At 43.8% G+C, this 518,381-nt stretch overlaps 45 protein-coding genes and 3 long non-coding RNA genes across 121 annotated transcripts; 28 read left to right on the top strand and 20 right to left on the bottom strand.

Moving 5' to 3' along the window:
* Positions 1–21,992: 21,992 nt before the first annotated feature.
* Positions 21,993–25,208, bottom strand: LOC143152189 (IQ motif and ubiquitin-like domain-containing protein). Its single transcript, XM_076322021.1, has 3 exons — positions 24,771–25,208; positions 23,771–24,063; positions 21,993–23,301 (listed from the first exon to the last, which is right to left on the bottom strand). The coding sequence occupies exons 1-3, from the start codon at positions 24,816–24,818 to the stop codon at positions 22,047–22,049; spliced, it is 1,596 nt and encodes a 531-aa protein (XP_076178136.1). The 5' UTR covers positions 24,819–25,208; the 3' UTR covers positions 21,993–22,046.
* An 11,952-nt stretch (positions 25,209–37,160) lies between these two features.
* LOC143152206 (uncharacterized) lies at positions 37,161–126,530 on the bottom strand. 3 transcript variants are annotated; one of them, XM_076322055.1, is made up of 9 exons: positions 125,888–126,530; positions 54,058–54,204; positions 51,568–52,349; positions 50,662–50,759; positions 50,456–50,574; positions 47,294–47,462; positions 46,821–46,975; positions 43,563–43,673; positions 37,269–37,407 (listed from the first exon to the last, which is right to left on the bottom strand). In XM_076322055.1, the coding sequence occupies exons 2-8, from the start codon at positions 54,125–54,127 to the stop codon at positions 43,573–43,575; spliced, it is 1,494 nt and encodes a 497-aa protein (XP_076178170.1). In that variant the 5' UTR covers positions 54,128–54,204; positions 125,888–126,530; the 3' UTR covers positions 37,269–37,407; positions 43,563–43,572. The 3 variants fall into 3 exon arrangements, with proteins under 3 accessions (XP_076178169.1, XP_076178170.1, XP_076178171.1); XM_076322056.1 differs by lacking the exon at positions 37,269–37,407 and adding an exon at positions 40,154–41,305; XM_076322054.1 differs by lacking the exon at positions 43,563–43,673 and having other exon boundaries at positions 37,161–37,407.
* Positions 126,531–153,763: 27,233 nt separating this feature from the next.
* Positions 153,764–240,948, top strand: Msp300 (Muscle-specific protein 300 kDa). Its single transcript, XM_076322366.1, is given in 51 exon segments — positions 153,764–154,806; positions 163,337–163,398; positions 164,223–164,318; positions 164,401–164,484; positions 164,657–164,749; positions 165,376–165,554; positions 165,662–166,064; positions 166,129–166,275; positions 166,553–167,093; positions 167,192–168,875; positions 168,957–169,065; positions 169,295–170,339; positions 170,399–175,939; positions 176,006–176,294; positions 176,380–176,899; positions 176,977–177,425; positions 177,519–177,714; positions 178,715–178,867; positions 178,958–181,205; positions 181,294–182,605; positions 182,690–183,053; positions 183,137–183,745; positions 183,821–184,606; positions 184,710–185,879; positions 185,881–186,726; positions 186,815–187,465; positions 187,553–188,154; positions 188,224–188,866; positions 188,973–189,311; positions 189,395–189,694; positions 189,781–189,932; positions 195,578–196,388; positions 196,665–196,823; positions 196,916–197,278; positions 197,531–197,641; positions 200,664–211,211; positions 212,378–212,482; positions 212,789–213,094; positions 213,403–213,537; positions 215,663–221,676; positions 221,766–222,462; positions 222,567–222,866; positions 222,960–223,916; positions 228,933–229,235; positions 232,172–232,429; positions 234,016–236,751; positions 236,832–237,016; positions 237,393–237,899; positions 238,016–238,259; positions 238,708–238,763; positions 238,997–240,948. Coding segments are annotated over 51 exon segments (47,313 nt in total). The 5' UTR covers positions 153,764–154,124; the 3' UTR covers positions 239,220–240,948.
* An 815-nt stretch (positions 240,949–241,763) lies between these two features.
* Positions 241,764–244,900, top strand: LOC143151828 (uncharacterized). Its single transcript, XM_076321270.1, has 4 exons — positions 241,764–243,267; positions 243,306–243,525; positions 243,904–244,137; positions 244,607–244,900. Exons 1-4 carry the CDS (start codon positions 242,940–242,942, stop codon positions 244,800–244,802), a joined length of 978 nt encoding a protein of 325 aa, XP_076177385.1. The 5' UTR covers positions 241,764–242,939; the 3' UTR covers positions 244,803–244,900.
* Positions 244,901–245,083: 183 nt separating this feature from the next.
* On the top strand, positions 245,084–254,345 carry LOC143152417 (uncharacterized). The gene is made up of 4 exons (XM_076322521.1): positions 245,084–248,505; positions 250,907–251,059; positions 253,524–253,874; positions 254,010–254,345. The coding sequence occupies exons 1-4, from the start codon at positions 247,915–247,917 to the stop codon at positions 254,343–254,345; spliced, it is 1,431 nt and encodes a 476-aa protein (XP_076178636.1). The 5' UTR covers positions 245,084–247,914.
* Positions 254,346–255,793: 1,448 nt separating this feature from the next.
* LOC143152418 (acylphosphatase-2) lies at positions 255,794–259,659 on the top strand. 2 transcript variants are annotated; one of them, XM_076322522.1, is made up of 4 exons: positions 255,794–255,949; positions 256,323–256,449; positions 258,002–258,204; positions 258,826–259,659. In XM_076322522.1, the coding sequence occupies exons 2-4, from the start codon at positions 256,354–256,356 to the stop codon at positions 258,938–258,940; spliced, it is 414 nt and encodes a 137-aa protein (XP_076178637.1). In that variant the 5' UTR covers positions 255,794–255,949; positions 256,323–256,353; the 3' UTR covers positions 258,941–259,659. The 2 variants fall into 2 exon arrangements, with proteins under 2 accessions (XP_076178637.1, XP_076178638.1); XM_076322523.1 differs by lacking the exon at positions 258,002–258,204 and having other exon boundaries at positions 255,812–255,949.
* Positions 259,660–260,814: 1,155 nt separating this feature from the next.
* Rab3-gap (Rab3 GTPase activating protein) lies at positions 260,815–268,841 on the bottom strand. Of its 5 annotated transcripts, none has more exons than XM_076322512.1 (19): positions 268,063–268,831; positions 267,884–267,991; positions 267,623–267,704; positions 267,402–267,534; positions 267,110–267,311; positions 266,702–267,029; positions 264,768–265,211; positions 264,308–264,687; positions 263,855–264,232; positions 263,561–263,761; positions 263,064–263,427; positions 262,901–262,995; positions 262,576–262,824; positions 262,307–262,480; positions 262,030–262,217; positions 261,710–261,931; positions 261,337–261,627; positions 261,106–261,258; positions 260,815–260,968 (listed from the first exon to the last, which is right to left on the bottom strand). In XM_076322512.1, exons 1-19 carry the CDS (start codon positions 268,145–268,147, stop codon positions 260,957–260,959), a joined length of 4,089 nt encoding a protein of 1,362 aa, XP_076178627.1. In that variant the 5' UTR covers positions 268,148–268,831; the 3' UTR covers positions 260,815–260,956. The 5 variants fall into 5 exon arrangements, with proteins under 5 accessions (XP_076178627.1, XP_076178625.1, XP_076178628.1 ...); XM_076322510.1 differs by having other exon boundaries at positions 260,815–261,039; positions 268,063–268,830; XM_076322513.1 differs by having other exon boundaries at positions 260,815–261,039; positions 267,884–268,002; positions 268,063–268,829.
* Positions 268,716–275,109, top strand: Emb (exportin-1 emb). Of its 5 annotated transcripts, none has more exons than XM_076322520.1 (14): positions 268,716–268,934; positions 269,907–270,137; positions 270,248–270,442; positions 270,507–270,857; positions 270,933–271,652; positions 271,735–271,969; positions 272,174–272,337; positions 272,529–272,663; positions 272,743–272,886; positions 272,958–273,104; positions 273,300–273,548; positions 273,689–273,938; positions 274,037–274,287; positions 274,368–275,109. In XM_076322520.1, the coding sequence occupies exons 2-14, from the start codon at positions 269,940–269,942 to the stop codon at positions 274,512–274,514; spliced, it is 3,186 nt and encodes a 1,061-aa protein (XP_076178635.1). In that variant the 5' UTR covers positions 268,716–268,934; positions 269,907–269,939; the 3' UTR covers positions 274,515–275,109. The 5 variants fall into 5 exon arrangements, with proteins under 5 accessions (XP_076178635.1, XP_076178634.1, XP_076178632.1 ...); XM_076322519.1 differs by having other exon boundaries at positions 269,903–270,137; XM_076322517.1 differs by having other exon boundaries at positions 268,716–269,113.
* Positions 275,110–278,944: 3,835 nt separating this feature from the next.
* On the top strand, positions 278,945–282,933 carry Hira (histone cell cycle regulator-like protein). The gene is made up of 11 exons (XM_076321438.1): positions 278,945–279,278; positions 279,359–279,421; positions 279,529–279,639; positions 279,718–280,316; positions 280,396–280,677; positions 280,803–281,068; positions 281,153–281,696; positions 281,769–281,958; positions 282,038–282,322; positions 282,412–282,506; positions 282,632–282,933. The coding sequence occupies exons 1-11, from the start codon at positions 279,242–279,244 to the stop codon at positions 282,752–282,754; spliced, it is 2,595 nt and encodes an 864-aa protein (XP_076177553.1). The 5' UTR covers positions 278,945–279,241; the 3' UTR covers positions 282,755–282,933.
* A 2,291-nt stretch (positions 282,934–285,224) lies between these two features.
* LOC143151989 (START domain-containing protein 10) lies at positions 285,225–288,239 on the bottom strand. 3 transcript variants are annotated; one of them, XM_076321576.1, is made up of 8 exons: positions 287,865–288,239; positions 287,364–287,525; positions 287,009–287,180; positions 286,780–286,927; positions 286,548–286,700; positions 286,343–286,467; positions 286,144–286,266; positions 285,225–286,039 (listed from the first exon to the last, which is right to left on the bottom strand). In XM_076321576.1, the coding sequence occupies exons 2-8, from the start codon at positions 287,381–287,383 to the stop codon at positions 285,950–285,952; spliced, it is 831 nt and encodes a 276-aa protein (XP_076177691.1). In that variant the 5' UTR covers positions 287,384–287,525; positions 287,865–288,239; the 3' UTR covers positions 285,225–285,949. The 3 variants fall into 3 exon arrangements, with proteins under 3 accessions (XP_076177691.1, XP_076177693.1, XP_076177692.1); XM_076321578.1 differs by having other exon boundaries at positions 287,009–287,289; positions 287,865–288,238; XM_076321577.1 differs by having other exon boundaries at positions 287,009–287,220; positions 287,865–288,238.
* On the top strand, positions 287,901–292,656 carry Pgm2a (phosphoglucomutase 2). Of its 4 annotated transcripts, none has more exons than XM_076321575.1 (9): positions 287,901–288,063; positions 289,784–290,040; positions 290,129–290,591; positions 290,780–290,967; positions 291,033–291,210; positions 291,287–291,510; positions 291,606–291,711; positions 291,972–292,198; positions 292,281–292,655. In XM_076321575.1, the coding sequence occupies exons 2-9, from the start codon at positions 289,898–289,900 to the stop codon at positions 292,381–292,383; spliced, it is 1,632 nt and encodes a 543-aa protein (XP_076177690.1). In that variant the 5' UTR covers positions 287,901–288,063; positions 289,784–289,897; the 3' UTR covers positions 292,384–292,655. The 4 variants fall into 4 exon arrangements, with proteins under 4 accessions (XP_076177690.1, XP_076177687.1, XP_076177689.1 ...); XM_076321572.1 differs by lacking the exon at positions 287,901–288,063 and adding an exon at positions 289,245–289,676 and having other exon boundaries at positions 292,281–292,656; XM_076321574.1 differs by lacking the exon at positions 287,901–288,063 and adding an exon at positions 289,246–289,431.
* A 342-nt stretch (positions 292,657–292,998) lies between these two features.
* On the bottom strand, positions 292,999–299,630 carry LOC143151987 (uncharacterized). 3 transcript variants are annotated; one of them, XM_076321569.1, is made up of 10 exons: positions 299,234–299,630; positions 298,552–298,775; positions 297,751–298,300; positions 297,457–297,670; positions 297,176–297,372; positions 296,988–297,092; positions 294,168–296,891; positions 293,863–294,095; positions 293,484–293,739; positions 292,999–293,413 (listed from the first exon to the last, which is right to left on the bottom strand). In XM_076321569.1, exons 2-10 carry the CDS (start codon positions 298,608–298,610, stop codon positions 293,360–293,362), a joined length of 4,392 nt encoding a protein of 1,463 aa, XP_076177684.1. In that variant the 5' UTR covers positions 298,611–298,775; positions 299,234–299,630; the 3' UTR covers positions 292,999–293,359. The 3 variants fall into 3 exon arrangements, with proteins under 3 accessions (XP_076177684.1, XP_076177683.1, XP_076177686.1); XM_076321568.1 differs by having other exon boundaries at positions 298,552–298,849; positions 299,234–299,621; XM_076321571.1 differs by lacking the exon at positions 292,999–293,413 and having other exon boundaries at positions 293,645–293,779; positions 298,552–298,849; positions 299,234–299,621.
* On the top strand, positions 298,981–300,735 carry LOC143151990 (uncharacterized). Of its 2 annotated transcripts, XM_076321579.1 has the most exons (3): positions 298,981–299,058; positions 299,147–299,381; positions 299,978–300,735. In XM_076321579.1, exons 2-3 carry the CDS (start codon positions 299,367–299,369, stop codon positions 300,485–300,487), a joined length of 525 nt encoding a protein of 174 aa, XP_076177694.1. In that variant the 5' UTR covers positions 298,981–299,058; positions 299,147–299,366; the 3' UTR covers positions 300,488–300,735. The 2 variants fall into 2 exon arrangements, with proteins under 2 accessions (XP_076177694.1, XP_076177695.1); XM_076321580.1 differs by lacking the exon at positions 298,981–299,058 and having other exon boundaries at positions 299,156–299,894; positions 299,978–300,733.
* A 61-nt stretch (positions 300,736–300,796) lies between these two features.
* Positions 300,797–303,137, bottom strand: LOC143152162 (exosome complex component RRP43). Its single transcript, XM_076321970.1, has 7 exons — positions 302,963–303,137; positions 302,608–302,644; positions 302,407–302,544; positions 301,971–302,265; positions 301,762–301,882; positions 301,087–301,190; positions 300,797–300,969 (listed from the first exon to the last, which is right to left on the bottom strand). The coding sequence occupies exons 1-7, from the start codon at positions 302,977–302,979 to the stop codon at positions 300,842–300,844; spliced, it is 840 nt and encodes a 279-aa protein (XP_076178085.1). The 5' UTR covers positions 302,980–303,137; the 3' UTR covers positions 300,797–300,841.
* A 552-nt stretch (positions 303,138–303,689) lies between these two features.
* On the bottom strand, positions 303,690–307,662 carry Rush (pleckstrin homology and FYVE domain containing family member rush hour). 2 transcript variants are annotated; one of them, XM_076321488.1, is made up of 8 exons: positions 307,626–307,662; positions 306,938–307,002; positions 306,637–306,774; positions 306,410–306,473; positions 304,700–304,825; positions 304,480–304,586; positions 304,140–304,397; positions 303,690–304,058 (listed from the first exon to the last, which is right to left on the bottom strand). In XM_076321488.1, the coding sequence occupies exons 1-8, from the start codon at positions 307,639–307,641 to the stop codon at positions 304,029–304,031; spliced, it is 804 nt and encodes a 267-aa protein (XP_076177603.1). In that variant the 5' UTR covers positions 307,642–307,662; the 3' UTR covers positions 303,690–304,028. The 2 variants fall into 2 exon arrangements, with proteins under 2 accessions (XP_076177603.1, XP_076177602.1); XM_076321487.1 differs by lacking the exon at positions 307,626–307,662 and adding an exon at positions 307,170–307,300 and having other exon boundaries at positions 303,693–304,058.
* A 444-nt stretch (positions 307,663–308,106) lies between these two features.
* Rnasek (Ribonuclease kappa) lies at positions 308,107–308,996 on the top strand. Its single transcript, XM_076322112.1, has 2 exons — positions 308,107–308,253; positions 308,617–308,996. Exons 1-2 carry the CDS (start codon positions 308,185–308,187, stop codon positions 308,830–308,832), a joined length of 285 nt encoding a protein of 94 aa, XP_076178227.1. The 5' UTR covers positions 308,107–308,184; the 3' UTR covers positions 308,833–308,996.
* Positions 308,924–313,555, top strand: LOC143152229 (major facilitator superfamily domain-containing protein 12). Of its 5 annotated transcripts, XM_076322109.1 has the most exons (10): positions 309,253–310,001; positions 310,205–310,916; positions 311,156–311,204; positions 311,267–311,602; positions 311,684–311,891; positions 312,066–312,277; positions 312,414–312,773; positions 312,849–312,999; positions 313,057–313,166; positions 313,297–313,555. In XM_076322109.1, exons 4-10 carry the CDS (start codon positions 311,296–311,298, stop codon positions 313,353–313,355), a joined length of 1,407 nt encoding a protein of 468 aa, XP_076178224.1. In that variant the 5' UTR covers positions 309,253–310,001; positions 310,205–310,916; positions 311,156–311,204; positions 311,267–311,295; the 3' UTR covers positions 313,356–313,555. The 5 variants fall into 5 exon arrangements, 4 of the variants coding, with proteins under 4 accessions (XP_076178225.1, XP_076178226.1, XP_076178224.1 ...); XR_012993528.1 differs by having other exon boundaries at positions 309,250–310,916; positions 312,849–312,968; XM_076322111.1 differs by having other exon boundaries at positions 309,251–310,916; positions 311,780–311,891.
* Positions 313,556–314,076: 521 nt separating this feature from the next.
* Positions 314,077–318,405, top strand: LOC143152315 (serologically defined colon cancer antigen 8 homolog). 4 transcript variants are annotated; one of them, XR_012993549.1, is made up of 9 exons: positions 314,077–314,357; positions 314,435–314,569; positions 314,702–315,041; positions 315,171–315,942; positions 316,322–316,560; positions 316,655–316,766; positions 317,342–317,466; positions 317,664–317,739; positions 318,128–318,405. XR_012993549.1 is itself a non-coding variant. In XM_076322290.1 (8 exons), exons 1-7 carry the CDS (start codon positions 314,164–314,166, stop codon positions 317,452–317,454), a joined length of 1,905 nt encoding a protein of 634 aa, XP_076178405.1. In that variant the 5' UTR covers positions 314,077–314,163; the 3' UTR covers positions 317,455–317,466; positions 317,664–318,405. The 4 variants fall into 4 exon arrangements, 2 of the variants coding, with proteins under 2 accessions (XP_076178405.1, XP_076178404.1); XR_012993548.1 differs by having other exon boundaries at positions 317,342–317,739; XM_076322290.1 differs by having other exon boundaries at positions 317,664–318,405.
* Positions 318,406–318,624: 219 nt separating this feature from the next.
* LOC143152314 (uncharacterized) lies at positions 318,625–324,065 on the top strand. The gene is made up of 10 exons (XM_076322288.1): positions 318,625–319,021; positions 319,096–320,517; positions 320,592–320,953; positions 321,055–321,408; positions 321,486–321,756; positions 321,829–322,247; positions 322,325–322,543; positions 322,662–323,137; positions 323,209–323,320; positions 323,432–324,065. Exons 1-10 carry the CDS (start codon positions 319,006–319,008, stop codon positions 323,585–323,587), a joined length of 3,807 nt encoding a protein of 1,268 aa, XP_076178403.1. The 5' UTR covers positions 318,625–319,005; the 3' UTR covers positions 323,588–324,065.
* Positions 323,637–324,872, bottom strand: LOC143152321 (uncharacterized). The gene is made up of 2 exons (XR_012993552.1): positions 324,506–324,872; positions 323,637–323,849 (listed from the first exon to the last, which is right to left on the bottom strand). It is a non-coding gene; the product is annotated as an uncharacterized LOC143152321 (long non-coding RNA).
* LOC143152319 (uncharacterized) lies at positions 324,554–325,566 on the top strand. Of its 2 annotated transcripts, none has more exons than XR_012993551.1 (3): positions 324,554–324,678; positions 325,186–325,281; positions 325,354–325,566. It is a non-coding gene; the product is annotated as an uncharacterized LOC143152319 (long non-coding RNA). The 2 variants fall into 2 exon arrangements; XR_012993550.1 differs by lacking the exon at positions 324,554–324,678 and adding an exon at positions 324,722–324,988.
* On the bottom strand, positions 325,463–327,814 carry Uqcr-6.4 (Ubiquinol-cytochrome c reductase 6.4 kDa subunit). 4 transcript variants are annotated; one of them, XM_076322303.1, is made up of 4 exons: positions 327,796–327,814; positions 326,103–326,159; positions 325,962–326,014; positions 325,463–325,731 (listed from the first exon to the last, which is right to left on the bottom strand). In XM_076322303.1, exons 3-4 carry the CDS (start codon positions 326,000–326,002, stop codon positions 325,617–325,619), a joined length of 156 nt encoding a protein of 51 aa, XP_076178418.1. In that variant the 5' UTR covers positions 326,003–326,014; positions 326,103–326,159; positions 327,796–327,814; the 3' UTR covers positions 325,463–325,616. The 4 variants fall into 4 exon arrangements, with proteins under 4 accessions (XP_076178418.1, XP_076178416.1, XP_076178417.1 ...); XM_076322301.1 differs by lacking the exon at positions 327,796–327,814 and adding an exon at positions 326,330–326,444 and having other exon boundaries at positions 326,103–326,254; XM_076322302.1 differs by lacking the exon at positions 327,796–327,814 and having other exon boundaries at positions 326,103–326,273.
* On the top strand, positions 326,400–335,098 carry Dcr-2 (Endoribonuclease Dcr-2). Of its 6 annotated transcripts, none has more exons than XM_076322285.1 (26): positions 326,400–326,683; positions 327,119–327,280; positions 327,492–327,669; positions 327,782–328,021; positions 328,177–328,468; positions 328,587–328,663; positions 328,756–328,859; positions 329,023–329,161; positions 329,239–329,369; positions 329,492–329,732; positions 329,825–330,079; positions 330,213–330,482; positions 330,596–330,772; positions 330,840–331,044; positions 331,217–331,538; positions 331,612–331,970; positions 332,096–332,241; positions 332,406–332,522; positions 332,595–332,894; positions 333,112–333,327; positions 333,434–333,631; positions 333,750–333,831; positions 333,931–334,151; positions 334,263–334,434; positions 334,503–334,578; positions 334,648–335,098. In XM_076322285.1, the coding sequence occupies exons 2-26, from the start codon at positions 327,123–327,125 to the stop codon at positions 334,805–334,807; spliced, it is 4,836 nt and encodes a 1,611-aa protein (XP_076178400.1). In that variant the 5' UTR covers positions 326,400–326,683; positions 327,119–327,122; the 3' UTR covers positions 334,808–335,098. The 6 variants fall into 6 exon arrangements, with proteins under 6 accessions (XP_076178400.1, XP_076178398.1, XP_076178397.1 ...); XM_076322283.1 differs by having other exon boundaries at positions 326,448–326,501; XM_076322282.1 differs by lacking the exon at positions 326,400–326,683 and adding an exon at positions 326,709–326,808.
* Mfap1 (Microfibril-associated protein 1) lies at positions 335,083–340,622 on the bottom strand. 2 transcript variants are annotated; one of them, XM_076322293.1, is made up of 6 exons: positions 340,320–340,622; positions 337,068–337,260; positions 336,909–336,968; positions 335,935–336,611; positions 335,690–335,859; positions 335,083–335,630 (listed from the first exon to the last, which is right to left on the bottom strand). In XM_076322293.1, exons 3-6 carry the CDS (start codon positions 336,955–336,957, stop codon positions 335,195–335,197), a joined length of 1,332 nt encoding a protein of 443 aa, XP_076178408.1. In that variant the 5' UTR covers positions 336,958–336,968; positions 337,068–337,260; positions 340,320–340,622; the 3' UTR covers positions 335,083–335,194. The 2 variants fall into 2 exon arrangements, with proteins under 2 accessions (XP_076178408.1, XP_076178407.1); XM_076322292.1 differs by having other exon boundaries at positions 335,084–335,630; positions 336,909–337,260.
* Positions 337,255–339,526, top strand: Fkbp39 (FK506-binding protein 39kD). Of its 4 annotated transcripts, none has more exons than XM_076322294.1 (5): positions 337,255–337,347; positions 337,525–337,562; positions 337,745–337,834; positions 338,190–339,162; positions 339,272–339,526. In XM_076322294.1, the coding sequence occupies exons 2-5, from the start codon at positions 337,553–337,555 to the stop codon at positions 339,351–339,353; spliced, it is 1,155 nt and encodes a 384-aa protein (XP_076178409.1). In that variant the 5' UTR covers positions 337,255–337,347; positions 337,525–337,552; the 3' UTR covers positions 339,354–339,526. The 4 variants fall into 4 exon arrangements, with proteins under 4 accessions (XP_076178409.1, XP_076178411.1, XP_076178412.1 ...); XM_076322296.1 differs by having other exon boundaries at positions 337,331–337,377; XM_076322297.1 differs by lacking the exon at positions 337,255–337,347 and adding an exon at positions 337,348–337,391.
* A 1,554-nt stretch (positions 340,623–342,176) lies between the features above and the next one.
* On the bottom strand, positions 342,177–352,120 carry LOC143152318 (uncharacterized). The gene is made up of 7 exons (XM_076322299.1): positions 352,065–352,120; positions 344,360–344,550; positions 343,977–344,120; positions 343,671–343,885; positions 343,001–343,347; positions 342,384–342,718; positions 342,177–342,312 (listed from the first exon to the last, which is right to left on the bottom strand). Exons 3-7 carry the CDS (start codon positions 344,043–344,045, stop codon positions 342,298–342,300), a joined length of 981 nt encoding a protein of 326 aa, XP_076178414.1. The 5' UTR covers positions 344,046–344,120; positions 344,360–344,550; positions 352,065–352,120; the 3' UTR covers positions 342,177–342,297.
* An 879-nt stretch (positions 352,121–352,999) lies between these two features.
* On the top strand, positions 353,000–357,196 carry Mtr4 (exosome RNA helicase Mtr4). The gene is made up of 10 exons (XM_076321952.1): positions 353,000–353,167; positions 353,244–353,345; positions 353,427–353,669; positions 353,738–353,945; positions 354,032–354,298; positions 354,375–355,203; positions 355,278–355,450; positions 355,518–355,949; positions 356,044–356,581; positions 356,675–357,196. The coding sequence occupies exons 1-10, from the start codon at positions 353,055–353,057 to the stop codon at positions 356,830–356,832; spliced, it is 3,063 nt and encodes a 1,020-aa protein (XP_076178067.1). The 5' UTR covers positions 353,000–353,054; the 3' UTR covers positions 356,833–357,196.
* Positions 357,119–360,760, bottom strand: Casp (Fas associated factor casp). Of its 2 annotated transcripts, none has more exons than XM_076321954.1 (12): positions 360,542–360,760; positions 359,998–360,066; positions 359,642–359,918; positions 359,387–359,564; positions 359,043–359,319; positions 358,863–358,983; positions 358,611–358,756; positions 358,381–358,535; positions 358,105–358,300; positions 357,911–358,014; positions 357,493–357,827; positions 357,119–357,323 (listed from the first exon to the last, which is right to left on the bottom strand). In XM_076321954.1, the coding sequence occupies exons 1-11, from the start codon at positions 360,578–360,580 to the stop codon at positions 357,494–357,496; spliced, it is 1,896 nt and encodes a 631-aa protein (XP_076178069.1). In that variant the 5' UTR covers positions 360,581–360,760; the 3' UTR covers positions 357,119–357,323; position 357,493. The 2 variants fall into 2 exon arrangements, with proteins under 2 accessions (XP_076178069.1, XP_076178068.1); XM_076321953.1 differs by having other exon boundaries at positions 357,506–357,827; positions 360,542–360,759.
* Positions 360,761–361,391: 631 nt separating this feature from the next.
* On the top strand, positions 361,392–364,029 carry Ubce2m (NEDD8-conjugating enzyme UbcE2M). Its single transcript, XM_076321506.1, has 4 exons — positions 361,392–361,635; positions 362,583–362,677; positions 362,743–362,949; positions 363,027–364,029. Exons 1-4 carry the CDS (start codon positions 361,533–361,535, stop codon positions 363,168–363,170), a joined length of 549 nt encoding a protein of 182 aa, XP_076177621.1. The 5' UTR covers positions 361,392–361,532; the 3' UTR covers positions 363,171–364,029.
* Positions 364,030–364,551: 522 nt separating this feature from the next.
* Positions 364,552–371,028, bottom strand: Msk (importin-7 msk). 3 transcript variants are annotated; one of them, XR_012993493.1, is made up of 20 exons: positions 370,829–371,028; positions 369,965–370,043; positions 369,743–369,893; positions 369,467–369,625; positions 369,146–369,302; positions 368,653–369,017; positions 368,426–368,571; positions 368,146–368,309; positions 367,952–368,071; positions 367,534–367,860; positions 367,273–367,459; positions 366,922–367,145; positions 366,750–366,842; positions 366,461–366,687; positions 366,166–366,371; positions 365,793–366,065; positions 365,504–365,647; positions 365,307–365,405; positions 365,041–365,147; positions 364,552–364,926 (listed from the first exon to the last, which is right to left on the bottom strand). XR_012993493.1 is itself a non-coding variant. In XM_076321738.1 (19 exons), exons 1-18 carry the CDS (start codon positions 370,910–370,912, stop codon positions 365,338–365,340), a joined length of 3,174 nt encoding a protein of 1,057 aa, XP_076177853.1. In that variant the 5' UTR covers positions 370,913–371,028; the 3' UTR covers positions 364,552–364,926; positions 365,307–365,337. The 3 variants fall into 3 exon arrangements, 1 of the variants encoding a protein (XP_076177853.1); XR_012993492.1 differs by having other exon boundaries at positions 365,041–365,405; XM_076321738.1 differs by lacking the exon at positions 365,041–365,147.
* A 239-nt stretch (positions 371,029–371,267) lies between these two features.
* Pall (F-box protein pallbearer) lies at positions 371,268–372,904 on the top strand. Its single transcript, XM_076321741.1, has 3 exons — positions 371,268–371,429; positions 371,516–371,764; positions 371,832–372,904. The coding sequence occupies exons 1-3, from the start codon at positions 371,343–371,345 to the stop codon at positions 372,483–372,485; spliced, it is 990 nt and encodes a 329-aa protein (XP_076177856.1). The 5' UTR covers positions 371,268–371,342; the 3' UTR covers positions 372,486–372,904.
* Positions 372,905–373,070: 166 nt separating this feature from the next.
* Positions 373,071–376,541, bottom strand: LOC143152066 (cilia- and flagella-associated protein 91). The gene is made up of 10 exons (XM_076321740.1): positions 376,421–376,541; positions 375,724–376,004; positions 375,440–375,648; positions 375,017–375,365; positions 374,609–374,937; positions 374,327–374,548; positions 373,950–374,245; positions 373,629–373,881; positions 373,436–373,549; positions 373,071–373,279 (listed from the first exon to the last, which is right to left on the bottom strand). The coding sequence occupies exons 2-10, from the start codon at positions 375,998–376,000 to the stop codon at positions 373,268–373,270; spliced, it is 2,061 nt and encodes a 686-aa protein (XP_076177855.1). The 5' UTR covers positions 376,001–376,004; positions 376,421–376,541; the 3' UTR covers positions 373,071–373,267.
* Positions 376,542–377,028: 487 nt separating this feature from the next.
* On the bottom strand, positions 377,029–381,246 carry LOC143151921 (uncharacterized). Of its 3 annotated transcripts, none has more exons than XM_076321439.1 (5): positions 381,144–381,246; positions 380,170–380,690; positions 379,349–379,944; positions 378,076–379,278; positions 377,029–377,964 (listed from the first exon to the last, which is right to left on the bottom strand). In XM_076321439.1, exons 1-5 carry the CDS (start codon positions 381,197–381,199, stop codon positions 377,281–377,283), a joined length of 3,060 nt encoding a protein of 1,019 aa, XP_076177554.1. In that variant the 5' UTR covers positions 381,200–381,246; the 3' UTR covers positions 377,029–377,280. The 3 variants fall into 3 exon arrangements, with proteins under 3 accessions (XP_076177554.1, XP_076177555.1, XP_076177556.1); XM_076321440.1 differs by having other exon boundaries at positions 381,148–381,233; XM_076321441.1 differs by lacking the exon at positions 381,144–381,246 and adding an exon at positions 380,016–380,063 and having other exon boundaries at positions 380,170–380,259.
* A 549-nt stretch (positions 381,247–381,795) lies between these two features.
* On the top strand, positions 381,796–387,620 carry LOC143151827 (uncharacterized). Its single transcript, XM_076321269.1, has 21 exons — positions 381,796–382,024; positions 382,292–382,453; positions 382,570–382,744; positions 382,826–382,927; positions 382,984–383,235; positions 383,450–383,457; positions 383,566–383,683; positions 383,825–383,830; positions 383,945–384,074; positions 384,143–384,207; positions 384,273–384,332; positions 384,403–384,481; positions 384,707–384,779; positions 384,901–384,963; positions 385,076–385,116; positions 385,219–385,240; positions 385,295–385,402; positions 385,699–385,777; positions 385,861–386,942; positions 387,018–387,153; positions 387,247–387,620. Exons 1-21 carry the CDS (start codon positions 381,861–381,863, stop codon positions 387,460–387,462), a joined length of 3,141 nt encoding a protein of 1,046 aa, XP_076177384.1. The 5' UTR covers positions 381,796–381,860; the 3' UTR covers positions 387,463–387,620.
* A 275-nt stretch (positions 387,621–387,895) lies between these two features.
* Positions 387,896–388,989, top strand: LOC143152020 (uncharacterized). Of its 2 annotated transcripts, none has more exons than XM_076321657.1 (3): positions 387,896–388,011; positions 388,101–388,166; positions 388,555–388,989. In XM_076321657.1, the coding sequence occupies exons 1-3, from the start codon at positions 387,913–387,915 to the stop codon at positions 388,867–388,869; spliced, it is 480 nt and encodes a 159-aa protein (XP_076177772.1). In that variant the 5' UTR covers positions 387,896–387,912; the 3' UTR covers positions 388,870–388,989. The 2 variants fall into 2 exon arrangements, with proteins under 2 accessions (XP_076177772.1, XP_076177773.1); XM_076321658.1 differs by lacking the exon at positions 388,555–388,989 and adding an exon at positions 388,258–388,411.
* On the top strand, positions 388,986–392,846 carry LOC143152021 (uncharacterized). The gene is made up of 7 exons (XM_076321659.1): positions 388,986–389,183; positions 389,286–389,448; positions 391,039–391,274; positions 391,340–391,518; positions 391,608–391,833; positions 391,892–392,064; positions 392,141–392,846. The coding sequence occupies exons 1-7, from the start codon at positions 388,986–388,988 to the stop codon at positions 392,277–392,279; spliced, it is 1,314 nt and encodes a 437-aa protein (XP_076177774.1). The 3' UTR covers positions 392,280–392,846.
* A 7,627-nt stretch (positions 392,847–400,473) lies between these two features.
* Vps15 (vacuolar protein sorting 15) lies at positions 400,474–407,305 on the top strand. 3 transcript variants are annotated; one of them, XM_076321344.1, is made up of 17 exons: positions 400,488–401,013; positions 401,278–401,458; positions 401,527–401,670; positions 401,926–402,080; positions 402,153–402,343; positions 402,440–403,173; positions 403,246–403,554; positions 403,624–404,007; positions 404,090–404,404; positions 404,472–404,801; positions 404,879–405,029; positions 405,113–405,226; positions 405,295–405,487; positions 405,572–405,737; positions 405,818–406,088; positions 406,171–406,501; positions 406,668–407,305. In XM_076321344.1, exons 1-17 carry the CDS (start codon positions 400,922–400,924, stop codon positions 406,894–406,896), a joined length of 4,290 nt encoding a protein of 1,429 aa, XP_076177459.1. In that variant the 5' UTR covers positions 400,488–400,921; the 3' UTR covers positions 406,897–407,305. The 3 variants fall into 3 exon arrangements, 2 of the variants coding, with proteins under 2 accessions (XP_076177459.1, XP_076177460.1); XM_076321345.1 differs by lacking the exon at positions 400,488–401,013 and having other exon boundaries at positions 401,348–401,458; positions 401,534–401,670; XR_012993452.1 differs by lacking the exons at positions 405,572–405,737; positions 405,818–406,088; positions 406,171–406,501; positions 406,668–407,305 and having other exon boundaries at positions 400,474–401,013; positions 405,117–405,226; positions 405,295–405,435.
* On the bottom strand, positions 406,652–407,990 carry LOC143151878 (uncharacterized). Of its 3 annotated transcripts, XR_012993457.1 has the most exons (3): positions 407,730–407,990; positions 407,301–407,651; positions 406,667–406,804 (listed from the first exon to the last, which is right to left on the bottom strand). It is a non-coding gene; the product is annotated as an uncharacterized LOC143151878 (long non-coding RNA). The 3 variants fall into 3 exon arrangements; XR_012993456.1 differs by having other exon boundaries at positions 406,652–406,789; positions 407,301–407,988; XR_012993455.1 differs by having other exon boundaries at positions 407,301–407,988.
* Positions 407,991–408,870: 880 nt separating this feature from the next.
* Positions 408,871–411,979, top strand: LOC143151877 (hippocalcin-like protein 4). Of its 5 annotated transcripts, XM_076321349.1 has the most exons (6): positions 408,871–410,268; positions 410,337–410,553; positions 410,673–410,770; positions 411,041–411,371; positions 411,446–411,644; positions 411,767–411,979. In XM_076321349.1, exons 3-6 carry the CDS (start codon positions 410,722–410,724, stop codon positions 411,812–411,814), a joined length of 627 nt encoding a protein of 208 aa, XP_076177464.1. In that variant the 5' UTR covers positions 408,871–410,268; positions 410,337–410,553; positions 410,673–410,721; the 3' UTR covers positions 411,815–411,979. The 5 variants fall into 5 exon arrangements, with proteins under 5 accessions (XP_076177464.1, XP_076177466.1, XP_076177467.1 ...); XM_076321351.1 differs by lacking the exon at positions 410,337–410,553 and having other exon boundaries at positions 408,871–410,017; positions 410,572–410,770; XM_076321352.1 differs by lacking the exon at positions 410,337–410,553 and having other exon boundaries at positions 410,572–410,770.
* On the bottom strand, positions 411,646–413,323 carry Sec20 (vesicle transport protein Sec20). 3 transcript variants are annotated; one of them, XR_012993453.1, is made up of 4 exons: positions 413,050–413,323; positions 412,349–412,763; positions 411,989–412,266; positions 411,646–411,906 (listed from the first exon to the last, which is right to left on the bottom strand). XR_012993453.1 is itself a non-coding variant. In XM_076321346.1 (3 exons), exons 1-3 carry the CDS (start codon positions 413,128–413,130, stop codon positions 412,079–412,081), a joined length of 684 nt encoding a protein of 227 aa, XP_076177461.1. In that variant the 5' UTR covers positions 413,131–413,323; the 3' UTR covers positions 411,646–412,078. The 3 variants fall into 3 exon arrangements, 1 of the variants encoding a protein (XP_076177461.1); XR_012993454.1 differs by having other exon boundaries at positions 411,997–412,266; XM_076321346.1 differs by having other exon boundaries at positions 411,646–412,266.
* Positions 413,324–413,493: 170 nt separating this feature from the next.
* Idh3b (isocitrate dehydrogenase [NAD] subunit beta, mitochondrial) lies at positions 413,494–415,867 on the bottom strand. The gene is made up of 6 exons (XM_076321497.1): positions 415,753–415,867; positions 415,180–415,239; positions 414,909–415,118; positions 414,427–414,818; positions 414,162–414,351; positions 413,494–414,075 (listed from the first exon to the last, which is right to left on the bottom strand). Exons 1-6 carry the CDS (start codon positions 415,792–415,794, stop codon positions 413,845–413,847), a joined length of 1,125 nt encoding a protein of 374 aa, XP_076177612.1. The 5' UTR covers positions 415,795–415,867; the 3' UTR covers positions 413,494–413,844.
* Positions 415,868–416,303: 436 nt separating this feature from the next.
* On the top strand, positions 416,304–424,852 carry Lost (methenyltetrahydrofolate synthase domain-containing protein lost). Of its 4 annotated transcripts, none has more exons than XM_076322725.1 (6): positions 416,304–417,014; positions 417,348–417,733; positions 417,824–418,170; positions 418,251–418,470; positions 418,536–418,830; positions 424,716–424,852. In XM_076322725.1, the coding sequence occupies exons 1-6, from the start codon at positions 416,996–416,998 to the stop codon at positions 424,742–424,744; spliced, it is 1,296 nt and encodes a 431-aa protein (XP_076178840.1). In that variant the 5' UTR covers positions 416,304–416,995; the 3' UTR covers positions 424,745–424,852. The 4 variants fall into 4 exon arrangements, with proteins under 4 accessions (XP_076178840.1, XP_076178839.1, XP_076178841.1 ...); XM_076322724.1 differs by lacking the exon at positions 424,716–424,852 and adding an exon at positions 422,525–422,685; XM_076322726.1 differs by lacking the exon at positions 424,716–424,852 and adding an exon at positions 418,989–419,705 and having other exon boundaries at positions 416,305–417,014.
* LOC143152492 (serine/threonine-protein kinase 32A) lies at positions 421,533–432,969 on the bottom strand. 4 transcript variants are annotated; one of them, XM_076322718.1, is made up of 10 exons: positions 432,161–432,969; positions 430,917–430,972; positions 429,586–429,754; positions 428,938–429,135; positions 425,462–425,551; positions 424,710–424,876; positions 424,283–424,336; positions 423,897–424,177; positions 423,323–423,532; positions 421,533–423,139 (listed from the first exon to the last, which is right to left on the bottom strand). In XM_076322718.1, the coding sequence occupies exons 1-10, from the start codon at positions 432,207–432,209 to the stop codon at positions 422,974–422,976; spliced, it is 1,440 nt and encodes a 479-aa protein (XP_076178833.1). In that variant the 5' UTR covers positions 432,210–432,969; the 3' UTR covers positions 421,533–422,973. The 4 variants fall into 4 exon arrangements, with proteins under 4 accessions (XP_076178833.1, XP_076178834.1, XP_076178835.1 ...); XM_076322720.1 differs by having other exon boundaries at positions 423,005–423,139; positions 423,296–423,532; XM_076322721.1 differs by having other exon boundaries at positions 423,019–423,139; positions 423,300–423,532.
* On the top strand, positions 424,805–451,376 carry LOC143152496 (protein Star). 2 transcript variants are annotated; one of them, XM_076322728.1, is made up of 6 exons: positions 424,805–424,927; positions 445,535–445,726; positions 447,816–448,029; positions 448,200–448,364; positions 448,504–448,695; positions 448,781–451,376. In XM_076322728.1, the coding sequence occupies exons 1-6, from the start codon at positions 424,917–424,919 to the stop codon at positions 448,964–448,966; spliced, it is 960 nt and encodes a 319-aa protein (XP_076178843.1). In that variant the 5' UTR covers positions 424,805–424,916; the 3' UTR covers positions 448,967–451,376. The 2 variants fall into 2 exon arrangements, with proteins under 2 accessions (XP_076178843.1, XP_076178842.1); XM_076322727.1 differs by lacking the exon at positions 424,805–424,927 and adding an exon at positions 441,942–442,079.
* A 3,211-nt stretch (positions 451,377–454,587) lies between these two features.
* On the top strand, positions 454,588–457,300 carry LOC143152493 (facilitated trehalose transporter Tret1). The gene is made up of 5 exons (XM_076322722.1): positions 454,588–455,221; positions 455,587–456,116; positions 456,203–456,508; positions 456,580–456,782; positions 456,868–457,300. The coding sequence occupies exons 1-5, from the start codon at positions 455,140–455,142 to the stop codon at positions 457,160–457,162; spliced, it is 1,416 nt and encodes a 471-aa protein (XP_076178837.1). The 5' UTR covers positions 454,588–455,139; the 3' UTR covers positions 457,163–457,300.
* Positions 457,301–467,279: 9,979 nt separating this feature from the next.
* On the top strand, positions 467,280–477,049 carry LOC143152490 (facilitated trehalose transporter Tret1-2 homolog). The gene is made up of 6 exons (XM_076322717.1): positions 467,280–467,625; positions 473,612–473,801; positions 473,899–474,070; positions 474,156–474,428; positions 474,500–474,808; positions 475,860–477,049. Exons 1-6 carry the CDS (start codon positions 467,412–467,414, stop codon positions 476,280–476,282), a joined length of 1,581 nt encoding a protein of 526 aa, XP_076178832.1. The 5' UTR covers positions 467,280–467,411; the 3' UTR covers positions 476,283–477,049.
* Positions 477,050–477,057: 8 nt separating this feature from the next.
* LOC143152497 (26S proteasome non-ATPase regulatory subunit 2) lies at positions 477,058–484,560 on the top strand. The gene is made up of 12 exons (XM_076322729.1): positions 477,058–477,987; positions 478,102–478,460; positions 478,527–478,703; positions 478,773–478,959; positions 479,027–479,329; positions 479,393–479,475; positions 479,542–479,777; positions 479,847–480,106; positions 480,168–480,364; positions 480,460–480,550; positions 480,609–481,157; positions 481,234–484,560. The coding sequence occupies exons 1-12, from the start codon at positions 477,856–477,858 to the stop codon at positions 481,441–481,443; spliced, it is 2,784 nt and encodes a 927-aa protein (XP_076178844.1). The 5' UTR covers positions 477,058–477,855; the 3' UTR covers positions 481,444–484,560.
* Unc-115a (actin binding LIM protein Uncoordinated 115a) lies at positions 483,219–517,487 on the bottom strand. Of its 11 annotated transcripts, none has more exons than XM_076322711.1 (15): positions 517,320–517,487; positions 504,619–504,779; positions 503,988–504,153; positions 503,121–503,358; positions 502,504–502,822; positions 501,415–501,486; positions 500,579–500,765; positions 500,177–500,436; positions 499,846–500,107; positions 499,649–499,732; positions 498,377–498,477; positions 488,482–488,551; positions 487,584–487,666; positions 485,903–486,106; positions 483,219–485,712 (listed from the first exon to the last, which is right to left on the bottom strand). In XM_076322711.1, exons 1-15 carry the CDS (start codon positions 517,321–517,323, stop codon positions 485,599–485,601), a joined length of 2,325 nt encoding a protein of 774 aa, XP_076178826.1. In that variant the 5' UTR covers positions 517,324–517,487; the 3' UTR covers positions 483,219–485,598. The 11 variants fall into 11 exon arrangements, with proteins under 11 accessions (XP_076178826.1, XP_076178824.1, XP_076178823.1 ...); XM_076322709.1 differs by lacking the exons at positions 498,377–498,477; positions 517,320–517,487 and adding exons at positions 497,307–497,404; positions 512,111–512,765 and having other exon boundaries at positions 487,626–487,666; XM_076322708.1 differs by lacking the exon at positions 517,320–517,487 and adding an exon at positions 512,111–512,758 and having other exon boundaries at positions 487,626–487,666.
* Between the last annotated feature and the right edge of the window lie 894 nt (positions 517,488–518,381).

The raw sequence follows: 518,381 nt of genomic DNA, 5'->3' as shown, positions 1-518,381 counted from the left end.
CGAGTACCGAGCGTTCTCTGCATCGATGTTACGTTCTTTCGGCTTGTTTATCGTCACCGTGGCAGATTTCAATTACCTCGAGTTATACGAGTAGATAGCCACGACGAGCCGGACCGAAACGTTCTAGGTTCCTCGAATCGGTATTTACTACTTTTCTAAACGGGGGCTTCAAAAGAAGCGAAACGAAAGAAACCGAGAGTCATTTTTGCGAACGGAACACGGTAAGCAACGTAACTCGCGCGAGAAGCAAGCACGACTTTCCTTAAACGCAAAATTTCAGTAGACCGAGCCGCACACCGGCTGCACTGGGCTCGGCACAGTTCTGCATCCGACAGCTGCGTGACTACCTTCCGCCTTGGTGATTTCCTCGGCGACTCCGGTCGCCCTCGTTTAGATTCCGGATCGTAAAACGCCACTCTACGCCGGTGGTCTCGTGCATTTACCATCCCGAGGGGAAGAAGAATAAGAACAATTAACCTCGAACCGAGTTGTACTTGGCTCGAATTCGAACGATGCAACGAAGCTGCTAGACGATTCGAAATAATCGAACTCGTCGTCGTTTCGCGACCGATGAAAATACGAGTCGATGATCTTTGTTCGGTCGCAAAGTGTCTCGGTATCGGGTTACCACCCGCCTAGCTACACGGGTAGCGGTTTCTACTTCTCCGGAGTAAATTGCGCAATCTCGTACGAGTCCAGAGTGGTGTATACAGTGTCTGTCTCGCGTTCACGAAGAAATCTGACATTGAATTCGAGGGCCGCAGTGTCGTCCGTCGGCAGGTTTCTTCGAGTTCGAATTCGATCGAATCTCGACAATGGAAAGTATCGAGCACGTCGAAGGTGGCTCTGTTGTTCAGACGCGCGCGGCTCGTTACGGCAATCCGAACAGATCTCAACGAGTAACGCGACACGGCGTCGCGTTGCTCACGGCGTTGTTTCCTCGGCGTATCGCGATCGTTTGAGCGTACATTTTCGTTAATTAATCTCGAGTTTAATTCGCGTTTACCGTGACGCCGCGGACAATTCGATTTAAATTACGCGGGTGGCGCGTGCGCGCGAACCCGCTAACGCGGTAAATTGCATAGAACGCGCCGGAATGGAAATTACGGTGACGAGATTTCTCGTCCCGCGGAAGATGCTGCCGCTTTTACTTACGGAGAATTTCAACCGTGATTCACCGTAAACTGCCGCGTTATTCCTTGTAACGAAATCGAGTCACGGGCAACGCCTTTCAGCTTTCGGAAAGACCCGTTTCCAGTCTCGTTAAGATCGTTTTAAGTTTTCGATACACAAACCGTATCGCGTCGGGGACACGAATCCTCCAAGACTCTCTCGTCGAATTTTGCCTCGCTTAAAATTGAACCGCTTTTAAGTTTCCTTAACGGTACTGCGAGATACCGAAGAGTACAGTTACAATCGTTCGAACGCTTTCCGAAGTAATTACGTTCGCCTTTAGCGCGACGATTTTCCGGGATATTCGATTAGTCGAACTTTCGGAGAATTTCGAGGAAATTGTGTAACCGCGATAAACTTCGGCTCGAAAATAAGAATAGAGTAATTGGATCGTTTCCACGAAAGTTACATATTTCGAGGCGAGGCTCGCGGAAAGCTCGCGGAAATTGGAATCAGAATTCAATCGTTCCGCGCGGATATATAGTACATACGCGTATCGATGTCGCGAAAATTATTTTAAACAGCCGATGCGATCGATTCCCCGACCAGAACGTTTCGAAACCGTCGTTATCCTCGCTTTATGTATCGTCCCATTAATCGCTCGTACAAATAGTTCCGTCACCGCTATTAATTTACAATGCTTTAGTAATATCCTCCTATAAATTCACGAGGGCGTGAAACGGGCGACTCGCGCTCGCCTCTGCGCGTATTTCGAAAGATTAAACGACACCGTGGATTCAATAATTGATATCGCTAATCGAGAAACCGCGGTCTCGTTGTATCTGGGAAACACGGACGCTACCGCGATCTTTGTCGACGAAGGGAAAATGAAAATGGAGATGAAAAAGAAACGGCGATGGTTCGCGAATGGTTGCCGCGAGGAAACAAAAGGTTTCAACGTACAGAGAGATAAAAGAGAAAATAACGTCGCTACGGTGCCCTTTCGCATCGACGTTTAATTTCGCCGTGGCTCGATGGGAGTTTCGCAAACGTTTCGGCGAGAAGTCGCGCGGCGAACGCGGAAAACAAAAATAGACAAACGCCGCGCCGCGCCGCGCCGCGCCGCGTCGCAACTCGAGCACAAAAGATTAAGTGGAGAGTTAATTACGGTCTGTGCAGTGCGAGAGGCTCGAAGAACGCGTACGTAGTCGCAACGGGCACGGCCACGGTCACGGGGGCAGGGATGAAGAGATAAGGGAAAAGGAATTAAGGGAAACACGAGCCCCTTTCCGTGTACGGCCAAGAGGTACCCCTTTTGTTCGGTCTTAATTGCGCGACTAGTCGCGTTACACGTTCTTCGTCTTATCTCCGCCTTTTGACCATCTGCATTTTCCTCTGCTCCCTTTGTCTCCGTTTTCCCACCTCTTTAAAAATCATCCGCGTAATGTTACTTCTCTTCGAAATACGCTCAACGTTCGAACAGTGGAACGAAAGAAACGTTCGTAGCATTTACGATCGAGACCTACTCGTCGGTCCTACTCGTCGGTAGCAATTTGTTCGTTTACGTACGTGAAAATGGCAAAGCCTTAAATCCTGATCGAGACTCGAAAAAGTCGAAAGCGAGTATCGAAGCAGCGGTTCAGATTCTCGGCTCGAAAGATTTCTCACGCGTGCGTGACATGTTCTCCGAGTGGGAACGAAGCGAGGAGGGGAAGAAGAGATTTAAGAGAAAACCCGTTGATTTTCGTACACGAACGAACGCGGTCGCGGCCTGTAAAGGAACCGTCTGTAAAAGAAGATAGGAAGAAAGAAGAGGGGCTTTGTCGAGGGAAAATTGAACGGGTAGTCGCAACCTGCGTTCCTTTCGTCGCTTTGTGTAACCGATCGAGGTTGGTTTTTAACCGGTGACGATCTCGCTAACGAAGATCGCTGGGTACGACGAGCAGTTGCTTCGAAACCCGTCCGTTGGAAGTTTTCTAGAAATTTCGATAGAGCCGGCGAGTGTCGCATTTGCATCCGAAAACCTTCGAATTCCTGACACGAGTCCCACAAATTTCTACGAGTAATAATTAAATCGCGATTAAATCCGTGGTGTCCGCATTTGGCCGCGCAACGATATCGATTGCCGTTGCTTCGAAGATGCGATTTACAAATTGATCGTCGCGCGCATCGAACGGGCGAGACCGAAAAATAAAACGGTCTTAACGATTCGAACGATTGTCGAGCAAATTCGGATAAATTGTCAAAAGTCTCGATGCATAAACGGAATTGATAAATCGGTAATACATATAAATATTTAAGCCGGTTTCATTGCTACGGATAAATACGACGCTGTTTGCCGATTTCGATACCCGCAGTCGCGTTAATTCGCTTAATAAATAGGGAACAAATACAGAGCGATGTGTATACGTAAAGGCTAAAAGGGGGAAAATATTTCGAAACGGTGGAATAATATTTGCGCGTGTAAACTACGCGAATAACAATATACGGTTAATTCGTTGAAATTTGCATAATTCGATTTATTTACCGCGACAATTATTTTTTCGATGAAAAGTATCTACCCAGCTACGTGTATACGTATGTACGTACTTGGTTTCGCGTCCGATGCATTTTTAAAAGGTTAACGGTACGGAACCAGTTTGTACAATACTTTGGCCGTGAGGCTCTTTGGAACGTTGCAATTGTTCGGAACTGGTGCAATTACATCTTTTTGAATTTGTAACTTTTCGAACGTACGTGTTTCGTACAATACCGAGCGATTCGATGCGGGAAGAATTTTACATTCCATCGAGGTCGCGTAAGGGCTGCGTTTCCAAAAATTGAATCCGCTTAAAGCGATTGCGTGGACAAGTAAGTACGATCCGATCGCGACAAAGAGGTGTGCGGTGAATCATAAATTGGAAAAGCCGTTTCCGGAGTGTTTCTTCACCTTTGGTTCGTCGACTTTTCTCGTCTCTCGTCTCTCGTCTCTCGTCTCTCGTCTCTCGTCTCTCGTCTCTCGTCTCTCGTTGTCGGGCGAAGCCAGGGAGGTGGGCCTCATTTTTAATGCATTAAAGTACATCGCGGAACAAGTGGACGGTAGACACGAATTCTACAAGAATCTATCGGGAAACGATAGAAAGGGGAGGGGGAAAAGAGGAACCGATCCGTGTCGAGTAAAAATGGATCGTTGCCGAAGTACGATCACAGTAAAACCGCGTGATCGTGTACGTGTGCCGGAATACTATATTCGGAAAAAAATTTATTCCTCGAACGAGTAGGGCGGGAGCGATACCGTTACACCGAGGGACGTTCGTTTCTTTTCCCGCCATTTCGCTCTGATCACTTTATCCGAAGCTCGTTTAAAATATTCTCGAATACTCGTTTCGGCGAAAGATTACGGACATTCCTGTCAACGGAGAGCAGCAACGGTCGCGAAAATATAAAATTAATACCTTCGTGGATGATTCTCGAAAAATGGTAAACCGAACGTTCGGAATCTTGGAACGATCCGTTCGCCGTACTTATTGGAATACGCGAAGGTGCTCGCGCTCGTAAATTGCTTCGGGAGCGAAACGAAGCAAACGACGGAGACACAACGAACGAGTAACGAAAACGTTGGTCTGGTTTTCGATGCATCGAAACCTCCGTTCGTCGCCTCGGAACGAAAATCCGAGAAAAGTGGACGGAAGGTAATCGATTCGTGGGATCGAGAAGGTCAAGAAGGATCGGAGATATTATCGCGAGATTCAATTATGTCCGGTAAACGGGGAGCGTAACGGGGAGCGTAACGGGGAGCGTAATCATTGCGGATATCGCGTTTCGCGATCTTGCCTCGTGCCCGGCTCGAGTCGTAATTACCCTCTCGCGTTGTTCGGAATAATGGGAGCCAGGCTGTAACTTAATCCCAATGGAACCGAGTGCGTACGATTACGCGGCAAGCGTTCCCGCTGCTTGGAATTCTTACGATTCTTGCGAAACGAGTTTCGCCGATAAATCTACCTACCTCGACGGATAGTAGCTCGGAACGTAGTATACGGAACGTTCCCGAAAGATCTTTTCCAACTCGACAACCGCTCGGATACGTCGTAAACGTTATTCGCGTTGGAACGTGTGCAGGAACGGACGTCCGCGAAGCGTAATTCTTCGATCGCACCGTTTCGATTCGTCGACGTCGCAACGGTGTCTGGAAGAAGGTTTGTCGCAACTTTGGAAAGACGATCCACGACCCCGTTAATCTTTGTCAATTTTACCAGATCGATCCCGTATCCCGAGAGAACCACTTTTTCGCGCGATACTTCTCGTTTACGCGGCCGTATAAAGCGACGCGGCAAGTTGCCTCTTTTAAAGAACGATACGATCGCGATGAGTTCGTTTTACGAGCGTTTCACGACACCCAGATACGTCTCTGCTACAAAACTTTGGACAGTGTAAAGGTGTTGGTCTTACATCGCCTATCGTAAAAACGAATAAGAGAGATTTTACCGTTTCGCGGCGGTGACGATCGTTCCAGCGTTCGAAAAAAATTGAAATTTTCATTGTTCGATCGTTCCGATCGATGCAAAATATTATCCGAACGAACGAGACGCAACGAACATTTCTAAGAAATCGGATACGTACACAATAAGAGCCGTTCGCGAGTTGTCGGTTTTATGGAATTCGATATCCTATCTCGAAACGGTCCTCCAATTTCGATTCGTTTCTTCCGGTAACAACTATCCGTTCTTGGCTTTATCCTACGCGTATCCGTCCGTAATAGATACGTGCCACGAGGCGATATCAGGAACACGAGAGTGCACCGAGCGAGGGCCGTTGGAACTCGGTGTCGGCGGCAATCCGTGACCGATAAACGATTTCGTTGGAAATTAAGGAGAGGCGTACCGTATCGGACCAGCCGCGATCGGGCAGCCCTGATCGGTGGCTATTTCGCTCGACTATGCACGTGTATCCGATGCACCGAAATAGTGATTTAGCGGACATCAGTCAAACAGTGCCACATGTTACCAGTCCCCGTCATAACCGTGCGTCGTATCGTTGTCGCCGGGTGCGTCACGTGTCCCTCGTTTCGATCAACTATTTCGCGCGATCCGATCCGACCAACGCGCGAAATTGCGCAACATTGCGCGACATTGCGCGACATTGCGGGAAATCCCCCGCGGCGGGAACCGATAATGAAAGACGACTGCGGTGATTCGGGCTGGTCGAAAAGCAGCTGTGCACGCGGTTTACGAACGTAGTCGGCGCTCGAGTACCTAGCGACGTAACAACGAAATCCAGTGGCCGCTCGAGATCACCGAGCGGTTTACCCCGATCGCATTTACGCTCTGTCGTTTCGAGACCGACGCCATTCCGCGACACCTTCTCCGCGAAGGATATAATTTGGCGATCAATGTTCCTACGACGAGTTTCGAAACACGGCGCAACACTTGAGCCAACGTCGCGTTTATTACGTTAGTAAACTTACCATGCTTTCTGCAAACACCGTCCTGCGAACGGCGTACATACCTCTATGTCTCCCGTAAATGTACCTATTTTTAGCGTATTTTTAGCGTATATACGATCTTCGTAGTCAAAGGTTAATTATGTACGCGAGATGCACCAAAGGTGATTCAAAGATCCGAGGAAGATGCGGAATCGGGGCGAATCGAGCTCGTCGAGGGACAATTTCCCCGCGACGTCGTCGTCGTCGTTGTCGTCGGCGTTGTCGTCGGCGTTGTCGTCGGCGTTGTCGTCGGCGTTGTCGTCGGCGTTGTCGTCGGCGTTGTCGTCGGTAAAATCAACAGGAATTGTTTCAACGCGTACGTTGTTGTTGCGTCGGATTAACGTCGCGGTTCGATCGAAGATTAAACCGATGCATTTCCGATCGTGGAAGTAAATAATTCCATTTTGACGCGTCGTCGCGGCGCGGAAGCTCGTCGACCGTCACGGACGTTTCCATCGTTTCGCGCGCGACGCAACGAGACGTAAATCTCCGCGACGGGATGGGATGGGATGGGATGGGATGGGATGGGATGGAATCGCGAGCGGCGCAATTTATCGTATTTTACAAAATGCAACGACGCGTTCCGTTCTGTTCTGCTTCCCTTTTTCGAGCAATTTCGAACGCTGATAAACGCGACGCGCGTATTTCGACGTAACCGTGCCACCTACTAATTCGGATGTTCGTTATTCGGGTTCGCAGCAATTGACGCGAGAAACGGTGATCGTCTCGGCTGGACGACGTAGGTCCAAGTTTCCCGTTGTCGCGGAAGCAGAAGAGGGACGAACCGAACGTTTTCGGTAAAAAGAATTTCCGTCCGTTTTGCGAGAAAGTTGGCGCGATGTCGAAACTCGGCCGTTGTATCGAGATTCGAATAAAATGAAGCTCCGAGAGTGGAAAGGGACGGAGGATTTCACCGTAGAAATATTCGAGTAGCTCGATAACGGCGGCTAGGATTTACGCGCGACCCGTTTCCAAGGAACCTCCGGCAGCTGGAGGTCGAGCAACAACGCTGTCGAGAATTCGGGGGATCATCCCGTCGATGCACCTCGCCAACCTCGGCAAGTGTTCGCTCTCGAAAGATATTCGATCCGATCGAGAACGAAAGAGGCTAGAGGCGGGATACGAAGGTAAGGTTGATCGGTGATTTTTCGAAAGGTACCGATCGGGCATCGACTGGTCGAAAAACTGCTGGCCGCAAACGCTCGGAACCGAACGGAATCAATTGGCCGTTGCTCGATCGATGTTGCCCGGTAGCTAGCTGCATCGGTCGCTCGACTGCGACGCTCTATCGTCAGCGTCGGAGATGAAAAGTAGAAGGCGCGAAACACGTCGGGAAATTTTACGCCGATGCCACTTTTCAATCCCGATCCGCGGACTTTGGAGGTCGGGATTTGTAAAATGTTTATCTTCTCGGGATCTCTTCCGATTTTGCAGCAATTGCGCCGTAAAACTCCGCGGCACGAGGGATCGTCAAACTCGATCAAAGGGCGATGTATTATTCATATGGCGTTAATAAAACAAGTTTCCTTCCGCGGTTCGAGAAGAGACGACGCGTGTACGGAGGAGCACTGCCGTTTCTAAACCTTAATGGAATAAATTATGACGGGTATTGTAGACGATCGCGTAGCGACGCGATCCCGATTTGAAACTTATTAAACGTTCTCCGCGCGGATCCCGTTACCAGCCAAGGTAAATATAATACAATTGCTCGGCCGCGTCTATTTTGCGCGAACGAACCGGACCTTACGAGCCGTGTACGTGCCTCGAATAGCCGGAACGTTCACTCCTCGATGGCGAAGGAAACAACTTTTCCGAAGCTAAGCGTAGCGGACGGTCCTCAATGGTAAACGTTATGGACAAATACCGGAAATTTACATTTATCGATCGCCGTCGAATCGAAGACGCGAGGAGAGAAAATTCGTTATCCTCTCGTTATCTCGAACGCTATCGAGATCGTTCCGTTCTACGATAACGACATTTTAAATTCTAATATCGCGTAAATCGGATCGCGCAACTTGGTCGATCGAAAAGCAGATCGAAGCAACTCGTTTACCGAAACCGAATCTCTCCTTAAAAATTCTCCCGCGCAAAAGGATACGGCGCGTTCTCGATCGAATCCGGTGGCCCGTGAGGAGATATACGCCGGAGTGTCGGAGATTAAATAAATACTAAGAGGGCAATTACAATATCAAACGGGACATAAAGTAGACCGGCGAGGGTTTGATTAAAGTGCAGGACCCGTTCGATTCATTGAAATTCATTAGAAGCGGCGTTAAAGTCGTGTCGGCCATTCGTTACTTCCGCGCGATAAGCGCGGGAAAATTGAAACACGAGCCACGTCTCCCTCGTGGAAGGGGGAAGGTGGCTTTAAAGTACTCCGCGCGGAGGTTTCGCGTGGCGTACTCCCTTCGAAGCTGAGAGCTGGGTAGCTTTACGATTCGAGGAGAATGCGTTTGCGATACGCGTACGCGCTTGCACCGCGATTACGAAACGAAGCTGGCAAAGAGAAAGTTACGTGTTCGATTTTTGAAAGACGTTCAGCGACCTAGCGGTGATTTCGGTGTCTATCGATCGGCGGCCCGGTCGGCAATTAAATTTCCTTCCCCGCTGACGGTTCGCGGAGCGAAAGAGCGCGAACGTTGATCCCCGTGATGCGGATTTAACGCGTTGGCTGGCACGCGCGAGTTCAACGAAGCCGAGCGACCTACCTACCGGTGCACGCGCCACCGGAAACGTTCACCGGTAGTTTCGGGCGCACGCGTCGGTTCGTTTTCTCGAGAGAACGAGATGTACGATTCGTGGCCTACGGTACGGTCCGTTCGATCGCCGATTGCGAAGAAAATACGCGGAAAGAACGAGAGTTCTCGCGACCCTTTCAACGAAAGGTGCCAGAAAGAGGGAAAGCGGACGAAAATCGTCTTACCGGATGGGACGTATCCGGATGTTGAATCCTAACGGGGAAGCGGGTCGAGCGAAGCGTTTCTGCTTTCGAGGCGAATCGTATCTTTAACGAGAGAGCCCTACGTTTAATCGCATTAATTTCGCGAACATTAAAGAGGGACGGTGACGGAAATCTTATTAGGAGGATCGCCGCGACCGGCAACCTGTTCAAAATGACATTCCAGTCACGTGGCGAATAAATTGCTCCGATATTCGTGCTCGCCACGCGCGAGACGCCACGACTTTGCTGTTTTTGATTCGATTTCTCGGCCGGTGCGATGCGATTCCCAACGAGTTTGCAAGGATCGCTCGGGCGATTTAAACGAAAAGCGGGGGACGTGGCTTGATCGTCTTCGACGAACGGTCTCGTTTCTTCGATCGTTTGTAATTCGAATACCGAATACAAGTCGCGAGTTAAGGCTCGTGGGGACCACGCGACTTAAACGAATATCGGCGATATCGGTGAATCGTTGCGTTCGATCGACTCGAGACCGCAACACGTGGCCGTCCGAACCGTGGAAGTCTCGGCAAAAGATACGTCGAGAACGAGATGGAAGGAAGGAAGGAAGGAAGGAAGGAAGGAAGGAAGGAACGGACCTTCGGTGCCGGACGAGCTCCACGCGAAAGCTCAACTGGCGTAAAACGAACCGCAACCCGGGTATTTTAGCCATTGTTAGCGAGGTCCTTGGCTCCCTTATCGCAGACCCTTCTACGTGAGTCTAGTGGCTGGCGTTCGCGATGGTAACGCGGAGGCGAAAGGATCGTAACGCTTTGGCCAGGTTGGCACGTTCCTGGCCGGGAAGGAAGGTTTACGACCTTCGTTAAAGGATCGCTCTCTCGGCGAGGCAAGGCGCTCGTCTTGGCGGCAGGGTCCGGGTACGGGTACGTGGCTTTTGATTTGGATCGTCTGTGCCGTGAATACCTTCGAACGAAGGACCGATCTTGCGGAAAATTGATATTATCGCGGGTTGACCTGGTTCTTTGTAGTCGTTGCGGCGATACCCTTTACTCTGCCGACAGATTCTCCCGTGTCCAGGGATCGCGGACACGGCCCGGCATTGTACCGCGGGGTTGTTTCGCGTTGATCGATTTCTAAGGGATTTCCGAGTAGGAGGAGACGATCGACGCTACCGTTTCTCGAACGACCGTAAACGAAACCTTGAAACCGCGAACTTTCGACGGCTCGATGTTTCGGCTCACCGCGATACGTAAACATCCGCGCGAAGGGTATTCAGTTTCTTCCGACTCGCGTTCGGTTCGCGACGCGTAGTTACGTCGATCCGTTTCTTCTTCGCGCGGAAAGTGACCGATTCTTCGAAGTAATACTCGAACCCCCGAAGAGGAGCGTTCCGTGCGACTACGTTCGTCTCCGCGAATGGCAATTGTGACGCTGTTTCGGAATATTGCAGCGATCGCGAATTCGAGCAGGGTAAGTGAGGAGGAAAGGTTCGGGAACGAGGCAGAATCATTTCCGGAGAGTAAAATAATTCCTCTCGACCGAGTCTCTTCGCTATGTTCCGCACGTCTCCGCTTCGACTTCCTTCGCTTCGCTTCTCGGCGAATGCTACTTTCTATCCCGGTATTTTTCAACCGGGATTACGCCGAGCCCGAGAAATCCTCGAACGTGTCGAAAAGTATCGAGGATTTGTTTAAAATTGTCGAGTTACGGAACCGCGAAAATTCTCGCGGAAGGATTCGATTTGATCGCGCGTTTAACTATTCTCGTTGGGATATTCACGATTTCGCTTAAAGCGGTTCCACTTTAAGATCGAGTAAGCGACGTCGACTAATTAAATGGTTGGTCGAATTAACGAGCGTTCCTCTACGAGTCCTCCGACTGTAAGATTTCCATTAGAATCAAGATTCTGCCGCGAGTCGGTCGAAATTCCGCCACACCTATGTAAACGTTCTACCAAAAGTGGATCGGGCTTCCACTCGAATTTCATTAGGATTCCGTTGCAGGCGTAGCGCCGCGGCGAACGTTCCCGTTCGCGGTCCAATCGCGCTTTAAACACGGCGCAATCAAAATTCTATCGAGCGAGAGAACGCATCGAGTGACGAGAACTTTCGGTCCGAGTGTACAGCTTGCCGCGAGTTATCGATCGTGGAAGAAATTGTTCGTTTTCCATCGGTTTCGCGGTTCTGGCCACCGTCGAGGAGTCTCGTCGGGAGCGGAAAATACGCGGCCGGCCGAGAAATTTCTCGCGCGAAAAGTCAACGAATTCGGTAAATACGGATCGATACTTTCGCGGGAGAAAGTATCGTTGTACGTTCCGTTGTCTGTCCGTTCGGTGTCTGTGAAAGTGTTCGTCTAAAAATCGGGCAAAGAAAGGAGTAGCTCCGAGTTTGCCGAGACGGTGGAAAGTACGAGGAAAAGTTGCTACGGTTCGAATCACGGTAATAAGCTTCGGCAACTTGCACTCTCTACGGCCGTCGAGATCGGAGGTTCTCCGTTGGTTTGCCCTTGTCTCGCTCGCGAACCGAGATCGGATTAAACGTTTAACGTCGACGAACGGTAAAACCGTCCTTACGACTGCCGCGTAATTAACTTTCCGACAACGGCGAGACGTCGCGCGAAACGATACGCTATTCGTTTCATCGAGGCCTCGTAACTCGAGCGCAGCAGGAGGACCGAGCGAACGTTCTCGGGATTCCTCGCGCGTTCGTTGTCGCGACGCGAAATTGTATCGGGCACCGAGCCGATAGAAAAATGTAACTTCCGTAAGGTACCGTCGGGACGATACGAAATTTCGAGTTCTTCCTTCGCAACTAGCGGGCTTTCTTCGGCCTCGGTATCGTTTCGCGACCAATTACGCGTATCTAGGTTCTCCCTTCGAACGGAAGGTGTCGGCCGTTGCGACATCGAGCCGTAAAAAGGGCCTCCACGATCGCATCGTCGCGTCGAGTCGTAACTCTTCCAGTTGACGGAATAACTCGGTTAAGTTTGTCCAAAGTCGAACTTCCATCCGAGGCGAACCTGTCCGAGAGAGAGAGAGAAAAATCGAGGAAGAAGAAACGAGAAAAGGTAGGAGAAGAGCCGGGAAAGGGAAAAGTGTCCCCGAAGAAGCGCGCAGTTCGCGCGACGCCACTCGAAACTCAATTTTCCCTATGCGCTTTGCAGCTTTCTTTCGCGAATAAGTTCCCGTTACTCCCCCGCAGAGAGGATCACGTACACGTTTAGTGGAATAGAATCTCTGTGTACGTGCGCTCGTGCGAGTGGAAAAGCATCGAAAGCTGATTAGTATCGCGGACGTGAACGGAGGATCGGTGTCGTTCGGTTCGTTGACCGTAGGAACGCAATCGGAGTGTTTAACGGATTCGAGAAAGATTCGTTTTCTCTATTTTTCCTATCGTGTCTGCTCTCGAGCTCCTTTTCTCTGTCGTCGATCTCGCGAATCCAAAAAGAGGAGAAAAGGAAAATCCGAGTCGCGCGAGTAACACGAACAATGTAAATTATCGCGAGAGAGGAGCGATAACAGCGGTGCAAATAATACGCAGGTTTGCCAGTTGGAGAATAAGAGGGCCGGAAGGGATTATAATTACTCGAAATGTTCTTTTTCTCGTTCTGCCGAAGACGGCGTGACAGCTCTTTTTCCTCGTCCGTTCCGTCGCCGGCGATTCGGTCGACTCGACTCGACTCGACTCGACTCGACTCGTCTCCAGGGATTGGAGTCTGCTCTCTCTCTCTTTCTTTGTTCTTTCGGCTCTTTTGCTCGACGGTTCTCCAACACGGGCCATCCCGCGGGAAGACAGCGGTACCTAATTCCCATCGGGAGAATCGCCGGAGACAAAGAAGCCGCCGCCGATGATGATGTGTCTGGCGGACCGTTCGCCCGGATAATCTGGGTACCATTCTAGAAATGGGATCGATGAGGAAAAGTGAACAAAGATTTGATGGCGGATTTCGTTTTCCGCGGCGAACTGGAAATAGGTGGAGCTCCGTTCTTGCGTTTTTTCCCTATCCGCGTCCTTTGATGATTCATCGGGGAAACGGTAATTCGTGAAATCCGTTCTTAGAATGGAAGAACGTTTTTCAATCTATTCGTTCCAATTACGAATAAACGTATCCGGTCTGAAATAAAATTGCGCGTTGTTGTAAATTCGAAAGGAGACCGGATCGTCTCTGATTCCGACCACTAGGAACGAGAAAATCGAAGAAGATCGAAACCAAGAAACTCGTCGTTCGACGTTCAACGAAAGATCGATTGGGAACGGTAGACCCTAACGAAGGTTCGCGCGACCCTACTGCTTACCAACGTTTCGAGTAACGTTCTAGACTTGCGCGCAGACGTAAGAGTAGTTTACGTATTGACCAGATGCGCGCAAACACCGCCGCTTCCCGTAACCAATTGTATCGGTATTGGTGTAACGTCTCCAACGATATCGATACGTCCGCCCAAGCACGGTGTACAGGATGTATCGTTTTATCGATTTTGTAAAAACGTTAGAGCCGAGAAAGTAATTCCAACATCTTCCAACGTGTTGTCGGAACTTTCGGAAAAGTCATCTTCTCCTTTCCGTAACGAATACTATAAAAACAATATCAACCGCGCTCGCTTCGCGAACGCAAAACTCGAACGCGTTAAATATTTATCGACTTTCTCAACTTTCCGCATACTTATCGCGGAGGGAGCCACCGCGAAGATAAATCGATCCTCGGTGGTATCCCGATCGATGAGAGTTCGCGTTTCTCGTAAATAATGTTCCGTAGCATTCGCGGACGGTCCGATGAAGTATCTATCGTAAACATTTCTCGGGGGAGTTGTTCGAACGGATATTTTAAGCGATCGAAGTACGTTCTCGGAATCATCGATTACTTGCGTAGAATCTAGAAGAAAAAAGGAACGACCGTTCGGCCTTTTAAAGATTTCAATTCGGGAGATCGCAATAATTGCGCGAGTTTACGTTCGTTTTGAAAAGTTTGCGCGTACCTAAGAAAGAGATTCGACGAACGTTACGGTCGAGGTCGAGGTCGAGGAAACTCCTCGGTGTTTATTCGTTCGTTCGATCCGTCGTCCACGGAATTGTATTACCGATATCCTTGTATCGAAAGGTACGCGTACTCGTAACGTTACATCGGTCTCGGTGAAACGTACAACGACGTTTCTTTTTTCTACTCGCGATAGCTTCGTTCGCGAAAAAGATTAAGAAAGCCAGCGATTCGTCGTGTCGGAGAACACTGCGGATTCGCCGTGATTCGGCCGAGTATTTTGTAACGAACGATTCCATTTCGAGCGCTTTCGAGCGGAAAGAGTGGAAAAAGGGCGGAATCCGCAGCGTGGCTGCGCGAGGTAGACGTTCGAGAAGGTTTTATCGGTTTTGCCCGTCGAGCACCTGTCAGTCGCTCAAACACAGTCGTAATTACGAGCACGCCCGATCGAGGACCCTCCTTCCGAAACAGATCTTGTCCTCTCTTCCTCCTCGGTTTTTTTCTTTCTATCCGCCTAGCACCGCACCGGCCGAAAGACTCGAACCTCGTCGAACGCGCTTCCGAACGCTCCTTCCGTCGACTGTGTTCTCGAACGCGACCTCTATTTTCACCGTCGGACAAGAGCTTCTAAACTCTTTCGATATTTCATTACGTTCCGTTCGGTTCCGTTCCGTTCCGTTCCGTTCCGTTTCGTTTCGTTTGAAATTTATCGTTCATTACCCGTTCGCCTTTTGCTCGGTCGCTTTCCCGTCGTAGAATTTCATCGATCGGGATTCTTCGTTTCCCGGGTCTCGGTGAAGGTTCAATTTCGACGGCCGAGGGTCCGCGCATTGACCGGACCACGGGCTACGTACTTCCGGTTTCGTAAGACATTAGATGCGTACGCGCGCATCGTAAGTTTGTCGTTCGATCAACGTTCGATCCGCAAACGGATTCGTTTCTCGAGTAACGGTAGTTAAAGTCGCGAGATTTATCTCGTTAGTTCGACTTTCGTAAGTGGAATATTTCGCAAACGAACGTGGAAATTCTCTTCTCGAACAGCTGAAAAAAAGCTCAGTCCACGGTGTAAAAATTGAACGGGTCCACGGTCCACGCGTTTCTCGTCGGTTTTCGCCGGTTTTCGCCGTTCTCGGCTTTCTCGCGCTTCGCAAACGAACGCGGTACATTCGATTAACGAACAAAACGATGACCCAGTGCACTCGCGCCACCCTTTTGTCGAGCGACACCCAAACGAACAACAAAAACGCCAGAATTCGTTCGCAATAATATATCAATTTCGGGGCCAACGAAACGCACAAAGCTGTCGTTGCCGTTTAATGCGATTATAGCCGAGTTATAAACGTCAAACGGCATAAAGCGTTCCTTTTTCGTGCGCGCGTATGTTCCGCGCGATGCTTCCGGGCTGGGGTGTGCATGGGCGAACGCGCCGAAGGGATTTTCGATAATAGCCGAATTTATGGTCGGGGGGTGAAAAGAGCTCGTTTATACGGAGGCTTTTAGCGGTATCGCGGAATCGGAAGTTTTCGCGCGATCCCGCGATCGTTGGACAATTTACGAACGCGCAAGAACCGCCGTTCCGTCGCATTTTCGTTCGCGTTCGCGTTCGCGTTCGCGTTTCGTCGCGACAGGGAATGGAATCCGAGTGAAGAATTCTCTCGCGCGGAAAGCATCGAAAGCAAGGAATTTTCCTACTCGCGAACGAGAAAAATCGAATCGTCGTTCTCGAGTCCGCTCGAAAGCGGCACACTGTTATTCTCGTAAATCTCGGGCAAGTATTTTTTCGCCGGGTAATTCCCATGGTCCCTTAACGGCGCGGAACTTGACGGAACACATGGCGCGTTAACGCGACGGTTAAAATTTCGATCGGTGACACCTAGGCGAACCCGCGGCGCCCAGGCGCCTGTAATATCCGGCCGAAACTTTGCGAAACGCTTAATAATTCTCAGGTAACGCGTCCAGGGAGCCGTGTTCGCTGAAAACTTTGCCCCGGATAATGCATACCGGAAGCAAGAAACCGTGGGAAAGTTTTCGTTAACGCAATTTTTAACCCGTCCAGCGAGCGAGACGAAATCTCTTCGGTCTCCGAGCGCACAAATTATCGGCCGTTCGGTAGGTATAATCTGTTTACAGGGTGACTCGGCTTCCACCGTAACGACGGACATTTTTAAAGCGTCCGCAACCAGCCCTTTGTCTCCTGTCTCGCGCGTTTCCTGCGCCTCGATCCGTTCGAGGTATCTCGGCGAAACCGGCCGAAACCGAACGCGATAACGAACGACGTCGGGCGTCCTCGTCGGTCGTGGCTCACTAAATCGAGGGCAACCTCGTTAATTATCGGAGCGTTTCGCGCGTACGTTGCTTAAATTTTTAACGGACCGCGAGCACGTGCACGCGGCAAATACCTACTAAAATCGATCGTTCGCGGGGAGCCGCGAAATCGATCGGCGATATCTTTGCGCAAGGATACGCGGCGATCGAGCCCGTTGAGCGTTCCGCGAACATCTCGAACGAACGTCTCGTTTCACGCGTTCCGCGTTGCGTCGCAACCTCGACATCGGTCGTTCGACCGGCAAAAGTTTCCCTATCTCGGCAATTTGTCCAGCTGCATCCGGCCGTATCTCTCCGACACTTTTGTTCCCCGAGCGACCGAACCGGCCTCGGACACGCCCATGGCGTAGCGCTTTCGATGCAACCACCGCGTTTCCGGTTCGAGCTATCTTCGAAGCTCGATCTCCCTCGAGAGTCTCGAAACGAGCGATCGCGCGCGACGCGTTCGCGGCTCTTAGCCCCGTTGTGCCGCGCCGCACCGCGTTCGCGAACGATTATCGATCACCATCGAGAGGGAACCGGGTATAGATTAGTTCGAAACTCGAATCAATTATACGCGCGACGAGGAGGCGGGCTGCTCGACGAGCCGAGCTCGGTATACCGAATCTAATTAGTAATGCCGATTTAGCAAACCCTAATTGCGCGTCAACGTATCACCGGCAATTTATGCGATGCCCGTGTTATGAATCACTCGGTCGGCCCTTGTTTTCCTACCGGTCACCCGTGTACACCTACGCGCGGCGAGCTTTCCCGTCCTCTTTCTCCTCGATTTCGTATTAGGTATAGGTATCGCGCGATCGCGTATCGCCGTCCCTCGTGAACCACCCTCCCGTATTCCTCTACCTTTTTAACGTTCTCGCAGCGAAAACGGGCTCGGAATTACAAATCCGGGGGGATCGATTTCGAAAGGTGGCGTCTACCCGTGGATCGGTGCGACGACGTGTACACCGTCGAGGTCGACGCGTGCGCTCGATCGGACGCTAGACGCGACACCGATGGAAATCGAGATCCAGGGTCGAGGCCGTTATTAATTATTCGTTCGTTGATTCCTCGGTAAATAACGATGCGGCCGCGGTTCGTTCGATCCGCGATAATTAACGAAATCGCGATTGAACGCGCACGGCTCGATTATTCGTATTAGAGTTATCATTATTACCTATCGTATGCGCGTATCGTTTGCTCGGAGCTGGTTTCGAACCCAACGGTCAAGGAATCCCGCGATCCGCGGCTAAAAAGGAGAAGCCGGAGATCTCGTTCTCTGCGAATCCGATGCAACGTTTCGCGAACCCAGGGAACGAATTGGCGAGTAAAATCGAATACGGGTGTTTTCCGTATCGGGAGCAATCCCGGTGTTAACGATCCGGCGTTACGTCGGTCCATCGACGCGGCGAAATCACCCTGCAAACGTTTTAACGTTAACCGCTGATTTATCGGCTGCTTTGTCCGTGTATAAAACTCATTAACGATGTATCGGGGAGCGATGCAGCGCGGCTGAATTCGCGGTTGCCGGGAGTACGCGGCGTCCCTGCTCGCGTTGTCGTCGCTCGCGATAAACAACCCAGCTCGCCCCGTTTCTTCAAATTCGATCCAAAGAATCGTTTTGCAACGGTACGCGGTAGGTTCCCTACGGTATCGTCGTTGCGATCCGAATCGCGGATCGATTCGTAAGTAATATATATTTCTAACGGAAAGGTACAACCGTCGTTTGTTCGAACCGTGTATCGTTAATTTATACGAATTTGTCCCGTTGCCGCGATAATCGAGTCTCCGTCGAATCGGATCCGTCGACTCGTGGCATCGTCGGTGAGCCAACGTTGAACAGCGAGCCAGCTTGCAACGAATTTAAATCGATGATCGCCGCGGGTGAATTTTTCGCTTTATTGACTTTCCCCCGTTGCTTAATCGAGGAAAGTGATCAATCGATGGCAAAAACTCTCGACGCGTCCAGTCGCCGAAAAGTTGGTATTTAGCCCCGTTACCGGCTACAATCGAATCTGTGTACGAACGTATCGATTTGTCGCGTTATCGGTCACGGCTCGCCGACGGTCGGCCGTCGGCCGTCGGCCGATTCGGACCGGGAGAAAAACGAAAGCTGAAAATTAATCGTCGCTACGATCCCATTTCGGTCTATTAGCCTCCTTTCGTTGACCGGATCGGGCGAAAATGATCGATCGTCGGCGAACGTTCGATGGCCAATTGATCCGAAACTCGAATTCCGTTTCGTCGTTTCGTCGTTTCGTCGTTTCGTCGTTTCGTCGTTTCATCGAATCGCGAAATCGATCGAAGAGAGGAGAAAAGTTAACGCGAATTCGATCGCGATCGGACGTTACGCTCGGAACCGCGAACCGATTCGCGAACGGAACCGAGTTCGCGTTCGGTAATCGCGAAGCGACTCCTTCCCGTGGATTTTCCACGATATCTCGTAGGTCTCGGCGTAATTGGTTCGTCCGAGTATCGATCGAACGCGATTCCAGTTGGGAAAGTCGTGACGGTCGAGAACGAGGAAAAATGTGTAAATTCGTCGAGCGAAAGGTTCAGCGGACCGCGTCGGTGTTCGCGAAACGATACAATATCGCGCGACATAAATATTACATAGGTCGTATCGCGGTTCGGTCCTTTTCGGCGAAAGTGCTCCGAGTCGGGAAATTTGTCGTCGGTTCTCCGGTGGCCGTGCGAGATTATTACGGCTCGGTGTGTTAGTCGCGGTTTTGCATCGAAATAAGGTGTCCGGGTTTAAATTAGAATTTCCTCCAGCTTCGAGCATCGTTCTCTCTTTTTCCATTCTGTTCGTGACCGGCACGGAAGCGTTCGCGCACCTTGCCCGAGCTATAAATAAAGTCGATTTTAACCGCGATATAGACAAGGATATATCAATGTCGAGAAGACGGTCCGCTTTAAATGCAAATGGACGGCTGGCCCTGCGTCCCGCGGTACTCGTTGGCCAACCCTTTCGTATCGATTCGGGTATCGTTCGCATTAATTCTTAATTATCGTCTCGTCGAGAGCACGCCTCGCGAAACGGTGTCGAGGGACGATTTCTTTCTCGCGTCTCGATCGATCGAAAGGATCCTCGAACCCGACCGGTATTTGTTTTCCCGTTCGGACCGTTCGCGATCGAACGCGCGCGATCCGCTGCTTTCTTAACGAAAACGTGCAATCCCGGTGGTTCAATCCGTGTCGAAAGTTGTACAGGTGTCGAACGAAATTCATAGCCCGTTAATTGAAACGAGGGATCGTTTCGGTTCGGCACGCTCGCCTCGCACGTACGTATCCAAAGTACACGCACCTAGCCGGCGCGTAATCGTCTTACAGTAAACTACGTGTCCGACCACATGCGGCCCTAAACTACTTAACCGGATATATTCTCGGCAAACCTAGCGATACGATCTATGCTCGGACGACGGTAGCAACCGTTCGTTCGATACTCGATGCTCGCTCAACGACGAACCGAATTACTCGCAATTTCCGGACCAACGATGCTAAATAATTCTCGACTCGGGTTCACTCTTCGAGTCGAAATTTACTCCGCGATGCGTATTCGGCTTTTCGAGACGGCAGTGAGCAGTTTTATCGTACGAAAATTTCGCGCGGCCGAGATATCGGAGACGGCCGAGATCGGTCGGTTGCTTCGATGTCGAGGGATTCGATAGCGCGCTTCGAATTTATAATATTGGTTCTGGCGAGCGTTCGAGCAACGATAAGCCACGGATGATTTAACCGCGCGCTCGAATGCAGCTCGAAGCGTCCTTGGTGCGTGTATTGTATTTACGGGACAAATTGCGCGCGGTGTCGCGTATCTTATCGATGTCGGTCGCCGCTTCTTCCACGATCGGTTCGTTTCGAGAGTTCGTTTCGACGAAGCTACGAAAAAATCCCGATTCCCGTCGAGCGTACAAATTGAAATGCTGCGCGCGAAATATTCGCGAGGGCAAGATATCGCGGTAAACGTTAATCGTGGAAACGTTTCCGCGTTACGACACCGTTCGCCGAAGAATAAACGTTATCGTCTTTTATGCCGCGGAGCGTTACGCACCTTGCGACCAACCGTAACGCGAGTACTTCGTTACGCTTTATTACGATTTTTAACATTCAACCGCGGCGTTATCTTTCTTTTTTACCATTCCCGATAAAACCGGAGCTTCGTTCGACAACGGGACCGATATTTAGAGTAATGCGACTCGTTCGCTTTGCACGGTACGTCGAGAAAAAAGAAAAACGAAAAAGCGAGAGAGAGAGAGAGAGAGAGAGAGAGAGAGGGAGAGAGGGAGAGAGAGATATTGTGGGAAAAACGCGTACGGAAACATCGTGCCCAATTTCTATGCACATTTTTAACACTCTGTTATTTTTGTACGATAGGCTCGCTCGTTGTTCTCTCGTTAGCATTTATCGCGCTTTGTTTTCATCGACGTTCCATCGCGTTTCGAGAAAGTTGGAGCCGATCGACTCCGTGGTCCGTTCGTATCGCGACGGAACCTAGGAGCCAGAGGACCTTTGGAGTTTCCCGAACGAAGAGCTCGGTAAAAAGACACGGACGATTCAAAAGGATTAAACGTCGTTGGGATCCCGCGTCTCTTTTCTCGCCGCGCGGAAATTTAGTTTACAAACTGCGCCGCGATTAACCGTCGCTATCAACGCGGCCAAAGCTGGCAGCATTGCGAAGAGCCAGGGGCGTGGCGGAGGTGCCGGAAAACCGGGAACGGCGGTAACTCGTCGACCCTTTAATACTGGCATTCCATCCGTGGGCTCTGGTCGGAGAGTCTCCGGCAGTTGGTAATTGGAAATAAAACCAGCCGTCTCGTGGTAGCCTCTTTGCGCGAAAATTACTGGGAACGAAATCGTTTACGGGCGACCGGCGTACGTACCTTCGCTCGCGTTGAACGTCCACCGAGCCGTTACTTTTTTACTTTCCTTACCTTTCGTTGGTTCACGGCTACCGAAAAAGAACGCGAAACGTTTCGCGGGAGTCGGAATTAACGGTAACCGGTCGCGCATCGGGAGCGAAACTTTCCGCGCTAAACTTGTCGAGGATCGGGATCGACGGAACGATTATCCTTGCAAATGCCCGTCTTAACGACGGAAAACGCGCTAACTTTGACGATCCGACAAAGAGTAATTTTACTTAGACGGGCAAAGTCGAAGAAGCGAGGAGTGCGGAGTGATCGTGAATTAATTGCGAGGCGAATAGTCGAAAAGATGACGGTTATTATTTCGGTAAGTTTCGAATATAGTACATGTACAGAGTGGGGGATGTACGTAGAGAGCCGTGTAGGTAGATTGCTAGGTTATTTGTTCGATTTGGTCGAGTTTTCGTTCCTTTTTTCGTCCGGGGATTTCTTTTCTCGAGCCGAGCGCGACCATCGGCTCGAATCGAAGTTTCGCCAGTAGATTGTTCGCGCAAAGTTTCCGCATCATCGCGGGCCCGTAGAATAGTTCGAGATCGTCGACTCTTCGGTGCACGGAGGCTTCTCTCGCGGTCAACGGAAGACAGTTCCACGGGGACCACTCGAGGTTCCTGCGAAACCTGGTCAATCTCAGCTCGTCGAGCCGATCGGACTCGGAGATCGCCGATTTGCCGTGCCAGACCTCGTTCAGCAAGCGATAAACGATATCGGCGTCGACGAGGAACGCCAGGCTGCCGTGAGAAGATCGTTCGGTTTCGGTGCGCCTGAGGTCGCGCAGCAGCCTCTCGTAAGGCCCGTAAACGATTCGCGGCCTCGTTCGCGGTATCGCGTACAGACAACGATCGCAGCGAGATGCGCGAGATCGTTTGCCCCGAGTAAAGTTCTCGACGGGCAGCGATCTGCCGCAGCTGGGGCAGATCGTTGTACGACCGAGCGGATCTCTAGCGTCCGACTCGTTACCCAACGCGTCCCTGGCGAATATCAGGAAGGCGATCTTCGCTCGATTTCTCAGCCAGTTTAATTTACTCGCGTCAACGTCGCGGGTCAGGAGATCGATCTCCTGGTCGAGCAAGCGCAGTAGATCGTCCGACGGTTTGCACGTGTGTGGCTCCACGTCGTTTCGGAGTCGGCGCAGGGTTCTCACGCGATCCTGGACCGGTGCGTCTTCTCTCGACAAAGCGTCGAACGCCTCTCCGAAGCGGCGAGCGCGCTGCACGCGGGGAGTATCCACGAGGATCGATTCGCCGAGTCCGTTCCTCCGAACCACCGGTCTGGACAGTTCGTCCAGAAACTTTCTGTACTTTCTCTCGCTGTTTCGTAGCTTGACGGCAGTTTTCAGCGAGTCTATGCCTCGCAGCAGCGCGACCTCCTTCGACAGGATCAGGTTGCCCAGCGCGATCCCGGAGCTCTCGAAACGCTGTTGGCTCGCTCTCTCGGTCTCGCGGATACGCCAACGATCGAGGAGATTGTGGAGCAACTCAAAGTCCGTTCTCGTTCTCGGGGACGTGCGGTTCAGTATCGTGAAATCCCGACTACGATAGAACCTCGGTGGTGTTCGCTGCTCGTCGGTGTCCTCGGTGCACGGAGGATCGCTGGTCGGTTGAATCGCGGTGAGTCCATCGCGGCGAGCTCTGCGGACAAGATCGAACAAAGTTTCGATCGGTCGGTGCTCGAAGCTAGTTTTCTTCCCGGAGTTTCTTCGTTTACGGTGAAGAGCACGCAGAACCGAATCGACGTCAACGTTCTCTCTCTCTCTCTCTCTCTCTCTCTCTCTCTCTCTCTCTCTCTCTCTCTCGAACAATTCGCTACGAGTTACCTTTCGATGGAAATCCCGATCCTTCGAGCGGTGTAACCGTTCAAAGGGACCTATAACGGGCAAGTTCCGTTCTCTCCACTCGCGTTACAAATTACGTATCCGCGTATTAGATATCGAAAACTTTGTTAGAGATATTTGCATATCTAGCGGGAAAATTCCACCGTACTCGAAGAAACTACCAAGGAGATACCGTGGCCGGCCGAGACCGTGACCGAAAAGAGTAGCTCGTTCCGCTAACTTTTGCTCTACGCGCTACTTTAACTCGCCACGGACCGTTACTCCACCTGTAAAACCTCTGTATCTTTACGACGCTCTCCAGGATCTTCTCGTTCGAGGGATCCTTAAAACTCGAGTCCCGAGGAGCGCTCCTGGCTTCCAAGAGTCTGTCCCTCGCGTCGGGGAAAGAATCCGCTTGCACGGTGACGTCGCAGGGAGTCTCGGTGCATTTGTCGAAGGAGAATTCGGTTTGCGTGCACGCGTTGCGGTAAACGGTGCCGATCGATCCGTTCCACCGTCCGGCGAGAAACGCTTTCGTAGAATCCTTCGTCCGAGCGATCGCGGTCCGAGGTTCGATCGCCTACGAAAAACGAATCGCGACCTTGAAAATCGTTCGTGTCTTCGATCTCTAGCTACGAGTATAAAAGAGCGCGCGTACGCGTTATTTTCGAGATACGTTCGAAACGAAAGTTCCGCTGGTCGTAATCAACGTTTCGTAATTCCCGTTAATTTCTCGTTCAGCTGCCGAACGTTGGCGAGACCTCGGTTCCCCAGAGAACGGAGCACGGAACGCGCCCTTGGAAGTTATATATAGTAGTACGACCAATGGAAATCGCGTCCACGAACAAGGGAAACGCGCACGCTCGCCGCGCGACTCTGTCGGCCTCTTTTTCGAACGACGATCACCGACTTTTTTCTTTCGTTCCTCCTTCTTTTTCGAGTGCCGGTTTTTAATTCAGAGTTGATGATGCGTCGGTTCGATCCTCGGGCTCTTTATCGTTGTCCGAGGACAATATCGATTTCCCGTTGTTCGCAACCGGTCGTCGCGATTAGATTGGATTCGCGCCAGGCGATAATGGGATAACATCGGGAATGAATTTCGAGTTGCAAACCGAGCGAAATTACTCGAAACGAGGCCTAGTCTACGCGCCCTTTGCGAAATAAGTGTTCACGATAAGGGTTTAGTCGTTCGGTATCGCGTACGATGCATCTACCATTCCCCGCGAACAACGAAAAAAGTAAAATATCTACCGACCGACCGACCGATAGGTATACGCGAGTACCTACCTTTTTGCCCTCGGCTTTCTCCTCGAAGAAGAAAACGCTGGAAGCCATCTTTTCTTTTTCTCGCGAAATCGTTAGGCCGACTTCTCTTTCCGGCCGTTTTTCCTTCTCAAGGTCCACCTTCGTCGTTTCGTTTCTCGGTATTCCTCTTCCTCTCTTCTTTGTCGATTATTTTTCAAACTTGTCGTTGCTTCGAGTAGGGTGTAAAACGGACCGACTCGACAATTAGGATCAATTTTGTCGGCCGTTGATCTTATTCTCGCGAAAACGAGGCGACCGGTTCGTACGGATTGCCGGTGGACGATCGTCGATCCGGTAACGCTTGGAAAAGATAACTCGTTATCCATCGGTGTCTTCGTTCCGTTGGATCGAGTGCGTGTTCGAAACGAAACCGCGGGCCTAGAAACGTTTAAATGTTCTCGTTCCGCGAGAATAAGTTTCTTCCGAGCCGAAAGTTTCAGCATTTTTAAACATTTTTCAGAACTCGTACGCGCGAACCGACCCAGTTGGCGCGATACGAATTATTTAACGAGAAAAAGGAAATAGGGGTTGCTAAGAGACGACACAAACGCGAAACCGTTCGAGCAAACCGCCGAGGGCATCGAAGAGATGCAAAAACGGAATGCTCGATGTAACGCAGCTCCAAGGGCGAGAACGGTTACCACCCGCTCGCTGCGTCCGGGTTAACGTTTTTCAACCTTCGAATATAAATATTCTGAAATAATATTCCGCGGCGATAGCGTAACGACGCGACGAGGCCGCGTTTGAATTTCAGTTCGAAAAACTTTTGGAAACTTTGAAACAATATTAACGAGTCGAGTCGAGCGGGATCACTTTTTCGAAGGAAAACGGATTATTTGAATAAAATTTACGTTACCTCGTCGTCGATGAATGAAAAACGAACGAGTATCCGCATCGCCGTGGATAATTAGTGGAAACGATAATCGAGGAGCCGAGTTTCGCTAATAACACCGACGCGAATCGTCGAAAAATCGGGAAATTGATTCAACGCGTTGCGACGCGTCGCAATTATTTCGAGCGTATAAATATTGAACGGTATTCCTCGTTAAAATCGGCGCGCGGCAAATTTGCGATTTCACCGTTGATTTTTTTCCACGTGAAATAAAATATCGTAGGAAATTGTCGCGATACGATGAGATAATCCACACGCCACGCGAAAGAGAATGGAGACGCCCGATACGCATGAAAATTGCTCGCTCGAGAAAGAAAAGTACGAATTATCGTCGGGCGATCGTTCCTTCGTTAGAGTCGCGCTAAATAGGTTTCGACTCGCCACCCTCTGTCTCCGGGAACGCTTCCGCGATACGCTCGCTCGATCGTTTACTCCGTCGTAAATTTTTTTTATAACGCACCGTGTTTATCGGTCACAGTCGGGCGCGATTATTTATCGTTGGTCCGGTCGCGCGAGAACGATTCGTCGTCACAGTGAAAATTTATCGTCGCTCGTCCCCACCGACCGTAAATTAGACGAGGATCGAGGCGAGGGCGAGGGCGAGGGCGAGGCGCGGTTTTGATCGACGAGAGCGAGCACGAAAACGACGAGGTTCTCCCGAAACGGAACGCGGACGAATAGAGGAAAAAAAAGTTTCGGACGTCGTCGAAGCGAGAAATCGGCCAGAGCCTCGGACAGAAAGAAACAATCGGAGCTCTTAACGCGACCCTGTCCGTACAGGGAGAGCTCCGGCGCCACCTGAAAGCTCAAAGCCTCGAATCCAGCGTTTCCAATGGCAACCTGTTTGGTCGATCGGTCAAAAGCACTTTCTAGTCCATTATTTTTCGACTTTGTACACGTATCCTCCGCTCAAAGGATCGATCGTTCCGCGCGCCGCGCTCCGGCTACAACAAACGATATCTAAACCGCGACGATTGTCCATCTCGCCGGAAAGAAAATAGCGATTACGGTCGTTTACTTGCGCGGCGTCCCTTTCCATCGTCCGGGTATCGAAGCTTTCGCCGATTATATTATAGGAGAAATAACTAAAAGAGTGGAATAAATGGAAAATCGAAATGTACGGGTCGAGCGGTAGCGCGTTAGCGTAGAATCGACGCGGGGCGGCAGAACCGGGAGGAATAACTAGTCATCGGTCGTTGATATCGGTGTCTGCGAGCCCCGGGCTGTGGTTCTTCCCCGCCAAAACAAAGTAATTTATCTGCTCCGTGACGCGGAGATACACCGTTGTCTCGCGTTTCGAATTGGACTGCACGCGGTCGCCTAGTTACAAATTGCCTCGCAACATTAGTTCCGTTCGACGCCGATCTTCCGAATTCGCCGCAGGTGTTTCCCGGACAGTGGAAATTTCCGTAGATAGACCAAAGCGATCTCTCTCTCTCTCTCTCGTTTCGGTGAATCGTGAACGTCTCGCGAGTAAAACGCTCTGCTCGATCGAGTTCGCGATGAGAAATCGTGGATTCGGAAGGTTCACCCGGGAACGTTAACAGGAACGTTAATTATTCGAACGTGGTCGATAAGTAACGAGGAAAGCTCGTGGACGAGGATTACTCGGTTGCGAGCCCACCGTCGAGAGTTCCGTTTTAAAATTAGTAGTCTCGTAAACGCGTGGAACGTTTACGCGAAAGTAGGGGTCGTTTCGGCCCGTAACGCGTCGCGATTGTTGCTTTAAACGCGTTTCGTTTTGCGCCGTAAAGGAAACTCCGTGACCCGTTGTTAACGATCCACGTTGATATTTCTCCGGGATTCGAGTTGCTGAAAATGTCGGCACTTTGTTGCTCTCTGGCGCGGTATTGTTCGATTCGGAGGAAGAGCACGCGAGCCCGAGGAGACTCGCGCAACCTGTAATCGGGGAAAGGATTCGCGAACATCAAAGGCCTCGGATCCAATAGCGTCGTTGCGCTTGCTAGAAATTCAGGATGCAACGTAATGGCGCACAGAGGAGAGGATTCTTGAAAGAAGATCGCCCGAGTATCTCGAATCTGGGAACGGAATTAAATTAAACGTCCGTTTAAGTAGCCTCCGATTCTAAACGACGTCTGTTCTTTTACCGCTCCTTTCGGAGGCAGCCACGGATCTTCCGATTCGATGCTCGACTTTTGTCCGATAAGTTGGGAAAGATATTTCGTTCGAAGGCTGTTTCATCGTGGCTTCGTTTCGACATCGATCCTTGGTAAAAATTTCTATCGGCGCGTCGGTTACCCGTCGACCGAGTGGACTGGACTCGACTCGTCGTCGGTGGATCGACTCGCGAGTTCTCTTTCCGCGTTGACCGCTAGATCTTTCCGCCTCGTTTATCTCGTACGTCGACGCACGATAAAAGAACGCATCGATCTTAATACGCGAAGCTCCGGGCCGAGGATCTCGATTTAACTTTCAAAAGGAGCATCGATATCCCGTACAAAGGTATGCACATACACTTCCATAAATATAAAACGAAGAGACCGAGAGTACGCTTGGAAATATCGTGTTCGTGATTTATGGAAGGTTATTAAAATACCGTGATGAATTTATAAGCACCAGCGATAAGGAACTCCGTCGAACAATTCCATATTCAATGGTCAGACGGGTTGAACGCGATATAAATATATCGGGTCGATCCATAAATTCGTGGCGGATTTTTCAAAAGTATTGTACTATACATCGAACAAAAATAAAAGGATGCGTTCGACGGAGTGGGCCGACCGACCGACCGACCGACCGACCGACCGAACGAAAGAAACGAAGAGAGAGATCACTCGCAATGTAAACGATACGGATTTCGTAACGCAAATGCGCACGAATTTCTCTATCGAACGCATCGAGCTCCGCTCTGAAAACATAAATTGGCCGCGTAACAAGGAGAGAAGAGAAAAAAAGCTTGGGAAAATTGGGAAAACTGTGTTCCGAAACGGAAGCTACGAAGCTTCGACGAGCAAAAATTAGTTTCACAGAGGATGAGTGGAAACGGTGACAGGTATCGGCGCGTCCCGTCCCGTCCCGTCCCGTCGCGTCGCGTCGCGTCGGCGAGGTTGGATTCCCGTGGGGGCGCGTCCGTCAGAAATGACCGATTCAATTTTTATCCCGGTGACGGGCGTCGGTACGTCGGATACATAAATCTATTTCAACCACCTTTTACAACGACTATCGACAGGGATTGTCTTCCTGTCGCGAGACAGAGGCTCCCAATGCCTCACGGGTTCGCTGATAAATCGTTTCGGGTGCGCTATCGCAATTAATGATACAACATTCGTTTCAATTCCCAGGGAGCACGAGGGGTAAATTTCCACTTTTTCCACCGTAGCCTTCCTCCAAGTTTCGCGAATGCCGGATAAATTGCGAGGTATATGTTCCGCGATTCACTTGGACGGTAGCGGTCCGCGATCGACGTACTTGCCGGATACCTTTCCACCCTTTCGAAACGGATTCCCGGTCGTAAAAGAACGATGCGCGAACCAGCGAGATTTTCGAACGTTTCGAGGATACCGAGGAACCCCACCGTGTACACGTATCTCCGTAAGCCGGTATTTTGCGGGGGGGGATGAATAAAATTGGGGGGAATTCGAGGGGAGGCTCTCGTAGTTCGTACCATCTCCCTTCGGATGGGGAAATTTTTCGTCCGTTAGGATCGCCCGTGGACGATAAATTCGATCGTAAACGATAAACGGCCGAGAAAATTGAAAACAACGAACCGGGAAGACGAAAAGATCTTTCTCAACGGAGAGGAGAGATATCCGTTAACCGTTTGTCGCGGGCCCGCGTTTATCGCTCGTTTGTCCTTCGGTTCGAGCATCGATCGGAACCGATCTATTGCCTGGGATACGATTTCACGGACGTTCGTTGCCGATTCGCGAAAGTGTCGCGAGTGCGAGCCGGTTAACGATCGTCGAAGCACCTTTGGCGGAAAAGCACTCGAGGTACGGATACATCGAAGCGGGAAATTTCGGCCGGCGGTAGAGCGGAGGGAAAACCGGCGGTGGTAAAAAGCGTCAAGCAGGCTCGAAACTTTGGGCTGTGTAGCAAAGTTTTCGGGTACGGCCAGTTTCCAAATTTATTCACCGCAGCCGTGGTCCTGTGTTCCACGAAAATTAATATATTCCGCTTATATAAGTGCTGTCCTCCCCGTCTGTCGTCCCTTCCTCTCTTGCTTCGTTCTACATTTCAAATCGCCGGGAATCCTTTTCCGCATTAATATTAATAATATGTTCAACGATTCGTTGCGCGATCAATGTATCGTACGTTCTCCGAAGCGAGAAACTTTATTCGACGTATGTATAGGAAACGATAGCCCAAAGGTACGATATCGAAGATGGATCCGTGATCGAAAAGTTCCTAGAAGAGAGCGAAAAAGTGCAAGATTTTGCGAGATTGAAAATGGAAAGATTGTAATCGGTCAACGATTACGGTGTCTCCTTCTCGACTCACGGTGTTTGCTGCTCGAACGTTGTTCGCGACAAAGTATTCCACCGCTGCGAATCCTCATCCTCGAACCTGCCGTATATATTCGATCGCAAAAGCAAGACCGGAGTATAAATTATATCGGCGAAAAGAAATGAAAAATGAAAAATGAAAAATGAAAAATGAAAAATGAAAAATGAAAAATGAAAAATGAAAAATGAAAAATGATAAATGTTCGTCGCGATCGTCAGTCGGCAGATTTCGTATCGTAACCACCGGTTTTTATCCCTCTCTTCGCTTTCTCGTCGTGCATTTCAAGTAAGCCGTAATCGTGCCTCGAATTTTTCCGTGAAAAAACTGGGCGTCATCGAGGGAACGAAACGGGAATCGAAGACCAACGATGTTCGACGCCGCGACGAGGTCCGAATTCGAGCTGCGTACATTCGCGTGTCGCGTAATTGCTCGTGAAAGGTTAATTCGATCGATCGAGCACCGCTATTCCGCGAACGTTTGTTCGCGCGACGAATCCGCGAATGAATTGTACCGTCGACTCGAGAGTTGCGCAAAACGCAAAGATCCGAATCGCGTGTGTCGTTGATCGCGATGAAACAACTCGGACAAAGTGTCGCAGCCTGGGTAGCGATTTCACGGTTTAACGAAGCCGAAGTAATTCCGTCTGAATCTAAAATCTGGAATTTTCAAGCGCAAAAGTAGCAAAGGGGAAAATCGTTCGGTAGAATCTGGCAAAGCCGTAATTGCTTTCCCGAAGGGCTTCGAAATGGGCGTCGGTCGGTGTTGGAGCGGTGGCTCGCGTGACGGTGAAAAGCCGAGCGAACGCGATATCGTAGCGACGATACCCGGACTCGAGGTGAACCTCGCGCTACCGATCGATCGCTACCGACAAATCGGTTTGCGCCGACCCTGGACAAACGCTCGCATCGGCCGTTACCATCGGGGCAAAAAGACGCCTATAAATCGTACCGCGAGCGGAACCCATCGATCGGTGATTAATCTTTTCGGCGAACGACTCGGAATCACGGCCCGGTCGAGATTCGTTGCCGATCGCCGTAAACTTTACACGTTTCCGAGCCGAGTCGTTCGACCCTCTACGAGCCAGCCGTTCTTCCTCTCGATCGCAGTTGCGATTCTTATCGCTTATCGATGCTAGTTTCCGGTGGTACACCTTCCAAAGTATCCGTAACGAAAGTTCCGGATCGCGGTATCCATCCTCGGGACTCTACCCGGAAGGAACTAACCTTCGACCGTCGAAGATTCTACAAGATAATCGATCCACGATCGATCTTGGAATACGCGCCAGTCCGCGAAAGAGAAGTTTCGAAAGGTTGTCCGGTCGAAGGAACGGGAAATTTACCAGATAAGGCGAAGAATCGAATTTTCGCTCGTGGAAACGACGAGAGCTCCCTTAATTTAAAAAGGATTATGCGCGGGACACGTTTCGCGAAGAGCTCGTCGATCGTGCATCGTTTCGTTGTTAGCGCGATCTCGAGCTACTTATTTTCCGGCAGCGTTCTCGACGATGAAAGCGAAGCGGTCCAACGATATTCGCAAACAACGTCCGCTCGTTCCGTCCTGTTTTCGTTCGGCTCGCTCGGCCGGGATCCTTTCGCTTTATTTCCAGAGGCGGAGAAACCGCGCTGTTCTTTCGTTGGGCAAGAACGAAACAATCGGAGTCGCCGTGGAAGGAGGGTTTCCGAGGAACGAAATTCCACGAAGATTCCGTTAATGGTGGAATTAAATTCCGATCGTAACGGCTCCGAATGTTCGAGGAGACGAGGCTCGATCCAGCGGAACGGTGATCAACGCCGCGGTGTCCGATCTCTGCTCGGGGATTTCTACTTTCCAACTCGGAAGCCACAGACTCGTACGATCGTCGTTCGACGCTCGACGTTCGACGCACGGGCCTCGAACCGTTCCCAATCGTCGTTGTCTAGTACCTCCGGCTTCGTCGTCGTTTGTTTAAAACTCCGTTCGTTCAAAGCTCGATCGTCCGGTGAAATTCGATGCACGGATTTCCTTCTCGCTCGCGATTCTTCGATTCATCGAGCTTCGAGACAGAAATGTAATCGCGGCCGAATAAGTCCTCGTTGACAAACGACCGCGTCGATCGTATAATTCGATGTCGCGTAGCGTGTATTCGATTACCGAGTATTGTCCAGCGCGTTCATCGCCACTCTGTATCGATGGTGAATCGCGGGAGCGCATTTGCGGCGGATAATCCCGGAAACGGTTCCCGTGGAACCCTTTCGAACGCTTCCGGCTCGCGATCCCTTATTTTCACGATCCCGGGGGGATCCCTCGATCTTTCGCGATCATCGATCGCCCGACAGCGTTCGCCTCGCGAATAAATACGGTCCAACGGGATAATCAGATTACGCGGAATGTCCTCGAATTGCTTGTAAAAGCCCGCCTAACGAATCGTTGCTCTAATTTTAATCCGCACCGCGTTAAACGAGACTTTATCGATTCGTTGGCGGATAATACACGGATTTACCGTGAATTTCCCGGAATCTGGTAATTAATAGAATTCGATGATCGCGGTGAATGGAAGATTTCCATCGAGCGTGGACTCGGTTAACCGATACACCCCGGCGATCCGTGGTATCTTTATCGTCCCCCGTCCCCTGTTCTCCGTCCATCGTCCATCGTCCATCGTCCATCGTCCATCGTCCATCGTCCATCGTCCATGGTCCATCGTCCGCGTGCAGTTTCGTGCTCTCGAGAGATACGTTGTCGGGATCGATCGAACTTACTTAAACGGGTATTAAATTGTTCGGGAGCGCACTTACCTCGACGAGTCGATCCTCGCGTACCGTTCGTCTTCGATCCTGGAAAAATCGCAACCGAAGGCGTCGCGCGAACGTATCGCGAAACGAAGCGTTCGTTCGCGATAAATGGTTCCGGGCGACGTCACCGATCACGGGGAAATCGAGAACACCGGATACGAAGTGCTCCTCTCGCGTCGAGGAACCAACGGAAAGACCGACGAATTGCTTCGCGGCGAAAAACCGGGTGTGTTTTTCAAAACCGTAATCGTGCCGCGGAACGACACCGAGCGGCCCGCGAAATGAAATTTTCTACCTCGAGGAAATGACGGTTGAAACGGTGTTTTCCATTCGTTTATTTAGTAACTCACAATTGCTTTACATATAGAGCTTCGGAGTGGACGCGTCCAGCCGCTTTTGTAAGTTGTTTATTTCCCGTTTCCCGTTTCCCGTTTCCCGTTTCCCGTTTCCCGTTTCCCGTTTCCCATTTCCCGTTTTCTCGTCGGCTCGGACGCGTCGAATTACTCCGTAGTGACGTTTTCCTCGGTGTTTCTCATTTTGTTCTCTCCGTTTCCTTTCTCTCTTTTTACAGCGGCGATGTCGATAAGTGCGAGGGACTTTTAAGGTATTACTTGTCTTATCGTATCGTAATTTTATATATAAACGGCTATACAACTTATCGCTAGCTCGTAGTTTTGAAATTTCTTCGCTCCGCGAGCCTCGTTCTCTCGCGGGATGCAGGTAGCCCGCGCACCGATTTCTTTCGTTCGTGTTCCGCGAAAGGTGCGATACGAATTTACGATTCGACGAATTCGTTTTCCGCTTTCCGCTTTCCGCGCAACGATTTTGGCGATACGGTGCTTTCGATCGTGGATCTCGGAGGGGAGGGGCCGCGATCGCGCGGTTGGCCTCTCGATAGATTTTACACCGTCGTCGAAACTGCTCGAAACGAAACGGAGCAGCGAATTATTTCGGCCGGACGAGTCTCCGAGGGGTAGCTACGATGCAACTTTGAAGGCGAAAACCTAGGCAAAGGATTCGATCCCAGTGGATCCAAGTTGGGTCGAAGGAAGACGTTCGTCCGCGAAAAATTTCCAATTACCTTTCGCGGCAGCTTCCCGACGACGAAACGAGGAGCGTCGCACCGCCACGAGAAATTGCTCCTCCGATAGCGACCAAATTTCTCGCTGCGAGGGAAGCGCATCCGAGGAATGCACCCGGCTGCCGAAAGCTCGGTCCGGAGCTGCAGGAAGAATGTGCAATTGCGTCCGACCGAACGGTGTTTCCGGTTCCGGTGGATCATCCCGCGCGTTATTGCGAATACCGAGTTCGTTCGTATCGCTGCCCGATGCGGTTCGGTTCGCGGTTCTCGAGTCGTCCCGTTGCGTCGAGATAACATTTAACGATTAAAGAGATCCTCGGGAGGGATCGAACCGAAACTTTCGCTATTCGAACGGAGCACTCGCGGAATAAACGTCCTTTCGAAACGGTCCGATCCATGGTAATTTCGAAACACGTAGATATAGTACTGCAAATCGTAGAAACGTTGCTACCCTTTCGTTTCGTTTCGTTTCGTTTCGTTTCGTTTCGTTTCGTTTCGTTTCGTTTCGTTTCTGTCGATGATTCGTGCATCGTTGTAAAGCGTTCCGTTTATTGGTCCTCTGTCGTTGGATAGTTCCACCGTGAAACAGTTTCGCCTCCGTAGTTTCGAAAGTCGCGTTCGCCCCGCGAATTATCAATTCGAGGACGAGCGTAACCGGAATCGAGCGATAAATAATTATTCGACGGCACGGTTTCCTTCCTGCTCGAATAACTCGCGGTCTCGGGCGAACGCCGGAAACGGGATGAAAACGAAATTCCACGAGGCGAGAGGGGACGACGCAAATTAAATACCGTCGCGCGGCGACCCGGAGCGAGCGCGTAAAAATCGGCGAAAGTTTTCGAATAGTTTTGCGCGGGCGTATACACCTACCGAAGTGAAATAAATTCGAGAGGGTGGAGGCGTTTGGTGGTCGCGCGCCGGTGCCCCGAGTCCGTTCCGGAGACGAGAGAACACCGGGAATAGAAAGGAAGGGATCGGAGGCTGGTTTATCCGCCGCGCGACGATATATTTTCCCGGTTGCCCGTACGGGAATGGAATTTTCCGCGATTTTCAAGTCGGCCGAGAGGTCGCGGTCGCGATCGCGATGCGCGCAATTTCGCGAAATCCGGACGCACGCGTCGCCCACGGTTTTCCCCCGGATTCGGCATCCGGAATCAGCGTACCGCGCGAAAAGAAATTTCCTTTCGCTTCGGTTGTCGGTGCGCGACACTCGCGCGAGGAACGAATCGAAACCACGACCGTCCACCGAACGCGACGGACACGGTAAAACCCGGCCCGGCGATATTTCCGAAAATTTTCACGATCGAATCGTTCGTTCGCATCGGGAACTCCCACCGCGGTCTCGATACGCGTCCATCTAAAATCCCGAAACGCTCCGCGCAACGTTGCTTCGATATCCGTATTACAATAATAATCGCTGGTCGGAAAGAAAAATACGTTCCAGCCTGCGGCGGACACAGTTTCACGGTTCTCGGGAATGTTGCGTTCCCTGTCGCATCGTGTTCCCGCGTTGCAAACATATAGTAAGCTCGTTACGAGGGCGACAAGCCCCGAAACTCGACCGTATCGCCACTGGCTGTTCCCTCAACGGCGGGCCATTTAACGCGTCCCGTTCGTTTTTGCGCACCTTTGTCGTTCGATACGCGGTTCGATCCGCGAGGAAACGAATAACCAAACGGAACGCATCGAGAATCGAAAACTCGGCCAAAGATAGATTTTCGCGGCTAGCTTCGAAATCGGTGCTCCCTACCTGCGTCCCGTTTCGAGACGCCGTTCGTCGCTCGAATCCCACGGATCCGATTCCTATGGCCTCGATTTCGTCGCGTCGTTCTCCGACGCTTCCGTCGATATACATTATCGTTAATTGTATCGGATAACAAGAAGGAACGCCGTATTTACATACAAAAATATAATCTTATCGCGATCGATCGGGTCTAGCCGTAATACGTACGTAGACGCGTACGGATAAAATCTTTTCCTTCGACGTGGTCGCGCTCGCTCTGATACGGTTTCGCGCATCGGGCTTTTTTTGCTTCCGAAAACAACGATGGAAGGTGTCGTGTCGCGACCGACGGACGATCGTCGCTGATCGGAGTCGTAACTCGACCTTCCCTAGAGATACGGTCTAAATAAAATTGAATCGAGCAAACTCGAATTACGCGTACGCGCGTATCGTCGGTTTTTCGTTTCGTTCGTTTGTTTCTTTTTTTCGTAGGAAAGTAAGGGTCGTCCCGTTCGGACGAACATTCTTCCGATCGTAGTTTCTCCTTACGATGGTTCGCTTCGCTCGTAACTCGTTCGCGCGTTCGCCGTTCCGCTCGGAATATATTTATTCGCAGCTACCGTTCCCTTTGCAGGAAGAAAAGAAAAGGGGAAGGGAAGAGAAAAGTTATTCGAGCGCGTAGCGCGCAGTTTAGGAGGTTCGGTAGCGGGAGTGGCCCGATCGGTAGACGGGTGGTCTCCGTTTCCCGACGATCGAGAGAGTCGAAAGATCCGAGAGAGATTTTTCGCTGGAAAGTTTCGCGATAATCCCCCGCGCGGCGACTCGAACGGGAGCCGACTCGAAAGAAGGAAGCAAAGTCGCCGACGATACTCGACGCGAATCGGACTCGAGAACTTCTTCGATCCAAGGTTTCGACTCGGCGTTGTTCGACTTTGTTCGTTATTTACCGTGAAAGCAAGGGAACCGACAACGAAGGTTTCGCGCCGTGAGTACCTTCGAGTAACGATATCTCTCTCGGCTTGGATTTCGTTCGGAGAGACCGTAATTACGGAGGAAATACGATCGGAAGGTCGAACGAGGAATATTCTCCGGGAGGAAACGGTGGTAGGTCCGAACGCAACGGTGGCTGGCACGACTCGATGTTTCCGATCGGGAACGGGACTGGTCCAGTCCTATTCTTTGGTAGCGCGCGATGAATCTCCGTTGAAGGTTATCGGTCGGGCAACGGTTACGGCCAGTCTCGGTGTTCCGCGTATTCTTTCGCGCCGCACTGTGCTCGTCGCCGCGAGAGAACGCGCACTGGACGCGATCGCGTCCGCTTAAATTATACTGTACAATAATGGCCCACTTTGTAACGGCGATCTGATCCCCGACGATGAGAAGCGATCCCGGTCGAGATCTTCCGTGGACCCTCGTCGTTGAAACGATCACCGAGTCCGTCGAGGATTACGCGTTACCGATCGATCGAAGAGAGGATATCGAGATAGGTAAAAAGGATTCACCGGCTGGTATCGCGTGTCCGGGGATCGATCGGTTGGTAACGGTGATACGGTGGTAACGGTCTCCCCGGCACGCGCGAGCCACGCAGCTGCTTCGTTGCTCGTATCCACGCGTGTCCCGCGATGCTCCGCGCCGCGAAATTGAATCCAGATTGCCGGTGGACGTCTCGGCGCCGATGAAACAGCCTGCAACAAACGAAACCGGCCGGCGCCATGGATTCGACGGGGAAACACGATCGTGGTCGTTTCGCGCTCGCGAACTTTCGAGGGCGCTTTCGATCGCCCCTCGAAAACACCTATCACGAATCTAGACGAAACAACCTATCGACTCTTTTCTTTTACCGTCCACGGACCCCCCCTGTTCTTTCCACTCGACGCGTTCGTTCGTAGGAAGCGAGCGATCTTTCTCCTCCGTATCGCTGTCGACCGAATTACGCGACAAAGAAGAAGAAGAGGAAGAATCAATTTCGGGACGTACTCGTAAATGGGAACGGTATCTCTTACGGGAACGACGTAGCTGGCTAGGTACGCGCGAATTTGAACGAGCACGCGCTCGTGGTGGGCGTGGACGCGTGTAATGGATATTTGGACAGATAGGGGTGTACGCGCGCCGCGGAAACGTCGGACGAGCGCCACTACACGGTTCGAGTGTCTTCCATTTGAATATATTAATTATTCATTTTACACGGCGCGTTACAGACCGAGCGGGGAGCATCGATCGACCGAGTATTTCGAGCACGGTTCGATTTTCGCGTCGATTCCGATTTATCCGCGCGAGATCATCGAACGCGTAGTTCGTAAACACTTTGGTAAACCGCGGGAATCGGTCGACGGACGGCTCGCCTCGATAATTCGCGTTGAAAACTTTGAACGTTCCTACCGATCCGCGTAACCGTCGATCGAGTCTCTGCGCGCGAGATGGAAAACTCTGTAACGTTCTTTAATTTTCGTTGGGTCGTCGGCGTGAAAAATTTCATCGGAAAAGCCTATCGCCCGGAGCTCCATCGCGAACGATTCCGGCCGAGTACCGAATTCGTCCGCGGAAATACCCGCGGATACCCGTCCTTCTCTCCTTCTCGAACCCATCCACGCCGCGCATTTATCACCGCGTCACCGTACCACCGTTATAAATCAAACGAAACGCGCGCGATCCTAGATGCGCTCGAATCCCGAACGCGAACGCGAACGCGAACGCGATCGCAGTCCCTCTTTTAAATCGTAACGGTCGAACTGTATTCCCTCTGACGGATTCGAACCTCGGGGCGTGAAACAAAGGGCATTGTGCGACCAACGTTCGCGAGAATCTCTCGATAAAGGAACAATAAATTCCGATTTCAGGCCCCGTATCGTATCGTATCGTATCGTATCGTATCGTATCGTATCGTTCGCGACGAGTTTCCTCGTCACCGAGTTTCGGAGATCGGTCTTGCGAAAAATCGGTGTCGTCGATCGCGCGTTGCGTCGAAATAAATCACGAAGCGCCTTCGAAAAAAATGAACCACGTTTCCCGATCGCGTTACCGGGGTCGCGTTCGACGAAATCGAAAGGAGAACGAGATTCGAACGGCAATCGCTTCGTCGCTGCGGATTCTGCAAAACTCGTATCGGCGTGCCACGATTGCACGATCGACGGACGAAAAAAATAGGAAGAAAATTGAAAATTCGGAGTCGTCGATACAGAAAACCGATGACGAAGACGAATCGGGATCGAACGACGCGAGTGCGTCGGTTATAACTCTTTTCGCGGAGATTTATGGTAGTTCGCCGAGCGGACGTCGAACTCGTATTACGAAACTTTTCGAGGGTGGTCGCGCGCGCGTTCCTCGACTATTTATATTTTACGCGGAACGTTCGAAACGGTACGATGGACTCTCTCGTTGTCTCTCGAGCGTATCGTATCGCGAGAAATATCGTTTAATTCGTTGGCGCGAAAGTCCGACGGAGAGTGCGAGCTTTCGCAAAAATTCATGGTTACTCGATGGCGCTGTTGGAAAATTTTAACCCGGTTTTCCAATTTCGCGTTTCGTAATTCAAATGAAAATTGCTACGAATTCCAACAACCTCCGGAAACGTTCAGTCCCACGGTCCAAGGTGCGATTCGATTTTTTTAATCGAGTTCGGCGATCGACGAGGTCGCTTCTCGATTCGTTGGTTCTGTACTTTGTCCGCCGCGGCGAGTGAATTCCGGCGTTTCTTCGATCGTTTCGCACGAAATATCCAAATAAGGGACGGAAATTTCATTTTCCATCGGCCCGAATTCGGAAAACGTTTCATCGACGATCGCGAGGGATTCGATTTTGCTCGGGCAGCGTTTTCCCCCTCGATTTTTATCTACCTGCCGCGCGCGCTGCGCCAACGTGTCCGCGGATTACATAAATATCGACGCGCGAACGATCGGCCGGCAGTTTCGTTTTATTTATATTTTCCTTCCAAACGTGATAAATCGTCGGCGCGGACGATACGCGGCGATTCTGCACACCGTTCGCTGCAGTTACAGAATTAATGAGTCCGATGAATGCGCTTGTTGTTCCATCGATTCTCCATTTGCGGTCAGTTTTTCCCCCCTTTCTTTCTTCTTCGTTTGTTTCGTTTCGTTTTGTTTCCTGTTTTTCATTTTTTTCCCCCTCCCCGCCCAGCCCCAACTCCATTTTTTGGACCCTGGCCAAAATGGAGGAGCAGAGGGGCGAGAGAGAAAAGGAGATCTCGGCACGTACGAACGCGCATGAAAAACGCGTGGCTGTTCGTCGAGCCGACGAATCCGTTCGACCGTGCTTTTCGTCGAATCGATCGCGGTCCCGATTTCGGAGCGTCGATCGATCGTTCTCGCGATCGGTACATCGTACCGATAACCAAACGAAAGGGAAGAATAATAATCGCGACTCGGTACGAAGCGATTCGATTCCGTTCTAAATACGAGCGTCGCGTCTCGCGAGAGATAGCCAAAGTTCGAACCGGCGGGCATATAGTACTACTATATATTTACACCGAGAATCGATTTTCTCCGCGCGCTTCCGAGAGCGCCCCGTTTTCCTTCCCCGTGGAATTCTTTCCTCGAACCTGGGGAAACTTTGCGCGGTAAATTTTTCCACGATACAATAACAATAACGATAATACTCGACGAAAACAACGGCAACGAAAACAACAACAACGGGTACCGTTAAAAATCGTGCGGTGTAACGGTAGACGGAATACGAGTACGCAACGAGCGGAAAGTGGAGGTAGGAACGAACAACTGGAACGACCGATAGAGGAATAGATGTGGACGATCGAACGATACGAGCGAAACGACGCGACGTGACAATTTTTTGTAACGAGTTTCCAAAGGAAGTTCGCGCGACGGTAAAAAAGAATTGATACGAGGCGTGGACACGACGAGTCGTAGTTGGACGAAATTGTAGATTCGAAGAACGCGCGATTAAAAATCGTTGGAAATTGGTCGTGCGTGGACTCGACTGACGGTGACTCGGTTTCTTTAACGCGGGGAAGCATCGTCGTTCGCAAGTGGGAAGCAACGTACCGAAACAGTGGCCGTTTCCTTGAAATTCCCGGTTGCACGAACGGACACCGAGGTACGGCTAACGAAACTCGGATAAAATCCGATCTAATTTCTATTGTTTGCCCGAAACGCTTCCGCGTTCCGTATCGAACCGATTCCCTTTTTATATCGGAATATAGTAAAACGGCTGAAAAAGGTAGCTCGCGTTTCTCGGAGGGAGAAATTTCAATCTCACGGCGAAAGAGTCACCGTAATTGCTTTTACTCCCGCGTTTAACACGCTGCCTCCTCTATTACGGGAAGCGAGAATCCTAGAAGAGAAAACATTCTAATTTCCCGTGTACATTTTGGTCCATTTTTCCGGCACGCGGTCCGCAAAGAGCCACGGTAATTTCTCGCGTTAGCCCGTTTCTACTGAACTTGTCAAAAGAGCGATAACACGTGGATGTTCCTACCTCGGCTGAAAATAAAGAAAATGGGACGACCTTCTACATTAATTAAGTTCAAGTGCTTACGGCGGAACTGTAAATTTTCAGCGTCTAAATTAAGGAAGCCGCAACGCCGGAAGCGGCTGGAAACACCGACGCTCGCTAGAAAAAAAGAAAAAACCACTCGAACGCGTTGCGAAATTTGCGTTAGAAAAAGGAAAGGTCCAACTTTCGAGTTTCGCGAGAAGTCGCGACGAAATGTCGCGTTTAAAGAAGTGGCTGGAAAAATTGGGCGCAGCAACGGATAGGTAGGTAGGTTGGTATCGCGCGCGTACCTTCGAAAGTGGAAATTAGTCGGCGATTCGCGAAAAATAATGGCTACAACGTCGGTTGGCGATATTTCCGATTTTCCCGCGGCAGGTAAAAGGTTTCCTCGGCGACGGTTTATCTAGTTTTGTTCGTAGCTTTTGATCTTCTCGCCGGTGGGCCGGATCTAACGGGCAGCGCGAGTCAAAGTAGACTGGCCACGGGATTTAACGAGGAATCCGCTTTGCGCACTTTTCCAAGGGTAATTGGCACTTCGCTCCGAGCTAATTGACAGATTCATTCTGGCCCTTTATCGCGATTATGAGAAATTGACTGTAGAAAACGGGGTTACGGTTAATGCCGAGCCATTTGCTGCTCCTCGTTCCCGGTAACCGTATTAAAATCGCAGTCAAACTTTCGAACCGAGTTTCCAGGGTGGTTTTCGATCGTTTCCAAGATCGATCGGCCGATCTTTGCTCCGGACTACGATTTCGGTCCGCGAACGTCCCGCAACGTTCTCGAGACCGATGTCCGTCCCGTGTCTTGCCCACCAGGAACGAACCATTTCCGCAGAAACGATATTTACGCGGAACGGTCGAAAGATCGGAGGAGCGCTCGAGCCCTGGGAATCGACGATGAACGATGAAAATTTATGAATTCGCGTTAAAGCCGTAAGGTCCGCGTCTCTCGAGATAGCGCGGATTCGCTCCGTAATTGGATCAAACCGACGAATCACGGTCGTTGAACCGTTTATCTCGGGGATCGGTGTTCTTCCGCGGTGCTTCGTTCTCGTCCGAGTGCGTACCGGCGGGGCTTTCCTCGTTCGAGCCAAACATCGAGCGGCCGATCCGCGCCGCTCTCCTTGATATCTCCGTCCTCTCCTAAAGCACGTTTTATTCCCGGTGTAGGTAAACGCGCAATAACGAACCGTGCCGCGTTTCGCCGAGCGAGGGATTTCGTTGGAGGAGTACGGTGCGCAGGACCGCGATCGGGACCAGGTACCTACGAATGCGACGGACGCGTCGCGATGATCTATGGCAGCCGATAACGAAAACCACGGAAGCCGAGATAACGCGTTCTCATGGATCGCGCGAGCTATACCTTCCGCGGGAGCTCGCTCGCAAAACCGAAATTCTACGATCGTAGCTAGACGGTAAAGGGGGACTCGATTTCCTCGCTCGAATTTGCGACGCGCGAAAACCGCGAGGCAATTTGTTCCTCGTTAAACCGTCACCGTATTCTTCCGGTTACCGGTCCCGCGACGGAACTCGACGGAAAACGACGGAAGCCGCCGGAAGCCGCCCGAAGCTCCCGGAAGATTTCGCATTAACCCGGAAACTTGGCGAAACTTTCTTACGACTCGATGGGCTTCCGGCCGGGCCAGACTCTGGAAACTCATCCGAAACTCGGATCAGGGCATAACGTTGGAAACGGATAAAAAATAAACCGGGAACGGTGCGTCGAGGAAAAACGACGCGTTCGTTGAACGAGATACCGAACCGGAACTTGAAATTTCAAACGCGACGGAAGATGGGAGGAAACCCCGTGAAACCGCGGAAACGAAAGCAAAGTTTGTCCAACAACGAAGAAACCAGACGGAACCAGACGGTTGCTCCGGTGGAACCGGCCAGAAACGAGACCAGGGAACGAAACGGAAGGGAACGGGAACGGGAACGGGAACAAGGAATGGAAACAGAGTCGCGAACCGAGCTTTAAATCCCGGAGAAGCGAACCGGGAAAAGAGCAGCGCGCGCAAAAAAAGACCCCCGGGAAAAATAAAGAAAGGAGAGGAAAGTCGACGGAAGCGATGGACGGAGAAGGCTACCGGACCGGTTTCGATCGCGAACCTCTCCGGAACTAAAACCGAGACTAAGAAAACAGACTCCGCGGTTGGCAACGCGAATTCGCGAGAACGAGGCGCTCGATCCGGTTAAAAAAAATACGCCTTGCGACGCGGGGACGTCGATCGTTACGGGAATCGAGCTACTCCGACGGACGCAACGATACTCGATCTCTACCTACCCGAAATCTATCGCAGTTTGGGGAACTTTTCGATCGAACGATGCGCGCGGAGAGGGAAGTATCGCAGCTCGGTCCCGAGGGATCGACTCACCTTAGTATTGTCATCTGGAGAACACGTAGCTGATCGTTAAGTGAATTAGCCAGAGGTTGAGAAACGCCCTGGATACTCCGTTGCCATCGTGCACCGCGGCCGGCAGTTCTCCTGGAACGAGGGAAAAGAAGGAAATAAACGAAAGGAAATTGCCGGGGTTTCACCAAGCGAACGGTATACTGCGATCGGTTCGGTGGATCGATAGAGAGAGAGAGAGAGAGAGAGAGAGAGAGAGAGAGCGATCGACTTTGTCGGGGAGGGGGGTTAGAAATGTCCAGGAACGTCGCGAGGAGCGATCAATCGGGCGGCTCTTCGTATCGCGGAGTCGCGTTCGGTAAATCACGCGGTCGAATATATTTTATTTTCCGGTGACAGGCTTGTAAACGGTCGCTCGCGTAGCCCGCGCGCTGGCTGCTCGTGCCGGCGACAAGAACACATTTGTCATTTCATTAATGGTTGTTCCGTCTATAGGTTTTCTGTCAGGCGCAGCGCGGTGCAGCGCACCGCAGCCCGCCGCAGCTTGACGTATTTCGGTGGCGTCCGTTTAATCGCTCTTCGACCGAGTTACGTTTCCTAGATAATATCGTAGTCGGAGGTTTTCGGCTCGTTCGCGAAATTGGTCAATCCTCGTTAGCGGCTCTCGCGCGCATCGTTCGACTCTTCGATTCCTCGTTTCGGGTGTCGATCGGGTGTCGATCGGGTGTCGATCGGGTGTCGATCGGGCGGCGATCGGCGGCAAGGTGTGCACGGTTCATCGACGAACAATGCATTCGCGACTCGTCGTCTCCTCGGGTGTTGGTCGTCGGTTGCGTCTATTCGGCCCGGTTCGATGCATTTCCTGCGCGCGGCCGAGCGTTCCGCAGCCTCCAGGACGAGAGTGCACCTAGCGGAACTTCCTATTGACCACTTCCTACCCCGGCTGCTCGAAAGTCGGCAATTCCAATTCTCGGTCCTCGAAAGGAGCTCGGGCCGACCGGCGACCGCGATCGTCCATAAGCTTCTTCGAACTCGCGATCGGACACGCGCGCGCGCGCGCGCCCACGCCCGCACCTCCTCTTTTATTTTTCCTTCGACTTCTCGGCAAGTTTCTCTCGGTGTTGCGAAAGCTTTACTCGGAACCACTTTCCCGGCTACTTTTCGAGCGTAGCCGAGCTTTCGTTTACTTTCGGAGCGTTATGACTAACTTTTCTCCACTTCCGTTGTACGCGAGCCCCTTTTCGTCTGGAGAATTTTAGCGCGAAACGTTCTCGTCGACTTCCCTTTGCGCCGTGCATCCGAGGTTACTTTTCAGTGTTCTCTCGACGCAGCTCGTAACGCGCGCGCGTCTTTCCGTACTCCGTTCTCGTTCCAATTTTTCTTAGAACGCGCGGAAACTTTTCTCGAGGGAAGGTGGAGAAGTCGGGGGGTGGTGTTCGTTAGGATTCTTTCTCGATCGGTGATCGGGACCGATGACAATTTACGGGCTGGATTCGTTGGTGGACGACCGCTTCGAGATTTCGAGGAAAGTTTCTCGAGCGCGCGTCGCTTTTCGAAAAGAGTGGTCCGTTGCTTGGGTATTCCGGCCGGATGGACATCGTCCGCGTCGATCCTCCTCTCGCGGGGTAATTATCGACTCTCTGTCCGTCGATGATTAATCTTCTTACGCGGAATGGTCGGCTCCGCTCGAAATTGGAAAAATCCAACTCTCCGATCGCGGCAAGTACCCGAGGAGCTTCGAGCAATTAGGACGTTCCGACGTTCGAGGTCCGCGAAATTTTAGGTACGCCCGATTCTCGGTTCTCGAAGCGGCGGGAAGGAGCGCTCGATCGAAATTCGTTTCCGTTCGAGCGGGCCGGAAAGAAACGGGGCGAGGAGTGGGCTCTCCGGGATACGGAGGAGGGTGGAACGCGAGGTGCCAGGTGGTATCGGTGTCGTCGCGCGAACCTCGGGAAGCGTTGGAAGCTTCGAAGCCCGAGCGAGTCGCGAACGGTGAAAGATCCCGTGAAATTACCGTCGACGATAGGGAGCCCCGACGTAAACAACGAGATCCGTCCAGCGATCGCGGTCGAATCGACGTTCCGCGTCCCGTCCCGGGAGAATACCGAGACTCGGGTTCGCGAACGAGCTTCCCTTCGAAACGACGGTTACCTATATTCGGAGAGCGTCCGAGCTCGAAGAGTCACTCGACGCGATTTCGATGGAGGAACGGAAGGGAAGTCGAATCCTCCGGAGACACTTCCAAGAGGCTACGTGCTCTCGTAGCTCGAGCGATCGATATCCGTAGCAGCTAGCTGCAATGCTGACGGAACACGCTCCAACGAATTTCTGCACGGACACGGCGTACACCCGGAACACGGTTGACAAGGATTGGGAAACGTCGGGCAGAATTCAGGCCAGGTACGTGTTTCAAATGCGCTTCGAGCGACGATCGATCGATTATCCCGGTAATTAGAACGTAGACGCGTTTCTAAATGCCCTCGAGGAAGTTATCGGTGGCACCGCAAAGGCGTTGGAGTTGTCGTCGTCGATCGACGAGTCGAAGCGCGCTCGGACGTTCGCGGCGGCAGCTCTGGCAAAAGTAACCGAATTTGCGAGAAACCGAACGAGGAGGAGAAAGAGCGGCTATCGGCGAGAACAACCGGACCTTCCCATCGAGACCGGGAGGATAAACGACCGGACCACCGTTCGTTCGACTCTTTTCGATCCGCGACACACGAAGGAACCAACGGAAAGAGGAAGAAGTAGAAGAAGAAGAAGAAGAAGAAGAAGAAGAAGAAGAAGAAGAAGAAGAAGAAGAAGAAGAAACTTACTCGTTTACTCCTTTCGATACTTTGTCTTTCAACTGGAAAGGGACCGATCGTATTCCCATCCGATCGCGCGCTCGAGACGTCCCATCCGATCGTAAGAGAAAAACTCGAGGCGCGATAAATCCCGCGACCCCCGCGAAACGAGCTCATTTTTTACGAGAGTCGCTTTTTATCATCCACCGAAGCACTTTAATATACGATCGTGCGATTTAAATTAACGAATTTTCCAACGCGACCGCGCGACGACAAAGGCATTAATTTCCGTCCAAAGGTATTCGATCGTTCGATGGTAATTAATACACGTTCGCGGAAAATTTCATCGAGAGGGGTAATCGAAGCTCGCGTTGGTCCAATTTCCTCGAACGTATTTGCAAATATTCGGTAACGCGACCGCCAACTATTATATAACAGGGCACGGTTCGATGTTGAATCGTGTCGTTCGTTCGTTCTCTCTCTGGGACGCAAAACTCACCATTGAGGACGTGGACCGCGATGGTGGTGTTGGCCTTCCCGGGTACCACGCAACTGTAGTTGCCCGCGTGCCTGGGGCTGGCTCTCTCGACGATCAGGGTGCTGAGGATCACGAGTAGCTCCCTTCCGAGCGCGATCTCCGTGGTCCTGTTCTCGCTGGAAACGAGAAACGAGATGTTCGAGCGTGAGCCGTGTTCGCGATCCGTTCGCGAGTCGCGCGCGGTCGATGATCGATAATTCGATCGAGTTCGGTCGCCGGACGGTCTTTCGCGAGATCGTGTTCGGTCGATGGATCTCGTCGGGGGTTTCGCGGCCCACGGGAATTACGGGTCGCGGTCGCGGTGGTGGTCGCGGTAGCGGTCGCGGTAGCGGTCGCGAGGCTGGAATCACCGAGTTCGCCTTGCTCGACGCCGATCGGCACGATCCTCGCACGGACCTTCGACGGTGCGTTTCCTTCGAGAGGGTAACATTTACCTAACGTTCTCGGTGAGCGTTTCGTCTCCTCTGGTCCAAACGACGGACTCCTCGAGGGCCTCGAGGACGTCCCTGGCCTCGCACCTGAGCTTCAGAACGCTTCCCGCCTTCAGGTGCCTTTCTTTCGGCACCGCTCGCCCGGAATCGTCCGTTATCGTCAATTCCGGAGCTGGAATGCGAAACATCTCCTGTACGTCCCTTTTTCGGGAGGATCTTTCGAATCGGAGCGCTCGAAAGAACGGGAACGGTGAACAACGAGCGACGCGAGTAAAGTAACATTTTACTCGGTAAAAAGAGAGTCCGGCGCGCGCTCGTTTCGCCGAGTCTCGCGAGATTGCGCGCGGACGCGAATTTTCTCTGCGCTGGATCGATAAAATTTCTACGCGAGAGCGAGCATCCGCAAGTCACTCGGTGGTCCCTGATCCGAACTCTGTAATTTCGGAGAGGGACTCGTCGCGAGCGTACCTCGCTCTTGGAAAGAGACGGCTCCGGCGTCGCGGCAATTTCCCGAGACGTTCCGTTCCGAAAACCGATAACGAAACTCGAGGAACGTTCTCGATCGATCGCTCTCGTAGACGCGGAGTCGTTGGTCTTGTTCTCGCCTTTCGATACCGAAACCGGGAATTAAAAAGTCTACGCGCGACTCGATGCGTACGCGTACGCGTACTCCGAAGGGATTCGCGTCCGCGATCGATCTCTCGCGATATTTGTACGACTCTCTCGAGTTTTCAATTTATATGCAGATTCTGGTTGCTAAGGAATACCGAAAGCGACGGGACTGGATGGGACGATGCGGCGCGGCGCGGCGCGGCGCGACGTGGCTTCTCCGAAACGTTGCCGCTAAAACGCGAAGAACGGTGCTTCGAAAGCGCTCGAAACCGGAAAAATTTGTAAACTGGATCGCGTCGGTCTGTCGCTCGGGTCGAAAGCTTCGACTCTCGATGAATACGGCTGTCGGCCACTCGAAACGAAAAGCTCGTAACGTCGATGGATCGGTCGAATCCGAAAGCTCGTATCGCGCGACGCGAATCACGGTATCTACGATGTAGCTTTTCCGTGAGCAAACGTTCCGAGGTAAAAGCAACCGTGGTACCCGTTATCCCCGTATCGCGAGCACCATCCGGACGGATCGCTCGAACGGACGGCGGCGGTGCTCTCGCGATTTATCGCTGCGCGGGAGCACGTGGCGGATCGTTCGTCGATCGATCGACCGAGCGATCGGTCCGATAGAATTTCCATAATCTACTCGGCGAGCTGCGAAAACGAGATTTCGTTCCCGGAACGAAGGAACACCTACTCCGTCTTTTCTTCGCCGATGGAAAATAATATAATTCCGGCTCTTTGAAATTTTCGAGGGAAACGAGAAGAAAAGGCCGCTGCGTCGAATCGACGTTCGTTCGGGCGCGAGACGCAACCGCTTCTTCGACGACGACGACGATTATCCGTCGTTCGAGCCGATCCCGTATCGAGGTGAACGTCCTTGGAACAACGCTGCTCTCGCGAAATATCGACGGATCGGAAAAATTAACCGATTCCCGAGCGGCATCCTTTCGCGAACAGACGCCACTGGAATTCGATGGGAAATTTAATCCAACGAGACGACGAAGGCCGCGCGTTCGAAATTTCTTTCGGCGGATCATTTTTTAAGCTCCTTTGGGAACGGGCCGGGATGCGCGTCCAACCGGATGGTTTCCCAAGGGGACGTGGAAAGTCCTGGGAACAAGGAACCGAGGAACCCAAGTATTTTCTATTATTTAAATTGGATTCCGCGATTCCGCGATTCCGCGATTCCGCGATTCCGCGATACCGTGTGGCGCGGGTTACACGCCGGCTGTCTCGATCTTCGACCTTCTCCATCGGTTTCGCGAATCGATTTCCCTTCGATGCTGAAATATTAAGCTCCCCGGATTTCTCGCCTCGGATCTTCTTTCCGGAGTGGAATCGAAGAAACGAACGAACGAACGAACGAACGAACGAACGAACGATCGTTCGGGAATTAATCGTTCCGTCTTGGAGACGATATTTATCCGAGCGTCTGGGAAATCTTCGATCGTCGAGAAGGTCGGCGAGTTGTCGGCGGTTCGAAAGTCGTAACATCTCCGAGAAGACGCGTAGCTTGAAATAAATTTAATTCGTAATTGGTAAAGCTGGAACGATTCGGGGGAACGATCGCGTCCAGCGAGTTTTCGTTTCTTTTTGGCGTGGACTGTTCGAAAGTTTCTCGGAGCCGAGGCGCCTTCTCTCGCGTTGATTTTACCTCTCGGCTCGCGTCCCTTGCGTTCCCGCGACTGTAACACGCGATTCGAAGGAGTCGTTGCCCGATTCGAAAAGCAGGTTCGCTCGGTCGCTCGCGGGCGTACGGTAGGTCGTTTCGATCCGGTCTTCGCCGCGGTGCTTTCGTTTCGGTCGAGATCGTTTCCCGTATTCGATCGTCGAAGCTCGTAGACGAAAGTGGACCGAGACGGAACGTCTAGCGTCGCAAGGGGGAAGAGCGAGGCCCGGTACGGCCCGTATCGTCGAGACGACTCGAAAATTGTCGGTTCGATCGAGGAGCAACGAGCGGCGCGTATCGATCCGGTGTTTCGGCGTCTAGCTCCGTCTGGAATCGGGTTCGTCTCCGAATCTCTGGTGCCGCGGCAGCGAGGCTCGAAGAAATTCCGAGCACCTCGACGGAGATCGAGAGCGGACGCGGTACCAGGGTCCGTTGACGGACGGAGACGGAACCGGGAAAGGAGTCGTGTAACAATGTCGGTCTATCCGGGTTTGTTCTGCCCTACTTGGTCCTTACGGTTGCTTTTGTTCGCCGAGCGGCGACCCTCTTCGGATCGGATCGGATTACCGGCCACGAGGCGCTTTGGTCGAGGAAATGCGGGTTTCCATTGCACCGAATTGACGACGGAAGGGGATCCGGGGAGGAAACGGGGGAAACGGGTGAGCTATCCGGCGATACCTTTCTCCGGCGCGATACCTTTCCATCGGGTAGCTTCGTTCTCCTTTCTCGGTCTCGAACGTCGCCCTTGTACTCGTCGCCGAATCACCCACCGGTCACCCAACGTCAATGGGATTTACCTCGCGGAGGACACCGGTAACGCTTTCCGTTCCCTTTCGATTCGCGGTAATTAAACGGAGAGTTTTCGCGGAGGGACGGTACGATTCGCTCACCCGTGACGACCACGTTGATATTTTTATCCAACGGCGGATGCGTGGAGATTTGGCACTTGTAGAGACCCGAGTCCCTCGCCGTAGCGTACCGAATCTGTAGCCTCCAGTTGCTCGGATACCTGGAGGATCGGACGGTTAAGTTTCATTCGGGCGTGGTCGATCGGAGATCTCGCCGCACCGATCTCGTGCGCGCCGATATCTCTTACCTGAAGTTAAGACTGATCCTCTGGTCCACGCTGTGGGTGTTCCTACCAACGGTGAGCAATCGGAACGAGTCGTTGCTGTGTTGTTGCATCCACATCACCTGTATCGCGGAGCAGAAACTATCTTTCGTTATTAGCTCTCGGCGAGGCAGAGAGGCGAGGCGAGGCGAGGGGAGGCGAAGTGGGAGCCACTTTGCCCGGAAAAGAAGCGTCGCATTGTTTCCGCGGTTCGCCGACCGGGGAAATTAAACGGGATCTCGTCGGAAAATTAATAATTTCACGGCGAAGGAGTCGAGAAGTCGTCGCTCGAATCGTCCGCGAGCGAATGCACTCGGCAATTTCCTCCTAAGCGTTCCGAAGAGACCGACTCGCTCTTTCCTCTCTCCTCTCTCCTCTCTCCTCTCTCCTCTCTTTATTTTCCTCGAGAAGTCGATTTCGCGTACGACGTCTCGACGGAGGAATGCACTCGCGGTGAAACCGCCACGAATTTGCGGAGATCCGTATCCACGAGCGGAACGGGCTTCCCCTTGGAGCGATTTCCGTCGCATCGGTGGATGCGGACGCAATTTTACCGGTCCGCTCGATTCGACCGATCGCGACGTCCGCCGAAAGGTACGCGCGAGGAATCGCGAGAGGGGAAAATTCGGGCAACCTTCTCGGAGAGCAGTTCTTTTCGCGTTGCACGTCCCGGGGTTGCTCGGTAGGAGCTGTTCGACCACGTTAACGAGAAACGCGTTCGCGATTACGATCGATCGTCCCCCCCTCCCCGTTCCGAGGGAGGATTTTCCGGTTCGGTCCCGAGTTCGAGGGGTGGAAGGAATTTCGCCAAGTGCGAAAGCTTTGAGCGCCGAAAGCGAGAAACGGGCCTAGGGGTAAAGAAGAAACGATCGCGAGGAAGAGGCGTATCACCTCCATGGTGCCGAGCATGCCGATTCTGCAGTCGAGTAGGATGGTGCTGCCTATTCTGGCGGTGACGTTCGTTTCCTGATCGCCGTCCTCGAAGTAGGGTCCGAATTTGCCAAAGGCGCTGTCGACGGTGGGCACCAGGAATTTCCTGTCGGGTATGGTTCTCTGGGTGGTGGCCGGGACCTGGTGACGTAGCTCGCGATCGTTCTCCATCTCGGTCTTGATCGAGGGTTTTATCTCGTAGAAACCTTTGGTGGACTTGCCGCTCGCGGTAAGAAAATTGTTGGCCGATTTGGAACGATCCCTTTTCGGTTCTTGTTCGGAGGTGTCGATCGGGGGCGGTGGCGGCGGTGGTGGTACTCGGAACGAGATCGCCCTGATGTCCTCGACGTTTTTCGGCTCGATCGGTAACGCGGTGGTCGCGGAGTCTCGGTCTCGGTCTCGGTCTCGGTCTCGGTCTTGGTCGCGGTCGCGGTCGCGGTCGCGGTCGCGGTCGCGGTCACGGTCCTCGAGGCCCGAACCCTCGTCGTCCGCGATGTTCGAGGGGCCCTCGTTCTCGGAGAGAGCGGTGCTCGAACCGGTTTCCGCTCGAGCGGGCAGCGTCGAGCTCGCGTAATCCTCGCTCGCGTCCTTGTTCTCGGGGTCCGCGTCGAAGGAGAGGTTCCCTCGATCCTCGGTGTCGTTCTTGCGGATTCCGAGTGTTCCGTTCGCCGGGATTTCGTCCTCCTCCTCGACTCCGGGACGATCGATATTGTTCTCGATGGCGTCGTTCTCCGTCTCCGGTTCTACGGCAGAAAAGAGAGAGGCCGGCTGAGAAGAGATTCAACGAGTTTTCCTTTTTCGGTTTTCGCTTCTCGGAAGAGAAACGCGCGTCGTTGGTAATTTTACAAAGTCGAGCGGGATCGTCGCGAGCGATATACCGTCGAGACGAGAAACTAGGTCGAGGGTATCGACTCTGTCCGTTCGATGCTTTCTTTCGGACGCGCGTACATCTTACTCGTGGTTGTTCGGTAAAGGGGAAAGGGAACGGCGGACGGTTGATCCGCGTTCCTCTCCTCGAGGCGCGTTTTCACCACCGCAGGGACGAAACTCGCCCCGTTTACCGGAGGAATCGCAACGCGGATTAAAATTTCGTCGGATCGTTTCGCGAGCGGACCGCGCTCGGACCACCGTGCCCGGAAAAATTCCAGACGCTCCAACGACGCAACGTACCGCGCCTCGCGTTTCTCTCCCGAAAAAAGTAGCGCCGTGGGAATTTCATTTTAAAACGTGTCGACGAAACGCGTTCGATGCGGTTTCCCCGGACACGGAAATAAAAGGAAAAAAACGCCCGGTAAGAGTATCTTTCCGAAACAGTCCGTTCACCGAATCCCGCGACTTTTAAACGTTCCGATGCTCGGATTCGCGACCGTGCGCGCCACTGTTCGTTCGCGCATCGCTTTATCGCGAAACTTGGAAACGGAAGCGTTCCGTAAATAGTTTCGTCCTCGAGGAGAGTCCGCGAGTTTCTCGCGAATAATTCAGCGCCGTGGGAATTTCGTTGGGCGGTGGTCCGACTCGCGATTTCGCGATTTCGCGATTTCGCTCGCGGGAGAGAGAAAGGCTCTCGAAATCGATCGAGCCGGCCGAGTATCGGAGACGGGAACGGGCTCCTCGCTCCCGAATCCAGTTTCGTTAGTTGCCGAGTATCGTCCTCGAACGAATCGAGAGAGGGATCGCGGATTCGCGTTTACTTTCGCTGCTTCCGAACGCGCAACTCGCTTCGGAGAAACTCGATTTCCAGCACCGTCGCTTCCAACGGAGAGTAAATTTCGCGGTTCCGCTCGTCGAAGGTATCGCGTTCCCGGCGAACGTTTTCCGAAATATCAAAGGCAGCGATCGCGTTTTTCTTCTTTCTCGTTGTTATCGTTTAAACGGGATTTTCGTGGTATCGCTCTCGAGGGCGATACCGTAAATCCACGAATCTCGAACCGATTTCCAGAACGGGATCGTGCTCGCGCTCGCGCTCGCGGTTTCGGTTTCTTCGTTGGAGAGTACGTTCAATTACGGGCGTAACGCGAGTCTGCGAGACACGTATCGGTTGCTCTTCCCGATATCGAGAGACGAAACGAACGGTAGATCGCGAGTTCCGGCCGTAATTACCGCAACATCTCCGGAGATCGAGTTCCGCGGTCCGAGCGGCGAAAAAAGGTAAGAAAGAGGAGGCGCGGGGCGAAAAAGTTGTGCCAATTCGGTGTAATTGCGAGCCAGAGAGTATCGTCCGATCGGAAACGGTTTTCGGTGCGTATTTCCACGGTTTCGCGTTCGCTCGCGATCTTCGGGGTGCGGGTTTTTTCCGCGTAAACGAATCTCGGGGATTACTTCCGGCCGGTGAAAAGTTTCGTTTCGTTTGGGTAAACGAAAGCTCGAAGCGCAAACCGGCCGAACGTAATCGCGGGGATCGGAAACGGAGTCCGAGGGTGTTTCGAAGTTAAAGAGAATGGCCGCGCTCACCTGACGGCGTGGCAGTGATCACGACGGAGAGAATGGCGATGACGCCGAGCGCCGATGCGGTCGGCCGCATTCTCCGGCCGTGCGTGTCGAAGATCCGCTCGCTCTCAGCCTTTGGGAATCCGGTCCGTCGTCTCGTTCATCTTCCCTCTGCGCAGAAAGGGAAATTTACGCGTTAAAGGGTTGCGATCTGTGCCGAGTGTGGTCGGTCGGCGATCGGCCGTCGAGGTTTTCGAGCTCGTTTCCTCCTCACCGAATTACACCAGCGCGACACGGATTCCTAGAAAGGACGCGGCCCGCGGCCCGCGGCCAGCGGCCCGTTTCCCGGTTCGATCGGTTCTCGCTGGACGTTTACGTTTTATCTCGGAGAAAGCGCGTCGCTCGAAGAACGGAGGAGAGAAACCGATCGAAGAGGAAACGTCCGTTATCGAAGGGGTCGCGATCGAATCTCGACGGGATCGCGACGAGTTTCCTCTCGGCGGCGATGGCGAACGAACGCGGTGGATCGAGTTACGGGGAACGTGGAAGGTGTAAGGTGGAAGGTGGAAGGTGGAAGGTGGAAGGTGGAAGGTGGAACGCGCGTCCCGGAAGAGACGTCGGTCGAGACGATTCGACGCCAAGTTCTCCGATCGAGTTACGAGAGGCTGGCTCGATGTTCGAGTTAATCGCGACTCTCCGAGGAGTCGAAGGAGACCGGGAGGTCGAGAGGAGGTGTACGAGGCGGGCCGACGGATGGAAATTACGTACAAGATAATCGAGCTTCAAAGGCTCGTAATACGTAACATCGGCCGCAATTTCGGAGCGGCGGGCACAGCGTGCTCCGCGAAGTTTCGAGGGTGCGTGCTCCTCGGTAAATTACGTACTCGTTCGGGGCCGATACTCGGTACGGTGAACGGGGAGCGGCGCGACGATCGGTAACCGGGTTCTTCGATCGCGCGGAAAAAGCTTCCCCTCGACGCTTTGCCCGACGAAAAACCGAATTTTCTTCCTCGCGGTTTTCGATATTCCCGAACGCGATCGAACGTCGTTGCTCCGCCAGCTTGTCCCGCCCGGAGTGACGGATTTTATTAAACGATAAAGCCCGTCGGTCCGAGGCGCGTAGCTTTTTTTTTTCTTCTCTCGAGTGCCACGGGGAACGCGCGCGGAAACGGGTCGAGCTCCCGATTCGAATTCGCGTCGCGAAAGAAATCGATCGGTCGAAGAGCTTTTCCCGCGGCGGGCAATTTTCCGTGAAATTTGCACGGTTCTCGAGAGCGAATCCGCGTCGGGCAGGATCGATTCGAGCAACGGTTCCTACCGGAAACGATCGGACAGCGGCCCGAATTGCGTTCTCGATTAAACGGGCCGGGCCGGGCCTCGGCCTCGGCCTCGGCCTCGGCCTCGTACCGGTTTTCGCGACGGACGGTGGACGAAAAACGAGCGAGAAGAAGCCCGGGGTCGTCGACGAAACTCGGCCCGCGGAAGGATCCAATTTCTAAGGAGTTGCTTCCGGAAAATCATTTCTTTTTTCTTTCGACCTCGATCCCTTCCATTTTACGCATCGACCAAAGACGGGAAACGCTCGACGAGGGAAATATTTGGCCGTCGAACCGAAAAATAACTCGCGGCGCTTTTTCGCCCGAGAGACGACTTTTTCGGAAACGGTAGGAAGGCTCGGTTTTTCTCGGGTCGCCCCTCGTCCTCCGCTCGCGTTACGCGTTGCGCGTTGCGCGTTGCGCGTTGCGCGTTACCCGTTTCTCGATGCTCGAGTTCGGTGTTCGCGCAGAGCTTCGTCTCGGGGAAGAACGTTAATTTCTCCCGGGACTCTCGATTCGTTTTCGGTAGCGACGAATACAGGGTGCGTCGCGAGGAGGGGCTCGAGCGCACCGAAACTCGCGAAAAAGTTGCTTTTCCGTTTTCGAGCGACGAGCCGCGAAAGGAAACCCGAACGAAGCGAGCGCGCGTTTCGGGAAGAAGAGTTGGGAAAATTGGGGACCGTTGCCGAGGCAGAAACTCGCGCGACGAGCACTTGCCGCGTCGAGCATCGAACGAAGATTAATTCGCGGATACGAGCCGCTCTCGAGATCGATTCGCTGATCGAGCTTGTTTACTCCGCTCGGGAATATTAACGAGAGACGTCAGCGTTCTCGAGCCTCTTTCCCGTTAACGCGGACTCTGCCGTTTTTTATCTCGTCGGAAATGCGAGGCCGGTCGAAAAATATGCAACGAGTCGCCGAAGGTAACCGGATCGCGCGATAAAGAGAAACGAGATCTCTTTTGCGTTCTCTCGATCGAGAGGTCTTTGGAACGAAGCGGTGATCGCGAGCGGGTTCGTACGATCCGTCGCGATTGCCCCGAAAGCGCGAGAAACACGCTGGACCGGCTGGACCCGCGACGAGTATCGGGCCTCTCGACGAAAAAAATAAGAAGAACTCGGCCAAGATCGAGAAGTTGGCTAATATCCAGCGACGAGCTCGACGAGGAAACGTCGTTATCGAAGTTACTCGCGGACGGGTGGCGCGAGCACGGTCCTCGAGTTTTCCGGAGAGCTTCCGTAACCGGTAGCGGCAGAAACGGAACACCGAGAGCGGGGTGGGGCCTCGCGCGAACCGTTTTCCTCCTTCGAAATTTCCGTCCCGCGATAAGAATCGCGCTCGTCTCCGCTCGAAGCGCGAAAAACGGGCCAAGCGAGCCGAGGAAACATCGCCGACGCGAACCGTTTCCCCGAGAACGCGTTACGGTTAACGGCCAGATTTCGGAAAGTTCCGCCCTTCGATCGGACCCGGGAACCCTTAAATCGCGATAATTATCGGAATCGCGTTACCAAACTCGACGCCGCGAGAAAAGTTTGCCGCTCGGTCGAGCTCTCGCCGAAATTGGAGAAACTCCACCGAATCGAAAGCGTCTCTCGGAGGACGTCGGGGGTAAAGAACGCGCTCGTTGAACCTCTTTCTCGCGGTTCGTTCGGACGTTCTCCGTTTCCGGTACAGAGTATCGCGAGATCCGAGCGGTCCTGGTAAAAGCAGCGATTCGCCCGTTTACCGTATCGAGTATTCGTTTCGACCGTTCGACCTTTCGAGCTTTCGCGATCTCTTCTCGTCCGAAGGAAGACGAACGGGTTTTTCGCGTTTCTTTTCACAGGTCGCTTCTCGCGAACGAGGAGGATCGTCGCTCGCGCTCGATACGAGACCGGTCGCCGGCGTATTTCGTGCCCTTCCGGGCAAAGAGCGATAAATTCGAAGCGTAAAAGGTTTCGCTTTTACGTCCGCGCGGCGAAAAATATCGCTCCGGTGCCAAGGACCGAGATATCGTAACGGAAGGTAAAATTACGAGACGTCCAGGACCGATGGCGGTTCTCGAGCGGGAGGCGCACCCTCGGTTCGATCGTAACGCGGCTCTCTCCGCGGAGGGTAGCTCGGGTAAAAGGGGTAGAAATTGTCGGGAACGGGGTACCGAGTTCGTTTCGGTGGTTCGTCCGAGGATAAGAGTCGAGCGATAAACTCGAGGAGCGGAAGGTCGCGAGAGGTGTCGACGGATCCGTTCCGTCCGTCCGTCCGTCCGTTCGTCCGTTTTCACAGCTCGATCGATGCCCCTTTTCTACCCGTCCGTCCTCGTTGCGTATTCTCGATGGTGCACGGCGTCGCGAGCACAAAGGAGACGAGGGCGCTTGTTTATTTTTCCCGTCGCTACTCTTAATTACCGCATTGCGCGGCCACCTACTTGCGCAGTCGGGACGAAAAGGAACGGGGTCGACGTTCCTTTCCACCTAACCCGTGAAACTCGCTCCTCGCTAATTTTCGCCAACTCGGAGTTTCGCTCCGGTTCCGCTTCCGGATCCCGTCCGCGGTCTCGAGCGTGAAACCGAAACCCGGAATCGAAATAAGACGGGAGAGGGCAGGGTTCGGGATCGGCGACGATCGGTTCGCGACCACCGACCGAACGCGAGCCAACGCGGAGGTTCCCTGGTTCGAACGAGCGCGTCAACGTCACCGAAACACCGCGATCGACTCGCACGGGACGTTTACGTTCAACGCTTTCCACGGGAGCGGTTTCGCTGTCTCTCGAGTTTCCTGGAAAACCACGAATCGTTCGCGGCGTTCGCGGTTCCGGTTACTCGGGAAACGATTCTATCGAAGCTCGGTCGTTTCGATCGCTGTACGCTGCACGCTGCACGCTGCACGCGGCCGAGGAAGAAAAAGGCCGTTTTCGAGTCGTTCGATCGTTACGAGTCGGCGAGCAACGGTCTCGGGCTTATCGCGATTCGCCGCGTTATCGCCGATCTCGTTTCTTTCCACGTTCGGTCCGCCGGGGGATAAACGAGATCGTGGAGGGCCGTTCGAGGGACGCGGATGCGATTGCGAGCTCATCGGATCGCGCGCGTACGCGTACGCGTACGCGCGTGGAAATACGTTGAACGCGAGGAGCTCTTCGACGATCGGTTTTTGCCCGGATTCGGATCTCGTAGCTGGAACCTTCGGAGGGTCGAGCGATTTTCTCGAGCGTCCTCGAGCGTCCTCGAGCGTTCGCGGTTCCTCGAGCCGTTCGAGTATCTTTTTCCCGAGCGAAAGAAATCTCGGAAAATTCGGTTCGAGTGGGGTTTCGCTCGTCCGAGATTTACCCCGAGCGCGAACGGCTTCGATCGAACGCGAGTCGACGCATCGTTTCGAGCGACGTAAGTCACGCGAGTCGCTCGCTCCGTAAAGTATTCTCGAGGGTTCGAGGTTTCGCGAGTTCGCGGCTCTTCTCGTGTTCACGGCCCGTTGCGAGGAGACCCGTCGCCTCCTTTCTCCGTACTGTTTTTTCATCGTACGCGGCTGGAACGGTCGTCTCTCCGGCGTGATCGGGATCCCGAATTCGAGGCGTTGAAATCCTGGTAAGGGTATTTTCGTAGTCGCGTTCCTCTCGAGCATCGTCCATCGGGGTGCGATGATCCGCTGGTCGAAGCGATCCGAAATTGGATCCGTTCGAGTACGGCTCGCGGAAGTAATTCGGTCCGCGGACGGATCGAACGGTCTGTCGAGCAACGGGCAAGTAAAGCGGCACGCGCGGCGAACGCGGCGAACGCGGCGAACGCGGCGAACGCGGGGAGCGAGGATTCTCCTCGCGAACTCGGCCAACCGCCGAAACCACTTGGCCGAATCGGTCAAAGACCCGACTCGAAAATAAATACTCCCGTATCCTCGACGAGCCACAAATTCCCACGCGTTGGCTAAATTATTCGGGCGACGGTAAATAGCCCGGTCTCCGGCGCAACGGCTCGATTTCCACGCACTCGGCTCGATCACCGGCCGTTATTTACCGAGTGGGAAAATTTATTCGCGAGGCAAGCAGGACCGCGGTCCCCGGCCTCCTCGGTTTCTTTCCGAGCCGCGTTACGCTCGCCGATTAACGACCGCTCGAAAGATCGCCCTGGGAAATCAGCGAACGCGTCGATACGCTCGTCGACGCGAGCGCGTTTCGTTTCGACGATCAGCGGCGAGCGAGGGAGGGGAACGGTTCGCGGGGCCCCTCGAAAAACCCTCCCCGTTATTTCCACGCGTTTCCTCGATCGCGGATCCGATCGAACTCCTCTCCCGAAACGGCCGACCGCTATTTTCCCGCGCGACGAACCTTGCGGTTGCGCGTTATCTTTCACGATCGTCGTTTCGCCGAGTGGAATTGAAAACGGGAAATAGCGGAAATGTTCTCGCGATGCCTCCACGGGAGTGGGAAATGATTATTTTCGCGTTTGAAAATGCGGCGAAATATTTCCCGCGGTTCGCCGTTGCACCGGTTCTGTCTCGATTCGCGCATCGTCGTAACCTTCCGTAAATATCGGTCCGGTCGTAACCGTGACGATGTTTTCGACCGCGGGTTCGTTGACGCGTTACGAAAAAAGGGACACGGAGGGAATACGTAAATCGGGTTTCGATTTAAAAACCGGTTTACAAATCCACGGGAACCCCGCGGCTCGACGCAATTTGCCTCGATATTTCAAAAGCGTCGCGAAAAATTTACATTTGCAGGGGCATTCGATGCTCCATCGAGCTCCTCGTCGATCGTTCGGTCGATCGATCCCTTTCGAGTCCTATCGATGTTACCGAACACCGTAAAATCAGCACGGTCGAAGCTAGACCGTGGAACGACCAATTTACGAATTTACGAATTTACGAATTTATTTCGGACCGGTAGCTTTTTTTCGACGAGGGTCGGGCGATGATTCGCGATTCTCGTCGACCGCTCGACGCGTCTCTCGTTCTTTCGTTTCGTACGATTTCGAGAGGATTTCGAAAAGCGGAGGAGACCGCGACGCGAAACTTTCGAGGCGCGTAAATATACTTTTATCGGAGACGTTGGTCGCGACGAAGCGATCCGTTTCTCGGCATTGTCCCGGAAATTAAAGGGCGTCCCTCGGGAAACGGAAACGGTGCCCGGAGTGCCCGGAGTGCCCGGAGTGCCCGGAGTGCCCGGAGTGCCCGGAGTGCCCGGAGTGTCCGAGGTGCCCGGAGCGCCCGGGGCCGGACAATCACCGTTCCTCGTCGCGACGTACCCGTTCCAGATTCTCGCTTTTATCGCGCACCGTGCCGCAACGAGGCCCTCTTCGTTTCTCGATTATCTATTTACGAGATCGAATCGCCCTCGAGAGAGACGCGCGCACAGAGGGAGGGAGAGAGAGAGAGAGAGAGAACACTGTGCTCGCTCGGTCGCAAACGCCGACGAATCGCGAGAGCGCTTAATCTCTCGAGAAGATTGGAAAAATTCCGAGGAAAGGATTCTCGCGCCGGACACGCAGCGATTCTCGAGGTCGGCTTCGAGAGGATTAGCGACCGATTGCTCTCGTACGAATCGAAGGAAGCCAGCTTCCTTCTTCTTGGGACGCGAAGCGTAAAATCGAGCTCTCGTAGCTAGGAAAACGAGAGCGATTCTTTCGCGATGGAAGTTTGGCGCGAGGCTCTCGAGGCTTTCTCGAGTGTTTTCGTAAGTGGAAAGTATCGGGAGGTGCCGAGCTGCGAAACGAGAACGACGCAGTGCCGATGTCCTTCGACCCGGCACCGAAAAGATAAGCCGTGTAATTTCCGTTGCAACGCGTCGGTCGCGTCGGTCGCGGCGGTCGCGGCGGTCGCGGTCGGATCCGATCGGTAAGCGCGGAATTAGCGATCGGGATTAGCGGGAATTAATCGAGTACGCAGCCGGCGAAACGGTAGTTGCGGTAACGGGTCGCGAGTGGCCGAAGGACGGCGGCTCCCGGCCGTTCGGATATCGCTCGGGAATCGCTCGGGGATCGCTCGGGGATCGTTCGGGGCCGTTATCGCTTCCCGCGTTAATTTACTTTGCGCGACGTACTTGCTTTCACCGCGACACGTGCGCGTATACGCCTTCCACCGACAATTTTCCTCCAATTGCATCGGCCGAGATGAGAATTTCCCTCGTTACGGCCGACCGTGCTCGTTCGCTGGTCCAAATTCTCCCCTTCTTCGCTCGCGGCGAAGCCAAGATCGTCTCCACGGTCGGCAACGCGTGCATCGGTAGGTATCGCTTCGACGCGTGACTTCGGAGTTTCCCCTCCGACTCGACTTACCGATCGCGAATCCCATTGTTTCGTCGCGTGGTCGTTTCTCGATCGACCTCCTTCGAAACTTCCAACGACGCGGAAACACCATCGCCGTTCCTTTTCCATCGGCGTGAACGTTACTTTCGCATCGGGAGCGTTCCGGTGTCCGGGGAGCGAGACCGCGTCGCCGAAGCAACATTTTCCTCGACGGGATCGCTCGGAGCTTTTGCATTTCGCGTCGAGAGCCAACGAGTGTTCGGCATTGCGGCACCTACGTCGCCTCCGGGCGGTGAAATTAACGCTGGAATAATTTAACGCGTTCGCGAACCCGCCTCGCCGTCCCGCGGAAATTAGATTTCCTCTGGAAAGTAATTGCCGGACCCGGAACCGGCCGGCCGGCCGGCCGACCGGACGACGCTGTTTCGTACCTACGCGCTGGATATCGAACTTTCATCCACGGTTGTTCGAAGAACGCGGCCGGAAACCGACTAGCCGCGTCCAAGCGGCAATTACGCGAGATCGGGAAACGAGCTACGTTCGATCGACGGGCGCGCGTCAATCGAGAGAGGACTTTGGTCGCGACGTGGCAAAAACTTTCCCAACTTCCGACGGCCGACGGCCGAAACGAGCGCCGCGCGAACGAGAATACCGGACTCTTTCGCTTTACCGGCGAAGGCATCGAGAAACTTGGCTTCGAACGCGGAAGCGAGTTCGCCGCGAGAAATCGCGAAATCGTTTCTTCGAACGGGAAACGACCCTCTCTTTCGAACTGGAAGGAACTCGAGCCAGATATCGAGAGGCGCGCGACTCGATCGTCCGCGTTCGGCCGATATTTCGTCGACCGTTCTACCCGTATCGATCGACAAGGGGGACGAGTTTTCGAGAGACGGTCGATCCGCTTTCGAAGGCGCGGCAGGTGTCGGGCGAACCGACTACCCTAAACTCGTTTGCTCTTCGCCAGGAGAGAAGAAAGGTGTACCCACTGGAGGCGTTCGAAGCCGCGTAATCCAGGGCGATTCGGTTTCACGGGGTTTCGAGTCTCGGTGGACGGTCGCTCCTGGCCGAGAATCGGGTCATCGATTCCCCGCGTAAATACGCGAGAAGTTTCGGCCTCGGGTGCCGCGACTCGCTCGGTTAACCCGCGAAGACGAAGTTACCGAGGTTTGCATAGTTTCGGGTTTGTTTCGCCGATTGGCCGGCTGCCAGAGGCCCCGCGTGCCTCGGAGCTTCCGCGCGTTCGCGTTCGCGTTCGCGTTCGCGCGTTTCCAAGACCGAAGGAAAAAAATTCAACGTTTCGCGCGCGAAAGGAACGGTGAGACAGTTGGCAACGCATCGGGGCTCGTTGGAGAGAGTCGGTGTTTCGAAGCGGCTCGAACGTAGCTGCGGCCCGTTTGCCTACGCGTTTCTCGAACGCGTTCGACCGCGTTCGACCGCGTTCGACCGCGTTCGATCGCGCGGTCTTCGGCACCTCGGTTCTCGCGTTCCGGCGAGGAGGCGAACTCGAGCTCGGTCGGTCGGCGCGAGTCGCGATCCATTATTTTTTCTTCTCCGCGTGTAAGGAATTCACGTCCGAGTCACGATCGCGATTCGATCTCGGGCTTCGAATCGCGTCACGGTGCGTTCGATGTACTTTCGTATTTTCCAAGTTCCGTACTTTGGAGGGACTCTTCGATCGCTCGAACGTCTCGCGGGTTCGAGCGTAAATCACCGAGTGGAAAACCTTGTACGAGTCCACGGCCCGATATTTCTCCGTACCGCGTCATCGATTGCCGATGTCGGGCGTCGAGTCCGAGGGCGACTCGGGAAACGGTGGCCCGAACGTCCCTTTCGGTTCGCTCGTCTCGATCGCTCGAGCTCGAATTCGTTGGTCGCCGATCGTCGCGCGTTTCGAGGGAAAAGGTGAGAAGATCGCCGTTGGGTGTACGCAAATCCGTGGCTCGGTCGTTTCTTCCGATGGTCGATCGGGAACGAAATCGTGCGCTCGTGGACGAGCGGAGGTTCTTCGAGCGCGAGCGTGCGCGCGAGAACCCTCGAATCGTACGCGGTTCCTCGGAAGCGCGAACAACGTTCGACGATCGAGCTCGTATTCGTTCCGTTGAGCTCGTCCGGTTTTTCGAAGACGCGGCGAACGATCGCGAAAGTCTCTTACAACGGGATGCTCCTAACCGTTCGACGGTTCGTGAGATCGTACGGACGCGGCTTTTTCACGGAACTCGACCCGGATCGTAACAAAATACGTCGCGCGGACGCCCGGATGCGGGACAAGGGGAGACCGCCTCGGTACTCGAGGAACCAATTTAGATTCGAGGAGCGAAAACACGCGACGCTCGACGAAACCGTCCACTTTGTCGACCAAACTCCCGATTCGATATACTATACGGATGTACCGTTTCCCGGATCCTCGGCCGACTCTGCTCGACTCTACCGTAAAATAAACGTTCGTCTTGCGGCAAAGAGCGCGTATCTTGGACGGTCGGCGCGCAATCGGGCCGGTAAGGAACGCGTCGCCGGGAACGATTCCTCGCGAACACCGTTCCTTGGTTTCACGGAGGTTCGGCGAATCGAGGAACTCGCGCGATTCGACCGAGCCCGTACGGTTCGCTTCTCCGCGAACATTTTACGAGACGGATCGATGCCAGTCTCGCGTTCGCGTTCACGGTCTTGCGCGAACCGGGACACCGGTAATGTTCTTCGACGTCGTGGCTCCGCGCGACGCGAGCTAATTCCCACCGACGCGACCTCCATTTTTCCACGTCCGCTCTCGTGAACTCATCGGGCTTCGACTCTCGGCCCGCGATTCTCGCCAAGGACGTTCTCGCGAGCTTTTCTTGCGTTCGATCCATCTCGGATCTCGGCAACGTCGACCGAAACCTCGAAACGGAGCCGTTGGAAGAATAATGCAAAGGACGAAAAGAGCCGGAGGAACCTTCGATGAACGCGTCGAAGCATCGATCGCGGCTCGGGAATCGCGCTTGGAAACGTCTTTCGAGGAGGACTCGTGTTCTCGCGGATATTACGAGCGAGGAACGGGGTTCTTATTCGCGCGTGGGCGGTACCGGGCTGAACGAACCAAGGCCCGAGCTAAGGGTGAACTCGGGGGAGAAAGCCTGGACCGCGTCCGCGGCTCGAAAACCCGGAACGGTCGTCTTCGAACCAGGCCCCCGAGGAATTAGCTCGTCTCGAACGATTTCGTACCCTCCGAGTATTCCGAGCCCGTTGGAGCCTCGGCTCCGGTGGACGTTTCTCGGCCGATTTACGAGCTGGCGATGCTCGAGGGTTCCCGAGCGCGAGAAAATTACCCGCGTACGCGGTCGCGGTAGCGTCGAAAGTAGGACTCACCTCGTCGCCCGGATCCCGCTCGAACGTATTTTTCTCGTCGGCTTAAATTCCACCCGACGGAGATTCGAGCTTCGTCCTCACGGGCAAAACCCGGAGAGCCAAGGGCCGATTTAACCCCTAGAGCGGCTAATACCGCGGCGTTGATCTCGGCCCGAGGCTCCCGAAACAGGGGGACGGTTTTATCGGAATCTCGGCTGGCGTAAAATTTTCGACAGCCCGTTTCGTTCGGATCGATCGAACCGCTGCGCGTTATCCTCCATTCGGTAACGAAAGAGGTTCGCTCTCCCGATTATTTTTCGTCGCGGCGTCTCGTATTCGGAAGTCGCCGAGATGGAGCGTCGGGAACGATATCCTCGTAAAATAAATGTCGCCCGATTTCAAAGTCGGACGAGAGTTTGCCGATCTTTCGAGAGTAAAACTCGCGCGACGAGAAACCGCTCGGTGTCTCTCGATGATATTTCGTTTTCGCGGCGACAATTTTCCGACACCGTTGATCGGTCCTCGGGGACGACGACGAATATTTCTCGACGATTCGCCGATTCTTCGTTCGGTGGTTAGCCGGCAAAGTCGGCGAGAAATTTGAGGATTCGGATAAGGTCGAGTGTTACGAGGACTCGTGTAGCGCGTAGCTCCGCCAGCGGTGTACCGTTATTAACGCTTTTGAGATAAGCAGACGGGAACGCGTTCCGCAGCGACTGGCTGAAACGCGTCGCGACGCGTCGTTCTATCCGTCGGATAGAGACTTTTGCCGGAGTTTTGAGTAGACGGCGTACATTCCGCGACGAAGCGCTCGCGACGTCGAATAAAGCCGACAACTGGAAAACGTTAAACGCGTTCCAGCCGAAGTCGCGTTTATTTCTCGCGAATCCCGAGAGAGAAAGTAAAAACGAGAAAACGGAGAACGAGCGATCGGGTGGGAGAACGAAATTAGAGGGAGTGGGATCCGCTTCGAGAAGAATCGGAGAAAAAGAGATGGAAAGGAGAGGGAAAAAGCTTGGGAAAAGATTCGCGGAAAGAGAGTCGAAGGTAGATAAGCTTCGAGCGTCCTAGAAACGCGAGTCGAAAGGTCGACGCTCGGACAAAATTAGAGAACGTAACGCGCAGAGGAGAGGAAACGAGCATTCGATCGGCGAAGAGTGGAAAAATGCGTACGCTTCCGTTGCTCGTTTACTCGTTTACTCGTTTACTCGTTTACTCGTTTACTCGTTTACTCGTTTACTCGTTTACTCGTTTACTCGTTTACTCGTTCCTGTTGTTTCGAACTCGTCGAAAGATGCCAAGATCGATGGAAAACGCGCCGGACGCCGAGTTCGTCGAGTCGAGAACAATGCCGCGTTTTCGAGTCATCGTTGCACCAGCGATTCGTACCATCCGTCCTCGCGCATCGCGCGATATTTCGTTCCCCATTTTTTTTACTTTATTTTCATTTTCGCTCGAAAACTAGCGAACACGCGGAACGATACGATCCATTAAGAGTTTGACGCGACGCCGTGGGCAAAATTTCGAACTTTGGTCGCTTCCACTTGTACCCAAGTGCGAATCGAGATATCTCGAACGGGACACACTTTCCGCAAGAAAATCTCGAGAAAATCCACTAGCTGTATTTCCCCTTTCTCCGTTCGAGCTATTCGCGCAAAATACGGTCACCGCCGCTTCTTGTACGAGCGGGCGACTGGCCGTATACCTGCTCCGATAGCCAATGGCCATTTCTGGTAACGGTAAGCGCAAACAATCGCTCGAAAGTCGTCTATTCGTCGAAATATTCGGTAAGTCACTTTCGGGGAGTAAAAATGATCCCGTCGGGTGCCGAAAACGTCGTACTCCCGGGAGACTCCGAGATGGACGGATCTCTCCGATTTGCGTACCTGGCCAGTCCAAGGACCAACGCGAATCCCGATTTACCTCTCGATGCTCGGACGGAGGATGTATCGTCTCTGTTTCCGTGGAAGGTACCGATCGCAGTTGCGGGGAAATGGGCCACTCCTTTCGGCGGCGTCGGCCACTACCTCCCGAATCGGGCCCATTGAGGGGAAAAGGGGCCGACACGGTAGGACCAACTCCACGGTACGCGTTGCGTCTTTCCCAATTTTGTCACATTTTCTTCGACCGTGTAATCGCTCGCCAGGAACTTTGATTCCTTCCATCTCCTCGGTTTCGTAACTTCGTTCGTATCGCGTATCGAAGGAGATCGATGGAATCAAAGTTTCATCGATCTCTCTCCGGGTCTCCGCTCGCAGCAACCTCCACGTGCTGAGACCTGGTAATCGGTATTATTCGCGACGAGAAACAATCGTTCGTCGCGAGTAGTACCGAGATAATTGGCTGCCAATTTAGAATGGTAAGTCGATATGTAAGAAACAATTGAATATTTTTATACAAAATATCGTTGTAACGTGTACAAACGACTGAATACTTTTGTCAAATGTAACAATACGAATGTAAAACCGATGCATTTCTATAAATTCATTGAGTAAAATACGAGTAGTATTTTATCTTTTCTACTTTACTTCCAATCCTCCTATGTAATACCGAATAAAGTGTCGAAACAACAGATATGGAACTTCCAACTAGTGGAATTTTTGGAAAAAACAATATTTCCAGCCCTCCGTGAAAAATGAATACCTCCTCGGCGGTCGTGTTCTCCCGATACCAAAGTCTGAACATTGGAAACAAATTTGAGAAAATTTTCGATTTTTGGACTTTTGGTATCGAGAGAACACGATATGCGAGGAGGAAACCGTTCGCCCTTGCAGATTTCTCAATATCTCGATGTTTATTTATCATAATTATTCACAACCATCGTAGGACCATAGTTTAAACAATCATCAACAATGTCCTAGTATAAATAATAGCCTAAAAGCCATCAATTTCTTGAAATATTCTTTGTTCGCCAAGAAATTTTTCGTTCAAGTACAACCGACATTGTCAAGGCTACATATATCGATTATCGATTCGCAGATGATTATCACTATGATTTTTCTATGTAGCAAAACAATTGATTAAATTTCCGCGCTTCTAAGCAAAGAATACAACTTCTTGGCGTATTGTATAATTATAAGAATTAAATAAATGTTAAATCAATGTACCAAATAGACGATTATTACTTTCCATGCTTTGGAACGTTACGAAACACGTTTTTACTTTGATTCTCGATCGAAATCAATTTCTATAAGGTACTTAATCATTTTTAATGCATAAATAAGATGCACATTGTTCGATTAATATTGAGAACATGCGTAAATGTTAGTAACAATCGCGGAAATGAACAAACATTCATCGAAATCGGTTGCCTTTGCAGATTTCTCAATATCTCCTCGTTGTTTATTTATCATAATTATTAACAACCACCAAGGGACCATAGTTTAAACAATTATTAACAATGTCCTAGCATAAATAATTGCTTAAAAGCCATCAATTTCTTGAAATACCCCGCTTAAATCGTACAACTAAAATCGAAGTAACGGTAAGTCACCTTCTCGAGGGTATAAATAGAACCACCGGCTGCCAAAAATTTCATTCGCCCGGGAGCCTCCGCGGCGGACGGAGCTCCTCCTCTGGGGGACTCCGACCCTCCGGACCAGAGGGTGGCCCGACGCGGAGAAGGGCGGAAACGCCACTAACCTGCGGCGGGCTCGGGGAGGACACCCGGTGGACGGAGCTCCTCCTCGGAGGGCCCTGGACCCTCCGGGCCAGGGTGGTCCGACGCGGAGAAGGGCGGATGCGCCGCGTAACCGCGGAGGACCCGCGTCGGGCAGAGGTCTCCCTCCGGGGGACCTGGACCCTCCGGGCCGGGGTGGCCCGACGCGGAGAGGTGCGGTATCGCGGCGTACTCGCGCAGAACCCGCGGCGTATCTGCGCACACCAGCGCGAAGGAAGTCTGTGGGAAGGTAGTTCGATGTAACTCCAATTAATTTCAATAAATTTTTTAAATAAACATTAATTAGCATTTTTTCTTTTCCCACTTTATTTCCACTCCCCCTGCTCCAAGAATTTCTAACTTTCGCTACAAATTTTTCCGAAAATTCTCAGAAATGACGTCATTTCCGCGAAATTCCGAAAATTCTCAGAAATGACGTCATTTCCAAGAAGTGGCACGATTGGAATACCTCCTCGCACATCATGTTCTCCTGATACCAAAGTCTCAAAAACCGTGAAAAATTCTCGTTAAAGTACAGAAATTCGTTCAAAATTCGCGCCTCGGGGAAATTCTCAGAAATGACGTCATTTCCAAGAAGTGGCACGATTGGAATACCTCCTCGCACATCATGTTCTCCTGATACCAAAGTCTCGAAAACCGTGAAAAATTCTCGTTGCAGTACAGAAATTCGTTCAAAATTCGCGCCTCGGGGAAATTCTCAGAAATGACGTCATTTCCAAGAAGTGGCACGATTGGAATACCTCCTCGCACATCATGTTCTCCTGATACCAAAGTCCTGAAATCGGCGAAAAATTTTAGCCAAAGTTCAGAAATTTTCTAAAATTTTTCACGGTTTTCGTGACTTTGGTATCAGGAGAACATGATGTGCGAGGAGGTATTCTATCGTGCCACTTCTTGGAAATGACGTCATTTCTGGGAATTTCCCCGAGGCGCGAATTTTGAACGAATTTCTGTACTTCAACGAGAATTTTTCACGGTTTTCGAGACTTTGGTATCAGGAGAACATGATGTGCGAGGAGGTATTCCAATCGTGCCACTTCTTGGAAATGACGTCATTTCTGAGAATTTCCCCGAGGCGCGAATTTTGAACGAATTTCTGTACTGCAACGAGAATTTTTCACGGTTTTCGAGACTTTGGTATCAGGAGAACATGATGTGCGAGGAGGTATTCCAATCGTGCCACTTCTTGGAAATGACGTCATTTCTGAGAATTTCCCCGAGGCGCGAATTTTGAACGAATTTCTGTACTGCAACGAGAATTTTTCACGGTTTTCGAGACTTTGGTATCAGGAGAACATGATGTGCGAGGAGGTATTCCAATCGTGCCACTTCTTGGAAATGACGTCATTTCTGAGAATTTCCCCGAGGCGCGAATTTTGAACGAATTTCTGTACTGCAACGAGAATTTTTCACGGTTTTCGAGACTTTGGTATCAGGAGAACATGATGTGCGAGGAGGTATTCCTATCGTGCCACTTCTAGGAAATGACGTCATTTCTGAGAATTTTCGGAATTTCGCGGAAATGACGTCATTTCTGAGAATTTTCGGAAAAATTTGTAGCGAAAGTTAGAAATTCTTCGAGCAGGGGGAGTGGCAATAAAGTGGGAAAAGAAAAAATGCTAATTAATGTTTATTTAAAAAATTTATTGAAATTAATTGGAGTTACATCGAACTACCTTCCCACAGACTTCCTTCGCGCTGGTGTGCGCAGATACGCCGCGGGTTCTGCGCGAGTACGCCGCGATACCGTACCTCTCCGCGTCGGGCCACCCCGGCCCGGAGGGTCCAGGTCCCCCGGAGGGAGACCTCTGCCCGACGCGGGTCCTCCGCGGTTACGCGGCGCACCCGCCCTTCTCCGCGTCGGACCACCCTGGCCCCGGAGGGTCCAGGGCCCTCCGAGGAGGAGCTCCGTCCACCGGGTGTCCTCCCCGAGCCCGCCGCGGGTTAGCGGCGTTTCCGCCCTTCTCCGCGTCGGGCCACCCTCTGGTCCGGAGGGTCGGAGTCCCCCAGAGGAGGAGCTCCGTCCGCCGCGGAGGCTCCCGGGCGACTGAAATTTTTGGCAGCCGGTGGTTCTATTTATACCCTCGAGAAGGTGACTTACCGTTACTTCGATTTTAGTTGTACGATTTAAGCGGGGTATTTCAAGAAATTGATGGCTTTTAAGCAATTATTTATGCTAGGACATTGTTAATAATTGTTTAAACTATGGTCCCTTGGTGGTTGTTAATAATTATGATAAATAAACAACGAGGAGATATTGAGAAATCTGCAAAGGCAACCGATTTCGATGAATGTTTGTTCATTTCCGCGATTGTTACTAACATTTACGCATGTTCTCAATATTAATCGAACAATGTGCATCTTATTTATGCATTAAAAATGATTAAGTACCTTATAGAAATTGATTTCGATCGAGAATCAAAGTAAAAACGTGTTTCGTAACGTTCCAAAGCATGGAAAGTAATAATCGTCTATTTGGTACATTGATTTAACATTTATTTAATTCTTATAATTATACAATACGCCAAGAAGTTGTATTCTTTGCTTAGAAGCGCGGAAATTTAATCAATTGTTTTGCTACATAGAAAAATTATAGTGATAATCATCTGCGAATCGATAATCGATATACGTAGCCTTGACAATGTCGGTTGTACCTCGACGAAAAATTTCTTCGCGAACAAAGAATAGTTCAAGAAATTGATGGCTTTTAGGCTATTATTTATACTAGGACATCGTTGATGATTGTTTAAACTATGGTCCTACGATGGTTGTGAATAATTATGATAAATAAACATCGAGATATCGAGAAGTCTGCAAAGGCGAACGGTTTCCTCCTCGCATATCGTATTCTCCTGATACCAAAGTCTCGAAATCGGTGAAAAATTTAAGCAAAGTCGGATATTCGTTTGAATATTGGAATTCTTGGAATTTGACGTCATTTCTAGGAACGTTTGCCAGAATTCTTCGCCGATTTCGGAACTTTGGTATCGAAAAGTAGCGCATTAGTTTTACCAATGTAATAGGAGCGTGATAAAGAAACGATACAGGGTAAAGGAAAAAAGAAAGCTTGTTTTTAGTAAAAATGAGTTTATTAAAACTCATCGATACGTTGGAGATACAGTGGCATTCTTTCGTTTCGTTAATATCCTCACGCGTTCGTACATCGTACGTAAAAATGTTGTTTTACTTGTGCTTATCTCTTAAATAACTAGCCTAATTTCGCAAGCCAATTAGCTCGGCATTACTCGCGGCGAACGATACTTGGTCGCGAGTAATACCAATTACCAGGTCTCACCACGTGGAGGTTGCTGCGAGCGGAGACCCGGAGAGAGATAGACGGAATCAAAGTTTCGACTCGATTCCGAAAGCGAATCCGAAAATGGCGTTCGATGATCGTAAATTGGTCGTAATCGCGAAGAGTTCGTCGTTGGAAAAGAATGGTGAAAAGAAAGGCGTTACGAACGCGAGGTTTCCTTCGGTTCGGCTGCGCGTCGAGGTCGATAAATTTCGAAACACGCGGCCGAACGACGAAGCGGGACGCGTTTACGCGCGCGCAGTCGAGCGAACGCGCGGGTACGAATCGATATTCGGGTTCAGAGGGAGCTTTCCCGCGATCGAGTTCCGCTCTTCAATTTACGTCCTCTCGATCGCGATCCGCGACTCGTCGAGAAGAGTTTACAGTTTGTAAACCGTAAATTGAAATCGACACCTCTCTCGCGCGTCTCGCGCGTTTCGCGCACCTTCTCCTCGAGGCTTTTCGTTCGAATCATCGAACGAAACTCTCGACCGGTGACTCTTCTCGCTTCGATGTATCGGCTGTTCTTTTTGGAGAAAAACGCGAAAGGTAAACGCGCCGCGCGATTTCTTCTCTCTTTCGAACGGGCGAGCGAGCGAGTTCGCTACGTTTCTTGTCCAGATTGTTCGTTTTTAGCGATCTACGTACTCCCGATCTACCGTGACTAAACGGTCTCGAACCTATCTCGCGGTAAGACGTTACACGCTCGATCGGTGATAATTTCGATACCGTCGGGTTCGAGGTTCGAGGTTCACGGTAGAGCGTTGCTCGCGACGATCGGCGAGGAAACTTTTTAAGCGTCGCCGAGGGCGCGACGAAACTCGAACGATTCGAGTCGAGCGAAGAAAGAAATCGGAAAAAACCGGGACCGATTGAAAAGCAGAATGGTCCGTGAGAACGGAAAATGGAGATCGCGGGAACCTTTTTCGAGAGACAAGAAGGCTTTCGCGTAAAACATAAGTTTCGCGCGAAAGAAACCCTCGAAGCGACGGTAAACTTTCGAACGGGCTTCTCCAGCTTTCTCGGGAAAGTACTCGGGACCCGTGAAACGGTATCGCTCGTCTCCGAGCGTGTTTTATTCGTTTACGAGCGAACGGAATTAAAAAGAAGGAGGCTGCCTGCGAGAGAAATTTCGTCCGAGAAGTATTCGCGCTCGCGATTACCGAAGCTAGCTTTCCCGTAGTTTACGGTGAACGATGAACGCGAGGCGACGGAGAACAATTTAATCGGAATTCGACGGCTCGAAGGGAATCGAAGAATCGGTTCGACGATTACGCGGATCTCGCGATCGGGAGAGGAAACGCCGGACGTTGACCGTGCATCGGCGGTATTGGTCTCTCCTGGTCGAGGAAGTGGCCAGAAAAGGTTCGTCGCGATCGGTTTTAACGGGCCGCGAGACGTCCGCGATTTTCGATTTTCCTCTTTCGGGATACACAGCCCCGGCCGAACGATGGGTCTTTATCGTATTTCGCTCGCAACTTTCGACCCCAAAATCGATTTCGCCTCGCGTATTATCGTCCGAACCGCGAGAATAACGTCGCGAGCTGTGAAACGAATCAATTCTCTCGCTCGGAGAGCGAGTTTTCGAGTATTCGGGGTCATTTTCATAAACGTCGAGTTTCCCGATGCGAGCAAGTTCGGGTTGCGGCGCGCGTAACTTTCACGAGCCGACAGGGAGCGAAGATGGATGCGAGGCTGGGCGCTATACTATACGCGACTGAGCGTAATCGGGTTCCATGCGCGACGAACCGATAGAATTAGAAGGGATGTCGGAACTTTTGCGGAAAATTATCGCGAAACCTCGAAAACGTATCGTTCGGGTCGGAAGCACCGCTGATACTCGAACGAGACGGATATCTCGAGACAACGAACGAACGGACGGACGGACGGACGGACGGACGGACGGATCGAGTCTCGCGAGTTCCTCGGAAAGTTACCGAGATACGCTCCGATGTAATTCTACGAACTTCCGGCAATCGACACGTAAAGTGGAAATCAGTGAGCAACGACAGCAGCAGGAACGCAGATACCGAGAATTAACGCGTAATCCGTCCGACACTCGGAGGGAACTGCCGAGCCAGTGGATTCCGGGAGAACGGAGCCGAGGATCCAACGACTCGCGACAACTCGGTTTCGCGTCGATCGGATAACCGACAATTTCGATGCGATAGGTCCGTCGGCGTCGAGCCCGCGTTCCTCGAAAGGTCCGTGCTCGTTCGTAACTCTCGGGGTCCAAGTTTCGCGTCAGGTGCAACGGGAAACTTCCACTTTAAACGGCATCGATTATTTAACCTCGAGACGAACGCTGTCCCAGCGAACAAACGGAATCGCAACGAAACCCGAGGAAACTCCGCCCGCGGTAAACTTACCGAAACTTGTTTGCACTTACGCCCCGACGTTGTTTGTCGTCGCGTCGCGTCGCGTCGCGTCGCGTCGCGATGCGCAGCGCAAACTTCCTACGGGTTACGCGGCGAGTGGGAGACCGATCGACGATTCAGGGAGGAGGTCCCCGCGCTCCCGATCAACGATTCCTCTTCGCAGGATCGTTAACGTCGCGCGCGTTCCATCGACGTTGAAATCGCACCGGGCGACGGTGTCTCCGTTGGTCGGCCGAACGAGTAACCGAAGGTACGCACTTTTTCCTACTTTCGACGTACGCTCGACGTTGGTTCGCGAATCGGGCGATTCGTTCTCGAGCAAGGAAGAAAGACCCGGCAGAATTTGCCGCGTTACCCGTCCCGGCGGTTCGAATCGAAAAACCTCCGCCGAGAGCCCGAAATCAAAACTCTATTCAAGAACCGTCTCCCCGAAGACCGATTTCGCTTCCCCGAATTACCCCTTTGTCCGGCGAGCGACGCGGGAGCGGAACGACAAAGGACCGAACCGCTCCCACCTCCGCGCCGTTATCATTTTTTATCTTTCTCTCGTTATCGGCTCGAGAGAAACCACCGCGAGAATTCCCCGCCCGAGATCCTTACCGGGAATTCTACGAATTTCGCGGAGCTGGCCGAATCGACCGATCCCGATCGCGCGGTAACACCCGGGAAATCGTTTTACGTGGACCTAAAACCGTTGCGAAACGCGCGACACCGAACGAAGACGGATGCGCGCGGTGATTCACCGACCATTCGTCCTAATATTCTTCGAGCTTCTCCGCGTCTCGACGTAGCTTCTACAATGACCGCATTTTCCCCGCGTTCTTTTCTCCGAGCGCGTTAGTTTTCACCGAGCGATAAACCGGGATTCTCCGGTGATACCGAATTCCGGTATTACGAGGATTCGATTCGATTCGATGGCCTTTTACGCGATTTTCGAAAGAACCGAGCTCGCGTTTCGAAATACTATATTACATTCGCGGGAACGATAGCGTTGCGGAAAATTTCGTTCGCGCGTTAAAAAGAACCGTATTCGGTCGTTGCGTATCTCCAGTTTTCGTTGGGCGAAAACCGCGGTATCCGAACGAAAGATAGAAACGAGGCGCGCGCTCGAAACGTTCCTGGTCGTCGATTTATCGTCGCGACGCGAAATATTTTTCGTTTCCAGTCTCGGGGAGCGTTCCGTCGCGTTCGCCGTCGTCGTTTCCGCCGCGACGATGGTAAAGCCCGGCGTCGGCTCATTGCGATTTCATCCGGGTGTCCTCGTTGCCGAATCGACGCGCGAAATCCAGCCGCGATATTCCGCTCACGCGTCCTCCGAATTACGAATTAATGCGCGCGGTGTCCGTGTGCCAGGGCCGCGAGGCTCTCCGCTTTGGACGTCGATCGCGACGAGGAAACTCGCAGGGAGACGCGTTGCGGAACTTTCCGCGAAACTCGCCGATTGTATTCTCGTCGCGCTGTACGCGGAATATTATCAGATTTCCACGAGAGACGCGACTACCGAATCGGATCGGATCGTAGAAAAGGGCTCGTCGCGATGAATTTCGGCCAGTTCGATCGAGGGTGCTCGGAAACCACCCCCATCGAGCCGTTAAACCGGCAAGTTACGTCTACTGCAACTCCTCGTGAACGCGAACGCGAACGCGAACTCTTTGCCCTTGGTTACGAGCTTCGCGATCGCCCAAACGATCTCTTCTTCCTACGTTCTTTACGTCTCGCGATTTTCCCGACCATTTTTAAGCCCAAGTTCGAAATCGGGAGCCGGTGAAATATTCGCTCGGAGAAGGGAAATACGAAGACCGGACGAGAGAGTCATTTATCCCCGAGAAAGGTTACCTCTTCCGCCCTCTTCTTGGTTTTTTCCGGGCCGCATTTAAATTTTAAACGTTTTTAATCTTTTATGCACGAGCCAAGAGCCCACTCGAAACAAACACGTCGGAGAGTCGCTCCCGTGGGTGGAAACTCTGTACGTCGGTAGATTCGTTCTCTTTTAATTTCGTCGATTCTGGAACGAGCCGATTCAACGGAGGGCCTGCTCGAACTTTGCGCCCCGCTCCCGATCATTTTTCTCTCCTTCGAACATCGGATTCCTCGAGATGCGAACGAAAGGAGGGTGAGTTCTCTCTCCGGTTCTTCGTGGCTACGCGTCGGACGATTCGAATATACGTATGTACTTTTATTTGGACGCAAGAGTTGTCCAATCGTCCCCTTCCCTCCTCCCTGAGCTAACTCGGGCTCGGTCGGGAGCCGCGACTACGGCAATTCCAAAGTTTAAATTTTCATTTCGACGCGTTCCTTCTCTTTCCCGTTCCGTTTGGCTTTCGCGACGGAATTCGTCTCCTCTCGGATCGAGTATCTCCGAAGGGAAAATAGAAGGGAAAAGGGAAGAGATTTTCCGGTCAAAATGCATTCTCGGGTCTCGGTGGTCGGCAGCTGGTCGAAGAAGAGCGAGAAAAAAAAGGTCGATCGGGACGAAGCGAGAAAGGTGGAGGGTTGCGGAAGAGGAACCGAGGGACCGAAGAGCGGAACACCGAGTGGTTCCCGACGTTTTCAATAACGCGTCGATGGATTTTCTCCGTTCACGTACGAACCCCGTTAGGTATACTCTTTGCCAGGTTCTAGCGCAAGGCGGGAAAGTCGTGGTTCGTTGATTGCACCGTCTCGGCGATGACGTACCGGGTAAACGTAAATCACCGTGCTTTATCGGGCCCACGAGAGTTACAAGGTTACCCGGAATCGGTCCGCCGGAACGTGACCGGCGGGACAAAGCGGAACAGACTCTGGAGGTAAAAGCTTCTAAACGGCGCTGCCGGTGGTTCTCTCCCCTCGCGAAACGTTGCGGTTCCCAACGGACGAACCGTCTCCTCGAACACCCTCGCTGCCCGAGCTCGATGTAAACGAATTTATTTCGAAGAACGTTCGAGAAATGGTAATTAGTCGCGGATTTCTTCTCGCTGCTCGCGTTCGCGATCGAAGAAACGCGGGAGAAGAGATTGCCGCGAACGAGGCTCGGCGTTCTCCGTTGAGAGATTGCACCGCGAGAGAAAGATTCGTGCTCGAGATAAGAACGAACGGGTACCGGTAATCCCGTTCGATCGAGTCCGGCGACGCAAAGAGAATTCCCGGGGCTCTGTTATTTTCATCGGTAGCGGAGGAATCCGGTACCGGTGTTACCGCGCAACGGTCGCGACTTTCGCCCCGCGTGACCGGCGTACAGGAAACGCTCCTCGACCACCTATCTCGATGCGCTTCTCCTCCGATCGTCGGCTCGAGTTTTAAGAGACTTTGTCAACGACGTATTTACGATACCTCTCACACGAGAGGTGCTCTTCGAGTACCAATGTCCGAGTGACTCTTGTTCTCCTCCTCGTGCTCGCCGTTCGATCGTCGACGTCCCTCGAAGAGAACCCCTCGCGAACTCTGCGCGACCATTCGGGGAAACCGGAGCGCCACGCCCCCGCAATTTTCTTCCGACGAAAGAAATCGAGCAAACTCCCGAATTAATATCGCACGCGACGCACGTAAGCCGCTGCCTGGCTGGATTACGCGTCACTGGAACCGAGTTCCCAGGGAAATAGGAAATCTTTCCTCGGTCCCGTTCGGATTTCTATCTCGGTGCGAAGGGATGCGGCACCGAGTGCATTGAGATGCATGGCGGTACTCGCTCGGTAGATCTTGCGTAGTCGCGGGAACCGACAATGGTAATATCGGCGAATGAAAATGGACCGTATCGCGGGGGTACTACGCCGGGAAAAACGGTCAATTTCACCGCTCGACGCGACGCGTACCGACGCGAACCGACGCGAACCGACGGATAACGTCGCGAGAATTTCTTCTTCGAGACGGCCGCGGCCGTTTCCGTTCCCACGACACCGAACGTTAACGATTTTATTCTTCGGAGTTCTTCTTCCCTCCACACCTCCGCCCCGCTTCGATATTGTTTACGGAACGCGACGAAGAAAAAATACCGCCGCGGAAATTCGCCGGTATTCGTCTTCGTAACCGTAATTTAAAAGTCGAATTCGATCGAACGTAATCGCTTCTCCGAGCCGTGAGTAGCGAAAGCTCGGCCATCGAATATGAAATTTGCCGAGAAACCGCGAGTACACCGAGGTTATTGTAACCCGCTTCGAACGAGGAAGAGTAGACCTTTGTGTCGCCTCTTGGCGAGAAACACTTTGAACGGAACTTTAATTAAAAATGATATTAATATCGCCGTAGCTGCAATTAGCCCTTTAGCCGCTCGCGGCATTGTACCGTGCGCGAAGAGAACGCGTCCACTGTGTCGAACGACCGCGACGAGTTTGGTGTTCCTTTTCGATCGCGATCGAGTCGGGGATCGATCGTTGTCGCCGTTCCGTATTCGTCTCGCGTAGCTGCCAATTATTTCGCGCGAAAGAAACGCCGGCATCGGGAAGAGAATCGTACGAGTAATTGCGCTACTTTTACGACGCATCGTTCGCGATAACGGGGAGACAAAGTCGCGTCGTTTTTGCGAGCGGAACGGCTCGAAACTCCGTCGCTCGCTTTTTGCCGAGTCGACTCATCGATCTCGCCCGGCCGAAACGAATCGAATCGACCAATTCCGTTCGTTGACGGTTCATTTTCCAAGATTCGTTCGAATCGCGCCAACAATTTTTTTAGTCGACCAACCCGATACTAATTTTCGTTGGAGAGAAAGTTGCCGGTCCGTTGGTTCCTCGTTGGTTTCTCGTTGGTTCCTCGTTCGAAGCTCGCGACTCGAGCGAGGCTCGGAAAATGGATCGAGCTTCCCTTAAATTTACAAACTACGAAGAAGCGACGTCCGCGTTTGGATCGGCGAGGAACGGAACGGCGCGTCGTTTCGCGAGGCGCGTACGATACGATGAAACACGGGTGGAAGGAACGGAATCGAGGGAGCGGAAAGAAAAAGAGTCCGTTGAGAGGGAACATACGGTAAATTGGATAAGAGGCTCCGAAGAAACGATGGTAAATGGGAAACGCGGACAAAATGAGAAAGTACGCGTTCTTGGCGGGATTTTGCGAGCCGATATTTAACATCGGACCCGGGCGGCGCGTTGCGCTTCGAAGCTGGCCCATTCCCGCGTACCGAAGAAGGAAGAAATATTTCCGCCCTCGGAGTAATGCGAGCGTTTGCGTCGAACCGAGAGAAAGGGGGCGAAGAAGATTCTTCGCGAAACGGTTGAACGCCCTCGGTGGGGGAGGGGCTTGCTTACTCCGCGACGATATTCGAAAGTTCCGGACGCTTTGTTTCGATATTTCGCGTTTTCTCCCCGTTCGTAGGTTTGTTCGTAAACGCGAGACGCTCGACGTCGTTGCGCGGCGAGAATCGGCAGCTCTTTCGACTCGAGCGCGTGGAAGGTTCCCTCGTAAATCGCCGCGATATTACGCGCGTACGAATAATGGAGGCGCTGACTCGGCTCGACGGAACATCGAAACGATCCTGAGGGACGGATGAGCCGATCGCGATGGAAATTACGCCTCGGCGTCTCGCGTCGAACGTTGCTCGACGTTACCGGTCCGCATCGATCTCGTTTCTCCCTTGGCGCACTCGTGTCCTGTTACCAACGCGTACGAGCATATTATTCCCGGCTAATCCGAGCCGATTCGAAGATTTCGAGGATTTCGAGGATTTCGAGGATTTCGAGGATTTCGAGGATTTCGAGGATTTCGAGGATTCGCGCGAGCAAAAGACGAAAGTTGGCCAATAGTTGTCCAGCGAGCCGATGTCGAAACTTTTCCCAAAGTGTTTACGATTTATGTTCGCCAAGGTTTTCTCCGCTACGCTCTTGAATTAATAACAGCTAAACAAACAGTGAAATTAAGTAACGAGTAGGAGGAAAATAATGAACCAGCGTACCGTATTTTCCAGCTCCTCGACGCGCGAGTAAATGTAAGCAACGAAGCCGATTCCGTGTTTCTCCGGTCCTTCCGCGCGACGTATTTTTATTCCCCCGCGAAAATACATTTTAACCGAGTCAGTTTCGAGGACGCTCGAAACGTTTCCAGCATTTTCTCTCCGTCCAGGCTGGTTCCTTTGTGTCCTCTCGTATCGTCCGTGCTCGAATAACAAAGTTATTACGGACCGTTCCGACGCAGTAACACGCTCTACTATATAAGTGGGCGCGGTATATTTCTCCGGGAAAGACGGTTCGGCGACCGTTCCGGAACTATGGAGAATCGAGCGGGTGGCTCGTCAACGAGGAGATTCGATTTCGCACTCGCGCGGAAACCGAAACAATCGAAACGATCGTCTCGAAAGCACCGTATCCTCCTACCGGGAACGAACGATACTCCGATACGCGAAACGACCAATTGGAAATCAACGGGATCGCAAAGTCCCGGGTTTCGCGGTCGTTTGAAAAGTTTGAGTAATTGGTCGGGGGAAGTGGGCCAAACGAGGCGCGCGTACCTCGTCGAGCGGTCTATTAACCGCAAAATTTCTAGTTTGCTCGACCACTCGACCTCTTCGATCAACGACCGTCGAAGAACGCGCGCGGAGGGATTCCTGGAGACTTCCAGTTTCGAGTGTTCGCGCAATTACAAGTTTCGCGGCGGAGGTAATCGTCGCGAGTAGCGGTTTCCGCGAGAACGACGTCGGAACGAACGACGCTCGAGGAAAATACCGGAGGTACGATTACCTCCGGTGAGCCAGGAACGATTTCGTTCGAAACGTCGCGATTCGATAAGACGGCCGGGCGAGATTCGTTACACACGGTTGCGCGAAACGGCCCGGCACCGAGAGACCGAAAGATTGCCTCGCCTCGATAAAATCTCGTTTCGGGGCTTATTGCACCGAATTGACTCCGATAGGAACCGGTGTGTATCGCGTATCGGGAAATCCCCTTTCCCCGTGCCTCGAGAACGAACAATCTAACCGTTTGCGCGAAATCTTATTACCGGATTTAGGAGGAGAACGGACGACACGCGACGCCGCGCCGAACCACGCCGCGCACAATTATTAACGCGGAACGCTCCCGGGGAATCGCGCATCCCGGACAATTTCCCGACTGGAAAAAACGATCCCCTCCCGATGAAAGCCAATCTCCTTGTTCCGAGCAACGCGAAAGCAACCTTTAAAATAATGCTCCTCGCGGAGAACACCGTGGCACGGTAATACCGCCGCGTTCCGCAACGTTTCGCGAAGAGGAAAACGGAACAAAGGACAAATTCGAAAGAACAATATCGAAACTTTTCGTTATTCGATCGTTCTCGAATCGGATCGCCGTTTTCCAGTCTCCGACCAGCGAACGCTATTTTTAATTAACCTCCGGTAAAAAGGTGTCGCCGCCCTCGTCTTCGATTATCGAACTCGTCCGTTCGCTACGCGCGATTCGAGCGGTACTTTGACTCGCTCGAAAAGCTCGCCGGAAAACCCCTCCGGAAGTAAACGCATCGTTGCCCGCGTCGAGCCCTCTGCGGTAATCTCGCGTTCCGCTGAACGAGCCATCGATCGATCGAAGTAGCGACTAAAAACCGGGAGAAGAAACTTTTCGCGAAACTTGCCCACTGGAGGATCGCGAGGTAAAAAAGGTTGTTGGACCAGCGAAAGGAAAAGCGGTTGGATAAGGTGCCGGTTGAATCGGTGTCGGTTTACGGCCATCGAAACTACTTTTTATCGGCACGGTCGACGCAGCTCGCGTATCGGCCCGATGCTTTTTCCGGCTTTGAAATATTAAAATCGCTTCGCGAGGGCGCGAATATCGGGGTTCGGAGACTCGGGAGCTCGCGAACAAAGATCGCAGGCTTTTCCTCCGTTAGGGGAGACGAGGATATTTTATTCGCGATACCCGGTATCGGTGTGATTCGCGTTCGCTAGGACGCGTCGCATTTCCGTAACAAAGTCGTCCGAACGATTGTACCGCGAATGTCGATCCTAGATATTCGGTTTCGATCCGCGGTAAATCGGTAATCGTTGACCCCGATTACTCCCGGCGGCGATCTCCGTTTCTACGCCGAAAAGGGTGATCGTTCGGTTGGGTTTCTCGTCGCTATTCTTTTTCCAGGTTGCTCGGCGCGACGTACACTTTGGGAAATACGGCCGCGACGCGCCAGGACACTCGAGAGCCATTCTAATTCGAGCTCGAGCGACGTTAACGAGTCCCCTCGGTGCGTGGCAAACACCGCGTCCCATTTTACCCGGGAGCTTCCGGCGTATTTAAAATCCGACGCGGATCGATCGCGCGATCGTGAATTTCGCCGCGCAATTTCTCGCCTTTGAATCTTTCCGGGGAAACGAGGACGAATCGCTTTCTTCGAAATCGTCCACGTGTCCTCGACCTCGACGCTCGAGGAATCCGACGACGAACGATCGAAAGAAAATAAAAAAGGCGGGGGCGCGCAGCTGTCCCGTTTATTCGACAGCCTCGACGAAACGAGCTACGCGTTCCAGGAAGCATTCCATAACGGCGTTTCGTTTTTTCCCCGGACTCTGTCGTTCCGTCGTTCCGTCGTTCCGTCGTTCCGTCGTTCCGTCGGCGGACCCGTTCCTCGTGGAACTTTCGAGCGGACAATCACTTTGTAAGATGGATCGTTTCGCGCCGGCCGTTAATGGGCTTTCGTTTTGTTCCCGGCGGTGAATGGCTTCCGGTTTCCCTCTTTTTCCGAGGGTGTACGCGCACCGTGCATACCCGCGGCGACGAGTCAAGGGGGCGAACCAGAGGAAACGGTGGGCGAGAATTTTTTTTTATTTTAATACGAATCGGGTGTCGGGCATTAAAAGGGCAATTTATCGCGCGTATGGAACGAGTATGAATTATTCAACGTCGCGAGCAACGCACTCGCGCGTAATTCCCTCCTCTTTTGCGTTTTTTCTCGTTCCATCGAGAGATTCTTTGTTCTCGGGGGTGGGTGCGCGGGGGTAAACGTTTCGAACCGGCGCGAGTTTCGACTCGAGCGTTGGCAATTTCGTATCCGGTCTTCTTGGAGGTTCCGGCTCGGAAGGATCGTAAGACGATCGGGATTCGCGCGAATCTTGGTAAATTTCGGGAGGGTTTTCTCCGCGTTCGACGCGATCCGTCCCAGTTCCCGTTCCGCTCGTCGCAGTTGCCAGGGTAATAGCTGTCCCTCGCCGAAAGATGGATCGCTCCGGAGGCCGCGGCGGCGCATTTAGCGCCGAGTTAAACAGATATTGTTGCGCGAAAGGCTTCGCCGAGTTTTCGTAAATCATCGCGTACCGACGCTCCGCGATTTATTACCCGTATAATGGAATCGACAACCGACCGTTATTTATCGCGCTACCTATAAAATTGTGTGTCGTTCGAGGCGCAATGGAAGTTTGCCCGTTATTTACGACCGGTCGTAACGGAGCGGAAGCCTTTGCCGTTAAAAAATTATCCGCGCTCTTGGCGCGATCGTTGATCTTTCTCTCGTTGCTTTTCCGAAATTACCTCCTCGAGTTACGGAAGCGAGTTGCGCCAGCGATCGGATCGTTCCTCGTTTTACTTCCGAGCAACCGGTTCCTTTTCTTCTCTGGTCCGTTCCCGTTGCTTTCGAGAACCGGAAACGACGAAAACCGAAACTTTGCGATTCGTGAAACATTGCGTCCGAGCAACTACAAGGGAAGAAGGAAAGCGAGAAGAAAAAATCGGGGAAAATCGAGAAATCGTTTCACCGGCGTCGTCCGTCGTTGATCGTCTCCGGACGTGCGCGCATACTATATTACGTAATCTCGCACGCGGTCTTCCATTTCTCCCCATCGGTCCGCTAAATTGCGGTGAAACTTTTTCGACCGAATCGACGAAATTCGGGGAAACTCGACGCTAGCGTTTTCGATTTTCTACGGCGTTTACGGGGACGCGCGATAAATCGTCGCCGCCGTCGCCGCCGTCACCGCCGCAGCCGCCGCCGCCGCCGCCGCCGCCACCTCGAGAGAAACGAAATTTCGATTTTCCATCTCGATAGGAACAACGTGTTTCGATATTTTCGCAATTTCCTAGTGGCGCTCGGCTCGAAGCTCGTTAGGTCGATCCGGTGGAAGGACGTTCGAGAAGCTGGAACGATGGAATATCCAAATGAGATCTTTGCTCGACGAACGTTGTTCGGAAAATTTCCCTCGACTTGCAGCTTGCAAGGGACGTTGTAGGTTGCGAAGGGGATTCGGGCGCGGGCGCGGGCGAGGGATTTCCGACGGAAAACGTTGCCTGGAACCGCACCGCCTTATTTACAATTATACGCCGGAGTACTTATCGATCGTCCTAATTGGATCCGCGGTCGAACGCGAGATAATCGAAGCGGCCAATTTAGAGCGTACCTCGTTCCCGTTCGCGGTCGGGAAATCTCATTAGCGTCGACCGAAGGACCCCGTGGAAATAAAAAGGACGCTCGGATCCCACTGCGAAACGAGAAGTTTTCCTTCCTTGGAATTTCTGTACGGTGCTTCGAGCTCGGGTCTCCTCGATCGTTGCCGTTTTACGGTCGAGAGGTTACTTTGCTCCCGAGCATTGGAACCGGTTCCTACCGATTACGATTCGTATCTCGATTTTTCGAAAGAGGAGCTCGAAGGAATCTCGGGCCCGAGTCTCCGAAAACAACACCGCTCTCCGATGGACCTCGATTAGCGGTCGATGGTCGCCGAGTGGCTCGCAAACGGGGAACCTTGTCGAAGAATTAGCCGAGGAGAGCTCGATCGCGCGTGCCGGTAGTGGGCGTCCCTCCGAGGATAATTGTTTTTCCCGAGGTTTTCGAGAAACGAAACGCCGAGGAAGATATTAGGAGAGCGTTTTCCCGCGAGATTTATCGCCCGGATGCTTCGACGCGCAACGAGCGGTCGTATCCTTTCCGGATACGAAAGCCGAGCTGGCATTGGCCCAAATTGCTCAACGTCCAAAGACACCGAATCCTTATTATTTACCGGTCTTCTCCCCGTGCCAGGGACCGAATTTAGCCCCCGGGGACGCGCGGAAATTTTCACGGACTCGCAGTTACGGGCGCGGAAACGTTGCACATTTTTCGGGACATAAATCTTTCGGTTCGAAAGAGATCGCCGCCACCGCCGCCGCCGTTGAATTTCGACTCGTCGCTCGTATTCGGGCAACCTTTTAGACGGAGAATCGAGTTTTCGCGACATCCGCGGAAAGAAAGATGCTGACTGTTGCCGGAAAGAAACCGTGGTAAAGATTTTTACGAGAAATTCGTGCTCCCGATGTCGCGTCGCGGAAAATCGAGGCAAACGGAACGAGGGAAGAGTCCCTCGAGTCCTAAAAATTGTTTCCCGAGGAAAGCTAAAAAGCAGCGAGGAGAAATAAATGACCGTCGCGGTACTCGCGGTACTCGCGGCGAGGTTCGGTTCGTTGGTACGTTACCGATGCGAAACGATCGGGCGCGGCGAGCCTTCCATCGAAACGCGATCATCGGAATCTGCTCTGTACCGGTTGTCGCGCATCTTCGCAAAAGCGACGACAGCTCGGCGACGCTGCATAATCCGTGAAATCCCAATCGATGCGACGCAACCGCAGCGATTTGCGAATCGAGCTCGTTTCAATTAGCCGGCCTTTAGGCGCGCGCGGTGCGCGTCGATGAAAAATTGAAGAAAAAAAATTGGCGCTCCGTTCGAGGAGAAAGCGGTCGCTGGTTTATTCGCGCGGTCGCTCTCGACGAGTTTCGCGTTGAAATTTCAATCGAGGAAAATGGAAAACCGTGACATCGCGGCGTTTTTCCAAATTCCGGTCGATGAAAACTATTCTCCGCTCCGAAACGCGAGACTCGAGTTTTCGTCCCTCGTCGAAACGACCGATCGAAACGTCCCGGTGTACCAACACCGAGATACTTGAAAAATAATTTCGTTCGCAACGCGAACGCAACGACCAATTTCCCGTAATCCGCTCTCATTGGAGCGTTACCGCGAATTTGGCGCAACGCCTGCCGTTGACGGGACGCGACAAAATAGAGTCGAAGCGCATTGTTTCGCGTTCGACGGCGCGAGGAAATCCCGAGCGCGTCGCCGGCCACCGAAAACCGACGGCGTATCAATTTTTCGACGCGTTCTCGATCGAGCCAGCTTTTACGAATTCGCGGAGCGACGTTAACCGATCGATTTTAACCGTGCTCCGACGACGATCGCGTCCGATCGGTAAACGCGACCGAGAGAATTCCAAGGACTCCAAGGGCGGAACCCTTGTTCGTTAACGGGCTGGCCGCGCCTGGTACGATCTCGTAACTCCGAGCAGCCGTGAATGGAATTTCGCGATGCTCGATACACCGTTGGCGCGCTCCTCCGACTCCGATGCAACGAAATTCCGAGCTATTTTAATAAACAGGGAACGCGATGCGCCCGGTGCGCGCGAAACGAGTTCCGCGATTCGAGGCCGAAATAACCGGAAGACGGTGGCAATTTCGGCCGGAATCGGCGCTACGAAGATATCGTAGAAACGAGGCGAAACGTTCTTCGATATTAATTGCAAAAAGGCGTGACGTTCCGAACGAGTTATACCCGCTCCACCGGCAGGGAACGGTGAATTAAGTCCGGCCGCGGCCGGACACGAAAAAGGCGTATCCTTCTGGGAAGTCGAAAGCATTGCCAAGGGACCACCCGGGTATATGTAGTAACTACACTGTCCGAAACCGAGCCAGTTCTTCCGAGGCTGTTCGTACCTTCCATCCAGCCCTTCCATTTTCCTTTCTCGAAAAAAATTCAATATTTCGTTCCGTCGCGAATCTCGTAAATTCGGCAACGTTCGCGCTTCGAGTTCCCCGCGTTGCGAACTCGAACGCGGATCGTTCGGGTAACCTCGAGGGTTAGCAAGTGCCATTTTCGTCTCGACGACGTAACTTTTTCGTTCCTCGGGAAGAGAAACTTTTCCTCGACCAATATTTATTCTCGCGAAATTACGTTACCGGTTACCGCCGCGATAAGGGAACAACGAAACTTTGCGACGGTTCTCCGTTCTCCGTTCTCCGTTCTCGGAGACGCGTCCCCGTATTTCCATCGGGTTTCCACGGACCGAGGATCAAACGGCACCGAGTACGAACGAACCTTCGAACTCGAACGGGAGCGCCTCGAACTGCGCTGAAAAGCAGGGCCGAGGGCGGCGATAACGTCGACTGGTGGTTTCGAAGAGCTCGCGAACCTTTCGGTCCGTCCGCGATTCGAACGACGAATCGGCCCGAGCTGTAAATACTGGTCCCGTTCCGTCGCAAGGAACTTGCCGTTAGTTTCGTTTCGTCGCATCGATACGCAGCAGTGCAAACGTTTACCCCGGGTCGAGAGACATTCGGATATTATCGAATAACCTGGCTGGAACGGTCGGAGTCGGGGATCCGTTTCGCGAAAGTTAAACATATTCGTCCGTATCCCGGGCAAATATAGTATGCACGTATTTCGGCCACGAGGGGAAATCCATCGGAGCGACGGTATCGAGTCGGTGAATCGGAAAGACGAATTTCTCGCGTCGGATGCACCGGATTTCGAAATGCGATTCCTTCTCGTTCTCGTTGTTTCGCGGTCCAAGTTCGGGCAACGCGAGTTGCGCGACGAAAATTTCACCCGGAGCGATTCCTTCGAACGAGGAATCCTTCTCGTCCCGTCGAGATATTCCGTTCTTCGTCCGCAAGATTTTACTTTGATTCGCGATCGCGCCGCGCGACCGCTTCGCACCAATTTGCGAAACGGCCGCCACGTTTCCCGCATTTCCCGACGGTATTCCACAGTAGCTGCGAAACGCGCGTACATTAAGGTCGACCGTCGCGTTAAAAGCGGTGCTCCTCGCGGAGTGGGTTTCCTTGTTCCGCGCGGCGGGAACGGGCTCGTTCCGTGCCGACGTTGCGGCTCGAATCGCTCCCGCGGGACCAACTCGCGACTACCGACTCGCGACTCGCTAAATTCTTCGTTGCTCGCGCGCACCGCGCCCATAGCGCGGCCAACTTACCCGCCGATGGCTTCTCGCAATGCCGTCTCGATGGCATTTACGAGCAAACTCCCGACCTTTGGAACGCGTCCAATCGCTCTCTCGATAAATCCGTCGTCGCTGGTCTTTCCTCGTGCCTCGAGAGCTCCAACTTTTTTAGGATCGCCGATCGTGGAATCTCTCGAGCGATCCGATCGTACCGACCCGTGGACGAGGGAGGCAAATATGCGGGAACGGAGCTTCGAATCGAAAGATATTTTCGCTATTTCCTCGACCGCGTTAACCCTCGTACGTCCGAGAGGAATTTTTCGCGACGCGGGCTTCTCCTCCTCCTCCTCCTCGGATTTGTCACCGTCGGAGAACTCGCTAACGTGGCATCGCCGCGTTATCGAAAATTAATCTCTTTCGTTGTCCGAGCGTCTCCCGCGACCGGGAAAGAAGTGGAAGACACTCGAACAATATCGCTTCTTCGTTACCGAGTTACTAGGTCGGAAGCATCGTTTCCGGTCTGATAATTCGTTTCAAAAGCAGGCGTCGTTTAAACGCCGAATTCACCGGAGCGAAGGATCGTATTACGAATCCGTGGATGTAATTCGAACGAAATATTCCTGGACTCGAGCCCGTCGTCGAGTCCAGGAATCGACAGATCGATCGATCGATCGATCGGCGTAACGTTCGCGAGCTCGAACGAGCTTGAAGAAAGACCGGGACGCGTACGGGCCGCCGCGCGGTGTGCAAACTTTGGCACGTGTTGCGCCGGAACTTTGTAGCGTTTAACGGCCCGATAAAATCTCAATTATAGTCCCCGGCGTGTCCTGCGAGGTGCCGGTAACCACGAATACCGCGGTACACGGTCCGCCGAGCGTTATCGCCTCCCGCTCGACTTTGTAAAAATTCACAATTCGACGGATCGCGAACCATCGTACTCGGCCGAACTCTCGCCTCCGCCGCCGCCGCCGCCGCCTTTCGGAATCGAGATAAGCAACCAGCGAACGCGTGGACTTTTCGAGGAATGGAACGGCTTTAATCGGAATAGTTGGAGATGTTCTTCGAAACTCGAAATTACTTTCCGCGACTGGAATCTCGGCGAAACGCTTCCTTCCTGGAGCGCGTTTCGCTCGTTACGAGTTAACGCGAGTACTCCGGTCGCGAAACGTTCTTTGCGTTTCGCGGTGGGAAATAAGCTCGCTCCCGGTAGGAGGGATTTACCGTTATCGATATTTTTTCGGGCAACGAGTACACGGAAGGCGGGGAGACCTCGAGGTCCGCGCGGAACCTGATCGCGTCGCTCGCGAACCGGGCTTTCGGCCGATGGTGGTTTTCAACGGCATCGGGAACGCGCGATTCAACGATTCAACGATTCAACGATTCAACGATTCAACGATTCAACGATTCAACGTCGCCGAGGTAATTTATACCCGAAACCCGTTAGCGCGGCATCGTTACCGCGAGAGTAATTATACGTTGCTCGAATCTCGACGCGCTCTGTCGAAAATCCGGCGCGCTTATCCGTCGATAAAATCTCAATTAGGGGTCGCGGCGAAGCACGGAGCAAGGCGTTGGCGAATCGACGTAAAAGCGACATAATCGTCGAGCAAATAGCTGCGTAAAACAAGGGGTTGGGGTGGAAGGGCAATTACCCCGCAAGCGCATTGGTTAATGGCGCAGCCGTTGCAATTTTCCCGGGGACCCGGCGCGGCGCGGCGCGGCGCGGCGCGGCACGGCACGGCGCGCACAATGGATCCGGGTATCCGGTGCCAGATTTAAGCCCCCGCGCAAAGATAGGTCGCGAGCCGATCTCGAATACCGTTTCGGAGGGAGTTCTCGGTTCTCCGGACCGGGGGGGCAGGAATTGACGCGAGCGTTGCTTCGACCGGGCGTGGAAAGTTTCGGCGAGCGAAAGAGGGCCGCCGAAACGAGAGGGCGGGGAGGAGCTGGAAAAACGATCGTCCCGAGGGATCCCATCCGGCGATACGGCGCGTTAATAACGATAATCGGTTCGTTAAGGCTGGGAGGGCGGGTAACGCGTAATACGGTGTCGGATACATTATCTCTAATTTTTCGGCGTTACGCGCGCGTACCGGTTGAGATTCGAGGGCAGGGCCGGCTCGGGTCGGCTCCGCTCGGAGCAGATAACGCGTTTAACGATCGTTACGAGTGCACGTTTGGGGATATATAGAAATCGATGCAATTATTCTTCCTGCCATTTTTCCGTGACGCGCGCGGCCCCTGTTACTCGCGCGAGATACGAACGCGGTCCGAACGCGCCCTCGGTTCGGTTAATCGCTACGGATCGCGCGCGCGTACGCGCGACGGAAAGGGAGCGGAATAAAATTCGCTCGCGCGTTCGAAAGTTATTCGAAACCGATATCGCGGCCAATTTATATCCGTGCTGTTGGGAACGATACGTTCCAAGGAAACCGTGGCCGTAGCAACGGGTAATATTATCTTCCCCGTCGATAAATTCACGACGCAACCTGTCGTGTTTTATTTAACTCGCGAAAATCGAAACTTTCCGCGAAAGTTACTCGAAGGAAAGCTCGCGTCTCGAGGACGGTTCGCGCGATGGAAACCTTGTACCGAGAAAACTGCTCGGTGGACGCGAGAGTAGCGAACGCGGTAAGCGATACTCTGGACCGTCGGCGAACAATTGTTCCAGTTCGCGGGAGAAAATGCAAAGTGCGACGCGGTAAAGTGAATAATATCCTGGTCCCTGGAGAAAGCGCGGACGAGAGAGTCGAGCGCGAAATTTAGACTGCAGCAGCGTTTCGAAAATTGGCCGGCATTGTCGCTTCGCTCTGTGTAACGAACACTTGGCCTCCGAGCCACTGCGGACGATAAGAGCTCCGGCCCGGAGAACGCTTCCGCCGAAAATCTGCTTCCTGGTTCGCGATAGGCGACGCTAGGTACCCGTTGCTCGGGAATATCCTCCCGTCTCTCTGGAAAACGAGCGGTCGCCTCTACGAATTTCTCGTATCTCGGTAATCGCTTTACGAGAAAAACAACTCCCGTTTGGACGGTTTCGAGCGCGATCGCGGTCGTCGATCTCTCGGTGTTGCTCGCTTCGCGAGACGAGCGACGGAGGAGGACGCGCTCGATTCGACGCCCGTGGCCACCAAACCGAGTAGAAAGCGACTCGCCTTTGAAACCGTCGCTCGTTTCGATAAAACCGAATTCGTCCTGGGAGCAAGAGCGTTATCGGCGGTTCGGCAATGGCTCGGTACCGAACGAAATCGGTGACGCGTAGAAACGCGGCGCACTGCGCGTTCTATTTACGGTAAGGTGGCGCGAGCGAGCCTCTCGCGCTTCCATCGAGATAAAGGAGGGCTCGTCTCGAAAATTTCCGATCGCGAAAGCACCGTGTCCCCCGCGACGAGATAACGTTTTTACTCGGCCCTCGAGAGAGAAGCGAAAGGAACGGGAGCACTTTCTTCCGATTAGAATGCGCCGATCGGACGGCTCTCGTCTCGCGTTGTTTAACGAGCACTCGGCCGTCGACCGAAAATTAACTTCTCGCCTTGGAGCGGACGAGCGGACGAGCGGACGAGCGGACGGTTCGTCGACACGGTCGATCGCGGAACGAGGTTTCTGCTTCTTCTCCGGGTTCGGGTAATTAGATTCTGCGGCGTTCCTGGTCGCGAATCAACGCGGCGAGAGAGGCCGTAATCGTCGAGCGACGCTCTCCGGTATCTCGGGAAACGCGTTCGCTCCGACGCGAAACGGGGAAATTTCGATTCGACCGTGAACGAGAACGGCGCGTCGTTTGCATCTCGCTATCGTCGAATTTGCGTTATTCTTTCGCATCGCGAGACCGATTCCGTATAGTTGCTCGGCTCCCTGCGAGGACAACCGGGATCCTTGTACGTGGTTCGCGCTTGCGAATGGAAATTTCCAAACGAGCCTCGCGATCCTGCGAGTAGACGCGGCAATTTTGAACACGCTCCGTGCCAAACGGTGGGCAAATTTCCTTCGAGACCAACATTTTCGCGAGAACGATACTCGAGCAGGGAACGGTGAACGGGAACGAAACGTTATTGGCCCTCGATGGATCGAAGGTCCGAGAATCCGACGCTCCGATCGGTTCTTCGCGCATCCGTAACTTTTCCAGAGGTACTTCGGGATGTTCCTTCGAAAAAATATTCGATCGTTTCTCGATGTACTCGTTATTTTATAGTATTAACAACGAGAGCGACACCGTTGAGAAGTTCACGGGTATCGAAGTTGGCGTAAGCGCTTTGGAGAATCGTTGCAAGTTTCGAGCCTCCGTGGCGTTTAACGCGAATCGTAGGTTTACGAGTATTCCGATGGAAATTGCGACCGACGGTCGAAAAATGTTTTCGCGAGAACGCGAGGACAACGATGTCCCGAAGTCGAGGCGGCGCGACGCGTGGACGAGCCCGAATCCACGCGTTTCTCGAGGTACGCTCGAGGTACGCTCGAGGTACGCTCGACGGCTTGGACGCGTCCCCGAAGGGGATCGAGTACGGAGATAACCGAACCACTGTCCCATCACCGCGACCGATTCGGGATCGTCGCTGTCCAATCCTGTAAGCGAGCGGGTATCGATGCGTACGGCCGAGTTACGACGCCGATAACGTCGACGTCGTATTACTTCGGATCTACCGACAGAATCGGCTCCACGTGCGCGCACGATAACGCGGACGGACGAAACGCGACCTCTCGATACCGTGGCCGGGGCTCTGGTTTTCGACCGACGTTTCGTTTCGTTGCTCTCGCGGCGACGATTGTTCGTTTCGAACGAAAGAAAAAAAAACTTTTTACCAATCGTCGCGCGGATTATTCAAATTTTCCGCATTTAAATGCGCGCCGCGCGACATTTGCGGGCGAAAGACCGGCGGATTTAAATGTAGAAAACAGTGGACGGAAAATTTATTTCGCAAACCCGACCGTTGCGTCGTATTCGCGCGAACGCTTCTCGTCTCGCGCGGTCTCGCTGCACCGGACATTTCCATGGAGATTCGTTGGAACGCCGAACCGTAAGAACGGAAATTGACCCGATTTTCGCGGGCGCGCCTCGCGAAAAGAGATCGGAAACTATTAGCGCTGCCCGTTCTCGCGAATCGCGAACAAGAACCGAAAGAGCGTTCGAGCGCGTTGTCCGGACGACGAGCGTCCTCGCTGTTATTAAAAACGTTGCCGGGTTTGCGCCGAATTTCGTTCGAACCGTCGCTCTCGTAACTCCCTGCGCGACCGAATAATCCGGGAGCCGTGAAATTTTCAAAAGAATATTCGAACGGTGAAACGTAAAAAATTGCGGCGCGGAAACGAACGAAATCGCGACGAAGAAACGCGGGTTCTCGATCCGATCGGCGTCGCGCGGCATCGAATTTTTCCTCCTCGAATTTCCGTGTTATTCCATAATTAAACAACAGCGTTTGGGTATTTACAGAACCGGGACGCGTGCTTCGGGTTCCGTGCCTTTATTAAAATATCGGCCGGATCGAACGAAACGAATTTGCCGCACGGCGTCGAAAGAGACGGTAGAAGAGCGAGAAGCGGAAGGGGCGGAAGAGGCGGAAGAGGCGGGAGTGGCTCGCGAAAAATGCGGACACAAAGGAGGCGCGCGGATGGCCCGAACCCGTCCGAAACCATCCTTTTTCGTTCCGTCGACATTAATCGAATATTCGCGGCAAATATTTGACGAGTCTCGGCGCACGGTTTGCCTATTCGTGCCTGCAAATAATACGCGTCCGCTCGGTTCCGTGGCCGCGGCAGCGCGTGCGAGCGTGCTCGTCGGACGTTTCGATTAATCAAGATCACAGAGAACGCGGCCGCGTTACAAACAATGAAACACAACGAGGTTCCATTTACCAAACACCTTGCCGGCTGCGCGCGCGAATTCGTTCTCGCGGTACTCGTTCGCGTTTCGGAATAACCGATTTTCATTTCCATTAATTTCGTGTAATCGTAGGCGGGTGAATCGAGCGCGAGGGCCCATTGTTTCGCGAACGTACGAACAATACTTGTTACGCGGGCCTCCCTGTTGCGCGTCAAGTCCACGAACGCCTCCGGCTTCCCCGGCGTGTACGTTTAACGGAAGAACGATCAAACCCGCGCGGAACGCGTCTAACTCGGCCGATTGATGCGAAAGCGATGGGATTCTTGGTGAACGCGACGACGAAACGATCGAAGATCGATGCGCCGGACGAACGCATCGTAACGAATGCTTTTATTACGATCCAGATGGTTACCGGTCGATACCTTCCAAAGTACCAACGACGGAGATCGATCGTTGGGCTCCCTCGCGGGACGGACGAATCGATCGAACCGTTTCGAGCCGCGAGCCGCGAGCCGCGAGCCGAGCCTCCCCTTCGAGGATGCAACGTCTTCGGATCGAAGCCCGACAACGCCCGACGCCCGACGCCCGACGCCCGACGCCCGAATTCGCTGTTCCAAAACCGATCGAGGAGGATACGATCGATCTCGCGATTATACCGGCTGGAAACTCCCCCTTTACCCTCCTCGAGCTCCGTTAATATCTTAACGGACCATGGGCCGAGTTAAATTAATTAAACGGCGTCGCGATCGATTTGGAAAGCAGTGCCGGTATTAGCGTTGGTACGGCGTCCGGGTGTCGACGAACAACGAACAACGATTTCTGGGTAAAAGAGATTCGTTCGGTTCGATCGCTCGCAATTTTTTTACGCGTCCATCCCGAAGCTACTCGATCGAGTCGCTCGTACTCGTGGCTTGGTTGGTTCGCGATCGAGAAGAAGATTCGAAACAATCGCGATCTAATATCGGTATAGGCGGTAACGAGGACGACGGCTGTCCGAGTACCGTTCGCATTTTGATCGCGTAATTGCGCAGCTTCGTCAACGTCGACCGTAATTGGATCCTATTGACCGTCGTACCGAGCGCGATCGTTAATCGACGAGTCACTTATACGCGAACTACCGACAACGGCTAACAGTTGGTAATTCGGCGGGATTACCGACAACGGCCGATCAACGCCCGCTACTTCCGATAGGCAGTAAATATTCGAGCGGTAACTGTCAAATTAACCGGCGGATCGAAAGTGCGCGGAAGGTCCCCGGGCGTACACGCGCACACTCGGGAACTGGAACGCGTGTATCTAGCGCTCTGTTAATCCACCCGCGTCAAACAGCTGCGTGCTTTCCAAGTAAACTATACCCACCGCCGCACTCGTATTCGCGATTCGCGTTCCCGTTCCTGTTCCCGTTCCAGTTCCCGTTCCCGCACCCGCACCCGCACCCGCACCCGCACCCGCACCCGTTCCTGCGCGTGCCGCATCCGGTCGCATTTACGAGCAACGGGTCCTCGCGACCCTAACCCGGCTCGGGTTGTAAATCCCATTGAATTTCCAAGCTCCGCGGAAACACCGGTCATCGAGTTTGCCTAGCCGATCGTTACGAGGCGGGAACAACGATCGCGAAAAATAACCCCCGACTCGCAGAGTTCGCGAGCGTAAAAAAATGAAGGGATTCGGGCGGAACAGTTTGCTCGGAATTTCCTTCCTGCCGTTGCTTCGGGACCTTCGATTTTATTCCCGATGGTCGTTCCTAATGAAATCTGACCTAGCTCCGATCGCGAATAAAATTCCACCGATCGTACTTTTCAATCCTTCGGCGCGTATTTAACGTATCGGCGATCGGACGTCGCGCGCGATTACATTGTCCACCGATTCCATCGTACTCGCGTACGCGCTCCTCCCCTAATTATGCAGTTTGCCGGTTGTCGAGGAAACCGCGGTGCAGTTTACGCGGCAAAACGATTCGGTCGTAACGCGTACGCGGCCCCGCTAACTTATTCCCCTACAATTTATCCCGGGCACGGCCGCGTAACGCGTTCGTATTGTTTCGGTAAACATCGAACCGTAATTACGATAAAAGATTACGATAACGACACCGAGAGCACGAGCGAGCGTTGCGCGCTTCGGAAAACCCTCCAATTTACGGCAACGCGCGCTCCGCTCGTTGCTCGTCGAACATCGAACGTTTAACCGGAACACGATGAATCGTTCGAGAGCCGCGCGATACGACTTTTCTCACTTTTCGTTCTTGGATCCTCGTTGGATCGCGCGACGAGAAATCGTCCCGTACGCTTTCCGTTTTAATCCTCGGCAGCGTTCCTACGAGTCCGAGAGCTTCGATCGGGGAAAGAACGTTACCGAAGGTTTCCGCTTGGAAACCCGATGGGAACGCCTCTCGCGGTTATTTGAGAGATTTCGAGCACTTTTCCGGCCCGCGATTAAAGTAGAACGCGTCATCGAAGAACAATTCCCGCGACTCCAGCGCACAAAGCCCCCAGCGGCGCTCCTCCTCGCGATTTAACAGAGTTGAAATATCGCGTAGAGCTTCGCTTCGCAACGCGGGTTATTAAGAGCCCTGCCAACAATTTCACGGTCCATTGTGCCGCGAGACAGTTGGAGAAAACGTAGCGATATATCGCGGCGAGAAATCATCCGCCGCGGTATAATACGTTACCTTATCGAGAGGTTCGTACAGAGGTGTCGCGTCGCCTCGCGTCGTTCGACGCGAAAGTAGGCCGTGCTCGTTACCGTTCGCGCCAAATTGGCGTCGGGCGAACGCCGCGGAGAGATCGCTGTCGGAATCGAAAGGCTACAACCCCCCAACGAATCGGTAAAAATGTTTCGGGAGCGGAGGAGTCTCGGGCGGTGGGTACGCGTTGAGAAGGGAGCCAACGAAAGGAAACGTCGACTCGTTCCGATTCTTCCGTGACTGGTTCCCGTCGGAGCTTCGGGGATCGAAGCATCGGGAACGGCCGATCGATGCGGCGGCGCTACGTTCGCACTCGCTTCGATCCGAAACGGAAAACGAAACCGCGCGTTGGTCCGACGTTGATACGTAACGGGTTTTCCGATCGCCTCGCGGAACGAGATCTGCCCAATATCGTCGATGTCTGGCCCGATATCGCTACGTTTATCGTACGGAGCAAAGTTTACGCGACCGATAACGCGGCCCTCGATGGAACCGTTTCTCCGGTATTTACGATGAAACGGATCGATCGTCGTCGTTCGTCGAAACATCGACTCGATCTACGGAGGAATCGTCGATGTTCGACAGGTGCGAGAGGATCGCCGATAATCTCCTCGTAAAGCCGCGTCATCCTGGATCGTGCGAGGAGCGAATACGTCGGGGCCAAAGTCCGCAAGTGCAGCGTGTTGCCGGAATTAACGTTTACACGAAGACGACCGCGCGACACAGGAACGAGGGTATCGACGTTGCAAATTCCGCGGCGTACTGTCCGCCCGGGCCACGAGCCACGAGCCACGAGCCACGAGCCACGAGCCGAGATGTGCAGCCAATCGCGCCGATCGACCGAACACGACGGGTCACGCGTGTACACGCCCGCGTCGCGCGCCGCGCGCCGAGGAAACTTTCCAAACACGGCTAATTGTCGCTCCCCCGACAACCGTGCGACCGTTTTCTCTCTTTCCTCGTTTCTACCTACCTCGTCCCACCGTACCGTGCCTGTTACTCTCTGAATCCTATTTCCGATTCCGCGGTTGTTCGCTCGAATCGGACGCGACCGGGAAAACAAAATCATCGTCCGAAACGGTAACCGAAACCGAGGTAACTCTCTTCGTTTGTTCGCGTTCGTTTCGAGAAAGATGACAAAGTATTACGGGACAATTTCTCGACTTTCCCCTAATAAAATCCAATAATCCGGACGCGACGCCGGGATGTCGGGACGTCGAGATGTCGGGATGTCGGGATGTCGGGATGTCGGGATGCCGAGATGCCGGGATGCCGAGGTCTCGTGCAATTTATCGGCGGCTCGAAATGAGATTCCGCGGAGAAACTGGCCGGCGGTAACGAAACGCGGCGAGTTTCGAGTCACGGGCCTTGATTCGTTATCGAGGATTCGTTATGGTCGCGCGAGCAATTTCCGAGTTTCCCCAACTTTTTCCCAACCATTTTTCATTTCGTCGCCGAGCCGTCGATAAAGTTCGTCCAACGAACGACGGAACCGGAAGCTAATCGCCCGAGGAGTCGAGCGTCCCGCGCGATCGCGGTAAACCGCGCGGTATTCGCTCGGAAAATAAGCCCGCGATAATCGATTTCCAGCTCGAGTTTATCTCGTGGGTGTCGTTCGGCGCGACCCCGAGATCGCTGGCACGGAAAACGCCGTTCGGTCGTTTCCAAGTATCGTCGTTGCGAACCGAAACGAACCGAACCCTCGTTTACCGTGGAAATCTACGTTTCCGACGACGTTATCGCCGATCGCGTATTGGCCAAATATCGGTGAAATTAATTTTCGACGATGCGAAAATCGCTACGCTCGCGAACGCGATACCGTCTCTCTTCTCGTCGAAGCTCGCAGAATCGCGAGCGCATAAGTGTTTACGCTCGACCGTTTTTCGCTCCACCCGTTTCGTTTCAACGGTAAAGTAATCTTCGACCACCGAGATCGTCCGGTAGGCCAGATTTTCGCCTCGACGTAGCTCGGTATCGAATCGGCTCGAACGACCGCCTCTCCTCGAGCCGCGCCGTTTATTCCCCGATTCGTTTCCGGCCAGTGGTTGGCAGAGCTCGCCGAGAAAGAGCGCGATCCACTTTCCGCGGGAAAGAGCGACGGTTCGACCGGATACGTATCGCCGAGACCGCGACAATTCGAGCCTTTGATTTTACTTTCGAAAAGCGAAACGAAAGTAATCTCGTATTCGGACGATAGCTTCGAATCGCTCCTTCGGACCGTTTTCTAGATTCCGAGCGCCGCTCGATCCTCGCGTATCGTGCCGCGAAAACCGGAACGCGAGTTCCGTCCATCTCGCGCGTTAATTTCGCGCCCGTTCCGCTACGACGAATACAGGAAACGGATTCAAGGGGAGAATGGTAATATTTCAACCGCGAACTGGATAGAGCCTTCCGGGCTCGGACGCTTTTCGATGGTACCGGCTTCGAAGAACGTCTCCCTCGAAAGTTCGATTTCACTCGAGGAGAAGTTTCGAACCGTATAGAAACGCAACGCGTGATCGAGGCCCGCGAGTCTGTTGCTCCTACTCGGGGTTTTATCGTTCCCGTAACGAAACTCTGGGAACGCGCGACGGTAATCTGCCGCGAGCGAGACCGAGAATTTTCAGCTCGACGCTGCCATCGAGCGAGTTAAACCCATTAGCGGGTGTTTCGGGCAACCCGGAATATCGTGCGTCGAGCTCTCCATCCGCGTCGCGCGACTCGTGCGCGCCATCGGTCCTGCGATCAAAGGAATCCCACGAATTTCGACGAAAGAGCCGCAAACCGTTTCCGGGAAACCGATCGCCGAATCCTTTGGCGTCGAGACGTCGATCGGTCTCGGTCGAGTTTCTTCTTTCTACTCGTTTCGTGCCTCGAAACGGTCCAACGATCACCGAGTACGTAGTCGAGATTCGCTTTAACGGTAACGCGGTCGAGATCGAGTCCTTTTGCGATTAAAATTCGTCGACGCGATCTCGGCCGGCTGCTCGCGCCGGCGGTCGTGCCGCGATCGCCGTTCTTTTCGCGAGAAGACATCTCTCTCCGACGTTTGCCTCGCAAAATCGCTCCTCTTGTCCGTCGAAGAAGGAAACGAGTTCTCCTCGAGCCAGGAAAATCCCAGAGAATCCGAACGACGTATGCGTTTGTCGTTAACAGGGCTCCGGAGGTTTCGTCGACTCTGCTCGGTGGCTCGTTTCGAAAGAAAAATCGCCTCGCGGAACGGTACCGGAAATAATAACCGACTCGGCGTTAACGTTTTCTCCTACTCCACGATTCTTTTATCCGTTTTTTTTTTTTGTTTCCCACGGCAGTGCGTATTCGCGCTGCACCGCGCCGTTTCCTCGACGAAGAAGATGGAAAACGTTCGTTCGCTTCGTTGCGAAGCGACCATCGATCGGAACGATAAATCTGTACGGGAACAAGGACCGATGCAGCGCGGCGCAGCGGCTGTATTGTTGCGTTTCGATGGAAGGAAAGTCGTTCGATCGAGCTTTTTGGACGCTTTTCAATCTCCTCCTCCTTTTTCTCGTCGCGTTCGGACGCCGAGAACCGCGAAAAAGACCGAGCACGAAAGAGGAAGAAGTTGCTCGCGAGCGAGGCGAAGCTATTTTTTAGAGCGACGATCGATCGCGGCGCAACAGCCAACCGGTCGACGATACTCCCGAGTGCCGTTAACCCGCTGAATCTCTTCCTTTTTCCGCGAAGCGGGCTCGCAGGACCGTCGCCCGGAAAATGGGACCTCGCTGCGCGACCAAAGTACCGGGAAGAGAAAAAAGAAACTTTACAGCGGAACTCGACCGAGGGACCGGAGTGCTTCGAAGTCACCTTCGGCGTCGAAAAAGTCGCTCGACTCGGCACGCGAAACTTCCCCGCTCGGTTTTTCACCGCTTTCCCGCGGCGAGAAATTTCTCGTGGCGAAATACGAGAGAAAAATGACAGCGAACGCTCGTCCTCGACGATTCTTCCTCTTTTTTTTAACAGAGAAACGCCATTACGTTTCAGATTTCCCCGGAATTTAAGCTCTACGAAATCCATCGCGTTCCATTATCTCGCGTCCTAGGTAAGAAGGTAACTCGCCCAACGATATCGTCAACGGTGTTTCTCTTCTTCTTCGAATACGAGACTAACTCGACCCGTTCGAAGAAACCTTGAAAAATAACAACTCGAACGGAACGAAACCCGAGCCTCTCGCGTAAAAAAGATCTCTCGCTTGCAATTTTTTGCTTCCGACTTTCGAACAATTCTAACGTTACTTGGAGCATCGCGGAAGGAGAAGCGATTCGATTTATCGAAACTTTAACCGCGAAAATACGTATCCACCCTCAACTCGGTTTCTCGCGGAGCGCGCGTCCCTTTCTCCGGCAAACTTTTCATCGGTGACGCACGTTCCGTCCGCTGAGAAGGTCCCGGGCCGTCTCCGCGGAATGGAATCCCAATTTATTCTTATTTAAAATGGAAAAGTTTCCACTCGCCGACGCCCCCGAAAGCGCGTAATTGAGTTTCCTCGGTCCTCGGAGACGAATGCGCGGCAAACCGAACGAAGGGGGTAAAAGCACAAGGGAGTAAAGGGAACGGGGACACGAAGCCACGCTGCACAATTTTAGCGCGGAAAGATGGGAACGAGCCATTTTTCGGAGAATCGTATTTCGAAAACAACCGACCGGGCGTCCGATCGTTCCTCGTTATTTTTACTTGTTTCGAAGTCCGTAGACGTTCGCGCTCCGAAATCGTATTATTCGTTCAGGAAAATCGAAGCGAGCGGAAGCAGCGAGCAACGCTAAAATCGAAGAACTTTATTCCGCGTTTGAAATTTACCGTTTGCGTTTCAACGGCGTCGATCGTTCGCGACGATTCGAATTTTTCGCTCGCTTTAACGCGAATCTCGAGTTGAACGTCAGCTGGCACGACGCGCGAGAAACGCGACTCGCCTCGCCTCGCGAGAGGCCTCGGGGCGACGACACGGACGTCGGAATCGACCAAGGCTACTACCTACCTCGCACGGTGTACACGGTTATAAATGGTAACGCGTCGAATCGCTCGATAACGGGAAATTCTGACGGCCGTCGTTTCGTCTATGGAAATTCGATCGACGCCGCGGCTCATCGGATAGCGTAATTATGGATAACGATTCGTTCTTGTCCCGCGAACGTATCGTCCGTGTTCGCGCTCAGCGTGACGATGAAACGAGTTTTACTCGAATCCGAGCCGCGATTAGTTTGGAAATCGGCGTAACAAGAACGGGAATATCTCCCGCTCGAGTCACCCGGAATACGGAGAGTTTTGCGTCTATACGATGGAACTCTCGTCACGATTTAAAAGCTAGACCGCTCGTAGATTCTCTCGTTAGCGGTATCGCGATAAGTCGAGAAAGAAACGTTCTAGGCATTCGGTGCTTCGTAAGTTTCGATATTGTTTCGAATATCGAAAGAAAGTTGGCGTAGCTCGATGCTCGGTGGCCGAGAGACAGTCACCGCGTTCGGGCGAGCCGCGAGCCACGAGCCTCGCGGGAAATCTTACGGTACGCGGAATGCGATGCGCTCGGATACGCGGCCGAGTCTTAAAGTTTGCGGGCTCGCACTCTTATCGGTCGTTTGCGTCCGAGTTAATCGCCCGACGAAGTCAAGTGACGCGTACGCGTGCTCGATGCGTGGATACGCGATGCCTCGAATTTCCCGTAATCGGGCCGAAGGTGATCGACTCGAACGCGAGTATCGCTCGGGTTCGTTCGGATCCGCCGAACGAAGATTCGCTTCGCTTGTTCGCGAAGCATCGTCGAAACGCGCGAACGATGGATCCCAACGGTTTGTCGCAGTCGATTTATTAACGGGAAATCGAGCGGGCCGGAGGGTAGCTTCCCTGGAAGGAGGAAGGCTGCCAGAGACCGCGTTGTCTCCAACATTCGTCTTCTCGTGACAAGGCAGCAAATTGCTTTCGAGACCATCGAATTAATGCCGCTGGACGCATCCTGCTGTTGCGAATCGTCCCTCTAAGAAACCGTGTCCGAACGGTACCTACCTGCCAACCTCCTCGGTACAGCGAGGAATTCGGAAGCAGCGAGAACTAGCGAGAGCTAACGATTTCGCGCGTTTCGATCGCGAACGATTCGTCGAACTCGCTTCGAAGTTGGTAATTGGACGTTCGAACCGATTACGCGAGTACTTGGAGGAATCGACGTTGCTCGATAAATATTTTTCCAACCGAGGCAACGCGAGCCCCTCTATCGATATTCGATATCGAGTTTCGATGCTCTCGATATTACTTTGGTCAATTAACGACCTTTCGATGCTCTCGAACGTGGTGTACTTTCCGCGAAAATGCGTTGATAAATATTTCTTTAATTATTTCGTACTCCGATCGAAGAAGGAACGGTCGCGCGTATCTTTCGCTACCGTCGGTCCGCCGATCGACGCCGGGGAAACGTCGATTCCCTTTGAGGCAAACCGAGTCGCGAAACCGTCCTCGACGAACGGTTAACGGGCGTCGCTCGAACGAATCGCGATCGATACTTGGACGCCACCGAAACCTCGTAAAAGTATCCAAAGTATCCTCGACGCGAAAGAAGCGTCTGCTCGATATTTCGACGATTATTTACGAAGCGGAGCGACCGGCACCAAGACCGAGAAGGAAAAAGGCAATCGAGGGTTAATCCGAGGCTCGGCGAACGAGAGAGATTAATCGTTCTCGTCGACCGACGAACGATCCGTTTCGTTTACGCGAGCTGGCGTCGATTTGCCGTCGAGAGCCGGCCGACCGTCCGAGCTGAAAAGGAACCGAACCGAACCGAACCGAACCGAACCGAACGGAACGCGACGCGACGCGACGCGACGCGACACTCCCCTCGCGACACTGCTCGCCCGGGAGACGAACAATTAACGCCGCGACAAAGGGGCCGAGTGCACTTTTCGTTATTAAGCGTCGTAGGCAGATCGCGCTTTACCACCCGATGGAAACGAGGACGAGCGTTTAAACGGCGCGGCGATACAACGATGTTCGTATATTTGCCATCAAAGCCGAAAAATCGATTACTCCCGGACACTAGGTAGAAGGGATTCGTTTGCGAAAAGCGAACGCGAACTCGAACGCGAACGGGGTTGAATTTGCCACGTTCCGCTCGCGATCGCGATGAAAACGAGGAAGGGCACTCGTAACTTAAAACTACTCAATTAACGGGAATAATAGTCGGCCGTGAAGGGGCTGTCGTCGGAGAGCGAAAGAACGAAAGCGACATACTTTCGCGACGGTTTTCGGTTACACCGTTTTCCCCGTGATTCGAGCCGCGGGAAATTTGCGTCGAACAAGCAGCCTCGAAACGCGGCTCGCGCTCGACGACCAAAGCCTCTGAAGATTTTAATTGCCACCGTTGCTGCTACTTCGGCCGCCTGCGAGGCCGAGGACTCTGGAAAACCAGCCAACTCGGTATTATCGGGGAAAACGAAACCGGAAAAAGACCCTCGATCCGCGAACACTTTCGTCCTTCTTTTGCCATCTTTCTTCCGGAAGATTACGCGAACGAGCGTCGTCCGACGAACACGCTGTGCAATTTAACGCTCGACGCGTTAAAATCCCTCGATTCGTGGACGAAATTTCGGCTTTTCGTTCGTTTTCGCGAGCTCCGTTACCCCCGTGTGCATCGAGCGTAATTGAAATTCCCCGACCGCTACGTATTTATCGTAACAACGACGAACAGATCGCGAGAGAGAATCGAACGCAACGTGCTTCAAATAGAAATAAAAGTTTAAGCGCTGCTCTTCTCTTCGTTGAAACGACAAAGCTTTTGTGCCCGCGGCTATTTGGCCGATGCATCGCGGTCGAAAATATTCCGATCGTCCCCGAGCTTATCGAAGTTCGCGAACGAAATTGCAGGAAAAAAGGGAAGCAACGGGAAACTCCGGGGTTTCCCGCGAATCGCGATTACCATGCGAATCGTTTCGAGTTTTCGGCGACCGACCGGCGGAAGAAAAGCGGGCTCTCGTCGGAACGCACGGCCCGGATGTTTCGTCGACTTTCCTCTTTTTCTTTCTCACCGCCGAAATCCGCGAAATGTACCGTCAAATTCGGTTTATTAAATTCGCGCTCGACGACGCACGAACACGTACGCTCGTGCCGAAAGTTAGAATTAATTAAAACCGATTTCGGACCATGGCAAAAGTTTGAATAATTACGCGGACCGAAAGGTGCGCACGTGACGCCGCAACCGTATAAAATTTTTTTCCGTTTCTTTCTTCTTTTTTCCTTTTTATCTCGTCCCGGCCGAAAAAGCTGTAATTAACGCGCGCGAGTATTAATTCGAACGCTTCCACGATACGGGGGCCCGAACGGTCCTCGTTCTTGTTAAGTTCGGTAAGCGATATCTCCGTCGTCGAACAGCTTTACGAAACGACGTTATACCGCGCGCCACCGATCGACTCGATAGTTTTCGCGCGAAATTAGATAATCCTGGAAACCAATCAGCCGCAGCCGTAATCAGTGACTAATTTTGAATGGTACGCGATCGATGAAACAGAACGTTTGGCAGGTCGCCCGACCGAATCGTAAATCGATGCGATCGGTTTACACGGAATTAATTAAATATCGATCTGCTCGGTGCGCGCATTCGGAAAAGTTTCTTCTTTTTTTCTCGAAAGGATAGCTTTTCGAAATCTCCTCGAGGATTCGAATACGAATCGCCCGAAAAGTCGTTCGCGAAATAACTCTTCGAAAATGGATTCGCGTTTATCTACCTTGCGTTTCTCGTTAATGTTCGATCGATTAGCGCAAAACGACGAGGTCCGTTCGGATAAGGTTAACCGCGCATCGATTCGACCAACGAGCCCCGAAGAAACGCGCGCGTTCGATCGAGGACCGATTGCGTTCTTTCTCGCGGTATATCGCGCGACGCGGACCACGAAGACCGGAAATTACGATCTCTGTGGGCGTGCGCGCGCGCGCGCGCGCGTGCGATATCACGAAGAATAAAAGGGTCCCGCTGTACGAGGGACGGATACTCCGAGGAAACGATTCGACCGTAAAATCGCGGAGAGCGTTCGTCTCGCGGTTCGTAAATAAAGAAAAGCGAAGCTGTGTTCGGCTCCCGAGCGACGTCTGCGGCTGCTGGATGCCAGCGACGCGACCGTGTCGAATCAAAAATCAAGATGCTTCACGGTATCGTAAATCTTGGACGATTTTTCCAGCTGTGCGCGCATTGTCGGGAATATCGCGCTTTTACGGACGATTCGTATTACCGGCGCGCGTAAACAACCGAGTGGATCGTTACGAACGGAGTTTGTCAACGAAACGCTGAAATACGATATTTTTCCGTATCCGGGATCGAGACCCAGAGGCAGGGAGCGAGAGATGTTTTCTTTTGCCGCGGGACCTTCGGTGCTAGCTTCGAACAATGCTCGTGGGTCGTTCGGTACGGAAATATTAGCGGAATTCCGAGTAAATATCGCCGGTTCGAGAATAATTTCGAGGCAGAGATCGCGTAGGTAGCCACGAGAACAAGGACGACGCGGTATCGTGAAAACGATTTCCAATCGTGCCCGTTCGAGACGAATTACAGCTGGGAAATTTCTTTTCGGAACGACGCGTACAGATGCGAATAATTGTACTCGGTTCGATGCAAACCCGTTCACCGTTCGCCGTTCGCCGTTCGCCGTTCGCCGTTCGCCGTTCGCCGTTCGCCGTTCGAACGATTCGGAATCGAAAGTACGTTCCGAATCGACGACATCGTTACTCGACGAAAGACGCGACACGGTAAACGGATTTCAATTAACGACAAAGGAAACGCGCTCGAACACGGACAGACGGTACGGTGATGTTTGCTCCGTAAACCAATGGAATATATTCTCGCCGTCAAAGTTTCGTCGTTTCTACTAGACGTACTTACGAACTTGGAATTTTCATCGAGCGCTGCCGCTGCCGCTGCCGTTGCCGCTGCCACAACTCGGAACGCATTGTTTGCGCTACACCGCGACGAAATTACAAGGTAGACGCGTCCCGAGTCTCTCCGGGACTAAGATCCCCCGAGAGACGAGAGATTAATCTTGGCTTCACCCGCGGGTAATGACAAGAGCAATCGTTGGTTTCATTCTGGCGGCTGAACAGCTCCAGCGGTACGAGTCGAAAGGAAACTCGTCGCCCAAACGGTTCTCGGTTCTCGGTTCTCGGTTCTCGGTTCTCGGTTTTCGATTTTCCGTTTTCCGTTTTCCATTTTCGGCGTTCGATCCGATTCTCCGATAAACCGGCGAACGAAAAATCCCGCGTGAATTTTAATCGATAATGGAATACACGCGTGCACGGACTCCGCTTTAAGCCCGTCCTGGCGGTTTTCTCCCTCCGCAGCTCCGGGACGGCCGGCTCGACGAAAAAGAAGAAAATAAGGAAAATAAGAAAAAAGGCTCGGTCGTCGGGGATAATTTTCCTTTTTCTTTTTTCGACGAACCGGGACCGATACGAGGCAAAGCGTTATCGATTTACGAGCGGTGCGCTGCGCTCCGCACACGTACGCTCGGTCCATAAATACGAGTCGGCGCGCAAAACCTTTCGATATCGGCTATAAATACGTATTTTATCTGTCGCGGGATTTCAAATGAAAAACAGTCGTCAAGAGCTCATGGGATTACTCGTAAAAGGGCGGACTGTTTCGAAGGGGAGTGAGACGGGGTCGCGCGCGGTCCGGGAACGGGGGGATAAACGAGGCTTTCCTTGCGCGCGTGCACTCTCCGCCGCTCCGAGGATTCACGAGCGAGAAACTTCGGAGTCGCCGAACGTGTGCTCCGAGAACCTTCGATGGAATTAAATCTCGCTCGTTTCTGGCCCGAGTTTCCTCCGCGTTAAGAGCAGAAATTGCGATCGAATTTACGACGCACGGATACGATCGCTCTCCCATTTTTTCCACAGACTCGGGAATATTATTTCCGCCGGCACGTTTCCAACCGGGGAAACTGTAAATCGTAATTAGAAATTCTTGGCCCATTTTTTCCCGTTCCCGATACCGATCGACGCGAACGCGGCTCGAGTCGGAACGTGAAATTGCGTTGCAAGAATCTCGCGCAAAAACTTTTCGTGAAAAATATTAGAAAAACTTGGACACGAGCGTAGTTTTTTAGCGTCTATCCACGGTACCGATCCTCGTCCGGTGGAAACTGGGTCGTTTCAAACCCGCGACTGTTTCGTCGACTTTCCGCATTTACGATGCTCCGAGCAAATACAACGCGAAACGCGGAACATTCCAAACGCGTATTCGCGACGAATACAAATAACAGTCGTACGAGCAAAGTTATACGCGTTCCGCAAATTTACCGCTCTTCTTAATTCGTCTAGCCCGAAAAAGAGTTCTTCGACGAAAAGCGACCTGCGCGAACGCGCAGCCACCGTCGCGGAATCGTCGCGGAATCGTCGCGGAATCATCGTGGAATCATCTCTACCTCTGTGTCGCGCGAAACTCGACTCAACGATCGCGTTCGGTAAAATTTCGGCGAATGTATCGAAATCGATGCACGCGCATGGAATGGCGCGATGTCACGTTCGTTTCGTTTTCAACTTTACGGGACGAAACAACGAACAATACGATGGAAAGAATTGTTGGCGATACCCGAGGGACGCCTGTCGTTTCATAAGTTCCAAGCTAAGATGTACTTTCGGAGAATTCGATCGATCCAACGTCCGAGTTTCTCTTCGAGAAAATTAAGGTTTGCGCGAGAACCACTGCAACACCTCCCTTGGGATATTTGAGAACTTTAGAGGCGGCTACATTACTATGGACGTGGAAAGAGCGCGCGCGCTTTGCAACCCGAATAAGTATCGGCTCTAATAACACTGCTGGTCGAAATGGTCCGGTCCGGCTCCGCGCGTAACAATCCGTTCTTTCGAATCTCGGATCGCTTTCCTTTCCTCGAAATACAGACAACAAGGTGAACAATTTCAGAATCGTGATACTAGGTATGGAAAACCGGAGAGAAAAGAAGATCGACCGCTTCTGGTATCTTGTCGAATATTTTCGAGGCACGATTACCGTTGGCACAGGGCCAGCGTCTCGATCTCCGATCGGGCCCGCTGCGAGGGTCCCCGATCGCGACCAAAGTCCTGGACGGATACCTTTAAGCCGATCTCGTTGCAACACACCGCGTTGTTCTTCGCGGGATTGGCCGACGGCGAATCTTCTAATTTCCAGCATTTTCGACGCTGGAATTTCCAACGGACACCGAGAACCGTTTATTCGTGTAACTTATGTTAGCGAAAGAGAGATCGAATACGATACGGACGAAAATTTCAATAAGCTTTTAGCGTTGATTTCCCGGAGTTGGTCCACCGTGGACGATTCTAATGTAAATAAACGTTATCGCCCGATAGATCGCACGATAGGTCGGTTCGCGTAACAGAGCGCGGAATATGCGACACTCTTTCTAGCCCTGTTTCAATCGATGCCGGCCGAAACGCGCGAATCGAGTATTTCCCGCGCGAATATCGCTCTCCATTATCGAACTCGATTCGCCGATTCCGATAAAATCAAATCCAGCGATAGAAGCTGCCGCGCGGATCCATTACCCTCTGTTGCGCGATAGGCCACAGCCCGCAGCCGCGCATAAATTATGTCGCCTCGTTGTTCTACTTAACCGGCTCGCCGTATTAAACGCGTTCGTCGTTGTCGTCGTTGTCGTCGTCGTCGTCGTCGTCGTCGTTGTTCGTCGTTGGCGGCGGCGGCGGCGGCGGCGGCAATCGACGAAAGCTTTTAGGGAAATTGAAACGTCTTTTCGTTAAACTCGTTCGCTTTGCCGGGGACGAGGGATCTTTGATCCATCTTGAAAGTGCAACGTTTCGAAGAAGTCAACGGGCCGGCGTATACCTTTTGTCGTCTCGAACGAGGGGACGCGCCGCAATGGAAGACGGGAAAAATTTCCGGTTTCTCAACGGGACCGCGAAATTGCGAAAGAATCGTATCGATCAGTCCGAGAAGTACACGAGAGATCCGCGATTAACGAGGATTCGGCGCCAAGTTACGGAGTAACGCGTAGAACAAATCGAAAGCTCTCGCGACAAGATGGGGAAAATTTCGCCAGGAACGAGCAAGGCGAAAAGCAATTTGATTCGCGCAATGCCCAGCCGGCACACTGGTGGTCCACGCAATCGTGTCCGGATAGTAGGTACATCGTTTTGGCGTGTTGGCCGGAGCTCGCGAAATATATTGCACTTTCGGGACGAGGTCAGCTGCGACTGTAATTTTGGTACAACATTTATCTCGCGGTAACACCGCGGCTGAGATCTTTATTGAGTCGGATCCAAATATATCGAGTTTAAACGATCGCGCGCACAAAAGCAACCCGTTGCGTACAAACCGTGCCGAGTGTACGATCTTGCGTCCGACCGTCGAATAATTGGAATCGTTCTACGCGATGCTCGATCGATCCGTGTTCGTAAAAAAGATCTCCTCCTGGCTCTCGATCGGTGTTCCCGAAAAACGAACCCCCCGCTCCGTTCGAATTTAAGCTCGATTCGGTGCGGCGCGGCGCGGCGCGGCGCGGCGCGGTGCGGTGTCCTGGAACCGATAAGAGTATATTAACGCGACTCGGTGGTTTACGCGCTCTTTAAATTCGAGCGTGCGACCGTAACGCGACGGAAAGATAAATAAACTCCACCTCCGAATTTTAGAACGCGTCGCGCGAACAAAGTCGGATTTCGATCGTTCGAAACGCGCACGACGGCTCTGGCGAACGCAAGAAAATCGCAAGAAAGTCGTTCGGAGCCGTAGTTCCGAATTAAAGAGGTTAAAAGATGCCGCGCGAAATTCCACTTTCGAACGATCGCGACACAATGAGAGACACGATGCCGTGAAAGTAGGACACTTTTAATCGGTACGTACGAATCTAGGAAACCGCTTCTTCGTATTACGCCCGGTGTAAGCTCCCATTGTCTACGAAAAGACATTTTCGCCCGGGCTCGAATGCATTCACGAACCCTGCGAAGATTACTTCCTCTTGAGCGCGTCACCGCGACGGGTCATCGAGCGTTCTTCGATTTTTTTCGATATCGACCGATTCTTTCGAACGTTCGATACATTCTCGGGACTCGGTTTCGTTTCTATTCCTCGCGAACGAGCGCGCGAGTTTCCATACTCGATCACGAAATTCCACGTCGCGAACAATTCAACGCGCGTGCCTCTTAATTGTACGCGGTACCGCGATACACGCGAGAAACTTGCATCGTAAGCGAGCAACAGCTACCGAATCTCTTCTACCGTTATTCGTGGAGTGGGAAATTGTCGAGCGAGAGACACGGATCGTTTCGTAACACGCGAGCGATTCGTAAACGGGCCAGCGAACCGAGGGTCTCCATTTTTGTTTCTTCGTTGAATCGCAAATGTATAATCCTCGAGAACGGAGCGATTCGAACGCGCGACGTCTACGATCGAAACGTGCAAGTCGAGAGACTTTCGCGATCGATCGTTCGTATTTCGATAATACGTAGGAGCCGTAGATACGACGTATCTACGCGCGTACGGGTCTCGAATATTGCGGCTCGCAATTACGCGATCTCGCGCGCTCGCCGATAACGCGATTTAACGGCGAACGTTTCACGGAGACCAGGTTACCGTCAACGATGCCTGGGTTACGGTTGCGTTTTACGGGCAAATGGGCTCTAGTATATTGCGAATCGTAGTCCACGGAGCTCCCTAACCTCGCGTACCAACGATTCGTCGCGAGCGAAGATGTTTCCCGGGGCGTTTGCCTACGAGTCTTTAATCGCCGTTGAACGAATTCGAGGATTCTCGGGGCCCGCGTCGAGTGACTCGAGCGACGGAAACATTTTCACGTTCCTTTTCTTCTTTATCGTCGAATCTTGACGAAATCGTCCGCGAAACGTCTACCTTTATCGTTGTAACGCGTCGTTTCCATGCGACGTTAGTTTCACCTTTCTACTTGGTAGTCACAGATAAGGGTTCGCGTTTTTCCTATCCAGGAGCCGTGTGTTCGGGGAGCGGAGGAGGAGGTGCGCGCGAACGAGAGAGGGCCGAGAGGGGAAAGGATCGACGATGGCACGAAACGGTCCGCCATGACCGTTACCGTTCCGACGTTATGCTCCCGTAAACTCGTTAAAGAACAGAGTGGAGCAGCACTCGTTCCCGTCGTCGCGAATCTTCGAGAAGAGATTCCGCGTTCCCGACTTCGAAACTACCGACTTCGGAGCGGTTGATTTTTATTCGTAGCCGCGGTTAAACGATCGTAATTTTCAACGGGAAACGGGCGATCTTACCGGTCATCGGCGAACCCCGAAATCCTGCGTTCATTTATAATCTCGAAGACGTTGGGGAAAAATCCTCAAATATCTTGGTCGCGGGGACGTCGGCGTCTGCGTCGGCGTCGGCGACGACGACGATGACACACGATTCGGCTCCGTTCCCATTCGTCTTCATGATTTCGCAAAGCCGGTAGTTCATTGGCCGTTTGTGCTCGCTCGGCTTTCTCCGAATCCCCATTATTCTTCGTTTATGGAAATACGATTGGCGCGCGCACGGAGAGCCCACCTAACGACATTCGACTTCGACCGCGCGTACACGGAATAAACATTTCCGTTTGGCTCGCGATTTTCGTTTCCGGCGCGATTAAATCCGCGTCGGGGAAAGTCTTTGGAACTTTGTCGCTTTCGAGATGGAAAAAAATGTTTCTTCGATACGCGAAGAGGAAACGGATCGTTCGGCGGTTACGGTCCGAGCGAAACCCGAGTATCCGATCGGAAGCATCGACGGAGAAAACGCACCGCGACACAGTGCCGTCGTTGAATCGTTGTTTACGGTGTCGTTAACGCAATGACCGTTCCTGCCGTAGATTCCAAGAGGCAATTGCCGCATCTACGGGGATGTAGCGCGCGCTCGAACGTTCGCGGAACGAACTCCCTTACGATCGAGAAGCGAGGGGCAAAAAAATCTGCTTTCGCGCAGCTGTCGTAAATTCGGAACGGGCAATAGCGTACTCGGCCGTAACTCGCGCGTAAACGACTCCGACGATAGTCGATTTTTTCCTTCGAATCGAGAGAAACGTATTCGGAGAAAAGGATTCCGGGAGCTGTATCGGCCGAGAATGTTTCCCCGCGATCCATCGTTTTCCATACAAAAGATCTTTCTCCTCTTTGTTCGCGTTACATCGCGTCCAAGAACGACGCTTTTATCGGACAATTGTATAATTTACGACATCGAGACAGGTATAAAATTTCCCTCGACGAGAAATCCGAAATCTCGTTCCACTTTGTTCTCGATGAAATTTTTCAATCGCGGAGTTCGAACGTCGTATCGCGATTTACCGTCAATGTTCCACGTAAGTTCGCGAGATAACCGCGTAGCTGATTTTGAAAAATGTTGGAACGGTAAATAACCGACTATACGTGGCGGGGATCGATACGTTCCAGGTATATTCGATACATTTTTCAACGTCTCGATGGAAATCGAATTTAATGCACGCCTCGGCTCGACGGAGACGAGTTCTCGGAATTGTACGTTCGTTTCGTCGACACCGATTACGGTGATCGGTCCCATCGAACGATTGGGAATAATGATTTCGCAAATTGAACGTTCGACCGATCGAACGCGATCGAACGTTCTCCCCTCCTTCGTTTCTTTGTCGTTCGCTCGAGGCGCGATTCTCGGAAGGTTCGCGCTCGACGTTTTTACGTTAAGGCATTCGTAGGCGAGCACAGCGGAAAACGGTTCGCGGTTCTTGAACGCGAAACAACGAAGAAAGTCTGCTTTGTTCTCGCGTTAAATGCGTTGCCCGTCCGGCGCATCGCGACAATCCTTTCCAACGTATTTTAATATCGCTATCGCGCAAAGTATTTTTAATAACCTTTGAGCCGGGCGAGTCCCTGGAAAAAGTGTATTCGCCGTATCGTGGACGTTAATTGCGTAAACCGTGTACGGGAAATTTCGCGAATGCGGCTCGTGGAACCGGCCGATTAAAAAGTTGGCCGTGGAAACGGAACAACCCCGGGACACCGATCGCCTTCGCGATCGATCTTTGTTCTTCTTCGAGTCGGTTTCGCGCGGTGGTCGCGACTCGACGGAACCGAGGAATCGAAAAAAACGTGGGGAACCGTTACCATTCCCCGAGATTGGATCGCGTCCAAGGGTGGCGGACCGGGTTTCGTGGCGCGTAACTCGCGCGCTTTCGCAACGAGCGAGCCGACGCGACGCGACGCGACGCGACGCGACGCGACGCGACGCCGAGTCCTCCTGGATCCGGCAGTCGTTTCATTGTTCGCCGCCGTGAGCTTAATCGCGCGGTCGAGCATCGAAAATCGAGCATCGTCGCGACACGTCGCCTCGCGTCGCGTCGCCTCGCGTCGCTTCGAACAAAGGAAACGTGGACGGTACTCTGTTTTCGTTCCGAGCCACGCTATTTATTTACCCTCCTCTTGTATTCTCCGTTCGAAATACGTCTCTCCCCTCGAAAAGCAAAAAGGAAAAGTAACAAATTGCGTTCCCGTTGCTCCCGAACGAATAAACGACGAATCGAAGGGTAACCAAGAGTGCAAAGAGTACACGTTCGAAGACCGGTCTTATTTTTCTCCGTCCGCCGCAGAACCCGAATAAAGAAAAATTAAAGGAAAAAGCGATACAAAGGGACAGGGATTTATCGAAGAATTTCGTTGCCGCAAAGATTAAAAGGAACGGCAACCCCTCGACGCGTCGACGAACCGAATCTCGTTCCGACTCGCCGCGAGACGCGATTGTAATTACGAACGGGCACCGGGCCGTCGTCCGACACTGCGCCCCGCTCTAAAAAGGACCAAGTAGATAAAACCCGTTTCGGGTCGGACGCTCCCGAAGCCTCGATCAAAGGACGGGAAAGACGTTCGCTCTTTCATCGAACACCGGGCAACTTTCCAATTACGCCTCTGTGTTCTCGAGTCGATGGCGAGAACCCGGCCCCGCTCGGTGGACCTCGAGTCGCCGATACCGCTTAACCGGACAACAGGAAGACGAGCCTCGCGCGTACCACGATACGAACGTCCGTTCGCGTGAAAAGCGTTATTGAAATAAGAGTTGGCAAATTATTGGTCAGATTGTCGGATAGCGCGACCATTTGCCTTTAAAACGAACGCGAGAGCATTGAAATGCGATAATTTTTAACGATGTTATAGCCATTATAGTAGCGCAGACTACTGGTCCGACCATAGACCGGGGCAACGCTACTTGTCCGACCAGGGACGGGGATCGTACTGCTTGCCTGGTCGTAGGCAGGGGCAATTCTACTTGAGTTCGAGTAACGCGAGTGTACAGTCGGACAGTTATGGATGTACGGTCGGGCAAGTAGGCATGCGTGTGTACGGTCGGACAAGTACGAATACGGTTGTACGGTCAGAAATTTGACCTCAAAGCGGGAGGTTCGAGCTTGGCAGCGGAATCGGTCGGTGGTGATTTTACACCGAATACGCTTGAAAACGAGCGTCGAACGCTCGGATTTCTCTCGTGAACGATACCGACCTAACCCATTTCTTCCATTTATCGATCGGCTTTTTAATTCCATATTGCCGAGGAGAAATCCGTGGCCAATCGATCGGGGTATCCGCGCGCGTAGACGCCCGCTAATGTCTAATTCGTTGATTCAACGGTGAACGCTCGGATCGACGTTATCGCGTTAACGAATGTACGATATTCGAACGTCGTTTCCATAAACACGATTTATTTCATGCAAATTGTCATCCGACACGGGTACGCGGATATCGAAACGCCCGAAGCTACAAAGATTATTCGACGCTGGAATTAATATCTAATTATGTATACGAAGGGCGGAAGCTGTCGGTAACAGTAGTGGAACGTTCGGTGCGCGCGGTCTGTTCGACTCTGGTTGTTTACGGGGAACCAGGAACCGTCGAAAAGCCGGCCGTCAATGGTCCGCGGCCCGGACAACCGGTATCTAATTTCCATTCGAAATGAATTCCAACGATCGAGAGCGATCGAGAGCGATCGAGAGCGGACGCCCGGCCCGCGCTTCCTCGAGATTCTCGATACGTTGCTCGCGCGTGCCATTCGCGAATCCGCTTGCTGCGATCGCGAAGCGCGCGTTCACGGATCTGCTCGCGAATTCGAGTTTTCTCACCGAGAACGTAAACGCCGTAAATATTGAAATTTTCTCCGGCTCCGCGAAGTACCGGTAATTCGTTCGATTCGAGGGCGCGAAATATCCGCTTTCTTTCTTCGGCGTGGTACGAGACGCGACGATACGAACGAGCCATTTTTCGATATTTACTTTCGACGCAAAGAATTCGTACGCGTACGCTCGCCGGGCTCTGGACGTTCGAGGGAGAAATACAGCTGTCCCGGGACGATCGGCCGGTGTATTCGCGAGTTTCTCCGACCCGAGGTGCAACGAGACGATCGCGATTGGGAAACTATTTAAACGATGCTGCGGAAATCGTTCTCGGTCGAGGAGACGCGATTCGTCGGAGCGCAACCTCGTTTCGAGAACTTTGAACAAGATCGCGTTGGCGTACGAACGAATCGCGTTCGATCGGTCGTTGGAAAACTTCTCTGCGACTTTCGTCGCAACGAAATAAAATTGAGCCACGGAAAGCGAGGAGGAAGAAGAACGAGACACCGTACCGTACCGTTTTCGAACAATCGAGGTCGGTCGTAAGTAATTTTCGGGCCGCGAACGATACGCGGAGGCGGTCCGAGTTACCGAGCACGATTACGAGAGGACGCTCGTCGAGATATCCGAACGCGTCGCGAGGCTACGTGACTCAACTCGCATTAGTCTTATCGGGACGACGTTGTACCGCCGCGAGGCCGAACTTGCTACACCTAAATCGCGACGAGGCAACTGCGGATCAGGAGTTGACGCGCGCTGGAGTTTGAAATCGGCTTGCATTAATACAACCGAGATAATACGCCGCCAGAACTCGCTCGCTCGGTGCTGCTCTCGGTACTGCTCTCGCTGCCCGAGAGTTCGCGGAAAATCCTGAGTTCGCGCTCGAACGGAGTTATCGAATCCTCTCTGCTCGCCGGAAACGATATACGCGCCCGAATAGACGAACCTCGTCGCGGAGATACGAATATATTGAAATAATTCGGACGTTAAATATTCCGCTCGCGACCCGCGCGAACCTTCTTCGCGATCGATTCTATCGAGAGCTTCGAAAACGTTTCTATCGGTGGCCCGAACCAACCGTTTCCTCGATTACCGTGCACCCGTGCAACCAAACTTATAAACAGTTTCCCGTCTCGGAGCCAAGACGACAACCACGTATTCGATAACCACCTTTTTTTCGAACCGGTGCTCGTCGCTCGCAATTACGCAATTACGCCGAGATTTTCGCCTCGATCGAAAGCTCATCGATCGCGATACCTCGGCGTTGGTATAGTACTATATATTTTCGATCCGAACGGTAACGCTTCGCCCTTTGATCCCCAACGTTCTAAATTTCCATCGAGCGTATACGGTTCTTCGAGGAGATTTGCTTCGGACGGACGACAGGAAGGCGAAGGTAGGCCGAAGAAAAAAAAAGCAACAATTTCCTGGGTAGAACAATTTATGCACGTGGAAACGCTGCATCGAGCGTGCGTCGAACGAACTTGTACGCACAATGTCCGGGTAAATGCAGAACCGTGTAGTGGAAATTGCACACCGCGGTGATAATCGACGATAAAAATAAATCGATCCACTCTAATTCGATTGAATCGTTTAACCGGGTTGTAGGCAAATCGGTGTAGCGATCCGAACGGGAATCGAAAGCTCTCCCGGTGCACGTCGATCGCGAAATAAGAAAGCCAGCCTCCTTCTTGCGTTTCGACTTTTAAAAGGTTCCAAGTATCGACCGAATCTCCAAAGTTTGCAAACCCTTTCGTACGATAATATTCGAACTTGGAGCGAACTTGTCCGAACAAGCTTGCGCCGAGTCGACGCAACAACGCCGTCTTAGCTCGGCAAACAAGCTGAAAGAGTCGTTGTCCGCAAACTGGAAACGTAACACTGGGTAAACATTTTTAAAAGTAGCGCAGCCAAAGCAACCAGAAGGAGGTCTCGTTAAACGTTTCGCAAACCGGGTCGTATCGTTTTGTTTGCCAGATTTCCGCGTAGGACGCGCTCGCGTCGCGCGTAGAGAACGATTCGGTGGCCGAGTTTCGAAATTGAACCGTGACTCGGCGAAGCCCACGCGGCGTCGATACCTGATCGCTTTATCGAAGTTGCGAAGTGCGGTCCGGTTCGGTGTTTCTTTCGTTCGAACGGTATTCAAAGTACGTCGGATAGGGGCACCGTGATCGCGCGCAATGGCTACCGAGCGAATCGCTCACCGGAGCGGTTACTTCGACGATTGGAACGCACGCGCGACGAGCGAACGGGCTGGGTTCCATCGCGCGAAACGAACCTGGCAATCTCCATTCTCCGACAGACACGGACCGAGCTGCTTTTCTTTTTTCTTCCCCGGGAACCGAAACATCGCGGAAATCACTCTCGCGGCGTACAAAACATTCCCCAAGATTATTTACGCGCAAACCCACCGGGCATTTTTAATTTCTCACCGTCTGCCATTAAATTTCGCGTCCGTCTCTCTAATCTGGCTCGCTGCCGTTCGACCTTTTTCGTTCCTACGGCCCCTCTTGTGTATCTTCGGTCTCGTCTCTTGGACGAACAACGTCGATGTACGCTCTCGGTATTTTTCATTTGCCTACGTTTCGTTCGCAAAAGGGGCTGATGCGAGTTTGGGACTACGCTGCGCGCAAAAACGAACACGGTTCGTACCGTGTAAACTACGTTCGCAATTTCCGAGTAAATCGAACGCCGACGGAACATCGTTCGGCCGTTAATTTCTCGAGTAACGTCGGTAACGGCGACCCTCGATCGTACACCGCTCGCGTAAGCGGGTACCGTATCGTTCTCGATCGGCGCGCGGACCGCTCCGAACCTGCCGATTTCGTAACGGCTCGATACCGAATCCGCGAATCGGAGAGAGCCGGGAAACGAGACGACCGTGTTCCTCGGAAACGTAATCCCGAAGACGCGCTTTCCAGACTCGGACGAAAGGAGGCCGCTCGGAAAGAAAAGTCTCACCGCGGTTAAGGAGCAAAGTTTCCCGGGCTCCTCGCGGCCTTAGAGTACTCGAGGGTGCACCGACCGAGGAGTAAAGGCGGTGACGGAAACTGTAAAACGAAGGTCTAAGTACCGGAGAAGCTTAAACCGCCACATGTGCGGGTATTCCGAGAACCATGTGGCCGGGAGCGGTTGAAGAAGTAATCCGCGCTACCGTTTGCAGCCACGAAAACTAAGTACGCGGAGCGAATTATTATCGGACCGCGGAACGAGCTTCGAGGTACCGCCGAGTGTCGAGACTATCGGTCTGGTCTCTCTTTGCACCGTCAATTCAACCGGTTCGTGTCGCTTTTTCGACTCGATTCCCTTCAAAGGGCGTTAAATCTCTCCTCCCTCGAGTCCCGCTTGAATCGAATTCGACGTTCGCGTAGGAAAAACCTGTTGGAAATTAGGAGAGGCGAATTTTGCGCCGCCTCGGAACCGCTCCCAGATTCGTCGTCCTTTGTCGAAAAATGTACGCGCGAACGTAGGTCGCGCAGAAATTTGTCCATCGATCGTTGCGAGTTCAACGTTCCACGAATTCGCCGAGAGAGGCGCGCGTTGACTCGCCGCGAGCCGCTCGGTTATTTAGAACTTTATCGAGGAGTTTATGCGTCGAACGTGCCGGAATACCGCGGACTGGACGATCGTCTACTTTGTCAGGAATTCCTCGACTCGGTGACAAATTTTCGCTACGAGCCGTATTCGAAGGAGCGAATACGCGCGCTATTTTCTTTCTTCGTCCGGTAAATAAGCGTTGGCGCGATTAGTTTCGCATTCGACGTTCCTTCGAACTCGAGAGGTCGCCTTGGATCGCGTTCCGTTCGTTGCATCAAAGTTAACGGACGCAGGTTCGATAGTCCCGGCGTAAACTACCTTCCGCGATGGAAACTGTCTCTCGATTACGGGATAACCGTTTCGTATCGAGCAACCCGTGTCCAGAGAAGGGTGAACAAACTCGGGAATAATATCCCGCGACCCTATAAACCTCGCCACGGTTACGTACACGCTTCTCGAAGCCCGGACATTCTTTCCGCGTTCTTCGAACAACCGAGCCGAGCCGAGCCGAGCCGAGCCCTTATAAATACCGGCCAAGAAGTTTCTCCCGGCTTTATAAGAACACGGGAAATGATAGCGCACACGCGCTCAAAATGTGCAGTTCGTTGGTAAGAAGTACGCGGCGATAAATCCCGAGCGTGACCCGGACGACTGGCTTTCCCGCAGCGTTTTGGTCTGGTTGCGCCGCAGCTAGCCGGAGAACCGAAATATTACCTTGTTTCCGCGAAGAAGGATAACCGCGAACAACCTTACGACGGATAAACTGGCTTCGAGCGTCGTAGACACCGCGCATTCGTTTCGACCTTTCGATGTTTCGACGTTTCGACGTTTCGACGTTTCGACGTTTCGACGTTTCGACGGTAGGGACGATTCGTGGAAACGAATCAGCTCGTCGAGACGAGCGAGCGAACGAGCGTCTATAATTCGGTAATTCGAGTATCGTTCGCGACTCAAATATTTCGATACATCGACTCGGATATTCAACGCGTTTAACGGCCGACGAAACGATCCGCTCGTATTTCGCGGGTTATCGTTCGCGTTGCTAATTCGTATGCTTCGAAATCGCTCGCAACGATATCTTCGGAATATTCGAACCATCGAACATCGGGCGTTGCAACAATGACGCATAAACGCGTTTGCGAGCAATTTTTACCATTTTTTCGTCGAACGAATCGCGTTCTCGCCGACTTTGTTCCCTGGCTTCTGAGCTACGCGCGCGATAAGACTTTTGCGAACCGTACGGAGGTAACGATAGTCGATGAACTAATTACGGATCTCGGGTCCCTTTGCGACCGCAAATACGGAGCAGGGTAAATTCGAAAATACGATTCCCGTTGGAGAGAGCTTCGATTCGAACGCATCCGCGGTACAAATTTTCGCGAATCAACGTTGAAATCTTGGAAGGGATCCGAACTACCGTTCGTACGGTTCGTTCGAATACAAATCTTAACTTTGACGAAACGCGCGCGCATATACTCGTATTCTTAATAACGAGGTTTGCGAGTTCGAGCGGCACCGCGAGCACGGAACGGGTCAACCTCGTACTCGTAGAGGCGGAAAATAACCATCGTTCGAAATCGTTGCGCCGCTCGAAAAGAGGAGCACGCGGTTTGCAGGTTTGCGTTCTCTATCGTTCGAATGCACACACGTGTACTCGCGGACGGAGATAACCTATCGGTGGCGCGCGATATTTTCGACAAGATGTTTGTCCACGTCGAATCGAACGTGCCGAGTCGAGAACGTTGTTTCTGGTTCCGATCGCAAGAGCAGGGCTACCTCGAGTCGCATCCTGCGAACGCGATCGATTCTCCGATACGGGACTTTGGGACTCTGGAACGTTCTGGACCGTTCCAGACTGGCCGACAGTTGCATCGCGGAAAGCTCTCCATCGTCCTTTCGCGACTACCTTTAAACCTCGCGAAGTGAAAGTTCGGAAACGTTATCGAAAAGTTACCTCGGTCGTATTTATAGCCGGTGACGAGCAAAGACGCGGAGTTTACTTGGCAATTCGATCGTTGCAACGTATTCGTGGAGCGCTCCGTCCGAAGCTAGCCAACTCGCCGGGGAGAAGGCCGGGGATTCGGAATCGCGACTAAACTCTATCACCGGGAAAAAACACGGCCGTACGGAAAAACGCGTCGCCTGAAAATTCCACGCGCAATGCGGAGGGAGCGGTCGTTATGAGAATTCCAGAGAAGTAGCCCTCCGGCAATCTGCCGTTATGAAATTCCGTCGAAGCGCGAGAGCCGGGCCGCGCGAGTCGGGCAACGGTTTACAAATCCGCCGCGTTATCGCGGCAGAGGTGACGATAAATATTCCAAAGTATGCGCGTACAACGGATTAAAATCGCCCATTGATTCCGTCCGTGTGTTGCGTCAGCTTCGGGATCGTTAATGGAACAATAATAGGAGCGCGCTGGGTGCCTGTATTACTCGCGCGTGTACGACGAAATTACAGGGGTGGGTAATTAATGCTCGATAATGGTCGAGGACACTCGGTAAAATTATATTCTCGCGAGTTTTACGTCGCTGAACCGCGATGCGTGATCCTATCGAGCGCGGAGTCGCGCGTAACTCGCGACGTTGCGAATTATTGCCGATGATACGAATGTTCGACAACGCCTTTCCGACAACTATGCGCGTCCAAACGAACCAACCGCGATTGTTTCCCGTCGAAACCGATCAGCGGCGATGCGCGTCGAGTCATTTCGCACCACCGCAAAATTCTATTTCGTCGATCCCCCGGTGTACGCGCGAGATTACTCCGCCAGGGATAGGCGACGATCTGCTCGCGAACGAGCTCGTAGAGAATATCGATACGGATCATCGGACGCGGAAACGATTCTCCGAAAGGAAAGTAGCCGTTGCGTTAGGTTGCATTCGATCTATTTACGAAACGCGAAAGAAAATTTAACGTACAAAATCGATCGCTGGTTTGCGAGTGCCTGGAACGATGAACTACTCTTTTTTTAAGATGCCGAATTTCAATCGAGTTTTACTCGGCATTTTCATCTCGTTCGCCGGTGGCCGAGAAAGCTCGAAACTCCGATTCGAAGTTGCTGGCTCCTCTTCTGCTCTATCCGTCGCATCCTTGCGCAAACCTTCGGACACGTGCTCTTTCCACCGAACAGAGAACCGGTGAGCGAGCACGGCGTCAAAGTATTACCTACCTCTTGTGTGTCCCCTATGTACCTGCACCGCGCTCGACGCTCGGCGCTCCTTGCTAAAGAAACCTCGTTCGTGTCCCAATACCTCGACGCGTAACAACAGTCCTGTCGAAACATTCTCAAGGGGCAAATCGGATTCTAGGTTTTCCACGAAACGTCGAATTGGGATCGCGATGCTCGAAATTTTCAACGGGACCGTTAAACTCGAATACTATCGAAACCTTAACGGACAACGTTGCTACGCTTTAGCGAAATCGTTCGAACCGAGGCACGAGGACTACTATATACGATTTCGACGAACGCGCATCGCCAGAGCCCGATTTCGAATACGCCGTACTCGCCGCAGACGCTTTATTCTCGACAAAGACCCACCGGAAACTTGCGAGTTCGGTTACCCTTAATTACAGTAGCCCCGACGGAGAAGTTGGAATCTCGGCCTTCCCCTGGCTGCGAGTAAAAGAGAGAGGAAAAAATCGAACGGAGAGAAAAAGATGATCGAAACGCGAGACATTATCGGCGCGTTAGGAGTTTTCAATAGTTAACGAGCTTTTGATCCGATTATCGAGGAAACTTTCCAAGAAGCGCGACAGCCTCTATCCCCCTCTCGAACCACTCGCGTAGAAGTACAGCGGACTAATTTCACCGTTTTAATCCGACTCGATGAAACTTAAATAATTTATAACAACGAGCACGGACAAGCATTATACGCGGGTTTATTCCGGCTCTCGGAGAGCCGAGAACGCGACGAACGAGTCGAGAATGATCCGTTTGTTCCGAAACCGCTCGGTTTCTACGATTTCGTACGACGACACTCGGCTTCGCCGACTACTATATTCTGTGTTTCCTTCGAGACTCTTTTCCTCTCGGCTCTACCGAGAGCTTCCCGTTCGAATTATTTATTTTTCTACGGAAGACACTTTGAAGGAGGATCGAGAACGGTTTCGATGATCGAACAGCGGAGAATCGACGTTTCTGGTGTGCGTGTGCCCGCGCGCGCCACAAATATCGAAACAATAATGGAAGCTCGGAATCCAGGACCGTGGATACGTTTGTCATAGTTACTCGGGCCGATCGTAAAAACTCCCCCTACCTTCCCTACCGCTCGTGTATTCGAGAAGAACGTTTCAGCGAAATATGTCCCTGGTACGTGATGCGTGTTTCGAGTCGCCAGAAATCTGCGAACTTACAGCCAGTTCTAAATATGGCGAACAATACCGTACGTGCTTCGGCGAGTTTACGATCGGACGCGTTTCTTTCATTTTATACGTTATTTTGTCGAATGCGCTGCTTCGAATCGATCGATCGATCTCTCCGTTACAAAAGATTCGCAACGGTGCCGCTAAACGTACGCGAATCGACCCGCTTCTTAACGTCGAACAATACTCGAGGAAATTGTTGCGGAATGGACGAAGAAACGATATGCGCGCACAAAGGGCGCAGGAAAAAACTGTTGGGAATAATGTCAAAATAGTGGCTCTTGGTAGGAAAATGGTCGGAATATCCGGGAGTCTCGATGCCACGGTACAGTCTGTGCGATCACCGATCAAGGGACTCCCTGTAAATATCGGTTCGATATCGGTTTACGACGCGGCAGCTCGCCGGAACGGAGGCCGAGAGCTTCGGTTGCGCGTTTGCCGGTTAAGATATAGCCCGATGTCGTTAATTCGCAAAGCACTTTTGCGGCACCTTGATTTACTCCGAATCCAATTAATCGGGTAAAAGTCGCCGGGAAAACTCCCGAGAAGCCTCGGTTTCTCGCGGCTCGGAGCAACGCGAAGAGAAAGAAAAACGAAACGCGGACGAAAGCTTTCGATTCGGAACTCGAAGCGAACTTTTTCGTGCAATGACGAGGTATCGACGAAACTTTTTATTACGTTTACTCGCGACGCAACTTAATTCTGTGCACGCGAGGCTAGTTTCGCCGATTTTCGGATCTTTCCAAGATTCGGACTTGGCATTGTTCTCGCTCGAGGTTCCCCGTCGAGCGATTTTTCCTCGTCCTCGGGACGATACGAGACTTAAATCGTAGCGTAAATCGTCGACAGGGTATTTGCCATCGACCGCACGGCTCTCTGCGGCCATACGCGATAACCTCCCCTCGCCGCGGTAGGTGTGCGGTCGCGGACCGTTGACATTCGAATCCGGAAAGCATTTACTTCGAGCCGAGGATTTTTTCGCCAACTTTGTCGATCCGTAATCGTTGCTCTCCCGGTGAAAAGGGTCGAACGGTTTTCGATCGAGTTACCTCCGTCGGCAGTATCTACGCGAAGAGAAAAATCAACAACGCGCGTTCCGCGTGTTCGTATTCGCGACCGATGCGTTTATTAAGATTCTCGAACCACGCTCGATATTTCGAGTAAACGAAAAGAGCCTCCGTGAACGGAAAACGCGCGCTCGTTGCGCGAAAATTATGCAAAGAGGGTAGCATCTGGTAACCGCGGCTCCTCGCATTTGCCAGAACCAACGAAAAGTACGTTTATCGTAAAAAAAAATCGCGAGCGGCCCGCCGTTACGAACAAAGAGGAGAGCTCTCCTTACCGGCTGTTATCGTTTTGCGGTGACGCCGCAAATATCGGTAACGCTCGATATCGATCCAAGACGGAAGGTGCTGGTTGACCCGGATCGAAAAGCCCCGGAAACGATCTTAAAACGAACACGAGCGCATCGCCGATTCGCGGATCTGACTTTCCATTAGCGAAATAGCGTTTCTCTCCTTCGACTTGGTCCCCGGTTTCGCATACGCTGCGCTCCCTTGTCCTCGTACTTTCGGCTTTCCCATACCTCCTTCTCACCCGTTTCGTTCGACGCCTTGTTAGAAAATTAAACATCGTAGCGACGCGGTAACGGAAACTTCCGACAATCCTTAAGGAAGAGAAACGATGGGTAACGGGAGTCTGTTACGCTCGATGAGCAATAACGGAATTTTCAGTTTTATAGGAATCGCTATTAGGGAAGACAAGAGTTTCCATTACGGTACATCGGGGAATTACATCTACCGTTGTAACGCCTGAACGGCGATTACTTCCGACCGAGAGATAACCGTGTAAATAATCTTACGAGCATAAATTGCGATCGATATTTGCGCAACGAACGAGAAGATCCGGTCGATCGAGACCGTTTCGAGACTTTCGTTTCAGGGCCTTTGCTAGTCGAGATTTCGAAACGCAAGTACCTTCGAGTTCCCGTTGCGTTTCGGACCCAACTCGAAGATAAAAATACCTCGTTATCGAGGTAACGAGACGGTTAGCGAATCGATGACCGAGACACCGTTGATTCCGAGTATACCATCATGGGTATACAGAGTAGTTTGTTCACGATGCGAGCCTAAAATTACTTCGATACCAACGCACTTTGGTACTTGTAACTTGGACTTTAACGAGATCCGCGTTCGATGCGAATAAAAGTTTCGATCGGGCGGTTATTTTGCAACGCACCGAGTATTTACAAATCGTCGACGCGACACGACGCGATGCGAGCCAGCGGTTATTACACGGGTACCGGAGAATTTCGCTCGTAACTTTCGCCAACATTAGTTATCCAGAATTAACGCCGCTTGTATAATGTAACCTCGAATCGGACTTACCTAAATCCGTTTAAATGCCCGGCAACGGTGCGGGTACCTCTGCATTTCATTCGGCCGAATCCGTGAAAGAAGGCGAAACTGGAAAGCTCGTTCTCACAGCATATCGGTGGAAAAACAAGTTCCGCGTAGCTGCGTTTCGGTGCAGGTGAAACGAAAAATATCTAGTTCGCGCACCAACGACGCACCTCTATTTCTCGCGCGCGAGTCCAAGTTCTCGATTCCGAAACGTCGATCGACTCTGTGTATCGATCACTTTTATCGATACATCGATACACTATTATTGACGGCGTAGGTCGAGTTTAAGTTACATCGTTTCCGTAACAGTCACTCGGAACGTTCGTCGCGAATCCGTGGATCCTCGATGTATTTCGAATTTCGTAAAAACAAACACCGTTTCGCTAAATCTGTCTTAACGTCTCGACGCAAGATATCGACCGATCGTTGCACCACTTTTATCGAACTTCCGGTAACCGAAATATCGCCAAACGCATCGAGGAAAAATTCTCGAGTTTCGGTAGCTGCCGTTCGAGTTTTCGTAGCGAGCAGTCGATAGCCGCGGCATGGGCCACTACGCGAGCTTCTTAATCGCCTAATTCTCCTCCGCGAGGAGACCGAGAAACAACATTCACTCGATGACCGTGCGCGCCGAGGATCGGGCGGTGACTGAAGCCACCGTTCCGACTCGCTCGGTATTACCCCCTCTCTTTTCCGCTACGAATTCACCCCTCCGACGCGACGCGACACGACGCGACGCGACGCGACGCGACGCAACGCGATGCTCGCGTTCGCTCCGTCTCTCTCCCAGCACCGAGCAACCAAATCTTTTCTCAGTCACCCCTTCGTCTACCCCGTCGTTCTCGGTTTCTGTCTTCCTCCGGACGGCTATCTTCGTTGTCCTCCGACCTTCTCGGTTCCTCCACCGAATTTACCGTTCTCTCTCTCTCTCTTTCTTTCTCGTTCTTGTTCTCCTTCCTTCGCCTTGGTCTATCTCCATTGCAACCGCGTTTCTCTCGTACGATCTATCCCCCGTCGCCGTGAGAATTGCGTCCTTGTTCGCGACACACGGTGGCACTCTGTCGTTTTCGTAGTATCGCACGCGTGTGCAACCGCTGTCTCCGTTTCTCTCTGTGCACGCGCAAGCCAAGCATCCAACGGGCCAGCGGCGAGTGCCACGCCTACCCCTTCGATATATGTGCCACCGATGCGAGAGAGCCGTCTAACCTCGAGCTTCCTAGAAACGTTCCAAGCTTTCTTTCGAACAACGCAACCTGCGTTCGAATTCGAGCTGTTACGCGGTTGCGATCGCGCGATCCTCCAACGACGCGCCACAACCCGATCCGGATCTCGGATCTCGGATCTTGAATCTCGAATCTCGGATCACGAAACCCTGAGAACACGTTTCGACGGTAATTAGGGGCTTGGAGGGAAAAGCTTCTCGTAACCTGTTAACGCGCCGATCATGGATATATTATCGCTGCTCGTTGATCCCGAATCGAGCGTACTTTACTCGTCGATCCGTTACTAAAAAGAAGATCGAGAGGTTACGAGAGTAAGTTAAAGATCGTAGTCGTCGCGAAAATGAATAAGATGTCTCGATAACACGCTCGAAAGTCGAGTTTGGTCACGGCTCGAAGAACAGCTGGTACCATCGAGGGTTGCGGTTCCCGCTTTAAATACAGTCCCTGTGTATTCTTCTTTAATCTCGGCTCTATTGTCCGTTGTTGCGCGACTTCTCTCGTTTTTCCAAGGTAAGGAAAACGTTGCTTCCCGTTTTCGCGTTGTCCTCCCGCTTGGACGAAAATTGCATCGGCCCGATACTCGAAGAAAAACGTCAAATGGAAAGTACGTATTCGGGGTTCTATTCGCAGCTAGGTTCACGTCTCGAAAGTTCAATTCCATATTCGAGAGAGGAAGGCGCGTTGAAAGAAATTGATCCAAGAATTTCCCGGAAACGGTCTGGGGACTTTCGAGTCTCGGTACCGGGTAATCGTTGCGCCGTAGTTGCCGTATGCACGGCTCTGTAGGCCGTTATCGGCGGCACGTGGCAAGGGTAAAGTTTCCTTTGCGAGGTCCTGCGAAAGCGTTAAGGAAAACCACGCGCTATCGCCGATCGTACGTAGGTCGATATACCACCTCGAGCGCAGCCACTCTGCCGGTGGAGTAAACCAATATTGCTGCGACAGTAGTATCAACCTGTGGAGTATCGGAATCGCTCGGAATACACTTGTGGCTATTAAATTAACACGCACCGAAACGAAGCGATGACGTAATACATATAGTACGAGTTCGCGGAGTATCCGATCGAAGTATTAATTCGTTCCGCTCGTCCGTGGTGTTCGACGTTCGATGAACATAGTCGTTTAAAATTTAAAAGAGGGACGAAAGCCGGTCCCTTGGCTCGTAAAAAGTTTCACGTCCCGTGGCGCGTTATCTTTCCAGCTTTCCTCCTTCCGTAAACTTCTCCGCGAGAAATACTTCGCGGCAAGGTATTTTGACTCCAACCCCGGAAAAAATTTCATTCCGGGTTACGTACGCGACTCCGGAGTCCAACCGTTTGCCGTACACCGTATTCGTAGAAGTTTCCGAAGCGGAATTGGTCTTCCGGCAGAGCGAAGCTCGACCCGCGAGACGCACCACGTTTCCGTTCCCAGCGTAGAGAGGGCGTCTTTCGTCTTTCGTGGCCATTGTGCATACGCGAGAGAACGCGCGTACCACCGCGGGATAACGATCCATCGATACCGTGAAATTACGTACGCCCGCGGTTGTTTCTAGTCTCGAAACGTTGCCGTTTCCGTGTTTAAACGGAGACAAAATGAAACCGCTCGTATCCGGAGCGCTCGGAACCCGATACACCGTCGGCGTAAAACTAATAATATGGGTTGGGAACCAGATCCCGAAATTCGCTTGGCTCAGCGGCAAACAAATATCTGCCGAAACCGCGGTCGAAGCGTATCGTTCGCGAACTAGCCGGAGCGAATCTCCCGCGGCAACTATGCGAAGCATTTCCAATTTCCACGTACGCATCATACGTGTGGCTATCGACGTTGGACCTCCTTTGTCCTCCGTCTTCCAGCTTCCCGGTTCCCGGTCCATAGAAGTTTTCCAGGCCGGTAGAGTCTCGTCGCTCGATTACGCGACGAGGGTCCGGGTCGTGAAAATAACGGGCGTAGAGAGATCTCGGACGCAGGCGCTGGCGCGCGCGAGCGCGCGCGCGCGCACGCGCCCCGAACTACGAGGTATTGCTACCACGATCCGGGCATCGGAACGAAAGCACCCGCCGAGCCCTCGGTACTTCCATTTTTCGAGCTCGCGTATACACGCGCGTATCGATAAACGGGCACGACGACAGAACGCGGTGTAAGACATTCCGGAACGACTGGAAAACAATGGACAATTAATGCACGCCATTCGTCGGGTGAATTCCACGAGCTTCGAACTCCCGCGGCAGCCCATTTGCTCGTGGAAGTTGCACAAAGGATCGCCGAATACCATAGCTGCTGGGGAAGCCGCGCGTCTCGATTCGTTTTTGGAAATGAACCCTTTGACTCGTCTTACTAGTACGTCGATTGTACGACCGTAGCAGGATGGAGTACGATACAGAGGAATTCCGTAACGCGTACCGACCAAGCGAACCGAACACCTTTTACGCGTGTACGAAGAATTTCGCCGTTACTCGAATTCGAGTTCCGGCGTTCGTTCTCTCGATTTCTTGGAAAATTGTGAATCGAAGTCGATTCGAGTACGCGTCTCCCTCCGGTTGGAGAACGGACTCGGCCATCGACCGTTCGAAACGAAACCAGTTAAAAGTATAATTAATAAGAGTACGACGTACGTTGCGTATCGTAAACGGCGAAAAACCGGAGAAGAAGAAGAATTTATATCGTTGTTACGCATCGCCCGAGGACAATCGAAAATGTAGCTTCCTCGCAACTCCGCGGTGTTCGAAAAAGTTAAGCTTCCGCACACTCTTGGTGGCTCCTTTGTATCTAGAATTTAATAAGACTTTTTAATAGCGTACCGTACAAAGCCGTGTCGTTTCTTTGGTCCGTCAGCCTTCATTATTTAATATGTACCCGGTTATGCTTTACGGAGGCTTGGCTGCGCGAGAGCAGTAGCGTTCCAGGACGGTGAAAGAGCAACGAATGGTAATTAATTCGCACTGTTTGCCGGCTCGAAACTTTCGCAAAGAATCCGAGCTCGTTCTTCGGCCGAAAGAAGCTCGGTGACCGTGGAGCGTCTCGAAATTGTCTTTTTCGAACGAACCGGTTTACGCCATCCGAAATTACGAGGGGAATCTCTTCTTTGAGAGGAAAACTGGAAACTACTATATTTACTCCGAGTCCCGACGAAATGTTCGCAGCAGCCTCGCGCGTGAATCGCTCTGGCGATCGAAAGAGAATCGATACTCGATTTCGTATCGAGCGTTGCCGCGAATTATCGCGTTAGAAATTGCTCGATCGGTAGAACGTAACCGTTGGAATAAATTCTCAACTTCCGATGAAGCGCGCGCGGGTTTCCACGAGCCCCGGGTAACCGCTGGACGGGCCAAAAACCTACAAAGTTTCACTCGGCTGGTACGTGTCCAATTTCGCGTTCCTAGACGCGGAGCGTGTTTCGCGAGCTCGAACTTTTACCAAGGTGGCATCGAAAATTTACATAATCGCGTAAAACTATCCTACATTCGCGTCCGAAAAGAGCGAATTAATCGCGGCGGGCAGCTGCGCGAAACGGTCCCATCTTCCGCGCGAGACTCGAAAGGAACCTCGAAACCCGAAACAAAAGCTCCTCCGACACGTAGAACGTAATCCGTAGGTTCTCGAGAGGTTCCGGTAGAAATCCCTTACATCCCCGGAGACTACGAGATCACCGATACCACCGGACAGAATCTACCCTTCGTCGGAAACACCCGACACCGTTGATCCGAACACATTTTCTACGGACCGGTTCTCGAAAGTCTCCTGGTAAAAACTCCACCGGTACAATTTCGCCGCGTTCCGTTTCCAACCGAGCCAAAACTCCATTGCTTTTCGACTCTAAATTATTTAACCGATGGTTCGGTTAATTAACGTAACTCGGCCCGGTGGTATATCAGCGTTAAACAACCAAGCAAGGTTTATCGAAACAGGAGAGGTGCTTAAAGTTGCTCGCCGCGATAATTATAATAATTACTTGGAAAGTTCGTCTCGCGAAAACTTGGCGAAACTTAGGGAATCGAATTAACCGAAAACATCGGGGAGTTTCGAGCCGGACGTCGACTCTTTGTTTTTATTCGGTCGTTGCGCGAAACGAACACCGCGAGACCGGCAATCGGCGGGAAATCCTTTCTAAATTGCCACGGCTCGGTTTCATTCACCGACGCGAATTAATAACGATTTGTCGGCTTCCCCGGGAACGTTTCTCCGAACAATCGAATAAACGTTCGCCCATTAGCGTAGAAATTATTCCGAATTCTGCATACTCGGTGCGCTGGCAAACTCAAACCGAACGAGCCGCATCGGCGAGACGTCTACGAACGGGTCGATCGATCCTCGTTCGACGAGACTCGACGCGAGCGGAGATTTCGAACAAATTTTCTCGACCGATCCGTCTTCTTTTTTCCGATCGTTTTGTCCGTCCAACGATACGCGGATCCATCCAATTTTCCGCGACGAGTTGGAAGGAAAGAGGATCGGGCCGAGCGGGGAACATTCTCGTTTTTCTATCGAACTCGGTAAACTACTCGAGCTGGCTGTTCTCGACTCGTAACACCGGCGCGTAAAAGGACCACCGACGTCCCGATCGACGCCGGGCAATTTCCAAAATCGCGGTCCCGCGCCCCGCGCCCCGGAAACGGCACGCTCGCCGCAGGATCGAGAGGTTATCCGCTCGCGGACGCGCGAGGAAAGGAGGACGCACGTGTCCGGTTTATCAACGAGTAAGGTGCATTCTCTCGTTCCTTCCGTTACCGTTAGTACGTACTTTGCATTTATCGCGTCCGAAACGTGCCCGACTCGAGCGGAGCGTACCAAAGTGCCGACGGAAATCGAAGTACGATCCAACGAGTTGTTCCGCGAAAGAACCTTCCGGCTCGTCTCTCCGTTAACACCGAGCACCGTTCCATAGTTTCCGTTGAATCGGCCCGCCTCGTGATATTTATTTGTTCGACCGGTTGACCCTTTCGCTGCGAATATCCTAATAAACCGAATAAAACGCGGGGAAACGATCTTTGATATTCTAAAGGTATTTACGGACAGAACGCGCGCGGTAGCAATAATACCTACGCGTCGAGCGCGTAAACTTTCTCGGTGCATTAGCGCCCGGCTGGGTTCTCAGGGTAGACGTAAATGTTGTATCGCTTTCATCTCCGCGTGCCGCGTACCTAGCACCATCGCGATTACACGCGCGTTACGAAACACCTATTATATTTCGCGTTCCGCGCATCCACCGACCAACCTTTCTAGATATTCTCCAAACGACGGAGCTAGAGGCACCGTTAACAGTTCGAGAAGAAAAATGGACGATATTCGTCGCCTTTGATTACCTCTCGACCCGTATCGGTCGACGCGTTTCAACGGTTTCCGATAACACCGGCCAACCCTCTCGTCTCGTCGTAAACATCGTCTCGACCGGTCGAACCCATCCGACGCGACGGATCGATTCCGCCGGAAGTCGATCGCGCGCAAAGGCTATCCTTTCCTTCGCGAGCGACCAAACTGCAGCCCAGCGAGGTTTCGCTTAATTTCGAATCTCGATGCCACGTGTCGATTGCTCGCTACTTGGGCGTGAAATTTCGGATAATTCTCGGAATAACAACGCGCGTGTATCATTTAGTTCTCCCATTATGGCAGAATTAACGCGCCGAAGGCGCTCCATTCCGGCGCGGGCATGAATATTCAGCGCGGCGAACGCGTAATCTCGAAGAGGGTACGTAAATTTCGCGCGCGAAAACCAAGCAAACACCTGTGCGAAACGTATCGAGCGAGCGGGAACAATTTATCGGATAGATTCGCGCGACCCGGCGCGACGTGGAAAGGAAAGTCTCGGTTCGTTCGAAAAAGAAAGTTCGGGTGGAAAACTCGAGGCAGTTGGCCGGACCAAGTCGGGGCCGGTTAAAAATTCGAGAGGGTTGTTCTTGGAATTTAACTAGGCGAATTGTCTCGCAGGGAGATCCGTGTGGTTAGCGGTAAACGATCGGTGGACGCAAGGCAACGCGTAGAATCGTGGTAAGTACAGGTGGTCGATACGTCGATACTCCTGGCGAAGGATTATTCGAGGATCGTACGATCAGCGCCGCGCCGTTTCGAAACACCGACCGGCAACGGTCAACGTTTTATTTCGCGAGAGACACCGGACGATAAATGCTCGCGCAGACTCGGCAAAGTCGACGTAATGGGGGAGGCCGCGGTATAATTAAAATTGAAAGCGCACGGATGTCGGACCGCGTTACTGTAAAATGCACTTTGCATACAGCCGACTCGAGGCTGCAATATGCATACAGAATGACTCGCGCCTCGCGTAATTCACCGACCGTTGCATCTTCCGCGAGTGGACTTTTTATTGTTATGCACTTACGAGCATCGCGTTTCTCTTTCCATCCGTGGTCCGTAAAGTTTGCAGGTCGCAGGCCCCCCGTGCTCCACTCTGGAGCACCTGTGCATTCTTGCGCTCTCGACTCCCGGCGGCTTCTTTCTCTTTCCCTTTTCTCCAGGAAGAAAAATGAACGGTTCTATCGGAGTCGGTTTCCGACATAGTCGCTCTTAATTCCCAACCTCTCGACGCGGAGAGGAGATAAAGGGCGACTGCCGTTACGTACCGCGTAGAAGGAATACGGCAAAGGTAGTGGAAACGACAGGGAACAAAAACGGTAACGCGCTCGAACGTCGCGAGTGAAATTTCTATGGACGATTCTGTGCGCTTTTTCGACTCGAAAACGTTCGAGAAGGTTTCTCCTTTTACGCTAGCCGAAAGCATTTTCTAACGGTTAGACCGAAACGACGAACCGAAACTGTAATTCGAACGGCTCGTGAAAAACTTGGACATCGAGTAAGAGGATCGATCGACGAAAGAACATTTTCGATCCAACGGCCGGAGAATGTTGGTAATTCCGTTGAACATCCTTGGTATCGACGACCGAGTACATAAAATGCGCTCCGTTCCGAGCTTCGGAGGTACGCGAGAGCGAACGAGCGAACGGTATTTAGATGGTAAACGAGGTTCGTAAACGGCGAGGTAAAAGGTGAAAATCTCCGGCGGAAGTACGCGCTGGTCTTAATTAAAATCTTAACGCTTATCGCGATCCCGGACGGCCGGCTCGAACCCAACTTTCCCGAGCTGAATTATTTAATGGAGGATTTCCAAATTGTAACGCCAGCTGCTGCTGGCGCCGGTGCCGCGGGCGGACTGCCGCGGATTTTGTACGCGAAACTTAAATGCGTCGCGCGTCAATGGTTTCGCGCTTCTCGTACACGCGTGCGGCCGCCGCGGAACGGTCGCTCGAACTTTTCGAGTCGATACGCGATAGAAAATGGAAAACGGGACGTCGCGACGCGTCGAGCAAAATCGATCGCTTCGAAATGGGACCGACGCGACGAGGGAGCTGCATCGTTCGGTAACGAATCGCGCGGCAACACGTCCGTGAAAGTTCATAATATTCGGTCGCGATTGTTTCGATCGTTCGATGTACCTCGGCCGGCGCCCGTATCGCGCCTTCGAGAACGAGAAAATATCTCGAGTCCGAGCAACAAGCTGCAACTTGAACCTCTCCTGTTTACGCGGTCGCTTCGGAGAACGCGAAAACGTTAATACACGTCGACCGAACCATTTCCGAATTGCCCGGATTTATTTCGACGGCTCATTAATGCAGCCTGCCGGCCGAAATTCGATATTTCATTTCGCGAATGCGTCTCGTTGTAGGAACGTAATTTGGCAAATTTATGGGTCGAGTACAGGGAGGGAGTGTAGCGGAGTATAGTGACCGGGAGGGTATGTGTGCGGATAGAGAGGGCCAGAGGTCACCGAAAACGCGTTTCGAAGTCATCGACTGGACGAGCGCGCGCGACCTCGAAAATGCGAAGGTAGCTGCGAGAAATCGAGTTACGCGGTAACGACGACATGCAAATCAACGGGATCCGCGTTCGCCTCTTTTTCCTGGTGGTGCGGGCGGCGCGGCGCGGCGCAGCACGGAGCGGCGCCGCGCGACGCAACGCGACCAGTCGAAAGGTAAACCGAAACGGAGCAACGGCGTGCCCTTCTCCGAGCGAAATTTAATTACGCGTTCGGGTCGATGCGATGCAACATCGATCGCGACCCCTCTATAATTGCTGGATAAAGATACCTAGACAAATTTCATTAGTTCCAACAACATTGGAATCGAGTATCTCGCAAGAGCAATCGAAATCCCGAATAGACGGATCTCGATCGAGCCGAATCGTTTTTAAGTAATATTTCTGTCGAGTACCGAATATTTCCGACCGCTTTCAATTTTTAACAAGGGCACAGAATTCCTAATACGATACGTTCGATCTCGGTCGACCCGGACCAAATATTCGAGCATTCCTCGCGACATCGACGTCAACGTCGATTAAAAATTAATCGAAATCTTGTTAAACGAGTTTGGCTTCGTTATTCCGCGAAATAATCCGAAAGGGTCAGCGAGAAGCAGCAAAGTATCGAACAGCACGGACGGGAGAATAAGGAGATACCTCGGGGCAAAGTTTAGAGATTTTCGAGTTTGTGGCTACTTATTGAGAATGCACCAACACCCCTGGAAAGTTTTAACCACAAATTTCGTCGACTCGTGCCGATGCTGCTATCCCAGCGAAATCTTATCGCAGCTTTACCGCGCGGGAACTCTGTCGTCGTGCATATTCCGATACAGCCAGCTTCCGGTAAATAAAGCTCTCGTCGATTCAACGCCCACCGCGAGACGAAGCTTCGATGTCTCCTGATTCGCGATTCGATAACGAGTCGAGAAGAGAGAGCATCGAGCGTTCTTGAAACGTGTCCCTCGCAGATACGATAAGGCGGCACGAAGATGAATTTTTTAAACGTGCAACGCCGTCCAAAGCTTTTCGTTTATAGCGATATTCGATGTCCCCGGGCGGGGCATCGTAACAGCGATAAAAATGGTCTTCCTTTGGGCGCGGTTAAAGCGCGTTACGCGCGTGACGCGGCCGGCGACGTTCGGTGATCTCGTTCGGTCGGATAAGAACGTCACGATCGAAGAAAGACGGGAGCTTATTAAGAAATTTTCGGATCGCGCGTCTCGAACGCGCGAACAGCATCGAGAAACTTCCACCCCGGAAATTTTATCCGTTCGTACCGATAACGTTCTCGTAGAAAAACCTCGTTCCACTTTTACCGCGCGAAACATTTTCGTGGAGAGTGTTTCTAAACGTGGCTGTGCACCATAATGGAGAATTACGTGCATTCGGTGAACGTTTTTATAATCTATAAAATGTACGTCTTCCGTTCGATATAAACTCGGCTGAAAGCGGCACAGCCTCCGCGAGCGTAAATACACTTTCGCCAACACGATCGACCGACGCTATTTCGTTACCTTTTCCGGTACCCGAAGCCAGAAATTGCATAATTTTGCTTCTCAAAGAGCGGATCTGGATAGTCGGGGATGCAAAATGTGGAAAAGTTCAGCCACATTTCGGTCCGGTGTAACCTGGATCTCGTTTGTATACGTTTACCGACCGACTCGACCACCGTCCTTAAAAATACGTCGCTGCCGAAACAAGCGAAAAATTCCCCAGGATCGCGAACCGAGTCCATCGTCTTCCGGAGAACTTTGTCTCTTCGACGAGCCTAATTTATTTTTCCACGATAACCCGAACCCGAAGTGGGACGCGAAATTTTCCTTCCCGAGCGCTCCGAACAGAGATCGCGCGAGAACGTTTATTAAGAATGCAGGAACATCCGTGGAAAGTTTCGGCCGCAAATTTCGCGGTGTATGCGCCAGTGGCGGGTCCCAGGGGCGAAATCTTATCGTGATTTTACCTCGTGCGACGCCGGTCGACGCCGGGGGACGCCGGGCGACACCGGGCGACACCGGGGGACGTCGCGCAGCGCCGCGCCGCGCCGTGATCGCCGGACGCGCATATATCTCCCACCGCGATAAATAAGGGTGACCTATTTTAACAGCGACACCGGCGAAGGGTCAAAATGCATTCCGTATTCCAACGCAGTGGCGGCGCAGTTTATAGAACGGGGTCGTGGCAGCGACATACCAATTAGTCGGTTTGCATGGCGAGCCACTGATATTTTCTCGTTCGCAAAAAACAACCGGCAAAAAGATCCCCACGGCGCACGTAACGCGTTACGAGAGGAAACTTTGGCGCATCGAAATCAACAAGAGAAGCTACGATTTCCGAGTACTTGGAAATTTATCTACTACCACCGCTACCACTAGCCGTTAAGTACAGGGTGAAAATCTTTGGTACGCGCGGACGCGATTCGTTACGACTCGGCCAACGTACTATATCCGACCGTTGCTCGTTGTTCCTGGTTGCTTCGACGTGTTCCGATCAGCTCGAAGGTAGCAAAGTCGACGAAAAACAGATTACTCGAATTAATTTCGCACGGTGCCGTCGAAGAAATCCCGCGCGATATCCGTCTGGCTGTAAAGCCTCTCGAATCGAATTCGAAATCTCCCGATAAGAGTGTTTTCCATTCCCTTCGAATCGAATCCCATTCTAGAAACTTCGATTTCATTTTCGTGTTACAGCGATTCCAATAATTGGACGGATCGTCTGGTTTTTTACGTCGCGTCTACCCGCACACCTTCGAGCACGAAGATTCGCGACGCGACGTGGAAATGGAATGCAAAACCGGCGGATCTGGCGCGCGCATCGTCTTCCAAAGTTACCTTGAATAATTTACAAGGACAAAGTACAATCCCATGGCCATCGTTCGCGGATAGGCTGTTTCGGCACTGGGAACGTTCGTAACAATTACGCATAGGTAAAGATCCGCACGACCCGAGCTCGGTTACTCTTTCGTCGAGGCGTCGAAGAGCTTTCTCGACATCGATCAAGAGGCGCGAAACGTTCAAGGTAGAAATTAACGACACATCGATTTAACTGTACGAACGACGGACCGGGCGGAATACTATATGCGTGGACCGGGATTGACCGTTGCTACGCGAACATCTGCCGCGACAGGGGATTCTATCCTCCTACTTGGTCGAGAACATCCGAAGGAATATTCGGACGTTGCATCGGCGAACCCGATACGAACGCTACTCTCCCAAGACACCCGCACACCGCGCTTACCTACCACCTTCTTTCCCGAGACAATTTTCACTCTTCCGGCAGTGTGATTTAGTGGGGCATCGGGCTACGAGAAACAGTAATTTCCATGCATATTTCGCTCCGGGAAGCAAACCGGTAAATATATTTTCTGCGATCCGGCGGTGAGTCGGAACTGCGAACGCGAGGGAAATATGGCGGTTTTCGTAAGACGAACGGCGTTCGAGAGTCACGAGAGCGGACACGAAGCATCGTCGTTAACGGTATTAATGCGAGAGACGAGAAATGAATTCGCGATACGAATTATTGGCGCCCGAAATGTACACGTGTGCGTATTCGTCGTGGAAAGTGACGGGAATATCTAGGGTAAAATGTTCGTAAATTAAAATCGATGGACAGCGTAGTTGGAACGTAACCTAATTCCTCCGCGAATCTCGGGCGAGAAACACACTCTCGTATCGGATTCTTAATGAAATTTCGAAGGTCCTGTCGCCACACTCGGGACGCGTATCGTTGGATGTGTAACATCGCCGAACCCCGTCCACGTCACCGTTTCGCTTCTCGTTTCTTCGCTCCTCGTTTCTTCGCTCCTCGCTCCTCGCTTCTCGCTTCTCGCGCTCCTCCCATTGTGCTCGAAAAACGAAAACATCCTATCTCTCGAATAGAGAGAAACGGTCGCAAGGCATAAAAGAGTCGCGTTCAATTTATCATAACGGAAACGGCTACGTAACAATGGAACACGGTATGTCCCATTTGGAATCTCGCGTCCCGAAATGTCGCGTCGAGAGCTTTTATCCGTAGCTTGCCGTTAATTATTAATTTTTTCATACGTTTTACTTCATTTCGGTGAAACGATAAAACATCGGTCGGTGACACCCTCGTACGAAAAATTAATATTTTTAATACGTTTCGCGCGCGGTTCGTTGGAAAATAATTTTACAAACAATTGTTTCGGGCCGTTCTACCGGAGAAATTTTATTAATAACGGGACGCGTTCGCGTTGAATTCTTTAAATATTCCGAAAGAGCAAACGAGAACAAAGAAACGTTGAAAAACACGATGAATGCGAAAGGGACGGAACGAAAAGTATTTCGTTAGCGAATAATGAATAATCATTACCGCATGGTGTTTCGTTACCTACGCGTACGCGATCGCTTCGGTATATAGTAGAACAGAGGGACGAATAATTGGAGCAACCGACCAACGAATTTATTTCGATAATTAATTCCTCGGAAGTTAACGTAGGTAGGAAAATTAAACGCTCGAAACGCGCGGTACAACGATGCGCTAATAGAATATTTTTCCTCGGGAAAGGTACGTTTTCTTGTATCGGAAATTGTTTCGCAACTCGTAACGTTTCGAGGTAAACGCGTTGTCACCGAATCGATCGGGATCCGCCGAGGAACGATGAATAATTTCTAGCGACACGGTGGCGCAAAACTCGTTGCCTCGACGCGAAAGAGCATTCTCCGAGTCGTTGGGAGCATCGTTTCCTTTCTCGCGTATTATTCGTAAAAATTACGAGGGGCCGGCGACACGTAACGCGATAAAATCGGTAACGTCCGTTAAAACGTTTCGTAACGTCGATAAATAGAAGGAAGCCGACACAAATTACCGGCTCGTTTCACTTTGTCCCGTGAAACAAAGCACTGATTTAAAGGCGCGCCGAGTTTCACCGTCGAGGCTGCTCTAATTTTTCCCCTGGTCGGTGCTCGTCCCGTTCATTGTTACAAACGAATATATACGATAAATTTTCGGAACTTGCAACCGATTCCATTATGTGCGCTTTCCGTTCCTACACGGCTCTCGAATCGACTCGAACGCATTTTTAACGGAGCCGCGAAAAGCGAGGACGCGAACGTTTCAATTTCTACAGGGAAATCGAGCTTCGAATGTTCATCGTTCTCCCAACGTAACGTTATCGAGGTAAAAGTTTAAAACTCCGGAGAATCGTGAATTGCCTGGAAATCGTTCAAGGAAGTACGAGAACGTACGGCGACGCGTCCGATCCGGACGAACGGAGTGTTTTTGGAAGTTTCGGAAAATTGCCGGTCACCGGGACCCGTCGACAGGAAAATACTGGCAAGGACATACTCTCGCGTCCTTCCTCCGTTATAACTCGGGGCCATTTTTGTAACAAATGACCCGTCGGTCCGGATGCTGCGCCGGACGGACACCGACAAATACCTGCGCCGCGCCGCGCCGTTGCGAAGTTTTCGGTGGCGTGCGCTCGGGTAAAATAAAGAAAAAAGAGGAAAAACCAAAAAAAAAACAAAACGAATACGAAAAAAAATGGAGAAAGAACAAGGAAAAAAAGGAAGAAGAAAGAAACGAGGGAAGGTAACGGAACTGCTCATAAATATTTAACGCGCGCGAGCTGCTTCTGTGGGAATTTTACTGGCCGTTTCCCGTCCGCTTCTTCCACGAAAGAGTGCAGCTCGAACGACTCCGGTCGCTTCCTTTAAGCGACCGGCCAAGGAAAAAATTACGGCTTTCGCGATCAAAGTTTTCGCGACTCGAAGCTTTTCGCTTATTATTCGGAAATTAATCGACCGGTTGTAGAGGTTCGAGGAACACGAAGCATCGGAGACGAAAGTGTCTCGCGTTCGGCGTGGAACGTGCGAGCTTGCGTACTCGTCGAAGCTCTCGTATACTATATTTTACGGGCAATGTCGCGGACTCTCGACGATTTCTTCAAGGACCCTCGCCTCGTTGAATTTCCTTTCTCGATGTTACGAACGCGCGGTACACCGGTGTACGTGCGTGCTCCGTTCTACCGATCGTTCCAGCTCCTTTCGATATCGAATCCCGAGTGTGCCCGAGATCGCCGTTATCGCAGGGGCCCGATTCCATTTTATTTTTCTTACCGGTTTTTCACCCTGCTCGCCGCCCGAAGTTAACTCGGAGGGGTTAACACGGTCCCCGTTCCCCACCACCGCCGCTTCGTTACGGACGACTGAATTACGCAGTACTCCGACGGTAATTACCAAGTCGGCAGCCCATTGAGCAAAGTGTGCTTCGAGGAGGGCTCGCCGTCGCTGAAATCTTTCTTTCGAGAATATAGAATCGAGCGGATGGATACGATACCGTGGCCTCGGCTCGTCGTTGGCTCCTCCGGCGCCGCGGCGGAGACTCGATTGGTTCGATTGGACGAGCTAACGAACCGACGACCGACCAAAGTCGAAAGAAGAAACACGCTCGACCGGGAAACGATCGAAAAATGATAAGTTTCGCGCGAAAGGGCGATACGCGAGCGTACGTTTGCAAATAGCGAAGAGAGGATCGAGAAAACGAGTCGATTCGCGCGAAAGAATCGAACGTTTCGAATTCACCGGTGCAAATTCACTCTGGACGCGCGTGTCCGTTCTATTCGCACCGAGCTTGTTATTAGCATCGACGCGTCGTTGCTCCGCGCGCGATTATTAAAAGGTCGATAACAAGCACGGCCCTTGTCCGTAATTTTCCCCCGTTCGTTACGGGGCTTTCGGTGAAATTCATTTTTCCGTCCCTTTGATCCGCGTCGCGACGCGTAAAAACGTCTTCGGCGCGTAACACGCGCGGCTGCGAGATAGAAATCGCGAGCGTCCCGTTTCAGCCGCGAGGAAATATAAAAGTCAGCCACCGGAACGCACGCGTTTGCCCACTCCGCGTCGCAAACGTATTAATTCGCGCAAAACGCTTTCACCGTATTTTGCATGCATTAACGTTTCATCGCCCGACCCGCGGGAGATTTAAAATGTAAATTAGGCGCGCAAGTTGTAAACGCGTGACACGAAGAACCGCCCTTACCGTGTCGCGATCTTCGTTGAAAATACATTTTTTATGGGCAGCACCGATTCGAAGAGCGGATCGTCGTCGGAGTTGTTACGCCGTTAAAACTGACAAAAGGAAAGGAAAGAAAAACGAACGAATAAAGGTAGAGGCAATTTGCAATAGGGGATCGAAGGTTTTTGCGGTCACGAGACCGTAAGAATTTATAGATATTGGCGATTCATCGTCGATAGATCGATACGCGTTGAATTTTCTTCTATTTAGCGTTCCAGGTTACCCTCGCGTTCCGTAACGATCGGCGCGTTCCGTGACGATTGTGTAAACGCGAACGATTTCTTCGATTCGAGATCGATGAATCTCCGGGGGCAGAAAACACGGTGGTTCGGGTCGGCGATCGAGGTTCGATGATAGGCGAACGATACGATATCCTTGCATCCTGGGTCGTAATCGATTTGCACCGGCCATTGTCGTAATTGCGTCGGAACTCGGGACACACGGCTAAATCGGATCCAGCAGCGTAGGGGTTCCTGTTAATCGACAGCGCCGTTAGTGCCGCTACGGAAACGCACCGTCGTTATTCTCAAGATCGTTGCACCGGCTGCTCATTTCGAGAGGAAACAATTGCCGCAGCTATGCAAAGCCATTCGGTGGTAAGATCGTGTAAACACGGTGAGCTCTGGTAGCAGTCGCGGGTTCTCGGTCCTTCTTCTTCGATCTCTCGGTGAAAATGTTGAGAAAATGAGAAAATGAGAAAACTCGAGAACGGTATCGTCCTCTCGAGAGAGTTTCGCCCGACGAGAGCGCGGAAGAAAACAGCGAGTACCGCGATCGAAGAGATTCGGAGGGAAAGAAGAAACGAGTAACGCGCGTAACTCGCGTGTAACTCGCGAGTGTTTGGTTTTACCCGTTCGCGTGTCTTTCGACGATCGCGAACGGAATGGGAATGGGAATCTTTCGCTCGGTTTTTCCATTGCGCGGATTCGTGCGGACGGGCGCACCGAAACGGATCGCTGCACGAATCGCGATAAAAAGTGAAACGAAGCTCTCGGAGGCAAGCTGGTATCGAAACGAAGGGAAGACGAGATTCCGTTCGCGGCGCTAAATGGAACATCGGTTATTCTCGATAACGGTCTCTCCCGGCTTTTGTTTCCGCTTGCGAAAATACAAAACGCGATTATTGGCCGTTCGCTGTTATCGTCGATTATCGAGTACATTCCTCCGAAATCTGAACGAGAAACGATCAACCGTTACGTTGTACGCGAATCGACGAAACCTTGGACGATTGGTGGCCCGTTAACGCGCGGCCCGTGATTCGATTGCCATCGCCGTAACAGCGATTGATTTTCTGGCACGCTGCTGATCAACAATCGCAACGAGGAACGGAATCGCGAGAATCGATCTCGTGGTTCCCGATGGAAATCCGTATTGGGTGAAAATTGCGGAGACAACCGAGACCGTTCGCTTCGAAGAGAGAGGGCTCCTTCGAGCCGGTTCCTCCCCGAAAACTCTTCTCGTTCTTCTTCCGTGGACGCGATCGAAAAGTAATTTGCGTCGCGAGCAGCTAACAACGGTTCGAAGTGGCGTGAATTTGGAAAATTTCGAGCGGCAGAGACACGAGTCCGTGGCACCAGGTTCGGTCCACGTTACCTTCGACTCTGTAAGGAATTACCCTTAATCACCGTGGAAATCTCGAGCGGAACGGCTGGCTGTGCTCGTAATTAACATCGAGCCCCGCGGTGAGATCGATAAGAGAAATCACCAGCGACGTAGACGAACGCGAAGCTTAATTATTGCGGCGCGGCGGTGCAACGATGTGCCGTTCAATGGGAAAATTTTATCGCGAAGAACGCCCTACCGGCATAATAACCCGCTCTTTAAAACGAACCGCAAGCCCGCTCGTTCAAAAGCTCGCCGCGCGTTCGCCTTGCTTACGGGATTTTCACCGCGATTGCGGTGCTTCTTGTTTTTATCCCCGATAGAAGCACGCTCGAGAAATAAATATTCTTGCTCGGTTTTCGTTGCTCTTAAATTACGGCACCGGTCCGGCTGGAAAAATTTTCCTCGAGAAACGTTCCCGTGGACCGCGATTCAAAACCAGCATCGAAAGTACTCGCGGTCCCCTCCCGCCGAGAAAACCTCCCCGCGTTAAGAAGACTGCGATCGAGCCGAACCTTACCAACACCCGACCGCGATCCTCCGATACGGAAATCATTTTCACAATTTTTCGTTTCAATTTGCAGCGCGAATCGCACCCTCCGTTCGTCGAGATACCGCGAAAGAGTTCCTCGTTGAACGTTTCTCGAAACGATTCGAACATTTAATCGTCTCTCGCGCTTAAAGGGCGTAATTCGTGCTCCGCGTTTCGTGTCCTCGAATTCCGTATTTCCTTGAACAAATTCGCTGGTTGAATTACTCTTCGCTGTGCTCGCCGTATTTTCGCACGTTTCTTCGGGCAGACGGGAAAGTTCTAATCGGATCTAATCTCGACGAAACACGACTACGTATGTTCCTCGACGACCGGAAGTTGAAGCTGTACTTACAGTTGTAAGCGAGGATTAAACCAGTACGCTTATAACCAGGCCGTTATAATTATCTAAAATCTGTCCGCTCGGGGTAAAGTGATTGCAAAGACTCTCCTTCCACGGAGTTTCTTAGTTAATTTCGAAGATGGTTCTCCACGAAATTGGAAACAGTCTTCGACGACTCGAACGTCATCGAATTCGAATTGTTCTTCGCTTCGCCGTGCAATCTATTTTTCATTGCGATTGCCCGTAACGCGTTCCAACAGGTTTGAATCGTCTCGATGCACGAACGAACAACTGATCGGAGTACCGCAGAAATCGTTCATCAATAACAAAGGCTATATTTGTGTCGATCACCGATACGGAGTCGGAATATCGCGAGTGTTGTTAAATTACAGCATTGTTTGCGATGTAACTTACAAGTAAAACGTTTATTAACAAAACAGACACGAATCGATTCGCCCTTAACGTTTCGAGTACTCCGATTACTTATTTATTTACGTCGAAAAGCCAATAGAATCCGTGCGTCGTCATCTGGCGACGCAAATAGGAATCATTTCCCGACAAACTTGGCCGCGTAGCCACAGATCGCGCCACCTTTATTATACGCGCAACGAAATTACTTCGTTAAATAATTTTGCAAGTAGTCGTTGAAAATCCTTCGAAACTTGTACAAACTGTGTTATCGGTCCGTTAAATGTATTTTTCACATTAAGATTATTAACGTAAAACAGATTCGTAATACGGAATAAAAAATAATGATAACTGATGCGGTTCTTTGGTTCCTAGCGATCCTATAGGACGAATCGATACTATAAAGTCGCAAAAAGGTGAATACAGTCCTTGTGTCGACATCTAGCGACCGAAAAGGGGAATCATTCCCCGACAAACTTGACCCAGTAGCCACAGATAGCGCCACTTGTATTATACGCGCAACGAAATTACTTCGTTGAATAATTTTACAAGTAGTTGCAGAAAATCCTACGAAACCTGTACTAACTGTGTCACCGGTCCGTTAAATGTATTTTTCACATCAGAATCGTTAACTTGAAATAGATTTGTAATACGGTATAAAAAATAATGATAATCGATGCGGTTCTTTGGTACCTAGCGATCCTATAGGACGAATCGATACTATAAAGCCGCAAAAAGGTGAATACAGTCCTTGTGTCGACATCTAGCGACCGAAAAGGGGAATCATTCCCCGACAAACTTGGCCCAATAGCCACAGATAGCGCCACTTGTATTATACGCGCAACGAAATTACTTCGTTGAATAATTTTACAAATAGTTATAGAAAGTCCTACGAAACCTGCACAAACTGTGTCACCGGTCCGTTAAATGTATTTTTCACATCAGAATCGTTAACTTGAAATAGATTTGTAATACGGTATAAAAAATAATGATAATCGATGCGGTTCTTTGGTACCTAGCGATCCTATAGGACGAATCGATACTATAAAGCCGCAAAAAGGTGAATACAGTCCTTGTGTCGACATCTAGCGACCGAAAAGGGGAATCATTCCCCGACAAACTTGGCCCATTAGCCATAGATGGCGCCACCGACGAAAAAGAAAACCAACGAAAATACAGGGGTTTCGTAAAATGGCTGAAACTTGGTAAAAAATAATCCCATTGTAATGGAGTTTCGCTCGTTCGAAAGGGAAACGATTGCGCCTTCCGATGCTCTTGGCAATAGTTCATCGACTCTAATTTTTATAGGTCAAACACCATCTCGAACACTGGTAATTTTTAAACAATTCGTATTTCGAAGAAAAGTTTGAAGCGCGTTTATCGTCTCGTGGTATGGATGTATGGAAGTAGATTATCAATCGCGATAAAAGTGACATATCCGTGTCATTGTTCAATGAGTGCCGAATGCAAATTTTCAACGAGAGAGACGAGAACGAGAATGCGATACGATGAGCGCGCAATCGTTGAAAATTTGATTTTAACGAGGAAGATAACGATTAAAAATTTGTCGAGCGCGAACTAGAGATCGTCTCGCAACGATTTATCGAATATTGAAAAGTATCTCTCTCGAAGAGAGTCGATTGCCGGAGTGTTGCCAATTTCTGGAGAAACTCGAGAGACGATGAATTCAAAAGGCAAAAAATTTCGATCAGATTTCCACGATCGACGTACCTCGATATTTTCCGTGACGGCGGTAATTTGAAATTCTTTCGTGTAAGTCGAACGAGTGAGAAACGAAAATAAATGTTCGTCGGTAGAAATCGATGAGAATAGTTTGTCCAGTTAACGGAAAGAGGTCAAGGCGATCGTCAACCTCACGGGTACCAGCTGTCAACTTCCGGTGGCAGTTCCCACTCCTCCGCTCGTTCTAAACTTCTCACCGAAAAAGCTGCGATCGTTTTACCGCGTACGTGGGACGAAATTGGACCGAGAATAGCGCTCTATACGATAAGACGAACAACACCGATGTTCGATGTTCTCCGATTGAAAACACTTGGAGCGTAGAGAATGCGCTCGAAGGTTCACCGGCTACGATCGCGTAAAGTAGTTTGTTATCCGAGGACCCTCGAGGTTCACGGATTCCACGCGGTCCTCTGAAATCTTTCGACTCTCCGGGCCGTAAGTCCGGCGATGTGACTAAGAATCGGCATCGACTTCCGTTTCGGGGATAAACGAACGACGAACGCGCGATGTCGTTCGATGGAGGTGATTCGCGCCTCGCTAAAAGGGACAACGAAAGGGAAGGGAATAAGAATCGGTATCGGGGGCGAAAGCGCGGCAAAGGGACGAGGAAACGTAGAACGGGAACGCGGCGGCGAGAATCGACGGAGTGTAAACCCAAGCCGAAACTCGAGCGACGCCAAAGTTAAATATAAATGTCGCGGCAAGCGTCGGCCTGGACCGATGAACCAGCGGATCGGGCAGTCTGTTCGTGGTCTTGGTCGTGGATCGACTACGAAAATCCGGATCACGGATTCGTGGTTGCGCGCGCCGCACGATTTTTCCGCCACGATCGATCTACCTCGATCTAGCTCGATCATCGCGACTCACCGCTACTCGTCGTCGAACGACCGTTCGTAAGTGTTCGCGCGATAAAACCGTGCCCGATGAGAGTTCGAGGATTCGCGGTTTGAACGAACAGGATCGATAAGCTCTTCTCGATCACCGGAACGGATTCCGACGATCGCCGTCTACCTGGACCGTTGGATTTTTAAAACGGCCGACTCGATTTCCATCACCGAAATCTCTGGCTTCGATTCGACGTCGTTCCGGTATGGTTCTCTCTATTATTTTCGCTACCGTGTGTCGCGGCACCGTCGAACCTCGAGCCCGATACGCGAAACGCGAAACACGGAACACGCGTTACCGATCGTTCGCGAATGCCGGTTCCGATTTTCGCTACCGTTCCCTCGAATGGTCAATTTCCCGCGCTACGAACGTTATTCCGTTTGGTCGTGAGTTCGGAGGATAATCGGCCCTCGGGGTTCACCGGTTCGAGCGCGACCCGTGTCAGGAACATCCGTTCCGAACGAAGACTATTTCTGTTCGTTAATTCGGCGGTAATCTTATTTTTGGACCCAGCATCCGAGGTCCAGGATCCAGCGCGCTAACGACCGTTGGAGCGTGGAGAAGCCCCGTGCCTCTTCTCGATACGATAGAATTTCGATCTCGTTTCGCTTCGCTTCGTTTCGCGTAATTTTATTCGAGGTCCGAGTTACGTTTTCCTCCAAGCACGTCGCGTTCCGTAGGCACGCGTCCTTTGATTCTTACTCGGGAGAAATCGTTTCGAAATACTTTTACGGGAAAGGTGGGTCTTCCCTTTTCCTCTCTCGGTCGGTCGCTCTCTTCCCGAGCGGAGCGCGCGCGAAAGAAAAAACGTTGGCCGAGTAACGAGGAATTTTCGATTCACCGTTTTCCGTGCGCTCTAGGATAAACCCGTGCACCCTAAATTCGTGTCCGAATTCGTACGGCATCGTTCTCGAGTGGTCTTGGCGTTATAAATAGCACCGGCGCTTCATTCTTCTCGACGCTTTATCGAAATCGGTGGAACGAACTCGAACGCTGCGAGCCGTCGAACCCTACTTCGTAATGGCGCTCGTGAACTTTAACAAGAACAAAATGGACGCGTGCTTTTCACCGACCGTTTCTTCCCTTCGAAAGAGAGAAACCTTCCGGATAAATATCTCGAGCCGATTTTTTCCCAACGGATGCACCGTTCGCCGCGTTCGTCTTTACGAATCGAAAGCGGACCGGTGCACCGTGTAACGAGCGATCGAATTCGCGGCCGTACGAAAGTTTCGATTTCGATGCAAGATCGAATCGAATCGAATCTTTCCTCGAAATCGAACAGCCGAAAGGTTTCTCCTTTTTCGCGCGAGATACGATCGGGCGAACGAAAAACGTGGGATTGCGCGGCGTTGCATCGAAAAACGATGGCGCCACGCACCCCCGCGTCTTCGCTCGAACGCACGCGTGCGACTACAAGGCTAATTGTAGGTGTTAATATTCGCGTCACTTTCTAAAATATCTGACGCACTCGGTGCAAATATACCTGACGCGTCGGACGCGTTCGTAGCTATCGTTCGAGTCGTTCGAAAATAGAATTGTCGCTATATTTAGTCGGCCTAAACTCGATATCCAGCCAAAAATCGTAGACCTTCGACCCGCGAAACCGCGCTGCCTCCACTTTTTTCTACTTCCGAGAAAACGAGAGAAAGTATTATTTTTCGGTTTCGCGTTCCGCGATACATCGTAAAACGTAGGTCCGTTCGACGCGACGACGGTTCGACGAACTTTCCAAACGATTGGAATCGATCGAACGTAATTTCGTAGAACGTTGACGCGCGGTACGCGTTCTCGAAAAGTATCGTGAGATCGTTTCGTGCGACTCGAGCGCTTCTCTCTCCGCGCGTACGCGTGTACGCAGGTCGCGTCGCGTCGCGTCGCGTCGCGTCGCGTCTCGTCGCGTCGCGGTGAAAATACGTCCATTGTAGATTTTTCGCGCGACAAGGGTAGCCGAGTCGGAGGAAAGCCGGACAATTCTAAACGCTTATTTCGAGAGAGTTTTGGCCGATCGCCCATCCCGATCTACCTACTCAGTGCCACCGCGCGACCCAGAGCTCGTTAGCCGCCGAACGACGTTTCGGCTTCCAACGACTACCGAACGATAATCTTGGTCGAGGCGAACGTCGCGATCGAGGAGATCCGAGCTTCGAACGAAATAATCGAGGATGCATTCGCTCGGTTGCAGCGATGCCAGCTGATCGGGAAGATTCGAACTAGCCGGAGATGTCGCAGCCGCCGTCGAAACCCCATGGAAAACCCGGGCCAGGGGCTGGTTGGTCCGGGAGACCGAACGTGCCCGGTCACTTCAGACCCCCGTCACCGTACAGCCCCTCGAGTTCGCCGCACCTTCAACGTCCTCGAGGACCGGCCACCCCGGTTCATCACGCTCATCCTACGTCCCCCCTTACGTATTCCGGAACGATGCACCCGATGAGCCCGGTACCGATCGGGATGCCGATCTCACCTGGAATGTCGCCGGTCTTTGGATCGCCGACCGGCTACATTCAGTGTCCCAGGCCCAGATGGCCATCGCCGATTCCGATCGGAAGTCAGCCACCCAGACCCTTCATACCGACTCAGGTACGTTCCGATTTATAGTATTTCGAGAAGCGATTCATTTCCCGTTGATGGAAATTCCGTTCCCGTAGCGATCGCGAAACCTGGGCCCGCTCCGGACTCGGTGGTTCTCGCTCCTCGTCCGTTAACCCTCGGGGGAGACGGTAAGATCGATCGACGCGCGTCGATAACCGTTGGACCTTACGGGCGTCGAACCGAGCCTCTCGAACCACCGCGAATCGCTTCTCCGAGTGGTCGACGCGTCGACCACCGCGGCAACCACCGAAATCGAACCTGGCCGTGAAAGAGGGTTCTCCTTCGGTGGAACCGAAAGACCACGCGTCACGACGATTTTACGAGTTTTAGCGGTTTCGGCTCGCGTCGAACCCACGACTCGAATGTAACGTACGCCGTCTCGGCTAACAACGCATCCCGACGTTTCGACGTTTCCGAGGCGCCGCGTCTTTCGAATCTACTCACGGCCATTTCTTCGAACGTAGCGACATCGCGTTACGTTCCGAGGATCGTTTTCGTCATTATTTTCTTTCCGTTTGAACAGAGCTCGTTGGAGAGCGACGCCGCGTCGCCTTTGGTCGCCGGACCACCGGAATACATCATCTCGCCGTACAGACCCGGCGATTACGAATACGTCGGCGTCCCGCTGGATCACTCGCAGACGGAAGAGGAAGCCACCGGTCCCAGCACCGCCGAAATAATAGCCAACCAGAGTCAGGACTACGTCGACGAGAAACTCGCCGAGTATCAAGCTACGATACAGCAACTTCAAAGTGAGTACTCCGAAATACCAATTACCGAACACGTATTCCCCCTTCGCGGCGTTGATCTCGCACCGCTCGCATCGGCTTCGAGCGTTTAGCGCGTTATCGAAGTCGAGATCGATGAAGGTTAGCGCCGACGTTTCGATCGCTCGAGCGGAAAATTTGTTTCAGTTGGCATCGAACGCCGAGAGAAACGTTACTCTTCGGTACGGTTCGAGACGAACGTTGACAACGATCGTCGAGCAATGTCGGATTCTCGACATCCAGGATCGCAAGATTTTTCGACCTCGCTTTTCTTTCGACTTCCGCGTTTGCCTCGAGGTTTCGATCGCCATTTCGGTGCTCGTTTCTTCGAAGGGAGCGTTCGTTCTCTCGATGCGCGACCGACCGAAGGTTTCCAAAATTTGAAACGCTCACGCGTCTTCGAGTATTCCTCGACACGTGTTGCCATATTTCTTCCGCCTTCGAATTATCGCAACTCGGAAGGAACACGGATATTTTGCCAACATTTTCGGCCAACGCGCAAGATTTATGCACCCGTTGAATGCACCGCGCGACCGTTACTGGGAAATAATTACGCAATTATCGATTACTTGCTCCTTCGACCGAAAGACGTCGTTTAAATTTCAAACGACGTTTCCGGTTTACCAGTCGCGCGATACGTGCACCGATTTTCTTCGGTTGCGCATCGATGAAAAGGAACGAGGAGCTCGGTAAAACCGTTCGTCGCGGGTGAACGTTTCGAAAAATGAGTTTATCGCGAAAGGTGTCTCGGTGCGTACGGTGAAACCCGATTTCCAACAATTTCACCCGCAACGATCGCGAGTCGATGGTTATCGGCAGTCCGCGCGAGTCCGCGACTGCATATCTGCCGAACGGCGCGGGAGAAGTGGAAGACCGTGGCTCGCCTATTTATAAATAGACGTGACGAGCACCTGCCGCGGTACGTTCGTAATTGTCGCCATTGACTTTTTTCTCTCCTCGAATGCGCCAAAGTTGCCAACCTCCGTGCTCGACGGTCGGTCGGTCGGTCGGTCGGTCGATCGATCGGAAAGATCGGGCGATTTCGAGTCGAGGTGTACGCGGGATGCCCTAGCTCCCGATCGAACACGAGCAACTCCGACAAAGATGCTATCGACGATCCGAGAAACAAACGATTAGCGGACGCGTACGCGGATCGAGGGAGCTCCGATCGTTGGATTATTTTTCAAACCCCGAATCGACGAACCTCGTTTATCGATCGCCCGCTTGTTTTTCGCAGATAAAGCGAATCCGATACGCATTTATCGCGGAGCTTACCGCAGAATTAGGATTATACGCGATCGTCGCGATACCTCGAACCGCGAAAATACGTTACTTTTGTCTACGATTTCATTCGGGACTAGGAATCTCGACGAGGCAACGAAAACCTAATCGCGCCGTAAAACGCGATGTTTCCCAACCTCGGAAGTGTTCATCCTTCGCGACACGATTTATTTACAACTTCCGATTATCGCGTTGAATTTGCATTACGCAACTGTGACGCGTCGATAACGCGCGATTGTTGCGCAGAGCGATATCGCCGATAATACGCGCGCTGTTTCTTCCAACGTCTCGAAACCGATAACGACGTCTACGTTTCTAACGCTAAAACTGTAGCGATTCCGCGCACCGAGCAAACTTTGTTAAACTGGAACGCGGAATTACGTACTCGTGTACTCGGTGAAACGTCAATTGCGCCGTTTTACGCGACGGAACGTTGCAAACGTCGAGCCTCGGAGAGCGTCGAGTCGAATCCAGAGCCCGACCGGTAACGGCTGCGCGCATCGAAATATTTTTCGCACGGCCGTGTTTCGCGAATCGGTAAGAAGCTTCGCAAGATCGAGTTCGCCGCGGGCGTAGCCTTCGATTTTCCATCGAAAGCTGGTTCCATTCTCCTGCGACTACCGTCGATGCGATTGCGCTGTCCCTCGAGCATCCGAAAATTGAATATCTCCGATCGCGTTGTTTCGTCGTCGAACGAACGCAGAGTGCGGCTTTAAAATCGGCCCAATAATTGCGACCAGTGTCCCCGAAACGATACTCACCGATCATCGTCCGTCCGAGTGCCAAAAGCGTCTTGGCAAGCGACGATTTCTCCACCGTTCGCCGAGTACCGGTGCTGCGAACGATTATAGGGTCAAGGAAGTTTTGCTTCTCTCCGCGCGTTACGAAAGATAATCGCGTTATCGCGACTTTCGAGGTATACCTTAAAAACGATTGTTACGCGATACGAATCGCACGCGGAATTGAGCATCGATGTAAAAACGGTTGGCGCGCGCGGTTCGAAACGACGGGACGGGACGTATGGGTCGGGACGGAACGGGACGGGACGGGACGGGACGGGACGGGACGGGTCGGGTCGAGACGGGTCGGGACGCTACGCGACGCGACGCTACGCGACGCGACGCGACGCGACGCGACACGACGGGGCGCCGCGGCGCCGCGCGAAGTGACATTTAGTCGAGCGGAGGAGAAGGAAGGACGCAGGATAAAGGCATCGATCCACCGGCGTGTTCCCCATCAGGAAGGTTGGATCGGGCAAACGAGAAGAGAGAGAGAGAACGAGGCGAGCCGGAACGAGGGAAGGCGAGAGAGGGCAAAGCGTCGGGTAGAGGAGGCGGTGAGAGGCAAGGGGAGCTGAAACGAGCCAGGGCAAGGTGAGGAGGCGAGGTGGAACTGGAAGTGGAAACGTCGTGGCGCATGGCTCGATTCGTAGGAGACGTCGACATCGCGCTGGTCCTCGTCGTCGTGGTCGTTCCTCGTGATCGTGCAATGCGGCTCGCGGACAAGCCGAGTGGACGGCTCGGGGGTATAGGAGGGCACGGAGGGCACCTCATGGCGGAACGAGGTGGGGACCCGGCGAGAGGTCGGGAAGAGAGGCACCAATATCGAACCGGCGGCCGTGGTGCGCGGCCAGAGTGCATTCCGTGAGCGGTAGACGCGTATCGCGGATAGTCGCGCAACGGCGTTACCTCGACGTAATCGCACGTTGAACACGAACCGTGAAAGAGAGAGAGAGAGAGAGAGAGAGAGAGAGAGAGAGAGAGAACGAGCGAGCAAACGCACCTCGAAACGCTCGGTAGCTTCCCCCGAGGAAAGATCCTCTTTCTCGTTGCCGTCGACCGGCCCGGCCGGTCTCGGACGACGCGCAACGAGCTGCCGATGTACGCGGTGGTGGTGCGCGTAGGGTGTGGTGTGCGGAGAACAGGTGTCCACGAGCGCAGCTCGACCGTGAAACGAGCAGAAACCGGAACCGGAGGAGCGCGCCGCGTTCAACGGCATGAATTTCGTTCACCGGCGAGCCAACTAGAGAGACATGTCGACGCCGCCGAAAACCGAGAGTCCTGTCGGCAACCGGGCCAACACCGATAGCTCCGGCACACCACGTGGTGCCCGGCTGCGGGACAGGGTCACCTTCTACGAGCAGGTGTGGTCCGGTGGACGCACCGCCAGCACCGAGGACCTCTTACAGGAGATCGATGCCAGACGACACGTCGGTAATTTTCGCTCGACCGGCAACTCCAGGCCCTCCTCCAGGGCCAGCGATTCCTCCTTCGAGGAGAGTTTCGAGACCCTACTCGAGGAGGGCGAATTGAACGGCGCCAAGGTGGTCAAGTTCGAGAAGATCACCGTCAGAAAGACCGTCAGAGAGATGATCGGCGCCGGTCCCGCGACCCTTCAACACCGTGCCCTCGCCGAATCGAGCAGAACGCCCAGCGAGGAACACGCCCTCGAGGATTCGGCTTATCAGAGCCACAGCCACGGTGCACCCAGTTGCGGAAGCAAGTCCAGCTCGGTCGCATCGTTCGCGAGGTTCCCGTCCGACGAGAGTCTCTCCCAGAGGAGGGCCAGCAGCCCTCGACAACATCCGGGAACGGACGATCGAACCCCGTTCGAACGGTACACCGAGTATCGCGCTCAAACCTTCCAGAACGTCAGCAGGATCGAATACGTATCCAGCAAGAACGAATACGACGCATACATCGCCGAGATCAAAGGTATCCCCTTCGCTTTTTCGACGTATTTTCGAAATCCCTTCGACGCGCTACTCCCCGACGCCGATGGGGAACCGAATTCGCCGAACGAGGAGGAACACGGCAGCGGGGAGGGGGAGAGCCCGGGGGAGGGGCACGGCCGAGGGTGCGCTGCGAATACGCTCGCTTCGCGATTATCGAGAAACGATTGGGCGTTGTACCCGACTTTAACAAACTTTCGATTCTCGGGAATTTCGAATCCGCGGTGGAGAGTCCGACAGGGACGATAGATTCGCGAGACGAGGAAACGATTGAACGTCGAAGATAAGATAAAATTGGCTCGATGCAATTTCTATTTCCTAGCGTCGCGTCCACCAACGAACACCGGCCGAATTGATAAACCTTCGGTATTACGAAATTTATGTAACCGCGCTTACACGCGGTTCATCGTTTCGTCGAGTAATTGCACCGCAATCGTTGCTTCCTTTTCTCCTTTCCACGGGGGAGTGGTCGCGGACTGGTTCCAGTTCGAAAGGTAAACTACTTGTCTCCCTTTCGCGTACTCTAGGAACCTTTTGTCGCGACGCGAGAGATCGAGCCTTAAACCGCGTCGGTGCGCGCACCGCGTCGATACTACGAGGTTCCTCGAACAGCGAACGATATCGAAACGCGTTGCGGCAACTCTACGACTCCGTTCCTCTTTCGTTACGGGAGGCGTCTTCGACCTTTCCGTTTATCTCGAAACCCAAAGATTCGCCTCGGTGAGCGACCTCGCCGCGTTCCTAATACGGCTAAAACGTTCCACTTTCCTCTCTTACCGTCCACTCGCGGAATTTCCAGTCGAGTTACAGGGCTTTTCTTCTCCCCGTCCTCCTCCTCCTCCTCTCTTTCTCTCTCTTTCTCTCTCTTTCTCTCTCTTTCTCTCTCTTTCTCTCTCCCCTCCCCATCCCTCCCTTCCCTCTGCACTCGACCGGCGACGAAGCAGGCCGAAGAATTTAACTTTTCCGCGATCGATCGAGTTATTCGCCTCCGTCTAGTAACGCATCGGCGATTCCCTCGCGGAGACCGTAAGGCTTTCCTCGGCGGCGAGCATCGTGCTCGAAAATAGGTATCCGGGCCAAAGGCTGCCCTTTCGTCGATACATCCGATCGAGAAGTAAGAAGAAAAGAAGATAGCGCCTAGCGAAATGTTAATAAGGATCATTTTCGCTCGAAACGGTTAATAACGCGTGCCACGTAACGAGTTCCGTCTCGCGCTTCGATCGATAACATCGATTCGCGGTTTGCGTTCGGATAACGGCGTTGCCCACGTTCACCGTGCCTTACGTGGGACAAACTGGAAAGATCGCTGGAGAATGCAGTTTTCAGGGCCACGGTCGATGTCACCGGTACGAAATACGCATTTTCGCTCTCGAGCTCGAGTCGAAACGGTGCCCGCGCGACCCCAACGATACGACAGCGCTACGAGCGATTCGGGGATCGCGTTCCCGAACAATTTAGGAGAACGACTTGGAATCGCGTACGATCGAATTACTTCGCGTTCGACGTACAGGGTGTTCGACGAAGCGCGGATCTCGCTTTCGGGATCGATTCGACGGTGAAAACGAACCGATTCGACGAGATGCGATCGTGTACGGAGGTAAACGGCCGCATCGTTGGCAGTTCGTTGCCGAGAACGTTGATCCAGGTGGGACGGGGAAGAAAGAAATGAACGGCATTGCGGTTGAACGTTTTTCTGGACAACGAACCGATACGACGATCGGACTCGTCGAAGAAACGTCTGGTTAAAAAAATGGGAAAAAAGTGGAGCGAAGTTGTTAGGGAAGTTGGAGAAAAGCAACGTCGCTCCGAATACACTTTACACGATACATTTTGGCACCGGTTCCTCCGCACCGTGGTACCGCGGGGCTCCGTACGCGAACGATTGCTCAACGATCGAGAATCGGGGCAACGAACCGTTGATCTATTCCCCGCGAATAAATAAAACGAAGCCCGTTGGGTCGAGATAACGAGCAACGCCGTACGAACGAACCGCTCGCGCCCGGTGTCGACCGGTCACACGACACAGCGACCGCAGAAGCCTCTTGTAATTCGTAATATCGGACTCCCTCGATACCGAATCACTGTGCATCTCGTATTCGAGGATTTCGCGCCTACGTGATTACCGTCCGAGAAAATAGAGACGCGGAAACTTTGTTTACGATTTTTCGAGCGTTTCGAGCGTTTCGAGCGTTTCGAGCGTTCGAGCGCTGCGAAATTTCCCTCCTTCGATTCGTAATCGATATTACGCGCTCGTTCGTAACGTTTCGAGCCGAACAACGGAGCGCCGTCCGCTTCGATAGGAAGCTGGGGAACCGAGTAGAATCTACGAAGAGCGAGTGCGTCGAGAAAAAAACGGAGACGGGAACGAGGTCAAGGTCAACGTTGGTTCGCAGCTGTTAAACGGTTGCGTCGCAACTTTGGATTTATCTTCGCGTTAACGCGAGACGAGCATCGAACCTCGTCGTTGGCGCGTTGATTCGCGAATCCGTCGCGAAAAAGATTCAACGATGTTCGAGGTCGGAGTCGAACACCGTCCAACGGTTTCCTCGCTGCGAAAAAAGGAGCGACGCGTTGGCAATTTTCGAATTAAACCGGTCGCGGGGACTCGGTCTCCTCTCGAGGAGAACATCGCGACGAAACGAAATCCGAAACGCGGTGCGTCGCAGTCTCTTCGAAGAGTAACGCGGTAACTCGTACTAATAGTAAACGATGACGTTATTGGGCGTCGGTTCAAGGTTACTCGGTGCTCGCCTTCTCTGAAACCTTTTTCGCTCCGTCTCTCCTCGTCCCTCCTCCGAGCGTTCTTTGTGTTTCTCGTTATCGTTGGTCGCGCGTTCCCGATTATCGTCGTCGTAAAAGAAGAAACTGGAATGGAGATTGGTAGTTGGGTCAAGTTGGCTCGTTAGGTTAGGCCCGAGGGACGCGAGTTGTTGGCTTCGTTGTCTCGAAGAGGCGGGAGGGAGGCAACTTTCCCGAAACAGCTTTTTTCGGTCGAGCGATCGAGGTTGGTTCAAGGTCGCGCGTGTCCATCGACCGGTACCGTGGCTTTTTAAACGTCGAACGCATACGCGCGAATTAACGAGGGAAGAGGTAGCTAGTTCCTTTCCGGGGAGGAATCGGCTCGCGAAGCTCCGTTCGCGTTACGAGACTTTGAGCGCGAACGAAAGACAAATTCGATCCGGTTTCTCGAGAGACGCGCTACGTCGACCCGGGCTTCGTTTCCGGGTAATCGGATTTCAATTTTTATCGAAGGTCGTGCGGGTGTTCGGTAACCGTGTCTACGAAGGTGTCGCGCGTCGATCGATGTTTGGAAGATCGAACGTATCTCGATCGATCGGTACCACCGGTCGGCTTCGATTTACCATTTACGAGCGTAAAAGATGCGCGCACCGTTTTTGCGCGTACATTGCGTGCAGGTGCGTTCCTATTCGGAAACGCTCGGGCAATTATCGTCGATGGGCACTCGCAACATCTTGGAAATTGAATGCTACGCGTGTATACCAGACCAGACGTAGACCGAGTACTTTGCGTCGAGTGATTATCCATGCTCGAGGCACGTGACAGACACGGTTAATTCGGAGCGACGGCGATCCGTCAATTTTCGATCGTTGAAAGTAATTTCCGAACGAGCGCGTCCGTTTGTCCGTCCGATTCTGAAACGATACCCCCGCGGGTATACCGTGGAACGTACTATATTTCTGGAGGCTCTCTCTTTCTCTTTCGGAGAGAGGGCCGATCGAAGACGAGCCAAGTTTCCGTGCGAGAGAACATCGTTGGGTCTTGCATCCCAAACGCTATTATACCATCGACGATTTCGAAGACCATTGGACCATCGTCGCGCGAGTAACGTCGCTTGCAAATTTGCGAACGCCGTTTAGATAAAGCGGGGGGACGAATCGCGACTACCGAATACACCAGCGCTCTATATATAGAAAGCATCGTAAATTCTATTTAGAGCCGCTTAACTCGATTCCGAGAATCGAGCGTTGACCGAAAAGGTTGCGGCACAGCGATCGGGGATCGGTAATCGAGGATCGGTAGATCCCGCGCAACCTTGCCGGCTCCGAGGCGATTAAAAAACCTCTACCTTAGGCTCGACCCAAATCGGTTCGCGTACGAGCAGATTTACGGCCGATTCGAGGACAAAGAAACGACGACTTCGCCGAGAGCGCGATCGTGGAAAACGGAATGGCGCGGGCCGACGTCGACGCGACGACGAGAACGATGTCGGAACTCGCATGATCGGCTCGCATGCCACGATTTCTCCAATTTGCTCGACGAGCGAGCATGCGATCTTACCTCATCCCCTTTGAACGCTCATTAGGAACTAATTAACGAACAATCGCGCGTGCAAACATACGGTCAGTCGTTTTTAATGGAGAGTGATCGCGACGACCGCGGCCAATTCGAGCGTTCGACAGATTCCTTTTCGTTTCACCGGGAGGGCCGCGCTTCCGAAAGCAATTAAACAATAAGAACGCGAACCGATCGATCGACGCGAGTACCGTACACGGCCGCGTTTAATTTATAGTTTTCAACCCTTAAAACTTGGATCCTCGAACAGCCGATTAGCCACCGTGTATGCAACTGCATGCATGGTGAATGGCGTGCAGTTGCATTCGATAATTGGAAGTTGGCTTTACGTTCTTACGAATGGAGCCCCCTTCGGGAAAGTCGTTGCAGCGAACATTATTATCGCGCTGTGTAAACTTGTTGCTGAAACCGGCGGTTATTTTAAGACACGATCATCGCTAAAAACAGAAGTTAACAACTGCGAAATGTACACTTCACCCTGGCCTATACCTGCCTACCTAGATCTTTCGAATGCCTCTAGCGATATCGTTGAGAGAAACGATACGTGTCCGAGTGTTGGATCTCTTCCGCGGGCACGCTGTTTTTGCTTCTACGTTCGATAAATCGATTCGTTTGTCGCTCGACCAACGTCAAGGTTGAGTTTCGTTATCTCGGGACATTTTCCATTCGTTCGAGTCGGTGACCGTGCGTTTCCTTTGCCGATCGATCGAAACCAAAGGGAGCTGCCAACGTTCCAATTTATCGAAAGGAGATCTACCCCAAAATCGATTTCTACGGACAACTCCATACAATTGGAGTCGTGTGTCGTCTCTCGGCTTCCGATCGAACGAATCGCACCGCGGACGAGTAAATATAGCGTAATCCGGTCGAATAAAAACGCGCGCAGAAATCCACGGTTGACGAACCAAAGGAAATCGTAGACTCGTCACGCGTATCGTTTACTCTCCTCGACGAATTCGATATCCTCGAGGAACATCGACGGTTACGGAAGAATTCTTTCGTACGATCGTTTCTACGAGTTCAAGTTCGACGCGAACGTTTCAGGATCTAAACTCCGTTCGCCGAGTGTCCTAAATTCACGAACGGTAACGTTCTTTCTCGCCGAGAAACGCTGCCCAGTGCTGCGAATCGAATTACCGCAAACACGAAGAGGATCAAGGCGATCGAGGCGCGGAAAAAAGGAAAAACACGATCGATTTCCTTTCCCCCGAAAGACGTTATCGAGCGTATGAGCTCATCCACGAGAATTTGTCCCACATCACCGATCGCCCCTTCCCCGTCGCGGCTTTTGCTTTCGACATCGCACGGCCCAGAGACGAAAGCGCTAAAAATACCAATTTATACGTGCGTCCGGCTTATGCGTGCACCTCTTTTCGAGGGAAAAAGAACGGGAGGGGGAGAGAAAGGCGAGATAATTTTAAATGTCAGCGACGATCGGATGGAAAATACCGGGAAAGAGAAGAAGATTCGCGTTCGCGCTTCCGAGCCGCGAACTCCCAACCGACTTCGTCGAGGCGTTGAGCAACCATTTGTCTCGAACCCAACCGTTGCGTCGCCTCGCGTTACGTTGCGTCGATTGTTTCTGTTAATTGCGTTACTTTTCTTTTCTCTTCTCTTCTCTTCTCTTCTCTTCTCTTCGTTTTCGTTTTCGTTTTCGTTTTTTCCTCTTTTTTTTCCATTCTCAAAGAGCGCTTCCCTTCCTTCGGTTACGAGTAGCTGGACGATAAAGATCCGTCGTTCGCCGATCGAAATTGTCCACGACACGAATCGAGTGTTCTCTTTCCTCGAGTGTTCGCTCTACGCGAACGGAGAACAATTTGCAAACCCGGCTTCCCGAAGTGAATTATTTATGCACCCCTCGTCGTCTCCGAACGAAAAAACGCAACACCGTCCGCAATTACCAAGTCCCTGCGAAAAGCGGTGCGGTTTCGCCAGCGTCGAGAGTATCGCCCCGATCTCGTTCGTAAATTGGATTGTAAATTACGTTTTATGGGATGCACGGCTTATATTTCGGCAACGATTACCGCTCGATGGATCGTAGCGATAAAAGCGAGAGGAAAAATTGCGAGATCGGGCGTCGATCGAAAGGTGCGCGTACATGTGCCCGCGTACGCATTCTACGATGGAATCGTGTTCGCGTCGCAACATTTTCTTTTCACCGAGACGAAAGTGTTTCGAAGAACGAGCAAAGTGGCGAGACGAATCGCGCGGAGAAAAATAACCAAGTTTTCGAAACCGCGATCGTTTCGAGAGCCGAATGAACAAACGTTGCTCGATATCGATCGTTGGGATCTAGAATTTTAGTTCGTTCTGCCGATCGAGAGAGTTCCCAGATGGCCAATTATCGAAGCGAGGTCGCGAGCAGGGAATCTCGAGCGGCGAGCTCCGCTCGGTTCGGGCTTTATTGAATCACGGTGCATTCGAAGATCGAGCCGAACGCACGATCGATGCGCGCGTAATGCGCCGTGAAATTACACCTTCCGAACGGAGGATGTAATTTAGTTGTTCGTCTCGATAGCTAGACGACGCGCGAACGAACAAGAACCGAACGAGACGTCGTCGATTCGTCGTAGAGCGAAAGGGGACCAGCTGCGAACCTTACGCCGCCGATTACCTTACGATGCGCGGTAAATCTCGCGAGTGCTCGATACTATATTTCGGCGATTTTAACGACCACTGCACGGGATGCCGAACCAACGACCCGCGATTTATTTCATCCGAGTACGTTTCGTATACCGTTACCGAGTCGAGCGTGTAATATGTATTCCTTGAACCGATGTATGCGGTTCGCGTGCATCGTAGACCGGTTGCGTATCGAAATGACGGACGACGAAAGACGGTGAATCTCGATCGCATTTCGAGTCGAGACGTTTGCCACTTTTACGCTACCATCGATCGCCCGGTAACTCGCGCGAGAAATAAAATCCGAATAGACGCCGCCTGTTGAAACAGGGTTAGCCAGCTGTCTATCGTATATCATATGGCGGCCGTACGTGTATACGTAGACCGGTAACGATCATTAGCGAGCTCGCGTGCGAATCTATTAAAAACTGTCTCTGTGTTCGTGACACGAACCGTCCTCGCGTTCTATCTTTCGCTCGATGTATCCGTGGAAGACCGTGCGAACGCGAACGACGCATTCGTTTTCAAAGTTTTCTTTCGCCTCGACACCGGCCGTTGTCTCTTTTCTTTTTCCGTTGGTTGTTCGATCGGTAACCGTGTAACGCCTTCTCTCTCGGAACGAACGAACGAATAATAGGTACTTTGTCGCGGGTGTGCCCGATGTGCCGGCTAACCTTACAAAGTGTTTCAAAACTCTGCGTAAGAATACGAAAGCTTACTGCCGATCGAGCGTTTCAACGAACGCCACTGTGCACGCTACGATCTAAGAAACTGGTTTCGACTGTCTACTTCGGGCGTGATGTACATACGCGTGAATCGATCGATGAATTTTTCACGCAACGATACTCTCCGTCCCAACGAATCGAAACATTCGCCCGATAATTTGAAAATTTTACGACCTCCTCCCGTTCCGAGGCGTCGAATGCACCGTTTCCAACGCGATTTACGGTTCGCGCGCTGTAATAATCGCGAGAGTACGCAATTGACGATGACGTAACGCGAGTCAAGACTGAATCACTTACACAAACGCTGCATACATTAACGCGCATAGTTTTCGTTCGATCTTCGTTATCAATGTCGTCGAGTGTTGTGTCAGGATTATTCTTAGGTTCGAAAGACGATGATAATGCGATACAGTTTGCGAGATAATTTACTCGCTGCGAGTTCGTAGCTTGTCTCGTAACTCGATCGCTGTTTCTTCGACTCTGTGTAACGGGAATATCATTTTCGGAGTATCTTTTCGATCGAATATTTGTTACCGCAACGATCGACGTAATTCCGCTTGCGTAACAGCGTAGAAAATGTTTCGTTTATCTCCGATGACACCACGAGGCAACCTTGAGATTCGGCACGTTTCGAAGATTAAGAGCGGATCGTTCCGCAAATCGCGAAAGAAGCCAACGTTTCCCTTCTACCGAAACCTTCCGTACCGAGTACATATACGAAACAACGTCCCGAGCGATCGTCGACCTTTAACTCTTTTATTTTACGAGTGAATCCCTAATCGTCTGATTAACGTTCTCTTGAAATATTTCGGACTACGATCCGAATGCTTAAAGTTTTCCTTCTCTTTTTAGACGAACAGGAACGAGTACAGAAGAAGACGTTCGTCAACTGGATCAACTCCTACCTATCCAAGGTGAGCGACACTCCCAATTTCTCGATAAAAATAATTCGGGATGAAAAATATATATATATATATATCGATTCTGGAAGCATTTTTCGTCCGAGTCTTCTTCTTTCTATCGTCCCTCCCCATACATACGTACGTATAATAAGCCAACGGTGAAATTACTTCTCATCACGAATATCAGACCTTGGCTGGGATAACTCGTGCCTGGCTCGCGAGTCTCGATACTGCTCCCCAACTTCCGCACTTCCGGATACTTGGAAACTTTGAATTAGACATCCCAGCCCACTTCCTCGCGACATGCATGCCTCGGAAGCGACACGACATTGCGTTCAACCCTGTTCCGTGAACGCGACTTAATTAATCACCCGACTCACCCCTATCCCCATTCCCTTCGATTCCATCGAAAAATACGAAAAATCCTTTCGTCCTGTTGTCTCGAGACATTCGACGACGTCTTCGAGATCCGCGCAACGGTCGAGTGTGAGAAAGGTAAGGCGCGACGATCAGGAGGTCCGTGTACCGTCGATCGTTTTTCACCAGATCACGTACTCGAGTGATCCCGGAAACTCGAAGCTGGTTTCGGTTCGACGAAATGGACGTTTCCAATTCTCTTCCACGATCGATTTACACCGTTCGAGAAAGTCCGAACGTTGTCATCGTTTGGAGTCGCTTCGTAACTTTGTAACTTATTTCGTTTCCTTTTCTTTTCAATCGTACGTGTTCGAGTAACGCGCAACGTTCGAAACAAAGAAGCTTCAACGGACGTACTCGGTTATTTCGAGAAGTGTTTATTTAACGATGCACGTGCCGATGATCGTACTCGTTTTCAGAGAATCCCACCGCTCCGAGTGGAAGATTTGATCGAGGACCTGAAAGATGGCACCCGGCTACTCGCGTTGCTCGAAGTGTTGTCCGGCGAGAAGCTGGTGAGTGCGTACGACAGCTGCGAATCGCGTAATTCCGTTCGTTGGAACGTTCCGCTGCGACGAATTGCGTTTCTGTTTACAGCCGGTGGAACGAGGCCGTAACTTGAAGAGACCGCATTTTCTCAGCAACGCCAATACCGCGCTTCAGTTCTTACAGAGCAAAAAGGTGAATACCCGAAACCATCTCGCTACGCGATTCCGGTCTCTGGCGAATTAGCGTCGAATAATCGAATTCCGGGCATCGACGACCGTGAAATATTATATATGTAAAAAAGAAAGAAAAAAGAAGGAAAAGTGTTTCGTATGTAAGCGCAATGATATTTTTCGACCGTTTCCAGATCAAATTAGTGAACATAAATTCGTCCGACTTGGTCGACGGAAGACCGCCCGTAGTGCTAGGCCTGATATGGACCATCATCCTGTACTTCCAGGTAGACGCTCTTTCGTTTCAACTAATACGGTCGAAGCTATACGCAAAAAGCACTCTTACAACTAGAATGCGGTAGTTGCTTGAATCTTACGCTCGTACCACGTATAACGTTGAATTATATAAACGTGCTACGATATACGCGGTAACACTGCAATCGTTTACAGCGGGGATTAATTTGGGAACCGCGAAGGTCGATCGTTTACGAATCAAAAGCTTGAGAATGATAAAGACCCCGTAGACCGCACACCTCTGCGTCCTCGCATAATTCTGCTCCGCGAGGAACGCTTCGAGAAGGGGCCAATGATTAGTCGTTTCGAAACAAAGAAATTAGTCCTCGTTAAGAGCGAAGTAAATTACTTTCCATTCTGCTAACCGTGTTTATTCCACAAAAACAAGCTACGATCGAAGGATCGAAGGAAGGTGAGTAGCTATAAAAAAAAAAGAGATTTCTGTCCAACTGGTACGATCTTGACGAGAGGGAAAAGCCGTAGAGAGTAAAAGATAGCACGCACTTGCATGATCTTACGCGTCACACTAACACGCACGCTAGAACCTCCTTCCCGGTGAATTCTTCTCCGTCGCGATTCTTCCTCGTCCGCGATTCACCGATCGCGCATTTTTTTTTAGATCGAAGAGAACACGAGAGCTTTGGAGTATCTCGGGCACACGTGGGGCAGCCAGAGCAGCCTGGAGAGTCTCAGCACCCAAGGTTCGGCCGCCAGCGAGAGAAAACGCATAAGCAGCGAGAAATGGAAACAAGGAGCGCGAAAGACTTTGCTTCAGTGGGTGACCAATGCCCTGCCCAAGTTAGTAGAATACGCACACGCGTCCACCTAGTTACTTGGAAGGGCGCCGTTGCCTCCTCGGAATGGAAAAATAACATTATCGCGTTGTCGCGATTTCGATTCTTCAGAGACATTGGGATTCAAGTTCGCGATTTCGGTGAGAGCTGGCGGGATGGGAACGCCTTCTTGGCCATCATCGACGCGATTAGAGCGAATCTGGTGAACATCGCCGCGATGAGAGAAGCCTCGAACAGAGCTCGTCTCACGACTGCTTTTCAAGTCGCCGAGGTGGAACTGGGCATCGCCAGACTTCTCGACCCGGAGGACGTGGACGTTCCTCAACCCGACGAAAAATCCATCATGACCTACGTCGCGCAATTTTTACACAAATATCCGGAACCAGGATCCACCGCGTCCGACTCGTTCGCCGCTGTGCAACAAGAGTACGACGGACTGTTCAACTGGCTCAGCGAGAGAGTCCGAAACCTGGAGCAATTGGACAGGACCAATTCCTTCCCACCGAATTACGGGGTAGGATCGGGTTGCGAAAACCTCGATCGCGACAACTCGTTTTTTCTCGAACTCGTGATTTCAGGAGTACCTTGCCGCAAAGACGGAAGCCGATCAGCAGCTAGCGGTGTACAACAAGTTGCAACGTCTCGTCGAGACGCCCAGCATGATCAGCATCACCAGAGACTCTTGGAGACACATACAGAACCTCTGGGAAACGTTCGAGATTCTCGTAAGTCGAAAGATTTTCCTATCGTAACGCGACCATAATTTCTTACCGAGCCGAGACGAAGCTTCGAAGAGTCACGGGAGATTACGAAAGCCGAAGAAGCGGTAATCCTATTTACGGTGCAGTGTTCACTCGACCGTGATCTATAGATAGTAGATACGCGTACGCGTCATCCGTTAAGATGATTATCGATAGACGAAAGGGACAACTTACGAGAAACGGTTGATACGTAAATAGGTTAGTAGGTTAACGGTGGTCCACTCGTTTCGCTACTTTGTAGATGTTGCACTGGCTCTGGCTGCTCGATTCCGGATTGCCGGGCGAGTTCGGCGAGGTGAATAGATGGTTGAGCGGAGCCGAAGCCCTTTTGATCTCGGACAACGATATACCGGAGGAAATGACGGAGGAAACGGCCAATATAATATCGAACAAATTGGAGGATCACAAAAAATTCTTCCTCGATCTACCGTCGATGACGGAGAGGTTCCAAGCGATTCGGAATTCGTCGCTCGCGCTGCAGATACCGGTGCAGCAGTTGAACAACTTGGCCGCCAGATTTGAGAGTCTGCCGGATCGTGCCGCCAAACGGAGGATCCGATTAAAGTTCCTGGAGCACAAGTGTTGCCTTATTGCTTTCTTGTTCCTAGTCGAGACGAAGCTGAAGGGTTGGAGCGTCAAGTACGGCACCGAGGAGAAGGTGCACCAGATGCTGGAACAGTACAGAAACTTTGTGTCCCGAAACCGAATCTTCCAAGAGTTCCAGAAGGCGTATTTGGACATGCAACGAGTCGTCGACGACTATAAACGGGAGGGGAACGTCGGTAAGTTTCTTCTTTTTTTTTCCCCCCCCGTAGTTTCGGTTGTTGCGCGGGCGAGGATTCGAAACGAAAGGTCCGTGACCGTGTACCGTTCGTTCCAGACAAAGAAGAGAGCTTGAACATCGATCGTTTCATGCGAGAGACCAGCGACAAATGGAAGAGCGTCTCCATGGACTTGCGTTGCGTGCAAAGCATGCTGGAGGAAGTGGTGGCGTACTGGCGTCGATGGAACGTCGTTTCGGACGAGTTCGAGGCCTGGTTGATACGAGCGGAACCTGCCTTGAATCTTCCCGAAGAGGAGAGGATGGAATTTTTCCAGGACATAAGCGTGTGGAAGGACAAACACCAACAACTCTCGGATACCGTTACCTTCCTGATCGCCACGTCCGACGAACCCGTCGCGTTACTGCTCAAGCAACGTTACTCGAATCTAACCGCCAGATGGGAAACTCTGTTTCAAGAGGCGAAACAGTACATGCACGCCGGCGATCTGATACGAAACAGAAAAGATTACAGAGCCGGGGTGGAGATACTACAAAACTGGCTGAGAAACGTCGAAACCGCTTTGGCAGCCACCGATCTGACCACCACCGAAAAGATCAAAGCCTACGGTGAGAAACTTCAAGTCTTCCACAACGAGGTCGAGGGTATCGAGGATCTCTTCAAGAGTATCAGCAAAAAATTCCAAACCCTCATTCAAGACCTGTCTCGCGACGAGGTGGACAAGATGATGAACACGTTGAAGAAAGAGAAAGAAGCTCTGGTTAAAGTCCGTGCCTTGATACCGATGCAATTGCACTTGTACCATCAGTTGTTGGTGCAGCAGGAGTCGTTGGAAGCTGGACAAAAGGAAATTGCGGCCTGGTTGGACGAAGCGGAGAAAATGTTGACCGGTATAGACCTCTCGGGCGGGAGGGAGCACATTCTGGCTCAGTTGGACCGTCACAAGGCCTTCTTCTCGAGAACCCTCTACTACAAGTCGATGCTGGAGTCGAAGAACAAAGTATTTACCAGCATCGTTAAATCCGTGGACAGCCACGCGGACGTTGCCACCGCGGAAGGTGGGAAAACGTTGAGAGAATTGAACGAACGGTTCAACAGAGTGTCCCGGGCTGCTCAGACCTGGGAGCAACGACTCCAAGACGCGGTCCGATGCTGGACCAAGTTCAAAGAGTGCGAGAGACAGGTCTCCGAGTGGTTGTCGGTCGCGGAAACGATGATCAACGACAAACATACCGACAATAGACGATCGATAGAGTACCACAAGAACTTTTTCAGCAACGTCAACGAGAAATGGATTCAGGACTTTGTGAACGCCGGCCAGGATCTGAAGAATATTCTGCCGGTCGAGCAGCAAGCTCCGATCGTGGAGGCGGTGGAAGCGCTCCAGAAACGTTGGAAGGAAGTGCTCACGTTCGCGCCCCTTCATCTCATGAGGCTCGAGTTTCGTCTCGACGAAACGACGTTTCTGCAATACCTGAAGGAAATCGAGGTCGAGATCAATTCCGAGCAGCAGGCTCTGACGAAGAACGAGAACGTCGACGGCATACTCGAGCGTAACAGGGAGTTCTTCGTGAACCGTGGCACCGTGTTGGAGGTGGAAAAGTGTCTGCAGACATTGAAGAAGATCGGCTACGCGTACAGTCAACTGAAACCGAGCGACACCACGCTCTCCGAAGCTGCGCAAAACGCTGAACGTCTCTGGGAGGATTCCGCTCAGAGAGTGGAACGTTTGAGGGAGCAATTGAAGCAAGTCCCTCAACAGTGGGCCGCCTACAAGAAGAAGTTAGTCCGCTGCTCGACGCTTTTTACCGCAAACGGGATTCGGCTCGATGTCTGATTCGACGATCTCCGTTTCTATTTCAGATTCGACGAAATGGTCAGATGGATGGATCACGTGGACAGCAACCTCCGAACCATACTGCACGAAGTGAACACCTTGGAGGAATTCGAGACGGAGAAAACGATATTCCAGGTAAAGAATCGCGGCAGATGCCGACGCCTACTACGCATTACTTACTAATTTGACGCGCGCACGCTTTTAAACGTACATTTTTCATTTGCGTTCGGCTCCCTGGATAGGTTCAACTTGTGACGGTAAATATAACTGTCTACCGTTCGATATACGAAACGTAACGAGTCTCGTCGCGGTAATTTCTCCGTATTCGTAATTTTCGTCAATTTTCGTAACGTTCCTTGTTCAGAAAATATGCCGGGAAGCGGACAGCAAGCGCGAAGAAATGAAATGGTTGGTTCAAACCCTGGACAGCTTGACCTCGAACCGCTCGGACCACGAAGCTCTATCGGAACAGAATCGTCTCGAGCAATTGATAACTCGTTACAAGAACTTGATACCGACGATAGAGATCACGATGACGAAAACCGACATCTACTCGAAAAGTTACACCTACAGGAAGGAAGTGCGCGAGGTGTGCACCCTGCTTCGCAAGGTCCGCGAACAGTCAAAGGTCGACGTGGTCTCGGAATGCCCGGAGAACCTTCAGAGCGCGGTGTCCCATCAGGAAACTCGGCTCGGTCAACTCGAACAACAGAGATCGAACATTGTCAGCATGCTGCAACGCGGCAAAGATCTTCTCAAGGATCAACACGCCCCGCCTTTCGTCTCCCTCGAAGTTCAACAGCTCGAATCCAGCTGGAACGACACGTACGGGCAGAGCGTCGAGACCCTGAAATCGTTGAAGAACTCGCAAAAGTTGTGGAACACCTACTTGGATCAGAAAGAGGAGATACTGAAATTGATCGAGCAGGCCGAAGAAGAACTGAGGAGAATCGAGTCGAGCAGCTATTACGACGCCTCTCAGGTCTCCTCCGATCTTCAAAGCAAACAAGATTTTAGCTCGACCTTGAGGAAATCTGCCGAAGAATTGCTTAAGAAACTGCGCGAGACGTATGCCAATCTTGCGGACGTCGCACCGACCGAACGGAAGGAGATCCTGAGGAAGGAGATCACGCAAACCGAGAAGAAGATGGAGACGACGTTGAAGATCGTACAGGAGAAGGTTGTTTATCTTCAAGAGTACAGCACCAGATGGAACAAGTTCCAAGCGAAGATGAACGAGTTACAGCTCTGGGCCCAGCAGAGCGCTCCTCAATCGATCGCGGACACCGAGAATTTGGCGACCACGCCCGAGGAGATGGTCCACAGAACGGAAAGCTTGCAGAAGGAGATCCAAGAGAGGACCAAGATGCTCAAGTTTCTGGAAGAGGAGTCGGAAAAGCTCGTGAAAGGTAAGCATCCGAATCGCCGCGTCGCGTACACCGTCGTAACGTATTTGCGTTGTTCGCAGGTGAGAGGGAGAGTCTTCCGGGGAGACAGTTGCGCAACGACATCATAAATCTCGAGAAAACCCTCGAAACGTTGGAAAAGAGTATCGTGGTCCAGCGACAGACGGCCACCCAGAACCTAGAGACGTGGAAAGAGTACGAAAAGGGAATACGGGAACTGAAACCCTGGATCGAAGAGGCGGAATCGAAAGCGGCGACGCTGGCCAGCAAACCCACCACTTTGGCCCAGGCGGCTCAAATGTTGGAGACCGCCCGTGCGTTCGAGACCCGATGCCAGCAACACTTTCCGAAAATTCAGGAACTCTCTCTGATCGGTCAACGGCTCGCGGGGAAAACCTCTGCCTCGGACGAAGTGGACGCGGTTCATACGCGTTGGAACGCTGTTCACGACGCAGCCGTACAAGCGACCACCAAGCTGGACAAACTGGTCACGTCGTGGAAAAGTTTCGAGTCCGAGATCAAAGAGTTCAACGAATGGCTCGAGAAGTCGGAGAAGATCGTCCTCGTCGAGCCCAACACCCAGACACCCGAGGTATCGGTACTGGAGAAAGAATTGGCGAGATTGAAGGAGTTCAACAAGACGATATCCGATCACCAGGCTCAATTGATATCGCTCACTCAAGTATCCGATCACATAAGCCACGGTTTGTCCCTGGAGGGGGCGTCGAACCTGAAGGCTCGAGTCTCGGACGTAAAATCTCGAGTGAGCAGACTGGCCGACACCGTCAGGTTGCAAATCAACAAGGTTTCCGATTCTCTGTTGGCTCGTCAAGAGTTCCAGATGAAGATCACCGACTTCGAGAACTGGATGTCGCGGCTCAGATCGAACATCGCCGAGATCAGCGAGGCTACCGTGGACACCGTCGATACCAACCTCCAAGCGGTCCACGCCTACATCCAGGAACACTCGGAGAAGCAGCCTAGTTTCGCGACGATTTACGACGAAGTGAAACAACTTTCGTCCAAGGGATCGGTCTTGGAGGCCGCTGCCCTCGACGAAACCTACACCGGCTTGGCGAAGAAGTACAAAGCCCTGGAAGACGATCTCCGTCGTAAGAAGAAAGATTTCGAAAAGTGGATCGAACTGTTGAGCTGGTTGAACGACGCGAACGCTCAACTGAGCCACTGCAAGTACGAAGCGGAAGCTAGAAAACCGACTGTCGCCGATTTGGAGAGATTTTCCTCCGAGTTGCAATCCATATACGAGAAGATAGACGGCTGGAAGCAGCACATTTTGCCCGATAACGCTACGGGTGTACAGATACGTGACAAGCAGGGGAAACCTCTCTCCGCCTCGGATTTGCTCAACGATCTCGAGAACAAAGCTTTGTCTCTGAAGAACGAGATATCCGCGAAACGCGACAGACTGGAGAACCTCGGTGCCAGGTGGAACAACTTTCGAACGCTGCAGCAGAACATCACCGAGAAGATACTGAGTACTCAGACCGCTCTTCAGGAAACGGTTTACAATGTAGTCTCTTGCGAGCAATTGGCACCCGCGGTCGAGAAGATCGAGCGTCTGATCGAGGAGCATCGGAAGAGGGAACAAGAGAAAGAGATTCTCCACTTCGAGGGTAGCACGTTGATGAAAGAGGATCAAAGATCGACGACCAACATTCAAGTCGCTCTCTCTTCCGTTGACGCCAACTGGGAGAAGGTGAACGAACTTCTTCGCGAGCAGAGGAAGAAGTACGCCGACATGGATACGGATTGGAAAGTTTACGAAGAAGCCAGGCAGAAGGTGAAAAAGTCGATCGACGAGGCGACCGCTCTCTGCCAATCCGTGAAAGAAGTTCCTTACGACGTCACGCAAGCGAACATAAGTTTGGAGAAACACAAGAGGGCTCTGGAAACCTTGAAGAAGGGGAAACCATTTTTAGAGAGAATGGACTCGAAGGCCCAACAGCTGACCAAAGAAGCCTCTCTGATGCCCAGATTCGACTGCGAGTCGATCGAATCGGACCTGAACCAAGTTCGACAACGGTACCAGGACGCTCAAAACGACATCGCCGAAAAATTGCAGGCCCACGAATCTCGGGTGATCATTTGGAAACAGATAGAAGAATCCAAGTCCGAGGTGACCAAGTGGTTGACCAATACCAACGAGGCGCTCACGACCGCTCGCGATCGTTTACTCGACGCGGAAAACTGTCAGGCCAGACTGATAAGGTATCGGGAGGAGCTACCGGTTTACCAGCAACTCTACCAGAACGTCGTCGCGAAGATCGAGCAACTGATCAAGTTCAACAACGACACGGACATCCCGACCTTGAACTCGCTGCGCAAGTTGCTGGACGACCAGTTCAAATTGGTCAAGAGCTCGGCGGCGCAGCTGGAATCGTTAACGTCGACCATGAACGAGAGAGAGAGAACGATCAGGCAGGAGATGAAGAGATGCGGCGATCTGATCTCGAAGATCCGGGAGGACATAATAAAGTGCGACGACCTCACCGGCGAAAACACTAAGATCCTCGCTCGAATCAACAAGTGTCAGGAGCTAAAGACCGAGCTGGAACAATGCGACTACGCCCTTTCGAAGGTCGAGGAGACTCTGACGAAGATGTCGACCGAGTACCCGAGCATTTGCAGATCCAGTCTGCCCAAGGAGCTTCAAGCGCTTCAGCTTCGCCGGGACGGCGTGGCCAGTCACGCGAACAAAGTGATCGCGACCCTGGTTGCGTTCCTGACGAAACTCTATCGCGAAAAGTTCGGAGCCCTTCAACGCATAGTGGTCACTCTCAAGGAGAAAGTCGCCTGGTGCGAACCCGAACAGAGCAGCGATCGTTACAATCTCGAAGTGAAGATGGCCTCCCTGATGGACGTCGAGGCCGGTATCGCGGATTGCACCGCGAGGAAGGAAGACACCGACGCGTCCTTGAAGCTGTTGGCTTCCGTCGAGAGCGCCGAGACGATGGCCGCTCTCGAGGCCGAGCGCGAGAGAGTCGACCTCGACCTTGAATCCCTCAAGTCCAGCTACAACAAGATCAAGAACGATCTGGAGCGTAACATTGCGTTGTGGCAACGGTACGAGGTCACCTCGGAGAACGTTCTCACGTGGCTGAAGGAGATCGAGAACAAGCTCAGGGCCGACGCATCGGCGTTGCTCAACATGGACGACATCGAGCAGAAAATCGCCGAGATGAGCCAGATGCAGCAGACGATGACCGATTACCGGACCGAACTGGACGAACTGTCCGCGATTGCGGAGGACATCACGAAGGTCAGCTCCGAGTCCCGTGTGAATCAGTACATCGGGCACCTCGACACTCGGTACAAATACATGCTCAGGTTCCTCGCCCGGCACTTGGACAGTCTGCGAGTACTGAAGGAGAACAGGGATCAGTGCGTGGCCAACAAGAAGAAACTCGAAACTTGGATCGAGAGTGCCGAACAGAAATTGAAAGTATTCGAAGAAATTACCGGGCCCAAGCACATCACCTTTTACCAATCGCGGCTCAAGGTACTGAAAACCTTCGCCGAGGAACGCGAAGTCGGGCAAACGATCCTGAACCGAACCGCCGAGGCGGCCGAGACTCTGTTCGCGTGGATCACGCCCGATCAACGGGAAACGATCAGGGCCGAGTTGAGAAACATTCGTAATCGCCTCGACGCCATGGCGGATCGCGCCAACCTTATTTACAAGAAAATCGAGAGCGACATGATGCACAGATCTTCCTTCGAGGACAAGTTCTCCCAAGTGAAACAGTGGCTGGCGGACGCGCAGAACAAGCTGGGAGAGAAACAGGATCTGTTGCCGACGCTGCAGCAAAAGAAGTTGACCCTTCATCTGTACAGAACCGTCGCGCAGGACGTCACCGTTCACAAGAACATTCTCCAACAACTTCAGGAGAGACTGAGCACGGCACCGGACGACGACGCGAGCGAAATGTTGGCCAGCGTGATCGAAGCCTACGAGAAACTCTCGAACGAGGTCGAAGGACGAATCAACATCGCGGAGAAACACGTCGCGAACCACGAGGCTTATCTCCAAACGTTCGAGAAGACTCGCGATTGGATCAACACCGTGATCAACGAAGGGACGCCGATCATCGAGGATTTCTCCGTCGAACGAGACACGGCGCGTAGCAAGATCGCCTCGATCGAGAATCTGTTGCAACAGAAACCGGAAGGCGATCGAATCCTCTTCGAGTGCAACCAACAATTGAACATTGTACTCGAACAGACGTCCATGCCGGGACACCCGGCCCTCTTGACGAACTTTGAGCAGCAGAGCAAAATTTGGGAGGATTTCCTTAAGCGATGCGTCGCCGCCAGAGACAAATTGAACCACATGTTCGATCAGTGGTCCGAGTTCGAGAAGATCGTCGAAGCTCTCGAGGCTTGGATCAAGCAAATGGAGACCCAGCTCAAGGACCAGAGTCTGAAGAGCACCGAGGAAGCGAAGAGAGCCCACCTGCAAAAGCTCAAGTCCTGGGAGGAAAGCGTCGCCGCGAAGGGGGCCGAGTTCAACGCCGTGATCGAGAAGAGCCAGAGCATCGAGGCCGAAGCTGACCTGGCCACCAGAGTCTCCAGACAGATCACCAAGTATCAGGCGATCAAGAATCAAATAAAGGAGGCCGTGATGCGGTACGAGCAGTTCGTCAAGGAGCACAACGCGTTCAACGTAAAGTACGCGCAACTGTTGCAATGGATCAAGGACATCGAGTCGGAGTTGAAGAGGCAGAGCGAGATCGTCGGGGACTTGTCGGTGTTGCAAAGCAGACAGAAACACATCCGCGACCTCGGCGACACCAGAACGAAGGAGAACGCTCGTTTCGAGTCGGTGATCGATCTCGGAGAGAAACTCTACGTTCACACGTCTCCGGACGGCCGAGAAATCATCAGGCAACAGTTGAGGAACTTGCGAACACTTTGGGACGGATTCTCCGAGGACCTGCAGAACACCATGCAGAAATTGGATCAGTGCTTGATGCAATTCGCTGAATTCTCCCTGTCCCACGAGCAGCTCACTGCCTGGCTCCGGGACGTCGAGCGCGCGATGCACCAGCACATGGAATTGAAATCCACTCTCGAGGAAAAGAGGGCTCAGCTACAGAACCACAAGATCATGCATCAGGAGATTATGTCTCACCAGTCTCTGGTCGAGTCTGTCTGCGACAAGGCTCAACAGCTGGTGGACCAGACCAAGGACACCTCTTTGAACGTATTCCTGCCCTCCATCAAGCAGCTGTTCCACAATATCGTTGCCAAGTCGAAGGATTTACTGGAGAACCTGGCCGATTGCGTGGAGAAGCATCATCGCTTCAATCTGCAGGTGAAGAGTTTCTCCGACTGGCTCAACGCCGAGAAGGAGAAGCTCGCGGAATGCAACGACGTCACCGGGGAACGCACCGACATTTCTCGTAGACTGGCCACCCTCGCGATGTTGAAGGACGATCAGATGCAAGGAGCCGAACACCTTGGAAAACTGAAGGAGCTCAGCGACTCGGTGACCAAGAGGACCGCGCCGAAAGGATGGGACGCCATCAACAAGGAGATCAACCTTCTCGAGGGCAATCTGCGTCAATATTTGACCGAAATAGGTACCCCAACCGCTCGAAACGAATCGGTTTTTTCGCAATCTATCGAATATCGTTCTTGTCTCGCAGAATCGGTGGAGCAGAAGCAAAGAGCGGCGTTACAGAAATGGCAGGATTTCGAGGACAAGTTGGAAACCCATACGAGGTGGTTCTGCACGATGGAAGCCGCTTTTAGGGACCAACAGCTACAACCTACGTTGCAGGACAAGGAAGCCCGATTGCGGGCTCTGAAGGAGAAACGCGACTCCATACTGAAGGAGGAGCCCAAGATCGACGAATTCGTCGACAAGTCTCACAGTTTGCTCCATGCGAGCGGCGTTGAACGCATCAAGCCGATGATTTCCCAAATCAGTAACAGGTTAGCGAGATTCGAATCACCCGGCCGTTGCGTCTCGAACCTCCTTAACAATAATTGAATAAAAAAACGATTTCCCGCGTTCCAGATATCAGCTGCTGCACGTGCTCAGCAAAGAGGTAGTCACCCGTTGCCAGAGCATCGTGGACGATCACCGTGCCTACGAAGAAAAGTTGAAAGGTTTCGACGATTGGCTCGCTCGGTTGGAGCAAGGTTTGTCCGGTCTGAAGAAAGACGAAACCGGTCGAAACTTGGAAGAAAAAGTTTCGCGTTTGCAAGTACTCCTAGCCGAGAAAGAGCAAGGTGAACACCGTCTGGGCAGTCTGGTGTCCTTCGGAGAGAGGATTCTTGCCGACACCTCGGCCCAAGGACGAGAACTTATTCGCCACGAATTGAGAGAGGCGCGCGAACGATGGGACAGACTCGCCGAAGGAATAGCCGAACAACAGAAGAAACAAGACGCTCAGTCTTTGCAGTGGTCCAATTACCAGGAGACTCTGCAACAGATCCTAGCTTGGTTGGATACCATGGAGAGGTCTGTGAAGCAGGATTCGTCGATCACTTGGTCGTCCCTTCAGGAGATTAAATCGAAGTTACTGAAGAGCAAGGTATATCGGCTCGTTCGAAAAGTAAACTAACGAAATTACCGACCGTTCATCGACGAAACGTTTTACTATTCTTTCAGGCGATGCATCAGGAAATCTTGGCCTACAAGCGCATCATCGAAGGCGTCTCCGAAAAGGCGAACGCGCTAACGTACACCGTCCAAGCGCCCTCTGACGCTCAGCAAAAGGCTGCCTCGGTATCGGGAAGATACGAGAATCTGGTCGACATGTCCCAGAAGAATATAACAAACTTGGAGACCCTTCTGGACACCTTCCAACAGTTTCACGATCTTCAAAAGTCCTACCAGGACTACCAAAAGCAGCAATGGGAACAGTTGGCCAACTATAGCGATTACACGGGCAACAAGGCTGCTCTTCAGGCTCAGTTGACGAAAATCATGGAACTCCAAGACGGTCAGAGGGAAGGAGAGTTGAAGCTGAATATCTTGAGCGAACACGTCGCGCAGACCGCTCACAATTTGACACCGAGATCGTTGGAGTCCATGGAACGAGACCTAACGACGTTAAGGTAAAGACGAGTTTCAGAAATTAAAGAATACGCGTTCCAACTGTTACAATTATTTACGCGAGTTCTTAATCGTAAAACGCGAAAATGCGACAGATTCGAACACAAGAAGTTCGCCACCGCTGTGAACGATATCGTCCGATGCATCGAGGAGAGGATTCAGCAATGGAGCGAATACGAAAATTCGTTGGAACGCCTATTGGCCTGGCTGGCCGACGCAGAATCCTCTTTGAAAAATTATTCTTTGAAGAACACGCTCGACGAGAAACAGGAGCAACTCGAGAAATACCAGGTATCGTTTTCACGAAAGATTAACATCGCTGTAGAAATACCTACTTCGTCCCGTACATCGGTACCTACTACGTTCCTTCGTTTGAAAATCCTTTTTCTTTAAAATTCACCGTTCGAACGGTAAGGAGGGAACGCTACGAACACAATCTTATTTTACGTCGACGATATACGTACACGTTTTTCTTTACCAAGAAGAGGAAAAGATACGAGGGAGAGAAACGAAATTGTAAATGAAATCAGGAATTGTATTTGAAAAACTTTCTTAGGCACTTCAAAAGACCGCTTTGTCGTGGGACACGGAAGTGACGGAACTGGTGGCCCTCGGAGACCACCTCGATCAAGTAAGGAGAAACCCTAAAAATTCTTTCAGCGAGGCGTGTGGACACTTTTGTAAAAATTTCTCATTACTTACTGTCTCTTTCTCTTCTTCTTCTTCATCTTCGTCTACTACTATTACTACCACTTACCACTACTACTACTACTACTACTACTACTTTTTTTTCTTATCTCGCTTGACTCTACGTTCTATTTCTATTCTTCTTCGTGTGTTTTTTTTTTTTTTTTTCTTTTTTTAACGATTCAGTGTGATTTAAAATAATTACGTATCTCGAGTAATTACGAAATAGTTTCGAAGATGCTCGAAGAACTTGCTCGTCAATGTTTTACAAAATCTTTTTGGCGTTTTTTGTAATTATGCACCCACACTGTTACGGATCGATGTTTTTAACGCGCGTACACAATGTACGATAAAAATGCGAAGACCGCGCGAACGAAGCTTCGGCCCCGTCGTCTTCGTATTTCCACCTGTTTCGTACGTACGTTCTCGCAAACACACCGTTACACCTACATTTTCGCAAAGTTCGCTGCGTTACGAACACTAGCCGACGGACCTAATTGTCGATCGATCGTCACGAGACCCGAAAAAGCGCGAATGTATTTTCCTTTTCCGCGCCTTGGACCCCGGTCGAACATATCTCACGGGACGCGTTTTCTTTCCGTAGATGCTGATCGTCAATCTACGACAAAACGAAGCGGAATTCGACAAAATGAGCGACGAATCGTCCGAGTTGATGCAAATCAGCGGCGAGACCAGATTCTCCGCTAGCGTTCAGCAGATTACCTCTCGTTTCCAGTCGATCCAAGCGACCGCAAAGGTAACGCGACGAGCAAATTACGAGTCGACGAGCGCGATCCGTGGTCTAGGATGCTCCGTTTAGGTTTCCCTGATAATCGACAAATTCTAGGAACTCGTTAAGAAGTGCGAGCAAGCAGTGGCAGACCACGCCGCTTACCTGGAACGCTACAAACAGTGCTCGGAATGGTTGGCAAACGCGCGAACCTCCTACCAATCCGTCAAGGAGGATACGAGCAGCACTCGTCAGGAACTGGCAGCGAACGTGGCAACCCTGAAGGACCTTTTGGCCCGTCAATCTTCGGCGACGCTCTTGATAAACAACACGGTGGAAGCTGGAGAGCGATTGTACCCGACCAGCGGCACGGAAGGCCGAGAAATAGTTCGTCAACAATTGTTGGACCTGCAGCAGGCCTTCGAGGAATTGTACGACAGCCTCGCATCGACGGAACGCGAGCTTCGGTCAAAGATATCGCGATGGTCCGGTTTCGACGAGTCCAACGAGGCGTTCGAGGAGTGGCTGAGAAACATCGAGGCTCAGCTCAAACAAGAAATTGAGCTGAAGACTACCTTGGACGAGAAACGAGCCCAGCTGCAAATCTATCGCACTTTCTTGCACGACGTGCAGTCCCATCAACAAGATTTGCTCGATCTTCGCGACAAGGCCGACAATCTACCGGACTCTACCGACAAAGTCAACCAAACTCTGAGGAAATTGAACGAAAGGCACGCCGTTGTCTCGAAGCGGGCCGCGGCGTTCGTCGAAAGATACGAGGGCATCGTCAGCGACCATCAACAATACAGTAAAGCGGTTCTGGACACCCACGAGTGGCTGGACGCCACCCACAACGCGGTGATACTGTGGGGCGACACGGAACTGGAACGCGTCTCCCTCCATACCAACCTCGATCGTCTCAAGAACCTCTTGCAGAGTTTGCCGGAAGACAAACCGAGGGTCCAGCAGATCAGGACGCTCGGCGAAAAGGTGATACCCGGCACTCTGGAGTCCGGACAGATCAACATCCGTTCGCAGATCGATTCCTCTCAGCAGGAGTGGGAAAGTTTGGTCACCGCTGTCAAGTCCACCATCGAGACCCTCGAGAATAAGCTTCAACAGTGGAACGAATTCGAGACGTCGAAAGAACGATGCCTCGCCTGGATGAGAGAGACCGACACGAAGCTGCACGCCGTCGACTTGAACGCCACTCTTCAGGAGAAGAAGGACCAACTGGAGTCGTTGCGGACCCTTCAAGGCCAAGTACGCGCAAAGGAGCTGGAAATCGACGCCGTCACCGAGAAGGCTCAGCAGCTGCACAAGAACATCACCTCTCGGACGACCCACACCTCCGAGCTGAGCATCAAGTACCAGCAAATCTCGAACAAGGTCAAGGACCTGAACGCCCGTTGGCATCAGTACGTCGCTACCCATCAGGAGTTCGACAATCAGGTGGCAGAGTGTACCAGATGGTTGGACGACATCAGAAAGAAGCTGGCCTATTGCTCGGACCTCGGTGCCTCCTCGCAGAAAGACTTGGAGAACAAAATGGAGATCGTGCAAGATCTGTTGCTCTACAAAGAGGACGGATTCGGCAAGGTTCAAGGAATCGTCGAATTGGCCCAGGCCGTTCTAGCCAACACCGCGCCGACCGGGCACAAAGCCATCAACGACGCGGTCGGCAAGCTTCAGGAACAATGGAGCGCCTTGGCTTCGAAGATGTTGAAGACCAAGACCAACCTGGACGACTCCATCAACAAGTGGGCTGGACTCCTCGAGCAAATACAATCGATGAACAAAACGGTGGACTACATGCAGGCGGCCTTGAACGATTTCTTGCCCTTCCAGACGACCATGTCCGAGAAGAGGTGTCAGCTGGAACGTATAAAGGCTCTTGAGGAGAAAGTTCGATGCGAGAACATCGAAGTGGACAGTCTGAAGATCAAGGTCGCGGAAATGATCGCCAGCGGGCCGCAGGGCTTGGCCGCTTCCCAGGCTCAGAGTATCTTGAACAGGTTCGACGCGTTGTTCGAGAAAATTAAGTCGTTGCTGACGGAACGAGAGGAGCAGTACAAGGATCATCGGCTCTACAAGGAGGCGCACGACGATATCATAAACTGGTTGAGCCGAGCTCGCGAAAAGATCCCGTCGATGAAACAGAGACCCCTCAGTGACAAATTAGCGATCGAAAACGCCGTGGCGCCGTTGGAGAGCTTGTTGAACAAAAAGGCTCAGGGTGAGTTGCTGGTCGAACATTTGCAGCACACTGGGAAAGTGGTTTGCGCGAGCACCAGCCCGCAAGGTCAGGAAATCATTAAGAACGAGGTGCGAGCTCTTACGCAGAGTTTCGAGGAGTTGTTCAAAGGTGAGTGACCATCGTTTTACCACTGTCCCCGATCAATTAACGCGCGCGCAGCTCGGTTCGTTCGTAAATCGATTTTCTCGAATTTCAGATATTAAACAACAAAAGGATCAGTTGGAACAGACGGTGAGCCAGTGGCGCGATTACAAGGACGAATACGAGAGGCTCAGCGACTGGTTGCAACAATTCGACATCCTCATAAAGGCGCAGAAGAACTCTCTGTTGCCGAACGTCGCCGAAAAGGAGAAACAGGTGCACGAGGTGAAAGAAATCCTGGAGAACCTCCTGAAGGGACAGGAGCAGATCGACAAGTTCAACAAAACGGCGTCGGGGCTTCTCTCGTCCCACCTGGACACCTACATAAACAATCAGCTGCGTCACCTGAACTCGCGGTACCAAGTTCAAGTAAATCTGGCGAAAGACGTACTGAACAAGGTCGAGACGAACCTGGCTCAGCACAAAGAGTACGAAACGAACCTGGCCAAGACTCGCGCGTGGATCGAGAACGCGAAGCAAATAATCCGGAAAGGAACCGAGGCGGCGTCCACCAGCAGCCGGGAGGAATTGCAAAACAGGTTGGACAACATACAGGAGCTTCTGAGGAAACGAGAGGAGGGTCAGAACTTGGTGCACCTGACCGTAAACTGCGGCGAGAAGGTGATGAGAAACACCAGGTCGGACGGTCGCGAAGAGATCAACGCGCAGCTGAAGGAGATCCAAAACGATTGGGAGAGGCTGGTGAAGAAAATATCGACAACGAAGGTCCATCTCGAGACGAGTCTCCTTCAGTGGGCGGACTACAGTTCCTCGTATCTGCAGCTGCAACAGTGGATCAACGACCGCGAGGCAAAGTTGCAGCAAGTTTGCGAGCAAAAGGTCTCGAAAGCTAGGAAAGGGTTGGCCGGTCTGAGCTCGTTGGCCATTGGGGAAAGGAAAGCCAATTTGAGGCAGACGAACAGCATCGTTCAAGACATAGTAGCGTTCGAGCCGATGATACAATCGGTCACCACCAAGGCGGAAGATCTTCGGCAGGCAACGCCCGCCACTGAAATCTCGATCAAGTACGAAACTCTGAGTAAACAAGCGCAAGAGCTGTACGCGAAGCAGAAGGAAACGGTCGAGCAACATCAGGCCTTCATCGACAGCGGAAACGAGTTCGTTCAATGGATACGCGCGGCCAAAGAGAGACTCGGCAAGTGCTCGGAGCCCACCGGGGACAAGGAGTCCTTGGCGAACAAGATCACGCAATTGAAGGTGTTGCAGAGCGAGTTACCCGAAGGACAGAAAAAACTCGAACACGCTTTGGAACAGGGGAACGCGGCCTGCCAGATCGCGGACGAGGAGGACAAGGAAATAATCGAGGAGGAAGTGGCGTTGTTGCAGGAAGAGTACGACAGCTACGTGTAAGTATACCTCGACGAATCTATCCTACCGGCGATTTTCAATTGCCCGATGATCGATCGACGGTGCGCGTTTACCTCTCGCAGGGACTCGCTGAACAACACCAAGAGTTTGCTGGAGGTGGGAATCGTAAAGTGGACCGAGTACGAGGACCAATTCTCCGAAGCTACCGAGTGGCTCACGCAAACCGAGCAACTGGTGCAATCCTTCAACAAACTCCAAGACAGCTTGGAGGAGAAGAAAAACGTTCTCGAGCAGTTCCAGATTCACCTGCAGACGTTGTTCGACTGGCAAAAGGAACTCGATCGTTTGAACATGAAAGCGCAGATGTTGCTAGAGACCTGCGCCGACACCAGAATCTCGAACGCGATCACTCAGTTGACCACAAAGTACAACGCGCTACTCTCGCTCGCCAAGGAAATAATGAGACGTTTGGAATTGCATTACCAGGTAACGCGAACGCATCCTCCGAGCAATTAACACGGTGATCTTGGTTCGGTTCGTGACCGTTTCGCGTACCATTTTGCTTTCAGGAACATCAACAGCACAATACGTTGTACCAAGAGTGCCAGGATTGGATCGAACGCACGCGCGACAAACTCGGCGAGTGTAAAGAGATCCCGAGCACGCTGACCGAGGTGAACAACAAACTGCACACGTGCAAGACCATCAGGCAGACTCTGGAACAGGGACAGAACAAGCTGCGCTACGCTCTCGAGTTGAAGGAGAAAGTGATCATGAACACCGAGCAGAACGGAGCCGCCAAGATCCAGGAGGATACCGAAAATCTCAAGACGGAGTTCGAGAGGTTGTTGGTAAACGTCGAGGACATCAGACAGAAGCTATCGGCGAGAGCTACCGCGTTGGAGGAACTGAACAAGATTCATCGACTCACCGCGGATTGGATCAAAGAGATCGAGGGGAAAATTCAGCCGGGCGAGATCTACAAGAACGATCTCAGCGAGAAACGCGCGGTCCTGGAGAAGTACAAGACGGTTCACCGAGACATCCAAGGTCACGGTGAGACCGTCGATCGTTTGAAAGCTCGCCTCGCCGAGGACTCCAGCATTCCCGTGGGCCCTTATCAATCGACCTTCGCCAAGTACGACGAACTGAATCGACTGATTTCCGAAAAAATACAGGTACGTCATTCCCTACCGGTGCACCGTTTTTCACGTTCAAGACACATTCCTATTGGCCCGTTCCGTAATTTTCAGAACTTGGAAGAGCAGGTGAACGACCACGAAAAATTCCATCAAGCGCACAACGAGGCGGCCGATTGGGTTCGCCACGCGAAACTGGAACTTCAACAACACTGCGACACCCACGGCGAAAAGGACCGGATCATAGAACGAGAGAACAAGGTCAATCAGATCGTCGCCTCCCTTCCCAAAGGAGAGACCTTGATCTCCAAGGTGATAGAGCTCAGCGACGCCGTGATCTCGAGTACCGGACCGGAAGGTCAAGAGGCTATCAAACAGGACGTGAAGCAGCTGCAAGCCAACTGGAAGTCCCTGCAAGCGCAGTGCCACGAGTCTCGTAAAACCTTGTCCAACTGTATTTCCAGCTGGTCCGAATTCACTGCCGCGTTGGACAGCATGAAGAGGTGGATCGACCACTTCCAGAGGAAGGTGAACGACGAGCAATCGAAAGAGAACAAAACCCCCGAGGACTTGGTGCGCTGCAAAAGCCTCGTGGAGGAAGCTGTCCAGCAAAAGCCAGTCCTCGAGGACCTGAACGACAAATGCGAAGCGTTGTTGGAGATGAGCGCTTGCAGCTGGGCACGCGACAAGACCGTGCAACTGCAATCGGCTTACACGTCCTTGTTGACGGACATGCAAGGCCTGGTCTCGAAGGTGGAGAAAAATTTGTCGGACCACACCGAGTTCCTGAAGGCGAAGAAGGAGATGGAGGATTGGCTGCGCATCGCGCGCGGTTCGGTCCAGGACTGCATGGGCGTTGGTGACGCCGAATGGGCGAAAGACAAATTGGAAACCATTAAGGTGAGTTCCCGTGAACTCGAGACCGTTGAATCTTACCTATTAGTTACCACTGTTCGAAATCGCCTCGGAGATTACGATTCTACGATTTCATTTCCCTCCACAGATCGTCGCAACGCGAATCACCGAGGGTCAACATCTACTGTCCACGTTGCAAACAGCCTTCACCAAAGCGATCGACACGGCGGTGCCGGAGCAACAAGAACAATTGAGATCGGACATGGCCGGACTCCGTTCCAGCTGGGAACAACTGAGCATCGATCTGAACACGGTTCAGGCTCAGCTGAAGTCTCTGTTGAGCCGTTGGGACGATCATACCGAGGCTCACGGGAAATTCGAGCGCTGGCTCGACGAAACCGAGAAGAGCATACAGGAACTACCGGACACCAAGGGAGAATTCGGCGACGTGAAAACGATGCTGGAACGCTACAAACACATCCAAGAGGAAATCCGGGGGAAAAAGACCGAGCTGGACCATCTGCTGGAAGAAGCCGGCCAACTGTCCAAATTGGCGGAGAAGAACAGACCGTTGGACCAAACGAAGGAATTGTCGAAACGCTGGCAAAAGCTGAGCGATCGGGTCGACGAGAGGAAGAAGCTGATCGAGAACGAGATGCAAGAGTACAACGCTTACCACGCAGCTTTGCAAGAGACCGAGAAATGGCTGCTGCAGATATCCTTCCAGCTGATGGCCCACAACTCCCTTTACATCACGAGCAAGGAGCAGACGGTGAATCAAATCAAGCAACACGACGGTCTGCTGGTAGACATCGAGAATTACACGACCGTGTTGGAAGATCTCAAGGTGAAAGGTAACGGACAAATTGCTCGCTACGTGGCCGTGAATCCCGAGATCAAAACCGTCATCGAAACCCAGCTGCAAAACGTGCAAGAGAGCTACCAATCTCTCCTGAACACCGCGTTGCAGATCAAGAAACGATTAGCGGAATCGCTGGTCAAGTTCCAAGAGTACGAGAACACCCTCGAGAGCATCATGAAGAACTTGGACGCCTACGAGCCAGAAATCGCGCAGGAAATGGTAGCGCCTTTGGACACCCTCGCGCGAGCCAAAGAAAGATTCGAGAACGCGCGTACCTTGCACAACAAACTGCAAGCCGAGAAAACGCGACTGGCTTTGGCGGTCGAAGCTTGCGAAGCTGCGGTCGCTTGCGTGTCCAGGCCTGGAAGCCCCCTCGATGCTCCGCCCGTGCAAATCCCAGCGCGGGAAGTCGAGGTGCGGATCAAACTCGAGGACCTCATCGATCAGGTACGTACGAAACAATAATCGTAGTTTGTTCGCGGAGCAACAACTGAAATCGAACGTTCGAATTCCGTCTTACCAGGCACAGGCACACCTGATGAACGTGACGAAGGCTGTCGGCGAGCTGGAGGAACAAACCCGACAGAAGAACGCTCTCCGTGCGTGGATAAATCAGCAACGAGGGCTCTGCGCGGAATGGAAGTCTCGGCCGGCGAAGCTGCGATCCGAGGCGGCCCACGCCGAGCTTCAAGCGATGAACGATCTACTCGGAAACGTCGGGGAGCGTCGCACGCACGCCATGACCGAGCTCTCGATCCACGAGGACGATCGAGACATCGAGGAAGGTCTCGACAAACTCGAGGCGGAGCTCACCGAAGCTATCGCCGGGAAACAGGCTGCCCAGGAGCTGATACAAAAGTACCGATCGCAGGTGCAGAACGTTCAGTCCTGGTTGGACGCTCTCTCGAAGAAAGTCGACGCGATCGAGAAAGGCAACGGGCAAACGATCGGACAGAAGATAGCCAACGCGAAGGAGATCGCCGCCGAGTTCGAATCACAGGGACCCGGTAGATTGAACGAGATGAAGAGTCTGGGCGACCAGGTGATGGACTCTGTGAGCAACTTGGATTCCCAGCAGATAGAGGAGCAGATCAAGTCGGTGGAGAGACGGTACGCCGACACCGCGAAGAAGCTCCAGAGAAAGGCGCAGGTGTTGGACATGACCGCTCAAGGTATCGAGGCGACCCGGCAAGAGATTGACGAGAACCGAGATTGGATACAACAGAAGAAACAACAGGCACTGTTGTCCGCGCCTGTGGGCTACGACACCAAGCTGGCAGAGGAGAGACTACTCGCTCTGAAGGTACTAACGGCGACGAGGTTCGACGAACCTGAAACTCCGTTCGAGTAGATTTTCGTATTTTCGTATTTTCGTATTTTCGTATTTTCAGGCCATGCTGAAAGAAGCCGAAGGGAAACAAATGGTGATCGACACTCTGGAGAAGCGAGTTGGAAACATGCAGAACGAATTGGAGGCGAACGAGCAGCAACAACTCGAAAACGAGACGAAAGCCCTGCGCGGTGAACAGGTCGAGCTCTGCGCCGTCCTCACCGAAGGAATATCGAGCGCAACGGCCGCGGCCGACGCGCGTCGAAAGTTCGAGGGTGAGCTCGAGCGCGCGCGAGCCTGGATCAAGTCCAAGAGCAACAACTTGAAGAAACTGAGCGGCTACCTGCCTCTGAAGGCCGCCAAGGTCGAACAGGACATCGAGCAGCACGGCGAATTGGAAGCCGATATCGATTCTTTCAGCGAGAAAGACCTCAACGACATCTTGAAGCAGGGGAACAATTTACTGAAGGAGTGTAGCGAGGAGGATCGCGCCAGGCTCGAGGGCATTTTGGACGAGCTGAACAACGACTACGTCGAACTGAAGGCCGAAGCGAAGGAGAAACAAGCTGCGTTAGCGGATCTACTTCAAGGCCGGAAAGCGTTCGAGAGCGAAATAGACAAGTGTCGGAGATGGATCAACGAAGCCGAGGTGGCTACTTCTTCGGATCTGCGGTCGTCCAGTATCGACATTTTGCGAGAACAACTCGCCAAGGTACGCGAGTATCAACGATCCTTTCGAAAATTTCATTTCCTTTCGAAAATTTCACAAATATTCTTTCTTTTGCCTTCCATTTTCCAGTACGATCGTCTGAAGAAAGAGGCCAAGGAGTACGCGGACGACATCGAGAAGATAATGCAACAAGGAAAATCCATCCTTCCCACGGTCAGCGACGCTGACAAACTCGAGTTGAACGAACAGCTGCAAAACATGAGAGAAGCCCACGGAAGGGTGGCTGGAATTATAAACGAGAGAGCACTCCTTCTTCGAAAGAGCATCGACGAGGCCGAAGAGTCGTTGGCGCGAGTCGCCGAGGCTGTGCAGTACATGACGGACGTACAGAAAGAGCTTCAGGAGCTGAACAAACCTATCGGGGCTCGCGTCGAAGACGTCGAGGCGATGCTGGACGCTTACGAGAGAATCCTGAACGATCTGAAAGCGAACAAGGCGAAACTGTCGGATCTGGGCTCGGCGAATGTCGCCGATCTTCACGGTGTGTTGACTCAACAAGACGATCTGATAAAGGCCATTGAATCGCAAATAGCGAAACTCCGGCAGTTGCTACTACTGCGGCAACAATTCATCGCCCTGATCAACGAAATCACCACCTTCGTTGCCAAGTACACGGAGATCGTTCGAGACATCGAGACCTCCGGTCTTACCACGGAGGAGAAAATCAAGAGGTACTCGATCGAACGTAATTTTACCTTAGGTTCACGAACGTTTACGAAATTACCGTTTCTCGTCGACAGGTACGACGACGCGATCCTCAAGATCCAAGAGTGCGAGGCTACTCTGGCCAGCGCGACGGACAAAGGTCAGCAAATCGCGGCCGAGGGCTCGACCGCCGATAGAAACAACATCACCGAGCAATTGCAATCCTTGAAGCAGCAACTCCAGGGTCTGAGGCGAGCCGTGGAGACTCAGAGGGAACAACACGAACTGGCTGCGGCGGAACACAAGAGGTTAGCCAACGAACTGGCCGAGATCCTCGACTGGTTGGAGGACAAAGAGAAGGAGGTAAAATCGCGACCCCTCCTGGAAAGGGATCCGGGCAGCGTCGAGGCCGAGCTGCAGAAGCACAAAGAACTCTGCGAAGCTGTCAACGAACACCTCGACCGAATCAAGAATCTAAAGAATTCGATACCCTACGAGGAAGGTATGCCCGGCTCGTTGAAAGAAATGCTCAGCGAGGCGGTGTCCCTGTTGTCCTCTTTGCCGAGGGAAATGGAGGAACGCGGCAATTACTTGGAAAATAACATGAAACTACGGCTGGAGTACGCCGCGCTCACCGACAAGCTTCGCGATTGGGTCCGCGAAGCGGAAATTCGACTCGAAAGCGACAAGGATGGACTCGATTTCGAGAACATTCTCAACGACCTGGAGGAACACAGGGTTCGTAAACCCTGGATCTATATCCACGTACACGCGTGTACGCGTGTACGCGTGTACGCGTAGCTCCGAGAGCAATAAAATCGAATAATCTCGATTTTCCTTTCAGATTTATTTCAGAAGCGAACCGACTATCCGCGAGCTCGTGTCCCAGCAAATCCAGCAGGCGGCCGATAAAATTTGGCCGTCGTTGACCACCTCCGAGCAAGAGGAACTGAGCGCCGAGCAACAGCAGCACACTCAATTGCTGAAGAACACCCTGAATACCGCGAAATCGCAACGCGCCAGACTCGAGCAAGGCGCCGAAACCTGGAGAGATTATACGCAAACGTTGGAACGAGTTCGAGCCGGTATCGTCGTATCGAAATTCACGGACGAGCCTGTCACGACTTTGGCCGGTTTGCAGTTCAACATTGAGAAAATCACGTACGCGCTCAACGACGTCCAGGTACTTGCGCACTTTTTCCTTAGCGAGAAAGATTCTAGAAACGAAGGAAACGATCGAGACACGTCTGTCCATCTTTTCGTTAGCAATTGGAACTGGATCTTCTGAACGAACGCGGTCGCGAGGTCCTTCGTTTGGCGGACGTTAACAATAAGAAGACGATCGAGGCTCAACTGTCCGAGATCACCGCCGAATGGAAAGAGCTGGTGTCCGGCTTGGAAGGTCGCAGAGACGCTCTCGAGGCGCTCTCGAAACACTGGAAAGACTTGAAAGCGCAATGGTCGCTCATCGAAACCCGTGTCAATGCGATCGAAGAGAAGAGCAAGCTCGTGGACACGGTATTGCGCTCCAAGCAACACTTGCTCGACACCATCAAAGCTTTGCGCGTAAGTTCCCCAGCTTTTATACGATCGGTGTCCCCGATGTTCGAACGATGAATTTCTTTTCTAAATTGTTTTCTCGTTACGAGCAGGAGCTGGTGGCAGAAGTTGAGAAATTGAAACCGATGACGGAGGAAGTGAAATCCCTGGTAGGATCCGTTCTGGCGTACCTCGCAGCTTTCACCGAAGCCCCGGCGCACGCGCTCGAACAGCAGCTCAACAATTTGCAGAGTTCCGTCGAATCGTGAGTCGAAACACAACTTTGTCTTCTTTTCGTCGATCGAATTGAAATTCCACCGATCGCGAACTCTCGCCAACGCCGATTTCCTCTCGAAGTCGCGCACGACCATTTTAATCGAATCGCGTTCTTTTCCTTCGAAAGAGGAAACGTTTGCAACCGTTTCCGGTTACTTGGGAAGCCTTCGGCTCCCGTTACGCGGTGAATCTATTATACAATTGTTTTTCTCGACAAACTTTTCGCAAATTTCGTTTCGTCGTTAAATTAATCGCAAATACTCGGTCGTTCGTTTGTTCGTTCTTTCTTTGAAAAGAGAGCACGTTGCGTACGACGAGCGCTCCGCTACCAATCTCGTGAAATTGGTGCGCTTGTGTGCGATTTTGACGCATGTGCATGCGCGTGTTTTTGCTTACGCATATTACCATCCCTTCCGAAGGGAGAGACAATGTCCGCTTCTTCGTCCCATCGCCCTTTTATACGTTTTCTTTCAGAGCATCTTCGCGACGAACCACGAATATCTGTATCTAAATACGTATTATATATTTTCTACGCGTAATTCTATTTTCATTGTTTTCAGCCATCGTCGTCGCGAACTTGCGCGCGTTATTCGTTTCTTTCGATCCGAGGTAAACGCGTCGAGTTACGAAAAGAACTCGCTCAACGGAGGTCTCCGTTGCAAAGTGAAAAAGAAAACGGTCACGCGAAAGAAAGAGAAAACGAGAGAGAGAAAGAGAGAGAGAGAGAGAGAGAAAGGATAAGCGCAAAGTTTCTCGACAGGAGCAGATTCCTTGTCGGTTACGACAGGCATCGATTTAGCATGCATTACGTGTCGTATTGCGTTCCATCATACCCAAATTAGTCCCGTGACGTAATTAGGCCTTGTAAATAGTTGTGCACCGTGTCTCGCGATACTCTGCGTTATAAAATTCATAACCAGAAACGAATCGAAATAAGCTGGCTTTATTGCTCTTGTACGGTAGTCGGTTCTATAAGAGTCTCATGGTCGAAGAAACCGAATCGTGTCAGATGTTGCGACGAATGTATTCTATCGCTACATTTTCTACATTGTCCTTGGAGGTAAACGAGCACCGCGCGTATCTTTTCGCAAAGCACGAGTTACTTGCAACTCAAAAAGTATTTTAGAACTCGATGAAAACAAAAAACGCACCCGCAAAAACGAGTCTGCGAAAGCTTGGCCGTAAATTGAACGTATCGTATCGTATCGTATCGTATCGTACATACGTAGGTACACGCGTACGTAGATACGTACGCGGCTCGCGTTTCCACGAATGCTGTTTGTAAACACCGTTGAAGCATTACGTAACACGTGTAACCCGAATTATTTACGGCGGACGGCAGCGACGGGTCGTTAATCGAGGGACGTTGGACAATCGATGATCCAAGATTCCCCCCGGAGCGGTATCGATTCAACGATCGTGGGCTAATTCCCACCATCTCGTGGACACTAAGCACGCCCACGATTCGGAACTCCCTTTCCATTGGGGTGCATTTCGTTCGACGAATCCGGGGTTCCGTTCGTTGTCGATCGAATTCGCACTAAATATAGATTTGCCGAAGAAAAGTGAGAAGCAGCAGGCGGTAGCGGCGGCGGCACGTTGGCCCGCTTCTGAATTCCATGGCGTAATATCCACGGGCCGTGTACATGCCAGTCACCATTTGTACGCGGCACGGTACACTGGAAATAAAGTATGACGACGAGTTCGCGGCAAGTCGAGACGTCGTCACGCGTTGTTACGAGAATAATCCGCGTGTCCTTTAAGAGCGGTTCGCTCGTTAACGTATCGCGAGAACGAGAACCGTGATAATACCTCGATTCGTGGGACGAGTTTTTTCCAACGGTTTCGCGATATCGTCCAATCGTTATCCCTTCTGTGTCGCGTATCTTGGTGCGAGTGAGCCGTTACCGCGAAAGATTGGAACGTTCCAGAGTGTTCGATAAACTATCGTCAAGTTGTGCAAGAGTTGGAAACACCGGGCTGGGAAGTGCGTGGACGCGATCTGTCGCGTGGTTCGGCATCAACGGGCACGGCATGTCGTTTGGCAGTACGTAACGAACGAAAAGAATTTTTATCGGTGTTTTCGCGTTTATTGGGTTAGTGGGATTGTACGCGGTTATTGGCTTAAATATTATGACGGCCGGAGCCGCCTCTATCACCAATCGATACAGAAGCGGAACGGTGAAACGTGTTTCCATGCACGTGTGCCACACAGCGGTAGCTTCGTTTCGGTGAAACGTATCGTATCGAGTCGAAGAACAAGTTCCGTTCTTGCCGCGAATCGCGAGTGTCGCGAACGACCGTTGACCGTTCATTCGTCGAGGAATTGGTGCGGAAGTGACGGTTGAATTTCCTCGAAAATCGTATCGATCGTAACGCGTCGATTTTCAATCGCTGGAAGAAAACTTTGACGTTCGTGGATCGACTTTGAGTCGTCGTCGAAAATCGACGAGACGCGGACGTCGCAATTTTTCTACATCGATTTTCAATTAACGACGGGAGGACAGTCGGTTAGCGTCGCGCGGTGGCTGCCAACGACGTTGGGGTTGCAAATCCAGCGGTTGTATTTCAACGCTAGGAGAGTTTTATCGCGCACCGGAACGTGATATTTCGATCGCGACGTTCGACGATTACGGAAGAGCGTAAAAATTCCACTCCTCTTTCGCACGGTTGAACCTTTCGTAGGTCGATTTTCAGCCGTCTGCCTAACCCAGACCAAAGTTTTAATCGCGGCACGTAACGTAAGCCTTGTTCCGCGAACCGTCGAGCAACCTATTTAACGCGACTCTTTAACGCGATCCGATCTCGTTTTTACGAAAATACCGCGCGATCGGGGAAAGAATCGGTTGGGGAGGAAAGTAATTCGCGATGCTTCGTAAGTGTCCAGCGGCGGTTCGAAAAAATGAGAACCTTGCCGAACGAGAGGAACGAGCGAATCTGGAGAGCGAAAGGGTAACCGAAAGCTTGTCTGCCGCCGCAACCTTTCGATCCGCATTGTAATCGTATCGAACGGTCTGCCAAGGCAGCCGCGACGGAGAAAAACCGCGATGGCAAAGATCTTCGAGCCAATGAACCCGTGCGTCGAGGTGTTCTCTCGCCGCGAAGAAGACGGGTATTATTCTTAGGAATAGCGCGGCGTGGCGCGGCGTGGCGCGGCGTGGCGCGGCGTGGCGCGGCGTGGCGCGGCGCGGTGCGGCACGGCGCAACGGCGTGCGCCGCTTTTCGACTCTCGTTGATTTTCGTTCCTGGCCGGCTTGGCCAGCGTTTACAGCCTAAACCGCATGCGTCGCGGCGCCTCGCCAAGACGAAAATTCAAAGCTAACGCTATTACGCCCTTCTAATAACGTTTCGAACCGCGAACGCTGCTGTTTAGCTTGATCGTGCCGCGCCATACTGTTGTCCGATTTCCACGGCGAGAACTCCTCTCAGGTTATCGCGAAAAACGAACCGAGCCAAAGGGGGAACAAGAGCGATAAACAAGACCGAGATTAAACGAGATATTCTTCGAATAGGTACGGTCAGCGATAGATTCTATTCGTTTGCCAGCGAGGTTGTTCTATCGAAAAACGGAAAGTTTCTCGAGCTGCCGAGAACGGCAAACGTTTCTACTCGATCGCTGGAGGTGTCATCCGGTGTTCCAAGTGGTCCGAGAGAGTGGTGCTCGTTTTCCAGATACCCGTAGATACCGCTGCTTTTCGCGATCGATCCTTGAAAAAAGTGGACCGCTCGCTCGGTCGGTCGTGTTACGAAAATATCTCAATGTTGCCGGAGCACATTGGATCGAGTCACATGCCCGCATAAGGATTGCATCATGTGGACGGTAGACATCCGCTTCCCGCTACCGGCGGCAGCGATTACCTTCGTTTCGAATATTCGGCTCGTCGGTTCTCGCGGATCGAATTCTTCGAGCATTTCGATAACGGGTATCCTCTTACGCCGAGGATCGACACATTTCGCAAAAGTGATCGACGAGGAACGATCGCACCGCGATACGCGACGTCTCGTAAACGTCGCTCGCGTCTCGAGTGTATCGCACCGGTAATCCGGTGATTGCGACTCGCGTTAAACACGATTCGTTCGTAGCACCGATGATGTCATCGCGCGAAAAGAAACCAGTGCCGCGTAGGAAACGTGACATTGACAACGCGAACCTTCCTTGTACTTTGAAATCGCGCTGCATCCGGTCGAAAGTAGCAACGCACGTGATAGAGAAAAATTCTTAATCGTCCACGTTCGCGATCGATCGGAATCGATCTTGCGACCTTACCGGCGACTCGAGACTTTGTATCGGAGCGGTGATAGCGAAGCCGTTACGTATCTACGAGCGAGCGATCGAAATCGCGAGATTAAAGCTGACGTCATTGTTGTCCGACCGGAAACACTACGAAAATACGGTGCGCGTAATGCAAATGCAAACGCGAACGCGAACGCGAACGACGAGACGGTTCGTTGCGACATTCCTCGTGGTACGCTATACCTATAGCGGTGATGTTGTCATCTTTATGAAAACACTTGGCAATACGCTCCGGCGAAACATTCTTCGATCCTCTCGGCCACGACGAGACGAGGGGAAACAACGACCGGTAGAGATACTCGACGATCGATCTTTTCGCAAACTAAATCCAGAAAATAGAACGGTTCCGAAACGAATCGAATCGAATAATACCGATAAACGATAAAAATAGACCGGCCACCATCGACCGTAGCGAAAAAATAATTTTCGTTCGAACAACTTCTCCTCGAAACGCACACACGCGCATTTCGTTCGTCTACTTTTAGCCAAAACGTCCTCCGCTCTTGGCTGGAGCGAAGCCAACCAGCGAACTACGGGCGAACCAGCGACACGCATTTCCGATTCTAAATTTGTCGCACCTCTGACTCGAATAATTCCTTAAGGCCGGTCGATCGATTCGAGATATTCTCTCTCTCTCTCTCCCTCCCTCCCTCTCTTCCTCTCTCCGACCAGTTATCTATCTCTCTCCCTTTTTCTCTTTCTCTTCGGCAACCTTTGCCCTACACTCGCCGCAACGATGATCGCGGGCTGGCACGCATTATTGGAGACCGTTCGCACAGGAAATATGCCGAAATCTATTTTTACCCCCTCGTCGTCGCGCCGTACCAAAGTACGCTGCTTAGGGGGCAATTCGTTTTCCGCTGGTAAGGTAGCGGGTCGGGTTTGCTAACCGCGACGTTGGTATTCCGAAAATCTGTAATCTTTCGCAAGCACCCCGATCGGATCGAATTTGTTCCAGAAGGCCGTCGTTGGGCGTTGTTTCGAGTTTTTAACGGCCCCGGTTTACGAGCACGATTCGAAAATTTGCGACCAAGTAGGGAACGAGCAGGGACCGTGGAAAAAGTTCGTTCGGTTTTCGTACGTTTCGAAATCTTGACGAGTCGACGACGTTCGGCTTCCTTGAAACTCGATTGTTCCAACCCGATTGTTGTTACGAATGCGATCCATCGAGAAACCGAACGATTTCTCGGCGTTGTCGGTGTTCGAATCGTTCGTTGTCCGACGGAGAATCGAGCGAACGACGTCTTCCTAGAGTCCGATCGAGTTTCGAATAGACGCGTGTACATACGTAGATCGAAATACCGTCGCGAACGAGACCAATCCTCCGGTGATCCTTGCAGGCTCGTCGACGCTCTGTGGACGAAATCCAAGAAGGCGGACGAAGACTTGGAGGCGTTCGAAAACACCGAACGTGAAATCGAGGAGTTGAGGAAGCGTCTGAACGAGGCGCGCGAGCGCGCCTCGAACCTCTACGTGTTCGGCCCGGACCAGGACGCGACCGAGGAGGAGTTGGACGAGCTACGTTCGGCCGTCGAGGGTCTTCTCGACACCGCCAAGAACTTCTCAGGAAGCACTAAGGCGCGGTACCAAGCTAGCCAGCAGCTGGTCCCGAGCGATCTTGCCCAACACCTGACGGCCCTAGAGCTCTGCGCGGAGGCGACTGGGCAGGTCATGGAGGAAAAACAGAGGGAACAGAAACGGGCGCGAACCGTCAGATCGGATTATCTCACCGACCTCGACGAAGTTCAAGCCTGGATACGTCAGGCCGAGCTGAAGGTGCAGGACAGATCGATCGAGCCTGGCCCTCTGAAGGAGCAGCTGAAACAAGTGCAGGACGAGCTGGGCGCGATCACCGACAAGCTCGAACAACTGACGAGAAACGGACGTACCATTGCCGAGAACACGAGGGACGAGACCGAGAAACAACTGATCGAGAGCACCGTGCACAACGTCACCGAACAGCTGAACCAGGTGAGGAGTTGGCTGGACGAGAGGAAGCAAGTGGTGGCCGATACCATCGACGCCTGGCAGAGATTCTTGACGTTGTACGAGGCCGTGAAGGCGTGGACCGAGGAGAAGAGACAGTTCCTAGTCGAGCCGTTGAAGCTCGGCAGTCTCGCGCAAGCCAGACAGAGGCTGCACGAGTATTCGGTACGTGGAGAACGCGGAGACGATCGTCGAATACGCGGTCGGAGGATTTTCTCTCGGTACTTGGGCGGAGATGGAGGAACGTGGCTCGAATAAGCGTCGTTTCGCGATGCGATACCACCGTCTCTACGGATCGAGAAACAATCGAGCTTCCAACGACCGACCGACTTGCTTCGAAAGCGAAACACGTTCCTCCGTCTATCCGTCGAACGAACGGAGAGAATAGATCTCGTTACACTCGTCGCTAATCGGAGAACCCGTTACCGCGTCGCGTTCCAGACAGCCGCGAAGAGCTGCAAGCAGATGAACAAGAATCTCAGCGACATGGGGAAAGAACTCGAGAGTATCGGTCAGGTTTGCAGCGTGGGCGACTTGCCTGAAAAGCTGCTCGAGGCGGAGGAGGGCAAGGTTCAGGTGGAGGGTCAACTGTTGGAAAGGGTTGGTCTCGATATCGTTTACCGTCGAATAGCTGAGATCGCGCGCGCGCGCGCGCGCGTAACATCTACAGAGTTCGAACTTGTTCCTTTCAGAACGCTCTGCTGCAAGAAACCAGCGAGGAATGGGAGCAATGCGAGAGAAAGATGAAGGAGGTGAAAACGTGGATCGAGAAGGCGAGACAGAGCCTCGAATCGCCGCAGAGCAAAAAGAAACCGTTGCGCGATCAACACATCGTACGGGAGAAAATGCTCAGCGACGTCGCGATACAGAAAACGAAAATCGGTATATCGATGGAGAAGCTTCAGGTTCACTTCCGGTCCGGGATCGGCGGGGACAGTCGAATCGGCGAGACGGTAGACGAACTACTGACCGAGTTGGACGGTCTTCATAACACCGTGAAAGAGCAGACGACGTCGCTAGAGGCTTGTTTGGCCCAAATCGATCAATATCAACAGGTTAGGACGAATTACGTAGCTCGTCGACGACGAAGCGTGTCCCGCTCGAGTTTCTTATCGTTGCCAGTGGGTTTCGTCCTTTCGTCCTTCGATCTTCGTAGAGCTGTATTCTTTTGAAAGACGATTGCCGATCGAAACGCCTCGGCTCTTGCCGCGCGGTTCCGCGACATCGAAGCGAAACCGTACCTTTCGGCAATCGTTTCTACGCTTTCGAAAAGGATACGGCTGAGACACGTCTGTTTGTTATTTTAGGAGATACAACATTTGAGGCAGCAGATCGTACAGGTGGAGCAGCAACTGAGAACGGTACTCAGCCCGACTTACCTCTCCAGCGACAAGGAGAAGGCTTTGCAGGAGCAACAGGTAGGTTCGCCTTGATCCCACCTTTTCTCACCTGCACAAGTGCGCTAAAGCAGCAAGTTGATTGTTTGCATTTGCTCGATACCAACTAAAGGCCACCACCAGGATATCGCGTGTATTCTATACCCCTTTCGAGTCACGTTCTTCCGAAAGGCGTACGTTTTTTCGAATCACTCTCTTCGTGCTTCTTCTCCGTAATATTAACGTTCGAAGTGACTAACGATTAACCGTCGAGCGAGCCACATTAACCGTTAACTACGCGCAGAGTAGCTCTGGCCAAACTCGAGAATCGTATCGGTTTACGAGGAAACGCGGATTGCCTCGTAGCCAGCGAACTAACCGATAAAACCGTCGTAACACACTAATTGGAAAGATTGTCCTACAACTGGAAACATTTTGATAATACATTTTGAGGACACGTCTTTTATCGGGAGACAGAGGTCGAAGTAATATTTATTTAAATCATTGTTCGCCTCAAGGTGTTTCCTTTTAGTTTCGATCGAACCTGCGTGTCCCGATCCTACTTTAAATCCTCGTTGCTTACGTTTCGCATCCCCTTTACCACCGAAGCTTTCCGATTCACCGCAAACCGCTCGACGACCCCGAGCTTCGATCGATCGCTCCGATATTTCGATTCTAACCAAAGATAAATCGAACTCGCGATAAGAAAATAATTTCATTTCGCGAGAGAACGCCGATCGCTAACCTCCCCCTCTTATCCGTCCCTTTCGTACATAACTCGCTATTTATTTTCGCTGCCCGAAACATCCGAAAACTCCTCGAGTCTTTTTAAACGAAAATTTACGCTTTTCGCCATTTGGATCGGAATCGATCGTTCTTTTGCACAAATGGCGATCGAACGAGCACGTTGTCATTGTGGTGGTACATCCGTTACGCGGTGCTGGTTGGTATCACGCTCTAACTAAGGTTTTCACTTTTTCCGTTTCTTTACATTGTACGAGACCAATCTCTCAACCATCTCACTCTCACGCACGTCCTGGTTTCAGTCTTTCTTAGAATTTAGTTTTTCTTTTCTTTCCATTCTTTTCCACTTTATAATTTAACGACACCTGTATGTGTTGTTGTTCCAAAAGAGGATTACTTGATTTTGCTTGTTTTTGTGTAATTCACGTGTTCGTTATTTTCTTTTTTCTTTATCTCGCCGTCTCACACCGTCGTCTCGTATATCACGCGCGTTACACGACGAGAACGACGATTTTCACAAGAGAGACAACGTTTATGCGAAGAAAGTAGTAGTCGCACAAAGTACAATTGCATACATGTCTACATGTATGTACGAACAGCAACTGTTTCGGCACTGTCTCCTCTGTCGCCTACACACCTATCTACATACCACCGTACAGGGTAGAGGGGTAGAGAGAGAGAGAGAGAGAGAGAGAGAGAGAGATTTTTACTTGTGTTCTGTGTGTTGTTTCTCTTTCTTTCTCTCTGTCTGTCTTTCGTTATGCACACATATCACACACACACAAAACACACACGTTCACAGTACACGCAGCACAATTTCCACGAAAGGCTTGATTTGTCTCGAGTTTTCGATCGTTACGAGTAGCTCGGCCACGCGATTAGCGAGTGTTCGTTCGTTCGTTCGTTCGTTCGTTGGTCGGATCCGAAACAGAGAGACACGTGTTTATACATACTATGTACGCAAGAAAATCAAGTGACCTCCAGACGCGCTTGGAGACTTGTGCGCAAACACAACGCGCACAAGCCAAAGGCTATTGAAAAGACTCGTCCGATGCGTTTAACATTTTTCGTTGTTTGTGTTTCTGTTCTTGTTGTGTTTGATTTTTTTTTTTCTCTCAATTCATTCGCATCGGTTATTTGACTTACGAAATTTTGTTTGCCGCACCCTTTACCACCCATCGTCCCTCCGACAATCGATCCCGAATGCTCCCGTTACCGTTCACTTTCGTTCACTTTACGTTTCGTCTCGACTCATCGTTTTCTCGATCGGTTTGTCATCGTCGTCGTCGTCTTTTGGTGTCCTCGTTGGTTTCTCCATCTCATCCTCCTTGGATCTCTGTCTCTCCGGGTCTCGTCGAAAAATCGATCTACGCGTGACGTGCCCGGCTCGGCTGGACTCGGCCCGACCCGGCTCGGCTCGGCTCGGCTCGGCTCGGCTCGGCTCGGCTCGACTCGGCTCGACGCGACACGACTCGGCTCGCGTTGTCCGTCTTTTCTCGCTGGCTCGACGCGCGTCGTTGTCCACGGCCTCGCGACAGATTTGCCGGGAGAAGATCAAATCGTTGCAAAGCAGGATCCAGTCGCGCACGGAGAGATCGAAGATTCTCGCGCAACGCGGCACACCCGACCTGGAACCGTTGGATCCGTGACAGTAGCCGGTGGATGGAGACAAGATCGAATCCACGTCGTCGTTCCCTCGCGTTGTTTCTTTTGCGGGCCTTATCCGCGCGAACGAGGACAACCTCGACCCCAAGGAGACGACCTACCGCGTTCCTCGGGCGCGACACGATTGTCCTCGTTCCACGGATGGGAGCCAATCGTCGTTTTTAATACCTCGACGTACCTTTTTTAGCGAACTTTATATACACGTATAACCGTACACTGTATCGAGCAAATTGTCCTACACGCGATACGAGCGGATCACCTCGTGTACGCCTAAACCGCTACATTGTCTAAGAGTTAACAGAGAATAAAGAACCCTCTTTGTCGCAAACACCCGGCGAACGAGCAAAGAGAAGGAAATATTAAGTAAAATGGTAACGGTGTTGAGTTGTTTTCTTCGCGAGCCACGTCCACCGCTGATCGTAACGTTAATCTAGCATACACGCATACTAAAACTCTAAAGATTAATTTATCCAACAACGCGACCTACAACTACTATCCCCTGAACTTTCTCGTTCCTCGTTAACAACTTCTGCCGAATCGACTCCCTCCTAGCCAAACAAAACTATAAACAAACAATTAAAGAGACTCCCAGAAAATTCACGTATGTGTATTCCATTGTTGTGCCTTGGCTGTTCCTCCGTGGCGGATTAAGCAGAGCCTGCAGCAAAGGATGGACGAATGGAGGCAGCGCGCGAAGACACTGCTGGATCAGATTTACGCCGTGGACCCGTGCTATGTACAGAGCAACGAGTGCAGGCTGATCGGTCAGATCTCGTACGCGGACATCACGGCCGGTCGTACCAGTCCGAGCTCGAGGGGTTCTAGTCCGTTCAGAAACCCGCGGGACGAGGCTGCCTCGTCCTCGCCGCTCGCGATTCAGGTGCCGAGGCCTGTCGCGCAGACCTCCGTTCAGAAACCGATCGTCGAGCGAGCGCGCGACGATTCCGCCAATCGAACCGCGAGGTCGGAGACAGCCAGCAACGTGGAACGACCGACGAAGATCGAGGCTCCGGGTGAACTGGAGGAACTCGAACCGAGGGCGCAGCCTCGACGCGCGGCCAAGGTCGACGCGGTGGACGCCGTGGACGCGGTGGACGCAACGGACGCGGTGGACGCAACGGACGCGGTGGACGCGGTGGACGCGGTGGACGCGGTAGACTCTACGCCCCGCGTCTACAGAGCTCGCTCGAGGAGAGCCGCTTCCGCGTTGTCCAGGAAGGACAAAGAAGACTCCCTCGAGACCGCGTCCTCCGCCTCCTCCGCGGATACGAGCAACCTTCCGGAGAGTCCTCGATCCGTCACGGAACGAAAAAAGGAATCACCGCTCGCTCTGAAGAACATGTTGGCACCTCGGGAAGAGAGGAGGGGAAGGTCGGCCAGTCCCATATGGATTCCTGGATCCACCTCCTACGCCGACATTCTTCGCGGGCAGGCGAACGCTTCGCGAAGTCCTTCGCTGGAGGGAAGCAAGACAGCCCACTCACCGTTGGCGAACAAGGAGACGGTCACCCTCGATCCGGTCTCCTGCGCACCGGAGAAGGAGAAACTCCCCCTCGAGAACGATACGGAACAAACCTCCGGCGAACACCAGCCCGAACTTCCACCCGATACCGTGAAACCTGCCGAGGAGGCTCCGGAGACGGATTCGAGCTGGGTCGCAGACTCCGTCGAGGACTACGATCTCTTGAACGAAAAGAGTTACGAGAACGTACCCGGGCCGCAACAAGTTTCCGAAGTTTACAATTACGTGCATCCACAGATGCCGGAACTGGTGGGTTTCATCGGGACCCAGATCGCCTATCCGGTCAGTTCGTACGTCTACGTGCCGAGCGCACCGGCTCGGCAGATCGCTCTACCTCGTTACGACGGACAGATGGCTTTCTCCGCGGAGCAGCAGTACGTTGCCCAGCCCGGTTATCTTCCGGAAACGGAGCTCTATCGGCAGAATCGAGCGGAGAAACCACCCCAGAGACAACAACATCAATCGCGGTTCAAGAATCCTACACCGCCGAGTAATCCAACCTCGAACGCGGACGAGAAATCGAGTATCTCCGGTCAAGCACCGCCGATCGTCGAAGCTCGACCCGCTGTTCGGTCCGAACCGGTCGAAGCTCCCGAAACCGACGAGAATCCGATCGACCCGGAGACGCGTCAACCTGCTCCGACTACGGAGCCAACGACGCTCAAGCCGAAACTACAGACCGAGAGCAAAGCGTTCTCCTACGCTCAAATCTTGTCGCAGGGATTGAATCCTCGCGGGCCGTCGACGACCGGTAACTCTTGTTCCTCCACGGGGTCCAATTCGACGTCGAAACAAACGAAGGAACGGTCTCGTTCACCGGCGAACTCGACCGCGTCCTCGACGCACGAGCCGACACCGCCGCAAGAAGCGACACGGACGCGAGAATCCTCGATACCCAAACAGGAAGAGACCAAGCGAGAAGATTCCGCCTGGGACACTACCAAGAAACGAGAGACCAGAAAAACCGAGAGACAGGAAACATCGAAATCGAGAAACGCCGAGAAGAAAGCTCGAAAAAGATCCGAACGGTCGAAGGAAAGTCCTCAAAAGGATAGAGGACAGGCTAACCCGTCGAAAGGCCAAATTTCGCTGGCGAAACCGGTGGTCGATCCTGCCAAGGAGCCCGGTGAAACGAAGCCTCGAAACGAAACGAGGGACAACCTTCGGAAGGAAGAGCAGCCCGATCGGGCCGATGCTCGACGAGAGAAGGAAACGGCCCTACGACAAGAGAAACCGGCCGAACTTGCACAAGGAAACCCACCGCAGGAGAAGAAACGGAAAGGAAAGAAGAAGAAAACGGACAAGTTGGTCGACGACGAGATCGAGAAAGCTCTGAAGGAGATCGAAGATATGGACAAGCAAAAGTCGAGAAATCAAAAGGACAAGTCGAAGGAACAGATCAAATCGAGCAAAGATGGTCCCAACGCGACGCAGGAACAGAGACCGAAAGAGGAAGGCGAAAAGAAGAGCGCAAAGTCTAACGAGAAGAGGAAACCGAGCAAACCCAAACTAGAGTCGAAGCCCAAAGATGGAGCGACGATCGCCGATACTACGGAGGCTCGACCCACCGCGAAAGAACAGATTAAATCGAGAGACGAAGCGAAAGGAAGGAAGGAAGATAGGGTGGATTCCGAGAAGAAGAGTGGCAAGGGTGTCGGTAAAACCGATATCAAGGAAAAGAAATCGAAAACTCAGCTCGAGAGGATCGTTTCGAGCAAGCCCGAAGAACCAAGGATCGATCCCGCGAGCGAAACGATCCCGGAGAAACTAGATGCGAAGGAAGAGAAACCGCAAAAGGAATCGACCGCCTCGAGGAAGAAACAGAAAACCGTTAAAGAACAACAGAACGCGACGAAAGAGAAATCTCGCAAAGATGCCGTGAAGCCGACGAAAGTTGAAAACGGTTCGGTAGAAACGAAGAAGTGCATCGGTACGTCTACCGATGCTCCGTCGAAGGTAGAAGTCAAGCCCGAACCAGACGGTAAAGAATCCCTAACTGAGAACGCCGAAAGCGCGCAACAAACGAAAAAACGAGAACACAAGTCACCGAAGAAGGACGAACCGTCCGAACGAGTACACGAATCGAAGGATAAACTGGAAACCGAATCCGATGAAAAGCCCGACCCTAAAGTTATCGAGCCGGTAAAGTCCAAAGAACAGGATGTTTCGAAGAATATCGCGACGAAGGAAAATCCAAAAAAGAAGAGTAAAAAGGTGAAACAACCGAACGAGCAAGACGGCTCGAAAGAACAGACACCGAAGAAATCGAATCAGCGAAAAGATTTTCGAGAGAAGACAGCGAAGCAATCGAAACAGCTAGAAACGGTATCGACGGAAAACGTTGAAACCGAAAAGAACGCAGAAACAACCGAAGATGGTAAGCCAGTACGAAACGATGAAACGAAACGGGAACTAGAAACGAATATCGATATCGAAGAGGAACAAAAGGCCGTGATCGGTGCATTGGAACGTGCGATAGAATCCGCGATAAACGCGAGTAACATCGTCGAGACGAAAGTACTCGAAGAATCCGTAAAAGCAGAGATAACGGACCAAGAAATTGCAACGGGGGAACTGGTAACGATCGAAGAGAAACAGGATACAGCTACCGAAAAGAAACCGGACGCTTCCGAGATACGTGTGGACAAAATCGACGTTACACCCGAGGAAACGAAAGCGAATACTACGGATCGAGAGGAAGGCTCGATCGTTTCCGATGATAGCGTTCGAAATGAGATCGAGGTAATTCGAAATCAAGAGAACCCTAACGAAAATATTGCCCGTTTATCGGGTAAAAGCGATCTTCTCCGTGTGGTTGTGAAACCGGCGACCGAAGAAACGGTTCCCGACGTAAAGCCCGCCAAAGATATCGCCACACCGGCCGAGCTTGCCGAAACCGATATCGCAATTGATCTTATTACCGAGGAATCTAAAGAAAATGTGTCAAATCTTGGCCAAGTTCCGCAAAAGCCTGATGAGGAAACGAAAGCAAAAGCATCCGAGAACGAAGAATCCGAACGGAAGAATCGACCCCTTGGAACATCGTCCGAGGTTAAGAAACCGAGCAAGTCCAAGGACAACATTGAAACCGAAAAGATCGCTACAACCTCTATCGTTCGATCGAAAGAAGAATCGAAAATCAGTCAGCCAGGTACACCGAAACTGGATAAGAAAAAGAAGAAGAAGAAGAAACTCGAGAACAAAGTCGAGGAACGTGATATTTCTTCGACCGAATCCACCGAAGTAACGTCCGTAGCGAAACCGAACGAAGACACAGCCGTGATCGATGTTTCCGACAAGATAGCGACCGAAACGGCAGAGGTGACGTCCACCGGGGAGGAAGATTGTAAAAAAGAAACTTCGAAACGTCCGGTATCCGTAAAAGAATCGCCCAAAGATGTACCATCGATATCGAAGAACGATACTCCGACCGTAGAAACTAAAGGTGATTCTATCGAGAAGGAACCGAAAGGATCGTTCGACGAGTCGGAATTAAATGTATCGATCGGCGCGGAAACACCGAAGAAAGAAGAAAAAGAAGAAATCGCTCGGTCGAATACCACGGATTCGGATTCGTTGGTCGAGGAATCGTCTTCCACGGCAACAGGCAAGGCATTGATCATCGAAAAGATGGTGACCACCGTGACGACTACCACCAGCATTCCCGGGTCCATCGAAGTGAAACCACCCAATGTCAAATCCGTAAAATCCGTAGAAATCTTAGAAAGCATCCCCTTACCCAAGATCGTAGGCTCCAAACCGACCGAACTAATCACCCTGCGTCCCGAAACAGTAGAAGCTAGTCTAACCACCAGATATGCTAGGGTATCGGATGATTCAGCCGTTGGTATCCCTCCGAAAGCGTCGTTAGACACGTTCGATTCCGATTACGCGACATACGTGGACAGTCTCACCGACGATGGTCGGCCAGTTCTATTTGGTAGCGTTCAGGATAGGAGGAGAGGTCGTTTCGGGACACCGTTGTCACCTAAATTGAGCGAAAGCTCGAAAGACGAGCGAGAATTCGATGTCGCGGCGATAGAACAAGGGTCCGATCCAAAGGTTTCGCGAACTAAATCGAAAGAAATCGATGTCAAGGCGAACGAGAGTAGGCAACTTTCCAAAGAAGAAATTACAGTTTCCGATCGGAACGAAGGCGATGTCGAGGCAACGATACAGATCGAAAGATCCGACGATGTCGCGGAAGCGGTAGATACAGGCACCTTGATGTCGGTAGGTGAAAATAGTGAGAAAGTGGAACAACTTATCGTTGCGTCGCCTTCCACGGTTAAAGACTCGATTCCGGAAGAAGAGACGAAGGTAACTGTAATCGAAGGACAGACGTCCGATGTTGTAAGCCGACCGAAAACTTCCCCGAAACTCGATGGTTCTGAATCGAAAAGAAAAGACAAAGCGGCTTCGTACTGTTTCGAAGATTTGGTTAAACCCTATTGGTTAAATTATCATTCGTATACCGAAGCGGAGAGCAATTTCCATCGACGTTTTAAAATGGTCGAGCTGGTGCAGGAAAACTTACCTGCTTCTGTACCACCAAGATCAACGAGTATCGAAAGAATTGTGCTAGAATCGGTCATGAGAAAACCCGATCGAGAAATACAAGCTGAAGAAGAGACGAACCGATCCGAAGCAGAATGCAGAAAACGTGCGCTTATTACCGAATTTGCGAAATATCCAATTAGTACGTTTTACGAGTTAGAATCTCAGTGGGTGAAATCTAAACTGGCCACGGAGAAAAAGGTCGAAAGATCTGTTCCTTTGGAAGAACCGAAAACGACGAGTCTCGTCGAAATTGAGAGCGAAACTGTGCAAGCGCAGCAAGAGAGGAAACAGAGTACAAAATCGGAAACATCGGAGAGAAGTGAAGAAGCGTTCGAGGCAACCGAAGTGAATCGTCGGAAATCATCGGAAACCGACATCGACGAACATACGACGAAAGATGAGTCGCCGGAAAAGGTTTCGGAAAACGAAATAATGCAAGATGTCGCTACCGATTTCCTCTCAAACCTGGTAAATCAAGAGGAGACCGGAGCTGAAGAAATAAAAACATTGCAAACTACTTCTGCATCGATTCCGTCTCCTATTGATGCTAATATGGACGAGGAGCTTCGTACAGCCACGACGGAGAAACAACTCGCGTTAGAACAGAAACCGAAAATCGAAGAGGAAAATCTAGTCGATGAGAAACAGACTGAATGCGAGGAACTTCGAACAACGACGAAAGAGACGGAACTTACGGTAGAACGGAAAGAAAATATTCCAGAGGAAAACCTAGTCGACGAAGAACAATCCCAAGAAACAAAACTTGAGACGGAGATGACTTTTGCGGTAGAAGAAGAAATACGAAAAAGTGGAGTAGAAACTCCGATTTTAACAGAAACGAAATTCGAAGGAGAGGAAGTCGTTGATAAAACTGTTTCTAAAAAAGAAAAGACGTCTCGAGTAACCGAAAAGGAAGACGCAGAAACACCAACGAAAGAGGAGAAATTAAACACGGAAACGTCCACTGTTACAAACGAAACGAAAACGACTGAAACGTTGGTAAATGATAAAACGTCGGAAGCCAAGATGAGCCAGGAGAAGGCATCGAAAACTATGGACGCAGGACCACCTCGGTCTCCGATAAAGGAGATCAAGGTCGACGAATCCAGTTCGAAGGAAGATACAAAATCTTCGATTAAAAAGTCGGAAAAGCAAAAGCAATCGGCGAAAGACAAGTTCGAAGTTAAAACGAAATCTCCCATGGTGGATAAAGAATCGAAGGAACGCACCGATAAAGTGGAAGCCGGTTCTCCAGAGTCGAAGAAGAAACGCGATGGAAAATCTAAGAAAGGAAACGAACTCGTAGCACCGATCGCTTCGAACGAACAAACCTCGAAGATAGAAATTAAACAAGAAGCTCCAACCGAGGCTTCCGTACTGGAAAACAAAAGAGAGGATTCTCGGACAAGAATAAAAAATACTCCCGAAGAAGACGTACGATCGCCGGCATCTGCCAAATCTTGGGCATCGGTGGTTGGCGCAAAAGGGCCAGCGGAGGTATCCATTATTCCTACGGAAAATGTACAAGGTGCGAAAGCGGCTGATACGACCGATACACGTCGAGAGTCACCGATCGAAACATCGACGGTCGAAAAGCTGGTGCAACAAGCAGGAAAAAGTACCACGGAAGAGTTCCAAAGCCCGTCGGTGCAACAAAAACCAACGAAACGTCAAAAGAAGAAAGATGCGAAACAAGAGAAAAGCGGTACGGAATTAAAAATATCTCCCACCGAGACCGAATCGGAAAACGAGAAAGTAAAAAGTCTTCCCGAAAAGATCGAAGACTCGTTGGAAACAGCTACCAGGGAATGCAACAACAAATCGTACGCACAAGTTACAGCTTCGAATCGTGCGACTCCCCCGCAAGCTATGCCACTTGTATCGGAAGCGACGACCGCCGTTCAAGAAACGAAAGAGGAAATTGTTACGATCGAGGACACTTCGGGTAACGTAGCCGTCGAATCGACCGCTGAGAAGGGAGCCACCCTTCGAGTGGAGTTATCTTCTTGGGTAGAAGAAATCGAAAGAGAAGTTCAGGAGGAACTCGATTCGATATCTTCCGCTCTGAACGAAACGAACGTTGAAACGCCGGCTGCCGTCGAACCGACAGACTCTCTTCCGACCTCGAGCATCGAGAAAGAGCGAATCGCTTCCGAATCGCTGTCTCTTCCTCGAGTACAGATTCGCGTGGAAGAAGCTCCGGAACCGATACCGATCGAGAATCTGGTCCAAGTCGACGATCAAGGATTCGTGGAATACGTGAATCGACGAGAGCTACGATCCAGACGATCGAGATCGCGATCTCGAAGTGTCGGACGAGGGGAAGCGCATTCGTCGATGGAAACGACCACGAAAGAATCCAGGAATAAAGAAAAATCGAAAACAGGTGACGTCGATACCGATCAGGAAACTAAAAAGAACGCGGCGCAAGCTTCCGTTGCAGAAACGCGACGAGCCGAAGAGGGGCTACGGACTGTCATATCCGAGAGTGTAGAACCGGATAAAGTAATTGAAGTCGAAGAGAAAAAGAAAGCTCCGGTACAAATGAAATTGGAAACGAAGGAGCCACCCAAGAGTGGCTCGAAGAGAAACAAAAAGTCGAAAAAAGGAAAGTCTGGTAAGGAGCAAGCTACGGAACAAGACGAAAGTAAAGAGCACACGATACAGGCGAATATCGTTCAAACGTTACCGACAGAAAATTTCCAATGCGTAAGAGAAGAAAAGATGACACCGGACGAGAGAACCGAACCGAAGGATGCGCTGCTACCAGAAATTGAGAAAGTTAAAAACGAAATCGAAGCAGTTGGAAATTCCGACCAAGATAAAATTGATTCTACCTCCGAAGAAAAAGTAAAACCGTCGCAGGTGAACGAAGAGAGTGCGAAAGCGTCGGAATTGAGCGAAGAAACGGTAATAGCATCGAAATTAGGAGAAGGAGAAACAGAATTATCAAAGTTTGACGAAGAGAAAATAGAAGCATCGAAATTGAACGACGAAAAAGCAGAACCACCGAAATTGAGCGAAGAAAACGTAGAACCATCGGGATTGGACGAAGAAAAAGTAAAACCATCGGAGTTGAGCGAAGAAAAATTAGAAGCACCAAAATCGAGCAAAGAAATGGTAAAAGTAGGAAAATCGAGGAAAGAAAAAATAGAAGCGATAAACTTAACCGAAGAAAAGGTACAAGTATCGAAAATAAACGACGAAACATTCGAAACGTCAAAATCGGCCGAAGAAAATGTAAAAACATTGAAGTTAACGAAAAATGAAGCAGAACAACCCACGAAGCAGGAAAAACCTGCACCTAACGCGAAAGAGAAATCGAAACGTAAGAATAGACAGGTAAAGAAAACTAAACACGAAGAACCGGAGACTGGAGATTCGACAGTTGCCGGCAAAGACATTGCTCCGTCGAAGAATGAAAGTATTACGACTTCGAGCACAGATTCTCCCGCTACGGTGGTCCAAGGATTTTCGAAAGAAACGATCGATCGAGAGAAAAGCGAAAATGTACTTGAAAAGAAATTACAGGCGGATAGCGAACCGGAAAATTTAGAGGTTCGAGAAGTACGCGTACCTGAATGTAAAGAGGACGAGAAAGAAGCGAAAGATGTTATTCGAATCGAGGATACTACCGCGGACGTAATTAAAGAGAACGTTAACCTTGATCGTCGAATCGAGGTCGAAGAAGAGGTAAAGAAAATGTCCGTTATAGAAGAAAAAGCAGTCACGGATACGCGAGAAAATGAAAATGTTCTCGAAGGGTCTCCGAAAGAAGAAATAGTCGAAGAAGATAAAGATGGGACCGAAAAGCTCGAGGGCAAAGGTCGGGAAGAAACGAGCGAACAGCATCGAAAGAACGAAACGGACGAAGCGGATAAAGCTTCCGAGGAACTCGAAGGAAGTGAGATTGCTGCGCGCGATGCGAAAGCCGAAGAAAACGTTCACCCTCCGAAAGACTTAACGCGTAAGAACAACGACGAAATAATGCAGACAACAGAAGAGATCGAAGAATCGCCGATCGTAAAAGAACTCGAAACTATAATCCAAGATGGAACGGACGAAGCGTCCGAAGTAAACGCACCGATAGATTTATCGACGGACGAAATCGAAAAGTTGCCCATAAGGTTGGACTCGATCGAGACCCAGCTACAAACGGAGGAAGAATTTGAGAAATGCATATCGGCCGAGCCCGAAATAGAAACCGCTGATATCGTGATCGAACCAGCGAAACCAAAAGTACAGTTCTTCATAGCGGACGAAATCTTGGTTTTGAGTCCCGAAAAGAAGAAACCCGTACAGACTCCTCTGATCTTACAGACCGCGCCGGAACAAAGCAAATCGAGATTCCTCTCCCTCGACAGCGGTTTCTGGCCGGATAAACACCCCTATCACGAGGCCGAACGCTACCTATTCGAAAATTTGGCCAATTACGCGAAAGGCAAGTCTTCCCGCGATGTTAAACGCGACTCGAACGACCCGGGCGACTCTGGCGGTGATCGTGACGGTAATTTAAACGGTCGCGGCGGAAACGGTGGTCCCCTGAACTCGTTCGTCATGGGTGGGCCTCACACGGAACGTCTGATCGCCGACCTCCCCGGAGGCATAGGTAGCTGGAGCGATTACAGCACTTACTTGTCGAGCGAACACGAACAGCGAACGGATCGGTTATCGGAACTCGTTCGAGAAGAGATCGTCGAGACTCCGGTGTCGGATACCCTTCCCAGCGACCTGCCTTCTTCCGAAAGATCCTTCGTCCGTTTCGAGCTCGATCGAACCGATTCCAAACGCGACGAATCCTCGTCGGGGCAAACGGCTGCGCAATCGCTCGAATCTACTTCGAGTTTGGATCGGGAGAGTACGCGTTCGACCGATCGATCCTGCAGTCGTTCGCCACTCCGGTCCGGGTCTTCGATTCGTGAACAGGTAGACGAATCCACTTGTTCCGATCCACGTGACCCCTCCTCGACACCACCGAGCATTTCCCGCCACAATCCAGATCCCAAGGAACATTTAGGTAGAGAAAGAGGATCGATGCAACGACGGACTCCAAATGTGGAGACGGAGAGAGAGACGGGGATAGCTGAAGATGAGCCCGAAAAGAGGATACGACGGATCAAGGTGCGATCACGTTACAACCAGCGCTCGAATCTTTACGCAGTCGAGCTTGAACGAGTTCGCTGGCCAGCTCTGTTGTGCAGGATTGTGTGTATGCGTACGTACACGGCCGGGACGATCGCACGCACTCACGCACCCACGTTGCCGATTTAAAACAAGCGTGCGCGTGAACGAGCGATCGCTGGCGCGTATGTTTGAGCGTGTGCGCGTGTACTTGGCATTAATAGCGTTTTATACTGTTTTCTTGTGCCCTCGTTTTCTGTCGGTTTTCCGTATATGTTTTGCCGATCGTATCACTTCTCTCGACCTCTGTAGCTTCAGCGTATCTCGTTTCTACTCGCTGACTATTTTGCCTTTTCACGTTGCCAGCCGGTGTTAATAGCTACCGCTTCACCATGATACGTACCGCTATCGCTTTTCTGTATCCTGTAGACTATTCTCCTCCGTTCACCCGCATGTTACAGTTTAGTGATGCATAAGCGTAACGTTACTTGATTTTCGGCTTGCGTTGCAATTCGGTGATACCGAAATTTTTAAGTTCTCGCGATACATCGATTTTCGGTAAACTCGTTTGTACGATTCTTTGGGAAGGGAAGGAAGGAGAGAGGGGTGGTGGTGGTGTAACGAAAGCACTTTTCGATTACACGCGTTGCGTAAAACGTGTTCAATTGCCAGAATTTCGTGTCGAAATCTTTTCAAGAAATATCGTGTAAATTTTCGGCTTTTATTTCGTTACTTTTTTTTTTTTTTATATATAGTATATATATCTTTCGCGCAACTTTTCATTTTACGGCCATCGAATAAGAAAGAATGTAGGGAAACATTGTATCGTCGAGTTTTGCGATATCTGATCGGTAACTTGTCGCAATTTAGAAACTACACTTGTTCGTTGCTGGACCTTGTTGCATGCCGATAGTGTTTCCGACCCAACTCGCAAAGCAACCGCAAAATTAATACAGGCCCCATGAAAACGGGATCCTTTTATGTATTTATGAGTTATGCGTATCCCAGTGTTACGATTTGCTAGAGATTTTGCGAGTTACCTCCGAGCTAATCTATTCGTTAACAGATTGTAATTGAATCGAAGCTCGTGATGTGCACGGCATATTTTTTTGCGCCATCGTCCGATCCAGTATCGACACGTTCATTGACCGATTTCTGTGTTGCAGGACATCATACAAGAGCGTCTGATGGTTTTACAGCTGAGATTGTCGAATTTAAAGGGAACTTGCTTGCCACGAGACAACATAGACACTATGCTTTCTGCGCTTACGGTGAGATTACGCACGATAGACCCATAAAATTTTCAACTTGAAGCCAAAGATGGAAGAGATCTGCTTATTCTACGAAATAAAATTCGAACCTTTGACATTTCGATCTATCTATGCGGTATCTATCGGTATCGGTACAATTTTATTAGGTACAATGTTCATCGATCGCGCTACAAATTTGTTGCAAAATTCGATAACGACGAGTAAATGAAAAGTGGTAATAAAATCGTTTCAATCCCATGTATCGTATCCTGTGTACTCTTTGTACGTTATTCGTCGGGTGAGTAGAAAAATTTACGTTAATTTTAGGCTCTCGTGACGGAGCTTCGTGGCTACGAGCAAGAAACGGGCCAATTGGAAGAGGAGCTGCACAAAATTCCAGCCGACGTCGAGGCCGAGAAACTTTTGAGCAATTTAGCGGAAGTTCAGACGCGCATCGTCACCCTCTTGGCACAAGCGGAGCAAGGACGAACTACTCTCGAGGGAGCGCGTGGTCACCAAGAACAACGTGGTCACGACATTCACGCTTACAAACAATTTTTAGACGAAACGGACGCTTGGTTGAAAAACATCGTGGCGAGTATGAAGGAACAACAACCGATCGCCACGAACAAGGTACGTCGAACCTTTTTTCATCGTGCACCTCTTTCTCGCAGCAGCAACGATACACGACTTATTTCAAAGACCAACGAAAACGAGACGATCGATGAAAACAAAAATATCCTTGTAAAAAAAAAAAGAAATGGGTAAAAGTCGAAACGAAATCGGTCAGATTTCGTTTGTTTCGCGACGCGGACTCCTATCCTGGCGCCGATACGATATCACCGCCGTAATCCCCGGTTTTAGAATACCGGCGTTCCCGGTTTATTTTTAAGCGGAATCACGGCTCTGTTGTTGTTACGTCTGTGTGTATGTATGGACAGGCTTTGCAGGACGAGTTAAGCAGTCACGCGCAGCGAGTGTCGGAGCTTGAATCGCTGCCAGAAATCAGCACACTGGCAAAGGTCCTGAAGAATGCGCTGTTGGAGGTGATGTCTCGTCTGCAGCAAAGGCAGCAGGTATCCAACGTTTTCCAATGCTCGGGGGCTTTCGCAAACCTCGCTGGTCTTCGCGCAACAGTCTCGTGAAGTACGAGACGATTAGAAAGTGAAACGAAAGCAACGCGAACTCCGAAATTCCGAAAAAAAGTATTTACAAACAAAAAAAGATAAACGCAACCAAGCGAATAGAGTTGAAAAATAAGAAACCTTCGGTTAATTTTTCTAATCGTTCTAGTCGTCTAGTTTATCCGCTTAATCGATTCGAATAAAAGAAAAATATTATTCGATCTCTTACCAAAGCGCGAAACACCGAAGAATAATAATCTAAACGTGCACAGTATACATATATGAATTACACGTATGTAGAAATTACACACACACACACATATATATATATATATATATATATACATATATATATGTATATATACTGCTTGTATCATTGTACAATAAGAGGGAGTAAGGTGATTGTTAGATGGTGAAGCATGTAATACTCTTTTACTTTTGCTGCTTCGACGTAGTAATTCATGTTGGTTACAACAATGTTTCATTTTGCACGTGTATGGGTAGTCCAAGAGGTTCATGTTATCGAACATATACGTTTTCACTCCTCTCATTCGCCACAGCACCGTCATCGTGTCAATTTCCACGGGCTTTTCACCATGCAACACCGCAGTCATTACTTTCATCGCTGTCACCGTTTGTTTCCTTTCTTTTTTTGCTCGTGTCTCATCATGTATAATTTACAACACACTTTATGTTCCTTTAGCTTAAGGTAATGGATGTACATATACATATACATATACATATACATATACATATACATATGCATACTATATACATATACGTATACACACATGTACATATACATATACATATATGTGTGTGTGTGCGTATGTATATATATATATATATATATATATGTATGTGTACATGTACTGCTTGTATTCTATATTTATATACACATATATATATATATATATATATAGGCCACAGCATTTGTTTAAGGAATGTTAATACATTATTACTGTAATTTTTTCATGCAATTAAAGTACTCTCATTAATCCCCACCTCCCCCTTTATTTATCCTCGACATCACTGTACGTAACGTATACTCTATATGTTGCGTGTCTCGACACGGTAACAAAAGTAATTTTTCTACAACGTATATATACGTATGTACATACGTGTACGTATGTATGTATTCGTGTACACGTGTTCGCGCGTAAGATAACAACGGAGTCGAAACGACGATTACAAAATCATAAATATTTTGGAAAGATGCCCTTTCCTTTAAATCGTAATTATTTTCTTTCCGACTTTGGATCGGTAAATTTATTTTCACGAGAAGACGTTTCGTTGAAACGTTTCTTTCGCTTAATACGCGTCTACGATAGATAAATAGATCGCTCGCTTTTTTCTTTCGCATATGCTTGATGGTACAAGTATGTACGACGAGTGTGCTCAAAATAGACGCATTGAAATAAAATCGGGCGTAGCGTCCATTTAACGCTAAAAATACAACAGTGTTACGCGGAGTGTTCTTCTCCGCGGATATTCTTGTTCTCGCTCCTAGGCGGTTAAGCTTGCCGAATAATTCTTTCGTCTCCGTATCGTCTCCATCCACGCCATGCAGGTGAAGCTGTGCCGATTAAAATGTTCGAAGCTCGACCACGAATCGCGTAACAATCAACATCATCTTTCACGTAACAAACAAGTGATTAACGTAGTGACATCGTTAACAAAGCGACGCAATTAGATTTTGCTACTTCAGAGGGCTCTACTGCTGCCTTCTTCGTCACTGCTTACAGCGCATTACGTCCTACGGTTTTTCGATCATCGAAGCGTAATAAAATTTAATCAACTTTTGTTAAACTCTTCGTTAATTTAGCTTATTGCCTCTACATTTCGCATCGCAAAACTTTCAAGTAGCGCAATTTCATTTCTACCGACTATTGATCATTGGAGCTTCGTTTGTACCACGACCTGTACTTGAGCTCTAAATATGTGTACGCGTGTGCGTGTGTGTGTGCGCGCGCGCGCGTGTAGACCCTTCGAAGGCTATTTCGTGCAAGCGGTCGAAGAAACGACATTCGCGAACGTAACGTAGGTTTCTTCAGCCAAATCCTTGTCAATTTTTCAGGAGCTATGCGACGAAGAAGCGCAAGCCGACGAAACGTCGGAACGGGACGACGCTACCCTTGATCAGGCACCTTCCATTCAATCGTCCCTCGAAAGTAGTATGCCATCTCTGGCTGACGTGTCTCTGCAAACAGGACAAAGTTTGTTAGCGAACGATATCGTCGAAAAACCGCAGCAGCTCACCAAGCAAACCTCTACGAATCGAATCGAAGAACCGGCGGTGTGTCATTCGCTGACCACGCAAACCGTGGACACGATGCACTCTAACGAGAGTCCTCAAATTCAAGAAACCATAAAGATCCGAAAAACTACCGACGGTGACCACGATGTGATCGAAATAGCCACGAAAAACCTACCGACCACTTCCACCAAGGAAATCGTTCAGGAACGTCCCGACGCGATGCCCGAAGATATTATCGTAGACATGAGGTATCAAGATCCCAGGAATACCGACCTTGCCACCAGCGAGTTAAATATCGTTCACGCAGCTCCGCAGTCGTTCGAGACGGTCTTGATGGAGCCGGACGATGTGACCACCGAGATCGTCGTCGACGAAGACGGTTCGAAGAGGATCATTGTTAGAAAGTTGAGACGCACCATGGTTACCAGTAGGCAAACCACTCAACAACACTCGTCCTCGATGTCGACGGCGATCGGAGACGCGCCTTCCGTGGTGCAGGCGTTTTCGGAGGCCACTATGAGAGATCAACGGATCACGGTGACCGCTGCGAAACCAAACGGAACCATCGAGACCACCACGAAACAGATTTACGGAGGGACAATCGCCACCGGGACACCTTACAAGGACGTCAACGTGGAGGAGTACGAGTCGGTGCCCGAGTACACGCACACGGTGACGCAGGGTAATATCCGAGACATCGGTCCGCAACCGCTCGAAGAGGGAATCCTGATGGAGAGCGGAGAATACAGAGCGCGAACCTCCAGCGTTCACGCGGTGGTTCAACAGGTGACCAGACGAGTGGTAAGAAAGACCAGGAGGATCGTTCGAAAGGTGACGATTATCGATGGCAAGGAGACCGCTACGGAGGAGATAATAGAGGAGCCCGAAGAAGTGGAGATAAACGAGAAAAACATACCGCATATCAGTATCAACGTCGTGAAACGCGATGAGCAACGACAACTCGGTGCAATCGGGGAACAACCGGTAGAGGAGAAGACGCGAGATCCCCGTTTGGCCGGGGAAGCGAAACAAGACAAGGTGGATGAAAATTTAGAACCGGAACTGGTCGAGGTTGACGATACTCCCATGCAAGGGCCATTCTTTGGCGCATTCGCCAAGGACATGCTTCCGGGAACAGAATACTCGGAACCAAAGAGAGAGGAAACTTTGCCCGAGATTGAAAAAGGAAGCGTCATCATCGAAGAGGTACTTTCGGACGAAGAGGTTCTCGAAAGTCCGAAACAACCCGTGGATACGGATGTTTGCATAGAAGAGATTTCAGAAATTCCTCGAGAGTCTTCGATCGAATCCGAATTTGTTACGGAACGGACGATACCTCGAACCGGCGACGATTACGGGAACGTGGAGTTCACGATCGAGGTAAACGACGAAAAGTCACTTCCGATGGATAGTCGAGCGTTTATCGATGCCGAAGTATCCGCTGCTTTACAGAGTCCTATCCGAGGGATCGAGATACAAGAGACGCGGCAGGTAGTATCGGTCGAGTCTCCGATCGATCCCATCGTGTCGGACGACGTACCGACCGCCGCTAAAGCGACTTGTAAGTCCGTCGATGCACCACCACCCGTAAAGATCGAAACACCCGATATCGAGTTAGAAACTGGCACGGTAGATTTAGAAAAGCACGATGAAACTAGCGGCACGGTAGAATCTGAGGTCGATAAATCGAATCTTTCCGAATTAAAAGAAGAAAATTTGGTCGAAGCAACGATAAACGAAGCACAGGGCGCACCGGTGGATATTTCGTCGGGAGGGATACGAAAGGTGATTGAAATTTCAGGAGAAGAACCCCTTCGAGCCGAAGAGTCGGTCGCTTCGGCCATCGAGGGTAAACAACCCGACGCCGAAGAAACGGAAGACGAACTCCGTCTTGTGCCGATCAACGAGATGCAGCAGTTGGTGAAGGACTCCTTTGTTCCCGATTTGGAGTGCGACTTCTTCGACGAGGCTTTGAAACCAGAGTACAAACCGCTCTTCCATAAGGTGGAGATATCATTGGCCGTGCGAAAAGAGGGAGAAGAGATCCAACCAACGGTGTCCGTAACGAGTCAAGCCGAGCCAACGATCCCGCCGTATCGCATGGTGAAAGAAGACGTGGACATCAGTTTGCCAGCGGATAAGGAAAGTACCTCGACGATTCGTGAGAAAATCGTTCAAACGGAACAGCCAATTGCCACCCCACCGGAAAAAGAAGTTGTCGTCTCGGGCATCGATCCGCCGGTCGACCAGGAGGGAAGTATCCCGATAATTCGCGATAAAATCGTTCAAACGTCGCCACCGGTATCGGAACGACGAATCACCACCGCATCGGAGAAAGAAGAGGTCACCTCGGACAAGTCTGCTCTCACGTCCGAGAGAGAGGAAACATCCGACAAGTCTGTCGTTACTTCCGAGAAGGAAGAAACTTCGGACAAGTCCATCATCACTTCGGAGAAAGAAGACGAGTGTCACACGGATGTAAAGACGGAAGAAGAAGCTGGATCACCGATCAAGTCGATAGATACCAAATCGAGCACTTCGGTCGTCTCGAACATCGCCGAATCGGTGGATATCAACGTCTCGCTCTCCGACTCCTCTAAACGCGTCGGCGAAACACCGCGGCCGGATGTCGCCAAGATGATCGAATCGACCGAACTCGACTTGACCTTGAAAGACGAAACTTTGGAGAGCGAAGATGGCTACCGAGCGGACGACAGGACAATGGCTTCCACTACTACCCCGGACGATGAAAGCGTTGCGAAGAAGAAGAGGAGGAAGAAGAAGAAACAGAGGGTGAGAAGTTCCAGAGAGGAAGAGCAGTCCGAATTCCCTCAGACTACCACCGACGAAGGAGAATTCACGGATGATCTGGCTCCGGTGGAAACCGAGGACGCGAAAGCAACGAAGAAGAAGAAGAAAAAAAAGAAGCGGGAGGAGGTCGGGGTCGGGGTCGGCAAAGAGGAAACTCCTCGAGTTCCCAAGTTGAACGAAGCGGACACTCAGACCTCTCCGCAAGAACCGACGGTTTCGATTGCCGTGTCACCGATGCAGGAACAAGTGTGCGAAATTTTCGTCCAAACATCGCCACCGCCTTTGGAAGAAACAAAACTATTCGAGGTTCGGGAAACCGACGAACCGGTGGAAACATCGATTCCGCAAATTCCGGCGGAACATTCGAAAGCGATCGAACCGCCCGAAACGGAACAAGTTCAAACTGTACCGAAAGAAACACCGCTGTTCGAGAGATCCGATACGAGGCATTCCGAAATACAGACATCTCCGGTGACCGTTTTAGATTCGGGCGTACAAACCGCTGCGGAAATACCTCGAATCGAAGAAATAAGTACGCAAACCTTGGAAACAACTGAAACGCAAGTAGAGGAGTACGGTGTTCAAACAAGTCCGATGGAAGATGCCGGACCGATAGTCGTTCCAGGAACGACCGAAGAAAGACAGGCTCAAACTGTAACCACGACGGTGGTTTCCATAGAGGCGCAAACTTCACCGACAACTTGGACCATGGAAACGGAGACTCAAACCGCGGAGAAAGCTTTCGTGGCTGCTGAACAGCAAACGACACCGCCACCGATCTTGAGGAAGGATTTGACCGGTATCGGTGTTCAAACCGTGACACCGGAAACATCAGAAACCATCGAAACGGAAGCACAGACCAGCAAACCTACCACTCCGGAGAAGACTACGTTGGACTTCAACGTCCAAGCAAACTTGACGGAGCAGCGTTCCGTCGAAGTCGCGGAAACTCAAATCACTCCGGAAGAAAGTCCTCGACAAGCTGAAACTCGGGAAACGGAGTCGCAGACAGCGATCACTCGAACCAGTCCGATCGGTACCTCCCCGATTCGAGACGAGGTATGCGAATTGTCCACGCAAACCAGCTTGGAGGAAATGAAACAGGCGAGGGACGAACAGTCGCAAACCAGTTCACCGGAGGGGCTGGAGACACGGAACGACTCGATGGAGATAAAACCGATCGAATCGATATCGCGCGTCGCGGAAAGTGTGCAAATCGTTCCCGAAACGCGAGAAAGTAGCGTACAAACGCAGCCAAGCATCGAGGAGAGGAAACTGTCGTTACCGAACGAAACGTTGCAAACTGTCGATAGAGTGGCGGACGAAACTAAAGAAAAAGAAGAAACGACGATCGAGGACCGTGCACCAGCAGCCTCGATACCAACGACGGTGGATGCGGTGGATGCGGCGGATGCGTCGATGAAGACGAAGACGCCTCTAAAGTATACAAAAATTCCAGTAGCACCTGATGTACAAGTACAAGAAGAAACCGATGACGACTCGAAAACAACGAAAGTGAAATTGGAAGCTGAATATGTACAAAGACTCCCGGAACAAATGGAAGCCAAGTTCGAATCGAAGGAATCGTCGATACCGTCTAGGGCGGTATCGGAGCGAGAGACGAGCGCGGATCCCTCGTTTGAAATATGTTTCCAGGCAACCATAGAATTATCGACCAGCGATACGAGCGACGCTACGAGTAAGTTGACCGACGCGCCGCGGGACCCAACGATCCTCGAAGACTCGTCTAACGCGACAAAGTCCGACGACGGTAACGCCGCGAGGAGGCAGAAACGAAAAAGGAGACACAAGACCATCGAAATCTGTTCCCCGGGAGAAAAGGATCTTGAATCCATATTCGGTCAACCCGTGGAATCGCGGGACGTTTCGTTGAAGTTGTCCTATTCCGATGTCGCCAAGAAGAACGTCGGCAAAGAAAAATCTCCCGTTAGCGATATTGCTAATTTGGAGAAAGTGTCCGAAGAGGCGGACGACGTTGCGCGGAAAGAGGAGCCGAAATTCGTACCACCGGAAGGGAGAACCGACGAAATCGATAGTACCGCGTTTGCAACGACGACCGAGCCAACGATCGTCGACGAAGACGCTCAAGACGTATGGACTTTGGGCAAAGAGAAGCTCGACGTCCCGTCAGAATCGGAACTCCGACAACGGACGAGTCTGCCCTCTCCCGAACCAATGGATACGACCGAAGAACCATTCTCGCCCGTAGATGCGATCTCAGAGGAGGAGAATCGACCCAAGATCAAGACCTACGCAGACATTATAAGCGAATCCTCGAAGAAACCGTCCGAACGAAAGTACGAGCCCGCGGAGAGGAGAGGAGACGAGCAACCTTCCTGGGAGATTCCTTCTCATCCAATTTCACAAAAGAGTGCCAGTTCGAAGGGTTTCCTGCTGGCCGAGACCATTGAATACGAGCCTCCCCATCAAATCCAGACCCAAAGCAACCAAGCCGCGAAAGTGATTTCCGATCGAATGCAAAATCTTCGAAACGCCAAACAGTCCAGTCACCTGGGGAATATACTGCACATCGCTCACTTGGACAAAATGGCGAATGAAAAGTTGGTAGAGGAACGCGCGGCCGACATTCGCCGAGAACTGTCCCATTTGAGAGACGCGGCTCGAGAAAAGGACGCGATAGCCATGGAAGAGACCTTGGTGGTGATCGTGGAAACGATCTCCGCGTGGCTGGAAACGATCGAGTACAGAATTTTCTTAAGCAGGGAATGTCCCGCCGGGCCTTCTCACGACGATAAGATTTACGTCGAGCTCAAGGACGAAGTGGAGAACGTGGAAGAGAACATGCACGAGTTGAACGATATATGGAAACTGGTGGAGGATAATTATCCGAGGGAAGACCGAGCCAATTTGCAGGAGTGCCTCGACGCTCTCGTGCATCAGGTAAAGATGATCGAAGACGTCACCAACGACGGCGAGAAGTACATCGATACCGAACTGGCTAGATGGGATGAATTTGAGAACGGAGTGAACAACATATACAGGTGAGAAATTTCGGTGTAGTTTCGGTGCGAAATCGAACGACACCGGCGATCGAAGAATTTTAATTTTCATCTCGCGATCTCTCCAACAGGTTGATCGAAGAGCAACGTACCCAGTTGAACGACATCATCGAGCTCGAGGCGTCCACGAAATGGAAACTTCGAGAGCTCGACAAGTTGGAAAACATGAACCGTTGCCACATGTGGAAAACCGCGTCGCTTCTCACCGCGTCGCACGAATTGCAGCGCGATTATCCCGGCAAACACATCCCCGAGGAGACCTACGCCGCTCACGAGATCACAAAAACGATCGAACACGGTATATCCATCGAACGCGAGCGTCTTCTTCAACTGTTGGCCTTGGCCGAGGAGTACGAACAGACGCTTCGTGAATTCGCCCAGATCACCGAGATCGCCGAGAATTTACTGGCGAGCCCGATCTCCGTGATCAGTCTGGAACATTTGCGCGAGGAGATGCAGAAGCACAGGAAATTCTTCGTCAACTTGAACCACTGTCGAGGGATCTTGGAATCGTTGGAAGGCAATCTGGACCCTGAAACGAGAACCAAGTACTCGGATCTTCACAAGGATCTGCACAGTAGGGCTACATCGTTGTTGGATCAGGCTGCGTTCAGGGCTCAGCAAATGGCCTTGGCTGCGTCTCGATGGATCATCCTCGAACAAGGAGTGAAAGAGGAAAGAGGATGGCTCCAGGTTGCTCACCAACGAGTTCCCGATCTCCAAACAGTGACTTCGACCGATTACGACCAGTACATCTCCTTGTATCAAGTAAGTTTTATATTGCGTAATATAGTATGCGCAAATATGCACCGGTTTTCGTAGGACGTAGCTACACGGATTCGTCGTAACACGGACTCTTGATCTCTCTTTAGTCCCTGGTGACGGACGTAGCGACGCACCATGCTCGACTCGTTCAGCTCTTGAACGTGGCTCGCGGTCTTCAGGAGCTGGTAAACATCGAGGATCCCGAAGATCGTTACGGCGAAGCTCTCGACGTGATCGTAAAACTTCAAGAGAACGTGGAGTCTTCGTTGAGAAGACTGTTAGCGTTCAGGGAGAGTTGGTGCGGTCAAGAAGGGTTGATGAATCGCTTGGAGGCTTGGATGGCAAAGGTGGAAAAGGAATTGGACAATCTCCGCGATCCATCGGGGGGTCACATGCGTCAATTTTGGGTAGGTTTCCTTCAATTTTCTCCAACGAAGAGATCCCTTCTTCGATACGTACCGTCGAGTTTCATACAACGTCGAAACCTTTCGCTTGTCCAGGAACTGAAAGCACAGTACGAGGTTCACAACAACATGCGGGAAGAAGCGAACAACAGCTTCGAGCAGGCCCTCAGGATAATTCCGTTATCGGATGAAATGCTGCAAAGGCAATTCCATTCCGAGCTACAAGACCGCTGGAACTGCGTAACACTCAGGATCGGCAACATTCAGGAGGAAGTCACCCGTAACATCTCCTCCGAGGAGATCTCGTCGAACGAGAAGCTGAAGCTACTCGAGAGAGAGTTGAACGAACTACGAATGACGATCGATGGTTTCCACGGTGTTTTGAAAACTGAGGAGGAGCTGGACCTATACATCGAACGTCTGACGGTTCTGTTCGACAGGATCTCCTTGATCCAAGACGAACTGGGTCGACTCGGTCTGCTGCCAGTGGCGGAAAGCGAAAAGGTCGGCGTGTTGTTGTCCTCGGCCCGCCGCGTCGAGAACCAGATAAGCGAGGAACTGGACACCGCGCAGTTGCTCCGAGAAAAACTTCAGGCGATTCAACGTGGCTTCGGTCGCGTCCGGAAGGCTCATCAGCGGCAATCATCTATATTGGACCAGTGCGAGGGAAGCGAGCGACAGGGAAGCGATATGGTCGCAGCGGCTGTAGACCGCTGCCAAACGGTCGCCGACGAACTCGCCATTTTATGGCAAGATATCATGGGACTCAGGCAAATGCTTCACACTCTTCCCACCGTGATGAGAGTCTCGGTTTCACCGTTGAGCGTCGAACGGGACATATCCACTCTTCAGGATGCGCACACCGATTTAGAGGCCAGGTGTCATCGTTTGTTGGCCCTATTGAAGAATCGGCTTTCCTTGTGGAGAAGATTCGAGAGACAGTTGGAAATAGTGCAACAGGCGGTTCAAGAAGCCGACTACATGATGGAGCTGTTAACCGTTCAAGGATCCGTCGATTACGATAGACTGCTCAAAGCCACCGAACGCCTAGAGGTAAGTTTCGGACTCTTCGTTAAAGTCGAGCGGCATCATCGTAACGAAACAGATATCGAAAACCAAGTAGCTTCGTTTACCGGTTTATCGCGCATTAAAAATACACAAATCGAAAGGTTCGAAAGATCGATCGAACTATACGTAAATCGGTGTATGCTCGTAGAAAATTACATACCCCGTGATGCAAAGTTTGCGCGGAAGAACCAACTTGCCCGACCGATGAAACGATTCGAAGCATCCAAGATTTATGACGCGAACCGACTTCGCGATCGAACATTCCTTGAACCGTTTACAATCTTGCAATCCGGAATGCGTTAAAACTTTTACAACTTCTACGATAACTGGAACTCGAGCGTATCGAGCGACCTGCATTCTTGAGCCGGAGCTTTCGATCCTCGCGAGGAAGAAACTATCTTTTCGTTCGAAACCGAGCGACTTTCCCAAGTGGAATATTTTCGTTTGAAAATTTTTAAATCGCGTACGTCGGCAATTATTCAAATTTTCAACGGTCAAGAGGAAAGTCCGAAAATACGTTTAAAATGCATATTTGCGCGACGCTTTCGAAATTTCACTACGAAAATGTAATTTCCGGTTCATTGATAATTACCGATCGATCGACACACTCACCGGAAGACGCACTTTCCAACGCGATAACCTTCACCACGTGCAAGAGAAGCGCGACACGTTTTACACATGCGCGGTACTAGCTTCGGATCGGCGTTATCTCGAGTCGCCTATCAGTGGCACGAGTCCCGTCGTCGCGTTCACGTCGCTAGCGCGCGCATTTAAATGTCGAAAGATTTCGACTTTGTTCTTTGAATGCTTCTGCAACGCGGGCGGGCAGAGTGACGCGCGTTTCTTTTCTCGTTTCTCATGCCATCGTGGCAGTTTCGACGCGACAACGCGCCGTTGTCGTTAGTGTTGTCGTCGTCGTCGTCGTCGTCGTCGTCGTCGTCGTCGTCGTCGTCGTCGTCGTCGTCGTCGTCGTCGTCGTCGTCGTCGTCGTCGTCGTCGTAGTCGTAGTCGTCGAGCTATTCCGAAATGTTGTCGACGCTCGACGGTTCCGTGAAATGAAGAATGAGGAACGGCAGTGACGCGATTCACGCGAAAAATCGACGAGGCGGTCGACGCTACGTCAGTGCGCGGAGTACCGAGTATGTTTGCACTCGGCACGGCAAATCGGCTGGTCGGAAGTAAGCGATCCTTGAATATTCATATGTATCTTGAGAACTCCTATCGCCAACGATTCGACGGTGAATTGTTCGCGAAACACAAGGACGATCGTGTTGTCCTAACGCCTAATAAGCAGATTTCTTCCGTTTCCCTTTTCTTGAACTTTGATACGATTATTTACTTTTCCTTTTTTCTTTCTTTTTATACCGCGTCGTAACCCGCGTCTCTCATCTACCGTTCGACAAGTTCGCAGAATAATGAAATCGGGAAATAGACAACACGCGTAAAAATGTTATTCCTTCGGGGTCGAAGAATGTACACACGTACCGCGTATATACAAACGAGCAAAAACAGACGACTCGCTTTAAGAGAAATGTAGTTACAACCGTACCCGGGACAATCGTTTTTTAGCTTCGATAAAGGAAACACGGTAACGTTTACTATCGGCAGTTTTATTCTCGCGAGTGTCGAAACGATTCACAGTGTTTAAAAAGTATTAATATTTTTCGATCGGAGAGTATGATAATCGGCAACAGTTTGTTCTCGGTAAATTGTTTTTGAAAAACGACGGATGACCCGTTGATTATCGCACGCGTAATTCTTAACTTGGATTCGATTTCGTTCGAGCGAATCAGCTGGAAGTCCGTTTACAAAGCACCACAATCGCAATTTCGATAAAGATGTCACCGTTTAAAGGAACGTTGCGATCGAGCGTGTTAACCGTCGGTCACGGTGAAATATTAATCGAGAAACGAAGTCATCGGAGTGTACCGCGTATCGTGGTACGTAACGAACGTGATGGATATTAAAATGTAAAAAAGAAAAGGTACGCGGCAGACAAGCGTCGCTCGCTAATCCACTTTGGTATAATTAAACGAGATGACACAAACGACCAAACTGGCAGAACTATGACGCAGTGATACGGTATGTAAACTATGCCACGTGGAAAAGCCGCTAATCTACCTAGCCTCGAAGACGTTCGGCGTGTTTACGATTTCCTTCCTCGGCGTTCGTTTCCGATTACGCGTACGCTTGCCGAATTTAATCCTCGATAACTCGTACGCGCCTAACCGCGCATTTTTATGGCCCATTTTACGAATCATTGCGCAGTTACCGTCCGTACCGTTTGCGTTCGATATCGGAGAAGAACAGAGGACCATCGAAACGTTGAAAGTAATCGATTCGATTCAATTGCTAGCATTACGCAGCATCGGAGAACCGTGTTTTGCGTGAATTTTTCCGGATTAATGATTCGTCAACGTTTAAGTAACAGTTTCGCGAAACTTCCAAGCGTTCGCGACTACACGCACACACGAAGCGGAAATTTCAGAGCCGGCTGCAACATCCTGTCCCGTTGCTTATCGCGATTCAGCGCCCACAATTCCGATCCGAGACCCGACGAGTTCAGCGACTTCCGGCCTGTGGAAAATTCGAGCGATCGGCTTCGTTAAAATCGACAACCGCGGCGTCGCACGCGTGTCGGGCAACGTCTTAAAATAGACACCGGCGGACCTCGATTATCCGAATTAATCGCTGAGAATATATAGTAGTTCGGTTCCTTCGTTTCGAAACACGTTACTTTTTTACTAGCTCGTCCGCTGGTTCTCTCGCGCGCTGAATAAGCGAATAATTTTACTTTTCCGAGGCGTAACGTTTAAAATCGATTTTCATCGAAATTTCGGAGACCGACAACATTTGATTCGAACAAAAAATGACGTTTATTCGATCGGTCAAACATTTTAACCGTTTATTGTGAAATATTTTAATTTTTCGGAACTTTTTGTCCGGATAAAAATTTTTGTCGAAACTATTTTAGAAAACGAATCGACTATTTTCAGCTCCGTATTATTACAGATATTGAAACGATGTATGGTAGTTTGTATGGAAATTGTAGTCTATTCGTAGCCGAAGGGTAACCACGGTAAATGTAAATTGTTTAAAATCGAGCATACGCGAGTTCCTCGCCAAATATACACGCGGAACAGAAAATCAGGGAACACGGAAATAGAGTTAAAGGAGAAGTCTACGGAGATTGTGGTGCGAATTTCATCCAACGCGAAGCTCGAAGCTCGTTCACGGCGATTCGATTTCCGCTTACGGTTTCGGTGGAAAATTCTCAGGCAGGTGAACGAACTCGAGTACACGGCACAGAATTAGTTCAACCACGCTCTGACCGAATTCGAAGGCGCGAGCCTCGAAACGTGCTAGTCTCGTGACTCAAAATTATTTATAGTCCGTATTTAAGGGAAACCGGCGTGTGCATTCTTTGAGCAACGTAGCAACGCTCTCGCACGGGAAATCTGATTCGAACGATATCCTACGATCGTGCGAATATCACGGAATCTCGCGTTCTCTGGATTCCTCCTTCCTCTTTTTCGCGTGTCTCTTTCTATCTCTCTCACCGTACGTACACAAGTTTCCTAACGGGTTGCAATTCGATTCGATTCCATTTGCGATTTCACTCGCTAAAACGACAAATCGTGGAATTTCTTGAATTTTTTCCAAGTCGACCAATGTCGGCGTTAAAAGAAGAGGATTACGTATTAAAATGTGAGATCAAAGTTCCCGGTATCGGTAAAAATCCCACTTTAACTGTTTACCTTGCAAATGTTCAAGCACCGAAGAGTGGATTGTGACTAACGACATTTCGAAGACGAAGAGAATTACTTAGGAAACGTTCACCCGAAGGTCCCGTCGGGTTAATGGCTACGATGATTGCGATTAACTCGAGGATTATCGAGCAAATAGCGCATCGATCGTTCAATTATTTGTTTCGATAGAACAATGGGACAATGTCCGAGTTTTTCCATTGCTATCCATTACTCTCGTGCCTACAGTTACGCAACGACCATACCCGATTCCACGTGATCGTAAGAAATAAGCGAAATTTCCGTCTGTATCGATGTAGAATATCATTGGACGTACATCCCGGATCATTTTAATCGTGGCTAACGAGCACGAAACGCGTGCGGTTTCCCTCGTTGGATTATGTATTTTGTACAGTGGGTTTTGCGCGATAAAGTCACGAGCTCGAGCAGAATCTTATCCTCGTCGTTAACCTATCGGTATATAATACTCGGACGTAGATTGTCGCGATTGTTTGAAGAAGAAAAAGAAAACCGGTAATTATAGTCGGCACAAAATCAATTAAAGTTCCATTGAACTCCGAGTCCAATGAAAGAAGCCTCTCCACGCGACTTGGTTTCTTTGATCTGTACGATGGAACGCGGGTAAATAAACTTGATTAAGTGAACCCGATTGAACCCACTTGGGTAATTGATACGTGCATTATCCCCGTTATGAACGGGGCATAAAACGTTAATAATTCTTAACTTGGTTGCGTCGATTAGAAACCGATGAAACTAACTGGAAGTTCGCCATCGAAGGTCGAGATATTTTCGGTGATGCAACGTCAGAAAGCTCTCAGGGTTTTCATAATATCCGTAAATACCCGAAATTTATGTTCGCGTAATGGAAATAGATTAAACCGATATCCTCCGTAGATAGGTAACAAATTGTTACCTACTGTAAACTTTACACCCTTGGGTTCTCCGTCAATTCCCTACCTCGACATTATTCTTCTCTCTAAGAAGAAGAAATACTCTTCGAGTAGAACGTAAAATACTATTCTCCTTCCTACTATTCGATCTTCGTCACCGGTTGGTCGATGGTCCTCCTACTTTGTAACTGAACGATCGAAGGTTTCGATCGAATTGCAGCGCTGAAATCTGCCTTTGAACGGAACAAACGAGATAAGAACACGTACATGCGTGTGCGCGCGCGAGCGCGTGCGTATGTGTGTGCGCGGGTGTGTGTATACGAACGAACGTTTTATCTCTTCAGGGTCTCAGCGGTGATTTGGGCGTGCGAGAAGTTCTCATTGGCGAATTGCGAGAGGCTGCCGAACCTCTGCGGGAGGGTTGCGCTGCAGAGGTCCGCGAGAAGGTCGAGGCGGCGGTAAATGAGGCCGTACAGGCCTGGGAGGACACCAGGGCCGAATTAGATGCCCTTTGCACCAAGTATCAGCACGCCTGCAGATTGTGGGAACGGTACAAGGACTCCAGCGCCGCGGTTAAGACCTGGGTGGACACGCAGATGGACAACGTCGCCAACCTACCACCCGAAGAGGCCGTCAAACGCATCAAGGTACGCGCTTCCGTCTCTCTCTTTTGACAATCTCTGTACCCTTTTCTTCTCTTACACTTCGCTGTGTGCAAAGATTTACGTAGAGTATAGATATCGCGAAAGTTGAAGAAATAACACTTTTCCGAGTATGAAAAATATGAAAAGTGTCGTCGAGTAAAGAAACGAATGAGTCATGACCATAAAAGTGACACCTTTTGAACGGATCGACGTCCAAGTCAGCGGATCAAGCGAATAAAGATTTTACAAAGGTACGCGTAGCCGTCGTAAAATAAGGGCTTTCGTTTAAGCTTTGCGCATTACAATTCAAGTATATTTATCTATACGAACGAGGGATCACTGTTACGAATCCCAACCGTGTTGGGCTAAAATGCTATTGTGTTTCGTCCAATTCGGTTAATTGTCCCAGCCAGGCGTGACTCATCGGTTTACGCTGCTCAGCGAATTATTCGTAACGAAACGAGTCGTTAGAAATTCACTAAGCAAACGGGATAAACAGACCGAACGTTTCACAACGTCCGACCAAACGACCAAACGTGTAAAGAGCCCCCGTAACGTAAATTTTACCACCTTTGAACATCTTCGTGTATACATACACAAATCCCCGAGAAACGCCGATTGCTTCGTATATCTTGTTTCACGACCGTATAATAATTTAAAGTCGTTATTATCGCGCGCAAAACATCGATGACCTAATAATTTTTATCAAATATTTGTATACATTGGCAAACGGGACAAGCTCTCTATCGCATTCAGATAAGCCGAAAATTGACGTACCTTCGGAAGCTTATCGGTTAATCATCGTCGACCGATATTAAAATTTCAAGCAAGATTCTCCGAACACGAATCACTTCCGTTGTACTTCTCGTTTCCGTTAATTTCTCGAACAATTACTCAACCAACCGAACGATATACTTTGGCCGTTCGTATTGTACGAACAGATTCGGCGTCGAGTCTCGTCGTCGGACGAAACGATCGAAGAACGTTAACCGTTCAACCGGACGGTCATTTACCGAAATACCGGAGTCCGAGTGTACTAGCTACAGTACCAAAATTTAATATCGAGACGCGAGTCTAACGCGATCCATCCGCAAAACTATTGCTCGATAAATCGGAGAAACGTGGTTCTCGTCCATCGAACGGTGGTGGACACTTGGAGGGTAAAAGAGCGATCGTTCCCGGCGCGCCTAGCGCAGCACAAACAGGACGTAGAACGACAGCAACGATTCACCCTACGCAAGTGCGACCGAAACGTGACTCTGCGAGGGTAGGTCGTTGAAATACGGAGCAAGAGACTCCCCCTACTCCCCTCGGCACCCCCTCCCCACCACACTCGGTCGGGGGAGCATCGATCCCCCGAAGACAGCAGTTCGGTCCAGAGCGTCGAGGCGCTTGTTTCTATTTCGTCTCGAGTGAGTCGCGCTCGGTCGCGTCGCCGTCCGTTTTATCGCCGCTCGTGTACTCGTACGTCGTAAGCGTTCGCAACGATTTCGCAAGCACGCACGTTCCGCGCGATTATGTGCGTTTTTTCGGTTTCTCTCCGAGGCCGCGAGTGGAAAATTCGAGGCATGTGCCTCGTTTCGGGACGACACGTGTCCGTTGCGTTCCGTCCTCGCGGAACGACGCCGCGCCGCGCCGCGCCGTGCCGCGTCACGACGCGCAGTGAGAAATAAGAGTGATGAACGGTGACCGAATCAACAATCATGTGCACGCCCGAAGAGATGAAGGTACGATCGGAGGATACTTGGATATCGACGGACAGAAGGCGAACGGTGGGAGCGGGGGAACGGGGCGGGGGAAGGAGACGGGGGCAGTTTTTGTGCGTGAAATCGAGGGGGGACGCGCTTGTTCTTTATATAGCGACGTTAACTTTTATCTACCCTCCTCCAGCCACGGGTGTGCTTATTGTTTCGTTTCCAGAATAATATCCAAAGTGTGTCCAAATCGGTCTTCGTTTTCCCTTTTTTAACAAAAGAACGGAACGACGATAAAATGATCCGGAATCGAGTTTCCGTGAAATATTTGCGCACAGTGAGTTCCGTTTAACGCTGGTTTATATTTACTCGTCGCGATGCTTCGTACGACTCGAAGTATCGAGAGACCCAGTTGCGCGACGTCTCGTTGTGCATAAAGATAAAAGATAACGAATGTCTGAAACATTGATAAAAGACTCGCCGCGATGTATTCTTTGTAATTTTAAGAAACGAACGTACGTATCGGCCAGTCAGTGAGAGACTTGTACGAGAGCGTACGATTTCGGCTCGAAGCTGCGTCGAATCGTTCTCACTCGTTTCACTTTTTCGTACAACGTTCTTTCTGTCTCTGTTCCATTCAGTCGTTCGCACCATTCACCTCGGCGCGCGCCACCCATTCAGATAGCGGAGTGTACGTAGATATTATACGTGCGTGCGTACGTTGTTGTTACTTGACGTATATCGTAGATGAAATATGAATTCCAAATGCTTTCGAATCACGCCATACTCCATCGTTCATCTAGACTCCATCGTGTACTTTTTTCAATGAGAAACAATACGAATTTATTCTCAACGCGAGGACTCGATTCTGCCGCAATCGGTGCGTAGCTAACGAGTTTCCAAAATCTCGCAATGTCTACGACGTTCGAAGGAACGTCCGAATCGTACTCGTTTCCAATTACTATTATCTTAAAAAAGAGCAACGTTGGCACACCGAAGCAAGTTGTTCTTGAGATAGTCGCGCTCGCGGTTATCCATTATTCGTACAGTTGAGGGGAAGCCTCTTTTAGTTTATATTTTTCTTTTTTCAAACGCTTTCGATAGCGTCGTAAAACGAGAAACAATAGTCTATCCGTGTTTTGCGCGAAGTATGAATTTATTTTCGGATAAAATCGAGGCACGTGTCTCGAGCTCGCGGCCACGCTCGATCCGAACTCGGCTTTGAAAGCTCTAAATTTTCATCAGATTTGCGAGGAGACGATGGCCGAACACAAGGAAAGGTTAGCGGAGCTTCGGGGCCTGGTAGCACAGATTGCATCGGACGTCGGGCTGGATGCAAGCGGACCGTTGCATTGCGAGGTAGAGGCCCTCGGACAGCGTCTCGAAGATATTCGCGAGACCTTGTCGTGTCTCGCGGACGCTGCGGACGCCCGCGCTCTCAACCAGGAGCTCGCGCGAGGCGATTTATGTCAGACGAAAAATTTCCTGGACTCGGTCCAACAGGCAAGTCTACCAATTCTATTAATCTTTTTCGTAAATCGCTACGCGTAGCGTTTTTTCTTTTCTTCGTGACTCGCTGAGTTTCGGATGACGTAAAACGATGGACGACGTGCGGTAAGTTGGTGTTTCAACGATGCAAAATATGCAAAGAATTTTCCGTATTCGTTGTAACTCGAAAAATATATTGTTTTTCTTCGTTTCGTTGTTTCTTTTCCGCAAAGGTTACCCTCTGGAAATTAGATCAGGGTGACGTTCGATCGGGTACCGATCCATACTTTTCGGGAAAATTGGTAAACAGTAACTTGGAATCGTAAATATTTTGGCCAGTCGCGCACGAAGATCGATGGAAAATGTGTTTACACGTGGTTGCGCTTGACGTCGCGCGGTTAGCAGAGCCGCGTCGTATTTATTTAAATCGACGGCAAACGCTATTCGGAAGGTAACTACCCATTCTCGGTCAAAGTCACTGTTCGATACTGTAAGAGAATTTGTAAAGGAAATCGGTTCGATTCGTACGGCCGAATAGATGAAATTAAAACGTCGCGTACAGCCAGTTAAACGGAATCCATAATCGAATCGACGCGATGTCTGAATTCCACGGAGCGCGTTTCTGAGAAACGAGGGTCCTAAAGCGACGCATCGCGAGCGTTGTTTGTTTCCTCTTAGATATTCCGAGGTCTGCGCGAAATGCCGTCGGATCTGTAATACCTGTGCGATTCAACATCTCCGAACGAATGTAAAAATTATTCTCAAACACTCTGAAGATCGTTGCTGTATACTTTGAGCGGTGGTTCGAGTAACGTGGAAGCAGTCGGGCGGGCAGGCAGGCAAGCAGGCAGGCAAGCAGGCAGGCAAGCAGGCGTGTTACAAAACATCGGTGATGGTTATTTTTATTATCGCGCAAGGTTAACAGAGTCGGAAGCGCCGAGCGAAGAGAACCTTGGCCGATTCGGGTACCCGTCGCAAGCTCGGATTATTCGAAATTTTTCGAAACGGATCGTATATCCGTAGCACGCGTCCATCGGTTTCCGGCGCGCGCGTACTATTGGTGCTTGGCACAGGCTCGCGATCATTACCTCGCACGCGCGTTTATATTTTAATCGCGGTAGTTCCGAAACAATTTGTTGTGTCAAGGTCGAAGGGCCTAAAACCGGGGTGGCAATTACATCGGTCACGAAATCCGCAACAGCTGAATCCGGGCGTGCACCCGGCACTCTTGGCGAAACTTTCGACGCTCCGAAGCGCCTTCGATTCGCGCTGGCCCGCGTTTCCGATACGATTTACGACTGGATCGCCAGCGGTGATTTCGTCGATGTCGATGGAAATCCCCAAGGACGCGACCACCGCGAATAGACGCGTTGTTAGTACGGGCTTATAGACTCGCGAATCACTGGAACGTGGAAGACACGATTTTCGAATTGCCGAGAAAGCGATACCGGATGCGGCGAGGATACAAATATTTCCCTCGGAATGGTAACACTCGGAACGAAAAGGGATCGAAAATGCATTTAACGTATTCCTCTTTGTTGTCGAGGGTGTTGATATTCGATCGAGTCGAGTCGTAACGAAATCCTTCGTTTTCGCTTCAGAGTCTCACCGCGGTGAGCCAGGGCGAGTCGAAGGAGCAGTTGAAACTCCTACGGAACCATCTTCTCGCGCTCACGTGCACGGAACCGCAGCTGCAATCCATCAAGGAACGCAGCCTGGAGGCATCGACGCAGGAACCGTCGGTGGTCGAAGTCTTGCAGCTATGGCAGAAGGTCTTTAGAGAGACTTTCCAGCAATATCATCGGTTATCGGCTCGTCTGGTAAAAACCCAGGACGGTGCAACGGCGTTGAAGCTGTGGCAGGAGTATCTGACGCACGTACAAGAGTTCCTCTCCAATGGCGTGCCCGGGGACTACAACGGTTTATCGGAGCACAGAAATCTCTGCGAGATTCATCGGAATCTTCTGACCGATCAGCAAAATCTCATTCTCACGGTGCGCACCGAGGAAGGGAGCAATCTCTCGACCACGGAGCAGTTCAACATCCTGACAAATTTGCACAACGAGACGCTGACCAAGATCATGGAGAGGCACGCGGCGGTTCGCGACAGGCTAGCCGCTTGGGACAGATACAAGCTCGATCAGAGCAAACTTCTATCCTGGCTAAAAGACATCGAGAGAGAACGAGGCCAACTGCGTCTTAGGTTCATTCACTTACGAAGACTGGACAAGATACTCCAAAGGATACAGACGCTGTTGGAGAAGATACCGCAGGGTGAGGCTCAATTGGAGTCGCTTCGCGAACAACAGGAGCCTCTTCTCGCCGATTGCGACGAGGCGCTCGCTGTATCCGTGCGCATGGAACACGCCGCCGATGGTCAAAGGATCGCCAATCTGAGCGCCAGCCTCGAGACCTGGAGGGACTTTGTTCGGAGGATACAGAAACTTCACGCGAGCTACGAAAACCAGACCAAGACGATCGGCACGACGTTCGACGAGATCGGTCAGGCTCTGAGCGCGGTGTTCCACGCGAAGCCTGCCAGTTTGTCGAGAACGAAGGACCAATTGGAGTCTGTCCGGCAGCTGCAGATCAGGCTCTCCGGCATGAGCTCCGAGTTGGACTCTCTCGGAGTGATCGCGGAGCAGCTCAGGGAGTGCCTCAGTCCGTCGGACATGAAGTCGTTGAACCAACAGCGTACGCTCTTTTACCAACAGCACGGCAATCTCGAGCACTCGGCGGCGATACTGGTATACAGGTTGGACGAACGTTGCGGCCTCTACGATCGTTGGAAGGACAAACTGGACCGATTGCTCGCCTGGATCGAGGATACGGAGATACGAGTCCAGAACTGCGACTCGGCGGCTCCCAACGAGCCCGAGGAAACCCTGAAAAGACTCGAATGCGAACTGCAGGCAGAGATCGCCTTGAAGCAACGAGAATTTTCCTGGTTGCAGACCACTGGTCAGGATCTGATTCAAGTTGCCGAGGAAGGAGAGAGGGAAGGGTTGCAGCGATCTTTGGACGAACTGAACGAGAAATGGGGACGTATGTTGGCCACGGGTAAGGCTAGAGCCACGAAGCTGGCCGATCTGATGAGAACGACGAGCACCTTGGAAAGGAGGATAAACGAATTGAGGACCTGGCTGGCCAGCGTCGAATCTCAGCTATCGGAGACACTCGTGATCGAGACCGTCGCTCGGAGCTGCATCGACAAGAAGCTCGAGGATCACGAACATCTTCAGAAGGCTATCGAGGCGGAGAGCGGCAATATCGGTGAGGTGTTGAACGCTTGCGAGATACTGTTGAGCGACTGCGACACATGGAAGGCTTCCTTCAACACGGACGCGATCAAAAGCGGAATGGAGGGTTTGGAGAATAGATGGACAACCACTTGCCTGAAATCGGCCGAGAGAAAAGGGAAGATCATCCTCGCGTGGAAAATACTGCAAGAATTGCAGGAAACGAGGACGGAACACGAAGGCTGGCTCGAGGAGACCGACCGAGCGCTTTCCGAGTTGGAGAACAACCTGGACGAAATTTCGAAGGACGAGTCGAAGAATGCCATCGAGAAAGCGAAAAGAATTTCCGAAGACGCGGAGAAGCGCGAATCGGTGATCAAGATTATCGAACAAAACTTTGGCCGACTCGCGAGGACGGGTTTGGAGCCAGATAATCTCAAATCGCTTATCAGCGAAGTCAGGAAGCTTATCGACAAGTGGCGAACGTTTAAGCCTCGAGTCGGTGCTGTTCTGTTGGCGCTTCAGCAGGGACAGAAGAATTATCGGGATTTCATTACGGTACACGGCGCGGCGGTGGTCGGACTGACGCAAATCGACGTTAGATTGACCAGAATTCAACATCTTGCCACGCCTGAACAGAAAGCGTCGATACGACGCAGAATGCAACAACTGAACGAAATCGAGGAAGAACTGAGGACGCAAAACATCACGCTTCGTAAGGCCGACGATTTGGCCTTAAAAGTGATGCAAGAGTGTCACACGAACGACGTAGCCACGATTCAGGAACTGGTGGACGAGTATCAACTACTTTGGAGAGATATCAAGAACAGGGTGGCTTCGTTGAGGGCGGAAATCGAGGGACAGGGAAAGCTCGAGGTCGACGAAGCCGTGCAGGTCGAGACTTTGAAGTTCGAACAAGACACGGCGGTTCAAGTGGACACGTTGCCGAGGTTGTTGAGAATGACTTCCAGCGACGCGTACTTGATGGAACTGGAGGCTGCGCTTATCGAGTGCAGCGATGCGTTGGACACGCTAGAAATAGCCGTTACCCCGGATCCTGTCGCTGGACCTGGTCTGAACGCGGCAGCTAAGAATATAGTAAGATCGCACGAATTTTCGATCGAATTATTCTTACGGTGATTCCGTTCCGCTGCTTATTTCGATACCTAATCTCGCAGAGTAAATTGATCGGAAGCTGTCAATCGTCGATCGAGTTGGTTCGTCATCTCCACGGTCTGCTAACGGAGGATGGAAAGCTGAGTAAGCAGGCCGCCAAAGGTAACGAGGTAACAGCGTTGACGAACAGATACGATAACCTGCTGGTACTGGCAAGGACTCGAGAACAACAAGTCCGAGAACTCAGGTAGAATCTTGTTCGTATATCGACATCGACATCGATATCGATATATTTTCGATACGAACAATTAATACGACCGATCCGACCGATACGACACCCGACCGACGCACGTGTACGCTTCCTCGACTAAAGATCCATTGAGCCAATTTTAAGCGAGAAATTTTCTCACACACAGGTCACCTACCGCCGACGTTTATACCTCTCCCTGCGATCAGTGAGTGGATCCCCCCTTTCGCATTAACAATAATTCATCGTTAACGTTCGCCGTTCATTTTTAACCCGCTTAGCTCGCTTGTTCGTTTCGCAGCAAAGTTGAAAAAACTCGTCTCGACCGAAACGAATTGATTTCTGCTCGGTCTGTATTATATTTTCCCATCCGTAGCGACAACGGCAGACTGACCTGTCCCCTGTGCTCGCGTCGTAATTGGGCGCAACTGGAGAACGATCTATGGCGACTGGAGAAGTGGCTGGAATTCGCGGAGGGCACGCAGAGCGAGCAACACTCGCCGCCGAACGATATCGAGCAGCTGGAAGACGTCATACAGGATCATCGTGAATTCTTACTAGACCTGGACAGTCACAAAAGCATTCTGGTTAGCCTGAACACCGTTGGCGCTCACCTCGCCGATCACACGGAAGACGCGCGACGAGCCGCGCAACTCGGAGACAGGCTGACCACCGCTAACGAAAGATGGAACAAGGTGTGCGCGTTGGCCGCACACTGGCAGGAACAGTTGCAGACCGCTTTGATGTCGAATCACCAATTCCATCGCATCATAGAGGAGTTGCTCGCCTGGCTGGAGAAAACCGAGGTCAGCATAAGGGCCAGCGAGCCGGTCGACTTGACCGAATCATCGGAAATCATGACCGCCAAGTACAACAAGTTCAGGTACGCGAATACGTCGTACATTCGATTCCATTCGTCCAAGTAACGCGAAGAAGAAGAAGAAGAAGAAGAAGTAGAAGTAGAAGTAGAAGATCGAAGGATTTTATCATTCGTTTCAGGGAACTGAGAAGCGACTTGGAGCGATGCGAGCCACGAGTTTTGTCGCTGCAAGAGTCGGCCAATCAGTTGCTGGACGAGAAAGGCGAAACCAGAGCGTGCCTGCAGGAACTGCGACTCAGGTTGCAGTCTCTTCGACGATTGACCGGAATATACGCGTTAAAGTTAGGGGCGGCCCTCGGAATGGATCCACGAGATGTTGGACTCGCTGCAACGACCACGTCTCTCGCTTCTCTTTCTCACGACGTAAGCACCAATCTCTCCTTTCGGTTGTTCCGATCGGTCGGTAACTTGCGAAACGATGTAAAATTCGACTCAAGGTGTATCCATCCATCCATCTCTCGAACGAAAATTCAATAGCTTCTAGAGAAAATTTTACAGGAAACGTCAATCCTCCGAGGTTACTTGCCGATACTCGATGGTTCTTGCTTCGTAAATGTTAACCTTCGGTGTAGACCAGTGCACCACGCCGTAGGATCACGTTAATCGATATTCGAAAGCACGGAGCACGGAGCACGGAATCCAATCAAAATTCAACCAACGACCACGATTACGGCTCATTTAATTTTATAAATAGTATTTGCAAATTTCCCTTTCCGTTCGAATTACGAGCTCGTTCCGTGCCTCGTATCATCAGTAGCATTCACACGCACAGTACCTTATTGTTTGTGTTTTCTCTTTTATTGTATTGTAGTTGCTCGACGAAGCTGCCTCTGGAACCGTTCAGCCCCACGACGCACCCGGCACAGAGTACGTTCTTTCATTTTCTGTTTTTAGTTCCGAGCCCCGTTTCCCAATGGCATTCTTTCCCTTGTTTATCCGAATGGAACATCGAACGGGAAGAACAATTGGGAAACGCCGAGCTCGAACGGACTCGACTTTTTCTTACGTAATACGTTCTCCGAATAAATAAAGTAACAACTTTCATTGTCGACGACACGAAACATACGCAATAACAATGGTACCCGTTACACGTGTTTCAGTGGTGACGTTGCCGGCCATCGAACGATATTATCACGAGGATATCGTTTCCTGGGTCGAGTATTGCGCGTCTCCTTACCAATCCAAGCGTTGATGCTGATTGTTCTTGGTGTCGCCTCGTTGGTACCATCCGCGGAAGAGGACTACAGTTGCATGCTCTCGAACAATCTCGCGAGAAGCTTCACACCGATGGTTGTCTACCCGAACGGGCCACCGCCGATCTAACGATAAAGAGACTCGGTCTCGGTCTCGGTCTCGATCTCGGTCCCGCCAACCTCGCAAACCCCGGACGATCGTTTGACCGAAACGTTAAACGGAAACACGGTATCGCGAACGATCTACGTAGCTACTTGACCAGTATGTCGCGCGGCAATGTTCCTCTTTCACAGAACAATCCGTGCAGAAGGCGAACTCGGACGAACGCAAGGACTCGACTGGCTCCAGGTTCGCGCACCAATCGACGTTTCGGGGAGTCGAACGTCCTCGATCCACGTTCTTCGTCCCGAACGACGATCGAATAGTCGCCGCGACCCTCTCCTTGACGACGATACCGATTTTTACACGTGTGATAACAAAAGAAAAAATTTCTATTTGTAATAAGCACGTTATACGGACCAACGCGATCGTCGCTGCACGGCCAGCATCCGTTCATTTGTCGTTCTGTATATTCGTGACCTACGTGCGACATTCCTCTATTACGAGTCCGCGATGTCAAGATGACGACGCTTCCGGTCCAGAGGGAGAAAAGATCCACGACGAATCTGTTTTCGATTCCGATTTTGTTAGCTCGACATTCCGTGTAACATTACTGCGTTTGTATTTATGCATATATACATATATACGTATATTACATATATACATATATACACGTGTAGATATTGTTCCGTTAACAATTATCATTTCCTCAACCCCCTACTTTTCGTTCGTTTGTTCAACGAGAGAGAGAGAGAGAGAGAGAGAGAGAGAGAGAGAGAGAGAGAGAGAGAGAGAGAGAGAGAGAGAGAGAGAGAAAGAGAGATAGAGTGAGAGTCGATAAGACAGAAGAGGATTTGTTAATGTCACATGGAATGCGCAAAAACGTTGACGATTAATTACGATTAATTACGATTAATTACGATTATTACGACGTAACGAATAGCTTGTGTTCACACAGGTACGCATGAAACGCGTTCGGTGGGAGGCGACGTTCTATTCGAACACGTTTCACATTTACGCTAGTAGCGTAAACGAAAGAAATAATTCTTGTCCGACTTTATTTTTTATACCTTACGTTTATATATCGAAAGATATTGAGCGGTTCGATGTAATTCGAGAACGAAAAACGTCCACTGACCGATACTTGTAGCGTAATCGCAACGCGAAAATAGTCATTGGTGCTAGATGGTTCGATCGATAGAGATAAAACAATAATAATATATAAGTATGTATATATACATACATACACGCATACGTGCATACGTACACACATACATACATACATACATACATACGTACACACAAACATACATACATACATACATACATACATACATACATACATACATGCATGCATGCATATGCGCGCGCGCGTGTTGGTATGTATGTGTATATGTATATACGATTATCCTCGAGATGTATCGAATATTTGTTCCACTTCTTTGTTTCATTTTGTACGGTTACTTGAAAGAAGAAACGAAGAGGCATGTATCGTATAATACGAAAATGTTACAGTTAACCGGGCAAGAACCACCCTGGACACGCACAAAAGGATCACGATGTTCGTTCATTCGGGGTACAAAACGAAACGAAACGAATATATTTAACGGCCCGCTAGTTTCGCTTCCTAAATTATCGGTATCTTGCTTGCTGCGCGATCGAGCTTTGTTATGTATTTTTATAAGGACAGAGCTTTCAGAAGGCGGTGTACATCTGTCGATCTAACGTAATTACAATAAATTCAAACATACAAAATGTTGTTTGCCTAATAATTAATAACTCTCCTCGTATTCAATTGCGAGAGATCCAGCAAAGTTCGTACCTATTGTTCCATGGTTCATCAAAATTTCAGCTACAAGGTAAAAATCGTACCATGTTTTCACGTGTGTGTGTGTATTGTACAAAAGAAAATCGTAATCCGTTTTTCAGATTCTAGTACCGAAATATTGCCGGATTCTTTTACGAATGTAAAAACAACTGCAAATACAAAGATCCTGTTTGTATAAACGGGTTAAAAGATTAAAATCCGAACCGCCGATCGTAAGATTCGAATGAATGTATCGCTCGAGTGAAAACCATTCGAATAGAAAAGAGAAACAGAATCGTTTCTCGGATCAAAGATAGAAATCTAATCGACGCATTTCACACTAATTCTCGATGACAAAACCGTGCAAAAACAAAAAATCTTTCTTACTCGAGGCCAAAGTCTGTTAACTCTTCGATTGTCACCTACCATTACCTTGAATTACAAAAATACAAGTAACTCACCGGCAAGTTCCACCAGTTCTAACTGGCAAAACAAACACACGTGTGTCTACTGTGTGGATTTAAGTGTAATTTGTTTGAACGCAGTGGCAATTAAAGACAATCCGCAGTATGCAATCGCTAAGATTGTGACAACGCGATCGCGGTACGACGTTTCGTTATGACGTTTCCCAAGGCGCCGCAATTAAGTTTTATCAGTGGCGCCTAAGGAAGGATACCTGTAAAAGCTTCCAACCGACGAGTTGGCGGAAACGGAGATACGTATATTCTCTGTTTATGTTTCGTGTTGACATCTCGCGTTCATTTCTATCCAAGTTCATTATACTCTGCGTCAAGGTATCGTTGCGCAAACACTTAGGACCTCTTGAATCCTTGTCACTTGATTTTTTTTCAAGAATCGAATTGATCGCGGCTTACCTATAGATTATTAACTTACCTATAGTTACCTATAAATACCTGACCAGATCCCTATGGTCAGGATGGATCACCACCTACGAGTATTTTTGCAAAACTTTTTCAAACCTCGTAATCTCGTGCAACGAAACACCAAAAATCGCGATTACTATCGATCGGACAATTTTTATTGTATCCTCGGTTGTACTTTTGCCACTTTTATTTGGTTTCTATCCCAAAGAGATAAATACTCGAGGGATCCTTTTTTAATCAGGCGTAAACTCGAGACACGTCGCTTAATACGCAGCTAATTATCGCACAAGTTAGACGTTTGTCGACCAAGTATAATTATATTTGCCCGTCTCGTTTCATTATTGAATATTCGGTCTCGTTGCAGGAAACTTTCTATATTGACCATGGAATCACTCCCGACGTTCATTGTTTGCAAAGATTACCTTTCGCATTCTCGCTCTGTCAGAGCTACTTCCAATAAAATGTTCGACGCTCGAGCAATAACATTAACGTCGCGATAATAAATTATCGCGTTACGGTGCCGGTCACAACAATACACCGCGCGTTTTCACAAAATTTTATTTGCTTTTCTTGACGTACATATTAGTATGACACAGACTTTGTCGAAAATAATGAACAATTTCGAAAGCTTCGAACTCGTGGAACGGAACATTTCGAACAGTCGAACACTCTTCGACTGATCTATAAAAGATCAATAAACTAACACCTCCCCCCAACGCCCGATTCTAGATGAAAATCAGCAGGGAATTCGTAAACGCTTTGAGCCGTTATTGAAAATCAACATCACGATACGAATCGTGTATACTCCTCGAAAGATTTATATCTATTTATATTTAATCTACTTTAAATTCGCATACGTGCATCGGGATCGGATCTAACAGCGTCAATCCCCAGCTGCAAAATAAACATGGAAATAACGAATCAGGTTTCTGCGCAAGCGTCTCGTTCCCACCGTTTATAACACTTGCAATTAGTATTACACAGAAACGATAGTTCGCTCAGTAGGATTTTTGTATCGACAACGCGTTCGTCTCCAATAGACCGAAAGCATTTGGTAACATGTCGTTCGAATCGAACGAAAGACGGGTAAAGAGCTTGAACGATATTGCTAAGGTCTTTGAAAGGTCTGATAGAAAAATCGATAGTGGTCGTTCAGAGATTTCGAAATTTTATTTGACAAACACTGCGAAACACTTTGAAGAATTGGATCAAAGAACGATCAAAGTATCAGCCCGCCTGATTTCGCGGATAACTGAAAATGGAAATATCAACGCAAGCAATTCCAGTAACGACGAAGACGACTATCGAACGAAAGAACGTGCAGAGATCTCGACGTCGTTGAAAGCGAACGTCACCAATCGTTTGGAAGAAAATTTCAAAGTAATTCGCTAATAATTACTGTCGTCGCGAATTTTTAAACTTTAGTTAAGGAAGTTTCCTTGTTATTAGAGGCCGCTTCGCTGAACTTTCTAGATGTATTGTGCGGAAACAGGCGGAAATCGACGAACAATTTTAAGAACGGAGTGAAAAACCAGAAACAAATCTTGTCGATAATCGATGCCTTTCTCTCGATGATTTTAATTGCTCCGCTTACGGTTGGTTTTTGGAGAGGAATATGGACCCTGATGGACCTTCACGCAGACTGGTGAGACTTTTGGTTATTCGTCGCGCGAATAAAAAACACGATAGCAAAATAAATCTGTAAATAACGACGAAACGATTTGATCTTTCTTTCGTTAAAAAACCAATTATCGCGTTAACTTTGTCGGTAATACAATTTACACGTCCCCGACGGCGGGAACATCGATACAGAAGCCACGATTCAAAGAAAAGAGTATTCAATTATTTAAATACAATGGTCTAACTTCCTTCAATCAAACGATAGAAAAGATTCGTTAATTCTATCTTCACGCTGTAAAGATTCAATCGCGGACGTGCGCGCAAATTTGTAACGAAGGACGGTTATCACGAGCAAAATGACGAGTTACGTTTCCTGAAATTACGTTTTCTTTTACGTTCGAAGGTTCCCTGGAGTGTCCATTTTTATCATCGGCGTCCTGGTGCATACGAGTTTCGCAATTTTAAAGAATTTTCTCCACAATCGTGTCGCTAGAGTATCGCGAAAGAAAAGCTGTTGGAGCAATATTCCTTCCAAGCTCGCGCAAATTTTGTACACTTACGTTTTCGGTGTTGCCTGCAACTTACAATGGCGAGGCGGCTGGATAATTTTCGACTACTTTTTCGGCGATCATATTTGGTGAGATCACTAAACGTTCAATTCCCCGACAAAGTCAATCCGAGACTAAACCTTTTAGTTCATTTGGATTTTAGAGTCCAGAACGCATACGGGCCATTTAGTCGCTAGCAAGTAGCTGGTGAGCATTTCTTAGAATACGACAAGATTAGTTCCTTAATCGCCTTTGCCGTTTTCGTTTGCTATGTTAATCCTGCGTTCGCTATTAATCACTCTAGTAACGTTAACGTAACGTAGAATACAATATCGAAGAGTACGGCCATACGAGCTCAAGTTTGCATCAAATTTTGCAACAGAACGTATAATCAAAATGGTCGATCTAGAGTATTGCGCAGTTCCGTTTTTACGAAACAAGAATTTTGCTCAGTTTTTGTTTGGATCCGAAGTACTTTCATACGTATTACGTACAAGCGTTGCTAATTGTTTTGACAAAACTATTGGAATGTTAGTTTGTTTTATCAATTTGGTTCAGGATGACGGTAGGCACGATGTTAGCAGTACTAACGAGTCTAGCGATTTTGCGTTCCGTTCGAAATCTCATAGCAGTTCCTTCGGTGGTCTTGGTGGACAAACGTGCTTACATCTTCTGGTTCCCAACACGATACAAATCGGTAAGTTTCGACGCGTACCAATTTATATTACCTGCGGTAAAAGTAGTCCATCCTTGACGGTGTATCGTAAATTCTTGCCGTTGCAAGAGCTTGAAATCCGTGCTCTTTCAAAAAACGCCTCTTTCCTTTTTTTACTTCCTTGCAGTTCTACAGTTTCGAAACAATTGGGAAAACTAGAAAGAATGTTCTCTTTAAAAGACACAAGCGAAATGATAAAGCGGCTCGTTGAAACTTACGCGTGTGCGCGTTCACGTTGAAAAAGTGTAGATATCTAGTAAACTTTGTAGTATACAACTTCTTTGATATGCTAAAAGGAATCTATCGTCGAGAAATACAGTTATCGCTTTATCTTAACGGGGTCGTTATCTACGCGCCATTCATGAAGTACGTGAATCATGAAAACTGTATACACGTTTTGCAGAAGATTTTCAAAGTGTCTATCGTGTTGCGAACGTCACGTACTGAATTGCGCAATTTTTTTAACGAGGAACCCAGATTTCTCTTCGATGTTATCCCAAGGATCGATACATACTCGACAAATATCAACGAATCGTGGTTCCTCGCGAATTATGAAATACTATAGGTTTGTACCTGTAGCTGCACCTATTAATTTTTAGTTTCCCACGTTTGATCTCCGAATAAGGGTAGTCGATGTTTACTATTCTACTAGATTCGTACGTACAGGTACTTGGATACGCACGCACAATACTCGAAACAATATTCGTAATATTAGGAACTGTTAATGCGTGTGAATGCGTGTGAATGCGTGTGAATGCGTGTGAATGCGTGTGAATGCGTGTGGTTGCACCTTTTCAATATCCCGTATCTCGACCACCAATGCTCGATCGTGGCACCGATAAATCACACCCTAAAATTTTTACGGCATATCGGTGTGTTTCTCCCACCAGGAACAAAATTTCCTTGGAAAAATTTTCATCGAGGAAGTTCAGTGTCTTTGTCGACCCTCGTTAACATTTTTCTAATTACCGAGTAAATGATGGGAAGTACGCTTTCAAAAGACACGACACAGAAACGAACGCTACGCGCGAGGCGCGAAAAACCAGCTCGCGATGAAGAAGAGACACGATCGAACAAAGGCTGTCGCGAAAACAATGACGGGTCAAGGTGAGAGGATCGTTCTAATCCAAGCTTGATTGGTGTACAAAAAGGTGCCGATTAGCGATGCGTTCGGCACGACAAAAGCTCGATGAATATGGCGGACAGGAAACGCCACTCAGAAAAATGAGGCTTCAAGGTGGTTCGGCGCACGTAGCCTCTTCTCCGACTACTATCTTGTTTCTTATCGATCAACACTGGTTCCGGAATTGTTAATTAGCGCCGGTGTAGATCGCGCGGTTCGCGTCGATATCACGATTACGTGGTAGCACGTTTTTCGCGGTTCTCCTTACGATTTCTAAAGAAACGGAACAGAAGAAATAGTCCGCGAGAAGTGTACACGTGTACACGTGTACACGTAACGTGTATATACGTGTATACGGTATGGTAATCGAAGCGAAAAGAATGCGAAAAGCGTCGTATCTTTGAACCGAAATAGAAATTGACACGATATCGAATCGATCGGAAAAATCTTCGAATCGCGACGAAATCGACCGTCACGCTACGCCAATCTAAACGATGATAGAGTATCGTATATAGATAGCTACATAGGGAGAATCATTAAGCACCCTGCACGTTCGACGAACGAACGCAAAACTGGGGCTAGACGGTGGACAAATTGGTAAACAGTAACCGTAACGAAGAACGTTCGTCGAGTTCGTTCTCGATTCGACGGGAGTTCTTCGACCGAGCGGAAACTTGGTAACATTTAAGTAGAAAGAAGTTTCCCCTCTGAGGGAAGAACAGGTTACGAGTATAATTTCCTAATAATCGTTCGCACACCTCGGTTCCGTTAATTACGATTGATACGGCGTTGATTCGTTCGGAGCATCTCTTTCCGTAACGTCAGGATCCTGCCCCTTTTCTGGGCTTTCTTAACGTCACCGATGGCTATCGAAAACTCGTCCCCGCGTTAGTTAATCAAGCGTACGCGTAGCTTTACGGGCACCACGCGGGTGGGGGTTGTCAGAGAGATCGCGGAAGGAAGGGAAGAGAGCAGAGGACCGTACTATTCTCTATGCCATGGCCCGTATGACGAAGCCGTTCATGATAATGCGATAGTGTTGGTCCGTGCTTAGTACTTGATAAAAGATAGCGGTGACTGAACAGATGCCAGTACTCACCCGCAGCCCGACCTGTCGGCTGACAGTCGCGTACTCGCCCCGTGTGCATCGGTGCACAACGCAGCGTAGCGCAACGCAGCGCAGCGTACGTACGTAGAATCCAAAACCGCAGAATTCGAAGAAACGTCTCGCTGGAGAACCGAGGTGCTGAAAACGGGATTCGTCGCCTCGCGTTAAACTTAAATCGCTGTTGCATTTCGATAGTTGTAGACTGGAACGACGCGATTTTGTGCGATGACGAAGTTGTCGGAGGTTCGAGTATGTCGACGGGAAGCCAGAAAATCAACCGAAACTTGTTGAAAACGATCCGAGAGTATCGTTCTCCAGCGAGTACCGAAGAGTCCGTAAAATCGACGCGAGAGAACGCTCAGCGAAAGAGGTTCCTCGGATAGAATGATCATTGCGATCCAGCGACAGTATTACTTCAAAAAGATTCGCTGTAAACGTTGAAATTGGAATAGGAGATCGTGGAAATTGACCGGAGTCTCGATAAAACCTAGCTGCCAAGGAGATCGAACGACGAAAACCATGGCCGAGTGGTCCTCGAAAGTGCTTCTAGATCAAGTTACAACGTCAACGATCGGCAGGGAACCGGATCGTCGTTGACAATCTGGTGCCACGTCCGCGACAGGATACAAGTAGAGAAAAGAAAAAGGAAAAAGCGAAAAGAGGAGAGAAGTAATTGCCGATCGGCGCGGCGTCTAGCCGCGGATGTTACTCGTGGTACGGTTCGAGCTTCGACAATCGTCGTTCATCAAAATTAATTGAAAGACTGCCGTCACTGGAATCGCGGAAAAGTCCGGTTAAAGGACATCGCGGCTTCGTCGAAGAATGAAAAACACGGGCTGTCGGTGGAACAACTGTTCGAAAACTCGGCCCGAAGGCATGCATCACCAGAGAGAGCGTACCGCCACAACCTCGAATCATGCATGATGAGCGGTGCGACTAGGCTCGATCAGGATTGGATGAGAATGGTCGAGTTACGCGGTGGCACCGGAATGACGAGCGGACTGAGCGGTCGGTCGTCGAGTCGTCTCCATTACACGATACTCACGATTTTGGACACGGTGTTCTCCGCCACTGTGGCCGCACCGGCAGTCGTCGGTTACTGGAGAGGCACCTGGGGCTTGAGCGACGTCTACGTTTACCCCGAGGACCCGGTTCTCAGCAGCCTGACCTCGATAGTGATCGGCTTCATCGGTCTGTACGCGTTCAACGTCACCCAGCATGTTCTCAACGACCTATTACACCCGGACAAACATCGACTGTCGTACTACGTCGGTTCGAGATTGTACACGGCGGTTTTCGGCTTCTGCTGCGTAAACGCTTGGCGCGGCGCCTGGCAGGCCCTCGACCTGTACACGGAACTCACGCCCAGCACGGTTTTCGCCACCACTGCCGTTAGTCTGCTGGCACTCGCCATCATGCGCGCCGTCAGAAACATTTCCGCGCCACCGTTCTCCCTTTGCCTGGACTCCTGTCCGGGATACTTTGAAGTGCCGACCATGTTCCGCGTGAACGTAAGTAAATCCATTCTTCCGATCTACTTGGGTACATACGTACCTCCTACCTACCTACTTACCTACCTACCTACCTACCTACCTACCTACCTACCTACCTACCTACCTACCTACCTACCTACCTACCTACCTACCTACCTACCTACGTACGGACGTACCTCCCTTGATACAAGGAATATCCGAATCGGGGAGGGCAGTTTCCCCACACACGCACACGCGCGCGCACATACACACCCGCCTTTTTTCACCAACTCGTACGAAAGGCGAACGCATACGTATACGTATACATGTGTACGTATACGCTACTACACTTACCGGAAAGGATAACCGATGAAAGATTCGACCGGTATAAGACTCGTAATAAGACTTACGATTAGCGGTAACGCAAAGAAACGTAACTTGCCGCAACCTTGGTGCAAATGAAACGGTTACGTCGTCGATACAGGCTCTTACAAAAGAACCAGTTGTACCATTTTTTATCGGATCGATTCTCACATTGTTCTCTCGTAATGCAAATCGCGATATAGACGCGGTTGGTATCGGTCATTTGAAAATGACAATGTATTTGTACCTAAACGAGATTGCGGAAAGTTTTCTATCCCTGTAAAGATAAGACCGTGTACCCTTTTATCTTGGTCGATTATCTTCGTACGATCTTCTGCGATTCCCTTCTCAGCGGCATTACGATCGATCGCACACTGTGCACGGTTGCACGGAGACGCAGAACAAGAAGGGTCGAGAAATAGAAAGAAAGTAGAGCGCGAAGGAAGCTTCGTATTTTTAATGAAAAACCACGAATATACACGATTCGCGCATCAGAAAGAAAACGCCTGGAAATGCTTTCGTTTTTTCCTTGAATCTTTCGTGCGAATTGCATTTTCAATAAGTAAAAAAATATCTTTTTTCGTTTGTTTCCAATACGATTGCGAGCCATCGATAGCGATAAAAGTGATTTTATTTGAAACGGTAGGAAGAAGGGTAAACGACGTAAACGTTAAGTAGGAAACTAGTAAGAGTCTAGACAGCATATTTTGACGCATCGCTCGAGCTCGAGCCGTGTGTTGTACGACATCGATGTGTAAGGTATAAGCACAGTTTCCGGCTGTCTCTCCCGACAATCGAACAGCATTGCGCCCGTGCAGTGTGCATACGTGCGAGCAAGCGCAGCATGCAACTGCATGGTTCTCCGCGTCGCTTGTTCGATACTTTCTCCCGATCGAACGAAATACGAATTTTGAAAAGAAAAGGAATATCTTCTCTCCGCAAAACTGGATTTCCTCTTGATGGAGTAAAACTCGTATACTCGATACGTACGTGTGTGCGCGCGTGTTTCGCATTGAATTTTCAACGTCGCGTATCGCTACAACTATGGTGAATTCACCAATTTCGACGCTAATCGAGTAATCGAGCGTATCGATTACAATTTTCAAAGCCGAACATTAAAATCGTCGAGAAAAAATTGTACGCGTTAATTGCGTTCGTTTAAACAAACTTTCCCTTGTGTTCAGAATTCGTTGATAGAAAATCAACGGAGACGATGAAACGAATCTTAAATTAATTATCGCCAGTTGAGAGTCCTCTCTGTCAGTTAAAAATCGAGGACAGAAGGGTGTCGTGTAAAGTAAGCGGGTGATACACACTCCGACGCGAGTTTACCTCGTAAACGATGCGTCAACCGGAAGATCCTTTGAAGATCGAATTGCGAGAGCAATCCTTGTCGACGAAAATACTCTTAAACGCTTAAGTGAAATGCACTTGTCGACGATATTGTGTTTCCCAGATCTTTTCAGGCATTCGAGTTCGAACACGGGCCCAAACACTTTCGACCGATCTCCTTTCATCGACGATTTTCATTTCTCGCGATAACGTACACCGCGACCCTCGCAATGCGCGCGTACACACATACATACATACATACATACATATCATATCGTACTCGTCCTTTCGAAGAAACACGATTTTCAACGATTGTCAACGTTTTCATTGTCAATAATTTCGATCGGTTGCTTTCGTTTCGAGATTAAACGATCGAAACCGATCCAAGATTTTAAAATATCGAGAACTTGTACGTTATCCGTGTAATATTTTCCGAAACAACGATCGAGTACGGGAAATACAATATTGCAGAAATTTTACGGAAACGAAAAAATACGATGTTTCCTTGCTATTGAATCGAAAGGAAAACTCGATCAGTGTTTTGTCACTCGACTCGAGTAACGCCTATCGAAGGGTAAACTACGAATTCTTTTGTCATAAATAATCTTCGACGTAAGAGCACGAGTGGCAATCGGAGAGAGAATGTTGCTTATCGTATTTCCCGAGTCTCCTCAAATATTTCCCCGAGTCTTCATCTGCAAATGATGAACTACGCTTATCTTTTGTTTATGTTGTTTGATTGCAGAACACGAGAGACTGGTCGTTGTACTTATTGGATTGTGCCTTCAGCGTTGCTGTCGTCGGTACTCTGGTCGTGTTCGTGTGGAGGGGTGTTTGGATACTTATCGATCTCTATCTGTTCCCGGACGATCGAGAGTATTCCGCGATTGGATCCCTTGTGAGTGTCAATTTTCTCTGTTCTCAATAACGCCGCTTTCGTTCGCGCTTCTTCGAGTCGAGTTCAATTCTATATCGTGTGCGCAGGAAATTGCAAAAGAATCAACGGTGGTCGAACAATTATTACCTTTTCTTCTGCACCTGCTCGATCCGTACCTACCCGAATTGTCATAATTAATCTCCAAATGTACAAGGAGAGTGAATAAATGCTGGTCGTTGATCGAAATCGTCACTCCAACGAAAGAGAAATTATCGAATACATTGAAGCCAAGACGGCGACAAAGTCTGGTGGGTCCTCCTACGTATACGTGTCGCATATGTGTATGTACATACATACGTACGAATGTATTCGTCTTTATAGGCTCTTGGCGAAAAGAATCGTAACAAGACAGTTTGCGTTTCTTTTGAGAAATCTTCTTGTTCGCGTAGAATGAAAAGGCGGTGGCGGAAAGGTAGCGGGAAAGTGGCGGGAAGGTGGCGGGAAGGTGGCGGGAAGGTGGCGGGAAGGTGGCGGGAAGGTGGCGGGAAGGTGGCGGGAAGGTGGCGGGAAGGTGGCGGGAAGGTGGCGGAAAGATGGCGGTAATAAAACGAACCTGCATGCCCATGCGAGTTATAAAAAAATGTAAATTTCAGGAAGATTCGTCGTTGAGGTTTTACAACGTGGAACGGAACAAGTATCGAAATTCTAGCGAAGAGAACTTGGATCGAAAATTCTACTTTGGGGAACTTTCGGCAACTATTTTTTACAAATCTATGAAAGATCATTTTCGTGAAAACGATCGATGGAGTCCCCTATCGATGGACGCGTGTCGTCGGGTGTCATTAGCAATCACGTGTTAAACGACATTTTGAAACGTGCCACCTACGCGCTGTACGCGAGCGGCACGCTGTTGGTCCGATTGTATAATTGAATATTCGCCAATTGCATGATTGCGAGGGCACATGACAAAACTGTTGATGTATGTGTAAGACTCTTTATTGCAGCCCGCGTTTACTTGTCTGAATACGGTGTGGAGAACGCGGTCAACGAGAGGATTTGTTTAATTTTTCAATAATGACGATCGCTGATCTCCAGGACGCCCGGTGAACGCGATTAACGTGTCGCTTCGCCGTATTTTATTCTAAATTACACGGTCGAATTTTTGTTCTTCGAATCGCTCGCGAGGGATGATCGTTCACACGCTCCGAGGAGAGCCTCGTTTCGATCTATCGTTTTTTCGCTTTCCCGCTCGCGTTGATGATCGCGGATTCGCGGGATCTCCGTGGTTCTTCCGCTCGGCACGAACAAACCATTCGCAAACACAGATGAGCCCGCACAAATATTTCAACATTGCGGACTTAACGACAGACCCGCGGAATTATTCTGTTGCAAAATGGCATTCAATTGGCGCCACGTATCCGCTGCGACAATAATAAAGGAAATTCTGGCGATGGAGTTTCTCTTTCTCTTTCGAATCGCGAACAAATCGCGAACAAGTCGCGATTCCGCCTCGTCGAGCGATCAAAATTGCCGCTTGGAAACAATTCGACGCGACAGACGTCTCGCCGATGGGAACACTCGATAAGATCTGAGAGCCAGACGACTATAGATGTTACGGTATTCGGCGTGAATTCGTTATCTAAGATCGATGAAGCATCCTGCGCGCAAAGAAATTTCAGACGCCGCGCCGGATCAAACACCTCGTCATCTCGACGGTTTATCGAGCGTCGATCGTAACTTTCCGATTTTGCTCAACGAGTGAGTCCCGTAAACAAATTTCGTGGCGCCAGGTTGTTTCCTTGCCAGACGGAGCTCGCGCAATTTATCAGTAGTTTGCGCGGGAATTATTGCGTTTAAGAGCTTTCAATGTTACGGTGCACGATCGGACCCCGGTGTCCACAATTGTCCCCGTTGTATCCGGATTTTATTCGTTCGTGTAGCTACCGGAAAACCAAAGAACGGCTTCTTTTCGGGGAACTCGAGGAATAAATCGGAAACACCTACTCGTCCAAGATCAGCGTTTTAAACGATACGTGCGCTCGAAACAAATGGAAACGAAAATCGCTAGATACCGACGTACGTTCTACGATCAAATCCGCCCGAACGCGCTCGAAATTCTTAAGAGAAGTTCCACGTGACACGGTTACACGATGGTCGCGACAACGTAAATTCTCAAGAGGGTCGATGATTGCGCGAGGGTCGCTCGTTCGCGATGTCGCTTCGAAACCGTGAAACACGATTCGACCAAACGAATCGAACGAGAAAGATCGCTCGCTGTATCTTGCGGGATCGAAATACGGTGGTGGTTCAACAGGGAAACAATGTACGAGCTCGCTTGTACGTTGAAAAAGTGTCGATCTGGACACGATCTGGACACGATCTGGACACGATCTGGACACGATCTGGACACGAGTTGGCATATCGGGCAATCGATATAAATCGGATTCCAGGAACGCGTGTTAACGACTGGCATGTTCAATTGCAGGCGATCGGATACGTGATAGTAACGGTGACGTTTTCGCTGCAACCGCTGATGCGATACGCGTGCGCCCGTCTTCAAGGCTTGGCCCGTTTGGTAGCTGCGGACGGATTCCTTCTGCTCAGCTTCCTGGGAACGGTGAACGTCTGGCGCGGCATCTGGAACGTCCTGGACCTCTGGCTGGTACCGGATAATCCGGAATTGTCTTGCTGGATCACCCACGTCGGATGCTTCGTTTTCCTCGTACTTCTTAACTGTAGCAACTCCATCCTGGTGCGAGGCGTCTACATCGACGCCGAGGAGGAGGACGGGAAATGCGTTGTGTTTCCTTGCCACTATCTTCGATTGTTCTTCAAGGTTAGTTAACGGAAACGAATCCGGCCGAGCGTTGCTCCGACGATAATTAAAACCAACAGGGACGATTCGAATCGAGTTATACGAGGTGAAAGGTCTACGCGTAACGAAGGCATTGATTTCGATGTTCGCTTACAGGTCGAACGCGAAAAGAAGGAAGCGAGACGACGAAACCTGCTGGTGGCCTCGAAGGACTTCCGACCTCGAGCGGACGGAAACGCGAAAGACACCGAGAACGGAGCACTCCTTCCAAACAGCACCACCATCGTTAACGCATCTACCCCCGCACCCACCACCACCAACGCCACGGCCAACCCCAACACCACCGCCACCACCACCACCGCCGCCACCACCACCGCCACCGGCACCACCAACACCACCACCACCACCACCACCACCAACACCACCACCATCAACACCACCAACACCACCACCACCAACATCTTGCCAATGAATCCCGAATCTCTCGTCTAACTCGACGCCGCAAACTCTCAACGATCGCTAGAACGTCATAAACATCGAACAAGGGGACAGAGAGGGGACGATCTTTCGAAGATCGCGCGTCAAGTTTGTGATCGTGAAGTGAAATTCATCGCGAAGAATTTCAACCGAACGATCGAGCACAACGAACAGCGCGCGACACCTGTACCTATAGATCGACGGATAGCTCTCGTAGATAGACGCACAGATAGACCCTTAGAGAATCAATCGATCGATGCGAACGATAAAAACGACTACGAGCGGACGGAAAGATGTACAGGACCGACGAGTGAATAATGTCTGACGAAGATTCGGTGAAGAGCTGTGAAGAAGGTGAACGTGTGTGCGAGAACGATCGAAAAACAATTTCGCGAGGGACCGAAAACCCTTTCGGACGGAGGCTCCCAATCGTTCGAAGCAAGCTTCGGAGCTGATGAACTCGACTCCGTGACGATTTCGTACGATTCGTAGGATTTCTAGTCATCGATACGATAGTCCCGCTTTCACCGTCGATGCCCGTCGACCGAACATATCGAATTTATTTTTGCAACACTCATTATTTTACCGAACCGTACACTCGCGATCCTAGGGTTAGTTAAGACCTTGATGATGACAATGGTAATAGACTGGACGCGATCATTATAAATGGGTTATAACCTTCTTCCCCGCATCCTGTACACCCCGCAGATTTTGCTCTTGTGCGCCAATTACGACGTCATGGCGTACTAATAATTAATTAACTGGAATAATGACGGGACAATGGGTGGCTGGGCACATCGATGGGGAAGTGGTTAGTTCGACGATAAACGGCTGCCCTCCTGGCCTACATTTAATATTTTCACAATGAACAATGCGCAAGCCGTCGGGGCCGGAAGACGTTTTCCAGCGACGAGCGGGTGAGATCGAACCTAGTCAAATTGTCTCCCGATATCGTTGAACGCGCGTCGGTACAACGTCTCGATATTCGTTATCCTCGAATATTGCGACCGGCGAACGAAGATGTACAGGGTATTTCTGGATTAGAGGTACATACACGTATATATCCGACTTTTAACACGGAACGCGTTGATTGAAATAAAAAGACAAGAAAGAGAAACGAATCGACCAATTTTCGACCAATTTTCAACCAATTTTCGACCAACTTTCAACCAATTTTTAACCAATATTTAATCCTTGTTATCATCTGTCGTGGAAACATGAGTTTCATCCTATTCGTGTATCTTCATCCTATTCGTCTACGTACAATCGCTGGTTGAAAAGGATCGCGATCGTCGATACCATCGATTCGCGATCGATCGCGATTGGATTTTCATTGACGGAGTGGGGAGGAGAGTCTATTTGAGGCGTCGCGACGCCGTGGTGCAACGACGTTGATCAGAACCAGTCGGTAGGTCGTATCACGGTGAAAGGTGAAGTGCCGTCTGAGAGAACAGAAGAAGTAGCCGCAGCCAACAAGTCGAACTTTTATCGAATTAAAGAAGCGAAGCTCGCAAGGTGACCAGCTCTTCCCCCTCCCTGAGGTAGAATGGCAACGGACGATCCCCTCCGCAATGAACCTTTAGTTTCCGTTGAATTCGAGGTCTTTGGCAAGGTGCAGGGTAAGGGTGCAGCTTTTATCGACCAGAAGGTCGTTATCATTTTCGAAACGTATCGGTTGAAAAACATTAACGAAACACGTGTACTTGTGTACGTGGGCGTGTCACGCGGCATAACGGCGCTATTCCGTGAATCGATTCGCTCGTCGAGGAAGCGATTAACGATCGTTAATACCGAAATATGCAACGGCTACCTCACCGAGGTAGCGATACTGTCGATTCGAAAGAAACGATCCACGTGGAGTCTAGACGAGTTTACTACGGCTTTGAAATTCGTTTTCGAACTTTTGTATCGCATCAAACGAGCGCGAAAGAAGAAAAGGTGACGACGTTTTCCCCGATCGGCGCACTTAACCGCAGCCTAACGCGTTTTCAGGTGTATATTTCCCAAAGTACGTGAAAGACATATGCCAACAACTGGGGATCTGCGGCTGGGTGAAGAACAGCAAAACCGGCACGATACTTGGAAAAATGCAGGGGCCACGCGCACTCGTCGATCAAATGTGAGTTACGATCCACTCGTCACCGGAGCGTTCGCAAACCGTCGCGTCGGGCGCCGATCGGCAAACAAAGTGAAAGTTCATTTTTATTAAAATTTATCTGTTTCTGATTACCAAGAGAGAGAGATAAAACAAAGACAAATTTACACGTACGTATTGCCGTTCCAGTTTTCTCTCCGCTCCGTCGTGGGAAGAAAACAAGCGATCGACGAACGGATCTCGCGGACTCTGGCTCCGTTCCGTAAATCGGTGAAGACACGTGCTATGCAAACGCAAACGCAAACGCAAACGCAAACGCAAACGCAAACGCAAACGCAAACGCAAACGCAAACGCAAACGCAAACGCAAACCCACGAATTCGCAGCTCCCTTAAAAATTGCGTGACCTTAGCCGCAAATTGCCCGGAGTGACGACGACCATTAGGTAGTTGGGCTCGGCTTTAATAACGATACTAATGAAATAATGGCGCGCGGAACGTGTCGTCTCTTTCCTTCGCAAGTTATCGCCGAATTACACGGACGCGTTTCCAACTTGCGAGTACTACCGACGGAGAACCGAGTACAACTTGCGAGCACGTTCTTACCGCATCGAAAACGACAGGCAGACGATCAACGGCTAACCCGAAATTAATCGGAAGTTACGAAATTCGGCGACAATGTCGGGCATGCGCGTACGCGCCCGTTGAAATCGATACTCGCGCAAAAATTCGTTCATTTCGTCTCCAGTTAGTGGATTCTCGTTCCATCGAAAGACGAACGCGAACGAGAAAAGATCTACCGGATGAGAATTTTATAAATCGAACGACCAATGGTTTATTCACCGCAAGATCTCTCGGATTGTTGCGAAACGGGAATAAAGAGACTAAACGCGCTTACGATACACCGAAAAAAGAATATAATTAAGAACGTAACGGTGTAATTGTTATTTAGAGAAGTGAGCCAGACCTACTGATCTATATATTTTGCCGCTTGCGCACGGTTAGAAAAAGAAACGCCGCGCAAAAGACGAATTATATATTTCGTATCGAACGAGAACCCCGCTAGACGAATAAATAGAAACGCGCACAAGCTGGCACGAATATGATAATTACGTAAAGAACAACGTCGAGGCGCCCACGAAGCCGATTTTGCGGTCGGATTCGCGGTCGAATTTACGGTGTTCGTGAACCTGAAGTTGAAGAAAATAGCCCGGTCGAGGACGAAACATCACTTTCTGGCTTCCCCCCAAAATAAAATCATTCAAATTGAACTTTGTTCGAAATCAATCGCTTCTTCGTGTTTATTTATTCCTCCGAGTAAGAGTCGCGCAACAGTAAAAAAAGAAATACTGCATCTCTCTCTCTCTCTCTCTCTCTCTCTCTCTCTCTCTCTCTCTCTCTCTCCCTCTCTCCCTCTCTCTTTCTCAACATATACATATACAAGAGTCACAAAGGGAATAAGGAAATTCGATACGAATTATCGTTGGTAACATTCAACGCGCGCAATACGACAAAAAGTCAGTTGATACGAGTTACGAAAAATTCACTCGTGAATAGATACTTTGAAACTTATTCCAGGAAGAAGAGGAAGAAAAAGAAGAAGAAGATGAAGAAGAAGAAGAAGAAGAAGAAGAAGAAGAAGAAGAAGAAGAAGAACAAGAACACGAACGAGATCAAGGAGAAGAAGAAGATGAAGATGAAGAAGTCGTCGCGAGTTTCGAACCAAGAGCCGTCCAAATTTCCAGAATTGTCGTATATCGAGTCTTGAACACCGAAAGATGGTCCGTGTTGTTGTCACGGGACAGCTGATCGACTTTAAAGATCCTACTTCGATACAGCCGCTTAAAATATCTGAACTCGGTCTGATTAGCTGCTAATTATAATCGCAGAGAGCATTCGAGACCGTAGCCACGGGCATCGCAGATAGGCGCGGTTACAATTCGCCACACTTACGTAGCCGACCATTATTTGGCGAGTGATAACTTTTGCACGACCGTCGATCGACGCGACGGAGAAACAACACTCGAACAAAGTGTCCCACTTAACCCTTTCGACGGCATCCTTGCGTCTGTCTCGCAGTTTTCGTAAGGACGCGCGGAACTTGTCGGACAGTGATTTCGATGCGTAGAGTAGACACGAACGATTGTCTCGTTCCTCTTAACGCGTAATCGAATATATGTATACTATGGGAAATTTCAGTCCGTATCGATTTCCATTTAAAATAATTACCAAACTATCTAAGAAAAAGTAAAAGCTCGAGGTGCATCCAGAGCATTATCGTGTACACTATACGCGTATCGAAGATTGTTTCCAATTAACTTTATAGAGTTAACTTTAATGATAATGCAAACCATGATTTTCGTCGGATATAGTGATAATGGAATTGAGTTTCTTTGTTTCAGGGCACAATGGTTGACGAAAGTGGGTAGTCCTGGTAGCGAGATTCATCGTTGCGAATTTACAAATTGGGAAGGCGTCAGTAGGCAACAATACAAAGGATTCGTCATACGTTTTTAATCGAACGACGGCCTCCTAATTGCGCGTATCTTCGGGAAACGAATCGACAAGATGCGTTTCGTAAACAGACGGAAAAGACCGCTGACACGGTTTTTACAAAATTTATTGCAAAAATTCAATTGTAATTCGTGTAAAAATAATAAGGTCGCAGTTATTTTTAAATTAACTTCCATTCGTGTAGATAGAACGACCTTTCTCTAACAGAGCTCGCGATTTGTGCACAAAACCCTTTGAGAAATTCTCGGTTCGATTTACATTTATATTTTCAATATATGTAACATAGTAAAAGAAACCTTGCGTTAAATTTCATTCTAGAAACTTTATAGTACTGGAATTGATATATTATACAAAAACGGTGACCTTTCTAGCACGTAAACGTAAATGCATATACATATACATACAACAGAGAATCGTTTCTTCGGTTGTCGATGCATACGGATTGTTTCGAACGAAAAGTGTTGTACGATGTTGCAAAAATAATGAAACTCCTTCCGAGGCTCGAATATTTGAAAGATTGTATATTCGTTAAAATCGTTTAATATTAATATGCATAAATCGTAAATGATGTTATTGGTTGTAAAGCGTACATAAAGAAAGAAAAAAAAAATATTAATGCCCAATGAATTTAATACGTGTACAACTTTGCTTCGGCCGTTTTTTCCCCGAAATTCGGGGCTTTATTGTAAAAAACTGGTTATACATATATGATTCAAAGTATTGTCCATCGCTGACCACTACTCTCTCCCATCTTTTTCGTAGCGTACGAATCCCGCGTCAAAAAAACTGATCATCTTTTGAGGCGATCAACGAATCGATCTAATTTTTTGCTTCGTCGTAAGACTGGAACTGCTGGTCAGTCAGGCCGTGTGCCATTAATCGAAACAAGTGATAGTCGGAGAGAGCAACATCTGGAGAATACGGCAGGTGGGATAGGACTTCCCTTTTTAACGTTTCCAAGTACGTCTTTACCACTTTTTTGTTTCAGTCGGTTTTAACAGCTCGTAATACACTACGCCGAGTTGGCCCCGCCAAATACAGAGCATGACCTTTTGGAGCCGTAAATATTCCGTTTAGCCGTCGACGTGAACGCAGGCTGGAAACTCCCCATGATTTTCTGCGCTTGGGGTTATCGTAGTGAACCCATTTTTCGTCACCAGTCGCAATGCGATACAAAAATCTCTTTAGTTTTTGCCTTTCAAGCAGGTGTTCGCAAATAAACAAACGCCGTTCAACATCTTTCGCCTTCAACTCGTACGGCACCCAATTCCCTTACTTTTGAATTATTTCCGTGGCTTTGAAGCATTTCGAAATGGCTTGTTGAGCCACTCCCAATGATCCAGCCAATTCTTCTTGAATTTGAATCTTGATCGAATAATGCCTCCACTTCTGTATCGTCAAATACCTTTCTTCCACCACTATGTCAAGCCTCATCGTCAAAATCACCGTTCTTGAAGCGTTGAAACCACTCACGACACGTTCTTTCACTAATAACGGCCTCACCGGAAATATTTGAGAACGTTCGATGACTCCCAGCCGCAGATTTCTTCATATTGAAGCAGAAAATTAAAACCTCTCACAAATGACAAGAATTTGGCTTGTAAACTGACATTTTTAATCGAGAATAACTTTACGATGCATACACAAACCGACTGTTTCTATGGGGTTATGTTGACAAATGTCAAAGTTTATTGTACGACATCTATAATCTCTTTATTTCGATCACCAATTATCGGTAAAGCCATCTATCGGAAAACAGCGAAAGGAAAACTAGAGTTATATGACATCTATGATCTATTCGTTTCGACCACCATTTACCGCTAAAACCATCTATCGGAAAGCAGTGGAAACAAAGTTGTACAGCTAATAAAATCAAATTAAAGCACAAACATATTTATTAAACTTGTTTTTCCACGCTACAAATTACTTTTATTTTAAATGTCCGAAGGTTGTGTTTCACACTCGTAGATAAACGTCGCGTCTAACATTGATTCTGCAAGATGATGATCGGAGTGCGTGCTAGGCAAATACCTGTAAATTCGACTTATCAATTCGATATTATCATCTTTCGAACAATTTGTACAAATCACCTTCGATATGTTCTGAAAGAAATCAATCCTGTCTATTGTCACACACCAGAAATTAGTGATCGCGTATAATATTATTACCTTACTATCCAGGTATCTGATGAGGGCAGGACTTATACGGGAAATATTGTCGTCCGTATCATTTGTTCTCGTAAGATGTGCAAACATTCTTCCTCCAGCGATCGGTAAAAGATTCTCTCCCAATCTCACGACATCGTTTACTGCTGTAATAACCTACTCGGGAATACCAAATACGAACAAAATATATGTATTTTTGTATGCGGTGTAACATTATGCGTTGAATTAACCCACCTCCTCTGCTAGTTGATCGAAACCATTCACATATAATTGACAAACTTGATGTATTCTTAATTGATCGTTGTTAAGTTTCCAAATGGTTGCTAACGTTTGGCACCTACTCATCCACTGAATAGCCTGCATTGAACTTAACGTTTTAGCATCCGCAGTCTCTTGATGAATGAGATCTATCGATGCGGTAATTATTCGGCATAAAAATTCACTTCTCACACTGTCCCTTTTATCATCTCTATACCAAGTGAGCATTACTTTATCTGTTATAGTTTGAAAAAAATATGGTTGCACCTATATGTCCAAAGTTAAATAGACATTGCAATTACAGTTACGATGTAAAGTTTTTTCGGGAAATATTAGGACTTTTACTTACCACAGACTCGAATAAATTGTTCAACGGTTTTGTTACTTTTAAATTAAAATGTGCCATCATATACAAAACATTAGCTACTTGTGCATGTAAGCTTATTAAATCGTACCAAGCTGGTGCTTGAGAAATAGCTAATGCAGCAAATGGTTGTGGACCAGAACTACATCCCTCCCATATTTCTTCAGACGTCACTACAGTATTTTCGCCAGCTTCGAGCACTTCGGACTAAAACAATATTATTCCAAATTTCAACGTAAATCTTGTTCAAATAATACAAGTTAATTTTAAATTGTACAAAATGTCGAACCATTACATTGACTTACGTCGATGAATATTTCCAAAAATGTGACACAATGGCGTAAAAATGTAACCGACTCTTCGGTGGATAAATCATCTTCTTGTAAGTATAACTCTTCCCACATATCGGGAAGTCTCCCATATTTATTCATTAATTTTGCAACTGCTTCCATTCTCTTTTTTATATGAACTGACCATAACAAGCAACAGACACCTATATATACAACAATACATTTATAAAAAGAAAAATTAAAAAACTACATATTATGTACATACTTTTAAACACAAAAGGTTATCATTTACCGTGTCTCATATGTTTCATTGGTATTTGTCGTAAAACGTATAATGCAGCTTCGAGAGAATTTAATTGCGAAATATCTTTATTCCACGACATTACGAATTCCCAACATAAATTAGCTAATAGAACGCTACTTGTCAAACTATATGGAAAATGATGTTTTAATAGTGCGATTCGTTCTAAAAATGTTTAAAAAACGTATAGTACAATATTCATGTGAAAAAATACATGATTAGAAAATATTACAGAAAATTAAAATATAAAAGTACTTTACCTAAAATACATTTACTTGCAATGATATCACCAGCATCGTTTTCGATTCCATCCAATGTCGCAGACAGCTTTCCTGGATCTTGTTGCGACCCATCGATAATATTACTAGCTTCGTCTAAAGAATTTGTTATTTCGAAAGAGTCGTTCGATAATAACGTTTGATCAAATTCAATATCCGTTGTATCTACTAATTGAGCGGGATCAACACCTGTCGAAGCAACCCATTTTGCAACAATCTCTGATACTGAACCTATATACGATACGAATATAACATTGAAGTCCATGAAAATATAATCGCATAAATCTCACAATCCATTTACGTGTACCTTTTCCTTTCGAAAGAACCGATCTTAAAGAGATATCGAATTTTACAAACGGTAATGCAAAAAATTTTGTCGTGGCATCCGATGAAGGTTGTTGACTGAAATCAAATATTACTATAATAGTCTCGCAATTTTTTAATTAGTGATACGATTAATTAACAATTACCTTACGATAGCATCTAAAATTGTAATATCCTCGAGATTTCCAATAAGCAATGTAAATTGACAGCTATCGTTAGTAACATTTTCCCACTCGTTTGTTAAATTATACATTTCATCGTCTAGCTGTAAATTGCTAACGCAATCTTTGACTTCCGCTACTTTTGTTAAATCTTTCTTTTCTATATCATTATTGTCTTGAGTTTTTTTAACACACTTTTTTTTATGTCTCTCCAGATTCGTAGCGACAGCTCTACACGCTAAAGCAGCACTAAAGGCATTAAATGGTTTTGTTGAATCCGTAAGAATGTTACGAACATTTTTCCACCACAAAGATATTTCATCGTATTCTGCACATATCTCATCAACATCTGTAAGCATTAAAATCAATATTAATCAATATTAATCAATATTAATCAATATTAATCAATATTAATCAATATTACGGAAGCGACAACTTGCCGATCGTATATGATATTATCGATAAACAAATTTAAACCTTACTGGCTATCGAACAAATAGTATTTAACAGCTGTGTGAATTGTTTCAATTCAAGTCCTATGTGCATCTGTCTTTTTTTATTAAGCCAATAGATCAAAGCGAATTCCATTAAAACAAATGGTCGAATATTACTACTCGTAGCAACTTCTCTCCAAATTTCAATTCTATCGTTCGAATAGATACATCCATTGTATATTAACTGAGCTGAAAACCGTATTGAAAAGAAAAATTTAATGAAGATATCGATAAGTATTACACCTACATATTTGTAGGCACATCGCACATCAATCTACTTACAAATTTTAAGTTTCTTTTCCATTTTCAAATTTTGTTTTATATCTATCAATCCTGGTGTTCCTAGCTCAAAACAAGATAAAAAATCTACAAAAATTTTGCCGTCTTCTTTAAACTGTACTTCATTTTCCATCTTGAAGTTTGTGCGTGTGAAACTATTTATTGTGTTAGACAGTTTGAAAATTCTATGAATTTCTCGCTCAGAAGTTAATAAAATCAAGGCTAAATCTTTACTAGTCAGTTCATCGTTATTGGTAATAGAACTGTGATCTTCAAGACTATTGAAATGGAACCTAACGTGTTTATAAAATTTAATCACTTGTTGCAACTGTACTGTCAAAAAATAAAGTGTCTTTGCTGTGTGTTCCATCTCCTCTTTATCTGTAAATTACAAATCATATACCTAACTATATTCCGTAATATCTCTACAAAAGATATTAATGATGAATAATGTACCATATTCTTCAAGTTTTTTAATAAAACATTGAGTAGCTGTGAGCAAAGCATCGGGTATAGTGTTTTTATTTGCCATTAACATATCTATTATTTGTACTCGTATTTCATTAGTTTTCAAATCTGTACACACATTATGGATTTCTGACACTAATTTTTCATCATCAAATTCATCTACACGCAAGAAAGTCTTCAATTTTTGCAGAAGATGTATATCACGTGCCCTTTTACCATTCTTACTATTAAGTGCAAAATGAAATGGAACAGTAATTTCTTTCAGTCCACCCAATGGATCCATAAAAACACACGAATATTGTGGTTTATTTTTTGGTAAATGTGTATTATCATTCATACCGAACAGTCCGTAATTAATATACAGCAATCTGTATTATAACATAAAATTAACTCGATTATTTCATAGTAACTGTTAATATATAAATGTAGGAAAACTCACATTACTCACCGTCCATGTTTGCTAGCAGTAAATGTAGTAATTTTAGGACCTTGTTGTGTACCCCATATGTCTATCACACCCTTCTTTGGAGCATAAATAACTAAAAAAAGAGCAGAACGCAAATGCGTCACTTGCTTAAATTTACTAAATACTCTGTTTGTTCCAAAATCTTCTTCTTCCTCAGCTTCGATCCATCCACATTGAGCATCGCGATAACCCTTCCACATTCTCATGGCTATACCATGTCTATTATCTATCAATATTACTCTACCCAATACGTCTGATATTACTGATAACATTTTATTTGGACTGGATACTACTGAATAACCTTCTCGTGTAACATCGCTTAAACCAAACCTACAAGTCATTGGCTCAATTGGTTCATGAGCACTAGTTTTTGACACTTCGAATGATGTCTGATGTTTTGAATTCCCCCAACTCAGAGGAAACCAACTAAGAAAATAGAACAAAAAGTTATGTTAATTAAATGATAATATTTCAATTACAAAAATTTCTCAATAAAAGTTGCAAAACTAATTTTACCAGTGTAAACTTACACAATGCAACAAATCACAACTTAAATTGCTCTATCACACTCAGTTTTCGAAAAATACACATTTTTGTAAAAACCTAGGATTTTCGATAAAAATGAGGTATTACGTGAAAATTAAAAACTATAGGGGCTTCGGTTTGATCTTAAATAATTGAGGAGTTTTCCAAATCTAATAATAGAGCAATTATTAATTAATTATTAATTTTTTTGCTGGTTTTAAATAGTTACAAATGATCGTTAAAGTTTAAAAAAGTGCCGATGTACGTAGTTCTTACAAATTATTGTTGCATATTTACGAAAAGTTTTTTATTTAGCCGGAAACTGTACACCGTATTAAATTCTGTAGACATTTCTGAAAAAGAAAGCACACAGCAGAAGTATCGAAACGGTTTGCAATTCAAAGAGGCCGACAAAATATTCGTCCGCAACTCGTACATAGTGTTTTGCCGCCATGCGACGCGTCGGTCGGTTATCTTGACTAAACAGTACCGTAGCTACGCATAATTGATGCCAATAGGGATCGGTTTTTTATAAACATCAATATTTACTGTAACTTCTTGTTAAATTTCTCTAACATGTTTAATTTCTTTTTTTCATATATATCCTTATAACCACGAATTCGTAAATTAGAAATTAATTCCAGAACTACAAGTACATTTGTCTACTCACTTTTGGCTGTAATCCTTTTAATATGGAATTTAAATAGAATATGAAAAAAAAAACTATTTTCTTGTAATAAGTGTGTTGTAATCATTCCTCCTGGAAAACAATTTTTAAAATACACACAATTTCCAAATATAAATATCACTTTACAACATTTACTAAAGCTGAAATTGGATAAACATGCGTCACAACATTTGGGCGAAAACTATCTTTTAGTAAGTTCAAAGCACTGAAAAATCCAAACTTTAATGGTCATTCGTAACTATTTAAGACCAGCAAAAAAATTAATAACTCCTCTATCATTAGATTCGGAAAACTCTCCTCTATTATTTACGACCAAACCGAAGTCCTTATCGTTTTTAATTTACACGTAATACCTCATTTTTTATCGAAAATCCTGGGCTTTTACAAAAATGTGAGTTTTTCGAAAACTGCGAATAATAGAGCAAATCTGCTCCCAGATTCGTGTTTAGGTCCATAAATAGTATAAAGATCACCCAATGGATATTGCAAATTAAAATTTGTGTAGCACTGTGTTACCAGTACTTAAATGTGATTTCTTACAATGAAGTTAATAACATATGATAATAATAATAATAATATATGATAAATTAAATTTCAAAATCACATATTAAATAAGTTGAATAATGTACTTTAACAGCTCTCTTACAGGTTATATATCCTTTGATACTAAATGCATAACATGAATTTATTATGCAACACTCACGGAACAGCAGTTCCAATAGCATTCGCTAGTTTGCTGGCCATTGCTAATGCAACATCAGATAACACTGGAGCTGCACCACCTTCCAATGCATAATGGAAACCAATAAATGGTCTTTTACCAGTTGCAATAACTAAACTGTGTTGTGGTGCGCTAGATCTGTAAGATGCATTACATCCACCACATATTGAAGCTGTCATTAAATGATCAAAACTATTTACAGAAGTAGTGCCAATTACTTCTGAATCGTTTACAATATCCTGATTTTTATAGCCCCATTTTTTATATGATAAATTTGTGACAGGTGGTAAATCATCACCATTTGCTTGAACTATAACAAAATATTATTATAAGTACCAAATGTGCATAATTATAATTTTGAATTTCTGAAACATAAATTTATTACTATACCTCTGGCCAAATGATTACGGCATGCGCGTAATGTTGAAAATAATGGAAAACCTTGAAATACACATACAACACTATTATAAATTACATGTAGTTCTTCGGCCAAACCAGTATCTCCTGCATGTTTAGCTGAACGAAAAGACTGGCATTTTAACCCTATGACTGACTCATTATGTAGTTGTTCTCCTAACAATAATGCACCTGCCTACATTAAAGACAAATATTTTTGCACCAACACATTTAGTTCTAAATATATATTCAAAGGCAATGGTAATAATTACAGAATATAACTTACTTCTGTGTAAAATCTAACGAAACCAGTATTGAAACCAACTATAATACACGTCCAATCTGGATTAGCACCACTAGCCTTTCCCAATGATAATAAAGGCAAACAAATTACACATGTTATCCATTCACTAAAAACACTTTCAATATATGAACATATTTAACACAAAATTTGTTATGTTAAAGAAGCATACACTTCAATGAAACATTATTGTAATAAAAACTCACTTTGGCTCTTTTGCAACTTCTCCATTCCATGTCATACAAAACTTGGATTTTGTCTCATCTGGTTCTAAAGAATCCCACTTTGCTAATATGAAATGACAATGTTAAATATTAATGTATTCATAGTTTTAAACTCAAACATTTTATGCTTATCTTTTGGATAAATTTGATCTAATATTAAAAGTACACTGTCAAAAAATATGTTTAAACAAAGGACATATATATATGCGACATTATATATAAAATGTATAAAGCAATACGTACAAATTAATATAATCATCTTTGTATTATATACCATAGCAAGAACATCACCTGCTGATGACAATGATATAAAACAGTCTTGTAGCGGTAACTCATATTTTGGAATGTCAGCTGAAAAATTTCTAGCATTGACATTTTTCATACCTTTAAATGACAAAACAAAAAAGAATTTAATAACTCACATCTTCCAGTAAAATCACCAAAGAGTACCTTCTTTATATATTTTGTATTGGTTAAATTTGCAATTCCCTTAATTTGACAAGACATGTCTAATTAATTACATCAATACAATTATTTCACCAGGTTATAATTTTCCCCACTCCGACGTTGTAAATATTAATCAAAATGTATAAGTGTCGACAATTCAACATTCATGTTTAACAAAAAGATAATACACGACGAATTTTCGTATGTTTGCAAACAGGATAGTATACTGCAGAGATACGTTTATAAATTCACAATTCGTAAGAAACTCATAAACACTGGTACTATTCTTATCGCATTGATAATGCGGTACGAGCTACAAAAAGAAGAATCATACAAAGGTCTAAACGAATCGACAACGTTGTGTACAAAATGTAGATATGGATCATTTATTCATACAGAACGGTGGGTACATATATTTCAAGTCAAAATGGAGAACACGTGTTGCATGACATCACGTGATGTAATTTGCGACGTTTAGAAACAGTCACTAGAGTTTTTCTGATTGGACAAAATAGACTGTTAGGACCAATGGAATAGTTCGTTTCTCCGCAATGGTCCGCGTAACGTATTCAGCCATTTTGTTATTATTTTCGAAAATCTTTAGGTTGGGTTTAAGAACAACGTACACAGCCAGTTTTCTCGTTTGTTGTTGAAATTTAAAGGGAAAAAACAAGAAATTCGTATGAGATTTAAGAAACAAGGTTGCGACTAAGAACGGCCTCGGTGGGTATCGTACATTTACAAGTACGGAGCTCTCTTCGCTGACGATCGTCGCAAACTTAGCAGGGACAGGAGAGAGGAGCGAGAGAACGTGCGAAAGTTAGTGAGAAAGAGAGAGAACGAGCCGGTGAGGAACAGCGAGAGTGTGTGAAACGAGGAACGAAATCGGTCGCGCGCGGGAATCAGCGGTTGTTGTGTGTTTGGCCTTTTTCTGCTTGTGATTTATTGCGAGAGATTGTGACTGCTGATGCGAGACGTGTGTTTTTTTACTTAAGAATCGAAAATCTACGTGAGGGAGTTGATGCGGTATGTTCAAATGTCGTTCACGACACATTTATTTCTTGGACAACGACGCAATGAGTAAAGTGGACCCGGACAACAAAAACCTAAGAATTCCAATGATTTGTTTACCGATATTTTTGCACTTCTATCATTTTTTACTTATACTCGATTAAATATATTGTAAAAAATATTTTTACGCGCTGAATTTATAAACATTGCACATAATAAATTTCCACATAACCTTGTTTGCGATTGTCAAATGTAGGTTAGGTCGAGCGGTCGCAGTGCGGTGACCTCCCTCGCTACACGTTAACAGCGATTTCCTAGTTTATTATTGCTTCTATTCAGTTTCATTGTTTACATTATGCCCTATTTTTTTTAAACGTTCCCAAATTTGTTACAGACAGAAATAAAATTTTCTCGTGCAGAAGCAATACAATTAGTTGATACTGCTGCCTTTTATAGATTCCTATAGTATTTCTTTCCATAGAATTATAGCAATGTAAGACAAATGGATTGTTAAAAATAATTAAATAATCAACAAAGAATCAATATTGAAAGTATAACATGTATATCAAACATGAAAATTGATTTGTTTTTGTGGTTTTAATTATAATTGTAGACATAATTCTAAAAATGTTTATGTTACTAAATTGTATCAAATTATATGGTTTGACTATTTACCTATCTCTGCAATAAATTAATACCTTTGTAAATGTGGTACTTTGTAATATTTATGCCTAACTGTAATTTGATATATGTATTTAATTTTAATATATATTAAACAACTATATGAAATTTAATTATTTTCAGATAGAGTGTGCAAAAGCTGGGCAATTTACAATAAATAATGGCAACTTTAGCAGAACAAGCATCCAAACTTTTAGATTTTAATCAGAAGCTTGACATAACGCTTCTTGATAACATAGTAGGTTGTATGTACACTGGGATAGGAGAGCAACAGAGAGTTGCACAGGAAGTATTAACCACGCTTAAAGAACATCCAAATGCATGGACACGTGTAGATACCATTCTAGAATATTCACAGGTAATTTTTCCTATTCAGAATTATTGTTTCTTAAAAGGATTGCAGAACTTTTTTGCTCATGTATCATTGTTTATATATATATATATATATATGTATATATATATATGTAGTACCAACAAACAAAGTATTATGCTTTACAAATATTGGAACAAGTAATAAAGACACGATGGAAAGTATTACCACGAAATCAGTGTGAAGGTATAAAAAAATATATTGTAGGCCTTATCATAAAAACAAGCAGTGATCCAGAAACAATGGAAACATCTAAAGTTTACCTTAATAAACTTAATATGATTTTAGTTCAGGTAAGTTATTTAAGAAAGCAAGTCATCCTTTTCATTTTAATTAAGTATATATTTTTTGGCATAGGTTTTAAAAAGAGAATGGCCAAAAAACTGGGAATCCTTTATTGGTGACATTGTTGGGGCAAGCAAAACAAATGAAAGTCTTTGTCAAAACAATATGACAATTTTGAAATTATTGTCAGAAGAAGTATTTGATTTTTCTAGTGGACAAATGACACAAACAAAAGCAAAACACTTAAAGGACACAATGTGTAGTGAATTCTCACAGATCTTTCAACTTTGTCAATTTGTATTGGAAAACTCACAAAATGTTCCACTAGTAGCAGTTACATTAGAAACGCTTTTAAGGTTTTTAAATTGGATTCCCCTTGGATATATTTTTGAAACAAAATTGATAAGTACTCTAATATTCAAGGTAATTAAAACATGTTTTTTGTCCAATATATATAACTGTTTTTTAACACAATTATCTTTGTTATTCTGATTGCAGTTCTTGAATGTTCCAATATTCAGAAATGTTACGTTAAAATGCTTAACTGAAATTGCTGCTGTCACGGTAACCACATATGATGATGCATTTGTAATGTTGTTTATTAATGTAATGCGGCAGTTGGAACAAATTCTACCGCTTGATACTAATATACGTGAAGCATACGCTGTCGGCCAAGATCAAGAACAGAACTTCATTCAAAATCTAGCTATATTTCTCTGCACGTATTTAAAAGAACATGGTCAATTCATAGAGAAGAAGCAGTTAAACGAAATGTTGGTTAAAGCATTGCACTATCTTATGTTGATTTCTGAAGTTGAAGAAGTCGAAATCTTCAAAATCTGTTTGGAATATTGGAGCGCATTAGCAATTGATTTATATAGAGAAATTCCATTTATTGCTCAACCAGCACACATAGTATTAGTAAAAAACATAATTCCACCTAGAAGATTATTCTACTGTCCAGTTTTAACGAAAGTGCGATACATTATGATTAGTAGAATGGCTAAACCAGAAGAAGTTCTTGTTGTAGAAAATGAAAATGGAGAAGTTGTCCGAGAATTTATGAAGGATACTGATTCTATTAATTTATATAAAAATATGAGAGAGACTCTTGTGTATCTTACTCATCTTGACTATATAGATACTGAAAGAATAATGACTGAGAAACTACAAAATCAAGTAAACGGTACAGAATGGTCTTGGAAGAATCTTAATGCGGTAAATATTTTCAAAATGTTATGATAAAACTTCTAGTGGTATTATAATTTTAAACTAATAATTTTTATAATTCTCTTATCAGTTATGCTGGGCAATAGGTAGTATTTCTGGCGCAATGCATGAAGAAGATGAAAAGCGATTTTTAGTAACTGTGATCAAGGACCTTCTTGGCCTTTGTGAACAAAAAAAGGGCAAAGATAATAAAGCTATCATTGCTAGCAATATTATGTATGTAGTCGGACAATATCCAAGATTTCTCAGAGCACACTGGAAATTTTTAAAGACTGTTGTAAATAAATTGTTTGAATTTATGCATGGTAAGAACAGTATAACATACATAACGTATTTTAAAATAGAGATGATCGAATATATATATCGTATATAAATAAAACAGAATGCAAGGAACTCAATATTTTTTGTAATATGAATTTTATTTTGATTAAAATCTTTTATTTTGTTATTTTATGGCACAAATAACATTATAGAAGATTTCCTAAGTAATTAATAAACATTTATTATAGAAACCCACGATGGAGTGCAAGATATGGCCTGTGACACATTTATAAAAATAGCACTAAAATGCAGGAGACATTTTGTTACAGTACAATTAGGAGAGGCAATACCGTTTATTGAAGAAATTCTTTCTACTATTAGTAGTATCATCTGTGACCTTCAAACACAGCAGGTAAAACAATTCAGTAGCAAAAAAAAACGATTTAATGGTTATATGTACCGCATATAAAAAATTGTAATATACTCGTTGGAATCTGTTATATTCTCTTAATTTAGATATTGGAATGATATTATGATAATATAGTAATTAATTATATGTTAAATACAAAATTTGTTAGTGAATCTTATTCAACTGTAATGTAGGTACATACGTTTTATGAAGCGGTTGGTTATATGATAAATGCACAGACAGACACAGTAGTTCAGGAACAATTGATAGAAAAATACATGCTTCTTCCAAATCAAGTTTGGGATGATATTATAAGTCAAGCATCAAAAGTAAGTAATATATGGTATAAAATACCTTTCAATGTACGTATTATATTTTTATTTTTCGATTAAAACATTTTGGTTTTAGAATGTAGATGTATTGAAAGACCAAGAAGCTGTGAAACACCTCGCTAGCATTTTAAAAACAAACGTTAGGGCCTGCAAAGCTCTTGGGCATCATTATGTGATACAATTAGGAAGAATATATTTAGATATGTTGAACGTTTATAAGGTATATTTATAACACCTAGTAATGTATTTAATATTTTAATGGATAAATTAATACTTGTTTTCTATCTCTAGGTTATGAGTGAAAATATAAGTGCTGCAATAGCTTTAAATGGTGAAATAGTAATGGAACAGTCTTTAATTAAGAGTATGAGAGTAGTAAAAAAAGAAACATTAAAATTGATCTCAGATTGGATCAGTAGAACACCCGACCATCAAATGGTAAAATTCTTTCTTTATACGTAAATACACTTTTCAGTAATGTCCACAGTTTTTAACACTCACATTTGTTATAAACGATATTATTTAAATTATAGTTGTACTTTATGCATAAAATATTTATTAAAAAATGAATTTAAGTTTTTGCTACATTATATTACCATCAATGTAATTTAATTTATTGTATATATTTACCAGGTTTTAGAAAACTTTATACCACCGTTATTGGATGCTGTGTTGCTGGATTATCAAAAAACGAATGTTCATTGTGCTCGAGAACCAGAGGTGCTGAGTGCTATGGCCACTATAGTAAATAAATTAGAAGGTCACATTACGAGTGAAGTACCGAAAATATTTGATGCTGTGTTCGAGTGTACCTTAGAAATGATCAACAAAGATTTTGAAGAATTTCCAGAACATAGAACAAATTTCTTTTTACTTCTACAGGTACACCAATTACTATTATTATTATTACTACTACTACTACTACTACTACTACTACTACTACTACTACTACTACTACTACTATTATTATTATTATTATTGTAATACAAACATTCAATGTTTCGAATTCTTTTCTGTTTTAGGCCGTGAATGTTTACTGTTTTCCTGCATTTCTCTCAATTCCACCAGCACAATTTAAACTTGTTCTTGATTCAATAATTTGGGCTTTCAAACATACAATGAGAAACGTTGCAGATACAGGGCTCCAAATACTTTATCAACTTTTGCAAAATATTGAAAATGAGCAAGCTGCTCAAAGTTTCTATCAAACATATTTCACAGATATTCTTCAACACATATTCAGTGTAGTCACAGATACGTCTCATATAGCAGGTAAATATATAAAAGCAGCTTTTATACGAATCATTTTACTTGTTTTATTTTTTCATTATTGTTGTATATTTAATTTGTTTGTTGCTATAATTACTTAGGCCTTACCATGCATGCTACTATTTTGGCATACATGTTTTCATTGGTTGAACTCGGACGAATCCAGGTACCATTAGGTCCTGTACCAGATAATACATTATATGTTCAAGAATTTGTTGCAAGATTGCTTAAAGCAGCGTTTCCACATTTGACTGATAATCAGATTAAAATTACTGTACAAGGTTTATTTAATCTTGATCAAGATATCCCTGCATTCAAGGAACATCTTAGAGATTTCCTTGTTCAAATTAGGGTGAGTAATAATGATGGTGTTCATTATTTTCCATTCATATAAAAATGGAGTCATATTTTATATTGTATTTCTTTTTAAAGGAATACACCGGCGAAGATGACTCTGATCTCTATTTAGAAGAACGAGAAAATGCTTTACTAGTGGCTCAAGAAGAAAAAAGGCGACAACAAATGGCAGTTCCAGGAATACTTAATCCTCATGAAATACCAGAAGAAATGCAGGATTGAATTACCAGTCGTCCTCGTTATTTGCTTCCTGCACATCTCAATGAGAAACATTCTGTTACAGAGACTATCGTATCCTTTAATCTACAACTTTCTCCACAACGTGTTCCACAATTACCGTCAAAATGGATATACATTATTATATACTTTTTAAAGCCAAGTTTACGATATAACATTCTTGTTAAGGAGGTAAGCCCGAAACGTGGTAATTGTTTACGTGTTATGCAATTTTAATAGAATTGAAACTTCTGTTGTGAGTAACATGTAAATGCATGCTAAACAATACTGTTTAATGTAATAAAAAAGTAGTATTTGTATACTGATATTAGCACTAATAAGACATATGTTCTACGAAATGGATATAGGGCAAAAATTATTACGAATATTAAAAAATGTCCAAGAGAAAATGTAAGAGCATTTGATATCAATGATACATGATAATACATATAACAATGTATTTCAAGTTTCTAAAAACAAGATTCTCTCATAGTATGTCTTATGCATATGTTGCATCTTCATTATTCTAAATTATTTTAAACTATCACAAATTGTACTATGCATGTCTTATAATGACGATTATGATTACTTGATAATTATATTGAGACACAAAGATTAATAATATCCGTTTGTATATTTAATGGAAAAGTATAGATAAAACAGTTTTTCAAAATAAATTAAATTCGAATTAAAATGTTTAGTACATATTATACATAAAGTAGTATTGTTTCAGCAGCTTTAGATGATGTTACTCGTATATGTGGGTTTTTATCTGCATAAAGTTGTATGATATTGCTATTATTATTACTATATATAGATATATAGAAATATATAGAGGAATCCAAAGGAATTTTGTAAATTAAACGAAATGTCACACATAGCATTTGTTTAGGTTTCACTTCTCTAGTAATTCCTATATACCTATTGATCAATCAGAAATATGTTTAAAGTAAAAAAAACAGTCTACATTTTCTTTATACATAACAAATATAGTTAAATGGAAGAAACAAATATTTTAGTAATTGAAGTATTTTACACATATTTTAAATATTATACCCAATGAAGAGAGAAAGTTGTTAGTATTTATGTTGATTTACAGAAAATTTTTGTTTCTTTTATGTTTATTTTTTCAACTTTATAAAATATTTCTTTAATCAAATTTAATATAAAGAAAAAACATTGCTGCCAGGTTTCTAAGTAGGATATAAAAGTATCAAGTGATCTTTACATTTGACTGAATAGATGACACAAATAGGTCAACAAAATATTTTCCATTAGTGTTGTGCCCTTTTTACAATGTGAAGAATACTATTATATCAAATGGAGTTCAACATGTAACTGATACTTTAACTTTCTAAAATTAAAGTTAATTGATTTCATTTTATTATGTTATTCACTTTTCTGTTACACTTATCTAATCATATTTTGTACAACAATTCATGAATTTAATGAATATTCAAATTTAAACTTCAAAGAAAAGAAAATTTTCTTATCGTTCGAGCTTGCCTCCATTACAATAAATGCTATAGGTGCTTTAACTTATGAATCACAAATAATCTTGACGCATGGTAATACAATTTAATACATGTTTAACATTGGTACATGATCTATAGAAAAACTGTGAAGGTAGTAATTACTCAATAGACACTATAATAAATTTCATAAAAAACAAGCTGTGTGAAAATGTGACATAAAAAAAAATGTAAAAAATGCTTGGCTCTATTCGTGAATTGAGAATTGTTTCTTACAATTCCCGTTTTAAAACTTCTATTGTATAACAAAATTCTTTGTTTGAAAATAACATTAAGTATCAGTATCAAAATATTTACTGCCGATATCGCACTTTTCTTCGAAGTGAATAAAAATAGAAACTGATGTCACAACGGGAATGTAACAGATGTGTGTACCGTTACTGCATTTTAATGAAATGTCAACGATTTGTATCATACAAATGAATTGAAGTAGCTCTGCTTGGAACCCTGAAGCCATTACATTTGATACTATGCGACTCGGGTCTCAAGCTAGGCCGCTATGACTGCAACAAGAAGATCGAAAAAAATGAAAGAATCAATGTAACTTGATTTCGTTGTTCTTTACTAGTAGGCTGTATTTATTTGCAACCGGTATTGCAAACAAACAAAAATTTGACGGCATTTTTCAAACGATTTGTGGTATACTTTGTAAACATTTATCGCAAAAAATTATTTGTATGCATAGATGTAATAAGTTACAAAATGTATTTAGTCATACATAGTCGTATGTGATAAGACTACTTGTAATGAGGAAAGTGCTTAAAAGTCATAAGATATCGAAGTAATAATCGTATCTAAAATAAAGCTGCAACTAAATGTTTTATAAGCTGTTCGTTTGTTATAAGAGAGTCCTAAATTTAGCAAGAAGTTTTTACAGTATAAGTGATTTTGGACGTAAATAAGTACAGCTAAGATACAAAACTGATATGATGTGTGTATCTTTTTTGTTATAGAACCGATCTTTGACCGACTGAAACGTGTTTTCTGAGAAAGCAAACAAAAGGAACAGATTTTTTTTCAAATTACTATTGAAACTAATAAAAATTGACAAACAATATTGAAAACAGGAATACACATATATAAGAGGTGACAATATTGTGTACCTTTTCCATATAAAAAAAATTACATTCAAATTTAGATCTGAAAGTGAATACCAGAAACTACATCTACTTTTAAATTCTGTAATAAGATTTCTTTAAATAGACAAGATATTTTAACAGATATTGCAATTTACTTCGTGATTGATGCACAGTGAATAGAAATACTTTAATACTTATGTTTACAATACATCAACACAGTTTTATGTGAATTTTCAAAAGGAGATTGATGTAAAGAAGGTTTCTCACTCTCCTTGAAATTTCATTTGACTTGGAGAGGAGTTAACAAATAGATTTTGTAAACTGTTGAGTGATGGCATTAATCTTATAAGTTGTTAGGGATCATGTGACATAGTTGTGAGTACTGAGTACATAGTTATGGAATGGTCTGTCACGCGTGTTTGAATGAATGGATGTATAAGTTAAGAGTTCTACTAGTTATTCATTATAACGACAAAAATATGTAAAGAGTTTAATAATACTTACTAATAAAATAAAAAATGCCACTATAATAATGTTTTGTATCTTCGATGAGATCATTATGTATAGTTAGTAATTTTTTTATAAAAATGAATTTTTATCTTATTTGTGGATGTTGCATCATTTTCAATTTTCACAACCTTACTTTATGTGTTACTGAAATTTAAATTCTTGCAATTTGCAATTCTTATCTGTAAACATGTTACATTGCTGAAATATTCTCATGAATTTATATTTATATTACATTTATGAACTGAAGACATAAGCACAAAAGATTTATGGAGAAAAAAATATTTTATTGTTAAAAGTAGTAGATCTGTGACAATACATTGAAAATCTAACCAACAATAATGGAATAAAATTTCTAAATGTTAATTATTCCAAATGTTTCATTTGTTTGGAATTGAAATTTATATAAAATATTAATTCGTTTAAAGTACATCCAACTAGATGGTCATTATTTATCGCAGACTAAAACATTTGTTGAATGTTGCTGAATGCACATGCGTAGATATATTTGCGCGCGATAATTTGATGTAAAAACTGAAGAAAGTTAATTACGTTTATACTGATTATATTGTGTTTTATATTGTTAATTAAGTATGAAAATATTTATTAGTTATAAAGGACCATAAGATCACCTAGATCAATCAGCTTTAAATTTATCCCCATCGGATATAGATCCAAGTGAAGACCGACTTATTTAGTGGCGTTAGAAATGAGCAAAGAGACAATTTAATCATTTTGATCATTCATATCGTAATCCATTAAACATTGATAAAGAGTTAGTCCCTATAGATTTTTGAATGCCAGTCACATGTAATTTTCAGTCTTTCTAAGACTACGAAAACTATTGGTCGATTATACAAGTTTTCAAAGTAGAATCAAAGTGGTCATTAAAGTAATTTTTAAGCAAATTTGTTTTAGCGAAATTCAATCCATTGCATTTTTTTTTTAAGATTAGATCAGATCAGTACAAATCTAATACATATGCTAGGAAGTTTTTAGTTATTTTTAAAAATATGGTAAAATTAGATCATATATATACCTACAAATTTGAGAAGAAAAATTTGTGATGTAGTCAGCAAGAGACTATTTCTGTATGTATAAATATTATAAAATTTCATTGACCTATGATATCTATGATATACTCTTAGCTAGATCAATGTTTGTACAATCAACCAATGAGATTTCAATCCCTTGACAATCTGTTTACATTCACTTATCTTATGATAAATAATATTTAAGTCTAGTACATACGTAATCCGAGGAACACCGATTCTTTCTATCTACAGGAAATATTATCAGCATCGGAACCAACCAAGACTCGTCTTTTTCTTGACAAGCATACAAATGATATCCGATTGGATGTAAAAAATATAATTATTTAATCGTGGATGTGTTCTGCAATATACTAAATTTAATGCAATCATAGAAATCAGTCTAAATGTATTACCGGCAGTGGAGTTATGTTTGTATTTCGATTTAAGGTTATACTATTTACAAAGTGTCATATTTACGTAAATGAGAACTCTTTTTAAATTTTGATGTACTTAAAATGAACTATGGATTAAGGAGGGCTATGTAACAATTATATTGACGAAGTTGTACCAAGTAGAAAAATATGAAGCTAGTGAAGCCAAATTGGGTTACACATGATGGTTTGTGTAAAATCTTTTATATTAGTATAATTTTCTTCGATTTTTATAACTAAAATACGTATAGTTGTATTATTCTTTAGGTTATTCAATATTTTCTGTGGATATACATCCAGATGGGAAAAGATTTGCAACTGGTGGTCAAGGTATTAATGTTTTTCATTTACATTTAATACTTATTACAAGAAAGTATTTTGATTATATTTTTTCTACTTTCTACTTTTACACATAAATTCTGCTCTTTTAATGATAGGTGGAGATTCTGGAAGGGTTGTCATATGGAATATGGAACCTGTAATTAACGAAATTACAGAATTAGATGAAAATATTCCAAAAATGTTATGTCAATTGGATAATCATCTTGGTATGAACATGTGATACATTAAATATACCTCCTTGAAGCATCTAATATGTGGTACTAATCAATTCATTATTTCTATAGCATGTGTCAATTGTGTCAGATGGAGTAATAATGGGTTATTAGCATCGGGTGGTGTAGATAAACTAATTATGATTTGGAGGTTGTCTGGTGGATCAGGTGGTAGTTCCATATTTGGTGGAAAATCTAGTGTTGAGACATGGCGTTGTATAGCTACATTACGTTCACATGAGGCTGATGTTCTTGATCTTGCATGGGCACCGCATAGCCTATGGTTAGCTTCTGCATCAGTGGATAATAGTGTAATTGTATGGGATGCTTCAAAATTTCCAGCTATTGTAGCCGTATTAAAAGGTCATACAGGATTTGTGAAAGGAATTACTTGGGATCCAGTAGGAAAATATTTAGCTTCACAATCTGATGATAAAACATTACGTGTATGGCGCACTACAGATTGGACAGAAGCAGCATTGATATCAGAACCATTCGATGAATGTGGAGGAACCACCCACGTTTTAAGACTATCTTGGAGTCCTGATGGTCAGTATCTGGTATCAGCTCATGCAATGAATGGTGGAGGTCCAACTGCACATATAATTGAAAGAGATGGATGGAACCAAGATAAAGATTTTGTTGGACATCGAAAAGCTGTTACGTGTGTGGTGCGTAAAAGATATTATGATTTATACATTTAAAGTTTAATACCTAATTTATTAGTTATTTTTCTATTATTTATTGCAGAGATTTAATGGTAATATTTTACAAAAGAAGCAACCGGGTTCTTCTAAACCGCAACAATATTGCTGTGTTGCTATAGGTTCTCGTGATCGTTCTCTTTCTGTATGGTTAACATCGCTAAAAAGGCCTCTGGTAGTAATACATGAATTGTTCACATACTCAGTCTTAGATGCCAGTTGGTCACCATGTGGTTTGCGTCTAGCAGCTTGTTCTTGGGATGGATCTGTTGTAATTATTGAATTTACACAACAGGAATTAGGTCAACCATTAGATCCTGCTGAACAAGTAAGTGTCCTGTGTGAAAATGGCTTAGAATAATTAAATATTTACCATTTATGTTTAAATAGTTTATATTCACAGTTTACATCTATCTAATAATTATTTAATTAATTTACTTTTTTTTACCATAGAGTAGTCTTCATGAACGTTTGTATGGTAAATCTCTAGTTCAAGGTGGTTGTACTGTAATGGAAGCACCTGAACTTCTTAATTTAAAAACATCAGCACCATCAACTCAAACAACTCAAATAACAACAAGTACAAATTCAATATATCCACCTACAACTACTTCAACTACTCCTGCTAAGGGTCCTATTAATAAACAAATTGAAACAAGGACATCGGATGGCAAAAGGCGGATAACGCCAATGTTTATCCCACCTCCTTCAGATACAATGTGAGTTAGACTGCATTATTTATAAAGATAAAACAATTTCTACATATTCTTAATGTTAAATTAATTGTATTCATCTATTTTTAGGGACTTGCCGAGTGGTAGATTGGGAACACCAACATTCACAAGTCAGGTTAAAAGTTCAATTGTTATAGAAAAACGAAATGACGTTGTGGCACCTAACGTTACCACTTCTGTAAATTTAACTAATACAAATACACCACCATCCACACTTACCTTGAAACGTCGTGAACAAGCTACACCAAAATCACATCATACTTCACTTAATAAGAAACCAAAAATTACATCTGAAAGAAATATAAATCAAATATTACTTCCTCCATTAAAACCGTCCAGTTCATTATCTCAGCAAGCTGGTCACTATGCGGTAACTGTGACTAATAGTCAAGGTTTAGCTCATTTGCAAGTATTTAAAGGTACGGATTCTGAACCAACTTGGGATCTGTATTTGGGATACAGTGCAGTAGCATTAGCAGCATCACCAGCAGTGATAGCAATTGGCTTGGAGGATGGAAGCCTTCACACATTTCATCCTGCGAAAGGATGTCGACCAGCACCTCCTTTAGCCCCACCTGCACCACTTGCAAAAGTGCATGCAGTTGGAAATGCGGTACTACTATTTCTTTATTTAAAAAATATCATAAAAATAATAATCATTATTTAAAAATTATTAATATTTTAGGTAATGGTTATTTCGAGCTATGGGGCCGTACGTGTTTGGGAAATAGGATATTCTTGTAGAATGATAGTTTCTACTTCTGCTGCACATTTAGCAGTACCTGGCACCTCATTATTGTCTTGCACTTTATACAATGGAATGCCACACTTGGCTTTTACTAATGCCAGAGCATATATATACCATAAAGAAATGGGTATAGTAATTGAATAAATTTTAGTAAACATATACATTTATTTTAGTGAACATATCAAAAAGTATGATAACATGTTCAGGTACATGGCTATTAATTGGTGACAGTCAAGATCCAGTATGGCGTTGGGCATCATTCAATGCATCAAGTACATCTGGAAGTAGAGTTCCCAGAGGTCCCCTTTCTTCTTTACAAGAGGGATTACTTAGAACGGCTGGAAATACTTTACCTAATCCAAGATTACCTCATAGTGCTCCAAGTGTGGTATCTTACTTGGAACAACAATTGCTCGCTTCTAAAGCTCTTGGAAGTGCTCAAGAATATGTACATTGGCTCATAGCCTTAGTATCATTCTTGTTAACTCAAGGTGTGCATGTATTTTTCATGCACTTTATACAATGAACTCTTTAATTTTTTAATTTATTTACTATATTTTACAAACTAGCATGATTTTAGATGGACTAGAAAAACGATTAAGGTTAATCTTAGACGAACTTTTGGGACCAAGTCACACATCAGCTTCTAAAAGTATCTGGGATCCTTTAATACTGGTATTGCTTTTAATACTTTCTGTTTTTTATTTTCCATTTAATTAAGATTTGATTTAAGATATATCAGAAATTCCTATAATAGTACATTTACTGTAATAACCAATACTAATATTTTATTTGCACAGGGGATTGAAAAACATAAACTTTTGGAAGATGTATTATCTGTTGTTGGTGGGCACCTTCGTTGGCAAAGATTGTACCTTGAATATACAGAACAATTAACAACATTGAAGAATCAAACTATCTAAAAGAGATTGATTGAAGTGTAAATCTAATATATATAGAGTTCGTATTGTAATTATACATAGTAATTCTAAAATAACGTCGACAAATTTTTAGGTAAATTTTGTACTTTGACAAACAATATAATTATAGTCAACATAGATTTATACACTATTTACGGGTAAAATAGAACTCGTCTTTTTCATTTTAAGTTAAAAAAAATCTGAAAATATTTTGACATTATTTTAGAATCACTCTGTATTTTTTGTATATTTTTAAAACGTAATCTTTATGTAACAAAAGGCTTGTAGAGTTTTTTTTTATATCATATACCACATGGTAATTAAAATAAGTATAAAATAAAAATAACATTTTATATTAAAAAATTATTTTGGAATTGTATAGTTTTGGACCTTAATCAATTCTATTTTAAGATTTTTACACTTTTATAAGTTTAACAAAGATAACGAGTAAAAATGAATGTTTTATAAATAAAATAAGGGATAGAAGGGGAAATACAAAACGGATTAAATCTTTAAAAATGTTTACAATTTTATGTCACTTTCGAACACTACTTTATGAACAGAATAAATTCAGAGTATACCTGCAATGCAACAGTAGCAGATGTGGTATTATCACAAATACTGATAAAATATAATATACTGCAACTTCAGCATCAACATTGAGGTATTTTCAAAACTTGTATTATAATTGTATTTATCAATTCTAAGAAAAGGTGTATATTAGTACAATACATACAGTTTCAGAAAATATAGTATGACAAAGCAAATATCATTAAAGCTCATAATTAGAATTTTACAGTTAAGAATACATATTTTTAACGTCATCTAGTGTAGTGCATCATTAGTTTGATGTATTTCATAAAATTTATTTTGAAATGGAAGCATAGACCAAAAAATTTATGTTTCATTTATCTGACTTAGCTCTAAGAATAAAATTTAAAATAAGTTTGTAATTGACTACATTATAAATATTTCAATCGTAAAGTCAATAAATAAAATCTATGAAATACAACAAATGAAACAGCTATTATTGAAGAATAGTTGTATAATTTATAAAAATTGTTAATAAATTTACATTGTTAACATTTTACATTGTTAATAAATTACTGGTTGTATGTATATGAAAAAAAAACACATAAAACAATGTCTAAATTTTTAATTAAAATTTGGATTTAAAATAACATACCTGCATCGATATTGAATTATATTAATTAGAACTTAACACACTGCAAATAAAATTATATGAAATTTGATTGTTTACATGTAATAATATGTATACCATAAAATAATATATTTAGATATAATACTTTAATATGCTAAACATGTACAAGAACTAGATGTTGATTAGAAAACAATACATGCCATAAAAATATAAATTTATAAATATAAAAATATTAATTATTTCAGAATAAAAAGAATGTATATGATAAGGATAAAATATTACAATAAATTTGATACAAATGTAATAGTAATTTACTAAAGATTTAAAAAAGATTTCACTAATTAAAACATTATTAAATATAACGATGGCAATAACATTTTGAGTTAATAACTGCATTCTACAGTGTGTGAGCATATAATAGGTTGATCAATAAATTTTATCAAACAACAAAATTTATTGAACAACCTAGTACATAATATTAAATTTTTAATTACAAGTGCACAGGTATGTAGCGAAATTTTAAACTATTTATTTGTCTTTCAATTGACACTGTAATTTAGGAAGTACGAATTTATTTCTGAGTTGTACTGGAAATATGATGAATTGTTGTGAAGAATTTGTACCTGTCTATGAAGAATATTGCATCCTGATGCAATTATTGACCTAGTATAAACTTCCCGACTGATTAAATATATAACAAATGATGAGTGCACAAAATCATTTTAAATTATACATAATAATTATAAATTAGTTTAAAATGTTATGTACTATTCACACATGAAAAATGAAAATTTATCTTTATTAATTATGTATACTTTCTTTAAATGTTTGTCACACAATTTATAAAAGTTTAACTTTTAATTAAATATTTAATATATAAAATATTTATACATACTTTGAACATTTCACAGTAAATTATACAAATTTAATAATTCATATGTATTTAAGAGAATTGTGTTAAATATAGAAAAATTATAAATTTGTATTCTATGATAAGTGTTGAATGCATCAGTCAAATTTGTGTAAACAAGATATGTAATTGTATTAATCTAGGCAGAATACTTAATAAATACTCTATACCATCATTTTTTCTAAAAAATGTAAAAAATTCTAAATACAGGAACTACTGTTGCAAAATTAAAAGAGTTTATATTAATTGAAAAATCTGTTCACTTTATCTGTAACTATTGTCTGAACAAACTAGTTAATATATTGCAATCAATGGATAAGAGTTTAAATATTTTGTGGAACAAGAAGTTACTGTTTTTAATATGAAGCAGCTAAATAGTATTTATATAAAAAAAAGTAGATTATTAATTGTATATTACAAATTTTGATTTTTTCAAATCTAATAAATAACAGTATTAAGAACTATAATTTTATTTAAAATTGTCACAAAAATTCTATCCATATTTGTCTGTATGTTGATTTCTGTATTCATTCGAAATTTCCCTAATATTACTAAAATCACATTTTTTTATACCACAACATTATAATCAGTGTTTATGCACTAAAACATAATGTAATAGCTTCAACTAATGCTCAATGAAGATAATACATAAGTTTTGTACCTTTAGTGACCAGTTTACTTGTTTAATACTTATACACTCGCTTAAATAAATGCCCATAAACACAAATTTAAGATTACAACCTACATATTGTGCGTTATATATCTGAAGTTGTAGCATATAAATACTATAATAAATTACGTTTTCAACAACACATACAACTTCTTCAATTCAATAACAAGCCATGACTAGTATTTAATGCGATACAGGCCACAGTATATTGTTACCTTTACTGTCATTCATTGCAGTAAGCATCACTATAGCAATAAACGTGATACTTTTATTACTAACATAATTAAAGTAATTTAATTAGGTACGTGTAAATGCGTGCACGCACATATCACGCATCAATTGAATCTTATAAAGATTTTTTGACATTCTGCAATATTATAATATTGCATTTAATAGCTAGAACTATTCTTTTCTAATCCCAGCAATGTACAATTGTACCTTCTTATTGAAGGAAAGCTAATCACTGTCCATTGTAGTAGACTCTTTCAATTCTGATTCATCAACATAATGATTCTTTGAATTTCTTTCTTCTGCAGATTTTACACACTATAAAAATTGATTAGCTCATCATAATTATAAATTAAAATTGTTACATGTTTGTAAAACATTGTTTTCTTATAAAATTTGAAACTGGACAAGCAGGTACTTACATCTTCTATCCGTATTCGAGGAGCAGCAATTTGTTCGGGAAAATGCCATGGTTTATAATTTGGATTATTTAGTAATTTCCAGTTAGGATAAGCTACTGAAGCTTTATGTAATTTTTTAACCATCTATAAAAAAAATACATAATAATGAATATGCAATTTAAATTAAATTTTTACTTATAACTGGTATAGAAGAACATACTCTGGGAGCAAATATTTGTGTAACTTTATTTACTAGCCAAACTGGTAACTTTCCATGTGGATCAGTATGGGACACATAACCCAGTTCGGAACCATCGCCATTTCGTGATGGTCTTACAATATATCCTTAAATTAAGTACTTTAATAGTAAACTAACGTAAAATGATTGGACACTTGATAACTTTATCTTGATTTTCAAATTTTACCTGTAAGATAAGATGTTGCTCGCACAAATTGCTTTCTTGGTGGATAGTCTTTATGAAAAACAGAATGATTTAGTATCAACTGTTCTACACCAGTATCAAGCCATGATCTTTGCAGAACAAAATCTCTGTTTTTCAATGGGGATGGACAGGCCACTAGTTGACATATTTAATTATTATTTAAATAATTTCCATCTGTTTATACATGTTTCCAACATTAATAATAAATACTTACTAGAATAATAACCAATATCATTGTTTGGATTAAAAAAGCCTATGTCTTTAGCTTGAATCATATGTGTATCCCAAACTTTCCTATATTCGGGATCATGTAATACATCATATAAAGTTTCTGGCAGGACATCGGGAAATCGAGTTCTAATCTATAGAACATTTTAAACGGTATTATATACTTATAAAAAAAAAATAATTAAAATTTAATTATGACCGAAAAGAATACACACTTTCACCATTCTAAAACTAATTCCTGGTACAGACTTTGTCCAAACAGACAAATCAGGTTTATTGTAATCCAATTTCCAATCGTTATTATTATCATACAACTGTTTCAACTTCTCGAAATCTTTGTCTTCAGCAATTTTAACAATTCCAATATCCATTTTATAAGAATATTGTCTATGAAGCAATCAACATAATTAATTTTCAAATGAGCTGTCTAAAAGAATGAAACAATAACATTATATTTTTGTACATTTTCATTGAATTTATTAATAAAACTGATAACCTAGAAAAAAAGTGCTTTAACAACTTTGTATTTATATAATATTTATCATTATTGAAAATAAATTATTAAATTACCTGGTATTCACCGAGTTCATAGTGCTTTCATAAAATATCTGAACATATTTAGTTCTATATAATAGGCCTTATACTTATGCCGAAGTAATCTTTGGACAGTCTTAAGCATTGTTCTACTTTTTAAGAGATAACTAAATGTATAATTCATAAAGTTTGTTCGCACTGAAAAATTATATTGTATTAATTACTGATGCAGTCTAAATAAAGTAATACACCAATAATTATAAAACACAAATTCCACATATAAGTACATGCCAGCATTACAGGAAATTTTATGTATAACTGAATGATTCAAAAATAACTTAAAAGAATATACATTTCAAGCTTGAAGAACTTTCATTAATGAAAAAGATTCTATCGAAAATGTTCATAATCATATAATAAAAAGAATACACATAACAATCAAAATTTAAACTCCCCGCATAAACACGGTCACATATGATTTCTCAAGGATAAAAACAAAATAACCTGAAAGCACTTTCTGCGTACATACATATATACCTTTTATAAATTGAAACCATCACTGCTTACGCCACAAAAGTATGTCTTATGAAGGGGTGGAGACAACTCACATCATGTATTCAGTTTGTGAATACAATTGAAAATTTTGTTTAAGACATTTACGGAAATCTAATTTATCATCGATTCTCACCGAAAGGACCGATTGACTTGCGTCACCGGTACGGTACAGCGATGATAGGTTAGTGGACATCTATAAAACGTATCTTTTCTAGTTACAATTCAAATTATCTTTGCGTAGCTGTCATTGTACAAGTATTTATATTTTATATTATAATTTATAGCATCATTTTTTTTTTCATTCAATCTTAAAATATTTTAATCAGTTTCCATAATTCTGGCACAATCTAGCTGCGGAAATGTGAACTATTCTGTTATAAACTTTGACAGTTTACCACTGAGGGCGCTACTTGTAATATAATATTAATTTTAGTCCATTTACCAATAGATGGTAATATTATTTTGTCTATTTTCTTTATAAATAGATTATTAACTAATAATCAGAATTTTTTGCGTTAGAATGCTCTCTACACGTGAACGAATATCTTTACAGAATTAAAGCAGTTCTTTAGTTCATTAACTTGAAGGACGGTGCAAAAAGTAATATGTTGGGCAAGTGTGAAGCTGAAAGAATAAGGGAAAATAAAATGGTACTAGGTAACCAATTCAGGGGAAAGGCGGCAAAAATCAACGTATATCTTCTTTTCTATATTATAAGCTATCGTCGTAATTTATGATCTTTGACACGTAGTACATTATATCGTATATAAAAATCTATATTTAAAAATATTAAATAATAAATTGTTATACTTATTCTTTAATACCCATTAAACAAAACAATTTGATTGTAAAAGTGTTTCCTGCATTTTGATACATCAATTGATGGTTTACCAATATAGAAGGAGTGAATTCTTATATATTTACTAATTATAAGTTTCATTAAATATATTTTATGACAAACTGTTGGTATTACTATGATCGTTTAAAAATACCATATTTTCATATGTACATTCGATAAAAAAAAATGTGGTTGCATTATATAGATGTAAATGTAGAGTGTTCACTGTTCACTAATTCAAACTTTGAGTATGCTTTGAATTATATATAACTTCAAAACAACTTTATAATGCATAAAATTCATTGATGCTAACACTAAGCAGAGCTACCGGTGGCTCTACATAAGATAGCTGAATAACTTTTAAAGGTTGATTCCCCTTCCCTATATAGACTCACCTCTGTGGCAACACGTTGCCTCCTTCAGGTCTCTAATACGAATTAACTACTGATCAATAGCCAGTGAGAAACAATAACCGATTACGATTTTCTTCTGGCCATCTAGTAGACCGACAAAGAAGGTCGCTATACTCCCTATTGTAATAACGCATGTAGCGTTTCAGCTGCGCAACAGCTAGAAGCTTGCCAAGAAGTAAAAGCGAATGCATTTAGTGTGCCAATTCACCTCGATGAACTGATTAACCCGCCAATTTGATACATATTATGTACACCACGCACGCACACATGCACACATTTTTAATTATTCATATATAGTGTAATCGACAACGTATATTTAAATAATTACTTTGTTTATAACTATTTGTAAGCAGTGTGTATAATAAGAAAGTATTAGTAAAGTAGTTAATAGAAGAGTAGATCATAATATTTTTAATGAAAGAGTTATAATTCATTGATTATTTAAAAAAGAAAAACGTTCTTAGTATGGCTACAAAAATTCCTATTATTACTGGAAATATCGAACTGGATAATAAAATTAATGAATGGCTAATGTGGAGCAAGGTTCTGATATTAGCAATATTTTAAATATATTTAATTTTTATTCTATATCCTAAGTTCATACATACTATATTGGTTATAAGATTCATCTTTAAATGAAACATTTGCAGGATCCAAATGCAGAACACGAAGTAAAAAAGCTTGTTCGTGACAATAACACCAAAGTTTTGTTCAATTTATTCCTGAAAAGACTTGAATTTGGCACAGCTGGTCTAAGAGGTTGCATGGGTCCAGGATATAGTCAAATGAATGATTTAGTTATAGTTCAAACTGGTCAAGGTTTATCAAAGTATTTGATTGATGTTGTTCTTAATTTAACTGTAAAAGGTGTAATAATAGGATATGATGGCCGTCATTGTAGTAAAAGGTTAATAATAATATTTGTTGTGTATTTTATATTAATATGCAGTTGTATATTATCATAATCATGTATAGTTTTTATAATATTATTATAGGTTTGCAGAATTGACTGCTGCAATTTTTACAGCAAAATCTGTGAAAGTGTATCTTTTTTCAAAAGTCATTCCAACTCCATTTATACCATATGGTATATTAAAATACAAATGTGCAGCTGGAATAATGATTACGGCTTCTCATAATCCTAAAGATGACAATGGCTACAAAGTCTATTGGGAAAATGGTGCACAAATAATTTCACCACAAGATAAAAAAATTCAAAAATATATACTTGAAAATCTTAAACCAGTTGAGTCTTCGTGGAATGTGACAGAAGTCTACAGTAGTTCATTATACAAAGATCCATGGAGTGACATCATGAAATCCTACTTTCATGATTTGAGGCAAACCGTTTTATATCCTGAAGTAAATAGAAATACAATATTAAAATTTACTTATACTCCAATGCATGGTGTTGGATATGAATATATGAGTGCAGCTTTTAATGTTGCAAATTTAAAGGTATTGTCAACTCTTTTAATGCTTTTACAAATAACTAAAATAAATTTGTTTTACATGCTTTTTTTGTCATTTAAAATAAAAAACTATAGGATTGATACATACACAAATGTAGATAAAAATCATAAAAAAGAATAAGTTTTTAACAAGATAAACATAATCAAAATAAATTTGATTACGATTTATTGCAGCCATTTATAATAGTAGAACAACAAAAGTTACCTGATCCAGAATTTCCAACTGTTACATTTCCAAATCCTGAAGAAGGCAAAAGTGCTTTAAATCTCAGCATAAAAGTAGCAAATGAAAATTCTTCCTCTGTTATTATTGCTAATGATCCAGATGCAGATAGATTAGCTTGTGCTACAAAAATGAAAAAGTATGTAATTTGAGCATTTTGTTAATAAATTTACTAAATTTAATATAATTGATGTATTTGCATAGTGGTGAATGGTATATCTTTTCTGGCAATGAGTTAGGAGCACTGTTGGGATGGTGGATGATGCATATGTATCAAGTGCAACATCCTGATACAGATTTCTCACATGTGTACATGTTGGCATCAACAGTATCGAGTAAAATTTTGGCATCAATGGCTAAGCAAGAAGGATTTAATTTTGAGGTATGTATATTTAGAATAAAGTATAGTTACTTCTATTGCTTCTTCTACTATAAAATTGTCTTTTATGTTTCAAAAGGAAACTTTAACAGGTTTTAAATGGATGGGTAATAGAACTGTAGAATTGAAAAAGGCAGGTAAAGAAGTTATCTTTGCATATGAAGAAGCTATTGGCTTCATGTGTGGTTCCAATGTTCTCGATAAAGATGGTATAAGTGCTGGGATGCATGTAGCAGAACTATCAGCTTACCTTGAGACTATGGGTTTTACTCTTTGTGAAAAATTGGATGAAATATATGCACAGTATGTTATATTGTAGTTTACATTTCAAAGATTTATCTAGATTAAAATTGGCAGAATTTTATATAGAATTAAAGAAATGTATATATTTAATCTAGGTATGGGCATCACATTTCTAAAAATTCGTATTTGATTTGTCATGAATCAGATACAATTAAAATAATATTTGAAAGATTAAGAAATTATGCTGGTAAACCAAATACGGTAAGAAATGGGTATACAACTATATCTACATAAGTACTCATAAATGTTTTTTTTAAGTTGTCTGCTGGGTCTTATATAATGCAACTGTTAAAATTATATATTTTATTATAAAAGTGAACGACATTACATAATGTTTGTCATATAAACACATAAAATTATTAAAGAACATTCACTATAAGGACAAAAAATAATGTAACAGATAATTTAAATAGCTCATTCCCAACTTGCTATTTATTACTTTATTTTGAAATATTTTCCAGTATCCAAGAAGCATTCTAGATGGAAAATATTCTATAGTAGGGGTCCGTGATCTAACAACTGGATATGATAATACAAAACCAGAAAACAAAGCCGTTCTACCCGTTTCAAAATCCAATCAGATGATAACATTTACATTTAAGAATGACTTAGTTATAACATTGAGAACTAGCGGTACTGAACCTAAAATTAAATATTACAGTGAATTATGTGCACCCCCTGAGGAACAGTAAGTTATTTAAAATTTCTGAAGAAATAACATAGTCTTAATTTTTTTAAATTATTTTAAATAATTTTAATACCGTTTGTAGGAATATACAAATATTAAGGAATACACTTGATGAAATGGTATCAGCTGTTGTAGTGGAATTTCTGCAACCCAAAGTAAATGGACTCATACCTCGTACTAGTTAAATAATATTACTAGTTTTAACAACTGGGCATAAATATGCATTATTGTCTATTTAAAAAGAGAATTTACAACAGAAATCCGTTAATAATAATAATACAAGAAAACATTTTTATTAATGAAACATACAATAGAATGTACATTAGAATAGAGGTGTATGACTCTATGTAATGCATTTAAATTTGATACTTTTTTATTCTTTTCATAACATTAATATAACAAAGTGCAGATTCAAAAATGAAATTTTAATAAAATATTTTTGTATTTTAAATTAATTGCAAAATTTTATAGAAGTAATTCATAATTTATAATTTACAAAACGAAAAATAAAATAAATGTTTCTTTATCACTTTCAATCTAGTTAACATAAATAGTACAATATTTATTTATTCTCAGTAATTTGTTCCCTTATTAAGTAATAATTATTATATAGTATGAAAAATCTAAATATGTAAAACAATAACTTAATTTGTATTAAGAATTTTATTTGTTTGTTCATTAAAGATGTTTATTAAAACAAAATTTATATTTATAAACTTTAAAATCCAAATCGAATTTAGAGAAGTATAAGTTAAGAAATTTGATTAAACAAATACTATCATTTTTGTTATTTATTTAAACGTACAAAAGTAAGCAACACACATTGACAATGATTATAACAATATTAATATAAAGTTGAAAATTTACATTATTATATTTTATTTATTCCTCTAGTAATATAGAAATTGACTAGTAACATAGAAGTATTATTTGTTGATAACATGTTTGCAATAAATTTATTTTCTTAATCCTTTTGATATAAACTGATCATACCATATAGTAGTGCATGTAATCGAGAAATCGATCTGTCAATGCATCCACTACAATCTTGGTATCACTCAGTTACTATGAATGGTTTTCTGCCGAAGGGGTTAATGAATGTATATATGAACTTACTCATCTATTTGTATGTTTTATTTAATTTACTTTTTATGTTAAATTCTATTTTTTCTTATTTTTCTTTAATTTTGTTTCTTGAAAATAAAATGTGATGCACTGAAAAATATGGTATGATTATATTAAATTATTTTAAATGTTATATTTTATTTAAAAATAGGAATATTACTTGTTTGTCTAAAAAGTTTGCAAGAACATTTATTTTGCATCTAAACCCTTCTTCCTTCAACAGGGAATGTAAAGATTCAATACATAATGGTTCATATGCTAAAATGTTATTATGTAATTCTCTGTTAACTTTAATCAATTTGGAAAACACATCTTTAATATTTGGCGTATTATCAATTGCAGTCGTGGATTGGAGCTTATCAAACTGTCTTCCTTCATTGATTATATTTATTATTGGCGATTGTATAATTACAGTGCTATAGAAATATGAAATTGATATATTAATGCACTCAAGATCTACAATTTTAATCAATTATTAAAAAACAAATACGATAATTGAATAGTAATATTTATACATAAATGAAATATATTTGATATACCTATTTTGTGAAATTTGTTCATATTTATAATCATTAATATCATTAACATCACTTGTATCGATACTCCTTTTTTTTATTGGTGGTCCCTCTTCGTCACTACTTATAATTGCAAATTCGGATTCTACTTTTTCCGGTGTTGCAATTGTAGGATGTAATTCATTGTAAATGTATGTCAATAACTTTACAGCTTTATTTCGTTTCTGTATTTTCAATCCATATTTATGTAACTCTGCCTAAAATCAAATTGATAAACTGTAAATCTTACTTTGTCATTTCTTTGTATTATATATAATTGGTTAACTTACATGAAGTTCGGGTGTTTTCATATTATTGTAATTGGGTGAAGGAATTATATTATCTCTAATAATTGTAGACGATGTAATTGTTCGTAAAAGTTTTTTACGACCACACTTGCATTGCGATTGGTTTAAACCATTGTAAAAATCTGATACATTATTCTTACTACCTTTTGTGTTTATGTGCAAATTGGTCTCTGACATAGATTTTCTTTGAAATTTTCTATTGCCTTGTTTTACAATTAATGATTTTTCTTTATTTCTTGATTCTTTTCTTCTTTCTTGATTATTAGGTATGGACAATTCAGTATTTTCATTATTTATTACAGCAGATGATTCTTTTTCTTTATCATGTACATAAGAAAAATTACATTCTGTTAAATGGTTTATTCCATTAATAACTGACAAGGAGGTACTCTTATTATCGTCATCATCATTAATGTAAACATTTGCTAAGTAAATATCTTTTTCAAAAATATAGCTATTGTCATCAGATTCTTTAAAATTTGAAATATTATTATTCACTTTGTTTTCGTTTAAAACATCGAAATCTAATTCTGGACTAGAAGATATCAATAGAGGAGATTCCCTTGAATCAGATTTAGATGTTGTTGGTTGTGTTAATGATATTAACAAATTGTTTTCCATTACATCCATGTCTACATTACTCTTTGATTTATTACATCTTAACTCACTTGAATTATTTGCTCTTTGAAATTTCAAAATACTTTTCTGAGTACTGATTGGAGATGTGATATTAGCAGGAAAGTAATTTTTATAACTATCATTTTGTTCATTTTGTTCTGGTGTTGGCATAGATTTTTCAGTATTAAAGGTTAATTGTTTCTTTTCTATTTGATTGCTATAATTTTTTTCTGCAGTTATTAAAAAATCAGTGCCTATATCTATATCTGACAATACTGTAATGTCTTCATTATCCATATTATTTTCTCTTTTATATTCGTATTCTGTATTATTCTTCATTGAAGTGTTTAGTACATGTTTTGTTATAAAATCCCGATACTTTACTATACTATTATTTCGATGTTTTTTTTTATATCTTGTATACATAGATATTTCATTTTCGTCTATATTAAAATCTGGAGAAGTATTATTTTGATTTTCGATATATTCTGATCCAATGCATGCTTCTGTATTTACAATGTCATTTGAATCTTTAACATTCACATTCTGTTTTAATAAATCTTTAGACATAGAAAGTGTTACTTCATTATGAACTTTTTCTTCTGGGCTACATATATCTTTCTTCATTTCCACATCAAATTCCAATAATTCCATTAAATTGTCCATTGAGTCAAAACTCAAATGCATATTGGTATTACTATCTTTGTATGTAGTCTCTAGATCCAATTTAGAACTTTTGTTAATATAATCAGAATTAATCAAGACATTTTTCTTTTTCTTCAATGTTTTTTCTACAAAAGCATTTCCATTTGACATAGAATATCGATTAGAATCATCATGTTGTTTTATTTTAAATGGATTCCTATTTAGTTTAGGTGAAACTGATATGACTGTATCTTCAGAATCTGTATCAAAATCTGATTTAGCATTCTCTATTTGAAATTGTTCAATAAATAAGCTTAGATTACTCTTTCCTTTTATTATATTCGAATGAGATAGATTTCTATCTTTTGACCTACTAGAATGCGGTGTATTTGATAGTGAATTTATATACATTTCAACATTCTTGCATGCGAAGATACTAAAATTTTCATCCTTCTTCATTTTTTCAACATCTGCAATTTCATCAATAAATTTCTCTTTGTGATTTGGCATTATATGATTTATATCATCAAACATTTCTGGAGATGTATTATAGTGAGAGTTAATATTTATTTTGCTTAGACAATCAACTTCTTCTTGAGGTAATCGTTCTATGGATGTACTTTCTTGTATTTCTTCTGTGTTAAGATTTCTTACTACTGACGTCGTTATATTTAGAATAGGTGATGCTGCATTCTTTAATTTAACTTCAGAAGATCCTGACTTGCTTGCAATATATGCTTCTAAATGTTTCTCATTTGATTTTTTATTTTCACCCAATATGAGATCTGCTTTCCTATCATGAATCAAATCTTTCAAATTATTTAAATTTAATTTCATATTATCTTTTTCTCTCATAATTAGTGTCTTTTTACATTCAATATCTTTTGTGCCATGTATTTGTTTAGTTTCATCCTCTATTATTTGCAAATAAGAAAACAATTCTTTCACTTTATACTTTCTGGCCAAATTCCTTAAAGAACAAAAGCTTGTCAAATCTTTAAAAATATTCCAATATTTTTTAATGATTCCACAATAAATAAATTCCAAAAATGCTAAAGCAATATTATAAGATATATCAAGCCAACAAATTTTTTCTCTAATAGCAATAAATTGTGAAGTATCATTAGGTATGACATCCAATAGTATGTTGGAACATCTCACATAAAAAACTAATTTATGTGCCCAAATATATTTGTCATTATTAACAAATAATATTACATCACTAGCAGAGCTATCGTTTAATGCATTTCCCCAATTTATTACCAGAGTATTAATGTATTTTTCATCTTCACAGTTTTTATATTTTTGATTAGTGAAACATAAATTTGTTTGAGGTATTTCACACGATTTATTTTTGTTTCTGCATACTTCTATTTTATTCTGATTCAAGTTTATATCATCTATTTTGCACATATTTATAAATTTCATAACCTTTTCTTCTTCCTATGAGTACAATTTAAATCAAGTTAATAATACTACCAATAAAAAATAAGTGATTAATTTATAGTATTTCATTTATTTAATGTGTATCTTACTTACTACATCTATTTGTTTTTCTTGCGGAATTATATATTCTGAAAGATTTGTTACATAAAAGCATCTTTGATTTGGGGTTAATCTTGCTTTATCCCACAATTTTCCATCCTTTAAATAAAATAATAAGAAATATATCATTTTACTCCATTATTATGAAATATTTAATAGTAAAATATAAATAATATTCATACCTTACAATAAAGTTCTTGAAGTAAATGACTCTTTAAAACAATTTCCATTTTGATTTTTTGACTGCATTCACTTTCTTCTCTCTGTTTTTGAGTAACTGATTCATTTCCTATGAGAATTTCTGCAATTCTTTCTGTTAAGATTTGATCTCTTTCTTCTTGGGAACGTGTTTGAAGAACAGTTATTTTATTGTGTTTTTCTGATAAAAAGTGTATTATTTAGAAACAGTACATTACAACTATTTATTAAAATAAAAATATATACAATTATAATATACACAAACTTTTTTTATTTTTTATAAATGATATAGGTTTACTGATTGCAAATCCAAAATTTTCCAATGATTTGTTGTTAATTGATTCTCTTGTTTTTAATTTAGACTGATTTGGTGCATTAGATAATCTTTTAATGTCATTAATTTCTTCTAACTCTTCTGCTTCTTGAAGAGATTTTGATAATACTAAAGCAAGTTCCAAGTCAAAGTCTTGGTGCAAATTCTATAAAAAAATATATATGGAATTACAAATATTATTTTATAAAAGGCATCACATACATTATTTGCTATAAAAATATATACGTTTCTAGACGAAACTGATTTCTTCTTAACTGGTATGACAGGTGCTGCAGGTAAACCTAAAGATTTTCTTTCATCTTCTTGATGCTTTTGAAGCTCTAAAGCATCTAAAAGCTTTCTTGTAGAAATGTTATTTTTGGTTGCACACATTTTCATATGCAATAAATGACAGTTTGAATCTTTAAATGTTTTAAAACATAAGGGACACACAAGAGCCACTTTTGCATTGGTAGTTGGAGCTTTATTAGCACAATCATTTTTAGATTTAAAGAAAGATGATTCTATAGTGGGTTGAAACTTCTGTAAGTTTTTTATTTCCTCTGAATGTTGTTCAAACTTCATTTCTTTTTGATTGACTGAGTTCTTCAATTTTAGAGTTGTTTTTCTTTTCTGTTTTGCAATATTGAATTTATTAAATTCGCTTAATCTTGGTTTAATAATTTTCGATTCTGGACTTTTAAAATCTAATATACTATCATTGTCAACTACTTCATCCATTTTACTTTCATCTGCGGAATGCTTTATATTACATTCTACTAATTCCTTACATATGCTGTAACAAATATTTATAGTAAAGTATAAAATTAAAGAATTCATACAATGTAATATTAAAATTTGTAATTTTATATAGATTATTAAGAAAGAAGAATTAATAATATTAAAAACTAAACAATATTGTAACAAAAAATCATTCAATAAAGAATTGATTAAATACATTTTGCATATATTTGAAGAATTTATTTCATTTAATAGTACAATAATTTAAAGAAAATATTATACAATTATAAAGGTTTTATTATTTACCTCTTACAATCATACTTTTTTAAATTAGTGCTCTTCAAGCATAATCTATTTTCCATCATATAAATTTTTGATCAAAACTACTTCAGAATTTGAATAATTACTACAAAATATATATTGATATTTTCGAATTTTTTATAGGTTGACACTTTCCTCTTTTCTGTCTTCCACACTTTTTTCAATAATACCAAATGTACCAAGGTTCTTCAACTTTCTAACTGCATCTTCTGTAAATATTACTGAAGAATAGTTTATTTCCTCAAGATCCAAAATAAATTTCTTTTTTTTCACACAATCAAGACTAAAAAGTAAAATAAAACAATTGTTACATTTATATTGGAAAACAACACTTTCAAGTATTTATATAGAAATAATTTAGTTGGAACATATTTAGGTTATTTAAAGAACATTACACGTAGGAACACCAAGATTTATCACTTTACTAGTGTTGATTTTTAATGTTTTAAATTTATTAAATTACTAATGTTAAATGTTTGAACACTTTAAATAGTAAGATTAACCTATAACTATTTCTCTTAAATTAAAAATAAACAATGATGTTGAGTGAAAATATTATTTCATGTATTATATTTTTTAGGTATAATATTTATATTATTCTATAAAAAGATTTTGACGTGATAAAATAATAACGAAAATAAGTACATAGCGTGAAGCGTATATTCACCTGAATGCCCAAATGACTATAGAAGGGATGAGAAACATCGTTAAGTTTATAAACACATTGACTTTAGAAGCCGGCGTACCTGTAAGGCAACGAACTCCCTGTTTCTTTATAACTCTCGGTTCATACATTCTCTATGATCGTAACGCAAGTAAATATTATGCAGTAATGCAAGCACGTTTTATGTAATTACTGCACACGTGTTTTTACAATACAGTGTTGCCACAATAATATTTTTTCAAATTAAATATTTTAATTTATAATGAAAGCAAAATGAATAGTATAAATAGTTTTTATTTAAAATTTCATTACGTTCTCTGTTGTCAAATGTGTAAAATAAGTTTAAATACGCGTAAACTTTGATATTCTAAGTTTAATGACTTTCTTACACTGAGCATAAACACACACAATTATCAAACTACAAATACATAACAATTGACGTCTTTTTAAATTGTTTCTCTGTATGTCATGAAATTGATGCTATTAACTTTAGATTTGAAAATGAGATAAAAAAAACAAAAATTCTCTTCGAAAGAAATATTTATAATGTTATATCTATTGTCACATACTTTAAGTAGTTATCCAGTAATATTTAGCACTGCAAATAAATTTTTAATAAGTAGGATATATTGTTTTTAAGAGCTTTAATCTATTTTTAAACATGGTATGTATTACATTCATTATATATTTTAATAAGGTTTATATTTGCATAAATACTGTATATCTAAGATAATAATCATATTTCAGGCTTCTACTTCTAAAAAGCAAGCTGTCATTAGTGTAAAAAAAAGGGGTCCACCAAAATTGGAATTGACAGCAGAACAAAAAGATGATATAAAAGAAGCATTTGATTTATTCGATCCAGATGGTACTGGAAAAATTGCTACTAAAGAACTTAAAGTGGCCATCAGAGCTTTAGGGTTTGAACCAAAAAAAGAAGAAATGAAGAAGCTTATAGCTGATACTGATCCAAATGGCCTTGGCACATTATCGTTTGAAGAATTTCTGAACTTGATGTCTGTAAAAATGTTAGAGAAAGATACCAAGGAAGAAATTTTAAAAGCATTTCGTCTTTTTGATGATGACAATACAGGAAAAATAACTTTTAAAAATTTAAAAAGAGTTGCTCGAGAATTAGGTGAAAATCTTACAGATGAAGAGCTGCAAGAAATGATTGATGAGGCAGATAAAGATGGCGATGGAGAAATTTCTCAAGAAGAATTTTTGCGTATTATGAAAAAAACAAGCTTGTATTAATCCTTCATAACTTTTTTCGAGTTATTTATTAAAAATTGTTTCCGTATGATTTATTTATATAGAAACATCAGTTCAATTATTCAAATTTAAAAGCATTTTATACTTGAACTTTAATATAATTTCATTGTAATTAATTGTTAATTTGATTGAATAACACTAAATGTAAGTTATATTTACAATATGAAATTTTAAACAGTAAAATGTAATTTATAAAATAAAAATTTGCATATACAAATAAAATAATGCAATTCTAAAAATTATACGAGAAGATGGAATATCACTTTTTTAAATAACATTACAAAATAATTGTAAAATACTTTATTATTAATATAATTTATAATTTTATACAATTTTTTATTTCTTTAATTCTTTCTCTTTTGTGGATAATGTAGCAGTATTAATTAGTGACCTCACTAACTCAGCTCTTTTTTTAGATTTTGCTAAACATTTTGAAAATAAATTGTGCGAAATAGGAATTCCACCTAAATAAAGAATATTTAATATATAATTTGATATTTTATTGGAAACACAGTTTATTTATATGTAATTATTTAATTATTTAATTATTTAAATATTTTTTTAAATAACATACAACATACCAGGCTTATGTACACAACAAATTTTTTCTTCATTCATTACAATTGTTAATCTTCCCAAACATAAACTTTCCTCTTCATCAGTAGGATCCGCAATCAATAATTGACTAAAAGAAATAATAAAATGTATATATGCACACAACATGTACAGAATGTCTTATAATATGTAGGATTCACTTAAAGGATGAATTTAACACTAAACAATAATAAAATAATTTCACATAAACATTTCTTATTTCCAAGTTATAGTGAGTTTTGTGTTTTAGCAACTTGTATTTGTTTACTTTTACAAGTGCTCAAAACGGTTAACATGTATCTGAATGTAAGTTTGTAAGAGTCTTATTATTGACCTTTGTATTCTTAGGACACATTCAAGTGTTACTCAGATTTACTTGAAAATTTGTTCTCTTAGCAAGTGTTTCAGTATTTCCAATTGATGTGTTGTAGATAATGTATTTCGAATAACTCCACAATACAGAACATTCAACAAGGTCATGTATAAAAAAATTGAATATTATTTATAAATAGTTAAATGGAATCAGTTATATAGCCTTGGTGAGCCTCACATATTATTATACACTCTGTATATTGTCAAATTTTATACAAATTAGTTTCTTAGATGTTTAGTTATAAAGTAAATTTAATGTAATTTTTATAATTAAGTTTATAATAACTTACTCATCAAATACTGCAAATGTTATGGATACTGGCAATGCTTTAATTGGAAACTGTATCTTTTTTGTAGAATGTACAAAAATATTTTCCGTTGTTACATTGTAAACTATCTCAGGTAAACATACTATATAAAATTAGGTAATACATAAATGACAGAAATTAAATATACACATATTCAGATTTTGATTAAAGCATAACTGTATAAAACTTACAAGTATTAAGTGCTCCAGTCAAAGCTCCAATACAAGCATCAATTACTGAACCATCATAGTTGATACATAGTAAATCACAGTATAGTACCCATACCAGTTTGCCTTTGCAAATGCAAAGGTCTTTTAAATCAACAGCTGCTGAATTTTTTAGGATATTTTCTATTGTCTTTGAAATGACTTGAGCCTGATCGCTTGGTGGTCCTGGTCGAAATTTTGGAGAACATAATGGAGAAAGTTCAATATTTGGTATAATATATCCACATTCATTAAATTCAGTTTTAGGTGTTGCTAATTCCTATAAGATAAACATTTTCAATTGTGAGTTTCAAAATGCAAAATTCAGCATTTGCATAACAAATGCATTTAACAATTGTAGAGAAAAAAATTAATTAATTAAATTTATGTGTAATATTTATATACATTAAAAACTACTTACAGCTTTAATACCACATACAACTGTTGTATTACCAATTTTAAATATTGATGAACTATCAGCATGAGTAATGGATGAAATGTTAACACTTATTGGACGGAAAGATAAAAATTGTCTGCCATCTGGTCGAATACCTTGTGTCTGCAAATTTTGAATAATTTTATACATTGATATAGTTATATACTTGAATACACGCATACATACCAAATGATCTTGCAAATATTTCACAGGGTGTATAATCCTAAAATTGTAGATTTAATTAAATTTCATTATAAAACAATGCATTTTTGTAAATGAAGTTTACAAAGTATAATATTTGATTCAGAAGGACTATATCATATCATTTTCTGTATATATGCATATGAATGTCCAATAGAAACAATTACTAAACAGGTTATATTAAAATTAAATAAACGTGATTACGAAATCAATTATTTATACATATAAATTTCCAGTTTTATATTTTCTTTAAATGCGTATTATTCTACAAAATAAAATTAATAACAAGTGTGCATGTTTTTATGTCAGTATAAAATTATACAAGAGGTTAAATACTAACTTGTATTGAGTATCCATAATTTAAAATTCTTATTGATTTTTATTTATACAATTCTAAGTATCTGTTGTTGTTTCTTTAATGTTTGCTGCATTAAACACAATATATCATCTATTATATATGTACACACATACACATGAGTTTTATTTAAAAAATATGACAATTCAGCAAATATTTTGTGAAATCACTTAAAAGGTTAACGTTATCCAAAAATTCAAACAAAATTAAAATAAAACAACGTTTTATCTTAATTTTGTAAACAAATCATTATATATTTAAAATTTTTTAAAAATATTTTATATTTATTTGCAATTAAGTTCAAACATACCATCTGCATTATTTCACATTGAAAACTATGAATTAAATATTATTTAAATGCTATATTGTTTATTATATTTTATTTATTACAATCATCGCATTTTACAAAGATTTATTAATCTTATAATACAAATAACTGAACAAAATTTAGTTCCATATGATTAAAAAATTCACTATATAGTGTATCTTTTCTCACTTTCATGCTAGATTAGTTCTTTATAAACAGTAAAAAAGAAGTGTATTTGGAAAGGCACAATGTGGCATATATTCGTACAATATTGTATCAACGAAAATTAGAATCTAATTATGGTAAATATTGAAATATTACAATATAACAAGGAGATACAAGTATAAATGATAAAAATGTTATAATTTTACACATGATGAATTATTTCTTTACAACATACAGAGTTAAAAATAATAGTTTTTCTTGTTCGACTGCCTGTGTAAATATTACAATAATTTAATTAATTTTGAATATCAAATATTCCTTTCAAATTATTTATAGAAATTAGGTATACATAACAAAGATATTAATTCTCGAAATTTAATACAAAATCATTTGAATTATTTATACACAGACATTTTTCTTGGTACTCTGTATAAATATAATTTAAAAATAGTTTTAACAATTTTCAAATTACTGTAACATGTAATTAATGATAATTTAAAATTAGTGGATTTCAAAAATATTGTTTTGAATTATATTCCTGTCCGTAGTTTCCTTTATTTTAATATAATGTGGACTACTTCATGGAGCAAGCGTAGAGTAAAATTTAGGCTGTAACAATATAAAAATAGGTAATTTAACTTATAGTGTTACTGATACAAAACAAGAGAGTTTTCCAATAAAGTGTATTACCTCATCATGATTTTCTTCTTTATTTCCATCATCATCATCACCAGAACTGTCCCCTCCGGAACTATCAGCAGAATTACGTTGCTGATCTTTATTATTTAAACTGTCAACAGTCGTTGGAGAAGATGCTTTTACTTTACTAGCTGCATCATAACATTGTAAACAAACTCTAACTGCTTTTCCATTTCCTTGTCCAGGCAACAATAATTTCTTATTGCTGCAGGGTCCACATACTACAGCCCCACATTGTCTACAATGATGCTGAAAATAGTTTTATTAATCTTTTAAATATTTTGAGACCATACTTTGTAATGATGCGTTTGTAAAAGAATTTTGTACATACTCGTCTATTTAAAACTGTAAATTGTGTTTTATTACAATGCATGCAGATTGTAGCTTCATTATCTGGTACCCATACAGCTGCATGAACTTCAACTGGTTTTTTACCACCTACCAACAAAAAAATTTGTAATATAGCGTGATAAATTTTAAATATAGTGTGTATATAAATAAGTTTTTAAATATAGTTACATTTCCTAACTCAGTTAATGTTAATTACTTACTCTTTCTCAATAAATCTTCAATACATTTCGTAATATGAGCCATCCATTCTTGCTTCTCTGTTGCAGTGGCAGCATAAACAGCAAACGACTTTGTTACAGTTTTTATAAGCCAACCATTACGATATTCTATAAATAATGATTAATTAGTATACTATCTTTATGGAGCTATGAACACTTGCAACATTGAATATGTGCAATGTGAAATAGATTAGTAGTCCAAAAATTAATTCTGAAACTGTTATAAATAAGAAATTTTGCTCTAAATCTAAATAAAAATATTTTGCAGTAAATAATAATTATCTTATTATATTTTCTTTATCATCAATGTTATTATCTTTTATATTAGGTGGACCGGAAAGTAATGTCGTTTCTGCGCATGTCACTATTTGATTGTCATTTGTCAGCTCATTGTGTACATTAAAGTCGTAGCAAAGACATTCTGAGGTTATAGTGACTTGTTTAGTTGTAAATAATTAAATTTAAAATTTTTCTTTACAATTTTGGGTGAAATGGCCAGCCAAATACCAGAAGAGGTACATATCCGGCATTGCATGCTTTTTGAGTTTCGCAAGGGTAGTAACGCAACAGTTGCTACCAAAAACATTTGCGATGTTTATCCAAATGCATTAGACGTTCGTAAATGCCAAAGGTGGTTTTCCAAGTTCAAATCCGCTAATTTTGATCTTTCCGACTCGTATCGATCAGGAAGACCAACAACGTTAGACAATGACGTGTTAAGTGCGGAAGTGGAAGCAAATCCGTGTCAGACAATCGAGGAATTGTCAAACAGTCTTAACCAACCTTGGTCGACCATCCAAGAACATTTGCAGCAGATTGGGAAAGTAAGCAGAGCAGGTGTTTGGGTCCCGCATAATCTGTCCGAAGAGAACAAGGCTAACCGATCCACCACATGCAACTTATTGCTTCAACGGCACAATACAGAAGCGTTTTTTGATCGCTTGATCACCGGAGATGAAAAGTGGGTTCTTTATGATAATCCAAAACGCAAAAGGCAGTGGCTCTCTCCAAATGAATCGCCACAAAGTACTGCTAAGCCAGGTTTACACCCCAAAAAGGCCCTTTTGTGTGTTTGGTGGAGTATTCGCGGCGTTGTACATTTTGAAGTGCTGAAACCTGGACAGACTGTGAATGCAGACCTTTACTGTGAACAATTAGATCGTGTAAATAAATCTTTAATTGAAAAGTGGCCAGCGATTGTCAACAGAAAAGGCGTTATTCTGCAACACGATAATGCAAGACCGCACTGCGCAAGACGAACCTTGGCAAAAATTAATGAATTGGGGTGGGAGGTACTGCCTCACCCACCATACTCGCCCAATGTTGCACCATCGGATTTCCATTTATTCCGATCGCTTCAACACTTTCTAAGTGGCAAAAGATTTGCAAATTTGGATGATATTCAAAATGCCATCTCTGTATATTTTGCTCAAAAACCAATTGATTTTTATCGATCCGGCATTGAAAATTTGCACACTAGATGGCAAAAGGTTGTTGATAATGAGGGTGATTATATCATTGATTAAAAATAAAAACTCGTTAAAAATTTATGTTTGAATTTAATGTAAGGAAACGACATTACTTTCCGGTCCCCCTAATATAATCAAATACAATATATTTAAATAAGAAATAGTAAACATATTTCACAAACAATAAAACATATAATAAAGTAGTAGTTAAAATATAACTTACGACCATCATCAGCCAATGATTCCAATTTGACTTCCTCAAGTGGTATAATATGCTGTTTATTGTACTGTAATCATAAAAAAGATACATTTGCTTTGAAATGTTTAATAAATTAATAATAAATACACTACTAGAGAAAATAAAAGTAACATTTTTTTATATCAAATTTCACAGTGCTTCAATAATTCATATTTATCTATAGATAAATTAATAATATGATAATAATATACCTTTTTTTTATTTATTACAATATTTCCATAAACCAATATGTCATTAAATAAAAAGAATTGTCTTGGTTTTGGTTTTTTCCTACACATTTTTGTCAAAACACCTTCTCCGACTAAAACTCTTCCAGGTACTGCAAGTGGCTAAAATAAATAATACATTTAGATTAGTTTATAAAAAATTATATCATTATTATATGATTAATAATAAAGTACATTAATTATTTTATGTTGCAATGTCTTTTTAATTTTTACAAAATTATAAACCTGGATGTGAAAAACTAAAATAATAATATAGTGATCTTACCTGGCCAGAACTACCAAAGCAGTTTTCGACCATGCCAATACGTCTGGCATTGGCTTCGCTATTTACTGCAACAAATCATATAAAAGATAAATAACTTTAAATTACTGTTTATAGAAAAATATCAGGTAATAGATGAAATGTAATGAAATATTAGGTATTTTGTTTCAATAGTATACATATTACATATTCAATTTAACTGTTAAAAACATAAGCTGTTGAGCTACACTGTTACCCGATGCAAATGTCACAAGTTGTAGAACATGCGAATTGTGAATCTTCTAATTCTTGAACCGGAACAAATGTCACATATCTTGAAATGATACATGTCAGAAATAAGTTAAATGGCATTAGCCTTCCTATTTACTGTAACAAATCGTAGAAGAAGTAAACAACTTTCAATTTTCGTTCCTGGAGAAGTACGCGTTAAAGATGAAGTTTCTTAAAGAATTGACTATTTCTTTTGAGTAATTCATATATTATGTATTCAATTTAACTGTCAAAAACACAAGCTACTGACTACACCGTTATTCAATGTAAATATTAGAATTAGTAGAATATGCAAAATATAAATTTTCCAATGGTTGAACCGAAACAAATATCACCGATTTTAATGTTATGTCAAAATAAATACAATTTTTCGTAGAATTTGTAAAATAATTAAATGATAATAAATGGGACATAAACTAACCCAATCGGTCAACCATGATCCTATGAATCAGGGCTGACAACAACAGGAAGTATGAATCACATCCTTGTTTCGCCATAGAGTAACATATAAAGGTGGTAGTTTTACTATTTGTCATTTCATAATACGTATATTTAAAATATTCTAGATTGAAATGATGATTATTATTTTAAAAAATTATAAACGAAAAGTTATTTTGTCACTTAAAAGGAGACATTTTTAAAATAATATAAAATTTACACTTTTCTTGGAAAAAATATCATTTGACTTTAATAAAAACAAGAACAAGAAAAAATGATATAAATTTCATTCTTGTCTTTGTTTGAAATTTTCATTATATTTTGTTGATTATCAGATTGTAAAAATAAATTAATATTTATAGTTTTAACATATTTAGATTGTATAGTTTCAAACGCAGGATATAGTCTTTCGAGATATCGATAGTTACTATTGTTCATCAATGAAAATCATATGATTAGTGAGGGCGTAGCAATACATTAGTGGCGATACGTTCCTTGTTAGGTTACTCTGTATAAAAGTCAGAGACAATTTTAGGAAGAAAATGAAGATATGTGGACCTAAGTATGCCTTATGTGGCTTAATATTATCTGTCTGGGGTATATTTCAACTAGTAAGTCATATTTTTTAATTCAATAACAACGTAATTAAATGTTTATATAAAATTTAATACAATTTTAAAAAGTAAATGAAGACATTCTAAATAAAAAAGTTCTCCAACAATTTTTAAAAATTTCATTTTGATCTGTTTTTATTATAATCCAAATTTGATTACATTAGATAACAGATAGGTTATTTTTTAATAAAATCTGTATCATTTTGTCATACTATACAAAAAAGAGGTAGTTTTTAATCATTCCTTTAATAAATATAAGGATACAGTTACAAAGGTAACATATTTCTGCATTATGTATGCATTTTTAGAAACTATCAATGAATTCATAAAAAAACATAATTTATTTAATTTAATTTTCAGCTCCTAATGGGAATATTCTTTTATGTCAAGAGTGTAGCTTTAGTAGAAGATCTTTCATTACTTGAACATTTTGAAAAACTTGAAGATTTCTATGCAGAAGCAGACAGAGGTTACAAGCAAAATGCATATAATTGTTGGATAGCAGCTTGTATTTATGTCCTCACATTCCTGCTTTCTGGACATCAATTTTACTTAAATTCAAGATCAAGTGTTTAAAAGAATATTATTAGCATGTTATGTGGCAAATAAGAAATATGTATAAATTTATAAAATAATGCTGTATTGTAAACAAAGAAGTCATATTTAGGAATATTCTAGATTATGTTTGAAAGTATGTTATAAAAATCAGTAACAATTATATAATAATGAGGATATAGAAATCTTATCCAATGCATTTTAAAAGTAAGCATTAATTGATTTTAAAATACATATATTTAAATCTTTCAATGTTTATACATTCAATGTATTATATAATTTTGATTTTAGGCATGATAAAATCTATACAATGAGTATTAATATTATTTTATATCACTGTACAATAATATTGTTAATTGAACTTGTTTTTTTTTTTTAATAACCTACAGTATTTTATTTTCTCTTATTTATAGACACTAATAAATCTAAAATCTTAAATTTTTATGTGCTATTAAATACAAATATAGTAATATAGTATATTTATCGTTTATATTGTAGAATTTTACATTCAATGATATAAGAATGCTCAAGTTTATTTTAACTTAACTATAAAGAAAAATAATTTTAAAAAATTTGAAATTTTTATTTACTAATTAATTTAACCACTTGCGCTATAAAGACGTGCTACGCACGTCGAGATACTTTTGTTCCGAAACCACCAACGACGTGTATACCACGTCGATAGGCATTTATTGCAGAAACAAAAACGAGGTGTTCATCACATCGGCTAACAGTTAGATCGTTCATTATTTGAGCTACAGTTCCAGAGTGCACGACATTACACATCATCATCGATATCTTAGAAGTATTTCAGAATGGATTCGGTATGTTGTACGGGTTTTTTTACACGAAAATTCTTGTAGTTTGCGATACATCTTATTATAACGCTGAAAAATTGAATAATGGGTTTCAAAAATTGCAATCCATGCAAATCAATGCCATAGGGACAGTAAGATGCAATAGAAAAAATATGCCGAAAGAGCTCGCAACGATAAAACTGAAAAAATCAGAAGCTATTTCAAGATCATGCAAAGGTATTTTAGTTGCAAAGTGGAAGGATAAAAAAGATATATATTTATTGTCCACGAAACATACAAAAATTGAAATGATGGAAGTGGAGAAGAAGAGATGGAAAAATAATATCACTGTTATAAAGCCCAATATCGTGTTGGAGTATAATAATGGCATAGGTGGAGTAGATCATCAAAATAGCTACTTATCTTCTTTCTCACTTATGAGAAAATACATAAAAAGTTATAAAAAAATATTTTTTTATCTAATGGATATTGCACTTTTTAATGCTTATGTTTAATTTTCGAAGACATTGAATATACCAAAAAGCAAAAATACACGTATTCAAAATTTCGATTAAATGTGGCAGAACATATTTTAGGAAGTGTATGTATACCGGAATACACAAAGCGTGGAAGGCTGCTACTAGTGATATACCACTTCGATTACAATCAAAACAATGGGGCCATTTTCCAAGGAATATTTCACCCACAGAAGCTAAAAAAAATCCTCAAAGACGGTGTAAAGTGTGTGCTAAACATAAAAAACACAGCGAGACTACTTGGGAGTGCAGGGAATGCCTTGTGTCATTATATATTCCAAAATGTTTTTAAATTTACCATACAGAAGCAGATTATTAATTAATAAAATGTTATTGTTGTTGTGAATATTCATTCATATCCGTGTAAAATTCTTTATATAAGATCCTACTAACGCGCTAAGGCACTGCTTAAAGGTTTGCGTTCACAGACCCGGTGCGATGTCAATGTAACACCTTATAATATGTTATATTGTAGAGCGCGACACGGCAACCGAAAGCTAAATCGTAGCGCAAGAGGTTAATATAGTAATAACAGTATTTCATACGATTATTATCGATAAATCATTTTTAATCGCTTTAAAATTTGCGTCTCGTAAGTCTACGTATACTTTATTACTATCTACGGAAACATTTTTAAATGTAAAACTTTATAGCTTCAAATTGTTCTAACAAATTAATAATAGCATAATATTTACAACATTATAGCGTCAGGAAAATCAAACATTAGGAATTAAGTGTGAGCTTGTAACTCCATAAGTGACAGAACAATAAGTTATGTATCTAATAAAAAAATTAAATAATTCTTAATCAATATCAGTTACGACATTCAAATTAATTATTTGTTTTGTTTCTTATTGCATAGTTAACATCATGTATTGTACAGTTAATAAAAAATAAAACAAAAAAAAAATGTTAACCAACTAAATATTAAGTCAAAATATATTAGTAAATGTTTCAAATAAATATCCATATAAAATTAATAATATGTTTATATTAATTTTTAAATTTCAGGTCATATAAAATTTAGAGAGAACTATATATTGTGTATGCATTATCGCTTGTAAGTCAGCAAATTGTTAATATTATTATTTTTCTGAATACATTATACAAAATATATTACAGAATATTATACTAAGTTTCATTTTATTACAATGGAAAATGAACATGCAAGTTCAACTAATGACTATACTGAAATAATACAACGTCTTCCTGTTTCTAAAAGACTAGCATATGGTATAGGACATGTTTTAAATGACATTTGTGCTTCTATGTGGTTCACATATTTATTAGTGTATCTTCACTTGGTACTGGAATTTGACGCAACATTGGCTGGTCAAATTTTGTTTATTGGTCAAGTAGCAGATGCATTAGCCACTCCATTAGTCGGATATTATTCAGATAAAAATAGACAGTCATGGTTATGTAAATATGGAAAAAGAAAGACATGGCATTTAATAGGTATGTGTATCATATATATTATTACTTATTACATGTTATGTCAAAAATATATAAAAATGTTTTTAAACTAATCCATTATAGGTACTGTTTGTACATTAATTACTATTCCTTTTATATTTTTACCTTCTTTTGGACGTGAAAGTGCTCACAACAGTGTTCAATTAATTTATTATGTAGCATTTATTATACTCTTTCAATTTGGTTGGGCTGCAGTACAAATATCTCATTTATCAATGATCCCAGAACTTACACCCACTGAACACGAAAGAACAGAACTCATAGTTATCAGGTATCTGTTCAAGTATTTTTTAAAAGAAACAATTTGAAACATTTTAAATGATTTTATTTTGCTAGAAGAATATTGTTATAGACTTAGTAATTTAGAACACAAGATATAACATTATTTGTAAATTTAAAGATCATAAAAATAGGCAATTATAACATTTACTATGATTCTGTTTAGATACATCTTTACTGTATTCTCAAATATATTTGTTTGTTGCATCGCATGGGCAGTGTTACATATAACAAATAACAAAGATTCCAGTTCTCAAATTGGTCCCGACGATGCAAACAAATTTCAAGAAGTTCTACTTATTGGATTAGGAGTAGGATCTATAACATCCTTTTTATTTCATGTCTTTGTTAAGGAAGGAGCTGTTGATAACATTAATGGTAAGATTTTTTTATTAAAGCTTTACCACTTTAATGATAAGAATTTTATATATCTCTCTCTCTCTTTCTCTACTTGTTTACATTGCAATGATTAAAATTTGATTGATAATAATCTACTTTGTTATATTTATTTTAGGATTACTACATGGAAATGCAAGACCAATGTCAGTATTGTTAAAAGATTTGCGTTTGTATCAAGTTGCCTGTGTATATATGTCTGCACGTGCATTTATAAATTTATCACAAATTTATGTTCCTTTGTATTTGCACAAATCATTAAATATGCCAGCTACATCTTTGGCTGTGATACCCCTAATAATATTTTTAAGTAGTTTTGTAATACCCTTAATTAAAGCGAAGTTAAGACCGAAAATATGTAAAAAATGTTCATTTCGTATTGGTGTTCTATTGAGTATATGTGCTTGCATTTGGATACAATTTGGTAGAGACATAACATATACAAGCAGTCAAATCTATTGCATAGCTATGATATTAGGTAAAATTATGTAATTTTTTAAATCAAATTAAAAAATGCAAAAAGTATTTAAAACTTAATCATTTTTTGGCACAGGATCTGGAGGATCCATTATGATAGTGACCAGTCTTAGAATTACTATTGATTTTATTGGACAGAACATTAATAATGCTGCATTTATAAGTGGTATAATGAGTTTTACGGATAAACTTTACAGTGGAGTAACAATTATATTTATTCAATATTTGTAAGTATATTTAAGAACTACTAATACTGAAATTGATCTAATCTATAATATTTTTAGAGAATCTAAGGGCAGTTATCAAAATTTCTATAGAGATATCTTAGTGTATATTTGTGCTTCCTCTGCAATATTTGGGTTATTAATGACAAATCAATTTTTTCGCAATACAGGTAAGATTTATGTATAGAGATAAATATAAACAAATAAATTATAATATTGTAATAAATGTTGTAACTTCCTTTAACATACAATATATTAACTTCAGAACAAACTATATTAACAATAGATTCATTTTTATAGTATCACCAGAAAATGAACATGAAGACTTACTAAGCGAAGAGCACGTCTCCAGAGCATAATTTAGAAAAGAACAGAATGATAAAATTAAGTACTATGTATATTTCTCAGATATACTACAAGGATTTACAAAATATGAAATGCATCTTTTGTTAGCTCAAAAATTTACATATAATTTAACATTTTTACTTATTATTCATGCAATATGTAAAATGTTTTACCATTATGCAACAGTTAAATAAATATTTATGTTTCTATTGTACTATGATAGAAGTTATTTAAAATACAACAGAAAATGTTTATTTTGTTTTTAATATTCTATCATGCAAGAAATTTGATAAATTTTTGTATTAATTACACGATTATTGTCGCGCGTGATTACTAAATAATTTTAAATTAATTATCAAATACCTACATTTACAGGAGCAAAAAGAGATTAATGTTTCTAAGATTATTTGTATGTATACAATTATACATATTGTAATTAAATTAATAAATTGAATGAAAACAATGAAACTAAGTAATAATAAGTCAATGATAATATATTTCTAAGAAATTGTAAACGCGTCTGACATATATATCCGGTACACTACTAAGAAATTATCGATAATAAAGTATGAAATATCTATACGAAATGACATGGTACCCGTCTCCATAAAACATAAACCATCATCCTACACACAATCTATTACTTAGATACTGGCTATGTTCAGCTAAACTGAACTTTAATTTTCTTAAGCCTTACTATAATACCCCTTCCGAAGGGTTAACGGAAGGGGGTGCGCTTGAGAAAGTATATACTTAGTCCATTGATTGACATGTATTGTTATATATGACGGCTCGGTGGTATTAGGAAAACGAACTTTCAGAATGTTCGAAACGAGCAACTACGGACGTCGATGTTACTTTAATAGTACACCAACAACTACTATAATAAGCCTAGACACGTATTTAACACGTATTAAATTTTCGTTACGGAATTATCTGAAGCCAAAAGCGAATTTTTCAAATTATACAGTTCCTGCCGATTTTGCAAGAATGAAAAGACTAAGTTTAAAAACCAAGTAAATATATGTTATTTTAAAATTTCTAAAACACAATAATTTTATTGTTTTTACACGTGTATATTTTAATTTTATAGAAAAATTAATGGAATTCAAAAGATAGATTTAAATAAAAAGAAATCAATAGATTATACGGAAATGGCATATAGAGAGGCTGTTTCAAAATTAAAGAATTTGCTAGCTGAATCTTATGTTTCAAAGCCAATGACAGGGTAATGTAACATCAAATATTATTTTTATTATTAATTTAATATTATACATTGGGTATAGTATAATATTATAAGTATAATATTATACATTATACTTCTATATAAAATATTGAATATTAAAAATTTTTTACATAGTAAACCACAGGGAACTGAAGATATCTATCAATTTAGTAATACAAAAATTAATAAGTCTGAAGAAGAAATAGATGATAGGAATGTAATAATTGATAGTTCTAAAGCAAAAGATAAGCAGGAAGATATAGATCGAGTTATAAATCCACATTTTGGTTCTTGCAAAATTGTACATCAAGCGAAAGCATATAGCAGTTTAGCATCTTCAACTACAGATTTACAATCTGTCCCTCCAGAATTAAATTCTTTTATTGAGCAACAAGAAGAATATATTCAACAATTACAACAGGAATCTCGATTTTGCAGAAATCAGCTAACTAATTTAATTCATAAAGTCAGAGAGGTATAACAATTATGTTTAGTAAATGAAAAAATTATATTATTTTATTATTCATATTTCATATTATCATTCTAATAATGAATAATTGTAATAATAATAATCTGCTTCAAAACTAGAATTTAATAATTTTAGGTTGTAGCTGAAAATGAAACTCTACATTATAAAAACAAAACAGGATTCTTTAAATATGCTCTTGATGAGTATAAACAGATTAATGACAGTGACAATGATAACGATAAACAGAAGTCTATTAACAAAAAAGCTTCTGAAATTATAAACCCTAAAATTTTTGAAGGTTCTAATATAGTGTTTGAATCAAGAATTAGTGAGTTAGAAGCACAACTTACTCAAGCAAAATTAGAACTTAGTAAAGCTCAAGAGGAAAGTCAGTCTAATTTAAAGCAATTATCTAAAAGTTGTTTAAATAATGATGTATGTCAAATGAAAGCTCAGTTGGAAAAAGCTTTGCATGCTAAATATGAAGCTGAAATGAAAATGGAAGATTTACAAAAATCTTTAGCTTTAATACGAGATAAGGAAACTGAAGCAGTGCAAAAAGTAAAACAAACCATAAATGCTATGCAGCAAATTGAATTTGAAAAGAATCAGTATAAAACAGAAATTATAAGATTGAAAGAAGAATTAGATAGACAATGTGATAAACTTGAAAACGCTACGCAGGAAGCAAGCAGGTGTATTGCAGAAGAAAAACAGCAGATAGAATATAGGTACAGTCAGCAAGTTGAGCAACTATCCTTTAATATAGCTTCCTATTGGAATGCAGCTAACAAATTTCAATTAGAATCAGAAAAACAACATAGAGAGTTGACAGAACTTAGGAAAGAATTATCTGAGAAACAACAATTTATCGATACTTTAAAGAAAGAACTCCAAAGTAAAATATGTAAGTTTTATAATGTAATTGTTAATCTTATTGAGTTTAATGATATTTAACACGCTGAGTCCTATTGCAAATATCAGTGCCCACTGTAGGTCTTCTCATTTAGGTTGCGTTATCTACCAGTAACCATCATTTCGATAAACAACACTTTCTTAAAATGCTTACCATAAATAAATCCTAGTACTTCTCAAGTTTTAAATAATCGTAATTTTAGTTATTATATAATAATTTTAATAAAGTAAAGGATAATTTTTCAATAATGGATATCACTTTTGACACATTTGGCATGAATGGAAAGATATGAAGCATTTGTTTGACATTCAATATATTAATGATACAAATATAATAAATTATAATACTTTATTATTTGTCTCATATGTAGCAAATTTACAAAGTAAACTGAATGAAACATTATCTGAAAAAGACAGTATCGAACAAGAAATTTTAGCGAAAAAATTTGCTGCTGAACAAAATGAAAGACAAAGTCGTCAAGAACAAAGTAGGCTACAAATCGAAATTAATTCATATAAACAAAGATTAGAGAGAGCAGAAATTGACTTAATTCATCTTCGAAGAGAAAATTTAAGACTTACAGACCAAATAACTTTTTTAGAAAAGGAGGTAAGATATTAAACATTATTGAAATCATAAATGTCATTAAGACTAATTCTTTCATAAAATATAAAATTGTATTACAAGTAAAGGTTTCTTTTAGATTAATATAAGTAAATCCATATGCCCAGAAAATTTTTCTGTACAAGCTTCATCAAAATCGAAAAATGAAAAAGAATTAGCATCTATGATAATGGATATGGAAACTAAACATGGTAAGATATTAGTTTAGATCTTATGCCTATGTTAGGTATACTGTCTTGAAGTTTTAGTGTTGAAGTTTAGATGTTTGAAAAGTTGTGTTATTTATAATACTATTTAAAAATATTTTATGTATGGAAAATCAGCATATTGACACTATGCCTAGTATGGCTAGTAACACAATTAGTCAATTTATTGAAATTGACTAATGGAATAATACGTCTTAGCTGCTACAGTAGTTAATGTAGGAGATGCCCTGAATAATCACGCTACGCTCGTCTCTCAACTGACTGTTGACTGCCAATCTCTTACATAGCATTTAGAAGTTAATAACTTCATACTCTTATTTCTGTGTAAAAAAGAAAATTGATTTCTTTTATTAGTAACTAATAATATTTGATTCAGTTTGCTTTAATGTATTGATTTATTGATTTATTAATTACTATTGGATATGAATAATCTACAACAGTTTTTTAAAAGTAATGGTATATTAATTAACATATTGGTAATTAGTTAACATAATATTTACATATCAATTTTGTTACTTGTTACTTTTTTGAATATATCTAGGGCTATTCTGTGTTGACAGAGAGAATCACTGACAGAGATGTAACAAGAGTTGGAAAAACTGCATCAGCTTTAAACAAGAAACGCACTGTTAAGGTTGATCTGAAAGTAAAAGTAATTCCACAACAAAAGTGAGAGTTTGTAAAGGTACCTCTATCAGCACAGTAATAGCATATATGATTGTAACAAATTAAATATATGCTTAGTTTTATGTTAATAAGTAGTACTTTAATGGTATAAGAAAAATAATTCAGTAAGTGCAATTCTGATATACAGAAAAATACATAAGTTGTACTCTGAATACAATTTATCAAATGATAATTTTAGTATCGTATATTTCTTAGGGAATATATGGCCAATTTACAAACCAACATAGAATACTTATTAAATAAAATACAAAAACTATTAGTAACCAACAAGGTAATATTTCCTATATAATATATATAATATTATGTATTTATGATCATTCAATATATCGAGTGTTGTATGGGCTCAGTGAGCCATATTCTACTTTCTGCTTAGGCTGTATTGGTTATTTTATATAACAAATAATGTTGAAGTATTTTATAGTATTATTTTATTGACAGATAATTATCATGTATAGTAAAGTCATCATATCATAGCCATCACTGGTTTTTTTCTTTCCAATATTTATTTTTATAGTTTTATAAATATTATAAGTCATTTTTTATAAATAGATATAATGAATACAATAACATGAACCATCATCAGTTCATGAGTGGAAAGTCATACGAAATAATGCAGCACTCAACATGTCAAATTATTACAATTAAAACTTCTCTTCTAGGATAATAAAACAAACAATGATTACATTAAAGCAATTTAAAATATGACTCAAATAAAAATGAAGATAATGATACAAAAACTGTAATTGACAATCAAAAATTAAAATCACATATCACAGAATAACAATATAATTCATATTATCATTATAATGTTATGTAGACTACTCAACAGGACCATATTGAATAAAAACAGAACTGTAATGAAATGACTTACAATTTATCTCAGTATGCTGTATCAGATGTTCATAGAAATAATACTATTATTAATCTTAACATTGAATTTGCACAATAAATATTTGTTACGCATTGCGAAAACAATACTTAAGCACTGTAAACCATATTAAATTATTACATTATAAATCAATACATTTTGAATAAAGAATGCACAACATTAAATGTCGTAATATGTAAAATTATTTTATACCAGCTGATAAAAATGTTTAAGTTATTTATATCTTTTTACATTAAATATTTTTTTTCACATCCTTTTGAATTGTAAGACAGCCCTTTAAAAATAAACGAAATGTAAACAATAGTCGAGGTTAGGACTATTCAAGTCATCTGTGGGTTTGACTACAAATTGGACTCCAGATCTTTGAGAAGGGGGAGAAAACATCGCACTTTTCTTCTTTTTTGATTCGCTAGAGCTGCGATACTGATCTTACAATATGCAGCTCTTGCATTAGTTTATAGCAATGGAGAAAATTCTACCATCACTATGTAACCTATATAGTGACACTACTTTCATGTGATACTAAGAATAAATCTATCCTGTACCTTGTTTATAATATCACGTTTATACCAATATACGGACGAAAATTCTTACATTATAAATATATAAGTAATGCATTAAATAAATTAAAATTTAGAAATATTTAAAATGGCTCTATCAGTGGGTGAGTAAACACGTGATTATTTATAACCTTCAAAAACTATAATAAATAGTAATACACGTATGGATATTTAACAGAATTACTGAAACGCCTGAATTCAGATGAAGAACCTTTACCTAAACGTTTGAAATTAGCAGAAAATGTTTTCTGTACTGTTGATATACCAATAGTATGCAAAGAAGATCTTACTCTACAATGGCTCTGTAAAACATGTTCCAAAGACAAAAATGCTTGGATCTCATTAAAAAATTGTTTAAAAACAACACGTCTGGATGTTAAGGTCGATGTAAAAAAATTATTGACTAATATGCTTATTGCAAAATTACGTGAAGATTTAGAAAATGTACCCGATAATATTTCTGAATGCTGTCAATTATTGGTTTCTAATGATGGAATGCAACAATATTTCATTAATGAACCAAAAGATTTAGGACTTTTAATAAAGTCTTTATTGGATTATGTACTAAAACTTTATAAACATACATTTAACATGGAAGAACAGTCATCAGAAGGAATAGATATAACATTAATTAACAAAAATAGTGAACTCATACTGATAACATACAACATGATAATTAATATTCTAGAAAGTATATTACAAATTTTTAATTCAGCTTTTACTACGAGAGATACCTTAAAGAATACATTTATACATGATATTTTATATTCTTTGTGTACTATAATTGATCATAAATGTACCAATAATACAAATAAGTTGAGAATAGTAGCCCATAAATGTGTTCAGCAATTAATATTTGGGAGAAAAGATGTTTGTTTGAATGAAATGTTTTTAGAACATGAAAATACACACCAGTTTGCAGATTTATTATCTGCTTTGACTGAAAATGCAAAAATGAAAAATCTTCAGAGTAATTTAATGACATTTGTTTTCATTTTTCGTGTTGCAACAGGTGTTTTTAAGTCAAACAGTACTGTATTGGATTTAATATTGCGAGAATTAGTAGAATGTGCTGGAATACATGGAAAACAAATTTTGAATTCTCTATTGAAAAATATGAATGATGTAACATTTGACTTTAACAATAAAATACATGGTGTCACATTATTTGAGTATTGTCAGAATACAATAGACAGTATTTTATTAAGTGAAAGCATGAGTAATGTAGATTATGATCTTCTATCACAATTTTGTTATTTTAATCCTCTCATTATTGAGAAAAGAATGCAAGATATACTGAGAAAAATATTTGTTGGAAATCCAACATTAGAGTATACAAATTTAATGATTGCCATTCAAAATGCCAATGTACACTTGAGGCAAGAAGAAAAATTAGTTTCTGCAATATTAATAGCTTTAAAACATTCATTACATCAGGTTTCAAATATAACCCCTAATATGTTTTTTCCACAAGAATTTAAAAACATGTTTCTAAAATCAGTAAATAATATTACAATTTTGCAAGGACTATCTATGTTAAGGACATTGATATATCATTTAGAAAATGATTGCATGGAAGTACTACAATCAAATGACACTTGTGAGGAAAATAATTATAAAACAATGTAACTAATATTATTAATTCTTATTTAAAATATTTGTAATTTATTACAGGTAAAAATATTTCAATTATGCAAGCAACTGTTGAATTACTTGTTACACTTTTAGATGGTTTATCCATTTATGAATATACGGAAACATTAACTTCTCATAAAAAATTTATAAATGCTCTTGATGATTTAGGAAATATTTTATCACTTCTAACAGATAAAATTTTGCATTTGAATTACAATAAGAAAATTAATACAATATTATTAAGTGCAATATTTTCATGGAACGAAATACAGAAAGCATTGAAATATTATGTGCCAAAAGCTGCTACACGAGACTTAAGATTTCCAGTATCAGAAGTTCAGTGGCAGCAACTGATTCAGAGAATTACAAATTTTGGGAAAGACAGTTGTAAAACTAGCATGGTATGTTAGTAAAATGTTATTATTATTTACTTTATCAAAATAACATTTCTGGTAAACTTAATTACTTATTTCAGTTAGGTTCATTATTATATAATTTTCAGAATAAACTTATTTTACAAAGAATTAAAATGTCCAAAAATACAATAAATGAATCTTTCATTAAACTTAATTGTTTGATAGGTGGCTTAGAATACTCTTGGCCCTCTATATTGAAACTTGATACAGAAGTGATATCACTTTTGACTAATAAAGATTTGTCAAAAGTGACATATTTATTATTGACAGATATAACTTCTAGTGTGGATAATTTTTGTGAATGGATAAAAGTATTACGTAAAGATAGTCTACAAGGAAACAAGAAATTCATAATATCTTTTTTAAGCTGTGTTATTACACAAATTACATACTTGACAACGGAAGGAGTAACAAAATCAATATGTGAACATTATGTTACAGTAAGTTTAAATACTTGATTAATAATTAAATATTACATATAATATTATTTATGCAATATTCATTCTCTATTCCTAAGAAAACTCTACTTGAAGATACAAGTGTTGAAAACCAAGAAATAAATGAAATATTAATGTCTATGAAAGAAGAGTTTTTGAAAGATAAATGGAAACAAATAGATAGTGCATCATTATGTAAAATAAAAGTGCACTTAGAAATATTACTTCATATACCTTTAATGTTCCTAAATACTAATATAAGATCAGTAACATTTATGATTGTATTTGCTCTTAGGAAAGAATGTGACCAAAATGATGAAATAATTTCCTTATGCAACATAATATTTTCAGGTACTCTTTCCTTTTGTATAGAAAAAGAATAATTTAAGTTTATCAATGTATAAAAAAGTTTATCATTTTCAGATCTCCTCGAAATGCCAGGTCTCAATATGTTTCAATATATAGAACCCTCTTTACTATTAGGTCAATTACCACAAAATAGAAATGTTCAGAAAGCCATGGAACTCTTTTTTAAAAACAGTTTATCATATACAATGTTAAAAACGCTTATAAAGTCTTCTATACATACTAAGAAAAACCTATATTTTTTATTAGAATGTATGGAACATGTTAAACCAAAATTAAATATTGATCAAAAGGCAATAGTTAGAAAAGCAGAAAAAAAATTAAGTAAAATCATAATTAAAACGTTGCCGTCAAATATTACGGAAACGGATGATGTGAAAATATTAAGTATAATATTGAAAATGAGTATTAGTAATGAAAATATTGATGAAAAACTAAAAAATGTAGTAGAGCTAATACTTTATGATATATTTCTGGTGAATATAATGTAGCTGATGAAGTATACTGTCTAAAATCATTACATTTATAATATAAATGTATATTTTGTTAACAGAATGATGCTGATAAAAACAATAAGTTGTTAAAAGATGGTTTACAATTAACAGTTGTTGTTTTTCGTAATCGAAAAATATTTCAAGTGACAAACCAAATTGTAAAAAGTATATGGAATGCTCTATTGAAGTTTCCATGTACAGATGTACTTTTACCTTTATTAGAATCGAGTGAACCACAAGAATTTCATGAATTTCTTGAGTACTTACATAGCCATATGGTATGTATCTGTAATAAGTTTTAAAATAAAATTGCACCTATACCTAGAAATACTTATTATAATATTGTTTACAATAATTATTAATAATAAATAAATTTATCATGTTGATTCATTACAGGTAAAAATTATTTCGAATGTACAAGAAAATAACTTGAAAAATATTTGTATTATATGGAATGCTATACTAAAACTAAATATGTCCAGCAATCGAAATAAATTACGTTTATCAGCAATTGATAAATTAATACAAACAATACAAATCATAAGTATTTCAAATAAACTTTGGCCAAGTTTATTAAAATTAATTCAAAGCATTCTTGTCACTAAACATTTATATCTGTCTGGTCATGTGATTGATATGACTATATTTCTTACTCTAAAATCATTGCAAGAAACAACAATAATGACGTGTAATGATGCATTGATATTATGTAACACACTATTAAAAATGAGAACAGGTTTAGTCACAGACAGACTACCTATATTGCTGGTATTATATAAACGTATATTAAATATTGTTGTACATAATTCCAAAGCTATAATTAATAAATCTGAAGATCACATGTTCAAATGTCTTGCATTTGATGCAGAGAAGTGAGTCATCAGTGTTTTATTTATTATATAAAAGTATAAATGTAATTTTATTTGCTTTATTTTGTATACAGGTTTATGAGTTCCTTAGTAAAATTAAAAAAAGATATGATTCGACTAAGTCCATATCTAATAGCAGATTTGTTAGAATTGTTTTCAGAAGATTCAATAGCAACTTGTGTTAAGGTAATGTTTCAGATACTTCATTTTATACAATATTTTTAGTTTTGAAATAAAATAAGTATGAATATACATTTGAAGTTGTAGTATATTTTATTATTGAACTTTTTGTTTTAGGTGTCTCTACAAAAGTGTATAAATCTGTTAATTAGTATATGTGATCAACATGGGATTGCTTTGCTATCTCGAACACTACCAATTTCAATGCAAGAGATTTTTAAGACCCAGCTAGATGTATTTAACAAATTCTATAAATTTTATGGGAAGATATAACTAATAATCAAAACACACTTGTTTTTGTTGTTAAATAAAGCACAATATACTTTTTATGAAACAAAATAAATCAATATAGGTATATTTATTATATAAATGAAAAAAGAACTAGAATACATTAAATTGCTTTTTATACGAGCGAATACATTAATTGTTTTTATCGCACGCACGCATTACTTCCTCGCAGGATTATTCCGACTCTTTGTTTTCTTGTTTTTTCTATCAAAGTTGCCAATCCAAGTACCGTCGCTCGTAATTATTTCTAAAAATGTCAACCTTCAGTTTTATATAGTAAATAAAAAAAACTTATGAAGAGAAATTGATCTACTATTATATTAGAAGATTTGTGTAGAAAATCTTTCTAAATATATTTTAAATTAAGAGAGTATCAATTGTAGAGTTATATGTAAAAACATATATTTAAGAATATTACTTTAGATTTTAAGTAGTGTTATCCGTCTTAAAATTTGATTACAAAATAAAAACGTTTTTTAGTTACCTAATTATGTTCATGATAGCGGTTTCTCATTTATGATGAACTCATCTATAGTCGGAGTTTTACTTAATATTTTTTGAACTTATCATTAAGCAGTACATCAACTAATTGTTAGTAGAATTTACTAGTAATACAGTTTCTACTAACACTAAATTTTTACGAAAAGTAGAATTCTTCCACATCGAAATGTTATTATGTTTAAAAGAAAAATATGAAAGGTCATTCTTATTGATGAATCTAACTAGTAAATTCCGTATGAAACATAAATTTTTTGTTCTGCCCTAATTACGTTCAAACTTAATTTCAATTATTACATTCTATATCCAATTTTACTTGTAGCGATTAAAAAATAAATGCGGATTTACATTGACTACACATTTTTCTTAGATATAACGTTATATTAATTGGCGTTTCACACGTACTTTACGACTATAATATATTCATTCCATATGAAGATGAAACTTCGTATAAAGCTTGTCAAACCGACGTATCAACTAGTATCCTATATCCGGTAAAATTTTCTTCCATTTGTATAATACGTAGTTCTGTTTGGATCCATTTCATCGTCTAATACAAGTCTGGCTAACTGGCATTTGTAAGTCACATATGACTCTTTCCTCCATTTGTCTTCACTAAGAAATCCCTATTTTTCTCTCTCTCCCTCTCTCTGGCACAGCACTAAAGATATTGTCTGAATTTACGTAGTTGGTATATAATTTTTCGCTAGTTAAAGGAAATATACTGTAGTCCAACGGTGATTCAAGTTATAATATACTATGTTTCCCAGACAAAAAGGTTTGATTTATTTGACTATTACATTAGGATTTATTAGTGGTTATTTTGTGTGGTCTGAACCTTTAAAGCTTTACCATCAGAGGAACAATCTTAATAATAACTTAAAGGAAGTAAGTTTTTTTATACCAATAATAATTATCTAATAATATTAAAAAAATATTAAAGACATGTATCAAAAGATACTAATACTTTTGTCATTAATCCTCCATAAGTACTTTTAATATATAAAGATTAATACAGAATATTATTAAAAGCTTAAAAAAATTGCATTGATTCAATAAATTTGAATAAATATTGTATTTTAAAGAAACTATACGACGAAAGAAGTTAAAATGAAGATACCATACAAAGTAAAATTTTGTGTAGGCGTAACATGTTTTGGGATATTTATTCAATGTTGCAGGTAAATATAATTTACTACATTATTGAAATAATGAACAGTACTGAAAAATAAACACTAACATTTTATTAACAGGGTCTACAAAAATAAATATTTTGCATGGAATAAGAGAAAAGAAATTGAAATGTATACAGACATAATTTATGAAAACTATAAAAAAACTGAATAAGCAAAAACAAACATGGAATGTTTATTAGATTTTTTAATGTATACTCATTAAAATGTAACATACCATCATTGATTGGTATATGTATCTTGATTTAATAAATGATATAACAGATAAGTATACACTATTATAATTTATTATGTAATCTAACATCATGGATACATCTAATAATTTATTCCTTAAATTTTCCTCTGTAAAATGGTATATTATCAACTACTACTCTCCAATCGGTGAAATAAACCAATGCCAAGCCTGCTGTTCCTCCATAAACCATTGCAGACGGTAGCCTGATTAATGAAAATGTACATGTATAAAGTCCGTAGTTACATTTTGGGTTACAAGTCTCTTTCCAAAAAGTATATACTTAAGACATAAATATGTAAGAGTATTCATTTATTGTAACCGATTAATTCGGTGATTAAATTTAATTAAACATAAAATACATTAAGAAATATTTCAGTAGTACGTATATATATTTAATATATAATATCTTTTGAAGAAAAGTATTAATATTTACCATTTCGTAGCAATTTCGAAGTGTTTCTTTCCTAATCGCATTTTACTATTAGTCTGTAATAATTTAATACTCTAATGAATATTTTGAATTACTCTTTAAATCCAGATCTTTAAATATAACATAGATTCAAAAATTACATACGTATGATACCTTCTTCTTCTGTACAATACTGATCAGTACTGATGTTTAAGCAATGATCTAATAATATGAGAAAGAACTCTTCTATTATCATCTGCAATGAAAATGTTCAAATCGCTATCGCTAACATTGCGAATACGCCCAAAAGTTTATTTCTAAAAAAATAAAACTTTAATTTCTTTATACTTTGAATTTGTTATTAATTACGTATTGCTTCTTTTAATAATTACACGATTAATTCACTTTAGAAGTGTTTAAAAATAGAATATTTCAAAAACTTGTAACTGTATTCATTCTATACAATTACGGACTGATGTGAATCACAATCAACTCCGAATAGAGTGGTGATCAATACTGCGATCCTGTCCGACTATCTCGTCGTTAGATGATACGAAGCTTAGAGTAAATGGTTTTTCCTTCCTTTAATAGAGAAACTTTTGATAAAGTCTGTGCTCGCACAGCTTCGTATCCGGCGTATTTTAGTATGGAAAATTCGATTTCCCTCTAAGAGATCGAGCGCGTCCATTGGAGATTCAAATTACCATTTGTATAAGTATTCAAGAAGTTCATTAAATTATTTTAAGGTACAAAAATGATCTGTGCAATAGAAAAGATTCATATTCGCATTCTTTTTTGACCGCTTGAATTTGTTTGGACTTCAAATTACATAGTTCAAAATGCTGAATTCAGTTGTATGTGCAGCTTGTATGTATGTGTAGTAACGAGAAAAATTTAATTTGGTTTTGAGTAACCAATTGATATTGTATTGATAAGATAATAACTATCGTATATATAAATATATATTCAGTGTATGTTTTAACGTGTGTTTTTAATTGAATACGCGCATACGTTTTAGAGATTTAAAGTATAATTATAAAGTATAAATGTTACAAATTTTCTTAACAAATTTATTTATATTTGTGATAGGTTATGTTTGTATATTTTTTATGTTATTGTATTTTGTAAATATAATATAATCATGTATCTCTCTAGCCTATAAATACAACATCTTTGTTTAGGATTATGGAAGTTGACATAAATGAATTCACTGCAAGAGCATATCAAATTGATTTATATGAAATTGCAACTAAACAAAATAGTATTATTTATTTACCAACGGGTGCTGGGAAAACTTTTATCGCTGTTATGCTTATAAAAGAATTAAGTGCAGATATACGAAGGTATTAGTCACCAATTACACATTTATATAAATTCTCTCATAAGTAAAACTTGTAATATCATTAATGGTAGTCAAATTAATAAATAAAAAACTTTTTTTGCAAATAAAACATGTTTAATTGAATAAATTGCATATTATTAAAGTTTTATTTTCATTTAAAAATACATGCGTTTATTCAATTGTATACATTATAAATTTTATTTTATAATTAGACCTTACAGTGAAGGTGGAAAACATACTGTATTTGTAGCTAATACAATACCCTTAGTCTTGCAACAATGTGAATATATATCAAGATTAACTGGATTGTCATGTGCAATGATTAATAGTAATACAGGAGTTGATTTTTGGAATGATGCAATATGGATGGAACAGTTAGAAAAACATCAGGTATTAAAAAGTATTGTGTTAATAATATTTAATTTATGTGTAATTGATTAAATTATCATTATATAGATTATTCATTGAATTGAATTATTTTAAAAATAATATGACGTTGCAGGTATTAATACTTACACCGCAAGTTTTGGTAGATGGAATTAATGGAAGCTATCTACTTTTAAACAAAATAAATTTGATCATTTTTGATGAATGTCACAGAGGAGTGAATGAACATCCAATGAGACAAATTATGAAACTATTTGAATATTTGCCAAAAGAGCAACAGCCGAGAATTTTAGGTCTATCAGCCACATTATTAAATGCAAACACAAAATGTGATAATATAGAAAAAGTTATCCAGGTAAATCTAAATTATGTTTTTATATACCGTTTATATATTTTCATTACTGCATAGTGATTAACTAATATTACTTCTGGTATTGATTAATATGAAAATAAGAAAAGGAAAATGTTACACTTTGTTGGATTTAATGTGACATTTACGTTTTATTACAGAATTTGGAGGTAACGTTTCAGGCAAAAATAATTACAGTAATGTCAAGAGTAGAAATTGAAGATTATTGTGCATCTCCAAGAGAAGTAGTTATTAAATATAATGAATATATTATACCTAATCTTGGGAGAGATATAATCCGTACCATTGATGAAATAAACGAAATGTTGAAACATATAATTTTAAAAAGTGACTTAAACTCCACTGAATCAAGTAAAGAATTGCAGCCAAGAAGTAAAATTAAAAAACTGATCTGTATGTTACAGGATATTCAAGAACATTTTATGCTCACTGGTACAGGAATAAGATTTATTAAAAAAGAATCTGATAATATCTTCACAAACAGATGCATATAATATATGATATATATATATTTTTTTTTGTTTTTTGCTAAATTTTCTTTTTAATGTAGGACTATATGGAGTATCTAAATCTCTTTTACTTCACTTAATTCAATTAGAATGTATGAAAAAATATTCAAATGACGTGGTAAGTAAAAGAGTAGAATAAATAAAAATATATTTCATTAGATTTTCACATTTCATTATAGTATTGTTCAAAATGTATTGTATTATGTTTAGGAAACTATGTACGTTTTGGAGTATCTAATTTCAGAATTTACTAAATTTAGAAAATTGTTGGAAGATGAAATGGAAGAAAGTACAGAAGTGAACAAAATTTACAAGTTGGTCAATTTTAATTTAATTTATTCTGATCGATGTAATCCTTGATTCATTAATAATTTAAACATCATTTTTATAGTTACATTTACATGTTAATTATGTTTTTGAATCATCTTGTGATATTAAGTGATATTAGATGACTTAAAGAATAATATTAAATTACAGCTACACATGTGATAGAGTTCAAAAACTCTTTGCAGTGTTAAAAGACTTCAACAATAATAAAGAAACTTCTTCAAAATTTTGTTGCCTTATATTTGTACAACGACGATTTACAGTAAAAGTATTATATCATATATTAAAGGTGAAAATTAGATTTTGTATTGATAATTTGTATTAAATTACTCATCTATAAGTTTTTCATGTTTGTTATTTGTTTAGAATCAATCTGTATGCAATGAAGAATTCAAATTTTTACGACCTGAGTTTGCGGTCGGTTTTTCATCGACTGCTTTCGAATATTCTAGAGAATCGTTATGTTTATCAAAATGGAATAAAGAAGCTTTACATAGGTACGATACTGTTCATTTTATTCGTTTTAGAGCTAATTTACTAAGTACAGAATGAAAATGAATTATAAATATTTATTTATGACTGATTAAGATAAATGCAATTTTCATGAAAATTTATTTAGGTTTAGAAATGGTTTGTCAAATTGTATGATTGCAACAGATTGTATAGATGAAGGTATAGATATACCAAAATGTACATTGGTTATAAGATTTAATTTGCCAATGGATATTAGATCATACATACAAAGCAAAGGAAGAGCACGGTACTCTAGTAGTCAATACATATTATTGATTCCAAGAAATGACACAGATTATTTACAACGATATAAAAATTTTAAATTAACAGAATTATACTTACAAAAAGTACTCTTTTTTATATTTACTTCTTTTTTCTTTTTTCATTTTAATTCGACTTATCCTTTATAAACAGATGTTTACTAACACTTTTTAAATAGTTGTTATTAGGTAAAAGTATGAATCGTATAGAACCAACAGAAAATGAAATAAAAAAAGAATTATATGTACATAATATAAAGCCGTATATTGTCATAGATGAAAATAAAGTGAAATATACTCTAACAGAGCATTCAGCAATTAGTATAGTAAATAAATATTGTGCTTCATTATACCAATGTAAATTTGTGCAGTTAACACCAATTTGGAAATTACATACAATTCCGAGCAATGTATTAGGAAAATCATTATACCAGGTATTAGAAACATTAAAAAATGTTGTCTCTTAGTTACTTACTTATGCATATGATACTTAATCAATATTTGACATATTGTGCATAATAACTTTTATTCACTGTGATCATAGTTTTGTTATTAAAATGCTTTTAGATTTCTCTTAAATTACCTACTATATCACCACTGAAAACTGAAATTTTTGGAGATTCTATGAGATCTATTTCTATTGCAAAAAGATCTGTTGCTATGAAAACATGTATAGAGTTGCACAAAATTGGCGAATTATCTGACAGATTCGTGCCAAATACAATGGATTCTGCTATTAGTAATACGGATGATTTATTCCCAAATTGGATAGATGAAAATAAATCAGAATCTGCATTGATTGGGACATATAAGAAAAAGCGACTTCATAAATTAAATGTAAAGTATACTACAAATTTATTACAATTTTATTTAAAATTTAGGTAGATGTGAAAATTATTTCTATAATATTACATGTACTTGTGTATATGTAATTTAAATATTATTTCCAGTTTCCAACAGCTTTATATGGTGCATATCCTCTACCAGATAAGCAAATATATCTTCATATTTTTCATGCCGTACCAACATATTCAGCACCACATGATGATAACCGACATTTAGTATTTTATAATTTGCTATCTAATAATGCTAGTTTTGGAATACTTTCTACAAAACAAATGCCAAAGGTAAAAATTAAGGTTACTTTTATATTTTTAAAAAGGAATATATGGTAGTTTAATTTTCTTTTTACAGATACCATCTTTTCCAATTTTTATGGATGTTGGAGAATTACACGTTACTGTTAATGTAAACTATGCGAAAATATTTTTAACTAAAGAGCAAATCAAATATATAAAAGTTTTTCACCATTTGCTATTTAGCCAAGTTGTTCCAGTTATAAAATCTTTTATGGTATTTGATAATTACAATTATGATAATTGCTTTTTAATTGTACCAGGTAAATTGTATTTTATAGTGTTAAATGTAAATAATATAAAAATAAAACTTTTTCTTATAATATAAACTACAATATTATAATATAAATTTCAAATAGATATCTACTTTTAAGAGTAGTACATTTTTTCATCAAATATTAATATGTACTTTAACAGAAAAATTTAATTTTTCAGTTAATGAAAATTGGGAAATAAATTGGGATATCTTGAAGGAATATCAATGTATAGAACGAATACCACCACCAGTCCCTTTTCATCTTGAGAATAGTGATTACGAATTAGCACTAGTTATACCCAACTACAGAGGATCTCCAAATGTATACATAGTTACACAAGTTTGTGAAGATCTTACACCAAGTTCCAGTTTCCCAACTGATAATTTCTTTTCATATGCTCATTATTATAAACAAAAACATGGTTTGGTAATAAATGATTTAAAACAACCAATGTTGGAAGTGAAAACTGTATCAAGAAAAATTAATTGTATAAAGCCTAGGTAAAATACAGATTTCAAAGTATAACTTGGATAAACTTACATTCTTTATTATGTTTTTGCTTTTTCAATGTAGAAGCATGCAGTCTGAGTTGAAGAGGCGAAACCGAGCAGAGGTGCTTAAAGATTTAAAAGAGCATCTAGTACCAGAATTATGCACTAAAATTAAATTTCCAGCTTTATATTGGCTTAAAACAACAATGTTACCATCCATTCTACATAGAGTTTCGCAATTTTTAATTGCAGAAGATCTTAGACTTCTTATTGCTGTAGAATCTGGTTTAGGATTCGAACTAAGTGATAGTAAGTGGCTGCCACTAAAAATTACGGATGAAGAAACAGAAGAATCATTTGAATCTTTGATAGAAGTTTCTACGGATGAAAATATTGAAAATTTACAACCAGAACCAGTATTAAATGGTCCAGAAATAGATGGTACACATTTTACTTTTGAAAAATAATATATTTACTCAAAATTGTAACTTATACCTACTTTCTTGTACTATTTTTCATTTACAAACTTTATTGTTGAAATTAAGAAAAATAATTCTTTTTTATAGTTCTCAATACAGAAGCATATCCTTGGACGGAAGATCAAGAACCGCCAAATATGGATAGGAATATTGAAGAAGTTCAAATGATTCAGATTGAACACTACTGTCAATTTATGAGTATACCGATTAATGAAACTGCTGTCGGAGTATCGGTAATTGTATTAGATATATTACTCTAGTATAAATTAACAATAATGAAGAAGTTTTAATTTAACAACCAATAGAATTATAGTAAATTTGAAAAAAACATGAATGTGGTATTAATAGATTTAATTTATAGTTACGTAAATAATTTACAAAGCACAGTTTCTTGTAGATTAATAAAAAAAGTACTTTCATAAATAATGCTGTTTCATCAACATCAGTACCTTGTTTGAAAATGTTGTCGTTAAAAGATTCATGCAATGGTCCAAGTCCTGTTCAGATTATGTATGTAAGTATATTCTATTTATTTTTGTAAACTGTAGCTGCAGCATTATTTTACAGAAATATAAATTTATTGTAGGCTTTGACAACCAAATTAGGACATGATGTATTTAATCTGGAACGACTTGAGACTTTAGGAGATTCATATCTGAAATTTATTACAACTGTCTTTTTATATGATAATTTTCCACATTATAACGAAGGTCGTTTAACGACATTGAAAGGGAAAATGATTGGAAACCGTAATCTTTACTATTGTGGGAATAATAAACACATTCCAGGATCTATGAAGGTTGATGATTTTATACCATTTAGTAATTTTATTGCTCCAGCTTATACAACATTTAGACCATTTCAAGAACTGTTGTTAGCTGCAGAGGTTCGTTATTTTTATATTTTAAATATAAATAAAATAAATTAATTAATAGTAAACTTAGTAATATTTTTGTAAGGAAATATTTTAATTTGTATTTTAGAATTCCTCAGTATTTCTGACACAATACTTAAAAATTAATGTCACGAAATACAAAATTATGTAATTATATGAAATATTTTCTTGCAAATAAAACATACAGTTGTATGATTTTTTATGTCAGGTATCACCAAATGTCTTATATGAAATTCAAATACCAGAAGAGGAACAATGTTCTGGTTGTATAAGTGAAGCTACAAAATCTGTAATGCAAGCAAAGGTGTTGGATTGGGAAACAGCAAAATCACAAACCGGTATTGAACACTATCTAGGAGTACAAACTGTTTCTGACAAAACAGTAGCTGATTGTGTGGAAGCATTGATTGGTGTCTATCTTACAGTAAGGATAACAAAATAACGCTTGACTTTGCTTCTTTTGTATAAAGAATTTAAGTAATGAATATATTTGTATGGGCACATTTTTTTACATATCTGCATTTTAACAGAGTATGGGTATTAAAGGTGCTGCGACTTTATTAAAGTGGTTTAAAATGTTGCCAAAGGAAGTTAATATTGATACCTTGTTATTTGATAATTCGACGAATGTAATTTGTGAGGAAAATGTGAACTATTTTATGCCTTGGGCCTCCGATATAGAAACAAAGATTGGTTACAAGTTTCAAAATCGAGCATTTTTGTTGCAGGTAATGTAATATTTTATCATTTTATGTTTGGTAGGTTATTTTGTATAAAACTGTATAACACATTGTATCTATTATTTAATTATAATGTACAAATTTCAAGTTTATATAAAATTTTTAGGCTTTCACACACCCTTCATATACACCAAATAATATAACCGAATGTTATCAAAGATTAGAATTTCTTGGTGATGCTATTCTTGGTAAGAGAATGTTTAGAAATTTGGATTAATATTTCCTAACATTTATTTAAAGATTATTTGAACAATATATATTTAATTAGAAGTTTTCTTTTATTTTAGATTTTTTAATTACATGTTATATTTATGAAAACTGTGGAAATTTGAATCCTGGTCTTCTGACAGATCTAAGATCTGCTCTTGTGAATAATATTACATTTGCGTGTTTGGCTGTACGTTATGGTTTGCATACTGCATTATTAGCTTATGCTCCACATTTAAACGATTCTATACATCGCTTTGTTAGATTTCAAGAGGAAAGAAATCATGCAGTGAACGACGAGGTACTTTATGTTATTAAAAAAATGTAAAGTGTAATGTATTTTCCATTGTAAAGACAAAATATATATTTTACATATTCTTATATCTATGTACAATGTATTTTATATTTGCAGCTTTTATGGATCTTATTGGAAGAAGATGAATGTAATATGGCTGAGTATGTAGATGTTCCTAAAGTTTTAGGAGATTTATATGAATCAACAATTGGAGCAATATATTTGGATTGTGGTAAAAGTCTTACAAAAGTTTGGGAACTAATTTATTCTTTTATGCATAAAGAAATTAGTAAGTATCTGCACAAATAAGTATAAAATTTTAAAGTACTTTAATAGTAATATTTAATTTGTATTTAGACGAATTTAGTACAAATATCCCAAAGCAACCAATTCGTGTATTGTATGAAATTCAAGGTGCACAACCACAATTTTTGTAAGTATATTTTGTTCTTATCATTATTTTATAAAATTTGTTACTCGTTAAATACTTTCTTTTTTTTAGAAAATCTACTGTAGTTGAAAACGGGAGTACCGTTATGGTACCTTTGAAAGTAATCATTAATGGAAAGGTAAAGCTTTTTCATGGGTTTGGTACAAATAAAAAGCAAGCCAAATGTGCTGCTGCAAAACAAGCATTGAAAAGTTTGTTGCATAAAACTTAAAATAATTAAAATATTAAAAATAAGAGTTTTAATCTGCAGATGATAATTGAATATGCAGAACAATTTTATGTTCATGTGAGATGAATGTGGATCGTGGATAAGATACTGACGATTTTATGAGAAATCATATAGAAGCCTTAAGTAGCGGAACTCCTTATTAAACTCGTTATCTTGATGATTACCTAAATTTTAATACTTGCTGAAATCTGTACCACTGTTTTTCTCCAACTATCAAGGTTCTACTGTGAATGCATATATGTAATTAATAAAATTAATTAGAAATTATTAGTATTTGAATTGTATAATTTATATTCTTTTACATTTATTTTTATAATGAATAATTACAATGTCTACTATAAAACAGATTTATTTTATAGTCTATTATGATTAATTCTCATTTTTTCGCTTTTTTAATGATGGTCGGTCAAATACTTGTTTCATTCCCGCTGCTTGATTATTATGAAATTTTAGATTTTGTGCCGTTTCCGAGATCCAAGGTGAATCAAATTGAGTAGTGTCTTGATCAACTAAGTGAGTATATTTAGTTCTGCCACTACGTCCAAAATTCTTTACTTGCATAACTTTTGGTAAAATTGTCTTGTCAAAATGATCCTCTAGAGTTGCACCAGAAAAATCTCGTTTAAATATATTATCTTCTTTATCTAAATAGAAAGCTCCACGATGATAGTATTTTTGCAAAAACTTATATTTTCCTTTAGCTGCTTTGTTTGTAATAATCTTTGGATTCAAGCGAGCTTCTTGTCTTCGCTCTTCCTCTGTCATATTACGTATACGTTCAATTTCAAGACGTTCTTTTTCGAGCCTGAAAAATACAATTGTTTAGCAACACATACAAGTATTATCATTTTTAACAACACATACTGTTCTCTCTCTTCGCGATCACGTTTTATTCGTTTCAGCTCTCGCAATTTCCAAGCTTCGTATTCTATTTCATCATTTTCATCATCTGTACAAACATCTTCAAGTTTTCCTTCATGTTCATTGTTACTTTTACCAACTTGTGTTTCCTTCCGTATTGCCTCTTCTACCATCTGAACAATAAATAATGTTAGCAATTTATTGGGAATTACCTTTTTTTTTTTTTTTTCATTTATTTAATGATTTACCCGTAAAGTTTGCCTTTTCCTTTCTTCGGACAGCTTTTTGGCTTCAATTTCTGCCTGTTTTTGTTTCATTGCTTCTTTTTCTTTTTCCATTACTGTGATCCTATCCTTTTTACGTACAAAAACTGGTTTTAATCTTGGTCCAGTTTCTTCTTCTGAATCAGTATATTCTTCATATTCAGAGCTTTCTTCTGAACTATCGCCTGATCTTTCATCTTCTTCACCATGAATCAATTCCTCTTCGTTTTCTTTCTTTGACAAAACCCGCTGCTTTAATGCTTCGCGTCTTCTTTCAATTTCAGAATCTGACAATTCTTCATCTTCAGAAGAATCTGAACTTTCTAATTTGATTCTTTCGCGAGTTCTTTCTGGTTCAACTTCTATTAATTCTGGTTCATGGATATGCCTATGTCTTTCTACACGAATTTCTGTATTAGATTCTTTTTGTCTTTCCAGTCGTGTTAACCTTCTTATACGTGGATCATCTTCATCGCGAATCCTCACTTGTGATTGTATAGGAGCATCTATAGGAATTTCATTCTCCTCATAACCTTTATGTACACGTCGTTCTAAGAAGTCTTCTTCTTCAGATTCTTCTTCTGAGCTAGCAGCTGGTGCATAATCTGGACGTTTGCCAGAGACATAACGATGTACCTTTACTTTTTTCATGGATAGTTCTCCTGCATTAAAAAATAATTTTGATTGAAAACTTGAACATTAGATAAACATTTAAATAATAACTCTGCATCATGTTTATACATTATCAATTATTTAACGTCATAAATTAATAATTATAACGTTTGTTATTTATTGTCATCAGTACTTTATCAGAAAAATAGTTCTTGAAACATATTTATGAATTAAATATTAAATATTTTTGAAACTGAAATATTTTTTACGGAAAACAATTACTACCATAATTAATTTTGATACTAAATACAAAATATGAATTGAAAAGTTGACATTTGATTATTAACCTTTATCATTTTTTACTGGTACAGCGCCTGCTGTACTTTGAATTCCCATAGGTGCTGGTGCTAAAGAATTATTTGTAACAAAGTAATCCATCATCATTTTTATGATTTATAATATAGTTCTTGAAAGAACAATACAAAAGTTTGTGAAATGTGGTATACTTTCAACCAACACTAGTCCACCAATTTACATCAAGAAATATACACTTAGTACCAGAGGTCCAATCACTTAACATTAGAGAACTTTAACAGGTGCTGCTGTTAAGTTGCGAGAATCTATTGCTATTCGTAGTCCTCTGGCGGTGATACTGGAAGCTGCTAGGTGCCATCGTTGACATAGAATATGGCTTTGAATCTGTGAAAAAATAATTCATGATAGAAATCGAGTTTTAGGCGGCGGTACTGTACGATAGACTAGTTGTCGGCGAGTTGGCGCGAGACCGTAAGGAGTACCTGATTTATATAGTTCATTGTACAAAACTTCGTGTGTGTATGTTGTGTGTGCGTGTATATATACATATATCTTACATATAGATATATATCATATACATGTGTACATATATATTTTAGTTTCACATGCATTAAGACGTTAATTGTTAATATTTTTATTTTATTCAAGCGGAAGTCAAGTAATTATATCAGCCAAGATGTTTTGGGGTATGTAAAAACCAGTACAAACAAAATTTTGTATTATCGGTTATCCAAAATTTGCCGGCAAGGAATTGTTTCAGAATGGCGTCGCCATGTGGTCGCGAGAAATGATCGCACTTTTCAAAAACATAAAACTATGCTGAAGCTGTATCATGCAAACATATTAAGTTTGTAATCTTTTTTTCCAGGTTTGATAATAGAACCAAACAAGCGGTACACGCAGATCGTTGAAAAGTCATTCCACGTGTCAATGGCGAGTTTAGATCTCACCACAGCCGGTAAAATTTAGTTTTACGTTATTTTCAATATAATTTGATACTTTAATTTCTATGCGAAAAACGGTAATTATTTGAACACATTGAACTTATTGTAATGACATACAAAGTATTGTTTGAATATTAAATTGAATAGAACTATAAACAGACAATAGATTTGAAAAATTAAAACTCATAAGGTTTGTACATACTATTAACCTTTATTTTGTTTTGTTTGGAACTTATATTTTGCACTCTTTTTAATTCTTATAATATTTAATTTATTGGGTCAAAAATGAATTAAAACTGTTGGATATCATGATGTTCTTTTTACGTTTATTTTATTTTATTATTACGAGTAAAATATGATTCATTACAGATGACAATTTGGTACAAGTAATGCTATGCTACGACAATAGAAATTACTTGCTTTGTAGCTTAAAGAGGAGTGCAACATGGCAGGTACCACTTGATTTGAACTTCCAAGAGGGAACTGAAATAGCATTTATATGTAATGGTCAGGGTCATGTACATTTAACTGGTTATCTTATGCCTGACGAAGATCTGGATTTGGATGAATTAGAGGAAGATGATGAAGAAGCACCGCAACTCATTGATAAACAATCTAAGCGGAAAGCTCTGGATTCTTTGAAGAATGAAAAAAGTATCAAGCGTCCCAAACAAGAACTTGAAGCAGAATCCTCAGACGATGAAGATATAGAGTTAGATGGTATTAATGAAGAAAGCGATACAGATGAATCAGAGGGGGATGAAGATGAAATAATATTAAATGAAGTTGAAGAAGAGGATAGTGAAGAAGATGAGTGTGATGAAGAAGAAGACGGAGAGGAAGATGAAGAAGAAAAGGTGGTAAAGCCTCAACAAAAGGATAAAAAGAAGAAGAAGAAGAAGCAGCAGCAGCAGCAGCAGCAGCAGCAACAACAACAACAACAACAGCAGCAGCAGCAACAACAACAACAACAAAAGAAAAAATTATTAAATGGGAAAGAAGCAAAATATGAACAGAAAAATAAACAACAAAAAAGTAAAGGAGACCAACAACATTTGAATGAACAAAATGTTCAAAATGATCAGAAAAAAAGGGTAATAGAAGGAGGAGTGCATGTAGAGGAATTAAAAGTAGGTAACGGCATGGCTGCAAAGGCTGGAAAGTTCGTGTCTGTATATTATGTAGGTCGTTTAAAGAATGGGAAAAAGTTTGACTCTACAACACAAGGAGAAGGTTTCAAATTTAAACTTGGAAAAGGTGAAGTGATAAAAGGATGGGATGTTGGCATTGTAGGAATGAAAGTTGGAGGAAAACGGCGTATAACAATACCACCAGCTATGGCGTACGTATCATTATTTAATTTACAAACTGAAATCTTAAGTATATTATTATCGATTTCTTGTTATATATTATAAATATATCATTTCTTACAAATAACATATTTGTTGTAGGTATGGAGCAAGGGGTTTATCAACAACTGTTCCTGGCAATAATACACTTGTGTTTGAAGTTGAACTTAGGAATGTTTATTAAAGGTTAAGAATATTTTACTGACTCTCGAGTATTTGTTAAGTGATATGTAATGTATTTTGAAACAATGAACGAAACATTCTTTTTCTATTGTCCATGCAAGGGTACACAAAATTCCTGGAAACCCTGAGATCATTTATTAAGTGTTGAATTAATAAATAGCATTTACAAATGAAGTTACACATAGTAGAATAATTTAGTCTCTTTTAATCATTTAACAATTACGATTGGAAGTTTCTTCTACGTACATTATAAAATATAAGAAATGAAAACAGGTTCAACAAAGTTACAAATATTCAATAAAATTAATTTTTTGTGTTTTGTTTAAGACAAAGAACAACACACTTCATGTACATTATACAATATACAATTTTTCGTCTTTAAATGCGTTGAGGTAAAAGTATTGAAATTTTTAAATAAAGAAAACCATTTTATGCATATATGTCTAAACATGAAATACCTTTTTCATTTATAAACGATAATCTATGTTGCTCTAACTGACTCTCAACAATAATTAATTTATATAAAGCAAACACAAATGACTAACTTTATTATACTTTTAAAGAAATTTAGCAATACAAGTTTTAATATTATTATATATGTTAAATTTATGAAAACAGTATTTAAAATAACTAATCCTTGTTATATTCTATTTTAACAATTTTAAATATGCTCTTTTATTATCTCAATTCTTCTTCCACGATAATTTACATATCCCATTTGTGCATTCTTTTATCAATTCTGGAGGTTGTTCATCTGTTTTTATCTCTTGTTGTTTACTTCTAAATTGCCACCAATTTAACAACATTGGCTGTATCAGAAATCTCCATATAATGAGTAGTACGGGTATAATTATGCATGGAACACATACCATCTTAGGATGGCTTATTAGAAACTCTAAAAAGGTATGCATTGCAATTTGTACAAATTATTGTTAATTTATTCACATAGGAAAAATTGGAATCTTACCTTAGTTCGGAGGAATGTATTATTTGTATTATTATTGTTCAACATCCGAATATGGAGTGAGACGAAGCAAATGAAGATATAACCTGTATGTCTAAATTTGGAAACAAATAGTGTAGATTGAACCTTTAATTTTAAATCGGTTTGCTTCAATACTCTAAACAAAATAAAATGATAATTAAGTTAATGAAAAGTTATATCTTGAATTTACCGTTCTTTGCTGTAATTTTGACCGTTTATCAAATTTTACTTAGTGTCATACGTTTCACCGTATGCCACGTTTCTGTAAGCATGCGCAGATCATGAATTACGCAGTTCAAAATATAGTATGGCATACTCGGGACGAGACTTTTCTTCAATTTTCAATTATTAATGATACAATTAACAAGATTTTAGAAGAAAGATAATTTCAAATGAAATTAAATAGAGGGCAAAAAACGTATTTACGAGCACGCTATTTGAAATGAAACCAGTTTACTAAATTTTATAAAAATCTCGAAAGTGTGTCTCTTTTATTTATTCGATTTTTGAATCGTGTGATTTTTATGCAATTAGTGTTTGGCATGATTTGATCAGGGTATATGTCGTATATTAATATTCGTACATAAGAACATGGTCACAGCCACATATTGCTAACAGGATTTAACTCCTGTTAATTTACTTAATGATATAAGGTACTGAGAAATGCATAAAGCAAGAGTGTGTCAGTCAGTGTTTTTACAATCATAGTCGTCACGAGAGCGTTTTAACCGAACGATAAAATTATACTTAGGGCAGAAAATATTGATCGCCTGAGGTTACTAGGCTGCTATCTAGGCTATTATACACTTCACTAAACCGTCATTTCATCTTTCATTTTTTCGCTTCGCCTGTTGTATTTAAAAGGCAAAAATACAAATCCGCAGGGGCGCGTTCTCTTTTTCTTAAATGAAGAAGTGAATTGGCGTGACGCAAATTTGGGAATCGTGCACAACAGAATTTACGATTAGCTAGGTGATTTCGAGCGACCAATAGTTTTTACCCCAAGTATGTTTGTTGCTTTCGTGGCCTCGAACGTCAAGATTATTAGCCATACATTCGAACAATTGTATCGTTTCAACGTAATCCGTGAACCGATGGTCTCACATGCTTCCAAATACTTTACGACCTCTGGTCACGGACAACGAGACAACGACGACACTTAAAACGAAGAAGACTAGTCCAAAGAAGGCGGTTAGAGCTCTGCACCATTGTCGCTTTCGTTTCGCTCTTGCGATCGCTCGACCTAATCGTTCGGCACGTGAAACGTCGAGCGTAAAGTCCAAGTCTCCAGCGAATCCTCGAATACGATGGTCCCAGATACTTTTACTGGACGAAACGACTATGCCTTCGCTGGACGAACCACCGTCACTGCACTCCAGCTGCTGAAACATCGGTCTTGATAGGTTGGTTATATTATCCATTATTCGCGCGCTTTAATCATCGGAAATTTAATTAGATCTTGTCCGGACACATTAGACTGGTACACACAAAATCATCATTTTTGGAATATTGAATTTTATAGCGTGACATCATTATAGCTTCGGGAAACCAGAAACGACGTTTCGTGTGTTCCAATCATTATATCGAAATTCTTTAGAAAGAATATGCAACGAAATACCTTGAACTATGTTTCTTATCACTCACCGTCGCGTATACCGGTTCACTGTGAACGAGTCTATTCCGATTCTGCTTGGTCCCGCCGTTCATTACTATCGTTTTTTTCGTATCGGCGGCCCCGCGACGGCTTGTATACGCATTTAGTGGTTTTGCGACGCGATGACTCGAATGATTTAAGCATTTGCAAACGTGCGAACTGAAAATGTTTCTATTGATATGCGACGTTGATCCGGGCGTCGTTTCTTGGCAATGATCGTTCACCAAGAATACCGCGGACGGATTTTCTTTCTTTCCTGGCTCATCGATTCGTTCGTCACCCTTCGACGACGATAGAAATCCGTGACTATGTTCGCAGGAGCTTAGACAGGTGTACCATGCTGGATTATGTACGTAAAAATGCCGCATGTTACTGTAGAGCTTCGAGTTTACCGGATTGATTGTCGAGGATAAGCTTCTATTGTTACAGTTTAACAAGGACGAGCTCCTGTCGCTTAGGAATGATGTTTTGCCGGGTAAGAAAGCCGAGTTATGGTAAACGTACTCGTAGATCCCTCCTTTCAAGCCGATTCCTTGGGCAACTTTATGCGAGATATTGTGCAGGATTTCTTCCGGTGTCATAACGGTCTCACCTTCTATCACAGAGTTCAGTGTTCGGGATAATTCGAGGAGAACGTCACGCGCTGATGTGCCTGTAGAGTTTTCATAATCCCAGTCGCAGTACGAGTAGGTGTACGCACAACCGCATCCGCAGCATGTGTACAAAGCTATCGTGAATTGTAACATTGAATTGTATTTTAATAAGACGTTCACTGAACGCGAGAAAATCTACAGGCTGAATAACGAACGTCCGTCCATCCTGATTGCTTTCATTGGTGGCGGTGCGATGTAAATTTGTTTTGTTTTATATCTTTTATAATTTGATCGCCTTGTATGGTGCTTTGAATGAAATTATGCAAACTAAATATAGAAGACCGCTTTGTTAACGACGAAACCAAACAGGCTGGATAAATTACGCAGTGCATCTGTACAGAGATGGTAATGCTCACCATCGTATTCGGGATTCTCGTCGCTCTGATAAAGTTCGTGCGGGCTAGGAAACGCCGACGGCCAGATGGGACGTGGGATCGCCTCGCTCTCGTGAATCACGGCAAGCCCTCCACCGAATTGATCTTTCATTGTTATAGGCACTGCGCGAAAAATGCCCTGGCCAGGGACTGCCGATGCATAGCAAGAGTAAGAACCAGCGGACAATGGCGGGGAATGGCTGGAGTAACCAGAACTGGTCGAGGTTCGGCAACATCTTCTCGGATTGTTTCGCGTTGTCGTGGTCGTTGTTGTCGACGAGCCGGCTACAAATTTCGAGACTTTGGCGTCTATCGAGTCAGGATCTACCCTGTATAATTTGTACACTGTTATACTACACCGATACTCGATACGCTACTCAAAATAATCGGACGATTCTCTACACGAATAATTGTATCGCTCGGTAGGATATCGGATACTTGAAAAAAGAAAGAAAGAAAGAAAGAAGAAGAAAAAAAAAAAAAAAAAAAAAGACTCCAGCATCTTGCGTAAGCGTGTAATTTACGTACTATAAAGATTAACGACAAAAATAATCGGGCAGTGCACAAGTGCGTTCAACTAGTAAAATAGTGCAATTGTGCAACAAGCGTCCGTATATAATTTTACGGTCCGTTTGCGAGGAACGCTGTTTACCATTCTGCTTCGTGCAAGTCTGTTCTCGGTACGGCATACAAACTATCGGGACTGCAAGCGTATCGCTCGTTTGGAAGACGTAAGGCCAACTTTACACCATCATAGTCGGGGTTGGTCTGGTTACCAGGTGAAACTGCCAAGGTTGTTGCGTTCGTGGCACTGGAACAAAATTTTCCGCGTTCCAGCATCCCCCGATACGGTCCAACAATGTTCACCTATGATCAATTATCAACGTACAAAATTTGAACAACGTATCGCGTTCTTGCGTACGTACACTACTAATGACGAGCGTTCAGTAATACATACGTATGTACTGTATTTCACGAAAGTAGAAAACTGCTCGAGCTGTTGCATTAACCATTCGATCGAGCGCATTCGTCTTTTCGATATGTTGTCGAGAACCGATGTGGCAATATGTCGAACGAAATGACTTCACAATTAGGGAGTTACCTTAAAGCGTTTAACACTGAATTTCTAGCGGCTTTTACGATCCCGGATCTTATTAAAATTACTTGGTAAAATGAAACATGAAATTTGTATTTAAAGGTCAGTTGATAAGTATTGGGGGTTTAACAACTCGCCGAAAGCGTTAAATAGATACAGATTTAGAGGTTGGTATTAACCAACGTTCACCAATACTATCTGCTATAAATTTATTCTAGATGAGGTCGACTCTTAGGTATTCATACCCCGATGATTGGTGGTTGATGACAGTGTTACCGCATGGATTAGATGCAGGTTCGTCTAGGGCCAGTAACCACCGCTGCATGCTCTTTTAGAATGCTCAGCCACGGACTAAATGCCGCACGCTTTCATTCTCGAGTCTCTCGATTCTCACCGACATCTCACCATCCTTTGTCTTCTCGATGCAACGGTGCTGCTGGAAATAAAGTTAGCACGGAATGTGTGGTAATAGTAAACTAGCTTATGCAGAATGTTCGTGAATTTATGGTAAATAGGAACTACACGAAAAAGGGATCGGTGAATATGGGTCTGAAAACTAATAGTTTTCGCGTTTAAAATAGTGCTTAACACCAAATGAAACGTAACGAGAAAAATTATTTGTGCAGTAATAATATTTCTTTGCCCGAGCCTATCTCGGACTAAACTACGGAAGGGTTACGAACGCATTTCATTTCGGTCGAATTGAACGAACGAATACCAAACTTATTATCGAGAATGTGATACGAGTATAGAACAAGTACCCGATACTCCGTCAGTCTCACAATCGGTGGAGAAATAATCCAACGAATAAACGGCCATAACGATATACGTACATACGTAACGCTGAAACGTTTGGCATTTAGATCTGATAAATGTTGTACGCGTGCTATGTTCGTGTCATAAATTTCTGAACATTGAATAAAGTAGTACCCTGCTATTTGTATCGTGTTACAATCGTGAACGTTAAACGCTAATGATGTTAAGATCAATCATATTGTCTTATTGGTACGTGAAAAATCAGACTCCAAAGTGATGGTCGATATTAAAGGAGAGTCATTTCTTCATTTTGTGCACGATCTCATAATCGTATTAGCACCTGGACATCTGCATACGCGTGTTTTTAAGTTTATGATTGACGATCAACCTGGATACTTTGCAATTCTCTTGCCGGTGTTTGTGCTCTCTTCCAGCGCGTTTCCCTCCATCTTTGTCTTCGCACGAAATTATAGGTGTCGTAATCGAGAATGTTCGTACGCGATATCATGGGTAATCGAGTGATATTATTGTATTCTTGCCTTGTCGCTTGTCCCTCCTTTCAAATTCAGGCCTAACTTTTACTGGCGTAATCGAAATTCGAAACAGACGCTCCGATCTTTTGCTGACGTTCATCGAGAATCGTCTGGCATAGAAATTTACAAGCATTTCTGAATAAAAGGAGCCCTTAATTCGATTAATTAACATGCGTGTTATGTTGCCTTAACGAACTAACATGTTGCAAAAAAGAAATTGTCTAAATCGTAGGTGATAGGATCGAATCGTTATCTCGCTCGTTCGGATTTCACAAGAATTTATAAGCAGCTGTTTCGTCATTCTAATGCTCGCACCTTTCATTTTCACTATACCTTGCACGTTCCATGAAAATTTGTAATTCTAATTCGTCGCGTCTCTAACTCATCGAACAAAATAGCGCCGCAGCTGAATATCTCATTGAAATTCCTTGCATCACGTTCTCCAAATTTATTGGGTAGAAATATTTTACCAGATATTTATCCGACGAGTCGTTTAGTATTGATGCGGTGGATGATCCATGTTTCAAGGTCGCTTTCACATTCGTCATGTTCACGTAACAAATTGGACAACGTGAAACGAATATTACGTTATCCAGGACATTCCTTGTAGACTGACAAGAATGTAGGATGTGATGTTACATTTCTATGATTCTTCGCGACTCTTGAAAGAGTGATCGATGTTAACTTACCACAGAATGGAAATTAAGTATGCGTGTAATATTCTTAAACTATATCCGAGTGGATAGTGAAACAAATTAGCAACAATTCGATTCTTGATACGCTGTCAACATATTTATATACGTACAAACATTGAAAACGAAAGAAAGTTTGCGATGGCTATTACTTTCTACGCATAGTTATTCACGAAGCAATTTCACCAAAATAGTATCTACGCGATAAATTTATATAATTACTTCCGACATGTGGAAGGATTTATTTCATAAATTATTATTGATATGAAAATCCCTAATCTTTCCAATAATTTTTAATTTTTGTTTGTAAGTCTACATAACACGAACCACGGGTTCCTTCCAATGCAGTCGACAAACTTTGCTAATTATGTTACGGACGAAAAGACAAAACACTTTTTATCGCTATAAAACAACTATGTTAAATAAATTGTCGTATGCTCTAATAAGATACACAAATCCATCAAAACATGCAATGAACATTAGGAAATGTAATTCAAAATTTATATGAAAAGTCCTTGGGTAGCGTTTTTTTGTGATGACAGTAGTTCTCAGTAATATCCAAAGAAGTCGATTCATGTTTTTCTGATCAAAATTTTTCTTTAAAATTATTGTGCAATGTATACCGGCAATTTCACCTAACTGTAATTCAAAAATTCTGCTACGCAAACAGTAATATACTAGTACTTTAAAATCAAGTTCGAATAACTCAAATATTAAGAAGTATAATCGAATCAAATACTCTCGTATCAAAATTGACACTGAGCAACCCAAAAATTAAGAAATACCTCATAATGATAATGATGATAATGATGATAATGACGATGATGATAACGATAACAATGATGATTGGGTTAAACGAACCAACCGAGTACTACTCGTACATCAAAATTGAGCACTCCAAAGTAATATTAATATTACGGTGCAAAGTTGAACATCTGACACGAGAATCAATCGATTATAATACGATTTGGCAAAGTAGCCTGTTTACTTCGCGAGTTACAGATAAGTATGGTACTCCAATTAACTAGTACCATGGATCAGCGTGCACGCCGTAGCGCCCAGCAGTCCGCATTCCGTCACTTCCAGCCGGCCACTTTCACGTCGCTGCAGCTTGCTCCTCGATGTTCACGTATTACACGGTGCACCCTGGAATGTCGATTGACGTTACAAAAGTTCTGTGCGTGGAGAAGAATGCAACTCGAACCAGAAGCTCGATATTATACGGATACATGGTTATATAGAAAACACGTTACATAATCAAGAAGTTTTTGTACCGAAGTGGTAGAAATTAATTCGACGAATCGCATAAATCGTTGATTAAGCGGGAAAGGAAGTAGAATTGAACAGATTTCTACGATCTTCATTTACTTACGAGATATTTGTGGATGTAACACAATAGTCATTGAATGAACATTTAACCAGAAAACTGTTTTTATCTTTGATACTATTTAATTGATTCGTAGCGTTTTATTCGCACTCATAATGAGGATATTTTCTCCTTCCGATTGATGCATATATTATAGATTCTTACTTCGTCAAAATTTTGCTCAAACGATTGAGATTGCTTCGCTTCGCTTTCTCTGTAATTCACTTCTTCGGCTCCTTTTCAAGGTTTTCCAAAAATGTTTTACAATAAAAAGATTCTCGTCGAAAAATCCTATTAGTTAAATTTGATCGACGATAAATGAGAGCTGTACACCAGAGCCATTCAATGGGAATATTCTCTCTCGTGAGAAGTGCAAAGAATGACAATAGTCATTTCACTACTTTTCGCTCGAATCGGATCATCTACTTTCAAGGAAGTAAACTGAAATAACCGTTTATCTCAGACAGCACAAGAATGAATTAAAATGAAGGGGCAGGCAGCGTATGCGGCGTGTAGAAACTTATCTTATAGGAAGATCGTAAAAGCGGTCCACGAAACGAAGTCGCGAAAAATATTTGACTCGCGAACTTTCACTCGCACTCATTCAGGGCCGTTCCGTGAAAACGTGTCGCTCCGTGGGTCAAAAATAAATGCAAAATCCTGCTACATTCGACTTTGATTCAATCTGTAACGAGTTAACAAGTTATCTTCCCTTTATCGTTGTCTCATTAATTCTAAAACAGTGATAAAATTAATCATATCGATGCTCTATCGACACAAGTACTCCCTGATGTAGCTTCTTGCGTTCGTAACGATTTATTAGGTATGGAAATGCTTAAATTACTACGAGTAATCATTTGGTATCACTACTATATGAATTAATAATTTGACAAATTTTCGTACGAACAAAGGAGCCACGTTCTCCTTTGTTTCTACTGTGCCTTTAAACTACCAAAGTTTAATATTATCTTTCTCCGTAGTACAAAATTTGAATATTATCGCCTGCCTTAAAGGTGAAACGCTATTAAAATTATTTTCTGGTGTAAAATCTGTCGCTATGATCGCTCGATATCGTTTTGAACGCTTAAAGCGTAAGATCAATTTTGAGGTCGTCGATATGTAGAGCACGAATTTATACAATACCGACAGGAATTTTCTTTCGGAGGCACAAGAAAGACAAAATAGCCCCGGGCAAAGCACAACTTTCATGCATGCAGATTCATGTTTCATACGGTTAAAAAAGTATATAAACTACACGTGGCTGACAAAATGTCTAGGGGATAATATAGACTTTTTTATCTCTTTGGAGAAAATACAAAAATAACAATTGTTTCGTGACACTAAGTGTCCCTGCATATTAATCAGCGAGCAATCGAGGATTACGTCAGTTCGCTGGCCCGTGCTTCACATACACATATATGTAAATATGTAGATACGTGCTTCGACACTCAACGCACGAGTCATTACCCGAAAACAATACGGATGATTTACCTTCCATTGAATTTGCATGCACGATGTTGTATAACTTTTCTATTAAAAGAAAAAACAATTCAACTTCAAATCTTTCAAATTAAATATTCGACAAAGTACAATAAAATCAAAGTATAGCCGAGCTAAACGAAACATTTAAATATCCCTATACCAAAGAATGATTAAGTATACGGTAAGGTAGTGAAGTTAGAAAGTGAACATACAAGTTGCTGCTGTGAGCGAAAAGTAGCACAAAAGGATCTCGAAAGTGCTGATAAAAGATCCTTGAGAAAGAAATTAGCCAACGTTTCTGAAATGTTAATAATTATTGTAGAATTACGCACATACTTCAAGAGAAACTCATTGGGTGCAAAAATTCAGAAAATAATGAACAAAATTATTTATGTGACTGATCCAGAGTTCAGAAGATTACGAAGTAGTCTATTCTCGATAAATTATTGATTATTACGTATCTTATAGCTTTAGTCGTTTTGAGAAGACAGCAACGTGTATATTCGGTACAAAGAAAAAACTTTTATATACTACCGCAGTATGCTTTTTTTGTCGTGTGTACGGAACACAATGAACTAATATACATACATATTCTTGTTGCTTGAGTCATTTTTAAGTTGCTTATCCGTTTAGTCATCAGACAGTAATACAATACCAACAAATGGAGCCGATCGATGTTCAGTATTGATTAATAAGAAGCGGTTAAAGGTGCATCATTGTTGCTTAATTTTATCGAAGGTACCGAATACGATTTTGATAAAAACAATGAATGGCAGTGCGGCAAAAAGTGACCGTTACTTTAAAGTAACAACCAACAGAACAATGCTAAATTATATGGTGCCTCCGTTTACCTTCATCGTTCCCCTTCCAAAATCAGAATGTACACCTTGAACGACTACCTGTTTTAATAAGCGCACGTAACCGCTTTAAATCCTTAACCGAAATGGTAATTCGCGTTCCATCTACGTAGGTAATTCGTTGCATAAAACCCAACTCTAGAATATACACACAAACATTGTCTGTTCCTCTGTAGATTTCTTTATGGGCATACTATTATACATGCATTTAGATCTAAACTAAACGTGATCTCATTATTGCAGTTCAATACTATGGTTCTGTCCATATGCATTTAACTATATAATTGTTATATATAATACATAAAGTGATTTGTGCACTTGTAAATAGATTAAAATAAATTCTCTGCGATTGTTTAGACACATCTTCGGAAGGAAAATACTGAAACTTCACCCAAAAACTATATATACATATCCTTTGATGTAAATAAAATTTGGCACTTAATAAAAATTGATCAATGAAAACTTAAGCTCCTATTTAATAATAATTGGTATATTACTATCGTTTACTTTAAAATAAAATTATGGAGCTTCGTAATATTCTCAACGTCGTTGTTGAAAGTCAGCTGTGAATTAATAAAAATTGGTCTACAAAAGAGGGTTATGGTAAATATTATTTGAAAATGCCATGAACCAACCTATAAACACGTTTGGAATTAATTTGTTGCTGCTGTGACAATTTTCGATAAAGCGAATGCGACAACAAAACGAAATGACCGATTTAAGCTACAAAAGAGCGAAGATCAACAGTTTATGAAAGTGAACGACCAGAATTCCTCTGGAGGACGCGCTCAGTGGTTGAGAAAGATCAACTGTGAACAGACCCTGACTTTTCGACCCGTGGCACGACGACTCGTGGACCATTGATCGCCTCATGTTCTTATATCCTCGTCCTTCGACTCTAACATATGGCCATCCTGTTGAGACTCACTCCATTTCGTAACCCTCGTCACCACAGAGAGTCGCGCAACATACTCGCAGCCCAATCCTCGATAAATATATTTTTAATTTCTTCTTTCATTAACCATTTCGTACCCTTCTTTTTCATATCAAAATATTATTCCCTTCTATATATACTTTTTCTACAAAAACTGTGTTAAATAAGCTCTTAACCGATGGAGCAAGATCAATTTCAACCTGAATAAAAAATCAAACAAAATTTACACTTTATTTAAGTAAATATGTAAGTATATTGTTATATTAGTGTAAGATTAACTTCTTGTGAAACTCAAGATTAATGTTGGACGTCACCAATAAGCGATAAACTCTATTTATTCCTTGGCAATTCAACTCTTTGGGACTTTCAAATTCAAAGCTCAACAGCAATATATAGAGTTTTAGATAAATACAGAGCTCTAAAAAAATAAAATGTAACCTTCTGATATCTACAATTTATCAGTTATGACTGAAGTACTTCAAATTAAAAGTAAAGATCCGAATTATTGTTTCCAATTGAAAGTTAAACATTTCATATCGCAACTAAAGACGAGGATGAACAAATTATTGATTAATTACCAGCCTTGCATCGTTTCAAATACAATCGATTCAAATCAATTATAGATTAAATATTTAAAATTAATAATAAAAGTAAAACAGAACGGAATTAGGAGTCAGGTGCAATGCATTTGAAGAAACAATCGAAAAAGTGAGTATACGTGTTGAAGTAATATACATTGTATGTAAGTTCTGTCTCGATGAAATAAATATACTCGAAATGTAACGTATCTATATACTTTCTAGTAATATTGATTTGTTCATTCTACGATCTACTTGGTCGATCTATATAAACATTTCATGAGAGTTTTTATAGCTGTATCTTTCTAAGGAAAACTCTATTAACATTCTTAAAGCAAACTTTCGAAAAAGTTTATAATTTTATTCGTAACATCAAAATATAAGATTCTACCATTTATAATGTATTACTTTCCTTTACTTAAAAGAAGACATCGTGTTACGACCTATTATTTCAGTTCTGTTAAAAATGAAAGCCACTCAACGCCCAACGATTCATGCATTTTCTGGTTACGCGCACCATAATTGCATATCATTACAACACAGTCTTCTAAAATTGAACGTTATTTACTATTTAAAGAAGTAAGAATGGATTAAAAAGAAAGAATATTTTCAGTAATATCCTCATACGAGGGAATCAAATTAATTTGTTAAAGAACAATTTTATTGAGTAAATTAAAATCGATATCTTACGATAAAAAACAATTACGTTTACATTTTGAAGCATTTTGACGCATGCTTAAATACCTACGTACTCTTCGTTCTCTCCTTATTGCGAATCGACACCATGCACGGAGGTAGCTGGATGTTCGGGAGACGAAAACTTTCACACGCATGCCAACGCGACCGTTACACTCGCGATGTTGTACTTGCGGACGCCCAAAAGAAACTGAAGGACCCGTTTCATCGTTCCGTGAACTCGATCAGATCATCGAAAGCTCTCCTCTGTGTTCCCTCCGTCGTAGTTAGGCATTATTTAAATGAAAGTCTTTTGTATTGATAACTAACTCTTGAATATTATTCTGCAATTTTATACCTACCTGTTCCGAGTAAACTGAAACAATTTCATGGAGTTAAGTTTAATAGACAATGACATCTATGCTTGTATACAATAGTGTTTGACTCATAAATGTTTACTCATCGTCTAATCCTCATCGATCGCAGTTAATTCTAACGTTAAGAAGCCATTATCTTATATCTAAAAAGTATAACAATTAATTACAATCGAAATATTTTCATATAACAATCGACTTGTTCATATATCCACGTTCATGTATATATTTAACTAAAAAAAAAACAATTTAAATTAATAAACAACTAGGTTTTATTGTAATTTTCAGAGCAAGCGACTTTCATTTCTTCAAATAATTTTTGTTTTTCAAATAATGATACCAAGTGTATTTTTAATGCGATACTAAATTTTAGTACTAAGTTTTAGATACATGTTATATTTTAACTTTTCATTACATTACTCATGCTTCTGCTAATGTGCCGCTTAATTTAAATAGTAACATTCATAATTTATGAAAACAAACTATTTTGTAAACAACTTCCATTTTATGAAGCAACGGCCTCAATATCTAACTAAAAAAAATTTGGAATTATTTATCAAAATTTAAAGTCGAACGATATTCGAGAGTTCCTTCTTTACGTTCGAGAATCGATACACAACGAGGAAGAAGATCTAAATAGCAACTCTCATATATGCGACTTGATGGTTATTTGTAATATAATTTACTCTAATAATGGCTAATTTTACTGAAGATTTATTTGATGTTTTTGAAGAAACAGAAGATGTAGTAGAAGTAATTCCAATCTCGGTGAGGCAGAAAGATTTGAATACATCATTGAACAAAAAGTAAGCTTCTATTGTTTTCCTAACCTTACAACTTAATGTAAAGTGTGCCTTTAACTAAGAAAAACAATGAACACAGAAAAACTGATGCTGAGAATGGGACAAAACGAGAATTCGAAAACAATGCTAATGAAATAATTTCCAAAAAATTACGACCGGATACTGTCTTAGAAGATATAAAGTAAGATATAATAATAAATGTTGTTTCCAAATACTGTTTTCGTAGAATTTAATAAAAATTTAATAAAATTATTATATGTAGCATAGAAGAATTAGAACCACGTATTAAAATACATATTATAGAGACAATTGAATCGTGCACACATGAAGTTGCAGTTCCACCAGATTATGAATACATACCATTGGAAAATAAACAAAACAAACCAGCTAAAGAATATAAATTTGTGCTAGATCCCTTCCAGAAGGAAGCAATATTATGTATCGAAAACAATCAGTCAGTTTTGGTGTCTGCACATACATCGGCTGGTAAAACTGTTGTCGCAGAGTATGTTTTGTAGTAGAAAAAAGTAATAAGCTTTTAAATATATGTACTCCCAATAATAAATTTCACAGGTATGCTATAGCATGTTCATTAAAAGACAAACAAAGAGTAATTTATACAACCCCTATTAAAGCATTAAGTAATCAAAAATATAGGGAGTTTTTTGAAGAATTCAGGGATGTTGGCTTAGTGACTGGTGATGTTACTATTAATCCAACAGCTAGTGTGCTTATTATGACCACTGAAATTTTAAGAAATATGCTTTATAGAGGATCTGAGGTTTTTTTCTAAATTTTAAACTATATTTGTATACAAATGTTTGTTATTGTATTCATAGTAATTTGTGTTGTGAACTTAATATTTAGGTAACGAGAGAAGTTGGTTGGGTAATTTTTGACGAAATCCATTACATGCGTCATAAAGAAAGAGGTGTTGTATGGGAAGAAACGTTAATATTATTACCAGACAATGTGCATTATGTATTTCTTTCGGCTACTATACCTAATGCACGACAATTTGTAGAGTGGGTGGCACATTTGCACAAACAACCTTGTCATGTTGTTTATACAGACTATAGACCAACTCCTTTGCAACATTACATATTTCCTGTTGGTGGAGATGGAATTCACTTGGTTAGTGAAACATAATTGAAGAGTCATTTATTACAAAATAAAAAGCTTATACTTACTTATTATCATTAATATATAGGTTGTAGATGAAACAGGACAATTTAAAGATGAAAATTTCAACAGAGCCATGGCTTGTTTACAACATGGTGATGCAGCTAAAGGAGACACAAAAGGCCGTAAAGGAGGAACGCGTCCATCAAATTCTGGCGAGACAAATATTTTCAAAATGGTGAAAATGATCATGGAGAGAAATTTCGCTCCTGTAATAATATTTAGTTTTTCAAAAAAAGACTGTGAAGTTTATGCAATGCAAATGGCAAAATTAAATTTGAATACAGTAGAAGAAAAAGATTTGGTGGATGAAATTTTCTATAATGCTATGACTGTTCTTAACGAAAAAGATAGATGTTTACCGCAAGTTCAAAATGTATTACCACTTTTAAGACGTGGAATAGGAATTCATCATGGTGGACTTCTACCTATTCTGAAAGAAACTGTGGAGATATTATTTGGTGAAGGATTAATAAAGGCACTCTTTGCAACAGAAACTTTTGCAATGGGTTTAAATATGCCAGCACGAACAGTTTTGTTTACAACGTCGCGAAAATTTGATGGTAAAGATTTTCGGTGGATCACATCTGGGGAATATATACAAATGTCCGGTCGAGCGGGTAGACGAGGCTTGGACGAAAAAGGAATAGTAATATTAATGATAGATGAACAAGTTAGTCCGGTTATTGGTAAAGCAATTGTTCAAGGGAAACCAGACCCCATTAATTCAGCATTTTATTTAACTTACAATATGGTTTTAAATCTTCTAAGAGTTGAAGAGATTAATCCAGAATATATGCTTGAAAGGAGCTTTTATCAATTCCAAAATCAAGCCTCGATTCCTAATTTATATAACAGTAAGTAGATTGTTTATTCAACAGTTAAATATTACAATTTGGTATAAAATTATTATTTTTACAAATTATTACAGAGGTGAAGGAATTGCAAGAGGCATATAATGCAGTAGATATTGATAAGTATAATCAAATATCGTCTTACCATGACATACGCGAACAACTCGACCGCCTTTGTACTGAATTTCGATCTTTCTTGACAAAACCAGAATATTTACTTCCATTCCTACAGCCTGGCAGGCTAGTAAAAGTATGTATTTATATATACTACTTAAATGTGAAACTATTTTTTCTTAATATTTTAATAATAATTATAGGTGAAAAATGCGAATGAAATGTTCGATTGGGGTATAATTGTAAACTTCAAAAAAAAAAATTCTAAAAATCCAACGAAAGAAAACACTGCTATTATTATTGATATACTACTCCATATTTCTAAAGACTCCAGTGAAGGATGTCCAGTACCCTGTCGCGAAGGAGAAGAGGGTGATATGGAAGTAGTTCCTGTTTTACATACATTAATTTCTCAAATCAGTTCACTTAGACTGTACTACCCAAAAGATCTAAGACCATCTGATAACAGAAAAAGTGTATTAAAAACAATACAAGAAGTAAAAAAAAGATTCCCTGATGGACCACCATTATTAAATCCTATTACAGACATGCGAATAGAAGATGAAACATTTAAAGATGTTGTTAAGAAAATTGAAGTACTGGAAGAAAGATTGTATGCTCATCCTTTGCATAAGGTAAAATAATTGATTCTTATTTCTACATTCTATTTCTTGTTCATATTTAATACTTGTTCAATGACAATGAATATTTGAATTTACTTGAGTATAGGATCCCAATGTAAATACATTATATGAACAATTTCTACACAAAGATGACTTGGCCAATCAGCTAAAACAAGCCAAATTGGAATTGAAACAAGCTAAATCGATACTTCAAATGGATGAATTAAAATGTAGGAAACGAGTATTACGAAGAATGGCCTATTGCACAACATCAGATGTTATAGAATTAAAAGGCAGAGTGGCGTGTGAACTTAATGGAGCTGATGAATTGTTAATGACAGAAATGATTTTTAATGGATTATTTAATGCATTAAATGTACCACAAATGATAGCATTAATTAGTTGTTTTGTTTGTGATGATAAATCAAACGAAATGCCTAGAACTTCTGAACGATTAAGTGGTCCACTTAGACAAATGCAAGATTTGGCTCGGAGAATAGCAAAAGTATCTACAGAAGCTAATTTAGAATTAGATGAAGATGCATATGTGGATAGGTTTAAACCGTATCTAATGGACGTTGTGTATGCTTGGAGTAGTGGAGCTAGTTTTTCACAAATTTGTCAAATGACAGATATATTTGAAGGTATATTGCAGATTTTAATTCTTTTCATCAGATTATTATGTCTTTATATTTAATTTCTTCATAATTAACTTAATTTTATTTTATTCATCCTAGGTTCAATTATACGATGTATGCGTCGTTTAGAAGAAGTTCTTAGACAATTGTGTCAAGCAGCAAAGAACATTGGAAATACGGATTTAGAGAATAAGTTTAGCGAAGCAATTAAACTTATAAAACGTGATATTGTCTTCGCTGCATCGTTATATTTATAATAAAAATTCTTGGAAAGATTTGCTATTATTTAAAATATATTTTTTTATTACGAGTTCCATTTATATCTTTTACAAATTAAGCTCTTTTTCAATATATTTTTAAATACTTATTGCAATCATGGTAACGACAAACAAAAGGCAGCTTTTGTTTGAGGTTTCTCAGAATGTAATTTATTCTTAGGAATTTAAAATATACAATGTACATGCATGGAAAGGACCTTTTTTTCATAATATAAAACTACATTTGTCGTATGAATTAATAGTACGAAAAAATACAGCATAAGAATGCAGTTGCATAATAAACAGAACTCATATTAACTGACAACTATTCGAAACTTGTTAAATAAATAACACTTTCAGAATATTGCGATGCTTAATTTCTACATTTTAATTTAATTACAACAAATTACTTATCGTTCTTCTAAAATTACTGTTTCTTGAGGACAGAATTTCAGATCCATAAGAGTGAGTTTTGAATCCATGGATGTTAACTAAAATACACATAAAAGTATCTTTGAATAAATTTCCGTCTTGAAAGACTATTTAAATCTATTATTATAAATTAACAATATAAATTCGGAAATATTTTGTATTTGTATTTAATCTGTTGAAATTAACGGCATAAAGGAATGTCTATATAATAAGAACTCAAATGCTTACATCATCTACTTACATCCCTTCGAGGCCAACTACATAGGACCTTATATTCTTCTGTAGGATAACCTTCCGCGATGAGAAAATTAAGAAGCGTTTGTAATGGAGTATCAGATTGAAATCTACGTTCCAAGAATTTTCCTGCTGGAAGCCGTACTCTTACTTTCAGTACACCATCGCCAGCTCCTTGTTGGGGTTCAGGAGGTAAACTTAATTCTACAGCCTGCCTATGAGCTTCTTTTCTTGCTTCTTCAGCCAACCTTTCATTTTCTGCCTCTAATTTTTTTTGCTTTTCTAGTTCTTCTTCCACTTTCTTTTGTTCTTTTGCCTTTTCTTTTGCTCTAAAATCGTATAATGCAAATACCTTTTATTAAAATATTATAAAAATATTATTAAAATATTTCATTTATTATTTATAGTTTACCTGTCTGCAGCTAAACTTTCTTGATATGCCCTATCCTGCTCTTGCTTAACTCTTTCTCTAGCTTGTCTTTCTTCTTCAACTCCAATATCAGAACGTCTTTGTTCCTGTTTCTCAAAAGAAGACCAATATATAAAATATAATACAATATCATATATTAATTTTATCAGATAATATTAACTTTAATTTTCTTTTACCTGAAATACATCAACAGCATGAATTAGATTAGTTAATAGTTCATTTACTCCCACATTACCATGAACTGTTGTAAATATTTCTGTATTAGATCTAGTTCTCATTATAATTACAAGGACAGGCAATGTATCAACGTCTATATTTTTCATAGCTAATGCTGCAACTGATCCTAATGTTTGCTTCACAGAGAAAAGAAACCTATAAATTAAAAGTAATTTATTGTACAGAAGAGTATTATATCATTAAATAAAAATAACTTTTTTTATAATAACATATACCTCAGCTTATTAGACTCATAGGTAATATCCCAACCCCATACAATGAAATTTGCAGACAAAACTTGCAATACTGTTTCAGAGCCTAATAGTTGGGTGCAAAATACATTTGCTAATACACTATTATCATGATGTAAATATACAGCCAATAATTTTCTCTGTAATAATTTAAATTTGTAGCACTTCACATAAAGTACTATTTAATATTATTTCTAATTCTATTAGTTACAAACCTCTTTCGCAGGTTTTAAACATGATTCTTTAACAGCATCTTTAAATTTGCTAGTAAAAAATTCTGGATGTGCCTGTCCATACCGTTTTTCAAATTCTTCTGCAAAATGCAATGTACCCAGTGTCTCATCTTCCACGTTTTCTGGCACTACAAAAAAAATGGGCTTTGTAGCATTTATTTAATACTAAATATTTTGCATATCATGAAAATTAATATATTCTTTAACAATTTATCAAAAATCAAATTTACTTACTAAGAGGCTGAATTTTAGTAGGTTCGATATCTATGAAAATATCATCATCAACATTAAACGATTCTTCCACATCATCTCCTTCATTTTCAGAACTATCACTTCCAACTAGATCTATAACATCCTGAAAGTAAATAAACATTACTTGATTGTTATATTCACCTGCAATATTATTGAAGGTACCTTCTTTTCCGGTTTCATAGGAAGTTCAGTAACAGAAAGATCATGTTCTGGGTATGAAATTCCACTTTGCGCTAGCATAATGCTATCATTTTTTACTGAACTTGGCCAACCTTTCCACTGTTGATTTCGAATAGGAACATCTATTAACGAGTAAATACCTGTCTTTACATCAAAGATTTTACTCGATCCAGGAAACTTTAAATTATATGTTTTCTTGCCTATTTCATCTTTAATATTTAAAGTATATGTTTGAGTCATATGATCTGCTAAACTTGTGCTGAAAATTTAAGTACAATACAATTGCAAATTAGATGTTAAAGTATTTTTTTTATAAATTTACTTACTTATCAGTTGTTATATCAAGATCTTCTGAAGGAGAAGACATGCACAAAATATTTTCTTTTGGCAAATCTAATGTCTGTAATGATGTAGAAGGTGATTCTGGTACTTTTGTCCATCCATGAAGACGTTGTTGACAAGGAGGGACATGTGTTTGTTCCCATATAAGTTGTTCAAGATCCCCTATAAATATATTTCATTTAAGGAATAATCATTTTATCGTTAATAAACACTACCAAAAAGGGTTGCTAATTACTTACTCAAACAGGAAAACTCAGACAAATTTATTCTATAAACGTTATTAAGATAGTTAATGCGGAATGTGATTGTTCTTGCACAATTTCTAGGTTTACTTGTTCCTGGTTTTGAATTTTCTACAACATCCATTTTTGAATTACTTTTTGAATCATGAACCGTTTGAGATGATGATGAAGATGAATGAGGCATTCTTTCAATTTCTTCTATCATTTCTATATCTGGGCTCATTTCAGAAGGTAATTGTTGTGTACCATGAGGCATGGCATGATTTACTGCTGCCTATATATATAATATAATATTTTTTAATTCTATATTCTTTTTATCTGCATTATAGAAATAAATTTACATAAGAACTTACCAATAAATCCCAATTTGATTCTTCTAAGTATTTAATGGCATCTCCGACATCATCAATTCCGGTACATGCCTAAAATAATCCAATACATTAACTTACACTACTTCTAAATAATTGTATAATAACATGTGCACAAATATGAAACATATAATGCAGCATTAGAAAAAAACAAATTCTCAACTAGAGTTCAAAATAATTAATGATAGAACTAATTAAAATTACATTTTGCATTTATAACTTTATAATCTTTCTTACAAAGCTTCATGACTCATAAACACAATCGTGCAAAGAGACAAAGAAACTAATATACACATAAAAATACGTTTAAAAATGTATGACACTAAATACTGTAAAATGTTATTTAAATGTTCTTATAAGTTCTTTAGCATCATTGAAATTTTGACAGATTTAAGACAAAACAATCGGAAAATGTCGTATTATATTCATAGATTTCAACTATTGTCAATGTCACTAATGCACATATATCATAACCTAAAATTTTATTTGTATTTGATATTAACGTATAATTGAAGCTGCAATAGATCACCTGAAAGTCAGCCAAAATCTCATCCCGTGTTCCAGCCATCGTGTCCACGTTACTGTCAAACTTGAGCAAATATGCGAGCCACGAAAGCTATTTTGTTACTTTATAATCGTTACAAGCAACATGCACAATGAATGCAAGCCATTGACGTCTTAAACCTCACGCTAGCTTGAAACGAACATTGAACCATCTATAGTGTTTATATATTTTCCTTTGCGACATCAAACAATTGTTCGTATATCGGGCGATATCAGAAGAGATACTTTCACTTCTCAACTACAGTTCTCTAATACACACCAAAAATTACGATTGGTGGAATCTTAAATCGCTATAAGTGTTGTCCAATCATATTTAAAAGATTGGAAGTATGTATGAAACATTTTTCATACTTATGGTAACGTAAGTTAAAAGTTTCACACTCTATATTTTCAATTGTTACATTTAATTAATTTTTCCCCGAGATGTACTCTAGAATATAAAAAAGAATTTTGTCGCTATTAGCACTAGTTCACGAGAAATCCGCTTATATTATTTTATGCAAGACACCCTGTATACATATAACAATAGTAATGGCGGATTTTCACAGATAATAGTATACTTTATTCAATATTTGAAAGTAATTATATTTTTTAAAATATCGAATTAATTAAAAAATACAGTTATAATTTAGTTATAAGCTAGAAGTTAAAAACTCTTTTCTATTCGAAAGAACTTAAATGAACAATTATCTGTTCAATCTTAAAATACAATATCGCGTTCATATACACATAAATGTAATACTGGCTTAATTATACAATATGAAAAATAAAGTTTAATACCGTGACGGTAACAGAAGTGAGTTGTGTTCCGTCCACGTGAAATCAGTCATAAATTCACGGTAGTTGTTTCCATTGTCAAAAAGAGTTTTGTCGCGTGCATCGTAGTCCGCGCGCGTGGCCGATCGAGAAAGAAGAGATTTTTTTATGCCTTCCACGCCGGGCACTGTCATTTTATCATGATCAAATTATTCTCGCTAAAACAGGCGAAAAAGGATGGCGAGTCGCCGAAACCTGGCACTCAAAAGAAGGCATCTGCAGCACAACTGAGAATCGCAAAAGGTTTTATCGATGACCTTTCATTGCATTTCTGCCAATTTCTTTTTGATTTTATTAACTATTAACTTTCCTTAACGCATAAAAAGTTAAACGTTTCGATTGCAAAACATTTCTTTTAAAATTTCCCAAAGTTTTTATTCTTTAACTCTTAGGGCACTTATCCATGCAATTAATGTTTATTCACTCTTATTAATATCATTATATGTGTAAAGTTTTATATTAAATTTTGCAATCTTTTTTGTCGTACATAAATATATGTGTAATATTTAAAATTGATATCTTATTCAGATATCTTCTTAACATATCATTAGCATTCAAATGTAAATTACAGATATGAATTTCTTTTAAAATATAGTAGTGAGAAGCAAGAATGTACTAAAAAAGAAAACAATTTTACTATAAATTGATATTAAATTAATCAATGAGAAATGTATTAACTAAATTTTATTTGGTTATATTCCTTAAAGTAAGAAAAACCATCGAGTGTGATTATGTTATGAACACACAGGAATATTATTCCTTATAAGTTATTAAAAATTATAGAAGCCAATAATTTAATTCATTCTTTTGAAAGTATAATGCTAGTTAAATGTTATTGTTGATATAACTTCAAAAGTGCACCAAATTATTTCAAAATATATGAATATAAAATGTATTAAAACTACATACAAGAAAATGTTAATACAATATTGTTAAATTTACTTAAAATTAGTCTATAAAATTTAATATAGAAATATATTATTACATTAAAATAAAACTTTGACTTTCAGATGACCTTGAAAAATTAATCTTGAATTATGATTTTTATGTAATCCTTTTCGTATTTAAAAATATTAAAATCCTTCTAGATTTAGAAATTAAAATTTGTTAATTACACATACTGAGAACTAATTAAAATTCTATTGTAATATAAGAAGAAAAACTTCTGTGATGCTTTTTGTTTTGCATAGACATAAATGAGCTCAATCTTCCAAAAACATGTGGGACAGAGTTTCCTGATCCAGATGACCTTCTCAGTTTTAAATTAATTATTTGTCCAGATGAGGTAAGACTTCTTATGCATAATATTGTTCAGCTAATAAAGAACAATTTGGTTTTTTCATTTTTCAGGGATTTTATAGGGGTGGCAGATTTACCTTCACTTTTAAAGTTGGACCAAATTATCCACATGAGCCACCAAAAGTGAAGTGTGAGACACAAGTTTATCACCCTAATATTGACATGGATGGCAATGTGTGTTTGAATATCTTACGAGAAGATTGGAAACCAGTCCTTACAATTAATTCTATTGTTTATGGACTGCAATATCTCTTTTTGGTGTGTAATATAACGTATTAATTGTATGCAACAAAAAGCAAAGTACATATTATAGAAGAATGTTATTGTTTGTTTAGGAACCAAATCCAGAAGATCCGTTGAATAAAGATGCTGCTGAGGTTCTACAAAATAATAGGAGAGCATTCGAGCAAAATGTAGCAAAAGCAATGAGAGGCGGCTATGTTGGCTCATCTTATTTCGAACGATGTCTTCTTAAGTGATACAGTGCTCGTTTCCCTTGAAGACACACTGAGGAAAGAGACCGAGAGTAGAACATCTTGCTCTAAACGCGTTCCTCTCGTCTACTATGTTCGTTTGTGGATGGGCCTCTTTGCGTCTTCTTGATCGAGTGCTTCGTACCGTTGGTCAATAAACCATCGATAAAAATGCCACCGATGCGCTGTTCTCTCGGAGCTGTGGGATACTTTTTTCTTTTATTTCTCGTTTTCTCTTTCACTTAGTACTCTGCAGAAGATTGAAGTTGTTTTTACGCTTGCAAGTTTCTTACTTGGCCAAAAATACATTGGTAACTACAATTAAAATGGAACTTACTGTCGAATAATGGTTGTTAACAAGTTTCCTTAAAGGTGCATCTGTGATTATAAATATTACTACTACTTAATTATAGACGTATTTTTGGCTACGATCGTCTTGTATTCCTATGCGTGTGTAACCGTAATTGCTATCTAAATTTGTAATAATTCATACAATGGAATGAAGACATCTGGATATTAGTAAAAGTTATGAAAATTGTTGCGGCTTCTCTTGAGACATCACTTTTAATTATGACCATTGAAGCTTGATTTTATACTTTATCGGCAGTATATACAATTACGATCGTTACCAATCGTATTAAAAGAGTATGTGTATATATGTATGCGTGTATGAGATTTGCAAACGCATCTGCAATTGCGATCGACGCAGCTCCTTTAAAAAAATGTATCTCCGCCCTGAGGATTACTTTGCAGGATATAAATTATTTTCCACGAATGGATATATATCCTGCTACGCTCTTCATCGGACACCACGTAATTTAATTTATGTATCGATCGAAAGTGGAATATAAGGCTGTTAAGGAAAGCATGTCGTATTTCAATTTTCATTTATTTTAACCTTCATGACAGTTTATACCCACTTTTTTTATATGAAAAATTGGAATATTGTTTAAACGAAATCATTAAACGTTTTATATGTATGCATAATTAATTTTATTGTATGAAACAATTATTACATTTTTGAGAAGTTTATTTCGTTTTAATAAGATAGATATGCACTTTATAGATTATTGCAAGTACTGACAATGATTTCATAAATATTTCAAATAGGTAAATAAAAAAATAACTGGTAAATACACTGTTACTCTATAAGTAACTTACTTTTACTAAATTTACTGTTTCTATTTAGAAGTTATAATTTTATAGTAAAAAATATAATTTATTTGAAACAATGTACAAACAGACAATGTCGTTCTACATTATCAATTTAGTATTATTTTAATATTTTAAAAAGCTTACTAATCTACTATTTATTGTGAAAATCATATTTATTAATGAAATTAAGGCTGGAAAGTTCTGAATTAAAAACATCTTTCTTTAATTAGCATTAATTTATTATACTTTAGTACAGTGTTTACGAAACTTACAAACTAGAGAAGCGTCCTAGCCTCGATCCAACTTGCTGTCCTTAATTTAGGTCCCATCCGCGTCGAGCGTGTTTTGAAGGCACTTTTTCGAGCGCTTCAAGAACGATCGAACTACTTTCTCGGTTTTCGTTTCCTTTTCTCTTTCACACACCATGTATACACACACACACCCGCTCGATTTCCCTCTTTCATACCATTATTTTCATTCTCGCATATAATCGTTTCTTTTCTCGTACAAAAAAAAAGATTCGATCGCGCTGGACGATGGATTGGCATGAGCTCGGCGAAGAAGCACGGCGATTTGGAAATCGAGATCAGGACTTATTCTCTGGAATCTGGAAATCGAAATACACAGTGATCAAGAGAAGAGAATATCTTTATATGACAAAATAGAAGTTACTATTTTCATTTACTTCAGATGATACTTTTCTATTATGAGAATTAATTACGTTTTACTAGTGTGTGTTATGAGAAGAAGCGTGCTTCTCCGCAGATTCCATCGTGGAATGGATTTCCAAACGCTCGAAAGGATGCTACCATTGTTGTATGTACCGAGCTATAGTCATGAAAAGCCAGAAAAACGTGAAGAAACAAACAAAAAAAGGCGCTCTTATGTTCGATTTGACTCATGTGTAACTCGGTTTCAACAGAGTGGGAACATTTACTGCATCGTTACGGATACGCGACTTGGATGCTTCGCAATTTATTTACTTACTTAAGCTAAAAATATAAATGATCGGGAGTCTTTATCGGGTCAGGGGCGTACCACCGAAGTTGAATGATGTGGGTACCGTCTGCGAATGAAAAGCATAACCTGAAAAAACAAATTAAGCAAATATTAATTCAATATGACTGTGCATCTATGATATTAGATTCATTTGTATTAATACTGAAACAGTTAAGAGAACTCACCCCCACTCTGTTCAATTCTTTTGCTTTCTAGAGCTGCTTCAAACTGATCCGCCAAGAGGATTATTTCTTGTAATGTGATTTGTTGTTCTGGATTCAGGTGACCAGTTAATGCTCTGTACCAAACTGTATCTGATCTTTCAATATCTAAAAGCAAAAACATAAAAAATAATGTTACAGATATATCTTTTAATATTTTTTATATTTCTTTTTTTTTTATAAAAAACCAAATTAGATAATATCAAATATTTGAAATTATTAGAACATCAAAAAGTGTATACTGCTTGCTTACTTTGCATCACTTTTTTGAATACAATGTATTCGTCTTTCTTCGTGTCTTCCGAATCTAAAGGTGTGACGTAACATTCAAGTGGAGTTTCTTCATTGGCATCGTATTCTGAGTCATCACCGTCATCGTCTGACGTATGATCGGCATGGCCATCTTGAAGTGAAGCAGATACATTGAAACCATGTTGTGTAGATGACCTTGTCACTTTTTCTTGTAGCTTTTCCAAATATTCTTGACTAGCATCATCTACTTCGTCCTCATCCGATGATAATACCTCTGTTGAAGTATAATAAAATTACTATTATAATTTAATAAGTATTAATATAATTCCTATCATTTAATTAATATTTATTAAAGATAAAATGAAAATTGTTACCTTCGTCGAGATCGCTATCGTCATCTTCGTTTTCTTCATCATCAGTGTCAGTTACCTTAGCCGCATAAGCTCTTTTTAAACCATCGAAAAGTAGAATCAAAGATGGTATGATTTGTTGAGCACATTCATTTACTGCTGGCGGTCTCACTGGACCCATACTAATTAAAGTGCACAATCCAAGAACACAGAGCTTTCTATCGTGCAATCTGGACAAATAGAAAAACATAATGCTATGTTTAATTGTATTATAGGCGTGATAAAATTAAAATCTATTATTAAAAAATTAGATACTTGCCCCAAGAAACAGTCTGTATCATGTATCCATTGCTTAATGAAATGAGATGCAATTGGCTCTGTTGACTGTCCAAAATTTCCTTGTAATCTATCCATTGTTTCGAGACAGAGTGCTGGATTATAATATAGGGCTGCAATTACAACTTGTAAACACATTGTTCTTAATTCTGAAGTTTTCACTTCACGCATCAGACGCTCCAGGACTAATTGCACAAGTGAAGGTATACACTGAAAATAATTTTCAACGTGTATTTTGATTTGGATTTAGAAAAATTTAAAGATAATCCTACCTGATCAATGTGACCTTTACATTGCAAAATTATAACTTCCAACAATTTGGCAGCGTGACATTCTGGGTCTTCTCCAGCATCTCCAGTTAGCACCTAGCATGTAAAAATTAAACATCATTTTTATTGGACGAATGTTTATTTCTCTTCGTGTAAATAAAACTCGATAACATACAGCTTTGCACATATTAAACATAGCCAATACGTGATTTTCATTAGAGAGAAATGCTGGAGTGTCGACTGTGATGTAATTATGAAGAGCAGGCATCATATCAGTAAAATATTCAAAACCATCTTTTTGAAAGAGCTGATACATCCATTCCAAGACTTTCCACATATCTTCCGAAATTGTTTGTCCAGTTAAATCATATACTAATGAAAGGGCTTCTTCATAAAATTCTAAAGTAAAAAGGTATGAATGAAGTATATTGTTAAATCAATATTCAGTATAATAGAATGTATTGCATCAACAAAGATGTTTAAAATTTTATGCTTTTACTTTCATTGTTTGCATTGTTTAGCTTACCCATAATACTTTCTCCGAAAATGTGAGCAACAACCTGAAGCACTGTTGGTTGCAACTGTGCCATGATTTGTGGTTGCTTTACCATCGCAGTTAATAAAGTTTCTATTGTATTTAATAATCCCATGGCAGTTATAGCTTTTTCATCACTACCTTCATCTGTTTCTAACACTTGGCTGAAAGTTGCAGCCTAAAAACATATATAGCTTTATTTAGTTCCTTAATTTAAACTACAAAAGGAAGATTAAAAAGAATTGTACTCACAAGATGTTGACACATTTCAACTGCAATTGGCATAAGTTGATCCGAGTATGTACAAACAATTTTTTGAATAACAGTCGTTAAGTCGTCATTCTCTGTTTCTCGTACAATAGTTAATAATTCAAGTGTTATTGGTTTGATTAGAGGTTCTATGTATTTTTGTGCTTTATCTTGGGCAGAAAGGAGCATTTGCAAAGCAATAGCAGCCTCCACTTTGACTGGTAAATCTTGGTCTGTCAGAAGAGCGTTTGTTGTCAACCGAATTGCCTCAACTAATATCTGCTCCTGCTTAAATTTGATCTCAGAGAAATAGTGCAACACCCAACATGCCTGAAATATAATAATTGTGAAATAGTTAAGAATTAAGTGATCGATTGAACACTTTGAATAAATTAGATATTTATATAAAAATATTATTTACTCTTGCTCTCATATGTCCATGAGGGCTATTGAACTCAGGAAAGACATATTGTAGCAACATCTTGTCCATCTGTTCCTTGTAAACCTTCTTCTTTAATAAGACATCTGCTAAACTTCCAACCTAAAACAACATTTGTTTTTAGATAATATTCAAATTACTTAAAAAAAAAACATCATATGCATAGAAGTACTTACCATATGCAATGCACCATCCTTTTGTCTGGGGTCTGCATTTGGACTAGTTAATACTTCCATGCAGAATCTCATTGTTTCTTGAAGCATACCCTTACGCTTCTTGCAAGCAGAATGCAACAATGTCTGTGCTGCAGTTACTGGAGACACAAAGTCTTCAAATATATCTGAAAATACAATATTCCTTATATAATACAGATTAAAAACAAAGTACTAGAAAAAATTTAATAAAACTATAGTTTATTTTTTAATAAAATGAAGAAAACTCTGATTATCGTCTTACCGAATTTTACTCTAATATATTCATATGGATTGTTCTTCCAAAGTTCCTCGTCCGCAGCAGAATATGAAAGGATTGGGAAGAGTACATCGCGAATTATTTCGAACATATGTGGTTTCAAGAACTTCCACGAATAGGCATGACTAACCCTATAAATTAAAACATAAACTTTTCAAATTACATCTTTGAAAAATATAGAATTGAATTTAAATAACCTATGTATTACTTACCCTTGATTAATATAATTCATTGATTGCTGAATCACTCTAGGCGACACATATATCTTCCTCCGATATTGATCTAAAATTTTTAATAGAACTTCGAGTATACCTCCACTGAAAGTTCTTAGGTACCACTCTGAAAACTCCTTGTACTCTTTAATTACATTTCTGGGGCTGCCATATCTCTCAAACATTCTATGAAGAATGTGAAGAGCCCATTTCTTACACTTCCACCATGGTAATTCTGCTCGTTCATCGTCATCCAAATCTGGATTGTTTGTTTCGGGCGGAACAGGCCTGTCGGCTACTTGCCGCACCACGTCCATCCATTGTGAAAAAACTTCTTTTGAAATCAAGTCCAAGGGAAGTGTATACTGAAATTATTATTAATAATAATAATAATAATAATAATAATAATAATATCATTTTATGATGATGACGACGACATCAACAACAATAACAACAACAACAACAACAATAATAATAATAATAATAATAATACCTGTGTAAGGGCAAAGAATATTTTTAATATCTGTTTTTGTAATAAGACAGATTGTTCTGAGGAATCTGGTAGGAGTCGCAATATTAACTGGTAAATCATAGGAAATAAAAGATTCATTGCTTCATTCAGTGGCCCTCTTTCCTCTGCTTTTTTGTACCTACAAATTATATGTTAATTTTCCCTTCTTTTTATTTATGTTAAATTTTTATTATAATTTAATAAATTTGCATAATTTCCCATAATTTATATTCAATATTTTAATAATAATTAAAAAAATGTTCCTATGTGTATAATGTATAATGAGGAATATCAACAACATACTCAAAATTTTTAACAAGTTGATACAGTGCTAGAAGAACACCTGGCCAGCAGGAAGCATCTGAATTCTGTAAATATATTGTGATTTTGTCCACTATTTGTGTCCATCTTCCAGGAAAGTCATGTTTTACAATATTATTAACACAAACTGCCAATTGCACTCTAAATCAGTAAAAAAAAGTATTACAATCATTTTTTAATAAATCATGTAATTTGCAGTACTTAATTCTTATAGTTCAAAATATAACTAAATAAGTAGTAACTGTGTCAGTTACTTGCCTGATGAGTTCCGGTGCATGTACGAGAGCCTCTACAATCGCATCACGAATCATTGCTCTGTCCTGTTCATGAATACTAAACTCTATTGGACCATTTTCACTTTCTCTATCAGCCCAATTTGTTGTAATTAAATTTTTCAAATATATAACGCCTGCATTGATATTGAATGACTATTATTTAATTCTTATTTTGTATTCTATAATAATTATTTTTATTAATTACCAGCTTGTCGTACAGGCATATCCTCTGCGGTCATTACTGCTTGGAGCAATGTTGGTGCAAAACCAATAATTTTGTGTATCTGAAAATTTTCTCAACATTACAATACTGATAAAATCTTTTTTATAACTATTACATATATCATTATTACATTTTTCCTACAAACTAATACAATAATTAATATCTATATCTACTTAATATAATTGTTATTAATATCATTAATAATAAAATGTCATTAATCTATAAATATATATAATTAATATACATATGTATAATTTAAAATACAATACCTCCTATAATTATCTCTAACTCAACAATTATAATTAAAAATATTTTCCAATTGTTCATCGATGGACAATGGACGAAGTATTAAATTAACTAGTACTAGTATTAAATTACAAACTGATTACCCATGATGTATACGCTGTATGGAATAATTTAAACATAAATGGTTTGATAAGTTATGCAAGCTGGAACTGTATCACAAATAAGAGGAAGTAATTTTTTGCTACAATAAATATTTAATGGCAATAGTATAAGAATTTAAAACCATTAAAAAATTAATCTACATAGAACGTACTATAAATATAAATTATATTGAAAGAATTTATATATAAAAAAAAAAATTGAATTAAAATGATCATGAATTTGGTTAAAGGTCATTTTCGAGGGAAAAAGATTACGAATTAATAAAAAGGAAATGTTGGTTTCAATAAACATAACAAAATCATTTTTAAAAATCATAATTGAAGACTTGATTAGAAATTATGAAGGGGCGAATGATAATGAAGAAAAATGTTCCCGGAGTGGCACATGTTTCTATTGCAGTATCGGTCGTTCGAGCACGTTTTCGATTACTTGACCGACCTGATTTAGTTGCTCTTCAGCTTGCTTCTGTTGTGCTGGATCGATCGTGGCACGCAACAATTCTGTTACTTTCCGTACATCCATCTTGTAATTGGTTTTCTGTTGGTCGACGTTGTCCAAATTTTTTGATTCCTCCTCACGAATTCGACCCGGCGCATTCACCTCGCTACTCCCTCGTCACGTGACACAACAATATGGCGGCCAAAAACCAATTGCGTTATATCCGGCCACTAAACATGCGAAAATTAGAAAGGAAACTAGCAAACCTGCCGAATTGTAAAGATGTAGATAGTAAACTGTGGTTGAAAGTGACACATATGCAACAGCTATATTTGTTATAGGTCATCGGTCGGTCAAAACATTGTAATCGTAATTGTATGCACCATAGTTAAAACTGCACTGTTCAAACGCATTATCGTCCTGATTGAAAAAGATATAAACTAATGCGATATTTGAAAAATTTTTATCGAATGAAAGTGTTATAAGTCTGATCGTAGAACTACGTAACATTGACATGTTGCAATTAATAAATCTTCCTGATATCGTTTTGGAGACAATTTTGTCTAACCTTACATACGACGAAATTTCTCGATACAGAATTGTAAGATTATTTTTGTATTTTTTGTGTTTTCATTTGCTTATTTAGTGAAAATTATATAATGGATATTCCATAAATTATTTCGATAGGTTTGCAAACAATTTGATCGAATATGTAAAAAATTATTAAATCGAGGTTTTAATTTAATGGAAAAATATCATGCACAATGTTTACGCGCAGTAAAAAGTCAACTGCCACGAAGAGAATCAGAGAGAAGGAGTCATCCTTTGGCACGTCATTGTGATATATTAACAGCAATAGAAACAAGGATATCCATGTTATCTATGACTTTCATAAAATATGTAGACCTCAATCTGTGTTGCTTTATTCCTGGAAAGGTGAATCATGAACTATTCTATAACTAACATAATATATTTTAATTCATAACATATTTTTACGTATTAGGTGATTGATGAAATTTTTCGTGTTCTCCGCTTGATTCGTGATTCTAAAACTCCACCTAGAGCTCACGAGATACTTCAAGAATTAAGAGATATTAGTAGTATGGCTATGGAACACTTTGATGAAAAAATTTTACCAGATTTAAAACATAGTATTTGTACATCTGTGGTTAGTAATGTAGGTTCTTATGAATTACCAGGTGGAAGTTTGATGATTTCTCATCATACTACAAATCCAAATAGTACTACACTGCCACATAATTTTAACTCATCAGAAAAAGTGAATCAAACTTTTAAAAAACTTTTTTGTCGTACCAAAAAGAATAAATTGTCTGTCCTGTCTATGACAGGTCAAATAAGTAAAATGAAACTTAGAATGAAAAGGCAAGGTTTCCAAATGCGACTGCAAAGTTTAAAGTTGCAAGAACAGGGAAAGAAAATACATGATCAAGATACGCAATTGGCTGAAATGAGAAAACATCTTGAAGAATGGGAGCAGAAAATGGTTGATTTAACGGCTGGTTTAAGCCGTGCAAGAGAAGAAACACAAAAGCCTGATTCTATAGAGACTTGCAAAAGAAAACTGATAGATCAAACAAAAGATTTGCAAGCAAAAAGATGTAAACTGGTAATAGAAAGATTAAAATCAATATTATAGAAGCTTCGACTGCACATTAACGCCCTTTGTACATAACAAGGTTGTATATGAGAAACAAGATTATTGTTCTATTTGTATTTTGCATTTTTTATGTTATAACTGAATAAAGTTAAGTGTTTAAACTTTCTATCAGAAAGCATAATAGGAAAAAAGTTAATAAAAAAGTACTATACAAAGTAAAATTTTAGATTGTATTTAATTTTGATTGAGTATCTTTGGTTTGTTAAATATATGTTAATTCAAACTTTTATCTTTAACAGTTATGGACGTAATTAACACATATATGAAAAGTAAGAATATGCTATAATCTGTTTCATTTTTATTTAAGTATATGATTGAAACAGAATATGTGAATAAATGTAATGGACTGTGTTATTAAATTATTGTATAAACTTATAATTCAGCTAATAAATGTATTAAAAATTATAACTGCATACAAAAATATAACTTATGCATAATTTTAAATGAACTATTGAAAAGTGGGTATCAATTTAAAACTGAAACTTAATAAGATCTCAACAAAACATAACATCTATTTAATTTGCTTTTTATTTATTGTATTTGTAATAATTTTTTCATTTACAGAAACATTATTTTAGATTAGTAAAAACATTATGTAAGAGCTCTTGTAAAGTTAGTGACAATAAATTATTAGTGACAAATCTGATAGGTGTATATACTTATACCTGCATGTTGTGTATTATTTTGTGACATTAAAAATTTTATGCATTTAATAATATATATTACATGGTCTTTTCAATGTACGGCAATATCAATGGAATTTAATGGAAATCCTATAAATAATAAATATATGATTATATTATATAATAAAATAATAAATATAATGTTCATCTTTAAGTAATGTAAATTATCAGGCTAAATTATACTGCATTTTTCTTAAGAAACAAGCATAAATGTATCTTATAATACACTTATGTATATATACGTACTGAAACAGCATTTGATATAATATTTTCTACAATTGATTCTACATCCCTCAAAGCAATTGTATCAAAAGACTCCAATTTTTCTTCTATGCTATGTACTGTGGAACAAGCTTCGGACTAAAACAATTTAATTAAATTAACTGTCAGAAATTATTGATAAAATTCACAATTATTGTGAAACATTGATATATATTACAATTTTTTCAACTTTTAATATTTTCGTTAAATTCGATTCATCACTTGTATTTTCACACATCTCATCTGATAAACCTATACTTTCAATAGCTGGTAAATTTAATATTTTGTCATAAATTACTGCATGCGCATTTTGCAGATAACTTTGTTGCTTTTCTCTTATACTTTTCCGTATAGTGCTTTTCTCCACTTCAGGTAATACGAAATTATAAATCATGTTGGCTACCAGTTCTTCTTCTCCTATTTTTGTGGAACTGAAAAATATATAAAAATAGAATAATTTAAAAATGATTAAAAAACTTATTTATATTAAAAACATTACTTGTCTTGGGCATATTTTGATATATTGTCCACTTTATCGCAAAAATCTAAAATATATTCTTTAGCTGCTTCATCTGATACCCATTCAATGCCATCTTTTATAATATCTTCTAAATAGGTTTCCACAGATTCTTGATGAACTTTTATAATTTGCCTAAACATTTCATCAAATTCTCGACGACGACTGTACTCCAATTGAAGCCTTCCAGCTTCAGCTGCTTCTTTCATAGCTCTCTCTCTTTCAGCTAATAATGCAAAAGCATGTATTCTACGTTCATCTTCTAACCTTATCAATTCCTTTTAAAAAAAAGAGACATCTACTGCAATATACATATTATTATTAATTCATTTATAGCAATGTCACAATATAAATCGTACTTTACTAAGAAAATCCAACATTCCTGAAAGGGTCATTCCTTCTAAAGAATTAAGAACTTCACACAAACGATCTTCTTGTACCGATTTTTCATTTTGTAAATGTTGTAAATTTATCATGTGTTCTTTTTCTTTTTGACGCAGCTTTTTACTTTGTTCTTCTAGTGCGTGAGATGATTGCAATTCTTCGATTAACTCTCTGCATCTATTACGACCTTCAAACATCTATAAGATTTATTAAAGTATAAAAATTAAATTAATAAACGAACTATACTTAATAATTACCATGCATTGAAGAGCTCTTCCTCTAACTATTTTTTGAATAAAAGTAGTTAATTGATCTATCTGGGTCTTTTCTGCATTGTCTTTATGCATATGATATGGTGTAGAAGGTAAAGATGGTAGTTTGTATTTGCGTTTTAATAACATTGATGTTTCTACTTGCTCAACATTTAATCTAATTGTCCTTAAATCAATATATAACTGTTTTAGTTTTTCTTCTGTCCATCTTGTTTCTCTAATACAAAGATCAGCTGGTTTAGCCTTCAGTTTAATTGCTCTCAGTTCTTCATATGTTGGAAGCCAACTTGGTAGTGTATTTATTTTATTTACGTCTAAATAAGTAAACGAATATTGAAAAATATAACATGAAATATTATATTGTACATTTTGTAATAGTATATTCATGTTTACTTTCAATGTAGCTTTCTCTCAGTAATTTTTTTCGTATTACTTCATGTCTTCTTTGCGGATGTTCTCCATAACGCATTTGTGGTGCATATATTTCAGATGCTAGATCAGCATGTTTTTTAATAATATTACGTTTAATAGGTTGTTGCTTTTGAAGATATTTCTTATGAAGCTTTCTTAATTCTCTTCTAAGATTATGTTTAATAATATTTATTTCTTTGTCTCTACGTTTGGATAAAACATTTTTCAATCTATCAAAACAATTTTGTACTTTCTTCTGTTTTTCACATTCACGAGATTTTGATATTTCATCCATCAGTTCAAGTCTATAATCTATTATGTTTTGAATCTCCTACGGTTATAAAATATATTTTTATAAAGTATCTTATTCTTAAAATTGTTAATTTTTTATTATAAGATATTTACTGATTCTCTAAATGCCCATTCATCTACTTCCAATGCTGTTAATATAGCTGTTCGCATTTTTATATTAGCTAATGTATCTACAGGAGGAAGAGCCATTTCCCATGCCCTTTTTATTCTCATTCTATTAATAATTTGTATTTCATCAAGTCCAGCTGGTAGACCGTGATTCCAAGTTAAATGTGCTATTGTTAATATTTCAGGATTATGTCCTAAAATATTAATAATGATATAGTAGCAGCATGTATAATATATGCATATATGTAAATCATATTAACATTCTTTACCTGTCTTAATCCTATATGGTGGTTCCCATGGTATAGTTTGTGATTCACTATCACGATAATCTGTTTGAGTTCCCACATTTATATATGGTTCTATTTTCGATGAAAGTGCATAACATTGTTGTTGCGCATTCCTTATTACATTATTTAGGATATTATGCTTAAAGTGTTCAGGAATGTCTACATTTTGTTTCTTTGGTATTAAAAATGGTATAATTGGTCGCCGCAAATATTTATAATTATTAGAAGACATAATTTCAGATCTATGATGCCCAGCCATTATCCTACAAGCATTAGATATAAAACTAATTATAAATACTCCAATTATTTTTTAGTTACTCTACGCAGTACCCAGAAACATTATTTTGTAATTAATTCAAATATTCTGACTGTAAACACTGAAATTCAGTTTTCCCTTTTATTATTACACTGTTTCTTTATTTGATTTTTGTACATGAATGTAAGGTTCTTGTGTATATTCCATAAAATTGCAAGCATTCAATTTTATAAATTTTTTAATCAAGAACTAAAAAAAACAAAAGTAATATCACAAAGGAATTTATAAATGTATAGATTTCTTGTATGCTAAACATTTCAAATGTTAACTTATTACTGCACATGTTATAAGAAGACTCTGTGTATATAATTATGTAAAAAAATTTTAAATACAAATACAAATTATGTTCAGTATGTAACTTACGGTTTACTGATTACTTTTGAGTCATAGATTTAAGGAATTAATAGTTGTAACTAATGATATTTTAATATAATTAAATCTTTTTTATGCAAGATACAAAAATACTATTATTTTTTTATTAACACAAAAAGCATTTGATAGTAGTTGATTAGCAAAACCTTAGTCATGAAACAGATATTGATCAAACACTAACTTCAGACTTTTTAGGATTATACAGATATTAGAATTATGTATATACCCTGCAATCATGTGCACGTATAGGTATATGTATGCAATAATAAATGAACACGGTTTTAATAAAATTTAATAAAATGGTATTGGTTATAGTATATATTTTATATTTTGCAAATACTTTACATATAATCAATAAATTATTTTCTTTACAATTATATTAAATATTATAGACACTCTTCCAAAGTATAGAAATATACAACCTGTAAAATTAATGTAATAAATAAGTAAATAAAGTAATTGTATGACAATTGTCAATCTTTTAATTTGATAAATATATAAAGATATAAGACTTACTTTCTAAAACAGAAATATCTGACATATTTATTTAACATAAATATATTATATGTTCAGCATATTGATACAAAATTACATATGATGAAATTTTATATTATCTATTACTTCTTTTGCTCAAAAGGTACACATTTAAGAGACACTAATATATGACTACTATAATTTATATATGGAATTTTTATTAGAGTAATACTTCTATTTAAAATTTAATGCTTGATTTGCAAGTAAATAATTCTAGACTTATTGAAAAAAAATCTATTTTGTTCTTTACTAAAATTATTTAATGTATAAGAGAATTTTCTTTATATAAAATAGTAATTAATATAAATAAAAGCTATTCAAAAATTTTCCTTATGAAGTGGTTTGAAATATCCACTTCCATGTGGACCTAGATATTCGGACCAACTCTGATGGGAGGAAATATTTTTACAGCTTTGATTAGGTAACATGTCTTCCGGACATGTACACTCTAATTTCATTCTATATATTGTCATTTGTCCAAAAGAAATTTTTAAATTTTCTCTTTCTGTTGCTTCCTGATGCATTTTATAACTAATACCACGCTCAATTAAACATTCTTTAATGATTTCATCACTTTGTTTATATTGTAGTTTTCTTTCTAAAAGAATTTTTTTCCTACAATTCAAATCTTCTTGAACTGGTATTACAGGTATTTCCGAAGGCGGTAACCAAAGTCTAGAAAATATTAAATCTACAGAAGTTATGCCTTTTGATTCCAAAATAGAGGGTAACAATATCCCAGTCGGTGGTAGTTTCTGTACACCATACATCTGATACATTCGATTATTTTCAGTTTTTATATCTCGCTTCTTTTTTTGTTTATGTAATTCCATTTTAAATTTATTTGTTGATTTGACCAAAATTTTAGATTTTCCTGTAATATTCCTTTTCATATTCTGGTTCTTTAATGTTTTCTTTTGAAAAATTTGTTCTGTACTGGCATCTTCTTCTTTATTTTGTGTAATATTAGGAAAATTGTGAGTATAAACTTGTGTAACATCCTGAAAAGTATTAATATAAGTAATTAAATTTCATTTTTCAGTAGAATTTGAGAAAAAATTTATATATTTTTGATATGCTCATTAGTTATATACACTAATTAATAATCTTACCATAAAAGTCTGTTCAGTTGATTCCTTTGTGTTAGTCACATTATATTGCACAAAATCTATTTCTCTCTTCCTTAAAGAACTATTTTTCATATTAAGATTCGTAATATAATCATGAAATTGCTCAAATGAGCTTTTTCCATTGATAATATTTGACTGATTACTGATCACATTTATTACAGAATTATTAAAATTTGTATTAAAGTTATTAATAAATTTACCATCATTGTTACTTCTTTGTTCTCGTACTTCATCTGTTTGTGAATAATCCATGGATTGTTCTTCTTCCAGATTAATATTACTATTACTATCATATGAGATACCACCATTTTTATTTGTTCGTACATTTTTTTGAATCCATTTATTTTTACTCTTCCAATTATGATCATTGTTAATATTGTCTGTATTGTCATTTTGAAAATCAGTAGGAGACAACTTTTTATGCATTGTATATTCTTCATATATTTCATCAGGTACATTATTCATAATATCAGGTTTATCTTTATGTACTCGTTCAGAGTTGCCTTCTCTATTTTGATTTTTATAAATTGCAGTCGATCTTTCAGATACAAATGGCATATTTGCATATGATTCTATTCTGGAATATCGATCTTCAAAAAAATATAATGATAGACCAGGTGGACCAACATGTTGACTTAAAGCATATAAGTTTGTAGTCAGTGTGGAGTTAAGCCTTAGTTTACATAAATCAGCACGTGGTTCAGGTATAGGAGTTTCGTTTTTTATAAATGGATATTTTTCTTTAATCTCATCATAAGTCAAACAATCAACTGACCAATGTAAAAACCAATCATTTCCAAAACCTTCAACAGAAATTGACAAACCAGACATTTGTCTACTTAAACTATCTTCTATTGGTTTTTCTAACAAAAACTTGCCAGTCTTTCCATCTATAATTGTCGCGACTGTGTAATAATATGTAGGAAAATCTGAGCCTATATGATGTTTCACCATAAAATCTGGAATATTATCATCATTATAATAACCAGGGATAGGTATACTTATTACTTCAGAATTAGCAACTGTATAATTCCAAATAGGTTCAAATGTTAATCCATTGTAAGCTATTATTGTAGAATTAATCATAGCAGCAATAATATCTTCGATTCCATCTAATGTTATATCCACCAAAATTGGAGGCAATGGAGTACCTTTTCCTGTATCATGATGTAGTTTTCGTAATTTCTATAACATATATATTGTTATATAATTATTGTAAATGCAGTTGTCTTTAAATTTTAAATAAATAACTTACCAAATTACCATACATTAAGTTCACCTGAGGAACAATATATAATCCTCCTAATTGTTTTTGACTACTAGTTACAAGAACAAAAATATTTTCCCCATCTGGATGGATTAATTTTTGAGGTGCTAAGAATAATTGTTCTGCTTTTGGTAAAATTGAACTGTGTATAATATTTCCATTTGTTCCTGATATTATAAGAATTTCACTTGAATGAATTTCTCTTGATTGTATAGTATGTGATGCAATAACATCTCCAATTTCATCTCCATCTATATCCGCAATAAATTTAGCATCATAAATATTAGAAAGTTTCCACATTTCTGAAGTTGACAGTTCTTGAATTGGTAATTCCCAGATGCTGGATCCATCATGACCATTGATTGCATAAAGTATGCCACCATATCCACATATAATACAATCTTTAATTTTATCATTTGTTATATCCAAACCACAATCGACTGAAAAAATTGCATGAGCTGTCCAGTGCATCCAAAGAGTATCTCCTGTTTTACCATTTAAAGCTAGAACTCCACCAAAACATGGAATCTGTCCTTCAAAGTATAATGTGCAGATATATTCTGGAGTATCTAACATATCCAAACCTGTTTTGCAAAACAATAATAAGTTTTATATGACTGCTTCCATTGTCATTAAAGAAATAAAAATTATTTACCTCGTTAATTGATTTTTCAACAAAATCATAAGATTATAAAATTAAAATCTATAAATCAGAAAATAAATATAATAAAAATAGAGTATAGTATCAAAAAGAGATTTGTATATTATTTCAATCAAGACAATATACTTATTTCAATGTAAATAAGAACCTGTACTATATCCAACAATTATATCCTCCACTCCATCATTATTGACATCACTGCTTCTCAGTGGAGATTCAGATATCAATTTTGGTAATGATCTAGTCCATAGAATCTCTGTTGCAAGTGATGTGCATGGAACTATATTGGATACATTTGATGTATTTTTAAAATCATGTGACAACCAAGTTTTCAGAATTGACATTGGCATAGGAATTATATTTACAATGTATATACATAACGTAATTAAGCTTAATAGTATTACCAATGCCATAAGCCCAAAGCAAAGAGGTACATAAAAAGTTCTGTTTGAAAACCTATATGTCTCAAAACTATAAGATTTCTTATACTTTTTACGAGGTGCCATTAGAGGCCGTTTAACTCCTCCATCATCATCTAATTTTAAACCACCATTTTTTCCATCTCTTATAAACACTTCATCATCAACGTCTGTCAGATCTTCTTCATCAAAACTATCTCGGACAGCCAACTTAGGCAAAGTTGGATACACAGCAGACATATTTTTTATCCTATAGAATTTGTACATTTGTAATAATTTTTTATAAGTTTTACAATAAAATTATATAACATACTTCACACAACAATGAAATTAATTTTTCAACATTTAAATTTGAATTAATATAATCACAATAAAACATGTTTATTAAAAATAATTTATTAAGCATAACAATAATATGTTCATTATTACATTTATAAGTAAACAATGAATAAAAGTTAAATAAAAATATAAAAATATACAACATGAAATTTTTATATAAAAGAATTAAATAAAAATACATTGTGTACAATATACATACATTTGTTGAATTAAAATTATACTTTAAAATAATCTACCAATACTATCTACGTTTGGGGTGCATTATTTTATAATATTCGTTATTTTATAACAAATATTAAGAGTACATAATAAATAATAATTTCATATGCAATGAAAGTAATAATTATGTGTACTGTTTATTTACGTGCTTTCAGAAGATGTCCATTCAATTTTGGTTATGAATAACAAAAAACGAAACATACACTATAATTAGAGATGTCGTATGCAACAAAATATGAGGTTTAAATTTATGGTTTATTCATACCGGACAGCAAGAATAAGATTGATCGATAATTCTAGTAAATTTTTCTCTCTATTAACAAATGTAATTATTACAAATTACTGAAGACTGCTGTGTAAATTTATATAAATTGCAGTAATTAGTAATAGAATTTAATATATCTATTAGAAATGTAATATTTAAGAAATAATATTTTAATCTTCAAAATATAGTTAGTTGCAGTGTTTTCAACTAAAAGATATTAAAATACGTAACAACTAATTAGATGTAAAATAAGTACCCAATGATATACAGACAAAAATACTTAATTGTAATAGATGGACCTAAGTATATTTAATTACATTATATATTCATATTAATGCATATTTATATTTAACAATATGAATTTTGAAATAAAAAGGTCAACGAAAAATGATTTTTTTTTATACTATTTAGTTACATTTAAAAAAAAATGTTTTAAATAGAATTACATTCACTGGTGTTCCTAGGGTACTAATATGTTAAGATGTTTTCAATGTTGTGAAAGAGACTTTACTCAGTTGCCAACTATTGTTGATCAGATTTGTACTTCTTCCAGCAACCGGCGGCGTGTGCTTACGATACCGGTGAATATTAGTTAAAATGTCGCGCATTAAATTAAGTTTGGTATTTTTCATCACAAATTATTGCTTATGTTTGAGTCTTGTAAACGCTAATATCCAGACATCGTCAAAAAATACGTATGCGGAACAACTTTCCGAAGAGAATTGGGATCGTATGCTGATCGGAGAATGGATGGTGGAATTGTGAGTTGAATTGATTCTATGTCGTCAAAATTGATGGCGTGTCAAAAATTATGTTAAAGAAGATTATGTACTCTAATATTTTGTTTCATATCACATAAATTAAGAAACGAAATTAAATGTGGCCAAACGAATAATTAGATTTCCTTTTGACATAAAATTATATGTACAAAAAAGCTCTAATTTATTAAAAATACTAGTCTTGAAAATTTGAGTTTCAAATTGAAATAATTATTTTTAAAATCATAATTTGGATATCTTTTATTTTAGTTATGCACCATGGTGTCCTGCCTGCAAAGCACTTGAACCAGTTTGGGAACATCTTGCTTTGCAAAAAAAAAGTTTAAATATCAATGTTGGAAAAGTTGATGTGACTGATTCTCCAGGACTTAGTGGAAGATTTATGGTTACAGCTTTGCCAACAATATATCAGTAAGTACCCTCTTTATGTTATAAAAAAATAATAAGATTTGTAATATATAATATTGTGGAAATAAAGAAAAAAATAATTAAATTGAACATTTATAAATAATTTAAATGTGTTTTAGTGTTAAGAATGGTATATTTAGGCAGTATAAGAGTCCTAGAGATAAAGATTCATTGGTCGAATTTGTATCTGAAAAGACTTGGGAAAAAATTGAACCAATACCTGGTTGGAAGAGCCCAACTTCTATTATGATGTCTGTTATTAGTCAATTCTACAAAATGTCACAAATATTGCGGGTAAGTAGTAACAACACATAGTTTTTATTGAAATTAACAAAATGTTATGAATGTATTATAATTTATTTATTATTTATTCAGGGAGTACACAATAAACTTATGGAAGACTTTGGAGTGCCTACATGGGGAAGTTACTTAATCTTTGCAGTTGTAACACTTGTTTTAGGCGCTATTTTGGGATTGGTAAGATTATTTAATCAAATTTGAAAATTAATAAAAACCATCATTATTATTTGCAGTTTATTGTGTGCGTGATTGATTTTATATATCCACCAAAACCTGTAACACTTCAAGGGAAAAAGAAGCAGAAAGATGGATCAGGTGGATTTATGCAAGAAAAAAGTATACAAGATGAAGAAATAGTTGAAAATGTTAAGGATGATTTAGTAGATGAAGAATCTGAAGCAGAAAGATCTGATTTGGACGAAAAAGAAAAAGATTCAAAAGGTGAACCGAGTAGTCCAAATGTCCGCAAACGTAAGCCACGTAAAGCTGACTAGACATACTAATTTGTTGTATGTAAATATTTAACATCCGAAAAGAATAACAAATGATATTTAGCATTTTGTAATATCAATTCATTTTGATAAATGAAAACAATGATATGACATTATATGGTTGACCCAATAACAATATTTGTTGACAAGGAATTGTAAAAATTCATGCAGAGAGATGAAAATAATAAGTTTTATTAACAATTCATAGTATCCGAAGTATGAAATATTTTCAAATGTGGCAGCAAAACTTTAATTTTACTCAAAAAAGAAAATTTTGAAATATAAAAATGACTATACCTCAGGTATTATTTGTAAAAATCTTAGAACAGTAATTATTATAACAATGAACAATAAGATTCGGGATATTTCACTTGTAAATTTATATGATCAATTATTGCTTCTAAATATAGAAAAACATTTGCCATTTCTATTAGATGCAAAAGTGAAAACTGCAAATTGTCTTACTAATATAAAATAATTTTACTGATAACATAGTAGCTATTAGAAAGAATAAACTGGTTGTTTTCAACTATGTTCCTCTTTTTTTTGAAGAATTTTTCTACATAAATTTACAATATTATAGTTGATTGTAAGTAACTAATATATTTTCCTGTACAAACTTTTTATTTATAACTTTTGCATACTTTTGCAAAATAAACAATTATGTATTATTTATATACACACACTGTTTTTTGCATAGTAGCATAAAGTATTTTCTTTCAGATTGTTACAAATAATTAAGAATTTATTACATAAGGGCATCAGTTTTAGAATTTTTTACATGATTTTATTGTATAATGCACTTTCTGTTTTTTATGGAACTGTAAAATTTTGTATGCAACACTTAATACACTGATAACTAAAAAATGAATTACGGCGGATTAATTATTTGTATTTTTAGTATATTGTATGCTTGAATTTATAGGAAACAGTGCAGTCTTGAAATTGCTCTTTCCATATATTTTAGTGCAGGAATAAAGATATTATTCGTACAATAGAAAATGTTCGTAATTGTAAATAATTCGTAATAGGTACATTTAATCTATTGTATGAAATTTTTAAGCGCTGATTTTATACAAAGCGAATTTTTGGTTAACGTTTGATACATACACATACACACACACGCGCACACATATATCTACAAAAGTAAATTGCTACTAGCATACACTATTTGCATTTATAACATTGATTAATACCTTAATATACAGTATGATTACTCAACAGTTACTAAATGTCTTCCGTAAATATTACGTGTTTCCATTCTAAAATTCCATTTATGAAATAACATTAATCATATACTGGACTACATTTCTTTTCTCATATCTCATTAATTTAGAATTGTATAGACTTTAGTTTACACACCAAATGGATTTATACTCTTATAATTTTTTCGACATTCCTTGAAAAATGAAATATATTTTTACAGAACTTACGTTTCATTATATGAAAGATCTACATTAAATAGATAATAACACTTGTAACATCGATTGCCTAATAAACGTATTATATGACAGTTATGAACTTTTAAATAAACAGTTGTATAAATTAAAGTTCCTCATTGTTTATGGTTAGATATACAATAAGAATAAGAAGAATCTTAACATTTTTATAAATGGCGCCAAATTGAATTAATGCTAATGTGTTTTGATATTCCAAAAGTGTTAATGAAAATTTTATGAAGTATTTTGTCAGCATAAGAATGTTATTTATTCATTTTAGTCGGTTTGTTAAATACCTTAGAGATATCTAAATAATATTGTTTTACAAATGAAAGGTACACACGGATTTTGACATACCGGAAGTGACGTTCATTGAATAATTTTTTAATTTTAAGCTACGATTGTTACAAAGAAAAGTTGTTGAATTACATATCATGTATTTAATTTATTGCTCAATGAAATTAATGTAAATAGTTCTTTTTGTGATTAACATGTATAAAGTTCGAATAATAAGCCTTTGAATGATTGGATAATACAGATCATAAACGCAATACGCATGCGTGAATAGGATAAATCGAAATCGGAACTACACGCCTGTACAAGCCTCTTCGTAGAAATATAAGGGGGGTTCGACCACGTTTTGGACGGCATGCTCATTTCATTCTACAAAACTATCGAAGTACACGTTTATTTAGCCTTTACATTGTGTTAGACATAGTAAGGTAAGAGAAATTACGTTTAATTCAAATTAATTTAAGAATTATAATAATCGATTTATAATTTCTTGCGATAACCTTGATCTCACTTATAATCATTGAGTTTAAAATTATTTTGCATATCGGTTTACACTATTAAAATATTTAAAGCATGTGTTCTAATATAGTATTTTCGTTACAAACTATAAAATATAAATTGTTTTTTAATTATAATTAATTATAAAAAAATTTATTCAGTTTAGTCATATAAGGCATGTAAATTTAATTTGAAAATGTGCTATTGTTCCTATTATTTGTTGTAGATGTTTTAGATATTGGAATCTTATTAACAACATATGTATATCTGTATTTTTAATTTTCGTTATGCTGTACAATTGTTTTGTTAAAAATTATTACCTCAAAAGAGAACGTTTTTATATATTGTATTGTTTTCTCCTTACGCAGATTAATATTGAGTAGATTAGAGTTTATATTATCTAAACACAATCATGGTTAAGAATATAAAGAAACGTTCAGTAAGCGAAAGTGAAGCTGTTGGAAAGACAGTGGAAGAATCAGCAACTATGAATAAAGCAATGAAAAAAAAAAAGGCAGAGAATGGTGCTATACAAAATGAGCAAACAGATAAGGGAATTAAAAAGGATGTGTTTAAGAAATTAATGAATGAAAAAAAAAAGGAGCAAAGTACAGGGGTTATAAAGAATGTTGTAAAAAATGATACAGATGATGTTAGTCCGATTAAAAGTAAGAAACAGACATCAGTTGATAAAGATAGAAAGCAGCAGAAAATAAAACAACAAAGAGAAACATATCGTGAGAAACGTAAATTAAATCGACAAGAAGGAACAACTCGTCATGGAGTGAAACATGAATCATCTGTTGAAGAAATAAAACAAAAGATTGAGGACATAGAGAAACGAGGAAACCTAACAAAAACTGCTAAGAGGAAATTAGCAGCACTCAGAAAAATATTAAGTATAAAGAAAGGGACATACCAGCCAACACAGGTTACAAAAAAACCGGCAATCAAATCTGTAGAAGTTGCAAAAAAGAAACAAATTCAAAATACTGAACAGAAAAAGAAGTTGTCCGGACCGTTAGAAGTTAAGATAAATAAAGATAATAAAAAGAAAGATACTAAACAAGGCAATCTGCTTCTTGTGAAACAGAATGATGAAGATGAAGATGAAAATGAAGACGAGGAAGATATTGAAATGGATAATGATCTAGAGGAAGAGAAGGGTGAAGATGAAGAGGTTGATGACGAGGATGATGACGAAGATGATGACGAGGATGAGGATGAGGATGAGGATGAGGATGAGGATGAAGATGAGGATGAGGACGAGGAAGAAGAAGAGGATGAGGATGATGACGAGAATGAGAATGTTGAAGAGGAAGATGATGAAGATGATGAAGAAGAGGAGGCTGATGAAATGATAAGAGATAATGTTCAAAGTCTGCGAGTGAAAGAAAAACCTAAACAGAATGTACAACAAGAAGGAAAGAAACAGAGATATGTTCTTTTTGTAGGAAATCTACCATACAGGTAGGTTTATGAAAATTATGTAATTTTTACGAACATCTATTTTATATTGTAATGAATAAATTTTGTATATTTCAGCCTTACTAACGAAGAACTTGAGAAACATTTTTTGACTAAAGTTAGTCAAGTAGTTTCTGTGAGAATGCCCAAAAAAGATGCAAATACAACGCGCGGATTCGCTTATGTTGAATTTACTAATAATTTAGATTATGAGGTATATTATTATCTTATAAAATAATCTTATTATTTAAGAACATTATAATTAGAATGTATTTATCTATATGCAACTATTCATATTTTTCAACAGAAAGGACTTTCGTTGAATCATTCATTTGTTAATGGACGAAGAATAAATGTACAACATTCTGGACCTCCCAATAACAAGAGAGAATCCGTTGCAAAAAATTTTAAACTACAGGCTCTCCAAAAGGCAGGAAAACTCGCAGGTGGATACAATAGAAATAACCAAAAATATGGCGGAAAGAAAAAGTGGAAGCAAAATATGCAAATGACAAAAACATAATTACTAAATCAATAGGACATACTTGAAATTATATTTTAAACGTCACCCTCACTGTTTCTGTACCTTTAAATTTAGAATTAAGTTTTTTATGTACACACGTGATTAACTATAAAAGTTTATGTTCAGGACAGTATAGATAAAATATGTATCTATCGAAAGGTGTATTCCTTATTCAACAAAAATTGAACCTAATTCGTGCTCTAAATGTTCGTATTTCATTGCAATAATTAAATACATGCATTTGAGAACACAAGTTTAACTTCATATGTTTATGGCAGAATAAAACGTTACGGAAAATGTACGTGCAACAAATAGATAAACGATTTTCATACCATTAAAAGTATAGATTTTTATTTGCAATACGATCATAATATGTTACAAGTAAAAAAACTATAATTTCACTTTATTATACAAGAGAGGTTAAGTAAGATTGGTTATTTATTATAAAAAATGTCAAAATCGGAAGTCAAGCACATGATTACACAAAATCTAACGAATGATTCCCTAGATTTTGAAGCATTAATTTCACGGACAAACGAGTTCACAGAGGTACAGTATTGATATTATATGCAAGAATTGTTTTTTACATGTTAATTATGCTTAATTGTAAAAAAAAAATATTTTTTTATCTCTCTCAGGAAAAGTTACCCGATCACATTATTTTTCCGAAAGAATTAAATCTATTTTTACGGAATCGGATTCAGGTAATCAGAATTTGGTCACGCTATTAAAGGATAAATTGTATAAGAAAAATATTTTACTTCTTACTTCATTTAGAAAATTATTTTTCAACAGTATTTACCCAGTGCACTAATTTGGAAGAAGATAGATTTTGTACAATATAAACGTATCATTAAGTAGTATTCTAATATTTACACGTGAAATGTACATTAGTATCATACAGAGCAATTAATGAAAAGGAAAAATATGATTTTTGCTTGAAATTTAATTCTTTATGCGTGTCTTCCCTAAAAAGAATTGTTTATTTATCATTGTTAATTAAAGAAGAGCATTACGTAATGATAATTAACAACCCGAGATTTAAATTTATTGTTGTAATAATTGTAACGAGTTTATTGAAATAAACGACAGGATCTGACTGCCGAAAATGGTTGTTTACGTCGAGCACTGAATGAAACGGAAGAAAAGATTCAGAAGAAGCGGGGAACTGTGGAAACCGTTCAAGCGACGACAATTTTGGGTAAATCTAATGAGAACGCTGCCGCGAAGATAATTGAGCTTAGCAAACGATGTAGAGAGCAAACGGCTGAAATCGAAGTTCTCAAATCTAAGTGTAAAAATCTTGAATTTAATTTAACCAACGAAAAGAACAAGTTGAAGAATGAAATATATGAAAGGAGACGCTCACAAACGGTTGACTCTTCTGAAGAGAGTAAGTTGTATTAAACATTTCTAAATCGTACTCGTGACATTCTGCAACCTTTGTAGAAACGATAGAAAGAATTTGCCAAACGAAAAAGAGATAAACATTAGTTTGGAATTTTTTCTGAACGTATATTATAATGTATTTCATCATTATAAATAACATAATCGAGATCCAGGATAGTATCCTTGACAAAGGTACCAAGAACAGTCAGACGAAGGAGGACAAAGATCGGATGAAACACCTAATCGAGAAGTTGCAGCAAACTCAAACAAAATTATACGAGTCTAAAAATACTTGCATTAATTTTAAGCAAGAAATTAACAAACTGCATAAGGTACGTATTTTCGTATATCGGACATGTTGCAATATTTTCTCGGTAAATCTCTAAACGCTTGAATTGCGAAAAATATGACAACTTTTTAAGATGTAAACATAGTTACTGTGCAGTGAAGTGGGCGAGAACGTGAATTTAAATAATCTATCGAATCAATCGTGTGGATGGCGAGGAAGAGCCGAGCATATTCGTTTGTTGCAGCAAAAAGTAACGGAGTTGCGATTAAAATTGTCGGATTATGAAGGAATCCAGAAGACACCCATCGGTATTAAATTCGTTGAATGTTTTGCCCGCTTTTAAACAAAACTAAAACTGGTCGTAAGAATGCAATTTATTAATACAGAATAATTGTTTACTGGACGTTGATATTTTAAGGAGCAAATCTAGATCACAAAACAAAGGGAATGATGCTATTAAATAAGTAAATGTTTGATTAAACATTGGAGAGTTTCTCAAAGCGCAATCTTATTATGGCTACTTTTTAAAAATTTTTAAATAATATTTTTTTAAGGATGTTCTTGGTTTAACATTTTTAGTCCTCCGCGATACGGAGACTCGAAGTACGCGCATGTAGGGTGATACGCTACTGGTTGTCTTAGCTTTGTCCTCCCCATGTAACGAATTTGAAAAATTTGCTCGATGTATTACGTATATATTATTTAATATATAATTCTAGAAATATGTTTTCTGCTAGAAAAGATGGGAAGGGGCAATAAACATTTATCGCATGTTTTCAGTATGTTTCGCTCTAGGAAACCTCATTTGTTAGAAAACGAACGAAAATTTTCAAATTTCGTAAAAATCATATGCTGTTCTTCCTTGTGTGAGGGGCCGGCGAAATAATAGCACATTTAAGTTTTCCTGTTGAATTCCTTAGTGTTTTCTTTTTGTATTTTGAGTTGCGCAAGCATAATGTTGCGTAGACAGTTAGCCTTAGAAGTATTAGAAATATTTATTGTAATTATGGTACAAGGAAGATCTTCCGCGTAGATTTTTGCTTGTGAAAAACGTACCGTTTTGCTGGTTGCATCAAATTCGTGTGATTCTCACATTATGTGAAATTTCTTGATAAGCTAGGGTCAAAATTCACTATTCCTCGAAACATTCGTCGTATACTCCAGACATGTTAAGAATGTTATACGTCAAACACTGAAACACAAATCTGCATTGATAGGGAGGATCGCGTCAGCTTTGCGAAATGACATGTACAGTGAAAGAAGAAATAGCGAAGAATTATATTTACAGACGAGGAAAGATTAAATCTGGATGGTTCAGACAGCTTTTATTATTACTATTACCACTTACAAAAAGAGGAAGCGAAAAAATTTCTATAGAGAAAGTAGGCAATTTTAAAACATTAATGAATAAAAAGTATGCTTCAGAGAAGAATGGAGTAAATTCATAAAAGTAATCGAAAATAAGAGAGAACCTACACACTACCAAATAATAAAAAATAATGTACTTTTTTCAATTTGTTCCATTTTTGTTAAATAAACGTTTTATTTTTGAAAGTGTGCTATCATTTCACCGATCATACTTTACACGTTTTATTTATAAATACGCAAATCCGCAATAAATTATGATTTTGTTATTAAATATTATATTAGTACAAGGTAATGTTCATGTACTATCCGTTGAATTTAGACAATTTTGAATCTATCTTTCAGAACTTAATAACCGTACTCACTTAGTTATTAGTCTAAAAAGAAATATATATATAATTACGCTCGGTATATATATATATATATATACACATAATTCGAGCTTTTCGTAGATATAGCATAAAAATCGCTGCATAATTTGAGATTCAAAATGCTTCATAAAACTTTACATTCGTCTTTCTTACTCTTCGTAGGTCGAAAGAATTTAGCCAATCTTCGGAACGCCGAGAAAGAAAGGCGACAACAAATCGAAAATTCGGCGAAACAGCTTCGACAGTCCGAAATCACTATTGAAAGTTACAAGAGAAAGTCGGAAGCTTCGAAGGCGAGAATCAAAGTATTGGAACATGAGTTGAATATAATGAAAGGAAATATTGCGGTACTGAACGAAAAAAGGTCTCACGATGATCGTTTGATTGAAATGCTTACTGTAAGTAGACGACATAGTTGGACTCATTTGCCCTTTTTGAAATCTAACGCGTGGAAAATTCGTAGAATCGACTGAAGACCATGGAGATAAAGCATGAGGAACGCGAAACAAATATGAAGAGCAGAGAAGATAAGAACGAACGCGAGTGTATAAACCTGAAGAATGATTTGCAATCCGCACAGCTTCAAATCGATCGATTGCGGAAGAGATTGGAGGAACGGGAGATCGAGATCGATAAATTGAGGTTCAAAAACTATTTGTGATACTTATCATCATCTGTGTCTTCTTTAAGATCATCAATCGGTACCTGACCGAGCGTAATATTAATTTTAGAGACGGAACAGTCTCGAGTATCGGGCCGTTTAAAGTCCAGAGAACCATTCAGCCGGATACCTTCAACGATGGTAGCCCTCCGCACAGTTTTAGAAGTTCGTGGGAACCGAACGAATATGTAACGCTGGCTCTTGCTGCTGAGGTTGAAAGGGAGAGATTATTAGAATTAGTAATTGTACTGAATAGGCGATTGGATAAGGAGAGAAGCGATACTGATATACTTTCTGTAAGCTTTTTATTACAAATTAAGACGAATTGTATGATTCTTCATCGTGGGGTTGCAGAACTCTTTGCGCGACGAAAGAAACAAATCGGCGAAATTGGAATTGAAACTTCGCAAATTGGAGATGGAAAGAGTGGGAACCGTGAAGATCGATACGGGATACAAAGCGAGGCTGTTGCCTAGATCATTAAAGGCCAACGATGAATTGATCGATGTGGAACAGGCGAGGTTTAAGTAAGCTATGAAAGAATCTTTGTGAAAACGAGACATACCTTTTATTTGTTTCAATAATAATAATTGCATCGTACAGAATGGAATTACTTCAGGAAGAATGTCTCGTATTGAAAGTGAGATTAGATACAGTGCAACAGGAGAAAGTCTCGGATCTTGCGACGTATAAGCAGATGCTCGATCAAGTTAGAAAAACATTTCAGGACGCGTGCAAGTGATTTAAGACGCTAAACGGTAAAACGTTGTTGAACATTACAAAAATATTGTTCGATCTTAGGGATAAACCATCACCTATCGTTGGCAGCCACTCCATAATCACGATGTGATCCCGGAATTAGAACTGGTTTAAGTAAACTGAAATGAAACCGATAGTTAATGTCGTGGCTGTATTCAAACAAGATTTAGAAAATTTTCTATCGTACGATTCACAGAGTGAAACGTAATGGCTTCGAGTAATAAAACGACGATCGATGCCTGTTGTTAGTTCCTTCCGATTAGAATTGTGTAAGAACTACAAAACCGACCGCGATGATGTAAATGGGACACGAGATAAGGTGCAACGCTCCACGTAAACGCGCGTGACATCGTCGGTGCAACGGTGTTCCGTTTCTATCTCTTCGTATTCTGCCTCCTTTTCCGTTTTACGTACACTGTGTTTACCCGAACTACCGCGTTTCCTCTTGCATATTGATATCACTCGCCAGTTCTACAAGTTATAAATTCATTCCGTTTCCCAAGATTTTGAGAACCTGATTACATTCGTTGCGGAACTTATTGGTTTTTGAAGTCGCAATATCGGGGAAATAGGAAACTTTTCCTGTGGCCAAGATAAACTGTATCAATATTCTATCGTGTTTAGTGTTATACTTTCGGTAAAGTAGGGTATAAAGTACACGTCAAGAACGAGTATTTATTTTGTCCTATTACATTTGGTGCGAAAAAGATGTATGCAGTGAACATCTAAAGAAATCGTCCATGGAAACAGAGAAGTCGTTATAGAATTCTTTGAACGATAAAATCCATTCCCAAGTGTCGATATGTTTCTTATATTTGAGTCTGGTATTTTCTAAATAATCATCTCCGTAAACCATGCATTTTTATTTGGTCCGGTAGTATTATTAATTTTTTGGTTTTCTTAATTTTTCAGATTTTACGATCCATACGGTTCTTTCAAGGTAGTAACGATTTTAGCCTATTTTCGCGAAACTTAAATTTTATATCTATAGGAGGATTAGGAAATGTATCCGGTACGATTTCAAATTAAAGGGGTTCGCGGTAAACACATTAATCACAGCGTCGCTACTGTTGAAGGCTTCTTTCATACGAAAATTTAGCCCAGGGCGTTCCCATGGGCGTTAAGTTTCGCCGCACAGGTGCGAGCTTACAGGTGTTGGTGCTCCTGCTTGATAAGAAGCATACCCGTGACGTCAGACGGCGCAGGTAGAGTATATGAGTCGGCCCGGAGAGACATCCACGTCATTCGTTCTTGAACCTCTTCGTTCGTTTGTTCTGCAAAAGTTGTTTGTCGGTTTCATATCTCTTTCTTTCTCTCTCTCTCTCTCTCTCTCTCTCTCTCTCTCTCTCTCTCTCTCTCTCTCTCTCTCTTTCTTTCTTTCTTTCTTTCTCTCCTTTCTTCTCAACCGCCCTCCATCCCTTCATCCCTCTCTCCTTCTGTTCGTTAGTTCATTGTACGTTCCTCGTTTTCGGTTATTCCTCCGCTTCTTGTCCTCCGACGAGGACGTGCATCCAGAAGAAATCGTCGAGCGGAATGCACGTTCATCCGGAAGTCTACCGCGACCAGGTGTGTTTCGGTACTGGGGATAGCGATCAGGTAAGTCGCAGAGGTCCGGTGGAAGAGTTTGTCTTAAAAGTCGGTTATCTTCTTTCCTTTCTTGCACTAAGAAAGGAATCGAACAAACTGGTTGGTGAACTATCAATTGTGGTCGTTTGCGCAAAGAGTTTTAGAAAAAAACGGAAAATTTTATTCCGACGAAGGAGCGCACGTTCAGCGCCGATCAGTCCGCACAACCTCGTGCAGTCGCGGCTGGAATTCTTCGTGTCGTAGCCTTTTCATGTGTAAATTCGAGGGGTATAATTGCTGCTAGAGAACACACAACGTTAGCTTCGCGCCTGAAACGATGATTATGTAACGTACGTACACGGGCAATGAAACTTTTACGGCGACCGCGAAAACAATATTGAATTTTCAGCCACTGAAGATATTCGTTGTGAGGCGATGTCCCGAGAACAATATCTTTTAAATAACTATAAAAGTGTATTTTACAACAAAAAAATTTATATCTGACATTCATGATGAATAATACATAATAAATAAAAGTAAGAACAATATTGCTCCTTAGGAATATTCTAATCGAAAAGAATTTTGATTTTCTAAAGCATTTCTATAATATAAATACGTTTTTAATCCTTTAGCAAGTTTATTCCGAATCTTAAATACATTCCAATTTCTTATATACATACATATGTTTATAAGGAAAGCTCCAAGAGGAAGCTCCGACATTCTTTTAGATAAACTATATTTGCTATTACGTCTTACTGTATGTAACTATCGTAAAATTTCCCGAGGTCTATGTTATCCATTTGGTGAAATGAGCAGATCATTCCATTCTAAATTCTGAGAACATAGATCAATAATTAATAACATTCCGTCTTAATGTGGGTGTATTTTCCGCTATAATACTAGTTTGATCGGATACAATGTTAAATTAACGCGCGTATCCGATCGAAGCACCTTGCTGAATTTTATCTTGTTAATTACGTATCGCGTCAAAAGACAGGTTGACGTTAATAATGAAATTGTAATGATCGCTGTGATAATGAAGTTAGATCTATCCCTTGTGCATTGGTACCGCTGCAATTTCCGGATCAAAGAATCTCAGAATGATTTAGTTCTCGTGTTCTTCTCGTACATTTTCTTATATTTGTATTCATTTCTTTAAGGAAATTTTGCTAAAATTTCTAAATCAATATTTCAAGAAAACTGTGCTTCCCACGAATAAAGCATGTAATGAAAAAGATAACGGGAACGTCATTCGAGTCGGTAAATAGGCTAAAATTTGTTTATTCTCTTTCATCTTGTGAAGACAGATTTACAATCTTCTTTTGAAAAGGTTCTCGAAAGGTATGCGTGAAATCATATAAGGTTATAAAATGAAATAATAGATATCGTGTAATATTTAATTTTGCGTTTCTTCTCCTTTTTTTTTTTTTAGAGAAGAGGAGCTTTCAATGATGAACTTGTAATTTATTCCGCGATTATGTCTCGAAATTACGTTTCAAATACGCTGCATAAAAGCTACGTAGAAAAACGCTATTGCCAAAGGATTTTCGGTATAACGTTACGAGTCAACTCGTTATCGTCTTATCGCATCGTCTGCTGATAACGTGCAATCGTTGGCTTCTCTCAAAGACGATACTCGATATTTGTCGTCAGGTTTAACAAACGAATGTTTTTATTGATCCTTCGCGAGTACGACAGAAGAGCACAGAAAGAGTGTAATACTTCTCTTTCTGATTTCTCGAGTCATCGTGAAGGACACTTCATTGTGCAGCTTCGTGAAATTTTTCTTTGCATGACTAAACGACGGGAAAAAACATAAATTTCATCGCGATATTACGCAAATCTAACTTATGACACGCTTACATGATATTTAAGTATATTCCGTATAATTGAAGTTTTCCGTGGCAATATTTTATGCTTCGGTTCATATGTACATAATTTACATTATTAGTTTACTAACTGTCATCTACTTACTTATGAGTAGTTGACAGTAAGATACTATCAGCGTTGTGACAATCACGCTTTTGAGGAATTCTTGTGGGTGATAAGAAAAAGAAGAGAAAGATACGGAGGAGAAATATGTAAATACGAATAAATTGCTCCAGCTCGACCAAATGTTTGTCTGTTTAAGCAGTTGCTTGTAACCAGTGAAAATGTCAACTGAATAAATAGAACAGAAGACCATCACGCTACCATCGGGAAAGTACCAGCGTTTATTTTTTTCAGTTTATTTGAAAATTAGTTAATACGTAATAATTACAACCGACAGGAACATAATTACTCGTGTAATGTACTAAATGGTAATGTACCGATCGTTCACATTGCGAGTGTACGTCACAAATTTTTCGATTTATTTTTGATCTTTGAAGATTTTTTGGTTAATTTAATATTTTTATAAATCGTAGAAAACCCTTGTGATAATTGTTACCTTTTCTTTACTGACATGTGGTATCAGATAACTGTTATCGGCGAAGCAAATTATTCAAACTTATCTCTTATTGATATAATAATCGATCGATTCGGAATTCGACCCTTTGTATCGAACGCTTAACGGTACCCGAAATCTATTATTAAGAAATGTTGTAATCTTTGCACCGTTTCTTCGATTAAATCTCAATTCGAAGTTCATTGTATTTTCTAGCCACGAATGTTCGAACAAACGCGTTGGGATGGAGAAGAAGAGAAGGATGTGTTAACAACTCGTGGCACGAGTTAACGTACGGAGGTTATGTTTACCGCGCAATCAGATGGCGGCGCTAAAGAGGAAGGTGGCTGCTCGCACCTTCCCGATAACAAGTGAAGCTGTTACGCTCTACTACGGCGACAATTTCTACCTTTCAGGATTTTCTTTTTACTCACCAATTTGCTCGGCTAACATTCAATTCTACATACGCATTTTAATAAAACTAAATCTTTTGTCGAAAATGGTAATATCCAGATCCACAGTGGTATCAATGTTTGGTGCTGCATTTACATTAATATCCTAATGAATATGCTACTGGATACATGACTTTCGAATCATGATGTAAATTCAGTATTAGGATATTACTTGAGTACTCAAAAAAAATTAGAAATGCTTGGAATACCTTTTACGAGTCACTTGAATTTTCTACAAGCTTCTAGAAATATTACTCGAATATTTCGAATAGTTGAATAGCTCTATTAAACATCATATTTATATGTATAGTGTATTGCTTGTAAAATGTAAGGATTTTTATCGAGGATAGAAGTAATGTAGCACATATGTCATTTCGATCCCGAATATAACATAGGGAGAAATTAGTCAGTTTTGTAAATCATGATGGAGGAATGGAACGAAGAGTATCAGTAAAGAGCGCGCGCTATGAAGAGAGCTATTCATGGACAGATGGTGATAATAGACACTGTCATGGAGTTGCTCTCTTTGTGGACGCCGCTAGATTCGACGTTTTTCCCGACTTCATTCTAATTACACTTTATCTCAATCATTATAGACGATAAAAATAATTAGTTATTAATTGTGATCAAAGTTCACAACGAATACATATAGATATAACCATATTTAATTAGAGTAATTAGATACAAATATGGAATGCTGAAAGAAAACTACGATCGTGTTTGATGATACATATTTACTAAACGGTAAGTTTCGAGTGACAAAACGCTTTTAAAAATAGTCCATTATTTTCTTATCATCAATTTCTATGAACAATGTTCATGACGATATTACTATATATTTCAGTTACATTTATCTGTTTGAATAAACTTGCTTGATAAGAACAAATTCTGCGATCAGCAGAATTTAGCTGCATCCATCTTTTGAAAACACAACTACGTTGTAAGCAATAAAGTGTTTAAGTATCTTTTCTCTTTTTTTCTTTGTACTTTTCCTCTTTCGTAAATCACAATAATCGAAACTTACTATTATTTTTTACTTATAGTAGGGTAATAATTGTTATACTATCGCAATAACGCGTGTATTTACGTAACTCTGGTACGCATTTTCAGTGAAGAAAGTCAACGATTCGTACAACATCAATTGTTTCCGCTTACTCTCTTTTATAACTTGTTGTCGTGTAATTGTAAAACTACTTTTATAAGTTTCTATGATATATAAATAATTGAATTTTGGTAAAGAAGTATCGCTATTAAACAATTTTCAAACGAAGAATTTAATTAACTTCAAAACGGTTTTATTACAAGATGACTGTCACAGCGATATCGTTAATCTTGAAAAATGATTTGGTCCATTTCAATGATCCATAAAACAGGTACCAGACATCAAACAAGAGATTCTAGACACGTAATATATTAACCATGATAGAATATAATCTAATAGAATACAAAGTGTAGGGTATAATGCGCTTCCAAGATGTTAATGCGACGTCATAAATAACATTATTTAATTACTACGATAAGTAGAAATCCATGTAATTATAACGATACGATATCATCTATTTAACTCCAGTTTCTTCTTACGTAATTTCTTACAACGGTGATTATCGAAGGAAGATAAGGATTTTATTGTTCTTAAATGAAATTAATTTCAAAAAGTTACGAACTAAAATGATTAATAATTCTAGTAAAACTTAATGATAATTAGTTGATAATGTGAATATGTATAATTCTATATTCACTTTCTCGTATGAAATGTATAAGATGTAAGTTTAAATTTTTGGTATAAAGTAAAACTTAAATAATTTAGATGCGTGTATATGATAAAAAGAATTAACGAAATCGTGGAAGGACCTATTTCACAGTGTATAAAATAATTATTACAATAACATTCCAATAGTCCTGAGATGTCTACAGATATTGTAATGTTTTCATTTCTAAAGAAGTTTAATTGAATAACAAGTAAAAACAAAATTGTTTACCGAGGAAAAGAGAAAGTTTATCGTGTTGCATTTTGCTAAAATAGTTTATTTACGAAAAATTTGAGCAGTTTAGCAATATCGCTACTGGCGATAAACGATAGAAACTCTTATCCAGCGCTCCCGACGACGAATCGTCCAAGTTTCTACACACATAGTTCCCCTTTTAGTGGTTAGATGACACTACCAATTTCTATGCACCAACATTACAAATCTGTATCATATTTTGGTACATAATATACGAATAAGTAATCTGTAATGTCGTTATATGGAAATGACTGGCGCCATCTCATTATACAAACTGAAACTATTTCTCGACAAACTCTGGCCTATAAAATAGATTTGAAATAATATATAAAAATTAATGATAATTTATGCAGGTCTCCAGTTGCTACTGATTCTATAATATGTATTGATACGTTCTTAGCGTCTCAAATACCCCAATTACCAGGGTATTTATGTTAAACAGCGATTAAAAGAGAAAAAAGCCAAAATAGTCCTTGAGTCGCCATCTGACGGTGCAAATAGGAATCATTCCTCGATAAACTTGGCCCAGTAGCCGCAGATGGCGCCACCACCTAGGGAAACGCAACGACTGAAAATGCAGAATGAAACTTTATATTAGGAAAGTTGTAAATCAAAATTCTGTGTAAATGGAGGGTGGTTGGGTAGGGTTAGGGTAGGTCTCTACACGCAGCAACCTCCACGTGGTGAGACCTGGGCAATCTATATTATTTAGTATGTGATTACTAATTGCATCGCCTGTAGCAGAATAATGCAATTATTAGCTACATACAAAATAATATGAGCGAATAGCTGCGGTCTTTCTTGTAGGCTTTACCATAGACCTAGTTTGATTTTAGTGTACATCGGTATATCTAGGCTAGATAAAGTTTCATTCTGCCTGTTCATTTCCCTTTCAAATAAGCGCAACAGCATTGAACTCGCGTCATTTTTCACGAAGTTATAGCTATTTTACGAAGCCCTTGCATTTTCAATCCTTGCCTTTCCTTCGTTACTGTAGCAACGTAGAATTCAGACAGTGGAAACGCGAGCGTATGGTTAGACAAGTAGAATTGCAGGTGTATGGTCAGACAATGAGAAATAAAAAAAGAGTTAGTATATTATTGGCCAAATTGGAGGATAGAGTAATCATTTGCCCTTCGAATAAGTGCAACAGCATTAAAATGAGGCGATTTTTAACGAAGTTATAGCCATTTTACGAAGCCCTTGCATTTTCAGTCGTTGCGTTTCCCTAGGTGGTGGCGCCATCTGCGGCTACTGGGCCAAGTTTGTCGAGGAATGATTCCTATTTACATCGTCAGATGGCGACTCAAGGTCTATTTTGGCTTTTTCGAGGGCGTTAAATTGCTTCTTCCTTAGAATACAAGTTAAGAATAGGTAACTTTGAATAAATGCGACTTGGTAAATTTTATTCAGTTACTTTGACAATATTTTTAGTTTTGTGTTGATAAAATGTTCCAATTTCCATCTGCGATAATGAATGAAATCGTTATTATTACAATATTTTCTGAAATTGGTAGATTTGATAAAACCACAACTCACCTGATATACAGGCACGAGCTTTCTACGTTTACTATCTTTACCGACTTCGGTCAGTTGAATATAGTTTCTGGAATCACCGGTTTTTAACAAAGAGGTCACGTCAAAACCATTGAAATTTTACGATATCGGTACTTCAGATCGTCTGACACCAATTCCCGTGAGATGAAATCTCTATTCTATATGTCATCTGTATGTGAGGCTATAATATCTATACACGAAAAAGTTTTCGCTGCAACGCCTATGTCATATTTCTTCTGGACTGTGACAAAATGATCATTGAACAGCGTGGTTGATAATATAAATTTTTCATTGCGAACGTGGCAACAAGTTGAACTGCATTCTAATATTGTTACCAGTGTTGTTGAAAATTATCTATATTTCATTTTATTGATAGTCATAAGGCCACAAGCTATGATTCTCATAAATTTTACGTGCAACTACAATAGAAATCAGGGATGCTAGATTTGTGATTAGTTTTAATTTGATAATAATTATAAATAATATAAATATTATATCTAGTAAGTTTGTATGAGACATGCAATGAATGGCCACATTGTATTGTAATATAGTGAATGAAGTTGGCACAAAATGAATGCTACTTGCAAATACATCAGTTTTTAAATAAACGTTGATTTATAAAATGGGAAATCAGTTAGTGGGTATCGCGCCTAGTCAAATATTTCCAGTGGAACACTATTTGACGGACCATAGTGACTTATTATTCGATGTAAAGTAAGTAGTTTGATTAATTGAGTGTGAGAATAAAATCAGTTTTTGTACCAACCTATATTCTGTCAAAATTTCACTCAACATATTAAATGTAAATGGAAATATTCAAACATTTTCTTTTATTCAGAAGAAATATTATATTATTCTCTATTTTGTACACATTAGGATGATTGAATATTTAGAATGAGCTGTACAAAGTGTATGTTATCTAATTTTATCATTTTTATGCATATTTGTCTTTAACAGTGTTCCTTTAAACATTTACAGCTTAGGAAGTACTAGATTTTTTAAAGTGGCTCGAGCCAGGAGCCAAGAAGGTCTTATTGTAGTTAAGGTTTTTGCTATTCATGACCCAACTCTGCCATTATCTGCTTATAAAGACAAACTTGAAGAAATTAGATCTAAATTAGCATCTGCTGTAAATTGTCTACCTTTTCAAAGAATGATTGTAAGTACTTTTTTCAATATATGTTACGGTTTTAAATGTATTTAAAGGCAATTGTACATTTATATTAGCTCACAGAAAAATCAGGATCAATAATGAGGGAATATGTAAAATATTCTCTTTATGATAGAATTAGCACCAGACCATTTTTAACAAGTATAGAAAAAAAGTGGATTACCTTTCAAGTTTTGTACGCATTGCATCAAGCTCATAAGGTAAAACAACACATAAAGCATTACAAATTGAACATTCTATTATTTAAAAATATTATATTAAACAGTTCATATCTCATAAGTAAAGTAGTTGTATCATAAAGTTTCAGTTACATTGAAAACTAATTGTTAGCTGTCAAAAGAATATGTTACAGTGCTTTACAGAGCATCGAACAATGAATATATCTACAGTTCTGACTCCATTGATAAGTTTTGCAGAAAAAAGAAATAAAAATATTGTTTCTCATTTCACTGTAGTATGGAGTCTGCCATGGTGATATAAAACTAGAAAACATTATGATAACCAGTTGGAATTGGATTTTACTCACAGACTTTGCAAGTTTTAAACCAACTTATTTGCCCGAAGATAATCCTGCTGATTTTTCATATTTTTTTGACACATCTAGGAGAAGGTACAAAATATGTTTCATATTAAACATCCTTATTAATTATTGTGCTATAATGATTTTACTTGAATATTTCAGAACGTGTTATATAGCTCCCGAACGGTTTGTGAAAACATTATCTTCAGAATTAAGCAATACATTATTATTATCGGAACAAGAGTTAAAGACAGGTGATTTGCACCCAATGATGGATATTTTTTCTGCAGGCTGCGCCTTAACAGAATTGTATAACGAAGGACATCCACCATTTGACTTTTCTCAACTATTAGGTGTGTGTACTATGTATATAAAGATTGTGTATAACTCTTGTATATGATATTACTGTGAATAAATGTTTAGAGATTAATTTATTATGGTATATTAAGCATATAGGAACAATGAATATTCAGTAAGCAAGCATTTGGATACAATTGAAGATTCAGGAATACGTGAGCTACTTGCATCTATGCTAGAAAGGAATCCAGGAAATAGAAAAAGTGCTGAAATTTATTTGTCTCAGGCTCGTAGAATAATATTTCCAGAATATTTTTATTCGTTTCTACAATCTTATATGCTTATCTTCTCTGCTGCTCCCATTCTGTCACCCGATGAAAAAATAAATAGGCTAAAGAAAGATATTGGTAATATTATTAATATTTTAAAAGCAGAGGATAATGAAAAAATGAAGAACAACACAAAAGCTACGGAGAGCTGGAAAAGTAACCAGTTTGAAAATAGTGTAGAGTTAACTAAAGACGATAGCAAAGAAAATACCATCATGGAAGGAGACAGTGATCAAAGTTTTGATAAAAGTGATTTAAATCAAGTAGAGACAAAAACTGTTTCGATACAAGACATTAAATCCAAAAGTCAAAGAAACCAGCAGTTAGAAGCTAAGGTACCTGAAGATGAAAAACACAAGTTAAATGTAGAAAGCGAGAAAAAAACCACTTTGTGTCCAGAGCCTCTAGAAGGGTTGGTCATTATAACTCAACTTGTTACCTCGTGTATACGAGGTTTACATCATTCTCAATCGAAATTGCAAAGTTTGGAAATATTACTTGAACTGGCTGAGAATACATCAGATGAAACAATATTGGATCGAATTTTGCCTTATATTGTAAGCATTTTGATAAATAGTATACATAGTATTAAGAATATTAACATTAAATTTATGTAACACTTTTTACAGTTTCATTTAGTTCATGATCTTGCTCCACGAGTGAGGGTATCGGCTATACATACTTTGACAAAATGTTTACATCTTGTAAAGTCAATTCCACCATCGGATGTGAACATCTTTCCAGAATATATTCTACCAGGTTTAGCACATATCACACATGATGATGCAGTTATTGTTAGAGCTGCTTATGCCGAAAATATTGCACATCTGGCTCATATTGCGCTACGTTACTTGGAGAATTCCCACTTATCTAATTTGGGCAATAAAGAAGGTCCAAAACCAAGTTACGACAGTGAGCTTCAGACACTGCACGAAATGGTAATCGATTAAATTAATTTTGTAACAGCGTTTATGAACGTTACATACTAAATTCCGTGATATTATTAGGTACAACAATCTGTGTCCATGTTATTAACAGATCCTCAAAATTTAGTAAAACAAACGTTAATGGAAAGTGGAATCAATAAACTCTGTGTATTTTTTGGCAAACAAAAGGCCAATGACATTTTGTTAAGTCATGTTCTTACTTTTTTAAATGATAAAGAAGACAAAGAATTGAGAGGTTCATTTTTTGAATGTATTGTTGGTGTAGCTGCTTATGTTGGTTGGCATAGTAGTCCAATACTTATGCCTCTTCTTCAACAAGGACTAGCAGATCCTGAGGAATTTGTAACGACAAAGGCTATCAATGCAATGGCGACTCTTACGGAATTGGGCCTTTTACATAAATCTGCTCTGTACCAACTTTTACACGAGACTATGGTCTTTTTAGTAAGTTTTGTATTAGCAATATTAACGATTGAAGAATGTTATAATTTAATGTCAAATATCAGGAATCTAAAATTTCATATAGGTTCATCCAAATTTATGGATAAGACACGCAACTGTTGGTTTCATATCCGCCGCGGCAAGAACACTGAACTTAGTGGATGTTCAATGCAAAGTTCAAACAATGATTAAACCGTATTTAATGCATCCATTAATTCAAATAGATAAAGAAATTTTATTATTGGAAGCCTTGGTATCTCCCATACCAAGAATTGTTTATGACTCTGTTGTAAAATACAATGATATAGAAGAACTGTTTGAAGTTCTTAAACAGAGACGAGCCGAAGCGCTGAAAGGAATGGTATTGCAGTATAGTGACATGAGTACTTCGTTAGGAAACGTAAGTTGTGAGTTCTTTTGTAAATATGTTCTATGATTTTCGAGAGAAATAAACGAAACATTTTTAGCTTTTTAGACGATTGAGTTCAGAGTCGATGACTGAAATTGTCGAAGACCAGCTACTAATAATGCAACCACATTTAATGAAAATTAATAAATATCGCAGTTCGGTAGATGCGAAACAAAGCACCATTAAATCCATGGATGGGAAATTAGAATTGAGTTCCATGAAAGATAGGATACGACATCACATAGTAATATTATATCCCGACACAAAAGTTGATTTAGGTCTCCCGCCATTTAAACGATTGGATTGCAGGACATCGGATAATGTTGGCACGTATGCAACAATGAACCAAGAATGGCGTACAATGTTCGCAGCTCAAGACAATGTTCAAGTAATTTAAAAGATAAGAATTAAATTTAGTATTTGAGTTTCATAGATTATTAATTAATATTTGTTTGTATATCATAGCACACTGTTAAAATGTCAGATATGACAGGAAGTAGCGGAAGTCCTAGTCAAAGTTTACACGGAGGAGATATACATTTATCACCACAACACAGTCTGTCTGATATGAACAGTATAAATGATCACTCTCTTCACGAACGTTCATATATTCAATGTATGTTTTTCTAAAAATGCTCTGTATTGTTAGTCTAGACTTATTATCTATAACAAGAAATACAATTTTCTATTATTTCTTAGACAGGTGTGCACCTTGTAGATTAGAAGTGAGACAACTGACATACAGAAAGCAAGAACAGCACGCTGCAGCATTAAGAGCACAGCATTGGGCCGATAACATTGCATGGCAAACTGGTAATTAATTGTTATACATTTTAGATATAATATCAATATGTATTGCAAATAATTATGATCTATGAAAGGTTCAAGATTATTACCGAGAGGGTGGAGACCTCGAGGAGTACCAGTTGCACATCTTCATGAACACAGAGCTGCAATAAATAGGCTAGTTTCTGTGCCAGATACCAGTTTATTTGCTAGTAGTTCTGCAGATGGATCTATTAAGATATGGGATGCCAGTAAAATGGAAGGTCGAAACATAGCTAATCGTTCTAGGTAGATGGTTCTCCAAATTTTTATGTTATAATACTTGTTCAATATGTAATACGCTATGCGTAACATATATTTTAATTACATCAGGCAAACTTACGTGCATAGAAGTAGACCTCTAGTTGGTTTGGCTATATGCGAACAGGGACAGTCGTTAGCAAGTTCTGGTAGCCAATCGGGTACAGTGTTTGTTTTACGAATTGACTCAAATTCCAGTAAATTGAGTGTCATTGGAAGCAGACAATTAGATCTTGAGGTGATTATACATAACACACTGTCATTCTATCGGTTGCTTCTTACCATCGATGTTGATACCGTTCGAATCATTACATATAGGAAGAAGGATGTCTGGTTGATCTGCAGTATTTAGATTCTGGATCGCAATCGGTCCTCGTGTGCGCTTCGTTGTTTGGATCGTTAGTAGGTTGGGACTTACGATGCCCTGGCCCAACGTGGCGTTTAGAACACGATCTAAGGCATGGGTTGATCACCTCATTTTGTGTGAATAATTATCAACAGTGGTTGACTCTCGGTACAACCTCGGGCATGCACACGTGTTGGGACTTACGATTTCAATTACCAATAACAAGTATTAAACATCCCACAGGTAAATTTGTAACTGCATAAAATTTACGTAGCATAAGTTCTTGAACTTGAATTAAAATTTGTCAAAACATGTATTATCTCAGGCGCGAGAGTGAGAAAGGTGATCACTCATCCAACAGAACACTCGTGGATAATTTCGGCGGTACAGGGTAACAATGAAATCTCAATGTGGAACCTTGAAACTGATTTTCGACAAATGGTCCTTTGGGCGTCAAGTGCACCACCGCTCAGTCATTCTCAAGGTGGTCACAGCGTGTATGCAATGTATTCTGCGTGTATCGATTGTTCAGGTTTTCTGTTGGCTGGTGGTAGCGACATGCGATTACGTTTTTGGGATTTAAATACTCCCAATGAATCGTACGTTGCACTGCCAGCAGCCAATGATGTCATTCCACCAAATTCATTAGCATACGAGTGAGTATTTATGTATAAAATGATACCATTTTTTTTACGTCGATGTACTTTATTTATTTCATTAGGTATACGCTCTAACTATATTGTACAAATTATCAATACAAATTTAAATTTAACATGGCACCGTTTATATCACTAGTGATAGAGCATTTCTGACATTCTTCAGGCAACGTTTGATAGATGGAACAAACGTGGTACAAGAGGTCTTAGCTGGCGGTGGTCCCACTCCATCATCAGGGGGAAGCAGCAGCGTCCGTGCAAGAAATTCTGAGGAAGGTGGCCAAGGTCCTGAAACACCGCCATCTGGACATCATGATACAATTTCAGCTGTAGCAATGTCGAACACATGTATCCTCACCGGTAGTATGGACGGGTTGATACAAGTTTGGAAATGATTGTAATCGTTTGCTTCGTATCGCGTTTCAATGATGCATACATACGGTGTAAAAATTTTTCTAACACGTCTCAAACATCTATTCCAGAGGAAACAAATCCAATTTTACTTTACTGTATAATATACGAGAGTAGTAAATTAACGATACTTAGATTTAGAGTTAGTATAATAGTAACGATTAAACGTGGAGGACACGCTAAAAAAATTATACAATCGGTGTACAGACGAATGCGTCATGTAAATTGTTGCTTTTGATATGTAATTTATATTGGAAAGGTGTGTACTATGTATTTCTATTTCGTTAGTTCAATAGGTAACTTGCATACCGACTGAAATACTCATAAGTAATGGATATATATATATTCGTACTCCCTGATATGATTACAATAAATTCATATTTTTTACCCGTTTCTACGATCCGTTCTTTTCGATGAACTGTAAGATCGGCTCATCACCAAGGACAAACTGGTGCAGCAGGATAGGGGGCTCGGCCTGGGAACGCGTAAGGATCAGGATTTATTGTCCTGCAGATTTCCTTCCACCTTTCTTTTCCTCCTTTTCCTTGCCGTCGCCTGAACTGCTGATTTCTATGATCCGTTGTTGGGTAATCGTATCGGGATTGTTCACCGAAAAGAATCTCGAACCACGGCGCCGCGAACACAGTGGTGATCAAGAATAAAAATGCGAACAAAATTTTCATTTTGAGCACACAATGTGCACACTTATTTCTGTAAGTCTCTAAGAATCGGCAGATATCTGGAGAGAAATTTGGGTGAATTGTGCGCGTAAACACATGAACAATTAGAGAGCAATGTGGAGTCAAACGTTACGAACTTTCATGCTAAAAACCTGGACAACTAGCTGCCGTGACATGTATTTGACGATCTCGTTATTTTTACTTTCGAACTTCACACTTTCTGAACAAACCGATTAGTGACACCTCTCCGTCGATTAACTAGCCCGGGTGACAATTTCTTACGCGGATATTTGACTGTCACTACTTGTACAGTCTTTTTGAACTTTTAATGGAAGGTTTGAGCTGTAGTTGCCGGAACGAGTACACTCTCCCAATGGAGAGATGCTGGATGCTTACTGCTGTTTTATACACCAAGCTGCCCTACCGCCAAGAAAGAAACGCATTAATCCAGAGTTGTAAATACACATACGGGTATACACGTACATCTGCCTGCTATTGTTCAATACTCTTCTTGATGACGTAAACAGAAAAATCGCGCTCAAAATGATTATTATTTATCGATCGAACCGGAACCTAATAGTTTTTCGCTAAAATACAAATTACTGTAAATTATAAAATGTTATTGATAAGTAATTAACAAACTTATTGTTACGTGTATTTAAGATCTGAAAGAGTACATGAAATAAAGTGTTAAAAAGAACTAATTGTAAGAAGGGCATAAAGCCAGAATGGAAACATGATATGTAGGTGAAATTTGCATTAAAATACATCGTATTTTTTTATAAATTGTGTAGAGTGATATTTCCAAAGGAATCTGTAAAGATTATTTACATTTTATAAAAATATGTCTGCATGTAATTTGAGTGCGTCTAGACTTTTACGAATTAAAAATTACAGATGATAATAACACGTGCTCTTATTATAACGTAAGTTATATAGAAAATTGTTGTTCTTAACCGGTCGATTTTGTTAATTTTAGAATTCGCGTGTGCAACGCAAAGGAGGCACTAGCGTCTCCCCTTCGCATTGAACTTGAGGAAGATCATCATAGTTGCATACGTACTATATGTATATTGTCCGGTGCCGATCAATGCGCAATTCTTATTCGCGAAGCGTACACCTTCTTTCGTATTCTACGCATGTATGGACTCTGTTTCAAGAAAATGTACGATAATAAAAGGGATGTCGATTTAATTATAGCTACTTGGCATGTCGATGCGCAGAAACTGCGTTTCCGTTTTCCTCCGAATCATCGTCAGAAGAGAATCATTGAATTTCAATTGCATAAAGTAAACGAATTACTATCCTGTTGGTATCTAATATCTTCTTATCGTTTCGTTGCGATAATTTACTTGATTTTGCTCTCGAAATTATATTTTACATGTGATTTGAATCTATATAACGTGACTCTAGAGAGATTAATATTTAAATATGTGTATGTACTTCACAAATGAAAAACGTTATCGTCATTGTGTATTAAAATATAAATTATTCTATAAGAGTGAGACGTAACACCATTCAATTTACAGTTCTATGTGTGATAACGAACTTAACTGCGTACCGCCCTACTTCTTAGTGATTTCGTGTCAAGGTTAATCATATCCTGACGTTTGTATTATGACAGTTTACTCTTTCGTTTGATTTTGATTTTTACAAAATGAAAAAGAGGGATGTGTTTGCGTATACGGTGCGCATATGTTGCTTCGTTAATGGTGTGTGAAAATCTACAGGCGTACTCTACATATCGGAATTAAGAGAAAAGTTGTAGCAAACAAGGAGGTGAAAGAGTTAAAGATCGTAAAAATAAATTCAAACGAGTCGCAAGAATACGTAAGACTTTCCGCGTGGACAAACGGCAAACTGGTCTACAAATAGCGAAGAGCTCGGTGTTGCGTGTAATCGCTCTTATTAAGGTTCACCATGACTAGGCCGTTACCATTTCCTATTACCGTAATAGCCGGTTTCCAGGCTGTTGAACTATTAATAGTATTTGGCAGAGAAAGTCCGCATCGATGTTTTGCGTGAAAGGGTTCGCGATTCTTGACTGATTTTCTCGTGCATCGGCGGGTCCGGTTCAGCTCGGGCGATTAATTTTCGAATTTAACCAGTGTTATCGTTTAACGATAATTCAAGTACAATCAGGTCACGGCGAAATGAATTTAATTGCGTCAATTGCGATTTGATATCGTGCTTCTCGATGGCCTAGGAGAGGTCTCGTTCGATTCTTCTTTTGAAATAAAAAGTATAAGAAATCTCGAGCACTGAACGATTCTGTTACGAATAGACGAATCAAGGGTCATCGGAGTCGAGCAAAATAAAACGTATTTTACGTATATTCACCTGTTAGTATTCCTCAGAAGACACGCGCATGAATAAGTAGTCTCTATAATAAGATGTTCAACCAAAGAATGGGATGCGTCAAGCGGTACTTTATATGTGTTCATTCTTAGTAAATAAATCATCCTTTGTCGATCAAATCGTGAAACACGATTACAACTTTTCACGATCTTCAATTCACGATATAAACAGTGGATGCACACGAACTTAAAGACTGACCTAATATATTGATACGGAAGAATCTTAACACAGTTGTAACATAAAAATAAACCACTGTTTCGTTTGATTGACAATTCTCTTCAACAATTCTTTAACACAGAACGGATATAAAACATTTAGGTAATTCCTAAATATATTTGAACGTGGCGTGAAATCCTTCAAATTTATCGTCTAAATATTTGGAACAGAAGTTTCCTTGAAGCTCCTCTTCGATGTTGGCTACACCACACGCGTCAGTTCCGTTTCACTTCTATTTGAGAAAGCTTCTACATTTCGATTTTCCTAGAGATCTAATCGTCTTGTTTCTCGTCACTCCGATATCCGTTCTACTCATAATTGAAGCGATCAAGGATGATGATATCCAAGTAATAAATCGCTTTTTCTCTTTGCATTCTAAAATAAAGAGTAAGTATTTCTTTTTAGTTGTTCATTACAAACATTTTCTGCATACCAAAAATGTCTAACTATCAATATCGTGCGTGCAACGATAATGTCCAATTGTCTGTTCAATGTCAACGACGAAGACAGTATGTTGACTTGTTGGTCTGAAGCGAAGCAAGCCCCTCGTTAAAGATGCAACGAAGCTTTAAGAAAATGAAGAAAAACATTCAAAAGATGACTGGTACGTTGATGATAAAACTTCAATTATCATCCAATAATTTTTCCATTTACTAAATAGTATCGAACTACTGTTATTTCAATGCTAAACTGAATTGCAATACAGTCCAACACGATTCCAGTACTTCACTCTGATGGTATTCTTCAGCTGGATACACCTAAAGCTATTCGCACGTTACTTTGCTAGAACATGTACTAAAAAAAATTATCGTTTAAGACGATTTTCAATACTTAATCTTTGACGACTGCACAATCTCACTACGCGTTTTCGTAGAGAATATACATGACGACGAGAGGGAACCACCGTATATATTTCCGGAACGACTCTCCTCTTTAACGTGCCAAACGGGATTTTCGAAGGATGAAATACGAAAACTCTATCGCGCTTTCAAACAATATTGTCCAAGAGGAACGGTGACCACGAATGATCTGAAACCGGCTTACGCAAAACTGTTTCCGCTAGGAGATCCAGCTAAATACACGCAAATCGTTTTCAATACCTTCGACAGGGATGGGGATGGTATTGTCAGCTTCCAAGATCTCCTCACTGAAATAGCTTTGATTACCAATGGCGATCTGAACCAGAAACTCTCATGGATTTTTAGGTGATCGTTCGGGAAAATAGCATTATTCGTTACCGCGTTTAACGTTACTTTCTACTTTTGTTTTTTCTCAATAGTTTTTACGATCTAAATGGAGATGGTTATGTCACGAGAAAGGAAATGCTGATCATAATATCTGCGATTTACGAGATGCTTCATAACGGTCAAACTGTTCAACGAATGGTTGACAAGCATGTGGACATGATTTTCGAGAAAATGGATATTGATAAGGATGGAGTCATATCCCGAGAGGAATTTATGAATAGTTGCAAAAACGTACAGCAAATTGGACCATTCATTAGCTTAACTTAATACAGAATATTCGTTTTAATGCTAATACGAAGTAGATTATTTACTAGTGTGGTATTATAAATCTTAATATGGTTTTTCTATTTCAGGATTCTGTAATCCAAAATCAGCTAACAGTATTTAATCAGTTTTGGTGATGAAATATACAAGTGGTGCTAAGGTTTCTAAATTGCATTATTATCAAAAAATGCAACCCTATTGATCTCCCATTTCGCAAATGCTCCTATTCCTACAATAAAACAGTACGGTTGTACAGCACAGTTTTCTCTAAAAATTAAATAATAAATAACACTGCAAACAAAGTTATTCACAATTTAACCTCGGTTTGGGAAACATTTCTTCTTTTGTTCGTTTCAGAAAAGTACGGTTTGCATCTGTTTGTTTACAACAGTTTTATAGTTTTAAAACAATCTTTTTTGCAAGATATAAAAGACACAGGCGAGGAAAAAGGCAAATGCCAGTGCTAATAAAGCTTTATCTGTAACTTCTCTTCTGCCGTATTTGCCTAATAATTTTCCAGATTGCACTATTACTTGCTGTTGATGTTCCAATTCGTTCTTGGTACTAGAAACTTTATCCGATGAAGTTACTAAAACATTCAGAATTTAATGAAAATGTTTAAAATCATACTTTTGTATGTTAAAATATGTTATTAAAAATAAAATATATACACAATGTATCCAATGTGTCTGCGCTTCTTTGAGTTGTTTCTGCCAAATGTCTAGCTATACTTAAGAGTTTATCTGAAACCTGACTTGATGCATTTGCTAGACTTCGTTTATCGTGTCGTCTACGAATAACAGCTTGTTGCTCTTCGGACGTTGACAGTAGTTCTTCCTTGGCAAGTTTATCTATTACGCACATACTAACCACATTGGCCTTACGAAATGCAGCTAAAGAAGTTTTAGACTGTTGTTTATAAGTATCTACTTCTGCTAACAATTCTGCTTTTTTCTTCTCCAAAAGTTCTCTTTCTGCTATTGATGCTAAATTACATATGGACGATTGTAATGCTTCCAATTTTGCTCTGCCCTCTGCGTTCAATTCCATGAGTAATTCGAGGGAACCAGTACATTGTTGTATATCCTAGGAAATAAATACCAATGAACAAAAGTCCTTACAACAAAGTGACAATTATTCTTTTTGTATTCTACACAGAGGTATTATTACAATAAAAAGTTTACCGAATTAATAATCTCTTATGACTAAGTAGTTGGACACGAAAAAAATGTATTGTACAATTAATTAATATATTTTACTTCCAGTATGTGTTAATAGTACAACAATTTTTTCAATACTGTACTTTATTTGAGGTTATATTCTACTTTTTTATAGTTGGGAAAGATTTTTGTTTCAAATAATATTTACATACTTGTATCAAAGCTGTAAGTTGAAGGTGGTTTTTTACAATATCTTGGCGTATCAGTTCTAGTTCATAAACCTCGGTGTCCATCTGACCACGTGTTTCTCGATAGTTCGTTTATATATCTTTTACCGTTAATCCTATATAATTACGTTACAACTGAGTCAGAAGTCAAGATTCCGAATACTGATGAATTCCTACGCGAATTATTTATTGAAACTTATACCTAGAGTGTGATTATAAACAATACAACGTATTATATTAATTTATGCTGTGATTAAAAGTTTTTCAAAGTGACCGACAAAGTTTTACAGCACAAATTATGAAAATATGTAAGAAATTTTAAAACAAATTTGCTCTCATCATTAATAACATAAATTGTACATTGATAGTAGTAATTGGAGTTTGAACATAAGATAAATGAGATTGTGTTATTAAATGTAATTAAAACAGTGCGAGGTAGTATAATTTATTAATGTACAATTCGAGTATTACACTGTTATTATACAACTGGCGAAGTATCTTGAGATAAATCAAATGTATAAGTTATACGTATAGCAATGTAGTAAGTTTTAACATTTCTATTCACAGAATATAATCCTTTGAAATAAAATTCTTTTGTTATAATTTAAATTTAAAACAGGTAAACTAAATACAGTCTATGTTGAGATAATACTTTACAATTTGAGATTATTGTTTAAAAGGTTTCTGATAATGTGAAAGGAGCACAATGTGCCTATTCTATATCATTCTATGTTACATAAGTCCCTTCACAATGAACACAGATTACACAATAATAATTACTTAACGAAGACAATTTATTACAGCAGTCGTGAATTCTGTTGTAGAACTCTGTCCACCTAAATCTTTTGTTAATACTTTCCCATCGTTCAAGACTCTGTTCAGTGCATCTTTGATTTGTTCACTATAATGCTTTAAATTAACATGACGTAAAAGTTTCACAGCACACAGAAGCATGGCAGTAGGATTTGCAACATTTTTCCCAACAGCTTCTGAATATGTGTGTCTTGCACCCTATATTACAAATGAATTTTTGTTACGCTTTGTACAAATTTAATACAAACTTAAATATATTTTCATTCTAAACCCATTGATCTTACCGGTTCAAAGACAACACACTCAGGACTGTAACTGGCACCTGCAACTACACCTGCACCACCAACTAGTCCAGATGCAAGGTTATCTAAGATATTACCGTACAAATTTGGTAATACCATTACATCAAACTGGTGTGGATTAGACACCATTTGCATTGTACAATTATCCACAATCATTGTTTCAAATGTAATTCTACAATTATATTGGAAAGCATAATTATTATCCATTAATAATGTGCCATAAAATAAGAGAAAGATCTGTAGCTACCTAGGATACATCTTAGCAATTTCTTGACACGATTTTAAGAAGAGACCATCACCAAGTTTCATGATGTTGGCTTTGTGAACACAAGTAACTTTCTTACGATTATGTTTAACTGCATAATCAAATGCAAATTTTGCAATTCTTTGACTCTTAGTTGCTGTTACTATCTTCAAACATTCTACTACTCCCTTCACAGATTCATGCTCCAGTGCAGAGTATTCGCCCTCTGTTTGTTCTCTGATAATAATACAGTCCACATTTTTATGACGACACTTAACACCAGGTAGAGATTTTACATGCACAACATTTGAATATAGGTCTAGACTTTTACGCAGTTTCATGTTCAATGTTTGAAGCTCCCCTGTGAGAGAATGGTCTGGTGTTGCTAGAATACCCTATTAAAGTATGATTAGTATTCAACATGAGATGTTGAATATTATCAGAGACCAATATTTCCATTTGATCATTGAATATAATAAAAATACCTTCAAGCATACTCGATTCCTTGCAATACTATTGGAAACTTGTTCAAGTGGTGCACTTAATGTTGGGTTTACTTCAGAGAGGAAGTATGGTTCAAATTCAACTGGGACATTGCTAGCTTTAAAAACACTTTGAACAGAAACAACTAGTTCCGGTCCAACTCCATCTCCTGGTATAAGGGTACATTTTACCTTGCCTTCTGGTTCGACAGACTAAAAAAAACAGTTATATACATGCACAATGATCATTCTTAAAGGAAAGTTCAATACATACAGAATCCTGTTGACGTGCTACTCCTACATGTAAAGCTCTAACAGTTCCCTTTGGAGCAGTCTGTAAATGAAAATATTTTAAGCTTTATCTTGTGAATTTTAAAAATTAGGTCATTAAATTTAATAATTGTGTGAAACTATCATTTTTTTTTTTAAATGTATTATAATGAAATTATTTGCATCATATGAAACAGCTATATTTATAACGACAATACAGAGGAGAACGTAACGATTGAATAACACAATCAGCAAGGTTCGTTTCATTGATTTCATTCATTAAATTCTAAGGATCCTAGATGCTTTGATATAAATATTTTGCAATTATAAAATATAGTATCGATTTGTTCTATCGAATTTTCTTTATTGCCTGATAAAAAATGTTGTGTGCATCTTTAAGGGCAAAATTATTTTATATGCAATGTCCTTGTGATAATCATAGACACTTTGTTCGTACTCGTCTATTATTCAATGAAATGAATTACTGACTAAAATTGTACGGTATTTTTATCTAATGAAATATTAAAGGTTCTAATATTTATACAGAAATTTTTCGCTTCAATCGAATGTGCATTACCTGCGAAAATACCTTGCAGATGTTTCTCGCGAATAAAGCCATTTTTTCACAATGGACCCTACTGTCCGTCTCACTCTTGCACTTGCACACCAGTAACGTATCAAATTTGGAAACAATCAGAACACTCGTATAAATTGTCTTTCGTTAAAATTGTTTTTTAACTTAAATATCTTATTTAAAGGATATAAGTTAGGTACTACACAGGAAACTAAAATATTATTCAAAGTTATATAATATTCTCATTTTTTATTAATCATATTAATTTTAAATGTTTGTTAAATCATGGTGTTTATAGTGTACATTCATGAATACGGGCCTGCCAACGTCGATCGTTTTACTTCGTGCTTTTTGGTACACGGCGCTGAATATGCGTTGATGACGTTAAAGCTTAACGAACAGTGCTGCCACCGATTTTAAACAATTCCGCTAGTTCATTCAAGCTCTACCATTGCTTTCTTGTATTTTATGACTTTACCGTTTAAACTTTATGACCAATTAGAATTTTGCGTTCATAAATTTTACGTATATAAACAGTGGTGTGCAAATGTTTTCGCTCAGTTATCTTTTCAGCATGTAACTGCTTTAGAAAAGAAGCGCGAGGATGAAGTTTAGATAATATGAATTTGAAATATGATTAGAAGGAATAACTTTATTATAGGAAGAGAATTTAATTGTCATTTCAATACTAAATTTTAGCTGTGAAATGTGGTTATACAAAATTGTAGTGCAAACAAATTTTTTTATTCATTATTTCAATAGAACACAGTTTACGTGGATTATATCACATATTCTGGAGTACTCTTTATATTAATTAATGGAAAATTCTTTTAACCGTTTCAAATAAATCGCGCCTTCATGTCTGTACAAATACGTCAGACGTGTCTCAATCTCCTGTTGTCAGATTGAAGATCTTAAAATGTCTCAACCTATTTTCGATCACTCCAAAACTATGTGAAACCTGTATCAAGATTGAATTATTGTTTATTGAATATTTTTTAAGAATCTGTGGCTTTATAAATATATAAAATTCTAGTGGATTTTATTATGACCAGTTTACCGGCTTGGTCGTGTATAGAAATAGAAACAAGTGTAAAGGGGATAGAGGATAAATCATACAATCTATTTTTGTGAAATAGGACTTCATAAACAGCCCTTTCTGAATTTATAACAATTTATAGATAGATGTTGTTGTAAACACGATATAACAATTTTCGGTTGAAGTAACTTTAAACATTCAATTAAAATGACCGAGGAACCATTGCGTGAGTAATGCTTTGACTGACTATAAACATTCATTCGTTGTACATACCTTTTCATCATGGTGTACTCTGGCAAGAAAAAAATTATTGCAATGGATATTATTGCAAATCTTTATAGCTAGTTATAAATAAATCTTTAATACGTATTCTTAATAATATGTAGTGTCAAATGATCTTGAAAGTAAATCAAAAAAAGGTGACACATTGATGGGTGATGACAATGAAATTTGTTTATGAAATTAATTATTTAGATTATGTTAGCCTTTGAAAGAACGATAGCAAATACAAATATATTTTGTATCCATGGAACATACCTATATGATTTATATATTTCAGCGCAAGAGGTGACTAAGCATAGCTTTCGTCAGAAAGTATGGGATTACTTGATGAAGAACGAATTAGTAAATTTTCCTTTCACTATATACGATCGTATACCAAATTTTAAAGGTGCAGCAGAAGCAGCAATACGTTTGGCAGAGCTGGACGAGTTTAAAAAAGCAAAAATTATAAAGATAAATCCAGACAAGCCACAAGAACCTGTGAGATTTTTGGCCTTAGAAGCTAACAAGGAAATATTGGTTCCAAGTCCAAAGTTAAAATCTGGCTTGTTTCTTCATGTCACACCAGTTGCTGGTGCTACAAAAAACAAATTAAGAACGTGGTCCAAAATTCATGGCATGATGGAAGTTGGTAAACCACTTGGAGTGGAATCTAACATAAAGGTACATATTGTTTGTTATTCTAACAATGTCTTATCATCGTTTATGTTTGTTTTTATTACTTTGTACATTATTTTAATTTTTTTTTCTCAGATAGATCTTGTAGTGTTGGGATCTGTATGCATCAGTCGCGAAGGGTATAGACTCGGTAAAGGTAAAGGATTTGCAGATTTGGAATTTGCTATGATGATGCGGATGGGTGCAGTAACAGAAGACACTACAGTTATTACAACTGTGCACGATTCTCAAGTTTTTGATTGTCTTCCACCACAGTTGTTCAAAGAATACGATGTACCCATAGATATAATTGTTACACCCACTCAAACAATAATCGTAAATCCAAGATTAAAGAAACCTACCGGGATTATATGGCATATGCTTAGTGAAAGGAGACTGAAAACTATGCAGGTGTTACAGCAGCTGAAAGAGATGGACGAAAAGTATGTATTAATATATTCAATTGATACTGTATAGGCTGACTAATCTGCATAAATATATTGAATTGTTGTTTCTTTTTCAGAGATGGTAAGATAGTTAATTTGAAAGAGGAAGATTCTGATTTGGAAACACAGGAACTTTATAGGAGTCGCTCCAAGTACTCGAAAGGTGATTTTGGTGTTAACGATGGCCGTGAAGAAGGAGAGAAAGAGAAAATGGTAAAAACACATTACTCAAAAAGACGTACATATAGTAAAACTAAATCAGAAGGTGACAACAATTTACCTTCTAACGAAATGGAAGTAAGTACATAATAAAAAGAAATATTAATGCGTGGTTGTATACTTCTCATTCCTTATTATTTTAGGAGAAACTTGAGAATACTGATAAAATTGTACAGCAACGTTGTGAAAATCTGAGAACAAAATCGAAGCAGCAAATTGAATTTTCTTTAAAATTGTCGAACATTTCATCTGGCACAAGAATACGCGATTTAAAGAATGCTTTATCAGAGCGCGGAGTTAAACCAGATGAGATAACATGGCAAGGGTATCGTGGTGTTTGTTACCTTCATTTTAATAAGCTCAAGAAGAAAAATAGTTTGCCGGAACAACCGGTACAGATTGATTCTATAATGGCAAATTTGCAAGAGCTTCGTATCGGTGAGTCTACTGGAAAAAAGAACAATTTCGTAATAGTAAAGCCCGACAAACCAATATCCGTTTAAACGAGTATTGGAGTATATATTAGATGACGTACAATTATTTAAGGCAATACACGTTGTTTAAATAATTGTGTAATTTGCGTCGTTATTCGGCAGGTATTCTTTCATAGATAAGTTTCTTTTTTTTATCAAGACTGGTAACATTGCTGAATCAACAGCAAGTTGTTGATAACTTTTTTAAAGTACGCAAAGCTTTATAAGTAATTCATTGTGCATTCGTGTAGATACTAGTGCAAAGTAATGTAGTATCGGATTTTCCGCGTTCGCTTAGGCCTGCTTCGAGCGTAGGCCTAAACAAGATAACGCGCGCGGTCGGACTTGAGTTAAACTAAACATTTGGCGCCGATCGGTCCGCTAGCTTTCTCCAAACGGGGATAATAAAACGAGTATCCTTTACAGGGGGTCTTGCGCGACGACCGAGCGTGAGAATGCATGGGGATGAAAGGGAATACATGTGGTTCGGAGAAAGTGAAGAGTGTTTGGGAAAGACGAACGATTAGGATGGCCGAACGGGACCGAATGTCTGAAGTGAGAGAGACTGAGGATTGGAATGAAAGAGAATGAATGGGAATGACTATATAGAGCGCGAGAAGAACGTTAAGGGACACTATAAGACAGACACAGTATGAGACAGTATGACAAAGTATGACGACGGGAGTATGTCCGAAAAGTGTGTCGCGGACAGTATAGTATGACTGAAAAGACGATAAGACGAGACAATTGAAAGACGTACCAAGCGAACTAACCACCGACACTACATCTAACACTATTATCACTGTAATTCATAATAAATATACATATATCCATAAACCACGCACGAGTACAACAGTTATTTGGGGGCTCGTACGGGGATCAATCACTCAAAGATCTCTTCTCAAGTGATTTGAAGAGAGAAAAAACAACAGTAATTGTGTGTTTTGTATATAACAGGAACGTAAAGTAATCAGTTATTAAGCTATTTCGTTTTCAAACAATCTTTTTTAGTCTTTTTAGTCAGAGTATTATCGACTTCTTTCTGGAAAGGTTAACTTGCTTTATATTAATATCCAATTAAAATTTTTAATTAAATACTATCCAATACGAATTATATATGAATTTATGATCAGTTAACGAGCTTGCGACAATATTATATTTTTTATTATCTACTATGATCACGTAAAAAATCTTTAGTAAGGGTGAATGGATAATTTTTTTGCAAGACTTGTTACGTGAAGACCAAAGGGCCATATAAGATGCACATATGGCATTTAATAACGCTTATCCAACAATACAGACTGATGATAGTTTAGTAAATCGTTAAATAATATTCGTGGCATACGGGAATAAACCAATATTAGATATTATTTTTGTCGAAAAATATATTTGCAGAGTGTAGATAGAGATATATAAAATCTACTCTATTTTCATGCTGATGGTATCTATCGTTAACATTTTACTGTTGAAAGAAAGGTGTACAGTTGTGATTCGTGTGCTGACCGAGAAAGGCAATCTTTTTGTGATATTAACAACGCAATTTATCATTTTTATAGCATAAAGGTGGATGGTTACTACTTTAATCATCATTGTTGTTAGTGTTATTATTAATGCAGCTATTAATAAATATTGAACGCGGAAAACATTTTATAATTGTGTAATATTCTGTATCAATTGGTTAAATCTTTATTGCGTATTCATCTTTCATGAAATTGCTTTCAAGGGACGAATAAATCCAATCTTTTTATTAACAGGACGTGTACTGTCTTCTCTATGAAATTGTATCGAGGGCTGATTGTAAAATCGTCCACGCGATTGCACATCAGATTTGTTTTCGTCGTTTCTTTCGCTCGTTAAAGTTTCTTGAATCGAACCCATCGGCCGATAATTAAAAAAGTAATTATTTACTTCGATTTCCAAGAAGTTCGGTGAGAAGCTCGACGGGGATAATAAAATTACCTCGGATTTAATCGAATTCGCGGATAAACGTTTTAACGTAAACGTTTAGTCAACACTTTGTTCCTTCATCTTTATTCTATTTGCGCTATCGAAGAAATTACATATGCAAATTAGTTGCAAATTCGAACTTTTTTTGCGACGATTTTTTGTTGCCTAAGTTAATTTTCATAAGCGCGAAAGGATCGCGAAGAACGATTCACGACGCCTGTGAGTGGTAAATTACATTAATCTTGATTCTCGAATTCCACAGATGTCCATTTAACAAGATTTCCAGAGGGAAATTAAGATTCCTTTTTAAAAGGTCGATTATAATTCACGTGGTGAATATACTTACGTTTCGTGCGTTCTTTTAATTTACGAATTCCTCGATCGACTCCTTCGAAAGAAACAGGAAAAATCGACAAACCAGCCTTCTTTCACCCTCTCGCAGGCTCGTCTATGTCAGATCTTTGTTTACGCTGCTCTTTCGTAAATATTGATTATAACGATACGGAGTTTTGCGACAACGTTAACGTTGTTAGAGACGCGTCAGTATCTGTCGGTCGCAACTATGAAAATACACGTAGATCTCTGTTCGATTATTTTGGCCGATGAGGAGCTGTAGGATTTCCTTGTTTAAATGTTTACGAAGAAAATATTTGTGATTTCCGTGATTTCTAAATCGATTAGTTGCGCGGGAGGAGAGGAAAGATACTGGGATAGTCGAAATATTGAACTATGTAGTACATTTTGTGTTCCAACGGTTTTGTATACTTTTCGTAATCGTTTACAAAATTACATTGTTCTTGGTGTTTGTTTATTGTATTATTAAGAGTGCAATTCTTGATTCTGGATGCGTTTAACGATACCGTAGAACCTCCATTATCCAACCGTTCTACATTCCAAACGGAACATCTTCTCGTGCAAAATCCGCTTCCCTTATGGTAATCAAAATTAGCAACGTTTGGTACAATTTTACTTCGGTACGCGATAAAGGACTTGGTCAATTCTGGGATACGAAAAGAAGTCCACCGCGTTAAAAACTGGACGCAGTCGGGATATTAAGTTAGCAAAATCATTTCTTTTCTATGTATCTTTACACACGTAAAGGTTCCGTTGTGTTTCCTCAAATACAGAACCGCCAACGAGTGATGCTCTTCCATCCAAATTGACTGTTTGCCGATTCGTTTGGATAACGGAGGTTATCCAATCGCACGATGGCATATTTCGGGCAAGAACGTGCATCGAAAGTCAACGGATAACATATTAACATTATCGAACAATATTATCCGTTAAGAATAACGCCAGGAAATTGATCGTAACTGGCTAAGATTAAAATGTAAGATTCTTACGTTTCTATAAATTTCTGACTTCGAAGGTTCGTTTCCTCTTTCGATTTAAAAAAGTGACTGCGTCAACGTTACGCGCGTCGTATATTAACTTTCCTAGAAGAAAGTTAAGCGATACTTACGAACTGTTAAGTGACGAACAAGTCGTACAGAAAATTTCGAGTTTCCCTTGAAACCGCATGGTTTGCTCGATATCTCCAGGAGGAAGGAAGGCGAGATTGTAAGGGAAAGTTGTGTAAATAGATTAAGTTGAGTCGTGTAAATAGATTAAGAGCTCTCGTATTCGATATAATGATTTCTAAAGGTGCGTTCTATTTGGTCAAGTTTTCCTTTCCATTTAGTGCAAAAATAAAAAATACGTATTCTCTGCAGAGTCTGGAAGATGGGAGGAAAGAGAGTGTTGGTCCTGATAGAGGGAGGTACGAGTCAATTTTACAAGAACTTTTGTTAAAAGAGAAACAAAATTGTGAACCGAACAGAAACAGAAACAGAAACCGAAACCGAAACCGAAACCGAAACCGAAACCGAAACCACAACCGAAAGAAGACTCGTTTAAATCTATAATAAATATATGGTTACTCTACTCCTGCTGAAAGCACAAGTATCATATTGGCACGTAAGAGTCACGGAACTGAAAAGATCACCGTTTGGAAGAATTAAACAATCAGAAAAGCCAATAATTCCATGCTTAAAAGTGAACTCTCTGAATGCCGCTCCGCTGTAAAATAGAAGAAAACCACAGTGGGGCTGAGGGTGTTTATTTTCTCGACGTCTCGACGAGCATCCACTTTTCAACACGGGAAAAATCGTTCCGACGGAATTTACGACGTGGAGGGCTCCGGGCTCGCGTCGATGTAGTCGATGTCGGAGGACGTCGCGGTGCTCGCGCGCCTATCTTGCCTCGGTGAAGCGTTTATGCGCGTTTTGACGTTGGTCGTCGAGACGCTCAGCCGATTCCCGGTTCGTTGGGCCGGTTGCTGCTTCGTTCTGGAATCGAGAGATCCGAGCAACTCGTTGAAACGAGTCCGTTTCAACAACGTAACTTGGGGTTAACCCGTGCTCCGAATTACAATTTGAAATATCTTGAGTGAGTTTTTGCGGGAAAGATAACGGTAACACAATATAGTACGTAGTAGTACGTACGTACGTAATTGGAAGAGTTCGACTCACTTCAGCCTCTCTTCGGCACCCATCATGGCAGTGTTCAGTTCCTCTTCCCACTGTTTCTCTTTTCTCTCCCTCTCTTGCCTCTCCATCTCACGTTCCCGATTGTATACACGGTATTCCGGGATGAATGCCAATCTCCTGAGATCTACGCTCGGTCCGGCGCCTTCCGCCAGTCCAAGTGTATCATCCGGGGTTTGCTCGACTTTCAGCGATCTGCACGAACAATAAGAGGATTCGAGTGCTCCACCCCCTTTATTAAGTTGAAAATTCCTTGTACTTGACCATTTCCTTGATAAACATTAAAAATAAGTCGGCGGAGGAGAAGGGAGAGGAGGAGGAGGCGGTGGTGGTGACGGGGGCTACGATTTGGAGTGTTCCTCGAACGGGATCGGGTTTAAGTTGTAGGTAATGGTTCGTGGGTGTAATTCCTGAATATGGATTACTGTTAAAAATGAAAAGGATACGAGTTTCGAATTTAGGAATTTTGTCAATTTTGATCCTTTTGCTTCGAAATATAACGTAGAGAAATTCCCGAACGTGACTCGAAACGGAAACTGAAACCATCCAGTTTTGTTACCTTTGCTTTGCCAGACGTTTCTTCTTCTTGTGCAAGGGCTTCGTCTCGATGATCATCTCCTCGAGCTCGAATGTCGGATCGCAATTGAGATGATCCTTTGGTGGCGCAAACGCCGGCTTGATTTGCTTGTTCAACACTTTGTCGAAGTCGAGGTCTCTCATCACGCTCGCTTGCTTCAGTTCTTTTAACGTCGATACCCGCGCGCCTGGCGCCACGGTCAATAGTCGATCTAGAAGATCGAGCATCGCGAGACTCCATCCGGCAGGTGTCGATCTTTCCTCCTGGAGAAGACGTTTCCTTCATTCTCGTCTTTCTATGGTAATATTCGATATCCGACATTTTAACCACGATGCTGGTAAAATTGATCGCTAAGGGATACGGCTTACACTCGGAAGTTTCCATCGCAGTTGATAAGCACTCAAGGTTGCGTCGACGACCACCTTAAAACTCGAAGAACGTAAGAACGTAAGAACGTAAGAACGTAAATACGTTTCAAATTTTGTTTTTCTAACCATAGACGACCCGTTCACGGAAACCTCGATCGATATCAACTGTAAAAACCCTTCTACAAAGGTTTGAACGTTTTCATCGGTGTAAGAAGTTGTGTGTGCGTGTGCGCGTGTGCGTGTGTGTGCGTATGTGTGTGCGTGCGTGTGTACGTGTGCGTGTATACATGCGTACCTACACGGATGAAGAATATACGAGAGAATCGCGTGGAAAGAAATTGCGATGTACGCGAACGAGTACAACTTGATAGCTAACGAGGTGAAGATCGAAGAAAATATAAAAAGATTTTGTCGACAATTGTTTTACCTGTAGGATTCGTAAAGCTTCTCTGTGCGACGTAGTGGAGTGGAGAGAATAAGGTCGTTCTCCTGCAAGGGTTTCCCAAGCAAGAATTCCCAGGCTCCACCAGTCCACGGCGAAACCGTAACCAAGAACACCGTACTCTTCGCAGGAGCACATGTAAATCTCTGGAGCTGTACCAGAGAAGCATTAATAGAAACGAATGGCTGGAATATGTTTCGAATGTAAGTAAGTACGAAAGATACAACGTGCACCAACGATAAAGAAATTACAAGTATCCACACATGTATCGTATATACATATAGTATGTACACTTCTTCAACTTTTCTACTATTTCTATTCAAATATGGATCTGCCGGAAAGCTCGATCGTTTCGCATTATTAATTCGTTGAATTGCCAAATTTACCCCATACGGTAATAGTGTTTAGACACGTTTGTTTCGCGTAACGAATCGAAATTAATTATCGAAGAATACATAGCAGCTCGCTTCTTTTCACGACTTTAATGTATTAAGCATTTTCGAATTTTCGAGCTTCCAAAGATCGAGAAAGATTCCAAGAAAGATGAGAATATCGTATCTCGAAATCGAAGGATCGCAAGTATCTCGGATCGCAAAGTGATAGGTAAATGTATCTTCGATTTCTCTTGGTACAAGGAGTTTGCAGCTTTTTCCGTGTGTTCAATCTGAATAGCCGTTGTCTTTTATACTCGATTAACCGAAGCAGTGTCGCAACGAGCGTCCAATTAATTCGTTTACCTATGTACGGTTTTGTTCCTGACATCGATGTCGCTAATTCACCATTCTCCAGCACCGTCGCGATGTTGAAATCCGTCACGTGCGCGTGTCCTATGCAGAACATAATCCTCGTTACGCAATTTGCACGTATTTATAGGGAACATTGTGCTCTTGTACAACTACGAACGAATTCTATCGGGCGTTCTACGATGACACGAAATTATTTAACCGTCAGCTGTCGGCCGGCACCGATCAACATCTGTCGAACGATGTAAACGAAGTACGAAGATACATATGTATATCATCCGCACAGCTTCGATCAACCTCAAGCATCGAATATCCCATTATCCTTTCGAGGCCGAATCTGTCGATAGAATTTTAAACTGCAACGCAGATGTTCCAGTTTCATCGTTAGAGTACGAAGAAGTAGAATAAAGTTGAAAGGGAAACGAGCAGAAGTCTGGTTCGATAAAAGAAGATACGATTTACCGGTAATTTAGGAAATTTCTATCATCGACCACCTTATTCCTAAAGTAAGAAGCTCTTTCGATCGCTCGTGAACAAAGTTTGTCGAATCGTTTACGCTGATCGGCACACAGCGTAACATGGTCTACGTTAAAGTTCGATGTTTATCGGTCCCGGATCGAATATACCTCTTCCAATTCCGTGTTCGTGTCGAATGTTTTTGCAACGGTTGCAATGTTCAAACGTTTGTTTACTGCACCGAGAAAATGAAGTCTTCCGATGGAACGAGCTCAAAGGCTCTCCTCAATTTCTAGGGAATTGTTGAAAAGGCTGGATCGTGTGCTTTCCATTGACCGATGAAAGGTTTAAAAAGCAGAAGCTTTGTGTTGTATGCGTAGGAAACTCTCTACGAACAATGGGGGTCGTTCCGTGCGAGATGAAACGCGAGAGCAGCCGTCAAGTGACATCGGCCCCCGTAATTTTAAATGATGCAGAAGCAATCCCGAGGTTTAAACAGCTGTCGGCTAAGTGCGGCAGGAAATTAGGGTTACCCTTTCATTGGGGATCTACATCTGGTGTAATACTTTCTCCAACCCTCTCCCTTCTTTCGTTTCGCTTTCAAATCCATTCCTCCGTGACTAGACGTTCCTTTGGAATTCCTTTTACGAATATACACATCGACGTTTTCATTTCCATACGGCTTTGATAAAAGTTTCCTCTTTGGTGCTGGATAACGGTTGAGCTTGAAATCAATAACTCTCTCACCTTTCAATCTGTTGTCTTGAATTTCTGAAAAATTTATTCGCGGAGAAGACTCTTGAAAAGCGTTTAGGTTCGTTCGGTCGCGCTCGATCGCGCTCTATCTTCGTCTATTGCTCGTCTTCGTTTATTTTTTAACAATAAAGCCGATCATCGAGCTTATAAGAACCTTTACGAACAGCTACTTACAAATACATTGATAAAAGTGACGTTACATTTTTTAATACTACCATGCTGGGTGTGCATATTTTATTATTTATCGTATCCGATATATTTGTTTAGATTAGTCAATGTTCGAAAATTATTCGTGTATACGGAAGCTTGAAAACTGAACTAAAAATGAATGGTATGCGCCGTATATCGGTACGATGGTACGTCACGCGGTGAAGGGGTTGACTCAAGAGCCAGACGCGATTCAAGAGGATCGTGTTAGAGGGTGAAAGGTGAAATTTCACTGGTCTCCGGGTGTCTCAGGGTCGAATGAAAACCGTAAAATTATTTATAGGCCGAGTCAGTGTCGACTCGTTGTCCGTGCGAGGAAAGAGAGAGGAAAATTACCGGATCTGCGGCATGCTACGTCACCGGCATATAATGCGGTCCTCCATTGTAGCCGTTCTTTGACCTTTGATGAACCTACAAAAGCAGTTCTCTTCGAGATCTGCGAATATGTTCGAAACAAGGATTGCAATTTACTCGTGCAAGAAATCGAGAAAGCTTTAGTATTCTATGCTTTAATTTCGTGCAACGCTCTCGTCAGCTTTTACGGTATGCTAGTACGACGTGGTCTTGACAGCAAAGCAAACTGTGGGCCTGGCTTGAGAGCGTTTGACATAAATTTCTGCGCTTTCGAAACAACGAAGGCTATTTATTATAGTAGTAATATTTTTACCGAATGCTTCAAATTCTCGTTCCTTCGTGTATGTATTATATTTTTATACCGTTACACCGCTCTGGATCATTCGTTCTCATCATTAAGATTACTAGATTACATTCACAAACAATGAGAGTGATATCATCTACGAACGATTAAGCAAATCAATTTATGTTCCGACTTCATTGTCTCTTTCACCAACGAAAATGAGTTCCTCGTTTCATCGCAATCCGCTAGCGGTTAATGGTCCACGGGGTACATACGAATTACACATAAGAACAGATTTCTGCGGTTTATACACGTAGTAAGGAATCTTCAGCCCGAGTAGCGTTATTTATAGTCTCGAAGTGGAACAAGCGTATCGTAATTCACGTTACCCGCAGAATATGCCTTGCGCTTAGTCCACGGACTAAGTGCTCGTATCCGTGTTTGAACAATAATTAAACAATACACGCCGATTCTTCGATAGTTTCGAAATTTCGTCCAACTTAGAGCTCGTCTCTGACTCGATCATTGGCTCGATCGAGAGCCCGAATTCATCGAGTACGTAGCTGGTTAACTTTCCAAAACTGCTCAATTGTTAGCGACTGTTTCGAAAAAATGAATCGCGTTTCGTCGATTGAATTCGAACGTTACGATCTAACAATTATTTATCGCGTCTAATCTTGCAAACGTCTGTACCGTCGGAAGTTGAATGTTTTCTGTAATTTCTTCGACATCGTTGCGGCGACTTGGTCGCATCCGCGTTGATGTTTCACGGGACGAACGGTGAAATTACGCGGCTGCATCGAGCTCGGTGACCGGAAGTAACTGCAATTTCACGTCCTCTTCGAAATTTTCTCGATGAGTTGCTGGGTACTCTGGGATGGCTCTGTTCGTTGACAGTGGTTCCAAAATTTGCCACGCATGGTCGTGTTCGCTAGATTTTTACAGCAATCGTGAACGTCGCGCGAATAGATTATTGTTCAACCGGAAATATAATGTTGCCTCGGTACGTGGTTTTTCGAGACCGTCGGGTTCGCTTGCTTTACGATTAGCACGAGGAGAACGAAAAAGAAGAAAAAGAAGAAGAAGAAGAAGAAGAAGAAGAAGCAGAAGCAGCAGCAGAAGAAGACGAAGACGAATAAAAGTCTCGTTGCAAGCTTTTCCTTTCACGGTTTCGTAACGGGAACCGTAATGCTCGTAAATCGATTAGACTCCCGGTTTTCCGCCTTTTGCTATTCGTCGTTATAAACGATATTCTTGAGAGAACGAGGGACCGGTATTCTCCGTTGACGAAGGGAGGGCTTTCGGAATAAATTCTCGGATTATCGCGTGCACCTTGATGAGACGGAATAACTTTTTACTTCTCAATCTGTCAGGCGAGTCGTTTCAATGCACGAAGGAAAGCGTGGCCACGTACCTTCCTCGTCCAAGAGGATGTTGTCGGGCTTTATATCTCGGTGAACGATTTTGTGACTTTGCAGATAATCGAGGGCCAGCGCGATCTCCGCAACGAAAAGTACGACGCTCTTCTCCGTAAAGACGACCTCTTGTTGTATGTGATACCTCAAATCGCCTCCAAGAAGCAAGTCGGATACCATGAACAGGTCTTCCTCGTCTGAAAACGAACAGTAGTCTCTCGAAAGAACATTTATTTCCTGGTACATCGTAAAAATTTTACTAATTAGAGCTCGGTAAATCCGAGTATTCGATGTAATTTTATTTTTTACGGATAAATAGAGTCGAACGGTATCGAGACATTTAGCGTTTCGAACAAAGGGAAGTACCGGGCATCGAAATGAAATTACGCGGTTAATCGAGCGAGCGGAGAAAACGAGCGGAAAATCGTCGAAGAAGCCGCGGAAGAAGAGTCCGAGTTGGTCGAATTAACGTTCGTGACAATCGTCATGGAGAATCGATAATGACGACGACGACGGACGACGACGACGACGACGACGACGACGACGACGACGACGACGACGACGAAAAGACGGAAAGACGTTAATCGGATCGGTCCTTATCCGGTTCACGGAATTTACGAACGCGCATAGAAGAACGATCGGCTTACCTTGGAAGCTGAACCACAGATTCACTAAGCAGGGATGTTCGAGTTGAGAGAGGATCTCCACTTCTCGTGCGACATTCTTCAGCGCACCCCTTTCGGCGCACTCCCCCTTGTGGACATATTTCATCGCGTACATGTTCCCGGTGCGATCACGCTTCTGCACTATGCATACCTATTAAGATATAATTAATTACTCGTTACCGGATAAGGGATGAATTATGAGTAGCTGTTGCCAACAGGGGTAATTAACCGTTGTTCGGAAATGAAGCTCGCGCGACAACTGAACGTTTACGCAGGAGTACAGCGCAATTTCGTGGTAATGAAATATGAACACTTTCAGATTTGAATTTGACTCGTTCACGAGTGACGAAGGAGTGAATTCTTAAGGTAGCTCCAATTGGTGAAAGTAATTATTAGCCATCCGAAGTATAGTTCACGACACTGGAATATAATGCAATTTAAAAATAATATAACGTGAAAATTTTCAGGTATCGGTTTAGGTGGTAAATGGTTGAGAGAGGGACTGAATTATGCAAGAGTCAGCGGGGATAATTGGCTATTGTCCAAGGAACGTGTACGGGAGAATTTTGAAATTCAAATTTGGCTCGTTAGCGCTTAGTGGATGATTTACGAAAGTGGTTGTAAGCGCGACATAGGAATCTAATGAAACTGGGAATAAAATCTGAAGAAAATTTTTCATTCCGTACATGAATCTATACGAGGTTGATTATGAGATTGATTTTCACTTTACAAAGGTACTGGTCGCTTGGGGATTATTTCAAATAATAGATGCTATCGAGCATCCGAAAAATGTAATTACACGCTTCAAAAAGTTTGAAATAGAAATTTCGTACATCTATGAATTAGAAATCAAGTCCGAAAATTAGTCGAAAATTAGGCGAATATTAAGCGAAAATTAGGCGAAAATTAGGCGAAAATCAGACGACTTCGCAAAGGTTATCATTTGATCGAGTAATAATCGACTTTCCATTAATTCTTCGATTACTACGCATATTTCGGTATTATTATTTCCGATATTATATATTCGGATTAACCCGATTCCAATTCGATTCCAACTCGATTTCAACTCGTTTACCAAACGAAACGATTTAAAATTGCAAATTTTACGACCATTACGACCAGTTTAATCGATGGGAAACCCCCAGAGTTAATGTTCTTCTGTCGGTAATTAAAAAAAAGAAACGAAAGAAGCGGATTCTACGATATTATAAATTTATGAAAAACTTCAAACAGTAGTAGTATTAAAGTGTCAAAAGAAAACAGGAAATTTAATAACAATAACGTTCAGATAATACGTAAAGATTATACCGTACCTTGCCAAAGCTTCCTTTTCCAATAGCGCGAAGGATTTGAAAGTGATCGAAGTTCACTGGAATAAGAAACAGTGGAAGAGAGTTGATAAAAGATCGTCCGTTTGAGCAACTAATCGAGAAATTTTCAACGCATTCGTTGTCATGTTTGTTCGTTTATAAAGGAGATTTAAGTTTTTATTCGCACAGTCGCATTTTTATTCTCGGATGTTCTAAATTTCTCTGCTTTGAAATTTTAATCGAAAATAGCGTTTCGCGGTAAAATTGAACAAAGTTACAGGGAACGTCCAATGTAGGCCCTAAAGTTTTGTAAAATCTGTTCGACGTTGAACGTGTTATCGTGTTCGTTGAAATTTCAGTTTCTCGATACCGGAAACAATCGAACGTTTTTGGGGCAGACGGAGGATCGAGCGCAAAGTCCGCGATTGTCTTTCACAAAGGAGCAATTAACGGAAAACTTAGACACGCTCGCACGAACTCGCTGATTAGGTAAACGAGGGAACCGCGGCCGATAAAGTTTATCGTCGCTGCTTCTAAAATCGGTTCGTCGCATCCTGTCATCCAACGTTCTTCGACTAAATCTGAGATTGCCGAAATTTCAAGCAGTTCCGTATTTCGGAAACACGTGTCCGCGATTGATCGCTCGTCGCCGATCCTGAACACCCGACACACCACCAGACCCAATTAGCGAAAACGGTTTTTACGTTCTTGAAACAACTTGGAAACCTTTTCGAACGCTTAAGAGAACAGTTGTTTTCACCGAGAAAGTTGAAAACGTTCACGAAGAAATTGTCAATTTTATTCGTAACGAACAAGCTCAGCCGATCTGCGCTGACCTACGCTCAATTTTCTTCCACCCGAGTTGGAGCATGAGATATATAGTAGTATCTCCGCCTACTGCAACGTTCACTGTTTCGCGTAAGAGCCGAGGTGTGTAACGAATGCATATCGTGTTTGAGAAAATTCTGATAACCATTTGTTAAAGATTCCATTGGTCGTAGCCAAGGACGTTTCTCTCGAACGACTCGAACGAGTTTTTTTTCTAACCAGAGTCTCCGCAAAGCAACTTCTCGAAGCTTTCGCACTTTCGGATTCTTGACATCGATAAAATAGCAAAGACGTCTCCGCTAGGTCTGAGAAAGTTCTTGAGCACAATTCTACCTTAGGTCCCTCGGAAATGGTCGCGGCATTTACCTTGAAAGTTTACGCGTCGTTGGCAAAAGGCAAGTATACCGACGTCTACTCACCTTCTTCTCCAGGAGTGGGGGCGTTTCGCGTCGACTGGCTGGCACCCATTTTCCCTCAATGGATTTCGATACGTGACGCGAGAGGCGGCGGTGGCCGATGTATACTTTTGTCGAACACGAGGTAAGACAGCCACTCGAAAATTTCATGCTTCCACCCCCTCGGGGCTCGGTTATTCATCGGATCGACCCTTTTTCCACCGACGACTGCACCCTTGTTCACCCCGTTTCGTGCTCGAGCCACTTAATCTTGTTTTCTTTTCTCTGTATTCCCCCAGAGTCCGAGAACTCTGGTTGTCATTAGATCTCCATCCGAAGGCTGCTTCTTCGAGCAGAATTCCTTACGTGTCGCTCGGTTTTGCCCTTTCGGCTCCCTGAAATTGTTTACCTTTTGGTCGATGATGTCACTAATTTTTTTATTAGGCTGGTTCCTTTCGATTTCGGCGTTCGAGTTTCATCATCTCGCGAAACCTCCGAAATTTTCGAGCCTTTTTCCACTCTTGTGCTTTCCATCCCCTCGCCGTTCGTTTCGATCTTCTAGTTATCTGCCCCAATTTGCCATCAACGTCTTAAATTCCTTTTCCTCCGATGTCCTCGAGCTTGGATTTCTCGCCATAGTTTGTCACAGTCCTTTCGGTCTTTCGAACTAGGTACTTCCACAGCTTTTGCAATGGTTTCCCGTTAGATTTTTATCGTTTCTCTCACATTGAATGTTTCTCTTTCCTTCAGCGAGTTCCCTCTACCGGGACGGAAGTTCTCCGAGAAACGAATTTTCGTTCGTTGGTCGATCGATCTCGCTCTCCCGGTTTCAACTGTCGGATTAATTACTGCCCCACGTCGATTCGCGCATTAATTAATACCGGCCTTGTGCTGATTCGCGGAATAACAGGGAATGGAAGAACGGCTGCTCGTCGCCGATGTTGAGACACGGTTGCCGGTGCTCACGGTTCGCCTGCAACGGAGCAGAAATTGATCAGTGGCTGAAGAGATCGTTCAGAATTAACTAATCGGCTAATTGATCGTCGAGCAAGTTTCACGAGGTGGAAATCGTGACTTTGTTCGAAGAGAAACGCGTCGCTGTTCGGGATCGATAGGGACCGGGACCGCTGTAAATTAAATTTTTCCCTTATTTCGTTCGCGGTTAAAAGCATAATCTACAGAATATTTTCTTAGCCCTATTCGAGTGTTCGATACGTTCAGGGAACGATGAAAATAAATTCGTTTAGTTCCTCCCCCCATGTGAATGAAAAATACCCATCTTCCAAGTACCATTTGTTATCATCTTAAGCGAACCGCAATCGTGCTCTCGCTGTAACGACATTGCGCGGTCGATGCAATCTTTTTGCTTGTCTGTTTCTTCCATCGAGATTAATATGTAATCGTGTTTCTCGAAGATCCGTATTCATTGTATCGAGAAAAGAGGATTTATCGATCGCCGTGTATTACAGCCGAGTGTCGTCTCGATACGTTACGCGCACGCAGGCGTTATTTGTGTTTTTTGCCGCGATAAATCGGACGCGTGATCGATGAAGCAAGGGACAAAGGGAGACGCGTTATGATTTCTCGTCACGACGAACGATATCGGAGAAATGCGATCGTAAACTCACGAACACACTGGAAGTGTGCAGTTTTATTCGTACCGGGCAAGGCACGCGAAGCATGGATCAGCGAATATCCCGAAAAGTATCGATCGTTTCTAAATATATACATACGCACTATTAGCCAAAGTTGAAGCATCGTTCAATGTTTTCCCCCTTCGTGGAATCTACGGATTTCTTTTATCAACTATTAAACATACGGACGTGAAAATTTACATACACACGTACACACGTACGTATGTTCACTTTCAATTTGAGCTACGTTTCGCGCGCGGACTACCGAATTTATATCTAATTCGGTGTATATAGTATTCCGGTGTATATTTCGGTCTAATCGTGTATCCAATGTATTTTTAAGTGTATTAATCGTTATTACCGTTGCATTCGTACCACGTGTATTATCATTTACAGTTGATAGATGTTTGGTTTCAATTTACCCGCGTTAATACGCGCCATTATTGTTTCTGCGCATTAACATCTATCGTTATTACTTCGTCTCGTTTCGCGTTTTCCATTAAAATATTTTCGACTCTTTCCCACGGGCGTTATCATCCTTCCGTTAGGGTGATAATTGATCGTTGATGTTCAAACTCCGAAGTGCTTCGTGGCGGCAACGTATCTTTCGAGTTTTCGCTATGGAAAATATTAAATTCGTCGTTAAATATAGGTAAATATTTACAGCTCGGCTGCACGAGATCGGGGATACAGTTCACGCATTTGTTTATTTAATTTTGAAAAGTCGATCGTTAAAACCACAAAGGGAATCGGAGTTTCCAACTCCGCGTGTTTTATTTGTCTTTTTTAAAGCTGAATACGGAATCAATGTTTGAACGTCCGTTTATACTATAAAATTGTATACCTATTTACGTTTCTTTTGTACCGATATTAAACCGAACTTGCTCTTTAATCGTCCGTATTTATCGTTTCGTATAATATAATACAATATGAACATTAAATATATAATGTGTTCCGTTCCAGTTCTAACAGAAATATTATGCGAAAGATCGTTGCCCCGTCGTTGTTCGTCACAACGTAGATACTAAAATGCGGAACAGGGTTTAACGATTGAACGATTAAACGTACTTTGTAACGTCGCGAATAGAAAGAAGAAAAAAAGAGAAATCGATTTCGCATCCTATTCTAATTAACGTGCTACGAAGTTAAAAGACAGCTTTACGTTATCGGACAGTCGCAACGCTCTTCGATGGTTCTTATATTGAGGCAACGATCTCGATGCAAAGTTCATTGGAAAATATTTCGATGGACAGATGGTTTGAATTGGCTAACGATTTCACCAGGGGTTGATTTCTTCGCGAGTTGCCGTGTGCTCGTTTCTCTACGTTTCAAGGAAACGTACGAACGGAAATCGAGCGGATCGGTTGATTGTTGGACGGTGCAGAAGCAGAAATCGCGCGTCCAACGAGAAACTTTTTTAGCCGAGTTCTTCTCGCCCAACCGGATAAACGAATAAACGGATAAACAAACTCTTCCGAGTACCGTTGAATTGCATGGACACACGGTCACGTAGTACAAATTGAATTCTGTTCGTAGTCAATGACAACTCGCGCCATTAACTCGTACGAAACTTTGTTCGATCAGATGTTTCGCTCTTTGAGTGTTCGTCGATGGAAACGTTTGTCCAACGTTCAATATTGGACTATCGTGTACGATGGTGGTGAAAATTTTTCACACATTCAAGAGTACGAAAACAAGTGACGCTTCAAATACTATTATATTATTCAAAACCGGCAATCTTTGAAAGTCTCGAGTAAATCGAGACGTTTTATCTTCAAGTTTGTCAAGTTTGCCAAGAGAAGCTTTATAATCGTTCAGGGAATTTCAAAATTCATTAAGACGATCGAGTCTTAATTTTTGGTGGTCGCGACAATGTCCGATTCGACGAGTCTCGAGCCCATTGCTATTCACGAAACAATGCCACGGAATATCTAATCACGATCATTGTGAACCATCGAACGCAACGCAACACCTATACGCGTGTATATCGATCAAAGTTATTCGAGTAGTTCGAAGTTGAAATTGGGAATAATTTGGGTCGTCGAACCGAGTCAAGTCTTCGGTCGTTCGAGTCACAGTTCCAGTAGTTTTTAACGTTTGAATGCTCGACTTGGTGTCCCATATTCGATCCGAGTTAAATTTCGGATCGTTTCTCTTCTTTCCAAATATTCGAACAGCTTTAACATCGAGACATTTGTTCACCATCGAGGCGTAATCGGTGGTACTCAATTGGTACGAGATTTATAGAACTCTGGCCTCGTTTTTCTTCACTTGTGTTTCTTCTGTCCACTTATGCCGAACTCTGCCCCGTACCTCGTTTAATTCCTGACTTTGCTGTATCTCCTTTATCGACTTACCACGGTAACGAGTCACGGTCTACCTCTATCGCTACTTACCGATTGCTCCGCGTACTTTAATTATCGAACGTGGTTAGATCGCTTGTACACGGATACGGTATCGATCGAGAGTCCACTTTCACCCTTCTGCGTGTACACGGCATGTTCGATCGTTGTGTACTTCGCGACGAGAAGAATACCGGGACTGCGAAAAGAAGGGAATGTCAACAACAGGGACGCGCACAAGAGGGTCTCTCCTTGGTTCACTCGGGGTTTCACCGTCGAAGAACGAACAACGAAGAACGTATGCGTATTGGCGTGATTGCGTGTATCGTCCGAACACGGTCCAGCATGGTACGACGACGTGGGAATGGAAGAGAGAGAAGTGGTCGTGGCGATTCGCGCGCGAAAACCACAAACGTTCGTGTTACCGCGGTCGCTGTCACCGCACGAGTGTCGATGTTCCTCGGTTCAACGAAACGACGCGACGCTCGTGCTCGAGTATCTATCTACGTGGATCTACGCGGCGTCTGCGCCGAGACGCCTTCGACGGTGGCTGCGTTTAAACGCGTGCCATACGTAGACACCTTCGCGCTTACCTACACGCGTTTCGGTGGACGAGAGTACACACGGTATTGCAAAATTTTAGGTAAATAATATGTACAAGAGTGAGCGATCGATCGATAGCAGTGTTGGACAATTGCGATTAAAATTGATATACATGCGTGCATACTAGTATGTAATTGTCAATCGCTCGCGATGATGGACGATCGGATTGATCGTAAATCGCTCGCGGTGAGGTACGTTGTTGTAGGTTGTTGAATAGGTCGTCTCGATGTAATTTATGACACTGTACGCGGACGTAAAAATATCTTCTTACAAAACTAATCTGCCAACTATTGTGATATTTCTTTCGTCGAAAAAACAATTTCTCTCTCAGACATTTATTTGCAGTTTCGAAAGAAAATGGGTATAAATTTCTTTCGGTGCGATGGCGCTTTTTTTGCGATACGAACGTCTCTCGTAATTTATTTCTAAATCGTCTGGTATGGTTTAGCTTCGTAACGTGATAGATGAGTCCAAAGATCCGTGGACGTAAGGTCACCAAAGGATATCAATAGCAAAGAAAATGAAGAAGAAGAAGGTCAGGCGACCGTGAATTCGTACCAGGGATTGGAAATTGATCGACCTTTTCAATTATTGGTAATTCTATATTAATTCTACATAATTCTCATCTATATATGTACAAATGGTAGAAAATCGGAGGAACAACAACGAGAGAACAATCAAAATGTATAACGACAATTAAAATTTATTCACCGGTCGATCAGTTTTTCATCCAAAGGGTTTCTAAGGAACCAAGTGCTTCTCTCTGTTCTCTGTTCTTTGTTCTGTCCCAGTGATTCGTATCGAATCCGATTGAATTGAACTTGGATAATTTATTCCATTTAAATCCTTTTATTACGGTAATTGGAGAAGATAGTTTTTATATCGATGTTTTACCTACTGATCGTCGATAGACGTAATCTCGTAATGCACGAAATGCAACACAGAATGGTCGAGTAAATATATAGTAGAACCAATCCTTTGTCGCATTACCGTAAATTGTTCGTTACTTCGCAAGTTAGTGCCGAGTTCGAGAAGTATGGATAATTTAGAAAGAAGACACGTGGAAGGTTCATTGTTCTCGATTTTACGAACCGTAACCCTTGGACGAGAAGCAGGTGACAGTCGCAATCGATTCTTGGAACCTACCGCACAGCCATAATTCCAGGTATCTGCTGCTCATTGTCCCTTACGAAGAAAAGGGCAGGAATTACGGCAGTTGGTTAAATTATAAGACAAAATTTTGTTCACCGATCGGAATCCCGCGGAAGAGCCACAGGAATCGAAGGGTTAACAAAATAGTCGAAATTTTATTGGATGCGCATCTTCGGTAATCGTGTCGAAACTACTGCCGAGTATACTATAATAGGTCATTGTTTCTCTATTGTCGCTACGGTGTTGGATGAAAACAATTATCTACGGGTTCTCGTGCACGGACATCACGGTGACAAAGAGGAGGGATACCCTTTCGAACGAAACGACTTTGACGAGATCTCGACAAAAGCCCGAAAACATGTTTTCCATGGTCGATATTGTCGCGAAACTTGCGAATGTAAATTGGACATTTTCGAGAAGCGTTTCGACGTTCCACGGGGATATAGAACCAGCTCCGAATAGTGTCGACTATAAGAACCTACGTAAGTAGTGAAAGGTTTTAAATGTCGCAATATTTGTCGACACACGAAATATCGCTGGGCTCCGAAGAAGAAAGTCGTTCGGTAGTACCGTCTCGAGATCGTAGAAAAAAACAGTCTCGGTACGCTCGCTCCAACATTGATCTTTTAAAAGTGAAACGATACGCATCGATGTACATACATATAGTACTACGTAATTGAGTAACGTTGCAAAGGCTGGATGAATGTTGAGAAGGTAGACGCGGGAAAAGAAGGTTAGCATTCGCAAGCTGACGTATCGTGGATAACTCGCGTTAGCATTGTACATGGATACAAGTATACGTATGTAGATAGATGGGCGAGCGCGTTAACGCGTTGCTTTCGTCGAGTTCGAAAAGCGAGCAAGTTGGCCGAAGGCTCTAAATAAACAAAGGACCTCGGTAACAAAGTTTTCTATTGTTGTTGCAGCTGCTGTCGCCGTTTCCTTTTACGTGCACACGCACAAACGCGTCCTGTACAAGAACCGATCGTGTTGGCGTTTTTCACCCGCCCACGTTCACCTACGTCCGACCGTCGCGCGTCCCCTCGACGTTATTTCTCCTTTCACTTCGGTCTCCGACGCGTTGTTTTCGCGTCAAAAAGCGACTTTTCCTCTTCGCCATCGCTGTAAAGCCGACCGGTAGGTTCACCCCTCGGTCGCGGCTCGCTGAACACGATATGCACGCTCGGGGAACGTCGTTCTGCGTCAAGGAACTCTCTACCAGGGCAATTGACCCGTCGTTAATTCGTTTTCCCTTTTCGGCAGATTCACTTCACACGGTAGATTTGCCGCGATCTATCGATTATATTCAATATCGTTACGCGACTAAAATTAGTAGGTGTAATTCGAGTTAGTCCGGTTCAACGACATCACCGAGTAACGCGACGCCACCGAGAATACCGTCTTAAGCAGATCCGAGAAGAGATTAGTTAACGAGACTTGCAAGATCTATCGATTTATTAGGTAATCCAGTTTCGCGATTAAAGTGCAACCAGACTCTGGTTAGATCGGACCGACGAGGTCCTTGAGTACGGTAGTAAAGACAAACGTGCCAACCCAATTTGGTAAGATCGCTTTTAGCGATCGATACGGTTAGCAGGATTACCATCGATCAACGAGCCAAGATGGAACGTGTCTACGTGTTTGCGCATCTTCGAAACAAGCTTCGCGCGTTATGAAACCGCCTGTATCGTATACATAGTAAAATACTGCGTCGCGAGGCAAGGATCGCAAGGAGGATTCTATTTTAAAGAAGTCCGAGAGCGAGAAATTATTTATGGGCCGTCTCATTTATTTTTGCAGTTTCGCTCGGAGTGTAACTCGGCGAGGGTGGTGGCCCCTCCCGCTCGGCTAACCGAGATGGTCAATTCGGAATAGTCGGCCTTGTAAAAAATTGATTTTATCGAAACACCATGATACAAACGGTCGTCAAAGTATGCTTCGATAAAAGTATACGATCTCGAATACGTAGGTAAAGTATAGTTAAACGGTATTCTTTTATCGGCGATATATTTTTCCGAATTTTCGACAAAGTGTTCGCACCCTTGTCTTCTTGGCAATCAAATCTAGACCGAAGTTACGTATGTACATAGGCGTACAGAGTGCTTCGAAAGCGTACGTACACGCCCTCAAAGAAGAACGTATACCATGAGAATAAAGCCGCTTTCTTCGTTTCAATTTTAGGAAACGATGTGTATAGGTAAGGGGCTTAACTCTCGATAAAATCCCGCGCACGTTCCCTCTTTAAAAGCTAACTTAGACAGAGTATACACAGACGTGCGTGAGCGCGCAGTGCCTTCAAAGGGAGGTTATCTTTTCATTGCCTTGGAAACGTTCGTTTCGAAGGGCGGAATATTACGGTTAAAGGTAAGAACCGAATTTCGATCGAAAAAAGGCAGTCCGTAAAACCGAAGCACCTCGGACATTCGATTGGACGCTCGTCTACTCTATCTTCCTAAATGAAAATATTTGTTTTACTTTTGGCATGGAACAAGCCTATAAACACCAGGGATTACCAGGAATTCCATTTCACCGGCACACGATTTTTGTTAAACGATAGTATCTTGCCGAGCCAAATTCATATTATCGATAAGCGTTTCCATCGTTTAATTACGTTGCGCGAATTCGAAGAAAGTGTATTGTCATTCTTGGGCAAAATATGGAGATTAAAGGCGATAATTGTCATATCCTAATGCGACGACGCCTCATTCCGGAACGAATCCGATCAATCAAGAAACCGAACCGCTGCGCTGGTCGGAGTTCTGGTTGTAAACGCTGTACACAAAGGCGGCCGCGAGTCGCAGGATCGATAACGCCTTCGCCGCGCTACCGGACGTACACGGAACGAGCGTATAGCACGATGACCAAAGCGTAAAAGCCGTGGGATCCCTCCGAGGGATCGACTCGCGCCACCCTGAGAACGAAGGGAGAGACACGGTTTCCCCGTGGAGCTGGACGATTGAGAACCACTGTTCTCTACCTGGCCGTTTAATAGGAGAGCGGAGAGCACGGAATGTCCTCGTAAAAGCGAGCGAGGGAGACGGCGAGATTGAAGGGGAAAGAGGAGGAGAATGCGGATGGATTAAAGAAGGACACTCGATATAAGAGGCATTGTACTCGGTTATACCGTCAGCCGTTCCAGGTGCTGGAGGGCAGTCGGTTCTCGCCACGGGACGAGCATATACATACGAGCCAGTCTGTCTGCATTTCCTTCTTCGGGTCCGTGGCCAACGCGGCGTTCGATTCGAACACGTGAAAACCGGCAGCGCGCGCCTTCTCTGGCATTTCTGACCGATCGTCGCGTCGGTTATTCGTACGTTGCCTGCACCGAGACACTCGGCGTAAACGCGCGCCAAGTGGGAGAGCCCGAGCGAGCGAGCGAGCGAGCGAGCGAGCTAGCAAGCGAACGAGCGAGAAAAGAAGAAAAAAAGCAGAGAAGAGGCGACAGGGACGCCTGTGTGTATCGTGTCGCTCTGCAGTGCGACATTCGACGACAAACACGTTTGCTCGTCGTAACGCCGACTTCTCCCGTTCTATCCGACGCATACTGCTAACAAACTTTTGTACGGTCTCCTCTGTTCGACGGTACACACGCATTCGTTGTCGCTGCGCCCACCGTTTTCTCGACTCCTTCGACCTCGGCCACGAGCTTCGCCGTTTGCCGGTCGATCGTTTAACGCAAGATACGCGTCGGGAGATCGTCCGAAAGAAACAAAAGTCTCTCATTGTCTGCATAAACACTTGGAAAGAAGAGTCCGTTGCTGCGTTCTATCGGCAACTCGTCAGCGAGGTGGAGGGAGGACGGGACTGGAAAGGGACGAACAGTCGTTGGAACGTCGACGAGGCACGAGTTCGCGGAGGAGATTCCGTCGCGAATGGATCGACGATCGGTTCGCTCGAGAAAGGAAAACACTGCGTGTCTTCCGCGTTTCGTCGCTGAATTGTAAACACTTTATCGTTAACGCGCGACTTGGTAAGTCGCGAACCGAGACGTCCGTAGAAGGAATACAACGCGTTTCGAGTGCAGTGTCCGGTGGACGCAGCATCGACAGAGGATGTACATGGCCTGGTGAAACAGTCCGGCCGATGTCTTCCGGACAACGATCGCGTCACGGACGGGACGCGAGACAGAGCCACGTGAATGCCGCACGCCAATGAGCTTTCCTTCCCACCGGGCGAATTATTCTGGACCGGCATGGACTCCGTAAAAGCCAAGTACGTAAACCGACTGGGAATATTTGCTCGAGACTACCAGTCTTCTCTTGCTCGCGAGTCGTGAATCGTGAGTCGCGAGTCGTGAGTCACGCGAACGGCTCGAGAACTTTGGCAGTTGTTTTTCAAAAGTGTTGCTCCTTGGTGTGCTCGTTGTCCGCTTCGAGGTCTAAATTTGTATAAAGGATTCGATCGTCTCGTAACCGAGATCCGAAGTATTTTTCCTCGCTGGATTTGTTCGAATAACTGCACCGATGCTCTGGGAGATTCTTCCTGTATTGTTACTGGTGCTGTTTGCGGTCGAGCGAGTCTTCGAAGGAAAAGTTGAAGAATCTGCGTAGTTCGAAGAGAGAAATTAGTCGAAACGATGGAGTTTCGTTCTCGTTCTCGTTCTCGTTCTCGTTCTCGTTCTCGTTCTCAATCTCGTTCTCGTTCTCGTTCTCGTTTTCGTTTTCGTTCTCGTTTTCGTTCTCGTTTGTTGTCTTCCGGGGTAGGTGGATGAATTCTATTATCTTAAACACTCCAGTACAGAGTAATTTAAAGGAGAATCTGACCCGTTTACCAACGCGACACCCGGGAATGTCACGTTCTCACGAACAGAATCGTTTTCGCGGTTCAACTCGTCTAGTAAGGAATCTCGATGATCGATGCTCTCGCGAAATATTTTTCCTTCGATTTTAATCAACGACGCGGCCCTGGATCGACGTGACTGGAAAAAAGTGGACACCGGTTGATCTCGAAATTCGTTTCTACGATATTCTATAGATTCTATAGATACAATATTACCCGTTTGTACGCGGAGAAACGTGAAACGCGATGAATGGAACACAAGTTTACCAATAGTTTTGACGAAACGGCAACAGCTTCGGAAGAAACGTTCTCATACACCGTTTCGTATTTGTCGACCGCAAAATTCACAAGTATTTCACGTTACGAGAGTTTACGTTTACGGTCGCGCCGTCTATGTCGATTCGTGAAATTTTGCACAGAATTCGATGTTTGTTCCCGATAGCGTGGAAAAAAATTTTGATCGGAAACGAACGGTACGAGTAAACAGGGACAGAAGAAGAATGTACGTATATATATGTCCTTCGTTGCCTCGTGTGAACGCGATCATCGATTGTTTTTCGTTATCGTTCTGTTTCCACGATAAAGGTAAACAATGCGTTACCATATAGGAACACGCATTGCTACCGAATAGGACAGAATCATCGCCTACGTGCCTTTCTAATAAAACTTCGATCATCAAAGTTGCGTCGTCCATCCATGGTTTTCCTCTTCTCGGTACAACGTTCGGTACGATTATACTTGTATCACAGTTTTAACAATCTCTTCGCTCAACTTCCTCTTCGTTGTACAGTTACGAAGTCGAAGCGTCGTTAACTTTGAAAATAAATCTCTTTTAAATTAATGATTTTCAAAGTTTTTCAAAGGCGCTCTTCTAGTTGGAGAAAGAGACTTCTACTTCCTGCGTGAAATTTTCATTTATTTTTGACACATCGCGTTTCTTACTCGGTGAATATAAAAGATTAATCGCAAGTAATACGATGCAAAATAACTAAACATCCAAGTAAAGTATTTGTATAATTTTCATTTAGTTTTCTCTGGAAAGTCGAGCAGCGCTTACGCCGTAAGTACGTTACGTTACGTTACGTTCCGCGCTCCTCTGTTTTTTCAAATACTACGACAAAGCGACGATACGTTTTCGCGTTTACCGCCAGTCCTGAATACTATAGTACGCGTACAAGTTCGCTCGGAAGGGCGATCACGTGTTTTCTTCGAGCCGTACGATCCATTATCTCGAACGTCTCCTTTTAGTCTCGACGAGTCGCTCGCGTCTTTTATCACTGTCCTAGGCTTTCGTTGACTCGAACCTGGAAACTACCGAGGCTTCCCTGTAAGTCGAGCTTTCTCGCGGATAAAAGGCGACACAAAGCTCGAGCGAGCACGATCCGTTACGTAGTCTCGAGGATCGAAAGAACGGTGTCGCGTGCGTGAAACAGTGGCTGGCGACGATCCGTCTTCGCGCTGGAAATTCAAGTCTGGCATCGAGCAACGTCACCAATTGGGCCGGTTAATTTAAAGGGCGTTCAACGCGGGAGATGTTCTCGGCTTCTGGACTATCCTCGCAGGAATTAGGTTGCGACGAAGCGTGTAATCGCGCGTTTACTTCCGAACGATCTTCCCTACCGTAAACTGTTAATTCGCTTCGCGTAAGAGGACGCGGAGGAAATTCTCGGTCTCTCTTTTCATCCGTGTATAGTCGCGCGGGTGTATCCGCGCGATGGTTTGTGGAAAAAATCGCTTAGAAAGTGCGGGCCGACTCGCGTGCGCGTTATTCCGCTTTACGTTCTTTGAAATATATAGTAGAACGCTCCGCTCAGCTGCTTCGCATACTCTCCAAGAGGAGGTATCCTTCTCAAAGGCTTCTTGGCCTTTGTCACTGCCGTGAAACAAAATCGCTTCGATAAATCGCGTCTTACGTATCCCTCGTTCGAACATCTTTTCCCGTGCACCATAGTTGATTAACATTTTTTTTTTTTCCACCGGTTGCAGCGAATTCTTACACGATGTATTAAAGTCGTAACTACGATGTGTCGCAATATTACGCGAATCGATCGCGAACAGGGCCACCGTGCCCCATTACAACGGGCTATGTTGAGATGCAATTACGTTACAGCATCGCGTGAAAGTTTTAGATATCCACCGGCTTCGTGTAACACTGCCGAGACCAATTACCCCGATCGATTTTCCCAAATCGATCCGCGTTCGATCCAGAAATCGGAGTCACTTTCACGCGCCTGCCTCCCCTTTAGGTTAATTCACCCTTTGCCCTCTGCCGGTGGCAGTGTAGCGTTCTACCGAGTTCTAAAACTGTCCGATACCACCAGTACGGTGTAACCTTGTACCTCGTGGAAATAATTCTCGGAGAACGTATCCGCGCTCGAAGAATTTCACCTTCCTCCGCGTTCGCGTTTATCCGTCTCTCCGATCGAACGGAATTCCCTTTCGAATCGCAGTGGGATCTCTCGTGTCCGTTATCTCGTTATTATATACAACGATGTAATATACATCCAGGTTTTTAACCAGCCGACTGAATTTAAAAGCGGCATTAACTCGAATCACCGCGCAACCCCTTGCACACGCAACGATTGTATCGCAACGATTGCAAGCTAACGCGAACCAACACGCGTTCGACGAAGTTGCCTTCCTTGATCGATAGCAATAAACAAACTCCGTAAACCATCGTTCTGCTACGTTGCTCATTTTTTATCGTTTATTTATCGATTTGATAAAAAGTGTTTGTATAGTGTGTATGTTGTAAAAATAATCCTCGAAAGTTTCGCGTTCGTAGTATACTGGTCTCTCGTGTCACGTTATTTTTTATCGTATTTTATGTTCGTTTCTACCCGGCAAGTATAGCGGAATGTTCACCGGAGGCGCTTTTACGTTTGCAGAATGGCCCCCACAGGGATGCCTCCGGTCACCGGTGTCCTGCAGCCACCCACGGGCTCGACACTGACAGGGTCCACGATGTCGAGCCACAAGAAAAGTTGGTGGAGAAGAGTAGCCCCTTACCTGGCCTTTCTCGCGGCTTTTTCCACCGCCATGGCCTTGCTCCTCGTTTGGAGCGAAGCTGCAGCCTTGAGGTAAATTTCTCTGCTTCGCAATCGACGGGAGGGAGAGAGAAAGAGAGAGGAGAGGAGAGATACCTCTGACTGTCGTGTTGATTTTCTTGCTACCGGTGCCACTGTAAGTTCCAAGAAAAAAACTGCTACGATCTGTCCGCGCAGAGTGAACAGCGCAACATAATCATCCCGATTGAATTCGTTCAGAATGGGGCAATCTTCGACCGAACATTTCTTTGATCGTGATCATTGATCTCGTTGCAGACATCTCCGAATCGACCGATCCGAAGCAAAAAGAATTTTGATCGCTTCGTTATCGATGAATCTAATCAGGGTGAACGAGGTACATGGATAACCCTCGCACGCCTTATTACGAGTTCAATCGTAAATCGATAAACGACCCAACTCGAAGGGTCGTTCGATTAGACGAGTTTTCGACGTTTCTAGAAATGTTGAACGAACCAACTGTTAAATATCTATACGTAAAGAGTACTCTTTTTTCTTTTCTACTTTTTTCGAAGGAAATACCTTTTAGGTTTTACGCGTCGGTTCTGCTGGAAAATTCTACGGCTTCGTTATTCCCCAACGTACGGAGGAACGTAAAAAGTTTGTTGCCCCGTAAAGCAGATGACTCGACTGCGCCAAACTGCCGTGCTGCTGGCATATTCTCCTTCTGTTTTTACGATCCTTTCCATTAAACGAACGCTACCGTGACAGATTAAGCCACCGATTGAAAGGGTATACTTTCATTTGACATCAGTTTTTCTCGAGTAATTATTCGTTTTTAAAGAGAGCGTAGCGAAAAGTAAACGGCGAACAATTTCGTTGATCTCAATTGGCGCCTGTTGACCGTGCGCGTTCAGTCGTTGAGAAGACACGGTTGCTCGACTGTTGTTTCGTGACGTTTTCACGGTAAAGCCCAATGCAAGCAACTTTATCGACGGTATCGTATAAAGTCCAATATTTGATCGTAGCTTTCGACGAAAGACTCGCAAAGAAACGATAGTAGGTACACGATCCGTAGTTCGAAACATGTTGACAAATCTAATCCAATGTAGACAGTCTATTTAAGAAGGAACTTGGTACTATAATATTAGGGTGGACGGTTAATCGATTGGAACGTGGTGCGTACCACCTTACACCGGGTAGGTGTAGCTCTCGATCGAAAAAGTATCTACCTATCGTATCAACGAAAAAAGAATTTGGTCGTACGATCTGTCAAAGAAAGTGTCCCACGAGTTGAAAATCGATAATGTTTCGTCGGGACAATTACTCAATTATCTATCGCTCGAACAAATATACCCTTCGCGAAACGCATTTGCGAACAACGAATGGTATTGTTCTTGGCTCCTAAGATCTACGAAGCTTCTGCTCTGCACCTAAGAAGGGTCAAAGAAACACGATTGTTAAACGGACCTAATTAGTAGGTCACTCGATGATTATATTTTCCCTTCGAGGCGGTTGTGCCAAAGGCTATTAACGGTGCTCGACAATGAGCTTACAGAAAAAAGAAAAGTTCTTTCAACGACGGTTTACGAGTATTTAAGACGATTACTACAATATTAACGTGGAATCGAAAACGTTACCGCTTACAAAGTTCCAAGTGACTCTCAATGTTAATTGGAAATGGGAGTTCTCGATAGTCGTATGAATATCGAACGATCCAACGGATTTGGAATATCGAACAAAGTCCGAGGTTTTTGGAATTTGGATCTATTTTAAAGGACTCGATTGTCTTCGAACATTAATTTCGAGAATTTTTGAAACTCGTGTAAATCCGATGCTACCTCCTGACTCGTTGCATAGTTCTCGAAGGATGTTGCGTAAAATCTTCTTCTCAGGATCGTTGAATTCTCTGGACCGGTGTGCTCCGAGCAGGATATTGTCGTAACAACGGAAGCGGGTGTACGGCGGGTGTAGTCTCTCGTCGATGGTCTCGAGTGACACGAAACTTTAGTCGATTTTGTTCCGACGGTAGGCTATTATTGCATCGCGCGGCTCGAACAACCAATAGATTATCACTGCGCGTGTTACGCGTTCGTGTGTCGGGAACGCGGCTGACGAGACTGCGGCTGTTGTGCTTGCATTAAAATCGATGTCCCGGTTACAGGAGGCAAGCGTTCGACGCCAACATGACCAGGGACTACGTATTGAACAGCGTCTCGATGGACAATCCGGAATTGGTCGCGTACATTAGGGAAGTCCAATTGAAGCCCACCACTCAACAAGACCCGTTGAATGCGACCCAGACCTTGGAAGAGAGGTACGTGTCGAGCCTGACGGAGGGAAAACGCGAGGGTGTCTACGTAGAGTACATTAGCAGGGTAAGGAGTGATCTTTCGATCGTTATCGAATTACGAGTAAGCGTGTCGGGACTCTCTGCTAATATTTCGAACGCAATTGTGCCTCGATCTCCTCTGAAAATTCGACTCGCGATATCCGAAACCGTCGCGTTCCCGCGATGAAATATAAAAGAAATCTTTGCATCTTGCAGATAGGAGCCGTTTCCAGCACAGGATGGTTAGAGCGTAATTCGAGCTGGAGAGGTGTTCTGATATTGACCGATCCTAGAAGCTTCTTCGAGGCTCACAGAAGCACCAGGAATCCAAAAACAAGAGTCCTGCACGCTTGCCTTAGCACCGATAAGGATACCAAAGAGGTAAGGGTACACTTGGAATCTATTCGATTGAATAACATTTTCAACGATACGTATACGCTACAACGAGGATAACGTATTTCTTAATTATCGATGCGACGAGGTCTGTCCATCGCGTTGTATACGCGTGCTTGAATTTCAGATTACGTACCATCAGGAATCCGAGGTTCAAGTTACCAAATTAGGGGAGGGTCCGAATAGTCTCGTGTCTTCGGACGACGGTCTGCCGACCACGAGATTGAAGTGTTTTCCTTTGTACAGCGTTTTGTTGGCGTATAGTGCCACCACGTTGGATTACCTGAGTCTGGACAGTCCGGACGCCCAAGATGGACAGGTGATTATTCGCGTTGTTCGATGTTTTACGAATTTCTTTTTATATACTTCGGTTGGAAGAGTACGCGGAACTGTCTTTGGCGCAGGTGCTCGACACGATCCCCTGGGAGACGACGAGAATATCGGTCCTATCCATACGGTGGAGTCCTCACCATAGCGAGGTCGAGACGAAAGGTCTGATCGATAAGATGACCGACAGAAGATACAAGCTGATGTACACGACGGACACCGGGAAGCTGATCTTTTTGTACAACGCGTTACTTAAGATTTGAACATTGACTCGAGCTACTGTAGACGCTGAATCGTTCCAGGTTTCTTAACGAACGAGAAGTTCATCGCGACGAGAAACAGCATTTCCTCGAGTAAATCAAAGACCGTTCGCGGGTCGGTCGGATTCGGCGAAACGCGATCGCAAATCGGGCGACCGTGTTTTCGTCGTTGAATGTACATAAGTTGGATGTATATACACGGACACCGTCGAACGTGACTTTCATTTTCGTGGAAACGTGTTTCCTTTTGCGTGTTCGTAGGATCAACACGAATCGAGTGTTTGTCAAGTGGATCGAGGACGAGTTTCGTTTCAGTTCGCAATTACACGGCTAGTCGAAATGTTATCGACGATCTAGGAGTACGGAAAAATTTTTTCTTTTCTTTTAATTTGCTATCGATTTAACAGACACATGACAAAGACTGAGAGCTATTTTCGCGAGCGTTCGCTCGATCACGTTCGATGAGGGGCACTCATCGATCATTCTCGATTTCCCTTCTCGAGTACGTCTTATAGAAGTGAACCAAAAAGCGCAACAGAGCACACGAAAGAAGCGTATTTAGTTTCGTATTCGTATTTTAGCGTAGGTTTGTTTTAATCTAACCGCTTAAGCCAGTGTAGATCAACACACCGAGACATTTTTTTACGAACAATGTAGATTTTTATTTGTCAAAGAACGACAGCCACGTGGTCCGAAGACACGTTGTTGCAGTGATAATCGACGAGTTACTCCAATTACCTACACCACGGGCCTTACTAGCACGTAAGTCGATATTTAGCTAAGATATAGATATTATCGTAAACCGGGGGGTGCACTTTCCTCGTAAAGGCACGTTTTCGTGCGTGCAACGATCGAGGTTTCCTTTTCTACATATGTACGAGTAAACCGATCCAATGATTGGGATTGATTTCGATAGACTCGAACGTTGCTCGAATCCGCATTCGCATCGTTAGTCGTACACGTAGAAACGTAGCTCTGCAAAGTTTAGGTCTGGGTTACTTTCTTTCGTTATTAAGTTCGCTTATCTCCATCGTTATTTTTACGACGAAGCGAGCGATAATGTACGCAATGTATTTTCTTTCGCTACCTTGTCCCTACCATTTGATTCGATTCGAAATAGTCGGGTGACCCCTTGTGTCGGTGGTTCGATGTCCAAAGTTGCTCGATTCCAGTCGCACAAATTCGCTCGTTGCTATTCCACGATGGTCTTTATTTGTCCTCTGTTCTCTGTTCGGAAGTTACCTGACCCACGTCGCCATCTTGAACAGTCCTTTCAGCGCTCCAGTTTGGTAACAGTAGCAAAGTATCGTCTTTGTCCTATTTATTTTCGACATCGGGATCGTACGGGAAGTCTGTCGTTTCAAGTCGGAACTTTCCTTCTTGTAGCCGTGACCGAGTTTCGGACAACTTGTATCACTTGCTCGGCCACAGTGTGGTTAGTATCGTTTCGACTTCCGTCGAAGTCGGAACGGCACTTCGGACCGATAACTTGTCAGCTTCTCTATACGCCCTTTCCGTGTCAACGTAATCAACGAGTTGGCTCCTATTAAATTTTCATCCGCGATGGGAACGATCTGTGTCTTTCGTTTCGCAACTCCTCTTCGTTGGTTACTGGGCATAGATCTCGTCCCATCTACCGCATCTAGCCGTTCAGTATCGATCTCTTATTTCCCAGATCTCTATGCTTGTTAACAGCTTTCCCGTCGACTCGAACACGTTCACCCACGTGTGTGATTTATATCTTGTTACCGAATATATTGCACCGGAAAGACATCGATAATAATTTTTGAAAAGAAGTATCGATTGGACGGTAACACTGGCCTAATTCCTCGACCCGATGTCTTTCTTTACCGAAAAGTTTCTTTGCGAATCGAAGATTTCTTTGGTCGAGCCAATCGAGTAACGGAACGAACCCGGTTCACGAATCACGCGCCAGCAAATGCTAGAGCGTCGCGATCACCAACGATTCCGATTCAACACAGGGTATATATTGACCGTTTCTACGGATTTATTTATCGTCGACGATTTCGATATGCGCCGCGAAACACCAGCCTCAAGAGGGATGAATTGTCTCGACGAATAATTTATTTCGATACACGATACACGATACACGATACACGATACACGATACACGTTATCGAGTTCGCGCGCGCGACAACTAAGCGGACAAAAGGAAGTCATTGTAGACGATTTTCGCGCAACCGTTGCGTTATCGGTTTCGTTCTTACTGTGCGAGAGATCCGACCGACGATCACCGTCGTAACGATTCGTTGGCATCGTACGATTCAAACGGCACGTGTTCATTACTTTTCTTACACCTACCCTGGCATTGCGCGAAACGTTTGCACTATTCGTTTCGAACGAATTGTTTTCGTGAACAATAAAGGTAGATATTTTGTAATATTGTCCCGGATTCGTAGCGATATTTTGCTAATCTCTTCCTTCCCCTCTTTCTTAGCGCAAATTTTCTATTAAAAATTTTACAGTAGCCGGGCAAGAGAATCGCGCTTTAAAGAGAGAAACATCGGAGTAGCGCGCCAAGGATTACGTTCGTGGTTCTACGAACAAGTACATCGAAGGTAGATATACTTTGGCGGTAGAATATTTATTTCCGATGCTGACGTTGGAAAAAAAAATGGTCGAAACGGAAACAAGTAAAAAAGAATGGGAAAAGCGAAGAGAATGTTCCTCGATAACAGTAATTGTTAACTGTACGAGTTATTCATCGCTTCGTTCTACCGCAAAAAGGAAGAATTATTATCCGATACGGTCGTCGAAAAACACGAACGAAGAAAAAATATTAGCCCGGTAGAAAGAGGAATCGCTCGAAGGTAACGTTTTCAAGTGCCTCGTGTTCGTAATTCGAATTCCGAGCGAGCGTTTTGCGCGAAAAACTCTGCATTTATCTCCTGGTCAAAGAGTCGTTCTTTAAAGTACAAATCTCTCCGAAAATACTTCACGATAGGTGGAACGTATAAAGGCTGGATAATGTTCGCGCAAGCTTGATAAATGATTCGTCTTTGCGTCGAAATTCGCTGTACGCGAGCAGGGATTATGCCTCCCTCGTGTGTTTTCTTTACATGTTTTCGAATCACGACAGGATCGTACTTATACGAGTTACGTCAAGAAATAGGAAAGAAATTTATTTACCGAGAAATACCTTGGAAATTTTCTCCAGTTGAACGAAAAGTGCATACGGTGTTTAATTTTAATCTTTTTACGCGATAATACTCTTTTCGCGGGATAGCTCGCGTACAACGATGTACCGGAAAAATACAAATGGAGGTAGGTATTCGAGTTGTTTTAATGGAAAATAATATTTCGAAAAGGAGCCACATCGAGCCTCGAAAACTTTACGTATTTAAAATATAAGCTCGAGCCTTGATCAATGCCGAAACGAGTTATCATGGATTAATCGACCTCTTTGTCCGGGCCACTGGCCCGGTACTGCTCTTCGACGCCGTCTCCGCCTCCGCCTCCATCTTCGGTTCTCGCGTTTTCGTGGTTTCGCGGTTTCGTGGTTTCGTGGTTTCGTTGACTCCTTACAGGACGCGATACCGATCGATCGCTGAAAATTGACTCGTTTTACAAATAAATATAGATTTTCGCGAATACGTGCAACAAGAAGGTAAAAGTCCGGCGAAGGTTAATTCGTTTCGTTGCATCGAGCTCGAAGGGAGAATCCCACGATACAGAACGTTCGATATAAATATTTCGTAATCGTGTTAAAGGTATACAATTTTCGCGAAGAAATGTTTCACTCGTGAAAAGAGCACGATGAACCTGATTTCTTCGAAACAATCGGGGTTTCTCGAGTTTCCTACGTTCGTTCGAAAAGAGAAACTCGAAGCACCCGAAGTTTTCCGCGATGCAATTTCCACGCGTGTGCGTCGCTCGCTGTACGATTAGGTAAGAATCTTCGCGACGGAAGATCTAATCTGTTTTTCGCGACATTGATAACGTTTCGCGGTTAATTCATCGCGCGGACGCAATCTCGTCTTTTACCTCGATCGTTTAAGCAGCGCTTCTTTTTTCCCTCGCTTCGCCAGCGAGATAAAAAACTCGGAACGCCGCCGGTGAGCCACTATCGTCCCAGATGGGATCGAATCGTGATTGTCACTGATTTATTGACACCGTTTCATTGCCGTTCTAACCAAACATCGAGCCGAATAAGATAAGTTCCGTTGCCAACCGCGTGATTTATCGTCGGCGTGCGCGAGTCATTCGGAAATCGGCCACTTAATACCGTCCTTTCAGCGGTTTGATCGCGATCTCGTAATAAAACGGATCGCTTCGCAAACGAAGAAGCCGTAATCGGGTTTCTCGATAACAGGCTTTCCATTTTACGATCCCGTGCATCGCTGGCTCGATAAAAGGAACGTTGTCTTCGCGGCGATGTAAAAATTTCATTCCCAGCCGACGAAATTTCCGAACCGATATTTACTCCAGCTTTTCTCATCGAAAAACAAATAATAAAGATCGTAACAAGGTTGCGTCTCACGAGAGAGAAAAAACTCTGTACACGCTACACGTGTGTACGAAGTGCTGTAAGTTCGGTTCGACCGCAATCAAATTTGATCCACATCCAGCGGAGCGAACGCTATAAATAAAGCAGAAAATGCGGATGGCGGGGTGGGGGTTTAATAATAGCTGCGTAACGGAGGGAGACAAACGGTTGTTTTTTTCTCGAGCGATCGAATCTTCCACGTTTGAATTTTGTCAGTCCCAACGATCGAAGAAACGCTTTCTTCGCAACGAATTCGGCTCCTCGTACTCGACGGTAAGCGGATCTTGTAGGTACCTTCTTCGATTTCTCGATATTCTTGCGAATCGAGGCAGCACCCTTTCGTCGAAATAATTAAATTTCTTTGGCAGAGGCTGCCCGCCAATTCGAGCGATTATCGTCGATAACGTAGCGAGATGACGATCCACGTGCCGTCTTCTCCCTCGGCGCCGTAAACTCCGACCCAATTTACAAGTACAATCGTCGAGTAAGAGGCTCTGTGTGTGCCTTCCGTCGGTGAAAATGGTTAACGGCCGTACCGCGACGAGCCTCTTTTATTCCATCGGGAGTAAATTGTAAGCGAAATCGAGACCTTCGTGATCGATCGGCGCTGACGGTGACTCGAAAGTTCCTTTTCGTGGGTAACGTCTTGGATATCGATCGAACGGATTAATCGTTGAAGAGGAAACACTCGAAAGCAAGCGTCGATCGTTCCTACGCAACAATCGAGCGCGTGGTCTACGCTAAACGTAAAAGGAGCTTTCCGTCGCAGCTTTTCAACGTAGAAACGAATCCTTGAAAGCAACGAACGCGTCGATACGAGTATACGGTTCGATCTATTACGGGAAAGTAAGAATTTCGATTTTTACCCGTCGAGGAAGGACACGCGGAAGCGACGAATCGTAAACATGTTGTGTACAGTGCGATCGATCATCGACAAATCTCAAACGATATCGGGAAAAATGAAAAAACCGATGCATTGGGTATCGCGATCGCGACGAATCGATCGTGCGTTCTTTTTAATTCCAAGTTGTACATTCGTAGAGCTAGCTACTAAAAAACGATGCGACGCGATGTTTCATTTTTTATTACGTCCGATTAAATATTTATTCTGGTACATTTTCTCATTTTGTTCGTTCCCTGGAGAATGTTTCGGGTTCGTGGACAGTTTCGATACGTTCCCATTAACGACCGTAAGGTCGAAGTCCGAACAAACGTCTCGCGAGGGTACGTGCGTTTCTACGGTGAACGGAGAAACGCTTTCGAGAGGAAACAATACGCGTCTTCTCTGTTGGCATTATTCTCACGATCGATGTAAGCGGCAGCGCGTTCCGTTGACGGATTTTCGAGTCGGTGGGAACTAGATACCCGTTAATCGTGATTTCTGAACTTTTTCCTTCGATCGTGAGCGATAATGGCTCAGGTAGCGATAATGAAGGCCAGATAGCGGCGACCGTGATATATGATGGTCCTCGGTGTAACCACGTCCATTCGGTTTTCTTCGATCGGCTTCGCTTAATTCGAAATGTCGTTCGTTTGATTCGCGTTCTCGAGTCGCATCGAGGGAAGAGGTGTCGATCGATCGTAATATCGTCCGGAGCATCGTCGCGATAAACCATCGTTTCGCGCGAGCTACTCACCCGGTCATCGGAGGAACACTAATTTCAAGGCAATGGAAGCCACGGGGATGATCAACGGCGTCCCCGTTCGACAGGAGAGCAAAAAGCTGTGGCAGTATCTCGCTAGTATTTCTGGTATTTAACCGCATCTTCCGTAGACTCGCGAGCCCCTGTCCCGATGTCATCCGTCCGGCTGAAATACGCGCGTGTGTGTCTAGAACGAGGATACCGTAGAATCTTTGTTATTCGAGCCAGTGGGCCAGTCGAGACGAAACAGTTGTTTTTTTTTCTTTTCTCTTTGTTTCCTCTCGCGAAACGTTATAGATTTTAGATCGCATCGATCGTTATCGTTTAATTTAACGATCGAATTAACGCGTTGAAGACGATAAGTGACGTGAAACGATTAGAATTTTACTATCGCGGTTACGTAAGATATCGGATTCTTGTGGATCGCGAAGGTGCTCCATTTTTCCATTTTCAATTTTCCCGCTTTTCCGCAGGGTGCTTACTGGTGGTCGGAGTCGGCACAGCCATGGCATGGACCTCGACGGTGCTCCCTAAGTTGTCCGCGGAGGATTCGTGGATGCCGATAACCAAGGAGGAGGGTTCTTGGGTGAGCTCTTTGTGCGCGTTGGGCGCCATCGCGGGCGCGTTTCCCTCGGGAAAGATAGCCGACAAAATAGGAAGAAAGAAATCGCTTCTGTTGTTGTCGGGACCGTTTCTCGTCTCGTGGGGTATCATCGTTATCGCCAAGGAAGTACGGCTCCTGTACATGGCCAGATTCGTGGTCGGTATCAGCGTGGGAGCCGGCTGCGTCCTCGCGCCGACGTACATCTCCGAGATCTCCGAAGTATCGACCAGAGGAACCCTGGGCGCTCTGTTTCAGCTCTTCCTGACCGTCGGTATCTTCGGCGCGTTCGTTCTGGGAAGCGTTCTCGAGTACGCGATGTTCGCGATGGTCTGCGGGCTCGTCATCGTCCTCTTCCTACTCACCTTCTATTGGATGCCCGAGTCCCCCGTTTGGTTGGTGGTGCGTGATCGAAGCTAGTAACAACTCTCCGTGTTCGGACGGGAAACGGCTCGATCGTTTAAAAAACGTTCTCGATGTTGTCTCAGGGCCAACGGAGGAAACAAGACGCCACGTTGGCGTTGTTGGTGCTCCGAGGCAACGATTACGATCCCGGCGAAGAGCTGAACGAAATGCAAGCGGCGAGCGAGGCGTGCGCCGGCGGAAACGTTACCCTTCTCGATATGTTCAAGTCTCCGAGCCAACGTAAAGCCATGCTCGCCTCCTTCGGTATGATGTTCTTCCAACAGGCGTCCGGCGTGAACGCGGTAATCTTCTACACGGTGATGATCTTCGAGGCGTCCGGAAGCTCGATGCCGCCGACACTGGCGTCCATCGTCGTCGCGTTCGTTCAGGTAGGAAAAGAAACTTTGCGATCCCGATCGTTCGGGAGGACGTTGTTTACGTTGAATGTTGTTCGTCGCAGTTGGTAATGTCAGGTATCGCGGCAGTGATTGTGGATCGAGCAGGAAGGAAGCCGCTGCTGGTGTTGTCCGCGGGTGTTGCGTCATTCAGTTTGATCGCGCTCGGTTATTACTTCAACATGAAAGACGACGGAACCGACGTCAGCTCGTACGGTTGGCTGCCGCTAACTTCCTTGATCGTCTTTATGGTCGCTTTTTCCATCGGGTGAGTCTTTAACGAAGTTAAGGAAGCGATAAATAATCGGCTCTCGTCGTCGAATCGCTCTCTCGTAATGCAATCTATCCGACAGTCTGGGCCCGGTACCGTGGATGCTGATGGGCGAGCTGTTCTCCGCGGAGACGAAGGCGATCGCTTCCAGTATCGCGGTGGTGTTGAACTGGTTCATGGTGTTCGTGGTGACGAAAACCTTCCCGACGATGAACGACGAATTGGGGACGAGCGCGACCTTCTGGATCTTCGCCGCGATCATGGCCAGCGCGGTGGCGTTCACGTACTTTTTGGTTCCGGAGACCAAGGGAAAGACCTACCCGGAGATCCAGCTCCTGCTGCAAGGTGTCGTGGAAAAGAAAAAACCCGACCCTTAATCTCGAATCGATCGAAACTCCAAAGTTACAAGGACATTCGAACTGTTTGCTTTTTTTTCGATCCAAGGAAATTTCCATCCGACGTCGGCCGACCAGAGCGTTTGCGTTAAAATTTCATCGACGAACCTCCGTCCCGGCGAGGAGACGGACAGCATCGCGGACGCGCTCGCCTATACGGGCATGGCGTCTTTGTCCCGTAGGAGACGCCTCTTGCGCTTAAACGAGCTCGTAACCAATGTTTGTCGCGATTCACCGATATCGATTTGGGATAGATCGATTTCGATACCGAATGGTAATTTCGTAATGCCGATTACGTTCGGTCGGCTACGTTCTCGCGTTATCGGGCATCGTAAGTGGAGCGATATCGCGGTGCTCGAACGTGCTTCGCGATGGAAAGATTTCCGATGCGTAGACGCACCGTGTCGTTTCTCGGTGCTCGGCCGCTATCGTCTTTTTAATTTCCCTCTTTCCGTTCGGTCGAGAACGGCGACAGCGAGACGAGTGCCTCGTGTCGATAATCGCGATAAAGATCAAGGCTATCGACCAATCGCCGATGGACGTATCGTCGCGCGATCAATTTTCGACACCGTTCTACACCGTTCTACACGGTCCTCGATGCACCCAACCCGCGCATCGTATACTATATTACGAATATTACGAAAAACGATATCGTAAACCTTCCATCGAACCTTACGATCTCACGTTGCGCGTTTCGTCCCTGTACGGATTTAACGTACCACGGTGAACTCAATGTCGCGAGGTGGATTGGTTCGCGCGTAAATAAAACCGCGAAAAAACGAGTACGATGGTTTTATCACCGAGCAAACGCTTTATTGGCGAGAACTTTAACCGCGAAATACACAATTGCGGACTCCGTGATAAAATACGATATTCCGTTGTTTTTGCACGACTCTCGATTATAAAGTACAATGTTTTCAAACGTTACGAGCAGGTATCTCACGGGCAGCGAAGAAAAAACTCCCCGAAAAAAAGCACCGGACCGATCGGGTATGAAATAAAAACGATCGACGTCCGGAAGAAGCGTTTTACGTTCGGTGACGGAATTCTTTTTTCTATTCGTATTGGAACGGTGAATCGATAAATTGCGCGTAAACGGCGGTTTCGCATCGTCGCTATTTATACCTCTCGTCGTTTGCGTTTTCGGCGAGTCGTCTCGAGATCGTTCTCGCGTAAAGTGATCGATTGGTCGCGAGTGATCGTCGACGGCGGACATCTCAACGATCGCAACGATCGCAACGATCGCAACGATCGCAACGATCGCAACGAGACCGAGTAAACGAATCGCGTTCGAACGTATACATCCGGTAGGACGTACGATATCGCGCTTCGAGTCGCTTGGCGTCGAGGGTTCAGTGTTCCGCGAACTGTACCGCGGAACGATTCAACGGTTGGCTCGCGAATTCGTAAAATTCTGTCTCGAAAGTTTCGCGGGACGAGAAGTCGGGGTATATTCGTCCTCGATGCGATCCAACGTCGTAAAGTCTCCTCGACGTTCGATCTTTCGTTCGGGGATTCGGGATCGGGTAGCGAGTTTGTTTCGCGTTCGGTTCGGATCCATCCAATTGCGATCGCTCGAACGCGCACGCTTTCGCCTCGATTCGCTTTCTTTCGGTGGACCGTTTGCCCGATAACGCGATCGAGAATCGTTAGAAAATGGCACGTCCGAGCCAATTTGTCTCCCGTATTCCTTTTTTGTCCGTGGAGAGGGAATAAATTTAAACGCTCGTCTCCCAGAGTTCTATTAAACGGTGCTTAATAGAGTAATTGCTCCGTCGAAGGATAATTGCGAATGAAAAATGTCCTCGTTGCGAGGTATCGCTTAGCTGTATGCGTAATGCGCGATAATTAATTCTGGGTTATCGTTCGGCTGAATTGCCGATGCAACGATGTCTCTCGTCGAACAGCGCGACGCGTTCGCGCACGATAAACGCGTATCCCGATGCGATTTTTCCTCTCGAAAAATTCGCTCGGAGAGGACCCGCTCGGACCGAGCAACCTTCTCGTAAGATTTCGTCGCGCTTGTTTTCCCGAGATCCAGAATGCAGAGTGTTCGACGAAGAGAGCGTCTCGTAACGATAGAAATTATTTACGATGCGAAAGCAAACGGAAATCGCCGGACCGGGCGTTTCTCTCGTTATCTCGGTAAACACTCCCGTACGATTAACGTCGAATCGACCAGCCGACGTGACATTTTCTGGAAAATGCCCGACGAAGCGCGACAACGAATATAGTACGTATCGCGGAAACGTTACCGCGTCGATTTGAATACGTATCGCGAGAACTTTGTATCGGATCGAAGTTCTTTCTCTGTAAGGTGATACCGAGCTTCGACGAATCTCTTTGTCGTTGATACCAACGAACGATTTCTACGTTTTCCGAGTCTTCGCGTTCGGTTAACCCGACAGGTACTTGAACAAAAAATTCGGACACGTGGGGATAGAAGATTTTGACGTTCAACCAGCGAGACGTACGATCAGCGAAAACGATAGAATCGCGTCTATTCTAGACGCTTGAGAAACGTCATCGCGTCGCATCGTTTTCGGATCGGTACTGCTCACGATAGCGATTGATCGACGAACCTGAAGATGGCAGAACATTTAATCGTTGGCAAAATCCCAAGGCTCCCTTTTCTTCTCTATTGCGCGATCGCTCTTCCGCAGGAAGCAACGCATCGTCTTTTCTCATTCCTTCGTTACACTCTGAGCAGCAACACCGGTTGTCGCGTAGCCGAAAAACCGTGAGTAACCATCTACCGTGTCGTGTTCCAAACGCGAAAGAACAAAGGTGGATTCGCGTGGTTCGAGTCGCGTAAACGACGCCGTAATCGTCCGCGTAGCTTTCCTACGATCGACAACTTTTCAATATTTCACTCCGTTATCGACTCGACATTGTCGCTTCTCGTTTTTCTCTTTTCGCTTTTCTCTCTTCGCGTCGTTGTTGAAATTCGCGATACTTTGGCAATCGATCATTCGTAAAAGTCGCGCGGAAGATTTCGAAAAGTCGAACGGAGATTGAAAAATCCAGCTCGAATCCATCTCCTTGTTTCGTTCGTCTCCCGAGACCAACGAAATCGTAGCAATCGCGATCTTCCGATTACCTTTGGAAGCTGAACGTTATCGTCGTTTGAACAGGTGTACGTTAACGTTCGAATTTGAAATTTATTCCTCGTACCGTTATCGTCGGACGATTTTATCTCGCGTGTCTGGATGCGCGCTGTATCGGGCAAACCTCCGCCGAAAAGGATTCCGTTTTGATCCCCGCAACGACACCGAGTTACGCGAAATCGGTCGACGAATTTCGTCGCGCAGCTGTCGACCGTGCAATAATTGACGCGCCTCTCGTCGGCACGCGATGTCGATATCTGTTTATTTCGCTCGCGCGGTTTTGCTAATTACGCGTCGACACGCGCGGCTCTGCCAATTACAATTCGAAATATAGTTCGGTCCACCCCGACGTCTTGCAAATTCGACGCGACGATCGCCGCGGGAGTCGAGACGCGATCGACGTTACGAAACTCGATTAAATTGCTTCATAATTCTTGCAATTATGCTTACTTGTAATTTTCTTTGCCTGCGATTCCTGGAAAATGGAACTGTGAACATCCTGATCCATCGAATGCCGAAGCGATTACACCGAACGAACGTGTAAATATTATATTTAGCGTCGCATACTCGAATACGGAAGCAAAACGGTGTTTGTTATCGGGTCCACCGAAAGGAGATTCGGCCGATCGAACGATTCGGAGCGACGCGCGAACCATCGAGACGCATCGATATTCAAAGAGTTTTCGAATCGTATCCTCCACCTCGAGGAAAATACCTGAATCGACATTTTTTCGAATCGTAACACCGATGCAACGAAACGTCGACGCGATAAGTATACGTACGCGTGTTTTCGATAATGGAGCGAGAAATAAAATACAACAGTACCCGTCTATAAGTATACAAACGACGCGACGCGACGCGACGCGACGCGACACGACACGACGCGTTGCTGTGTTACAAATTCCAATCATACTCGGAACAACGATCGAGCAATTTTACGTTCCAAGTATCGAAACGATAAAAGCAACAAATACGCGCGTATATTTACAAATTGTACGCAGAACGATACGATACGATTCATTATCGATTCCAATCGAAATTATCCATTTATCGTTAACAAATACCGTAACGCGGGAACGATCGTAGAAAAGATATCTCTCGTAACGCGAGGTTTTGCAGATTTCGTTTGTTTTTCGTTCTTTGTTTGCTACCGTCAGTATATTTACGCGCGTTCGAACAAACATTTTTCTTATTTTAGCCCTTGACGTTATATCAACGCGCGATATAGAATATTATTATATATATATTTCGCACTAACTAGCTCATCGAGCGATCATCGTTTCGTTGCGTTTCCAATCGATTGACAAATTAATCGCGATGAAACCGGATCGTTATCGGGCAATCGTAAATTACGTTTGTAACTTAATCTCCAATGGGTGAACGAGAGGTCGGTTTAACGTTGCGCGGATTGAATTTTTCTCGAGATAGAATCGGACCGTGACTCTCTTTTTTTTCGAGAAGAACGTCCATTACGTCCACCTGTAACGGAAATTTGGGAGGAACGTTTCGTTAGCGCGGTAACGCGACTTTGGGGACAACGATCGCGAAGACGGAGCAGCCTGCGTCCGTTTCCGTCTTCGGTGATCCTCTATTAACGATAATTTATCATCGATTTTACTTACCACTTACCTTTTAAAAGCGGGGCATTAGTTTCGAGTGCGGGAGATCAAACGATTTGCTCGAAACCGGGTCCCGTAATCGGTATTTAATTACCGATCTGTCGTTATTAGAATCGCGAGCATCGATCGTCGGCGTTATCGAGGGCCAACAGTCGAGACGAAGATACTCGGCGGATGATTGTGCCGAGAGAGGGGCGCGGTCACGCACACATTCGAGCAAAGAACAATTCGTGTCCGTTATATAACGAATTATCGAGGGCCTATATTACAGGTGTTTCTTTGAGAAAAGACCATTTTAACAAAGTGCGCGCTCCTTGCCGGTAAGTGGGTCTTACTCTTACTTGTTCCTCGCTGCTCGCGAGATTCGAAAATCCGCCGGTGTCCGTTTCGTCGTTTCTCCGTTTTTCGCAACGCGCTCGACCCGAGCGAATCGAAGATCACCGCGGTGTCATTATCGACGATTATCGACGATTATCGACGATTATGACGACCGGCGGAGCATTTTATTTCTACCGGCGAGAGGTGGGGAGGAACGACCAACGGCTAAGGTTTATCGATCCCTGTACAATTCGCTCGTCGAGTACCTTGCATTTGACGAAAAATCGGCTCGTTTTCTCACCGACGCGATAACGATTTCGATTTTAGGATAGCGTTCGTGGCTCGGAATTTTCGCACTCTCCGCGTTTCTCCTCGGACGAAAAAGAGACGACGCGGAGATCTTCCGTTCGCGATATTTTTAGATCTCGGTTTCGTTTTTACCTCGACGCGGTAGTTTGGACGGACAGTGGGAATCGAATCGTAAACGTTGAAAATAAATGTATATCGGATAGTATTTCTCCAAATAACGCGTACGTAGAAACAGAATCTTGTATCCGTCGTTGACGCGATAACTCTCCTGGCGGACGTCTTCGACCGAACGGAAGAATCGAAAAACGAATCGGTCCGCGCGTAAACGTGGCCGTCGCTCGAATCGAAACGAACAAAAGAGCCAGAAAATTCAACTTCATCGGAATTTTTTCAGGCCCAGGCGCTAATCGAGACTCGAATCGGGCGAGAATATCGTTCGGAACCCGGTTTCGTTTCGTCGCGCGAATCTCGAACGATACGGGAGATCGCGACGACGAAACAGATCATCGATGTTCCCGCATAGGGTAAACGCGAAGAATAAACAATGTCCGTAAATTTCTCAATAGGCAATATTTTTTGTCGCTAGTTTGAGGTAACGGTATCTCGTTGTTATCTCGTCGCGTAGTTCCCGATAACGTAACAATTTCCGAAGGAAGACGATCGAGGATCCACGTTCCTGGTTCGTCGCGTCAGCGCGACGATTTCCCATTCTCCTGACGCGATCGATCACTTTCGTAGCCTCTTATTTCTTAATTAAGGTCATCGAGGAACGGCGCGGTGCCGTTCACTTTTTCAGTTCTCCCGCGTGTCCATTGAGCTCGGTTCCCTGGAAATTTTCGAGGTGGAAAATTTCCCTCCCACCGATGTACTCCGGGTCCTGCCCACTTGGTCTCGAGATTACTCTTAACCCCGCGCTAGAAACTCGCCGAACGGTATGCTCGATAATTCGCCGCGCTTCGGGCGTCTCGTTGTCGGATGCGTCTCGGAACGCGCGATAAGAGCAGCGTAACGAAAACAAATTATTGAAAATTCGTATCCGGTATTCGTACACTTTCCTCCGAATCGGACAGCGACGATTCACGCGAACAACGCCGTTCGCCGCTTTGCGGAGTAATTACGCGCGTACGCTTCGAGCGAATCGTCCCGTAGACGTCGTTACTCGAGACAACGAGGAAATACGAATTTTCCCGTGGTAATCGGCGCACGGTGATTAACGAACGAACCATCGGATCCCAACCAGACTCGTTATCGCGTTCGTTTCCATTGTTCCGATTCGTGTTTACTTTTTTCGTAGTTTCCCGAATGGTGCGCAGTCTCGCGGATTTTCCGTGCGAGAAGCGATGCGATCGCGATTGGAAGTCGACTAAGGCCGAAAGAACGTCAACGCGAGCGTTACGTTTTCAAAATATCTATAGGAATTCCCGTCTGCGAGCGAATTTAGCGTTATCTTCCCGAACCGCGTCGAAATTTTACCGTTCGCGTCTACTCGTTCGAAACGATTCGTACGGCAGCTCTTTATCGCGGACCCGAGATAAATTTCGCGACCAAATATTCCATCCACGTAGGTATCTTACTTCCGAATGCTTTTCGAACGCTGCTCTTTTCGTCTTATCGGCCGACGAAATTCTTTCGGCGTCCGATAGCGATCGCCACGAATAAGGTAATCTCGAAGGCCGATCGACCGTTCGACCGATCGAGATATTAGCGAAACCCTTTTTTCGAATATTCCTTTTCGATGTTTTGCCCTCGGGCTACCTTCGACGGGTGAATTGGAGCTCGGGTCGGGTCGGGTCGTTGAAAAATTTCCGTCGATGCGAGCTTCGGTGTCCGATAGGAATTGGAGTACGCGTTAGGTACCAGGAAGCAGCTTTTTCCATTCTCGGTTTCCGTAACCGTAGTTACACGTGAACGCTGATTTTTCCTTCCGACCGAACAGTTCCCTCCCGATCGATCGCCTCTCGTCGAATAGAAATTTCACAAGAGGACACGAAAATCGACGTTGCGTTAGTTGGTCGGTTCGTTTCGAGAAACGGGAATGCGAATCAACGACGTTGCGAGTCCGTTCAGTGGAAACGTAATGTTTGTTTACACGTACGAGTACTCGAACGGAAGATTAGGGGGAAAAAAGAGAATAAAAAACCAAATACACGATGTATAATCCTTTCGACGAGAGGTAAATACGAGTCCACTGTAAGTTGTATTATCTATAAGTAGCGCGACGCAAGGCCGAGCGTTCGGACGTCGAACGAACCGAAAGAACCGCGTCGATAAATGTTCGAGAGCGCGTTGCTCGAGTACCGGCCAGCGATTCGGAAATCTCTTTCGAGTCACGTTCTTTCCCAAACCGCTTTCGTGGAATCGAAAACGAGATCTAGCCGAAGAAGATTTCGTTTCGGCAACGATTCTTCCGATTGGCCCGTTACAATCGGCCGGTGCTCTTCGCTCTCGAACCGAAAGGGGAACTCCCGACGCGCGATGATTTCTAAAAGGAAAAAACTTCTCGACTTGAAATTCCTCCTTCTGGTGGGTCGGTCGCGTATCTCTTTTCAACGACGCAACCTTCGGTAATTCCCGGATTCGAAAAGTCAATTAACTCCTTCCGTTTCGATCGTTCGAATCTAGGTGACCGATCCGATCGCGATAACGTAACGACTGGCTTTTTATTCCCCGTCTATCTATTACGTGTACGTTTGCGTAGTTTCTCGAGCGAAACCGTTTCGACGAATTCGAAGCGAGTCGACTTCGAACCATCGAATTTACGAAGGTGCAACCACGAGAACAAGAAAGGGGAATGTTCGTACGGTGACGATCGGACAACATCGATACAATCTTTCATCGTACGGCTCTTCGGGAGGCATACGCGATAGATCGATCGCAATAACGGCCTGGAATACCGGGAAAAACCTAACCTTCGATCCAGATACCGTTCCTACGGATATAAAATAGATTGCGCGCGAAGGAAATATTGGACAGGCGTCGTTATCGTACGACGCGAGAAACGAAGAAACTTTCGTTACTTCCGTTTTATCGTAACGCGTGGTTCGTTTCCGTCGCAGGGAGTCCAACTTTTTCCGCTCTCGTAATCGGCTCGCGATTCTTTCAGAATCTGTTCGTCGATCTCGTCGTCGAGGCTCGTTTAGCAGATCCTGGCTCGGACGCGACGATATCATCGATCGTTCGAATAATCCGTTCAAACAGGTTACATACCGATGATAAATTACCGGGTAATTGGAGACTGGTCGAACGAGGAATTAACATCGTCGAGTTTATGGATACATACGTATATATATATACGTATACGTGTATTATGTACGCCCTACCGACAAGTCTCGGCAGTGAATTCCAAAAGTGCGTTACTCGTTAGGGAAAAAAGAGAGTCTTTCGGTTCTTCGACCCTCGTCGTTTCGTATTTTCTTTCAGTTTTCCTTTCCTTCGGCCTTTGAACGCGTTTCGCTCCATCGATATTCGTTATCGACGTATCGCGATAAAGAAGAAAGCAGATGGAAGCACCTTACGAAGCACCGTTCCGAGTCACTCGTCGAGCACGTTCTTGAAATTATTTTGAAAGATCGCGCGATAAATTAACCACTCGAACGTATCAACGCCGAGAGATCGAAGAAGCCCGTCGCGCTAAAATTCAAGTGTGTAGCTGGCTACGCGATGTATCGCGCCTCGTTGGGAAAAGGGACGAATCATCGAGCGCGCTTCGTACTTTTTTTCAATTATACGCGTTACGATTTTCCACGTTGAGCGCGTTATCGATTTTCCTTCTCGGTGCGCTACAATAAGAACAAGCGGGAAGAAAATTTATTCCGATTCGTATCGGCGTTCCACATCGCGGCAAATGGATTCATAGAGAACGGCCCTGATATCAATTCCTTTCTCGACGACCTCGGGTTTCAAGCGCGAACAACTATTCGGGGGAAATTCTTCCGCTCCCACTGGAATACAAAATGTTCCCGATCGGGTCCTACGCGCCGAATTTAGGGATAAAAAAGAGATCGGGATTAAACGGAGCGAAGCGACTCGAGATGGACGCGATAGACGCGATAAACGCGATAAACGCGATAGAAGCGATAAAAGCGCAACGATCTCCGCGAACGATAAAATCGATCGCGCATCGACGAAGGAACATCTCGCACCCTATTACCGTCGGCAACCCTAGAACGCAGAACTTTCCGCTAGGGCACTGCGGATTGATCGACCTTGACCCTTGTACTCGCGGCTATCCCCGACAACCGCTCGAATTACTTTTCTTCGTTGCATCGGAATTCTCGAGTTTCGCGCGCTCTTCGTGTACGCGCGAAGCACGTAATTCGTAATCGGAGATGAAAAATGAGTTTCTCGGTAAAAATCATCTCACGTGCCGATACGGTGACAAGTTAGCGGTTACAAGAGGAAAAGGAACGAATCGAAACGCGGCGCAGTATTTAACGATGAAAATGTAACGAAGTACGTATCGCGCGCGAACCGATCGATCTACCTTGTTCCTCGATTGTTTTCGGTGTGGTTCGTTTCTTCGGCGAGCACGTTGAACCCGTTTGCTACGATCGCTTGCGAACGAAATAACGAAATAACGAAATAACGAAATAACGAAAGAAGACGTCCCGTTTCCCGGGCCTAGATGGATCGAGGTGGTGGGCGATCGGCGATCGACGGGTTCAACCCCGTCGGTGGTCGTCGTATCGAGGATCTCGGGGCGACCTTGACACGATCGTTCGCCGGTTGGTTGCAGGGTCGAGTACACGGTCGTTGCATTTTCCACGGGCAGTTCCCGCACGCTGATCGAGACGAGCTACGAATCGGCCGGTCGAAGGAGGAAGGAGGAAAGAGAGGTCAGCCGTTTATCGAGCGAGCAACAGAGAAAGAGAGGGAGAAATGGCCCCCACCCACGGTCGCAAGGAAATAGAGGGGCGTTCGTATAAAGAGTATGCCTACAGCCCTGTACCAGCGAGTTCCTCTTCAGCTGTGTACGATTCACCCACCCTCGTTTCGAGCAAGTATCAGGAACTGAACGGTGTCCACGACGAGTATCCCTACGAGATGACGGAAAAGGGCTCGACGTTGCTTCAATACATCGCGGCGAGCGCAGGTAAGTGCCCGCGAAGCGATCCCGCACCGTTTCGGGGGTTGCCGGTTTACCCCGAGCTGCGCGAACCCTCGCGTCGCATCGCCGCGGCGGGGACTATCACCGCCTCGCGGCCTCGATCGCCGAGGGCCAACTTTCATCCTTCCGTGGAACTTTTCGAGCGGATAACGACCAACTCCCGACCACCGCTAGATACCGGAGTCGATGTACACGTGGAATTTGAATATTTTCGGTACAGCGGCCGAGAGAGAGAGAGAGAGAGAGCGAGAGAGCCATAACGTAGCTCTTCCTCCTTCCCTCGCCGCGAAGGAAAGGTAAGGGTCGCTCTTCGCGACGAACACGGTCGGTTAAAAAAAAAAAAAAAAAAAAGAAAAAAGGAAAAAAACTAAACGACGACGTCGTTCTCCTTCATCGAAGTCACGTGTAACGCCGAGTGTAGTCTAGATAAACACGATCCGCGATGAATTAGGAATCTCTAGCGCGCAACGTCGGATTCGTCTTTCCCAAGACGTAAGCCGGTGGACAAAACTCGTGCTATTAATCTCGTGCGTCACATTGGCAACAATTAAACGATACGCTATTTAACAACGAGCTTTGCTTCTTCGATTCGACTTACTCTTTCAAGTACGCGCATTAGTTGGTTCGTTAACGGGACGAAGCTGCGATACGAACATTATCGTCGGTTCGGCCGAATGCGCACCGATTCGGTACAAAAGTCGGCGTTACGATGAAACTCGTTCGCCAGGTTACGAACAATTCTTGGTACCGATATGCGCCGTACGATCGTTATGCGCGAATCTCGAGACAGACTTTGACCCAAAGATACATACGTACGTGTATGGCGCGCAAAAATGGTTGCCCGACCGTTAACGCAAACGTAAATCGTTTCGAGGCATCGACGAAACTCTTGTCCTTTATCGCGCTCGCGAACGAGACTGCATCCGCGTTAGAAAGGAATCCGCGGGATCGTTTTCGTCTTCGCGAAAAGAATCGCCTCGTTCGTTGGTCGATTCGTTTTCAAGAGTATCCCGCGCCTCGTTGTTGTCGCTGACCGCGCATCGCAGCTGGAATTGGCGAAGGAAATTGTTCGCGAAAAAGTCGGAAATTCGTGGGCGACGACGGGCGTTGCTGCGACGCGATTAGAGGTCGACGATATCGTACGATGTACGTGCAAGAAATTCTTATCGTTCGAGTTCGGTTCGACGGTTAAATTCTAATTATCGGACTTGTATTGTTCTTGAATTTTCGAAACAGCGTCGATCGTCCCGCAGGATTTCGAACGCGACGGCGAAAACGATCGCGAAAAGTCGGTCTCGTTTCGCCCGGTCGTTGCATTCCGTGGCTGCGTTTAAATATAGAGATAGAGAGATCTATAAATGCAACGGAGAGCGTGTAATGAACTTGGTGAACTCGACATTGGCTCGAGCGTCACGGCAACGATCGCGTCTGCTCGAATTTTTCGACGAAAAGAGATCGCGGACGGGTCAACGAGGAGAAAAATTGCGAAAAAGTTCACCGAAAATAACGCGTTTATCTTTTGTTCGTGATGTTAGCGACAATACGACGGCCGCGAACGAAAGAAAAGGAAAATAAACGAAATCCGTATCGAGGAAAATCGGCGCCGGAAGGCAAACGGGTAACAAGATTCGAGGTGAATTTTCCTCGCGAAAATAAAGAGCGTTTAAATTCGCGAACAACGATCCTAATGATCGATTCTTCGTTTCTTTGTCACGGTTACGAGGCTAATAGGAATCGCGAGCCGATCGCGATCGGCTCGCCGGCTGAGATTCAATTCGGTTGAGCGCCGGTTACGAATCGTTTAATATTCACCGCATTCGAGGACGCGTCGCCTCGTTCTCTTTGCGATTATTGCTCGCGCGTAAATCTTCCGTCCTCCGCACGTTCGTCGATCGTTGACGTTCTCGATCCGCACACGCTCCTCGACGCGAGTTTGGTCACACTCCGCGACGAAGGACGCGCGATGAATCGTTGAACGTTGTTAGCTCGGAGTTTCGGCGAGCGAAAGCGATAAGGGCGAAATTGAACGATCGTGGTCGCCTTTCGAGCGAACGAGTGTATTCGAACCATATTCGAACCAGATTCCCGGTTCCGTTGAACGATCGAACGATCGAACGATCGTTTCGTAGGCGAAAAATTCGGGTCCCGGGTGCACGGTTGCTCGAAAGCGTGAAAACGATATCGTTCCGCGTCCTTATCGCTCCATCGACGCCTAGGAGCTCGAAAACGAGACGCGCGTCCTTCGTTTTGACGAAGTCGTTAAATTTCGTCTTTGAAACGAAGACGAAGTGGTCGTTAAAGCGACTTTACGGCAACGCGTCGTCCCGCGATTCGCCGCGATTTGCATTTCCGCCGCTCGAAGACTACTATATGTTTCTCGAATCTCGGCTCCGGTTGATTCGCTTCGACTGTTTACGTTCGCGAGAGTGGCAACGCAACGGTACAAATTGGAGCGACCGGTCGATCGTTGATTCCATTTGCAACGAAACGAGTCCGAAACCGAATCGCGCCACGAATCGAGTACGCGGTGCCGAAGATTGTCCTTGGACGAAAAACACTGTCAACGTTATCGAGTTGGCGACGATGCACCGCGTCCTCGATCCTCGAACGTCGATCGGCTTCGACGAATTCTTTTCCGAAATTCTCGCAACTATTGTACAAACATTGTGGGATTACGCGAATGGCGTTGCAGCGAGGTTTGCGATTGTCGTTTCGTCACCGGTTTTATCTTATCCGCGATACGGGTGGACAATTTTTCAGCGTGCCGGGCATTTTCGCGATCGGTTTTGTAATCGAACGCGTTCGACGCTAATGCACCGATAAATGCGGATTAATCGCCAAGAAGTGGCGAGCGATAAAAAGAGGCGATAGATCGATTTTCAGGATATCGTTCGATCGAAATCGAGGGACGGGAGGCGTTGCAGGTGGGAGGAGGGGAGCATCTAACGCGAGCTTATTGCGCGACCGATGGGATCGTTACGGTGCGTTGGTAAACGTAAACCGGTAGCTACTCGTATTTCGGCCGCAACCTTTTCTCGCGCGTCCGATCGAAATTATTTATCAAGGAGTTTTCCAAGGAGACTCGAGAAGTCGCGGGACGATCGTTTTCGTACGCGACAACGCGTACGAAGATAAATATTTTTCGTTCGGAATTCGCGGTCGAAAACGCGACCGAAAGATATTTCGTAACGGGGCAACGCAATCGGGCCACTGGTGTTTCCGATTCGCGTTTGTTCATTGTTTGCACAATTCGTGCGATTTTGACGAAAATATTCCAGAATCCCTCGTTTCGAACGAACGTAAATCGGAAGATAACCGGTTGAACTCGGAGCTCGTAAACGCGAAATTTCGTTACCAACGCTTTTCTTTGCCGCGTTTAGAAATCGTGCTACCGTTTCGTCGTAATCTTTTCGTTTCTATCGAGACCGATAGTGCGATCGTTTTTTCTTCGCGTAATCGTTTTCGATCCAATTCCACAACGCGTCGCTCCGTCGCGTCGCGTCGCGTCGCGTCGCATCGAGGGAGGCGATTTTTAGCCGCGATTCTTCCTCGGGACGATTTTTTCTCGAGAAAACGTTTCTTTCCGAGATAAATCGTAGCTATTCGATCGATTGGATAGCTAATTGTTATCGCGTCGATCGAGTGGCTCGATCGAGATCGAGATCGAGATCGAAATCGACATCGTGATTGCGGTTGCGGTCACGGTTGCGATTGCCACCGGTCTTACTCCTTTGTTCGCGATCGCGTCGCTGGACGTCTATCCTTTCCCGCGAATTTTACCAGTTTCGAATCTCCGGTGTTACGATCGCCGCTCCGCGCTAGAGTAACTGGCAAAGTTGCGAATTCAACGAGGATAATAAGATCGCCGGAAAGAAAAGTAGCGCGAACCGATAAATCGGAAAAAGTTGCCGCTTATCTCGAGGAGAACCCGGATCGTCGTAACATCTCGTCCGATATTGGATCGGACTGCTGTCGTGATCGTTTTCCTTTAAACAAGGCTACGAAAACAAAAATATTTACGTTCACCGACAACAGAGGAAAGGGAATCGTCGCGTATTTAAATCCTCGGGAAGAAATCGGATATCGGTCGCGATAAATCTATCCAATGATTTCGTGTTTACGTTTTAATCTGGTTCCGATAAAGCTAGCCGCCCACCGGTCGTGTAATCGCGCAATTACGAAGCGACGCGTCGCGTCGCGTCGCGTCGCGTCGCGTCGCGCCGCCGTAATCGCTTTTTCGTGCGTACAGCTGCGATAAGAATCGTAGCCGCATCGATTCGCGTTATATTTTGTTTCCTGTCGCGTAACGAGAACGACGGGGGTGCGATGGATCCCGACTGGCTCGTCCGATTGGCTCAATCGTTCATCACCGGTTCCAAAATGATTTGTCCGGGGGCAATGGAAACGATTCACGCGACGCGTTATCGGACCAACGGTCCGGACGAACGTAAGATTTATTTTCCAATTGCTCGTGCAGCGCGGAGGAATACAAAATATTTTGTAAACAGAGATTCGGCGTTATCTCCGCGCGTCGAACGTACGTTGTTCGAACGAAGATGGAAGCGATCGACGAATCTGAACTCATCGATAAGAGCATTCTTAAAACGATAATGGAATCGGTGAACGATTTCTATGCGGAAATTTCCTATCGACGATAGCGGCTCCTCCCATAGATCCGTTCCTTCCCCCGTCGCGTCGTTCCTTTCGGTTGTTCGGTAAACTTGCCACCACGTGTCGCGAGATCTCTATCGTTCGGTGAAAACTGTTCCCCGGTATCGGGAAAAAGTCTCCTCGAAATCTTACGATTCGCGTCGCGAGCCCGGAAATCGATTTACGGCCGATGCGCGGATCGGGTCGCAATATCAACGTCGAGAAAGATAACGATTTCAATTGCTCGCGACGTACGGTTATTTACCGTAATCCGAACGTTTACGGAGGTGTCGTACGTACGTAAGAAAAACCGATATCCGAGTTGATATACGCGCGCGCTTGGATTTATCGCGTTGCGACGAAAGATTTATAGGAACAGCTGGCGGACGTTTGTCTCGCTCGGTCGCGTCCGTACGCATCTTCGGTTCCTGGGACAGAGGAGAAAAGTAATCGGTGGAAGGTGGATCGATCGTTCGGATTCGAAAACTTTCGAACGGAATCTCGTAGGTAGAGTTGGTCGATGCTCGCGGTGTGTTTACCGCGACGATGCGACGGTAGAACGCGACGACGTACACATGTATATTCTTTCGTCGTGAACGAGCGCACGCGATTATTTTTATTTTCGTTCCGGTGCCGCACGCGATAGAACGATATAAGAGAGCAATCTCGCCGGGATTACGTAAACCCGGTATTACTCGTTAGATGGAACGTGACGCGTCGATCGCGTAATTTCCTCGGGACGAGCCTCTTGGCGGTACGAGCACGATTCGAAACGCGATGCACGATTTTAACGAACGGCTCTCTCTCTCTCTCTTTTTTTCACGTGGACGTAGCGAGATCCTTGAGTCTCGTCTCCGAAATTGGCGATCGCGCAAAACTGTCTCGCGCGCGGAAACGCTTTCGATTCGTACCTTGAATCGCGTTTCGTCCGAGAATACTAAAAACGCTTCATCGCGACGATGCTTTTAAACGTTAATGTTTCGCGCGCGCGCGCAACGCGCGTCTTAGTGGTCGGCGTTTCTACGCCAGCCGACCTTTCGGACAATTCGTCTTATCCGTTTTATCCGTGGTCGTTTCCGTTTCGTAATTTTCGCAACCGGACGACGCGACGTCGGCAGCGTCTCTTCGAAACGTTGGAGCCGAACTGCGAATTACACGGACAATCCGGATCCTCTTCGTCCGCGCGATCATCGCGCAATTAACTCTTGCGCAACGCGAGGAACTTTATTTCGCGTTCGAGTTATTAAAGCGCGAAGTTTTCCAAAGAGAGAGAAAGAGAGAGAAAAGTAAATCCGATGACGACAAAGTCGCGCTATTTCAGCGAACCTGTGCACGTTGGCGGCCGGCGCTATGCTAGGATGGACGAGTCCGGTGCTATCGAAGCTGAGCAGTACTCTGGAGGACAACCCGCTGGGTAAATTGATCACGTCGAACGAAAACTCTTGGATCGGTTCCCTGGTGGCGGTGGGAGCGATGTTCGGCAGCTTCGCTGCCGGATCGATGGCGGAAAGGTATCGGGATTGTTTCGCGGTTCGATGTTTCGGTATTTGGATATTTGGATATTTGGATGTTTCGATGGTCGGTTAACGAGGATTTCACCGGCGACAGGTGGGGAAGAAAACGGACGTTACTGGCATCCGTGTTGCCGTTCCTGATCGGCTGGGCCTTGATCGCCTCGGCCACGTTCGTGATGCAATTGTACGCGGCTCGAGTGATCCTCGGGTTCGCCATGGCTTTCGCGTTCACGGTTGTTCCCATGTATTGCGGCGAGATCGCCGAGGTAAAGATCGCAACGGCCGTTTCCTCGTTATTCCGCGGCGACTATCGATTCGCGACTAACGCGTACGCGTTTCTCTATCGTACAGACGTCGGTCAGGGGAGCCCTGGGATCCTTCCTGCAGCTGTTCATCGTCGTCGGATTGCTGTACTCGTACGCGATCGGGCCGAACGTCTCCTACACGGTGTTCTGGATACTCTGCGCGATTCTGCCGGTGCTGTTTTTCGGCTGCTTCGTGACGATGCCGGAGTCCCCGTACTTTCTGCTGAAGATCGGCAAAAGAGAGGAAGCGGTCGCCGCGTTGGCCAGACTGCGAGGCAAGTCCGCGGCCAGCGTGCAAAAGGAAACGGACGAGATGCAGGTAACTAGTCGCCGTTCGAGGTGAATTCGCGGCGAATTCGAGGCTCGAAATTGGAATTCCGTTTCGTTTAGGCGGCCGTCGAGGAGGCATTCAGGACCGAGGCCACCTTGAGCGACCTGTTCAACACGAAGGCGAACTTCAAGGCTTTGATCTACACGTGTCTCCTCGCCGCGTTCCAGCAGTTCAGCGGCATAAACTTCGTCCTGTTTTACATGCAGAAGATCTTCACCAGCGCGGGCACGAGTTTGTCGAGCGCGAACGCGACCATCATCGTCGGCATCGTTCAGATGTTGGCTTCTTGCGTTACGCCCGTGGTGGTCGACAGACTCGGCAGGAGGATGCTGCTGATTTTCTCCGGTATCGGTGAAATCGTGACACTGGTAAGAAAGATCTCTCGACCGGGTTTTCAATCACGATCGATCTCGAGAGCGTTATTCGTCGGGTTTACCGCGACGAGCCGCGAGTTGTTTTTCCACGCGGAAGAAAAAAATATCGTTGGAAAGTTTGTCGGGCGATTCGCGAACCGGAACGCGTCGGACGACGACGCGATGGTCGTCGTCGTGGTCTCTGTCGCGTGCGCGGCGAGAGCACGGTAACGAAAACGAAGACGGACGTATCGCTCGTAGCACGGAGGAACGCGGTCGATCGGCGATCGAACGACGCGGCTGGAAACGACGGCCACCGTCGTTCGAAACTCGTTACGATGCATCGAGATCGGCGCGCGGAGAGTTTCACGACTTTGAGAACGCGGTTCTCGCGGCCTCGATCCACCGTCCGATGCGCAAGTTTCGCGGGTATTGCGAAACGACCGGGAACAAATCGATCGCGGCCTTGCAGCGCCTATTCAAATCGATTTATGTAATCGCGCGTTCGCGTTCGCGTTCGCGTTCGCGCGCGGATGTATTCCCGATGCACCGAGCCGCGCATTCCATCGGGGCAAATACGCTCGCGAGCGTTCCGAGGTCTTTCGGTGTTTCGACCTTGGCCGATTTTTGTTCGTTTCGGCGACGAGAGGAAGTCGATTCTTCGACGGGAAATTGCCGGAGTTTGCCCTCGAGGACGAAGCGGACGGTGGAACGTAGAAACGGTCGAAAGATTTCGCGGGCATCGCGGACGTCGAAGCGTAACTCGGCGCGTTCTCGTTTTCGTTTGCGCACGGTTGCGCGATGAAAATTTCCGTAAACACGGATATTTGGATCGCGCGGCCGCGCGGAAATCGACAACGAGTCGGCGCACCTGGAACGGTGAGGTCGCGCGTAATTGTCCGTCGCGGATTGTTGCGCCGATCCGCGGTGGCCGCGACCGCGAGCGCGGCCGCGACCGCGACCGCGATCAATGTCGACGTCTCGTTGCGCGACTCGAAGAATCCTCCGCGATTTAGCGGACAGCTGAAACGAACAGCGAGGAGAAAAAGTGAACGATTCGTTTCAGGGTGCACTCGGTATCTACTTCTATCTGCACGACGCTCTCAAGTCGGACGTGAGCAGCATCTCGGTCCTTCCGATCGTCGCTCTGGTGATCTACATCTCGACGTACAGCGTGGGCTGGGGACCTCTGCCGTGGTCGGTGATGGGCGAGATGTTCGCGTCGAACGTGAAATCGAAGGCCTCGGGGATCACCGTGTGCGTGTGCTGGCTGCTCGCCTTTTTCATCACCAAGTTCTCGAGCAATCTCTCCGAAGCGTGCGGTAACTACACTCTCTATTGGGTGTTCGCGGTGTTCTGCGCGATCAGCGTCATGTTCACCATTCTGGTGCTACCCGAGACGAAGGGCAAGAGTCTGCAAGAGATCCAGGACGAGCTGAACGGAGTCAGGCCCTCGATGTCCTCGATGAGCGGCTCGAGAAAAATGTGAAAGCAGTATTACCACGGGACGTTTTGGTTCCATTTCTGAACGAACGGTGTCTTCGTTACTGCCAAAGATCGTGATCGAGATTCTCGATCCCCGTTTCCCGTTTCCGGGACTCGAGGCGAACGAAAGTTCGACGACGCTCACGATTTTACCTTTAAGCGTACATATTTCTAATCGCGCGTATTTATTTTTCGACGAGTCTCGGCCGTTCGACGTTCAACTCCGTACGGAGGAGATTTCGCGCGAGAACGAGTTCCTCCGCGACGCACCGGTTACGATCGCTTCTCCGTCTTTTCCACGATCCACGATCGAAGGGGGAAAAAAATCGATCGTTCGATCGAGACGACGTTACGAAATCGGACGACTAGTTTGCGTAAACCGACGGACGAGCGAATCCCGCGATACGGTCGATCCGGACGCGGAACGAGGTAAGTAGCGACCGAGGACCTTGCGATCGCTGCGATCCGGAAAGATTTTAGGAACAACGGTTACTTTTTCCCAATTTTCCTCCTCGCGCAGCCGGAGACGCGCTTCCGTCGCGGTTCGAGATCGCTGTTCCTCGAAATTTTAGCCTCTTATCGTTTTCTTCCCCCTCCCCCGAAATCGGCGAGAATCGAAACGTACGAGGTCGTCGAAAACGCTGCGATATCCTCGAACGGAAGAAAGTGTCCTCTTCGGTTCGAGCCCGACTCGTTTTCCAAAGGTTCGGAGCGTTTCGACTCTGTACACTTTCTCGAGACTTTTCTTCGCACGATTCGAACCGAACGCGTCGCGCGGAGCCGTCTCGACGTTTGGATTTCGTTTGCATTTACGCGCACCTTTGGAGGGAAAACGAGCGCGCGTCGAAGCTCTTTGTAAAATTTGTTCGAGCTCGGTGGAAAGAAGAGCCGATCTTCGAAGCGGAAAGTTCGAAAGGAGCCTGCGAAGGATCGGACGACAGGGATAAATCGCAACGATACGCGCGTTCCTCGTTTCGGTCGTTGGATCGTTGGAAGCGTAGAATCGTTCTTGGAACCGACGATCGATCGAAACGAGAAGAAAGGGGAACGCGATCGATTCGTGTCTTCGCAGCCGGGAACTCGTACCGAGCAACGGTCCGCTCTTGGAATCATCGCCGAGCGAAGCGAACGTACGAGCGAGAAGAGCGGCCGTGAACGCGGAGGGAAACGAACGGATTCGTCCCTCGGTTCGTCGCTCGACGCGATTCTACCTATCGTTGCGCGTTCGCCAAATAGTCTAATTACGGTAATAACTTTTCTACGCACTTGTTACGGTTAAATAAATTACAACGTTGCAGCGTTGGACCGCGAATTATTTTTCCGTCGAACCCCAAACTCCTCTCCTTAAGATTCCGTGAAAGGCGACGGTTCGCATTCGCGACAGTCGACGGCCGCGCGAATCGATACGAGCGACGCGGAAGAAAACAAGATCGCAACGTCCGCCGTTAGTTTTTATCAAACGCGTGCAACGGGAACCGGTAAAACGGACGAGTGCGATCGGAACTCCTCGGAGAGGTTACGCGGAATCGAGACTTTGGAAAGGACGCGATGGCGGCGAAACGCGGACCGGAAAAGGAATGCGAGATGGTAAAAATGTTGGGTACGCGCGAGAGGTGTCGGTATATCTCCGGCCGAATTCGTTTCTTTTCCAGGACGAAGAGGACACGAGGCTGCGAGAGGAGCTGCTCCAATTGGCCGACGCGTTGACGGTAATTATCGCCCGAGCCGAGCTAATCGGGCTTTTTCTTTTCTTCTTCTCCCCCCGTTCCCACCTCCCTGTCGCGTAATCGTAATCGAACGCGTGTTTCGCGATCGTTCTCGAGGGAAAGGACGAAAAGACCCTGGCGATATCCTTGAGCCAGCTGAGGCTGCTGATGCAGACCTCGACGACGTCGATGACGTCCGTACCGAAACCGCTCAAGTACTTGAGGAACTCGTACGACACCCTGAAGAACGCGTTCGGCAAGACCGAACGCGGAGAGACGAAACGACGGTTCGCGGAATTTCTGAGCGTGCTGGCCATGGCGGGTGCGGCTCCGGGCTCGAAAGAGTGCCTGCGGTACTGTCTCGAAGGGAACGTCGCGAATCCCGGGGAATGGGGCCACGAGTACCTCAGACAATTGGAGAACGAGATCGTCGACGAGTGGACCAACGCTCCCGTCAGGGACGAGAAGCGAATAAGGTGAGATCTCGGTCTCGAAGGAACGACCGATCGAGCTACGAAACTCTTCTTATCGTTTCCCGACAGAAATACGCTCGCCCCGCTGGTCAAGAGCATCGTGACCTTCGACATGAAGCACAACGCGGAGATACAGGGATGCGACCTGTGCCTCGAGATCGATCAACTGAATTTGATCGGGGATTGCTTGGACGGGGCCAATTTTTCCAGGGTATGCCGTTACTTGGAGGGCTGCGCGGCGTACAGGTGACGCGAATCGCGCGAACGCGCGCGACCGTTTCCGCTTCGAGTTCGTAATCGTTCGAAAACGTTCAGCGAGGACACCGAGCGCAAGCAGATACTGAAGATGGTGGCCGAACGGTACTTTCGGTTCGGGGAGTTTTGCAAATCGATGTTGTTGGCTCGACAACTGGCCGATTCGGAGTTGGCGCGGTCGTGTCTGGTCGCGTGTCCGGACGCGGTAACGCGGAAGCAATTGGCGTTCGTACTCGCGAGGCAACGGGTAATACCATTCGTTTCGTCTATTATCGATCATCGACCATCGAGGCTCGACGATCGATCCCTTTCAGGACGATCCGTTGAGAGAGGAGTACCAGGGCCCGGACGCCAAGGACGTCGAACGGATCCTGAGCAACGGTCACGTGAACGGTCACTTTCGAGCGCTCGCGAGGGAACTCGACATCCTCGAACCGAAACATCCGGACGACGTTTACAAGAGCTGGTTGGATAGCGGCGGTACCCTCGGACGCGGGGGATACGACTCGGCGAGGGCCAATTTGGCGGCCAGCTTCGTCTCGGGATTCGTTCACGCGGGATTCGGGGCGGACAAGCTGATGACGAACACGGAATCCCATTGGGTTTACAAGAACAAGGTGCGAGAAACGGCTGGCTCTCGGTCCGCTCGAGGCGCGTCCTTGCTCGTCCTTTGGTTACAGGATCACGGGATGCTCTCGGCCACCGCTTCGTTGGGCTTGTTGCACATGTGGGACGTGGACGGCGGTTTGGTGCCCATAGACAAGTGAATCTCGCTCTCGATTCGATCGAGCCGAGCTTGTTCTCACGGTGGCCTCGTTTCGTCTCGTAGGTACCTTTACGCGAGCGAGGATTTCGTAAAGTCGGGGGCGCTGCTCGCCATAGGGATCGTGAACTGCGGCGTGCGCAACGAGTGCGATCCAGCGTTGGCCCTCCTCGGCGAGCACGTCCGCTCGGAGAGCCCTACGCTCAGGATCGGGGCCGTTTTGGGATTGGGATTGGCCTACGCCGGCTCGAGGAGGTTCGACGTCACCGAGCTCTTGACCGGGGTCCTGGTCGACAAAAAGAGTTGAGTTACTCTGTTGCTGTACCGCGTCGATGACGATGACGATGACGGTGACGGTGAGGAATGTTCAGGTACCATGGAAGCCGTCGCGCTCGCCGCGCTCGGGACGGGCCTGGTAAACGTGGGCTCCGGCGATCCCGAGGTCTCCGCGACGCTTCTCCGTAAGCTGCTGGAACTCGGTCCCTCGGAGCTCTCCGACGCCCATTCCAACTTCCTCCCGCTTTCCTTGGGTATGGTCTACATGGGATGTCGGGACGCGATAGAAGCTTCCTCGGCGGCGCTCGAGGTTCTACCCGAGCCGTACAGATTGGCCTCGCAGACCATGTTACAGGCAATGTTTACGCTCTCGCGTAAAGGTCGAACCTGCGAATACGCGAACGCGTTCCTTACAGATATGCGCCTACGCCGGCACCGGTGACGTACTCATCGTGCAAGAGTTGCTGCGAATCTGTTCGGAACCCGCGGACCCGGACCCGGAACCAGAAACGGAAACGGAAACGGGAATGAGCTTCGCCGGTTGCTGCGGCCGCGGATCTCGGAGTTTCGAATCGTCCTCGGAGGAGAAACGAACGATCGAGGAGGAGTCCAGGTACAGGTCGCGGGCCGCGGGCCGCGGGCCGCGGGCCGCCTCCTGGCGGTGATTTCGCGCGCGGGGATTCCCTTGTTACATTGTCGCTTCTTCAGAGAGATCGGGTCGTCGCAGGCGATAGCGGCTCTCGGCGTCGCCGCGGTCGGTTTGGGAGAGGGGAAAGAGAATACACGGATCTTCGGACAGGTGAGCGGTCGTCTAAGAAACCGCGCGCGGTCTCGTCTTATCGAGCTGTCTCGTTCAGATCGGAAGATACGGCCCGGTGTCCGCGAGGCGCGCGATGCCTTTGGCCCTGGCCCTCTCCTTCCTCTCGAATCCGGACCTCTCGGTTCTGGACGTTCTGAACAAATACAGCCACGACAACGACGCGGACGTGACCAACAGCGCGATCTTTGCTCTCGGCCTCGTCGGCGCCGGAACGAACAACGCGCGTCTCGCGACGATGTTGCGTCAGTTGGCCCGTTATCACGCCAAGAACCCCGCGCACCTGTTCCTCGTTCGGATATCTCAAGGCCTGGTTCACCTCGGCAAAGTAACGAAAAATCGCGCGAACGATCCACGATCACGATCGCTCCGTTACCCGATTCTCCGTTACCAGGGCACGCTATCCCTGTCCCCGCTCCGTTACGCCTCCAAGATCCTCGATCGAGCCGCCCTGGCCGGGCTGATGGTGGTTCTCGTCGCGTTTCTCGACTCTCGCAACCCGATCCTGGCCAAGTCCCATTATCTCGTGTACTGTCTCGCGCTCGCCATGGAACCCAGATGGTTGGTCACCTTGGATCAGAACTTGCAAGTACGTGTTCCTACGTATCTCTAAGTGTTTCTACGCGTTCGTGCCTCGCGTTTCTAATCGCGTATCGACCAACCAGAGCCTCCCGGTATCCGTCAGAGTAGGCCGGACCGTGGACATCGTGGGCAAGGCTGGGAATCCCAAATCCATATCCGGTGGATACGTCCACACCACACCGACGTTGCTCTCTTACGGTGAAAGCGCCGAACTCGTCTTGGACGAGTACGAGCCGGTGTGCAGCGTCTTGGAAGGTTTCGTTATTCTTCGGGAGAAGCCGAATCCTTCTTAATCCGACCGAACGATGCCAGGGACCGAACTCCAGCCGAGATTTACGGATATCTTTTACGCGGGAGCGATACTTCCAACGCAACACGGAAGTATCTATCTGCGTCGCGTCGATGTAAAAAAAAAAAGGTTACGTTGCAACAGAGATCGACGACAATGTTTCTAAATATACGCGCGATTTAACGCATTCGCGACACTCGTATAATTGTCGCGTTCGATAATGTATTTGCATCGATACCGTAATCGTTTCGGTATTAAAGTCGAGCGAAAAACTTTAGGAGTACTGCCGCTGCCATCTACCGGCGACCGCTACGAACCGTTCCTCCGCGAACTTGCCCGCTCTTTTCCCGAGGAACCAACCTCGAAATCAATTTCGAAGGTAATTCGATGTTTTCCTCCCTCGACGCGATCACGTTTCTCCGTACTGTAGCCATAGCTGAACGACGATCCGTGCGAAACCTCTTAAAAACGAACCACTTTACGGTTTCCTTTCGAAACGCGAACAAAATTGGGGAACCGATTCGATCGCGCGCGTCCGGATCGAACCGCGTTCTACCGGAAGGAGTCTACCGCGTCTCGTATATCGGCCCAAGATTCTTCCAACCTACCGGAATATCGCCTTTTTCCAAACAACGTGGAACATTTTAATCGTTTTACTTACCAGTTTGTACCTCGTTAACGACGTTTCGTTGTCCCGATTATCTTCGACGCGCCACTTTCGACGAGGAAAGGGAACGCGCGATGGATGTAGCCCTCGGCGAATAAAATACAATTTTCCTTCGATTATCGTTCATTGAAATAAATCGCGCAAAGATACAGCACAATCGAACAAAAATACACTCATGATCTAATACGTTCTCGCGCAAATACTATTTTATTAACGATCGATGATGCTTCGAGTGCATCGTATGTTTTGTACGAAAATATACGTCGGTGTGCATACACGTACGACGACGCAATGACAAATACTTTCGACGGCGACTCGTCCGATTAAATGAATGTTTGAAGGGTAGTCAACAATTTCAAACGTTCGAAACTCCGATAATCGATTTGGCAAACCGTGAACCACTCTTTGAACTAATTCCACGTAATAACTTGTAACGCGATATGCGCCCTCAGCGGCAAAACGTCCAAGTTTATAGGGAAATAGTTACCTTTTCAACCGCCAGATGGAGCCAGGAGGTCGATTTGCGCATCTTAGAGATCGTTAATTTCGATAACTTTCGCGCCGAAGAGCGAGAAGAAAATTTACCTCGTACAGAAAGAAACCGTTCTCGCGATTACTCGATTGGTAATTAATCTATGGATGGACAAAACGGTTCTTAGAATCGTCGAAAGAGAAAATTGCTCGTATTTTTACCAACGAAATCGTTGCTTCCGTTCGGAATTAAAAATGTTCCAAAAGCCGTAAAAAGTATCGATGAAGATGTAAAGGACGCGTGAACGCAGATTTTTACGTAGGTTTGCTTTTATTCAACTTCAGGGACTAGCGGAAGCAATGTGCTCTATACAACAGAAACGTACATTGGTTCGCATTGCACAGTGTGAACGTCAACGGTGCACCATGATCCGACAGTGTGTCGCGGTTGTTGGGTTTGCTTGCGATCGATCGTCGTGCTCGAAGCGTGACTTGAGAAAAAAAAAAAAATTATTACAAAAAAAAAAGAACGAAAATAAAGAAACTCGAAAACGGCGACGAGACAAAAAAAAAATGTAGAAACGATCTAAAATAAAAAGTCATCTCGGACGCGCTCTCGCCGTTGATAAAACGCTGCAAAAGAAAGATGAATATTGCAGTTTATTGGTACCGACAGTGTATACAAAAGCAGACGACAAGGAAAGGAGAACCGATATCGTGAATACGGTAATCGTCCTTCTGGTTTCCTCGACGCAAATACGCATTATATTCCGTCACGTAGAGTACACCGTCGTTTATTTATCCGTCGTTCTCCGAACGTTCGCAAGGTCGCGCACGCAAGATCATGGAGCACGTACGGAACCTCCTCGTAACGAAGCGACGAGAAACTGCAGGAAATTGCGCAAATATACAACGTGCGTTGGACGTTCTTCGAAAAGGAAACACCAACGACTTTTCGCGCGCACGAGTGTGTTGTGAACGTGTATGTGTACGTGTATGTGTGTTTTAAATGTCCGCCGACATTTACATATAGGCACATGACTTAGGGTAAGAGACAAAGTGTAGTACAGTAAAACGCGATTCTCGGACGCGACGCAAATCGAAAAAAGGTTCTCTCCGTCTCGTGCGCTCGAGTACGGATTTTGTTTCTCGACACGGTCGAAACAACGACCGGGATGATCTCGATACGATTATACGAAAATTAACATTCGCTCGGTTACGTCGAATTTTCTACTTCAACGTACGCGCGGCGTCTTTTTCTTTCGCGCGTTCAGCTTATCGTCCGAGATATTCTCGTGGAATACAACTTGGTTCCTTTTTTTCTCTTTTCAAACGTTTTTCTTCCCGTGCAATTTGCTTCAGCCGAGTGCGGATATATTTTTAGCGATATATGCACAACTTACTCGCGCCCGCACCGCAGAGCGCTTTTGTGCAGTCGATATGCAAGTCGGAGAAACAGTTAAGAAGGGTGCCTCGTAAACCGTGGTACAACCGAAACCGGAACGATTCTTCGATGGGATACGACATTTCTTCCGAACGAGCCATTTCGTTCAATTTCTTGCGTATTCCGATCGATACGCACAATTGTCAAAGAACGTAAATAAATATATCGAGAAATCGTATTTTACGATCTCGTTCACGTTTTTCAATATAAAATGCACGAAAACGGCGGGCAACGCGAGGATCCCTTTCTTTCGAAAGCGATCTTTTCGGAGACGGAGTCTCGCGGGAACAAATTTTCTCCCACGCGTTCGAATATATCTTTTCGACGAGTAATCCTCGTCCATTCTGCGATTGTACCACGAATCACAGATCATCCCGTTTAATTAATCACGCGTGATAAAACTGAGGTACAGCTTGCAAAAACGACGTTACACGTATATACGTATACATTGTATATATACATATATATATATATAGACTAACGTCACCCAACAAGCTGAACTTACCTACTTATATCTTAAATTTCTCATATTGCTTATAGTAAAATAAAATAAAATAATAATAATAATAATAATAATAGTTAAAAATTAATAATAATGATAGCTCCTATGATAGTAGCGCTTTCGTGTTATAACCCTTTGCAAATAGTAAGTATGTCTGTGATTTAAGCAAATTCTCAAAATGGTATGTATATATGTATATATATATATACTGTTTTTTTTTTCTTCGTACTTCCGTTGTTTCTTTCGTCTCGGTACGATCTTCCATTTATTTACAACAACGTACGTGTATCATTACGAGTATTACTATATCTCTTTCTCCCCGCTATTTGCTTCGGTGAAGTTCGTACTTTCTCGTGTGCTATATTCGTCGAGGTTCGCGAGTAAACTACGAGTCGTCGACCGTTCTCTGCTTAAACGGTCGAAACCTTGAGTCGGGACACAATGTCGCTCGTATTCGGCTACTTCCTTTAAATACGGTACACGCTCACCACTGTTTTTCCGTTTCCTCGCGATGTGAAAATCGAGGTCGCGAAAACCAAACTACGCGCTACGTACAGGTAAGAGGATTCAAATCTCTCCGAGATCGTGTCCCGAAACGGTAACCGATAGGAATCGGTAGCGAAGATTCTCTCTCGAGAGGCATCGAAGTCACCGGGACGATGAGAAAATCTGGTCAGCGATCGGAGTCGTCCTTGGATTTCTCGCCGAGAGAACGAACAATTGACGATAAAATGGCAGTGCTTCTTGTGTCCCATTGTGTAAACAACGTGCAGCGTGTGTCTGTGTGTGTATGCGAGTACCTGTGTGTACCTGTGTGTACGTGTTTCGCGTGTGATGAACGTGTCGTCGAAGATTGTCCAATCTTTTCCGCGATCGCGAAGATATACACGACGACGTCGACGATACATATAGTTTTCCGGGACGTACGCGGCTCGCCGGTATTGAACACGTATTTCTCTTTCTGAAGATACACCTACCCTACCGCGCGCAGAAGGAATGTACACTCTGTACCACGGTAACACAGTCGTGACACGATGAAGGTAGTAAGTAGAACGCGTAGTACGAATGCTGCTGGTTAAAACAGTCGGGCGCGTCTTTTGATCTCGTTGCGACGCCACTGCGGTAGTCTATAGAATTCTGCGCGGCTAAACTGGAGGACTGCCTCGAACTCCGCGTCGGAGAGGTGCCGCTGGAAATCAAACGGTATTTTTTTAAACATTGTTCTTAGCTCCTAAATTCGGACGCGTCAACGCGAACGATTGCCAACGCAAACTTTCCGAGTGAACTTTTATCGAAAACAATAACGAAAACTCGACTCCTCTGTTCGATTTCGATCGTTGTTAATTCGGTAGGCATCGATCGATCTCGCAATTACTCACTTCAAGGTTGCAACGATCCACGTCCGCGGGCAGCCTGTAGTTAGTGATGATGAGTAAATGGTAAGGATAGAGTTTCGGTGGTTCGGATGGCGCAGTACCCATATCTGGCAACGATCTCCTCACGTGATGACCTCCGTGACTTCCGACCACCGAACCGAGGCCACCTGTATACGTGGTGGACGATGGAAGCATTCCACCATCATTCTGAAGCACGAGCCAAACATCAGTTACCGTAATACGATCGCCTTGCCGTGTACAAATGAGCGTTAATAGCAGTGCACTCGATCGAAAAAAGTATCTCGCACGATTATAAGGAAAACCTTCCACGTCCCGAATCATTGCGGGAACATTGCTCGTGATTTCCGGCTCTTAACGTTCTTCGTTTGGAAAAGTTCCCTTTCCAAACATGTTCAAGGTTCGCGTCTACTCGACATATTTAACGACATTGCTCGTAACGTTCACGAACCGACGGGAATTTCTTCCAAGGACGCAGCTCGATACGAAATTTACGAGCAATACCATCGGTGGTGGAAGATGCGCGTAATCGTTTTCTCTTTCTTTCGTCAACGTTCGTTGAAACGAAAAATGCGTTCTTTCGTTCGAGTTGCGCCGTGCGAGAACTTTCTTGCCGCTTCGCAACGATTCCCCCGGGGCGCTTTGCAAAACCCAACTTTGCAGCAACGGGGAAAGGAAAGAAAAAAAATGAAGAAGAAGAAGATGGAGAATCAGCGAAAACGTCATGTTCGTTAATGACGCGTTACGCGAACAGGTTGATTCGTCACTGATGTCCCTTTTCGCGTCTATTCAGCGACGAGACAGAACTATAACTAGACTGAAACGAGTAATAGGAACTGGCTCGTTAGGATTAATTCTTCGACTCGCGCAGTCGTTAACCGTTCGTACGATGTTTTGCGACACTCGCACGATCCGATTCTATTCACCGTGGAACGTTATTTACGCATTTCGATCGGATTCGAGAGGGAAACGCGAAGCAACTATGGCACGCGTCGCGTACGCCGATCATGCGCATTCATTTCAATTTAGGCATAGTTCCGTATTTTCCTTTCTTGTGCACGGTTATGCAACGGATGCAATTCCAATGCAGAAATGAACCTCGTGTACTGCTGCGCGGGTCAGGTTTCGGTAAGTTATCGGTAAGGAAGCTGCTTCGAAGCTCGTGAACGTTAATAACAATCGTAACCGTCTCGATCGTACGCGAGACTACTCGCATCGACGTAAATCTCCGTTGCAAGACATCGCGAATCAATGCAGCGCATGGATCTCGAAACAATCTCGATCGAATCGTTCCGGGGTTTCTCGTAATGAAAATCAAATATGCAAACTTCAAATGCCAAGACACGAAAAGAAAAGGAAAAAAAAAAAAAAAAACAACTATGTAAAATGCAAAAATGTAAAGGAATCGCAGCAAAATGTACAGCAGGCATGCGCAAATAAATATACAACGCTGTATGTACAAAAAGTATTTTACACTGCGATAGAGACAAACTGCAACGTAATCGAGTATGTACAAATAATGATTCCGTGCTTATTGGCACGTTACTCGGTGTCGACGCGAACTTTGCGCTCGGTTCGCGCGATCGTCTATCCAAATCGTACGTCTATCGGTTAACGCGATCGTAACGCGGTTAATATAAATCAGATGCAAAAACAAGCTACAAACCATGCTAATTCGCCGGGAGTAGTATGGGGCTGTGGTACATACCAATGCCCGTCGATCCACATCCGTGATGCTGCCTGTCGATACTAAAATTGGGGAAAAAAATGGGAAAGAAAAACCATGTCAAACCATGTTGCACAAACCGTTTCGTTATGTTAAGTACAATCTTTCGATCGACCGATCGTGTTCCCATTACGAGCGGACAAAAACTCGGTCCTACGAGAGATTCGTACCCGAAATTCGATCCGCGCGAACCCGAACCGAACTCGACCACCGGGAACACGATCGACTCGATCGAATCACTATAAGCGAATGTCTGATGATCGTTATTGTACATATGACCTGATTCGCTAATAAGCTACGCGATACGTGGCAGCTTTCAACGATCAAACATCTTCAAGCACGTGTCGTAAAGTCACGTTATCGTTCGGGCATCGCTAGAAATCATCCGGTACGGTTAACGATCGTAACAGTCCGAACGGTTTCTTATGCAATCTGTAATCTAAAACGGTACCGCACGTCGAATCACCTAAGACAGGCGTAATGAAACGTGACAGTGTGTGAGCGAGTGAACGTGTGCGTGTACATATGTCTGTGTGTGAGTGTGCGCGCGCGCGTGTGTGTATCTGTTGCGTGTCGGAGCGAGGATGCATTAGTAAAGCATGCTCAGGTATTAAGCCGAGTAATCGTAGTAATATAATCGAGAATGAAAAAATAAATAAAGATCTTGCGCGTGCTCGTGGAACGCGTTTCCGAAAGAGTCGCTATTCGAGACCCCCTTGTTCCACGAGCACTCTACTCGAAAAAGAAAGAAGCATGTACAAGTCAAAGTTCGAGAGTACTGCGAGAGAAATAGAGTGGCAAGATAACGTGATCGGTTTCCTTTCCGTTTGTTACTCACTATCTGACTTGCCAGAGGAGAAATCAGTGCTGTGCGTCTTGTCTCCCATCCCACTGAACGAATAATCACCCTAGACGACAGAAAAGCGTAAATCTTAGAGTCGATGGAAAATCCTTGGTATTTACGTATGTATATGTAGTAGTAGTAGTAGTAGTAGTAGTAGTAGTAGTAGTAGTAGTAGTAGAAGTAGAAGTAGTAGTAGAAGTAGTAGTAGGAGTAGTAGTGGTGGTAGTAGTAGTGGTGGTGGTGGTGGTGGTGGTGGTGGTGGTGGTGGTGGTGGTGGTGGTGGTGGTGGTGGTGGTGGTGGTGGTGGTGGTGGTGGTGGTGGTGGTGGTGGTGGTGGTGGTGGTGGTGGTGGTGGTGGTGGTGGTGGTGGTGGTGGTGGTGGTGGTGGTGGTGGTGGTGGTGGTGGTGGTGGTGGTGGTGGTGGTGGTAGTAGTAGTAGTAGTAGTAGTAGTAGTAGTAGTAGTAGTAGTAGTAGTAGTAGTAGTAGTAGTAGTAGTAGTAGTAGTAGTAGTAGTAGTAGTAGTAGTAGTAGTAGTAGTAGTAGTAGTAGTAGTAGTAGTAGTAGTAGTAGTAGTAGTAGTAGTAGTAGTAGTAGTAGTAGTAGTAGTAGTAGTAGTAGTAGTAGTAGTAGTAGTAGTAGTAGTAGTAGTAGTAGTAGTAGTAGTAGTAGTAGTAGTAGTAGTAGTAGTAGTAGTAGTAGTAGTAGTAGTAGTAGTAGTAGTAGTAGTAGTAGTAGTAGTAGTAGTAGTAGTAGTAGTAGTAGTAGTAGTAGTAGTAGTAGTAGTAGTAGTAGTAGTAGTAGTAGTAGTAGTAGTAGTAGTAGTAGTAGTAGTAGTAGTAGTAGTAGTAGTAGTAGTAGTAGTAGTAGTAGTAGTAGTAGTAGTAGTAGTAGTAGTAGTAGTAGTAGTAGTAGTAGTAGTAGTAGTAGTAGTAGTAGTAGTAGTAGTAGTAGTAGTAGTAGTAGTAGTAGTAGTAGTAGTAGTAGTAGTAGTAGTAGTAGTAGTAGTAGTAGTAGTAGTAGTAGTAGTAGTAGTAGTAGTAGTAGTAGTAGTAGTAGTAGTAGTAGTAGTAGTAGTAGTAGTAGTAGTAGTAGTAGTAGTAGTAGTAGTAGTAGTAGTAGTAGTAGTAGTAGTAGTAGTAGTAGTAGTAGTAGTAGTAGTAGTAGTAGTAGTAGTAGTAGTAGTAGTAGTAGTAGTAGTAGTAGTAGTAGTAGTAGTAGTAGTAGTAGTAGTAGTAGTAGTAGTAGTAGTAGTAGTAGTAGTAGTAGTAGTAGTAGTAGTAGTAGTAGTAGTAGTAGTAGTAGTAGTAGTAGTAGTAGTAGTAGTAGTAGTAGTAGTAGTAGTAGTAGTAGTAGTAGTAGTAGTAGTAGTAGTAGTAGTAGTAGTAGTAGTAGTAGTAGTAGTAGTAGTAGTAGTAGTAGTAGTAGTAGTAGTAGTAGTAGTAGTAGTAGTAGTAGTAGTAGTAGTAGTAGTAGTAGTAGTAGTAGTAGTAGTAGTAGTAGTAGTAGTAGTAGTAGTAGTAGTAGTAGTAGTAGTAGTAGTAGTAGTAGTAGTAGTAGTAGTAGTAGTAGTAGTAGTAGTAGTAGTAGTAGTAGTAGTAGTAGTAGTAGTAGTAGTAGTAGTAGTAGTAGTAGTAGTAGTAGTAGTAGTAGTAGTAGTAGTAGTAGTAGTAGTAGTAGTAGTAGTAGTAGTAGTAGTAGTAGTAGTAGTAGTAGTAGTAGTAGTAGTAGTAGTAGTAGTAGTAGTAGTAGTAGTAGTAGTAGTAGTAGTAGTAGTAGTAGTAGTAGTAGTAGTAGTAGTAGTAGTAGTAGTAGTAGTAGTAGTAGTAGTAGTAGTAGTAGTAGTAGTAGTAGTAGTAGTAGTAGTAGTAGTAGTAGTAGTAGTAGTAGTAGTAGTAGTAGTAGTAGTAGTAGTAGTAGTAGTAGTAGTAGTAGTAGTAGTAGTAGTAGTAGTAGTAGTAGTAGTAGTAGTAGTAGTAGTAGTAGTAGTAGTAGTAGTAGTAGTAGTAGTAGTAGTAGTAGTAGTAGTAGTAGTAGTAGTAGTAGTAGTAGTAGTAGTAGTAGTAGTAGTAGTAGTAGTAGTAGTAGTAGTAGTAGTAGTAGTAGTAGTAGTAGTAGTAGTAGTAGTAGTAGTAGTAGTAGTAGTAGTAGTAGTAGTAGTAGTAGTAGTAGTAGTAGTAGTAGTAGTAGTAGTAGTAGTAGTAGTAGTAGTAGTAGTAGTAGTAGTAGTAGTAGTAGTAGTAGTAGTAGTAGTAGTAGTAGTAGTAGTAGTAGTAGTAGTAGTAGTAGTAGTAGTAGTAGTAGTAGTAGTAGTAGTAGTAGTAGTAGTAGTAGTAGTAGTAGTAGTAGTAGTAGTAGTAGTAGTAGTAGTAGTAGTAGTAGTAGTAGTAGTAGTAGTAGTAGTAGTAGTAGTAGTAGTAGTAGTAGTAGTAGTAGTAGTAGTAGTAGTAGTAGTAGTAGTAGTAGTAGTAGTAGTAGTAGTAGTAGTAGTAGTAGTAGTAGTAGTAGTAGTAGTAGTAGTAGTAGTAGTAGTAGTAGTAGTAGTAGTAGTAGTAGTAGTAGTAGTAGTAGTAGTAGTAGTAGTAGTAGTAGTAGTAGTAGTAGTAGTAGTAGTAGTAGTAGTAGTAGTAGTAGTAGTAGTAGTAGTAGTAGTAGTAGTAGTAGTAGTAGTAGTAGTAGTAGTAGTAGTAGTAGTAGTAGTAGTAGTAGTAGTAGTAGTAGTAGTAGTAGTAGTAGTAGTAGTAGTAGTAGTAGTAGTAGTAGTAGTAGTAGTAGTAGTAGTAGTAGTAGTAGTAGTAGTAGTAGTAGTAGTAGTAGTAGTAGTAGTAGTAGTAGTAGTAGTAGTAGTAGTAGTAGTAGTAGTAGTAGTAGTAGTAGTAGTAGTAGTAGTAGTAGTAGTAGTAGTAGTAGTAGTAGTAGTAGTAGTAGTAGTAGTAGTAGTAGTAGTAGTAGTAGTAGTAGTAGTAGTAGTAGTAGTAGTAGTAGTAGTAGTAGTAGTAGTAGTAGTAGTAGTAGTAGTAGTAGTAGTAGTAGTAGTAGTAGTAGTAGTAGTAGTAGTAGTAGTAGTAGTAGTAGTAGTAGTAGTAGTAGTAGTAGTAGTAGTAGTAGTAGTAGTAGTAGTAGTAGTAGTAGTAGTAGTAGTAGTAGTAGTAGTAGTAGTAGTAGTAGTAGTAGTAGTAGTAGTAGTAGTAGTAGTAGTAGTAGTAGTAGTAGTAGTAGTAGTAGTAGTAGTAGTAGTAGTAGTAGTAGTAGTAGTAGTAGTAGTAGTAGTAGTAGTAGTAGTAGTAGTAGTAGTAGTAGTAGTAGTAGTAGTAGTAGTAGTAGTAGTAGTAGTAGTAGTAGTAGTAGTAGTAGTAGTAGTAGTAGTAGTAGTAGTAGTAGTAGTAGTAGTAGTAGTAGTAGTAGTAGTAGTAGTAGTAGTAGTAGTAGTAGTAGTAGTAGTAGTAGTAGTAGTAGTAGTAGTAGTAGTAGTAGTAGTAGTAGTAGTAGTAGTAGTAGTAGTAGTAGTAGTAGTAGTAGTAGTAGTAGTAGTAGTAGTAGTAGTAGTAGTAGTAGTAGTAGTAGTAGTAGTAGTAGTAGTAGTAGTAGTAGTAGTAGTAGTAGTAGTAGTAGTAGTAGTAGTAGTAGTAGTAGTAGTAGTAGTAGTAGTAGTAGTAGTAGTAGTAGTAGTAGTAGTAGTAGTAGTAGTAGTAGTAGTAGTAGTAGTAGTAGTAGTAGTAGTAGTAGTAGTAGTAGTAGTAGTAGTAGTAGTAGTAGTAGTAGTAGTAGTAGTAGTAGTAGTAGTAGTAGTAGTAGTAGTAGTAGTAGTAGTAGTAGTAGTAGTAGTAGTAGTAGTAGTAGTAGTAGTAGTAGTAGTAGTAGTAGTAGTAGTAGTAGTAGTAGTAGTAGTAGTAGTAGTAGTAGTAGTAGTAGTAGTAGTAGTAGTAGTAGTAGTAGTAGTAGTAGTAGTAGTAGTAGTAGTAGTAGTAGTAGTAGTAGTAGTAGTAGTAGTAGTAGTAGTAGTAGTAGTAGTAGTAGTAGTAGTAGTAGTAGTAGTAGTAGTAGTAGTAGTAGTAGTAGTAGTAGTAGTAGTAGTAGTAGTAGTAGTAGTAGTAGTAGTAGTAGTAGTAGTAGTAGTAGTAGTAGTAGTAGTAGTAGTAGTAGTAGTAGTAGTAGTAGTAGTAGTAGTAGTAGTAGTAGTAGTAGTAGTAGTAGTAGTAGTAGTAGTAGTAGTAGTAGTAGTAGTAGTAGTAGTAGTAGTAGTAGTAGTAGTAGTAGTAGTAGTAGTAGTAGTAGTAGTAGTAGTAGTAGTAGTAGTAGTAGTAGTAGTAGTAGTAGTAGTAGTAGTAGTAGTAGTAGTAGTAGTAGTAGTAGTAGTAGTAGTAGTAGTAGTAGTAGTAGTAGTAGTAGTAGTAGTAGTAGTAGTAGTAGTAGTAGTAGTAGTAGTAGTAGTAGTAGTAGTAGTAGTAGTAGTAGTAGTAGTAGTAGTAGTAGTAGTAGTAGTAGTAGTAGTAGTAGTAGTAGTAGTAGTAGTAGTAGTAGTAGTAGTAGTAGTAGTAGTAGTAGTAGTAGTAGTAGTAGTAGTAGTAGTAGTAGTAGTAGTAGTAGTAGTAGTAGTAGTAGTAGTAGTAGTAGTAGTAGTAGTAGTAGTAGTAGTAGTAGTAGTAGTAGTAGTAGTAGTAGTAGTAGTAGTAGTAGTAGTAGTAGTAGTAGTAGTAGTAGTAGTAGTAGTAGTAGTAGTAGTAGTAGTAGTAGTAGTAGTAGTAGTAGTAGTAGTAGTAGTAGTAGTAGTAGTAGTAGTAGTAGTAGTAGTAGTAGTAGTAGTAGTAGTAGTAGTAGTAGTAGTAGTAGTAGTAGTAGTAGTAGTAGTAGTAGTAGTAGTAGTAGTAGTAGTAGTAGTAGTAGTAGTAGTAGTAGTAGTAGTAGTAGTAGTAGTAGTAGTAGTAGTAGTAGTAGTAGTAGTAGTAGTAGTAGTAGTAGTAGTAGTAGTAGTAGTAGTAGTAGTAGTAGTAGTAGTAGTAGTAGTAGTAGTAGTAGTAGTAGTAGTAGTAGTAGTAGTAGTAGTAGTAGTAGTAGTAGTAGTAGTAGTAGTAGTAGTAGTAGTAGTAGTAGTAGTAGTAGTAGTAGTAGTAGTAGTAGTAGTAGTAGTAGTAGTAGTAGTAGTAGTAGTAGTAGTAGTAGTAGTAGTAGTAGTAGTAGTAGTAGTAGTAGTAGTAGTAGTAGTAGTAGTAGTAGTAGTAGTAGTAGTAGTAGTAGTAGTAGTAGTAGTAGTAGTAGTAGTAGTAGTAGTAGTAGTAGTAGTAGTAGTAGTAGTAGTAGTAGTAGTAGTAGTAGTAGTAGTAGTAGTAGTAGTAGTAGTAGTAGTAGTAGTAGTAGTAGTAGTAGTAGTAGTAGTAGTAGTAGTAGTAGTAGTAGTAGTAGTAGTAGTAGTAGTAGTAGTAGTAGTAGTAGTAGTAGTAGTAGTAGTAGTAGTAGTAGTAGTAGTAGTAGTAGTAGTAGTAGTAGTAGTAGTAGTAGTAGTAGTAGTAGTAGTAGTAGTAGTAGTAGTAGTAGTAGTAGTAGTAGTAGTAGTAGTAGTAGTAGTAGTAGTAGTAGTAGTAGTAGTAGTAGTAGTAGTAGTAGTAGTAGTAGTAGTAGTAGTAGTAGTAGTAGTAGTAGTAGTAGTAGTAGTAGTAGTAGTAGTAGTAGTAGTAGTAGTAGTAGTAGTAGTAGTAGTAGTAGTAGTAGTAGTAGTAGTAGTAGTAGTAGTAGTAGTAGTAGTAGTAGTAGTAGTAGTAGTAGTAGTAGTAGTAGTAGTAGTAGTAGTAGTAGTAGTAGTAGTAGTAGTAGTAGTAGTAGTAGTAGTAGTAGTAGTAGTAGTAGTAGTAGTAGTAGTAGTAGTAGTAGTAGTAGTAGTAGTAGTAGTAGTAGTAGTAGTAGTAGTAGTAGTAGTAGTAGTAGTAGTAGTAGTAGTAGTAGTAGTAGTAGTAGTAGTAGTAGTAGTAGTAGTAGTAGTAGTAGTAGTAGTAGTAGTAGTAGTAGTAGTAGTAGTAGTAGTAGTAGTAGTAGTAGTAGTAGTAGTAGTAGTAGTAGTAGTAGTAGTAGTAGTAGTAGTAGTAGTAGTAGTAGTAGTAGTAGTAGTAGTAGTAGTAGTAGTAGTAGTAGTAGTAGTAGTAGTAGTAGTAGTAGTAGTAGTAGTAGTAGTAGTAGTAGTAGTAGTAGTAGTAGTAGTAGTAGTAGTAGTAGTAGTAGTAGTAGTAGTAGTAGTAGTAGTAGTAGTAGTAGTAGTAGTAGTAGTAGTAGTAGTAGTAGTAGTAGTAGTAGTAGTAGTAGTAGTAGTAGTAGTAGTAGTAGTAGTAGTAGTAGTAGTAGTAGTAGTAGTAGTAGTAGTAGTAGTAGTAGTAGTAGTAGTAGTAGTAGTAGTAGTAGTAGTAGTAGTAGTAGTAGTAGTAGTAGTAGTAGTAGTAGTAGTAGTAGTAGTAGTAGTAGTAGTAGTAGTAGTAGTAGTAGTAGTAGTAGTAGTAGTAGTAGTAGTAGTAGTAGTAGTAGTAGTAGTAGTAGTAGTAGTAGTAGTAGTAGTAGTAGTAGTAGTAGTAGTAGTAGTAGTAGTAGTAGTAGTAGTAGTAGTAGTAGTAGTAGTAGTAGTAGTAGTAGTAGTAGTAGTAGTAGTAGTAGTAGTAGTAGTAGTAGTAGTAGTAGTAGTAGTAGTAGTAGTAGTAGTAGTAGTAGTAGTAGTAGTAGTAGTAGTAGTAGTAGTAGTAGTAGTAGTAGTAGTAGTAGTAGTAGTAGTAGTAGTAGTAGTAGTAGTAGTAGTAGTAGTAGTAGTAGTAGTAGTAGTAGTAGTAGTAGTAGTAGTAGTAGTAGTAGTAGTAGTAGTAGTAGTAGTAGTAGTAGTAGTAGTAGTAGTAGTAGTAGTAGTAGTAGTAGTAGTAGTAGTAGTAGTAGTAGTAGTAGTAGTAGTAGTAGTAGTAGTAGTAGTAGTAGTAGTAGTAGTAGTAGTAGTAGTAGTAGTAGTAGTAGTAGTAGTAGTAGTAGTAGTAGTAGTAGTAGTAGTAGTAGTAGTAGTAGTAGTAGTAGTAGTAGTAGTAGTAGTAGTAGTAGTAGTAGTAGTAGTAGTAGTAGTAGTAGTAGTAGTAGTAGTAGTAGTAGTAGTAGTAGTAGTAGTAGTAGTAGTAGTAGTAGTAGTAGTAGTAGTAGTAGTAGTAGTAGTAGTAGTAGTAGTAGTAGTAGTAGTAGTAGTAGTAGTAGTAGTAGTAGTAGTAGTAGTAGTAGTAGTAGTAGTAGTAGTAGTAGTAGTAGTAGTAGTAGTAGTAGTAGTAGTAGTAGTAGTAGTAGTAGTAGTAGTAGTAGTAGTAGTAGTAGTAGTAGTAGTAGTAGTAGTAGTAGTAGTAGTAGTAGTAGTAGTAGTAGTAGTAGTAGTAGTAGTAGTAGTAGTAGTAGTAGTAGTAGTAGTAGTAGTAGTAGTAGTAGTAGTAGTAGTAGTAGTAGTAGTAGTAGTAGTAGTAGTAGTAGTAGTAGTAGTAGTAGTAGTAGTAGTAGTAGTAGTAGTAGTAGTAGTAGTAGTAGTAGTAGTAGTAGTAGTAGTAGTAGTAGTAGTAGTAGTAGTAGTAGTAGTAGTAGTAGTAGTAGTAGTAGTAGTAGTAGTAGTAGTAGTAGTAGTAGTAGTAGTAGTAGTAGTAGTAGTAGTAGTAGTAGTAGTAGTAGTAGTAGTAGTAGTAGTAGTAGTAGTAGTAGTAGTAGTAGTAGTAGTAGTAGTAGTAGTAGTAGTAGTAGTAGTAGTAGTAGTAGTAGTAGTAGTAGTAGTAGTAGTAGTAGTAGTAGTAGTAGTAGTAGTAGTAGTAGTAGTAGTAGTAGTAGTAGTAGTAGTAGTAGTAGTAGTAGTAGTAGTAGTAGTAGTAGTAGTAGTAGTAGTAGTAGTAGTAGTAGTAGTAGTAGTAGTAGTAGTAGTAGTAGTAGTAGTAGTAGTAGTAGTAGTAGTAGTAGTAGTAGTAGTAGTAGTAGTAGTAGTAGTAGTAGTAGTAGTAGTAGTAGTAGTAGTAGTAGTAGTAGTAGTAGTAGTAGTAGTAGTAGTAGTAGTAGTAGTAGTAGTAGTAGTAGTAGTAGTAGTAGTAGTAGTAGTAGTAGTAGTAGTAGTAGTAGTAGTAGTAGTAGTAGTAGTAGTAGTAGTAGTAGTAGTAGTAGTAGTAGTAGTAGTAGTAGTAGTAGTAGTAGTAGTAGTAGTAGTAGTAGTAGTAGTAGTAGTAGTAGTAGTAGTAGTAGTAGTAGTAGTAGTAGTAGTAGTAGTAGTAGTAGTAGTAGTAGTAGTAGTAGTAGTAGTAGTAGTAGTAGTAGTAGTAGTAGTAGTAGTAGTAGTAGTAGTAGTAGTAGTAGTAGTAGTAGTAGTAGTAGTAGTAGTAGTAGTAGTAGTAGTAGTAGTAGTAGTAGTAGTAGTAGTAGTAGTAGTAGTAGTAGTAGTAGTAGTAGTAGTAGTAGTAGTAGTAGTAGTAGTAGTAGTAGTAGTAGTAGTAGTAGTAGTAGTAGTAGTAGTAGTAGTAGTAGTAGTAGTAGTAGTAGTAGTAGTAGTAGTAGTAGTAGTAGTAGTAGTAGTAGTAGTAGTAGTAGTAGTGGTGGTGGTGGTGGCAGTAGTAGTAAAAGTAGTTGTAGTAGGAGTAGTAGTAGTAGTAGTAGTAGTAGTAGTAGTAGTAGTAGTAGTAGTAGTAGGAGTAGTAGTAGTAGTAGTAGTAGTAGTAGTAGTAGTAGTAGTAGTAATAATAACAATAATGATAATAATAATAGTAATAATAATATGTCTCTAGAGCATTAAATTTCAGCAACAGGTGCAAGAGATTGGTCGTCGATTGTGACGCGATTGTGCAAGACTTACAGGGAGAGCAGATACAGAACCGCCGGTCGAGGAGAAGGTGTGACTTCGCGGTGCCAGACCGTACCCTGGCTTCGGGATGTGCCGAAGGGAGCTCACAACTGGTTTCAAATGGTCAATCGACAGTATTACTCATTAGTTTCAACGGGAAAGTGGAATCGTTCATTCCCATACGAATGCCCAACGTTCGCCAACAAAACATTACGTTTCGTACAACTCTGTATGCGTGGAGTGATTTCGACTCGCTCGTGTACAGAATCGAACCATCGAGAGACTTTATCCAAATTCTATCACCGCCACGCTATTTACCTTGCAAAGACGCTTTTATCCTCTCCTCGTTAACGCGTTCGCCGCCGTAAGAATGCTGCCCAACTTGGAACGCTCGCGATAATTAAACGCTTCGATATATACCATTGAATAATTCAATATTTTCTATTCGAGAAGCATCGAGGGCAACACCGTGGAAGAAGCTTCGGCTCGTGGCATGGACGGTGAACGAACGCGTCGGAGAAGAAGACCGTCAAAGACAAATAAAAACAAAAATTTTTCAATTTTCCCATTGTGCGACGATAGATCCCTCGAGATTCTATAGTTAATCGCATCCCCGCGGCAAGAAGATGGAACACATTCGACGTTTAAAGTGCACAAGCGTTTTGTTCCTCGTAAAATAGAGAGTGTGCAAGGGTAACGCGCGTGTAAACGAAAAAAAAAAAAAAGAACTATATACGTATATAAATGTTTTATGTACGAAAAAGCCAGCACCTGTGTGTAAGTATAGTAAACGTTTTACCATAAGCTAGTGGTAAAATAAAATAAAACAAAAAAAAAAAAGTAAAAATAAAAAAAAAAACGAAGCATGCCCTTCGGTGAAGACAAGTCAACAACAAATCATCCTCGGTCGTAGTTTTCTCGATCGTTTTTATACGACGCGGCTGCTCTTGAGAAGTCTTTCTTGGTCTGTGCCGACGAAAGACGAATTTCAGGAGGTTGAAACTCGCTTTCGGCCTCGATTACAAAGTTTATCGTTTGACTTGAGATCAACGGTAGGTGAATTGGAAAGTTCTCGAACTCACCGAATTATAGTGCCTAGCGGCGTTCGGAAGAGTGAAGGCGCGTTGAGTACCAAGGGGTGGATAGTTTCTGGGAGCCGGGGAGCGTGCCGATGACCTCCCAACTGCCGCCCACGCAAACACAACACAAACACAAAAACACAAATAGAGACACGATAATACAGGTAGCGGTGTGAGCTAACGTAGATAGCGATATTCTATTTATCGATTCAAATGACCCAACATTGGAAGATATGCGCGTCTCGTGTATACAAGTACGTATGTACGTATGTATGTATGTATGTATCTATCGTAGGTGTGTAGAATCCGTGTACCGTTGGATAATTCCGAATAAGCGAGACAAAGGTGTACGCGGCATTGTGGGAAGAAACGCAAGTATCGCGTAGCGAAAAGAAATACGGATATACGGTGCAAATAAAGTATCGATAAAAATAAAAGAAAATCGAGTATCGATATCGAGACAAATTTCCATTTCCAACCTGTAGAAAATGAACGCTCCACGGTCTATTCGGATTACGATTATATATCTTCCAACGTTGTTGCGTATGAAACATTCAAACGATATGAGAGAATGATGTACGACGCTTCTTCTTTACTTTTGAGCAATGTGTGTTCGTGTACGATGGACAGTTGCGAAGAGTGAAATCAAAGTACCATGCGAGAGGAGCAGCAAGAATGTTGTCTAGAGTAATCAACGAATGACGACGAATGGAATGGTAGTGGTTGAGTGAAAATAATTGGGATTTTGCATCGATCACGCTACTTCGAAAGACGATGTTTCGTCGCATACTGTTCCGTACTCGGACGAAGCTAATCGAGAGACGTAAGAAGAGGCAAGCACATCGAGGATATATGCCGACCACATGCAGAAGCAGAACATACATCACCTGGTTTACGTTAATGGGCGGCCATAGTGTGCGGTATTTGGTGCTATGCCACTTAAAAACTGAAACCTCCTGCTCGAGTCACGCGCTTGTTATCGTTCGTTAATCGAGCACGGACCCTTCCCCCACTGCGTGATTCGCATTCGCACGTTGCAACGGTTCCCGTTCCACGATAGCGCAAACTTTTTCATGGTAAAAGTGGAACGGTTTCTCGCTCCCCACCCCGCTATCACTTCGGAATCTAACGTCCGATGTTACTTTAAACGGTAGAGTGGTATGTTAGTGTCATGTGCGAACGTGTGGACATGTATGAGATGATTATCACTTATGTTAATGAGACGATCGTGATAATAATGGCAGCTAACGATTCGAAGAGGGCGGCGAAACTTACCGTTGTAACTTGGCCCGCTGGATCTGTAACTGAAACCGTCGTCGTCTTCCCAGGGTCTGGCGTGATCTATATTTCTCGACGGTGCTGCAGGGAAAAGTAAACGTTTGCGACGTACGAACGTAGAAGGTGGACGTAGACGTAGAGGTAGACGTGGACGTAGACGGCGCGAAGAATTAACAGGGAAGGTAAACACTTACAGGCGCCAACCGGGCTCTCGTATCGGAGTCTATAGGTCGGTTCTCTGGCAGCCGAGGGTGTTCTCGAGGCGTTTCTAGGATCGACGTTCGCGGCTTTGTGTCTCAAGTTCTCCCGATCCTTTTCGCGATCTTGCAAGAACACCTTCGCTATTCCAGTGTCGATTTTGCTCAGCTCGTCCTGTTCCTTTTTCAGTTTCTCCTCCACCTCCTTTATGTAGGTCTTGTTGTCGACTTCGTCCTCGTCGTCCGATGCCGGTACACCCTGAACGGTAAACGGAACGCAACGAGGCGTCATCGAACCCGCGTGTAAACATATCGATTTCGAGTGTACCTTGTACGTGTCGGACCATCGTCTGCGTCTCTCGGGATCCGTGTACGGATAAGGAGGGGCGGGGAAATCGTCTCTTTCGATCGGTGGCTTGGCTCCGGGAGGTGGTTTCATGGCGTCGGGATAATGCGCCAGCTCTATTGGCTCGTCATTATCTACTTGACTGGCCGGCGACTTCGGTCTGGGCTCGCTGAGAGCATCGACCAGAGCTCGCATTCCGGATCGGCTGCTGCGACCACCGCTGCTCCTTATCGAACGAGAGGCTAAAATAAAACGAGGATACAATTTAGAGAGGCGGCTCGTCCTGTTCGTAAACCATTCCGTAGAGATTGAACCGCTCCGCGCGAAAGGAGTACCCGCGGTGGTGCACTCGCTTCCGACGAAGCGAAGAACGCGATCACTTACAGCTGGGTCTGTGAAAGTGCGGGCTAGTCGGAGGTTTGTCGTAGGGCTGTATCGGACGTCTCAGGTATCCTTGGCTGGGCGTTTCGGTCAAGTACGAGTAAGTGTAAATCCTAGACACATCCTCGGATGCACCGCGTCCGTACTCTCTCAATATCAGTCCGGGACTGCCAGTTCGTGCGGGGTAATACTGAGGCAATTAACGCATATTATCGCTGCTAAACTCGTGCTGGCTTTTACGGTGTGTCGTAAGCGTCTGTCGTACCGCTAACGTTAGCTATGTACCGAGCAAAGGAAAATAAAAACTCATTGCCGCTCAACACTCCTTCAAGAAACTCCAAGTCGTTGCAAGGTCGAAGCGAGACAACCGCGGATCGAGGCTTTCGAGGGTCGAACGCGCCAACGATATCGGATCGGTAAGTCGTTCGTTCGTTCGTTCCTTCGTTCGTCTCGCCGCGTCGACAGAGGTTCTTCGGTAAATTCGAGTTCACCTTCTCTCTTGGCCGTCGATTCCTTTCCGCAGATTCCCCGTTTCGAGGACGCAAGAGGACGAGAGTGTAAGACACGGGATGCGCCCGTTACCTCGAATCTGTCTTTCTCTCCGTCGACCGTTCCTCGATCGACGTAAAGGAATCGACGACCGGCAGCACGGCGAAGTGCTCGATATCGGTGAGTCTTCCGAAATATCGAAACACGGAGACGACGGAACAAGCCGCGTGGCTCGGAAACCTCGAGAATCTCGTTCGAACCGTGAAACAGGTGAGCTTGCACCTTCGAGGATACGAAGGGCCGATATGCTTCTTGAGAGAGTGTTTTGTGCTAGGAGATACGTGGCATACCTTGCGACTGAGGCTGCTGTAAGGGCTGCAGAGTGATCCGTTCAGGCTTGGCGTGCGTGACCGCAATGAAAACTATACACAATGACCGTGCGAAAAAAAAGTAAACAACGATTAAGAAAGCAATAATAAAAATAAAAGAATAATAAAATCAAATATATGGTACATCGTTCAAGTACGTTTACATATTGCGTATGATATGTAGGTAGAATATTGAAATTTGGACATCGAAGCGTGCGGAAGATGTACAACGACGGGTTAAGGAAAAATGCACAATCGAAAGCCGTGTATCGTCGTAGAGACTGGACAATCAAGCTATACACAAAGCTGTTACGAGTAAAAAAAGTAAAGGTATTTAGGATCTAAAATGTTCTACTCTAAATTGGTCGCAACGAGTGAACACCGACGCAAAATTAACCGAGCAGCAACACGTTTCGCACGAACGTGGTTCGACAACGGGCCAGAATAAGCACGATGCAAGCTGAACGTCGTATTCTCGCCTCGATTTCTCGAGTTACGGCCGTCCGGATAAAATACTCGGTCCTCTTTGGTATTTTACGATCGAACGGCAAACTCGATTCAGTGCGCGCGCACACCGAGTACGATACGTTTATCGTTCGACAGCAAACGATGCAACTAAACGGAAAATGCATTCGGCGGACATAGAGAGCGACGTACGTGCGTGCACATATTAATTTGGAACGATATCGAATGTCTGTACGATCGTGAAAACAGAGTGGCGACTAAGTACCGACTGACAACGAGTCGATCGAATTCGTGCAAACTCCGATGGAAAAATGATACCGCGACGATCGCGAATTACCGTTACCGAACGAAACAAACGAGCAACACAATCACCGTCTACTACACAAACGAGTCACAACGAATATACACTCCGTGACAGTTATGGTACAATATTTTACACGATCGATATACAATTCGCCAGTTCCGAATGAAATTTACGTTGAGGATAAACGACGGTATCGGAAATGAAAATTGAACGTCGGTCGAGTCCTACCGTTTGTTTCTCGATGCTCGAAAGTCGTCGAGAGAACAAACTCGTCTCGGTCCTCTCGGTTTGCATCGTCTTACCTGCATCTCCGAAGCACTGCTGGAAATTCGTTCCGATTCTCGATGCTGCGGAGTGTGAGCTTCACCGTGACCATTGACGATGCCGTTCGGGCCACTGGGCCCTGGTCCGCAACGCGGATGCCATATCGCGGCACCCTGCAAGTACATCTCTTCCCCGTCCCCGAAAGGATCACCGCACTTGGTGCATCGCGCGCAAGTCGGATGAAAGTGATGATTATCACCGGCTTGGAGGACTTTGCCGCTGATGTAGCGGTTGCAGTAGGCGCACTTTACGCCAAACTGTTTCTGATAATCCTTCTCGCAGTAAGGTACCCCGTCTCTGGCAGTTGAAAAATTCCTTCAAGCTCCGAATATTTCTCTATTTCTCTTCCGATCGTTCGCCACGCCGAGTAAATCTACCGTCCGATTAAAATTACGCGCGACGCGAGGTCTCGACGGACCCTCGATCGAAACTATCTTCGATCTCGCTGTTTCGTCGAGCGAACGAATCGACCGAAACGATAAACTCTTTCGCTACGGCGGATTCGAACCGAGACGACGAGGTTTGTCGTTAGCGAAAGGGTTAACGGACCGGGTGTCGCGGACGAGTAAAAAAACGATAGGATTCTCTGACTCACTTTCCCATGTACTCGCCGTGGAGCACGGTGTCGCAGCTGTGGCACTTGAAGCACCAGACGTGCCATTGGCGATCGAGAGCGACCAAAGCTTGACCTTCTCGTAATTGGTTTCCGCAACCGGCGCAAGCACCGGGGTCGGAGGGCCCGTCTCCGGCTTCTCTGGTGATAGCGGTATAGCCGACCGGCATGGAGGCCTCTCGAACCGGGATACCGACGCATCGATGACATAGAGCTTGACCTATAGACAATGCGCGGTTAGTTGAGATTGGACAGATCCGGTCAACGATCCGACCGATGACGCACGCTGACTCCACTATTGTCTTTTATTCCGACCACGGCGTATCTCGTCCGCTGATTCATCGTTTGTACGCGAGCGTGCATCTTCGCGATTGTTTACTCGTTCGATTTGCGCGTCTCGTCGCGCGTATAAATAGCTACGCGATTCCGGTGATCGATGTGAACACCGTTACCGGTTCTGCTCGCGACCGAGAAGCAAAACTCCTCCTCTCGTACTCGTGTTCACCTTTAGAAAGGTTCCTCGCGAAACTAACGCGCGCGGGTGCGCGTAAACATTTGCACCGGAACGACGCAACGAGCCGAACGGAGGTTCGCAGTTTGAATCGCGACAGGCCCTCGTTTCGAGTATCTCGCGCAAACGTATTTTCAAGCGTTAACCGGGTAATCGTTACAAGGCCACACGTGCCTGGCCTCGTTAAGCCGGAACCAGCGATACATCCAAGTGGTAATTTGCTTCAACGGGTTCACCGGTAAACCAATTTCGCAGGTCGCGTCAAAGGCAACGTAACCTACGTACGTATCGTTGGTGGCGCACCGAACCTTGCCCGAGGGCACCTTTCTCTCGCTTACCTTGAACAAGGGAGACTTTCGTCCCTTGGCCCAACAGCGGCTGTCTGCATCTCTGGCAGTGAAAACAATTCGGATGGAAGGCGTGTTTCTCGCCCGCGGTGACCACGTCGCCCTCCACGTACTCTCCGCAACCGGCGCACTTGGTGCCCCAGCGTTCCCTGTAGTCCTGAAGAATTACAAACAAACACACACACACACGATCGTTTCGACCAATTCTCCAGACACAACATCTCGACGGCCGAGTTGTAAATATCGCATTCCGAGCACCGCGGTCGCAGCACCGTTTATCATCGTGCGCGTTCGCCGGTTTATTTACGCGCCGAAATAAATGTCCTTCGAGAAGAATTTGCAACAATTTTCAGCCGAGATTTCGAACAGAGATCGTTCGAGAACGGGCTTTGCGTTACCGGGGGTTTTTACCGGACGATCTCCTTCCACGGTACGGTTGCTCCGGTTCGCTTCTCGAAAAGAGAACCGCGAGAAACACCGGGACGAAATTTTTAGAAAAACTGGGACATTGTAACTTTACGATTACGCGCTCCAAATGGTCGCGGCCCTCTCTCTCTCTCTCTCTCTCGCTATTTTTATATTCAATAGCCACGGCGCGCTTTTTATTTATACGTTTCGGTACCTTGGTGCAGTAGTAAGAGCCCTCGCGCGCAAAAAAGCCGCCCTGCGCTAAGCTCGAGTTGCATTGAGCGCACTTGAAACACCATATGTGGAAATACTTGTCTTGCACTCGTAGCACCTCTCCGCTGCACTTCTTCTTGCAGGACTGACAGAACGTTTTACCTGAAACACAAAATAATCGCGCGTGTCAAGTGGTTGTACTCGGGGTACGTAGAACGAACGAGGAATCTGTTTTGTGCGCGCGGATTAAAGTCCATTCTGGCGAATTAATTGGCGGGTCGGAACGAAACGACGACGAACAAAGCGTACCCCGATCGGGATCGCGTTCACGTGATCCAACGAACACCGGGCCGTGAAATTAATTTATCCCGTCGCGTTTCGAAGCCTCCGTTCGCGGAACGCGTTCTTTCCGCGAGGAGAAAGGAAATTTCTTACCGGGCCGATCTTTTATCCACGAACGTCGAACCATTCGTTCTTTCGCTCGTCGAAGGTAAAAGTTTTCCACCGACCGAGTGCTCTCTCCGTGCGATCGCTTAGAATAGATTTCCCGCTCCCTTAGCGGACAAATTCCAGAACTACGTCCAGCCTCTCCCGAACAAAATACTACCGAACCAATTAATAGCGAATAGAGCGGAACGGCTCGCGTGTTTTAACTCCAGGAAGCGATAACGGTCTCGTTCGATCGGCGTTTTCTTGGGTGGAAAAAAAAAAGCAGAAGAAGATAGCGATCGAAGCGTAATTGGATCGCAAGGAATATCGTCGCCGTCCAACGAGAAACGAATCCTCGACGAGGATTTAGCTCGGCGCGTCGCCGTGGGTGCCGTTTGCGCTCGGAACGATCGAGACCCGCCCAACCGGAGTCAACCGGCTGTGAAAACGACGAAAATCGAAACGAAATTCCCAGCGTTCCCCACGAAATTTTACGAGGAGACCAGAGTCGCGTTTCATCACCGCAAACGAGCGCGAGTGCGAGCGATTTCTCTTTCGTAATTGCGCGCCTTTCTAGCGGGCCGACTCGAGCGAACAATTAACACGCTCCTCGAGAAGTTATTCGAACGGGCAAAAATCCTGCGTAATCGATTTCGATCGGTTTTTCGCCGCGCACCTTACACGGTCCCGTTCCAGACCAGCTACCTGTTGTATCCTTTCCGCGCGATGAGTAATCGATTCGGCGAGTCTCGCGGGGACACACGATATTCGTGTTCCAGGCGGTACTCGGTCGATCAATGGCGTTCGGTCCGATCGACACTCTGCGCACGTTCCGCTCGAATATGGCGCGTTACACGCGTAATCCGGTCGTCGTGGAACTTTTAAAGCTCGATTCGAAGAGACCTGGTCAGTGTACCGGTTACTCTCCGCGAACGCGCAACGAGAAAAGAGAAAACCGAGAAGAAAAAGGAAAAAGGAAAAAGGGAAAAGGAAAAGGAAAAGGAAAAGGGAAAACGAAGGAGAAAAGGAGAGAAAAAGCCCTCTCCTGGAACACTTGTCAGAGTGCACTTACGCGCCAACCGACCCGCGTATCGAATCCGGGTGAAGGTCTTCTCCGACAGTCGCGGTGGAAGCGGTCGAACCACAGGTGTAGTCGAGTCTCGAGCCGTGAATTTCCGAGAACACCGTACCTACGTACTCGACGTCGCGAGAACGAATCAAATTTTATTGCCCGCTGTCAGCGTCCCGAAGATAATCGGCGCTGAAAAAGCGACGCGAGTTCCCGACAATTTTGCCGGACGATCAAATCGTTGTCGCGATTCGCCGCGATTAAATCGTTGAGCTACGCGAGGCGACCGTCGCGTTTTTTACCGTAATTTCCAGTCGTCCGCTTTCCATCGGAGCTAATGGAGCTTTCGGCGAGTCTCTCGGCCCGGCTCGGTCCGGCCCGGTCCGACCCGAAACGAGCCGCTTTTCAATTATCTTTGTACGCGCAAAAAACTCGATCCAGTTTTTGCGTTAATTGGAGACTCGCTAGCGGCTCTTTACCGATGATCGTGCGAATTATCGTATCCGGGGACCGCCGCGACGAGTTTTGCTCCCCGATGCGTCCAACGAACCCCTTCGGCGACGTCGCGACGACCAAACGGAGCGATCGATTCGAAATGACGCTAGGAGGCGATTGGACGAGCTTTCGCCACGTGTAACTGTAACAGCTGCGAGGAGAATCGAAGCACGTTCGGTTGCGCGAACGTGCTTGCATACGTTCGGCGCTGTTGCGTCCGTTGACTCGACGTCGCACGCCTCTCGGGTCGCGGTGCTTTCGGCTCTCTCTACTCGCCGCGAGAATCCTCCTTGATCGCGCGTTAAAGTTCAACGAGTAAAATATACTTGGTCGCGCGATTCTTCGTCGAATATCCGATTCTCGACGATGCACGCTGACAAACGAGGAGAACGGCTCCGATCGTTTGTCCTTCTCGTGGCACGTACGGTCCACGAAGGGTCAAAGGAAACGCCGGACGACCGTCACGCGACTCGTGCCAGAACTTTTTCTCCGATATTCTCGGCTTCCTCGCGGTGAAACAACGGACGTTCCATTCGCGCCTCGAGAAAGGCCACGATCGAATCGAAATTTTCAAAATTTTCGAAAAATGAAAACCAAAGCGAGGATCGATTCGTTCGAGTCGTAGCGAGTTGTACCCTCGCGAGGCGCGATCGACGAACGAATCCAAGGCAGAATGCTCCGACGACTCGATGATTCAGCCCTGCGCCAGAAGGGCACCAGATGATAAACGCGTCTGTTTCGTTAAGTTATCGGTCGTTTCGAACGTAAACTCTCTCTCTCTCTCCGTCTCCGTTGCTTCGTCGGTGACGTCTATAAATTACCGAGGCCTGTCCGCTACTCGCAACAGCGTTACGCTTTCGAGAAGTGGGATGTTCGATCGCTTCTGGGAAAAACGATTCGTTATTGGGTAAAACCGAGATCGAGCCGGTCATCTCGGGCAAAGTCGATCGATCTCGCCCGTTACGCGAACAACATTATTTCCGTGGTATCCCGAAACGATTCGCGGCTGTGGAAAATACGATCGGCGCGTAATCCACTTTCTCGTCGGCGATGAGTAATTAGGTCCCTTCTGGCCGGAGGAAAAACACGCCAGCCGACGATGCGGTTCGCACGGTTCGTACGTCTCTCTCCGACGTTCGAGTCGATGTCATCATCGGGACGAAAATACAGAATGACTCAAAAATGGACGACTACCAACCGTGGCCAAAGTTTATTTCGTTGTTTGGTCCGAGCGGACGTCCTTCCGAAATTATTCTCGTGCGACGTTATCTCCGTGTGGATAGAAAACGATGGTTCGGCCATGGTAATTTCGAAAGGTTGCTTTTCCATCGGGCCGTTCGCGAACAATGCGAGCACACTTTCTTCGAAATGCCGAGGACGAGTCTGATTTTCCGGAAATATAAATCAAGCTTTGTCGGCTCGTCTCGTTAGCCTCATTTAAACGCCATAACTCCGTACTCAATTGGTCGATCGTGGAGGAGTAGCGGTGGTAGTGGTGGTGGTAGTAGTAGTAGTAGTAGTAGTAGTAGTAGTAGTAGCAGCGGTAGTAGTACCGCACACGGCGATAGCGCTCAACGTCGGATCGCGAGATTTATCCCGAACCACGGATCGGAGAAGATTCGATAAGGCCGTTTCATCGATACGATCGGAGTTTCTACTCGGCCTATTACCGACCGTTCGTTATCGGAGTTGGTTCTCGGTTGTTTACCACGATTTCGTGGCTCTCGCGAAACGCTCGCACCGCGGTGACTTTAAAAATACACGGTGACATCATTCGTACGAGCGAGTCGTCGGTACATTTTGACGTCATTCCGCGTTGTCGCGCGAGTTGAAAACGGTCCGTGTTCGGAGAATCGATTTCTCTCCGCTGGATTATTTCGACCGCGAACGGGAAATCGACGGCGTACGATTTTCGATCGTTCGTTTCGAGGAACGAACGACGGCAACTCGAACGCGAAATTTAATGAGAAACACTGACGCGAGACGAGTTGCGTTTAAATTGAGTAGTCCGCTGTTGCGCGAAGAGACACACCCTACCCTCGGTCCGCGCGTCACTCCTGCTTCAATTTATGGCAGTTTTCGATCGACTGCCCGTACCGAGTCGAAACGTGCTTCGAAACGAGTCGAACGCGAGATCGGGCGGCCGAGAATGATCGTTTACGCGAAACATCGCGATAGGAAACGTCGAGTTTCCGACAGAGACGCGTTTCTTCCATCGTATATTTAGCAATTAAGATACCGGTCTTACGCCCGCGGCCTAATCTACTACCGTTTATCGCATTTATCGGGACGAATTGGTCGATGTACGTTTGCGGTATCGTCGCGACTCGTAGGATTTGTTTACGAGTTCGTCGGTCTTCCGAGCCCGTTGTTGCGAACGAATCGTTATCGTCGCAACGCTTCCGGTAACGTCGGTCTCGCGTCGGCCGAGACGACGTCTTTCGAACGAAAATATCGATAGTCGGACCAAGAGTGTCTCGCTTTCTTCGGCGATATCGTCGCGCGAAAGATAACCTCACGAGGCAGAATTCGATCGGGCTTTCGGACGCGTCGAATTTCAACGAATGCCGCACCATTCGGTGACCGCGTTTACGCGAGTGCGCACGGTCGCTCGATGCAATTTATCATAAAAGTTTGCAAAGCGGTATTTGTGTTTTCCAACGTGCGCGTCGTCCTTCGTGTTCGCAAACAGCTTTATCGCGGTTGCGAGCATCGATCGATTCACAGTGCGCGTACTTCGTACACTTCGTATTCTCGGACGATTCCTCGTCGCGCTCGTTGTCCCTGTCCCGTACCATTTTTCCAAGCGAATCGAGCGTAAAACGAGACGAAGAAGAGTCTTGAAAAAGCGGCGTAAAAATAAAAGGCAAATACTCCGAGAGATTAAATCGAAACGACGCGACGCGTTAAATACCAAAGATATCCATCGCGATATCACCGAGCGTTTTGCAATCGCGGATACGCGCGGGCTATTTCTACTCGCGATAGCGTAATAATCCCGCTGGAATTCTCGGCTCCGAATTCACAGCGGTAATCGCGTTAGAAACCGGTAAGAGCTGTCGTAGGAGGTGTTCGGAATTTCTAACGAGCGACGATAAGGCGCGACGAGGGACGTCGAGGGACGTCGAGGGCCGGACAGCTGGACGATCCGGCAGCCTGCGACACCTACGGAGCCACTTACGCCGGAAATTTCTATTTGCTCGGCATCGCGCCGCGGACGATGCGCGATTTCGCAAACCGTCGAGGGTGAACGAAAAACTCGACCGGAGAAAAAAGAAAGTTACATCACTGCGTATCACCCACGCGATGTTTGCCCCACATCCACGGTACCCCGGGCTCCGAGTAGCTACTTTAACACGATTCACGAGCCGCTCTAAATGGGATGTCGCGAAACGGTGTTTCCAGGTTACCTAAAATCCCCCCCGATCGACGAACCGCGTTCCTTTCGCGACTTTCGACAATTTCTCGCTTATTCGATGGATTCGGATATCGCGCGGTAGCTACAGGATCGAAGAAAACGAACAAACGGCTGGAAAAATTTCCAACGTTTTCGATTTTTCGGCGGAGCCAACCGGTTTCGAGCGGTTCACGGTCGAAGCCGAGGCAGGCACCCGAGCTCGCCGTAACGACGATCCATCATCGAATAGTTTCGTTCTACGTACGTTCCTCGCCGCCTCGGTATGTTAATACGATTCGTAAGTGGTCTAAATAGGATGTCGTAAAGTGGGGTCAAACGCGACGACCTTCGAGTGCCCGGGGCTCTTTCTCCCGATGCACTCTGGGTCACGGAATCGATGAACGATCGAACACGCCTAATGGTTGTTTATCCTAACTGTACAACGTGGCTAATTGTTGCGTATTTTTGCGTCACGATTTCAAACGCGACCGGAATATTTGGCTAACGACCGTTAACGCGATTATCGTAGAAACGATAATCGATCGATGACCGACCACCTAACCGAATTGCAACGCGCGAATAAATTTACTCGACGATCGGTCGCCGAGGAATCGACGACGGGAAGAAGCGAAACGACTCGAATCGTTGCCGAACTTTCGAGGAAAATTCGGAGAACCGAGACGTTATCGGGACGGTAGTCTTTTAACGGCCGCCGCCGATGATTCTTCTCTTATCGAAATTTTTGCGCGCTCTGCGTATCGCGGAGAACGTAACGTTGCGAAACGATAAGGAGCCAAGTAGCGTACGATTCTAGTCGCGGTACCACCTTGGCTGGTTGTTCGATTCGATATTCGAGGTTCGGCACTCGGAAACGGAGATCGGTGCTCGCGCGATTAATTTAACGCGATGCAACGCGCGAAACAGTCGTCCGCTGCGTATTCAACAGGATGTAATGGGGCTTCGGTATGCAATTAACCGCGTTACAATAGCGTTACAGCTATTTAATAATGTATCGGGCATCGCGGCCGGTAGCCCACGGGAAATGGCCGAAGAATTGAATTACAAAGTGGTCGGCGTACAACGTGTACTTAACTTCCATCGAGGCGTTGCCGATTAGCGAAACAACGTTGCGATAATGGCGATCCGCGATGCAGAAAAATCTGTTGCGATCGCGATTACGAACGCGGCCGGTTCGTTCTCGGGTAAACGGTTTATTAATCGTTTCGCTCTAGAAAGAACTCCTCGAGCGGTAGACGAAACGTGTTCGGCACGTGGCGCGATTGTACCGTACGTATCGTCGAGTTCCATCGACAGGGACGAATTTCGAGGAGAAAAAGCGCGACGAAGCGAGCCGTATTATAAATAGCGAAATTCCCCGGTTGCTTTTCACCGACGATCGTCCTGCTTAAGGATGCATCGATCGTGTCTAGACGGTCACGTTCTCTTCGCCGGTCTCGTCACGAACAGGGGAAAATCGTGACGCGCTCTACGGCCAACCAACGAAAGAAGAGGCGCGCGAACAACGACCAACTCTTTCGCGCGTCCCGGAGAAACGAAACTCGGAAAAATATCGTTTCTTTCGCGGCGAAACCCGCTCACCGCTCGCGATCGTCTTATCTAATCGGTTCGTCGCTATCTGAAATATAGTATGTACGTAGCCCGTCGTTGTCCGGTTCGATTTCAACGCGTTTTCACTTTTACGAGGATAGAATTTTGCCGATCGCTCGTTATCGGCGAACGGCGGATGACGTCACGCGAAGCGATCGAGAAGCGTTGCGCGAGTTTTCGCGTTGATACACTCGGCTGCTACCGCAGCCGCTAAAACTCGCGTCCCACTTTTCCGTACGCCGGAACGAGCTTCCGATGCAAAACCTCGAATCGCTGTTTCTCTCCACGTTCCGACGAGGAACACGCCCCCGGATAACGGAACGATTACAGGACGTCTGGTGGCTGCCGCGGCGAGAAACGAGCTCGAGTACCGGATCTACTCGGTGCTTCAAAAGGTGAAAAGGACCGTTTACGATCGTCGAAAATTTCGAGCCGATCCGTTCGTTGTTCGGAACAGGATCGGCTCGAAATTCGAATATACCGAACTCTTCTTACCCTTCTTCGGTTGTTTCTGCTTGAGTTCCTGATCCCTCTTGACCCCGTTACTTTCACTCGCTATAAAATTCTCGCTCGTCTTCGACTTCATTGTGCCCGTTGGTCGCGACTATTGTGTAACGCTCCAGAGTCGCGGTGCGGACTACACCTCTGCACTTTCTTCCTCTTCGGACGAAGATAAGATAATAAATATCTCGATTCGTAGCGGTCGTAATTGGTGGTCGCGTTGCGATAGTACGTTACGCGGGATGCAACGAACCGCGAATCGTCGCGCCTAAAAGGAGGAACGCTCTAGGAGGGAATCGGTCGTTCGGGTTGCTCGTCGAACGAATCGCGATCCGTTGTAACGGTCGGTGGTACGCGCGTACGATATCATCGGCACGGGCGCCGATCGCAGACTGAGCGCGCGTCGGCCGATCGAGGCCGGAGGCGCGCGCGGAGATTCGTGCCTCGAGTTTCGATTGTCAAGTCACACGGCTCGACTGACGTTTACTTTTCACGGCCGTCGCTGCCGTGATTGCGCGCGGAGATCGGGCCATAGGCTAGCAACGAGATCGATACGATCCTCGTGATATTCTACCCGCTCGACGAGCGACCTCGTCCAGAGGGGCCCCTCTGGTTTCGAACGCTGAAAAGCCTTTTGAAGGAAACGATCCAAGTTTGCGAGCCACCTTTGCGAAATCTCGAGACCTGCCGCTCTCCTCGTCGGCCGAATATCGAATTTGCTCGACGGTTTCGAAATTATTTCGGAACGAACCTCCGCGTAGGCGGAGGCGACTTTCTTCGTTGGTTCTTTAAACGGTTCGCGATAACTCCTCGCGCGTAAAAGTACTTATCTCCGTTATTACCGACACGTTATCGTCGCTAACGCGCGAACGAGTGGTTCGATGGAACGAGCCGCGAGAACGGTTCTTCCAAACTCTTCCAAGTAACCGCGATAACCGATCCGACCGAGTAGCTGCGATTCTCGCTCGCGTTTCTCGAATCGAGTCACGTTCGCGAGTAACCGAACACGAGTGCCGGATCAAGGACCAACGCGAAACACCGACGAGTCGTAGAAACGTCCGTTTCTTCGTTTCGTAGCCGAAACTTTTCCCGGGTGCACGCGGTGTATCCGGTGTATAGTATCCGGTCTGTCGGCGCGCAGAAACACGCTCGCGGACGGCGAACTTCCAAACCGTTGGCTCGTTAAGATCAAAGGAATTCCAAAGTGTGTAATTCGGAAAGTTCAACGGAGCCGTAACTTTCTCGGCACTTGGCCGCTTCCGTTGCGTAAGACCGGTAGCGGTGCAGAAATAATTTATCCTTAATCGAGCATCGAAATTAGTCGACCACGTTCCCCGACAATAGGATCGACGCCAGTTTTATCTCGAAATCAATTACGAGACCGTGTTATTATATTACAAGAGCTACGTGCATCGAGAAGGAAATTCTACACCGGTCGGGCCTTATCTTCTTTCGGATAGTGCTGGTATGCGTTACACGCGCGTATAGATGCCGTCCGAGAAATACCTTGGAATCAAAGACATTATTTACGCAACGGCATTCGAAATGTTCGGTTTCACGTGCTGCACCGCGTCGAAAGCGATCGAGACGAAACTCTACCCGCGCGGCCTTTCGACTTTTTGCATAACCGACGTCGTTCCGCGGACGATCGAACGATCGCCGTCTCGGAGCAAGTACTGCACGCGTTACGTCGGGTTCAAGACCCGTCGAGTGCACCGGATATTCGACTTTCGACCGAGCCAGAGCGAACAGCTTGCTCGCTTCGGACCGTACCGTACGAACCGCTCGTACGCGCACTCTTTCGAGTACGCGGGACGAAGAAACCTTCTCTCGTAACGCGAGAGATAAATAAAAGAACGCGCGATGCGCGTCCAGTGTCGATACATCTATAAGTAATGGTCGGTTGCCCGATCGAGCTTCCGCTTACGGAGAATACGACAAACGGACCCTGTTTCGTTCCACTTCCACTTCCATCGGGAATTAGCCGATGCATCATCGCGAATAGGAAAATTTCAACTCGAGAAGCTCCGCGATTCTCCTTCGAACGTCTCGGTGGAACTGGACACGCGTAAAGATTGCGCAAGACGTAAATTCGTTTGGCTCTCGAGGTGTCCGATGACCAGGATCCAATCCTTTCTGCGTTCTCATTTTGTCGATTTCGGCTCGACGCACCGACAGGTATACACCGATTGCCTTATTATTTCCAAGACGCGCACAATGGAGGCTACGAAAGCGGAAAACCTCGCGCGACTTTCTTTTTTTATTTACAACCGGCTTCTCGTAGGCCGACCAGTAAATTCGATGCAAGTTAATTGCACGCAAACTCTCGCTACGCGTGTACCCTACTTTATCCAAGCGTTCTCGAGATTACCAACGAATCTACGATTTCTTTTCAATTTTCTAATTTCGTTCGCAGATCGTTCCGCCCGAAACCGCCGTCTCTGGTTTCTGGGATCGTTGCACCGCGTTCGTCCTTTGTTTCTGTAAATTTTAACTTTATCGCGCAAAGAGAAATATTCGTCAAAAAAATTTCCATCGAATTGCTCTCTCTACGTTCGAAAATGATTTCCGATCCAGATATTCGACGAGGTATCGGTAACTTTTTTGCAAAAGAAAATCTGATCCAAAAGTTTCGTACAATTGCCTCGAGCTTTTCCTTCGAAACGTTTGTCCGCTATTTGGGAAGTCGTAAAAAAAAAGAAGAAAGCAGAAAGAAGAAACGAAACGATTAAACAAAGTCGCGAGGAATTGTCTCCAATGTTTCGTCGCATTTCACGGATTACGTAACCGCAGAGTTACATCGCGTCTACTCCGGGAACTTCCTTCAAGGACCTCCGTCACCCCACCCAGAACAAGGATACAGTAGGTAGATGAAATATCGATTCGCAAACATTTGAGAGAAAGGACACCGAATTCGAGCGAACGTCCTTTGTTCTTTCGAACACGGGCTTACCAACCGAGTCGGTCTCTGCACGGCGAACGGTAACCGAGCAATGCTTAGCAAACAAGTTAACAAAGAAACCTACGATACGTTTATTTTGCCCCATATTCCTTTCCGAGAAAATCAATTTTGAAAATTCGTGGCGTATGCGCGCGCACGATTAAAAGTTTACGGTTCTCGGTACGAGCGTGCCTTCCGTATCCACCGTCGAAAAGAATTTCCTTCGAAAAAAAGATCGTTCTAAAGGAAGTTCGTTTCACGTTTTCGATTCGTTTCTCGAGGTATTTGCGTACGCGTGAGCTGTATTCGCGACGAGATTCGCAGTTAGGAACGGTGTTCTCGTTAGCGAGCGTCGGAAAAGCGGCTGGCCGCGACAGTTCCGGTGCATTTCACCGCAGGAGATTTTCTCTTCCGGTTAGCAGCGCGGAGTGAATCGAACCCGAGGGGGTTGGTACGGGGGTGGTATCGATCCGCAGCGCTTGCAGTTTCACTGAAAGCCGGCAACGGAGTTAACGACACTTCGAGGGTGAGACCCTTGTACCAAATGTATGTCAATATACAAGGGACGCAAACAGAAAATCAATACCATTCGTCGATTGCATTATTCAGAGCGCGGTTCGAACGCACCCCGGTTCGTTGCGATACGATGCACCGCGATTCCTCGAAATCGTCGACGATGCGCTCCCTAACGGTGGATGGATGGTTCGAAGTTTTACAATTTTAAATTACGGTCAATTCGTCGTAAGCGAAACTCGTTTAACGCGATAGGTACGTGCAACGCACAGTCACTGTTACACGGAGTGGCGGTGCGCGTAAATTATGTCGCGAAATTCGAGTGTATAAATACCAACCGCAATTTCCTCCGATGTAGATAACACGGCGATTACACTCGAACAAAGTCAATATTTAAAACCAATGGACGCATATGGCACCGCTCCGCCTAGGCTATATTTGGAAAATGCAGAACGGTTCGTTAATCGCGTTACCGTATTTGCGTTGGTCTTTGCCAGATTGATATTAATCGTGTTTGGTAATAGATATCGTGTATTCGAAGTACACGAGAAGAGCGTAGCGTCGCGTCGCGTTGCACGTAATTTCACTGCACGAGAGAAAATACTACGCGAATCGGTAGGATAATCGTCACAGGATGCATCGCTGCCTAGTCGCGGTCCGACGTCGTTGCTCCTCTCGACGTTGCATACGTATTGAAGCGCGCACACACGACATCGTGCAAGGTACGGTGGTTGCGTGGGTAGAACGCATAATTGCGCGAGCAAATTTACGAGCGTGGCGTCCTCAGATACCGTCCTGGAATCGCTGGTAGACGCACAAACGACCCGTTCATCGGAGATCTCCGACTCTCGTAGACGTTTCGTACGATCGAAAGAAGGAACAATTTTACGCATTCGGTCGAAAGAAGTAAATTTTTACACTCGCGCGTACGCGCACGTACGTCGCATACCGTCTCGATAGGCCGAGCAATCTCTTTAAAGTTTCGCGCGAACCGTCGACGAAATTATATAACAATTCTCTTGCCCGTAAATTCAAGGTTTTCGCAAGTACGTACATACGTACACGCGTACACGCGTACGTACATACATACGTAGGTGCGTACTTGTACCCGTTTCGCGACGAAACGTCTCTTAAGAGCAAAAATCAACCTTTGCGTACGAAACGCGCGAGGGATTACGCAACAGCTACGACACGTTGAAAAGTCCGACGATTATACCCGATGCACTCGTATCGTTTTATTCGGTTGCGTCGAATCGATGAAACGCACGATGAAAATGTACGAGGAAAGAAAGAACGAGGATTTTCCTCGAGACTTCGCAAAGGTGGCAGCCCTAACCGAGGATCGAACGCGGCCCAGCGCACCGCTCGAGAATGCAGGTCACTCTTGAATAGCGCGAAAACAAAATGAACAGGAAAAACGGTCGGCGGAGGTATACACGCGTCCAGCTCACCCTAGGAAACGTCAAACCGATGGATCCACCTATTTTTAGAGCCCCCGAGCGAGTTTAACGGGTACGATCCTCACGGAAAACATTCGGCGTGCTCGTCACGAGGAAAAGCCCGTGAAAATCGGACGGAAATTGCAGGATGCAGGGGCGTACCTCACGCACACACGCTTTTCGACTCTTTGGCGACGATGAGCGGCACACGGGCCACGCGCGCACACACGTTCACCGTGAACAACGAAGCCGCGGAGAGAGAAAGAAAAGCTAGCCGGCATTCGCCACTCGGTTTCCGCCTTTTACTCACCCATTTTTACAGCCGTGCACGAGCTACGATGATTCTTAATCACGGTTCGTCGCAGACGATGAATTACACGATCATATTACAGCACTGGTCGCGAATAGAAACGGCGCGCGCACGGGATTTCACTTAAGAAATCACGGGAAATGCAAGAGACGTTCTCACCTCCGAAGGCTCGACATCCGACATTGTAGTAGCGAGCGAGCTCAACGATGCGCATGCGCGTCCCTCGCGACGCCACCGTACCTAGACTTTTGGTCGCCCGGATTCTTTTACGAGAGAAACTCGAAGAGAGTCCGTGAAATTTATTCGCGTATCGGTAAATCCCGGCACGTTTCGCGACTTTGTCCGAGTTGGCGCGATACCTCTTCAGAAAAGCTCGCGATGAAAAAAATCAGATACGAAAGTAACCGTGTCGGCGAAACGTTGTACCTCAAAATTGAACAAAATAATAGAAATTGAACATTCGTGTACCGTTCGTGACATTTTCGAACGCGTACATTCGTTTCTAACGTCTTCCGAAGTACTTTACGTAACTCGATTACTTTTATCGTTGAAAACGGTATACCCGTAAAGTTGCGCTAAAAGGAAGAAATAAAAGCACATTCCTGTCGGTTACGTACGTAGGTGCATGCATACGTGCATGGATGCGAAATGGGAGACCGACCTTTCCGCAATTTGCGAATTAATAACTTCCTGAACGGTATAATCGCGTGTTTCTAAAGCAAGGGAATTTGGTCGTCGACGAGTGCGAGTAAATATTAGAAAGGGGTCCTGCAAAATCCCGATAGAACCCGATTCACGGACGAAACGTAGAATGGACGGTTCATCGTACGCGAGCTAGTGTCGCACGATCTGAAATACCGACCCGGTAGAATATCAATGTTCGAAAAATATTCGGGTAGCCGTCTCCTATAGTTTCCGATACCTGTCTCGTATTTTCAGAGTAAATTCACGCATACCGAAGTAATGAAATTAATTATCAAAGTTCCATCGAATGTTCGAATAATCCGAAGAGACTCGTTTGGTAATCCATCCACGGTATCGAATACGAACGAAACGACGGTC

The sequence above is a fragment of the Ptiloglossa arizonensis genome, chromosome 10, assembly GCF_051014685.1.
Source record: "Ptiloglossa arizonensis isolate GNS036 chromosome 10, iyPtiAriz1_principal, whole genome shotgun sequence".
Lineage (NCBI taxonomy): Eukaryota > Metazoa > Arthropoda > Insecta > Hymenoptera > Colletidae > Ptiloglossa > Ptiloglossa arizonensis.
Note: the sequence above shows the minus strand (reverse complement) of the source record. Positions and strands in the feature narration are given on the sequence as shown.

What these genes read in the sequence shown, in the direction of transcription:
- LOC143152189 (XM_076322021.1), bottom strand. Translation starts at nt 24,818, where the DNA reads ATGGCTTCCAGCGTTTTCTTCTTCGAGGAGAAAGCCGAGGGCAAAAAG. An exon ending in AGAAAGCCGAGGGCAAAAAG is followed by an intron (nt 24,064 to 24,770) that starts GTAGGTACTCGC and finishes CGTTTTTCGTAG; the next exon opens with GCGATCGAACCTCGGACCGC. An exon ending in AAGATACAGAGGTTTTACAG is followed by an intron (nt 23,302 to 23,770) that starts GTGGAGTAACGG and finishes TCTTGTCCGCAG; the next exon opens with AGCTCGCCGCGATGGACTCA.
- LOC143152206 (XM_076322054.1), bottom strand. Translation starts at nt 54,127, where the DNA reads ATGCGGCCGACCGCATCGGCGCTCGGCGTCATCGCCATTCTCTCCGTC. An exon ending in GCATGCTCGGCACCATGGAG is followed by an intron (nt 50,760 to 51,567) that starts GTGATACGCCTC and finishes TCCGCGATACAG; the next exon opens with GTGATGTGGATGCAACAACA. An exon ending in ACGCTCACCGAGAACGTTAG is followed by an intron (nt 46,976 to 47,293) that starts GTAAATGTTACC and finishes TCTCGTTTCCAG; the next exon opens with CGAGAACAGGACCACGGAGA.
- LOC143151828 (XM_076321270.1), top strand. Translation starts at nt 242,940, where the DNA reads ATGTCGTTCGAATCGAACGAAAGACGGGTAAAGAGCTTGAACGATATT. An exon ending in AGAAAATTTCAAAGTAATTC is followed by an intron (nt 243,268 to 243,305) that starts GCTAATAATTAC and finishes TTTAAACTTTAG; the next exon opens with TTAAGGAAGTTTCCTTGTTA. An exon ending in TTTTTCGGCGATCATATTTG is followed by an intron (nt 244,138 to 244,606) that starts GTGAGATCACTA and finishes AATTTGGTTCAG; the next exon opens with GATGACGGTAGGCACGATGT.
- LOC143152417 (XM_076322521.1), top strand. Translation starts at nt 247,915, where the DNA reads ATGATGAGCGGTGCGACTAGGCTCGATCAGGATTGGATGAGAATGGTC. An exon ending in ATTCCGCGATTGGATCCCTT is followed by an intron (nt 251,060 to 253,523) that starts GTGAGTGTCAAT and finishes GTTCAATTGCAG; the next exon opens with GCGATCGGATACGTGATAGT. An exon ending in ATCTTCGATTGTTCTTCAAG is followed by an intron (nt 253,875 to 254,009) that starts GTTAGTTAACGG and finishes GTTCGCTTACAG; the next exon opens with GTCGAACGCGAAAAGAAGGA.
- LOC143152418 (XM_076322522.1), top strand. Translation starts at nt 256,354, where the DNA reads ATGCCAACAACTGGGGATCTGCGGCTGGGTGAAGAACAGCAAAACCGG. An exon ending in CGCGCACTCGTCGATCAAAT is followed by an intron (nt 256,450 to 258,001) that starts GTGAGTTACGAT and finishes AACTTATTCCAG; the next exon opens with GAAGAAGAGGAAGAAAAAGA. An exon ending in GTCTTGAACACCGAAAGATG is followed by an intron (nt 258,205 to 258,825) that starts GTCCGTGTTGTT and finishes TCTTTGTTTCAG; the next exon opens with GGCACAATGGTTGACGAAAG.
- Rab3-gap (XM_076322510.1), bottom strand. Translation starts at nt 268,147, where the DNA reads ATGTCTTGTCAAATTAAGGGAATTGCAAATTTAACCAATACAAAATAT. An exon ending in ATTTTAGATGCTATCGTAAG is followed by an intron (nt 262,996 to 263,063) that starts GTAATTGTTAAT and finishes ATTTGATTTCAG; the next exon opens with TCAACAACCTTCATCGGATG. An exon ending in TTTTGGAAATATTCATCGAC is followed by an intron (nt 261,932 to 262,029) that starts GTAAGTCAATGT and finishes ATATTGTTTTAG; the next exon opens with TCCGAAGTGCTCGAAGCTGG.
- Emb (XM_076322520.1), top strand. Translation starts at nt 269,940, where the DNA reads ATGGCAACTTTAGCAGAACAAGCATCCAAACTTTTAGATTTTAATCAG. An exon ending in ATTGTTTGAATTTATGCATG is followed by an intron (nt 271,970 to 272,173) that starts GTAAGAACAGTA and finishes CATTTATTATAG; the next exon opens with AAACCCACGATGGAGTGCAA. An exon ending in TTATAAGTCAAGCATCAAAA is followed by an intron (nt 272,664 to 272,742) that starts GTAAGTAATATA and finishes TTTTGGTTTTAG; the next exon opens with AATGTAGATGTATTGAAAGA.
- Hira (XM_076321438.1), top strand. Translation starts at nt 279,242, where the DNA reads ATGAAGCTAGTGAAGCCAAATTGGGTTACACATGATG. An exon ending in AAATTGGGTTACACATGATG is followed by an intron (nt 279,279 to 279,358) that starts GTTTGTGTAAAA and finishes ATTATTCTTTAG; the next exon opens with GTTATTCAATATTTTCTGTG. An exon ending in GAAAAGCTGTTACGTGTGTG is followed by an intron (nt 280,317 to 280,395) that starts GTGCGTAAAAGA and finishes TATTTATTGCAG; the next exon opens with AGATTTAATGGTAATATTTT.
- LOC143151989 (XM_076321576.1), bottom strand. Translation starts at nt 287,383, where the DNA reads ATGAACTCGGTGAATACCAG. An exon ending in TTAGTTTTAGAATGGTGAAA is followed by an intron (nt 286,928 to 287,008) that starts GTGTGTATTCTT and finishes AATGTTCTATAG; the next exon opens with ATTAGAACTCGATTTCCCGA. An exon ending in CTCGAATACGGATAGAAGAT is followed by an intron (nt 286,040 to 286,143) that starts GTAAGTACCTGC and finishes CAATTTTTATAG; the next exon opens with TGTGTAAAATCTGCAGAAGA.
- Pgm2a (XM_076321572.1), top strand. Translation starts at nt 289,599, where the DNA reads ATGGCTACAAAAATTCCTATTATTACTGGAAATATCGAACTGGATAAT. An exon ending in TTAATGTTGCAAATTTAAAG is followed by an intron (nt 290,592 to 290,779) that starts GTATTGTCAACT and finishes GATTTATTGCAG; the next exon opens with CCATTTATAATAGTAGAACA. An exon ending in ATGCTGGTAAACCAAATACG is followed by an intron (nt 291,712 to 291,971) that starts GTAAGAAATGGG and finishes AATATTTTCCAG; the next exon opens with TATCCAAGAAGCATTCTAGA.
- LOC143151987 (XM_076321569.1), bottom strand. Translation starts at nt 298,610, where the DNA reads ATGATGGAAAATAGATTATGCTTGAAGAGCACTAATTTAAAAAAGTAT. An exon ending in GAACAAATTTCACAAAATAG is followed by an intron (nt 293,740 to 293,862) that starts GTATATCAAATA and finishes ATATTTCTATAG; the next exon opens with CACTGTAATTATACAATCGC. An exon ending in CAAACTTTTTAGACAAACAA is followed by an intron (nt 293,414 to 293,483) that starts GTAATATTCCTA and finishes CATATTTTTCAG; the next exon opens with TGCATCACATTTTATTTTCA.
- LOC143152162 (XM_076321970.1), bottom strand. An exon ending in TTGTATGTGGTATTAAAGCT is followed by an intron (nt 302,266 to 302,406) that starts GTAAGTAGTTTT and finishes TTTATCTTATAG; the next exon opens with GAATTAGCAACACCTAAAAC. An exon ending in TTGTTGTGTACATAAGCCTG is followed by an intron (nt 300,970 to 301,086) that starts GTATGTTGTATG and finishes TTCTTTATTTAG; the next exon opens with GTGGAATTCCTATTTCGCAC.
- Rush (XM_076321488.1), bottom strand. An exon ending in ATCATTGGCTGATGATGGTC is followed by an intron (nt 304,826 to 306,409) that starts GTAAGTTATATT and finishes CATTATTTATAG; the next exon opens with AATATCGTAATGGTTGGCTT. An exon ending in AAGAAGAAAATCATGATGAG is followed by an intron (nt 304,059 to 304,139) that starts GTAATACACTTT and finishes ATATTGTTACAG; the next exon opens with CCTAAATTTTACTCTACGCT.
- Rnasek (XM_076322112.1), top strand. Translation starts at nt 308,185, where the DNA reads ATGAAGATATGTGGACCTAAGTATGCCTTATGTGGCTTAATATTATCT. An exon ending in TCTGGGGTATATTTCAACTA is followed by an intron (nt 308,254 to 308,616) that starts GTAAGTCATATT and finishes TTTAATTTTCAG; the next exon opens with CTCCTAATGGGAATATTCTT.
- LOC143152229 (XM_076322110.1), top strand. Translation starts at nt 311,296, where the DNA reads ATGGAAAATGAACATGCAAGTTCAACTAATGACTATACTGAAATAATA. An exon ending in AGCTGTTGATAACATTAATG is followed by an intron (nt 312,278 to 312,413) that starts GTAAGATTTTTT and finishes TATTTATTTTAG; the next exon opens with GATTACTACATGGAAATGCA. An exon ending in TTGCATAGCTATGATATTAG is followed by an intron (nt 312,774 to 312,848) that starts GTAAAATTATGT and finishes TTTTTGGCACAG; the next exon opens with GATCTGGAGGATCCATTATG.
- LOC143152315 (XM_076322290.1), top strand. Translation starts at nt 314,164, where the DNA reads ATGTTCGAAACGAGCAACTACGGACGTCGATGTTACTTTAATAGTACA. An exon ending in AGACTAAGTTTAAAAACCAA is followed by an intron (nt 314,358 to 314,434) that starts GTAAATATATGT and finishes TTAATTTTATAG; the next exon opens with AAAAATTAATGGAATTCAAA. An exon ending in TAATTCATAAAGTCAGAGAG is followed by an intron (nt 315,042 to 315,170) that starts GTATAACAATTA and finishes TAATAATTTTAG; the next exon opens with GTTGTAGCTGAAAATGAAAC.
- LOC143152314 (XM_076322288.1), top strand. An exon ending in ACAGTTGTAAAACTAGCATG is followed by an intron (nt 320,954 to 321,054) that starts GTATGTTAGTAA and finishes TATAATTTTCAG; the next exon opens with AATAAACTTATTTTACAAAG. An exon ending in CTTGCATTTGATGCAGAGAA is followed by an intron (nt 323,138 to 323,208) that starts GTGAGTCATCAG and finishes TTTTGTATACAG; the next exon opens with GTTTATGAGTTCCTTAGTAA.
- Uqcr-6.4 (XM_076322303.1), bottom strand. Translation starts at nt 326,002, where the DNA reads ATGCGATTAGGAAAGAAACACTTCGAAATTGCTACGAAATG. An exon ending in TTCGAAATTGCTACGAAATG is followed by an intron (nt 325,732 to 325,961) that starts GTAAATATTAAT and finishes TTCATTAATCAG; the next exon opens with GCTACCGTCTGCAATGGTTT.
- Dcr-2 (XM_076322282.1), top strand. Translation starts at nt 326,777, where the DNA reads ATGCTGAATTCAGTTGTATGTGCAGCTTGTAT. An exon ending in ATATAGAAAAAGTTATCCAG is followed by an intron (nt 328,022 to 328,176) that starts GTAAATCTAAAT and finishes GTTTTATTACAG; the next exon opens with AATTTGGAGGTAACGTTTCA. An exon ending in AGAACATTTTATGCTCACTG is followed by an intron (nt 328,469 to 328,586) that starts GTACAGGAATAA and finishes TTTTTAATGTAG; the next exon opens with GACTATATGGAGTATCTAAA.
- Mfap1 (XM_076322292.1), bottom strand. Translation starts at nt 337,005, where the DNA reads ATGATGATGGATTACTTTGTTACAAATAATTCTTTAGCACCAGCACCT. An exon ending in ACCAGTAAAAAATGATAAAG is followed by an intron (nt 336,612 to 336,908) that starts GTTAATAATCAA and finishes TTTTTAATGCAG; the next exon opens with GAGAACTATCCATGAAAAAA. An exon ending in GATCGCGAAGAGAGAGAACA is followed by an intron (nt 335,631 to 335,689) that starts GTATGTGTTGTT and finishes TGTATTTTTCAG; the next exon opens with GCTCGAAAAAGAACGTCTTG.
- Fkbp39 (XM_076322294.1), top strand. An exon ending in TTTAGATCTCACCACAGCCG is followed by an intron (nt 337,835 to 338,189) that starts GTAAAATTTAGT and finishes GATTCATTACAG; the next exon opens with ATGACAATTTGGTACAAGTA. An exon ending in ACAATACCACCAGCTATGGC is followed by an intron (nt 339,163 to 339,271) that starts GTACGTATCATT and finishes TATTTGTTGTAG; the next exon opens with GTATGGAGCAAGGGGTTTAT.
- LOC143152318 (XM_076322299.1), bottom strand. Translation starts at nt 344,045, where the DNA reads ATGCGCTCGATCGAATGGTTAATGCAACAGCTCGAGCAGTTTTCTACT. An exon ending in TCGTGAAATACAGTACATAC is followed by an intron (nt 343,886 to 343,976) that starts GTATGTATTACT and finishes AATTGATCATAG; the next exon opens with GTGAACATTGTTGGACCGTA. An exon ending in CGAGAATCCCGAATACGATG is followed by an intron (nt 342,719 to 343,000) that starts GTGAGCATTACC and finishes AATTCACGATAG; the next exon opens with CTTTGTACACATGCTGCGGA.
- Mtr4 (XM_076321952.1), top strand. Translation starts at nt 353,055, where the DNA reads ATGGCTAATTTTACTGAAGATTTATTTGATGTTTTTGAAGAAACAGAA. An exon ending in TGCTTTATAGAGGATCTGAG is followed by an intron (nt 353,946 to 354,031) that starts GTTTTTTTCTAA and finishes CTTAATATTTAG; the next exon opens with GTAACGAGAGAAGTTGGTTG. An exon ending in AATGACAGATATATTTGAAG is followed by an intron (nt 356,582 to 356,674) that starts GTATATTGCAGA and finishes TATTCATCCTAG; the next exon opens with GTTCAATTATACGATGTATG.
- Casp (XM_076321953.1), bottom strand. Translation starts at nt 360,580, where the DNA reads ATGGCTGGAACACGGGATGAGATTTTGGCTGACTTTCAG. An exon ending in CTATGAAACCGGAAAAGAAG is followed by an intron (nt 358,984 to 359,042) that starts GTACCTTCAATA and finishes ATTTACTTTCAG; the next exon opens with GATGTTATAGATCTAGTTGG. An exon ending in GTTTAAAACCTGCGAAAGAG is followed by an intron (nt 358,536 to 358,610) that starts GTTTGTAACTAA and finishes AAATTATTACAG; the next exon opens with AGAAAATTATTGGCTGTATA.
- Ubce2m (XM_076321506.1), top strand. Translation starts at nt 361,533, where the DNA reads ATGATCAAATTATTCTCGCTAAAACAGGCGAAAAAGGATGGCGAGTCG. An exon ending in ACAACTGAGAATCGCAAAAG is followed by an intron (nt 361,636 to 362,582) that starts GTTTTATCGATG and finishes TGTTTTGCATAG; the next exon opens with ACATAAATGAGCTCAATCTT. An exon ending in GACTGCAATATCTCTTTTTG is followed by an intron (nt 362,950 to 363,026) that starts GTGTGTAATATA and finishes TTGTTTGTTTAG; the next exon opens with GAACCAAATCCAGAAGATCC.
- Msk (XM_076321738.1), bottom strand. Translation starts at nt 370,912, where the DNA reads ATGGATGTACGGAAAGTAACAGAATTGTTGCGTGCCACGATCGATCCA. An exon ending in TGTTTAATATGTGCAAAGCT is followed by an intron (nt 366,843 to 366,921) that starts GTATGTTATCGA and finishes TTTACATGCTAG; the next exon opens with GTGCTAACTGGAGATGCTGG. An exon ending in ATTCAAAAAAGTGATGCAAA is followed by an intron (nt 365,648 to 365,792) that starts GTAAGCAAGCAG and finishes TTTTGCTTTTAG; the next exon opens with ATATTGAAAGATCAGATACA.
- Pall (XM_076321741.1), top strand. Translation starts at nt 371,343, where the DNA reads ATGTTGCAATTAATAAATCTTCCTGATATCGTTTTGGAGACAATTTTG. An exon ending in AAATTTCTCGATACAGAATT is followed by an intron (nt 371,430 to 371,515) that starts GTAAGATTATTT and finishes TTATTTCGATAG; the next exon opens with GTTTGCAAACAATTTGATCG. An exon ending in GTTGCTTTATTCCTGGAAAG is followed by an intron (nt 371,765 to 371,831) that starts GTGAATCATGAA and finishes TTTACGTATTAG; the next exon opens with GTGATTGATGAAATTTTTCG.
- LOC143152066 (XM_076321740.1), bottom strand. Translation starts at nt 376,000, where the DNA reads ATGGCTGGGCATCATAGATCTGAAATTATGTCTTCTAATAATTATAAA. An exon ending in AATGGGCATTTAGAGAATCA is followed by an intron (nt 375,366 to 375,439) that starts GTAAATATCTTA and finishes TTATAACCGTAG; the next exon opens with GAGATTCAAAACATAATAGA. An exon ending in GAGAGAAAGCTACATTGAAA is followed by an intron (nt 374,938 to 375,016) that starts GTAAACATGAAT and finishes TTACTTATTTAG; the next exon opens with ACGTAAATAAAATAAATACA.
- LOC143151921 (XM_076321439.1), bottom strand. Translation starts at nt 381,199, where the DNA reads ATGTTTCGTTTTTTGTTATTCATAACCAAAATTGAATGGACATCTTCT. An exon ending in TGGACATCTTCTGAAAGCAC is followed by an intron (nt 380,691 to 381,143) that starts GTAAATAAACAG and finishes CAAATTCTATAG; the next exon opens with GATAAAAAATATGTCTGCTG. An exon ending in CAACTGAACAGACTTTTATG is followed by an intron (nt 377,965 to 378,075) that starts GTAAGATTATTA and finishes AATACTTTTCAG; the next exon opens with GATGTTACACAAGTTTATAC.
- LOC143151827 (XM_076321269.1), top strand. Translation starts at nt 381,861, where the DNA reads ATGTCGCGCATTAAATTAAGTTTGGTATTTTTCATCACAAATTATTGC. An exon ending in TTATTTATTCATTTTAGTCG is followed by an intron (nt 384,964 to 385,075) that starts GTTTGTTAAATA and finishes TTTAATTTTAAG; the next exon opens with CTACGATTGTTACAAAGAAA. An exon ending in CTAATAATTTAGATTATGAG is followed by an intron (nt 387,154 to 387,246) that starts GTATATTATTAT and finishes ATTTTTCAACAG; the next exon opens with AAAGGACTTTCGTTGAATCA.
- LOC143152020 (XM_076321657.1), top strand. Translation starts at nt 387,913, where the DNA reads ATGTCAAAATCGGAAGTCAAGCACATGATTACACAAAATCTAACGAAT. An exon ending in GGACAAACGAGTTCACAGAG is followed by an intron (nt 388,012 to 388,100) that starts GTACAGTATTGA and finishes TATCTCTCTCAG; the next exon opens with GAAAAGTTACCCGATCACAT. An exon ending in TTTTACGGAATCGGATTCAG is followed by an intron (nt 388,167 to 388,554) that starts GTAATCAGAATT and finishes AATAAACGACAG; the next exon opens with GATCTGACTGCCGAAAATGG.
- LOC143152021 (XM_076321659.1), top strand. Translation starts at nt 388,986, where the DNA reads ATGTATTTCATCATTATAAATAACATAATCGAGATCCAGGATAGTATC. An exon ending in AAATTAACAAACTGCATAAG is followed by an intron (nt 389,184 to 389,285) that starts GTACGTATTTTC and finishes ATGTAAACATAG; the next exon opens with TTACTGTGCAGTGAAGTGGG. An exon ending in GCGATACTGATATACTTTCT is followed by an intron (nt 391,834 to 391,891) that starts GTAAGCTTTTTA and finishes GTGGGGTTGCAG; the next exon opens with AACTCTTTGCGCGACGAAAG.
- Vps15 (XM_076321344.1), top strand. Translation starts at nt 400,922, where the DNA reads ATGGGAAATCAGTTAGTGGGTATCGCGCCTAGTCAAATATTTCCAGTG. An exon ending in CGAACGTTCATATATTCAAT is followed by an intron (nt 405,030 to 405,112) that starts GTATGTTTTTCT and finishes ATTATTTCTTAG; the next exon opens with ACAGGTGTGCACCTTGTAGA. An exon ending in CCAAATTCATTAGCATACGA is followed by an intron (nt 406,502 to 406,667) that starts GTGAGTATTTAT and finishes GACATTCTTCAG; the next exon opens with GCAACGTTTGATAGATGGAA.
- LOC143151877 (XM_076321351.1), top strand. Translation starts at nt 410,722, where the DNA reads ATGCAACGAAGCTTTAAGAAAATGAAGAAAAACATTCAAAAGATGACT. An exon ending in AAACATTCAAAAGATGACTG is followed by an intron (nt 410,771 to 411,040) that starts GTACGTTGATGA and finishes GCGTTTTCGTAG; the next exon opens with AGAATATACATGACGACGAG. An exon ending in TTATGAATAGTTGCAAAAAC is followed by an intron (nt 411,645 to 411,766) that starts GTACAGCAAATT and finishes TTTCTATTTCAG; the next exon opens with GATTCTGTAATCCAAAATCA.
- Sec20 (XM_076321346.1), bottom strand. Translation starts at nt 413,130, where the DNA reads ATGGACACCGAGGTTTATGAACTAGAACTGATACGCCAAGATATTGTA. An exon ending in AACTTACAGCTTTGATACAA is followed by an intron (nt 412,764 to 413,049) that starts GTATGTAAATAT and finishes TTTATTTCCTAG; the next exon opens with GATATACAACAATGTACTGG. An exon ending in AGACACATTGGATACATTGT is followed by an intron (nt 412,267 to 412,348) that starts GTATATATTTTA and finishes TGAATGTTTTAG; the next exon opens with TAACTTCATCGGATAAAGTT.
- Idh3b (XM_076321497.1), bottom strand. Translation starts at nt 415,794, where the DNA reads ATGGCTTTATTCGCGAGAAACATCTGCAAGGTATTTTCGCAG. An exon ending in TAGCACGTCAACAGGATTCT is followed by an intron (nt 415,119 to 415,179) that starts GTATGTATTGAA and finishes TGTTTTTTTTAG; the next exon opens with TCTGTCGAACCAGAAGGCAA. An exon ending in AGTGTGTTGTCTTTGAACCG is followed by an intron (nt 414,076 to 414,161) that starts GTAAGATCAATG and finishes TTTGTAATATAG; the next exon opens with GGTGCAAGACACACATATTC.
- Lost (XM_076322723.1), top strand. An exon ending in CTGAAAGAGATGGACGAAAA is followed by an intron (nt 418,171 to 418,250) that starts GTATGTATTAAT and finishes TTTCTTTTTCAG; the next exon opens with AGATGGTAAGATAGTTAATT. An exon ending in TACCTTCTAACGAAATGGAA is followed by an intron (nt 418,471 to 418,535) that starts GTAAGTACATAA and finishes TTATTATTTTAG; the next exon opens with GAGAAACTTGAGAATACTGA.
- LOC143152492 (XM_076322718.1), bottom strand. Translation starts at nt 432,209, where the DNA reads ATGGGTGCCAGCCAGTCGACGCGAAACGCCCCCACTCCTGGAGAAGAA. An exon ending in GAAAAGGAAGCTTTGGCAAG is followed by an intron (nt 429,755 to 430,916) that starts GTACGGTATAAT and finishes ATATCTTAATAG; the next exon opens with GTATGCATAGTGCAGAAGCG. An exon ending in TCTGTGGTTCAGCTTCCAAG is followed by an intron (nt 429,136 to 429,585) that starts GTAAGCCGATCG and finishes GTTCGTTTTCAG; the next exon opens with ACGAGGAAGACCTGTTCATG.
- LOC143152496 (XM_076322727.1), top strand. Translation starts at nt 442,006, where the DNA reads ATGCCGCACGCCAATGAGCTTTCCTTCCCACCGGGCGAATTATTCTGG. An exon ending in ATGGACTCCGTAAAAGCCAA is followed by an intron (nt 442,080 to 445,534) that starts GTACGTAAACCG and finishes TTACGTTTGCAG; the next exon opens with AATGGCCCCCACAGGGATGC. An exon ending in CCGATAAGGATACCAAAGAG is followed by an intron (nt 448,365 to 448,503) that starts GTAAGGGTACAC and finishes CTTGAATTTCAG; the next exon opens with ATTACGTACCATCAGGAATC.
- LOC143152493 (XM_076322722.1), top strand. Translation starts at nt 455,140, where the DNA reads ATGGAAGCCACGGGGATGATCAACGGCGTCCCCGTTCGACAGGAGAGC. An exon ending in AGTCCCCCGTTTGGTTGGTG is followed by an intron (nt 456,117 to 456,202) that starts GTGCGTGATCGA and finishes ATGTTGTCTCAG; the next exon opens with GGCCAACGGAGGAAACAAGA. An exon ending in ATGGTCGCTTTTTCCATCGG is followed by an intron (nt 456,783 to 456,867) that starts GTGAGTCTTTAA and finishes TCTATCCGACAG; the next exon opens with TCTGGGCCCGGTACCGTGGA.
- LOC143152490 (XM_076322717.1), top strand. Translation starts at nt 467,412, where the DNA reads ATGGCCCCCACCCACGGTCGCAAGGAAATAGAGGGGCGTTCGTATAAA. An exon ending in ATACATCGCGGCGAGCGCAG is followed by an intron (nt 467,626 to 473,611) that starts GTAAGTGCCCGC and finishes GCGCTATTTCAG; the next exon opens with CGAACCTGTGCACGTTGGCG. An exon ending in AGGAAACGGACGAGATGCAG is followed by an intron (nt 474,429 to 474,499) that starts GTAACTAGTCGC and finishes CGTTTCGTTTAG; the next exon opens with GCGGCCGTCGAGGAGGCATT.
- LOC143152497 (XM_076322729.1), top strand. Translation starts at nt 477,856, where the DNA reads ATGCGAGATGGTAAAAATGTTGGGTACGCGCGAGAGGTGTCGGTATAT. An exon ending in ATTGGGTTTACAAGAACAAG is followed by an intron (nt 479,330 to 479,392) that starts GTGCGAGAAACG and finishes CTTTGGTTACAG; the next exon opens with GATCACGGGATGCTCTCGGC. An exon ending in CCTTGGATCAGAACTTGCAA is followed by an intron (nt 481,158 to 481,233) that starts GTACGTGTTCCT and finishes TCGACCAACCAG; the next exon opens with AGCCTCCCGGTATCCGTCAG.
- Unc-115a (XM_076322705.1), bottom strand. Translation starts at nt 512,201, where the DNA reads ATGAAGTCGAAGACGAGCGAGAATTTTATAGCGAGTGAAAGTAACGGG. An exon ending in GCAGTGCTTCGGAGATGCAG is followed by an intron (nt 501,487 to 502,503) that starts GTAAGACGATGC and finishes CATTGTGTATAG; the next exon opens with TTTTCATTGCGGTCACGCAC. An exon ending in GCACTTTCACAGACCCAGCT is followed by an intron (nt 500,437 to 500,578) that starts GTAAGTGATCGC and finishes GTTTTATTTTAG; the next exon opens with CCTCTCGTTCGATAAGGAGC.